Source organism: Vulpes lagopus, chromosome 4 (assembly GCF_018345385.1).
Source record: "Vulpes lagopus strain Blue_001 chromosome 4, ASM1834538v1, whole genome shotgun sequence".
NCBI classification, from domain to species: Eukaryota; Metazoa; Chordata; class Mammalia; order Carnivora; family Canidae; genus Vulpes; species Vulpes lagopus.
Window position 1 is genome coordinate 54552428 of NC_054827.1, and position 576716 is coordinate 55129143.

A 576716-nucleotide genomic window follows, 5' to 3' on the forward strand; every position below is an offset into this window, starting at 1 on the left:
CTAGAGGCATCCCTCAAATGAAATTGGTAGGATCACTGCCTGCCACAAAAGCCCTATAGGAGAGGTTTCATATGTCAATTTCATATGTCAACATGCCCTCCTCCCCGTTCCCCATCACATTCTAGACTATGATGGGTGCCGGCATATGGACCAACTATGCCTTGCCATCAAAGCCCCACTGTGAAGGTCACAAAGAACCTGCCATTTTTAACCTATGGAAAATACTAGAAGTTTTACGAGAGGAAAGTACCCAATTTTCTAACTTAAGTAGTTAGTAGAGGACATTGACAGAAAAAATAAAGATAGAAATCCATCATGATCTAAGCAACATTCCAACACATGTAGTCTTTACAGCCAACTTCTTTAGGAAACAATCCCCGGGTGGATTTTAATTCAATCGAATACTGGTTTGGGCCAACTCTGGGTGGAGGTCTTGTGGCCAGAAGCAACCAGACCAAGATGTGAAGAGGATCACATTAGACCAATGAGGAGGAAACCTCACAGGGGAGTCTTAAGATTGGCAGCCATCCGGGTGACAGGTGGCTGTCTCATGCCCAAGACAGACAACTCCGTGTAAGGACAGGAATAAAGAGAGGGCACCAAGTGTCTGGGTCCTACTACCATCCCGGCCAGGGTACTAACTTCCAGCCAAATAGCAGGCTTTCTCCTCCTCATAGAGTACCCATGGGCTAGAGGATTGCAGCCTGAGCAATCAACATGAAAGTGTTCCAATAAGCTCGTACTCCTTGAAGAACCCTTGGGATAAGAGCAAAGGAAGAGGAGTGAAAGTACTCAGCAAGTTTGCACCAAAGCTTAGAGTCCAGATGAAAAGACTCAAACCCCACGTTGGGCCCCAAATGATGTAGTTGTTGAATGTCGGTGTGTCCATGGGGTCCAGAGCCCATGACCAAGAAAGAATTCTTGAGATGTCTTCAGTGCAAAATGGCAGTTTTGTTAAAGTATGGAGACAGTACCCATGGGCAGAAAGGGCTGCGGCCTGCTCTCCCTGCTGCCCCGGGATTGTGAGGAGCAACTGATTATATACCTTGGGCTTGGGAGAAGTAAAGATAAGGGGAACTGCAAAAGGATTTTCATATGTCAAAGAAGCCTTGAGATCCTGGAGGAATGTTATAATCTGCCTATCTCAAGTACTTGTCAATGGGCTGCAGGTTACAAGGAGATTTGGTTTTATCTACCTTTCCTTCTGCCTTTGTTCCCCACATCAGTATAGTCACACAAAAATGCAGGGCAATCTGGGAGATATGGAGATATGCACCCAGGAATAAGAGGAAACTGTTCTGGTAAACATCTACCGGTCTCTGCCACAAGTACTCAGTCTGTGGCTCTTTAGGACAACAGCAAAAACTCTACGGAGTACTGAGAGAAGAGAGAGAGACATGTGAGCCTCCTCCACAGATCTTCAACAGCGGCACTCTCATTGGTATATACAACTGATTTTTTTTATTTTCAATTTTATGTGAAATACCACTCAAAGCTTCAAGACAAAGCCTGGAGGCCCTACTCCAGTGCAGAAATTTTAAACGGCAACAGCTCCTTGGGTCACTTCTTGAGGGACTCGGCCAGTATCAGTCCTGAACTATGACACTGCAATATAGTGGGTAATCCTGTAAAGCCAGGTTCAGATAGGCCACAATCAGTTGTATCCTTGTTTTGCTTCCCCATCTAGACAATGGTGATAAGATCCCACCCACCCTGGCTGTTCCAAGGGGACCTTGTGAGCTTCAGATAAGGTAATATACCTGTCAATATTTTTTAAATGGAAAAGAAGTACTAAACATTGTTCTTGGGAAGCCTGGGTGGCTCAGCAGTTCAGCATCTGCCTTTAGCCATGGTCATGATCCCGGGGTCCTGGGATCAAGTCCCATATTGGGCTCCTGGCAGGGAGCCTGTTTCTCCCTCTGCCTGTGTCTCTGCCTCTCTCTCTCTCTCTCTCTCTCTCTCTCTGTGACTATCATAAATAAATAAAAAAATTAAAAAAAATATTAAAAAGAAAGAAAGAAAAAGAAAGGAAGAAAGAAAGAAAGAAAGAAAGAAAGAAAGAAAGAAAGAAAGAGAAAGAAAGAAGAAAAGGAAGGAAGGAAGGAAGGAAGGAAGGAAGGAAGGAAGGAAGGAAGAGAGGGAGGGAGGGAGGAAGGAAGGAAGGAAGGAAGGAAGGAAGGAAGGAAGGAAGGAAAGAAAGAAAGAAAGAAAGAAAGAAAGAAAGAAAGAGAAGAAAGCTGCTAGAAACTTGAGTCATTTTTACCTGTTCAAGAAACTAAATGATTAAGAAATCAGTGTTTTATCAATGTAGCTTTGGAGAAAGAGAATTGATTAGGTGACGGAGCCCTGTGAAAAATTTGAGTTCATATGCTCAGATTCATAACAAGGTAATTACAAAAACTACCATAGTAACTATCTGAAATATTGCTATTTCATCTCTCAGGTTGGCAGAGATCAAAAAGTTTTAAAAACAGGTAGTGAGGGCATGGTGTGTCATACATTTTCTTAATTTGGTCTGAGTGACCTCCATGGAGAAAGAGTTGCCAGTGCCTCCCACGATTACAGATGCACATACCATTTGACCCAGTGATTCCGCTTCCAGGAATATATCCTACAGGTAGACTGACACGTGTGCAAAGCAACGGATGCCAAGGTTAGTCACTATTGTGTGTTCTGCCAAAGTACTGGAACTACCTCAGTAGGAGACTGGCGTGATCAATCATGCTACCTCCACTCAATATTGCGCAGCTGAAAAATAAACCAGGAAGCTTTTTTTGTTGTTGTTCTGATACTATAGAAAAATCTTTATATATTTAAGCAAAACAAAACAAACAAATAAAACAAACCCAGGTTTGCAAAATATATTGTGGGCTATCATGGATAGTTATAATCATGTATTTACTAACAGCAGAGAATGTTTTTGGAAGCATTTCATGCACAACTTGCAATATCGGAGTGACCAGGGAAGGGAAGTGGCTAGCTGGGGACATGTGTGAAAGGGCAACTTTTGTACTTTCAAACTCTGAAACATGTCAATGTGCAATTTTTTAAATCTGATTTTTGAAAAAGCTAAAGCAGATTTTTTTAATTCTGCAAAGTCTACTTTTAATGAAGCTTGAGGCTGGTCAAGGACAGCCTGGTGAAGTCTCAAACCTTTGCAGGGAGGTCAGTGCCACATGGATGCAGACCAACCCAGGGCAAAGAAGGATTTGAGAAGACGGAGCATTGTTTCCTCTCCACTGGAGGGTAGAGCACTCGTATTTAGAAGTCCCATTAGTAAAAAAAAGAAAAATAAAAAAAAATAAAAATAAAAATAAAAATAAAAAAAATTAAAAAAAAATTAAAAAAAAAAGAAGTCCCATTAGTTACTCAATGGGCCAATGAATTTACAATCTGAAATGAAACATATTCCTGGGGATTATTTTTCTGATGGACCCAATTAAATTTCTGGGAAATTATTCTGTAAGTCAGTGGCAGCGACACATTCTCTGAGCTCCCCACTGTGGTGTGTTCGCTCTCTCAAGATGAAGGGCCATCCTCTTCCCAACTCCTGGAGGAGACAGAAAAGGGCCATAGGAGCCGGTGTTTCTTCCTTTATTTTCTTTTATTCTCATTGGGGATTTAGAGTTGCTTTGCTGAAATCAAAGAAGACAGGATCCCTTGGGACATGGTTAAAAGCCAAACCTGGGGACACAGCCTAAAAGAAACAAGTCTGAGATGGGGAAAATACTGGATCCTAAGTATTTTCATTATTCTGAAAATAAGAAAGCTGTCACTGATGGAGAGCTGCTAACACAGCCATCAAAGGTTGAGAATATAGGAGATACCTTTTGTTACTCATAAATTGCGTATTCCAAGAATGATGTAGAGCCAAGAATGAGTGTCAAGATTGGTATTTTTGAAGACTAAGATTTCCCAAACAAAAAGGCTTGTGATCTAAAGCGTTTATTTCCACAAGATGGTGCTATAGCTTCTGCCAAAGAGGACACTCATTTGCTTCAGGAGCTAGAAATCCAAAATACACTTTTGATGGGAACCAGATCTCTGTGTTGTCTGGTGAATCTGTCAGAGAAGCACATTGTGAAAAAAAAAAAACGTTCTGGTGGGAGTTGATTCGGATCAAAAGGGTGAATGAAGGTTGTTTAGGTAGGAACACCTCCCACCACCTCCGCACATCCCCAAGTGGATGTCATAAGGCTTTGTGCTCACCTTCGGCCCCTCCTTTTCCAAGGGGCTGCTCTTACCACTGTTGGGCGTGTGTGTGTGTCAGGAATGGAACCTGGGAATGACCCAGTCATGGAAATATCTCTCCCACACCTACCCAGTGTGCACCCAGGGGCGGCTCTTCAGTAGAACTTTCCCTACCACTCTGGCCCACATTAGTCATACTTTCCTTTGAATTTCCCTGGCATTTGGAATATTATTTTACCATTTCTGTGTGAATTCTCCACGTTCTTTTGAGACAGAGTCCGTGTCATAATTGCCTCTGTATATCCCCTATATAATGACAAGCATTCTACCTTGAATTTGTGCATAGCACTGAGACTGTGAACACAGGCAATCTAAGTGTTCAATGACCTTGGGTGGTAGCCTAAGTAATTGGGAAGATGGCTCAGCCCCAGCTGGCCACTGCCTAGGAGTGAGGAGTGTGATCTCTTAAGTCACAACTTCTCCAAAGTTATTTGATCATCTCTAAAGGGATAGGATTAAACAGCCCTCCTAACTGTGTTTTTCTTTTTAATGTTTCTGTGCCTCTTTGCCTCGAAATCAGAAGTGTGACACGGTGATACATGGCTCTCGTTTGTTATCAGAACCTCTTTACACACACCCCCGCCCCCCCCCCACCCCCCCCGCCCGGGGAAGAAAGAGCAGGTAAGTGGGAACCTAGGGGCAGAGCAACAACAGGATACCCTGGGCCCACTCTCATAAACAAATACGTCTATGTGGTTTACAAATAAATGAAACACTCGTATGTTGGGGATACCTGTTGAATTTTTTTTTTAATAGAAGGTAGGATAAAAGATGTCTTAAAACCACTGCTATAGATCAGAGGGTCTCCATTATCATTAGGCACCCAAATCAGCAAGGAGCTATTTTCTCAATACTTCTGCTTGACCCCACACCTACAGAATTTTGAGCAAAGGTAAATTCATAAAGCTCAGCAGGTGATTGTGATGGAAGCCTCTGGTAAAGAACCACTGCTCATGTCACAGTTCCCAGATCTGGACTCTCAAAGTCTTAATCACATGAGGCACTTAAAAGCAAACAACAGCCAACAACAGCAACAAAATCTTTCCTGGAGATTGTGCTAATTTGCCAGGTTTGAGAACCATGGATATAAAGCCAGAACTCCTCTAAGTGGATGCCATCAGTTTTAGTCTCTTTATAAAGGGATCATCCCCATCCCCATCCTTATTGTCCAAAAATCTTGGGTGGAAAACTTCTGAAACATCCTGAATCTAAATACACACCAAAAAGCAAGACAATTTGAATAATGGCACTTCTGGGGATTGCCTACTGCAGCGTAAGATAGGATCCTGCCCTTTCCATGACCGGTGGCACTCTACATAGCTGTGACCATTCTGTGGACCCACATTCTGTGGGTCATTCTCAGACAGTATTTACCAGATATTTTAGAGATTCAATTGAATAAGGTGCAGAAGCATCTATATTTTCCTCTGATATCTGCACCCAAGTTAAAAAATATACCTACAGGAGAAATTTCAAAAACTACGAGTCTCCAGAGACCAGGGGAGAGTGTGGAGTCACATAACTGGATGATGAAGGGGCTCATGAGCCATGCATGCTACTGAGTTTTAGACTTTATAGTTTCAGAGATGGGGCTCCTCTAAAGGATTTTGTTCAGTTTTACTGAGGTATAATTGACAAATAAACATGATATATATACATATATATTTTTTTTTTAAAAACATGATATATATTGAAGGTGTACAACTGGATGTTGCAATAGGTGTAGACATTTTGAAATGGTCACCAAAATCAAGCTGCATAACATATCCATCACCCTACATAGTTAACATTTTCTTGTCTTCCTTCTCTACCATTTCTTCCCCATACCTCATGTTAAATCCACACCATTTGCCCTTCCCTGCATAGAATGTTTTCAGGATTCTATTTTCACACATCCCATTTCTGATGTTGGTATATCTTTCCTCAATTCCCCTCTCCACCAGGTACAGAGTAGTTTTTTAGGACAAGTCAACTCTAACAACACCTTATCCATTAAGATTTCTCTTATTCCCCAAGCAGTGCTCTGTCCTTTATGCCCGCTGTTGCACTGTGTGTATATCTCCACACTTATCACACTCTGATATCATTATTTGCTACTTTTTTCTCTCCTTGATTAGACTGAGGGCTCCTTGGGGCAGAGACTTGGTCTTTGTATATATCTGGTTTCCAAAAAAAATGCATATTGAGTAAATGCATTTTTTAAAAATGAATTTCTACCTTGAGCCACACTAAATTTAGGCTAGGGCCAAGTGCAAAGGTGGAGAAAGGAACTAAAGGGAAGACCAAGGATGGGAAAGGAAAAATGTGTTCATCAGAATAGAACAGGAGAGACCATGGTCAGCCAACTTAAGAACTGAGTTCAAAGTCACTTCTAAAAGGTCCAAAGGGGGTCATGGGATCAGGCAAAAAGCAGAGTCAGAAAAGCCAGAGCAGTATTCAGAGAACTAGCAAAGGATCAGCTGAGAGTCAGAGTCAACCAAGTGAGAAACCATGTAGCCAATAACACCTGGATGATGTCTGGTCAGTGTAGCAAGAACCCAGGCATAACTCAGTGAGTTCCTGCTTTGAAAAAGGTCATTGTAATTCCTTTAGCCCTGCTACCCAGAACTACACAGGACAGTACCCTGTCCTCCTCATCTCCATGGCTGGATCTCAAAGGCACTGTCTCCAATGAAAATGTCTAGAACCTACACTTTTTCTTCCCCCTTCTAATATAGCTCTTGTTTTAAAATAACTTTATGTTGAATCTGCTCACTTTTCCCAACTCTTATCACCTTGTTATTGTAAATGTATTCATTCAACATGCATAACTATCAGGCAGTGCTAGGAAAGGAAACTAACCCATATCAATCACCTTCAACACTTGCGGTAAGGTGACCTCTATAGGATCCCATACTGAAGCGCCACAGCTAGCCAGTGAGGCAGGTATTGTTAAATAGTATCATTCCCATTTAGGACATTAGGGAGATGAAGCACAGGAAAGTTAAAGACGCCCTTCATTTTGCATGAAGTGAATGGTGAAGGCCGGATTCAAATCTACCCCAGCCTGAATCTAAATCCCATTTTTTTCCATTGTATCATTCTCTCTCCTCTCTAGAGCTTCACAGAGGAAATATAAGCCCAAATGAAATATCAAAATCTTAGGGTAGCATGAAAGGCTTGATCAGGAAGCCAAGGCACCATGAGCAGCATCAAGAAATGGAAAAGAATAAAATGAGAACCATGGTTTGCAAAGTCAAGGGAAGAGGAGCCTAGAGGGATGGATCAGTTCCCAAAAGTGTACACCCTGCAGACAGAGAGGCCCCGGGGAAGAAGCCAATCCCCTAAGGGAGACGTTTAACTTTCCTACATCTCACCACTACCTGAAGAGTCAGGGCCAGCCTTGTATCCTTAACTTTCTGGACAAGAGCCCAGAGGTTATTGAATCAAGGGTGGTGACCTACAAAAAAAAAAAAAAAAAAAATTGCTGATAGGTCAGAGCCGGTAGAACAAGAGGAGTCTGTTCTGTGAGACCTGACATTCAGGGGAAACTAAGGCACAGAGAGTGTCACTGCGGAGAACCACGTCAGGATGGAGGGGAGTAGAAAGAATAGCCAGGCTGGTTTCCCAGGCAGCTCCAGCACCTTGGGGTGCATCGCCCACGCCCAGGAGGCAGCACAGAATAGCAGGGATCCCCTTGCTTTGCTCCCCCACCAGAAATCAAGGGCTCCCTGGTGCCCCCTGGACTGAGTTTTCTCTCCTGGGCCAGAAAGAGTTTTAGGGTAAACTCTGACTTCCTGCACTCCCTGTTCTCAGCCTCTGGCTGAGCTTCTGACACTTGCTAGGCCTGCCCTTACAGACCTGAATGCCGAATCGTGCTTTCCTCATTGCTTCCCACACCTTAATGCAGTAAGCTTTGAGTAGGCCGGAGGATGCTGAACTGTGTAGGGCTTAACCCTTCAGGGTAGCAGTGACCAAAGCAGCACATTGTGTGAACACAGAGATGCTTCAGGACTATTGGAGAAAACACCATTCTACCTTAATGGTGATCTACCTTAAAGTCTTCAAAAATGTGGGTAGGCGTGGTCAGCAGGATCAATGGGGCAGTCCACAGCAGGGTAATCTGGAAATGGTCTAACCCACTAGATATTTGGGCTTACAGATCATGGCATTCCCAAGAACAAAACAGAGAGCCTGTGAAGATGGTACTTGGCTTATATCACCATGGAAATCCCTGGAGTAATGGTCTGCCTAGAGTAAACATATGGAGAATCTCTGTCCCCGTAGGTGAGGGATTGTGTGTGTGGGGCCACCCCACAGATCACTGGGGCATTCTTTGAAGTCTATGGAGAGGCATGAAGTTAGACCCCCTCAAGCGTGGCCTACAGAACATAAGGTTTCCCTGGGAGAATCAGTAAAAAAAAAAAAAAAAAAAAAAAAAGGACAAGCATGAGAAAACCTGAGACATGGGTACTTGACTGCACACACGTCCTGGGAAGAACACAGAAGGAACACATGCGCCCATGATGGATAATCGCCCTGAAACGAACTTTAAAAGTACAGAAGCAAGAGGGAGAGAACTCAGAGGAGACACGGCCACGCCGTCTTAGGGACGCACGTGCCTGGGCCCCGGGAGCTGGAGACGGGTGGACCTCCAGGGAGGTAACGCGCTCGACCCAGAACCCCAGACAGTCGGAGACGCGCATCAGCCAGTAGCTAAAGGGGCGTGAGCGGGATCCAGGGCGGGCTTGGGGGCGACCCGGACCAGACACAGAAGAGACACCCGGGCGGATGGCAGGGGCCCGCGCACCCCCCGGGCGGTCCCCCCCACCGCGTGCGCGCCCCGCGCCCCCTCCCGCACCCCCCGGGCGGACCCCCGCGCCCCCGCCCGCGACCTCCGAGCGCCCGGACCCCCGGGGGGCCCCCTGTGTGCGCCCCGCGACCTCTCCCGCGCCCCCGGGCGGCCCCGGTGCGCCCCTGCCCGCGACCTCCGAGCGCTCTGACCCCCGGGGGCCCCCTGTGTACGCCCCGCGACCCCTCCCGCACCCCCGGACGGCCCCCCGCGCCCCCGCCCGCGACCTCCGAGCGCTCTGACCCCCGGGGGCCCCCTGTGTGCGCCCCGCGACCCCTCCTGCGCCCCCCGTGCGCCCCCGCCCGCGACCTCCGAGCGCTCTGACCCCCGGGGGGCCCCCTGTGTGCGCCCCGCGACCTCTCCTGCGCCCCCCGTGCGCCCCTGCCCGCGACCTCCGAGCGCCCGGACCCCCGGGGGGCCCCCGTGTGCGCCCCGCGACCCCTCCCGCACCCCCCGGGCGGCCCCCTGTGTGCGCCCCGCGCCCCTTCCTGCGCCCCTCGCGCCCCCTCCCGCACCCCCCGTGCGCCCCTGCCCGCGACCTCCGAGCGCCCGGACCCCCGGGGGGCCCCCGTGTGCGCCCCGCGACCCCTCCCGCACCTCCCGGGCGGCCCCCCGCGCCCCCGCCCGCGACCTCCGAGCGCTCTGACCCCCGGGGGCCCCCTGTGTGCGCCCCGCGACCCCTCCTGCGCCCCCCGTGCGCCCCCGCCCGCGACCTCCGAGCGCTCTGACCCCCGGGGGGCCCCCTGTGTGCGCCCCGCGACCTCTCCTGCGCCCCCCGTGCGCCCCTGCCCGCGACCTCCGAGCGCCCGGACCCCCGGGGGGCCCCCGTGTGCGCCCCGCGACCCCTCCCGCACCCCCCGGGCGGCCCCCTGTGTGCGCCCCGCGCCCCTTCCTGCGCCCCTCGCGCCCCCTCCCGCACCCCCCGTGCGCCCCTGCCCGCGACCTCCGAGCGCCCGGACCCCCGGGGGGCCCCCGTGTGCGCCCCGCGACCCCTCCCGCACCTCCCGGGCGGCCCCCCGCGCCCCCGCCCGCGACCTCCGAGCGCTCTGACCCCCGGGGGCCCCCTGTGTGCGCCCCGCGACCCCTCCTGCGCCCCCCGTGCGCCCCCGCCCGCGACCTCCGAGCGCTCTGACCCCCGGGGGGCCCCCTGTGTGCGCCCCGCGACCTCTCCTGCGCCCCCCGTGCGCCCCTGCCCGCGACCTCCGAGCGCCCGGACCCCCGGGGGGCCCCCGTGTGCGCCCCGCGACCCCTCCCGCACCCCCCGGGCGGCCCCCTGTGTGCGCCCCGCGCCCCTTCCTGCGCCCCTCGCGCCCCCTCCCGCACCCCCCGTGCGCCCCTGCCCGCGACCTCCGAGCGCCCGGACCCCCGGGGGGCCCCCGTGTGCGCCCCGCGACCCCTCCCGCACCTCCCGGGCGGCCCCCCGCGCCCCCGCCCGCGACCTCCGAGCGCTCTGACCCCCGGGGGGCCCCCTGTGTGCGCCCCGCGACCCCTCCTGCGCTCCCCGTGCGCCCCCGCCCGCGACCTCCGAGCGCCCGGACCCCCGGGGGGCCCCCGTGTGCGCCCCGCGACCCCTCCCGCACCTCCCGTGCGGCCCCCCGCGCCCCCGCCCGCGACCTCCGAGCGCCCGGACCCCCGGGGGGCCCCCGTGTGCGCCCCGCGACCCCTCCTGCGCTCCCCGTGCGCCCCCGCCCGCGACCTCCGAGCGCCCGGACCCCCGGGGGGCCCCCTGTGTGCGCCCCGCGCCCCGCGCCCCCCGCGCCCCTTCCTGCGCCCCCCGCGCCCCGGCTCCCCTCGCGGCCGCCGCCCGCCCGCCCTTCCCCGCCGTGACGCGAGCCTCCGCCTCACCAATGGGCTCGAGCGCGGCCGGCCCCGCCCCCCCGGGAAGGTGTGTCCCTTCCCACACCTGAAACTTCCGAGGAGCGCGGCGGCCTCCTCCCGTCCGGCGAGGGCGGGCCGCGGGGGGCGGGGGGCGCGGGGCCTGCGCGGGGGCGGCCGGCGCCGGGACCCGGAGGGGCCTCTCGGCCGAGACAGCATGTGACGCTGCCCAGGTGGGTGCCCCCTCGGGCCGCGCCTCCCCCGGGCCGGGCCGGCGGCTGCTGGAGCCCCGGCGGGGGAGGCCCGGGAAGCGCGGGGAGCAGGGCCTTGCCCGGGGCCGGCCGGCTCGCGGGGCGCCCGCTCCGGAAATGGGGGGCTGGGCCGCTGGGCAGAGCGGGTGTGGCCGCGCCCCGGGCCTGGGGGCTGCAGGAGGGGCTGCAGGAGGGGCTGCGGGAGAGAGGGGCTGCAGGAGGGGCTGCGGGAGAGAGAGGCTGCAGGAGCTCGCTTCCGGCCTGCCCCGCCTTGGAAGCGGGCGCCCTGCCCCCGGACGGTCCCGGGATCGGGGCCGGGATCAGGGCCTCCCCCGAGGGCTCGGGCTCGGGCTCGCGCTCGGGCGCCCACCCCGCGGGAGAAGTCCCCGAGCCTCCCTGTGCGCCCCGTCCCGACCCCGACCCCGACGCTGTGTCGTCTCCCTCCTCCCACCCAGGCCGGGGCCCTTCCCTCGCGAGTCTCCCTGTGGATCCGCGCACTGCGTGTGTCTGAGCACACGCCTCGCCCCTGTTGGCCCGGGCGCCCAGCCCGTAAAGGTGACTCCAGGCCTGCCCCCACCCTACTCCTTCCCTGTATGCCAGGAACTCCCAAAGCTTCGTGTTAACGGGGACTTCGCCTTCTGAAGTTGGGGAGTGCGGGGGGAGCCCCTTGAATTGGGGGTGGCGGGGTCCGGGGGTGGGGGCGGGGGCGTGTGTGCTACAACAGGCCCGGTTCGGAGGTTCTGAGCATCCTTTACAGTTGCCTTCCCCGCAGGACTGTCCCGGGAGACCTAGTCCTGATGCCAGTGGATTCCCAGACCTCAGGTGCTCTCCCTTTCCTGGATCTTGGATTCCCAAGACAGATTTGCCCTCCCGTCTACCTGAGAAGTGAACTCTGGCCAGGACTCTTGTCAGATTGAGGGGGAAGGGTGTGTCGGACAGACCAGGGAGAGAACTTTCTTTTCCACTTTCTTGCCTGCTTCGCTCCCCGATTTGACCATTCCCCGGTCTTGCATCCTTGGCTCCCTCCAGAAACCCCAGCTCCCAGCTAAACAACCCCGGATGTGGCCTCCTTCGCAGACTTCCTGTTTTATCTACACCTGGAGTGTGATGAAGCTCTGGGTCTAGGCCCTGGCACAGTGGGGAATTATTGGTTAACCAATTTGGGTCAACACAAACTCAAGCTGTGTCTATTGGGGGCATTCTTGGGGGCTGAGGAGGAGGAAGGTTTCTAAGAGAGACTGTTGCCTGTTAGTATCCTAGTGGAGAAGAGCGGGAAGTCAGGAGGTTTGCAGGGGAATCCCTCTTAGTAAAAGAAAATAGTAATTCTAAGTATAGTCAAGAGTTGTCATGTGCTAGGGGTCCCCAGTGTGTATGGCTTCCCCTAACATAGTTGGTCTGAGGTTGTCTGTGGCCTATGGTGTCTGTAGGATAGGCAGGAACATGTCATTCGTGGTGTCTGTCACTACGTGGTATGGACAAGAATGGGGTCACACACAGGATCATGGGTTGAACAGGAGCAGTGTTGCTCAAGTGTAAGTGGTGTAGACTCAAACAGGCGACGTACAGCATCTGGTGTAGACAGGGATGAGTCACCGTGTCTGTGGAGTGAACAGGAGCTGGTCATTTATAGGACCGAACAAGGTCACCCTCAGGGTCTACGGTAAGGACACAAAGAGGTCGCTCACATTCACTTTATCTCTGTGGATGGCACCAGGGCCGCAGATGGATTTGTGGGGCGGACGTCAGCATCGCCGCTAATGATGTTCGGAGTCGGCCCATGGGGTCGACAAGACAGGGGATAATGTATTTTCAGACATTAGGGAACAGATAAGAGATGCTTATTTCAGTCTTCATTGGGATGGAGGAGCTTTCCTCACGTGGGTAGAACACAGGTGTTAGCAGTCAGTGGCCCAGAAGGCTACTCTGATTTTCATATCTTTGTCAATTGGGGACATTTATGTCAAACAGTGAATAATGACGTGCAGCTCTATGGTGGTCTAATTTTTCTGAATCAGAATGAGGGTACTTTGATTTGGGAGCTGTTTTCCTAACGCGAGCAGCAGCATAGGCGCTAGTGTAAATTCAGCCGTATTGTAAGCTCAGGAGTACTGCGGTGATTTGGGGGATAAGTCAGGATATTTGAACCTGGCACGGCTACCAAATCCAGGAAGCACGATCCTCAAAAAAACAAAAACAAAAAAACACACGCACTCAACACCGGGTTGAAGAACAAGCAGCGCGATATCTTTGAAATGCAATTCTCTGGTGAGTAGACATGGACGAGGCTCAGGTGTGGGGGGCCCCAAAGGACACACTGAGCTCTCTCACTCACTAGGGACTTGGGCTTGGTCTTGAAAGAAGTCGCATGTGGACAGGGTCAGCAGGTGCAAAAGGTGTCTGGTGCGGAGGAAGGCCAGACGACCGTGATGCCATGCCCCATCCTTGCCTGTGCGCAGACAAATGGTGATTACTCACCCCTGGCGGAGAAGGGGCTGAGGAGGGAACCTCAAATGGGCGATGCGGAAAGGCTCTCCCCTGATGGCTTTGTGCGGGCGGAACCACGTTTTGCAGATTTCCTTCAGCTTCCTCACATTGTCGCTTTGTCTTACCTTGCAATCAGATTACTAGGACAGGATCAGGTACAGGGGACATAGGATACGTTCTTCCTTTGTGGTAAATGGTGGCTGATCTGGTGACTACCAGTATTTCCAAATGGATAAAGGCGGTGCTAGAAATAGTGTCAGCGGGCGTGTGGGAGACAGACACGCGCCACGTAACTCGAATGGAACTGAAGGTGTCCACGGACCCCAGGGCGCATGGGGATGCAGCCTGACTAGAGAGGGCAGACGGACGTGTATCTAGAAGCTTCTTGTTTGGGGGACATGAGCATGCCCATGGGTACAGGGCAAGGACAATACAGGTGTGGGTGAGGGGAGACTTCAGGTGTAGGCACAGCCTCCTTCCCTCCTTAGCCAAGTTTCAGAAAGTGTTTGCGGTGAGCAACTCTAGTATTTAATGTGTGGTTGAGAGAATAGGGTCACGTCACGGTATCATCTCGTGATTATGGTATTTTGTACTTCGGTCTAGAAACGGGGAGCAAATCACACACTGTGTCAGTTAACTGGAAAGGGACAAGAAAGCCCTTCTCACAAGTGTGCTTATGTTGGACATGGCTCTTTGCCCCATATAGATGGTATCTGCGTCTCTGGGGTGGCCAGGAACTTGTCACACACAACATCTCCAGGGTGGCTAGGGACCTGTCTGTTTGGTTATGTCAGGCTCTATTGCATAGGAACCGCAAGGGCGGCTTATTGCGTGTGTGCGCGCGTGTGGATGGGTGCTCGCGCAAGGGTGCTTGTGAAAGCGTGGGTGCTTGTGCAGTCTCTCGGCAGGACTGCAGGCATTCTGGGTGGTGGGCTTTGGCTTGAAGCCTAGAGGAGGCAGGAGATGCGCAGCTCCAGGGACAGCTGTGGGTTGCATTGCCCCCACCCCCCCAGCCCCGGTCTTCTCTAGGCCAGGACCTGCCAGCTTCTCACAGCTGGGCTTCCGGTTGCCTACAGTAGACGTAAGGTTGGACACTTTGGTTTGAGGTCACCTGTACCACTTACTTAAGAAGTTTGAGCAAGTGTCCAGGTTTGTGACCTTCAGCTTGCCCATCTGCAAGTGAAGCGGAGCTTCTTGTGTGTCTCTAAAGGTTCTCCCAACTCATAAAATCCTGCATCTCTCTTTTATACTTTCTCTCTCCTCCACAGTAATTACAATCCCCGACACTCCTGTGACTCTTAAAGTTAACAGGGTACTTTTTAACGTTACTTAACCCTCGTTAGAAATCCTTGCAAAGAAAGAGTTCAGACCCTTTCGTAAAATGGGAAAACGGGCGTTCACATAAATGATTTCTACGATTGTCTAAAAGGCCACCGAGCAACGTTAGCGAGAGACACACAAGGCAGATATAAGAACTGAGCAACCTGCCTTTAGCCCCGTCGTCTTCCTTTCTTCACTCATGCAATAAATCTTTGTTGAGGGCAGGCGAAGCTGCAGGCAATGAGACAGAGGATGAATATGGCAGCGTCTGTGCCCTTACGAAGCTCACGCTCTAGCCCGGAAAATAGACATTAAATGTGTAATTACAAGTGCAGTGAGTGTGAGAGTAGCAAAGGGTTCGCTGGGGCAGAAGAGGATTCCAGGCAGAGGAGCAGCACATGTGGAGGCAGGGGGTGGGGGTGCCCACAGCTGTTGAGGCCCCTGCAGGGGAAGCAGAGGTGAGGCGAGGAGGGCACGTAACCCAGGCTGAATATTTGGGTTTCGTCCCGGTGGCAGTCAGAGGCTGCAGGAGATTTTACACTAGAAGTGGGGCATTTAAGGATCACTGCCCTGCGGAGTAGAGAATGTCTTGGCCATAGCGCAAGAGGAGCTGTGTGGAGGCCAGCGGCCAGGCTGTGCCCCGGGTACAGTGGCCTGGGTGAGAGAGGACAGGAGAGGGCACCAGGGTCTAGCGGTGCCGATGGAGAGAAGTGGACAGGCTCCAGGGATGAGGAGGAGGTGGGCTCAACAGGACTTGGCCGCAGATTCCATCTGGGGAAGGCGGGCCAGGAGGGAAACAAGAATCTTGTTCTGTAATGGAGAAGCACGTGTTGAGGGGCACCTGAGCATCTGCCTTTGGCCCAGGGCGTGATCTCGGGGTCCTGGGGTCGAGTCCCGCATCAGGCTCCCTGCAAGGAGCCTGCTTCTCCCTCTGCCTGTGTCTCTGTCTCTCTCATGAATAATTTTTTTTTTTTTTAAAGAAAAGCACGTATTGAGCACTCAGTATGGGCCAGGTATTATGCTAGATGTAGACAGCCGAGCCAGATGGACATAGCTCTTTATCTCGTCAAGCTCACCACCTCTTGTTCGGGACAGATGGTAAATCAAAATACACAGGCGATTGTATAAATGCTCAGAGGAAGAGTGATGTGCGTGAGAGCTCGTACGTCTACAGAGAGGAGGGCAGGCCCCTGCGTGGAGGACTGGGTTAAACCAGGAACGTGTGGTTTCCTGAATGACAGGAAAGTATTTCCGATGGCAGTAGTGGCAGACACCGACAAGGACCACCGCACTGAGTGTCCCTTGGTCTTAACATTGACGGTCGGTCGTGGGGGAGGTGGGCGGGGTGCTGCTTAGTGGAGGACGTGGAGTGGGAGGAGATGAGGACCTCAGGTTTGAACAGTTCCTTCACAGCTTAGATAAGAAGGCCATGACCATGCTTCAGTTGTGGGATGGTTACCACAGAGCGGGGGGAAGGTGCCGGAAGAAGAGAAAATCCATCGCATAAGGTGACCGAGAAGGCAGGCTCGAGAACATGGCCAGCAAGGGGACGGCCACCTGTTGGGCTGTCTGAGCAGGAAGGAGGAAAAGCGCGAAACTCCGGGCGCTCTGAATTGCCAGGAACCCAAGCAGTTCCTCTCTGGGTTTCTAAATTCTTTGCAAGGTGGGAGATGATGTTTTCTGCTGGAAGTGAGAAGATAGGTGGAAAGGACAAACTTCCAAGAGGTGGCGGAAGGAGTTCCGGGGATGCTGGAAGCAGGGGGACGTAGGGTAGCCCAGTGTCACGGACCTGACTGAGCGGGTAACCACTGTGTCTCCTACGGTTCCAATCTAATAAGTCGTTACCATACTACTTTCTAACGGCTGCTTTTTTAAAAAAATCTTTTTTAAAGATTCCATTTATTTATTTGAGAGAGAGAGAGAGAGAGAGAGTGCGCATGAGCCAGGGGAGGGGCAGAAAGAGAAGGAGAAGCCAGCTCCCCGCTGAGCAGGGAGCCCAACGTGGGGCTCCATCCCAGGACCCGGGGAATCATGCCCTGAGCCGAAGGCAGATGCTTGACCCCACTGAGCCACCCAGTGTGGTGCCCCTACAACAGCTGCTTCTATAAGGGAATAGAGAATTGCTAAGTAGTTACGAGGCTCTGCTAGATCCTGTGGAAGCTAAGGTGAGTGAACTCCAGAGGGTGCACAGGGAGATCACACTACACTGGCTGCGGTGGCCACAGACCTAGGAAGATCTCCCTCCCTCTCTTCACTGGGTTGTTGGATTCAGGGTGTGTCACTCACTGTGTCTGCGAGTTATAGAGGACTGAGTCATGCTTGGTGTCCAGAGCGTAGACTGGGAGACAGTATGACATAATACAATCTAGAGAGTAATGACCACTGGGAGTGCTTGGTGCTCTTTGACAATGGTCTTATACTCTAATTTAATCATTTATGATCTGTCTCCTCCACCAGACTGCAGGCTCCATGAGGACACAGTCGGTCTGTCTTGTTTACCACTGAATGCCCTGCCCTGAGGGAGGTCACTGGGTAAATATTTATTAGATGAACAAGTCAGTGGTACATTTCATAGAGGCCGTTGCTTACGTTGTTGAGTACGTTTTGTCACCAAGAGGGACTCTAAATGGAACCAAAGAAATGTCCCACTCTTGCTCTCTGTGGTCTGTTCCTTTGATAGGTAGAAGCAGAAAGGGTGATGAGAACTTTGTGTTTTATTCCTCTTTAGGGCTCAGCCCTGATGGAGGCTGAGGAGCCCCAACACGGGGCCTTGACCCCCATCCCTGCCTTAGCAGAGCTCAGCGTCATCCCGGAACCTCGCAGGAGAAGCAGTCAGACTGTCACCTTGGGGCCCGAAGCTCAAGAAGGCTGGGAGCCATCGTCCATGTGGGCAGAGGGACGAGGACTCTTGGAGCCCCAGCAGGGAGGCCTAAAGGATGTGAAGAGCTGTGCAACTGAGAGCATGACCTCCTTCCCCGAGGAAGCCCCTGCAGGTGTGGAGACCGACCAGGAAGACACCGTGGGTGACACGTGGGACACCCTGGAGCTCCAGGAGGCGGTGCCTGAGAGCCTGGCAGACGGACGGGCAAGGACACCAGCTCACGCAGAGCGCGGGGCCTGCCCTGTTCAGGGTGAACATCTAGACACGGTCCCAGTGTCCAGAGAGCGGGGTGGCGGGGTGGAGATGGAGCTTAGACCAGAGCTCACTTCCTTGCCTGGGGGAACTGGACATGCAGAAGAGGAGGAGGCTTCTCCAGACACCTCCGCTCAGCCCCGATCTGGGCCTCCCTGTGAAGAGCACCCTGCAGAGCCCGAGCACCCGGGGGACGCTGTCAGGCAGGGGGAAGAGCTGCGGGCTGCGGGGGCCGAAGAACGTCCAGGGAGAGGGGGACTCATGTGCCTTCTGGATGCCCGGGGGCTGGAGGAGCAGGGACTGGCCGAAGCGGCCTTCCGGGAGGAAGCAGCGGCGGGGGACGATGGGCGTTTAGGGGGACAGGAACCGGGCGGGGAGCAGGCGGACGGTACAGAAGGGGAGCAAGAGCAGAAACAGGAGCAGAGGCGAGGCCGTGCGATGCGCGCCAAGCAGGGAGAGAGAACGGGGCTTTCTGGGCAATTGGAAGGTCTGCGCTGCAGTGAGCAGGGGATGGAGGCTCGGCGCCAGCCGGGTCTACAGCAGGGAGAGGAGGGGAACAGGGAGGCAGGGGGGCCGGAGGAGGGGAGCGGGGCTGCTCAGAATGAGAAGCGGAGCGTGGTGGGCAAATCAGGGCAAGTAACTGGAAGGCCGGAAGGTCGAGGTCTTCGAGGTCTTCCGGGGAAGGTGGCCTCGGTGGAGGGGCGGGAGGCGGAGGCAGAGGGGTCAGGGGAGGAGGAGCCGGAGAATTGGGATGGGGACCCGCTTCGGGGAGAGGGCAGAGAGGGGCCTACAGAAGAGGGGGAAGCACGTGATGGTCCTTCCACACTGGCTCTGGTAGCCTCTGAGGTCTCTTCTCCCTGTGACTTGTTTCCAGACACCTGTTATCCCATGACCGGTACTCCTGGGCCTCGGGAGGAGCCTAGGGCTGAGGAACTATCCCCTGTAGCTCTGCCTCCTCCACCGGAGTCCGGAGGGTGGTCGGGCCGGCCTGCTTCTTTACCTGGTTCCTTTCCTGCTGGGGGGTCGCCCGCCCAAGAAGCAGCTCAGGACAGCCAGCAGGAGGGACCCGAGCTGGGTCAGGGGGCAGTGTTCAGCCAGGGGACCCAGAAGGTCTCTGCCGGGACCCCTGCAACTCCTCCGAGGACTCCCCATTCACCTCCTTCCAGTCCTGCTGAAGTCTCCTCCCGGACGACTGCATCATTGTCTGCCAGCCCCCCAGTTGGCTCTCCCAGGAGGGAGCCCTTTCTTGCTGCACATTCTCCAGAAACCTCCAGAGCAACTCTTCGGACCACCCACGCACATCACTGTGGGGCTTCCGAGACTCCCCCAGCTGCCCTCCCTGGCGCTCCCTCTGCAGAGGCCACCGTGGAAACACCCACCAGCTCCAGCTGGGCCCACCCCCAGGGCCCCCCAGGCCACCCTGCAGGGGCTGTCCAGCACCTAAGGAGCAACTCCTTCCCAGGCTCTCATAGGACAGAGCCAACTCCGGACCTGCTGGGACTCTCACTTTCCTTTTCTCATTCAGAGTTGCCCCAAAGGACCCCCAAACCTGCCATCTATGGCTCTGTGATCCCAAGAAGGGACAGGAAAAGTGGTAGGGACTGTAGGATCATTCCAGAATCCCCTAGTTCATTATCTACTCTGGGGTGGCACTCTCAAGAATTCACTTCAAATCTGGAAAGATCCAGTAGTCCCTGTAGCACCCAGCCATGTGGCTCCCCACACACTTCGGCCTCTGCCCCAGAGCCTCCTGCCTATGGCTCTTCCCCACCCCTTATCTCTGTAGATGGGAGGATCCCTGAACCTCTGCCCCCTCCTCCCCCAGAGAAGAGGCATGTCCACCCCTCCGTGGTAGAGAGAGACAGCCACCTCCATGCAGGAGTTGCCACGTTGAAGAGGTGTGGCCATGCTCTTCCATTGGCCCCAGGTTCGGGGCTACATGGTCCCCCCAAAGGCCCACTTCCCCCATTTCCTGACCCCCTCGTGGCAAGGCAGCATCGACCTCTGCCCTCTACCCCGGACACTCCCACCCCCACTCTGACCTCTTTCTCCCGCAGGCTGAGATACAATAAGCCATTGCCCCCAACTCCTGATTTGTCCCAGCCCCACCATTCTGTTTCTTTTAGTAATCCAAGGATCTATAGGCCTCTCCCCCCTGTCCCTATTATGGATCCTCCCATTGAACCACCTCCGTTACCCCCCAAGTCCAGGGGGAGGAGTAGGAGCACTCAGGGAGAACTCATGAATTCAGGGGGTCGGGGCAAGCCAAGGCCTGTCTGTCAAGAGCGGACAGTCTCTGCTCCCCATTCTGTTGGACGTACCTCCTGGCCCCCAGCCATGGGCCGATCAACAGACTCTTTGGCTTCTACCAGCAGGAGTAAGAGTGAAGTGTCCCCTGGCATGGCTTTCAGCAATGTGGCAACCCTTCTCAGTCCGTCTTCCCCAACCACACACTGGAGTCTGGAGCTCCAGGGACCCACCTGTGAACCAGGACCCTCCGAAGAGTCTGAGGCCCCTGCCAGAGGAACTTTGAGAAGATCAGCCCCTCCGGAAGGAGCCAATGGCCTGAGGAGGTTGGATGTAGGCCCAGCAAGGCAGTCGGAAAAGCTCAGCCATCCCCACCTGGAGAAGGCATCCAGCTGGCCCCACAGGCGGGACACAGGGAGACCACTGGAGAGCATCAGTGGGCGGGTCGCAGATCCCGGTGAGGGGTCCAGTAAGCACAAGGGCTGGAACCGGCAAGGCCTGCGCAGACCTTCCATCTTGCCTGAGGGCTCTTCCGGTAAGCGAGGGGCAAGATCACGGTGACACTCAAGCCTTCTCCAGCTCTTACCACCTCACCCATCTTCTGTCCCCGGGGCTTCTCCTCATCCACCTACCCAGTGTCAACACAGAGGGAAGCCCTCGAGAGCCCTCTGAGCTCGCTGTAGTACTTTTCCTTCTCCTTCCTCTCTTCCGCCTGGCCATGGTGGCGTTTGACTGTGTACCCGTTTTTCCCAACTTTGTTATGGATGTTTCCTCTCTCCCCCCGACACACATGTTTTCCGGCTACCAGCACCTGCTCAGTGTCCTCCCAGTGGTACAGAAGACATCCTCCTCTTGTCCGATTCACGTCTGATACCAGGATTCCAGAGCTGGGGACACACCTGCTAATAGTGTCCTCAGATGCTTTCTACTTTGGCACTGCTCTCCTGCACAGACTCCCGGCTGAGCCCCTCTGTTCCCTCAGAGGCCTGCATCTCCTGCATTAAGTCTTGCCTTCTTGGCCACCCTGAATGTCCCTCCAAAATCTCAGTGACTTCACCATTTCTGTTTCCAGATACAAGAGGTCCAGCCGTAGAAAAGGCCCCTGGCCCTTCAGATACCATTGTGTTTCGGTGAGTCCCCTTCTCTCCTGACAGACACACCTAGACTGTCCTTTCTTAGGACACTGAGAGTTCCATGGTCTGACAAGGGTTCTGGGACCCTGTGTCTCCCGGGGGTAGGGAAGGGAAGAGACGTACACCAGGATTCCAGGGAAAGGGCATCTCTTGCCTACCCGGCTGTCAGCTGGGTCTCACTCTCCCGTCCTCCTAGGTTCTGTAGCCATGAACTAACCCCCCTGTAAGCGTTCAACATGACATCCAAAAAAGCTCTGAACTCCCTAAACGTGGGTCAGGGCCACAGCTTGCCTCTTGAGGGGATTCGGCCCTGACATCCCAGCACGCGTCCCAGAGGTTAGAGACTATCTCATCTATGGTCACCTGGGGCTTCTCTGCGTCAGTGGCCAGCAAGCACCCAGAGCCCTCCTCCTTGTCTCCATAGGGAGAAGAAACCAAAGGAGGTGATGGGAGGCTTTTCAAGACGCCGCTCGAAGCTCATCAACTCCTGTGAGTCCCGTGAAACAGAAGTATAGCCCCACGTGGCATTTTGCCCAAGACTGGAGCCCATAGCCACCCTCGGTGGGGCAGTCCGTGATCTCTCCAAGGAGAGAGAATTGCCAGGACAGCCAGAAGCGGTTTGGTGGCTTCTGTCTTTATGCCTCCCCATCCCTGTCTCCCTAATTCTCTCCCTCTGTCATCTTCTTTGCCCTTGCAGCTCAGCTGCTTTACCAGGAGTACAGCGATGTGGTTTTGAACAAGGAGATTCAGAGCCAGCAGCGGCTGGACAGCCTGGGAGAGGCCACGGGGCCCGCCTCCCCCCGGCAGCCCCGGAAGGCTCTGGTCTCCTCCGAATCGTACCTGCAGCGCCTGTCCATGGCCTCCAGTGGCTCCCTCTGGCAGGAAATCCCTGTGGTGCGCAACAGCACCGTGCTGCTCTCCATGACCCATGAAGATCAAAAACTGCAAGAGGTACCCAGCGGGGCAGGGTCGGGGCAGGGGGTGGGGGTGCAGGAGGGAGAGCAAAGTCTTATGCCCATTTCTTGCTCACTGCCACCACCACTCACCACATGCTCTATGCACGCCATGGCTGTCACTGGTCTCCACGCTGATGCATCTGAATTGCTTCCTGGTTGTTACCACCGGCCCTGCTCCCCACTTCCGCAGGCCGTGGAGCCGCTTCCTCCCACCTGTTGTTGGTCGGGCTTCATACCAAGTGACCATGCCCCTGAATTTGTTGGGAGGGATGTGCAATTACTCCCTTCACTGCTGGCTCGGGCCAGACTAAAACTTCCCTCTTCAATCAGGGTTCCACGCTACACTGAAGTTTCTCTCTTCAACCGAGGCACCTGAGTGGCTTTTGGCCCTTGCTGCTGTCTTGTGGTCCATTGGTCTCATAGAGGCTTTGAAATGACCATCAGGCTCGGCTCGGTCCTAACACCCAATGGCAAGACTCTAGTAGAGGCTGTTTGTTGCTACGTTATTACCATTAACGGGTTTCACATGGAAGAGCTTGTCTTAATAATCAGTCTGAAATAGGGCCTGGAACCTCTCTTCCCAGGAAGACAATAGGGCACCATGGAATCCTGTATACGTATTTGGGTTCTGGAGTAAATGACCTGGTCGTGAAGCCCACTTTGCTGTTTGCTGGCTATTCAACTTTGGCCAGAAAACCCTCTGTTTTCTCATTTGTAACACTGGGTCGCAAATGGAGGGAGAACCAAAAAGGAGAAGTGCCTCGTACATAGCAATCACTCAAAAAATGTTTACCGCTGTAATTTCAAGTCAGGCCAACCGGGGTTGGAATCCTGGCTTCGCCATTTGCTAGGCAAGTTTTATAACTTCACCAAATCTCAGTTTCCTTGTCTAAGACTTAAAGATAATGTCTACCTTTCAGGGTTGCTGGATGGTTTAAGTAAAGTACCCATATCTAGCTTTTAGCGTGATGTCCGGTACGTGGTTTGATACATATTAGTGCCATACTCTCCCCTTTTCGGAGGTGGGAAGGAGTCAGATGTTGGCCAGAAGGACTTATGGATAAACAAATCAAGCAGAGGCAGCTATAAATGTGTAGGTTTTCTGAAGCTCAGACTTGGGGGCCTTATTCTGACCTCAGCTTTTAAAGCACATGGAGGATATATAAAAAATCCGTGATCTGCCCAATACTTACGGACCAAACAACAGGCGATGATATGAACCCCAGCCCTCTTTCACCCACTCGAGCGTACTGGGAAGTCCCCTGGGGCTCCCGGGCTAGCCCTGGCCTCCTATTTCTAGGAAGAGGAGCCTCTATGCTCACAGGCACATAGTCCTTCCATAAACTAGCCCTCTGGGGTCTACGAGGTGTTTACACCGATCCCATTTCTTTTGACTGTCACAACATCTTTGTGACATGGGGTCACTGTACCTGCACAGAAAGACAAAAACCCGGAGGTTCTGTGAGGTTGAATGGGCCCCGCAAAGTCCTATGGTCAGTGAATGTTGGAACCAGTACTCAGATGTACCTCGGCGCCCCCAGTTCAGTATTGCTGTGGGTGAGGGTCATCACCCAGGTGTGTGTCGTCTTGGTCTCCTCTGTCCCTCTCTGCGTGTACCTTGAAGAGACGAGCTTAGATGAGCTTGGGGCAGCCCGGCTGGAGGAGGACAGGGCCATGAGCCATTATGCCCCCTGCTGGAACCTCCAAATAAGTTCTAAGCGCTGGCCCATCTCCACCAAACCACAACAGCACCATCTGGTTCTCAGATATCCTGCTTCCTCCCATTTCTCCTCAGACCCCGAATCACCCTCATCCCCTCAGTCTGTTCCTCTTTCAAAGTTCTCTGGCTCAGTGGGTGGGTCCGCCATTCACTCACTTACTACACTCAACAAATGAGCCATTAAATTGTGGCTGTCTGCTGTTCCAGCCCTCGTTTCTAGCAAAGAACCAAGTCCTTCCAAATCTGCCTCCTGAATAATTCGAAGGTGGCCTAGCTCTCCCCATCCCGTGGCTCTTCTGACCTCCCTCTGTTGCCTTGGGATGACTACGGCAGTTTCCTAACGTGGCTCCTCTGCCCCTCCTACTCTTCTTCACGCCATGCTCAGAAATAACCTTTATAGAAACCAAATCTGATCAAGTTATTTCCCTACATAAAGCCTCTTTCAGTCTTCCCATACGTCCAAACTGTTTTACCTCATTCACGCAATCCTCCTGACCTCCCTCTATTTGCCCTCTGAGCTTCATCTCCTGCCACTGCTTTAGTACAGATACTCGGTTCGAAAGATGCTCAGTTTATTAAGCTTCTTGAAAGTCCCCTTTTCTCTTATACCTATAGGGGCTTGTACGTTCTTCCCACGGGCTCCAATGCTCTTTCTCTCTCCTGATCCCAGGTTAGGCTCTGACGTGACTGTGAGCTCTGAGAGGCTCCGCCTTGTCCTCTGCTCTGCCCGTAGGATGTCGCCACGCACTGGCCAGCATGCACTGGGGACTCCATAACTATTTTAAATCAATCTCCTCTCCAACCTCCCAGGCCAAATTTGAGCTGATCGTGTCAGAGGCCTCATACCTACGCAGTCTGCACGTAGCGGTGGATCATTTCCAGCTCTCAGCCCCACTGCGGGCCACCCTTTCCAACCAGGAATACCAGTGGCTCTTCTCTCGTTTACAGGACGTGCGTGAAGTCAGCACCACGTGAGATTCCTCTTCTCCCAAACACCATTCACCCAGCCTCAGTATCTTTAGCCTATAAGCCATCGGGTGTTTCCTCCTCGCCCCCTTTTCAGAAGCTGTCGGAATAGGGAGGCAGAGCAAAGAAGAGGAGAGGGTGTGTGGGTGCACAGATCCATTAACGGGTCAACACGCGCATGGGAAACGCTTCCCTGGTTGGGGAAGGGACGTACTGTGGGTAGGCGCTGCCCTGGAGGTGGGCTCTGGCAAACAGGGGAAGCTCAGAAAGCCAGGACAGAAGCGAAAGAAGAACAGGAAACGGAAAATAGGGATCAGAGGGTTATATGAGGGGCAAACTAGAGGTTGCCTTGCGGGGAGCCCTAGAGCGCAGCAGGGGCGCAGAGCTGAGACGTCAGTCGAAGTTACCGGCTAATCGCAAGAAGGAGTCACAAAGTCAGGGTATGGCGGGGGTCAGCCGGCTGCTCGCAGGTCTCGGGAGACTCGTGTGGGTACCGTGCAGGTTCCTTTCCGACCTGGAGGAGAACTTCGAGAGCAACATCTTCACCTTCCAAGTGTGTGACGTGGTCCTGAACCACGCTCCCGACTTTCGCCGGGTCTACCTGCCGTATGTCACCAACCAGACCTACCAGGAGCGCACCTTCCAAGTCCTGCTGTAAGCCCTGACCCCCCTGCCGTCCCCCTGCGGGCCCTGCAGGGACCCTGCCCGGAAACCCCCAAGCCCCAGCCCCAACCCCAAACGGTATCCACACGACGCGTGTTCTTGTCCCCGCTCTCTCTTGTGCCATCTCCACCCCCCCCCCGTGTCCCCCGCGCCCCCCACGTCCCTTCTCACTTGAGGCTCGCCCACCCAGGAACAGCAACAGCAGTTTCCGAGAGGTCCTGGAGAAGCTGGAGAGCGACCCCGTCTGCCAGCGCCTCTCCCTGAAGTCCTTTCTGATCCTGCCCTTCCAGCGCATCACGCGTCTCAAGCTGCTGCTCCAGGTACAGGGGTCCCTCCTCGGGCCTCCCCCCCCCTCCCCCCAGGAGGGGTGATCTGCGGGAGCCCCAAGGTTCTGTCACCCTTCTTCCGCACCCTGTGGATGATGGAGCCGGCTCCCCGCTGCCCACACCCTTCTTCCTCAGGGGGGATCTGCTGCAAAAATGGTGTTTCTGGACCTCCTTAGCCGACCCTCCATAACTCCTTCTTCCTGTGTTCCCATCCCTTCCTTCCACCTGGCACCTGCCTACGGTTTGTTCTGCAGAACATTCTGAAGAGAACACAGCCTGGATCTCCAGAGGAAGCAGAGGCCACAAAGGCACATCATGCGCTGGAGGAGGTAGGCGGCCACCACCCCACTCACACCCCTCGATTGGCCTTCACAGAGAATTCTTCTTCTGCCAAGGCGCATGACTCCAGAGAGCGCAGGACCCTGCTAAGGGGATTGCTCACCCTCCTCAGCGTCCCAGCCAAACCTGCGAACTCCCTCCCTGCCCACCCTCCACCCCACCCGGCCTCCTTCCCACACTGAGGATGTTCCATACCAAGGGGCTTTGCTCTCACTACCACCATCCCCAAATTAAATCTTAGGTTCACCCCACCCAGGAATATCCTCTCAGGTCATACAAGGTATACCAGAGGCCTAGAACTTCAATTCAATTCTACCCTCATGCAATCCCAGCCTGCCAGAAAAAATGGAGGCTGTCACAACCGACCTCCAGATTGATTGATGGATTTCTTTCTCTTTCTTTCTTTCTTTCTTTCTTTCTTTCTTTCTTTCTTTCTTTCTTTCATTTATTTATTTGAGAGAGAGGCAGAGCACCTGAGCATGACATCAGGGGCAGGTCAGGGGTAGGGGGGTGCAGCATGGGGGAGGAGCAAAGGGAGAGGGAGAAGCAGACTCCCCGCTATGCAAGGAGCTTGACATGGGGCTCAGTCCTAGGACATCAGGATCATGACCTGAGCCAGAGTCGCTTAACCAACTGAGCCCCCCAGGGGCCCCTTAACTTCCAAATTTCTTGCAGGAGACCAAGGTCAAAGTCTCTAACACAGTGTCCTTCCTCTCTCCTCACTCTATTCTATGTTCAGCTGATCCGAGACTGCAATAACAATGTCCAGAGGATGCGACGGACAGAGGAGCTCATCTACCTGAGCCAGAAGATTGAGTTCGAGTGTAAAGTGAGTGGGTCTCTTGCACCCTGACCCCACCTGTGAATCTGCACTTTAGCATAACCCACAGGTCACCTTCTAACATAGAACCATCTTGCTCGTACTATCTCGGTCTCTGCCCTTCACGTCTGCACGCCTTCTCTTCTGTCCTGTTTCTGGGACACCCACATGCCTGCCCCAATCTCCATGATATATTATTAAGTGAAAAAGGGTAGATACAGAGCTGTGTGTATTATAGGATATTATCTTTGGTGAAAAGGAGGAAGATACAAATCTGTGTTCGCTGGTATAGACATAGAGAAACTCTGGAAGGATACATGGGAAATAAAGGACAGTGGTCACCTAAGCGGGTTACCTGAGGGGTTAATATGCATTTGGGAAGTGGGCAGGTGAGGGAGAACTTATCAGTGTAAAAACCTTTGTAAAGATATGTTTTGTGTTTAAACCATTCAGTATTTTCCCGTCTTCATCTAGTCTAACCAAAGCATATGAAATTGACTTCAAATACAAGACCAAAATCTCCTGTCCCTGTACAAACAGAAAGAAACATTCTGCATTCAAATTCCACCTCAGAACAGACACCGTCCTTACCTCCCTCAAAGAGAAGGAAAATCTGATCCACATGATAATTGTGGTCCAGTACCCTTACCTTTACCCAACTTCCAACTCCAAGCAGACCCCACCAACTTCTCCTTATTCTCATTCCCACATATGCCCCCACATGCTCTTCCCACATCTCTGGTTATCGTCGGAGAAAGCACAGATGTCATTACTGCCCAGATCTTTTACTTCTAAGATACGCAGCGTACCGTCCCCTACCTTAGTCCCTCACATCGGGGTCTGCTGATTCTCCTCCAGTTCAGGCTTCTGGGGCTGAGCTTTCTTGTGTCATCACTATCCTGGGTTGGACCATAGGCACCTTCCATTTGCTGGAGCCATGGATGTGGGAGCTCCAGAGTGGTAGACGGTGGTAGGTGGGGGGCTCTGAGAGAAACAGTCTAAGTAGATGGGTTATGAGCAGGGAGGACCTGGGGAGGAGGTGAGGGTCAGTGGTGGAACTCATGAAGAAGAGGCATGGGAGGGAGGGCAGGACCGAGGAAGCCTCACACCTGCCCTGCCTATGACACTGCCTTTTCTGCCTTCCCTATGCTACAGATATTCCCGCTCATTTCGCAGTCGCGCTGGCTGGTGAAGAGTGGAGAGGTGACAGCCCTGGAGTTCAGTCTGTCCCCAGGGCTGCGAAGGAAGCTCAACACGCGTCCTGTCCACCTGCATCTCTTCAATGACTGTCTGTTGCTGTCTCGGCCCCGAGAGTCAGTGACTAGAATGGGAGGCCAGGGCACAAGAGGGAAATGGGATAGGGCAGGAGGGCAGGGACGAAAGGGACAGAGGGGGGTCATGTTCCCTGAGGAGCCCTTCTCAGGGGCTCAGCCCAGGGAGTGCAGGTCATGTCCTAGAGAAGAGAAAGAAGGGATCCCACCAAATTATGCCACAGGATCACATAGCGGGACTCATACTGTGTTACAGACGCAGAGCAGAATAGCAAACTAGCCTATCACATTCTCAAACCCATTTATTTGTGTGGACTCAGCCTCCTAGCCTAGAGGTTCTTAGCCAATTCCAGATCCTAAGTCTTTGGTCCTAAGGGTCTTAGAAAATGTGTATTGGTTCTGCCTCTCCAACTCTTGAAAGTGGTGACGTATTCATTGCACGAGACATGTGGTTTGCCAAATGGGAGACAAATCTCTGGGGGCTCTGGAGCTACCATCTTGGGAGCAAGGTGGCACCATCTCAGGGTTTTCACGAGAATCTGCAAGCGGGAAAGGACAGGGATTGTGAATCCACAGATGCGAGGGGTGGATGAAGTGTAACAATTGTACAGTCGAGTTAACCAGCCTTGTATTTTGCAGGGGTAGCCGGTTCCTGGTATTTGACCATGCTCCCTTCTCCTCCATCCGAGGGGAAAAGTGTGAAATGAAGCTACACGGACCTCACAAAAACCTCTTCCGACTCTTCCTGCTGCACAACGCACAGGGCACCCAGGCCGAGTTCCTCTTCAGCACAGAGACCCAGTGAGATGCGGCTGGGAGAGGGAGGGAGGGAGGGAGGCGGGACTGCCTAGGAAGGAAGTGGGGCTGGGGCAGAAAATGTGTCCAGAAAACAGCCACACACTATTTATCCTATTCTGGACTGAAGAGCATCCATTGGGAAATCCCAACCCAAACGCTTAGAGCTAATAGACACCTTGCAAGAGATGGGGTGGGAAAGGGTACAGAGTTGCTACCAAAGTTGAGCATCTATTTTATGCTCTTTAGTCAAGAGGGACAAAGTTTGTGAGATAACAGGAAGGAGATGGGCTGGTATGGAGTAACTAAAGAATTCCCAATGTCCTGTCCGTAATGCCCATGTGTATAAACAGAAACTCTTAAGAGCCAAAGGCTGGTGGACATATATGTGGATAAGATAAGCCCTGGGGTGTCTTTAGCTTGCCTTCCTCCCACCTTCCAAGCCAGTCTTCTGTTGAACAGAAATCTAGAGTGTTGAGAACTTTGATTTGCTCATCTTTTTAATAATAATAATAATAATAAATACATTTGCACATAGATACATACACTTTAGAGAGTATTAAAGAATAAGACCTATAAAATCTGGTACACATGCCTAAAATAACGAATCAACTACAAGACTATAGCTACTGTTGCTGTTATAAGAGATATAAGAAGGCTCTTTAAAAAGTTTGACAGGACCCCAAGTGGTCCAAGAATTCCTGTGTTGCAGGCACTTTTCAGTTTTGTCTCTCAGAAGACAGCTCAGGGTGGGATCAATCATACCTGTCTTCACTTATGGAACAAATGCTGATATAGGGGTTCATATGCAAAACGTCACCAAAGTCAAGTAATCAAATACAGACTCATGTTCTTTGTTTAGTGTTTTGGGCAGCATCTTCCTCAAATAGAAGTAGCGTCGGGTCTCATTTACTCCAGTGTTTTTGGAAGCAGAGGCTAACATAATACAAAATCCTTCAGATAATTACAAAATTAGTTTGGGTTATATTGCATGAGCAAAAAAAAAAAAAATAGTAGACACATTTCCTTGATCTAATTACGATTACAAAATAACTTTCATCTCTGAGATATCTGATCGAAGGGAGGTGGGCAGTAGAGTATCGAGAATTATGCAAAGTGATAGAGGAAATCTAAACCGAGATGAACATTTTGCTTAGTACAAAATGGAAAATCTCATGTGTCTAGTTGATATTATGCCTCCACTTGAAAGATCTGCCATTAAGAGGTTGAGCTTAGAAAGAAGAGAAAAATAAAGGGTGATAAACACATTAACATACAATTCAAGATCTTATGTTCCAACCAAGCAAAGTCCCATTGACTTTCATCCTAGATGTTATTGAACTAGACTTTTTGAACCGGACAAGTCTTTTCCACAGTCATTTCCCTTCCCCATCATTGGCCATCGTCCTCCACCCCAGAGCTGCAGCTGAAGCGTTGACCCTGCTTTGTTTTCTCAGAAGTGAAAAGCTTCGATGGATCTCAGCCTTGGCCATGCCCAGAGAGGAGTTGGACCTTCTGGAGTGTTATGGTGAGTGAGGGTATAAAAGGGTATATAAGAGGGGGAAATAGCAGGGCTGGAGGTCACCTTTGGATGCAGGAGTTTAGGCGGCTGGATCGTAACCCTGAGAGACTTCCACTTACTGCTTTTATCCAGAATTTGAGAGTGGAAGTCTGGCCACTGGAGCTTAAGCACCTGAGATGATCCACTTAAAACTACTCACCACAATGGTAGTGCCTCGTCCTTCATATACTTTCTCCCTTGGGCAATAATTTACTCTTTTAAAATATTTGTCCCCTTAAGTCTATCCTGCTATTATTTTACCTTAGATTTCACTTGCTAAAGGTCTTGGGGGAATTATGGGGAGAAAGTAGGGCTGGAGTGGGAGTTGTGGGAGAAGAGCAACCTAGTCGTTTTGTCTTAACCACACGGTCTCCTGTACAGAATGGCCTGAGAACACTGCCCTGAGCCTGGGCTTCTGGTACCCACATGTAGACACACACACACACACACACACACACACACCCCAAATGTGTCTTGCATCCATGTGAAACCTTGATTTCTGGGTCTCCCATAAGCCCCCAGCTGTCCACCAGCAAGAATTCCCTAATTGGTATCCAGAGAGGAACTGAACTCAGAGGAACACTGGTAACTCGAAAGAACAAATACAAGGTATCTTGGAAGTAGGAGAACCAGGCTGTAAACTGAGTTCTAGTGACTGGTTCACTATGTGACCCACCTGCTGGCTGTGGTTTCCCCAGTTGAAAGGAAGGCAAGATGATTCTTCCTCCTTCACTGTGGTCTTGCGAATGGCAGTTGGAGATAAGCTTGAGAAAAAGAACTGCAGGGATGCCTGAGTGGCTCAGTAGGTTAGGCATCTACCTTGGGCTCAGGTCATGAGTCCTGGGATCAAGGCCCATGGATCTCCCTCTGCCATCCCCCTGCTCATCCTCTCTCACATGCTCTCTCTCTCTCTCTCTCAAAGAAAGGAAGAAAAGAAGAAAAAGAAAGAGGAGTAGAGATAATAATATAATAGTGTTCTATTTGTTTTCTGAGGAAACCAGTGAACTGTGGTCACATAGAGCGACGCAAGATGGAATACTTATGGGTCAGGAGTCCTCTGAGGCTTGTTATCTAGAGCTTCAAAACTATGGAAATTTCCTCTGGTCCACAAAAATACTGAAGTATGGAAAATCCAGAATTTTGCAAGGAATCCCCTTGATCAACCCAGTCATTTACAAGTGAGGAAACTAAAGCTAAAGGGGATGAAGCACCTTCCTTAGGTCATACCTGGACCCCGACAGGTTGCATCTCTTCCAGTCCCACATCTGGTGCTAGAAAGGAAATGAAGAATGAGTCACAGAATCAGATTTTACAATCTAGCAGGGGAGACAGATAATATACACAAAGCAACTGGATAAGAGGTAAATGGACAATTAGGTTTCTGTTTTTGTTTTTAAATATTTTATTTATTCATGAGAGACACACAGAGAGAAGCAGAGACACAGGCAGAGGGAGAAGCAGGCTCTCTGCAGGGAGCCCGATGTGGGACTGGATCCCGGGACCCTGGGGTCACGACCTGAGCCGAAAGTAGACACTCAACTGCTGAGCCACCCAGGTGTCCCTGGACAATTAATTTTAAAGGAGTTCAGAATCCACTGAGGACTAAAGAGTCAGGGAAGGTTACAGAGGGCAGATGGGTCTTTAGCAGAATTGGAATATTTATAATAATGAGTCACTGAAGGCGGTTACAACGTATTTCTCAATTCATCTTCCCCAGAGAAATAGAATTTTTTGACTCATTTCAATTCCGGTATTTCCATTTCCTTTTCCACCATTTTGTTTCCTGGTAGAGGATGCAGATTTTTCCCATTGTCTCTTGTCTGTAACTTTCTAAAGCCTGACCTTTATCTCTCCTGAGTCCTCCAACTTCCCCCCTGTAATCCTTGCTTTCTGTGCCCATCACTTGCCTTTCTAACCTCTCTTCATGCTCTTGTCTTCCAAAGACTCCCCTCAAGTACAGTGCCTTCGAGCCTACAAACCCCGAGAGAACGACGAGCTGGCACTAGAGAAGGCAGACGTGGTGATGGTGACCCAGCAAAGCAGCGATGGTAAGAGGGAGAATCTGTGAGTAAGCGGGGCGTTGGAGGCGGGATCCTATGGTTGGTATGTATTTGTCTCCTAGGGCTGCATAACAAAGCACCACAAATGGGGGTGTCTAAAACAATAGGAGTTGATTCTCTCCTGGTTCTAGAAGCCAGAAATCCAAAATCAAAGTGTGGGTAGGACCATGCTCCCTCTGACACTTCTTGGGGAGGATCCTTCCTTCCCCTCTTCTAGCTTCTGGTAGCTCCACGTATTCCTTGGCTTGTGGTAGCCTAACTCCAATCTCTACCTCTGTCTTCCGTCTGTGTGTGTGTGTGTCCAAATTTCCCTCTTCTTATAAGGATACCAGTCGTATGGGATTAAGGTCCACTTTACTCAAGTATGACCTCATCTTAACTTTACTAATTACACCTGGGAACTCCATTCCCAAATAAGGTCACATTCTGAGGCTCTTGTGGTTAGAACTTCAACATATATTTTGGGGGAACACTGTTCAACCCATAAGAGTGGAGAAGGCCCTGGAAGTAGGCAGCTGTAGACCTTGCCAGACCTAGAACCGCCCGGGTTCACACACTAGTCTCTTCAGTCCTTTCAGCCTTACTATTCAGAAAAGTTGGGGGGAAGGAGATCCAAAGGGAGTTTTTGTGGGCCTGCCCCAGGTAATTCTTCCCACCCACCCTGTGCCCATAGGCTGGCTGGAGGGCATGAGACTCTCAGATGGGGAGCGAGGCTGGTTCCCTATGCAACAAGTGGAGTTCATTTCCAACCGAGAGGTCCGTGCCCGGAACGTGAGTGAAGCCCACCGAGTCAAGACTGCCAAACTACAGCTGGTGGAGCAGCAGACCTAGCAGTTTTCTGGGAGGAATTCCCTGAGCGTGAGGACAAGATGCTCCTGGAAAGGGCTGGCCCCCAGAACCTTGCAACAGAGGCCTTCTGTGGATCAAGAACTAGACCGTCTGAAAACTTGACAAAATGCATCTACCAAAGCTCCTTTTTGTGCTTTGTGCTTATTGGGGGGATTTTTAGAGACTTTGCACTGGACTCTGAGAACCTTTTCTCATAAGAAAAGGGACAAATAGGGCCTAAGCTAAGGAACTTTACCTCTATTACCGTATAGTACTTAAACATTCTCTGCTTCCAGAGTGCAGCAGATTCAGGGCTGACCAAAGTTTCCATCGTGGCTATAAGTTAAACAAAATGTAGCCTCAGTCCTTTGGAGGGAGATGTTTAAGGGGGATTAGCACATCCGATGAGAGGGTCAACTTGGTGGCCTCTTGTCAACTTGAGAGATTTTCCATAATTATTGGTGTGAGGTCAGGGCATGCATCTCTGGGATCTATGTCTGTTGGTGGCGATGTGAGGGTAGCATTCTCTCACTCTAATAAACTTGGCACTTCTCTGAGTGTTTTCTTCTCAGACTCCTGGACACTGAAAAGGGTACAGAACATGGAATCCTGTGAGGATCCCAGGCCATTTGATTTAGGTACCAAGATGGTAACTAGGTCACAGCAGATGCCAACTCTTGCTTTGTGACTTCCAAGAGTTTGGGCAGTTTTCCTGTTTCTTTTGGCCTCAGAGGTTGTATAAGGATTTAGAAGAAATTGATGGGTGATGAAAACCCCATTCAAACCTTCTTTTTTATTGAACCCATAAGTTAAGGCATAGGTTAGTTTCAGTGGATTTGGACATCCTACTCAGACCACTCAGATTTTATATTTTGACCTGAATTATGGTGAAGGTGTCTTCCCAGCTGTTTTCATTCTCCTTGTGAAAAGTAGCATGTATAATGGAAGAGTCCTAGAACCCAAGTCAAGAGACCACCTCCAGTTACTGCACTGCCATGATTCAGTCTGTCCATGTTTCAGGTTCCTTAAATGTAAGAGACAGGATTAGACCCAGAAACCTCAAAGTTTATAGTAGTATTCTCACCTTTGCACAAAGCTGCAATGCAATTCTACTTCTGAGCATTTCTAGAGATGAAACAGAGCAGCAGGATGTCCACGCAAAGACTACAATGATCCAGTTCAAAAGAACACTGTACTCTTGCTGTCTGAGGGCTCTCTAGAGAAATAATGTAGAGTGATGCTCTTCAACTGAGAAAGGCAACCCAGTAAGAGACAGAGAATCCTACATTGCTGTGTTGGCTAGGAATTATGCACAGGCAAATAATTTTTTTAGTTGAATGCTTCTTTTTGTGAAGTTGCTAAGGTTGCCTGAGTGCCTTTCAAATTGACATCTCTAAGACTAAAGCTGTCTTTAGGTATTTAATATGTATTCATTTAATTGAGTTACTCTCACCTAACCTGGGAAATTAAAAGACAACTGGCTTCTCCCTGTCTTTGGAGCCTTGGATTGATTGATTGATTGATTGATTGATTTAATTTTTGAAGATTTTATTTATTTATTCGTGAGAGACACAGAGAGAGGCAGAGACACAGGCTGAGGGAGAAGCAGGCTCCCGATGTGGGATTCGATTCCAGAACCCTGGGGTCATGATCTGAGCTGAAGGCAGGTGCTCAACCACTGAACCACCCAGGCATCCCAGATCCTTGGCTTTAAATACAATAATCAAACAAACAGAAACTCAGATATGAGTCATCTCTACTCAGTTGAATTCTTAAGTTTCCTATACTTTGGGTTTTTGAGAATTGGGTATAGGTCTACATAACGTTTCCCCTTTCTTCAGATTTCCAGAATTTAACTCAACTTATTCTTTAATTCCGATTGGCATCATTGTCTTAGAAACAACAATTTACCAACACTTTTTGGACAGAATTGTATTTGAGACATGTTTTGGATTATTTACTGTTTTGGATTTTTTTTTTTTTTTTTTTTGGTTTGGTTTGGTTTGGTATTTTTTCTTTCTTTCTTTTTTTTTAGCAAAACCATGCGCAAGGGTAGTGTCTTCAGGAAACCTCAACAGTAGCTCTTTATAATGCTTTTCTGGATTGTAACAAGCTTAGAGTTTAGCATCATGTACATTTATGCTGAATTACTTCCTTTGTGCCCTTGACCACATTGAATTTCCATCAGTCACTTTTACCAGTAATACAACTTAGCTCTTCTTTACAGTTTATCTTCACCATCACTTCACTTATAGTTAACTATGATCTTAAGATTTTTATCGTGTACTGTTTGTCATGGTCATTTATGATGATTTTAACAATATCAGCCTACATGTGAATATGAATATCTGGAAGGTTCACAGTTTGAGATGCATTTGTTTCCCCTAATTTTGTTTTCTTTTTATCTCTTCAACAACTTCTATATCCATGATTCAAAACGAAATGGATTTTGGTCCCATGATGACTGATTTTTTTTAAATTTTAGTTTAATTGTTTCCCCCCTGTCTTTGGGATAGAAGTTGTTTAAAAGTCTAGAAAACAAAATCTAAAAGAATTTATGCTCACTGGCTCTCTTTCTTTCACACATTTATTTGCCCCTTTGAAATGAGGCCAGTTTCATTTTGGATCCCACATCGCTCTACCCATTACAGACTGTTTTTAAGTATTAAGTGATAACTCCCCTTATCATAACCTCTTCTTAATGAGGTTAAATTAGAAATCCAGTATTTTGGTATAGTGGCCCTTTCTAGACACAACTATTTCTCACCCACCCACCCTAAGACACATCATTAAGACTTGTGCATGTTTGTACACGGTTTTTCAAACCTCTGTATCAATGTCTTCTGGTGGTGGTGATTCGGTTCTATCACCAACAGTTAAGTGACCCCAGAGCTGCATTCGCTGTAAACATGACTCAGGAGCTGCATGATTACAGTAACTCTAATGCTGTTGTTTAAGGTTATCTTCTAACTCTGAAATCAGGTGTGCAGAGAGGCCAAAGGTTACAAGCAAATGAGCTAAAGAGGAACAGATGCCAAACTCAGTCACGATGCAAATATACTGAGGACATTCTCTGTACTTAAAACTCTTTGACTTCTTCCAACCCTCTCCTTTAAATGGCAATTACGGAGTGGACATTTCTCTAGCCCACCCCTCAGAAGAGGGTGAAGCAAAGCATCCATTCACCCTGCTGAATTCCCAGGGAGCATTGCAAAAACGAGGCTCCAGGCACAGAGACTGGAATTCAGGTGAGTGGATGAGGGTGTTTATTCTTTCTGGGTGGCCTGTGAACAGGGAGTGCGGGGAGGAAAGGAGCTGAGTTGGTGTGTGCTATCAACTTTTTCCAAGCTGGTGAAGGAGCTCCAAGGGAGGGACTACTGATCCTTGCTGCTTGGTGGATGAGTCATTGGCCTGAGGGCAGAGCCTGCTACAGGGAGGGGCCCGGTCTGGCCCACAAAGTTCCCCAGGAGCACCAATGGGCAGATAAATATTTTCCTGGCAGGTTACCCAGGCCTCTCAGAGCGCAATTATCTCTGAACAATGCAAATGGAAATTCAGAAGGAGAGTGGGAGCGAGTCACTTTATTGCACCGAGTAAGATGGAGGTTCTAAATCTGCTCACAGGCCAAGCAGCTCCTGAACACCAGGGAGAAAATTCATGACTCCTCTGGAAAGGGGGGCTGTGAGCCACAGACCCTGAGTTACTGTGGTAGTGGCCACAAATTCAGCAGGAGTCTTTCGCCATCAGAGAAGTAGACAGTCCCAGGAAAAAAAAAAAAAAAAGGAAAATGCAGAAGCCAGAGAAAGGAGGGACCTTTGGATGGGACTCATCCAGCTATTTCTAGAGGGTTTTCTTTTCTTTTTTAAAAAATTGTATTTAAATTCAATTGACATGCAATGTATTATTGTTTTCAGAGGTACAGGTCAGTGATTCATCAGTCTTACATAACACCCAGCCCTCATTCCATCACAGGCCCTCCATGATGCCCACCACCCAGTTACCCTGTCCCCCCACACCCCTTCCCTGCAGCGACCATCAGTTTGTTTCCTATGATTAAGAGTCTTTTATGGTTTGTCTCCCTCTCTGATTTCATCTTGGTTTATTTCTTCCTCTCTTCCCCTATGATCCTCTGTTTTGTTTCTTAAATTCCACACATGAGTGAGATCATACAATAATTGTCTTTCTCTGATTGACTTATTTCCATAATACCCACTACTCAGTCATCAAAAAAAATGCAGTCTTGCTATTTGCCATGACGTGGATGGAACTAGAGGATATTATTCTAGAGGGTTTTCTTACTGAGATTGAATTGTGGTGAGGATGAGAGAATCATCCACTGTTGGAGTCAAAAGAACCCTAAAGATCTTTGTGTCTAATGTAAAACTTGTCACAGTGGAGCCTGCAGAGGAGAGATTTATTTGCCTGCTGTCACACAGCCAGTTGGTTACCAACTACGGACTAGAACAGCCCATGTTCACCCCTAGGTTTTGAGCAAGTATCTGCTGAGCTTGTGCTCGTTACAAAAGGTTGAGGGTGACTTGCCATAAAATGCAAGGATTGAGTAAACAGGCTATGTGTGGGCAGATTATTTTGGGGATGGGGGTGGGGGGAGGTGGTGGTCAGACTTGTGGAATTGTTAGTAGCCAGATTTGGTGATAGAACTGAGCTTGGCCAGGCAACAGACTAGAACATAGATAAGGTGTGGTTTTCATAACTGTTTATCACCCTAGCACGGCAGAGCCTTAAAGCACTCCAGGGTGTGTGTGTGTGTGTGTGTGTGTGTGTGTGTGTAAAGAGGCTGTTTACCTCTAGGGTAAGAGGTCACAAGAGGATCTTTACTATAGATGGAATACAGAGACACTGGGCTTTCTCCTAGAAATAAAATAAAACTAGCATTCACAAAAGGGAGGAAGAAAGGAGCTTTCCTGTTGAAAATTAAGAAAAATGAATGTCTAAGATATTTTTTAAAAACATTTGACAGTAGTCCTTTAAATTGGTGCTGGGGACCGGGTAGGAAAATGTCCCTGATTTCACCAGTTCAAATAATCAGGAGTTAAAGGAAGTAACAGAAAAGTCAAATCAAAATGAATAACGAGCAAGAAGGTGAAATAAACAAGTGGACGAATCCGAATGCCTGGAAACATCAGATGCTCATTATCACTGAAAGTTCTAGGCGGGTGCCTAAAAACACTGCACCCCTGGCAGGCTACGAGAATATGGACTGGGGCATGGGTGCCCAGCTGGAGAGGGGGATGCCGCGGGGAGGATCCGATGAAAGGGATGACATTAGCTACAGTTGGGTGAGAGTACACCAGAAAGGACCATGGGACCTCTGTGGGTGGGAATTCCATTCTCAGATAATAAAACCGTGGCAGAGGAATGTACTTGAGGCAACTTGACCAGAATAATGAGACTTAGAGACAAATAAAATGTGAAAGCTATGAACGAAGACGCAGCGCCTACGATGCGGAGGGAGGAACCAGCTCCTCTGGCCTCTGCGTCTTGTCAGTCGCGCTCGCAGGATGCCTGGACGCTACAACCCCGAGTCAACGTGACATTCTCTCCTCCCTGCCCACCTAGTCAAATTCCGTTAATGGATTCATAGCATCACTCACATGGACTGTTTCTCTCTTGTTCTCCTACCACTGTTTTAGTCTCAACACCCAATTCCTGACGCTGGAATGACTTTCCCACTGTCCACGCCTTCCACGCCCTCTCACTGCTGCCTCTCCCCCCTCCCCTCCTGGCGGGTCTCTATTTCAAATCCTGAGTCTTTATGGCATTTCAATGCAGATCTAGGATCTATGGAAGGATCTGATTCTAAACCTAATCGAGGTGGCACCCATTGTTTGGGGGTGCTCTCTCCACCTTCCGACCTCCTTGATTGTCTCCCTCTAAAATGATCAAAATACATTTCTTCTTGAAGTTGCCCCTCCCCCCCAGGCCACAGGTTTCCCTCCTGTCCAAAATGTGTTTGTTTTGCAAGTTTGGGCAAATATTTAAACTTCTCTAAGTCTCAGATTTTTCATCTGTGGAATGAGTAATATCTTCTAGCAGGATCATTGTGAAATGAAATTCCCTATTAGAGAGCTAGGTACACAGTAAGTGTACAGTTACCATCATCATTATTATTTTGTCTGAGGACCAATTTCTGGGCAAAGTAAAGTAAGCCCTTTCAGTTCCTCATGGGATCTCGTAAAGCGTACAAACGCACAAAGTTATCTATCATTAATAGCCTTTTACCTATAAAGGCTCTTTCAGTTTTTTTAAATGATATATTGGTGTTTGGGAAGCAAGACTCTCTTATCTGCATTTGGTGAAGTGGAAAATAAACACCTAAGAGTTCTCTCTAGACTTGGTTAAGGCATTCTTAGAAAATCATTCAAACCTCAGTGTCCTCCACTGTGAATTGAGATAATTATACTTATTGTGCACAGTTATTTGTCCAACCTCCTTTCTAGAAATACTGACCCATTGAGCTCTTGATCTTTGCCCATTCAACACCTCTTCCCGCTCTTTGCACCCCTACTCTTAGGCCATTCCTTATCTACCTCAAAGCCATCTTCTGCCCCCTTCTCCTGCCCTTTCTTGGTGTTTCTGTGAGTCCACCCTGAGACCACTTTTCTCCACGCTTCCTTCTGTGCAATTTTGTGTGGTGTCTTGACCTCAACTTGCATTTTTTATGCTGAGGAGGCCCTGTAGTTGCCACAGGCCCTTTAGTTCTTGTCTCTCATGGACAGACACTAGGTCCATATTTTTCTCCCTGGACACATCCACCCAGATAAACACAGGCACGTTAGCCTCTACATCCCCAAACAGCACAGTCTTCCCTATGCCTAACTTTGCTCCATGCCCATTATTCCTTTCTCAACTGACATTCCTTAGTTAAAAGGTCTTTGTCCTCTTCCTTTGTACTGTGATTCCTTTTAACGAATTATCGTATGGCACTGATTCCTGCTTTTAAAAATCTCCTGGATTGGGGTGCTTGGGTGGCTCAGGTGGTTGAGCATCTGCCTTTAGCTCAGGTGGTGATCCTGGGGTCCTGGGATCAAGTTCCGCACTGGGCTCCGTGCTCAGTGGGAAGCCTGCTTCTCACTCTGCCACTCCCCCTGTTCGTGCTCTGTCAAATAAATAAATCTTTAAAAAAATCTCTAGGATCAGACCCTCTTCTATTTTTACACTATTGACTCTCATTGCTTCTCACTTGATGCATTCAGTAGCCTCGTCTGTTTTCCCTGCATCTCCCATCTGAGCCTCCTCATCTGGTCTTTCTAAAACACAAATCTGGGCAAGTCAGCCTGCTGAGTTAGAGGCTGGTGCCTCTAATGGAGCAAAGAATACAGCTCAAGGGGCTTAGCATTGCACTTGAGGCTTTTCCCACTCTTCCTCACCAGCCTCCTCCTCCACCACGGCCCCTCTGTTGGCCGCTCCAACATGCACAGCCAGCTTCTCTGAATTCCCATTCTCAGTGGCCTTACACCCACTATACCTTCTTCCTGGCACCCCCTTCTTCTCTGCCTACCCAAATTCTACTCTTCCTTCCTTCCTAAGGCCCTGGACTCTGAAGCTTTCTCTGCCCCAGCAGACATGGGGACTTGCACCGTACTTGGTCCTCATGGGGGGCTGTGCACAGCCCTGGCCTCCTGAATTGTGATGGTGCTCCCCAATCAGAGTGTTTGTTTCTGAAAGCTAGAAAGACATTTCATGTATCTTTGTGTTCACCCAGTACTGTAGGTGCTTGTAAATCCCCACTGAATGATGGATTGGATGTCTCTGCCTTTATTTCTCAGGACTTTGTTATGAAATTCAAAGAAGAGGGTCTTTTTAAAAGAACAATATAAACTAAACACAAATGTAAGAACCCTAAATCTCCCAGACTGTCCCTCTGTACTAAAAGAACACCCCTTCCAGGTGAGTGAAGAAGTTTCATTTCCAGGTAATGAGAGCTATTCTTTTTTTTTTTTTTAATGAGAGCTATTCTTAATTAAGACCATTGAACACTTGGAGTGGAATCACCAAAAACCAAATTGTCTCTTGTAGCCTATTTTTATGTGTTCTTTTTATGCAAATGATATTACAATATACAGTTAAAAATAAATTCTAATGGACGTTCTAAAAAATATACAAAGAATAGAAAAAAAATTAGCTAATAGGAACAGAAGCAAAATAGGACTCCCAAGAGACTTTAGAGTGTTTTTAGACACGTGTGGAGGCTGTATGGAGAGTTATAATGGTGGGCAGGAGGCGGTGCTAAGTGAACTCGGATCCTACCATGAACCCAGACTGCTCAGGAGTCTGAGTTACCAGAAAGCTGAGTAGAGACCTGGAGGCCTCCTGGACAGATTTTCAATCCATGGACATAGATGTCCTTAGCAAAGCACTACAACTAGGGCTGCCAAGTTTGATAAATAAAGATACAGAACACCCAAATATTGCAGGAAGCATAATAACACCAAAAAATTATTTGTTATTTATCTGCAATTCAAATTTAACTGGACATCTAATATTTTATCTGGCAAACCAAGCTGCAACCCAAATGACATTAATATCTTTGAACCTGATATTGGTGGCTCTAGGGTATTTTGGAGAAAGAATTAGCACAGGCTTTCTTTTTCTTTTTTTTTTTTTTAGCACAGGCTTTCGGACTATAAACAACCACAATAGTTTAAGGCCACGATGAAACTGGTGGTAGATTGCCATCTAGTGAAAATTTTGTGACAGTGAAGGCTTAAATTGGAGGGTTAGGTTTTTTTCCTGGAGTCTGCAAGGAAGGATTCTGCTCTGGCCCAGGGCAAAGCCCTGAGGTTGCAGCGCTGAGGATGATGACGTCAAGAGGATGAGGGTGCCCTAGGGGAAGGGGAGGTAGGAGCAATGCTGAGATGTGGCTTGCCCCTGATCTAAGATCAGGGCTCTCCAGCGTGCACCCTTTGCTCCTGCGCTCCGACCAAAACCAAAACAAAAGCTACAGCTAACTGTAAGAAGCACAGCATCTTTCCAGATGAGGATGGCTCAGACGGATGTGAACTATCAAAAATAAATTTCTATGGATGTAATCACAATTATAATGAACTAAAGAAGTCGTGCAAAAAGTAATGGGGTGGCTACAAGGTCAGATTTTAAAAGGACTGAAAAAGATGTAAATGTTCAAAGGCAGCACATTCTGGAATTCCAAGGATAATCTAAGTGTGAAACCCAGAAGCAGCTCAGTGCTGCAAAACATGCTGAAGTCTACTGCTAACCATAACACTGGCAATCATAATAATAAAGCCGAACTGGGAATAGGAAGAGGACAAACATATTCCTTGAGGCAGATGTTATAATGTCAACACATAATACAGAGAAAACTTTACTGTATTACTTACTTTAGCTGCTCTTCTCCAGAAAGGATGGTAGTCTAGAAAGTAAAAAGCTTGGACCAAAAACATAAGATGATCTTCAAACCCAAACACAATCTTCTAGCCAAATTGAAATAATTCTGTATTTCTTCCAGAATAGGACAGGAGAGGATCTCGAAGATTTAACAGAGGCAATTATCCTAATTTTTAAAGGCATGATTTGTAGAAACCAAAGAAGAATAAATGTGTAACTGTCATAAATTTCTAGAAGAAATTATCAAAAGATAAAAAATAATCATGAAAGACAATAGACGTCTCCTAAGAGAAGGCATGCCAGACTGTCCTCATTTACTATCTTGTTAGGTCTACAAGAATACTAAATCATTAGATTGCTATAAAGAGATGTGTTTAGATTTTAGTGAGCCATACAGCAAAGTGTTTCCCCAAAATGTGTTTTGCAGAATGCTAGAGATAACAAAGGATGGCCCTGGATGATAGTATAGTTGAGGATTTTTAGCCAGTTTGAATTTCAGCCCCAAAAATGTGTTCATTGAGGGAGTATTTTCAAGGAGGGATGTCAAAATTTCTGTAATTACTTATCTCGTGTACTAATGATGATTATAAAATGTAGAAAACGTACTGACCGAATTTGCAGAGAACAAAATTGCAAAAAATGGTAATGTTATAGGAGGACCCCAAACCATCTTGACAAACTCAATAACGGGCTAAAATTAACCAAATGAGACTGAACAATGTAAATTTTTGTATATTTAGGTTCAAAAATATCAAGTGTCCAAACATAAAATAAGAGAGAACGATCTTAAAACAATTTCTACTAAAATGACCCAGGGGTCCCAGCTGACAGTTTGGGACCAAGAATATGAAGTGGCTGGAAAAAAAAATCCATTTCCTCTCCAGACAACATTAATAGAAAAGGTTTCCCTTTTTGATAAAGGGGACAGTCACAGTATACAATGCGGGTGGCCAGACTGCATTAAAGTCAGGTTCAGTCCTGGCACCCCTCCTAAAAGGAACGACCGTAAACTCATCTTCATTTGAAAAGGGGCACACAGGGTGGTCAAGAGCCTGGAGAGCAAGCCACAGAGGCCAAGGCTTAGAGGAATGACACATGCTCCTCAGATTTTATGTTACTAGATTTATCCTTTATAGCACAGGGAAAGCAAAACTCAGATGAAACAACATTGACTTCTTCCTAGTAGAAGAAAGAACTTTATAATAATCAAAGCTTTCAAAAATTCTGTGGGCCCTGGTATAGGCATTAGCCACCTACCTCTGCAGCCCGCAACTGGAAAAGCAAGACTCGGTGATCCGCCATCTGAGGTGGTTTAGAGGAGACTGGCCTTAGGGGTTGGACTTCTCAGCTAATCAGTTTTCTTCTACTTCTAGGATTCTACGCTCCTAATAACTTTTCACCATTTTCTGTTTAGTCTATCGTTATTTCTGAATTCTCAACCCATTTTATTTTTAGTAGGCCATTAGGTCTAGTGTAACGTTTTTCAGCTAAGTGTTGCACACAGGCGTTGACCTTAGAGTCTATCTCCCTCCAGTTCTTGGCTTTCCATGTCTACTTTGTTCCATTTGCTCCATTCCACCCCTCCCACACCCCCACACCTCCATCCCACCCCCCTCCCCAGCCCACCCTGCTGCCCCTACCAATCTGAGTAGCAGGAGCCTGAACCAGTTAAGAAGGGGGGGGGGGGGGTTTGAAAGCCCCACAGGGCTTTGAAAGCAACAGAACATCCTAGTGGCTGTTGGAAAGAGCAGAACTACCAGTAGCACGTGATGGAACGGTGAGAGCCTTCCATCTTTCCCCCTTCTGTCTGCTTTTAGGCTGCTCATGATGCCACAGGCCTCATGGGACAGAGTGTGAAGAGACATTTGTAAAATACATACTTTAAAAGACCCAGATATGTATCATAACCCAAGTCCTTTCATATTTCAATGTATACAATCTAATTCCTAAATTAAGGTTGTTGATGCCTGGCTGTTAGGATCCTGGAGTGGCAGGAAGAGATGGTGGCTAAAGCCACAGAGCAGAGCTACTCAACACTGTTGGCCCAGAAAACCCTGCAGAGATGCATGCATATGTGTTCTCGTGTAACCAGGAAGTTTCCTCTCCATTTCCAAATACTCTGCCTTTTGGGTTCTTAGGAGTCATGACTCTAGAACTATTATGATGAATATAAGTTAACAACTACTTAAAAAAAAAAACTTGTATTATAAGTGTATTTTCCAATAATCATAGCATTTGGAGGTCCGGAATGGTACCCCCACATACACTCACCAAATGCAGAAATGTAGTTTGATTCAGTGGCCCTCAAATCCTAGGTATTTTGGCACTGTTAGGGCCATCATATGTGGGGTGGCAAGATATTATATAAATTATATTATATATGTGTGTGTGTGTGTGTGTATATATGTGTGTGTGCATCTACACACACACACACACACACAGGAATGTTCTCTTCTCAGTGCTCCCACGTCTTATCCCTCCCCTCCCTCCCCACAAAAGAGCTTTGGAAAAACAAGTTATGATTCACAAGGCTAAAGACTTGACCTAAAATATCCTTGTCTCTTGTAATCCTATCCCTACAGAGCCCAAATCCTAGAGAGATATGTCCAGGCTCAGATTTGCTCCGGGTTCAGTCCTGCCTGAGTTTGGGAACAGAACATGATTTAATGCCAGGACTGAAGACGAGGCCCAGGATGCCCGATTTCTGGTCGGGCCAGAGACATGGGCCCAGGGAGGATGCCAACGTGTTTGCGCCCAGTGGAGACCTCGCCTGGGACACGTAGGACTGCAGCCAACAGCCGGTCAGCTGAGTGGAAGGGAGTGAAGGAAATGCAGCTCTTAATTAGTGAGTGGGGAGACACAGAATTACTCAGAGAAACCCAAGAGTAAACTCGTTTAATGCTTACAACAGACACTGGCTCGTCTGGCAAGGAAAGGAAACCTAAGCTTGCACAGAGGTCAGAGGTCGCGGACCATCCTGTCTCGGGGCTGCAGAGGGTGGGGCCAACCCGCAGCCTTCTCAGATCAGGTCCAGCAAGGTGAGCCCTCGGAGGGGGAAGCATCTCACTCCCCCCACTACCTCCCACCCCCCAGCCAACAGCTTCCACAGTCCCTCCTCACACCACTGTCTCCTTCAAGGCACCCAACCCTCTCCTCCTCGGCCCCCCAACTAGTGGCCACGGCTGTCCTGGTCTTCCTCTTGGACTTCCTGGGGTGCCAAGGGCTCCCCTGCAGAGGTGGCAGGCTGCTCCTCTTGGGCTTTGCCCAGGAAGGGCCCTGGCCCCGGTCGGACCCCTCCGGCCAGCTGGGGGACGCCCGCAGAGGGCTGCCTGCTGCTCGCCGCCGGGGCACAGGGGCCTGGGAACAGATCGGGCAAGTAGCCCTCACCTCCAGGGGGGGCGCCCAGGGCCTGCGGACAGAAGGGACCGGGGAAAGGCAGTTCTGGCAAGCAAGGGTCATTCCAGGGGACTGCACCTGCGGGGTGAACGGTACAGGGGGGTCAGACAGGATCAAGGGCATCCACCGCAGCTGAGCAGATCCGGCGACACCCCCCCATCCTCCCCCAGAAACACAGCTGAGGCTCCCAGGGCCAGTGGGGGTGGAGTCCTAGCACCAGGAGCTCCCCTGGGGACCCAGCATGGCCCTGCCTCGGGGCTCCGTGGTCTGGTAACATCGAGGCAGGGTGGACGGTGGGGCAGGCCGAGGCCCCCCACGCAGGCAGCAGGGAGACTGCAAACTGCCCACACGGCTTCCTCCCCTTCTACTGGGGTGCAGCCTTAGCACAAGGGGTGCACCCGGGTTCCAGAGGTCCAGTGGCTTGTCGGCCTGCTCAGGTCGGTCAGCCGCCGTCTACTCGGTCCCCTCCTATTCTTCTCCCCTCCTATTGTTTCTAACCCCCTGCACCGCCCCCCCAATGGGATTGCTATTCCCATGTCAGAGTCCAGGAGACTGAGACTCCGCAAAGCTGGGGGTGGCTGAGCTGCACCGCCGACTTCAGCCTCCTGACTCCAGAGCGCCCACTCTGCCCCGCGCCCCCAGGGAGCCACAGCCAAGCAGGGGTGCGGGAGAGGGGCTCGCTGGCCGCCGGCCCTGCTCGGCCCGCCCTTCCCACCCCCCTCGCGCCCTCCAGCGCCAACTCACCCACGTTCCCAGCAGGTGGCTGCAGCACCATCTGCCCCGACGGGGGCCCCGGGAAGTAGCCCTGAGATAGGCCCACGCCCGGGCCGAAGGGTGAGGTGAAGAGCGGGTCCTCGGGCAGCGGGGGCAGCAGGGGGTGGGGGGTGGGCAGCGGGAAGGGGTGCAGGAACGGGAACTGGGCTTGAGGCTGTTGGTAGAGCTGGCCCTGGGGCGCCTGGGAGAAGGGGAACGGCCCCGGCTGGGTGCCCGCTTGGTAGTCCTGGGGTTCCAGCTCTTCCAAGTATGAACAGGCAGGTGGTGGGGTGACGCTGTGGGGGCCAAAGGAGCATTTGCGAGGCTCGGGGTGGCTTCCTCATCGTGGCCGCCCCGTAGGTCAGTCCCTCCCCATCTCCAGGACCCCAGACTTGCTGCTTCCTCTCCTTTCTCTCCCTGTTCCTGGCTTCTCACCCTCCTTCCTGCCCTGTTGCGGTGATAGTCTAGATCTTTCCCACTTCAAATCCACTGGTGCTTTCAATCCTCGTCGCGATTAGGATTCCTTGCTTCTCTCAGCTAACTCCCCCTTGCCCCTGCCCCAGCTCCATCTATCTTTTCTCCTTCTATACCCCTCCCAAGGTCCCCCATTAGGCTCCGTACCTTGTCCCCCAGGACCCACAGGGGCCTTCTTTGTGGCTGTTGTCACTGCCAGGAGTATCCAGCAGCAGAGGCATCATTTGAGGGGTAGGGACAGGGCCCAGGGGAAAAGGAAGGTTGACTCTTCGAAGAGGTGGGGGGCTGAAGAGTGGCGGGGTCACTGCCACCCTTTGAGTATTCTCAGGCTGTTGGGGTGGGGCCAGAGTCTGGTCAGAGGTCAGCAGTAGGGGGGGCTCTAGGAAGCAAAGTCAAAGAGGGATTATGCGGGTAAGGAAATGGGGAGGCAGATTGGGAGCTAGGGATGATAGAAGTGTGCCATGGCCAGGCCCCTTGAACAGATGCCCCACTGGACCACTCCACATCTCCCCAGAAAGGACTCTTTCTTTGCTGTCTTTCCAGCTGCCATTTCCCCCACATCACCCTCAGAAGGTGGTCCTCTTACCCATGAGAGTATCCAGAGGGGGCTCCTGAGGAAAGGTACCAGGCTCTGGGTCCAGGGTCACAGAAGGTGGCAGCTCAGTTGCAGAGCTGGAGGCAGACAGAGTGAAGATTGTAGCCCTGGGGTCCCTGGATTGGCACCAGGGCTACAGTGTGGGCAAAGGGACTCCAGATTCCCGAACGCTGCCTTCCTGCAACACTCTGGCATCTCCTCGACCCCCTCCAACCAAAGTCTCTCTAAATATCAACCAACCACTCTAGCCCTCACGGCCAACTTTCTAACACGCTCTCCTTCTGGACCCCAGGAGGCCCCCCTTAGACCTCACTTCCGACCTATGGGTATGACGATCCAGGAAGAAGGAGGACACTTACCTGCTGGCAGTGGTGGGGACAGGGCCCGCAAGACTATCCTTGTTCTCCTTCCCGTTCAGCCTCTCCACTTTTCGCCACTTTGCCCGGCGGTTCTGGAACCACACCTGTAGGCGGGAGAGAGAGACCGTCGAAGAGTTTCCAGAACCACGTGAGAGACGAAGACTTGGGCTCTGATTGTCGCACGATGAGCTATAGGACTTGGGGAGGTCAGAAGCCTTTCTCTGTGGGAGTGGGTTCATGAAAGCTTCATCTAGGTGGCTCTGAGGGATTTTCCTCTTCGAATCAGAGGCTGTGGCAACGTGGAAGTAGGCAGGACGGCAGCCGGATCGAAGACCTGACCTCGGCCCCTACAGGGAGACGCTGAGCACTTGCTGTGCTCCTCAAGAGCTCCAGTTGCTGGTTTCTCCTCCACCCTGAGATCTGTGGGGCCAACCCCCTTTACCATGATGCGTTGGGGGGTGACCCCCACCGTCTGGGCAATCTCCCGGCGCTTATCGCTGTCTGGGTAGTGGTCTTCTTGGAAGATCCTTTCTAGCTCCTCCAGCTGGTCTGGAAGAAGAAGAAACTTGCCTGAGGACAAACAGTGATGCAGCAGCAGAGGAGAAACCGACACCTTCCAGACGAGACCACTGTCCCCAACCCAAGGGTCTTCCCAAAGCCTTGCGACTAAGTTCCCCATTGGGCCGGGGCCTTCTCTCCCTCTCCTGGGCTTTGTGGCAGGGAACTGTGTGGTGTTGACTTTCCTGCTCCTTCTAACCTGGTCCCAATTTCACTTCCCGATGAGGCCACCCAGTGTTTGCTTTGAGGGTCAGGGGTTGTGACCCTGCCACCAGTCAAGAGAGGATTCAGAACAAGGGATGTACAGACGACCCACACTGCCGTCTCCCGGGGCTACTGTATTCTCTGCTGAGCCCGCCTTTCCCAGGGCTCACCTGGATTTTCCCTCACCTTCAGGGACCTACCTGAGCGGTATAGGGTCCGAGTCTTTTTCCGGACTGGGCACGTCACTTCTGGGGTCCTCTTCTGATCTGTGTTTTGGCTGTTCTGAGCCAACGTGCTGAGGAGGTTGGCCAGATGGCAGGGCCCCCGGCCTGACCCACAAGGCACTGGGTTGTGTGTGGCATGGGCTGAGTTAATGACATCGGCGGAGGATGAAGAGGCCAAACCCCCGGCACTGGACGGTCTCTGCTTACTGGAGGCTGGGGAGTAGGATCTCTTCCCGGGCTTTGCCTCCCTCCCTGGGAAGGAGCAGCCTTCCCCAGGAGGCTGGAGTCCAGGTGGGGCCGTAACCGTGTGTTTGTGGAGAGCCCCAGAGCCAGATGGCTGGCTCCCCCGCCCAGGATCTGCCCCAGCTGGTTCTCCAGGGGCCTCTGCCGGCGGCTTCTCCCCAGCAGCGTGGATGGGGGGCAGGTCCTCGCTTGGGGCATCCCGAGTGTGGGGGGCTGGGCCCTGCAGCGGTTCCTCCTCTGGCCCAGCAGCCAGGGGCTGGCCTCTACCTTCCTGGCCTGTGGAGAACAGCACCCAGTGACCTTCCAGCTCCAGGAAGAAGGAAGAACCTGGACTAAGAGGATGTGTGGCTTCCTGCTCCGCAGCCGGTTTCCTGCTGGGCCTCACACTTTCATTCCCCCACTGGTCAGAGGGCAGGGACTCTAGGCTCCCCGTTCTCACTTGGCTGTTGTAAAGATGAAACGAGACGATCCACTGATTTGAAAAATGCGAGCAAATATGTGCACCTAGGAGGGTGAGCCTGAGCTCACATACACAGACGGGAGGAGAGCAATCCTAATGGGGGGTGGTCATTTTGGTTATTTCCTGTGAGTTACTGGCCTCCCCCCCCCCCCCCCCAGACACCTGGAACGTGAGTCAAGGGATAAGCATCCTGTCTGCTCAAGCATTTCTAAGGGACAAACCGTAAATCTGGGAGTGCCCTGGGAGGAGAGATTGAGAGCCTGCAGCTTCTAAGACTGGCTTTTGTTCCTGCTGCCCGGACGGGCGTTATTGCTTAGAGTAGGGACAGGTCCTACTCTACCTACAAGTCCTACGAGACTCTGGTCTCCAGAAGCCCAGGCAAGGACAGCAAGGGAGCTAACGGGGACAACCATCCCCCCTTCTGCAGAACCCACTCTGCCCCTGCCAGCCCTGCTCAGCCCCCAATGTGCACCCTCCTCCCCCACCCCACAAAGGAGAACCTCATTCTGGCTTTGGGCGCAAGCCAACCCTCCCGTCACAGGTAGGGAAGAGTGGTCCAGCGGGCACCAAAAGCCTCTTTCACTCCTCCTCCAAGGCTGCCTGCCTTTAGGCTGGGACCGATTCATCAGGCACTAATCATGTCCCAGACTGTCCTAAGCGTCTTTCAAAGATGCGCACCTAATCCCAGAGAGGAAGGCACTATTGAGAGCTCAGCCCCATAGATGAAACACGGATCCCACAGCTGAGTGATCTGCCCAAGATCCTATAGCTCGGGGCTCCTGATCATTAGGCAGTTCTCCTGTCCCCTCCGCCCCCAGAAACCGTCCCAGTTCAACACCCCCCTTACTCCTAACCCCAGGATCCGCAGCTCAGAGACGCTTTGTCATGTCCTCCAGGTTGTAAGATTTTGAAACGAGGCTAGCTCGTGGCTACGAGCTGCTGTTATTTTGATGAAAGCTGCGGGACTTAGAGGCCTTCAGGAACGACGCTCCAACAACCTGGCCCAGAAAGACGGGCCGCCTGGGGGTGAGGGGCTTTGGCAGGTTGGCTCCCAGGGTGCGCAGCAGGCCTGACTATTTTATTTCTACTTTTAAAAACTCTTTGTTTTCCTTAAATTCAATTGATTAACATATGGTGTGTTATTAGCGTCAGAGTAAGTCCAGGGACTGGTCAGCTGGATTGGGGGGTGTCTCTAGAGCGTTCCCGTGCGGCCAGCAGGAGGGGGCCCCGGCCGGTGAGGAGGGCCAGCAGGGCGGGCGGTGGCAGGAGGAAGGATGGTGGGGGGCGGGGGGTCACCCCGGGTTTCCAGCATCTTAGGCCGGCTAACCTGGTGCGCAGTAGGTGCTCAGTGAACGCGACGTTATCCCAGTGCCACGTCGTGGTGCGCGAGGGGAGGGGGTCGGCACCCAGACGCAGGAGGGGACCTGGGGCTCGAGGCCCCGCGCGCAGGGAGACGGGGGCCTCGGGGATGGGGCGCGCGGGGCCTCGGGGATGGGGTGCACGGAGGGGACCTCGGGGATGGGGTGCGCGGGTGGCACCTCGGGGATGGGGTGGGCGGGGTACACCTCGGGGATGGGGTGCGCGGAGGGGACCTCGGGGATGGGGTGCGCGGGTGGCACCTCGGGGATGGGGTGCGCAGGGGCGGGCCTCCCTCCCCAGCCCTGCCAGTCCCCCAGCCCGCCCCACGCTCCCCCCACGCTCACCCCGCGGCTCTGGATAGGGCTCCCGCGTGGGCTCCATGGCCCCGATGCGCGCCGCCGACACCTGCCTGGCGGCCCCGCGGCCTAATGAAGCCTCGCGCGCGGGCAGGTGTGCAGGGGGGCCCCCCACCCCCGCCCCAGGGCGCGGCCCACCGGGCGGGCGGCGCGTGGGGCAGCTGCGGGGCGGGGCGGTCCTCAGGCCCCCTCCCGGCCCAGGTGTGCGCCGCTCTGCGCAGGGCCGCCTGGCCTCCCGGGGCTGGCGACGGGCCCCCCACCCCCGAGCCCCCGAGCCCCCGGGGCTCCCTGAGGCTCGCCCAGGCCTCGGGATGACCCCTGCCTGGGAGGGGCTGGGAGCACAGAGCCCGCCTCGGGGACGGGACGGGAGCAGGTGCACAGAGCCCGCGCCGCCAGGTAGGCCGCCCGGGGTCGGGGTCGGGGTCGGGGTCGCGCTGCGCACGGGCCAAGGGGCCCCCACCCCCAGCCCCACCCCCACCCGAGGTCCCAGCTTGAGTCTCTGGCTCTGCCCAGGAGCCTCGGAAGGGAGCTCCCACATGGGGGCTGTGACTCCCAGCTCATACACCAGTTCTTGCCTTTCAGCAAATGCTTCCCTCTTTTAAAATGCTCCTTGCCACCCCCCCCAACCCCCCACCCCCTACTCCCCACTCCCAACCCCCCACCTGCCCCCCCCCCCCCCAGGTCTGCAGTCTGCCCTCCAGTGGAAAGGCCAGGCCGGGTTGAAACAGGTGCTTGGAGCTGGGGCTAGGGTGGGGTGCCATGGAGGATGGGGGGGGGGGGGTGTTCCAGAACAGAATCCAGGTGTTTTGCTTTTAAGACTCTGGACAGCACGTGCTTCCCTGCTGTAATCACCATGCACCGCTTTCCCTGTGTCTCCCAAGCAGGGCTTGGCCTACACGCTGGGGTCTGGGAGAGCTGCCGGAGCTTTAGTCCTTTTAGAATCGTAAAAGCATAAACGGGTTCATTTCATGACAAAACGATCAAAACTTCAGGAATTTGAGGTTTCATTGCGACCCCTGTTAGACTAATATCCTCTGATAAATGAGAGGTTCAGACATAGGGCCCAGTTTCTCAGCTAGAAATGAATCACTGGGGCCCGTGAGCGCGGCATGGGGGGTGGGGGTGGGCACTGAGGTTGTTCTCTGCACGAGGACTCTCAGATGGTGATATGGTTGCAAATGGAACACAATAGTCTGCTTGATGAAGCGTTTATGGGACACCTACTGTATGCCAGGCACTGGGCACCAGGCAACGCTTGCCTGCAGAGGCTTACCGGCGGAGAGAGAACTAGAACAATACTCGGGGTAAATGGACTGTGTCGATACAGTGTGGTCCGTGGCGAGTTAGCAGTGTGCCCAGGCTCTCAGCCCAGCGGAGCAGGAATCTCTCCTGGCCTAGGACTGAGGTGGCAGGAAGGGAGGGTGACCCATGAGCTGTGAGCTGACGCTTAAGAGAAGAGGCAAGTTACATGCAAAGCTTACCGCCCCCCCAGCCCTGCTTAAAACCCCCCAGTGCTCCCTGCCTGCCCAGGAGGTGAGACCAAGCCCCGAACCGAGGACAGGAGCCTTCCCAACCCCTGCCCCTTTCTCTCCCCCGCAGCTCGCCGGCTTCTCATGCCCAGAGTACTCCAGTTTTATTCTCTTTTGACCTACTGTTTCCCCCAAGAGTTTTCCTGACTTTCCCCTAGATCAGAATTTCTCAGGGAATTTGTGCAAAATGTGGCTCCCAGGCCCTATTCCCCGAAATGTAAATGGGGAAGTCTAGAGAGGGCCTCAGAAATAGCCACTGTAACAAGCCCCTCAGGTGATTTTTATTCATGTTAGAATTTGAGACACTCCTAGACCTTTCAGAAAAAAAGTCAATTAAAACCATCCTGGGGGATGGGAGTCGGGGAGGTGGGGGGGGGGGCCCATGGGAGGTGAGGGTGGGGATTGACCTTTTGACCTTCCCCAAAGCCTCTGCTGCAGTGAGAAGCTGGCACACTTCATTTGTTAATAGAAAATCTCGCATTAGATTAAGAATAAATCATTCTTCTCTATCATTTATGTTGTATTTCCTCGCACTGTCTGGTTGCCCTCCGCCTGGGAGAAGGTCAGAAAAGCGAAGACTCAAATCACCTTTAAACAGATTGAACACCACCTTGAAGCAATAGTCAAGATCTAATCGTATAAAACTGTTTGCATTCTAGGGAATTGAAGATGTTGCCATTTTTCTAAACACACGAATTGTTGAATTTCTTGGGCTTGGACCATGACATTAGGAAAATGTAAGTTTTCTTTTTTTGTTGCTATTCTTGGCTTGCTGTTGTGTGGCCTTTAACAAATGACATACTCTTTCTTTACATGAAAATTTGATTTCGTTGCTGTGAGTGCATTTGGCCTCTTATGGCTTAGAAGAACATCGTGAGGTGTTTCCTTGGGAAGGGGTTGTATTGAGGATACATGCTGCCAAAAGTCCTCTTGGACCAGCTGCAAGGGCGGGAGGTAGGGGAGGAAGACCACTCTTCATAGGGAGGGCAAGAATGTGTCCTTTTAGGAGTGCTTGGGAATATTTCTAAGTCTTGTTTGGTTAGATTTCATCTTGGTGACCTTCAGATAAGTTCAAGGGTTTTCTTATTTTTATTTTGGGGGATTCTTAGTTTTCAGAGTCAAATTATAAACCACCGCTACCACCATCTGACCAAGAATCACGTATTCCAACACCTTTCTCTCCTCGTGGGTAGGAGAATAACAGAAACGTGTCTGATGCTACTAAGCAGCGTAATCAGGCATGTTCCCAGTCTGTGTGCAACGGACCGGACCATTAGGTTAGACAAGGGAAATAAGCATTCTTTGTCCTTCTCTTTCTACACTAAGAAAAATAGCCAGAAGGCGGCCGGTTGAGAAAAATTTCAAGGCAGAAGTAGTGTAATTTGCTCTTGTCCTACAGGCCACACCCAGGCCGAGGCTGCAACAGGTCATTGGAAGGCCTGGGACCAGAGAGGCGAGAATTATGGTTGTGAAAGACCGGAAATGTGGACAGGCCCAGGGCAGGGAGAGAGCAGAGTCACAGCACCCAGGGGGGTGAGGGCCCCGGAACCACCAGGGGAGAGGCACCTGTCCAAGGCAGGGCGTGGGGAGTTGGGGCCAGTCACAGGTTCCAGGACCGGGGCTCCTGAGCCTCAAGAGGACAAAGGGCCAGACAATCAGTAGACACCGTGGCCCCAGGACCACCAAGCTGCTGGTGCCCAGTGGCTTCCTTTGGGAGTCCCAGGAAGTTGCCTGTGTGGGGCATTGAGAACACCTGGCTGGGGTGGGGGATCTGCCCAGGCAGGGAGGACACAGGTTCTGGCATGAGTTGGCCTGATAACCTCTAATTCCCCATGCCCCAAACACTCAAGATTTCGTGCTCCTACCCAGAGCAGTGGTGAGATGGAGGGAGCACTTTCCCATCTGCTCTGAATCACTCCTCCCTGTGCTCTGGGGGACTGGAGCAGCTTCAGCTCCCTGCTGTCTCCTCCAGGACTGCAGAGCTCGGGGGTAACTATCGCGTGGCATCCCAGACACCTCAGAACCTGGCCGCAGCCTTCCCTCAGCCCTCCTCTGAGGCCTCGGCCCCTGCCCGCCCGAGCAGCCTCCTCACGGGCTCCAGTTGAGGCCTTGTCCTCTCTCCAAATGGCTCTTGCCTTCTCCTCCTGCCTCGGGGCCACAGGTCATGTCGTTTTATAGGCATGAAACACCGTCCCTTCCCTTTTATTTCTCTCAAAGTCTTCCTCAGACTTCGAAGCCCAACCCAAATATTCTCTTTTCTGCGAAGCCTGCCTCAGCTTTCCACAGCTGGAGCCAGCAGCCCCCTCCCACGTCCTCCCCCTGCCCTGGGCTTGCACGGATTGTCCCGCATCAACACGGCCTGACCTGGTCAGAGTTCCATGGGCTCGCTCTCTGCTGGATCGTGAGTTCTAGAGAGTTAACGTACATCTCTTCGCGCCGGGCCCCTTCTACTTGCTTTGCAAATACCAACTCCTTGAATCCTCTTCATAACCCCAGGAGGTACTATTATTAGCCACATTTTATTGAAGAAACAATGGTGTAGAGCTGAGTACTTTGCCCGAGTCACACAGCCAGTAAGTGGCACACCCAACATTTGAACCCAGTTCAGCTGGTTCCTGCCTGTCCTCTTAACCACGAGGCGATCCGGCTTATTTTATTTATACTTCTGTCACCATCCGCCAGGGCTTGGCACAGTGATTTGCACATGGGGGAATCAATGATTGTTCATTGGCCAAAAGTTGATCGCCGCTAACCCTACCTACCTAAGGAGTTGGGGAGCAGGAGAGGGAGGGTGGGCCATGGCCCTGGCTGTTCAAGGAGCCACAGTGATAGGAAAGTTCTGAAGTGTGGTCAGTGACAGTCACGTGAATCCACACATGAGATAAAATCTCATAGAACTGGGAACATAGATACACACACACAAATTAGCGGGTGTATAAAACTGGGGACATCTGAGTAAGGTCCATGGATGTCCGTTTCCTGGCGGGGTCTTATTATGGTTACGAATATAACCATTGGGTGGAAGTGCGGGCATGGGATCTCTCTGTATCGTTTCTTACAACTGTATGTGAAAATACGATGATCTCAAAAAAAAAAAAATTTTTTATCGTTGATCCCAGTGTTCTGATCACAAATTCAGATCTTCTGGACTTAGTTACATTAAATTCACAGAAGAAAACATTTTGGGTATAGTAGCACTACTAACCTTTTGTTGACAGCAATTTTAAAACATTTAGATTCACATTATATCTATTTCTTTAACGGGGCTGTGGGGAGGAAAGCAGAGGAATTTATGTCTAATTTGTTTTAAAAAAGTGAAACAATAGGGGTGCCTGGCTGGCTCAGTCCGTAGAGCATGTGACTCTTGATCTTGGGGTCATGGGTTCAAGCTCCCACTGGGCAGGGAGCCTTCTTAAAATAATTTTTGTCTCATTTGATTTTTAAGATTTTATTTATTTTTAAGTAAGCTCCACGTTCCGACAGAGCCACCCTACTTACAATGAATTTTTTTAAAATTTAAAAAGTAAAACAGGGTAGCCCGGTTGGCTCAGGTGATTTAGCTCCACCTTCAGTCCAGGCCTGGAGACCTGGAATCGAGTCCCACATCAGGCTCCCTGCATGGAGCTGCTTCTCCCTCTGCTTTGTGTGTGTGTCTCTCTCTCACACACACAAATAAATAAATAAAATCTTAAAAAAAAAACAAAACTCCTCCTATGTATCCTACTACATTGGAAGGAACACCTTAAAAAAAAGGTAAAACAATTATAATATCTCTATTGTAATAGGAATGCTAATTTATTAGGAAAATACTGGTAAATACTGAAGGATTAGAACAGGAAAGGAAAAACAATTTGGTGTCAAACAACAACCTTCGTTATTGTTTGTATAGTTCCTCGTTGCATTTTTGCCATTATTTTATGTATGTTCTACAAAATTATCATTCTCCATATATAATTTTGAGCCTTTTCATCCCTCAGTTACACAGTCCCGTATTGTGTCAGGCTTCAGAATTTTTTGAGTGATACTGCAACTTAACTATTTCCCACCTGTTGGAAAAAACTTAAAGCCTTACATTTTTCACAACTAAAAAGCAAACATGAAATAAAGCTTCTGGTTTTTTTCTCTTACAGCTTTCTTTTTTCTTTTCTTTTCTTTTCTTTTTTTTTTTTAATGTGTTCCAGCCAGTGATTGATCTGGTCCATGGTTTTTTTTTTTTTTTGGTCCATGGTTTTTTACAGTCCCAAACCCATGAGGAACTACAAAGTTGTTCATTGCCCAGAAGGAGCTAGGCAGCCAGGCTCGCAAGGGTTCAGCTGAACGGTCATCAAGAAGGAGTCAGAGATTCTGAGGTCATAAACTGGACAGGCCAGCAGGGCAGCTTTTATGAGAGTAAAATTCCCCGAACATGGTGTTTTCCCTCCTTCGGTATCCTGGGGCTACCCCTCTGCTGGTGGCTTGACAGATTTTTTTTGGTCTTCAGGTGTGGGTCAGCGGCTCCCAGGAGAAAGTGCTCTGCTGGGAGACCTTAGAGTGTGGGAGGAGAGCTCGGTCTTCTGGCCAGAGTGTGGTCCTTATAGTTTTCCTGGTCCTTTCAGGACATGGACGTGTGTCCTCCTGGCCTTGGAAGCCTTCCTTGTCGCTCATGACCAAGCTCCCTCCAGGTCTGGTGAATGGAGTGGAAAGGGAGGTCATGTCACGGTCAGCAGGTTCCTCTGCCCTTGGAAGACTCCACATTTTTAGGTCCACTAACATTAGGGTGACAATCCTAAGGCTTTGGGATTGCAGATGACCCACCCTTGTCTTTAAATGCCTCCTTGTGCCTGATATCCCTGAAGGGCGAGATCACTAGTGTGAGTTAGCAGCTGGGAGAGGCTTCCTTTGCGTGGAGGGGGGAATGAGGAAATACTGGGCTCGCATCAGTGAGGTAGAGAAATGAAATGATAGGAGGTGAGATTGATTACCGGAGAAATGATTAGGCTGCAAAACCTGTTGTTCAGTTTTTGGAAAGACAAGGGAGCGATAGAACCGGGTAGGCTGCTAGACCCAGTCTTCAGTTTGTAGGAGGCTTCTGATCGTCTCTCTCTTCCCAACTGGGTTGCTGCTTGAGCTCTTGACTTGGGACAAGGGTCCGGGTGCTTTGGGCTGCCTGGAGTTTAGGCAGGTGCCAGGGAAGGCCCAGGGAGAGGGGAAGAGAGCAACAGAGATGGGAAGAGCCACTTTTGGAATAAGAGATGAACTAGACCTTGTAACCTAAATCTTGGATCCAAGGATCTAATTTCTGATCTGAACTCTTAGAGACACTGCTCCGGGCCCCGATTTGTTGGCTTCTCCATCGATTTGGACTCCTGAGCCGGGGCAAGCACTGATGCCTCTCAGACTTCTCACACTCAACTCCGGGTTCCCACCCCAGAACTCGTGACCCCTCCAGTCCTCTTTACTTTTGCACCACCCACCCAGTCGGAGTCACCCTGGCTTGCCCTGTCTCCCTCCCGGCTGATGTATAAACTGTCCAAATAATGCCTCTTGACATCTGCAGGTCACCGTTGTGGTCCCGGCCCTGCTCCTCTCCCACCTGTCCTGAAGCTACAGCTCCCTAGACTTGTCTCCCCGCTTCCACTCCTCTTAGGTGCATCCATTCTCCACAGGCTTGCACGAGAGTCCGAAAACGTACCTTAAGCCCCATGTGTGTGCTGCAGTGGTTTCCCCCTGTATGTAGAGGACGGCGCAGACTCTGGCCATGGCCCTGCATGGTCTGGCTCCAGCGCTCGGCTCTGACTTGCTCCCAGGTGACTGCTCTTGTCCTTCTAGCACCGTGAGCATAATATTCAAGTTTTTCATGCTCTGGGGTCTTCCATACGCTGTTCTGTGCTTGGAAACTGTTAGAATCCTTCTTGTGGCTGGCTCCTCCTCAGGTCTTCGCTTGAACGTTATCCCTCACTGATGGATCTGTGGCCACGCTGTCTGCTTGACACCTGTGTCCTAATATTTTCTCTTTGTTTCCATTACATCTCTTTTTATTTATTTTTATTTTTATTATTTTTTTTTTACATCTCTCTTTAAATTCAACCAAGTTTTTAATTTTAATCCCAGTATAGTTAACATAGAGTGTTATGTTAGTTTCAGGTGTTCAATAGAGTGATTCAGCGCTTCCACTCGTCACCCACCGCTCATCACCAGTGCCCTCCTTCATCCCCTATCACGTGTCTCACCCATCCCCTCACCCGCTCACCTCTGGTAACCATCAGTGGGTCCTCCATAGTTAAGAGGGTTTCTTGGTTTGTCTTTCTCTTTTTTTTTTTAATTTTTTTAAATTTTTATTTATTTATGATAGTCACAGAGAGAGAGAGGCAGAGACACAGGCAGAGCGAGAAGCAGGCTCCATGCACCGGGAGCCCGACGTGGGATTCGATCCCGGGTCTCCAGGATCGCGCCCTGGGCCAAAGGCAGGCGCCAAACCGCTGCGCCACCCAGGGATCCCCCGTCTTTCTCTTTTTTTTTCCCTTTTGCTCGTTTGCTTCCTAAATTCCACTCACGCGCGAAGTCGTCTGGTATTTGTCTTTGACTTATTTTACTTAGAGTTATACTCTCTAGCTCTCTCCCTGCCATTGCAAAATGGCAAGATTCCATTCTTTTTTATGGCCGAGTGATATTCCACTGTGTACACGTGTATGTGTTGTTGACTTTAGCCGCTCCGAGAGGTGGTGTCTCTGATGATTGCATCAGCCCTGATGATGAGTGATGTTGAATATCTTTTCATGTGTCTGTTGGCCTTTTGTTGATCTTTGGAGAAATGCCTGTTTCATGTCTCCTGCTCATTTTTAAATTAGATTATTTGGGGGTTTTTTTGGTTGTTGGGTTGTAGAAGTTCTTTATCTATTTTGGATTCTCACCCTTCATCAGATATGTCATTTGAAATTATCTTCTCCCATCAGAAGACTGCCTTTTCATTTTGTTGATTGTTTCCTTCACTGTGCAGAAACTTTATTTTGATGTAGTTCTGATAGTTTATTTGTGCTTTTATTTCCCTTGCTCTGGGAGACATCTCTAGAAAATGTTGCTAGGGCTGATGTCAGACACAGTACTGCTCTCTTCTAGTATTCACATTTTGGGTCTGACCTTTAGGTCTTTAATCCATTTTGAGTTTATTTTTGTGTATGGTATAATAAAGACCAGTTTTCTCAGTGTCATTTGTTGAAGAAATTGTCTTTTTCCCATCGTGTCTTCTTGCTTCCTTTGTCACAGATTAATTGACCATATAATTGTGGGGTTGTTTCTGGATTTTCTATTATCTTCTACTGATAAATGTATCTATTTTTATGTCAGTACTATACTGTTTTGATTGCTACAGTTTTTAGTATAACCTGAAGTCCAGAATTCTGACACCTCCAGCTTTTATTTTTTAAGACTTTATTTATTTATTCATAGAGACACAAAGAGAGAGAGGGAGGCAGAGACACAGGCAGAGACACAGACACAGGCGCTGCACCACCAGGATTGCCCGATACCAGCGTTGTATTTCTTTTTCAAGATTGTTTGGCTATCCAAGTTTTTCTTGCTGTTGGTGTTTTGATTGGGATTGCATTAAATGTGTAGATTGGGGATCCCTGGGTGGCTCGGCAGTTTAGTGCCTGCCTTTGGCCCAGGGTACGATCCTGGAGTCCCAGGATTGAGTCCCACGTCGGGCTCCTGGAGTGGAGCCTGCTTCTCTCTCTTCCTGTGTCTCTGCCTCTCTCTCTCTCTCTCTCTGTCTATCATAAATAAATAAATAAATCTAAAAAAAATAAATGTGTAGATTGCTCTGGGTAGTATATACATTTTAACAATATTTGTTCTTGCAGTCCTTGAGCATGGAATGTCATTCCATTTCTTTGTGTCATCCTCAGTTTCTTTCATCAGTGTTTTATAATTTTCATAGTATATAGATCTTTCATCTCTTTGGCTAAGCTTATTCCTAGGTATTTTACTATTTTTGGTGCAATCATAAATGAGATTGTCTTCTTAATTTTACTTTAATGCTGCTTCATCATTAGTGTATATGAATGCAGCAGATTTCTGCACATTGACTTTATACCCTGCGACTTTACTGAATTCATTTATCAGTTTTAGCAGATTTTTGGTGAAGTCTTTAGGGTTTTCTATAGATAGTATCATGTTATCTGCAAAAAATTTTACTTTTTCCTTACCAATTTGGATGCCTTTTATTTCTTGCCTACATGGCTAGGACTTCTAGTACTATGTTGAATAAATGAGAATGAACATTCTTGTCTTGTTCCTGACCTTATGGGAAAGGCTTTCGGTTTTCTTCCACTGAGTTTGATGTTAGCTGTGGGTTCCTCATATAAGGCCTTTATTATGTTGTGGTATGTGCCCTCTTAAACCCACTTTGTTGAGGGTTTTTATGGTGAATGGATGTTGTACTTTGTCAGATGCTTTAACTGCATCTATTGACATGATCGTATGGTTTTTACCCTTTCCCTTATTGATGTGATGTATTAGGTTGATTGATTTGTGAATATTGAACCACCCTTGTGTCCCAGGAATAAATTCTACTCGATTGTGGTGAATGATTTTTGTTAATGTATCGTTGTATTCAGTTTGCTAGTATTTTTTTTTTTTGAGAATTTTTGTGTCTGTGTTCATTGGAGATATTGGCCCGTACTTTCTCTCTCTCTCTCTCTCTCTCTCTCTCTTTTTTTTGTGGTGGCTTTACTGGTTTTGGTATCAGGGTGACACCGGCCTCTAGAATGGACATTTTTCCTTCCTCTTCTATTTTTGGAATAGAATCTTCTCAAACTGAGAAGATTAGGTATTAGCTCTTCTTTAAATGTTTGGTAGAATATGCTTGTGAAGCCATCTGGGCCTGGACTTTTGTTTGTTGGGAGTTTTTTGATGATTGATTCAGTAATTGATCTGTAATTTTCTATTTCTTCCTGTTTCAGTTTTGGTAGGTAATATGTTTTTAGGAATTTATCCATTTCTTCTAAGCTGCCCAATTTGTTGGCATATAGTTTTCATAATCTCATACAGTTGCTTGTCTTTTTGTGGTGGTGGTTTTTACTTCTTCCATTCATGATTTTGTTTGTTATTTGGATCTTTTTTTTTTATGAGTCTGGCTAAAGGTTTATCAATTTTGTTGACCTTTTCAAAGAACCAGCACCTGGTTTCATTGATCTGTTCTATTGCTTTTTGAGTTTCTATATCATGTATTTCTGCTCTAATTTTCATTGTTTCCTTTCTTCTGCTGGTTTTGAGTTTGTTTGTTCTGCTTTTTCTGGCTCCTTTAGGTGTAAGATTCAGTTCTTTATTTGAGATTTTTATTTTTATTTTATTATTATTATTATTTTTGCTTCTTGAGACAGTCCTGTATTGCTATAAACTTCCCTCTTAGAACTGCTTCTGCTGCATCATAAAGATTTTGGATCATTGTGTTTTCATTTAATTTGCTTCCATGTACTTTTTGATTTCTCCTTTGATTTCCTGGTTGTCCCATTCATTGTATAGCAGCATGTTATTTCACCTCCATGTATTTGTACTCTTTCCAGATTTTTCTCTTATGGTTGATCTATAGATTCATAGTGTTGGGGTCAGAAAAGATGCATGGTAGGATTTTGAGCTTCTTGAATTTGGTGAGACTTGTTTTGTGGCCTAATATGTGATCTATTCTGGAGAATATTCTAGGTGCACTTAAAAAGAATGTGTATTCTGCTGTTTTAGGATGGAATGTTCTGAATATATCCATTAAATCCTTCTGGTCCAGTGTGTCATACAAGCCATTATTTCCATTCTGATTTTCTGTTCGGATAATCTGTCCACTGATGTAGGTGGGATGTTAAAGTCCCCTACTATTATTGCATTACTATTGATTAATTCCTTTATATTTGTTATTAACTGGGTTTTTTAAAAAAGATTTTATTTATTTATTCATGAAAGACAGAGAGAGGGAACCCAATGTGGAATTTGATCCCAGGTCATGCCCTGGGCCAAAGGCAGACTCTCAACCACTGAGCCACCCAGGCATCCCAAAATAGTCTTTAAAACAAATACTGTTACAAGAAACAGAGAAATACATTACATAACAAAAAGGGGACAATCCAATAAGAAGATACAATTGTAAATATTTATCACCAACATGGAAGCACCCAAATACATAAAACAGTTAATTGGGTAGACCCAGTGGCCCAGCGGTTTAGCACCGCCTTCAGCCCGGGGTGTGATCCTGGAGACCTAGGACTGAGTCCCACGTCAGGCTCCCTGCATGGAGCCTGCTTCTTCCTCTGCCTGTGTCTCTGCCTCTCTCTCTGTATGTGTCTCTCATGAATAAATAAAATCTTTAAAAAAATACAAATAAAAAAATAAAGACTATTTCGTCCAATACAATTATTGCTACCCTGACTTTCTTTTGACACCATTTGTGTAATAAATGTATCTATATCCCCTCACTTTCAATCTTCAGGTGCCTTTAGGTCTGAAATGAGTCTTGTAAGTATCATATAGATAAGTCTTGTTTTTGTATCCACTCCGTCACTCTGTCTTTTTATTAGAGTATTTAGTCCATTTACATTCAAAGTAATTATTGATAGATGTGTATTTGTTGCTGTTTTGTTTCTTGTTTTGTGGTTGTTTTTGTAGTTTTTTCCAGATCCTTCTCTTGCTCTCTTTCATTGTTTGTTGGTGTTCTTTAGTGATTTATTTGCATTCCTTTCTCTTTATTCTTTGCATATCAACTACTGGATTTTGTTGTATGGTCACCATTAGGTTTGTATATGTCATCTGCATTAAGTAGTCTGTATTAAGTTGATGGTTGCTTATGTTTGAACCCATTCTTTATTCCCCTCCTGCCTATGTTTTAGGTAATTGGTGTCCTATTTTACATCCTCTTATTTTATGAAACTTTGATTATAGAAATACTTTTTTTTACTGCTTTTGTGTCTTTTACTTTTTATACTCTCACTTATGGTCTTTCTTTTCCACTCAGAAAGTGCCCTTTAGTATTTCTTGTAGGACTGGTTTAGTGCTCATAAACTCCATTATATTTTGTTTGCCCAGGAAACTCTTTATCTTTCCTTTATTCTGAATGATAGCTTTGCTGGATAGAGTATTCCTGACTGTAGATTTTTCTCTTTCAGGACTTTGAATGTATCATGCCACTCCTTTCTGGCCTGCAAAGTTTTTGCTGAAAAATCCACTGATAGCTTTATGAGGCTTCCCTTGTGTGAAACTGACTTCTTTTCTCCTGGTGCTTTTACATTTTTTTCTTTATAATTACTTTTTGTCCTTTTAATTACAATGTGCCTTTGTGTGAACCTCCTTAGGTTGATATTTTGGGGGGATCTTTGTACCTCTTGGATCTGGATATCTGTTTCCTTCCCCCAATTCAGGAATTTTTCAGCTATTATTTCTTTAAGTAAATTTCCTGTCCCCTCTTCTGTCTCTTCTTCTTCTGGGATCCCTGTAATGCAAATGTTATTATGCTTGATGGAGTTACTAAGTTCCCTAAGGCTATTCTCTGTATAAGTTTTTCCTCTCCTTTGCTCAGCTTTATCACTTTGCATTACTTTCTCTTCTAGGTCACTAATTCATTCTTCTGCTTCCTCTAGCTGCTATTTATTCCATCAAGTGTATTTTTAATTTCATTTATTGTGTTCTTCATCTCTGATTGGTTCTTTTTTTATCTGTTTTCTTAGGATCTTACTGATGTCCTCTACTCTTTCCTCAAGTCCAGTGAGTATCTTTGTGATTATTACTTTAAATTCTCTATCAGGCATATTACTTATATCCATTTCACTTAAGTCTTTTGCTTTAGGCCTCTTCCTTCTTTTGGGACATATTCCTCTGTCTCCTCATTTTGTCTGATTCTCCGTGTCTGTTTCTTTGTATTAGGAAAGTCAGCTACATCTCTTGCTGTGGAAGGTAATGGCCTTATAAAGAAGAGGCTCTGTAGTGCTTTGCAATATCCCTGTTTAGTATTTCCTGGCACTTCAGGGTGTGTTTCCTCTGTGTGTTACGTGTACCCTGCTGTTGAGTCCTGGCCTCTTTTTTCCTTCAGTCCCGTTATCTATAGAGGCTCTCTTTGCCTGTTGTGGAACCATTTTGTCCCTAGCTGGATGGGGCATATTTTAACAAGGTATGCACTGGTCTGCTTGTGTAATGAGACCTGCTGCCACAACCACTTCTGGAACTGAGGTCCTGCCAAGTTATGAGTCAGGAGGCACAGTGCTGGTGAGGTTTGTGCCTGTCCTCTGGGGGAGGAGCCCTGCTGTGCTGAGACTGAGGTCCAAGTGGCTGGGAAGGGACAACCACTGCTGGAACTGAGGCGCTGCCAAAGGTGTGAGTCACGAGGCACAGTGCTGGTGAGGTTTGTGCCTGTCTTCTGGGGGAGGAGCCCTGCCGTGTTGAGACTGAGGTACAAGTGACTGGGAAGGGCAGATCTTCTGAAGTGCAGGGAGAAGAGAACTTGGTGTAAGCAAGTTAGGTAGTGAGTGCTATGCCATGATGCATGATGCCATGATGATTGTGTGTTTATGCTGGAGAGCGGGCAAGAGAGATGGCCTGTGACAGCTCCTTTACTCCTGGAGGGGCCTCCTTGGGATCCCTGCCTCTCTAGAATGTGCTCTGAGTAGATAACTCTCCCTCCTACTGCCCCCAGGTTTTCCAAACTGCTGCTTCCATAGTGTATCTCTGCTGGTTGTTTGTTTTCCTGTCTCTTTTAGGGTATGGACTCTGCTTCCTAATGCCCTCCACGTTCTCCCAGGGCAGAGCCCACTGATTTTTAAAACTCCATGTTTTTGGTCCTGCTGTTTGTAAGAACTCAGATTTGGCCCCTCTCACGTTCAAAGCCAAATGTTATGGGGATTTGTGTTCCCTATGTGGGCTCCCAGGTGTGATTGTCTATATTTTGCCCTTCTCCACAGCCCTGGATCCCTCCCAACTGTGGATGGCCACCATCTGTTTTGTTCCCAAAATGAGTCTCTGCCCTTCTTACCTTCTCCAGTATGGTGTCTTCTAACTTTAGTTGTGGAGTTTGTTCTGGTAGTCTTAAAGTCATTTTCTGGGTTATTTATGCAGATGTGAGTGTTATCTAGTCGTATCTATGGGCTGACATGAGGTTAGGGTCCTCCTACTCCACCTTCTTCCCAGCCTTCTCCATTACCACTCTTAACACAACATGTAATTATTTTTTTGTTGTTTAAAGAGTGTCCCTACTGTATTTTAAGCTCCATGAGTACAGAAACTATGCTGGTCTGTTTCACCAATATATACCAGTATATTCAGTGCATTTGGCTTAGGGGCTAACTTGTAAATGTTAATGATTTGTTGAATGAATGAATGAATGAATGAATGAATGAATGAATGAATGAAAGAAAATGAATATAGGCCTTTTAGTAGGAAGGGAGAAAAAAAGATTGCATGACATAAATTATAGTTTCTGGTAATTCGCAGTCTTATACATAACACATATCTGGTAAGGCCAGGAGTTGGAATGCTTCCTGAAAGTGTCGGCCCTTTTGACAACTGAAGAATCCAAAAGCTAGGGATAAAATGTAGCTTTTTAGTGCTTGTTGTAGAGAACACAGTAAGACTTGACATGACTCTTTGGTAAAGTCCACATTTGCCGGAGCCTATAGCTTTTTAGAGGAGAAGCAAATGCTAGAGCTGCAGTCTGTTAAGACTGGTGCAGTCTTCAGAGATGAGTACAAACCACTTTATATTTAAAGTGGGTTTCTGGGGCATCTAGGTGTCTCAGTCTGTTAAATGTCTGCCTTCAGCTCAGGTCATGATTCCAGGGTCTTGGGATCAAGTCCCACATGAGGCTCCCTGCACTGTGGGGAGCCTGCTTCTCCCTTTCCCTCTGCCTGCTACTTTTCCTGTTTATACTCCTCTGTCAAATAAATAAATGAAATCTTTTAAAGAATTTTTTTTAAATTTTTAAATTACTTTTTATTTTGGTAAAAATCACATAATATAAAATTTCCCATCCTAAACATTTTTTATTATAAATTTATTTTTTATTGGTATTCAATTTGCCAACATATAGAATAACACCCAGTGCTCATCCCGTCAAGTGCCCACCTCAGTGCTGGTCACCCAGTCATCCCCCACCCCCCACCCACCTCCGCTTCCACCACCCCTAGTTCATTTTCCCAGAGTTAGGAGTCTTTCATGTTCTGTCTTCCTTTCTGATATTTCCCACTCATTTTTTCTCCCTTCCCCTTTATTCCCTTTTACTATTTTTTATATTCCCCAAATGAATGAGACCATATAATGTTTGTCCTTTTAAAGAAATTTTAAAAATAAAGTAGGTTTCTTTTAGGTGGCATATAGGTTTGCATATATATATATATATATATATATGCAAAAGAATTTGCTTTTTTAATGCCATCTGACGATCTCTGCCTTTTGTTTAAGATATTTAGACAATTTACATATAATCTGATCATTGCTATGGTTGAGTTTAAATCTATCCTCTTGCTTTTTGTTTTCTATTCATCATATTTGTTCTTGGTTTCTCTATTTCCTCTTTTTATAATACTTATTTTCAAATAAGTATTTTATGATTCAATTTTATCTCATGTTGGCTTATTAATAGTAATATTAATTTTTAAATTTTCATTGACTTTTTTAGTGGTTGCTTCGGGACTTATAGGATACATGTTTAACTTATAACAGTGTGACTTCAAATGACATTATATCACTTCACTGAAATATAAGAACCTTACAATAGTGTGCTTCTATGCCTCCCCTTCTCCTTTGTGCTATTGCTGTCACATATTTTCCTTCTACGTATGATATATACCCCATAATACATTGTATTATTTTTGCTTTGGGCAGTATTCTTTTAAAATAAGAAAAAATAGTATTTTATATTTACTTACAGATTTGTCATTTGTAAATGTTCATTGCTTTAGAAATCTAGATTTCCATCTGGTATTATTTTCCATATTAAAGAAATCCCTTCAACAATTCTTGTGATAAAATCTGGTAATGAACTTATCAGTGTTTATATGCTGAGTGGTCTTAATTTTGCCTTCATTTTTGAAAACTGGGTATAAAAAAAAAAAAAAAAAAAAAAGAAAACTGGGTATAGAATTCTAGGCTGACAGTTTTTTCTTTCTTTTAGTACTTCAAAGATGTTGGACTACTATCTTCTGTCTTGCATTGTTCCTGAAGAGAAGTCTGCCAGAAGTCATAGCTTTGTTCTTATGCACATGTCACTTTTTTGACTACAGTTGATCTTAAGATTTTCGCTTGATCACTGTTTTTTTTTTTTTTATTTTTTATTTATTTATGATAGTCACAGAGAGAGAGAGAGAGGCAGAGACACAGGCGGAGGGAGAAGCAGGCTCCATGCACCGGGAGCCTGATGTGGGATTCGATCCCGGGTCTCCAGGATCGCGCCCTGGGCCAAAGGCAGGCGCCAAACCGCTGCGCCACCCAGGGATCCCCGATCACTGGTTTTAAATAGCTTGATTACAGTGTACCTTAGTGTCTTTTTTCCTTAAGATTTATTTATCTATTTTTATTTATGATAGACACAGAGAGAAAGAGGCAGAGACACAGGAGGAGGGAGAAGCAGGCTCCATGCTGGGAGCCCGACATGGGACTCCATCCCAGGACTCCAGGATCGCACCCTGGGCCAAAGGCAGGTGTCAAACTGCTGAGCCACCCAGGGTTCCCCTTTTTTTTCCTTTTTAAAAATTGAAATATAATTAACTGACACTGTTATAATAGTTTTATGTGTGCAATATAATGATTCAACAGTTCTGTATATTAGTATTCACCAAGATGTGTACTCTTTTTTTAAAAAATATTTATTTATTAGAGAAAAAGAGCACAAGTGGGATGAGGGGCAGAGGGAGAAGCAAACTCCCTCCTGAGCAGGGAGCCCGATGTGAGGTTCAATCCTGGGACTCCAGGATCATTAACCAAGCCAAAGGAAGACACTTTACTGACTGAGTCACCCAGGCGCACCCCCCTCCCCCAGGATGTGTACTCTTGATGCCCTTTGTCTCTTTCACTCCTCTCTCATTCACCTCTCATCTGTTACATGGAAAAGAACTGGCAACCACCAGTTTGTTTTCATACTTAAGAGTCTTTTTGTTTTTCTGTTTTACCTTTGTTTGTTTCTTCCACATGTAAGTGAAATCATATTATATTTGTCTTTCTCTGTCTGACTTATTTCACTAAGCATTTTACCCTCTAGGCCCATCCATGTTGTTACATATGACAAGATCTCACTATCTTTTATGGCTCAGTAATATTTCAGTGTTTGTGTGTGTGTGTGTGTGTGTGTGTGTGTGTGTGTGTGTATCACATCTTCCTCATCCATTCATCTATCATTAGACACTTAAGTTTCTTCCATGTCTTGGCTAATGTAAATGCTCCAGTAAACAGAAGGGTGCATATATCTTTTTGAATTATGTTTTCATATGTGGGTAAGTACTAGATAGTGGAATTACTGGATAATATGGTAATTGTTTTTTTGCTTTGTTTTGTTTTTTTGAGGAGGAACCTCCATACTATTTTCCACAGTGGCTGTGCCAACTTGCATTCCCACTGGTAGTGCATGAGGGTTCCTTTTCCTCCACATCCTCACCACCATTTGTTATTTCTTGTGTTTTTTTATTTTAGCCATTCTGACACGTGTGAGGTAATATCTCATTGTGATTTTAATTTGCATTTTCCTGATGATGAGTGATGTTGGGTGTCTTTTCATGTGTCTGTTGGCCATCTGTATGCTATCTTGGGAGAAATGTTTGTTCATGCCCTCTGCCCACTTTTTAATTTTTTTTTGGTATTATATACATTCTCTATATATTTTAGATATTAATCAGTTATCAGACCTATCATTTGCAAATAGCTTCTCCTATTCAGTAGAATTTTGCTTCTTCCTTACCAATTTGGATGCCTTTTATTTCTTTTTATTGTCTGATTTCTGTGGTTAGGACTCCCAGTACTATGTAGAAAAAAAGTGGTGAGAGAGGACATCTTTGTCTTTTTCCTGATCTTAGAGGAAAAGCTCTGAGTTTTCACCACTGAGTATGATGTTACTTGTGTTTTTTTATATATGGTCTTTATCATATTGAGGTATGTTCCCTCTAATTCTGTTGAGAATTTTTGTCATGAAGGGATGGTGAACTTTGTCAAATGCTTTTTCTGCATCTATTGAGATGATCATGTGATTTTTTTGCCCTTTCTCTTGTTAGTGTGATGTGGCACCTTGCTTGATCTGTGAATAATAAACCACCCTTGTGTCCCAGGAATAAATCCCACTTGATCATGGTGAATGATTTTTTAAAATGTATTGTTGGATTCTGTGAATATTTTGTTGAGGTGTTTCACATCTATGTTCATCAAAGATATTGGCCTGTGGTTTTCTTTTCTTTTTCCTTTTTATCTTTTTTCTTTTTTTTTTTGTATCAGAGTAATGTTGATCTCATAGAATAAATCTGGAAGCTTTCCTTTTCTATTTTTTGGAATAGTTTGAGAAGAATGGGTATTAACTCTTCTTTAAATGTTTGGTAGAATTCACCTGTGAAGCCATCTGGTTCTGGACTTTATTTATTGGCGGTTCTTTTTTTGATTACTGACTCAACTTAATTGATAGTCTGTTCAAATTTTCTGAACTGGAAGCTTATATGTTTCTAGGAATTTATTCATCTAGGTTGTCTAACTTGTAGGCATATAATTTTTCATAGTATTCTTTTATAATCTTTTATATTTCTATGGTATTATTTCCTATTATTGTTATTTCTTATTTTTATTTATTCATTTGAGAGAGAGAGAGTGTGTGTGTGTGTGTGTACAAGCAGTGGGGAGGGGCAGAGGGAGAGGGAGAAGGAGGCTCCCTGCTGAGCAGGGTGCTTGACTCGGGGCTCAAGCCCAGGACCCTGGGATCATGAACTGAACCAAAGGCAGATGCTTAACCGATTGAGCCACCCAGGTGCTCCTATAGTTGTTATTTTTTACTGTAGTTTTCTTTATGGATCTTGTACTCAGGGTTCCTATAGCTTCTTGGCTTGGTGCATTTGTAGTATCCATCAAATTGGGAGATTTTTTCATCCAGACAGTATGCTGGGATAATTGTAAGGTTCCGCTCATTTGTTTCTTTTTCTTCTCAGGAATGACCCGCATTGGATGTTATCCAATGTCTGAAAATCATTGTTGCATATATTTTGTATGGTTTTTGGTTGTTTTAGATGATGATAAATCTGGTATCTGTTACTCCCTATTGACTAGAAGTGGAAGCACATAGAAACTACTTTTTAAGTTTCATTTAGCTCTCGACTGCCTGCACTGTGACTTTCAAACTCCTTGCTTTAGCATAATCAGATCTTTACAAGCTGACTTCATGACAACCTCCATCCCTGTTTTCACCCACTTATTTTTAAAGTCTGTGAGATCTTCATCATATCCAAATTTCTTCATTTTCAGTGCATTGGACATACTCTTGTCTCTGCCTAGAAAGACTTTCTTCCAGTGTATCCCCACCCCTGACCAAATCCTGCTCTTCTGTAAGACCTAGTCCGATTGTCAGTTCTTCTGGTAAACTCCTCCACTGGTCGGTATTAGTTGCTACTGCTGTGTTCCTACACCACAATATGACTCTATTAGGCACCTAGGACACTCTTACAGAGATTCTTATCTTGCCGTTTACACCTGACTGAAGTCTTTTAAACCCCTAGAGGGTAATAACCTCTACATCTTGTGCAGATTTTCATTTCTCAATCTAGCCCAGTACCTTACTCATAGTGGGTTCTTGGCAAATGTTTACTTGGCAAATGAACATCTTGTCACAGTGTATAATCTTGGTTTCTGAAGATAGTTATTGGCTTGCTTATTTGAGAAACTTGGGAATGATAACTAAAACAAACTACATAAAACTTGGGCTGGAATAGCTGCCGCTGGCTAGCAGGTGTTCCAAATTATGTTTATCAGTGAGGATGCTGAGCAGGTGCTGGTACCCTTCTAGAGTATTATTATACCATTAAAATAATTCATAGCCAATCTCTCCCTCTCCCTCTCCCTCTCCCTTTCCCCCTCCCCTCTCCCCCCTCTCTCCCCCTCTCCCCCTCTCTTCCCCTCTCTCCCTCTCCCTCTCTCTCCCCCCCTCTCCCCCTCTCTTCCCCTCTCTCCTTCTCTCTCTCTCCCTCTGCCCCTCACACAGATGGTGGAGTTCTGTGAGTGATTTCTGTGAGAAGCGCAGGAATAAGTTTTCCTTAGGAGTTCCCTGGAGTTAATATAATATAATCACTTTCAGAGCATCAGCTTCAACTCTAAGAGATCACTGGAATCAGGATACTTCTGGCTTGATGGAAGGTCAGTATCTTAGAGATGTATGACTCACATATTCCCCGAATTACCTTGGATACATATACCAGAGATTCAAAATTCTTGACTATTCTTGAAAGCTGACCATTTAGGAAAGGGCAGACATTTTGGATGCCTTTCTCCATAATCAGGATGGAGAAAGGTAATAATATGTGTCACCAAATAAAACAAAGCCTACCAGACTATAAAAGAGAAAAAGTACCTAAAACATGAGTTTATTATTTTGCTTGCCAGGCAAGGGAAGGTCCACTACTGAAGAAATTCACTAAGTAGTTAATAGGGATGGAGTGTGAAAGTAGGGGTTATGGGGCTTTATCCACTGGAATGGGGGTGTCAAGGTGGTTATGCTAAGTAATGATTGAAATCTTCCTTTCTGAATGGAATGGGATGAGTCTCTAAGTCTATATTGGCTTAAGCAAGTTCATCGGTCAGAAAAGAGTCTATATAGTTCAGTCCCCATGAAGGTCTGACATTTGAGATCACTCACAATTGAGTCTTTTATAATCTTAGCATGGTGGTTTGCTGAAAGCTTGTAGTTGTTTAACAACTTCACCTGGTTGAAAACAGTTTTGGTGAAACTCAGCATTCACTTTTGACTTCTCCTAAGCATGATAGGTGTGATAACTGTGATTTATCCCATGTAGAATATTGAGGGGATACATCTGATTTAGCTTGGGGTAAGGCTACAACATGGGCTCCCTACTGGTAGGCGGAAGGGAATGAGGTTACACGTCTGGGACTCTCAACAGGTAGAATTTATCAAATGGCAAAGGAAAGAACTTGGCTATGGAGTAGAGAAGCCTTGGTTTTGCTTTGCAATTTAGCTTTATAAATTCATCCAAGTCTCAGGTTTTTTGGTGTAAAACCTAGATAACAATATCAGTCTCCTCTCGGTTACTGGGACGATCCAATGAAATGGTCTATAGAAATTGCCTCCCGCAGTGGCCTTCCTGCTCCTCATGGGGTGAACAGTGGAGAGCAACTTTCCTCCCCTGTGAACGCCCACCCATGTGCCCCCATGTATCTGAATACGTCAGCTGTCCCTCCACACCCTGCTGGGCCCCTTGCCTCCTGAGCACGGCCCTCGCATGCCTGACCCCCTTTTCCACACATGACCCCTTTCATTTCTCCCTTCTCTCAATACTTAAAATAATATTTGCACATCCAAAGATGACCTTTACTCACATTCTTCATTCACAAAGTCGATATAACTTCAGCATTCTTAGATTCTAAATGTTTAGCGTTGGAAACCCGAGTTGCTTTGGGGAAAAGCAAATAGTCAAATGCTACTCTAAAGGAATTTTAGATTTCGGGACATCAGAGAACCAGTGTCTGAAATGCCCAGAACCAATGAGTATGTCCCATCTTAATCTCCCATCTCAAATATAAGGCCCTATATGACTTATAGCAAATCCTAATTATTCAAACTGCAAAGACCTGGTGTGACAGGGCCCAGGACACTTGGGAGATTTGATACCCATGGAGCGAGACTGGCCTCGCATTCTTTCTGGTCATGGGAGAAAATGGTCGAGATGTGGGCATTCTAGGAGGCCAAAGGATTAGTGGGATTATACACTTACAAATACCCAAATTCCTATTGAACAGGGTGAACTGGGCACCTTGTTTATCCAAAGAAAATGTATACATTTGAAAAGGTGAGTCTTCTGGATCACTGGTCCTAAAACCTGAGGGGCTCTATGAATTTTCCCCAATGTTCTGTTGCCAAATGTAGTTTAAATTTCTCCCTCAAGCCACTGGGAGGATTTTTCTAGAGGAGTGACAAGTGCGTGGTAGATAGTGACTTAGAATGACTGCAATGTTGTTTTGCGACTCCTTTGGGCAGGTTGGAGACGAATGAAGAGTGTTTATACAGAAAGGGCCATCCCCGGAAGATGTGTACAGCACAGACCTTACTGGGGGATGGCGGTGGTGGTGGGAGGATCGCAGAGTGGATGGGACAGGTCAGGATAGGATCGCTTATGCTGCAAAATAACAATAAAAATAAAGACCCTGGAATCCCAGGGCTTAGAAATAAGAAGGTTTAGTTGTGGCTCCTACGACATGTCCAGCACTGGTCAGTGCATTGGGCCTTCTGCTCCACATGCTCGGGGGAGGAAGGTACCCCCTCGTTGCCCCATAACCTGGGAAGCGCATCCTGTTCCTCAGACCTGCCAGCGGGAGTGAGGGCTTTTCAGCTCCCTCACCCCAACCTTTGTGCCCCATGTTGTGGTCCTGCGCAAGTGTCTGACCCCGATGAATTGCAAGGGCGGCGGGAAGTGGGGGTGGGGTGGGGAATGGCCTCTTTACGGGAGCACTGTCAGGTCTCATGTAGCCTGCTCTTCTGGTCACCAGGTCTCTATCTGCTTCCTTCTTCCCAATTCCTAGAGACAGTCTCAACGTTCTGTAGGATCATGGCTTCTGGCGCCAAGTCCAGGATCGCTGGGCGCTGTACTGTAGTCAGTCTGTCAGGCTGTGACCTGGAGATCGCAGAAGAAAGGGGACGGGTTATCTGCTGCCCCAATAACTAGCGCACATGGTGGAATGGGAACAGGTGGCAGGTAACACACACGTTTGGTTAACAATGAAGTTTTGTGCGTTCACTCTTCTCACCAGAAAGAGGGGGCCTCCCTTCTACCCTCAGGCCTCTCCCTGCTGTCTGAGAGGAGTCTCATAGTCCAGGTATGATCTCTCCCCCGGTGTAGCTCATCTAATTCTTCTATTTTCCCCCAGAATTTCTGCCCACCTATTTGGATCCCTAATAACCCCTTTGTCTCCATCAATATCTTCTCTTCCGCCGGAGCACGTGTAATTGTTACGTGTATTTAGCACATTCTCGTACGAAGCCTGATGTTGAGGTTGCACACCGACACAAATGAAGACGACCCTGGGTTCTCGGTGGCACTCAGATTCTCGTGGACGTAGGGAGGAAAGAGATGTTGGAAGATCACTTTTGGGGATAGTAGTCTGTGTTTTGTTCATCATACTTTTTCCTCTGTCACACATCAGACACGTGAGTAAGCCCTTCGCCTTCCCTGGAGTCTGGAATTTTTGCAGGACAGCCAAAGAGAGCTGCTTGAAATCAGAGACCTTTCCTGCCTTTCTTAAAAGGGTAAGGGATAGTGAAGGTTCTGGTAGGGAGGAGAAAGGCAAGGAGGGGTGTCTTTGAAAGGAGCCAGCAGGGAAACCACCAGCTGGGGAGAGGCTGAGGTGGGAGTTCAGGCCAGGGCATCCTCCCAGGGAGGAGGAGGGACCACAAGGGGGCTGGCTTTGTGTCGCAGGAGGCCCACGGGTACTAGGATTCCACGTATCCTAAATTCTCCAAGGTTCCGTCTTTCCTTTCTTCCACCTCCCTCGTATTTCTGGGGTGCCCGCTGTGGACAGCACTGGGGGATGCCCTGTGGATGCAGGGAATAAGCCGAGGTTCTTACTCTGGTGGCACCAGAGTCTGCTAGGGGGACAATCATTATAACGAGCTGGTTCTTAAAGTAGGAATACGATCAAGCAGGCCGAGAGGCAGAAAGGGAAATGGCCAACCTTCCCGCATCATTTTCTTCTCTCTCTTCAGCAGAATTCTGATTTCTCCAGAATTTCTTAATTTCTCCAGAATTATGTTCTCCTGAATCGTTATCTCAAGCAGTTCTTTGACCCCCTGCTTTCTGAGCGTACTTTCTCCGTCTCCCGGCTGTATTTCTTTCTCTCCAGTAGCTGGAGAAGTTTGTCATGGGTTTATTTTTGACCTCTAGTGTTCTCCAAATCTCAAAAATGTAGGCAAAACATGAACTTATTGAAAAATATTTGGATAGCGCATAGATTCGGGGTGGGGGAGGGAGAGACTGAAAAGTCTTACTTGGAAAATGGCTTTGCAGGAGTTAAGTTCCCACCCCTTGAAGAAGAATCTGGATTTGGGATCTCCATGGGTGTTTTGACACTTGGGAGGCCATTGCTCTGAATCATTTCGTAACTCTTTCTGCGTCTTCGAGTTACCCCTTTAGGACTCAAAGTCCAGAGCAGAAGCATCTAATTGACCTGGTCTTGCATCCTTACACTCCTGCCACTAGAGGGTCGGGGCTGGCAGTTACGGGCTTCTGGGCTCCCATGTGGAGAAACGAGGCCCTGCTTGTACCAATATCTACAAGTAAGGCTTCTTCCGAAATAGGCAGTTATTTGGTGGCTGAGTATGACTGGATATAAAGTCCCTTTTCAAGTATCATTGCCTCCTTTTGTTTCACCAGGAGACTCAGATTCATCCCAGATCCATGACTCTGGTTCTGTCCTGTCTCCCCTTTGGTGTCCTGTCTTTTCAGTTGCATTCAGAGCCTTCCTCTTGGATGCTCCATGGCCCTCCAAGCTGACATAGGCTGGGCCCATCATCTTCCTTCCCCTTCTCACACTATCTCTTTGTTTCAAGGATCCCTTGGGAAACGAGCTAAAATGCACCCTCGATTCACTCCACCTCCACAATTCTGATGTTTTGCCTCTGGAGTAGGGTCCAGGGATCTTCAAGTTTTAGCAGATGGCACATTTAATTATTTTGATACTAGTAATGGCTGTTCTCTTTGAGAAACAGGGTTCTCATCTGTTACAAACTCTTACCGACTTTTTTCTCTGTCATATCTGCCAAATTTTCCCTTTCTTTTGTTCAAAACAATATGCTTTCACTGTTGCACTGTTTCAAGCTGTCTTTCTCCATTATTGGCTTTTTTTTTTTTTAATCTATCTGTCCCATCATCGCTATCATAGAACTTCTCATAGGTACCTCTGCTTCTCCTGTGGTGATAGCATCAGGGGGGTAGAGGGAAACTGCGTTCTGTATTCACTCCCTTGAGATTTGGCCGTACTTGCAGAAGTTGGGCTCTGGGTGATACAGCATGAGATGCCTGGAAAAGCACAGGTGCTGACCCGTTGGCATGAGAGTGCCCTGTAAACCACAGGTATGTGATGCAAAACTGTCCTGAATCCTGATAATAGTCAACAGTAAACTCTGCTGGGGCTTCCGTGTCCGCAGCCCAACAGGCCTTCACTAAGGTACACGCCACAAGTCACATTAGTTATCAGAATGACCTTCTGGCCCTGCTTGAGGAGTGTCCTGCAAACTGCATGCTGAGCATGACCTGCCGTGAATATTTACTCCTTTGTTTGGGCAGATGATGACCAAGACCTTATGATTTTCTTTAGACATCTTTCTTTTCAAGCTTAATTGTGTGTTTAATTCTTTTTTTTTTAATTTTTATTTATTTATGATAGTCAAAGAGAGAGAGAGAGAGAGGCAGAGACATGGGCAGAGGGAGAAGCAGGCTCCATGCACCGGGAGCCCGATGTGGGATTCGATCCCGGGTCTCCAGGATCGTGCCCTGGGCCAAAGGCAGGCGCCAAACCGCTGCGCCACCCAGGGATCCCCTTAATTGTGTGTTTAAAAGTTTGTTTCGTACCACGAAGCTATCCGTATAAAATTGTTCTGAGGACCCTGCCATTATTCACTACCCTGGAAGGACCCATCTCCAGTAAGCAAGGGGTTCGAATAAGGAGGCTGCCTCCTTCTCTGCTGACAGTATTTTTTATTATTATTATTATTAAGAGTATTATACAATTTTCCTTTCTCTTGTGCTTTATATATTGCTGTGGCTTTCTGTCTCTTCTCACCTTGAAATTTTCTTTATAGATTTTAATTTAAAAGTTGAAGAGGGAGATCTCAATTTCCTTGATTCTTTGACCTCCGAGTTAGAAGACGGTTGTAGTAATAAATCATTAGAGGCAGAGTGGCGAAAAAGCATCATTTGTTCTGGGACAATTCTACGCCATAAATTTGACCTTAGCCTTTAAAGAATGCTCACCACCAGAAGAGAAGCTACGTGAGCTCTGTTCCTGACCTTGAGCAAGGAGTAGCGTTGTCTGATGCAACTTGTTAAGAGCCACACAGTATCTCCGCTCTCGCGCTTCCCGATTAGACCCAGAGGTTAGCAGTGTGACCGACAGCTCAGTGCAACAGCTGAATGAGTACAGAACCTACACCGAGGGCTACCTGCTTATTTACTAACCGTGGCACGTTGGCATCTATGATGACACCCTCATATAGGCGAGGAGTGCCACCTTTAAGCTCTCCAGGCTGTTCTGATTTTGTTGCTAATCACCCAACTCTGCAGGCTACCGAGAAAGTCCTAGCAAGGGCTTCGAGAGGTTCTGGGTCTTGTACAGGACAGCCCGCCTGGTTTCCTGTCATCAGTTCGCATGTGTCATCACCAAGACAACTCTGTCCTTGTCTGTGCAGTCCTCCATAGGCCCGAGAGCTCTCCCTGGGGGAGAAAGGAATCTTTGGCCAAGGAAGCCTTCCTGCCGCCTCCGTAGCAGTAGCCCACTGTCCTCCTCCCCGGGCTCTCGCCGCTTCCCCCCGACACAGCCCGTGCCCCCACACAGGACCGCTCCTTCTGTTCCACACCAGGCTCCTTCCTGTTGTCTGCTGCTCCAGTCCACTCTGCTTTTCCCCTCAAACCTGTCCCCAGACTGAATTATTAGCAATGAAAACTTCGTTTACCTTTTCTTGAGAACAGGGCAGACCAGGGCTCGGAAAGTGAGGGGATATGTTTGCATTCCATCCTTCTAGTGTAGCAAGAGAACAAAGAAGTCTGATCCTAGAGGTCTTCTCCGCTGACACCTGGGCATTGGTCCAGTTGCTGCTGCGTACGGGATTCGGGACTCGTTCCTCCTCCTTGTGAATTGATGCCGACTCTGCCTTAGATGCTCTGCAAAGCACTGCAGGCCCACTGTGGTCCTTGCCAACATCAGGCAGGGCTCTAGGGCACGACCCACGAAAACCAGGTCTTGCCAGTGTCAGCAGAAAGGTCTGGGGGCATCAGGGAGGTTTCCCTCTCCAGAATGAAAGGAGCAAATGAAATGATGTGGACTTGCCCTAAGAGTGAGTTCCAAGAATATGTGGTGAGAGGAGAGGAAATAAGGCGGGGCCAAGCACTGGAGAAGGAGAAAGGAGAACAGAGATGAGTAATGCAAGCTCTGCCCCTAACAGGCTTTGGTGACGAAGTAGACCTCTGTGCCCGTGCCGTGAGGAAGTCCGTGGGGTGAGGCAGAGCTTAGTCACGGTTCCTCTTGGAAGCAGCTGGCTTCGGTGTTCCTGCCGGGAACCTGCCGGGGAGCCTGCTGAGCGGTGCCCCACCCCAGGCACCTGGTGCCTGACCAGGTTCCCCCCAGTGCTGCTGCTAACCCCGTACTACCCAGGCCTCTGCCTTCCCACCCCCAGACCAGCCATTCCCTAGCCCTGGAAATACACCACATGTGAGAAGTCCCAGCCTGCTGGTAGGGGACAGGAGGGAGTGAGGAGATGGGAGCCTTACAAGAACTGAGGCACCTGTAGGTCCTGCTCATCCCCCAGGTTCCCAGGGCAGAACTGGAACTAGGGCCCAGGTACAGCCACCGAGGCTGGGCCTGGGTCTCTCAGCCATTGGGCTTTGTTTCCCTGCCCCTCTGTTTACTTGTAAGTCTGTCAGTCTATTCCTGGGAAGCTCATTACTATGGGCCCTGGTACCTTCCCAGTCTGTCCCATACCGTTAACCATAAACTGATCAATGGGGAGCCTGCCGGGGCTGACACCATGGAAGAGTCGGTGCTCGTCTTCTGGACACGGGGCAGGAGGACAGGCTGCCTCGCACGAACGGTGGAGCATCCTAAATGGAGAAGTCCCTTGAAAATTGTCCTCCCTGCCTTGTCAGTGGTAAGATGTCCTGCCTGAATTTGGAAGGAGCCGCCAGACGGCATATTATTTTTGTTGTTTGTATTGAACATCTTCCAGAGGGTACCATTGCCATGGGGGTGAAGCCCAAGGGAACAGACCCAGGCACGTCCAGATGCAGTTTGGTCCTAAAGCTATTGGCTTTGCACTGACCAGGGGGGTTATAGTGGCAACGTGTATCGCCAGTTATATTGGTAGTGCTGTCGCTTGCTTGGTCGTGGTGAGTACCCTCGCTATTTAGAAACCAGCCATCCCTGATAAATCAGGAAGAATAGTTTATTTATTTTTTAAGATTTTATGTATTCATGAGAGACAGAGAGAGAGAGGCAGAGACACAGGCAGGGGGAGAAGTAGGCCCCATGCAGGGAGCCCGACGTGGGACCCGATCCCGGGTCTCCAGGATCACAGCCTGGGCTGAAGGCGGCGCTAAACCGCTGAGCCACCCGGGGCTGCCCGGGAAGGATACTTTATTAAGCCTATTAATCTGTATTTTAAAATACAGCTGAAAACAAATCTGAAGGAACGGAAGTATTTTTGATTTGTGGACAATTCCAACTTCCCCATCCCCACACCAACACTGCCTCTACACAGCAAACAGAGATGCGGATTCAAGACCAGGCGGAGGGTGAAGGGTCTGCCTCTAAAGCAGAGTTGAAAGGAATTATTTCTTCTCAAATTACTGAAATCTGGTAACAGGAGGAGAAAGCTTAATTAAGGGCCGTGGAGAGGCCAAACTAGCCAAAACCAGGGGGTAGCTGACCTGTAATAAGTTCCTCCACCCTTCATTGTCTGTGTGTGTGTGCCCGCGTGCGCGTGAGCACACGTGTTTGTAATCTGGTGAGGGGCCACCCCTCATTGACACACGACTTTCAGTTGGTTAATGAAGCTGTGTTGGGTGGTGGTGTGTGGATGCTGGGGCGGGGGTGGGAGATGAACTCTGCGAGCTTGTCCTCCTTGTTTCATGAAGGATCTCTAGGCCCAGGCTCCTGGAGTGGCACTGCCCATCTTTGAATGGATGATGTGGGTGTGGACAGTTAGCATCTCAGCCCTGAACCGTACCAAAGCTCCTTGTGCCCCAAACATAGCTGAGCTAGACTTTCTCAGCTTCAGGGCAGGTGCAAGCCCTGAGTCAGATTTAATTTGATTCAAGTATTATCCTCCCCTATTACAAATAAAGAAAGGAATCTGTAAAGAACTTGTAAAATTCCTGTAAGGCCATGCTAAGATGAACAAAGCTCTGGTGTGAGTTCTGTGAATCCTTAAAGCTTTTTGATATTGCTATGGACTAGACTGGTGCCATCCGGTGCAACTTTCTGTGTGGATGGAAATGTTCTAGAACTATACTGTCCAATCCAGTGGCCACCCCCTGTATGTGGCTATGTCAATGAAATTTTAATTATGAAAATAAGCATCAAGATTTAGTCCCTCAGCCATACTAACCATATTTCAGGTGCTTGATACACATGCGTGGCTACCATATCGGAAAGTTCTGGAATCAAGAGTCTCGTTTTCTAGGTGTTGTCTCCAGGTGGGATTTGGGAAATAGTTTTCAACTGTTGTGTTAACTTTGCCTGATTAGAAGGGGTTGCTCCAAGGATTGTGGAGGGGGAAGGACTGGAGATCCTATTTAGATACACCGGGAAAGAATGTGGTGGATGACAGCATGAGTGTGGAGGAAGATGCAGTGCTGTGCTGCTCAGTTATTCACCATTTCTTTTTATTTTATTTTATTTTATTTTATTTTATTTTATTTATTTTATTTTATTTTATTTTATTTATTTTATTTTATTATTTATTTATTTATTTATTTACCATTTCCTATTTTAAATGTTTCTTCCCACTAGAGAGACTATGTGTGTTGAGCGGATGCTTCACACCACTCGGTTCCTATGTGGTCCTGTTTCCCTGTGTCTGGACCAGCTGTCTCTGGGCGACATCTATGTCCATGTTCCATAAAGGATGGGAGTATTAAGCCCCGTGCCCCATTCCCCCCAAATCGCACGCAGTCTCACACATACCACAATATTGCTGGAGAAAACTCGGGGAGATGGGAGCTGGGCAGGCCAGTTTTAGTTAAAAGAGGTAACAGGGGAATGAATGAATGAATGAATGAATGAATGAATAAATAAATAAATAAATAAATAAATAAATAGTGTTTTCTTTCTGAGAGCAATTGGCAGCCTCAGAAGTGATATGATATGGCCACAGGCTATTATCTTCCCCTCTTTGAAGCCACGATGGTTTGGCTACTGGTCTGATGTCAGGGCTTTTTGGAAGGATTAGATGTATCGACTTCTTACTGTCAGTGTTTCCGCAGTTGGCCCCAGGCCCTCGGGGAAGGATAAAGGAGAGGCCTGTAGTCTGGATTTGCTTTTGAGGAGGGAAGGGACGGTGCCTTTACTCCCCTTGCTGTGAATGAGTCTATTCTGTCCCAAGGGGACGTGCACTTCTCCCAGGCAGGATGCAGGCCTTTGCAGAGGAGTGTCCGGCAGCTGGCTGACGAAAGCCGACTCGCCATGCATGGTTTATTGAACTGGATTTAACTAAAAGCCTTGTATTTAAGACTAGCTCCGTGCTCCGCTCTCTGATCTTCCCACCACGTGAGTGGCTGAATGAAGATTATCAGGGACCTGAAGCCAATTCAGGTTGAACTGCCAATAGCTCCCCTGGAGCAGCTGTTTAAGCCCTCTGTCCTTACAAGTGTTTTTTTTTTTTTTTTTTTTTTAGATTTTATTTATTTATTCATGAGACACACGGAAGGAGAGAGGCAGAGACACAGGCAGAGGGAGGAGCAGGCTCCATGCAGGGAGCCCGACTCGGGACTCGATCCCGGGTCTCCAGGGTCACGCCCTGGGCTGAAGGCAGGTGCTCAACCGCTGAGCCACCCTGGCGTCCCTAAGCTCTCTATCCCGATGATGACATTTGTGCCAGTTCCCCATTGTCTCAGCCCTTCATCGTTAGGACACTCTTCAATCGATATGCGGGCACTTGAACTGAGCTGAAAATATGGATGTCAGAGTTTACTGACTATTCAGCCAACATAAAAATGGGACATTCTGTATATACTTCACACACACACACACACACACACACACAGTGTGTCTATAGTATCTGCAGCATATTTCTAGTCTGCACCTCTATAGTGCATCCACACGTGTGTGTCCGTGTTCATGATATACACGTTTTATGTTTTCGCAAGGCTTGGCTGCCACCTGGTGGAGGACGTTCTCCAGTATGTGCATTTCATTATTGAGCAAATAGCTAATAAAATGCCTATATCATTAGTTAATTGCATGTCGGGATGCCTGGGGAAATGTCCTGAGATCGCTCAGTGGCCTTAAGGGAATTAGAAAGTTCCACGAATCTAACCGCGCTTATGGTGTGTCTGTGGAGTTGAGGGCACGTCTGTAGGGCCCTGTCTGCCCCCACTGGGATTGCTCAGTAGTCAAATGAGTCTCTGGCACCAGAGCCAGCGTCTTCTAGGGTCCTTCCTGCCGTGGGATTGTGCGACTTTATACCTCGCTCCCGAGAACAACTTGGAGGCTAGAACTGCTGGGCTGCTTACCGCCAGCTGGAGCTGGGGCAGAGTCCCTCAATTCCGGCCCGATGTGACCTCTCCTAGCAGCCACCCACGGGTCGTAGAGCAGATCTCATGGAGCAAATGAGAGCAGGAAAGAAGTCTCCTTTCCCTCTACGGGGTGGCTGCCCTGTGCGTGAGGAGCACGAGCGAGGTAGCACGGAGAATGGGCAAGACCAGCTGCAGCGGTGCTGGGCGCCCGACAGACTGTCCTCAAGTCGGCGTCTTCCCTCCTTAAAAGGCCGCACACGCCGCAGGAGTACGACCGATCTGCCTTTGAGTTCTGGAACCATTCAGGGCACCAGGAAGACACCTGGATTCTGAGGACGATTGATACAATAATATATCGGGTCACGCTGAGCCGCCTTCCCCGGTTTCCTTGGCCCCCCTCCCAGGGAGATCGCCTGGTTCCCCCTTGCTCAGCCCCAGGGGCAAGGCCAGGGCCTGGGGATTTGGTGGCCGGAGCCGATGGGCCAGGGCGGGGGCGGCCGGCGTCAGGTGCGGAGCCCCGAGGGCCCTCTGGCCCCACTAACCTCGGCTGAGCTGTCTGCGCCTCGTGCTGCTCCCCGTGCACACCCGTGAGTTGCGGCTAAAACTTCCCGATTCCGAGTCCTCTTGAGAGGGTTAGGAGAACCCGCTTGCTGACTACGAGGGGCTTCGGGGCCCGGCTTGGGTGTCAGGGCGTGGGACTGGCATCGGCCGCCAGGCGCAGCCACCAGCACGTCCCCCCTGGCGGGCCCGGCCTTGTCCCGCCGGGTGGCCAGCGAAGGGCCTGGTCACAGGAGGCTTATCTTGAAATAGCGTCTCCACCGCGGTAAGGACGAGCCAGAGCTGTTTCTGGGAATAGAAACGTCAACCCCGAGGGGCCGGCGGGGCCCTCGAAACAGCAGCGCGGGTCAGGCCGGCGGCGCGGGCTTCACACTCTGCTCCGCGCCTGTTGAAACGGACTGACCGGGGACCCCGGTGGCTCAGCGGTTCTGGAGACCCGGGATCGAGTCCCACGTCGGGCTCCCTGCAGGGAGCCTGCTTCTCCCTCTGCCTCTCTCTCTCTCGAATAAATAAATAAAATCTTAAAAAAAAAAACAATAATAAAACGGACTGACGCACGTTGTGGTTAACCATCCTGGAGTGACGGGATGTCCCTACGGTCAAAACAGGTGATGGATTTCAAATGCAGCTTGAACCTAATCATTTGGGTGAGCTTATTTCATAGTTGACTAATTTAGCAAACCATTCTTAAAAAGTGCTAATTAAACATCGCCCGAGGTGATCAATTTGCTGCCAGAAGTACAGGAAAATGGGTGCAGGAGGGTTTCAGTCCAGCTAATTATTGAATAAGGCAGAAGGCTCGATTCCCGCGGCCGAGAATATTCTTGGGCCGGGGGGGGGGCTTCCCTTCTTGCCCAGCGTGTCTCGCCATGTAGGGGAGTAGCCACGGGCCGGCCGCGATGACGGGGCGTCTTAGGTGCTTCATTTTGGGCATCGGCGCATCCAGGCGTCGTCGGGGCCGATCCCTTCTTGCGTCCTGGCCTGGGGGACGCTCGGGCCCGGTCGGCAGCCTCCTAAGGGCCACGCAGCCCGGGTTGTGTCGCCTGCCCCAGCCGCCAGCGTCCGGTGGCCCGGTCAGAGCGCGCCCCGTGCTGGGCCGGAGGCAGCTGCCGATCTTCCTGACGCTTCCCGGGCCCTGGAGGAGTCTAGAGACCCGGCGTCTCCAGGGAGCCTCCGTAGAGCCAGGCTGTGGGCCTGGGGGCCGCGCACCTGCCGGCCTGCCCTCGTCCAGCTGCCAGCGGGGCGTGCGGAGTCCTCGGCAGGTGCGCGCCGGTGCTGCCCCAGGGGGGGGGGCACAGTGAATGAGGATCTCGGGGAGGCCAGGAGGTGATCGATTGGGGGGAAAAGGATTTAAAGCAAAGTAGCGGGGACTCAAAGCGCCCGGGATGGGCTGGGCTGGGCTGGGGTGGCCGGCAGAGCTCTTTACTCAGTGGCCCGCTCCAGGTGGGTGGCGGCGGCCACGCGGGCATCCGCACAGGAGCAGCCCGGGCGGCAGCGGGCCTGGCTGTGTCTGCGGCATCGTGGGGAGCGGGTGCGGGGGGGTAGAGGTTGGCGGGGCGATCGCCCTGGGGACTCCGGAGCCGCTGCAGGGCTTTGCGTGGAGAAGCGGAATGACCGGCCGCGGCCACTGTGCCGGGAGTCAGGAGGGGGCCGCGGTAGGAGTGGGGGCCGCTGGGGGCAGTGGCAGTGGCTCCGATGACAGAGTCGCGGCTCGGGCCGGGACAGTAAGGGCAGAGGTGGCGACAATGGTCAGATCCTAAATACATCTTGGAAGTAGGGCTGCCGACCGACCGGGAGGGGAAGAGGAGAAAGGAGGGCCTTGGGGACGGGGGTCGTGGGGGCGGGCTCTGGGGGGCGCACCCGGGCTAGTGGTGGACGCGCTGGGGGCGAAGGGTCCTGGGTCTCCCCGCCGAGGTGTGGGGCTCCCCGCAGACGCTGTCTGAGGCCGCAGGTACCAGGCAGATCAGAGGGGCCCGGGTGTGCGGTCGTGCGAGCATCTGGCTCTTGGTGTCAGCTCAGGTCATGCGCTCGGGGCCGTGGGATGGAGCCCCGTGTGGGCTCTGCGCCCGCTGTGGCGGGGCCCCCGCTCGGGGTGCTGTCCCCCTGCTCCCCCTCTGCCGTGTCTGCTCGCCCTCTTTAACGTGAGGCCAGTCCCCACGCTCGTGTGTCTCCCGCTGGCTGTTTGCAGGCGGACGGGAGCCAGGAGTTTGGGGTTCCACGGGGCTTTGGCTCCGCAGGTGAGCCCGGGGAGAGGGTTGAGGGGTTCGGATGGGGTGGCCGTGAGCACCGAGATGGATTCAAGGGGGAGGTGCTCCGAGACGTTGGTTGAGGGAATACCCGATTGAATGGAAAGCTGACATCTCATTTGCAAGAGAGAGAAAAAGTGCGTGTTCTAGAAGAGTGACACAGGTGCTTGTCTCAGCGTCTGAGAAACTCTGAATGGGTCAGAGCACCGGGGGCCGGGGGCCGCCACCTGCCCCTGCGCCCCCGTCTGCTGAGCCTTTGAGGATCCGACTGCGGCTCCCTGGGGCCTGTCTGCTTGGGCAGATGCCTTTGCAGTGTTAGCAAGTGCTTTTTCTTTTTTCCTTAAAGATTCTATTTATTCATGAGACACACACACAGAGAGAGAGAGAGAGAGACAGGGAGAGAGGGGCAGAGGGAGAAGCAGGCTCCATGCAGGGAGCCCAACGCGGACTGGATCCCTGGGCCCCGCGGTCACGCCCTGGGCCGAACGCAGCGGCTCAACCACTGAGCCCCCCAGGCGCCCCTAGAAAGTGGTTTTTATTAAAATGTGACGATTTATTTTTTTCCTTACCTATAAAGACTTTAAATTGAGTAATACAATCCTATTTCAAAAAATAGAATGCCATTGAACATGCTGCTTATTTTCTTTAAAAGCGTAGAAAAAAGACAGAAGTAGATAGAAGAAGAAAAAGTCGCCCGCACTTTCATTATTCAGAGCTGGCCATGGTAGAAAAATGTGCATCTATTCTCCCGTAGTATCGTCTGATATTTATGTAGCTGTGGTCAGGCTGTGGGTGCGCGCCGCGTGCTTTGGCCCTGCCCGGCCCGGCCCGCCCGCTCCTGCCCGGGGCAGACGAGGCCACCTGCTGCCGTGGGCCCGCGGGAGCCGCTCAGGTTTGCGCTGGAGGATGGGGGTCGGGGCGACAACGTGGAAGCTCCCGCTTAACTGCACTTTCTGCCTGACTGCAAGCTAACTCCTTGTTACACGGACCTGGCACAGGTCGGGCTCGTCTCCTGGGACCTGGGACCCGGGACCCCTCATCGAGCCCGGTAGTTGCCGTCGATCTTCAACAAGGCCCCAAGAGTACGCTTCTAAGAAATACGAAGTCCAGGTGGCTCTCGGCGTCCTCGGTTCGCAGCACCATCTAGAAAGCAGACGCACCCCCTCCCTCAGACTTCATGCGGGGCCGCGCCGGTCCCGGGGAGTTGACCCGGCAGGGATCTTGCAAGTTAGTTTAGAGGCTGGGCCCCCGCGGGTGTTAGTGCTCGCCCGGGCCAGAGGGAAAGGGGGTGCAGGCTGTGGCTGTCGGGAGGTTCGCTGCAGGTTAAGATGAACATCCCGTGTGCCTCCCACGCGGCCTACGAAGGGTCCTGGCGCATGGAAGGTTTCGAGAAGACCAGAATACGAATAAATGGAAACGACGGTAACGTGCGGCTTCGGTTACCCTGATTTGTGGTCAGTCCATTCATCTCGTCTCTTTTGACTCTAATGTCATTTCCTTGATTTTTGTGCTCCGGAGCTTCGGCTCTTAGAGGTCACACACCCGCCCAGGAGAAAGGCTAACCTTAGAGCAACTTGCGCAAAGCTGTTCGCTCCTGAACACAGGAATGAGGAACGGTGGCAGGAGGGTGACTAATGCCATTTAGGAATCCACGCAGACGCACAGTCACTAGCAACATCTCATTTAGAAAAGAAATTATGAAAATGAGTTGTGTGTCCCCTTAAAACTGAGAGCACGTTTTTCTTTTTGTTGGAAAACATACTCTCTTCCTTAAAAAAAAAAAAAATCTCTGTCCTACCCCCCCCCCCCCCCCATTTAGCCTTTAAAAGAATGTATTGGTCTCTTTGTGATTTAATCTGTGACTTTTTCCTCATAAAATCATTGTTCGGTGCCACTGGCACACACATATTCAAACTGACCGTGTTGCTCAACCCCTTGCGATGGAATTGAATAAAAACTTGGATTAAAAGGTCAACTTTAAAATATGCATAATAAATTCACCAACAAAAAGCTTCCCAACCACTTTCTGCACCATTTCTCCTCATCTCATTACTCATGTAGGCTCCCCGAATTTTAAGGCCTGCAAATAAAAGAGCAGAACGCGGAGACCACTGGGGCCTAGGAAATTCTCTTTTGTGAATAGGGAATGAAAAGTGAGTGAAAGATATTTCTTAAATTAATGACATTGACACAGTAGAGAGACGATTGTCAGACACTTAATATTTCCATGGTATAAAAAAAAGTGAAACCTATTATTTTAAGAAATCCCTTACTCTATGCCTTTCAAATATTTGTACCACAGCCATACCGAAAGCCTCACTTTTTGAGACGATTATTTCTCTAATTTTATAACCGACGATAGTAAGGCCATCGGGTTTATGCAGCAGGGGCTGGTGGGTCGAACTGTAGGAGTCTCTGTGTGGGGAGAGTGTCCGGCTGTAACGTGGAGGGGCTGCTCACGCATTCTACAAATACTTGCTGAGTAACGACATAAATAAGATAGGAAGACAGGTTTTTTAGGATAAGATCATTTGTTTAATGAAAATCAATCCTTTTGTGGCATTTACACTTTTTTAAAGTTAGCAGTGCTACCTAGTAATAGAGGCTGCTAAATCCGAATCAGAAATAATGAGGTTTAGGTCGTACGGGCAGTTCCGGGGGAGATAACATACCTTTCTTTTCTTAGTGGTTTTGGACTCCTCAGGCTAATTTCTTCTGCATGCGGAAGGTGTGATTTGTGGAACAAGGAGATGTAAACACAAACGATACCGGAATTGGAACCGAATGTCAGGGTCTCCAAGTATTTTGAAATAACATCTCTTCTGGCCTGCCGTCTGCTTCAATTTAGGACAGCCAGGGTCAGTCCTTGAACCTCCAAAGCTGAAAATAGCTCCAGCTACAAGATTTTTCACTCTGCAAAATTTGTCAATCTCATATTCTTCCTTTTTTTTTTTTTTTTTTTTCCTATTTGGCCAGTCACACATGCTCTTTACATTAATTTTGATCTCGATTATTATGGTCCAGACGGATTTCCTAAACCTCTGTCGTTACTTGCCTCATGGCTTGCATCTGTCCTTGCCTATCTCAAGAGACTTAAAATTCCTTGGTCTTTTGTTAGTAGCTGGACTTTGCTTCGGATGATGTCTTTAAGCCCAGCCTTGGTGCTTTGAACATCGATTCCTTTTTCAGATACGTGAGTGAGCACATACGTTACGTATAACCAGTCTGTCCAATCTGGAATTGGGGATTTTATCTTTAGGACTGAGGAACCTATTTAAGTGGTATCTACTTAAAACTTTAGCATCTCTACTTAAATCTTGGATCGTTTTGGGGACTCGGGAAGCCACACAGTGTGTCCTGGGGCACGGGTATAGGTGTGGGAGGTTAGTTAATGCACCAGTGATAGCGTGCACAGATTTTTTGCACACCTGCTGCGGACAAGGCCCTATTCTGAGAGCATATAGCGAATAACATGAAACGCAGGGTCCGTGCTCCCAGGGGATTTATATTCTAGCAGAGGATTCACAGTGTTAAGCAGCTGAGCACAAAATTAATTATGCCACTCAGATGGGACTCTGTTCAGTTCTGCAGAATTTTATATCTCTAATTTCCCATGTTTATTCAAAATACAACCGGCTATTAAATATTCAACTAGTCTTTAGGATCCAAAGGTATTTTTAAGAGAAATAAATATTTAAGGTATGATTTGTCATCTTTTATCAATGCCTTTTATCGTTAGTTAAAAACCTTTTTCGACCTTTGGACTAATAACACAGTATGGTAGGTCTTGGATTTCCTGGTTCTCAGGGATCAGCTATGGGCCTCTCATGAGAGATTTCTCATTTCTTAACTTTGAGTGACCTCAGGGTCCCAGTTATGTTTTTCAGGTCATTTGCAGGGATGGCATTAGTTTTTCTTTTTCTTTTGCCGTCTACAAAGTCCTTGCTTTCGGGAGCAGAATGAAGTCCACAGTGAACAAGTCCTTTGTAACCTGTGAAGACAATGACGTGGCCGTGACCTCTTTCTGGGGTTGTAAGCCTCGCTGTTTCGTGCACAGCGGCAAGATCACACGTTAGCTCGGAGCCTCCAGGGGTGCCAAGCCGATGGAGAACGGTTTTGAGATGAGGCTCAGCCTGGGGCTTATCAAAACAGGAAACTATGATAAGGGGGATCTGCTGTGGGGTGGGCAAGTAAGGGACTTGTACTGGATGTGCCAGGAATTTCCATTCCCAATATATTGACTCCCTGGGAATGGCCTGACCTTGTGGCTTTGATTTTAACCTCCCTCCAGGTATAAGGAGCGTTTATTTTATTCTGAACAGAAAGGTTTTAGAAAGGACTTAAATAATCTAGCTCCCCTCCCCATTCCTAATGAAGCTAAATTGATGTTCTTATTCCCAAGTAAGATCCCACGCAGCCTGCTGTCCCTGGTAGGTTAACTGCTCTTAGCACACGTCGCAGGACGAAAACCGTTATTACCAAGCGGGAAGGGTAAGGTGGTCAATTAGACATTGTCTTTGGAAAAGCACTTACACAGACAGAGTTTTTAGAAGTCCCTTTATGCGTTTTACTCTACCCCTTGGCATGTTTTGTCTTTCTGGGCATTTTTTCATTTCAATTTTGAATAAAATTATTTAGAATTTTAATTAGAGGTTAATTTAGAAATAAAATTACTAAAGCATACTGCGTTTGTGCACGTGTCGTCTAGGCCATACGGTGGAATGTATTTCTAACGGGTTGTGATCAAAAGAATTTGAAAGTCCCCATTCAGACGACGCCGTCTGTACAGTCCAGGAAGCTTGGGGAAGCGGCTAGTTTCTTAAGGCTTACTGACTGGCCCTATTTTGCCGATCTCGATCCCGAGCTCAAGCAGTCCACGTGCTGCTTTGATTGTTCAAATAAAACTTTGGGGGGCATGAATTTGGGCAGGGGCGGGAAGCAAGGCCTGTTTAGATGCATTCTGCACATACGGAAGCAATCAGACGCTTGAGCACTTCTAGCACTTCTATTCGTGAACGCTCACGCTGGCACAGCCACCTGCCCTCGCTCGGACGATCCTGTGACTACTGGCATGGCCCTAGCTCCCATCCCTAGAGAACCTTGCTCTGCGTGCCTGGCAGAAGTTCAGGAATGGACACGTATTGCCCTGGCTGTCCTCCATCTGGGACAGTGGTTCTCGTGGAATTCCTTGGACCACACACAGCTTATCACATCTCGGAGTCACTTGTGACTCCCACAGGCGTCGCAGGAGCTGTGGCCATTGTCGTTCCCAGCCGCCTGCGCAGAAGAGCCATCAGAGCATGCTTTCCCTAATCAGTGATGTAGGTAAGATGCTATTTTTGGGTGACCATCACTAGATTTACAAAAGCCATACATCCGACCCACGTAATGAGGAAGCAGATTGAAGTCAAAGGAGCCAAGCAGCACACAGGTCACTTGGCCAGCAGGGCCCAGCCTCCAGTATCCCTAATGGCTGTGAGCTGGAGGTCAGGATCCAAACTGAACAGGAAGGTGGGAAGAGGGGCTGCCTGGGGACCTGAGATCTCACTGCAGACTCCTGCTGTTAGTAAAAACATAACAGATACGTGTTTTAGATGATATGGCGAGGAAGCACACCGAGAGGAAACTAGCACTAAGGCAGCCCGAAGGAATGGACCGGGGTCAAATACCTATTGTTCAGGAGCCTGGCAGGAAGTGGGAGAGGTGCCCTGCCCTGGGAGGGAGAGCCCTCCACGGGCCTCCAATGGCTCCAGCATGATTCGCAGGTGGGGCTGTGGGCTCTCTCAGTGCTCTCCCCCCTTCTGCTTACCGCATTCCGGAACTATATGCTTTTTGCTACGTACCCATTAGTAACACTGGTAAAAGAGTTTCAGGATAAACAGGACATGCGTTTTGTTTTTTTTGTAGTCAAATTTTTAAAAATAGTCATTTCTCTTATATGTAAAGAATACGTTTCGAGTAATGAATACACAACGGCCTAGCCTCAACTTCTACGTGAAATAAAAAATACTAACAAGTGTCAAGAACGCTGCCCACTTTATCCACCGCGGCTTTCTGGTTTCTTTCGGGCAGTGGTTCGGAGGTTCTGAGTTAAATGAGCTCGACTGACCTTTCCCCTGGCTTCTTGGCTTCTTGGCAATTGTGTGTGCTGTGAATGGGGAGGTAGGCCGTACAGGGCCGGAAGCTCTGGGATCTGCACTTGGCAGAGAACATGGCAAAGGCTCAGGGCCGCTCCCTGTGCTCTGATCCTTCTCCTCTTCCTTCCCCGGGGCTCTTCCTCCACTGGTTTTCTTCACTTTCTCTCTTACGGCAGCTTCTTTTATTCTTTTCTCTCTAGCTTATAAAGATCTCTGAAAGCAATCCACCTGTCCTTCCTAAGGCCTACCAGGTAAACAGTGGCGCCACATCATCCCTGTCTTATAGATGGGCAGTGAGTGGAGAGAGCAGGTGTGAGCACCTGGCACATGTGCTCTAGCGCATGTGCAGGTTAGAGTGTTAGTAATACAGATGAGAGAAGTGGGGTCGTCTTTAACCATCCTTTGGGCAGCTTTTTCCTTTTCGTACAGAAACATCGGTCGTGAGAGATTGGTGACAGTGAGATACAGTTGAGAAAATGGACTATTTTTTTTTTAATGGACTATTTTCTTAAAGACTAACCACACACATGCCTGTTGGTAATTCAGTATTTTTATTTGACATCGGATTTCAATCTCCTTTATTTGCATACTAGTGAAAACTGACCTCTCACAGTGGACAACTGCATGCTAGCTCAACTGATCCCCCTTTCATTCTCCACTTGAAGTCCAACTCTTGCTTTGTTATAACAGAAGGAAGGAAAGGGCTGCTGGTCCTTGAGAGCAAAACGGGGATGTGTGTACATGGAGGATCGTGGGTGGGTTCTCCTTATGTCGTGGTTTGGTAAATAGGATAGAAAAGGGTAAGAAGAGGGAAGAGGGTCTCATTATAAAAGAAATGTGAGTGCATTTCAGTGCCCCAGGTGGTTGGAGCTGCGGAGCTGGTGACCCTGCGCGTGCACTGCCGGCCAGGTGTCAGGGTCTAGAATCCGAGGGTGGGAAGTTAGTTCAGGCACCACCCAGCCAGCCCCTCCCAGGGTCTGTCTAAGGAAAGGTGTCGGGAGCTTGGGGGGATGGATGGACGGGGACTCGTTTTCAGACCCAGATGCTTAGTACTTGGTGTAAACTCGGGATCTGTGAACCCCTGCTCTTTCAGTCTGAGGAGTGTCAGAAGCAATTCCGTTTTCATGCGTAAGTTTCCTCTGCACAGCATTTTCAGTCTTGGTTGTAATTACGACCAGGGCAGTTTCCATCTGTCACCCCACCGAAGCCCAGAGCGCTCACTGCACAGCTGGGCTTGGGGTGACTGTGCCAGCAGGCTCTGGGAGGCGTCACTTACCCTTCATGGCATTTCTTCACCTGTAGTTTACCTACAGGTGATGTAGGTGAGACATCAAGACAGTGATGAGGCCAGGGTGAAATGGTGCGCTTGTAAGCACCCAATCTGAAAGTCCTCTGTATTATACAGAGAACTCTAGCATAATAGACACTCAGGAGTAGCCTTCAGCATAAGGATTTAAGGATGGGCAGGAGAAGGCTTAGGTGTTGGACACCAAGGGCCCTCAACAGAGTACTTTCTCAGCTTCCAAATTAAAAGCAATTCTCTAGGATAAATGGAATGATGACAATAACAGTAATCGATACTTAATTTTATAGCACAGTGAGCCACGTTAGTTTTCCAAGTGAATAAAATAGACCTTATTTACTTTCTTAACAAATAGTGGGTTTTCTCCTTCACTGTAAAACTGAGATCTGTCATTTGTGTTACCTCAATTAGCAAAACATTAACATCTTTAAAACTAGTGGGCTTCCATGGAGAGGCGTAAGTTTCTGTAAACCAAGGTGAACTCTTCTCGAGCAGTAAGTCAGCGGCAAATGAGGTAAGTCAGAGGCATGGCTGTGGATGCCAGCTGCTGGGTTAGTTTTTGATGGCCATGGTCCAGAGCAGCGGATGGTCCGTTTCCACGGTCACGACACCAGATCCATCATAGGTATTGGAAGTACTGACCAGTGTTCCAAAACCAAGCACGTTATTTGCTATAAGAAAACAATAAAACACAATGTTTAGTGAGAGGCAACCTTTTCTCCAGTGTGGAAGAACTTTGTCAACAGTTACCAAAAAGCAGTGAAGCACGCAGAAGCATAGGCTGTGGGATTTTAAAACTGAAAGTTTCCATAACTTGCCATAACCATTTTTCAGGGAGTGGGTTATTGGTTTTTAACTATTCTGGGATATATGCCATTCTCATACAAAATTTCATTAAATTTTTTTATTATTTTTTTTCATTACCGATTGTAAAATCAAAACCCATTTTGTACTGTGCTACTTACTTCCTTGCCCGAGTGAAATTATAATTTTTCTGGGTGATTCAGAATTAACATTTTACATAAGTTATTAAACGCTATAAAGATGCAGTTTTAGCTTCAAGTCTGAATGATATGGGGCGGAAAGCTAATTACTCCAAAAAAGTATGGGATTTTGGTTATATTTTTCTCATAAATTAAGAAAAGCCAAAATGAGCAAGGCTTGCTTTCTGTAAAATTAATAGGAACTCAAAGGTCGAAGCAGATTTTCCACTGTGTCATCTGGAGGGATCCATAAGCCCAGCTGTAAAATGAGGGCAACAGATGAGACAGTCTTCTAACTGTTTAATTATCAAAGTAAAGGCTTAGGAGTTAAGTGATAGAATTTACTTACCAATGACATATATATGTAGGTATGTATATATTCTAACAGGTTAGCTGGAGCTAATGCCAAGGCATTAGGGCAGTAAGTCAGATAACCTCACTTTGCTTGTGTAACAGCAGTTCATCAACATGACTCCAAACTCATGACTGTCCTCCTATAGACATTCCATGAGAACCAATATTATTCTCTTTGCTAAAATTCAGAGAGAAAAATAAACGGAGCGTTTTTCCTTCAAACAAAAAGTCACACTGCTTTGGGGGAAATAACTCAGTTATAATGTTCACTTCCCACTAGAGGGAGCTTGTTATCTTCCTGAGGAAATCTTGAAGAGGCAGTTTAAAAATTCAGAAATAGTATTACTGGATACTGTATGATTAGTATTACCAGTTAACACAGTTTATTTATTAAATCTCAAATTACTTATTTTTCAGAGCTGTCCATGCCTTTACTAATGCAAACACAAAGTAATAAGGTAAAACTATACAAAAATACAGAGTGGATCTCATGTGACAGTCACCCTGATATATATATAATTCAGTCTAAGAAGCTCTTGCCTCTTCAGTAATTTGGCACTTTTTTGAGATGAAGTTTCTAAATGATGCTAATGTGCACATACGTTTATAAATCTAGACATGATGATGTGGAGAGTGGGTTAGGGTGGTGGTCATGGACTCATGACAAAGTCTGTTTGGGATCTGTTGGAGAAAGGCCTTGGCTCCCTGAAGAGCGACCTTGCCTGGAATCAGGTGCACACCAGGTACCTCCAGACCTCGGGCCCAGGCCTAGGGTTTCAAGGCTTTCCCGATGGCCAACAAGGGAAAAGTTGGGGAACAGTTTGAGCACTGCAAACCATTTATTCATAAAGACGAGTTTGGATGCTTTAGGGGACCTGCCACCTTTACAGTGGAAATGCCCCAGAGAAGAACAATGTATGCATAACTGCCTGAATTTGACACAATGCATTTTAAGATTCTGGAAACTGATTAGATTAAATCCTGGGGTTTTTTTTACATAAGCTCAAAGGACAAGGGCACAAAATTATGTCTCTAGTTTGTAGTTGCATATAAATTCCTTTCTGCTTTTCTGAAGGTAGACTATCAATTTCCGATCATTAGGGCTAGACACTTAGGTTTCCCTAAGGCATGAATTCTTAATGGAGAAAGAATGAATATAGTTTTTATCTCATCACGAGAGGTTCCCTTCCCATGACCTGGTTCAACCCTAGTTACCTCCCAAAGGCCCCACCTCCCGATACCACCATCTTGGGGGTTACGGCTTCCACATATGACTTCTAGGGGACACAATGAGTCTGTAGCAGTACGGTCAGAATTAATGAAAGGTCACAATTAAATACTTTCTAGTCTCCAACTTTACGGAGATTACAATAGTATGATAGAAGACTAAGATGAATAAGATGAAATACAAAAATCGTAAGTTTTAATTCAGTATGTCACTACAATTATTTTGGAGTATATTCCTTCAAGTGAAAGAATCATGCTTTTCAAGCAAACTGTAAAGTTTTCCTTATAAGAAAAAAAAATCTTTTTTTGAGGAAAATACTTGGAATTATGACTAAACTCCCCCTAACCCAAATGTTGGAGGGTCAATCATGAAGCAAAATAACAAGACTGGCAGAGAGACAGCTTCCCACAGATTATTTTCTTCCTGTTCTTTTTTTTTTTTTTTAATATTTTTTTTCTTTATTTATGATAGTTACACACAGACAGAGAGAGAGAGAGAGAGAGAGAGAGAGAGAGAGTCAGAGACACAGGCAGAGGGAGAAGCAGGCTCCATGCACTGGGAGCCTGATGTGGGACTCGATCCCGGGTCTCCAGGATCACGCCCTGGGCCAAAGGCAGGCGCCAAACCGCTGCGCCACCCAGGGATCCCCTTTTCTTCCTGTTCTATTGAGCTATATTGATGCACAGCATAATGGCTTGACATATGTATATACTAGGGAATGATTATCACAGTAAATTTGGTTAGCATGTATTACACTTTTTTTCTTCCTTGTGATGAGAACTTTTGGAATCTTTTCTTACCAACTTCTGAATATTCCATAAGGCGTTGTTAACTACACTTATGTTGTACGTGATACGCTCAGTACTTCTATATCTTAGAACTAGATGTTTGTATCCACCTTCACCCAACTCCCCGCTACCCCTGTGCCCCTGGCAACAAACTACCTGAGGTTTTCTGTGAGGTTGTTATTTTTGGATTCTACATATAAGTGAGATCATACAGTATTTGTTTTCTTTTCTGTCTGACTCACTTCACTTACATAATGCCCTAAAAATTCATGTTGCAAATGGCAGGATTTCCTCCTTCCTATGGCAGAATAATACTCCAGGGGGGTGTGCGTGTGTGTGTGTATGTATGTATACACCCCAACTTCTTTATCAATTCATCCACTGATGGACACTGAGGTTGTTTCCATTTCTTGGCTCCTGTGAATAATGCTTGCTAGGGAACATGGCGTGCAGATATCTCTTCAACATAGTGTTTTCATTTCCTTCAGATATGTTCCCAGAAGTGGAATTGCTGGATCATAGAGTTGTTCTAGTTTTTTTTTTGGCGGGGGGGGGGGGGGGGGGGGGACTCCATGCTGTTTTCCAAAGTGGCTGTACCAATTTCCATTCCCATCAACAGCATACAAGGTTTCTCTTTCTCTAAGACCATGCCAGCATCAGTTACCTTTTGTCTTTTTGATGACAGCCACCCTACAAGGCTTAAGGTGAGATAGCTCCTTGTAGTTTTGAATTGCATTTCTCTAATGATGAATGATGCTGAGCACCTTTTCATCACCTGTTGGTTATTTGAATATCTTCTTTGGAAAAATGTCTTCAGGTACTTTGGCCATTTTTCTGCCGGATTATTTGCTTTTTCTTCTTTTCACTAATGAATTTTATGAGTTCTTTATGTATTTTAGATATTAACCCCTTATCAGAGGGTATACAGCTTGCAAAGATTTCTTGATCCTTTTCAAAAACAGGTTATCATTTTTTTGATTGTTGCTTTTGTTGTGTTAGTTTGATGCAGTTTCACTTGTTTATTTTTTAATCTGTGGTTTGTGTTTTAGGTGTCCTATCAAAAGGCAATTTTTTTCCCTTAGGTTTTTTTTTTTTTTTTTTTTTTTTTCCCTAGGAGTTTCATGGCTTCAGGTTTCATGTTTAAGTCTTTATTCCATTTGGGTTAATTTTTGTGACTGGTTTAACAAAAGAGTCCAGTTTCATTCTTTCACATGTGGATATCCAATTTTCTCATTACTACTTATTGAAGAGATGGTCTTTTCTCAATTGCATATTTTTGGATCCCTTGTCAAATATTAGTTTATTCTATCAGTGGGGGGTTAATTTGGGCTCTAGATTACGTTTCATTGGCTTAGATGTATAATTTTTATGCCAGTAACATACTATTTTGATTACTACAGCATCATAATGTAGTTTTAAATCAGGAACTGTGATGCCTCCAGCTTTGTTCTTTCTCAGAATTACTTTAGCTATTCAGGGTCTTTGGTGGTTCTATACAAATGTTAGGTTTTTTTGTTTTGTTTTGTTTTGTTTTTTGCTTTTGTAAAATGAAAGCCTTTAGAATCTTGTTAGAGACTGCAATAAATCTATAGATGGATCTGGATAGTTTGATAGTATGGAGATTTAAATAGTATGGACATTTTAATCATTAATTATTCCAATCCATGAACATGGGGTATCTTTCTATTTGTGTCTTATTCAATTTCTTTCATTAATATCTTGTAGTTTTCAGTGTAGAGATCTTTGACCTCTGGGTAAATTCATTCCTAATTATTTTATTGTTTTTGGTGTTATTACAAATGGGATCATTTCTTTTTTTTTTTTTTTCAGGTAATTTAGTGTTAGTATATAGAAGCACTACTGATTTTTGTATGTTAATTTTGTAACTTGTACCTTTGCTGAATTTGTTGATTTTTCTTTTGGTGGAGGTGTTAGGATTTTCTACATATAAAATCATATCATCTGCAAATAGAGAGTTTTATTTCTTCTCTTCCACTTCTGATGCCTTTTATTTTGCCTAAGTACTCTGGCTAGGACTTCCAGTATGGTGTTGAATAGGAGTGGTGACAGTTGGCACCCCTGTCTCCTTCCTGATCTTATAGGGAAGGCTTTTAGACTTTCATCATTAAGGATGATGTTAGCTGTGGGCTTGTTATATATGGCCTTTATTATATGGAGGGGGCATATTCTTTCTACGTATTAGTTAGGAGTTTTTATCATGAATAGTTTTTGAGTTTTGTCAAATACTTTTTCTGCCTCTATCGAGATGATCATGATCATTTTTCTTTTATTCTATTAATGTGATGTACCACATTTACAGATTTGTATAAATGTTGAACCATCCTTGCATCCCAGAGATAAACCCTACTTGATTATGGTGAATAATCCTTCTAATATGCTGTTGAGTTTAATTTGCTAGTAACTTTGTTGAAAATGTTTGCATCTGAACTTATCAGGGATACTAGCCTGTAGTTATCTTGTCATGTCCTTATCTAGCTTTGGTATCAGGTTAACGCTGGCCTTGTAAAAGGAATTAGGAATGTTTCTATCACCTCGATTTTTTGGAAGAATCTGAAAAGGATTCATACTAATTCTTTATTTTTATGATTTTATTTATTTATTCATGAGAGAGAGAGAGAGAGAGAGAGGCAGAGACACAGGCAGAGGGAGAAGCAGGCTCCATTCAGGGAGCCTGATATGGGACTCGATCCTGGGACTCCAGGATCACGCCCTGGGCCGGAGGCAGGCGCTAAACCGTTGAGCCACCCAGGTGTCCCGGTACTAAATCTTCTTTAAATGTTTGGTAAAATGCAGAGTGATGCCATCTGGTACATCACTGGGAGACTTTTCATTACTGATTCAAGCTCCGTATTAGTAATTCACCTGTTCAGATTTTCTACTTCTTCTTGACTCAGCCTTGGTAGGGTATACGTTTCTAAGATTTTTTCCATTTCTTTGCAGTTGTCTGGTTTGTTGGTGTAGTTTTCATAGTAGCTTCATACAATCTTTTGTATTTTGGTGATTTTATAGTTGTAATCTTTTTCATTTATAAATTTTGTTGATTTGAGTACTCTCCTTTATGTTGGTTAGTCTACATAAAGGTGTCAACTTTATCTTTTCATAGAACCAACTCTTAGTTTTTTTTTAAAAATGGTCTTTTCTGTTTTTCACTTTCTAATCTGTATTTCCTCTGCAAACTTTGAGCTTAGTTTGTTCTTATTTTTCTAATTCCATAGGTGTAAAGATAGGTTGTTTATTTGAAATCTGTTTTCTTGATGTGTGCCTTATAGCTATGAACTTCTCTCTTAGAAGTGCTTTTGTTGTATCCTATAAGTTTTGGTATATTGTGTTTCCAGGTGCTCTTTCTTTTGAAATTCTTCTCTGATCTACTGGCTATTCAGGAAAATGCTATTTAATTTCTATGTATTCATTAATTTTTCCTCCTGTTATTGATCTTTAGTTTTATACCAGTGTGGGCAGAGAGGATAATTGGTATGATTTCAATATTCTTGAATTTACTAAAACTTTTTTTGTGGCCTAATAGAGGATCCTAAAAAAATGTTCCATGTACTGACTGTGTTGCCTGCCCAATGCAACTGTAGGATGGCTTCACAGTTGCCTGGATTTGTTGGTCAGGTTTCCTAGACAGTTAGGATTACTACTATTCTCAGAAATAGGCATGGTTATGAATTAGCTTCCCTGATTGGGCAGAGCAGCAGAACGGGGCTAAGGCCAGCATAGCTTGTTGTTTGGGGACCCAAATCAGGCAGGACTGTGCACCATCTCTGGCCAGATGGAGTCACCAGCTTTGTTCTGCTGATGGGCAGAGCCACAGGCTATGTTCACGGCTCATGTGCCACCGTAAGCAGGGCTGCAGGATGGGCTACCTGGCTTCCCCTGTTAGGTTCCTCGGTTGGGTGGGCAGAGGCTGTATTCAGCAGGGATCAGGGCTACAAGTTAGTTTCCCTGTTTAGGTGGAGTTGCTATAGAGGCCCCAAAGCTGGCAAGGCTCTTTTCTGGAGGCCAAACAGGCTATGGTCTTGATCCTGCAGATGAGAAGGGGCGTTTGGCTGGGCTCTCCACTCCAGTGCTGCTGTAACTGGGATGGCAGGGTGGGCAATGCAGATTCCTGGGAGCTGTGGTTGGGTTTCCTGGTCAGTAGTGGATGGGACCGTAGATTAGTTTTGCTAAGTTGATTGGGGGCATTGAATAGGCCCCAGGGCCTGCAAGGCTCTTGTTTGGGGGAATTGGGTGGAATCGTGATCCTTGGCCAAACAGGGTTACCATTCTGGCTCTGCAGACAGCCAGCACTGATGGCCAAGTTCTTCACGTGAGTGCTACTGGAGTGAACAGCTTCACAGGGGCTCAGGCCAGGCTTCCTGTGCTGGGAGCTACACTCTGCAGTAGACAGTCCTATGAATTAGCTGTCCCGCTCAAGAAGGTCTGGCTCCAAGGCTGGCATGACTCATTATTTATGGTCCCGAACCAGGCAGATCTGGGCCCCACCAAGTTCCTGGTCAGCCTGGGGCACAATCTTGACTCTTCAGAGAAGCATAACCACTGGCTGAGATTTCTACTTCGATGCTGCTTGAGTGGAAACTCGGTCTTCCAAGATCCAAATGTGGTTGCTATCGACTCTATTCCCCCCCCCCCTTTTAAAATCATGATCTGACCCCCAGCAGTCAAGCTACACACTATCCCCCTGGATGTGAGATCCTAAGAAGTGATTCTCCGTGCTGGGGAGCTAGATGTCCACCTCACGCTCTCTTTCCTGCTGGGGACACTGCAGGCTCAGGGGTCCTCTTGGTGAAGTGTCATACTGCCCTGGGGGGAGCTGCTGCTCTCCGCCTTCTCGTGCAGTCCATCTCGGTCTCTGTGCTTTAGGCTGTAGAACCCTCACGTTCTAGCATTTTTATAGTGGTGTCTCATCCGTGGTAACTCTTGCTTTCTTGTGAAGGGGACTGGACTTTTAGGAATGACCTATTTGCCATCTTGATGCCATCACTCTCTCAAAAATTACTTTTTCAGATCTACCCCCAGAGAACCTGTCCAAAACCTTGGCTGGCTTATCATTTAGATTCAATTCCACATTTAGACAACTGAGATGTGATTCTTCCCCCTCCGCTCTTTGTTGTTAGAGAGTAGAACTAACCATGATTCTTAGATAACCAGTTATTCAAGTCAATTCTTGTTTTAACTAGAGATAAGAATAAAAGTTACAGCTTTGTGTGAAATTATAGGAAACCATATCACACGTGGCAAACATAACGTAAAATTGCTTGCTCTGTCTGAATGTGGAAGTGCAGTGTTTGCTTCAAAGCTAGTGTCATCAGTTGTCTTAAGGGCAACTGTGGTCTCACGACAACAGTAGTGGCCAACGAGGGCTGCTGACGTTACCCTTCCTTCCAATGAAATGTAACAGCAGATATATTAGGGAACACAGAAGCACAGCCTAACTTTTGGGTTTTCATATTTTAGAAAATTAGAAGTACTTAAAAAGGAGAGAAACATTAACATAGATTTTATAATTTTCTTCTGTTATCTCAAAAGGTAAGGATGAGAGTTAGGCACTCAATATTCTGCTGCTTTTAATGATACCCTACTAGCTTTTGTCTAAAGCTGGAAAGACTGAGGATGCTAGAGCAGAAGATGGCAAATTACTAGAATTTAAATTATCCAACCATTTTTTTGTGTGTCACATGAGGGTATAGAGGACCATTTGTCCTGGTTTCTTGCCTGCCTTCACCTCTGCAAACGGATTTACTGGGCTGTGGCTCTTTTGAGGTGATTGACAGTGTGAAAGAGCACTGGGGAGGCTTCTGATGCTTTAAAGGCTGGAAGAGCATGAGCGGGGAAGATCTGTTCCCTCTGCTCCCGGGTGATCTGTTCCCTCTGCTCAGATACTTTGACAGAGGAGTCATCTCCCTCAAAAGTATAAACCCCGTTGTGCGAGGTAAGTCAGACCTAGGTTCAGACCTTGCCTCTATTATTCACTTTCTCTGTGAAGTCAGTTTTCTCATATCTAAAATGTGTATAAGAAGATCTACTTCACAGAGAAGCAGTACAGATTATCTAATCAAAAATCTAACACCTGATAAGCTGGAAAGAAATTTTCAACTTCACTGCTGTCTCTGTCAATGAAGTAGGTCAAGGTTTTCTTTCTCCATATTAATAGTATTTTAAAATGAAAAAGAGAGATTGGCATGGTTTGAATAATTCGCAGACGCCTTAGTTCAAGTGATTAGTTTATGGCCAGCTGGGAGGTACAATGAGATAAACTTTGCCAGGCTAGTAAATCACTTGCTTGATAGGTATTGGCCAAGGCTATCCTCTTTGCTGGACACTGGAGAAAGGACGTACTGACGTACATACAGTCATGCCCAGTGGACTAGACAAGTGTGGGCCAAGGGCTAATAATGATGGGGCCAGGATAGATTGTATATTCAAGTAGGAAGTGAACTCTTGGGTGAGTGGGGAGCCACACAGATCCCCACAGGCCTGACTCCTATACTGGCTTCCTAAGAATCTGATTATTTCGTAAAATAAATAAGTGAATTCTAAAGAAGGCAATGCCAACATTTCTTTTTCTTTCCTTTTTTTTTTTTTTTTTTAAAGATTTTATTTATCCACTCATGAGAGACACACAAAGAGAGAGGCAGAGACACAGGCAAAGGAGAAGCAGCCTCCCTACGGGGAGCCCAATGTGGGACTCGATCCCAGGACTCCGGGATCATGACCCAAGCTGAAGGCAGATGTTCAACCACTGAGCCACCCAGGCGTCCCAACGCCAACATTTCTTAAATAGATGAAATTGAGGGAGAAGGGAGTAAACGAGCTTTGCCTGAGAGATGCCGTGCAAGGAGGCGATGCTTGAGATGGAGTAATTCTCATTCATCCCAGACGTCACCTGAACACTTACAGTGCACACCACGTGCTCCGAGTAGAGCAGGTTTTTATCTGCAATTTACAGATGAGGAGAATGAAATTCAGAGAGGTTAAATCCACAGGCTATGATGATGATAATGAAAGTTGTTAGACACATGTTGCCAAGGGAGGTTACGGCAATTCTTTGAAGAGCTTTAAAAAGAGAATTGAGGTTGCTCTGTTTCCCCTAAAGTCTGGAACTGTCAGCAGCCTGATGGACTAAGTGGGCAAAGCCGTGGAAGTGTGCAAACCACTCTAAGCCTTAAATGAATACCATGTATGCCACACAGACAAATGTTTAATGAACCTACTTTGATGGATCTCAAGAGGTTCCCCAGCATTCTGGAACATTATGTTAAGCCCTGGGAGTGCAGTCAGATGTAATGGACGTATCACCAACTATCTCAGATGTAATAGCACCGCCGCATGCTCTACCTTCATCATTTGTTCTCTTAAGATGCTTAGCCAATTTGGAGAAATGCCATATATTACAAAAATATGACATTTCATTAGCAGAAAAAGCAAACTATACTGCCTCTGAAATCAGCTCACTGGATTGGTCTTTACCATTTTAATTATTTGAACTACAGATTTAAAACCAGTTTTTACAGCTTCTATTGGGCAAACCCTCAATTTTTAAAAATTGCTAATTTACCATTTCCTAATAAAAATATCCCTCCCAGAATTCCTATTTTAAAGTTGTTTCCTATAAAACGGCATTGATACTTATGGTGGTTGTTAAAAATTATCAAAGACTTAAGTTTCAGGGATCCCTGGGTGGCGCAGCGGTTTGGCGCCTGCCTTTGGCCCAGGGCGCGATGCTGGAGACCCGGGATCAAGTCCCACGTGGGGCTCCCGGTGCATGGAGCCTGCTTCTCTCCCTCTGCCTGTGTCTCTGCCTCTCTCTCTCTCTGTGACTATAATAAATAAATTAAAAAAAATTAAAAAAAAAAGACTTAAGTTTCAGTATTGCTTTTTTCACACTTTGTTGATGGCAGAAACTCTAGTCCTAGTGGAGAGCTGCAGAATATATGTCTTTCATGTATATTTATTGGAATCTCTAAAAAAATATGAGTTGGAGAGCATGTGTCACAGAAATGTCCAATTATCTCTGTCAGCACTGTAATATCACAGGATCCACACATCGAACTTTTAATTTTCCAGTAGCCACATTAAAAAGTAAAAACAGGTAAAATGTTTATATACACACACATTTGTTATTTTTGTTGAGATATAAGTGACAATGGTTTCAGATACACTATGGAAGGATTCAAAATATGTCTATATTGAGGAATGATCACCACAGTGTGTCAGTATGATGTCCATCACCACAGATGGTTACCAATATTTTTTTAATGTGATGAGAATTTTTAAGATGTACTCTCTTAGCAACCTCCAAATAAACAAGATAGTAACTATACTCAACATGCTGTACATTACATCCTCCTGATGACTTGTTTTATAACTGGAAAATTCTATCTTTTGATCATCTACACCCATTTCTTCCACTCCTAGCCTCTGGCCACCATGAATCTGTTTTCTGTATTGAGGGGTTCTTTTAAGTAGCCACATATAAATGAGATTATAAGGTACTTGTCTTTCTCTGTCTGACTTATTTTTCTTAGCATGATGCCCTCAAGATCAATCCATGTTGCTGCAAATGGCAGGATTTCTTCTCTATGGCTGAATAATATTCCGTTGTGTGTATGTATGTACATACACATTTTCTTTCTTTATCCATTCATCCACCGATGGACACTTAAGTTCTTCCATTTCTTGGCAAGTATAAATAAGGCTGCAGTGAATATGCAGATGTATATATCTTTTCAAGTTACCCTGGATATTCTTGGCTCCTTTATTTTAATGGGCTGTATATGCACAGATTCATTTCTGGGCTCAGAAACTCATCTGGATCCACTGGCCTGTGTCTCTTTTTATGCCAATAAAACACTGTTTGATTAATGTAGCTTGGTGTGATATAGGTTGAAATCAGGAAACAGGATGCCTCCAGGTGTGTTCTTTATGAAGATTGCTTTGGCTATTCAGAGTTGTCTGTGGTTTCATATAGATTTTAGGTTTGTTCTATTTTTGTGAAAAATGCCATTGGAATTTTGGTAGGGATTTCACTGATTTATAGATTGATTTGGGTCATATGGACATTTTAAGACTATTCTTCCAATCCATGACCATAAATATCTTTCCATTTGTGTCTTTTTCATTGTTTTTCATCAAAGTATTATCATTTTCAGTATACAGGTCTTTTATCTCCTTGGTTAAATTTATTTGTATTCTTTTTAAATTTATTTTTTATTTGTATTCTTTTTGATGCAACTGTAAATGGGATTGTTTTTTTAATTTCTCTTTCTGATAGTTCACTATTAATGTATAGAAACCCAGAATATTTTTGGATATTGGTTTTTTTTATCCTGCAACTTAACTGAATTCTTTTATTAGTTTAAACAGCTTTTTTTTTAAAAAAAAAAAAAAACAGTCTTTAGGGTTTTCTCTATATAGGGTCATGTCATCTGCAAATATGACAGTTTTACTTCTTCCTTCCCACCGTAGATGGCTTTTATTTCTTGTTCCTGCCTAATGGCTCTGGCTAAGACTTTGGATGTTCTGTTGAAGAAAAGTGGTGAGAGTGGGCCACTTTATATTCATGTAATCTAGTATATCTAAAATATTGTCATTTTAACATGTCATCAATATAAGAAAAATTATTATTGAGATATTTTACATTCCTTTTTTATATACTAAGTTTGAAATCTGGTATTTACAGCTTCTCGGGATCCCTGGGTGGCGCAGCAGTTTGGCACCTGCCTTTGGCCCAGGGCACAATCCTGGAGACCCAGGATCGAGTCCCACGTCGGGCTCCTGGTGCATGGAGCCTGCTTCTCCTCTGCCTGTGTCTCTGCCTCTCTCTCTCTCTCTCTCTGACTATCATAAATTAAAAAAAAAAAATTTACAGCTTCTCTCAGTTTGAACAAATCTATTTTAAGTGTTTAACAGCCACATGTGGCTACTGGTTACCATATTGATTGAACAGTACAGATCTAGGTTACTGAAGCAGAAACCATACTTAATGAATTAGTTATCTGTTTTTCCAGGGAACATTATCATCTGACTGATTCATCTGCAGATATGTATTCAGAGAGTCTCAGGTTATAAAGGGACTATTAAATTCAAGTGAGCATAACAAGTCATTTCAAATTATTTCAGCTTATGACAGGAATGGATCAACACACACTTGGATATTTGGCATATACTCAGCAGAGAGTCCTCTGCCCTTTAAGTTGAAGGCTGAGAAAGATTACAAAACTAGACAAGAAAATAAAAAATGCAGAACCTAAACAAACATAACAAAACTACCAATAGAATACATCCTGTGTTATAAAGGAATTTAATATGACAACTCCTGCCTGGACGTACAGCAGATGGTCTTCTTACTCCTAGTCATTGCTTCTCCTTGCACTCCTCTAAATTCCCTAGCTGATCTGGCCATTCCTGCCTGAAAGGATAAATGATGAAAATTCATTGCTCATCACCTTGCTACCTCCTACCCCAAACATTTTGGCCTGGCATTCAAGGCCCTTCCTCAAATGGCTATCTTCTCCCACTTAACCTACTTGCTAGCCACCCCATGCCACTTGCTGTTCCCTTAATAGATCAGGAACTTCCTACTTCCATGAGAAGTTTTGATGTCTCCCCTCCTTCTGGAACATACCCATCTTTTCTACGCTTGCTATATCCTTCCAGTCTGAAGTCCAGTGTCCCCCTCCAGCCTGGATAGCTCTCTCTCATTCCTTAACCCTGGAGGCTGAATTAATAATACACACACCAGGAAGGGCATGCAAATGTAGAGAAATGTTAACAGTTCTGAATCTCGAGGGAAAGTATAGAGATTTTGCCGTACTGTTCAATTTTTCTGTAAGTTTGAGGTTTTATTTTTCATTTTTAAAAGATTTTATTTATTCATGAGACACACACACACACACACACACACACACACACACACACACACAGAGGCAGAGACACAGGCAGAGGGAGAAACAGGCTCCATGCAGGGAGCCCGACATGGGACTTGATCCCAGGTCTCCAGGTTCATGCCCTGGGCCGAAGGTGGTGCTCAACTGCTGAGCCACCCAGGCTGCCAGGTTTGTTGTTGTTGTTGTTGTTTTTTAATATTAAAATTCAATGTTAAAATTTGGGAGGAAAGTTTAAAAAGATGAGAACTCGTGAAGGAAAGCACCTTCTTATTCACATTTGCTTCCTCGAAAGCTGAAGTAATGCTGTTAGGAGAATCAAATCAAGACATGCTCCTTGACTTGAAGTGTGTTTAAAATAAACCCAAATTGAGGAAAATGTGTGCCACATTTGGGAAGCAGGCAGCTTGCCTGTGGTATGTGCATGTTCAGCTGCTTGGAAGGGCCCCCAAAGGGACAGCGGGCACAGAGCCTGGCATGGGGGGACAGGGTCTTCCTTCATCAACCTAACCAAAGCGCACCCAGGACAGCCTGTAGTTAACACTTCCTGATGGAACTTAAATTATGTCCAGTGCCTAGAAAAGTGGTCAGAGCAGACGTCTTCACTGTGAGAGCACGCCCTCCACTGAGCTTTCTTGTCGGAGGTTCGCTCTCCAAACCCTGACGGGCTGAAGTCTCCTCCCAAGGTGAGCTGTGGTCACCTCTCTGTCCTGACCACCAATCCTTTCTTGAACTCAAGTGTCTAAGGGCTATTCTAATTCTTCTCGAAAGTGGTTGCATTTATCTTCATCTCTCTCCAAAGTTGCATGTGTCCCTTGCCCTTGGATTCGGGCCGGAAGTCATTAGAAGGCCTCTGATGTTCAATTATTCTTCTGTCTCCACACTGCCTGTGTCTCCACTCAGCCTGCTGTCCCCAAAACAATTAGACCGAGAAAATGCCACAGTGTGGAGGAACCAAAGCTAATTATGCCAGTTAGAAAAGGTTTCCCAAGTGCTTTCAAATGTTCAGGCTTTTCTAAAATATGTTATTATTTTTCTTTGTTAACAAGAATTCCTTAATATATCATTATCATGTTCCACTCCCAGGGCCCATGCTGCAGTTTAAGTGCACATCAGAACTGCTTTATGAAAAAAAGAAAAATGGACAGTCCAAATCCATAAAATGTGGCCTAATTATTAATGGTAAAATGAATGATCTGTGTAGAAACGGCCCAAGATTTTTCCATATGGAAAGTCCATATCAGATTTAAATGTGTGTGCAAAGAAGGGAATGTGAGTGTGTCCAGGGGCTGTGCTGAGCTGATTTACTTTGCTCAACTTCCTTCAACTCCTGGGGCCCAGCCTTGCCTCCTGTGGACACTGGCCTATCTCCCAAACATGCACACAAGTGTGACAGTTGTGGCTGCATGTGGCAAAGCTGACCATCCCAGACAAAGGTTTCATCGCAATTGGTGGCTGACTGGCAGGAAAACCCTGGGCAGGCCCTTGTGTGCTGCTGGCCTCAGTGTCCTCCCTGAAGACAGAGCTGAGCTTCCCACCACAATATTCTGACTTTTGCTCTAAATTCTTCAGGTGACCTCCATATTTGCCAAATATGGCTGTTTTGGATACGAATGAGTTAATGTCTGTGATGGTCTTTGACTTCTCCATGCAAGTATGGGAAATGTGTATCATTATCATCATTTCATCTGCACCGAGGAAGCTTTAAAGTGGCATTTGCTTCTATCCTTCAAATGTCAACAGAGATTATTTTAAGTACATCAAACAAATGGAAACGGCATGGAAAAGTGAAGAAAGAGAAGAATATGGGAGGTGGCATCATGTAATCACTAAATATCAATCTCAAACCTGCAGGTGACATCTGCAGAAAATAAGCTAAGGAGACATAATCTGTGCTCTTTTAGAATTTACCAAGTCAAATCAGATAACCCCAAGCAGACAGACATAAACATTATGCTCGAGAAAAGACACAGCTCTCCTGGGAGGAATAAGGAGCAATGAAGGACTGTTAGCAGCCACGGCACCTCTTATCCCTGGAGGAAGAGGCTCAACGAATGGCATGTGTGGGGTTGGAAAAAAACCCCCATAATTGCTTTGAAGGACATTACTCATTTAAACAAGATTAGATTAAACCAGCCTATGAAGCAGCTTATTCACATCTCAGGCATAAGATCATAAGATCATCTGTAACAGGATATATGCTCAACTGGTGAAGGTACCTATTAGCCCGAGTTGGGTAGGGTCTGGATTACAGCTGTCCCCTGGGGTATGGACAGAGGTGGTGGATGCATGGAAATTAGGAAGGGCAAGGACATATCCTGGTTTGTGACGTGAGAGGCCAAATCCAAGGGTGGCTGTGGAAATAAAGCTCTAAAAAGGGATGAATGCCTGGTAAGTCTACTTTACAGTCGACTTGCTGCTCTTGGACGCCAGGTCAGATAAAAACACTGACATACTTAAAAATAAATTTCTTAACAATTTTCCAGTGCCACGCTAATTGGTTATAGAATATTGATGAAAAAAAAAAGAATATTGATGAATAAGATATAGTCATTAAAGATGAAGACTGTCCAGCATTATAGAAAAATTGCTGAATTTAAACAAGTAAAAAAAAATTGACATATACATTGATCACAACTGGGAAAGTGTTTGTGCATATATACTTTTAAAAATTAATGAAATTAAAACAAGAACAGAATAACATGGATTTTCATCCCTGGAGGAGGAACCATATAAATCATATAGAAGGAACATCACCTTAGATCAAAGAGCAGAACCACTTTAAGGAAATATTTCCAAATTTAAACAAGCTACAAATGAGGCTACTAATATGAATGGTTATTTAGGGCTTTTATTTAAAAAAACCCTGTATCATCGCATATCTTTATACATACCCAACACAAAAACACAACAATATATGAAAAAAAAAAAGATCTATTTCCACCTCCTAGGCAAAATTAGAAAAACCATGGCATATATTGATTGATTTCAGGAGTGAAGTTTAAGTATGATTAGAAATTGATTCACCATCTATTTATAGCCGGGAAGATCTAGACAGATTCATCAGAGGACTCTGAGTCCCTGAGTTTACAAAAGCCCTGGAAGTTCTGGAAGATTGGCCATGAAAATTCCTCTGAGAGTCTGGCTCCATCTTGGTTAACTCCGCCTGACCAGCTGTTCCTCTCCGGGGAGGCCTTGCTAGTGAAATGTCCACTTCTCCTGGATGGCACCCTCCCTGCTGCTGTGTCCCCAACTGTCTCCCGCTCTCTGCTTTGGCTCACACACCTGTTCCACCCTAGATCCGAGGGACGGTGTGGACAGGGGAAGTCTCCTCGCTCCACACACCCTCCTGTGCTTTACCCCTCACCCCCCCATCAGCCTGACTCTGACTCCAGCTCCTTTCATAATGGCTGAGCTTTCTGTTCTCTCTCAGCCTGAAACTGGGACTCCTAAAAATGAAATCCCATGGCCACAGTGGCTTTTCACTGCCTGGTTGGAAAATACTTCTGAAACACAAAGGGTAGATGAATGTTTACTATCAGGCAGGGTCCACTAAATTATGTGGCTGTTTTAAGAACAGAATTTCATTTAATTAGAGTCTGACCACTGTCTTTTAGGAAAAACAGCATTTGATTTAGGTCAAATGTTTTAGTATTAACAGATATGATTTCTTATATCAATGGTAATAAAACAGTGTCTCAGACTTTGTCCATAAACCAATAAATACATATGCTTGTTCCTACTATATTTCATCATGACCTATTTTCATTTTTAATTTCTCCTTACTGATATACAATGATAATATTTCATATTAGGAATAGCTGGCATCTTACTATATGAATATTCTAATGAACCTGGAAATATTAGCCATTCTTAAAAAGCAGCCATTTTAATTCATAATTAATATATTTCTCCCTGTTCTAGTTATAATAATCCATTTTTTCAATACTCATACCACAGATCCTTTCCTAATGACAACGTGAACTCTTTTTGCTGAACTTCCTTTGCATTAACTATTTGCATGCAAAGTTACATATTATCCACACCTCAAATTCATAACTTTCTATTTAGCATTTGCTACACCAACTGTGGTGGCACTCATATTCTATCCTGTACATTAAATGATGCCTTTTTTTCTCCCAATCAGGTACATGACTCGATCTAACTACTTTTATCACAGAATCTCTAATCCGAAAGGGACCTTCCCTATGCCGCTCAGTGATCTGACATAGATAGTAGTGGAGCTGCTCCTACTTCGGCCAGTTCAGGTGCTAGTTTCAGAGATCTGGTCACCTGGCTCTAGGCCACTCTGAAACGAAGGTGGCCTGAGGGAACTTGCTAGGGTCTTAACAACTTCAGAAAATGTGGACCAAGAACCACTGGTTGAATATTCAACCCCTTTATTTCAAGACTGGGAAACCAGTTTAAGATATTTTATCAACTGGAGGATGCAGAGCAGGCAAGTCTTCTGCCTTCTGCTGTCATGGAGTCAAGCTACAGGACTTAACACCTTGGGAGACCTTCCAGAACCCTTTATAGACAGACTAAGCAAAGTTAAATGATTTGAGTTGCATGCCAAATATGTAAAGTGCTTGAAAATGTGGCAATGCCACCTTTTTTTCTAATGTTTAGTTATGGAACAGAAGAAAGGGATTCTGCGGACAGGCCAACATCATGGGCTTCAGACCAGCAGCAGAACTGATTGAGAGATTTCTCACCCCTTATCTTTGAGTAGCTATGGAACATGGGGCACAGAGTACTTACTTGAAACTCTCTGTACTGTATTTTCTTATTTAAAATGCACAGATGCTATTTCTACAACACTATAGGAGAGTTTTTCCTTGATGGTATTAGCCACTCTTAAGTAGTAGTAACAGTCTGGACAAGGCGTAAAGAGAAAATGATCCAACAGGCTTACTACTTAGGGCATGGTTCCATACTTGCTTTTAGTAAAAACATTTTGCTATATCTACAAAACACATTAGATAAAAATTAAGGTGAATCTACCTTTACTTTTAATATGATTATTTCATGGTATAGTCAAAACAAAATACAGACTTTACTTGTAAATCTAGGGAAACTAATCTACAAATTCATTTGTCATTAATCACTATATTTGCAACTATTAGAAGGAAAACTATGGGGATCTCTGGGTGGCTCAGCAGTTCAGCGCCTGCCTTCAGCCCAGGGCGTGATCCTGGAGACCCGGAATCAAGTCCTGAGTCAGGCTCCCAGCATGGAGCCTGCTTCTCCCTCTGCCTGTGTCTCTGCCTCTCTCTCTCTCTCTCATGAATAAATAATAATCTTTTTTTTAAAAAAGAAGGAAAACTATACCCAAAACAAGGTGACTCTCCACTGTATATTGAAAAAAAATCATTCTTAAAAAACTGAGTTATACAGGGCACCCAGGTAGCTCAGTCAGTTAAGTGTCTGCCTTTGGCTCAGGCAGTCCTGGGATCAAGTCCCACATCAGGTTCCCTACTCCACAGGGAGCCTGCTTCTCCCTCTGCCTCTGCCTCCCTCTCTCTCTTTCTCTGTCTCTCATGAATAAATAAAATATTTTTTAAAAACCGAAGTTATTCAGTGTGTAGAAGCTAGATTTATATGAAAGCTGCAAGTTAAGTCCTATTTATTTGGCATGACATAGACAAATTTACAGCTCTCATCTGCTTGGTAAAAACAGTCATTACTAAAATTGAACTAATTTTAAAAAACTTAAGTCACAAGTACATGTAGAAATAGCCTGAGAATATCTTTTCTGCATCAGTAATTAAGAAGCAAGCAGATCACCTCATATATTCCCTGCAAGTATGTATACAGACAGTAGATTGATGGCTTCCTCCATTCCTCTGATGCTCTCCAGTGTCTAGCTGGCAGTGGAATGAATGAGAAGCAATCTGATTCAGCCCCTCATGGTACCTTGTTGATGAGCAGGTTCTAAGCTATTCTTTCGGTCTAGACAGTAGTAGACCAATAGTTAAAATTGTGACTTCTCACTTTTCTACTCCTAATCAAAGACATTTTTTAAAGCAGCTATCTGGGGGCAGATGTCTTTCCCCTTACTCTTCCTACAACATCTGAATCATGTGGAAAATGTATTTGATCTGGCTCCTTTGGGCCTCATCAATGAATGCTCTTCCAGATGTCCTCTGGGTATTGGCAAATCCCTTGCTGCAGAGATGATGGACACTGTATGCTCAGTAGTAGAGTTTTGCCAACTCTATGACTATAGATTGACTGCTGCTTGAACACTTGAGGCCACCTGAAGGATCTGGAGTAACAGCAGCCTTGATTTTGGCCTTGGGGCAGCTTTATTTACAAGTAGCAGCCATGAAGCCTCTTGCGCCTCAATCTCGTAGTGCTGGAGTATCCAGTATCCCACTTTCCACTCTCAGATGCATGACAGCAATGATGCCTGTCCCTCTCCTCAGAATCAAAGGGCCATTTCCTACAGTACATACAGCAGAGCTATGCCTAGATGTTATAGGCATGAATCTGACTGATGAAATCTCTCTGCTCTGGCTCTTATTCCATAGAAGTCTTACCCTTCCAAATAAATCCAAAGATAAAAACAACCTATCTCATTTCCTGTTTCTCTGTCAAGGGATGAAGAAACCATCTTAGTTGATTGTGTCTTTCCTTCTTCTTTAAGAGACATGTTTAGATTTCTACTGGAGAATAGAGATGAGCATCCTCTGGACCTAGGCATGATTTTAGGCTTCTGGATACACATGTGCCTCCTAGCAGTTTCAACTGAGAGAGTGCTGTCTTCTTGATTCATGATTTAAATGTGCTTCAACATTCTTCACTAAATTTGACATTTCAGGAGGTCTTTTTTTCCCAATGGTGCCCTAATATTTTAAAGTTTTGAAAAAAAAAAGGAATAGTTTTTTAAAACCTGGTCCCAAATGTAAACTGCTTTTTAAAATAGTCGTTATTCCTTTATGGCTCTTATAATATGCAATACAAGAATGGTGGTGTGTTTTAGGATTAGTTAATGTGTGTTATGTAAGTGATTTTATAGGTCATGAAAAAATATATAAAATCAAGTAAAAAGGCATCCTTTCTTTTCTTTTTGCTTTTCTTGTCTTCTTTTTTAATAAAAGACTCCATATTAATCATATTGAACCTTATTAGATATCTACCAGGCTTGGAGATGTAAGCTCATGACCCTCAGACACAGAGGTTTAATGCACCACTAAATTAATACACGGGTATGCTCTGCAGGCAAAGACATTAAATTTTTAACAGTGCAATTGACTGTGTGTAGTTCAACCTCCAAACATACTGCTTATGAAAAACTGCAGAAGACCTGCTCTGGCACATGATGTTATGGTACTGGTACTCTAATGCTAAGATAAAAGGATCTACTTCCTGTTTGGATTTAGTCAAAACCCAGGGGTTTATATAGCCTCAGAAACAGGTACACAGCCAGTTAGGACATACAGAGCCAGCAGAGTATCTTCTGGTGTAAGATCCTCCTGTGTGGCTAAATTATGACATTTGGAGTTTGAGAGAGAGAGAGAGTGGTAATTATAATGGGAAAGAGAAAAAAAAAATGCACCATAAAGGTCTTTCTCTTTTTGTAAAGCCTTTAATAAATTTCTGTTGGGTCCACTGAATTACCATTTAAGATGCTTGAAATCTCTGACCCTGTGTATCCCACCCTTTTTATTATTATTTTTTTTTTATTTATTTTTTTTTTTTTTTTAATTTTTTTTTTTTAATTTATGATAGTCACAGAGAGAGAGAGAGAGGCAGAGACACAGGCAGAGGAAGAAGCAGGCTCCATGCACCGGGAGCCTGATGTGGGATTCGATCCCGGGTCTCCAGGATCGCGCCCTGGGGCAAAGGCAGGCGCTAACCCGCTGCGCCACCCAGGGATCCCAGTGTATCCCACCCTTTTTAAAAAAAATTTTGTAAAAATTATGAAAAAGCTCTAATTACTGTAATGCACATTAGACATTCATATGCTTTGTTATGTACAAGAGTAATTCTGAGGGGTAGAGTGGGAAGTTGAAGGTAGTTTGAAAAAAATTCTTAAAATTGCAATTGTGTTAATCTCTTTTTAAGTACAAAATTACTGTGAAAATCAGACATTAAGGGTGATCTTTTATGTTTATTAAAAAGAGTCATGAGTTTTAAAAAGGCTGGCTTTCAATGAGAATGCTGAGAGGTGCTTCAGCAATCCATTATTTGTGTGGTAATGGACTTGCTATGCTCAACAGTTCGAGACTCTGACATTATAACACACATTGGCAGGGCTGCTGGCTGGAATTAAGGGTTCACTGTATGTGCAAATTTAGAGCCTTTGTGTTATTAGTAAAGAACTTTATTAAAATGAAATGAGGAAAGCTATTTTAGAATTATGCTTAGGGTTATCTCAATTCATAGAATATAGTCTTCCAATTTGAGAAACTCCCAATAAAAACAAGAGATCCCTAAAGGTACCTCTCTCTAATTGTTTATGCAATTATACTAAAGTATTAATATTAAAAATAATATTTCTACAGTTTGCTCACCACTCAGATTCATGTAAGCCCAGGAGAAACCAGGTTTGTTTTGCTGTCCATTATATCTATATACTTAGCACAGTGCCAAGTACATCATGGATTTACTATAAATATTTATTGAATGAATAAATGAATATCTAAATAAAACAACCAACATAAAGACTAAGAATGACTTTGGTACCGATGAAAAAAAAAATAACTGATCCGAAACTGGGTGTCTGTTCTACAAACATCTACCCAGGCTGTGGCTCTTGGTGTGAGATAATTTCATCCAGAAAGCCAAGACACAAACCAACCATACTCTTTGGTATCAACTCTCCCTGAACTTTCAATAAAGTGTCTTTTACTGACTTCAAAAGAGATCCCTTTCCTAGATCTCAGCATCTCCTTAAATGGTTATTACTAACTGAAGCATACCAACCCCAGATTTTCCAGAACCTATCTAATATTGCTTCTAGGCCATATTACAGGTGTGTCCAGGAGCACTGGGGTGGGGGTAAGGGGGTGGGGAAGAACACTTGCCTCAATAGCAAAACCCTTGCTTCTCATTCTCTCCCTTTACCTTTTGAAATTATTAGCAAGTTCAGATTATCTTTGATCCGTAAGGTGCCACACATTGATGGATGGAACTCTGAGAAATATTACTATGTTTCTCATAAACCAAGTGTATTGCTAAGCTTTTCATTTTAGCATATTGATGTGGAAATCCTGACTCTTCCTCACTGGTATCAAGGTGTTTCCCTCACTGGATGTACAAAGCACTTTCTCTAAGGCTCAGTGGTTTTACTACTGGAGGAAACATACCATTAAATTTTCCTGTCAGGCAGTAAGGAGAAGAGAGATCCATTATGTAAAGAGAAGCAAGGTAAAGGTTTACTATATAATCAATCAATGTTAATACATGCTTGTTTCTCTTATCAGGTAAACTGCCCCTCAAATATCTCATAGGAACAAAGAAATTTCTGGAAGAGAAACAATAATCCTAAAAGTACGCATAATCAGACATACCATTAATCATAACGTTTATCATGCCATATACTTATACATTTATAAGTTTAAATTCTCCTTAAATTCTCTTAAGCCAAAACAGCCAGTGTGAATAGTAGGTATTCGTATTCATAATCGGTTTTTTATGGTTCTAGACAGCTCCGTGGAGTAGTGTCTAATGGAATGTCTGGGTCAGTATCCTGCATTATTCAAACTCTGTGATTCTATATTTGAAAAGGAATTTTGCCATGTGCTTGGCATTATGGCTAGTTCACACATCCCTGAAAATGAGAGAACACGGGGTGGAAGTCCGGTGTCAGGTAGCCATGAGAGCCTACCCAAGTCCCCCTACCCAAGTCCCTTATCCTCACTGGACCTCGGCCTTAAAGGTATAAAGTACAAGGTTTGTGTGAGGTGACTTCCTGAGTCCCCCTCTGCTGGTTGGAGAGGGCCAGCCTGCTGCTCCACTTCCACAGCCTGGGTTTACCTTCTGCAAGGTTCAAAATTATGTGATGCAGTTTTTTAAAAAAATCATCCCTTTACAGTACAGCATAAACTTCCATTTTCATTCCTGAAATGTATTCCTACAAATTCCCTTATCTCCATTCCATTATTAACTATTTCTTGGGTCTCTTCTCTCACTCAGGTTCCACATTCTTTTAAGTAAAGCAACAGGAGATTCTAAATAGAAAGTCATTCTAACTTTAATCCTAGTAAAGTGGTAAGAGACGGAATATGTGGATAGACAATGGTTAGACCATATTTGAAATAGAACTCTGACCCACCACCTGCTGAAACCAGCCCAGGAAGCCAGCCTGCTGTAAGGCAGACTCGTGGAAGTCAGACTGCTCTTCCCATTAGCAATCCAGGAAACCAAATAATACCTTAGTAATAAGTGGCCCCAAGCAGCCAGGACTTGATTAATAACTGATAGCTTCCCTAATTTTTGTCCCTGTTTCCAACTTTAAGACCAACCAAAGAAAGCCAAACATATTCCTCTAACCAAGCACATAGGATACCCCTCTTGTAGTTAGCCGGTCTCAAGCTTCTCCATACACACCCTAATCAGGGCATAACTGAAACCTTCCATTTTTTCCATATAAAGCTTTACTATTCCTCACCTGTCTTTGTGTCTTTGCCAAAATGAGTTACTCTATGAGTGACTCTGAAGTCTCAGCTTGTTCTCATTTGGTTGATTTATTTATTTCATTCATTTCCAAAATGATAATTAAAAAGCACATGGAGGAAAGCTCTCAACTTCAACTCGATCCTCAGGTGAAGCGGTCTATGTTTCCTTAGTCAGTTATTAAGTTCTTGATAAAAACTTCCACATATCTAAGACCTCTTATATATCTATATACCTGATACTTGCTAACACCTAACAATAGCTTATCTACTGATGTACTCTGAGCATATGGCTCACCCCAACTTCTCAGGGAACACAGATGCCCATGCAAAGCTTCCCTTCATCTAGTCATGACAGAAAAGGAAAACTTTTTTTGTCCGATGCTGTGGATTCTTTTGTCCCCTACTTTCCCCAGCTTTGACCTACAGATCACTCACCACTCTCTCCTGTTTCTTCAAACACTTCCCCTCCTGCCCCCCTTTCCTTTCTGTGAGCACTTAGATGCATTCAAGGCTCTACCATCTTAAACTCCTTCACCAGCTCCCCTAACACCAAGCCCCTTTAGCTATCACTCTGTCTCTCTTCATAGCTTTAGGGCCTAGATGGGAATGATTTTACTACTCTTCAATTTTCATCCATTCTACAATGGCTGCAATGCAAGTTCTACCTCAGTCAACCCACTGACACTGTGCTGAGATACCAATGACTTTGTTTTTCCCTAATGCAAAAGTGTCCTCAGTGCCTGGTATTGTGACAGATGTGTGGTAGGATTTTTTAACTTTATTTTTTTTTTTTTAACTCTGAGAATAGCTCTGCATTGTTGAACTATGATTTAGCTTTAGCTTTACCTGAACTGACTCTTACAATCCTCATAATAACCAGATAACGTGGGTATTATTACAACTTTGGAAATGAGGGCTCACAGAAGTTAAACCTCTCCATGCAGAACATACACCCGATGCACCACTTCTTCCTCCCCATGGTCCATCCTTGCTTCCTCTGAGATGATAATAGAAGGAGATAAGAAAATACCATGAAAAAAATCCAGATTTTCTGCACATTTTCTGGCACATGAACAAAGGCTCAATATATGTTGAGTATTATTTTTCTGCCACTTAAAACCCATGCCTTACACGTGGAATATACCCAATAAATTTTGACTAATTTAATGTGCCCTGAGAAATCAGAACAGTGACCCTCTAATAATTAATTTGCTAGGAGCTGTGGCCTGCTGGGGTTTAAAGGCAAGCAGGGGCATTCTTCATGACCTGGAAGCCTCCAGAGACCTTTACTTGGTCACACTGATTTTAGAGAGGAGTAAAATATTTATTTTCCCCTTCTCTTAAGTAGACACTCATTCATTTCTAAAAAGGCAAAATGATAGATGGTGTTATTTGGTAATCATAGTCATCTTTTTGAGAAAAGTATTTACCTTTATCTCATTATGGCAAATATTAGTTGGTAGGCGTGAATGAAGGGAGAGAGCAGTTTAGTCTTTTTCCTATTGTGTACATGTATAAATATTGAAATTCATGAGATTTAACTTTGAAAATCTGCTACTCTAGGAAAATGAAGTGTAATTACAGAGTTGAACAAAACAAAAGAGGACATAAGAGCATAGATTTACTGATTTACCATCGTGCCTTCCCTCCCACTGGAATCAATTTATGGTGGAGAGAGAGAATAAAGACAGCTGGAGGAACAATAGGTCGTTAACACAAATGATAAGGAAAGGAACTCCCTTCACATTTCAGGAACTGAGCCAAGGGAGAAAATTAGAGCAAGATACTGTATTTACACCACACTGTAGCAGTGCTCATGTAACTGTCTCAACTCTTCAGAAGTCCCTACTAAAATAAAACATTAGTATCTGTCATTCTGTCTAAATATTGTTAAATGCTTACAAAAAATCCCCAGAAGATTGTTGCCAGTTGGCAAGAAGTCCTATAAAGAATCGCTTACCAACCAGGAGATGTTTTTCCTTAGTGTGAGAGCAAAGAGAGAGGACCAGATGCATGCTGTGAAAGACACTGTGTTACTTTACTGATGCTGCCCTTAAGGAAAGAAAATTATACAAAGGGGAAAAAAAAAAAAAACAGAGGAAGCAAACAGTTCACTAGGTGCTGACTTTAAATTTAAACAAAGAATGAATTTCTGGCTCAAAATGCAATATAGGCAAAAATTTGGCAAGAAGCCTATACAATAGATAAAAGAAACTTATATTCATATACAGAAGGGAAAGGAAACAATCACCCCGATAAGCTGCCCAAAGCAGGGAACGTGGATGGATGTGAGGCTTTCTGGATGCCAGGCTGTGGTCCCGAAGATGTTCTGGAATACTCATGAAAGCTGGCTGGGAGCATTCCTGATGGATTAGATCCTATAGACTGACAGACACCAAACAACCAACCTCCCCAAGAACAGGACTCTACATTTTATCATCACAGACTTACTATCATTACTTTATAATCCTGTCAGGAAGGGTGAATATTTTTAAAGATGGGAAAATAGAAAAGCTAACAATCTGCAGGATCATAAGACCAAACAGTGGTGCTAAGTTCAGTAACATCAGGGGTCCTCAAAGCTGTGTTGGGAGCAAAGAAAGAAAAGAGTTGACTTCTGCCAGGAGAAGATGATGCAGCATCGGCTACTCAGCGGACACTGGCTTTCATTGCCTCCCCAAGAGCACAGGTCTTCTGTGTTGTCCGAGGGAAGCCTGGGTCCAGGTACGGGATGCTACTGGGATCCACTGCTGCACTCAGGTCTTTAAGAGCGTCCAACAATGACTCCTGAGTAATGGTTTGCTTTTTAGAGAAAGGAGTTTTATTTGTGTATATTGTCAAGAGGAACATGGTGACGTATGGGCTAAAGGATTATACAGACAGATTAATTCAGATATGTTGAGTATGTTTTCCCAAGAGCACTGATGAGCGGCTCTCTGGGAAGGCCTTGAGTGATACAGGATTCTGTCCTTGGTGCAATCCTGTTCAACTGTGTATCATCGCCTTGGAATAGAGCCACTGACATTAATCTGATCTATAGATGACAAAATACTTGGAGAGGTAAACTTAAAGAATCAAGAGACACAATGATCCTGTAAAGTTAAAGTTACAAGCCAGAAGCAGTGGGAAGATTATATACTTTAAAAAAGGGTGAATTATATGGTGTGTGAATTATGTCTTATTAAAGCTATCCTAAAAGAAACAAAAGCAACAGGAGTATGTTTAACTGGAGAATGTAAAGCCACATATTTGAGTCAGAAAACAAACACACTGGACAGGAAAAGCTTAACTGGTGAGTAGACTCTGAAATCGGTATGGTCAACAGCATGGTCTACTGGCGTCTAAGCTTCCTGAGGTGCAGGCCTATGCCTGAATCCTCTATTCCTAATATGTTTGCAAAGAGGAGATCCACAGTAAATACTTATTAAATAAATATGCTGCTTAAAAACACAACAGAATGCAAGAAGAGCTAAAAATCTAACACAGCCTTAAACTATAAGAGCTTAAAGATAGGAGTTTTCTAATTAAAAAATCTAACATAAAGTAAACCCCCAAAATGTTGACAGTGTGTTAGAAGATTATGAGGACATTGTGATATTCCTATTTTATATTTTTGCTATTTTCCTTGTATTCTGTTTTTGTAGGATGAGGGGAAAAAAAATCCCTGCTTCCCCCTCCCCAAGGTGGTCTGACATGAAGTTCTGTAGACTGAACATCTGTGTCCCCCTCAAAATTCATGTCAAGATCCCAATTCCCAAGGTGATGTTTTAGGAGGTGAGGCTTTTGGGCGATTAGGTCCTAAGAGTGAAGTCCTCATGAATGGAATTAGTGCCCTTATAAGAGACCCTAGAGACTTCCCTCAGCCCTTCCACCATTTGAGGTCAGAGCAAGAAGATCACCTTCTGTGAACCAGGAAATGGGTCCTCACCCAACACCACTCCTGCCAGCAATTTGATCTGGCCAGGCCTCCAGAACTATGAGAAAGAACTGTTTATAGGCCACTTATCCACGGTATTTTGTTACAGCAGCCCAAACTAAGGCACAGAGTGTGTCGAGACATTGGTCCTCTTTAAAAAATTATATATGCTACTTTGCATTATTTTCATACTTTAAAAATAATATGTTTATGTCTTTTCTCTCCCCCTAAACCATAGACACCTTGACTGTAGAGATGATATTTCATTAGCCTTGTATGTAGTCTGATGGCAAGGACAACAAACAGCACGTTCTCCTATACCCTCTTGCAAACGCTAATGTGACGACAGGAAGCTGCTCTTCATCCTGATTTAATATACTTGACATACTTCCTGTAAGAAAAGACACTTGACTCAAACTAAAAAGAAAAATGTTAACACTGTGACTTAAAGTTTAGGCAAGGTACAATTCTGCAACTCTCTTTTTTCTTGGTGGTGGTGGTGAGGAAAAAACATTTTCTCAGAATGCTGACTTTCCTTTTAGTGCATGTGGTTGGTGATTTATCTGATGTCACCCCACTGCCCTGACAGAGGACTGTCACCTCCGAGTATCAATTCTACTGCACACAATTTCACCATTCTTTCAATTACAAGAGTCCCCACGGCAATAAACAGAAGAAAAGCAAAGGCCACCTGCTTAGGTGGGGCACTTGCCAAAGGGCAATGGGAAACATCTTAAGGTCTTTATTTCTGGACAAACTTAGAAGGGAGTTGTCTGTTTATCTTCCATAGTTAGGGGATTTTATGGGTCAAATACTGCTAGGCAAAGCATATTCTCAGGGTTTTAGAAATTAGTATTGGTAAGAGATGACATTTCTACCATTGGTCATGAAAGAGAACCGGAAGTTAGCAACTACCACCCCCAGCCTTGAAAACCCTAATTGTTGTCTTATCTAGAAGGGCATTAAAATCAATCACAAAATAAAGCAATCCCACAACTTCCTACATAACTTTCCAAGCCACATTTCTTCCAACTTCCCATTTTTAAGACCTGCAGCCAGAAGAGCTTTAATGGGAGAAGGGGAGGTGAATCCAATGCAAAGTGAACCGAACCTCTATCAGCTCCATGTCACTAGCAGACATGTTTTAGTTAAACAAATTTGATTGTGTGGCCAGGTGAACAAACTGGTTTAGATGATCTTGCCAAATCCAACCAAATTAGTCAGAAAAAGTCTAAGGAGTCAAAATAGAGAATTCAGGCTGCACACACTGGCCACAATTTATCTTAGCCCTGGGGTTCATGCAAAATATTCATCATGAAGTTTTGAGGATCCAAAATATTTAGTCAGATATATGTAGTTTAAGATTTAGACACAAAGCAAAATAAATGGACACCAATTTGTGGTAGGCGGAGTTGCAGAAAGGTTTGATGGATGAATTCGAATAATTATAAATGAATTCATTTAAGAAAGTAAATGTACCCTAAAATTCTTTAAAATGATTTGTTTGTCCAAATAGTTTAAGTGACCCATTGTTTACCCTGCTATGCAAATTCTTTCTCTTTAGGTAATAAAAGGGTTGATGACTAATCACACAATCCAAATTAGTGACATTTAATTTAAAGAATCATTAATCATACCACCTTCAGATGTTGTAATGATAAATATTAGAAGCGACAAAGTCCTTTATCCTATCCAGCCTTCATGACCTATTCTAGATGAGAACATAACCCTTTGTAATTATGGGTGACAAGCTCTGAATCTACTTTTGAATTTGAGGATTAGCACCAAAGTTTAGGACAAGAAACTGGGTGCTACTCAAGTTTCTCTACATATCTGGCTCTACCCTATTTAATATTCACAATATTTTTCCTGGCTTTGGCTGTTCCAGTCTTTCCCTAAAACCTAATACTCACTGTAAAGCAATTATTATTTACAATGTACCACTCAGTGTGCTTCCTATGCAAAATGTGTGTATTCTTGGATGCTCAAACGTAGGGAGAAGAGATGGTCTGTAAACTTTTCCCCATTTAAGTAGTTCTCCACAACACACATCCAAATGTCATCACTAATATTCATGATTTGGCAAAGTGGTGCTATCTTTCAAGAGATATCTATATGGGCCTAGAAAGAATCCGATGAAGAAAGAGTTTAGTTCTAGACTATTAAAAGCAGTAGGGAACTACTGTATAATTTTTATAAGGACTGACTGGATGAAAGCAGTATTTTCAGGGACATCTGACAACTATGATAGAGCGTACTGAAGTAGGAACTGGAATAAAATACCTTTGCATTAAACCTCTAATATACTGTTGCTCCACTAAGATGATAACTATGCATCCTTTGTTAGCAAAAAACCCAGGCCTTAAATTATTTTTCTGAAAGCACAAACTATTTTATGTTGATTGATGCCTTGAGAATGTCTAGCTAATGTTAATGGCTCAATCTGGGAGCTCGCGATTAGCAAAGCACTGATCTCCCTTCTTCTGGCTAAGATAACTGCATTCATTCATTTCTCCAACAAATGTTTTCTGCAACGAGTATTTTCAAGTACCTACAGCTATAAGTGAAAGTTGATCAGTTAAAAAAAAAATACAAACGATAAAGAGGTTTCTACAGCTTGATCGTTTCTTGTGTAGTTACGGGATGAAGACATGAAAGCCAAAAGCTGCGTCTATGTCATAGGTTAAGATTGTTGATGCATGAACAACAATTTTTTTTCAAAAATTCACTTAAAGACATTATGAATTTTATCTATGTTGTCTTACTATCTGCCACAGAAGCTTTCTTGGGTACAAAATTTGGTACAGTTTTGCAGGGATTTTTGAGAGCAGAATATACCTCTGTCCCTTGACATGGGCTTAGCTATGTGACTGTTTTGGCCAACAGCATGCAGATGGAGAGGACAGTGTGCCAGGTCAGCACTCAGGGCTTAAGAGGCTTGGCACACTTCTCCTTGCAGTCTTGCGTGTCTGCCACTGCGCTGACCAGAACCTGCTAACACGAACTCCAAAGAGAGACATGGGCAGCACAGCCATCCAGATGTCCCATGGATCTATTTTAAGAGGCAGAGCAGCGACACACCAACTGCTGTGAAACCGGTCCAGTCTTAGATTAGCCAAATCGTACCTGAGACGCAGCTGCAGGAGCAAGAGAAATGGTTGTGGCTTTAAAGCACCGAGTTCTGAGGTGGCATGAAACGCAGCATCGTAGTGCCAATAGCCAACAGATACAACGGCAAAATCTTATTGGAACTGAAGTTTGCAAGCTCTTATTGGAATGCAGATTTTCTCTATCACTTTGCCCCTGTTACATACAGTAGGCATGACACTGTCACATAGAGAACTTCGCCTGTATGATTTCTGTACCTGTTTTATTTATTCCTGTTCTCGGCAATTGGTCGTACCTGCTTTACTTGCCCAGGCTTCCCACCGCCTTTCATGCTTCTTGTTAGTTTGTACATAGTTTCCTGTTTGGGAATAGTTCTTTTCCTACTTTTCTGACATTTTGTTTTCTCGGAAACCTAAAATCTTTCCAATAAATAATGGTCTCTTCCTCTTAACATTTCTTTCAACCTTAGGATCCTTAGCAACTCTGAGGGAAAAAGGAAACAGTGATAATCTGTTATCATTCTTAACATTTTGACAATTTAGGGAATATCTGCAGAAACTTGCTGTGCTTTTTTTTTTTTTAAATAGAAGTTTATACATCAGAATGCATGAATGAGAAATGCAAAGTTAGAAACATATCCTGTGAAGTGCTTTGGACACTCTGACAGCTGCAATTTATCAACATAAATTACTGTGCTTAGTTGCAAAGCTTTTGTCACCAGGAGACGGGGCACTTCCTAAATTGCCCACTGCCCACTTTCATGATAATCTTAGTTTTTACCAGATATCCCAGGATAATAGACACCTTGATGCATGAGAGATAGAAAAATTCAGAGGTTATGGACATCACTGGGAGCACCCACCTGCTCCTCTATCCATCTTTAGATTGGTCTCTTCCTGTCTACATGTGGCAATCAATTACTTAGGCCAGGAGAGGAAGCTTAGCAGGAAACAAGTCAGCCTGTCTGCTGCCTCCCTTTCTTTTTAATTGAAGAAAAGACCTCATGGAGTTCACTATGGCTTCCAGCAGCATCAGGTGGGGAGAGTCCCTTTATCACTAGCATCACACCAGCAAAGTGATTTTAAAATGCATACCTTTACATGTGTCCCTAAAGGCATTATCATTTGCTAAATAAGTGTATTTATCACTTTCTAAATAAGCATATTTAAACTACTTTAGACAATTTAAGCACTATTTTTTTCCCATTTTTAAAGAAAGTATCAATCTACCTTTTAGAGATATTTGAGATATGCCATCACACTAACGCAGTTTCATACATATTCAGAAAAGTCCAGTTGGTGTTTTTTGGATACAGCTGAATTCCAGTGGACTTTTCTAATAAAGTTGGTGAGGTGAAACCTGGCCCTAAATCCACTTAACTCCAAAGCCCATGCTCTACTGTACCTTGAAGGAAACTCCTACCCACATAATCCATTTCTAGAAAGCCAGTTTTAAGGTTGCTATCCATAATGCCAAATTTTGAAGCTGCTTTCCTCTAGGATTACAAGAACAGAAACTTCAGGCGCCTGGGTGGCTCTGTGGTTGAGCGTCTGCCTTTGGCTCAGGTTGTGAACCCGGGGTCCCGGGATTGAGTCTATCAGGCTTCCCGCGGGTAACCTGCTTCTCCCTCTGCCTGTGTCTCTGCCTCTCTCTGTCTCTCATGAATAAATAAAATCTTAAAAAAAAAAAAAAAAAAAAAAGAAAAAGAAGAGAAACTTCTGGTTTAGGAACTGTAAAACAGGCTTATTAAGAATCAATAATCTGCATATTTACAAAGCTTTCTGCCCTTATAACCTGTGCCACAGACCAAAGAGGGTTGTGGAGATAAGACCAGAGTTATTTACAGCCAATTTCTGAGGACTTGGAATTTCATTAGCCATCAACAGATGTGCTGCGCTGCTGGCTTCAGTAGAGCAAGGTCAGCAGTAAGGGGCTGATACACAGAATTAAGAGCTGTCCCAAGATGTCCATGTCCAGAACCTATGAATATGCCTGCTACATGGCCAATGGGGAATGAAGGGTGCAGCTGGAATTAAGTTTTCTAATCAGTTGACCTTAAAATAGATGACTGGATCATCTGGGTGAGCTCAGTGTCATCACCAGGGTCCCTTAAAAGTGTAAAAGAGAGGCAGAGGTGGTCGGACATGGCTGCCTTTAAAGACAGAAGAATGCCCAAAGCCACGAAGCACAGGTAGTGTATATTTTACCTTCACTTTAAAAAAATGTTTATTTTTAAATAACTATAGATTTAAGGAATGTTTGTAAAGAGGGGCACCTGGGGGGCTCAGTCAGTTGAATGTTCCACTCTTAGTTTCAGCTTAGGTCACGATGATCCAGCCCTGCAGCCTCGGGCTCCCTGCTCAGCAGGTTGTCTGCTTGTCCCTCTCCCTCCCCCTGCTTGTGCACACACTCTCTCAAATAAATAAAATCTTAAAAAAAATGTTGTAAAGAAACATACAAGGAATTTCCATGCACAGATAATTTTACTGGTAATATTTTTACCCCGATCTATAATGATAAAAATACTAGAATAACTTAGTTTTAATTTTGTCTGTAGTAAAAAGTAATATAGAGATTAAGGCCCTCGCTGCTCCGTCAAAAAAATTAAAAAGATCAAATACAGGTTGTGATAAGCGTGTAATATTTTATTACATTGTCTTAGTAGGTTCAAGGATCTGTGTTGAAAAACCTGATTAATATATTTATCGTCTCTTTATGTTTCTTTTAATCTGAGAAGATTCATGTTTCTATTTCACAAAGAGACATTTAACTTCCTCATCAGGTCATTCTCAAGTTATCTTTAAAACATAAGAGCTATGTTCTGCCTCTTAACCAAAGATAAGTCAAACATGTGCAGAATATAGAGGGCCACAGTATCAGTGGAGTACAAAGCCACATGGCTTCTTCCCTTTCCTGCAGAAATGCAAACATCAAAATGCTAAGCTGGAATGCATGCTCAGATTTTTTAAAGGGACATAAAAAATGTGCAGATGATGAACAAGATCTTACTTTTTTACCATGTATCAGCATAGTTGTGAGTATGTGTGTATAAGAATATTAGAAATAAAGTTCTTTAAACTGAAACTATGGTAATAACCCTTGATGGTTTTGACTCGTTTTCTCTGCTCATTTATATTTTCTTAAAAGGTTTTCTTTTTCAATCCATAATTGTGTTATTCACATGAACTAAATGACAACACTTTTCCTGTCTAATACGGAGTGATCTCCTTATCATCTGGGATACAATGGCAGCCTTAAAGTTTGAGAGATTTTAATTGCATTTATTGGAAAGTATCTTGCTATTGATTTAGCACTTGTCTTCTTTGCACTTTTATAGAGAGGGGCCCAAACGATCATGATTAGTTTCACATGTGTTCAAAGAGTCTCCCAGCTAGATCACAAGTGCCAAGAACACAGCATTAGCATCTCCTGGGTTCTTGTTAGAAAAGTCAAATCCCTGACCTCCCCCTAGACCTACAGAATCAAAATCCGCATTTTAACAAGACGCATGAAAGTGTAAGGACTACTGAGGTAGGCCAATCCTTCAGAACCTAACCCCCACTTTTCACGTGTCATTATTCTCTTCCTTCCCCATGTCCTCTCCTTCCTTCTTGAAACACAAGTTTCTTTTTAAATATTTATTTATTTATTTATTCATTCATTCATTCATTCACTCATTCATTCATTCATTCATTCAGAGAGAGAAAGAGAGAGAGAGAGAGAGAGAGGGAGGCAGAGACACAGGCAGAGGGAGAAGCAGGCTCCATGCAGGGAGCCGGATGTGGGACTCGATCCCGGGTCTTCAGGATCACGCCCTGGGCTGCAGGTGGCACTAAACCCCTGCGCCACTGGGGCTGCCCGAAACACAAGTTTCTTTATTAAAAAAAGAAACAAAGAAAAACAAAAATAAAACCTTCTCACTAATCCAGTCACTGATATATCTCTTTTAGTGATCAAACTGCCTCATTCTGCTTTCTCTGGTTACCCCATTTGTGTAATGAATTCTATGCCCTTGCACCCTTTACCTTTAATTTATTTGTTTCCTTCTTAAAATTCTGAAATGACTGTACACAAAGAAAGCACATACACACTCAAAGATGGAGATAGTTAACCTAAGTTTAGATCAACTTGATAGCATCTGGAGTCCCTATGTTGACTTCAAAATGAATTATCTTAGCATTTGGTGCCTGAGGACTTTTGAGTGCCTCTCTTATAATGCCTCCATTTGAGATCACCTACGTATCTGTGGTCCTGCATAATTGGACAGATTGGCTTACACCAGGCCAAGTGTACCAAATGCCTCCTACAATATTGTCCCAAACTTGAAAAATGGAAATTTTATATCTCTGCAGAAATAAACCTCAAGTATACACAAAGAGTTTGTGGCAATGAAACAAAATGAGACCCAACAGTTGAAGCTTATTTAGTTTACATGCTCTTCCTGAGGCGCCGGCCTCCTAAATCCTAGAACACAAAGGCCCATCTATTGTCTAGTGTTAGAGAAATGAAAAAGCTGTCAACAGGAGCCCCAAGAATCATCACCATCAAGTGTTAAAGAAGCAACTCGTGCTATTAAGGAACCAAGCCAAAACCAATTCTCTTCTTAATCTCAGTGATTTTTTTTTTTATTGTGCCAAGGACACATAACATGAGATCTGCCCTCTTAATAACTTTTTAAGAGCTTGAAACACTGTTGTTAACTTTAGGCATGATGTCGCACAACACATCTCTAAAACTTATTCATCTTGCATAACTGAAACTTTATCCCCATCCACTGGCTTTTTATGCAAAGGTCTGAAGGTTGAGATGCTTTCAAATTTACTGGGTACCACAGTCCATTCACCTTCTAGATTTCGGACAATCTGCTCACTAGTGATTGGATGTTGTGTTATTCATCAGGTCTGCCCCTTATGAAGAAAAATGAAGAGCATAAAAGAAAAGAACCACAGTGAAAATGGGGGTGTACTGGAAGGTTAGTGTGCTCTTCTGCCCTCTTCAGATAGATCACTGAGCAGCCACACAATCTGTTTATCTGATGCACGCAGAAAGAAATGTTACGCTTCACCTTTGGAAATGGGCCATTACTCCTGTTGACAGATTATGAATTGTGGAATCTGGCCGGCACCTGGCCAGACAAGGGAGAGTTCATAAATCAGACTCAAAACAGAAATACCTGACTAAAATTCTTGAGTTCTCGGAAGGCTTGAAAAGGGAAATATAAGGACAGAAGCAGTTAAACCCACATGTGAATGTGCATATGTGAGATGATCTTCTAAAGACCTTTGTTGTTCAAGATCTACAAAGAAGTATTTTTTGCTGTTATTTTTTGGTTGGCCAAAAAATTCTGGTTCTCCATAAAATAGGTTGGGAGAAGGGAGTGCAGGTAGAGTTGGGATAAATATTTTGGTCTTGAACAGGAAATTAGCTTTGGTCACCATATGAAACGAGAAGTGATCAGTTCTCTCAACAAAAAGTCTGAAGAGTAGACAGTCAGGGTCAGTGTTTGTATATTCACAAATATTCTGGAAAACAAGCCCATAACTGTATGGATGTGGACTACAGCTACAACTTGGTAGATGATAGTAGGCAAATTGCTAAATGGATGAGAATAAGTTAAAACAAGAGTTCTAATAAAGTATATGAAAACAGAAAAATGTCAACAAAATAAAAGGATGCCGTGAATGCCCTTGAAGAAAAATTAACTACTTGTAAGAAGATTGGCTCAGAATAGTATTTTGTGATGTAGGAATGAAACCCAAAAGTGATTTTTAAAATAATTATCTGAAAGTATGCTCTACTGAGCCCCCAAAGCCTTGCAAATACTGATAACCCTCTAGAAGGGTATGAGTAAGGCACAAAAGGTAGTATTCCACGGCTGTGTGATCCATTCACAGTTCCTCCTACACTGCTGAGGCGCTCACGACCAAGGACTGTGAGGGAATGTTTGTCCACATGCCCTGCCTTTATTTCAGGCAGCAGCCATGAGGCCAGCAGCAATTCTTCAATACAGCATCGTAAGAGTTTGTACTTTCTTGTGAAGGGGGGGGGGGGAGTCTAATATATAGAGCATTACTATGTCACTAGCATAATTTTTAAATCACTTTATTTTAAAAATCACCATTTATGGCAAGCTTTAGAATATAGTATATATCATAAAAAGTGATATTTTGGCTGTGATAAAGCACCATCTCTGAGATAACAGACTTCATTATCTAAAGACTTTTCAGAGTTCTGATAAATCAATAAATTATTTCGAGGTAGGAAATACTGCTACTTTTTCCTGTTCCTTATTAATATCAACAACTTCAATTTCTCAAGCTGAGTTTCTCCTGCTCTGGGGAAATGAACTTCTGTACAACCCTTCTAGTCTTTTGGTCCAATTATTGCGTTGACTAGAATTTTTGCACTAGAAACCAAAGTTTTCCTCAGGCACTAGGTACCATACTTTAGGCCACATGAGGACTCCCTCTTCAAGTGCTGCCTCTGCTTGCTCCTGGCAAGGGAATCCAGTGCCACTGGTAGGGAAGGAGATAGATGGCTTCGTCAGTAAGCGCTAAAAATACCTGATTCTTTTATGAAGACGATTCATTATAACTTTCTATTTTTTTCCCTACTTAAATTTTACCCTCAATCTCTGATTTCTCTAGTGTAAAACTTTGTAAGATGGGTGCATATGTGGCTTCTGATCTTTCTGTACCCCTGCGCCCAGATCCAGACCTACATATGTCTGTATCCCAGTCACCACATGGCACAGATACACTGGTGGGTGACTGTGTCCAGCAGGAGACACTCCCGACAAATGCAGGCTTTCCCAGATGTTTGTTGAGGCAGCGAAACTGTTGTGTTCATTTTCTGACTCTTAGTTTAAAATGCTCTATTATCTTAGTGTTAAAAAGAGAATCTATAGGTTTTCTTTGTCAAGATGTTTTCCTTGGGTCTAAGTTTTTTGTTTCTGTTTAATTGTTCTTTAGTAGGATCCTAGTGTCCTACCCTATTAGCAGCAACATTCATTTCAGTATAAAACACACCAAAACTTTAATTGCATGAGTCCACTTTAGAGTAAATGCCATTACCTATGTGAGGTGACTCACATGTACAACTTTTATGATTCATCACACCTGGTGCCCATTTAAAGCCTTAGAAAATCAATCCCAGGCACCTTTATATCGAGTGTGTTGAAAAAGAATTATCAGTCTTGCCATGATTTTTCATTTTGATGTTATCTCACTATATCCTTCTAACATTTCTCCAAAGGAAATGTCTGTCAGACATGTATCTCAGAGAAATAGTCAATCAGTAATTAATCATTGGTGAATTGTCAGACCATCTATAAGCTAGCCAAACACATTATAACCAATGTTTATCCTCAAATATCAATTTCTCTTCCTCAGAGAAATAATTCTATTTTAAGGTTTCTTATGGAAACCTGTTTTTGGGTTCGGGGCCTGATGTATAAAGTGTGTAAGGCCTTATGCCATGCACTATAAAGAAAACTCAAGATACATGAATTGTAGAAAGTGAAATAAGGTTAAACTCCTAAGAAGTTTAGTTAAATTCAATAATGGTTCAATGTAAATATACAAAGAAGGGTGGAAGTTAGTGTTTATTGAGGGAATTGAAGAGAGAATAATTGCTATAACATTTACTATATTGGAATTACGTAGAAAAATTGCATCTAGAAAGACAGAGAAGGGCTGCATCTTGAAGGGAATCAGAACACACCACTCCAAATAGGCCACTTTGGTACGTTGGCCATTTTGAGCAGGAGGCATGTAAGAAATAGCAGAGGCAGGAAGGGCTCTCTGACCTCCCGCTGTGTATCCAAAGCCAGACATACATTTCCCATGAGTCAGTGCCCTGGAGACAGGGAGTTGATGCCAAGCTGAATCTATATAAACAGACTAAATAAAATAAGCCTTTTCTCCATTCGTTTCCCCCATATATTTCCTAGTCACTCTGCCACAATTTACTGCCCCTAGCCCAAATGCTTTTTTCCTTTGTCTTGACAAGTCTCCACAATTTATTGTTATTTGTTAAAATGGTATACGAACTCAGGCCTATGGGTCTTTCTTTGGGTCTTCGTTTCTTATACATGAAGGCTTCCACGTGCACGTAAAAATATTAACATGAACTCAAACTTGTATGCTTTTCTCCTGTTCCTCTGTGTTCTGTCAGCTTGCGTCTCAGGCTCCTACCACAGAACCAAAGCGGGTAGAAGAAAAGTCTTCCCTCAAATGGAAGACTTCCTACCCAGGACTCAAATGGATGGGTAGCATTTGACTGAGAAGAAAGGAGGAAAGCATTTCGTACAGTCGCCATTTGTTAATTTCTCTAAATCTTAAAAAAGAGCCAAATCCTTTTCTTTTGAAGTGAGCTAATACAGTACTAATCCCCAAACCTCAAAAAACCTAGTTACTTAATAAGATAACTTCAAGACATAGAATATAATTAATGATAAATTTGATAAAAGATTATAAGAGATGTCAACTAAAAATTATGAAACATTGCTGAGAGAAATTAAGTCCTAAAGAAATGGAGAAATACACTGTGTTCTTGGGCCTGAAGAGTCAGTCTTGTTAAAAAGATCCAAGTTAGAGTATTTACATGACGTAATTCTAATTATAATGATAGGATAACTAGGACACTCTAGTATTGGGATATAGTTAGTCACAGAGATCAGTGGAACAAACTGGTGAGTCCAGAAAAAGACCTATACATGTGACAATTGATTTCAACAAAAATTTCAAGGCAATTTAGTTGGGGAAAAAAACTCAACAAATGGTGCTGGAAACATAGGGCAACCTTTGCAAAAATATGAACCTCAAACCTTAACTCATCATTTACAAAAATTAAATCAAGATGGATCATGAATCTAAATATAAGAGCAAAAGCTATGAAACTTATAGACAATGATATAAGAAAACATTTTAATGCGTTTGGGTTAGACAAGATTTCTTACGTAAGACACACAAAAAAACATAACTTATAAAATTCATTAAAATTTCATTAAATTTAGATTTCATTAAAATTAGAAACTTTTGTTCTTCAAAAGAAACTGTTAAGGAATTGACAAGGTGGACACAGACTGGGGACAGTTTTTGCAAAAGAGATATCCAAAAAAAGGACTCCTATCTAGAATAAATACATATGTGTGTGTGTGTGTGTGTGTATCTATATATGTATATCTATATATGTATATCTATATATGTATATTTATATATTTAACATATATATACACACATACAAAGGCTCACTAATATTATATATGTGTGTGGTTTTTTTTTTTTTTTTTAAATCCAATCTCTTTATTGTCTGGGTACCCTCCCTGGAACCCTTCCCACTTTAAACCTACAGAAAAACTCCAAGCCTGGGAGTGTTCTGGGAGGGGAGGTAGAGTGTGGGGAAACCTCTGTGCTCTGCTCTCTGGCCTGGGCAGTGCCAACAGGGAGGGCGTATGGGGATGGGAGGCTGATAACTCCACCTACAGAGGATATGGCATTGGCTGGGATGTGTGGGGGAGGAGGTGCCTGCTGCCAGCTCTCCTGGGACCTGTCGGGCGTGGTCTCCAGCAGTGGGTGCCCAGTTCTAGGCCTGGTACAGTGCACATCCTTCTCCTGCCGGTGGCCATCGCTCCTGTCAGGCTGCTTACTGCAAGGCCCCATCCTCCACGTCTGTGTCCTGGCTGTGCTCCAGTTCCTCCTCACTGTGCGTCAGCAGCCCCTCCTCATACACACACACACACACACACACACACACACACACAGCTCACTAATATCAAGACCAACAATCCAATAAAAAAATAGGCAAAGACTTGAATCATGGTTTCATCAACTGTGGTATTTCTAGACATTTTGGGTTAGATAATAATCTCTCTGTGGAAGGCTGTCTGGTACACTGCAGGATTTTAGCCTCTCCTATCTTATCCAACAGATGTCATTCGGATCCCTAGCAGTGACAACCTAAAAGGTCTTAAGACATTGCCACTGGTCCCATGGGAAGCAAAACTGCCCCAGGTGAGAACCACTGATTTCAATTAACACTTCACCAAGCAAGATATACGGATAACAAATAAACCCATAGAACCTATGATAATCATAAAAACTACTGAAAACAATGTATTTGATAAAGTTATATAATGTACAGATATTTTTTTTATAATGTACAGATATTTTTTTTATAATGTACAGATATTAAGATAGAAAATATGAAAGAACGAAAGATAAGATTTTACTCTCAACTGCAACAAAAAAAGTTTCATACATAAGCTTGAAAAGAAATGTACTGAATTTATATGAGAGAAGCTATAAAATTTTACTGAACGAGTGTGAAAGAAGGTATAAATAAATAGATACGTGCCTGGAGAACAAATTAAAAGTACGAAAAATTCCCCTAATCTTACTTATAAACTCAATGAAATTGCAATAAAAGTACGATTTCCTTTTAGGAACAAAATAAAGCATTTCTGAAGCTCATTGAAAGCATAAATAGAATACCAAGGAAAGTATGTACAGAAATAAGCTATCCTTATCAAAAACAGTACAGGGATAAGAAAAATGCACAGAAAAATCACAGAGATCAATCATCTGTACTTGGATATTGTATGTTTGATAAAGGCAGTGTTTTCAATTGGTAAAAACACATGATGAGCTGATGAATGAGCTGTAAGCAAATCAGCCAGCAATTTGGAGGACAAAGTGGCATCAGTTCCCTACCTACATTACTTCTTACCCTCAAATTAATTTCAAATGATCCACATCAAAATTTTAAATGAGAACAAAAAATAAGAGAGAAAAAAAAGAAAATACTTGGGTAGTTTTACACTTTTGACAAGAGGAAAGCATATTATAGATAAGACATAGAAGACTACTAAGTCTGAGTGCATAAAAATTACACATATTTAGCTAATTTATATGTATCTAAATGAATACATCTTACAAACATGCTGTTCAGTAATAAAAGTCGGAATATTACATAAAACTTGCTCTTATTTACAAAAGACATCTTAAATACAGAAGGCAACATGATATATTGTGTGTAGAAACACATGTAGACATTCAAAAATACATAAAAAGTTTTAGAAGGATGTAGAACTTTTATCACTCAGGAAGATATGTGAGGTTCGGAGTGGTAGTCTGGAAGACTAGCTTCTTGTAATGTTTTAAATGTTTTATTTCTTTAAGTTAAAAAAATAGAAACAAAAACATAAAGAACTATGAATCCTAGATGATAGAAATGTGAAGGAGCTTTCACAATGGATCATAAATACACACACATAGTAGCAAAGACACAAAGTTCTAGAAAGATAAATACCAAATTTTTGGAAGCAATTACCTATGGCAGACCGGGATGGGACTACATTTTTCCATGTTTCATTACTTTGACAACATAGTTTTTTTGCAAAGAAGAAATTTTTTTAATGTTGATTTAATTTTTATTTATTTATTTTGGAGGAGCTCAAAATCAAAGACACAGATGTTAAATGGTATGGGAAACTGAAGAGAATTTCTGAAGATTTTAAAGGTGGAAGAAGGTAGTAAGGTAGTATGTGATTCTTCAGGTGATGCACTGTAATGTGTTATTCTGGATAGAGATTTTGTGTTAATTACTAGTGGTCTAAATTAATGCAGTGCTGCTTTAAGTTCTTGACTGCCCTTCTAAGTATAAGTAACTGTAGAAATAAAAAAAAAAATCTGTACTTTTCTACCTGAATACAGTATTTGAAATATTTATATATATGCAAAGTAGGTCATATTTCATCCAAGTTGTCATCAATTCATCCGATTTTTGACATGATATATAATTTTTAATGATGTGCAAAAATATTCTGAGTACTCTATCTAAAATCATCTAAGTATTAATAAGACCAAAAGTTATAATGACACACTAAATATAACCAAAACTTAGGGCAATATTTTCTCCCTTTCTATCACAAAATAGATAACTTTCACTCACAAAAACACAGGGTAGGCAGCAAATGAGAATTTTCTGTGGCATCTTCTGAGAAGTAGTACCACTGCCAACCTCAACAAATTCCCCAGACATTTTAAAATGAGCAATTTAGTTGCTAGCTCCAAAATAAATCATTTTATTTATGCAAAGGCTAAGACAGTCTTAGATATATGGTAGAATGTTTGCCTCCTTTCTCTCCATGCCGGAGACTGAAGTATCTGACAGTCATCCCAGCTAATCCATTTCAAAGTCCAAGATCAGATTCATTCCCAGTATCTGTCACCTCTAGGGGAGTGCTCTGAGTGTGCTTTCAGTCCATTCTACTCCAAGTGCATTCAGTAGAGGACACTGGAATTATTCCACTAGTGAGAGTCTCTTAATTTACTAAGAAATATGCTCTATTTCCCACTAAATACATAAACTGAGTTTGTAAAGCAGATTTCTTATATGGATTGCCTTCCTGTGAGGCTGAGGACTGCCTTGGTAGTTGGCATTTAAAGAATAACAACCCAAGAGTATGCATTCAGTAAGGAAATGGTAGATTTGGGGTGGCTCATGAAGGAATAAGTTGACACCATCCACAATTTGGTAATATTAGGGAGAATGTACTTTGTCACCTTACTAGGAGAAAGTCTGTAGAACTGTTCAAAATCCGGGCCCATATACAGGAGACACCTTGTTTCGTGCTGCATTTCTGTGATATAAATAGTATTTTGTAAAGGCTGGAAACTAAGAAAAATTAACCATAATTCTATTACTCTAATTAAATATATTTTCCCATGTTCAATCTTTATGCATGTATGTGATTTTTTTGCTTAGCATAGTCCAATCTTAACATGCATAATTTTATATTGGTTTTACATTTTTCTCCCAAATGAAAAATGGGTTTCTCAATGAGCAACTTTTGTCTTCATCATGATAGCATAGCTATTTCAAGAGGGACGGAAAGAGAAATATTTAAAAATCTAATCAGATGTTTATAAATCTAGTATTCTGTTCTTTTTGGGATATTTTGGAATCTTAGCAGGTGTAGATCTACATTTCCTTCCAGATTCTGCTCTCAACAAATATCTCTGGGTCTATTCCATAGTGCCATATTCTTGCTGGAATGAATACAGCTTCAAATGTATCTGGTAGATGCTTGCACAACACTTTTTTCATTTAATCTCTGCTTTGCTTGTCCTTTTATATTTCTGATTTTACTTTTTTGTGCTTTTTGTGTTTCTGATGGCCCACTTTTTTTAAAAAAATATTTATTAGAGAGAGAGAGAGAGAGAGAGAGAGAGAGAGAGAAGTATGGGAGTATGGGAGGGGAAGAGGGAGAGAGAAAAAGAGAATCTCCAGCAGACTCCCCATTGAGCACTGAGCCTCATGCAGCACTAGTTGCAGGTCTTGATCTCATGGCCCTGAGATCATGACCTGAGCCAAAATCAAGAATGGATGCTCAACCAACTAAGCCACTCAGGTGCCCCATCTGTAGTTCATTTCCTAGTTTTTTTCTTGCTATTTTTAAGACACGGCTTTGTGGGGCACCTGGGTGGCTCAGTGGCTGAGTGTCTGCCTTTGGTTCAGGTTGTGATCCCAGGGTCCTGGGATCAAGTCCACATTGGGCTCCCTGCAGGGAGCCTGCTTCTCTCTGCCTATGTCTCTGCCTCTCTCTCTGTATGTCTGTCATGAATAAATAAATAAAATCTTAAAAAAATAATCAGCTTTGTGACTACTTAACAATTTTGTTATTTTTAATTTCTCCTTTGATTTTCTTTCATTTGACTTCCTTAGCTACACTGCATTATTTTCTTTGTAGCTTCTTGAATTAAAAATGGATTCATTACCCCACTTTTAAACATTTTAAATTAATTTTTATTTATATGTTTGATTTTAGTTCTTATTTTTGAAGTTACAATTCATGCAACATACATTCTTACAAAAAATGTCTCCATCCTCTAGATTGAAAATTCTTTTTTCTTTTCTTTCTTTTATATTGAAAATTCTGGATCGGACCACCTTTATTCATTCCTGAATCCTTTACAGTTCTCAGAGCTGTGTATAAAGATTGGATTCAAAATATATGTGTTAACTGACTTGAGCTGAAATGTCAGTATGAGTGAATCTCCAGTGGCAGAGTTTGGAAAATAATTGATAACTCAGTGATGCTAAATTTGGGACAGAAGTCCCCCTGGCCTGCCTAGAAGCACCAAACCCCAGTCACTACAGCCCTCCAGAGTGTGCACCTGCTATTTCTGTACTTGGCATGGACTACTCAGACACACACACCTTGGCCAATAAGAAATCAAGCCCACAGTTCCTTCTCTTTGGCCACCTTGACATCACTACCAATCAATCTAGAGGCAGTTCCACTTTGGAATGAGATTTTAATTGCCCCAACTTGCTTCTCCTAGATCAATGTGATAGCTGAAAACAGCAATAAAAGAATCTGGACGAGTTTAAAATTCAAAGGAACACACGCTTGAAAAAGAACTGCATCCAATATAACTGCATTTCTTCCTTTTCCTGTTTCACTCAAGCCTCTTGTTATCTCTGCATCCTTCCCAAAGTCACTCTTCATTTCCTTTAAATTGGAAGTTAGTTTTCCTAAATATCCTTTGATAGACCTACTTTTGAATTCTTTAAAACCATCTTGGAAATTAGACTGTAGTCACTGGATTGTTATTCCTGAGCTGGGCTCAAGTAGACAGAGACTTTACAAAATTGTAAAAAGTGACTATAAGGGTCTGTTGGCTCACTTGTCCCACCTGCAATAAATAAAGCATTGCCATCAGATTCCTGAAGGGGATAGGGATGTGGAGGAAACCTGGGTAGGTTTGTTTTCGAGGAAAAATTATTATATTCTTTTAATCAAGGCGCTGATGCTTAGAAGCTACTTTATTAAGTAATATACTGTGCTCCTAGCTGCAAGCAGAAAATCACATACAAACAAACCTGGTGCTGGACAGGGGATGCCCGTGCTCAATGGAGCTGAATAGGTCACTGGAACAGAACTATAGGAATGCAAGGCATGGTCCTTTGTATCTGGGAGAAGTTTTACAAATTCTAAGAAGAGTGTCCATGACCTAGGGAAAGGAAGAGCTCTCCCTTATCTCTCTCTCTCTCTCTCTCTCTCTCTCTTTTTAGTATTACGTGAGGAGAACTCTCTGAAAGGTGTTAAACATGGTCTCCATGACCGCTGCTCTCCATCCCAATTAGTTTTCAAGATTCTTTTTGGAGAATTTCTCACAATAGATTAAACCACACTGTTTTCTGAAATAGGCATCAAACCAGTCAAGTTTTGCATATTCTTTTATGAAGTAATTATGATAATAAACTAAAACAAAAATTAAAGACATGAAAAGGGTGGTAGTGAGGTTAACAAAAAGAGACCAAGGTAGCAGGTGGATGAAAAAATAGAGATATGTAGATGGATTCCTCACTCCACATTTTAAGTGGTTTTACTAGCAACAAATAGAGAAGATAGAAAATGTCCTTTATTTCTAGAACCTAATTAGGTTGTGAATTTTGCTCCAGTAGCTGTGAAACAAAGATTGGAAAGAAATGGAGCAATATGGAGACCCCTCCAGCATGATATATACACATGCCTGATGGAGACTAAACAAATTCAAATCCAGGTAAATGAACATTTTTTCTTAGTAAGTGTTGAAACAGAATAGCACTTGGTTTCCAATTCATTTATGTATTTTGGGTTTATTATTCTTCCCAAGTTCAATTTCTAAGCTCTGCAGAGTAGCGGTCCGGTTACCCGCCGGTGCACACAAACCCCGCCCCTGGGTGAAAACTGCTGACCGAGTTTCATCTCCTTTGTCTTTTTCATATTCCACCAGAACTGATGTTTTGATTCAAGCAACAAGAGAAACCTGCCCTCAGTCGTTTCTTCATATTTTAATTAAAGGGGAGGGGGGAGGCAATTAAGCAGGGAAAAAAGTGTGAGCAGACATCTGACAGAGACTGAGGTTTCTGAGTAATGAATGCATGACTTAAAATAGCCATTCAGATTATGTCAAATGGGTCAATTTCCTCCTACCTATCTTTTCTTTACTTTTATAAAACATACTGAAAGCCATGAATCTAATTCGGGTTAACAGGGCTTTATCTGGCTCTCGTGGTTTGGAGAATCATGACTTTTCTACCTTCATCCTGTGCACACAGTAACTCTGTATGAATCCTTTGCTCTTTCTTTCTTTTCTTTCTTAATTCACAGTGCTTCCTAGAACAACCTCCTCTCATTCTATGGTGGTAGACCTCATATGGAACACAATACAGACCCCTGCGTTTCTGCATCTGCACTGTCACAAGTCTGGTCAAAAACGGTTGTTTGATGGTGAGTTACGTCATGTGTGAATTCTAGCAGAGTTTAAGATAGGGGGTGGGTTTAGAAATAAGTGGCACAAAGTGGCGTAATGAAGGCTGTGACCTGTAGGACAATAATGCTGAACCAATTTGTAAGTTCAATTCAGCAACTACTCAATAGTCTTTCACACTTTTTGTCTTGACCCAGGTCCTTAGGAAAAGTACCAACTCTTCTTAGATCTGTAAGAGAAGGGAGGTCACAGGACAAAGTGCTGCCCCCAAACTGAGACCAGCAGGTGAGTGCAGAGAATCACATCTTAGCCAGAGCAGAAAGCCCTGAACCAGAACCTCCATGGAACCAATGCAGGATAAGAAAATCTCAACTACAGTAGATGAACTGCTGGAGGCTTGGTGGGGTCAGGCCTGAGGGATAAGTACTCTAAGGAAACCCAGTCATGGGGAATCTCCACATTTTTGTGGGTTTTACCTCAAGGAGCTTGACTAGATTCCCATGGTAAGTATCAGAGCAAAGTCTCCCCATGCTTCTGGCTGGGGAAAAGGAAAAGGAACATTCTGGAATACAGCTGGGTGCTGTGTCTTCTCTTCAACAAAGCTGGCCCTCAGGGGAAACTGTATTTAACCAGGGTCTACAATGCTGGGATTTTATCAGAGCCCAGGTGCCCTGGAGGGAAGGGAGATACCCAGCAACAGCCCATCTCAGCCATCCCCTCCCACCAAAGTGGGGAGATGGGGAGACATCTGAGAGATGGGTGTGGAGTCCACAGTCCAGAGGCTCAGGCTCACTGACAGACCTAATCACAGGACCACAGGACACTATCTCTTCCTACACCTCCCCACCACCCTACAGGCCTATATACAGCAGCTCTTTTCACCTCAGTGCATCATGTCCAGCTATCAAGAGAAAAAAAACAAAAAAAACAAAAAAAGACAAGGTACATTAAAAGGCAAAAAAAAAAAAAAAAAAACCAACACAATTTGAAGAGACAAAGCAAGAATCAGAAGCAGGCTCAGATGTGGTAGGGGTGCAGGAATTTGAGACACCTTTGATTAATATTCTAAGAATTCTAATGAGTAAGTCAACAGCATGCAAGAACAGATGGGCAGTGTCAGCAGAGAGATGAAAATTCTAAGAAAGTAGTACTGGAAATCAAAACACAGTAGCAGCAGTGACGGACACCTTTGATGGGCTAACTGCTAGGAATCAGAGCTGAAGAGAAAGTCCTGTAGGAAGGCCGAGGAGACAGTACTTTTTCCACCTTACCCACAGTGGAAGCCAAAGTCTCACAGTCCCTGCAGGGCCATATGGGGGCCAGAGGAGGAGGTAAGAATCTACCAACTTCTAGATAGAAACAGAAACTACAGATTTCCTTATGATTCTTTCCAAACTGCTTCTACCCACTAAAAAGAGAAATGTCCCGGCTTAAGAAAAATTAAGAAGTGTTTAGGAGACAAGGACAGCTGAGTGCACGGCTTCCTTTGGATTTTCACTCAGATCAAAGTCTTATTCTAATGAGGAGGTACTGGTCAATACTTTAAAAAAGCACCACCGACAACAAAAGAAAAAACTAGGTAAACATGGAGTCTACTTGGCTCCAAGTTCTTGTCCCAAGTAATTATTAAAGTTATTTGCTTTTTGTCTTACATCTCTGGGTCTGATTTTTTCACTGGGATTCTTACTTCTTTCTCTATTTTGTCATTTTAGTTTAGATGTCTTCTTGCAAGTTCTGCCAAACTCTTTGTGGAACAGAGTTGACAGAAAAAAAGAAAAAAAAGAGAGAGAGAGAAATAAATAATAGGACTCTCATGTTAGAAAATCTGGAAATGGAGGGTTCTTCAAGGTCCTATAAACTGCACCAGGCAGATATGACAAGAGCCTGGTCCTCAGGCTCCAGGACGTTTTCTGCTCTGGCTGTTCTTCCCAAGCCCTGTTTCCTTCCTTCTGCTCAGGATGATGGGCTCCCAGATATGGGGAACCAGCAGGGAAAACAGTGCTGAATAGGAATATGCAGCAGGTCCTCAGTGAGCCTCATTTCATAAATTGGTTTCTTGGCAATCTACATTCTAATTTTTCATCAGTTCATGGTTGTACTGTACCCTTGACAGCCTCACTTCAGCTAGAATCTCCAGGGGTTGGACAACAGTTCAGAAAGATGGGCCAAATAGATAGGATTCATTCTTTGGATTTAGAAAGGAAAAAGCAAGAAATCTTGGATATGTTTATGAAACTTCTGATGTACCATTTGCATGTCAGTAGGCTTATTTAATTCCTCCTCATGCTTTTGTGTTTCCCACCCCGATATATACGTTGCTTGTGTTTTTGCTTCAGGAAGTCAAATATACTCAATAAAAATGACCAAGATATATGTCTGTCTACCCTCAAGCACACACACCCACACCCACACCTTTATAGAGATGCCAAGAATTACCATTTTATCTAAATAGCATTAGATGATTTATTAAATATGTTCTAAAACTCAGGAAATGCTGTACTAAATAAATATATGTGTATGTGTATTTACCATTATTATTTAATGTAGGTCAGGCTGCCTGGCTTTCTTGCACCGGGTACTTTTAACTGGGCCATCAGCACTGCAGTACTGGCTAGATGATCTAAGTCCCCATGCTGAGGCTAGACTCCTCTCTCGGCCCTCTCACTCTCACGGTGATCTGACACACGAAACCATGAAACCGGGGACACACAGAGGCCAGAGAAAACTGCCCCAGCCGTCCCAGGACATGCCACAGCTGCTGCCCTGCCCGACCCCCCCACCTCCCGGCCTGCAACCACTGCCAAGAAAACAAACTAGAGCCTACATTTTGACTAATCATCCTCCAGTCACAGGCAACACTTCTGGGAGGCCAGAGGCTGCTTCCACGGGTGCAGCATGAAAGGCACACAAAGCCATCATCAATCATTCATCAGTTACAATCACCATTTGCATCCATTTATCTAATCAGAGCCTGCAGCGACTACCACCCGTGAGCAGTTCAAAGTCAGCAACCACAGAGACATTCGGGCGATGAGCACCGGCGCCTCTGCCTGCGCCTGCTCATGTGGCGGGGACGCGACCAGTACGCGCTGTCCCCCCGCGGCATGCGTTTGAGGACAGTGCAGAAATCACTGCACTGAGAGGACAGGGGTCATCCCACGCCCCACGTCCTCAGACCTGCAAAGGAACACGTCTGTGGCATCGGATAACTGGGACTGGGATTTTAAGCATATTCTCTTTTTATCCCTAGAAGCACACAAAGCGCATACACGAAGATGCGAGGTTCCTTACGTGTCCATTCAGGTTCCCTGGCTCCTCTCCACCACTGCACCCCCTCTCCTCCTCTCGTTTCCTTACCGGTTCCCTGCCCGCCCCACCCCCATCCCAGGCTTCATCTACGTGGTTTCTACATCAGGTTCTTTCCAGGATCACAACTGGCCTTGAAGTTTCTGGTATTCACTTCATCCATGCCGTCCTTTGGGGGAGCACCATAAATAATACTAGAAGCACTGACGACGCTTCTTTTTTCCCTCTATTTTGGAAATGTCTCCATGCCTCTCTTGTCACAATCGTGTGTATGTGTGTGTGTTTTAACTCAGTATCATACATCATTGTTCAGACATATATGAATTGATTTCTGTTCACTTCTTGCTACATCATTAATGTGCTTCTATCCTTCCGACTGTGCAAAGCAAAGGACCTTAAACTCTCAAACTTCTGTTCTGTAAAACACAATTTCTGTCAGTATGAAAAGAAATATTTAAATAATATAACACCCAGATGATAGCAAAGTGATGTTACTAAAGGATAAAATCCTAACTCACCTACTCCTGGACTTGCTACTGGATGATGTTAACGTAACTATAAAAACTTGGTGGGGAATTACATTACACTGAGCCTTTGCAATTTTACAATTTTAAACCAAACCCACTAGACTGAGGGATGAGGGGTGTGTGTGTGTGTGTGTGTGTGTGTGTGTGTGTGGAGATGGAGGGCAGAGGAGGCACAGAATGTATTAACTGTCAAGCTATCCCAAATGGATCTAACTGAATTTCTCTTGCTATTCAGCTAAAAGGATTAGTTGCTGTTTGCATCTTGGATAAAAACGCTCAAGGAACTGGAAGCTTTGGTCAGGACTGAAAAGTGCTATTTTCAGGTCAGTATTCCCACCCCTTCCCCATCCCACACAGAAGTCTATTCCTACCAATGAAGGAGGCTGAACCACTGTACTCCTCAGTTCTCTTCTCTAGGAGGCAGCCCCAGAGTTGCCTTCACCGGGGTCTATGACAGGCCTATCTTTAGCTTCAACACTAGGATAATTAGGTTTCAGGGTATTTTAAGAAGGAGGAGGAAAGGTGGGTTGCTCAGTTGCCACCATGCTCATTCCTGCTTCCACATGTACTTATATATTCTTCCTCCTGTCACGAGCGTTCATATTCTCCTTTCTTATCTCCCTTTATCTTTTTTCCCTTTTTAATCTATTCCTCTTACCTAACTTTTGAGGCCCAGCTCAACTCAAGCCTGAACTGTGAGGCCTGTCCAGAGCATAACATGATTTCTCCTCTATGTATTTCTTATTGCATATTTTCTGGAACACATAACAGAATTTCCTATATCCTGCATTCTTTTTTTTCTTAAAAAGATTTTATTTATTCATGAGAGACAGAGAGAGAGAGAGAGAGAGAGAGAGAGAGAGAGGCAGAGACACAGGCAGAGGGAGAAGCGGGCTCCATGCAGGGAACCTGATGTGGGACTTGATCCCGGGACACAGGATCACACCCTGGGCCGAAGGCAGGCGTTAATCCGCTGAGCCACCCAGGGATCCCCTAGCCTGCATTCTTCTTCTTCTTTTTTTTAATTTTATTTATTTATTCATAGAGACACACACAGAGAGAGGCAGAGACACAGGCAGAAGGAGAGCGAGCTCCATGCAGGGAGCCCGACACAGGACTCGATCCCGGGTCTCCAGGACCATGCCCCAGGCTGCAGGCGGCGCTAAACCGCTGCACCACGGGGGCTGCCCCCTAGCCTGCATTCTTGATGTACATACAAGATCACATATCTTCTGAGGGGCTACAGTGTTCTTGAGATCACAAATCAGTGCTGTGCGAGTTATATGCTTATAAAAATGAATGGCATTTAAATGGATGTTTCTCAGAACTTGAATTTTTAAAAATTACTTATTTGGGAGGAAAAGACAATCTCTTATGTCTTAAATGCTTAGAAGTTGGATGTTTTTAGATTTATGAGAAAAAAATGAAACAAATAATAGTAAAGCCAATTAGGATAGAGCTCTGATATGTATAAGATCCAACCCGAATGGATTTTACTGTTGTACATATTAAAAATAATTTTCTTAAGAAACATGTTTTCAAACTTTAAAATACTTTCATACTAGAATCCATTTTAACATATTTTAAGTAATAAAAATAGGTTAATTCATTTATCAGCACTTAAGACTATCTAAAAGAGTAATGGGATTTATGGCACATCAAACCTATAATGTGTGTGTGTGTGTGTGTGTGTGTGTGTGTGTGTGTGTGTGTGAGCGCGCGCACGCATGCATACACATTTCCTAGAGGTAACATACAAAATTAAGTATGCACAAAAACTTGAAAAAATACCCTTTGTTCACATATTTTGAGATGTGACATTAGAGTGACTTATTCATGAGAATTTCCTAATACATTAGTAAGCACGCTGCAGGATATTTTGGAAAAGTAATGAAGGCTTAGTAATGCTAAATTTTTCTCCAGCTTTCTTTTCCAAGAAATAAATGAGGTGAGATTTTCTTTTCAGTTCAAGACTAGCTCTTTGTATCCATAATCTCATTTATCACTTCATCCTACACATTTGTATAGCTGCTGCTTCTTTGTGGAATCTGCTCCAGCTCCTCTACTAGAGCCCAAGTCCTCTGGAGACAGATCCAGGATTTTCCCATCTGTTTACAAGGCCGACCAGCAGAGTGCCCTGTGTAGAGTACGTGCACATGAGGAGAAGGAACGGGAGTCTGCCAGACAGACCCGGGGGACAAGTGGGAAAGGAAGGAGAAGGCAAGTGAATGATGACCTGGTTAGCAACTGCTGTCTGTGAAGACTGTGCTCCAACGCTAGCTGGGGGCTCAGCCAACATCTCATTCATTGGCATGGCTGTCTTTGCTCCAAATCTCTACCCTACATTTACAGAAAGCCCCCTGGCTACCAGGCAGATAAGGCCATTAAACAGAAATATGGTACGGTAAGTTCTGGATTGTAATGAGAGGTGGGGGTAAGGAGTACAAGAAGGCTTTTTTTTTTTTTTTTTAATGAGGAATTAGTCCAAAAGAGCAAGGACAGATGGAAGTATAGGAAGACAGGGAGGTGGGAACAAGCTGGGAGGAACAGGGAACTGTTCCTAAACAAAGTGGGTGTGGGTACTAAGAAAATGGGGCCAGGCCATAAAGGCTCCTGAGCTGGTTACTGAGCTTGGACTTCATCTCACATGCACACAAAGGGGACACATCAGATGTTTCAGGGGAGTGACAGGATAGTTTGGATAGTTTGATCTGGCAGTTTTGTGAGGGACACACTGGAAGGGATAGAATTGAAGGCTGAGAGACAATCAGTAGATGGGATGAGAGATGAGGAACTCAGTTCAGACAGGAGTATTAGAATTGGACATGAAGGGAAGATTCAAAAAATACTTTGGAGGTGTAATGACACCTCTGTGAGTCATCTTTTACAAATGTAGATCATTTGTCAGGACCACTCCCTGATTAAAGCCCTTAGATAGGTTCCTACTGACCTCAGAACAGAAGGTACACACCTCCCATGGCTGACAAGGCTTCACTGGTGCTTCCCTTTTGATCTCATAGCCATGCCCCATTCAACCACTCTCCCCATCCCAGGCCCCTCTTCTGGCTTTCCAATAGACCAAGCCCTCCCTTCCACTCTGTCCAGAATTCTTTCCCCTCAGCTTTCTGCATTCCAACTTCTTTCTCAGTCTTTACATCTCACCTCTTCAAAAGGACCTTCCATGGAAACCTAAGCTAGTATGACCTTCCTCAATTACTCTATTTTTAATTTGCTCATCTCCTCCATGCTATTTATCATGGTGTCTACTTATCTTGATTGTTTGTCATACTTGTATTTTACCTGTTCATTATATTATGACCCCCTCCCCAAATGTGTCATGGGAGCCCTTGAATTCTTGGGATTTAATTTATCCTTGACAGTATGGCATAGTGGTACTTGGTATATGGACACCCTCTCCCCAAAAAGACTATATAAATGAATATATATGAATAACTGATAAGTACATGACTGTATATAATACTCAGAAAATGAGTTAAAGGAAGATATCTAGTGATAGAGCCAGAATCTGCACCTAAGACCATCTGCTTGCAAATTCCGCTTTTGCCACTATCCAAAGTACTCCTGTTTTGTTTTAAAAAACTCATTCATTCATTCATACAATAAGGCTAGTGCTATTGGGTAGATAATGTCACAGCATACAGACATTGTCCTCAAAGCCAAACCAAATATAAAAATGAGTATAAACATGTTTAAGGGGCCTGAGAGATACTTACATGCTATGGAAGCATATATCTATTTATAAATCTATTATCAAAAAAAAAAAAACCACCCCGTCTTTTTTTAATTCTTGCATGGTTAATCTGTTCACCTTAAAGATACGATCTTTCCCATTTATTCCTTAAAAAAATGCTGAAGAAAAGAGGATGGCAGGGAAATAACCTTAAGGCTAAGGACTTAACTATTTTTGTAATATGCTAAAACATATTAATATACTGTACAGCATTTTAGCATTTTAGCATGCAAATTAACAGTGGCGTTTCCTAAATAAAATTAAAATCAGTCTTACAAAAGCTTAGATTTGTCCTTTGCTTCCTTTTTAAATTAACAACATTTATATTCTACATTTTGTAAACATATATAAAATTGCTAACTGAATACTTTTGATGTTTTAAGGGAATCTTTATTTACATATGTCTATATTCGAAATTTTAAGAGGTAGTACACTATACCATAAGCTAAATAATAACGGATCAATTCATTTTTTCTGTATTTTCCTTTTAACAAAGAAAGGAAAATACATTTTATCCTTCTACATTTTATCAGAAACAGATTCCTATCAGGAAGTAATTTTGCGGGGGGGATAATATTAAAGAAGCATTTTCATTTTGGATTCAATTCGATTACCACCTCTTTTCCATGCCAGAAATTCAGAAATTTTAGTGTGCTTCAGGATCATCTGAATTTTTTACAAAATGACAACTGCCAGGTCCCAACCTACATGGTCTGGGGCCCAGATATGTACATTTTAAAAGTACCTCAGAAAATTATGGGGGATTTGGGGGGCTTTAAATGTTTTACATTTCTAGTAATCTATCAAAAACAAAACAAAAACAATATTTAGGGGAAATGTCTAAATTATATAGTACCTTACAGCTTACTGTGCTTTGCTATTCATTATTTCATTTGCTTTTCATAACAGACTGATGGGAAGAATATTGGATCCTATTTGAAACAGAAGGACCTAAGACTCAAAACAGGTAAATGACTTTCCACGTTTGGTATTTGGTCCTCTTCCGAGCAAAGTACAGTGCTACTGATGCCTTCACACACAAGTGTCTGACTACCTGCTTTTGTGCAAGCATTGTTCTAGGTTCTTAAGAAAAATCAATAAATAAGGTAGATTAAGAAATCTCTCTCTCATAATGGTTATGTTCTTCTGGCAGGAAGAGATGGATATAAGCAGTAGACATAATAAATCAATCAATCATGAGACTGATACTAAGTCCCATGCAATCTATCCAAAGTAACCAGAAAGTTAAAATACTACATCTTACAGAGATTATCAAATGGACTTTTGAAACAAAGGGGTGCTCCAGTTAATTAGACAAACAAAACAAACAAACAAAAACAAAAAACAAAAAGCCCCCAAAACTCAATACTCCATTCCCTGAGGAATCTGATAGAGACTTAAGCAGGATAACAGCATTTTGCAAACATATATCCTTTTCTTTATGTAGTAACAAAGTCCTCCTGTAAACTCTAAACACATACACAGCTGAATTCCCTTGTGGCTGCCTTACTTCAAGTGCATAAGAAGTGGAACCTACATTATTCAATCTGTTCTGTAGATGGCACTGCAGGTCCAACAACGAGGCTTTGCTCATAGGCCTTGTTACCTCTGCCCCACACAGCAAAAGATCATATTGGGTACAGTGAAAACCACCTTTGCTCTAAAAGCAGAAATCACTTTGCAATGGCAAGACACAGCTCTAATTTGTAATTTAATTAAAACATCCTTGTTAATAAGTATTACGTCCCACAAAGGCTGAACTGCTGAAATAATTCTGTTTCTCTGGCTGTATCTACTTTAGCTTGTTGCCAGGCAGAGTACAATGTCTGTTCTTGAAGTGGACAAGTGATTCATTGATAAAATGATTCATAATAAATCATTCCTGTGGATTCTGGGTCTGACTCAACCAAAAGAATACTTTTTTATGGCACTTGATCTTTTACTTCCCGGCCCAGGAAGTTAAGTAATTTTCTGCAGGGAGGTAGATTTAGTGTCTGCTGAAGGTAGAGGACAAAGGGTTGAAGACAGAGGCGCCGTACCGCAGTCAGACCATAGCGCGAAGAAAGGCGTCTGTCGTCTTGGTCTGGAGCAAGGAACTGCTGTAAATCAGCTAAAGCATTTAAGGAGGAGAAAGGTCAAGGCTTCTGGTCCTGAATCCCAGACTTTTATTTTATTTCGCATTGACGGACTGATTGATTAACCTTTTTGCAGGGGTTGCTAATGGCCAATGTAATGTAACTGCAGAAACAGGGGCAAAATAGTTCAAACTCTGCCATCGCAGGATCAGACTACTCTTTCCCGTAAACTTGAATTACACTTGTTTGTCCTGGCCCAAGTACCAGGCGAGAAAACAAGTCATAGCTGATCAGATGTTCAATAAGCATGTTTCATTAGACTGGCTATTTCTTTACAGGTAAATCCTGAAACAAACAGGAGGGATGGGCCAGCCTGGCAGTTGATCATCAGGGCCATTTGACTGTCAAGATAAAGCTTTCCCATGAAGGAAATTCTTTCTCCCATTAGACTGCTAAAAAGACACAGCTGCCCTGCAGTCCTCACCCTCTTGGCTATTTATGCTCTGCACGGAAGGAGATGCCTTGCCAGACTCTCTTGGCTGATGAATGCTAGCTCACCTAGGCCACTGAGGTTGGCAGTCTCTCCGGGCCTTTGTCTGAGACAGTTAGTACTTTAAGGAGCTGACAGTGGAGAGATGCGTTTTTTTTCCCCCTTGTGTGGAGCTTGTTGCTTCAAGCAGCCTCTCATCCTTTCTGTCCATGCAGCCAATTGAACCTCAGTGACAGAAATAAAGAGTGAAGAATAATACAGAGACAGATGTTTCAGATCCAGAAGCAGTGAGGGTGCTAGAATGATGAGAAAGCAGGATGACAATCTGGACAAAAAAGAGAGAGAAAGGATGTAATCTATCAATCCTGACCTGCAATTCCTCAAGTATACCACAATGATTTTATTTTTCAATTATCTAGAGGTTGAAGTATTAAAAGGAATCCAACAAGGACCCCAGGGCTCTCAGAATCCTGGCTGGGCAACAGCCTGGATCAGAAAACCAACAAATAAACTGCCAAAGCATAACATTACTCTCCTTCCCTATGCGTCAAGGTTTTATTCAACAGCTAGCTGGGAAGTTTGTTTTAGAGAATTCTACACATTTACTATAAGGTCAGTGTATCATTTGATGTAATAATTTCAATTACTTTAATATTGCACATGACATATTTTAATTGAAAAAAAAAAGTTAAGTACAACTCTAGCGATTCCCTGATTCAATACTAATTGCTCTGTGCATTCATAGTCCACAGTTACTAATGGGGGAGCTATCCAAGAGAGAATTCTGCTCTTCTGCTCTCTACGCCAGCGACCGGAAGGCTTTGATTTTGAGCACATTGGTTATTTTTTTCCTCCTCCATTCATATCTTTCCTAGGCAAGTATCTGTCTGCACGCTTCCAAGGATTCTGTTAATCCATGTTCTAACAAAATCCTCAGAAAAATGAAAACTTATCTACAGGAAATATAAAGTTATATAAAAAAATTATCATTTAATCTGAATGCAAAAAGGGAAAAAAGGAGTAAACACAATATAAATTTAAATTAGTAATTTATAAAAGGAACATCCTTAATATCACAGCATAAGTAAACTTACTAGAACTCAACAGCCATGATTTAAAAAAAAAAATGAACACACCAAAATTAGTAGGAGGGGAAAGAGGAGTGAATGCATGTTTTGGGGGAGTTGGTGTTCTACTACTAAACAAGTATTTGTTTTCTGAAGTGAAAATCGCTTCATGGCATATAATCTACTTTTAGTTATTTCTGAGAAAACAAATGAATATGTTTAATTACTCTAGATGGAAGCATGATTGCCCGCACATGCAATCACAGAAAAGAGAGCTAATCTATTTGCCCACCCCTTGGCAAAACATGTAGTGACAGGCATGTAAATCAATCTTCTCTTTTTTTCCCTCCCTTCCCTCCCCATCTCTATGGACCTGTACATGTATGTGTGGATGTATGTACCTGCATGTTGCTAGGGCTACGAGCCCCCACCGCCTGCCCAGACACTAATCATCTGGCTCTGCCATAGTCCTAAGGGCATGCCCTCTAGCTGAAAGCAGCTATGTGGGTCATGAAAGAAATAGTAAGAGACCCATATGAAGAATAGGTTTTTTAGCCACTACTGCTAAATAAACAAACAAGATGCTTCCTTCATGCAGAATGTTAACATTTCCAGGCCTGTGTTCTATTATCCAAAATAGTGCTTGTCCGAACTTGAGATTTTATTGTTTTTCATATCACAAAGGTATAAAGCTAGGGGGTCATAAAACATATGTACAATGAACAGGACCAACTGAGAGTGTTTTTCAAGAGCTCATTTGGGAATTTTGGGGGAATACTGGGTTCTGTGGAATTATAGAAGAACAGTCATTTAAAGACTCAGCATTAACAACAATAGCCAAACTATGGAGAGAGCCTAAATGTCCATTGATTGATGAATGGATAAGGAAGATGTGGCATGCACAGAAACACACACAAATATTATTCAGCCATCAAAAAGAAGGAAATCTTGCCATTTGCTATGATATGGATGTAACTACAGGAAATTATGCTCAGTGAAATAAGTCAAAGACAAATACCATATGATCTCACTCATATGTGGAACTTAAGAAAGAAAACAGAGAACATATGGGAAGAGGGAAAAGGAAAAAAAAAAAAAAAAAGAAAAAGAAAGGGAAACAAGCCATAAGTGATAGAGAACAAACTGTGGGTGGTTGATGGAGGGAGGGGGTGGGGGATGGGCTAGATGGGGGATGGACATTAAGGAGGGCACTTTTGATGAGCACCGGGTGTTGTATGAAAATGATGAATCACTGAATTCTACTCCAGAAACTAATACTGCCCTGTATGTTAACAAAATTTAAATTAAAAAAAAAGGAAAAAAATGACTCCATATTCCCAGGTGGTCTATTTGCCCACCACCCTTTGGCAAAACATGTAGTGTTAGGCATGGAAAACGTAACCTGGAATGATCTGAGTAGCCCATCCCACTCTCAGGTATACCCATCTCATGTATGCCCTCTGTGAGCAGAGCATGATCACAGCAGAAAAGTGGCTTAGCTGTAAATGTAGCCCTTTTTAACTTTGTACAGGAAACACTTAGGGAGTTAAAACAAAAAGCAAAAAAATACAACATCCAGGTAACAACGGAGATAGACCAATTAAATCAGACCCTCCACATGTAGAACAGAAGAGTACAGGCTTCAGTACATTTTATAACCTCCCAGGTGATTCCACTGTGCAGCCATGGTTGATACACTCTTTTACTTCAAAAATAGTTCAAATGGTAAAAAAGAAGGTACTAAGACAACCCCCCTGGCCTGTGGGCTAATTTACCAGAAAGCTATAAGGCAACTAATTCTCCACAAGATTCTCTTCAAAGATGTCTGACAAAAACCTCTCTATAGCAGCCCTGTGAATTCTGAGATCCTAGTGAAGGTTTATTTTTACTTTTAGTAGGAGGAGGTATTTGGAATCAGATGGCCAGAGGTCTGTTCCAACTCTATTGCTTAGAGGCTTCCTGACCCCAGGCAACAAAGTTCATCTCTATAACTTAGTTACTCACCTGCGAAATTTACTTCACACTGCTGGATTATAGAAGACAATTCATAGAAGTGCCTCAAAAGAGTTTTTGACACTTCAGGAAGCCTGAAGTATTCACTTTGTATTTATTAGCTATTATTTCTTGCAGAAAAAAATAAAGCAGAGGCCATAACCAAAGTAAGAACTGTATGTGCAATGTTATGAATTCATTTCAGTAACTTAAAAAAAAAAAGTATGTGATAAGTTAGTATCTGTTGTAACAGCAGTATTATACTTCAAACAAAATAGTTGTTTATCTACGTTTATGGTTTACAGTTCTAGGTAAAATTGTGGTTGAGCAAAGGGTTTTGCAATTTAATAAAATGTTTAAAATCACTGTGTTAACATACTTGAGTTTTAAAAGACATTGTTAGAAATATTCACAGGCAATGGAATCTTTTTCTCTGAAGTCTCTCTGATTTATATTAACTTGATGGATGCCTACCATAAACATGGATAAAACTATGTGGCCAAGCTTCTGGCTTTCGGTGGGGTACAGAGCATTTTTGCTTGGTACATGACCTAGGGAACTGCTGACAGTGATAATGACATGGAGGAGGCTGTTCCTGGTCACAGACTTCCCCTGAATTAAAACCACAGAAAACAGGAGAGGCTTGACCAGTGTAGGCGAAACATGGCCTTGCCATCTTCAGAAACTTCAGAAGTTTTTAATATTAAGGAAAAAAGTTTGATATCCAGTTCTGGTGGAAAGATCCTATCTCAGCTGTCCATCTTGATCTCAATGAAGAGAGAAATATAATGTATTATTGTTATTATATTGGCTGGTGATTGGAAACACATTACCAATGTACAAATTAGAACCTCTAATTCTAAAGCAATTACCAGCCAATTTCAGAGCTGTTAACACGATTAAAATTATGAATACATTAGCTGATTCACCCTCACTAATCATATTTTGATTAGATAATACTATATGCTAATAGGTATACTATTCAAATTCCTTAAAGGTTTTTTAGTAGAAAAAGTTTGACAAATTTGTTCAGTAATGTACACAGACCTGGGAAGGGAATGAATGATTGATGGATTTTTTTTCCCCCAGAAACCTTATTAAAGGTCCTGATTTGGTTGGTCTCCAACTGTTTTGGCTCAGAATTAGGAATTCTAGTTTTGATGATGGCTCATGTGCACTGATTAGAAAAACATCTCGCAGAGCTATTAGAAAAGTTAATCACTAGAAAAATAATGGCGATAGAACACTATTTCATACTGAAAGTTCTTAAAAGTGTCCACTTTTCATTTATTATAGGGCATATACTTATTTTTTTTTTAATTTTATGATAGTCACAGAGAGAGAGAGAGAGAGAGAGAGAGAGAGAGAGGCAGAGACACAGGCAGAGGGAGAAGCAGGCTCCATGCACTGGGAGCCCGACGTGGGACTCGATCCCGGGTCTCCAGGATCTCGGGTCTCTGCCCTGGGCCAAAGGCAGGCACCAAACCGCTGCGCCACCCAGGGATCCCAGGGCATATACTCTTAATGAAGCATCAATGAACAGTTGGTATCTACATAAGTACATCTCTACAGGTAATACTTGAATTCTACCTATAAGTATAATCCTTCTATAAGCAGCAGCAGGTAGTGTGAAATGCAGCAGAGTGGGTGTGTGGTTCTAGGTATGGAATTGTGAAGATTTAAAAAAAATTTTTTTTAATTGGAGTTCCACCTGCCAAATTATAGCATAACACCCAACCCAGTGCTCATCCCGCCAAGTGCCCCCCTCAGTGCCAATCATCCAGTCATCCCACCCCCCGCCCACCTCCCCTTCCACTACCCCTGTTCATTTCCCAGAGTTAGGAGTCTCTCACGTTTTGTCACCCTCACTGATATTTTTTTTATAATAAATTTATTTTTTATTGGTGTTCAATTTGCCAACATATAGAATAACACCCAGTGCTCATCCCGTCAAGTGCCCCCCTCAGTGCCCGTCACCCATTCACCTCCACCCCCCGCCCTCCTCCCCTTCCACCACCCCTAGTTCGTTTCCCAGAGTTAGGAGTCTTTATGTTCTGTCTCCCTTTCTGATATTACCTACCCATTTCTTCTCCCTTCCCTTCTATTCCCTTTCACTATTATTTATATTCCCCAAATGAATGAGACCATAAAATGTTTGTCCTTCTCCGATTGACTTATTTCATTAATATTTTCACTCATTTTCTCTCCTTTCCCCTTTATTCCCTTTCACTATTTTTTATATTCCCCAAATGAATGAGACCATAGAATGTTTATCCTTCTCTGATTGACTTACTTCACCCAGCAGAATACCCTCCAGTTCCGTCCACGTCAAAGCAAATGGTGGGTATTTGTCATTCCTAATGGCTGAGGAATATTCCATTGTATACATAAACCACATCTTCTTTATCCATTCATCTTTCGATGGACACCGAGGCTCCTTCCACAGTTTGGCTGCTGTGGACATTGCTGCTAGAAACCTCGGGGTGCAGGTGCCCCGGCGTTTCATTGCATCTGAGTCTTTCACTGCTGGTAAATCCCCAGCAGTGCAATTGCTGGAATTGTGAAGATTTCCTAATGTCCACGGACTTCACTGATAGTACATTTGGTCCTCTAAATTGCATCACCCTGTTTTTTTTTTCTTAAAGATTATATTTATTTATTCATGAAAGAGAGAGAGAGACAGAGAGAGAGAGAGAGGCAGAGACACAGGCAGAGGGAGAAGCAGGGAGCCCGATGTGGGACTTGACCCCGGGTGTCCAGGATCACGCCCCAGGCTGAAGGCAGCACTAAACAGCTGAGCCACCCGGGCTACCCGCATGACCCTGTTTTAAGCAAGAAACTGGTAGATCATCTGTTTGGGACAGAACACAAGACAGAATAAATTACAGAAACAGATTTGGGACATTTTACAAAGATAAGAGATACTTCCAGGCTTGTTTTTGTTGGAAAGAACCAAGCCATCCCACAAATTATGTGACTGAAGATGAGAATACACTCTTTTATGAGCAGACATGGAGTTGAACTTGGAATTTTATAAATTTTCAAAATATTTATTTGAGTGAGTGAGAGAGAGAGAGAGAGAGAGAGAGAGAGAGTGAGCGCGCACGCGAGCATGCAAGCAGGGGGAGGGGCAAAGGGAGAGAATCTCCAAGCTGATTCCCCTCTGAGCACAGAGCCTGACCACTGATCTCAGGGACCCATGAGATCACGACCTGAGCCACAACCAAGAACTGGAGACTCAACCAACTGAGCCACCTAGGCACCCCTGAACTTGGAATTGTAAAGGTCAATGGTACATACTGAAAAAGATAATATATTAAATGCAGCCATCATTTAAAAAAAAAAAAAAGTCACTCAACAGATCTTACCCTTAGAGTAAAAGGAATGCTGTGTTTGAATGCTTAGTCAGATAATTGACATAAGGTTCTACTTTCCTATTTGGACTGATTTTTAAAAAGAAAAAAAATATTTACTATATCTTTCTCTAATCCAATTCAACAATGATTCCAGAGTCATCTTCATTAAACACAAAGGTGATTGTTTCCCTTCTCTGTTCACAATCTCGACCCACTGCCTACAGAGAAATCCAGACTTCCTCTCACGGTTCACAACCCTTTCGTGATTTGACCCCACCTACATTTCTAGCAGCATCTCTCATCAGCACCTCTGCTGTGCACTTGAGCTACGTCAATACTTCTGACTTATCATGACATATTCTTGCAGATGCTATACCATCTTTTTGGAATGTGCTGTTTCATTTAATAGTTGTTACAAAAGATTTCTCTTCAAATATTGTTTGTAATTGTGACAGATCATAGCTTCCCAAGAGAACAAATTAGCATATAAATGATGAGCCTTTGGCATCAAAGGAAATATTCAACAATAGGGATACACACAAAGACACACACACACACACACACACACCTAAGTTACAAATTATCTAAACCATGTAGAAAAGTATGTTTTTCCAAACTTAAAAAAAAAAAAAAAAAAAAAAAAAGCTTGATCTGACTTGATCCTATTCATAGCCCTAAGGCAAAATAGAAATTCCTATAATACAGAAACTCCTGTAATACAGAAAAATACATGGACATCATAACAGACTTAGAATAGATTTAATATTTCTCCATGTTCAGAAAATCAAGTTGATGCATTTCATATCCCTACTCCCCTGGTTTTATGGTTCTTGGCAATTCTTTTGATTATTTTTGTTCTCAGGCAGGGCTGCCAAATTTTTTTCTAAGCCTTAACCACCCCATCACTCGGGTCTTCTTGGCACCAGCCCTCACTCTGCCGCCAAGTTCCCCTTCACTAGTTGGCATCAAAAATGAAACGCGGCCATAAAAGAAAGCTGCCCTAATAATGGGTGTGTGCTGGGCAAACAGTAACTTCCTTAAAGCCCTCTCCTTTAAAAACATCAGCTAGAATATGGCCTCAAACATTACAGTCCTTTAGTTGATCATTTGCTTCTACTTTTGATGTCTCTGCCTCCTCTTCCTGGCCCCTTTCCTTTACTTATTCAATTATATGACTGTAGAATTTGTTTTTAAGTATGCTAGGACATGAAGCCCCAGCATTTTCATGTCTGTGGTTCCCACGATGAAAATTAAAGGATATGAAAAGTGCTGGAAATAACTGAGTAATAATTCTGACAAATATTCTAAATATACCCTGTAGTCTACAATGGCATAGATTCTTGGAACGTAAACTGCTGTGCCATGCAGTATCAGAGAGGTTGATAAAATCTTGGCATGTGTTTCGGGGGAAAGGTTAACAAGTTTCAAACTTTTAAGAAGTTTCTGCAAAATTATGTCAGCCTCCCCAAAGATCTCTTCTAACAATTTAATCTGAATCAGTTCCCATTCCCTTTGAGATCCATCTATCCTTTGCAAAACCTGCTGTCCACTTTTCCAAATCAATGAGACCAATCTGTACTTTGACTGGAATTTCCTGTTTTATCATCAAAATTGCTTTAAAAACAATTTAAAAAGGCAAAAGGTTCTGGGATTTGTTCTAATCAAAGGTACAGGGCACAAAGCACAAGGCATTATTAATACTTCAGAACACACACAACAAAGGAAATCATTCAGCACCATTTCAGCATATTCCACCACTCAGGAGATTCATGCATATTTAAGTGAATTAATTTATTTTCTGCAATTTGCTCTTTAAGAGCTTAAGTGGCCATTTGCTGTTGCTTATTTCAGGATTCTGTGCCCTCGTTCTCTGAGTCACCAACTTATAGCTTGAGTGCTCCAGGTATATTTATGTTCCCAAAGTATTTTAAATTACCCATTAGGAAATCCAATTTCCTATTTATAAGACTCAGAAGTGATTTTCCACTGTTCACTTTTTTTTCTTAATTAAGGATATAGGCCTGTATTCTCAGCTGAATTTTTGCTATCATATCTCATTGGCTCTACAACAGTCAATATTTCAGAATGTTATCGATACCAGGATGACAGATAGTCACTTAGGATGGGCCACTCTTGGGTCCTCTTGAGATTGATATTTTGGCCACCCATAAAAATCATCACCATAATAATGTCCATTGCTTATTATACTCTGTGTCCAGCACTTTATGTACACTATCTCATGTAACCCTTTCCAAACTTCTAGGACACATCTTCTCTATGACTATGGCGGTTTGGGAGATTAGAAACCCACCACCTCTTCCTTCCAAGCTTTACATTGGTTCACTGATGTCCAAGGGATGTCAATTGTGATTTAGAGGGTCCAAGAATGATCAGGACCCAGTTTCTGCCTTTAAGAAATTTATGATCTAGTTAGGGAAAGGGCAGAGGCAGTTATACAGATATTACAATCCAAGGCTATGAGTGGCTTAAACCGACATGCAAGATACTCTGAAGATTCAGGGAAATGAAAGATCACATCTGGTTGGGGGGTATAAATCTTCAAAAGGCAGCTGCTGTCTTGTAGAAGCCCAGAAAAGAAGATGGGATGCAGAGAATGGAAGCCATGGAGGTCAGGTCATCAATAAATGGGCCATTCTAGGGCAGTGGCCTTGAATCAGGGATGACTGACAACAGTGAACTGAAGACTATTTGGTTTTCACTACGGATTGAAAGCTTAGCCTTTCATCTAGTGGTGGACTCCACACACATGGAAAATTCTTGGATTTAGGGACAGCAGAATTGGATCACAGTGATGAACAGAGTTCCTTAAACTTTTGTTTTGAGGGAGCTCTCCAAGCATATCTTATTTATAGTCAGACTGTTAAACAGAAACTCACTTGGCAAAATGTTTCACTTTAGATTCACCTCAGGTATTATCTTTGATTCCCTCCTAGGTACTGCCTCTTCCACATCTTCTATATGGTTGAAAAAAAAACCCCATAAAATTCAATTGTGTACATTTAAAGATCTAACTGGCTTTTTAAAGGATTCCTGCGTTGGGAAAGCATATCACCCAGCAAGTAAGAAGGAGCTAGAGGAGCTGCACAAATGAAAGGAAGCAGAAAGGACTCAGAAGCAGACCAAGCAGACAAGGGCATTTTCTTAATGAGAAATGAAGTTGGCAAAATACATCAGTTGACTTCCAGGTAACAAATTTGTCTTAAATGTGTTTGGCTGTACTGACTGACAGGACAGTGCTACCCCACTGCCCGCCCAGCCACACGGGAGTTTTCAGATTGTTGAGGTGCAACTATAATAGTTATTGAGGTACTACTAGCATTTTCTTCTTCTTCTATTCCTATCTTCTTCATTAAAAATATGCTCATGGGTAAAATTAAACAGAAAACACAGCTAACTGTAAAATTTCAACTGTGACACTCTACATGATTTGTGATTGCCATAAGAATTAAAGTAAATCAGTAACAGTCCTTCACACAGCACAAAGCACCAAGAGATGATGGTGTTAAGTACACCCAGGCCCTGTAACTATGAACCTATCCCACTGGTGTCCTCTCGATCTTACGAAGCACATTGAATCACCAAGGAGACATGTGAAGAGTGACCCTTAACTTGCTTCAGCGAATTTTTTTGGATCGATCAAAATCATTAGTACTTACACATAGTTATGATTATTTGTGGTAGAATTTACAACTCATGGGGACTTCAGAGCTACTGCCCGAGGCTCCACTGCCCTTGGTCAAACCACACCCCACCCCCTTCCACACTCCAGAATTCTGCTAGAGAAGAAGTCATAACTGAGGAATCTTCCACAGTTAGTCCTTGCTGTGGTCTAAAATTTGTTCAGAAGTTATTTAGTATCTTAACACCCTCTCCTTCATAGGTATTTTAAACTTTCTAAATCAATCTTATACCCAGTGGTTTACCTGCTGATGCTTTCACAGAGGTACTGGTAAAGATCCATGCCACTTAAGGTTAGTGCCTTCATCCGTAAGTGTCTTCCCACCTTAATGCCTAGTGCCACACCTCTCATTTGATCTTCGTTCCTGGTTTTCAAGGTAGAGCTAAACATACCTCTCTTAAAAGCCTTCACCTCTACTCTGGATTCCACCTTCCAGCCTCCTGAGGGATGGTATTGCACACTGGACGCACCTATCTCCCACATCCCCCACCTCTCTCTGGGTCTCTGCAGCTACTAGGCTTCCTTTGACTTTCAACATAGACAGACTTCTTTTACACCTTGGACATAAAGGCTGCCTTGATAATAAAACTCTACACCTCTAGTTTTTCCTCAATCACTGATAAACTTCTTTTTAAAAGTTAATATGTCTACTGCCATTGTGTTCTTGGAATTCACTCAAAACTCCTTTCTAATCACCTTAAGAAGCAGAAATCTGGCTTCCATCCCTACTGTGCTGTTACTGTTCTGCATTTTCAAGAGTGAAATTGGATTTCCTTCAGTGAAATCCAACAATTTCACTCTCTTTTGCCTATTTTCCTACTCATTATTTCCTTTTTAAATGGCAGTGGCTTCTTCAAATGACCTATACAATCTTCCTTCCTTCCTTCCTTCCCTCCCTCCCTCCCTTCCTTCCTCATTGTTCCTTCTTTGCTTCCCCCCACCAAGAATCCACTATTTCTTACCAACCTATAAATAAGCTTGTTTCCAAGGCTAAGTAACCACTTCATTAGTTACTTCTAGTTGACAATGCTAGAGAAATGTGTAAGGTCTGAATACAAAAAGGATGGAGTGACTTTGACACAGAGTCCTATAATTTTTTAAAAGATTTATTTATTCATTCATTCATTCATTCATTCATTCATACAGAGAGAGAGAGAGAAAGAGAGAGAGAGAGAGAGAAAGAGAGGCAGAGACACAGGCAGAGGGAGAAGCAGGCTCCATGCAGGGAGCTCAACGTGGGACTCGATCCCAGGTCTCCAGGATCACGACCCTGGCTGAAGGCGGCACTAAACTGCTGGGCCACCGGGGCTGCCCCAGAGTCCTATTATTAATCAAGTCATTTAAACATCTCGTGTTAAGGATTTTACTAAATAGGATGGGAATAAAATCTAAGGGGCTCATCAACTAAAAGAAGTATACAACCTAGTTAAGTGGGTAAGATAAGGATGCAAAATAATTGCAACAAAGATGAATGCACTTTTTACATTTAGGTAATACTGTAAGAACACCCCATAGGACACAGTAAAATAGACCTAGGATTCTTTGTTCTCCCTCTTTCTGCAAAGCAAATCTTAAAAGTTTCATGAATAGACACACAATGAGAGAACCAATTTCATTTCCCTTTGTTTTTATGACACTTGTCCTCAAATTATAGTTTAATATGATCTTCAACATCTATAAAAAGGGAACAAGGGGCACCTGGGTGACTCTATTGCTTAAGCTCATTTCAGCTTGGGTCAGATCTCAGGCTTGTGAGATCAAACCCTATACTGGGCTCTGCTCTAAGTGAGGAGTCTGCTTGAGATCCCTGTGTGTACTCTCTCTAAAATAAATAAATACATCTTTAAAAGAGGGAGGGAGGACCAAAAAATGAAATGTTTCAGACCTTGCCTCATGCTCAGAGCAGTGAAGAAATGGGCAAGAGAAATGAACTAGGGGAAGAGTGAGTTCCTTTAAAACTCCAAATCCCCAATAAGGTGAGATTCTCAATTCAGGCGTCCCTGGACCATTCCTCAGTAGGGCCCTCTCCAACACACCCTTACACTCAGCAACCATCTCTGCTTATAATCACATCCTGAATGGCATTACTTTAAGCCTCATCAACTTCTGGCAGACTTCACAGCTATTTTCACCAATAAAATTCAACTTATTTTTTATTATCCTAATTGTTTTAAAGGTTTATGATAAAGAACTCTTGCCTCAGCATCTTTCACTAACATGCAGTTGACTCTGTGACAGAATTCACGTGGGGAAAATGCACGTGCTAATTGAAACAAGAATGCTAATGACATAATACACGCAAGGTGTTATTCTAGCCTACTAGGAGGCATCCCAGGTAACAGGCACCAAACCCTTGAGGCAAATGCATTCTAGTGCAGGGAGTAAGAAATCTGCACCAAGGAAAGATGCTAACAGGTAAATACGCAGAAAGGCTGCACAGCCCATTTTTGGAATTGAAAGGAAAGAGAAATCACATTTTGTTAGGAAAGCTTCATGAAGGATATGATTTGAAGTGGCCACTGGAAATGAGTAAGAGCAGCAGGAGGCTGGGGGAGATGTTAAAGGGAGAAAACATACTGGGATTACTGGGAGATGGGCTCAAGCCTTGGAGGGGAGAAGGCATGTGCGTTGGACCTCAAATGCTCTTCACAGGCATTCAGGAGGAAAAACAAAACAGTACAATTCTGCTACTGAGAATAAAGAGGACCAACGCTAGACATGAAAGAGACTGAGATGATTTCATTCAAAGTCACTCATTTTCAACAAAAGAGAACTCAGTACTTGGGGCAGGTGAGAGGAGGGCTCATCGCTGTATTAGAATCACAGCAGAACCAGAACAAGAACAAAGCCAGAATCACTGTCCTTACTTTGTCCTACAAGCACAAACCAGATTTCCCCCTGTGAGTAATGTATCTATCCCATCCTTCTATAAGGGGTGAAACCTATTTAGGTAATTCACGTAGTAATTAGCATGTACCAGACAAGGCAGTAGGAAATAAAACTTTATCCTTGTCTGTACCATATCCTTGTCTGTGCAGGTCAATTACAAACACCACAAGTGTAAATTTTTCTTAATTAACATGTCACATTTAAACTGCCACCAATACATTCTAAATATATTTTTTATTTTTTTTAAAGATTTTATTTTTTTATTCATGAGAGACACAGAGAGAGGCAGAGACATAGGCAGAGGGAGAAGGAGGCTCCCCATGGGAAGCCTAATGGGGGACTCAATCCCAGGACCCTGGAATCATGACCTGAGCCAAAAGCAGATGCTCAACCACTGAGCCACCCAGGTGCCCCAATATATTTTTTTAAGTGGCTAAAAATAAAAGTTTATTATCAGTTGTAGCCGCCTAAAAAAATAATCAGAAAGCCTTCTTGTTTGAGTAATTTTTTTTCTAAGTACATTCTTTGACACACACACAGACATACATATACACACATAGAAGGAAAACCAGATTTAGGGATAGATAGTTGAGAGAGAGGGGTTGTTAATTTGCAACTAAATGGGTCCAGAAAACAGATGACTGAAAAAGGCCAATGAGATTTGCCCAAAGTGAAACCTTGCAATTAAACTGAGAAGGAAGCCAAAGCGTGACGTTGACACCAGGGCTGCTGAGACACAACAATAGTACTAATGAATCTCCATCAAAGAGCGATTTATTGGATACAGCCAGAGCTACCACTCTGCCTCAGTGTAAATGAGGGACAGTAATTATTTCCCATTCCTGGCTTCACCTTCAGCAGGAGATTATGAACTGTGGTGATGCCACAGGATGTCCTCTTCCATGGTGTTCAAAGCACTTTCATACAATGAACCACATCACAGGAGACCTCTGTGAGATGGGTCCGCACAACACCATGTCAGCCCTGACACAGCTTTCCGACAAACACCCCCTGATTCTGGTCCGACTACTGCTTCTCTTAATTGCCCACACATAGCTAACTGAGGAGACGGAGGTCTCCTTGAAAATCTAAGCTGTTGGCACTTATAATCTGGATTCTTCCATTCCTCTGTGGTGCTAGCAGCCAGTGTTCAAACTGAAAAAAGTCTTGACATCATTTACCAATCCTCGGGTGCAGAGTCTGCAGGGGCTCCCAGTACCATGGAACTCCTTCATTTTAGAGTCAGAATCTAAACCCTACTGTCCTCTTTTGTCCTCGTTACTAACCGAGATAACCCGCAGCATATATTTTTCTGCTGCATTTTGAGGGACACTCAAGGTACAAACTTTTATATGTTATACAGTAATCTCCAGAGACTTGTTTGGTCAAGGGGGTTAAAGCATTGATTTGTCCCATTTTCTGGCTGTTTCTAAATCTTACAGCCAGAAAATCTCTACCCTCTCTTCTCTGGAAGAGGAAAGAATTCAGTGTAGTTCCTCGATGAAGAATTACGCTTGAGAACTTACCTCCTCTCTGTGTAATTTGTACCTTGAGTTTCCCATGAACTACAGCTCCCCCCCACCAAAAAAAAAGTAAAAATATCTTCACAAACTTGACCTGGGGTACAGTTATACAGAAAAGCCCTTTTATGTGGATGCTTCTATTTTAATCTACATACTGGATATTTCCCCAGTTTGATCTCCCCTTCTTTTAGTTTAAGCCTAGTATTCTCCAAATATTTTACACTTTTTCACAATTTGGCCTCCAAGCAATCTAGAGGACATAATGGCAGCTCACTGCTGAGAAACCTGCATGCAATCTATGCCTTCTGCAACCAAGCCATCCTGCCCTTTCATCACTGTTCTTTCTTTTTCATCCTTGAATCTGCAGACACTCAAAAATTCTATTTTAACCATTTACTCTACTTTGTGAATGCTAAATACATCTTTTTCCCCCTTGAAGCTTTTATTTTTTTTTTAAAGATTTTATTTATTTATTCATGAGAGACTCAGAGAGAGAGGCAGAGACACAGGCAGAGGGAGAAGCAGGCTCCATGCAGGGAGCCCAACGTGGGACTTGATCCCAGGACCCAGGGATTACACTCTGGGCGGAAGAAAGTGCTGAGCCACCCAGGCGTCCCCCACCTTGAATCTTTATTACAAGTATCCTGAGAACCATAGTGACTGACATTTGGTTTATAGTCACCCCAGAAATCATATCACAGTGAGCATAAATGACACCTGGATTACCCGCTCTAGAAAGCTATGTGGATTCTACTGTATGATCTGTGTCCTGCCGAGTAGAAAGGAGTGTCTTGGGTGGAGCTTGCAACATGATTTTCATTGCGAAGGTGTTAATTCTATCTCCTTTGTCTTGATGCTGCCCAAGTTCAAGGAAAATGCCACTTTCTTTTAGATAAAGGATTTTGAGATAGGATATTTCACTATGTCCAAAGCTTTTACAAATAGCTATGTAAATCACCAGTGATGGATCCGACCTAGGTGCAAAGAGGACTCAGGAAATATGAACTTGAACAATTCATTTAACAACCTGTGACTCAAATTTCCTCATTTATAAAATGGGGACAATATCACTCTGTGTTGGTAGGGGGGTTGATGTTAAACCTGAATGACAGTGAGAATACAGAAGAGAGGTGGGATACATGAAAGTGCTATGCACAATGCAAAGTAGGATTATACCCAGTGATCTATTCCCACATTAAAAGTTTATTCACCTGCACCCCTCAATTCATTCTCTACAATTCATGTAATGACTAAAAGTTATTGCTTTCTCGTCTCAATATATTAACCGGACGGTTGAATGCACAGGGGTGCACATCTGAATCAGCACAAAAGTACAACCTGGAGGAGTGGAAAAAGAAGGCGACTCTGGAGCTTACACTAAAGTCATTCTCATCCGTCAACCTGCCCACATAAATACTAGGAAATCAACTCATTTAAAAATTGGGGAGGCCAACCTGAGTTATAATAGTGTTCTTGAATGCAGGTCAGTGAAAAATTGGTCTGCTCGCAAATTCCCATTTGTCATATTCCCTACAAATGCACGTTAATTGTTTTCATATTTAAATGCCTAGAATCAACCATAATAAATGTGTGTTGTCAGGTTGTAGGGAGTTTTCTCAAAACAAAACAGGATGATTATGGCATATAGTAAATTATTGTTGGTTCCTTGTGCTCTCAGCAGAATCCAAGAGGGCAAGGCCTTAAGAGAAGAAAAATCATTCATGTCTGGTTCAAATCCTACTACACAGAAACCAGAACTGGAGCTGAGTTAATGAAATATATATTTAATACAAGTTTGTAGTAGGCCATATGTTACTAGCCTGAAATGTCTGAAAATGTAATATCTGCTTATGAATATAATATTTGAAAACCTTTCTCAATGACATAGTCTAAAAATAGTCTTGCTCCTCTATGTATTCTTCTCTCCAGAGAAATAATATCTACTGTGTCTCAATATCACCACTAACTTTGCTTTCTTCATCAAAGCTAGGTCCTTGAGTTTACCATGATTGTCACTTTGTGCAATGATTCCTCAGTGCTAATATTCAGAACTTATCAAGAGTGGCAGTTTTGTGGCCTATTACTCCTGACTGACGAAATCTAGGTACACACTAAGGAAGCCCAAACTTGTAATATCTCATAGTACAGGTATGTGCATGTGGTTTGGGGTGTGTATAAAGGGTAGAAATAACAGTGGCAGTGGCATAAACAAACTAGTAGTTTGATAGAGTATGTGTCCTGTTAATTCATTAATACCTGCTTGGTCTCTAATGACCTTTAGAGCCCTGAGACTAAAAATATGTGGCCATAAAAGCAATTTAAGGAAGAGTCAAATTTTCTGCCTTTTGTTTTTTCACCATCTTAATCACACATCAGACTGTTGCCTGTTTTTTTTTTTTTAATATTTATTATTTGTTTTATGGGGAGAAGGGCAGAGGGAGAGGGAATCTGAAGCAGATTCTGTGCTAAGCACAGAGCCCAATGTGGGATTAATCTCATGACCCTGAGATCTATGACCTGAGCCAAAATCAAGAGTCAGACACTCAACCAACTGGGCCACCCAGGTGACCCTTTTGCCTGTTTTGGATAGAAGCTATCAGTTTCTCATGTAAATACAGCTTCAAAAGTTAAACAAGTTAAGAAGTATAAAAAGGATTAAAATAAAAGGAGTATGTCTAATAAGAGACTGCTTTAGAACTCTACAGCTGAATGGAGCTTTTGGCTCTGGCCTGTGTAAACCTGACTTTCCACATGATTCCACGGATCAGGATATATACTTGGCTAAACCTGACAGCAATCTTTGAAGAAGACAAACCAGACGGATGGAAACTGGTACCCTTGTTCTCTTTGTGGACACCAAATAAATTGTGCTCACACAATTTGTTTTTATTTTGCCTTGAGTCTTTATCACAAGTTGTCAGAGGCCAGATGAACGACAATATTTTAAATTCAGTTTCTCACTGGCAATGTAAACAAGTCTTCACACGTTAGTTTTCAGGGTAACTGCACAGATTCAATGATCTAATAATTGTATTCAATAAGTATTATTTAAGAAAATTATTTAATTCATAGATTACAGTCCTGACATGGGAGGCTGAATAATGCCCCCCTACCACCAAATGTCTACATTGTAATCCCTAGAACCTGTGAATGAATCACATATGGCAGGAGGAGTTTTGCAAGATGTGATTAAATCAAAATTCTGAGATGGAGTTATTCTGGATTCTTCAGATGGTCCCAGTGTAATCACAAATCCCTTAAAAGCAGGAAGCTATACAGTCAGAGCTGGAGGAAGAGATGTAACAATGACAGAAGTCAGAGAGAGAGATTTGAGGATGCTATGCTGCTAGCCTTGAAGATAGTGGAAGGAATCACGGTCGAGAAATGTGGGCAGCCTCCGGAAGCTGGAAATGGTGAGAGGAGGATTCTCCAACTGGAGCTTCCTCCTGGAGGCAGGTCTGTTAATACCCTACAGCTCTGTCAATATCGAGATTTTAATTTTTTAAGACCAACTTGGGATTCCAGCCTCCAGAACTCTAGGATAATAGATGCACTGCTTCAGGCCACCAGTTGGTGGTAATTTGTTACTGCAGCAATTTGAAACTGATACACCTGAAAAGTTACATCATGAAGAGTGATACAAACATGCTTATTTTTTAATCTAGCAAACATCACACATTTTAAGTTTATCTATCTTTATATATACTTAGATCTATTATCAAACAGCAAAATGTCCTGCAGTGCTAGTAGTGAAGGAGATCAGGAGGAGAAAGTTCTGTGCTAGGAGTTGAGACACCTGAGTTTTAGGTCAGCTCCGGCTCTGGGAAGCTGTGTGGTTTGTGGAAGTCATTTTGATTAATTTATTTTTTATTTATTTGGAAGTCATTTTAAGATCTTAGTTATTTCAGTTGAAAATCCTAGGTCTCAACAACTGATGACATTATTGTGATACTATCATCTTGACATTACTCTACTATAATTATCCTAGAATTTAAGTAAAGGAGATAGTGTTCACACAGTCTAGCCCATACATCATAGAAATTGTCATCTACTGGCACTTACTATAAGAATGCATTAAAAAAATCAAGACATAGTATCAATAGGATTTCTTTTTTAAAACATCCTATTAATAAAGTAATATTCTGCTAGTTCCATAATGTAGTCCAAAGCCTAAGAAATCACTCAGTACAGCCTCGAGTAATGAAAGTGGTATCACTATTACATTTTAAAGTTTTACCAAATACTTGGAAATATTCAGTACTCTATAAATAGAAATGTATAGTCTCCTTGGAAAACCTCTGTGAAAATATTTATTTGCAATTATGATCCTAAGTTATATAAATAATATAAATGTAATATTACAGGTATGGCTATGATGAAAAATAAATCTTTCCCCCTGCATCACACATTTAAATTTACATAAATTTGTAAGAGAACTTTTTATTTCTGAGGTTTGAAAAGATTCTTAGTGGAAAATTATTAATGAAAACAAATCAATACTGGAATTTATAGCTAGCACTTTCCATTTATAAGTGAAAATGGCCTATGAGAACATTAATGACATTTTTAAAGTAATCATACAAAGCCACAGACATTCAAAGTTATTGATGGCTAACTAAATACAGAAGGGGTAAAGATTTCTCCTGTCCATGTGATTTTTAAAAGAACATTTATAGGATATTACATATAGTTTTTGTGTAAATGCAACTTCTTCCCCATAAAGTTGTGCTAGCTTCAATGCTCAGTGATATCTGCTCCTCAGAAGGGCCAGCCAGGCCCTGCTGTTTAGTCATTAGAAACAAGCTGGCCCTGTAGGTCTCCTTTTCTTCCCCCTCCTTTCTTTGTGGCAGTAAGCAGACAAAAGAGGGCCAAGGTGCAAGGTACCACCTGTCTTTGGATCAGAACATACACCAGGGATCTCCTGCAACCAGATTTCCCTCTATGCTTTGTTCTTCTCAAATCTGCATCTTGCCTGCTAGACCTACTTCCCTTGTGTCTTGCTTTTGTTGCCTTGGCTGACTTCCCCAGAGTTTCCCTCTTGAATGCCTAGACTTTAAGAGTAGGTAGCCATATTATTCAGATACTAAAACAAGTCAAAGACATCACAAAACAAAACAAAACAAAACCACCTTACAAAACAATTTATCTTAGGATATGGATGCAAAAGCCCTCAACAAAATAGAACACAGAATCCAGCAATATATAAAAAGAATTGCACACCATGAATAGGTGAGATTTGTCATAAGGATGCAAATTTGCCTTAACATCCATAATCCAATTAATGTAGTACATTAAATCAACAGAATTAAAAAAAAACACAAAAAGGCATATGATCATCTCAATAGAAAATATTTAAAAAAGAAAAATCTACACTATTTCATGATAAACGCACTCAGCAAACTATCACTAGAATGGAATTTCCTCAATTTGATAAAAGACATCTAGAAAAAACCAACAGCAAGCATCATATGTATGGTGAAAGACCTGGATGCTTTCCATCTAAGATCAGGAACAGGACAAGGATGTCCATTTTTGCTGCTTTCAATATTATTTGAATATTTAAAATTGTACTGAAGGTTCTAGCCAGGACAATTTGGCAAGAAAAAGAAACAAGAGAATTCATATTAAAAAGAAACTACCTTCACTTGTAGAGGACATGATCTTGAATATATAAAAAAAAAAATCCTAAGAAATCCACTAAAACACCAATAATACTAATAAATGAATCCAGGAAGGTCAAAGGATATAAGATCAGTTGAAACAAAAATCAATTCTATTACTATATACTTGCAATGAACAACCTAAAGATGAAATTAAAAAGAGAACTCCAATCACAGTAGGATTAAAACAATACATAGCAACAAATTTAGAAGTACAAAGTTTACAGTAGTATCAAAACAGCAAGACTTTGTTGAAAGAAGTTAAAGATCCAAATGAAAGGACCCCAGGATCATGGATTGGAAGACTTAACACTGGTATAAGATGGATTTACTTCTCAAAGTGATCGCTGAATCAACAGCCCTTATCAGAATCCTAGCTGACTTCATTGAGGTCAGTAAACAAAGTATAAAAACAAATTATGTCTCTGCATATAATTTGATAAATTCTGTACTATTTGATCTACCATATTTTATCAGTTCTAATATGTACATTTCCCCTCATCTCTGCAATTATAATTAGTATTTTTTCCTTAGTGAACATAAAATAATAATGTATCTTATAATCGATGACATCTTAAGTGTGATGAAATAAAGTAATTTCACCTATTTGTAAACTTGAGAAAACAGTTTGGGGGTGGAAAACGTTCACTAACAGCTTCCTTGGGGGAGACGGAGGCACACATAGACAAAAATCCATCCTTATTATCATCTTTGATCACTAATGCATGTGTTTTATGTAAAAAAAATTAACAATATCTTTAATTCAATTCAAAGTGAGTGACCAGTTATCAAAGAAGTAAGATACAAAAGATAATGGGCTCCTGGGTGACATAGCTGGTTGGCTCAGGTCATGATTTCGGGGTCATGAGATTGAGCCCCGCACTGGGCTCCATGCTCAGTGCACAGTCTGCCTAAGAGTGTCTCTCCCTCTGCCCTTCCCCACCATGCACTCTCTCTCTAAAATAAATAAATCACGGCAGCCCAGTTTAGTGTCTGCCTTCAGCCCAGGGCATGATCCTGGAGACCCAGGATTGAGTCCCACGTCAGGCTCCCTGCATGGAGCCTGCTTCTGTCTCTGTCTCTGTCTCTCTCTCTCTGTGTCTCTCATGAATAAATAAATAAAATCTTTTAAAAAATAAATCTTAAAAAAAAAAAGGATAGGAAAGATATTGTCCTTGAATCAAACAGGAATTATTGATGTCACAGTTTAAGAGTGCCATTTTTAAAGCACTGGACTAGAAAAGCAATACTTAAAAATAATAACAAAGACACATAAAAATATAAAATATCTCACATATTAGTGGCACAAGCTCACCAAAGGTTATAACCTAAGTGGGCACAGCTGTTGTTGAGCCCTGACACCTACATGCCAGCCATTCCCAAGCTTCTATCTCTGGCACTGACCTCTCCCCTGCGCTCCAGACTTACAACACTAACTGACCAGAATCACGTAGAGCCGTAATGGAGTGAGAATTCAGGGTCCTTCTCACTGAAACTGCATTATTACCAGGTGTTGTTTTATAGCTCCATAAGCTGTTCCCTTGTTAGGCTGGCACTTAAAACTCCTCACAGAGGACTCCCACAGAAAATTTGGTACCGGTACACACTTACTATAAATTATTTTCCACTGAGATGAAAAATCTTTTCAAATGGTTTTCTCTTAATTTTTCTCTTCAAAAATATTTCACTTGGGGTAGTCTTGAGTCTCTTTCACTCAGTGCTATAAAATTATTTCATTCTGTCATTTATTTTTAGATTTTGAAAACACGTAAAAGAAGGAACAATGAATGCATAATTTCACACTCAATTTGAGTGTTATAAATAAGAGGGATGGCTATTCCATTTGGTATTTTCTTAGGCCAAAGCATAAAGAAGTTCAGAGCTCCATCCCAGAGAATTTAAATTCTTCTTGCCAATCCTTTCCACTTCTTTCTTTCACTCTACATGTTCCTTCCTCTTGTTTTCTTCTCTTTATCCCAAATTCATTTTAGTGATTTCTTTTTAACATCAACTTGCCTTTTACAGAAAATCTTTCATTTACTAATCAGAAATAGGGAAAAATAGCATTACAGACTTGAATTCTGTAAACTTTTGTGTGTATCCATCCCTAACGATGTGAATTTAGGCAAATCACTGCCCACAGCTTGAACCACCATGTCCTTATCTGAGGAATTTGCACAAGTGATAAACTGTACCACTTATCAGAGTGAAAGAATCATCTAGAATGAAAGAAAGGTTACACTTGACATGAACAGAAATCTCACAGAGGAAGACATAGACACGGCCAACATGCACATGAGAAAATGCTCTGCATCACTTGCCATCAGGGAAATACAAATCAAAACCACAATGAGATCCCACCTCACACCAGTGAGAATGGGGAACGTTAACAAGGCAGGAAACCACAAATGTTGGAGAGGATGTGGAGAAAGGGGAACCCTCCTGCACTGTTGGTGGGAATGTGACCTGGGGCAGCCACTCTGGAAAACTGTGTGGAGGTTCCTCAAAGAGTTAAATATAGACCTGCCCTACGACCCAGCAATTGCACTGTTGGGGATTTAACCCAAAGATACAGATGCAGTGAGACCGAGACACCTGCACCCCGATGTTTATAGCAGCAATGTCCACAGTGGCCACACTGTGGAAGGAGCCTCGGTGTCCATCGAAAGATGAATGGATGAAGAAGATGTGCTCTATGGATACAATGGAATATTCCTCAGCCATTAGAAACGACAAATACCCACCATTTGCTTTGACGTGCACGGAACTGGAGGGTATTCTGCTGAGTGAAATAAGTCAATTGGGGAAGGACAAACAGTGTATGTTCTCATTCATTTGGGGAATATGGATAATAGTGAAAGGGAATATAAAGGAAGGGAGAAGAAATGTTGGGAAATATCAGAAAGGGAGACAGAACATAAAGACTCCTAACTCTGGGAAACGAACTAGGGGTGGTGGAAGGGGAGGAGGGCAGGGGGTGGGGGTCAGTGGGTGGCGGGCACTGAGGGGGGCACTTGACGGGATGAGCACTGGGTGTTATTCTGTATGTTGGTAAATTGAACACCAATAAAAAATAAATTTATTAAAAAAAAAAAAGAAAGGTTACACTTACGCATGTGGTAGTACACATGTAGGACATGCAAGAAAAACATGAGGTCTAAAGGACAGGGTTAATGACAGGTTAGAAATGTGTAAGAATCGGTTTGCTTAACTGCAGATTCTTCAACAGCAACAAGACAAGAAAGGGAAGGTAAGAGTTTGTTTGTTTGTGTAGCTAAACTGTTCATCAAGATGGTGGACAAAGAAAAGACACTTCTTGACAGAAGAGCAGACTCCTACTCATTCTCCTCTTCCTCCCAACAGCACCTGTCTGTCACTGGGGATGTCCATGTCTTTAGACACAAAACTGCACGTCTCAGCCTCTTACGCAGCAAGGGTGGCTGTTCGATAGTCCAAGCCACTGAGGCAAAAAAGGGTGGAGGCAGGAAGGACTTCTGGAAATGGTGGAACCCTGAAGCCTTGTTTTCCTGCCATGGGCACTCTCCTCTCTCACTCCCCATTCTGCTCTTTCCTTTCTCCTGATGCTGAAGTGGGACCTGAGTAGCTGGAGTTGCAACATCTTGCGATTTTGAGGCAAAGGCTGAGGACGCACAGAAGCCATGCCCTGTAACCACTGACCTCTGTCATATTACATGAGGAACAAAGAAATAGGCTTTTTAAGGCTCCTGTTTCAGTTAGGCCTGACCAAATGCAAAACTTGATCACCATCAAAAATACGACCATCAAAAATAGAAAACCCACATGAATCTATACTCACATTTTTTAGGAATAATAAAAGTGAGATGCCTGGGTGGCTCAGCCAGTTAAACATCTGACTCTTCATTTTGGCTCAGGTCATGATCTCAGGGTCATGAGATGGAGCCCCACATGGGGCTCCTCACTGGATATGGATCCTGCTTCAGATTCTCTCTCTCCCACTCCCTCTGTCCCTCCCCTCCTCTAGAAACAATAAAAACATTCAGCAATATACTGATATAATATATAAAATCAATTTTATGTCTATCTATATACTACCAAGGAGCTCAGAAAATGGAAATTTTTTTTAAAGAATTTTTATTTATTTATGATAGTCCCACAGAGAGAGAGAGGCAGAGACATAGGCAGAGGGAGAAGCAGGCTCCATGCACCGGGAGCCTGATGTGGGATTCGATCCCGGGTCTCCGGGATCGCGCAACGGGCCAAAGGCAGGCGCTAAACCACTGCGCCACCCAGGGATCCCAAAATGGAAATTTTTAAAAGGTGTAATTTATAATATCGATACAAAATATAGGGTTGCTAGAAATAAATCTTATATAAGATGTGCAGGATCTTATGGACAAAATTTTTAAATTATTGAAAGCAATGAAAAAGTTTTAAGTAAATGGAGAGAGATATTATGTTTACAGAAGACTCAATCACACAGGAATTTTCTTCCTCAATTGTTGTATTCTTCCAAATAATCTGGAAATGAAAAATAATTCCAATAAACCTTACAATGGAATTGTGTACCTGACACTCATCAAGTTAATGCTAACATTTATAAAGATTGAAAAGCCAGGAATAACCACGTAATTCTCTCCACAAAGTTGGGAGACTCCAGTTGGCCATATTTCAGTATTATAAAGCTACTGTAATCAAGGCAGTGTGGGGTCAGTACAGAAAGAAGTGTGTAAGCCAAGAGAACAGACTAGAAATTCAAGAAACATCCCCCTGAATGTGAAGACTTATGGTTGGAGAAAGTATGATAAATGGTGCTAGGGCAACTGGTTATCGGTAATGGAAAACAAAATCAGATCTCTAGCTCATATCATACACAAAAATCAATTTCAGGTGCAAGAAAAGACCTAAAAATAAGACGTAAAACTACAATGTGAGAATGTCTTTATGACTGTGGGGAATAGAAAGATGACTTCAGACAAAAACTACAAATCCTCAAGAAAAAGATTGATACATTTGACTGCCTTTAACTTACTAACCTCAACACATACAGAAATGCAGTAAACAACTGCATTTCAACTGAACAGGCGAAGTACAGCCAAGAAGAAGATAATTGGGACTGAAGTACTTCTTTTCTTTTTTTAAAAAAAGATTTTATTTATTTATTCATGAGAGACACAGAGAGAGAGGCAGAGACACAGGCAGAGGGAGAAGCAGGCTCAATGCAGGGAGCCTGACGTGGGACTTGATCCCCGGATCTCCAGGATCACGCCCTGGGCTGAAGGCGGCGCTAAACCGCTGAGCCACCCAGGGATCCCTGGACTGAAGTACTTCTAATAATAAGGGAAAACCAAACAGTCCAATAGCTAAAAGGGCAAAATAAAGTGATTCACAGAAGAAGAAAGCAGCATGGTTAGTAACTACAAAAAATGCTTTCCTCAGTGGTAACCAGAGACCATGACGAAATATCACTGACATGCATCACAGTGGCAAAAATGAGGAGATCTGACAATACCAAGAATCGCGTGAGGATGCAGAGCATGGGAGCTCCTGCGTTCTCCTGGGTGAGCGTACAATGGCATACCCACCATCAGAGCAATATGGCACACCTAGTAAAGGGGAAGGTGCTCTTGCCTATGATGCAGCTATTTTACTCCCAAGTGTACATGGCCCAGAGAAACCCTGGTACCAGACACATGTCACAGAATGTTCACAGCATACGGCTATGAAGTAAATTATTGTCATACACGTAAAGTTTCACTCTGGGTGATGGGTACAAAGGCACCTTTTTAGAGACAGAATGTAATGAGAGATACAGCAGATTGAAACAGGGAAATCAGATTAGCTTCAGAACTTGGGGCATCATGTTTTAGAGTGGGTAATGACTGGGACACAGCCAGCCTCTGGACCCCCTGCGGGAATTTTTTTTTTTTTTTTTTTTTTTTAAAGAAAGGCAGACTGCCACACACAACACCTCATATGGATGTGTCTGGTGTCTTGGAAGCTTGACTACCCTATGTTTTCCTATACATGGACCCTGAGTGCTTGTCTGGAGGTTCTAGCAGGGGTGTCCAGCTACTCGTATACCCTTGATCAAAGAACGATTTTCCTCTATCAGGGAAGGTTGTCCTCTACGATCCAGGGCACAGCCTTGGGAGCGATGCACAAGGAATAGTGGGGAGAGTGGAAGGGGACACTTGCCTAGCCAGCCAGAGCAGCCAAGATCAGCCCTGGTGATCAATGGGTGATGGTGTCACAGCCAGATCACCCTCACATCCCTGAGGGAAACTGATGGGTTTCCTTAGGAGCACTTGCAGGTTTTCCTTGACCTAAGAGGTGAGCAGCACCTGAGTTACTGCGCCTTCTTTCTCCTTCCTGGGCCATCCTGTCACTTCATAGTGTGCCTGATAGGTTGACATTGACCGAGGTCTCTGCTTTCACAATGACAGTGAGTTAAGTAGGGCCCCTGCCCTCTCCATGAAAGATATCTAGACACTGTTCTTCAAGTTGACATTGCATCATTTCCCAGCTGTTATTACTACTTTTTAATGATGTAATATTACCTATCACAAGACCCCATTAGTTAGCACTTTGACCACAGAGAATTGCTGAAACAGTTTGTCTCGTTTTCTTGCCCTGCATACTGCATTAAGTGGCTATTTATGCATTGTACATAAAATTTTAGAGGAAAAAAATTATTGTTGCAAAGTCAAAGCAATCTGTAAATATATAAATAAGTAATAGTACAGAGTATTTCTGCAGGACTAAAAATTATCACGGAGAGTAAGATTAAATGCCATGGCATGCCCAAGGCCCCCTTCCCAGAGTCAGCTTCATTACATGGAATTAGGACATGACCATTACTGTAGGACACAGGGAATCAGAAGATGTTCTGGAGAGCCCTAGTGGATCCTGTATAATCCTCTGACTCTGTCCCATCACCGTGAGATAAAGGAAGTGGAGCCACTGGCTGGACTGCCAACCGTCCTCCCTGCTCAGTACTCCTCCTAACTTGGTGCCAGCCCTGAAGAGTGAGGTCACTGCTGGTTCCAGAAGGACTTCACCAGTGTCTAGACTGGGTCCTGGGAATGAATGGAAATCTAAAAGAGTACATTTGTTTTAGGTTGGAAATGTTTGCATAAAAAGTTTCTAATGGGAGCTCATGTCAGCTTCAGCTAAACAGCTTCAAAGCCTGTCATATATTTCTGTGCACCGAAGTGGATCTGTCTCACTGTCCTTTCAAATTCTGATGAGCTCTCTAGACATTTGCCTCAAAATATCTCTAGTTTTTCCTAATTGTTGCAGCAGTGGCTCATAGAAAAGTCTCTTAAAATATCTTTTTATCTTCAAATTATTTACTTCTTGAAATATTTATTTCCTCGTGGGAACCTAAGAGTTTTACATGTTAAAAAAGAATGACAAGATTCCATATTTTAGTTTTTTACAACCTTAGAGGTAACTGGTCAATCAGGAGACAATCCCTTTGACATCCACAAAGCTCTTTGATTAAATTACTACTATTCTTAAAGAGACTAGAGTTGACCTATTTCACAAGCCTCATGGTTTATTTTGGAATCAGCACTTATTTCATGAAAAGATCCACTCATTTTCTGTTCCTTTCAAATCAGACAGTTTTAGTACAACTAGGACCCATTACAGTTAATAAGTACTGGGAAACATTTTAAAACTTAGTAAAAGCAGCTAATCTTATAAAATCTCAGAGGTTTGACTATGAAAAGAACTTGCTACTTTAGTTAGAATAGCTACTTCTCTGAAAAGTAAAGTAGGCTTCAAGAACACAAAATCATGAAGAAGGCTGGACAAAGAATTCTTAGATTCAACACCAGAAGTACAATCCATAAGAGGAAAATCAGACTTCATCAAAACTAAATTAATAAATTTAGTGAACTAAATCTCAGAAAATGATAGAAGTTAAAGACTTTGAGACAGTATTTTCAAGTGATGTATCTGATAAAGGACTTTCTGGAATGTATAAGGAAATCTTACAACTCAACCTTAAAAGGGAAATAATGTAATTAAAATATGAGCAAAAAGGGCAGCCCAGGTGGCTCAGCGGTTTAGCACTGCCTTCAACCCAGGGCGTGATCCTGGAGAAAAACTCTGTATTTCATACTCTGTTACATGGAGCCTGCTTCTCCCCCTGACTGTGTCTCTGCCTCTCTCTCTCTCTCTCTGTGTGTGTGTGTGTGTCTCTCATGAATAAATAAATAAAATCTTTAAATAAAAAAAAATATGAGCAAAAGATCTGAAGACACTACACCAACGAAAATAAACAGATGACCCATGAGACATGAAAAGGTGTTTGACATCATTAGTCATCAGGGAAAAAGCAAATAAAACCACAGTGAGATATGATGGCATATCCACTAAGATGTGTAAAAACAAAATAAAAAGATAGTAACAAGTGTTGGTGAGGCTGTGGGAGAAACTGGAGACCTCACACATCGCTGGTAGGAATATGAAATGGTGCAGCTGCTTTGGAAGATAGCCCGGCAGTTCAATGAAAGGTTTAACACAGACCTACCTGTGATCCAACAGGCTCACTGCTAGGTATATACCAGACACACACACACATACACACACACACACACACACACACACACTTTAAAAAAGAAATAAAAAAAGAAAACCACCCTTTGTGCAAGGGTTTTACTTACTGAGGTTCCACTTTAGGCCTGTTGTCGTAACATGATCACAAGACTGTCCAACGGGAATAAGGCCACACCAATCACCTTCCATTCCAGTGTCTACATGCATTTTGTGCTTCCCCTGAAGTAGAGAAGGAATGATCATTAGCATAGTGAAGAGAAAGGACAGGATGTCAGTGTGCCCTGAAGACCTGGTCGTATGCACCAGGTACCATCCCAGAACCACACACAGCTCATCATACTTAATCCTAACAACAAATTTAAGTGGTACATGATGAAGAATCCCAGGAACTTTCACCTGATTTAATCTTAGCCACAATTTTAGAAGGTAGTTTATTGCTAGTTAATACTTTTACATATGAGAAAATTGAAGTTTGTAGAGATTAAATGTGTCCAGGACCATACAGATAACAAGGGGGCAGAATCAGGATTTCTACCTATACTTGCCAATTCTAAGACTAAATGGATTTCGCATGCTAACGATGTAGCACTCTATGATAATTCTAGGGTTTTAATCAAATACTTGCTCGAGTGTAAATAAAACACTGCTTCCTAAGTAAAATCTCTACTTTACCTCAGACTTGGGCTTCTAGCTTTCAGAATTCAATGTTAATCTTGCTAATAACATTTAGCCTGCTTCCTATACCCATGGTTACTCTAGGGGATGCTCAGTGAGAAGTATCTCTACCAGGAAATGGCATCTACCTTGAGGAATGAGTATGCTTCCTCCATCTGGATTAGGAAAGCTGATATAATTTACTATGTTTTCAAGTTTTCAGTTTATAAGAAGGTTAAAGTTAAATGTAATGTTTAATCAAGGCTACAATGATTGCTTTTAAATAGAACACTTGGAAATTCCTCTTCTTCTGCAAAGTAATGACTTTCCATGACGTTTCTATTCTATTCATTATCCTTAGGGTATATGGTATTCTTTATTTTAATAAAATATTATTTAAAAGTTGGATATATGACACATTACCAGAGTAAGGTACTTATACCTCCTTCTACAGCATTTTATTTCAACTCTGTATTTCATACTCTGTTACAGGCTCTGAGAACTTACTCTCCTCTATATAAGACCTTACAGTACAAGTAGCTTTGTCTTTAGTCAAAGGATTGCTTTTATTAGAAAAACAATTCTCTAAATTATTTATCAGTTCTTGAAACTTAACACAAGTTCATGTAGGTCTTTACTACCTATACAACTCATAAATATGTATTTTTATTTGAACATTCAACCAGAAGGCATATATTCAATTAAGAGGGCTTAAATATATTCAAACACAATGAATGTTTAAAGAAAACATAAAATATATTTGTACTTGATGCCCATCACTGGAAAAAACATGGGTATCAAATGTAGACATACACCAAGCAATGGGTTAGATGCACTCAGAGAAATGTGGATGGACTGAAAATATAATGCATTGTAAAACAATGCCCCATAAGAAACAGAATTAGGATAGATTACAGACCCCATCTATATAAATTCAAAAAAATACAAACTCAACAAGATACTTCTAATAACAAAATTTAAATATATATAAAAAATTTAAATATATGTGTGTGTGTGTATATGTACACACTAACATGTCTGCCTATGGGAAAAGTAAGGAGAATGAGAATGTGGTTTAGGGATAAAAAGGAGGCAAATGGATCAATCAATAAGGATTCTTGCCTGGACCAGGGATGATAATGTGCCATGAACAAAGCAACATCACTCACTCAACACTGAAATCTTATAAAAAAGAACAGTATGCTTTTTAGATATAAAGCAATATAGGACAGAAATTCTTAAGACTCTTGTGAAGAAAAAAAATAGGGAAAATATTGTAATAATTCTAAACAATAATTCAAGAAAGAGGAAAATTGGGATACAGCAATGGAAAAAACTCAGGAGTGAAATGAAAACTAATATTGTTTTTGAAAACTGATCTTTGTCATTTTTGTTTTAGGTCAGTTTAGAGCAAAAGCATAGGAACTATTAGTATAGCAATGGGAATGTTTTAGATATTCAGAGTAAAAGCAGTAACTGTCAGAAGGTACAAGTAAGGAAGAGTGGAAGAAAGTAAGTGGCCCTCATCTTCTCATCAGGTTACGTTGTAAGAGTCAATAAATAGTGCCTAAAGTGGTAGATTTTTGGGCAGCCCGGGTGGCTCAGCGGTTTAGTACCACCTTCGTCCCAGGGTGTGATCCTGGAGACCCAGGATCAAGTCCCATGTCGCGCTCCCTGCATGGGGCCTGCTTCTCCCCATGCCTGTGTCTCTGTCTCTCTCTCTCTCTCCCCCTCTCTCTCTCTGTGTCTCTCATGAATAAATAAATAAAATCTTTTTTAAAAAAATAAAGTGGTAGATTTTTAAAGGGCAGGATTGAAAAATCTGGTCTGACCTGAGTAATGGGTAATGTGGGTATCATGCCTAAGAAGCAGAAAAGGGACAGAGGAGGGAGACCTGAAATAGCTCTGGCCTTCCTCTGGTCACACTCCTCATTCATAAACCTCTGCGCCAGCATCAGAGACGTCCCTCCTGTAGCTGTCTACAGGCAGACTGTGACCACTGCAAGGAAGGTGAAGCGCAGAGAAGTAGGAAAGACACTGACCAGAGACCCGGTCAGGTGCAGAGGAGAGGGGGGCAGAGGGTGGGCCAGGGACAGGAGCAGAACTCAGGTCCATGAAGGAGGGTACACAGGTGCAAAGCCATGACGCAGAGTCAGGACACCTACTGACTGTGCCCTGCAGGTAGGGCAGGATGGGGTGGGGTGGGGGGCACAGGAGGTTGTCAGGGCAGTGATGCTATTCCGTGTGACCCGAGGATGACAAACACATGTCCTTATACATTTGTCAAGACCCACAGAATCTGTAACACCAGGAGTGAACCCTAACATAAATTATGGGCTTTTGAAAATAATATACAATATTGGTTCATCATCTGTAACACAAGCACCACACCGATGCGAGATAAGAGGGGAGACTGTGAGCAGGAGAGGGGACGTACGGAAGCTTCCTGTCTAATCTGCTCAATTTCCTGTAAACCCAAAACTGTTCTAAAAATAGTTTATTAATTAAAAAAAAAAAAGTATCTCCATGACCTTTCAGTTTCTTGTCCCTTACTGGGACTGGCAGCGGTGGGATGGTGGGTGTGAAACCTATTCCAGCCAGATGAACGGTACAGCCCAGAGGGAATTGTGCAGCTGTTTCTCAGCAGCCATTACAACTTATGCTGTTTCCCCCACCTAAAACCAGGCAGTTTTGTTTAAATCATCAGCTGCCTTAATTTCTTCATACAGAATTTCCTCCTAAATTGATTTACATGGACTAGCTTTGCCAAGCGAGTTTGAGTATTGTTTCTCCCTACCACTCTCCCTTACAGAAATAACTCTCTCTGAAGGTACAGATGCTAAAGATAACACAAATTATCATCCATAAGGTGCCAAACATAACACACCTTAACAAATTCTGAAAGCCTCCTTCACAATGAAAGGGAGTATTGTAGAAATTCTGATTTTCTTCATAGTACCTTGGTTTTAGCGGCAAAGGGATAGAAAGCAGTGGTGGCTTTTCATGTTGGTGGGTCATGGCCTGATAAGGCCCATCTTCCCAGGGTGCCCATCAGAAAGCACAGCATCCCAGGGGGTTACAGGTCACCCACAGCCTTGGGAGCACTGGGTGGCAGACAGCATCAGAAGGGCAGGGATGCTCATCTGGCCCAGATGGCTCTAGCCCTGTCTTGGGTAACCACGTCTTTGACAATGAGGCCCACAGTTAGAGACTGTGACTTCTTCATTCCTTATCAAAGAGGGATCTGTGTGTCGTTGGGCTGTCTTACTTTCGGTGTGTTATAGTTAACCCTGATCTTTTCATTGTTTGTGGTCTGCGTTAGGGTTTGGTTGTGGTCAGCTGAGCACATTCGTATGTTTGGTGTTCCCGCTAACTTCTGTAGAGAATGGTGGAGGAGCTGGATGTGCGGGGCATTGTGGGGGGTGGGGGTGTGTATGAAATAGGTGATGTGGATGAAGGAGGGCACTTGTGATGAGCACTAGGTGATGTATGGAAGTGCTGAATCACTCCATTGTACACCTGAAACTAATATAACACTGTGTTCACGATACTGGAATTTTAAATTAAAAAGAAAAAAAAAAAGAATGCTTAAGGAAGTAAGGAACGGTTTCTCAACGGGTGGACATTAACTCCCTAAGAGAAGATTTTTCAACTTGTATCATATAATGCAAAGGAAACAGCACATATACATGTTAAGTTTTATTATCCCAGGGAGAGGATGCTGTTATAAAATCCACTGATTTAAATGACACAGTGGTAAGCTTTCTTTTCTAGGCTTGCTATATATTCATTGCCTCCCTCATTATGTTAACATTCAACACACCTTGAAATGTTTAATCTGGGAATAAACTAGTTTGTAGACTTGAAAAGTCACAGATAGGTTTTAGCCTGCAGTCAATTAATATTTTTTCTCTTGTTCCAAAAAGATGTTTAGCCATACGTGAATGGTCTTTGTGTTCATAAATATGCAGATTTAGCTTCGTATGGTTAAAGGAGAGCATTATTATAGGCTTATAATAATAAAGGAGAGCATTATTATATAGGCTTTACTCCTATATCTTCAGTCGTCTGTGTGACATCTTTAAAAAATGAACAAAAGGAATTTTTGTTCATTCTCAGATTTCCCGATTCATAATATATGCTAGCCTATATGTGATTTGACATAGGCAAGCATACAGCCTGACATTAAAGAACTTCCCTAAAGATTTATGCCATTACTGGAGACGAGAGGCACATGAACTAATCATTGACTTCCATCTACTCTCATGAATCACAGCACAAGTTCCTGTTCCGTCCCCTGTTTGGAGCTAAGATAACTCTTTGAAGTCAAAGGCAGTTCTATATAGTAAAGATGGGACAAAAATCGATCAGATGGTTTGCTTTTCCAATCATGGTTATTTTTAAACATATTAACAACTGCAATCCAGTATGAAATTGTAATTTAGTGAAAGGTAGCAGAGCTATTGCTTGGCATCTGTGCTGGAAATCCATACTTATGAGCAAGTTATAGGCAGTCAGCATCGGGAGATCACTTTCGCTAGACTAATGTCAACCAAGAGCAGAACATATACCAACAGATACATAAAGAAAGGATTAGAAATCAGTGTCACTTTACTTATATTATGCTTCCTCTTTGCAAATGACTAAGATTCCACTGAGAGAAAACATAAAGTTCATCCTAGATTTAGCTTTTGCAAACACATCAAACAATGAGCCATCTGAATTTTGTTTACATCTCTGAATCATTAAATACAATAACTATGCCAAGTTTTATGCCAAGATATCTTTGTGTGGATCTCACAAAATACACAGTAGTTTAACAAGATCATTCACAAAGCAACCGAACAGAAGAAGAACATTGTATTTAGTGCAGAAGATTCAGGAAGGAGGTGCCCATGCTAGTTATAAAGTGGATGACCATTCATCAAATTGCTGTTAATGCTGTACTTACACCCTGTGGCTAACTGCAGCTAAGGTTTCTGGCACACAGACCCAGTATGGATGAAATACCACTGTATGCTGATTAAACACAAGGACAAGCTCTAGTAGCTCATTTTTCATTTGTTTGTCCAGGTACTTAAAAAATTTATCAACAAACACTGTAGGAAATTAAATAGCTTGCAGGAAGCAAGCACGGGGGTGGGGATGGGGGTAGATGGAGGCATCTATACTGTATTTGCCAAAAGAGACTACCTCTCTCACGCGAACACAGACCTCTGTGATGGTGTATTTTCACAAGACTGCTCGTGTGACAGAAAGTACTCGCAAGAGAAATGGTCTCCCCAGTGAATTTGTAGCTGTAAAGCATCAGGGCTAGAAGACTTGTATCTTTACTTTTATTTTGCTTCACAAGTACAGAATTCAAAACTCAAGTGTATTGGTTTTATTCAAAATAGTCTATAATGAATTAATGTTACATTAACATATTTACTTATTTTATTGAAGATATTTCCTTTTGAAAATTCATTAATACCTTCTCTATAGATAGATTTTAGTTTCCAATCATGGCAGAAGCACATTTTCCAAAGTGCATCCACAGAATACAACTCCCAGGATCAGGTAAGATCGGAAAGATTCTCTTCTTGGAAGTCACATGCACACCAGCATGGTTAGAAGTTCTAGGTAGTTGTGTAGCAAAGAAACACTGTTTACCTGAGAGCTTACCTGACTACATATCCTCCACCTGCTCCTCAAATAACACCTCATAAATACCCGTGATCCCTTTCACAAAGATGGCGCCGAAGGCAAAGAAGGAAGCCCCCGCCCCTCCCAAAGCTGAAGCCAAAGCAAAGGCTTTGAAAACTAAGAAAGTGGTGCTGAAAGGTGTGCACAGTCACACACACACAAAAAGATCTGTACGTCACCTACATTCCGACAACCCAAGACCCTGCGTCTCTGAAGGCAGCCAAAATATCCTTGAAAGCGCCCCCAGGAAAACAAGCTTGATCACTATGCCATCATCAAGGTCCCCTTAACTACTGAGTCAGCCATGAAGAAATAGAAGACAACAACACACTTGTGTTCATTGTGGATGTCAAGGCCAGTAAGCACCAGATCAAACAGGCTGTGAAGAAGCTCTATGACATTGACGTGGCCAAGGTCAACACCTTGATCAGGCCTGATGGAGAGAAGAAAGCATATGTTCGACTGGCTCCTGACTATGATGCTTTGGATGTTGCCAACAAAATTGGGATCATCTGAGTCCAGCCAGCTCTAAATCTAAATTATTTTACCATAAAAAAATAAATGAATGAATGAATACATACATACATACATACATACATAACATACATACATACCTGTGGCTGTGTGTCCACATAGGAAAATACTGATTTGGAATAGTAGTCTTGTATACCGCATCCAAAACTATAATACTTTGGTTTACTATTTCCACAGCCAGAACATTTCAATGATGTGTTTTGAAATTAATGATCTCTATCTGATTTTCATTTTGGAAATTACTGGATAACCTCAGGTCAACATTATGTGTTTTGACATGAGGTAGGCTACTCTCTGATTAAAAGGTTAATGACAGGGGCGCCTGGGTGGCTCAGTGGTTCAGCGCCTGACTTCGGCTCAAGTCGTAATCCCGGGGCTCTGGGATCAAGTCCCACATCCGGCTCTCCTTAGGGAGGCTGTGTCTCTGCCTCTCTCTGTGTCTCTCATCAATAAATAAATTCTTTTTTGTTTGTTTGTTTTTAAAGATTTTATTTATTTATTCGTAGAGACACACAGAGAGAGAGGCAGAGACAGAGACACAGGCAGAGGGAGAAGCAGGCTCCATGTAGGGAGCCCAACATGGGACTCGATCCCAGGTCTTCTGGGATCACGCCCTGGACTGAAGGCAGCACTAAACAGCTGAACCAGGGCTGCCCTAAATAAAGTCTTTTTAAAAAATTAAAAGGTTAATGACAATACTGGATGGTTATCAAAAGAAAGCCTTCTGGATGCTAGTTAAGCTAGTTTGTTAATTCAAAAGTCAAAAATATTTATGAAATACCTACTAATATTAGAGACAGTAGAATATGGGACGCCTGGGTGGCTCAGCGGTTGAGCGGCTGCCTTCAGCTCAGGGTGTGATCCCAGGATCCAGGATGGAGTCCCACTCCCTGCAGGGAGCCTGCTTCTCCCTCTGCCTGTGTCTCTGCCTCTCCTTCTGTGTCTCTCATGAATAAATAAATTAAAAAAAAAGAGAGACAGCAGAATACTATAATGATAGGCTAATTTCCTCATTAATTCCCAACACTGGCTATTTAAAAATAAAACTGATGAAATTGATGTTTATCCTTTCTTTTCTGTCACTCTGTATTGAAACTTTTTACAGTGCATCCTATTCCAGTCAGGAGAGGTGGTGTGGTGAGTGAGGTGGCCCTCATACTGAAGTGTCAGAAACCTATGCCTGGCTTCTCCCAAAGATATATACATTTTAAGTGATGACTTCTAAAGACAATATTTACCCCAGAGGCAAGCATTTCTAACAGGACAGATTACACTAATGATATATTTTGAGTCAGAGTGATGGCGGAGTTTTCAAAGAGCTTCAGATGAATGTTGTTATTCTACTTAACGTATGTATGGAATGATCACGATTGTCCATGTTCTCCTGTCTATTCCTATGCTGTTTCTCCATCCCTAACCTGGACAAACTTCAAAGCAAAGGGCAAGCTCTACTTTTGTATGAAAACTCCTTGTGTGTTCCTTGTAACACAGATCATTTGCTTCTAATGGTTACCATCTTTACGCTAGCATTTTGTTACTGTGACGTACCTCTCAGATGGGTTCATGTTGTATCTTTTGAAGATAAAATGTTTTGAAGGCAAAGACCACTGCCTTTTATTTCTGTTGGATTTATAGCACAATGCAATAAACAAATTAAGTGTCTAATAAATACCTGAGTTTAGAGCAAAAAGAAAAGCGTGTCAACACGCTTAATAAAATCTTTATCAAAGTTTGAGTAGATGAACAATAGTCTAGTTAAACTCAAAGAACTCATTAGAGACATGTATACTTCTTTGTGTAGATGTGTTTGCCTCACTGGACAGTAGGACAGAGGCACACATTGCCAATAATTATGAGCACTTGCCAACAATACTCAAAATACCCGTAAAGGTGAATACAGAGTACCCATTCTATGTCTGTGTGAAATGGGGTTTACAATACTACCTCACTGGGTTATTTTGAGGGCTAAATGAGATAACATGGATAAGGTGCCAAGAACTGGGCTTCAAACATTCACATCAGAAATTGAAGTACTTGCCCTGCTCCCTCCAGCAGGTCCTCCAAGTTTAAAGGGAAGACAAGTTTTCCTTCCACTCTTCTCTCTGCTTTTTGTTTTACAAAGCCTAGGAACTTTGTTCCATGAATTTCTGAAGGAAACTACATGTGAAAATACATTAGTCTCCTAAGACTAATCTGAAATATTAGCAGGAAGGTAGAAAAAGAAATTTTTGTCTTTAAACATTTTATGTGAAACCTTCATAAAGCATTAATTAGTCTTAATGAGAAGAATCATATCTCCATTTGGTTTATAAACACTCTAGTTTTTAGTAAATTATTTTTTAAAATGTACCCCTATTTTGAAATAGTCATTCTTTGTAGGAGTATAAACATGAACTTTGATCGCTGATTTTAGAAAAGTTCTAAAAGCTCCTTCTGAGGTCTCATCTAGTCATCACATCTAAAATGCAATTCTTTGTTTTGGGAATGCTCAGTATGAATTTAAACTACTACTAAGATAACACAAGATTCTCTTTCTCTTTTTTAAAGATTTTATTTATTTGAGAAAGAAAGAGACAGAGAGCATGAGTGGGAGGAGGGGGAGAGAGAGAGGAGGAACAAGCAGACTCCCCACTGAGCAGGGAGCCTGCCTGGGGACTCCATCCCAGGACCCTGAGATACTAACCTGAGCTGAAGTCAGAAGCTTAACTAAGCCACCCAGGTGCTCCCAAGATTCTCTTTTTATCAATACAAGCAAATAATTTAAATACAGTTCAATTCAGACTCTTAAGTCTACTGGACTTATTTTTCAATTTTTCCCATAACTAGTCAAGGGTTGGCAGGAATACCAGCACTGCAATATATATTTCAACTTTCCTCCCTGTATCGTTAACCACCCCAACCTTCCTCCTATAAAAAGCACTGTCTGTATGTAGAGTCTCCTACAACAGACAGCTCCCCACAATTACTCAGGCACCAATATTCCCTCTGGCTGACCTCTCCCTTTTGTCAGGCTCAACAACCCCCGTCCCCCATACACTTCTCCCTTCTCTTATCCCAGAAGCTTCAAGTCACTCAGACTCAGGGGAGTAGAGGGGATGGAGAGAATTCTTGGAAGGATCCTGGTCATTATCCTATCTGAACAGACTCTGGGAAGTGTTTCTGCTTGCAGAGATGCAGCATGGCTGATGTTCAGCATGTGTGACTGAGTTGGGTGCCTAGTTTGTTTGAGGTTTCTTCCATTCATATTCACAATGCTCATGGGATGTTATTAGTGCTCTCAAGAAGGGGGGAGAAAAAGACAACTTGGCAATTACTTATTTATTTCAAACCCCAGCCTGACTGCTGAACTTTATAAACTGGAAGAAATAATGAGAAAGCTCCAGTAAAGACAGGGAGAAGTGACGTAACAATTTTTGAATATTGCCCAGGTCCTAACATTCTGCTGGGCACCATAATTCCCACAACAGGCTTGAGTGGTAGAGTTACTACTAGGAGATCACAGATTCAGTACAGTCATTAACGTTCTCAAGATCACTCAACTAGTAACTGGAAGATGTGGGGTCTACACTTCAGTATGGTGCCATTTTGAAGTCTTTTTTACTACACTATCATGTTTTTCTAGGCTTCTAACTTCAAAAGCTGTCATAACATGTCATGCCTTTGCTCTTCTCATTATTACTTTTTGTTCCCTGTATTCAGTGTCTAAGTCAAGCTTTTCCACGATCCAGTCTGAAGTTTATCCTCAAGAACAATTACTTGTGCAGTAAATGAAAGAATTAATAAGTGAATGAACAGCTATCTCCCTTGACTTCATCCATCTAGCCTCATTCCATTTACATGTCCTTGTTCATTTACTTGTCCTTTGTTAGTGGCTGAATATAGGGAGAGTGCTGATAAGAATGTATGGGGCACACACTTGTGCTTTCAAAACAGGCTATTAGGTTTTCTGGAGGTTCACAAAGAACAATACAAGCAAAATCAATGACTGGGCTAAGATTAAGAAAATGAACACACAAAAAGTATTTTAAAAAATGTCTGACTACCTTTAGTCTGGAACCAATAGGACAATTTTGTTTCTCCCCTACATCCTAAAATGTTAATTGGAAACAGTTGGGTTAATAATCAGATGGTACAAGTTCCAAGACTCAGCTGAAGGATCATTTACTCCATCATCCTTCTCCAGGAGGCCGCAACCTGGCCACTTGCACCCCCTCGAGGTTCCCCAGTGCACTGTTTTATGTCTAGTTCTCTCAATGGTAAGTAAACACCTCAAGGAGAGAAGCCACGTCTCATTTATTTTTATATCTTTAAAAATTCGTAGAGTGTTGGACACATAGTAGGAATACAATAAATATTTATCAGGAAGGGAACACAAAGCTTAGTGTTTCCACAGAACTGCTCTCAATCTCTAATTTATGTAATACCTACCACCTCACTATCCTATCCCTTTGTTCTTCTTTACATTAAATCTCCCAGATTTACTGTTTACTAATTCATGATTTCTAGTTCCTCGCTTCCAACTCTCTCCAGCATTCATTCCAGTTAAACTTTTGCTTATACCTCTTTTCCATATTGGTTTTCATCAAAATAACCAATGACCTCCAAATTGCTAAACCCAGTGGTTAATTATTATTCCTCACCTTCCAGTAGAATTTGCAATGGGCTAACACTCTCTCCTCCTTGACATATCATCTTTACTTTGCTTGCAGAATGCTACAACCCTGGTTCACTTCTTCACCCACAATTTCCTCTGCTGTGTCCTGCTCTTTTGTCCAGATCCTAAAGGTGGACTGCCCCAGGCCTCAGTCCCTTAGTCTCAGTTAGATACTCTCCTCCAATCTATCTACAATTATGCCCTTTGTGAGCTTAACCATCTAGATCTTGGTGAATCCCAAATTTGTATCTCTAGCTGAGACTTCTCTAACTCAGCTCCTGAACATCAAGATGCCTATTCGACACACCTTGATTCTTTTACCTCAAAACCACCCCATCTTGATCTGAGTTGATATAGAATCCATCTTTCCAACTGCTTTGGCAAAAAATTTTCCTTTTCTTGTACTCATAAGGAAATCGTATTGGCTCTATATTCTCAATATACCCAGATTCCTAACACTTCTCATAATTTCCTTCACTACCACTTTGTCCAAGTCCCCACAACAAGATCTCCTCTTGTTCCAACCAAGCCTATTCTCAACTCAACAGCTAAAGTGATCCTTTGACAAAGTCAAGTCAGATCTACCTACTTCTATAATACTGATACCTCAAGAGAAACACTCCTAAACTTTCTGGAAGTTTTCTATATCCTTCGTCTAGTGCCTGAGAAGTCTAGCTAGACACTAGGTTCTGTCCATGGAGTGGCTCTGAGAGAAATGCTGTCATTATTAATGAATCCTGGTTCTGAGCTAGCCTGAGGGAGCCTATTATATGCACAGCACTGTGGTTCAGGGTACAGGTGCTAAGGAAAGACTTTATGGATCTGAATCCCTTTTCACCATGTTTGTGTTTCATTTTCTTTATCTATAAAACCAGAACAAAAGGATTGTTGAGGATTAAATGACTTGATATGTGAGGTACTTAGAATAGTGCCTGCCACAGTGAATGCTCCATAAACATTCACTATTATTAAAAGGATTAAAATGGGCAACCAAACAACACATTACTTTCAATTTTAGACAGTCAATTTACTTGACTCTCATTTTTCGTGTCAAGAATGTTAGGATAATTTTGTCCTCTGAAAGTAACCTGAAAAGTATCCTGCTATATATTATGTGTTGGTAAAATGTTATAATAAACACACCTTTCAATTTAGACAGCTCAAAATCTTAATTGTTACAGTATTTTGGTATCTCTTACATGTGGGGCAAGAGTCTTTGATATGAGAAAGGTCAAAGTACTGATTTTTGAAGGAAAGAGCAGATGGTTTTGATGTCCTGAGGTAACATTATGGTAAGATTTCTGAGATAAATATCATGTCTTAATGCCACTTAGCTTTATAGTTCTGTGCTGCAAAGATGATAATCACGAAGGCATAGTTAAGCATACGAGGTGTGATGCAGTGGGTTTGCAGCAAGGAACAACTGATAACATAGCAGTCTTTATGTTTGTCACAAATCAAGCATGTTGCATGATGATCATCCTCATAATTGAACCACCTATTCTTTCACCCTCTCCTATTCATACAAGTCTGTGTGTTCCTGTGTGTCTCCAGCCCTTTCCTATATTTCTCTGTGGTAGTCCGTCTCCAAAATGGCACCCAATGAGCCCTATGTCCTGGTATTTGTGTCTTCGTGTAGTGATTTCCCACAATGAATAGAACTAAACTTGTGTATCAACAGGGTACTGCAGAAGTGTTGGTGTATGACTTCTAGGCTAGGTCATAAAGAATGTGACAGTTGCCCCCTTGCTTGCTTTTATAGATCACTTGCTCTGGGGGAAGTCATGAGGACATTTATACAGCTATAGAAGCCCATATGGAGAGGGATGAAGCTGTCCCCCTCCCCAGTCAGCCAGCACCAACTTGCCAGGTACATGAATGAGTTGCCTTGGAATCATATGACTGATGCCCAAGGCAACTGAACTTCATGAGACCTTAAGCTTAAAGCACCCAGAAGAGCCCAAATTCCAGACCTGCAAAGAAACTCTGACATAAAATAAATGCTTAGTTGTTTTCAGCCACCAAGATCTGTGGCAATTTGTTTCACAGCAATGGATGGCTAATGCACCCCTGATCTCTTGCTGTCCCTTTCTGGGTGCCTGTGTCTGCACTGCTTTATCTTTAGATCCCTGCTGTTTTTCCCCTTCTCATTTTCTGTGCCCTCACTACTTCTTTTAAGGTCCATACAACAGAATAGGCAAATATATATAAATCTGCATATATATGCATATATTTGCATTTGTTCAGAAGAGTGTGTGAAAAAAAGTGGAAGTATGGTAAGTTGTTTCTAAAGGAAAACAACTAGCTTTTCTTTGTCTCCTTCTCTGTGGCAATATTGGGACTGATTCTCCCTCATCTTTATTCTTTCTTAAGCTACCATCTTGGGGAAGGGGAAAGATGAAGTTAGAGGCACAGAAGGTTCCCCAACAATCATGAAATTTCTTCTCAGTGAAATTAAGATAACACATTCATTAAAACAGAACGTATATGCTTAACAACATTACATACACTTAAACTCCCTGTAGTGTACGTGATCAATTTAAAAGACCACATCAGGGGATCCCTAGGTGGCTCAGAGGTTTAGCGCCTGCCTTCGGCCCAGGGCCTGATCCTGGAGTCCCAGGATCGAGTCCCACATCAGCCTCCTTGAATGGAGCCTGCTTCTCACTCTGCCTCTGCCTCTGGCTCTCTCTCTCTCTCTGTCTACCATGAATAAATAAATAAAATCTTCATAAATAAATAAATAAATAGATAGATAGATAGATAGATAGATAAATGAAAAAGACCACACCAAAGCAAAAATGAGCCATATTTCATAATGAATTTTGGATAAGGAAAAAAAGCATTAGCATAATATATATTAACTATCTAACTATCCCAAAGTCATTTATTTAATATCATTTAAATAAATCATGAAATGTGACCAAAGTAGTTATTTTAAATTTGATTGGGTACTATAAAGTTTCCAAAATTGGATCCTCTAATGCAAGACGTACTTCAGGAGCAACACACAAGAGGCTGCTTCCTGTATTTCCTACCTTTACATTTTCCACTCTTCTAATTTTTTTTTTATACAATAAAAAAATTTGTTTTAGTTTTGCTGGTACCAATTTATGGTATCCTGGAAACTCCACAATGATGGAAAAGAACAGGTACTCACAACAAAGCAGAATTACCAACATATTTATGGCCTTATCATTTGACAGGGAAGGTCAAAGCTTCTCTGAGTTTATTCATAACCCTGCACCAGCTTTCAATTCTTCGAAAATTGCTCCTTGATACCCGGCTTCCATGAAATCACAGAGAGTGGCAGCCACTCTCTTAAGGCATAAATCAGATTCTAAATAACTGATAGCACTTTTTTTCCTCTAGACCTGGACAAGAAAAGCACTGCATTTTCATTGTTGAGTGCTGGCACCTAGAAAAACCAGCACAAAATGGATGTTTTCAGGGTTTAATTTCTGAAGTCATTGGTAAGAAAAAAGTCTTTGGGATTATAAAAATAAAAGTCCTGCTTAAATGCCACTGCTATTTTAATATCCTCTCTTCTTTCATTCTCTAAATCCAAGTTAAATACTGCTGCAGACTTAGTGACTATTTATCATGATTGATGCTCTTGTGACTTTGTTGTTCCAAACTCAAAATGTGCAAGCTGTGTGGGATTTGGGCATAGTATAATACAAGCCAAGGACACGATGACAAGTAAAAAAGTTATGTGTATATGCAACTAACTACTTAGAATAAACAAGTAAGATTAAAAGATTTCTTTAAAGTCCGGACAAAACATTAATTTTTTTTCTTTATTGATGTCAGTTATTCTTTATTGCAGGGAACATGAAGAAATAGTTCATGGGAAGCCTTCATTTTAATAATCAGTAACATTAGTTTTTAATATTCGGCATGTAACATCTCAGCCACAGTAGCTGGGCATTTTCTCTGAGATATACTGATGCATCTCCTAAATGGCTGAAAATGATCCCATGTGAAAAATAGTTGATAGCTCAGGATCTTTAATCTGCAAGCATGATTTTCTTTTAATGAGTTATTTTTACTGATCTATGAAAATAATCAAATGAGTTTTTTCATTTAGTTGTTTATCCTAATAAAAATTAATATAGTTCTATGAATGGCAATCCAGATGACTGTTTTATGAGTGCACTGGCATTCAATGTCAGTCACTGTGTGTTAGCTCATATTTATCGTTATGTCGGCAACAACAGGGCCAAGAATAGCAGATACACCGCAGTGTGAACCGGCACAGACTCAGGTCTGTGGATCAGATGCTGTCCCGCCACTTATTGGCTGTGTGACTTTGGACAACAAAATTCATCTCTTTATATCTCAATTCTCTCATCTGCTAAATTGAGAGACAATCTAATATCACAAGTTGTTGCAGCAGTTAAATCAAGAGCACACGTGAAGTACTTAACTCAGAACCCTTTTCAATAAATCTCAGCTACTTCCTGGTCATTATTTTGTCATGGCAAACAACAACAACAAAAATGGATGAGGTAAGGTTTAATGTGTGAACGTTGTGCTTGTATCAGGACAGGGGCTCTGTTATTCACCCTTAATTACTATTTAATTTTGTTAAATAAGCCAACAGAGAAAACAAGAGACAGGAAACACGTTAGAATTTCCATGTGGTGCTTTTATAAGAAACACATGAATATAATTTCACCTCTGTCTACACCATGCCTTTCCAGCTTCAGCCTCCATTCTAAGGCCAGTCTACACAGCCATGTGACATCACTTTCTCGGTAAGTCAAGGCTGCTGTGAAAACACAGACCAAGTAAGTGGACATAGAGGCTATTACATGAAAGGAAAACTAATATGACCAAATCTTCGTCTTAAAAATGAGACAATTTCACTGCTTTATTTTACATCCTAGCACCTCCATGAATTCCATAATTCACAGTGCTGCTTGGTTCGGACATAGTATTAAGTAGTGGTCAAAATTTGAAGCCTCATTTTCTGGATCTAACAGCTGGCATGAGAAGCTATTGGGAAAATGTAATTTTGTGGGAATTTTAAATCCTTAATGAAAGTTCGAGTATATTACTTAAAAAATTAACTGTTTGGGCAGCCTGGGTGGCTCAGCGGTTTAGCGCTGTCTTCAGCCTGGGGCCTGATCCTGGAGACCCGGGATCGAGTCCCACATCAGGCTCCCTGCATGGCCTGCCTCTCTCTCTCTCTCTCTCTCTCTCTCTCTCTCATTAATAAATAAAATCTTTTTAAAAAATGAACTGTTCAATATTTAGGAACACTGGTCACTGAAGTAACAGGAGCCAGGCTGCCATGTGTATACAGTAGAAATAAATTAGGACTCATGGTATAGATACTGTCTTACCCAAACTTCTCTCTTTTCCTTAAAAGAGAACTTAACATTAGATACCATAAAAAGAGTTTTTAAAACAAGGCATTTTTTTCTCCATTAAATTTGTTTCTATTTATGTTCCTCTTCTGAAAGCCAAAGGTTGATGCCTTAGTAGCTTTGAGTATTAATAAACAACCTCATTCTATTCTTTAAATAACTTAGGAAAAAATGAATTCTAGAAGGAAAGAAAGATACCACTTCCTCAAATGAGGAAAGTTAGTATCTAAATGTTAACATAAATAACATACTTCTGTAAGTGAAAGACCGATATATATGATACATATGCTTTTAAGGCCAAGTAGCCCATTTTAACCTGCCACTTCTCAGATACTAATGAATAAATAATATTTCCAGTCCTTTCTCTCTCAGCCCAAACTTGTACACTAAAATAGAATCAATTAAAAAAAAATCAGAGTAATTCTGCTGTATGAGAAGCCAGCATGATGTGGCAGAGAGAGTGCGCTGGGCTGTGCATAAAGAGCACAAAATTAAGGTCAATATAATGTTTTATGGCCTCAGAGAAATCAGATTCTCTAGGCCCATCCGAATAAAATAAAATATTCTTCACTTGCCCATTGTGATTAAGTGTGTTAATGCAAGTGCAACATGCCCAATCTATTCTTCTGGTATTTCTTGCCAAATCGGACACTTCTAGATTAATCTGGTTTTAAAATAAGGGAAGATGTGGAAGCTAATAACGTTATAAAGTGAGGAGTGTTGGGGAAACAGTGTGCAAGAACCAGGACAGAACAGAACAGGAAACTCCTGTACGTGGGGGCGCTCAGAGCTCTAGTGGTGCCTGGAGGAGCTGCTAGAAGGAAGATGTGTCAAGATTTACCATTTCAGACCTTAAGTCTAGGTTATGACAAGTCTTCTAAGCACTTAAAACTTAAATGAATATGGAGTGGATAATGAGATTTTTTTTTCTCTCTAAAATGTAAGTCTGATGAATGATGCCTGAAAAGTACCACCAGTCATTTTTATGAGTGCTCAGCTCAGCAATATAAAGCTTTCTTTTTTTTTTTTTTTTTGTACCTAAAAGAAAGATTTTCTTTGTTTTGGCTTCTCAAGGATGGTCACACATCCCTTGTTGAAAGAAACATCATCTCTATAAATTTAAATAGCTAAGGTAATACAGTAAACTTAAATAGCTAAGATATACAGTAGAAATCTACCTAAATAATAAAAAGTAAACTGTGAATGTATTTTAAGGTATAAAACCATGCATTTATGTTAATAACTGTTTATCCTAATTAGATTCTTCATATTATTTGCAAAAACCAAAAGGATTAGTTTTACTTAAAATACATATATATCTGATAATGAATTGGTTATGGTTTATAAAAAGATAAATGACAGATGGTTATACAATTGTATGTAACAGAAATAGCTCTTTTATTTGATGAAAATAAAATAAACAAATCTTGTAAAAAATTATAGTCTGGAGGAATTTAGAATTAATAACCATTGTGAGTGAGCCTTCAAGAGAAAAGAAAAGGTACATTAGCATTATTGTTTGACTCAAATATTTTTTTTGTTGTTTGCAGGCTCAGAAGTTGCCAAAGATAAACTTCTGACAAGAACTGTAAAGTGCCTTGTTTCTATTCAAAAAAGCATTTAATGATTAAGGTTCTGCCTTTAAAAATAATAATCCTGAGGTAAAAACTATTTCCATGTTTAAAAAGATACACATTTGCATACCCAGGGGCATGTTTTTTCTCATGGAAGATAGTCCTGAAACTATAATATTCAATCCTTGATAACTAAATCCCATGAACACATTATAGATTTCCTTCAAAACTATTTTCATATTCAATTTAAAGATGAGAGTCACCTTGAGTTATTTTTTATAATTTCAATGTGAAATGGAGGAAAAATCATTTATACAGTGAATAGGAAATGTTCTATGAAATACATCCAGAGAGCCCTTGAAACCAGCCAGGAGAGTTAGGGTGGCAGAGGGTGAGTACGGTAGAATTGTATCACAATGCTACACAGGTTAAGATTTTAGGATTAGAAAAAAAAATGAAATTATGGTCAAAATTACATCTGTAGCAAAAAACTACTGTGATACAAATGAAAGTATCTTCAAATCCAATTTCTTAAATGAAAATTTTCTTCAAAACTTTAAACACAGCTCCAAGTTTTAAAAAGTAAGTAAAAATAAGAAAATCTTCAAAGAATAATGAAAACAATATAAATAACATAAAATATTAAGACTAACAAAACCTCATGTTCACTCCAGACTCAGCAACTGCCTACTCAAGACTATTTGAAGGCTCAGTGGGTATCTTTGACTTAACACAGTCAAATCCGATGTGGGTCTTACCCACAGTCTGCCCCTCCCCATTTTTAGCATGTCAGTAAATGGTACCACCTTCCAAGCCCAAGACTAAATTGACTATTATGTTCAACAAAGGGTAGGTACCATGAACAAAGCTAATAGACAGATGATGTAATTAGAAGAGACACTGTGTTATGTTCAAAACTGACAGAAGATCCATCTTTAAAATATACAAGAAACACGGCAATAAAAAGCTGACAGTATCCCCAACAGAAAAAAATGAGTTAACATTAACAAGCGGGATTAAGGAGCATGCCTGTCGTGATGGGCACTGGGTGATGAATCACTATACTGTACACCTGAAACTAATACCGTACTGTATGCTAATGATACTGGAGTTAGAAGAAAAACAACCCCCCCCCAAAACAAAATAAAAATATACAAACACTTCTAACATAAAAAAGACACTAACAAGCTATATGAAGAGATATTCAGAGTCATTAGTCACTATGAAATACAAAGGAACACAACAAGATATCACTTGATTCCTATATACTTTATATCCAGAAATCTGGATAATATGAAGTGTTCGTGAGGATACGGTGATAATTTTTAAAACACAAGAAAAATAAACTCTCACACACTGCTGGTTTGATAAATGCATTCTAGGGGTAATCTCAAACTGTTAAATACAGTAAACCTACGTCCTATGATCTAATTACAATTTCTGTTCTAACTACCTATGTGTCAAAGAAAAGCTCACATGGGTTCATAAAGGCATATATGTAAGATGGCTCATTGCAATATTATTTGTGGTAGTGAAGCAGGGTGGGGTTGGGGGATACAAGGTTTGGAAGCAATTTAGTGTCCCAGATTCAGAGCAGCTGGGCAAATAGACTAGATGCCCAACATATAGTGCAATGAAAAACTTAAAAAGAATAGATCTTAAAAAGATGCCGAGTAAAAAGGTAATCAGAAAAGACATGGAGGAAATGCAACTGCTAAGCAAAACAAACTGGTCTGAAAAACAACACATTGTATGGTTCCAATTATATGACACTTGGGAAAAGGCACAACTATAGCAACAGTAAACAATGAGTGCACTGTTCCCAAGGGTGTGAGGGAAGGGTAGGGGTCAGTGAAAAGAGGAAGCCCAGGGAACTGTTAGGATGGTGATCTTGTGATGCATGATACTCTAATGGCAGATACAGGACAGTATAGGTTTGTGAAAACCTAAAGAACTCTAGCAAGAACACAAAGAATGAACCTTACTGCATGTAATCTTAAAGAACCATTTAGGAGGTTCAGGGGGCCTTGGGGGAAAATACAGACTGTGACGGGGGAAACTACTTGCACTACAAATGTAAGGAACAACCTCAATGAACAGAGTAGGAATAAAGGTGCTGACTTAAGTAGCTTTGGAAATGCATATAAAAGTACAGGCAAAGGAACTATATGTAAGTACTGCCCGCTAGCTGATAAAGTTTCCTACAGAGGTACGAGGTAACAATTCTAATACGGCTCTCTGTGTACACTGAAATCCAATAATTTAGTAAGTGGCAGAGGGTGAGATCCAGGTTTCTCACTGATGGGGTGGAGATTACAGGCAAGCAAGGCAAATAAACTAGAATGATCCCTGTAGTAATGGATTCCAGTTGGAACTATCAGTAAAAACTCACACTTAATATGGATGCATATAGAAATATGTATAAATATAGGTGTATACACAGGTTAGTACACATACCTATATTTCTTTGCTGAGAGCACCTAAAAAAATGACACCACAGTAGCAATAAGCACACCTACCATCCAGAACTTGGTTTCTAATACCATTCTCTAGCAAAAGGAAACAGAACTCTAAGGAGCACTGGATGATTCTAAGACCTGGGCAGGAAATATACAGGACGAGCTCAGAACATCTTATAGTAGGAAGAAAACCTTACACATATATACGTGTATGGGACGGATGGAGAGACAGACACGCACACACACAATTTATGGGGCTATGTCAAATGGGCATATGACCAAAGTGAAAGAGTTCTCAATGGCCAAAAGTGAAACAATCTGAACAACCAAATAGAGAAGACAGTATTAGAATACAAATCAGAATATAAAATAGGTATGCATGAGTCTAACCTGAGAAAAATAAATTACTAAATACATTTTTAAATGGGAGAAAAAGAGAGAAACCTCCACACAGAAAAATTCCAAATAAATGATGTAACTACCGCAATGGAGTGGCAGTGTAACTCCCCACTCCTTCACTGTGGGCTGCACATATTGACTTTCTTCCAGAGTACATACGGAAGTGGTGGGGGGTTTGGGGCAACCTTACAGCGGGGAAAGCTGACACACACTACTTCTAACCAGGGGATCAAGGAACAAAAACAGTGATAAATCATATTGATTGTATGTACCTTTGATATGTGATAAAAATGGTACTTTAACTGTACATCTTCCTCTCTAAAACACATGAACGCAGTATAATCATGAAAAAAAATGAGACAAATTCTATCAGAGAGCTATCTTAAAATATACATCTGACTGTACACCTCAAAACTGTCAAGGTCAACAAAAACCAAGAAAGTCTGAAAAAAATGTCACCATCAAGAGAGACTTAAAGAGACATGGTATCTAAATGTAACATGGGATCTTTAATGTGATCCTGGAACAGAAAAAGGATATTAAGTTAAAAGGTAAGGAAAGGATCCATGGACGTTAGTTAATTATAATAAATCAATATTAAGTATAACAAATGCACCATACAATAAATTAGTAATTACATGGAGAACTATGTGTGGGGGATAAGATGACATATATGGGAACTCTTTGTGCAATCTATTCAATCTAATCTGTAAGTCTTAAATTATTCTTAAAAGTAAGCCTATTATTAAAAATATATAATTATATAGAATTACATACAAATTATATACAATTGTATAAAAATACTCAATTATACAGAGGTAATAAGTAAAAAAAACCTCATTTATGTAAAATGCATACATACACACCCAAATAAAATCATGAATAAGAAAAACAGAGAAGAGTATATGTAACTTACATTATAGACAAAGGAGTAATAACACCACTGACATGTAAAGAGGTTCTAACAGTAACTGAAGAAAATGAGGCCAATAACTTCATAGAAAAAAGATGGACAGTCCAGAGAAAAAGAATGTGAACAGCTCTTAAAAATATAAAAATATGGGATCCCTGGGTGGCGCAGCGGTTTGGTGCCTGCCTTTGGCCCAGGGCGCGATCCTGGAGACCCGGGATCGAATCCCACGTCGGGCTCCCTGCATGGAGGCTGCTTCTCCCTCTGCCTGTGTCTCTGCCTCTCTCTTTCTCTCTGTGACTATCATAAATAAAATTTAAAAAATTTAAAAAAATATAAAAATATGCTCAATCCCATTGATAACAATAGAAATACAAATTAAAATTATTTTGGAGTATTATTCCCTACCTATTAGATAGATAAAGAGGAAATAGGTACTCTTATCACTGCACTGTCCAACCCTTGGTGGAGCACTTGACACATGCTTCGTTCAGACTTTGTGCCAGTTATTGCAATTCTAGAGATCTATCCAAAAGACACACTGGCAAAAATACAAAAAGACACATGAAAAAAACTATCTATTGCACTGCATCACATCACTGTAGTCTTGGCTTATAGACAAACTAAAATATCAGTGGAGTATATCAGAGAGGTTAGAAACAGATCCACATGAGCACTGATAACTGATTTTTGACAAGCTGCAAAGGTAATTCAGTGGGGGAAAGAATGGTCTTTATGACAAATGGTGCCAGAACAACGGGATATCAACATGCAAATGAAGGAATGTCAATCCATACCTCACGTGACATACAAAAAGAAAATCAAAATGGATCACAGTTCTAATGTAAGACCTAAACCTATAAAACTTCTAAGAGAAAACATAAAAGGAAACTCTTGTAACCTTAGGCTAGATAAGATTTCCTAGATAAAACACCAAAAGCAAGATCCATAACATAAAGGATGGATAAAGTGGACATCATCAAAATTTTAAAACTCTGCTCATCAAAAGGGTACACTTCCCTACGGTACTGGGTCTGAGAGGGAAGTATAAACTCATGTTAAGTGTAAAAAAAAAAAAATTCTGGCTTTGTCAAGTGAATCTACTTAGTAGCTACAAGCATTCCCTTTAATGCCCTGATTATAGTCTCTAACTATTATTTCTAATTAAGAGGGCCCTTTGGAGAAATTCCAAAACTCAGCTGGGAAATGTACAAGAGGAGCCAGGAACATACTGTAGAAATAGAAAGGAAGAAACTTTTTTTTTTTTAATTAATTTTTATTGGTGTTCAATTTACCAACATACAGAAAAACACCCAGTGCTCATCCCGTCAAGTGTCCACCTCAGTGCCCGTCACCCATTCCCCTCCAACACCCGCCCTCCTCCCCTTCCACCACCCCTAGTTCGTTTCCCCGAGTTAGGAGTCTTTATGTTCTGTCTCCCTTCCTGATATTTCCCAACATTTCTTCTCCCTTCCTTTATATTCCCAGAAAGGAAGAAACTTATCAAAGACTAGTGGGTTTGTGTCAAAAGGATTCATTTGGGAGCCAAACTGAATATGCTCCCCCTGGCCAAATATGGGACACTTTGAGTAGCAATAAGGATAATTACCTAGAATGGACTGATTGTACGTATCAAACAGGCTTGACATGAGCTCAAAGAGAACTAACCAATTGGTGTTGAAGAACGTTATAGAATCAGCGGAGTGTAGTGACTGTTGGAGATGCCGGACAATCTCTTCTGAGGTATGGCCAGCAGCACATGGGAGTGGCCCAGCGACCACTTACACCTGAGACAGACCACTGAACAGCACACATGGCAGGTGATGCTCAAGTCAAATTTAGAAGGGCAGACTCATTGAGCCACCGAGAGTGTCAGCTGTACCCAAGGCAATGTCAGCAGCAGCAAGTACCTGCAGTGAGTTTCCAACCAGAACTGAGACAGGCATTCTTAGCAGAGACAACAACAGGTGGTAAAGCAGGACTGGAACATCCAGGTAGCTGATTTCCAAGTGAAAAACTGAGGCCCGGGGATCCCTGGGTGGCGCAGCGGTTTGGCGCCTGCCTTTGGCCCAGGGCGCGATCCTGGAGACCCGGGATCGAATCCCACGTCGGGCTCCCGGTTCATGGAGCCTGCTTCTCCCTCTGCCTGTGTCTCTGCCTCTCTCTCTCTCTCTCTCTCTCTCTCTCTCATAAATTTAAAAAAAAAACAAAAACAAAAACTGAGGCCCATCTACTGTTAGAAGCTTCTGTCTCAAGCCTGCATTATTTGTAGGAGAACCTGCATCAAATCTTTGTCTGCAGCCTTCCCTTAGGTCTTTAGGATCTTGAAATCTTACTGTGGACACTGCATTTGATGGAACAGCAACCATGAGTGTGGGAAAGAGCAGCAAGCTGGTGAGGCACACTGACCACAGAATGAGATGTATCCTGCAAGATGGCCATATCTTCATTGGCACCCATATGGCTTTTAACAAGAATATGAACTATCCTTTGTGGACTGTGACGAATTCAGGAAGACCAAGCCAAAGATTGTGAAGCAGTCAGAGTGTGAGGAAAAGTGGCTTTGGGGTCTGGTGCTGCTACCTGGGGAAAATGTGGCTTCCATGACTGTGAAAGGGCCATCCTCTAAGGATGCTGGAGCTGCAGGAGGCCTTGGGGTTGGCAAGACAGCTGGCAGAGAAGTGCCAGCTGGTGTTCCAATTCCCCAGGCTCCTACTGGATTAGCAGACCCTGTCCAAGGGGTTGGTGGGCATCTCAATAAGAAATGAATGACTGCAGGAAGAGGTACTACAGCAGCTGCTCTAACTGCTGCTCCTGCCAGCAGTGCTGGACTCCCACCTCAATATCCACCAGGTCAGGGGACCCCACCCATTCCTGTGGGCTGAGCAACACCACCTCCAGGCTCCCCCACATGCATGACATTAGAACCCCTATGAGCCCACCAGCCAGCCTCTCCATGCTCCAGGGACACCAACAGAGGCATGCCCCCTCTAAGAATGAGACCCCCTCTACCAGGAATTAGAGGTCCACTTCCTCCAGGAATGCATCCACCAAGACCGAGGGTACTGTTGATCCTTCCTAAGTCCCTCTTTCCTCTGCAATGTCTCTTGTCAAACTGTGCAGAATGTTTGTGAGCTTTTGCTCCCTCTTTGCTGCAATGCATAAAGCAACTTAAAAAAAAAAAAGGAATATTAGAGAATCAATTCACTATATTGAAAAATGGTCAATAAAAGGAAAAAGAATTAAGTGTATAGCCTGCCTTCCTTTACAGACTATTCCACAGGATAACCCAGGAGCTGGCTGAGGGAAGCTTCTCTTTAGAGCAGTATTTCAGGCAATCAGTGAAGTAACAGTGGCAGAAGTTTAGTATTAGTGTTAAGCAACTGCTCATGAGGTCATAGGCGTGCACGATGATTACCAATGGCTATGACATCACAATAAAGAGCAAACAAATGTTGTGATGTAGTATTACCCATTTCAGAAATACCCCCCCCCGCCAGTTTTTTTTTTTTTAATGGTCTGATCACAACTCTAGAATTAGCCAAAAATTACAAAAATTCAAAGGAAAAAGAAAGTATTTAATGACATCATGCCATGCAATGAGCCTGGACTGAAAATTTCAGAGAACAAATGACAAAGTTTCTTCAAGGAAAATGTTGAGGAGTGAGGGGAATAAAAAGAGGAAAGGGAAGAAAAAGAAAAGTGGAGGCAGAGTCAGGTAAGGGGGCCTACTGTTGAAAAGAACAACAGAAATATCAACCCACTGCAAAGGACAGGTCTTATTTGGGTCCCTGATCATACAACCAACCATAAAACATCTTAAAATAATGGAAGAAATTTAAACACTTTATTTCATCACATTAAGTAATTATTCTTAACTTCTCCTGGGTGTAAAAATGGGACTGTAATTATGGTTTTTAGGAGTCCCTTCTTTTAGAGATACATACAAAAATATATCTTTTAGCGGCGATAAAAACAATATACAATTTGCAAGGGCACACAAACAAAAAGATAACTTATAATATATTAGGATGGTTTCTTATGTGACAGAAAGGGAATCCTAGAGGGGAATGGGATTTTAATCAACAAATCCCAACCAAATAGTGAAATAAAATGACCAATGATGACACTGTGCTTATAATTTTTTATTAATTCAGCCCTTTCCACTCGAAGCCCTAAGGAAAGAAACAAAAAAACAAACAAAACAAAACCAAAACAAGCTTTCATGCACATGGCCTTAAACGTTTTAGTTTTCATGAAAAGCACATGCATTATCATTCCAGTCGCTCATGGAGAGAAACTGAGACTCAGAGTCTCCAGAAGCCATGGTCAGTAAACGCCACAGTCAGGACCCAAGCCTTCCACACAGAACCAGAGCCCTAGACAGCACCACGTGTGCATTGAGTAATTTAAAATTTTCAGACCTAACAAAGCATAAGATAATAGATATCACATTGCTTCTTCATATATTTGCTCATTAAATATCTATTCTATAATTAACTATGATATACAATCTCCTTCCAGTTCCCTTTGTAATGATTCTGAATGTTTCCCTTCTTTGAGTATAACTCCTCTCCAAAAGAGCCTTGTTGTAATAAACTTCTATTTTAGACATAAATGCAATTTTTCATATAAAAAGCATTGTAGATAAAAGGAAGAGAGGACAAGATTTGTAGCATTAATTTTTTTTAATGTTGCACATCAACATTTTTATGCTAAGTAGTAAGTTAGAATTTGGTTCATAAAATTGTTTTAAATGAAGTGTGTGTTAAAGATAAGACGAATGTAAAGAATTACGCACTATTTGGCTTTAGAAATGAAATTCTTTATGGGAGCCTGCTGGATGGTATGCAGTATTAGGTGTGGCTGCTAATAACTGGTAGCCATTATTTAACACTATTTAAAATCATGTTATGAATGCAGCTGCAATGAATTGGTGCTTAAAAAGGGCAGGAATCTTTGCATCTATGAGGTAAGTTCAATGAACAGAATGTAAGGTCTGCAGATGGAGTTGTATCTATGGCCTATCTAGGTGTCTATCCTGGAAAACAGCCTCAATTTGTTTTTCTCAGGAACAGCATAATGTATCAATTAAGAGCACAGAGCAGTACATGTGCAAGTAGAATGCTGGACATATCTCATCTCTGCAGCTTACTGGCTAGAAGTACGATCTGCCCATGATGTGCTGCTTCTGTAAGCTTCCATGATATTCTCTATTTGTACTACCGAACTTAGTTTATTTTATTGTGAAATCATGATCTATTGAATGATGATACTATTAGCTCTTTGAGAGGAACTTATTCCTCTTTGGTCCAGCAATTTGTAAATATCTGATACAAATAAGTCTTTAATAATATGTTAGTTGAATGGATATATGAAAAAACTTGTCCAAGTTCTTTTATATTTCCTAAGGCTTACTCTGGCTCTGGGAAATATTTTATAATGTGAAATAGGCTCAGAAAAAAATATTAAGCTCTATTCATTGCTTTTCAATTACTATTATCAAAATTTCAAAGAGTGCCCAATTCTTAATAGCCTAGCTTCACTCAGGAGAAAATAAATCCTTCTCCACTGTCCCCTGAGCAGCATTTTTGTACATTAACCTTCCCTGATAAAATAAGACCAATGTTCCATAGTCTGTGCCTTTTACCTTGAGGGCTTCTGGTTAGGAGTGAAATTGGCTTCCTATCATCAGACAATTGGAAAGGCCAACGTGTACGTAATTAATCAATTTTGAGGCTCCTCTATCAACATGACTTTTTCCAAAAAGAAAGACTCTGATTCATTATCATTACTACTTTGGCTATAATAGAATATTCTTTTTCTTTGATAAGAAAACTGATTGTGTCCATTCATTTCTATTTAAAAACATATACATTCTACAAAGGGTGACAGGGAAGCCTAATTCTCTGTTATAAAGAATTATGTTTAATGAGTTTATTTATTTTTTTTTGGAAGAGAGAGAGAGCGCACATGGTTGAGAGAATGTTGCAAAGGAGAGAGAGAATTTCAAGCAGGCTCCACACCCAGCATGGAGTCCAACACAGGGCTCAATCTCACAAACCTGAGATCATGACCTGAGCCAAAATCAAGAGCTGGATACTTAACCAACTGAGCCACCCAGGTACCCCAATGAGTTTATCTTTTTTAAACTGTTTCTTCTACACTGAATGACATCATACCAAGTTCAGGATTCATGTAATTAGAAACAGAATCATGGAGTGGAGAAAGCTAAAGGGTCAGTCTAACTTGGATTTGGAATGTGGTTTTACTGTTAAGGAGTGGAATAACCCCTGGAAGTCAATTTATCTTTTTCAGACCCTGTTTGCTCATCTTTAAAATTTGGTCATATTGTCTCTACCTCATAAGGTGTTTTGAGAGCAAAACAAGTCTCAAATGGGAAAGTGCAGAGAATCACCTGAGGAATGTTCTCAAAATATACACAACCACAACTCAAAGAACTACCTAGTCTGAATTTCCAGTATGTTCTTTCAAAAAGCTACATATGGATAAATGATGGTACATAGATATGTCCACACAATAGTGTACTAAGCAGTCATAATAAAGGGATGAGGGATAATCTCTCTGCTGAATTGTTTCCAAAATACGTGAAAAAAAGGAGGTAGAGACAGATATATATAGAAAGTTAAACTTCACATAAAAAAGGGGGTAATGAAAAGATGTGTACGTATTTATTTTGGTTTTGCTTTTATTTTTTGCAAGAATCTGGAAGATTCTGAAGGAGGGTGGTGATGGTGAGGGAGATAGGAATAAAAGCAAGACCTCTCCTCACAGTATCTTTTATCAAGCTTTGCCTTTGGGCTATGTAACTATTGTAAAATATTTTAAATAATTAAAAAATGAAGTCTTATAACTTCAAATCAACTGCAACAAACGAGCCTAATAATATATTAAATAGGCAGCATAACCCTAGAAAGAACAAATTTTAATATATTTTTTTAAAGATTTTATTTATTTATTCATAGAGACACAGCTAGAGAGAGAGGCAGAGACACAGGCAGAGGGAGAAGCAGGCTCCATGCAGGGAGCCCGATGCGGGACTCCATCCCGGGTCTCCAGGATCACGCCCTGGGCTGCAGGCGGCGCTAAACTGCTGAGCCACCGGGGCTGCCCCGAATTTTAATATTTAAAGAGAAATTTTAGATACAGTACTCTGGCTGGAATATAATATAAAGACTGACCTACAAAGAAATCTTAAATTTCACTCACAGTAGGTTTACTATTAGTAGTAATGTAGGAATTATAAATCCGAACTAGCTACTATATATTATAGTATAATACAAGTATAACATTTCAATCTAAGATTTTTACAGGGGGAGGGTGGGTTAAAGAAATAAAAATATAAAAGAAAAGTTTAAAAACTATATATTAAAACTCAATTAAAGATATCAATGTGAACCCATGATTTATACACACACACACACACACAAATTTTATTATTTCTTAGTTCTATAAAAAGTCTAAAAGCAAGAACTTAGTTCTAGCAAAAGTCTAAAAATCTTAGTTCTTTGAAAAAGTCTAAAAGCAATGCCACCACAGTAGCAATAAGCACATCTATTACACCTGGATCTTTGTTTCTAAATACCATCTCCCACATTGAAGTATTTAGGATAACGTGATGTGATATCTGCAATTTACTTTCAAATGGTTACCAAAAGAAAAAAAAAGTCTATATACATAAATAGAGCACATATGATATTTAAAAAATTACAAATAGTTGGTTGGAATGTTTCATCATACCAGTCTTTCGAATTCTCTGTAAATATGGCTCTTTCCATAATTAAAAAAAAATTGACTAAGGATAAAAATAAAACTATGATTTCAGCGCATACTCCTGAGTGAGCCATTCTCTGTGCATAAATAATGCTTGCTGCTGATTACTTTTCCTTCATTCTTTTGGAACACTCTCTATGGATCCACTGATATTCAGAAAGTAAGCATGGATTCTAACAGAAAGCTATAAAGCAAATGGCAGAAAAGTAGGATTCGGAAAATTCCTAGACTATCCATGGGTGTACCGTACTCTTGCTACTCAGAGTTTCCTCATCCGAGAAATAGAAACAATGAGTGCTCTGCTTAAAAGGACTGCGGGAGAGTCAAGTGAGGTGATTGAGAGGATTTCATACATGTGAAAGCTGCATATCTCTACAAATATTATTAAAATATAATCTTATAACCTTTCAGGTATAGAGGCTATTTTATAACTTATACATGGCTCAAGATATTTCAAAAGGATATTAACAGTCAGTATGTCTTCAACATTGAGACTTATCTACTTGATATCATATAAGTAGTATCTCAGTCTGCTTCAAAAGACAATATGGGACTGGCACATCTTTAATCTTATTTTCTGTCAAAGTAAGTTTAATCCTCTCAGTCTGTAGCTCATCCTGTTATACTCTGCTTTGCTAACTTGGTTCTTAACTCTGATGCATTTTTATAAATTTCACTGTTAAACTATTCCATATGCATCTAAGTCAAATATCATTCTGATCATGACAAAGTTATGGATTAAGTGGACCTTTTAAAAGACAGCTATGGAGGATAGTGGTTTTCAAGGAGAGAGAGAGAGAGAGAGAGAGAGAGAGAGAAGAAAGAAAAGAAGAAAAAGAAAAAAAAAAGAAAACCTCCCCAGTTGAGCAGAGAGCCGGAACACTGACTTGCCTTCCTCTCAGTAAGACTGGCTTAGAAGTGCTGAGATGCTTTGTGTGTGTATACGCATGCACATGTATGTTATGTGAAGTGTGTATAAGAGGGCAAGGCGCCTTACACCGTTCCTTGGAAAAGCTTCATGATATCCAGGATGAATGGAGCAGTTTAAAAAAGTACCCTCAAATCTGAGCCCTTCTAGCTGAACTTTATTTAGATATGTTTTCCACTTTTTCTCCACTTTCAGTTTTGATCATTTTGGGAACAAACAAGATCATAATGCTCCCAAATTCAGGGGGAAAAAATATTAATTGGATAAGAAGTAATACCACCCAGCTGGAGCCCTATGAAGCCCTTTATACAGAAATTTTCACTTGTGCCAATCTTCCTTCCAGAGGCTCATTTCATTTCTCTGCTGGTAACACTCAGATCACTTCACAGTTCATTGATACCGCATTGGCAACCTTTTGTTTTCAATCAAAGGGAGATGCTGAAGTAACGCTCAATTGAACTAAGTCTACATGACACAGTGTGCTTGTGTCCTTGCCACAGAGGACTATGGAAGGGGAGCTAAAGGAAACTCTGACACCTAGCATTCAATATTCCATTACATTATCTACAATTGGATTATGATGAATTACGATGACAGAGCTCACACAAACGCTGATGCTGTCTTTTCCATTGTTTCACCCGCGCCCAGCACACTTATGGATTGCATCCAGTCTCCAAAATGGATTCTCTGTCACTCATGGGTTGAAAATGAAAGGCCAATGCTCAAATAAGTTTTTAAACAGTTTCCATAGAGATTGAATTTAATATTGCCTCCCTTGTTCCTTTGGAATCACTGAGGGATCACCATAGGCTTTTGCTGATGGGGCATCTTTCTATAAATCTTCCTGACTGAAAGACTCATAAGGTTAAAGAACTTGTACACAGTACGGGTGACTGGCAGGTATCAGGATGTTATTGCATGCCTTTCCCTCTGTGACTTTATTGTATCCAGGTTGCCTTTAAACCTACCAGCCCTGCCAGCATCATTCTCAAGGGTAAAAATATACCTGCAGCCACTGAAAGCAGTAATCACTCCCCTGAATGAGCTTCCAACCAACTAGGAAGAAAGCTCATGTCAGTAGAGAAATAAGTGGACTAAACTACAGCCTGGGATGCTCAGTTGCCCTGTATTTTACAAGAGGAGGCGATTATGAACACCTGTTAATAGGAATAGTGTATTTAAATCGTCTAAAACTTCCTATTTGGATTTGGCTAGCATCCGATGAACTAAGTGTGATAATTATTTCATCTTTGATCATAAATAGGAAACTAATTTTTTTAAGGTTTAGAAAATGAGGAAACTTATAACTTAGTAAATTTTGTTTTAGGGATAGACTCTTTGAGGTCCATAGGAGAAAAAAGATTTTAAAAAGTGATGAAAATGATCCAGATGAGGGAAGTTCAGAAAGGCATACTTAGAAATTGTGTGTAGAAGTCAGAAAATTTGAGTAGGGCTCTAAGACAGGAACTTAGAAGTTATTTTTTTGCACAGGAAAGCAGTAGTTGTGGTCAGTTTGGAAAACCAATGGAACAATTTTCTTAGGTTGTGTAACACTGAGAAGATGACAGACCAGAAAAAGGAGATTCATTTTATTTATTTTTTTAATAAACAAAACCAAAGAAAAATATTTATTAAAAATTGGACCAAAAGTACAGAAACCATGAATTGAGTCATGTTTTGTGACAACTGCTGTGACAGAGAAAGTGTTTCTCCAGGAGTAAATGCATGAAATGCTTTCTTAAAAAGAAGGTATCATTTTTTAAAATTTATTTTTTATTGGTGTTCAATTTGCCAATAGATCAAACTCATTGATTCCCACTTCGGCCCAGACCAAGATGCCCATTCAAAAGAGGGGAAGGGCCCACCAGGACTGTGGGGCTAAGGGCAGGTCAGGAAGAGAAGATGGACTTGAAATAGGTTGAAAAGTACTCCACCACCATATAGAGATACGATCAGTGCTCATCAATCTGCAAGCCATCTTACAAAGGCATAGCATGACAGCTACACTTCTGCTCATCCTGGGAAAGAAAGGTAGAATCCTTAACATGCATGTTCTGGTTTTGTTTAGCTTGGAAAATGGCCTCACCGAAATAATTTTATAAGCCATCATTGGTTCCCAGGTGAATCCCCCAAATTTAACTTCTATGAGTGAACAGTGAGAAGGGGTGAGCAATAGATTTCTATCATCTTTCTCATTTTATAATCAACTCACAATTATCTGGTTTCTACCCATATTTTGCCATTAAAACTGTACCTGATCAAATTTCTTCTGAGCTGCCAAACTTGGTATATCTTTTATACTCTCAACACATTAGCTGATCATTCCCTGCCTCTTCAAACCACTTTGGTCTCAGTGATACCACACTTATAATTCTCCTATTTCTTTTCCTATAAGGTATTCTATTCTCTAGGGTTCTACCATTGATCTTTTCACTCCACATCTTCTTCCAGGGTATAAGAGTCTGCTCCCAAGTTTTTAATTAGCATGTATGTGTTGATGATTCTCAAGGTATATTACCAGGTCAAGCTATATGTATGTGTGTAGTGTGTGTATAAGTTCAATAGAATCACACACACACACACACACAGAAGAATTGCCTAAAAGGAGAAATTCTTTATATATCTGTATTTAAGCACATCTAGTTTCAAAACAGATCCATCTTTTTATGTCCCAGAGTCAGCTGGCCAACCTCCTGTCTTCATCTGTTCTTCTCATATTCTCTATTCTGAAGAAAGACCAGCTGCTTAATCTAGAATGCTACTCATTACATCAACTCCTTCCCTCTGTGGTCCTCCAAAGAAGACTTCTGAGCATACATCCCAAGGAACTCATCAGCAAGGTGAAGTTGACTTATTCATCATTTCCTTTTTGGATTTCTAAGAGTTGAAAGGCCTCCAACTCTTCCCTGACCAATTTATTCTCCATATTGCTACCAAACTAAACTCTCAAAATCATAATCTAATGTCATTCCCCTGATTAAAAACGCTTAATACCTGAGCGTATTAATAACATCAATATAAAGACCATCTATCTGAGAATGCAAACAAGTCCTCCATGCTCTAGATCTTTCTTCCCTCTAGCTGCCATCTCCTATAGCTCCCCAGGATCTAGCAATTTAGAGCTCCCCCGTGCCACCTTCTCTCAGGTTGCCTTGTGCACGATACTCCTTCCACATTACATTTATTCATCTCCTTTTGCCTAACTTTCTATCAGACATTATCTCCCCTGAGAAACTATCTACACAATCACCAGCAACCCCATCCCCAATCTGAATTAGATGCTTTTTCCATGCCATCCTCACCGGACTCAGTGTTTTTTGTTTTTGTTTTTTAAGGTAACTCATGACCCTGAGATTAAGACTTGAGCTGAGATCAAGAGTCTGAAGCTTAACCAACTGAGTCACCCAGGAGTCCTTCTTAGATTTCTGAATTTTGTGATTTATTCTTCTGGCTTCTCCACCGAGCTATAAGCAGTAGAACAGAAGCCATGTGTTTTATTTCCACATTCTCATTGCCTACCACAGTGTCTATTATATAACAGGTGTTTGAAGAATGTTTGTTGTTGAAATATTCTGTGCTGTAAATCAATAAAACAGAACACAATACCTATAAAATAAACTCTTTATGAATGTCTGATTTAACTTCTTAGTTACATAAAATTAGTTTAATTAAACATGGATAAAACCATAAAGGAAATATTTCTATGGCAATCTAAAGAGGACATTAGGGCACTTAGAAAAATGAGAATTATATAGCTCTAGAATTTTGTTGTCTTATTGCTCATTAAAATGTCATGTTTTCATAATAACACAATAAGAGTTACACTGCTCTAAATAGGATAGATTTTGGTTTATAATTTAAAAATGTCATATAGTGGAAGAAGTGAAAGTGCACAGATGAGGAGAGAGGAGAAGGAGAGAATGGGCAGAGAAACATTTTCCCTAGGAAGCTGGGCAAGGCCTGATAGTATCAATTTTCTTTCCAAGAAACACTGTGTCTGACCTTGGGCAAATCACTTTATCTTCAAGTCCCTGGAACTGCTCATCCATAAAATGTTTTTTAAGATTTTATACCATTTGCACTAATATTTAAAGGTTCTATGCTACTATATAGTTTTGTTTTGTTTTTTAAATAGGTTCCACACCCAGCATGGAGCCCAAAATGACCCTTGAACTCATGACCTTGAGATCAAGACCTGAGCTGAGATTAAGAGTTGGACACTAGACTGAGCCCCTACTATATAGTTTATATTCTAGAATCCTTTCCCTGGTGCTATCACTGATAAGACAGTTCTGGACACACGTAAATGTGAGCAGACACGCCAACACCCTCAGTTCTCAGCAGAAACCACCATGCATACCAAATTTACATCATGGTTATCCAGTTTCTATCAGAGTCTTAACATGTTCCTATGATATTCATTACCAGCACTGCAAAAGTCTAATTTATAAAATGTGAGAAATTTAAGCAGCAAATAATTGTTCTAGGGAGAGAGAAAACAAGCAGTAGTCATGGGGAAGAAATATTTACAACACATTTAGAAGTTTGCTCAGGTGAGATAAAAAGTGATGAAAGTCTGCTCTGTAACACCATTCCCCTGCATCAGATACTGGAATCCTGACTAGGAATCACTGAACAAGGTTTAGGATAATGTAAAAGGCACGCCTTATTAACTCTTGGACATCTCATTTCTTGGTCATAAATCCTATTAACTTGTATTACCAACTGCCATAAAACTTGCAGATAAAAGATAATTTATGCTCAGTGTACAGAAGCTAATGTTTCTGTACTCCTGAGAATCACAGGACCAGAAAATGAGAAAGTATGTATGAGAAACCTGGAACCTCCCACACTCTGCATGGCAGGCATGATAAACATGGCTGGGAGCGCCGAACTGTCTTCAGAAGGAACATAGCCTAACTAGTAATTGATATCAGTGGTGTTTCATATAGGAAATGTCTCTCACTGGTTTCATAAAATCTCCTGCTCATAAAAGGTCATAAAGTCTTATTAAGAAGACATTTTTGGAAGTAAAAGAGAAATGCTTACTTTTAAGGGAGGAGCTATTATGCATTCTATATTTAATCTTCTATTTAAAAATGGCAGATTGAACATTCCTTCAAAGTAAGTGCTACCTACTGAGGCTTTCACTCATAATGACATTCTGACCCACAGTAAGTGAAATATGCCAAAACACAATATAAAAGACATTATATATTCCAAACATTTTTCCATATTTACATGGATTTGGAGCTATACTATTATCTCCTTATTTTAAAATTCTATATGTAATAACCAAAATAAGTCACAGGAAGGGGACTGAAAAAAGAATGTAGATGAAAGACTTCAGTTTGGAACAATCTCTGTATCTTTAAGGACATGGCTCCTGGACATGCAGGTCAGCCCCTACTGACCAAAATGACTCTAATAAATAAGGATACTTCTTTATGTGATAGTCTCAAGAGAGTCTCACATGTAGACTATCCCAGAAATGCTAAGATAATTTGGGAATTTGGGTACCTTTTTTATAAAAATCAGAAAAATCACAGTTTAATCCTATGATCTAGAGTCAGCATAGCCACTTACTAGACACAGATGAGTTCTCTTAGCAAAGCACAGCATCAAAACATTTTACCCGTCAAAACAACAGCTCCCATAACATGTCTCATCTTCCTGCTATTATCCTTGTGTTCAGACAATCTATAATTATAGAACCAATTCTAGAAAATGCCGTTCTCAAAAATAATACTCATAATAAACAGTTACATTGAATTTTACCACTTTTGAAGTATTTTAGCAAAGCTCAAAGGTAATCTCATTCAATCTTCTTAAAAAATAAAAGTTCTTGTTTTATGTAGATTTTTTTATACTTGAGGAAATTCAGAGTGATTTTTGTTTAATTTAGGGGAACAACAAGGTGGGGTATACCCTCAAAGTATACTCCAAATTCATCTTTGAAAATAATGTTGTAGGGCAGCCCGGGTGGTTCAGCGGTTTAGCGCTGCCTTCAATTCAGGGCCTGATCCTGGAGACCCGGGATCAAGTCCCACGTCGGGCTCTCTGCATGGAGCCTGCTTCTCCCTCTGCCTCTCTCTCTCATTCTCTCTCTCTCTCTCTGTCTCTCATGAATAAATAAATAAAATTAAAAAAAAAGAAAATAATGTTGTAGAGAGTAATTACACATACACACAATCCGAAACATACATCAACCGACCACTCAGTAGAACGCTGTTTATGGACACCTGCCAGCCCAAACTATAACTTGTCTTAAGAGTTTGCTATTTGCATGTTAATCCGCTGACCCCAAGAAGAAGGAAATGCAGTACAGTGCAAAGTATTGAGCCAAAACACTTCATTAAATGAACGTCCTGCTTTCCTCACAGTATCGTTATGAGGCTCGAAGGAGCAGGTAAGCTATGCTGCTATACCTTATATGGTAACTATGTTTGGAGAACTGTGGATTCTCTTTTAACAACTAATTAAAGTTTAACACATATTTTATAAATGAGAAAAAAAAGTATGCTCTAGAAACTATGTATGGTCATAACTCTTGACTTTCTTTCCAAACTTCAGTTTCTGGAAATTTGAGAGAGACAAAGTTCTGTGCTCACACAGTGATTCCTCTCCCTGGGCCATGTCCTTCTTTTCTTAGACTGCCTAGCAGGGTTGGGTGGGGGGAGTGTCACTGTGTTCCCACCAAATGTGACATAGGACATGGCCAGTCTGGGTTTTAAAAACATGCAGTGCCACTTTCTAGCTATTTCTTTCCCCAATGCCATATTTTTTTCCAGTTGGCTTAGATATAAAATGGAGGATGCCACCCAAACCAGACCAGATATTCTACTGATGAGAAAAAAACTTCTAAAACTTAATTTCGGTGAAGCCTCTGAGATTGGGGGTTTATTATTTCTATAACATAGCCAGGTAACACCAGAGTTACAGAGGCACTATCACAAATGAGTACCCTGATCAACTTAAAATAAAAAGTACTAGAAAAACATTAAAAGAAATCTTTTAAAATGCATCAAACACATAGTTTTGTTTTTTAAGGATACTCAGAAGCCAGATACTAAGGTTAGACTGAAAAGAAAACCAAATCTAACTTTCATCTTTGAAATACTTGGTGTTTACCAAAGCAGATGAGCTTTGGTTTCCAAGGCATCCAAGTATGGAAGGTCATAAGGAGACAAGGCCCAAAGTCTGCCCATGGTGGGAGTGTAAAAGGACACTCCCACATGACCACGGCCAAGCCCTGGCACTCTGTAGATGACAAGGGGGAGCAAGCCCCCCTGAACACCTGTAACCAGAAATCCAACTCCTAGCAGAACTGCCTTTAGAATTCACGACACCTAGATGGTCAAAAAGTCTTCCCCAAGATGTCCCAAGTTGTTAATGCCTATAAAATAACTGGCCTAGGAGTCTGCTCTAAATTCTCCTTGGACTCACTTTTAATTTACACTTCAAATAATTCCCACAGGGAAAGTTCCCAGAGATATAAGGTCATGGCCAAAAATCACAACACACAGAAGAAATCGAAGTCACAAAAATATAAAAGCAAAAATGAATACAAAAGTCAGTGTACTTATAAAGACTGCAGGTATGAGAATTATTCTTGACCATAAAGTAAGTATGATGACTATGTTTTAAGAAACCATCTTGAAAAGTAAGTAGAGGACAAGCATATATAAAGAAGAATCATGGTGGGAGCTTAAAACTCTGGGTGGTTTTAGCAGCAAAACAGACATGGCTGAAGCAGAAGAGAGGTAAGGAACACAGGTGCTGAGCTTCAGAACGCAGCCGACAGGGTAAAGCACAGAAAATGTGAAAGAGAAGTTTTGAGATAGACATGATACAATTAGAAGATCTTATTTACAGTTAACTGGAGTTGCCAAGGAAGTGAGAAGAAAAGCTCCAAGACAATATTTGAGAAACTAATGGCTGAGTTTTCCAAAAGGATGACAGACGGCAATCTGTAGATGGAGGAAATCCAGTGAATCCCAAGCTGAATTAGGAAGTCCACAATTACACACATTACAGCGACGGTGCAGGACACCACACAACTCTTAAGGGCAAAAGTCATTTTTCAGATGTGGCTTTTTCTTATCAGTTAATCTCCAGTTTTACTTTAAAAAGTAAAAAGTTTTAAAAAACTTATTATCCTGCAGCTGAAACTAACTAGTGATCTATTAACTAGAATATCTACATCCAGCCAAGTTAAGGGCCACGACTTTGGCAATCATCCCATCAATTCGATACAACATAATAAAGCTCAATGATTTACAATGGTAGAAAGTTTCACCCTTCAGAAATTGTTAGGAAATTATAGGTATTTAACAAACATATGATTAGAAATCACAGAAGCATATCTGCTCACATCATACTGTTAAATGAAACATTTTAACGACTTCTTATAACCTACAGCAAAAACGTCCACACTACACTGTGCAAATTTAAGGCTCTTCATGACCTATGTAGTTTTCTAGTCTAATCTTCTAGCATTTTCTGTATTGCAGATCCTACAACATGCCCTGTGCCTCCATCTTTCTTTAGTGGCTCCTCCTGCCTCATGACTTCCTCATCATCTCCCACAGCAAACATCTACTCACCCTCAAAGATCCTGCTCCAATGTAGCCTCAAAAAACAAATGTTCCACAAAATCCAGAAATTTGTCTCTTTAGTTGGCCACCATATCCCTGGATAAGTAAGTGCCTGGCATATAGTGGGTATCAAATAAATATTTGCTGAATTAACTGAATGAATAAAATATGAGTGCCTCTGGGTGGACTTTCCTTACTACACTTAGGACCAAATTATATAATCTTTCATCTCATTTATGTACCAATCTTTTAACAGTGCTTTGTGTTTGTTTTTATAAACATTGGACATGTGCTAGAGAGCAAAGGTCATGTTATTATCTTTTTTAAGTCCTCAACTGCCTAGCAGTGCAATAAATAGCAGGCACTCCATAACTGTTTGTTGACTAAATAAATGGACAGTATGGAGTTTGAAAACTGAATCCTGAGGTCCCTTTTCACATCTCATAGGAAGTGTTCCAGAAAACAACAAAGCTAGGCAATGCAAAAAGTCAGGGGAAAAAATGCAAAGCTGGCTGAACAACAGGGAGCATGCATCATACCCACTATATTACCAAACAAGAATTTTTAGGTAATGACATGTTACAGATGGTGGAGAGCAGATGGGATGAAGCAACGCTGTAAGGAGTACATTACAATGAGAGGCAAAAAAGAAAAACAACTGCCCACTATCTTTTAATAATGTTACCAAGTGATTATTTTTCTAGATGAACCCTCTGATCAACCTTATAAAACTTCTTTAATAAGAATTCTGTTCTAAGCACTATGTTGATAGAAAATTTCCTCGATATTCATCATGGAAAGTGAATGACATGATCATTAGAAATTTATTCTGAGGCAGTGAAATTAATAAGCAGGCAACTTATGAAGAATAAAAGCTAAAGATTTTCTTTTTAGTGCTTAACAAAATCAAATCCAGTTTCCAATTATAACGACAACACTGAAAATATATGAGAATTCCATCTGAAATATTTGCCAAGCTTTGTGTTTCCTCTGTTGAGATTTTTCTCAAGTGGCATTCACATTCAGCTGCTCAAAATGCAAAGGTGTTAAATTTAATTCTTAGTCAATTTAATTAAAAGTTACAAGTCTGTTTTTTTTTTTTTTTTTTTCCTTCCCTGGGTATAATAAAATGAAAACTTTGAGGCTTCTCCTCTACATTTTTGCTGCTCCATGCTCTAAGGTAGTAGTAGATCAGGGTAAACACAAGTAGACAAACATGGTCAATTCACTCATGCATCAACTTCCAAGACACACAGTAGGCTCATGTTTTCAAGTCTACTCAAATATTAGAAGTTCTGTGAAAGCAAAGTGCTGACGTTATATTTATTCTTCACTTACTGGCTGAAGAAGGTAGATGAGCGATTCCTCTTGGATTATTACAATTGGCACAGGAGTGATGCATGTAGCTTGGAACAGAGTGCTCACAGATGCCATAATCTGGTCAAAACGCCCGGCAAGACCTCCCAAGGTCACAATTACGTCTACCTAAGCAAGGCAAAGAAAAACTGAAAGTCACATATATTTTAAGAATTTTCAATAATTAAGTAGCATCTAACAAAGAAAATGAGCTTTCAATACTATATTTTATTTGATAAGCCATAAAGAAAAGGTAGTTATCATTTTTGTTCGGACAAAGGAATTAAGTCATTTGTTTAAAGTCACAAAATTGGTGAGTAGCAGTCACATTTCAAAACCAACTCTTTCAAGTACCAATTTTATCTTTTTCCCATCTGCCTGTTGATCGAGAAAACTAGCCAACTTTACCTTTACAACTCTGCTTCTGTGTTCCTTCCACGTCGAATCTTCCCTGATTTCACAGTCGGTGCTTCTCCCATCCATCCCCATAACATACCTGTGGGCTATTCTTTTCTAACATACAGATTTGTTGCCTCACTAGAATTTAAGTATTCTGGGGACCCATACTGTCTTTTTTACTGAATGTTGCCTAACTCTCAGGACTTCATTTTTATGTTCACACATAAAAATAGGATAGTGTTTGCCAATTGATAATTGATAAGGTTGTTGTGGAGTTTAAATGAGGTAATTAAAAGAGTTAAGTGTAAAGCACTGACAACATGTTTAGGAAACAGTGATTATTTAAAAATATTAGCTTTTATTCTCTTACCATTTATAACATGGTGGATGGAACTAGATGGTATTATGTTAGCAAAGTAAGTCAGTCAGAGAAGACAAATACCATATGATTTCACTCCTATGTAGAATTTAAGAAACAGATGAACAGAAGGGATGGGAGGGGAAAATGAAATAAAACGAAAACAGAGAGGTAAATTATAAGAAACTCTTAACTCTAGGAAACAGACGAGGTCATTAGAGGGGAGGTGGGGGTAATGGGTGATGGGCATTAAAGGGGGCACTTGATGTAATGAGCACTGGGTGTTATCTGCAACAGACAAATCATCAAATTCTGCCTCTGAAACTAGTAACATATGTTAACTCTATTGAATTTGAATAAAAAATATTAGCTATTTTATTACCTTTATTTTTGGTATTATAATTATATTATTATTAACATTTTTGTTATTATCTATGGTTTGATGTTATTTTTCAAGTTAACAGTTTCAAGAGAGCATTTCCTGTAACTAATTTTTTAAATATTCTGTTGTTGAAAATATATTTCGAAGATATTTATCCTACTTTCCTTCTATATAAGATAGAGAGTAAAGACAGGCTACAGGGAAGTGAAAGGGAATAACCTTCTCCTGCATAAAGTAGCCCACAACGGGCTTGAGAACAGAAGAGGCACTGCCTCCACCCTTGACCCTATGCACCTTCTTCTGGTTATCCTAATCTCATAATGTAGCAACACAGTCAAAGCTGGTATATTCACCATGGAAGAGGAAGGACTGAAGAGCTTAACTAAAATATTATAAGAAAAGCTTACAAACAACAAAACAGACTGCAATAATAATCATTCTATCTGGAATACAATAGAAATTATTTAAAAATAGGGAGTAATTAATAGGTTTTTAGGTTTTTAAAATAGTTCATGAAAAAAAGCTTAAATAACATTTAGTCCACAAGGACATCATGATTTAAAAGAGTAACATGTTAACCAAGCATCTATATGATGTGTACGAGTTCTTAGAGGAAGAATAAGTGGTATGAAGTCCATGAAGCCAAAGGCTGTGTTTCTTTGGTCCCCTTGTTACAGCCCTGGTACTCTGAATAGCCCTAACACTGAAGACAGTGAGGTGTTTGATGAATGAGTAAGCAAGACACTGCAAAAAATGACACATCGCCTAAGGAAGAAACATTAATTGCATGTTGTGGGAATATGTACATCAAAATAGGTCCCATAAAAACACAAAAGGTAAATTACATAGAAGAACCAGATATTTGAAATGAGTTTTCTATTTCTGACTTTATCAGAATGTAGGAAGAATGGGAACTTGGGTAAGACGCTTCATGTAAAAGGTAGGGTATCAGGACAGGCACACTACAGGTAGAGGGCCTACTACTAGTTTTGGAGATCTTCCAAGAACTCAAAGAACTAGATTTGGGGTCCAGGAAGAGCATCCATTCTGGGAAGCACATATTACTCTGAGTACACAGGCAAAGAAAGGGACATCTGTTAATCTTCAGAGGAAGTGGGTAACTTGCAGGCAAGGAGGCTTAGACCTGCGGAGGAGACTGCTTCTGTTTGGAGTATCAAGTCAAGGAAATGACTCCTCATCTTAACTAGGAGGACTTATCAGTAAAAACCAGTGGGGAATAAGCCCAGAAATTATATACAACCTCAGTAAAACTGAAGAGAATTTGCTCTAAACTGAAGAAAAAGATATTCAAAGAAGTTTTATGTGAAACATAGCAAAAGTGTTAAGGCTCTAGTAAAAAGCACCTGGCGTACTCTTATGCACATAATCCTAAATTCACATCAGAAGCAAGGCCTGGTGAGAGTTTATTCACTATGCAGATTCTGGAATCCTTTTTTCAGATTTTCAATTTTTCATTACTATACTCTAAGCCTTGAGGGATCCTGTAACCTTTAAGGCTGAAATTTAATCCCCCTCTTCTGCACTAAGGTATCATGATGAATAAGCAGTGTCTGTAGATCAGTGATTGAATTTTTCAGAATAAAGAAGCGGCAAGATTACTTCTCATCACTACTCATTCTCCCTACAGGAAGTATTTAGCAAGACTGATTAAAAACATTAGAGGATCAATGGGGGCTGCAGGCAAGGGGGAGGGCGGTGGGGTCGGCCTGGGAGGTTTCAGCAGCCTCTGGCTCTGGTGCCTAGTAGGACATCCAATATTCACAGAGACAGAAGAGAGACAGACACCTCCCCTGCGCATTTACATAGGTTTTACAAGGCTAGAGTTATATCTTTAGGACTACAATGCCACTGGGACAGTGTTCAATCTGAAATTTGGAGACTACCAGGGTGACTCTTCTATGTGGATCCAAAGCCTTGCGCATTTATTTCTAATATTACCCAGTGTGTTGTAATTTTTTTTTTAATTTTTTTAAATGTTGTAAATTTTAAAGACTTTGTATTTCCTGAGGCTTCAACATCCTCAGACAAGCTGTGAGCACCTGGCGCAGGTGAACAGGTGTGCAGGGTGATAGGCTTGTCCCTGCCACAAGCCTCCACTTCTTGCTCTCCTATGACCTAGTGACATTCAAATACACTAGTGAGGGGATCCCTGGGTGGCTCAGCGGTTCAGCACCTGCCTTTGGTCCAGGGTGTGATCCTGGAGTCCCGGGATCGAGTCTCGGGATCGAGTCCCGCGTCGGGCTCCCTGCATGGAGCATGCTTCTCCCTCTGCCTGTGTCTCTGCCTCTCTCTCTCTCCCTCTATGTCTATCATGAATAAATAAAATCTTTAAAAAACAGAAACAAAACCAAACAAATACACCAGTGAAATCCTCTCACACTTTTGCTTGTCTACCTACACTGATCCCCAATAAAGTATCCCCCCTTGGGGCCCCACTCTATCTTCCAGCCCCCCACCTGTTTTAGCCTGCCTGCTAGGCACTCCTCCCATATAACCCCCAGCATGGCACACCATGTCTTCCTTTTTAGCGCCTGTAAGTATAACAAATCCTTTCATTTCAGTGTCTGTGTCTGCATCAGACAAAACAATTTCAATAACAATTATTCTTCACAATACACCCAGTTGCACTTTGTTATAACTGTTGATATACTTGAGTATCTCTCCTTCTAGAAGAGGTCCATGTATCCCAGGTGTTAGATGCAGTATTTGCAACAGAGCAGACAGCAAGTATTTACTGAGCTCCCCTAAGCATATAAAAACTCAGGAAAAATTGAATAAATAACCAGAGAGGCAAGCAGCTATTTTATTAGGCTGAGTTAACATCATCTAATTCCTATAAAATAGTACTTCCCTACTTAGCAAGGGTTCAAATAGTCTGTCGCTTTTGAAAAGAGTAACTTATTTCCTATTTGTTACTTCTGGTAAAGTTTATTGATCATTTACCATGTTTTAGGTGCCATTCTAAACACTTAGGGTATATCAATAAAGAAGATAAAAAACCCCTGCCTTCATGGAGTTGACATTCAAATGGAGGGATAATACACATACAAATAAGTCTATTAGGATGTGAAATGCTGGTAAGTGCTAAAATTAGGAGAATAACAGAGCAGGAAAGGGAAGATCAAAAATGACAGGTTGGGAATGTGCTTCACTTTAAATAGGAGCTAGGGCAGGCTATATTGCTAAAGTAATAGAACAGCACGAAGACCCAAAGAGACGAGGGAGGTGGCCACGTGTATGGATTCCCAGGGCAGGATTCTTCAGACAACAGACTGTATTAAGGCCCTGAAGCAGTGACATGGCCTCAGCCAATTTCAGAAAGTATCAGGAGGCTAGCTGCTAAAATTAAATGAGAAATTAGTAGAAGAAATCAGAGTAAAATAGAAGAATTACATTTGTAGTGACTTAAGTCATTGTAAAGTCTCTGACTTTTACTGGCATTAAATGGGGAGCCGTTTTGAGCACAGGAATGACATGACCTATGTTATTTCCCCAAAATCAGTATGTATCCAGAATTTCTCCACTTCTTAAATGCCCACAACCTCATCACAATGACAGCTCAAGCCACAGAAATTGTCAGGGGGTATAAAGCCACCATTATATCACCCATGAAATGGTACATAATAAGTGTCCAGCCAACAGTTCTTGAGTAAATGAGAGAATGAACAAGGATTGAAGGATATGAAAAGAGCATGGTCAGTGGATCAGAGTACTGGTTAAGCTGAAGATTTGCTGGATTTGAGGTACAAAAAAGTGAGTCAAATGGACAAAATGGAGGTGATGGAGGGCTTATTTGCTATCAACAAGGCCTAGGTGTATTCATAGAACTGAGTAATTTAGTTAAAAAAGCAAGTAAGATGACTACACGGGATAAGTTTAAGGAAACAAGAAGTCTGTGTATTGAAAGGTTGATTCGAGTATATTTAAAACTTACCACGGATCATGACAGTACTGTTGAAAAAAGTATTGGTGACCTATATGTTAACCTGATCAAGACATGAGAGGAAATGGCCAGGACTATCACAATGAGGACTATAGCAATGAGTGCTGAGGTGCCCATGAAGTTGAAACTAAAGTTTTTAGGGCAAAAGAAGAATGGAAAATAACAGCACTGTACAATGTAAATATAAGAGGATACACAGAGGGAGTTTTAAATGCTCTACTTGCTACACAGCTACATTTTAAGAAGTTTTTAAAAAGAGATAAGATTAATTTTAAAGTATATATTTTAATGCAATATATCTAAATATCATTTTAAGGATGTAATCTGTATTAAAAATATTGAGGTGTTAGGAAAACTGGACAATCACATGCAGAATAAAGGTGGACCCCTATCTTATAACGCTCACAAAAATCAACTCAAAATAAACTGAAGACTTAAACATATGACTTTGAAACTATAAAACCCCTAGAAGAAAACATAGGGGAAAAGACCCTTGACCTTAGTCTTGTCCACCATGTTTTAGATACAACACTAAAAGCACAAGCAACAAAAGCAAAAATAAATAAGTGGGACTATATCAAACTACTTCTGCATAGCAGAATAAACTATCAACAAGAGGAAAATACAACTTATAGAAGAAAATACTTGCAAATTATCTGACAAGAAATTAATATCCAAAATGTATAAGGAACACAGATAATTCAATAGCAAAAACACAATCAGATTAAAAAATAGGCAGAGGAGCTTACTAGCCATTTTCTAAAGACAATGCACAGGGTGGCTCAGTGGCTTAGCACCGCCTTCAGTCCAGAGTGTGATCCCGGAGACCCGGGATCGAGTCCCACATCAGGCTCCCTGCATGGAGCCTGCTTCTCCCTCTGCCTATGTCTCTGCCTCTCTCTCTCTCTTTCTTTGTGTGTGTATCTTTATGAATAAATAAATAAAAATCTTTAAAAAAAAAAAGACAATGCACAAATCGCCAACAGGTACATAAAAAGATGCCCTATCACTAATCATCAGAGAAATGCAAATTAGCTCTGGTTATATATCCAAAAGAAAGGAAGTTCGGGTCTTAAAGAGAGATCTGCAGTCCCATGTTCATTGCAGCTTTATTCACAATAGCCAAGATAAAGAAACAACTAAGTATCTTTCAACAGATGAATGGATGAAGATTATACACACACACACACACACACACACACACACACAGGCAAAATGGACTCTTTTCAGCCACCAGAAAGAAGGAAATCCTACCAGTAAGAACAACATGGATGTTCATAGATGGACCATGAAAGCATTAGGCTCAATAAGGTTAAGTCAGACAGAGAAAGACAAATACTCTATGACCTCTCTTATATGTGGAATCTTAAAAAAAAAAAAAAAAAAAAGCCAAACTCATAGAAACAGTAGAATGATGGTTGCCAGAAGCTGGTGGTGGGGAAATGAAAGATGTTGGCCACAGGGTACACACTTCCAGTTATTAGATTGGTCAGTTCTGGGGATCTAATGTACAGCATGGTAACTGGAGTTACTAACATTGTATTATATATTTTAAAGTCGTTCAGACAATAAATCTTAAATTTTCTTACCATACCAAAACAAAACAAAACAAAAAGTAATTACATGAGATGATAGAGGTATTCACTAACTATAATGGTAATCACTTTGCAATACATCTGTGTATCAAATCATGTTGTGTGCCCTACATTTATACAAGTTCATATGTTAGGTATATCTCAATAAAACTGGTAAAAATGAGATATTTTACATTTTTTCACATTTAGTCTCCAAAATCGTCTATGTATTTTACACTAATAACACATCTCAATTTGAATCTGTTACATTTCAAGTATTCGAGTTGACTAGTGGGCTACAGTTTTAGATAGCACAAATCTAAAAACAGCAAAAAGCAATGAAGACACCTACCTCTAACTTCCAGAGCCCATTCTAATAAAAGTAGTGGGAAAAACAAAACAAAACAACAGCATTACTACTACCGCTGCTGTACAGCAATACTCTATTAGAGAATTCTCTCTCTCACTTCTCTCTAATAGAGAATTGCTGTCCTTGAGGAAAAGCCCAGTTTATACTGGAGTTAGACATAAAGACACTGTGAATTCAAGGGATTTTTAGTGAGGATGAACCATGAATTTCAGAAGGCACTAGTAGAGAGGCCATACATGCCCTAGGGCAAATCATTTATTTTTAAACATGCCTACTATTTTCTAAAGAATAGTAGACAGTCTCAAAGACTAACATGTTTTCTACTGGTTGTGATGTAACAAGGATTCAATATATGTTATTTTAAAAAAGCGTTCTTACAATCTTATTAGCCTCATGGAGAAAGTATTTTAAATATTGTATCTGTGCACATATACACTCAAGTACTCAACACATGCCTATAACATATATAACACTCAAGTACTCAACATATGCCATATTCTGTGATATAGAAAATGTAAAAAAAAATCAACTTCTAAATGGTTTCTATTTATTTCCTACACTCAAGTCAGGGTAGTTTAATGGACTCTTTCTGTTAGCCTTTGCCTTATGCAATTGTGTGTGGCAAAAGGAACCCTGAAGCCCTGTATTAACATATTGGAGATCTGACTAAAGGATGGTATATTCTTTCAAAAGCCATGTAACCACATAAAAGTTACATAACCTCCTTGTGACTTTGGTGGTTCATCTATAAAGATAAAGGACAGAACAGATTCATTAATGTATTTTTCAAGATTCCTTTCACTTCTAACAGTCCACATAAGGTTCTCTGGTTTCCACTGTAACAGGTTAAATAAAAACTGTGTCTATTTTGTTTAGAAAAATAAATGAAAACCTTAGCTTTGCGTAATTTGCCTTAATAAAATCATGACAAGACTGGTTGAGGGATATATAACACTAAAAGGAGAAGCAATTTCATTTTTCTATTAGAGCAGTAAAAACCTTTCAGTAAACAAATGGTATGTTTTTCTGCATTTGTCCTCGAAAAGACTTAGATACAGCATGCATGAAATCTACAGCAGAGACAGTGGCTGTCAGCAAGTTTTAATTACATTCACTTTTCATAAATTGAATTCTAGAGTTGCATAAATGGACAATTTTTTTATGGTTCTCCCTGATAAATAGGGGTGACCATACAATTTAGCATACAGACTAAGACACTTCTGAAAGTAAACTGGGGACATTATACATAATTACACCAAGAATACGAGCATAAACCAAGACTATGCTATGTAAACCAAGATATATGTTTACCCTACTGGTGAGAATTAAAACTAACATTAGCATAGCCAACTTAACAAACATAAAGAGTAGGGGCTCAAAAAATTGAGATGTTATTCTTAAGCTTCACTTAACTTTCAGATACGTACTGTACTAAGGTAAGGCTTGAACAGGATGATGAGATCCTTTGGTCCAATTGTTTGATACTCTTATTTAAAGACTGAAAACTCAACACAGGCCATGAAGAAAGAAGCTGGATCAAGACAGACCAAAAACAATAAATTGATCAAAAAATCAGCAATGTCAAAATGTTTTAATAAGCCTATAAAGTAATTCCAGTGATTGATACAAAGTACAATGAGACACCAAGGAAATGAAAGGCTGTATTTTTATGGTATCGGAAGATACTATACTCACAAACACAGAATATACCTAGCTGAAAGGCAATTTCTGAAAATAGGACTATAGGGATTCCATTTAAATTTCAACCAGGCTCAATGGGTCACAGTTTAAGGTAAGCAAGCCTCTTTGGGTGAGAAGGAAATAATGTCCCTTGCAATGGCAAGATAATGAGTCTTCCATTCATAGACAAGAAATCTAGGAACATTCAGGGTTAAGGGTGTGATTAAATGAAGGCATTTTTAAAGGATGCCTACCTCTACTTTCTAAAAAAGAATTTTGTTTGAACAGTATTTTTTTCCAACTTTGTCAAACTGTAAATATGTTATTAAGAAATGTCATAAATGTGTTCATATAAAACTGTTTTTGAACATGTTACTTTAGAGAAAGGTAAAAAAAAAAAAAAAGAGGATGAAAGGACCTATTTACATTACTGAAAAGTGATCAGTGTATCCAAGCTTATCTGCATTTGAAAAGAAAAACTAGGAAGGCACTAATAAGGATCTGTACTATGACTCCTGACTGCTATAAACCACAATCCCCTACTAGAAGTTTTAGCATAAAAGCCCAGGTAGCCCATACTCTCACTGACCACAGGGAACTTACTATGTCCCTGTGCCTCTCTGGACAGCTCAGCAAACGGGACTCCAGCCTCCTTGTGTGGACTAGAAGGAACTCTTTGCAGCAGAGGTCCTTGACACAGGAGAGACTGACCCGTCCCAGTAAGGTTGTATGTGTGGTTTCCACCCTACAGGTTCAGTCTCCATTAGCTTGCATGTATTTTCAGGATTGCCTACCCTTTGACATCCCAAAGCTATGCGTTTTACCTTTCACCCTAAATACTCAGAATTAAACACTCCCCTCACTCAGGGCAGCTCCTAATCTGGTTTGTGCCCAAGGAGAGTGGACACTGGAGAAGGTTCACTACCAAGAGGCTTCTCATGGGTCCCAAGAGACTTCGGCTACATCATCACTGAGAACATATCAGGATCATCTGCTTAACGAAAGCATCTACTCCAAAGACCACACATTCTTAGAGTCAGAACTGTGTCTTATTCAGGATGCATTTCTCAACCTAGAATACTTAGCAGGGTACCTGGGTACACATAAAGGACTTTTGTCAGCTGAATGGTTAGCTCAACAGTTTTCATGCTGTAACTCTCTGGCAAACAAGACCAAATCATTAACAAGTATGGACTTTATTTTTATGGTCTCTATTCTTTTCTCAAAATCTTAATGGGGAAAATGACTAAAGAGTTATTCTTCAAAGCATCCTGCAATTGATTCTTTCATTTGTGTCACTGTAATTTTTGTCCTTTGATTCAGCTTGCATACAACCATTATGCTGTTTTTCAAAATGACTTTGTGGCTTTCCATTCAAAATTCTTTAGTGGATTGCCATCACCTGTATATCAAAATTTAAATTCCTTGTCTAGAAAATAAAGATTCTCCATATGTTGACCACAAACAATCTAACAATGACGATGGCTGTGAACAGTTCTCATCCTCAGAGCTCTTCCTGCATACGCTGTTTGAATTTTTCTTGGTTTACTTTCTGACTGCCATTAAGAATGCCTGAAGCACTTTAATGTCAGGTACCCTGGTCATGAGAGAGTACAGGACGAGTGCATTCATTCCCAGAATAATGCAATGCTTTTTTGGTTGACCCTGGACAAAGCTTTGAATTTTTTTTAGTAGTAGTTCTGTCTTCCCTCACAGATTTGTCCTGAGTACTAATATTCCCTTGATCAATTGGACTATAAGTTCAAGCCATATCAATGAGATCCCTGGGAATGAGACATCTTTTCTGTATAAACAATACAACACTGATATATACAAAAATGTGGAAACATGGGTCTTTTTCCTTCCCAAGTAAAAACACCAAGGGATGGCAAGAACTAATTTACATGTGTTCACATTTCTCAGTATCAGGAAGTGAGTGCCAAGAAGAGCTGGATAGAATAAATAAACACACTAATGGATTTTTTTTACATGATTTTACTCTATTATCTCTGCTGAAAATTAAACTCTTTGAAGACTCAGGAATATATTTATGAGTAAGTAAAATTACATAAAGTCACGGTTTATATAAATAAGTACATGGATATTATAAATCTACTGGAGGTAATTATGGTCTCCAAACCCCTCACATTCTCAGGATATGAAGATATTTCTACAGAAAAGATATTCACAAAGATATTCTTTTTGAATTATGGGGGTCCTGAGAAATGGAAAACTGTATTACTTGTGTTTTAGAACAGCTAGAATGCCTCACATAGCATCTTCAACACAGCTAGTATTTGGTGTAAAATAAAAAAAAATCAAAAGATAATTTTACCATATTCAGAAACAATCAGCTATTTGGAAGTACAGTTTGAAAGGCTATTACAATTTGCATTATACAAATTTTGTCCACAGAAGCTAAATGAATTGCTCAGTAGATGAATGAAAAAAATTCCATTCTGCATTCTGGAGCCTCCTGTTCAACACAGACCAGATACTTTTCACTCTGGCTAAGAATTCTCGAACATACGTGTTTCCCTAAGGAAGTTGAATATCTGAAAGAGCACTAAGCTGTCATTCTTCCCCTTCTGTGGAATCTGGGACATGAAACTGTACCTACTTTCTTTAGTCATTTCCACCTACTGAGCAAGGTGAGAAGAGACAGATAATTGTCCAAACCTTTCTGCAAACAGATGGACTTTGGTAAGAAATGTTTTGTTCCCTGACGATGAGTATTTCTGCACTGGCAGATCATTTCTTAATACCAATTATCCTCTCTTGCATCACCGGGATTCATTTTTACACAACAGTATTTCTTGCTTTGCTTCAACCATAAAGAAAGTCTTCGCTGCATATTCTTGTCCAAAGTGATAAATGAAACTCTTGGTTTCCTTGTCTAGATGAATTGGATTTAGCTATTTGCAGTACTTTGAGTGCATTATCTTCCCAAAGTTTAGTGGCATAAAATTCTTCATTTTTTATTGACCAGTTTATAATAGGTGGCTATCAGACTTGCTGTAGCACAATCCTTAGGTTTTGCAATCTGGAGCAATATAAATAGTTTATGTTAATTATCCCCTTTCCACCTTCTGGGAGAATAGAGAACATTTTGATTGCAAATTTTGCACTTGGTCATTAACACTCTGGTTTCTAGATATGCATTCGACCATTTTATAATGCCAAATGAGAATGTTAAAACTGTTACTGCAGTGACATTAATTACTTAAAGCTTATTTTTTGCATTGTAAGTGTGCTTTACCTAATACATGCACACAAAATAGCTGATCACCTCATCATCCTCCGGTTCACCTTAATGCTATAAGCAATGCTATTATTTACTATTTTGCAAAACGTGTACCACATCCAAGAGCATCATAGTAAACTGAGTGTAATTTGGGATAAAATGTTCAATAATAACTTCCTCTTTCTGAAGTTATTTATAGGAATGCTTTAAAAATCAGAATATTTAGGGTCTATTTTATAAGCATCTAAAATCTTGAGTAGAAATAGATGAGGAGACAGAATTAGCATGCAATCAGTGTACTTTGAATTCAGATACTCCCCCTTTCCTAATATGTTTCAAAATATCTCGATCCAGTTGTTCATATTGGAAATGACATAAATTCACATACATGGTGAGGGGAAGGTACATCGTGGATTCAGAAAAGGAGCTGCAATCACTGGCCATCTACTCTAGGCATCTGGATTTTAGTATGCCACTTGCTCTCATGGACCAACACGGTGACCGTGGAATGCTAAGCAGAACAGCTCTGGGAAAGCAGACGGTCATGGAAACAGAATGGCATTTTCTACTTCTGGCTACTAATAGAAGAATGGAAAGTGAATACTATGCAAATTTCATCTTCTCCTCTGATTTAAATGGGACTTTCTGAGATACTTATACTCATCATCTAACACAAAGAAGAATGTATTCCTTTTTTTGTTTTGTTTTTTAAAGATTTATTTATTCATGAGAGACACACAGAGAGAGGCAGAGACCTAGGCAGACAGAGAAGCAGGTTCCCTGCAAGGAGCCTGATGTAAGACTCAATCCCGGGACCCTGGGAACATGACCTGAGCCGAAGGCAGATGCTCAACCACTGAGCCACCCAGGTGCCCCAAGAAGAATGTATTTCTATGTATATATTTCTCTTCTGATTACTTAATTAACTACCACTGAAAATATATTGATCTGATATGTACATCCCCATGATAAGCAGTAACAACCTTTTAGTTCTTCAGTCATGACTTAAACTATACACAAATCATTTCTTACAAATAGTTATTTTCTTAAAATTTTTAAAAAGATTTTATTTATTTATTTGAGAGAGAGGGAGAGAACACAAGCCAGGGGAGGGGCAAAGAGAGAAGCAGACTCCCTGCTGAGCAGGGAGCCCAACATGGGGCTCGACCCAGGACACCAGGATCATGAACTGAGTTGAAGGCAGATGTTTAACCAACTGAGCCACCGAGGCACCCCACAAATACAGTTGTTATTACTACTGTGGACAATCACACTCATGGCTAGGGGTATGGCCACATATGTCTTGCTAAGGGATCTGCAGAATAAGGAGAAATTTTTTAATCTATTGTGTACTCTCAGGATATTCCACTATATGTGCATTATTCTTACAGAAGTCCCCAAGACAGAGTTTCCTCCTCCTGTCTACAGTTTCTGCACCTTCGCAATGCAGTAATTCAAAATAAAATAGTCCTTTTCACGTAAGGTCAGCATGTCTTCTGCAGAAGAGCATCACACCAACCATATCTGCAATTCTCTGCATTAATAAGAAATTTTATCTGGCAAGTGAGTCATCCAACTGAGACTCCTGGTAAGCAGATAAACTTAACCCTTGTCCCGGGGCCTATAAAAGCACGCTTCTCCTCTGGCAGGGATGGATTAGGCTGCCACAGTGGCTGAGGCAGTAAGCTTTTTATATCCGTAGCAACAGCTCCCGAGTCACTTCAAAGCACTGGGTGTATCTATTTTCTCTTGTTACACAGCACTATAAAAAAGATTGCTGGTCTCTAAGAAGAAGGAAAAACAGAGATGTGAATTTCTCTTTTGAAGGCTTCTCCAAAATGATCTAGGAAACAGCCTGCTTGTTCACTCAATGCCCAGAATACTTTCCTTCTCCTTGCTTCCTTCCTTGTCTGATACTTAACTTGCACAGCATCTGTTCCAGAACCTGAATATGTAAGTAGTCACTCTGGCACTTGACAAAGAGAACAATGCTGGTTATGTACTAAAAAAACAAGAGGTGTTCTGTGTAGACATACTTAAGTATAGCTGAATATGTCTACTATAAGTATACATGTGTTTCTTCCTAGAAATTCATAAAAATTATTGATTTAAGTTTACAACATTGCTTTGAGGCAGATAGGCAGAGGCAAGAAAGTAGAGAAAGCTGTCCTATAAGTCTTACAAGGCCTCAGCTATCCAGCAGATGTTGGAATTTAATGGTATTACTTTCAGTATTACTTTAAGGAAGTTGGCAAGATTTATTCTTGTCAAGTTCTCAATGGCAGTGGCTTATGGGACAATCTCTACGTATTTTCATTTTTTAGCTTTCAAGTTTTGCAAGTAACTTAGAACTGGGAAAAAGTAGGTTTCAGAAATTACAAAAGACCAATTAATAAAATGAAAATAAGGCATTACACGTACCATTTTTAATCACACACAACACATATGTCCTCCCCATCCATAAGATGAAGAGAAAAAGTATACTAAAAGTATAAATGATTGAATAATAGCTCCATATGCTGCCAAAGCCAAAAAAAAATTTCAATTATTATGGGCCAATAGCTGGAGCAGGATACACCTTGTTAAAGTAGATGAATAAAATTTACCAACATTTGATAAAAAAAAAAAAGCCTTGCTAAGCCTTGCTAAAGAAAATTCTTCCATTTATGTACGCATTCATTTATTCATTCAATAAATACATATGGAGTGCCCACTATGTGCCAGGTGTTGTCCTGGGAATGTAGCAGAGAATAAACATGTACAGTTACCTGCCCATATGAAATTTACATTGCAGTGTGAAGATGTAATAGAAATAAATTTCCTAAATATATATGGTAGATGGTGACAGGTGTGATGGAGAAGACCCAACAGACAAGGTGATAAAGACTGCTGAGTCAAGGGATGGGAGAGGATGCGGGATGAGGGGTGTCATTTAAAAAGGGAGATCATGGAAGGCCACATGGATATGAGCTCCAATTTCATTAGAAAAATAATTATATTATTCTATTTTCTCCAATGAAAAGCTAAAGGGTGAAACAGAGAAGGGTTCTACAAACAATTCACTAAAAACACAAAAAGCTGAATCTTTCCTGCAGAGGCACGGTACAGCAATAACTGTAGCCTGAGTTATTCTATGGTTACATGTACATCTGTGTCCTCTATTAGACTGGAGGGTCGGAGCCATGAGGTCAGTCATCCAACCAAGTATAACGACCAAGATAGGTACCATGCAAAAGTTTGTTAAAACAATTAGAGGAAGATCCTCAGTAGCTTCCATAGTATGTCTAAAGGGAGGAAGTCTGCTGTTGCAACTCTAAATTCTAAATACATCCCTTAGCGAGTGTAAGGCACACCATGGCTATGGCAGGATTAAAGAAGTCAGAGTACATGTCCCATTTTCTCTCCGCACCAAGTCAAGGAGTAAACAATGATTAGCGGGTTGTGTAACTCACCTCCCTACTGAATTCTAGTTCTAAACACACAGTCACCATTCTCACCAGTTCCCTGGGAAGGAGGAAGGCTGAAGACATGCCCTGAGAAACATTTCAATGTGTAAAGAGTTCCCCATTTATTTCAAGTTTCTAACATTAAGACAGTTCTTGTGGAATCAGAATATGTCTGAAACAAACAATGTTAAGGTAAGTCCATATAACCTGGGCTATAAACTGTAACTAGTTTATAAGATTTCTAAAAACACTGTCTAATTCTAAAATTATATTATAAAATCAAGAGAGCACAATATATTTATATCGTAATATATTTTGTGAAATACTAACAATTATATATAAATTATATATCTTTTATAATTTACAAAATGCAATGTTATGTAAATATATAAATACATTTTATAAAATATGTTGCAGATCACAAGACCTAAAGTATACAACAATATATGACTATTAATACTATTAAATTTTTATTAAGGATTTTATATGTGGCAGACAATGAAGTGCTTTGTCTCTGTACCTGCTGATATAAGTGAATTATTATTCTGATTTTGCAGATGAGAAAGCTGAGGCTTAAAAAACTTAAACAGCTTTCTATTACCTATTTCTCTTTCTGTCAACACACAGCTAAAAAGAGTGCCAGGCCCAGACTTTGAACATCTGACATCTAATTACAATGCACTGCAGTGGTGTTGGGAAAACTGGACAGCCACATGCAGAAAAATGAAACTGGACCACTTTCTTACACCATACACAAAAAAAAATTCAAAATGGATGAAAGACCTAAATGTAAGACAGGAAACCATCAAAATCCTAGAGGAGAACACAGGCAGCAACGTCTTTGACCTCAGCCATACCAACTTCTTACTAGACACATGGTGGAAGGCAAGGGAAATAAAAGCAAAAATGAATTATTGGGACTTCATCAAGATAAAAGGCTTCTTCTGCACAGTGAAGGAAACAATCAACAAAACTAAAAGACAACCTATACAATGGGAGAAGATATTTGTAAATAACACATCTAATAAAGGATTAGTATCTGAAATCTATGAAGAACTTCTCAAACTCAACACCCAAAAAAACAAATAATCCAGTTAAGAAATGGGTAGAAGACATGAATAGACATTTTTCCAAAGAAGACATACAAATAGCTAATAGACATATGAAAAGATGCTCAACATCACTCATTGTCAGGGAAAAACAAATCCAAACCACAATGAGATATCACCTCACACCTGTCAGAATGGCTAAAATGAACAACTCAGGAAACAACAGACATTGGCAAGGATGTGGAGAAAGGAGAACCCTTTTATTACACTATTTGTGGGAATGCAAACTGTTGTGGCCACTCTGGAGCTTCCCCCAAAAAGTTAAAAACAGTTCTGGCAATTGCACTATTAGATATTTATCTAAAGAATACAAAAATACAGATTCAAAGGGGCATACACACCCAAATGTTTATAGCAGCATTATCAACAATAGCCCAACTATGGAGAGAGCCCAAACGTCCATTGGTTGATGAATGGATACAGAAGATGTGGTGTGTGTGTGTGTGTGTGTGTGTGTATGTATGTGTATATATATATACACATGTATAAATATATGCATATATACAGGAGGAATATTACTCAGCCATCAAAAAGAATGAAATCTTGCCATTTGCAAGGACATGGAGAGAGCTAGAATGTATTACGGTAGGTGAAATAAGTCAGAGAAAGGCAAATACCATATGATTTCACTCATGTGGAATTTAAGAAATGAAAGAGATGAATATAGGGGAAGTAAGTAAAAAAAAAAAAGATAAGGAGGCAAATCATAAGAGACTCAACTATAGGAAACAAACTGAGGGTTGCTGGAGGGGAGGTGTGTCGGGCAGGTGTTAAAAAGGTGATGGGGATTAAGGAGGGCATTTGTTGTGATGAGCAGTTATATTTAAGTGATGAATCATTAAATTTTATACCTGAAACTAGTACTATACTATAATGTTAACTAACTAGAATTTAAATAAAAATTTGAAACAAACAAAAACCCCCAATACAGGGATCCCTGGGTGGCTTAGCGGTGTAGCGCCTACCCTTGGCCCAGGGCGTGATCCTGGAGACCCGGGATCGAGTCCCACGTCAGGCTCCCTGCATGGGGCCTGCTCCTCCCTCTGCCTGTGTCTCTGTCTCTCTCTCTCTCGGTCTCTGTCTCTCTCTCTTTCTGTCTCTCATGAATAAATAAATAAATAAATAAAATCTTTAAAAAAAAAAACCCACAATGCATTGGTAACTAACATGAGGACAAATAGAAGCTCATAAAATAACCCAACTGAGAAATGATAATGGTCTGAACTAACCTAGTATCAGTAAGACTAGAAAGGAGAAAGTGGGCACAAGAGATACCTACAGAATTAAAGGAGTTGTGACCAAGTGGTAAGGGACGGTAAAGCAAAATATAAGGCTACTCTTAGGTTTCTGCCACGTGGATGGATGGTAGTTCCAGTGCATGAGATGGAAAATAAAGAGAAAATGGGATTCTGTGTGAAACATGATGAATTGTGTTTTAGACACTGAAATGAAATTCTTATGGCCCTCCAGTTAGGTTAGAAATAGGCTTTGGCATTCCGGAGAAGAAGTATAAATGAGGGAGTCAATGGCATAGAAGTGTGACAGGATATCCCCCTAAGAAAAACAGGTGAAAACGAAGGCGGTGATGGAGATGACAGGATTTTGACAGGTAAAGAGGCAGGGCAGGAATGAGCAGGATTACTCCTTCCGGAGCCAACCCTGAAAAAATTATATAGAATGCCAGTTCTCTTTGATCAAGTCCTACCATTCTCTGGTGTCTTGGGAAACTGGGCAGTTTGCGGACCTGGGCTGTTACCACGGTTTAAAAATTATCAAGTTTCCAGCAAAGTTTCAAGCAGGCATAGTTTTCAGATAAAACAGTTTCCAAAATATGCAAGAGACCCACAGGTTGAGATTTTTTGAGGAAACACTTTAAAGGTGAAAGAATTCATAAAAAGGTATTTCAGATTTGCCTAGGTGCCAAGAAGTACTTGCCTTTTTATTCTGTAACACTGAGTCAGGTCACAAAAAGATTATACCACCTGATAGTTAATAGCGTATTTGAAACAGTAAGCATCTCTTTTTCAAGTGAACTTCTTAATTTGGAATAATCTTAGATTTAGTGAAAAGTCACAAAAATAGTACAGGAATTGTACCCTTCCCCCGGTCCCGGCCAGTGCTAACATCTCCTATAACCACAATGCACCTGTTCCACCTAAGACTGACACCGCCGTACTACTAGTAATTGAACTCCAGGCTTTGTTCGCATTTTGCCAGTTTTCCACTAATACCCTGTTCCAGTTCAGGGACAAATAGAATGCCACACTGCATTTAGTTTTCATGTCTCTTTCAGCTCCTCTGGTCTGTGACAGTTTTTCCATCTTTCCTTGTTTTTCATGACCTTGAAAATACTGGTCAGGTATTTGGCAGAGTAATATTCATTCTGACTTCCTTGGATTTCTTTTCAAAGATGAAACTGGGATTATAGGTTTTAGGGAAGAACTTCACAAGTGCCTTTAGCACCCTTTACGTTATCTTGAAGGGCATGTGCTATCAACAAGAATTATTGCTGACATTATTTCATCACTTACTTTTTTCTTTTTTTTTAGTTTTGTATATTTTTATTATGGCAAATTTCAAACATATGCAAAAATAAGAAGAGTATGATGAATCACATATACCCATCACCAGTTTCATAAAAATTATAAAATACACGGTCAATCGTGTTTTATCTATACTTTCTCCTTACTCCCCTAGTCAACATGTTTATTTTGAAGTAAATCCCACGATTATTTTGAAGTAGATCCTATACATATTATTTCCTCTGTAAATATCACCAAATGAGACTTACCATAATTTAGCCAGTCCCCTATTGACAGTTTTTTATTTATTACAAATAATGCAACTATAAATATCCATTTACATTTATCTTTGTAAACTGCAGGATAAATTTCTAGATGTTGAATTGCTGAAACAAAGATATAAGCATTTAAAATTGAGAAATACGGGCAACCCGGGTGGCCCAGTGGTGTAGCGCCAACTTTAACCCACAGTGTGATTCGGGAGACCCGGGATCGAATCCCACATTGGGCTCCCTGCATGGAGCCTGCTTCTCCCTCTGTCTCTGCCTGTGTCTCTGCCTCTGTGTCTCTCATGAATAAATAAATAATTAAAAGCTTTAAAAAAATAGAAAATAAAATTGAGAAATACTACCAACTTTATTTTAATACTACCAAGAATAAATGAGAATTTATCCTTCTCTGTACCCTCACCTACACTCATTTTATCCAACTTTAAATATTTGGCAATCTGATATCGGAAAAATGGTATGTATTCTTTTTTTTAAAGTAAATTTAATTAATTAACATACAACGTACTATTAGTTTCAGAGGTAGAGTTCAGTGATTCATCAGTCTTCCATAACTGGGTGATTGATGGTCATTAAGGAGGACACGTAAAGTAATGAGACTGATGTTTGATTATTTGACTAAAGTGGTATCTGCCAAGTATCTCTACTGTGAATTTAGTTCTCATCTCTTTCCAGAATATACATTGACACACACAACAGATTTATTAAATTGTGCTTTAAATGAGATTGAAATCTTGCTGAAGATCCTGGCCCATTAGAGTAGACTGTACTAAGGACAGTGGAGACCCTCAGAAGACACTTCTCAGAGCACTATCACCATTCTTTGCGCAACCCTCTGAGTCAGAGCTTATTATAGTGCTATGAATAATTATTCTAATCAGATAAAGTCTTAAATTCCTTTTAAGTGAGGAGCAACAGTTATTTAGTATGGGCATATAACAAAGCCATTAGTCCATTACAAAACAATAATGTACACCTAACCCAATACTGATAATTAGTAGATATAAATATTCTAAAACTCATAGTATCTGCAGATATCTAAACATAGTGTATCTATCTGAGAAATACCATGTAGGAATTAAATAGAAAGACTATCTAGGACGTCTAGGTGGCTCAGTGGTTGAACATCTGCCTTTGGCTCAGGTCAAGATCCTGGGATCCTGGGATGGGAGTCCTGACTGAGGCTCCTGCAGGGAGCCAGCTTCTCCCTCTGCCGATGTTTCTGCCTCTCTCTCTGTGTCTCTCATGAATAAATAAAATCTTTATAAAAAAAGAAAAAAAAGACTATTCCTTACCTAATGTCAATAATCAAGAACCCCAATTCAGATATAAATGCATAAAATCTATTCTAATACATGCAAGTCACAATTCAATATTTGCTCAGGCTATTAAAATTGTATAAAAAATAACTTAATATGTAATAATCCCATAGTCTTTATGTAGTGTTTGATTTGTAGTTATTAATATCTGTGTGTGTATAAAATTTAGGCATTTGCTCTTATTCATACAGTACTTTTTCAGCATCCTTCATTATTTGATTGAAAAATTGATTTAAAAAATAACGTGGTACAAGGGGCCAAAATGCATTCAAGTTTTGGCAAATAAAACTAGTATGTGTTCATTGTTTTTTTAAAAGATTTTTATTTATTTATTCATGAGAGACACAGAGAGAGAGAGGCAGAGACAGAGGCAGAGGGAGAAGCAGGCTCCATGCACAGGGAGTGTGATGCTGGACTTAATCCTGGGACTCCAGGATGACAACCTGAGCCGAAGGCAGACACTTAACTGCTGAGCCACCCAGGGATCCCAAAACTAGTATGTGTTTAAATCAACACCACGTACAGTGTGAATGAAATTAATGACAACTTTTCCACCCAAATTTTATCTCATATTAAATCTGTGTTTAAAAACCTCAGAGACTGAAGTAATGATTCTGTTATCAAATTATAGTAGGAAATATCTTAAACTGTATTTTAGGAGGCCTGTTATTCTAAGGGCCTTATAATCTGGATTGTTTCTGCTTCTTCCTAAACAACATGCATCTTACATTTTTAGAAAGTTGGAGCAATAGCTTTTAATGTTTTCCACTGAATTCAAAGGTTTAGATCTCAAGCATGCATCATGACATCAGAAAATATATGTGCTCTTTGAAGATCCAGTCATATCAGATGGCATCTTGAAAATGTATTATTCATGACTCAGTTACAGATAAACAATGTGGTAACATGAAAGCAAAGCATTAAAAAGTCACAGGTATTGGTGAACCCTTTTGCAAAAGAATAAAAGTTGAGGGTGAGCAGGTTTAAAATAGATAAGTAAATAAATAAATGCGGTGATTTAGGCAAATTTTTCAAAGTTAATCACATGTTCTAGGTAGTAAGCTCCTTTAGGGTAAGGACAGGCTAATTCAAATTCTATAAAGTTCTACGATGTTACATAGTACAGATTTTTTTTAACATATTAGATATTACTTTACTTTTATTTGCAATTAATATTTTAAAGTAGATGCTAGTAATTAACAAGAGCTTGCTATAAAATATAGACACTTAGATGACAAATTCATATTTATAACTTAATAAGTAGAAAAACAGAAATGTATGATAATTTGATGGTACTTATTGGGTAGAGAAGTATAAAGGATCTTTTTATATAGTTCATGTGCATTTCAAGTAGAAATTTTTAATAGTCCTCATGATGATCTCACTTGGGCATAGGAGGATAGGTGGAGGGGCATCTTTTAATTATTTTCCTTGCTAATCTTTCTCTTCTTGCTTTTCTCTTGCTATTACAATAGATCAGATGAAACGATGTACCTCCAGGTTAAACATCAAGTTGAGTGGAAGCTCAAAGATACTCCATCAAATTTACTATAACCTGAAGGTTATATTAAAGGCTTTCATTGTGAAAAATGGAGCCTTCAGTTTACCCAACTATGCTTTTTAAAACAGCAAACTAATCACATTGTTGTCCATCTTAATGCTCTTCAAACTCCCTGCCATTGGTTCGCTGAAGAGCTATCCATCCTCCCTGCACACCGAGGCATCCATCCTTGAACACTCTTCCATCCCATCCAATCCTTCTCTAAGAAGCCTTCCCCCTACTGTGTTGTGTTCAACTCCCCTGGGCACTCGCACAGCACACAACAGAGACTCAACATTCACAAAGCACCCTTTACACGCAAGGTGCTGCTGTACAGTCGTGAACAGCCCAGCTTTGTGAGCTGTATGGTCAGGTTGGGAAGAAAGGCTTCACGTAAACAGAAATAACCAACAAAATTACTGGAAGTGTTCAGACTGCCTTGAAGGAGAATGAAAGGGGTACTGACACACATAGCAGCAGAACCTAACATGGAGAGATGGGGAAGAGAAGTCTTCCTAATGACATCACCTAATCTGCCATTGTGGTATAGGCGAAGAGAAGGAAAAAATTCAAAAAATATTCAAGCAATGTGCAAAAATATTCTAGGCAGAGGAGGCAACACCTCAAGGCAGAGAAGAAGAGGGAATAGGTCATACTTTATGAACAAGGAGAAAAAGTAGTGCAAGATGAGGCTGGAGAATGTGTTGGGTCTAAATCATGCTGGGGGCCTGAGGCAACCGTGGAAGTGCACTGCTCCTTCTAACCTACACCGCCCCCTTCCCCAGAAAGAACTCATTAGGGCTGTGAAGGGGGCCGCTGGCTGTCATGGCCCACTGGAACTCCCAGATGCAGTGCAGTGGGCCACCACTTCCCTGAGAGCTTCCAGCCCGTGACTAAGCACAGTGGGACTAGGAGGGTCTGGTCCTTTCTGCTCAATGCAGGATTGCTCTAACAGGTCTTGATTCTGTCCTCCCTACTGGATCATCCACGACCTTACCAGATTTGTTTCACAGATCATACATACCTGATTACCCAATTCCCCCAGTCTGAGGCTCTCTCTGAATTTCAGTGTTGAGCTTGAGATAGGATTCTTTATTTTCAGACTTAATGACCAAATACTGTATTACAGATACTCTCAATTTGACACACATAATTGCATTCCCAGCTTCCAATAATTGCAGTGCCGATGCTGGGAAAACTGAAACACAAGTTGTGAAGATTTTATAATTTCTTTTCTAAGAAACTCAAAATCAGCTATGTCTGGATGAAGCAGGTAACTCTCAATGGGCTGTGTTCTGTTTTCGTTAAACAAATATTTAATTATAGCAATTTATTTCTGGAAATAGCACAATACATTTGGTATAGTTCAAGCTACAACAGAGATGGGAAATGTTCACTCAATTTCTTTTGTTCAGTTTGTACAATGTGCTACTTGTCAATTAGGATAATTAACAAGGCTTATCTTCAAAGAGAGAAAATGATCTACTATCTCAACTTAGTAAACAGATGCCAAAAGAAATCTTTGAAAAACTTTTGTGAGGGAGTAAGGTTTTCTTGAGGTGCCTCTCCAACATCTATCTTGTCCTGCCCCCCATGTCTTAGTCATGTAATCTTCACGAGACCTGCGGATGGATCTGAACCCCTGCTATAATCAGGTTACTCTCATCCTCTGTTGCCAAAACCAAGAGTGGCCTAACAGAGGGATATCAGGACTTAAGTTTGATGATGATGATGGGAAGTGTTGCCCTGCTCCTTTAATCCCCTACATGTGAAGGGGTAAAATGCTGCTACAGTGGCCACTGAAGGCAGTCAGGGGAGCGAGACCAGAGACAAAGTCTACAACACAGAGTGAAGACAGACAAAGAAACAGACAGGACATCTGACTGAGCTGTATATAAGACTACCTTATCTCGCCTGACTATTGAGGCCAGGTTGAAATGCATTTCTTGTTACTTGTACTATCAAAAAGCATTTTAATACATAGAGGTATTTTGCTACTTTTCTTAGTTTAAAAATTACACGTTTGATTATGCACCTCAGCTTACCCTTCAGCCCGTCAGTAAAAGGATAGTCAACTGCCATTCAATGATTCAGGTTTATTTTGTTGATCGTCACTAAACATTGACTTAAAAAATATTTTAAGTCATAATAAAAAATACTATATATTCTTTTATTCTTATAATCAAAAAGGATTATAAAATATAATAAAATATAAGCTTGCATTTTAGCTAATTAATTATTAAATGCTTGAATGCTAGGTGAAAATCATTAAGGAATACTTTAAGGAATCTACAAATGCAAGTAGCAGATTCCTCCCGGACTTAAAAAGTTGACTGTTTTGTTTGTTTGTATGAGTTTATAATGATAACTCATGGGCCAAATGTAGGCCATATTTGTTTGTTTTACCTGCCCATACAGAATTTAAAAAGAGAAAACAAATAAAGAGAAAACACACATAGGTCTACATGGAAATGAAGAATGAGAAACGAAAAGTAGCTACCCATTGTAGGCCAAGAATGAGATGCCAGTTTCAACTGCTTTATCAAAGTCCACTTCATCCATTTTGTGACTTCATCATTATAAGGTATTTAGATCTCTGACTTTTGATTTAAGTGCAAACAGTAATACTTGGCAGCTAAGTACAGATTTATGCAACATATGGGAAAAATCTGACAGCCAAAACATTGGCACTAGAATAACTAATCACTTCAAATGAGTAAAAACTTGAAGCAGGATCTTTCACATCCTTGGCACTAAGACTCTTAACCACCACAAAAGATGTAGATCTTACCTGTAGGTCTTTTTCTTCTATTTTTTTTTGGAGCAATTCAAGGCACTTGGTAAAGTCAGTATGGTCTTGGTCAGGCGTTGAAATAATCTCACATCCCTATGCGTTTAAAGTAAGAGAAAAGGTAAGAATACATAATGATGATAGCCTTATTATGAACAAGATAAAACACTATAAAAGTAAAGATAAGGTATCAGTAGACATAGCCTATTATGCTTATATTATACCCTGATCATTAGTATCATTATCATTATCTTTTTTATTTCACATAACAAGACATCTCAGAAATGGTTAGAATATCACAATAATGGTCTGATTATGACAATCATTTTACTCAACAAGATTTACACTACATTAATGGTCTTTAAGAATCACTGCTGGGATGACATTTGAAATTAACATAAGGACTCTGATACAAGTATTATAAAATATATTCACAGTAAAAGTACCTGAAGTTAAAAGTAAAGCTATTTATAAAAAAAAGTTTGAACCTCTTTAAGTAGACCTAAGTTTACCTACATAAACGGAAAAACTCATATTAATATTGAACTAATGATAAAACTACATTTTAAGTAAAATCAAGTCAGCTGTTCTATAAAATTCCTTTATAGCACCTTTCTTACCCACTGTAAAAAGAGGCATGAAGAGCTATACCTGCATAAATATGTCTCTTGAATTATCTTTTAGACATAATGAAGCAAATTTATATGGTCTCTGCCTCTTCTACACTAGATACCTTACCTAGTGAAAAGCCAGGGATATATTTATAAATATGAAGCCACAAAAGTGCCAGCTTGTTGGCACTCGTGAACCAAGACAGTGAGAGAAACAATATTTCTGAAATGACACCTTTTCCTCCAATGTCTTACAAAGGCAAAGGCATGTAAAACCAGAGTGCAATGGGACTTGAGACTTCTTAATTCACGAACTTAACAATTCGTGGTCTCTCATAAACAGCTGAGTAAGGGGAAGTTAAATATAATCCAGTATATAAAGTTGCCATTCAAAGAGTTTTCAAGGATACAAAACACCCATACTGCGTCCTAAATTATCCTAAGAACCGTTCTCAGTAGATTTAAAGGTTCTTCTTTACCTTCAAGGTCTCTCTAAATGTGTCAAGCTCAACCTGGGCTTCATTCATTTATGACTACTGCCCTACAAGGTAGTGACCAATGAAAAAATTAATTCCTCATCATTCAGAAATATATTATGCCCTAAAAGGTGTATATGTCATCTTTACAAAATGGTCGACATGTACTTTTCTGACCTGAAGAGAACATTGAAATTTACTACAGTCACCAAGTGAGGGCATAAAGAAGTTGACTTGCCTCAGGCTAACACTCCTTGAAAAGGGATGTTAGAATATGATAGAACCTACAGGGATATTATCAGGGGTGAGGAGATTAGATTGTCACCACGCGCGCACACACACACATACACGTACACACACGCAGGTACACACACGCACACAAATCACTACACTGAAAGTTCCCCAAGGACAGGAATTATGTTTCATGCATTACTATTTCTAGTGCATGGCACCAGTCTGCTACATTGTAAGTAACTGATAAATGTTTAACTAATACTCTGGAGGAATAAAAACCTATGCTGGCAAAGGGGTAAGAGAGCTTGGTATCTTATTGCTAAATACTGCATTTTAACAATGGGAAATCACCTTCCTGTTTTTAGAGATGAAGATATAATCGTTCCAGCAAAAAGAAATGAAATGAAAAAGGCAAACAGAAACAGCAATAATATAAAGATGATTAATAAACCATTGTTTATCTTCACAGAATCAACACAGATCCATAGGAAAAATTATAGTGAATAGGAACCGAAGAAATAATCTATCCCACTACAGTATTTTGTAGATTAAGAAAATAAAAATAAGAGATTTAAATTGATTTGTGAATCCCTGGATAGCTGGGTGCAATAATGCACATCTAGAAATCTTACTGCCTTACTCTCGTGAGGTGGGAATAAATATCTAGATATCTGACACAAAAAGGTCATATGACATCATAGTTGGTTCCACAAGAATGGTATCTCGAGAAAAGGTGTGAGATTTTCTGAAACATACGAGCAAGGCTTTATGTCATCAATTTAAGACAGGCACAAAGAAAAGTGTGAGTCATAACATGGAGGCAACTTACCAGAATTGAAAAATTCAGACTCTATCTAAACGCAGAACTTCTTAGAATTTTTATGAGTTTAAATGATTCTAATCTCATCACTGATGGAAAACGAATTCACTGGAAGTGTAAATAGCCCCAGTAGCCCTCACAGGGCAGCTTACAACACCTAGACAGGAGACCTGCAATACAAAGTATCAGCCAAAGTGCAAAGCCAGGCCTTTGGCCAACTACAGATGTTTTTACTGTTTCCTGGGTCTTATAATAACATATTAAAATCTAAAAGAGGAAAAATGTAAAACCAAAGAGAAACTATCCAAATCCAGCAGACAAGGAAAAATGCAGAAATGCTGTAAGGTATCAAGTGATGCTCACTTATTATACATTAACATCTATTTATAATTATTTATGATATATAATTGACTTCATTTATTGGAGTCAGAAGCACTGAGTTCTCTGAAGAATTTCACAGGGTTAGATGTTTAAAAAAACAAACAAAAACTCACACTAAGACAAGAACTTAGAGGATATAAAAGCTAAGAATTTTGGTCCAATAAGTACATTACTTTCTAATAAATGGTTTCTAATATTAGCTGATACATCTACGCATCAGAAACCCTAAGTTTATACAGAAACCTTCCAAAGCATAAGCTACATAAAATTAAAAAAAAGATTTTATTTATTTATTCATGAGAGACACACAGAGAAAGGCAGAGACCTAGGCAGAGGGAGAAGCAGGCTCCCTACAGGGAGCCCAATGCGGAACTCAATCCCAGGACCCCAGGATGACGCCCCGAGCTGAAGGCAGACGTTAAACTGCCAAGCCATCCAGACATCTCCAAAACTCCTTAAAACAGCTTTAACATACCAATGTTTGGGTGGAAACTTCTGTTTCAACTACTACTGTCTTCAACTTTCTGTAGTTACTTAGAATATATTTTTTAGGACAGAAATTATTATTTTATGAGCCAGTAGGTGGCTCCAATCTCATTCTATGCACCTGCTTTGTAAAGTTTTTGTTATTATACAACTAGAAATTCAAATAACTCAAAATAAATAAATAAATAAATAACTCAGTTCTAATAATAAGTTCCCCTTATGGACATATCACTTTTTCAAGATGATTATTTTTTAATATTACATTTTATTAATTTTGTTTTATGCTAGAATTCAAACAGAAAAGATTTGGATCGATGTCAAAAATTTCAGGCCGCATAAATATCAAGGCTATTCTAATTTTTTCTAACCTAAAAAGTGTCTTCTGAAGATAAGGAACGACAACGCCCACCCCATGCCTTCCAAACCACAACCAAACATAAAAGGCAAAGTAAGGAGAACTGAGTATAAGTTCAAAGTAGTTTAAAAATTCTCCTCCAAGGTGCCTACGTGGCTCAGCTGGTTGAGCATCTATCTGCCTTTGCCTCAGATTGTGATCCTGAGGTCCTGGAATCAAGTCCTGCATCAGGCTCCCCACAGAGAGATTGCTTCACCCTCTACTGTCTCTGCCTCTCTCTGTCTCTAAAAATAAATAAAATCTTTTAAAAAAAACATTTAATTATAAATAAATTATCAGAGGCCCAGCCAACCTCTTTTTAGGGGCTTACTCTCTATATAATGTTTTATCAAATTGTACTGTATACAAAGGAAGTAGGAATCTACCAGATACCAATGGCCCAGTGATAAATAAAAACCATGAATATCATAATTAGTAAACATGTAAAATATAAATATGTGTGTGTGAATGTAAGAAAGACAGCAAGATATAGGGAGGTTTCTTTTCCTCCTCTTTCTATACTGAGAAACTCTTAGCCATACTCCACTACTATCCAGTAAGAGCTTGAAAGAAAGTCAGTCTTCAATTCATTCATAAATTGTTCCTTTCTTTTGTTGAATAATGGGGATAGTGTAGGCTTTAGAAATACCATTTTGGTTTTGGGGCTAAGCTACACTCTAAACTAGAGCCAACTGTAATACACTGCAATGAGAAACCTACTCAGAAAATTACTGATTGATTACATTAGGTTCTCCATAGAGGTATAATGAACATCAAAAAACTGCACTTTTGAGAATCATATTCTAATAGAACACATGTACTAAGAAATAGAAATAATTCACAACATCAAGGAAATAGTTCATATTAAAAAGATAGGTGCTTTAAGGTCCAGGAAATCAAAATTTAAAAGCAAGTATTAAAGGCGCAGAAAGATGTATAAAAGTTACAAATAAGGTAAATTCATCCTATTGTCAACATGATAATTTAGCAGATTTGAGGAGAGTGAATATAAAGAAGAAGCAAACTTACGTAAAAGGAAGTAGAACTTTACACATGAGCGCGTGCAGTCATGGAGCAAATGAACTGAGGTGGAAAAGATCACATACACAGGCAAAAATTCTCATCTAGCAAAATCTTTGCCTACTACTTTGGAAATACATGATCTCCAGTCAGGAAAGGAAGACTCAGTGCTCCTTGAGTATCCAGAAACTAACCTCTGCATTTCACTAGGACAATCTCAGTCATGTTAAGCACTCAATAGAAGTCTGATGGATAGATAAATGATGGATGGACACAACCACCACTCCCTTCATGGCATGCTTCTCTAAAACATAAACGTGGACAAGCCTTAGACAAGAAATCTAATAGAAATGCAGCATTCTCGTTATTTTTTCAAAGGTATTATGCTACTGCTGCCATAAGAAACTCATGTAACACTTTTGTTTTAGGGCATAACTAATACAGACTCTTCAAGTGGTGACAAATATTAGTGTTTCATATGCAATTAAGCAAATTAAAATCCAACAATGTTAACAAAATTAACATCCAAAGAGGGAAAGAGAATTACTAATGTACACGGAGGCTAAGAAATGAAGCAGTATGAAGTACTACATAAATAATTTGGAATACTTTTGAATGAGTTGTAATTTATTTAAGAGAAAGACAAATGACAAAAAAATCAACTGATATTAGGGACTCAAAAGTTTAGCAATAAACAGTGTTCAGAATATGCCCTAGAATGACAAGAGCTCACTTCAATTTTTTAATACTGCCAACATTGATAGTTACAGCAAACACAAAAATATATGTAATATGTGTAGTGCATGATCCTAATCATGGTAAAACCACAGATTTTATTTATTCATGAGAGGCAGAGAGAGAGAGAGAGAGGTAGGGGGAGGGGCAGGCTCCCTGCAGGTAGCCTGATGTGGAACTTGATCCCAGGACCCTGGGATCACGACCTGAGCCAAAGGCAGACGCTCAACTACTGAGCCACCCAGGTGCCCCTAAAATCTTGAGGTTCCACGTGATAATGCACATACAGTTCTGGGTACTGGGATGAACACAGTAAATGCTCACCACAGCACTTCAGAAGAATCTCCAGAAACATCAGATGGTATAGTCAGACCACCTCACGTCAAAGATTACTAAAGTAAGCCACACATTGTCAATATTCTCCCAAGAACTTTTTGTGGATGCTTACCAAACTATTTTAGAATTTACTGACAACTAAAAGAAATTATTACAAGGCAATGAGTGTCAATAATCAACCTAACTGCAAAAGACCAATACAAAAGCTGTTAGACTGTCATTCTCGATTACTTAATTTACTGTTTGCCAATAATTTAACTAATATAAGTTAATGAGTTTTCACATTTAGCACACATAAAACCTATGAAGTTATCTGATGCTGACTCCTCTAAAACTCTTTAATGGGAAAAAAAAACAGATCCTTTGAAAAAAATTATAATAACATATCAATTGTTATTTTATACACTATATCCACAGAGAGACTTGGCCTCATTAAAACAAGAGGCAAGGAGTTAAGTCTGGTGAAAGCATTCCCAAATCTGCTATTAGCTTATTCATTTTAGGTGAAGTCACTTGGTGCCCATCCATCTACCCAGGACAAGAAAGGACTTGTGCAAATTACCCTGAAGAGATTTTATGGGGCTCTGAGACTTCTACTGTAACTTTATGGGCTGAGTTTATAAGGTTAAGAATTCAGAAGTATTATTTTCTCCTAGGTACCATGCACACCAATCCTGAATATTTATTTGGAGTGGCTTGCATATAGCCTCTCACCTAGGATAATTAAATGCAATATGTATGTAACTATAAAATCTAAGATGCTTTTCAATAACCTAAGATTTTTCCTAACAAAATATAACCTAATACTTTGAAAAATCAGAGAATTTTAAAAGTACGTTAAAATTAGAATCTTACCATTGTGATCTGCTGATAATTAACTGTCTTCCTCATTAAATTAATAACATTTATAACTAGTATTTCAGTAGATGTTTTGTTATAGAAGGTTTTAGTCACTTCACAGGAGTTATGTTCTTGAATCCCCACAATACCCTTATAAGGTGAATGTAATTATCACATTTAAGATATGCAGAGTGAAGTTTGGAGAGATTAAATAACTTACCCAAGGTCACACAACTGTTCACACATTCTATGTGATCTGAAGCCCATACTCTTAACCAACCATGCTTTGTACTCAACCCTGCTTAATTAAACTTTGGGTATTTTGGCAGGTTTAAGAAGAAAAATGCCTTTATAATTTATTTTGAACCTTGATTTAGTTGGTTTTCTCCAGTATTTTAAATACCTGAAAATCTTTCAGCTCTTAGCAGACATGACTCCTGCCCAACTCCATGTTGCTTCCATAGTAGTCCAAGGCTTAGAGACCTCAGACACCTGAAAATGGGCAAGGAATGCTTAGCTATCTATCTCTCCTTTTCTCTGCTTTCGTAATTCATCATATTATCACTATATTTATCATTATATTCATGACAATTCGCTTTTTCTTCTGCTATTAAACTTACCCATAAGATCAATATCTTTGTGTATGAGTCCCTTTCAGTTTATTTTCTTAGAATTAGCTTACTAGAAAATGAAATTACTGGGAAAACTGTAAGAAAGTTTATGATCTTTGATATATGCTGCCAGGGTGCTTTCTAAGAGGGATATAAAAATACATATTCCCACTAGTAGCATAGGAGGGTAAAGAGTTTCTTAAAATATAACAGTAGGAAAGAAAATTCATCATGAATTTCTTACTGTGAATTAATTTAATTGCTATACTTGCTTCTTAATAAGCAAAGAGAAATCACTTTCATAAAGAGAAAGAGAACTTTGTTGGAGAGCAAGGGAAGAGAAAGATAATTCTGGAGTGTGAAGCTGGGATGAAACAGGAAGTGGTTCATCAGATTGAGGACTGAGGGGCTCAAGGACAGTATGAGAGAAATGGATATTTCTGGAAGGGGAAATAAGTGTCAATCAACAGAGTATAAGAAAGGAGGCAAGCAAGAAGCTATCAAAGATTTTCTTTCAAGTTGGTTCTGAAAACATGAAATAATATACTACTCCATCATATTAGAATACTGACATGGATTCTTTTTGTAAATAAGCAATGATAAGAGTTTTATTTTTAAGCAACAATAAGAGTTTATTGAGTCTTAAAATTCTGGCTCTCACACACTTTATTTTCCCGTATTTACTGCTAATGTTGCCTTTCTTATTGTATGTAAGCAAGGTAAACACTTAAAAATATTTTGGGGAGATATATTCAAGAGTCTTCTAAAAATTGGATATGTTAAAGTATTAATAATGAGCTTCCATAATTATTCATTAAAATTAACTGACCAGAACTCTAATAAGAAACTGCCTGCCAGATCAAGAGTATAGCAGGCACAGGGCAAAATGACATATACTATGGGTAACCAAAGATACAGATCTAAAATTAGCCCAAACTTGTTCTCAAGTTTAGTTAGATAAAGCCATTTGGAATCTAAATGGTCTATGTTCCTTGATACAGGTATGAAAATGGTCTTTACTCTGTAGAAATGCAATCAAAAAATAACCATTTCCCACTTTCCTCTTTATTGTATAAAGCATACTATAGTAGATTGCTCCTTCCATTTTATTTGCCAACCTTCTAAAAACAGTTCACTTTTCCACTAAAAAGATTTTTTTATCATCAAATGACAGCCTACAAGTAATGATTTCTTCAGCAAGAATGTCACATGATTAAACTCTTAAAAACCCTAAGTAACAGGTTGCCTGATATAATTTAGTGTTCTTCTGGTTTTCTAGATCACGTATAAAAGAAAAAGAATAAACGCAATTTAGCCTTGTTGCAATTCTCCATTCGATTCCAAACATAAAGAGACATTCTCATCTAGTGCAATCTTCACTGGCCTGGGTGTTTTTTTGTTTGTTTGTTTTTTGGGGTTTTTTTGTTTTGTTTTGTTTTGTTTTTTTGTTTTTTGCCTGGGTGTTATAAGATAACCTTTCCTTTCAACATCGCATTGAATGAAAACTATAGCCTTCCAAACAAGAAAGTCACTACTTCCACTAATGGAAGTCAAAAGTCTTTTTAGAACAGCATAGGGTCTTAAATGATGGCTTTCTTCCTAAAAGCAGAGCCAGAGTTCTTTTGGAAGAGAGTGCCCAAAAGTGTCAACATAGCAGGCTTCAGACTGTTATCCTAAAAAAGCTTTGCCTGTAAGGTTGGCCCTTGGCTCCCAACTGAGAACCTGAACGGTAAATAGTTCTCTATATTAAAAAAGATTTTTTTTTCTTAAAAACTAACAGTGCCTAAATTGTTTTATTCAATGCGTTTTATGCTGAGCACCTGCTTGTTTTCTTCCTGGGAGTCTGGAATTTTGATTCATGCTATGCCTCCAGTAATATTTTGGCCATTGCGCTTCCCTAATGATACCTCACATTTATTGTCACAATTTGATTAAGTACATCCTGTGTGGCTCCACTGGGAAAGAACTCTTGGAACCAGTGACTAGTTTTCTCCAGACTTTGTCCACATCTACCTTTTCCTTTTGCTGATTCTACTTTGGATCCTTCCGCTGTAATGAATTACAGCCATGATTAGTATCAGAAAAGGCAAGAAAAAATAAGCACTCCTGAGGATGTAAGAAAAGGGAACCCTCTCGCATTGTTGGTGGGAATCTAAATTGGTGCAGCCTCTGTGGATAACAGAATGGAAATTCCTCAAAGGATTAAAAAAACAACCACAGAGTCATCCTGGAGTTCCACTTCTAGATATTTACCCAAAGAAAACAAAGACACTAATTTGAAGAGATATGGATATGCACCCCTATGTTAAATGCAACATTATTCACAACAGCCAAGGTACAGAAGCAACCTAAGTGTACATGGATACAGCAATAAATAAAGAAGACATGGAATGTTACTCAGCCATAAAAATCTTGCCATTCACAACAACATGGATGGACATAAAGGGTATCATGCTGAGTGAAATGATGAGACAAATATGGTATGATTTCACTTATATACGAAATCTATACAAATGAACAAAAACAGACTCATAAATACAGATGAACAGGGGATCCCGGGGTGGCTCAGCAGTTTGGCGCCTGCCTTTGGCCCAGGGTGTGATCCTGGAGTCCCCGGATCAAGTCCCACTCCCCGTGTCGGGCTCCCGGCATGGAGCCTGCTTCTCCCTCTGCCTGTGTCTCTGCCTCTCTCTCTCTATGTCTAACATGAGTAAATAAACAAGATCTTTAAAAAATAAATTAATTAAATAAATAAATAAAAAATAAATAAATACAGATGAACAAATTGATGGTTGCCAGAAGAGACAATGGCGGGGGTGGGGGGGTGCCTAGGGAGATGGATAAAATAGGTGAAAGGGAGGTACAAACTAGTCATTAAATCAATCAATCAATCATGGAAATGAAAAGTACAGCACAGAGAATATACTCAATAATACTATAGTAACCTTCTTGGTGACAGATGATAACTACAGTTGCACTACATCATGCACTGCATGATGATGGAATTGTCAAATCACTATGTTGTACACCCGGAACTAATACAACATTGTATGTTGGGGTGCCTGGGTGGCTCAGTCAGTGAAGTGTCTGCCTTCAGCTCAGGTCATGATTTCAAGATCCTGGGGTCCAGCCCCCTATTAGGCTCCCTGCTCAGCGGGGAAGGCTGCTTCTCCTTCTCCCTCTGTCCTTCCCCCTGTTCCTGGCACTCGCTCTGTCTCTCTCAAATAAATAAAATCTTTTAAAAATCATTCTGTGTCAATTACACTTCAATTACATAAAAAAATCACAGCCACTCGTATGACTATAAGCCAAGTCCTGTGAGTCGGTCCTCTTACTGAATCACGAATTTGGGGATGGTCTTGGAAACCCCTGAAAACAAAGAGCTAGAGAGATTCTTCCTCAAGTAGCATGTCTGGATAAGCTTCTATTTTATAATGTTCCTAAAGGTTCCACACCCAGAGCAGATCTCTGTCCTTTACATCCACTCTGAATATGCAAAGAAAAGAATGAGGCTCCACCAGGGCTCCTTGCCAGGTCTCTTAAAAGCAGAAAGCCAGAGGCAGTGAAGGTAGTCCAGGAGGGTAGTGTTGCCCAATTACCTAGAACTAAGTAGAAGTGGGAAAGGGAAATTAAATGCTGCACAGAGAAAAGGAAGCCACAGAACTTCCTCAGCATGGGAACCTGAACCTCACTTTGCTTCAAGAAAAAACTCCCTTCTTTCTACTAAAGGATTATGGCATAGTTAGAAAAAAACTGTAGATTCTGGCACCAGGATGGTCCTTTAGATCCCACTTGACCTTTTCCTAGCTGCGTAGGCTTGGGCAAGTTGTACCACCTCCTTGTGCTTGCATCTGTAAAGTGTGGATGACAGTTCTGACCTAATGAAGTCTCTTGCAAGGATAAATGAATTTATGATTCAAAGTACATATAAAATATTTGGCAGGTTGTAAGCCCTTTAAAATCATTGGTGGCTATCACTGTTGTTTTCAAGATTGTGTTGATTATTTTTTCCTATCAACTTTTAAAAGAAGAAACCTGAAACAGTGAAATAAGCTTATTATAATCATCCAAATACATTTTAGTCTAGCAAGAAACCAATGCGCATTAGGTGTTGGTAGGTAAAGGGCAAGTGTTCCATGGTTCAACTCATCTGAGAAATACAAAGGTGAACAAAATTAGATTTTTGGCAGACTTCCTTAAAATGATATTGTCCATGAATTTCCAAAAGGGGCATAGAAAATGTCAAATTTCACAAGTCCATTTGCTTACAGCAGTTTTTTTTGTATCAAGTATTATGTGGCACCAATGGTCTGCTGCTCTAAAGTGGGACTACCTACCCGCTTCATAGAAACTGTGATAAGAACCTACTACCTACCAGGGATACCAGGATTAATGACCATATTCAGGTTGCAGAAGATCATGTCTTAACAGAGATCAAGGAAGAAAATTAAGAAAAAATTAGTCACATCAAGCTCAGCAAGAAAAGTACAAAGGAGGGAATCCCAACAGATAGAGGTGGGGAGCCAAACAGGTGAAGGACTGGTGAGCAGGTGCATCCCATGACACACACGAGTGAGTGGAAAGAGACAGAGTCACAGTTCTAGAGAACACACAGTAGGATAAGGACAGTTCAGAGGGCCAGCGGAGGTCATTTGTGAGGCATTCAGGAGTTCTTAAAAACGTAGGGGCATAGACTTCCCCTTTTTAAATGCCTAAATTATGTTAAACTCCAACAAAACAGACTTTGAAAAAAGTAGACCATTTAAAATAAAGTCAATCTGAAAGGACTATGACTGACGCAAGCCTAAGAATTAAGGTATATTGGAGAGAGATCCTCGCCTGTCTCATCATTCCCCTGGTGAGATGCTAATAAGGAAGAGCCAACCTGTTTTAAGAATATAAAGTGAAGAACCTGTCACTCAGTTGTCAGTGGAAACTGCCCGTCTACAATTCCCTTAATAGACCCTTTATACCTCAACATATGTTAATCAGTCTGTACTGTACTGGTAACTGTACTATACCTGCATTCCAGAGTTTAAGATGTTTCCTGTAAATTTTTGGCTTTTTGAAAGACTTTACCTGGGACCTGATTTACTGAAATCTATCACTTCCCTTTAAAAACAATTAGTCTTGTTACTTTGAGTCCTCTCCACTGTTGTATACTTAAAGTCACTCTTGAATCCATTGAAATGCTTCACAGCGACCTTGGGTTTCTGGCACCTTGTCTATGATGTTTCTTTTGTAATTGGAATAGCTAACAGCTTGGTCATCCTGCCTCAAGCTTTCACTGCTAAATAAAATCCGTTGAACTGAAAAAAAAAAAAAAAAAAAAAAAAAAAAAAGGCCTAAAAATCTACTATACCTGGGGTTTTTATTTTTTAAAGAAATATACCAATCAATGGAGTTGAGCTTTACATATTCACACAGTTTCCTCTGTCTGGTATAATAGTCAAACTGGCTAACATTTTACAATTTCTAACAGCCCCTTCTGCCATTATCTCTAAATTAATTTGACCACATCTAAAAGTTTTGGCATGTGGCTGGGCAGAAATGGGAAAGACACACAGCTAGAAGGAGGGAATAATAAGGTTCATGAAATTCAGGAGATCAATAAAGATGTTTTTAATCCCCAATTAAAAACATCTGTGGAGATTTGGTAAAAAATTCTTTAAGATTTTTATTTATTTATTCAAGAGAGAGAGTGAGAGAGAGGTAGAGATACAGATAGAGGGAGAAGCAGGCTCCGTGCAGGGAGCCTGATGTGGGACTCGATCCCGGAACTCCGGGATCACACCCTGGGCCGAAGACAGACACTTAACCACTGAGCTACCCAGGTGTCCCTGATTCTGTGAAATTTAAATATAACTCAAACTGAGGCATTATCAAACTTAAAAGGATCTTTTCAGTAATTTTTATTCTAATTTATTAAATCTAGGTTCATAAATTGTACACTTACAGAAATAAATGGATTGAAATCTTTTTAAAAGCAGTATTACTGAGAATAGTTATTTTAAAAAAGCTCTTATGTAAACTATTTTAGAAAGTAAAACAAAATACTACCACTTTATTTTAAAATAGTGCTTTAGCACTTTTAGAGTACTTCTACATGTATAACATTATATGATCATTTTTACAAGTGTCTGAGAAAGCCAGGCCTGATTTAATTTCACTCGCCTTAGTAAGACTTCCACATTCGTAAGCTAGCAACTCAAAAAATAATTCACACAGTTATTTCAGGAAAATATAATGTTTTTTTTTTTTAATAAAAATCCCAAAACCAAAATGTACAGTACTAATAGCCAAGAATAAGTAGTTATTTGACATCTCTACCTGAGTAACTACATTTAGGTCTACCTGACATCCCCACTATTTGAGAATCAGTGCCCTCATCTTTACATTGGAATTAATACACAACTAATACATATTTCTTAACATTTGTAATCCACTTACAAAAATCAGACATTCTATTCAAATGTCAACCAGAAGCCAATCCCATTATTCTTACTGGGAAAAGTGATATTTGAACCCAAAATCCCAGTCTCCAAAAATAGAACATTTATATAGGTAACAGCCATTAAGATGAGATATAAAATGATGAGCAACTTTTTATTGTATATAACACAATATCTTATAGTTATGAAAAAGAGCACAGGTTAAAAAAGTTTAGACATACTACCCTTGTCTTTGAAGAGTAGTCTTCAAAAATTTGGGTATGGCCATGCCAGTGTTAGAGAACAATGGGAAAACCTCACTGAAAACACTGATTTAATATATTCTTCAATAATTCAAGAACAACAAAAAATCTTATCTTTCCCAATTGTGAAAAAGATATAATGAAAGACAAGGAGACAATCATATGTGTGGATCTCTATCTCTACTCCTGAATTTACAGTGTTAGAACTACCTGGTGGCCTAAAATGATCTTGTTATGTCTGTAATTGGTTTAGCATCATCCCAACCTTTCTGCTAGTCTCATTCATCATATATACTGGGTTCATAGTATGTTTTCTCAATCAAGTCTTGCTTTTGTAACTGAAGTTCTATCACAGTCTTTGGTCCACATCATGTTCTAGTACTTTCAGCCACTGTTATGATACCATATTGTGATATTCCAAGACTTGGAAGGATTAACAGAGAAGATAATATCAGAAGTTAGATCTAGAGTCCTATTCCCAACTTACTATAAGAGTTATATTCACGTGGCCTTCTGTTTATAGTAACACTTTCTGGAATGCCAAAATACTCATCAGTAGCACAAAGGAAGACATTCATATACTTATAGGCTACCTATCCTCTTGCTAATTTTCTATTACCAAATCACCTTGTTCTTCAACATTCGATCTTGGCTCAATCCTATGTCCAGTAAATTGATTTTATATAATTTAATAACTTCTTTGTTTGCTTGGTCATTCTTGGTCTGGCCCAACTACTGCCACCATAGAATTGGGAGTAGAAGTGAGTGACATGATGCAAATGTGAAGGTACAGTGGATGGTTAACACAATGGCTATTATCCTGTTGATAGTGACACTGGCATTCATTCCCAGACATGCTAAATACCTTGTGCAAGGAACTTGCCTAACGGGCCAAAGATACAATGTGCTGACAAGCACTAGTGGCAGCAGAGTCCCAGTTTTAACAAAATTCTTTTTATAGAAGACATGGATATTGACCCAAGAGCTAGTCTAGTCTCAAGAGCTGACTAGTCTCTGACTAGTCCTACCATTTTGAGTCATGTAAACTTTATGGGTCTTAGCTTTTTCATCAGGAAACTGGGCTATATAACATTATTTGATTTTTTTATTATATTTTAAGTTTTTGTACATTTTTATTTTATTTACCATATATTTTCATCTATCCTATATACCTACATTTTTTGGAAAAACCTTATTATTCTGTGGTTCTTTAAGGCATTTGAAATACAGCAACTAGTCCCTTAATCTCCTAAATATGAAGAAAGCATGTTTTAAAATCTCCTTCCTGTATCTAGAGAAGACCCCACAGATCACATATCAATCAAAGCATTTATCAGGTGTTACAAGATATAACAGTTTCTTCAAAAGTTCCCAAGAAACTAAAATAAATGTGGGTATGACGGATTGGGTAATGAAGAAGGCTGAAATACAGGATTCTAGCCTTGAATCAAGGAACACTGACTCAGAGAGTAATACATAAATAAACAAAAATATCAAGGGGGAAATCTGTAAGAGACATTCCTCATTCTGAGCTAATATTCACAAGCCACTCAGGGAGGAACTCAGGCACAGGGGCAAAAGGAGGAACATAAAGAGTTTACTCCATCTGAAAAGGAAAACTTTACGGAGTAAATTTCAATTTATGGAGTAAATTTATATGCATTCCTATGGACCATATGGAATCAAGTGGTGGACTTAACTGCCCCCTACTTGTCCAAAACCCAAAGGAATAAATAAGTAAGGCCTATGAACATAAAGAGTAATGATTGGACTGTTGGTTTGTAACTTTGCTTGAAGCAGGGTATACATATGAAGAAGAATCAAAGAGAAAAGTCTAACAGCTGTTTTCTTCTTCCTTCTTACAAATTATTAAGTAAAGACCAAGAATTTACTATAATGTCCTTAAAACATCTTTCTCCCTGCCCAACACGCAGGCTTTATCAGAACAAAGTCAGATGGCGTGGAAGCCAGCCTCCAAGATGGCTACCAAGGATTCCTGCCATCTGGTATTGATAACCTTGTGCCATTTGATCCCTCATTGTACCCAGGTTGGTCTGTATGACTAGCAGCATTGTAGAAGAGACGGTAAGATGGTATATCACTGCTGAAATTAGGTCACAAACAGACAGCTACTTCTGTCTTGGACTGGCTGTCTTGCACACATGTTCTTCTCACTCCCTTCTCTGGAAAGCAACCTGCCATGCTGTGAGCAGCCCAATGGCAAAGAACTAATGTCTCCAATCACTAACCACTGAGAAATAGTAGCCAGTGAGACCAATTGGCAACTATATGAATAATCTTAGAACAGAATTCTGTAGCCCCAGGGGAGCCCCTGAGAGGACTCAAAAACCCAGCTACAGTATAACCTCATGAGAAACCTTGAGCCAGAAGCACCTAGTTAATCAACTTCCATATTCCTTACCTGGAGAGAATATGTGAAATAAAAATTGCTTGCTGTTTCAAGCTGCTAAAATTTAGAATAATTTATTCCATAACAACAATAGATAATTATTACAGGTGGCAAGACCTGGGATATAAAATATTCTGTTTAAAAGCTGACAAATACTTCATATACTAAAATATAAAGTTATAAAGTTCTCAGAAATTAGGCAAGCAAACCAATTTAAAGTTTTATACAATCAGGATCGCCTGGGTGGCTTAGTCAGTTAAGCATCTGGTTTCAGCTCTGGTCCTGATCTCAGAGTCCTGGGATCCAGCCCCATAGGGAGTCTGCTTTTCCCTCTCCCTCTGCCCCTCCCACTACTCATGTTTTGCTCACCACACTCTCTCTCAACAAATAAAATCTTTAACAAAATAAAATTAAATTAAAACAATGAAAAATAAAGTTTTATATACTCATGTAAACCTGAGTTTTTCCTTTAAGTCAAAGACATATCTACTGGGGGAAAAAACCGTGTGGATAAATGTTGGCTATAAAATCCACTTCATCATTTTTAACAAACTCTCAGTGTTTTAAATTACTTCTTTATTTTACTTTCTTCACTAGAGCCCCAGTTTCAGCTTCACTGAAAACTCATATCAAGTAGGAGGGGAAAAATAGTGTATTTGAAGGCAGACACAACCTTCTTTCATTTGTAGAAGAGCAGCTTAAAGATTGCTTAAATTGGAGATAATGGCTTATATGAAATGTGTGAGATGCTGCATTAACTTGTTGTCATTAGCATCATTATTAAAACTGAGGCTAAACACTCACCATGTGTTATACAGGGCACATTAGCTATATAAAAGACATCACTGATGCCCTCTGGGAACAGATCAGAGAAGTTCAAAATCCATGATTCCCATCAATACTTGAAAAAACTGCATTGTACTATGTCAATTTGTAACTACACAATGTAAGAATTATTAGATTAGCTAATCTTACTTTAAAAATTAAATCTCAATATAGATTTTATACATATAAATTAACTTTGAGGTTAAAAAACTGAAGCAGAAGTTATAGGAGAAATTCATCAAATAGTAGTTAACTCAAAATCTTCCTTTATGCTTGACTGCATTTAGAAATTAAGGAGCTGTGTTCCCCTTCTTTTCTGTTATTTCCCCATCTTGGATGGGAATGACCAGACTGACACTTCCAGTTCTGTCAAGCCAGCAGCATTTAAGACAGGGGGAGGAAAGTCACATCTGGCCCGAGCTTCAACTTGTTTCTAAGTCTGCTTGTTCCTGCCTCTCCTGCTGTTTCTTCCACTTCCAAAGATATGATTAATATCTAGACTCTGTAAAACTTTCGTTGTAAGCAAGGCTGAGGGCTTTCCATCCCAATGAGGTTGAGGTATGGAGTTAATGAGAAGGGAGACTGTGGGGAATGAACACAAAGATGCCAATGTTGAAGTAATTGTGCATGAATATCAGACACTGACTTGGGAACAGTCTTCATCTGCTGATGGAGAGTCTGATCAGCTGGTGGGCAGAGGGAACATGCCCAGATCTGCAATTCACTGCCAGCCCCAGAATTTCCAAATTGTAACAGCCTGTGCATTATAACCTTCGTAACTTTGCTTCCCTATCTAGAATCATGCTTTTCTTTTTCTCTTTCCTTCCTTCCTTCTTTTTCTTTTCTTTTCTTTTTTTTTCTTTCTTTTCCTTCCTATCCTCTCTTTCTTCTTTCTTTCCTTCCTATGAAAGGTTTCCTCCCTTTCTTCTTTATGAATTTATCTCACCCATCCCCACGCTTTATAAAGAATTTACATTTTTATCTCAGTAATTGCTGTTTTTACAAATATGTGTGATTTGGTAATGCCAGTTTAGAATAACACAGAGGATGATGTCGTGGTTCAAAGAATTGCTGAGGCTACAATTTTTATTTTAAAAACACTGCATTGTCCTCTAAAACCAGTGAAAAGTTATTAATTACTGTAATACCCTCCTATGTGTCTTCTATCACTCTCAATTAGATCATATACATATTCTTAGTAGTAGTAAGGATCTCTGGAAGGTTTGCACAATAGTAGTGATAAAATGAATGCCTTAATAAACTGTGTGTCATCATTAATTTCACATTGTAATGAATAGTTTTATACAGAACACAGTAATAATGGTTTCAAGAAAACTAAAATTAAAGAAAAAAAACTGTGGTTCTCAATTCTGGGGACACAGAATTATGCATTTTTATAAACATTCATGTACAAGGATGTTTTTATTAGTTCACAATGCAAAAAAAAGACATAACTTAAATATAACTCAATTGGGAATTGGTTAAATTAAACACAGCATATTCATTAAAGGAAATTAAAAATTACTTGTGAAAAATATATATTAACCAATGAGGTTGTAGGCAGCAATAGTATATTATTAAATGAGCCTATATAAACTACAGACTCATTTAAAATATATATGCTTAAAGGACTAAAGCATTAATGATTATCAGATGGTGATGGAATTGCTTAGACTGCTTCCACTTGTCATTTTCTAAATTTCTATTTGCATGTGTATTAAAATTGCTATAAACTTTGTTTTTAAATAACCAAAGAGTTTCTAAATCCCTACACATACACCAAGGAAGCCAGAAAGAACAAAGGAAAAGCAACCACATGAGATCTTAAATATGAAAGTGTTTATAGTTTACCTTAACGGCATAATATTCTTTAACTTCAGGCCTAATAGAATCAAAGTCTCCACTGATGAATTCGGGCAAAAAGCTGAAAGAAAGAATTCCAAGTAAATCAACTAATTAAGAGTACTTCTTTGTTAACCTTTAAAACTATGCCAAGAGGATGTCTTATACTCTTGGTTTCTATATTGTATGACTAAAAGCAACTCATATACCAGGCTAATTCATCAACTTAGTCAAATTGCCAGTCAATGTTTATCCTGCTTTAAAAAATAAAGATTAAAGAAGATTATTGATTTAAAAAACTCCCAGTTCAGTGGTGCTTGGGTGGCTCATTGGTTAAGTGTCTTGCCTTCAGCTCGGGTCATGATCTCAGGGTCCTGGGATCGAGCACCACATTGGGCTCCCAATGAGCAATCTGCTTCTCCTTCTCCCTCTCCCTCACTGCTCATTCTCTCAATCTCTCTCAAATAAATAAATAAATAAATAAATAAATAAATAAATAAATAAATAAATAAATATTTTAAGAACAAATAACTCCCAGTTCAAAAACCCTAATACCAAGACTCCTAATCTTTCCATATTACTGTTTACATATACACAAATGTTTACATTACTGTGCCCTCACACAGGTTCAGAGCATCAACAAATTTGAACAGAACAGATGAAGAACAGGATTATGCATTCTCTGAAGAGCAGGAGTTAGTTCAACGACATTTTCCAAATGCCCTATTGACATATTTCTGGAAACAGGAGGCTTCTAGACACTTCTGAAATACTACACAAGTCATAGTAGAGGGAGAGAACTCCCCAAAATGAATGTCTCTAATTACATCATAATTATTTATTTCTCTTCCCAACCATTTATAATTTGTTCAGAGCTTTATTTTACTGAGTATTATACGCATCAAGAGTTGAAGCCCCAGAACTTGGAAACATCTCTAGGTCATAAAAGCCAAGACACAGACAGAAGCTATCAGGCTCCTAGAGAGATTCTACTGACACCAATGGGTTGAGGTTATAGAATTTTCATAGAGACTCTTGCAAGAGGGCAGAAGCTGCCACAATGCACTTAATAAATTTAAGGGGGGAACCACAGGTCCCTTTATTCGCCAATGCAGGGTGCAGCTACAAGCACTGGACAATGGACATGGCTGTCACTACAGGATCAAAGGGTAAGAACCAGAGAAATGGGGCCTGAGGTACTAAGAAATTGCACTGAGAACAGCTTATATATGCACTTGGGATAAGCAGTCCATCGCCTTAACAACTCAGCCACCTCGTCCCAGTACACGCAGGATAAAATGAATAAAGATGAACATGAAAACCCCATATTAACCCTGTCCTTTCATGCCATCTTTTTCAAGTTTTTAACTTATTTGAAAATATTACTTCTTAGGTCTAACCTAATCCAACTAATCTGTGTTAGACCAACTCTTCTTTGAGCTTTATGTCTCCCTAGGACATATGGTAAGAAGTTCTCCCACAATGATCTGTACTACATTAAGTGCTTAGTTTTTCGTGGTTTGTTAACCAACGATGGTTGCCTATGGAAATTTTTGGTAATTAATAAAATTGTTACATTCACTCAACATCAGCCATGTACAAAAGACAATAGTTTATTTCAGAATTGGGAAGTATCTAAGTTTTTAAATCACTTGCCTGGTTTCAACATCTTCCTGTAAACTTTTCTTCTCAAAACGTCCCTGGCTACATATCCATTACTACTAATTTTATTTTACACATATTTAGGCAAATATTTTTTTACTCTATCCATATAAGGTCTAAAAATAGACTTGAAGTTTCTTTAAAATGCTGCCATCAAACAACATTCAACCACCCATAGAACAAAACTCACATAGATCTCAGAATTTATTATTGCTTGCTAGGGTCTGAATGTTTGTGTACCCCTCAAATGTGTATATTGAAATCTTAAATATAATCTAATATAATGTTATTAGGAGGTGAGGCCTTTAGGAGGTGATTGGGTCAGAATGGTGGCCCCCTCATGATTGGGATTACAGCCCCTATAAAAGAAACTCCAGCTCTCTTGTCCCTTCTACCATATAAGGACACAGCGAGAAGACAGGCATCTATGAGCCAGGAAGTAGATCTTACCACACACTGAACCTTGATCTTGTACTTCCCGGCCTCCTCATGAGAACTAAGTTCTCCCCATGAGAACTAAGTGCTTATTGTTTCCAAGCCACCCACTCTATCGTTTTCTTGAGAGCATCCAGCAAGAATGAGGCATTGCTGGGAGGAGGAAAAGGAATCATTCCTCCAATATCTTCATTATCCTTTGTAAGGAACCAAGACCCAAGAAGTCAAGTGAATTTTGTACATACGGCTAGTATCCAATCTATTTCACCATGTAAAGTAGCCATTTAAACTTAGGACTTGGGTTCTGTGCAGTATGAATCATCCAACTTCCTCATAAAACTGATTTTATATTGCTCTACAGATTTTAGTCCTTCAGATATCTAGAATCAATTTGCCAGTTTCCAAATATCATATTGATTTTGACAATAAATAAAAATGAAAAATAAAAACTGATACACACAAGCAACTAGTGTTGGTCCCCATAGGATATGCAATTTTAAACAGAATTAGATTTCTTTTTATCACATATGTGAATCATGAAGGAAAGCAATCATATAAATTTACTTATATTTTCACATAAAATATTTACAGGAAAACAAACTTATATTGATACAAGATAACTGATTAATTTTTAATATAATTTTCTCCAAAATAACATACATGCTTTAAACATGAATAAAGAAAAAAATGAACAAGGATACTTATTCCTAAGAAGGCTCATGCCAAAAATACACCTGATATACAGGCTGAGATGACTACAATAATTATAACTTTTTGTTATACAATACAGTAGTTTTTGAAACTTCCTGAAATGTGCTTTTGGACAGAACAATTAAAAACCCATCTCACATTTCTGAGGCATCGGTTGCCATGGTAGTGGGCATTCTGAAGAGGCACTTACTGGATATGACACTTCACAGATACAGAGGTATGATGTAATGATATAAAAGAGTTTACACAGGAAGATTACTTTCATAACTCTTTAGGGGCTGAATGCTTATAGCAAGTGACTAAGGGTACACAGAATCCTGTCTCCACTGACCATACGTCTGTTCACCGGTAGCATCGATCACACCAGTACATCTCACCTTGGTATCCTCAAGCTACTGGCACTGACTGACTGGTACTAAAAGGTATTCCAAACACTACATAAATGGCGTAGACTCTTTTAGTTTTTACATTTAACTCTTACCATACTTGCCACTCACTAATGACAAAATAAGAGTTCAAAAAGAGCTGAGTTTAGTGAGCTAAAGACCCATTGCACATAATAATCAAGAGGGAGGCTGAATATTTAGAAAATATGCCTAAATGTGATGTGTTAGCACCAAGTACACAGATGCCAATGCTAATACAATGAAGTAACAAGGTGGGGAGAGAGAGACGAGATAAGGAGAGGAGGGGACAGAATGGGGAATGGTGGTAGGAAAGAGGGGAGAAGGAAAGAATAGTGAGGTGGGAGTGGGAAGAGAGGAGAAGATGGTAAAATGGTAAAAGGGCAAAAGGAAGGCCAGGAGGGCGAAGGCAGGGGAAGAAACGAGTGAAAAAGAAGCACTTATTACAAACCTCCCGTTATGCCTGGCCCACTACTTCCTAGCTTGTCCAAATTACTGAACTTTCTGAGCCTCACTTCTTCACATGTAAAATGAAGGTAATTTAGAGTGGTTGTGAAGATTAAGAGTTAATCCATGTAAAGCACTTAGAGAATGCCTGGCACACAGTAATAAGCACAGTGTAAAGCTCTTCAGCTAAAATAAAAGTTATTACTAGAGAAGCTAAGTAATGTGCCCGAGGTTATAAAGTTAATAAGAGCCAAAATTCAAACCCAGGCAGCCAAATCTTTGTTCTCAGACAGCTAATGTCTACAGCCTTCCACGTATGCACATTTATGAAATGGAGCCAGACTCTGTCCTGGAGAAAGTTCTCTATACAACCACATGACTCCCTAAGGATTTTATTTATCAGTGTTAATTTGCTCACCCTGCATATTTTAGAAATGTATCACTGAAGCAGAAGAGAACAATTTGTGCTGGTTGCTAAAGGAAGGAAGGGATTTTGATTAAGAAATAGGTTAGGAGAAGAATGTCTCAGAACACTGTTGAAAAAGAGTATGGCTACAAATACAGGGCAAAAAATGGTGCTCTGTCTGAAGAAAGGAGGAATTAATCATTCACAAGATTTGAACTAACATTCTCTGCAAAACTGCATAACTTCAATAAGAGGAGGGGGCAAAAAAGAGAGTGATCTAAAATACAACAGGGAAAAATGACTGTATATATAGAAATAATTAGTTCAATTGTCTTCACAAATAAGTCTCTAGATGTAATAAAGTTGCCAAAAGATACTTAAATATTCGTATAATTTTCAACAAAAGAGATATTCTGAGGAAAGAGAAAACATACAATGACAAAGAAATCCTACTAGACTATATAAAAATGTAACAATGTGCTTATAAAAAAAGTATAAGAAAGGTCAGCATATAGTATTTCTATATGTGTAAAATATGTAATGCATAAAGACTGCTATCTCTAATATACAAATAGTACTCCAAAGTGGTAAAGGAAACAAATCTAATAGAAAAAAATGTCAAAGGCTATTCACACAAGGAAAAGTCACACAAGAAATATAAAAGGCACTAGGTATATGAAAACATGGTAAGTAACTAATTTCTTAGCAAGGAAATAAGTATTAAAGCAATAGTAGGATACTGATGGAAGAACTTGTCAAAAATTAGGAGCAAGTGTTGCTAACCTGAAGAAAAACAAGCACACTCACAGACTAATGGGATCATGAATGGAATACAGCTTACAGGCCAGCAATCCCTCTTAAGAATCTATCCTACAAGGAACAGTACAGAGGACATCTGTATAGTAACAATAAGGAGAAAAAAACTAAACATTGAATAATACAGGGAAGGCTAAATAAAATATAATGTCCCTTAATAGGGAAATAGGCAGCTTTAAGATGATTTGACTTCATCCTAGAGTTGACAACTGTCCTTAGAGGGAACATCTACTCTATTTTATGAAGTCGAAAAAAATCAAGTTCTAGAAAAATGTATATGCTCTTACTTTGAGATTAAAAAAAAAAAAAAAAGAACGTTTTATATACAAGCTGCACATAATTATTGTATATAACTTGATAAATTTAGACATAAGGACATACCCACAAAACTATGACCAGAATCTATGTCATAAACACATCCATCACCTCCAAAATTTCCTTTAATTTTTATAAAAAGTTAATATGAGATCATCAGCATTATATATATATATTTTTTTCTTTTTAAGATTTTATTTATTCATGAGAGAGAGATAGAGAACTGCTGAGCCACCCGGGCTGCCCAATCATCAGCATTTTATAGTTCTCAGTGTACTAGTCCTTCACTTTCTTAAGTTTATTCCTAAGTATTCTATTCCTTTTTGATGATTTTGTAAGTGGGATTGTTTTCTCAGTTTCCTTTTAGATACTTTGCTGTTTCTGTGCAGCTGATTTTTGCGTAATGATTTTGTATACAGTAATTTTGCTGAATCCATTTATTTGTTCCAAGAGATTTTTTTAAAACTCTGTGTGTGTGTGTGTGTGTCTGTGTGTGTGTGGTCGCTCATTAGGGTTTTAGAGATATAAGGTCATGTGATCTGCAAACAGAGCTTATTTTATTTCTTCCTTTAGAATTTGGATGCCTTTCATTTCTTTTTCTTGCATAATTGCTCTGGTTTGCATATCTAGTACTATGTTGAATATTAGTGGTGAGAGTACATAATACTTGTCTTTTTCCAAATATTAGAGGAAAAATTTTCAGTTTTTCACCCACTAAGTATGTTGGCTATTGGCTTTCCATATATGGACTTTGTTGTGTGTGTGTTTTAATATTTTCTTTATTTATTCATGAGACACACATAGAGAGAGAGAGAGAGAGAGAGAGAGAGAGAGAGAGAGAGAGAGAAAAGCAGGCTCCATGCAGGGACCCCGATGTGGGACTCAATCCCAGGACTCCAGGATCATGCCCTGTGCCAAAGGCAGGCGCTAAACTGCTGAGCCACCCGGGGCAGGGATCCCCGACTTTGCTGTGTTGAAGTAATTTGAGAGTTTCTTAAATCACAAAAGTGTTAAATTTTGTCAAATGCTTTTTCTGCATCTATCGAGGTGATAATGTGATTTTTATCCTTTATTCTGCTACTGTGGTGTATCATGTTGATGATATGTTGACCCATCCTTGCACAGCAAGGATAAATGCCACTTGGTCCTGGTGTGTGATTCTCTTAATGTGCTCTTGAATTTGGTTTGCTATTTTGTTGAGAATTTTTGCATATGTGTTCATCAGGAATATCGTTCTATGGTTTTCTTTTGGTATCTCTGGCTTTATATCAGGGTAATGCTGACTTGATGAAAAAATGGAAGTATTTCTTCTACTTCTATTTTCTGGGAGAATTTAAAAAGGGTTGGTATTAATTTTCCTTAAAAATTTAGAAAAATTCATCTGTGATGCCATCTGTTCTCACCTTTTCCTGTTGGAAGGTTTTTTTTCTTGTTGTTTTTGGAAGGTTTTTAATTACTGATTCAATCTTCTTATTTGTTATTGATACAATCTTATTTGTTATTGATCTGTTGAGGATATTTCTTCTTGACTCAGTCTTGGTATGCTTTATTGTGTTTCTAGGAATTTGTCTATTCCCTTTGGGCTGTCCAATTTGTTGGCACGTAACTGCTCATAATAGCCCCTTATGATCTTTTTTTTTATTTCTGTGGCACTGGTTATGTAGCTTTCATTTATGATTTTATTTGATTCTTCTTTCTTTTTTTCTTGGTTAGTCTGGGTAAGGATTTTCAAAAAATCTGGTTTATCTTTTCAAAAAACCAACTCTTACCTTCATTGATTTTTCTTTTTCTCTATTTCATTACCTTCTGCTCTAAATCTTTATTTTATTCCTTCTATTAACTTTGAGATTAAATTTGTTCCTTTTCTAGTTTTCTGAAGTGTAATGTTAGGTTGTTTGAGATCTTCTTTTAATAAAGATGTTTATTACTATTAAATTCTCTTTTAATATAGCTTTTGCTGCATCCCATAAGTTTTGGTATTAATAACATAGTTTAAAACAATCAAATAAAAACAAACAAAAATACCTGTACATATTATACATTTTTGTATAAGAATGAAGGAAATGGTGGTAGTGAATAAATTAAGCCTTTGACATTGATTATCTCAGAGGATGGGATTTTTTTTTGAAGATTTTAATAAAATAAAGAAAAACAAAAAGAGATAACAAAAATACTCAGAGAAAAGAAAAATAATTATAAAAAAAGAAATACAGATAAAAATCTCTCTATCACATATTTAAAATAAAAATTAAGGACATGTGAGGAGAGAGAAATGATAGGGGGAAAACATGTAACTTTGTAAAAAAAAGAATCTTGAATTAGAGGAAAAGGAAAAAAAAGGAGAAAGATGTGAGGGTTCTTACCCTAGAAGAAAACTTCCAGGAAATATTTTTTTGAATACTTCCTATATGCCAGTCTTAATTTTACTGATGCATTTAATATTTATTATTAAAATTTTATTTTATTTTCATAACAGTTCCATAAGGTTTTTATCATCCTAATTTTATGGTAGAAAGCCAAGTTGAGAGGTACGAAGTAATATACACAGATGTTACACAGATTCAAAATGTTCTCTCCTCCTCCTCCTTTCTGAATTGAAGATAATCTTGCTTGGCACAGGGAAATTTTCTTGCCATACTTCCCTCACAAGAGGCAATTCCATTTCTAAGATCTTGGCTCTTATTTGAAACACACTCTACTTGTATGTACAATCAGAGCTGCATGGTAATCAAAGAGCAGTGTGAGTGCAGTGCAAAGTTACTCCAACCATGAGCTACCAATCCTTAGGTAAGCTCTACTTAGGCTTTTAAAGTTGTGATCTGTTTTTAATGAATACGAAGTGCTAAGGAGAGGTACAATTACAAAATCATATGAGGCTTGCTGAAAGTATATTTCATTCTAGGCCATGAGCAAACAAAAGAAGATTCAATTTTGTGACTGAGTGTTCCAACTCAATATCAACAGTGCAAATTTTGTAAGAAATTAAAATATATGGCCTGCTCTTTCTGCCTATTCTATGGGAATTGACCTGTCACCACAACAGCCAGTTAGAAAACAAGACAAAATATGTGAAACAATGGTATCCAGACATAGACAGTAGGCAGCTCAGGAGAGTGCTTGCTGAAACAAATGAGACGAGCCCCATTATTACCTCAGCTTTCTTCCTGGAGCCAGTTTCTAGCCAGTTTTCTAGTGAGAAAAAACAGAGACCTGTGGTCTCCTCAAATGAGTGGACCAATTTTAAGGACAGATGAAAAGCTAGGAAATACAGGATAGAGTACCTGAGAAAATGGAACTACAGGGAGAAAGAGAGCTCTAGAAAGCTGAAGAGTCCCTTGTGTTTGGACACATACTCATCTATATACAAATGAGAAGTCCAGGGTGGGGGGAGGACCACCAGAAAGCAATGGTCACAACAACTCCTAGAAATAAATGCGTAGAATCCATATTCCTGTCACCAAAAGTACAGAGACATAGTAATAAACAGGCCACTTTTGGCCCAGGGCGTGATCCTGGAGTCCCAGGATCGAATCCTATATCGGGCTCCCTGCAGGGAGCCTGCTTCTCCCTCTACCTATGTCTCTGCCTCTCTCTCTGTCTCTCATGAATAAATAAATAAAATCTTTTTTTTTAAGTGAAAGAAAAGCCTGAAAAGTGGGAAAAAATACTTTTAAATTCATAACTTTCGACCTCATATCTTAATTTCCAAGAATCTACTTTAAGTGCCAAGAACTCATGCAAACTTATCTAAGTTTTACTTATTGATATTATAAAAAATTGCGAACATGCTTCTGACGTATGAAGACTGATAAAGAATGTAATGACTTATATTTAATGACATAATGTGTTCATAATAGTGTCAAACAGGTATGCTGTAAAACAATATATGCACAAAAATCCCTATTTTATTACATGTGCATGCATACACTCAGCAAGAGAAACATGATCACAAAAATATGAAATTGAAAAAGGTTACGTAAAAATATGAATACTGAGAACCTAGGTGATTTTAAGTTATTTTTATTTTACTTTGTATCTTCCTATATTCCACAAGTTCCTTATAATGAACCTGTATTACTTCTACAAGTAGGAGAGTGTGTGAGGGTAGTGAACGAGATATCTTTAAGAGAAAGGACTATACACGGGTGCTTGGGTAGCTCAGTCGGTTAAGCATCCAATTCTTGATTCCAGCCTAGGTCATGATATCAGGGTCATGAGATTGAGCCCTGCATCAGGCTCCAAGCTGAGCATGGAGTCTGCTTAAGATGCTTTCCCCTTCTCCCTCTGTTCCTGCCCTACTTATTTTCCAAAAAAAAAAAAAAAGGAATGTATAAAGTCAATAATCAAAAGGTAAATACTTAAAAAAAAAAAAAGGTAAATACTAAATAGTACAGATTTGGTTCATTTAAGTGAACTGATTTTCCTATTGCTATTATTTGTAATTATGATTTCATTAAAAATTGCTTGTACACAGTTTTGTTTAAAATTGAACACATAAGCACAGTTTAGTTCAGACTTTGCTATATACGATTTGGCTAAAATTGTTGGTTTTGGTAACCAATGTCTTAAAGCATCAGACTGCACCAGGGTTATTCATGACCATCAACCACTTCCCCCCACCACATCAGAGGTACAGGTTGGTGAATAGCTGCCATACTGAGGAAATTCACCATAAAAGCCTATTACTGGTGAAAAGGAATATTAAGACCACATGCCTATGTGAAAATGTTCTTTTCACTGACTGATATAATGATAAGATGACAGAAACTATAGTTGTTTTTCTTGCTCCTAACACATGGAACTGCTCTCTAGTTACTAATAACCCACTAATGTACAGCCTAGGAGGAAAAAATTGAATACACACTAGAGGCCGCTAGTGATAAATAAGTGAATTTTGCATGAAGTAAAAAACATGATGAGAGCAGTAGAAAGAAAACTGCATTCTAAGCTTCTAGCTTCAGCTGCCTTTTTAAGTGCTATGCTTCAGTCACAAGACATTTTTTTCCATCTATAAACTTCTAATTTTTTTAGTAAGAACTAAATCAGGGCAAATTTCCTCCTAAAAGGAAAAATCAAGGGAATTTTGTAATAATTTGTATTATTGTATTCTTAAAGCTGTGCTTTTAAGCAATGAAACCTTTTTACATAGTGCAAATTAGAAAAAAAAATTATCCTAATTGCCACAAAGATTCAGATCAAGTAAAGAAAACCTAATGCTGTGTGATGTAAATGTGTCTTGGTAATAGTTCATTGAGAGGAAGATATTTTTATTTCTTTTTATTTTTTTTTAATTTTATTTATTTATGATAGTCACACAGAGAGAGAGAGAGAGGCAGAGACACAGGCAGAGGGAGAAGCAGGCTCCATGCACCGGGAGCCCGATGTGGGATTCGATCCCGGGTCTCCAGGATCGCGCCCTGGGCCAAAGACAGGCGCCAAACCGCTGCGCCACCCAGGGATCCCGAGAGGAAGATATTTTTAAAAGTTAAAAGCAATCTAAAAAATATCACAAGCCCTGCAGAAAAATCATGAATCACAGGAGTGGTATTTTAAGGAGTCTACTCAGAAAAATATATAGGATAACATGAACTCAGAGAAAAACAATCATCTGATTAACAGCAAGCCTTTCTAAAATTAAAGGGGTATACACTATGCCACCTTTATTTTTTTTTCGTGAGAGTGAGAGAGAGAGAGAGAGAGAGAGCACATACACATGAGTGGAGGTAGAGCAAACAGGGGAAGAGGGTGAGAGGGTGAGAGAGAGAGAGAGAGAGAGAATGAATCCCAAACAGGCTTCTCTCAGTGTGGAGCCCAACTTAGGGCCCAATCCTATGACCCTGAGATCAAAACCTGAGCTCAAATCAGGTTTAACCAACTGAGCCACCCACACACTTCACTAAACCCATGTCTAAAAATTTGTGAGGAATGTTATTAAATTTCTCAGAATACATGAGAGGTCTTTTATTATTTACATATATTATAGGTAAACATTTGCTTCCTTTTTACTGTCATTAAGAGAGTGAGGGGAGAAAAATCTTGTATCTAGGGGCATTTTATGTCACAGTGTTTTAAGCCACAGAGGTGCCTATGGCAGGGGAAGTATGAAGGAGATTCCTGAAGACCCTTAGCTGATGCCAGGACACAGTGATATAGCAGGGGCAGCCAGAGAGAAGGTGTTGTGGGTGGGCATTTGTGGAGATTTTATTTGCATTTGCATTTGCATTTGCCTGTCCTTACCCATGTTTACAGAAGCTAACACAGTGTGAATCTTGATGCTAGGCACAGCCCACTCCAGAAACAAACAGGAGTCAGGTATTTACTCATGCCGCCCAGACAAAAAAGGGTAAGGTAAGGGCAGATTTTCCCTTACCTTCTCAGTTTGGTCAATCAAATGCTTTTACACAGGAAAAGACAGGCCACTGGGAATTCAGCAGCAGCCCCAGTGCCTGGCTCATAGAGGGTGAGCGCAAGCCTTCCCTTGTTCTTAAAATGCAAATATACCGTGGATTTGGTGTCCAGCTTCTGGCATATTTCTTCCCAAGCCTAACTTTCCAGTCTTCCCACTTATTGTTAACTATAATATTTTTAATTGATTTTATCAATGTTGTTTACATTGGTCAGAGATTTTCTGTTCTTTACAATCAGGAACCCCACTGATAAAAAAAAAAAAAATTTAATTCCTAACAATGTTACCTGAAGAACTTTTAATACTAGTCTCTGATTCTTCTCTTAAATAAAAGTAACTAAGAATTACTTTACTGGGTCAGAAATATGTTTTCATACTTAATCTATGAAAGTAGAATACATTACATTTTTATGGAAGAGCATGTCTAATCATTCTTACTATTAAATATAATAGTGACCTACTTACTGGGGAGGAGACCATGAAAAAGCCCAGAGATAATGCAATGCTTTCACTGGGGGGATAGGCTAGAGGGGACATGCAAAGAGGTGATTCCAATGTGTTGTGATAAATGTTACAAGGGAAGCAATGGGTAAGAGAACATCTTGGAAGGACACTGACCATAACATGTGAGAGCAAGAAATCTAGCCACCAAATACCCTTACCTAGTTCATTCAGGATTTGTCATCTACTGGCCTTTGAGGAAATTATTATATTTTCAGGGAAAACCATCAATACTGTTCAATTAAAAATATTTAGTTATCATCTTTTGTCAAATTTGGTCCTGTGTGCTAGAGCTATTTCCCAAGATAAAACAAGAAGAAGGAGTTTTGTCTAATTAAGTAGAAACACCTACAGACAATTTCAACATAATGTGGGATAATAGCTGGAGATTGCTTAGAAAATTTTAATTTATGTCAGAGTTAGGTCTACAGAAATTGGTAGTTACCAGCAAAGACTTCTGGGGAAACACAACACATGAGCAGAGTTTTGAAGGAATTATAATTCTTGAAAGAAAGCAGAAGAAAGAGGGATGTTATCAATGAAGTTTAAAAGAGGGGTGTTTGTTTTTTTAATACAAGAGGGTTTTTATAAGTTAATCAGATACAGTGTTCTGTAAAAAAAAAAAAAAAAAAAAAAAGTACCTCCATGTTAAAACTAACTCCTTGGCATTTCAATGGGCATGCCAATGGCTTTTAAAATAACTGATCAAGTAAAAGAAACCAGTATTTAGATGGCACCAATACTTTAAGTAATCATTGCTAAACAGCACTAATGCTTAAACAACCACCCCCTCCAGGGCCCCTCCTGCCTTATGGAGCATACCCCAGATGTCAGGCAGGCGTGCGGTACCCAGAGCACAGATGAACGCAACCAGACATCCAAAGCCAAAAACAGAGCTCATGGATCTAAATGCTGTGGGATGAACACCTTCTTCCCTACAGTCCAAGCAAAGCATGGCTGATCTCATTCAACAAAAGTGCTAAGTGCAATTCTAAATCAGACAATTTGAAGAGTAAGTCAACATTCTTACTATTTATGATTTTTTTTTCCTCTCAATCTGGGCATTTACAGAATAGTGTGTCTCCCTGCTCATCATTTAAGTTCCCTTCTCCTGACTGTGAAGCAGCTCTCTTCTATTGCCTAGGTCATATAATATCCAGAGGTATGCATATTAGACATAATATATACATGGATATGTATATATATAAATATATATATATATATTTATACACAATGATCTTTTTTCCTTAGGGTGGTAAAATATTTTCTGTTGTATTTTAAATAGCTTTTTGGAGACTCTTCAGCATATTCCTGAATTCTCTGGCTAGAGGTAAAATTGAAGTCTTCAAGAAATATAGTCTCAAACACCTCTCAGATCTTCTAACCCAGAATTGTAAGTGAAAAGTCCAGAGCTTATCTTGGTGTGAGTGCCATTTGGATATATTCTCACAAAATTTATTAACTAGCCCTTGCTTAAACTAAATTCTAGCTGTCACTTTTCTGACCTTATTTAATAGGGAGGCCATAGCTGGCTCAGGTGCAATCCCACCATCAACTCAAGTTTCATGTCTTATAATGATGTGTCAACAGGTAATGCATGCTGTCTTATTGGAGTCATGCTGCTTACTCTGGTCTGATAATACAAACCCAAAATTTTAATAATGAGAAAACCACACAGAAGTATCTAGGTGTACATGTGCAAGCAGGCATGTATGTGCACACACTTAAATAAGTATGAAAAATCAGACAGGAATATATATATGCTATATATAATATATATAATGTGATTATTCTCTATCATTACATATACATTAATAATATATATAATTATATGTGATTATTCTCAACTGCAATCTAATATTTTTGAAATATATAATTATATTATAAATAATATTATATATAATATATATTATGTATAATCACATAGGATATATTATGTGATTATTCTCAATTATTACTAACTGCAATCTAATAATATATTGAAAATAAGCTGAAAACCTTGAAAAACATGAACTCTTAAATTATATTAACAAGTGCTAAAACTATTCAAGTTTGTTTTCAAAAAGTAAAATTAAAAGAGTCATGTATTACTCAAAACTTTTGATAGATGATCCAGGTTCCTCTGAAAAATCATCTGAGAGAAATTTATTTCTGAAGACTCCATCCACAGTGCAGGAAAAGAAAAGGGTTTTGTCAGGAACATACTTTATGAAATAGAATAGCCATAAAGAACAATGCCTCTGATTAAATTTAGTTGTAAACTGACTTCCTGCAGCTGCTTAAAATGATTTCACTCTGAAAATTTATTCTGACTTCATGCATGATCTGACAAACATAGAATCTCTGCATACACATTCCACCCCCTAAGCCCCCCGAAATGATTTAGAGCTATGCATGGATGACTTTGAGATCTCTGATTTATAGCATTTGATAACCAACAGACTAAAATATATTACAAAGCTAATTCAATCAACAATTCAAGATAAATATGCCCTCACAGTTTATTGTGTAGGGTTCTTTAATAACAAGACTCCTATTACAAATTTTCTTTTAAATGTACTAATCATTTCTACCTTCCATCACTTAGATTCAAAGAACCAATAATGTTGACATGCTTACAGAGCTTAGTAATTTGTTTTTTTTTTTTTAAAGAGCTTAGTAATTTGTTTTTTTTTTTTTAAAGAGCTTAGTAATTTGATTGCATAAATACTTTTTAATAGAAACTTGTCGAAGCAAGTGACTAAAATTGCTTAAGGCTAGGCTTACAAGAAATCAAGGTAAACCAATGATCTTTAGATTTCCTTAAGTACACATTGTTTCCTTTCTATATATGTTCAAGCATACTGAAAGTATTTTTTTTTTTTTACTATGCCATCAAATGCACAAACATTAGTTAAAATAAATCCAGTCGCTGAGAAAATTACAGTCACAGGTCAACTGAAATCAATTGTCATATATATTAGAGGTTGAGAACACAATATCTGCTCAGATCCTTGACACCAATTCATTCCATAACAATTTTATATTAATTGGCTTATTCCATAAAAAACTAACGGCACTGAGCAAGCTTTTGCAAGATTTTCACTAAGATACAGGGAATGTAAGTGTTATATATGAAACTCTACTACTATTTATATAACTTCTAGGGTTGAAGTGACAACTTCGAAAATTATGTTTGGCTTTGACTAAAAGATCTAACATTCTTCCCAAAGAATCACTTGAAAAAAGTGGTAACAGATTCCAAGTAAAAAGATAATTCTTAAGAATCAGGTCTATCAACCACATCCAATGAACAAACAAGATTGTGGTGTACCCACATAATAGAGCAGCACTCAACAGTGAAAAGGGACAAATTAATCACATGGATCAATCTCAGAAACATTTGGTAAGTAAAAAAAAGGCAGATACATAAGACAAGAAGCTGAATGACTGACTCCATTTATAGGACATTCTAGAAGGTTTCAGGAGCCAGGATGAAGGAGTTGGGGACTGATGACAAGAGACAGGAAGGAACTTTTTGGGATGATGGACACATTCTACTCTTGACTGCTGGTGGATATGCCTGTATACTACTTCATAATATATTGAATTGAATGCTTAAAGTGGATGAACTTTATTGTATGAAATTATACCTGAACAAAGATGATCAAAACCAAAAAAAAGAATCAGAAAAGCTAAATATTATATTCCTTCATTCCAACCACAATATGAAAAGAGCTTACGACCTTTCTAGGATGTTGTACAATCACTACATGCAAAGCATTAACCATGGGAGAGTATTTACAGCTATTGTCCAACGCATATTCAACTATTCTATAATTCATCATATCATAACTTTGAAGAGCCATCCTCTATCCTGTTTATCCAACTCTTGTGTAAGCAGCCCAAGTAATATATTTCTTCATAAAGATTTCTCCAACTACTCCACAAGACCCTAATCTCTTCCTGAAATGTCCCAGGTGGAGAAATCACAGCTCAAGGAAGTGAAATTACCTGCCAATGTCTCCTAGTAATGAGGTCACGGAATCAGATTTTGGATCCTGATGTAAGATTTTTTTTTTTTTTTATGACAGAGAAAGAGAGGGGTGGGGGGCAGAGACACAGGCAGAGGGAGAAGCAGGCTCCATGCAGGGAGCCTGACATGGGACTAGATCCCAGGTCTCCAGGATCACATCCTACGCTGAAGGTGGCACCAAACCAGTGGGCCACCGGGGCTGCCTGGATCCTGATCTAACTAAAGAGTGTGCATGCCTTCTCACTCCACAATTCCTAACCTGGAATTCCTGTTATCTGCAGTGAATGGACAGAGAACAAAACTGTTAAGTTATCCATCTGGGGACAGACAGGTTCCTTCAAGAGTGTGTCAGATACTTGCAGCCAGGTACCTGGTTTTGAAGCTGATTTGTAACAGTTAGAATCGCATGTTACTTAGTTATTTAAATCACAGTCTGAAGTTGGCTTAGCCAGGGCACAGGGAGTTTAGATAGTCAGATTCCCATTGGATCACTCTGAAAAGTGGTATAGATCTGCTCGTAAGAAAGCTGCAAGCATATATAAAGCTGGGAAGTCTGAAATCCAAACTGTGAGAAAATTAATGGTCTGAAGGAAAATAAGGGATCAAGAACGACTCCTCCTTTCCTGTTTGAGGGCTACAAGCTCCCCATCATCCCACTTCGTCAAGGCCTATGTGAATGGTCAACTGTGTGATTTCAGGGAATTTTTTACTGGATGCTTATCTTTTAAATTCAACAGAAAGCAGCTCTTAAACATCCAAGCTGAATTAGAATAATGTTTATATATGATCATCTATAGTACTTTCTATTTAGGATGCTGTATTCGTCAATTATTCTGAGAAAAATAACCAAAAAACAACTCCCCCTCCCCATTTCAAGTTCCTATAAGCGAATGACACCAAAATTCATAGCTATTCCTCAGACCAGTATACAGATGAGTTTTAGAGGCTCTGTGTCCTTTAAAATCACAATTAAAAAACACTCTCACATGTAGCACTGATATTCACGTTACTCTCAAAATGTTAATGAATCCAAAGGCAAGAATCTTCATGATAAAAGACTCATTGAGATAGGAATGAGGACACAATGTAAATATAAGACTTTCTGAAAAAAAGTGCATCATATTCTACACGTGATTTCAGACAAAGTGGGCATAATCTTTCTAGATATAAGTCATTGTGGTTTATACTGATTAATAAAATACAATAAACTAGCCAAAGTTTCTTCTGAAACCCAGGCAGTGAGAAGAGAAGGCAAAGGAGAAAACAGAGGAAACAGCTTGGCTAAAATGATATGTAAAAGACAAACCCTGATACTCAAGGTAGAGTTTAGACTGTATCCAAGAGACAAAACAGAACTTCCCCTCCTCCCTGATAGTCAACACACCTGCTCCCGTGTACACACACACACACACACACACACCCTAATCTTTTAAACTCCAATGGGATCCTCAGAATTGTTTCTAATACCCTCATTCTAGATTAACTGTCCATCCTCTGTGCTTTCCTCTTTCACACAACCTATCACACTGGACTAGAATTTTCTCATTATATGCTTTATAATCTATCATATTGCATACTAATTTCTTCTTTATTTCCATTACTCTAAGTTTTTTTGTGGGTGGGAAACATACATTCACAGTAACTATGAAAATGTCTAACCATAGAAGGTATCCAATAAGCATTTGAATGAATGAATGAATGAATGAATGAATAACAAGTTAAATGCTACATTCCTATTTCTTTTTTTTTTTTTTTTTTTTTTAATTTATGATAGTCACAGAGAGAGAGAGAGAGAGAGAGAGAGAGAGGCAGAGACACAGGCAGAGGGAGAAGCAGGCTCCATGCACCGGGAGCCCGACGTGGGATTCGATCCAGGGTCTCCCGGATCGCGCCCTGGGCCAAAGGCAGGCGCCAAACCGCTGCGCCACCCAGGGATCCCTACATTCCTATTTCTGCCACTGGACTGTTCTTAGGAGAGTCTGTCTCATTCCAAAGCTCTTTTTACTTTATTTTTTGATCAGTTTACCTCAACTTTCTAATAGAATAAGGTTTACAAATGTTTATGTAGCTTTAAAGGTACATTTTTTAAAGAATGATATCAACTCTTTTTCTCATACGGTCAGATTACTTTCATGTGGCATTGATTATGTAATTCTGGTTGGTTTCTACACATCGCCCACTCTCTTCTTGACACCATCGCCTCTTTAATGTCTTATCATAATTAGTGTGACCATAATTCTCTTATAAGAACCTATAAAAATGTTTCTTGATCCATTTTTCAGGGTCAGACAGCTATCAATTCTGTATATCAGAAAAAGTCCATATAGTCAAAATTTGATATATTATGATTCCATTTTATAAAGACCAGAGATAGGCAGAATTAACAAAACATGTATTGGGTCAGCAGCAGTGTCCTGTGAGGGGAGATGGTGATGGGAGGGAGCATGAGGAGGGCTTCTGTAATGCTGGTAATATCCTATTTATTGATCTCTGTACCATTTACTCATCTGCTCCCCTTTGTGAAAATTCATTGAGCTCTATCATTATAATTTGTACACTTTTCTATATGCTTGTTCTTAAGATCTCCTACAGTGGAAAAAGTTGGTATTCACTGCCATCATTGATGGCTTTTCTGACCCTGCTTAGAAACTGATGAAAGCATCTTATTACAGATACTCTTTGAGTATCTATTAAAGACACAGAAAGAGGAATCACTGGGTCGGAGAGGAGGGTGGGGGTGGGCAGGACGCTTAACTCTCCCACAACTTTTACTGTTTACCTGGTACCCACAAATAGCAATCTTTCAATATTCTTTGACGTGAACATTTAACACTTAGCTGATCTACTATAGTGTCAACAGAATTGTCACTAGAAAAACAAAAGAGGGCGCGGTGCCTGGATGGCTCAGCTCAGGTCATGATCCCAGAGTCCCTGGAAGAGCTTCAAGTCAGACTCCCTGTTCATCAGGCAATCTGCTTCTCCCTGTACCTCTCCCCATACTCATGCTCTCTCTCACGTGCTTTCTCTCTCATTTTCTCTCTCACAATAAATTTTTTAAAATGCGTTTCTTATAAAATACAAAAACAAATGAGTCCTCCAATGGCTATCAATGATGGGCAAGAAACAAAATCTGTTCCATAAAATCTTCCTAGAAAATCTTACCCTGCTTCACTTGTACTTTTTTCTTTCTGCATCCTGTGATTATTCTGACTACAAGGCTGTGCTTTGTCATCCTGGTTCAGACCAAAGGTGGGTTTTACCTACTTTTAAGAAGGCAGGAGGCAGATGTTATGAGGCTATCAGGAGTTTTTAATTATAGACTACTGCCAAAATACTGACATGCAACTTCAGTCAGTATCAGGTTAAAGCTGATAATAATTGGAGGCACTGGCTCCTACATCTAATACCCCACCACAGTACCCTACATTTCTAAAAACAGCTATCCGGGGTTAGGAAAACAGTCAATTAAGAGTATGGGAACAGAGTTGTGGAATCACTATGCTGTACATCTGAAATGAATGTAATATCATGTCATTGTAGCTCAGTAATAAAAAAATACATATTATATACTAATCTACATATTATGTTGGAATCAGAAATCAGTGGGGATAGTTCAGATGATTTCGAAAATAATGTTGGAGAAACTAGGTAATCAAATAAATGAAGTTAGACTTTTTTCTCAACTGAAAAAAAGAGGGGAGGGGAGAGGAGGAGAGGAGAGTAGTACAAAGTATGGAGTCTTCCTAAAACCTCTTCCTCTTTAATCTCAAGTCCATAACTAAAGCTGAGACTCAAATGTCATTGGGGGTGCCCATCCTACATTTCCCTGACTGGGTCTTCAACCTGCCTCAGTCTGACAGCCAAATTGAGGAACCTGTCAGTCCTCAGGGCATAGATTATCTGGTTTATCTAAAATGTGAAGGTCAACCAAAGTCACTCAAAACCTTATGAGAAGAGAGAACAGAATAAATGTAATAAAATACTCATTTATTAACAAATATTTGTGGAGTATCTAATATTCTCACACAATTTTCTAGGCACCAGGGAGCTTATATTCACCTAAAGAAGAAAACTTAGTCACAGTTTCTATTGCTCCAAAGAGCAGAACCAGCAGAGTAGACTCAAGGTAATTCTCTGTTCCTTAAGAAGCAACAGACACTTTTTTTTCCTCTATTTCTCTCAACTCACTGACATATGTTCAAATCAACACGTATTATTTTCCCAACAATATAAAATACTTAGGACTTCTTTATGAAAAAACAAATAGAGGCATTTTCAGACATTTATGAAGATGGAATGAAGTGGCACAAGATCAGAACGTCAAGTCACTGCTGATGCTTGCCTCAGCTCTAACCCTCCATAAACCCTCCTCCTCCTGCTCCTCTCTCTTCCGACATCAGTCTTCCTTCCACTCCAAACATCTTCAGTGGGAGATGATTCTCTACACATTCATGTTTTATTGCATAATTATAAGGTATTACAATGTAGATATGGACTTTAAATAGACAAATACAACAAGCCAAGCAGATCCGCCAATCATACTTGGCTTTTAAAAACTTCTATCTTTTTCCTTTTTCATTGTGCGGCTTTTCTGTTAAAAATGAAACTAATAGGAACCATGTTTAGTCACCTATATCCAATTAGCGTAACTGGTTACAATTTGTATTTAATGAGGTTTACTCCAAAGATTTAATTCCCACATGAGGCAGTTAGTGTATTCATCACCATTTAGACACTCTATCCAGGCCAGCCATGCCCCTAAGTGTCAGAGTATGAATCACGGCACACACATTACTACAATGAGAGAAGGAATGGAAAGTACATTTTCTTTGAACATCTTCGTATACGGTCAAATGATTCTCAGATAAATCATACAAATATTTTGGAAGACTTCCATAAGATTACTTATAAGTCTGTTAAGAATATTAGAAATGGGGATCCCTGGGTGGCGCAGCGGTTTGGCGCCTGCCTTTGGCCCAGGGCGCGATCCTGGAGACCCGGGATCGAATCCCACGTCGGGCTCCCGGTGCATGGAGCCTGCTTCTCCCTCTGCCTGTGTCTCTGGCTCTGTCTCTGCCTGTGTCTCTGGCTCTGTCTCTCCTTCTATCTCTCAAGAATAAATAAATAAAATCTTTAAAAAAAAAAAAAAAAAAAAAAAGAATATTAGAAATGTTATTTTGAAATTTAGGCAAAAATGATGGTATTCACTCCACAAACTTCATAATCTGCTTTACTTTTTAATGTGAATAAAAGCATCGTGTGTTAACTTATTAGCATCCAGCCCAATCCAGTAAGAGGAATCAGTATAGAAATCTATACTTTTTTTCACAAGCATTTTAGATGGTTTTTATGGTCATAGCACAATTGAGAAGCACTGTGTTAATATCTGTTCACAGCTCTGGTTCATATAAATATGTTCATGAGCTACACCTACCATGAGAAAAATAGTACTCAGTACTAGGTTTCTTGCCAGTAAGCCAGCTATAGGCATGAAACACAATACCCAATTCATAATCTTGGCCTCATGGGCATCATGCTCTTCCCTGAACTGGCCCGGGCACTGTTTAGAGTATTTTTCATATACTGTCCATGTCAGGTCTTAGAGAATATGGTCAGAGGCAACCATAAAGTTAAAAAAATAAAGAACCATAAAATGTTAAGAATTTAAACTAGGCTGTCACTATTGCCATACTCTTTGATAATTCATCCAGTCCCTAGACATTAGCATTCCCAGTCTCAAAGGAAACATGTTCTCCTCCTATAAGCAACCGGCTGCTTTCAAAAAGCAGCTCCAATATTAGAAGCCTGAAGTTAAAAATTCTGATGCCATAAAGATGTATTTTACATCATTTCAAACTACATATATTTAATTCACACCTGTGGTATGTTGAATCATAATATTTTTATTTTATTTTTTTGCAGCAAGGAAGTGATTTCTCAAACTATAAACATTTCAGTACATTTAATAACACATATGATAGAAGTGGAACTAAATTTCACAGCTAGTCTACTTACACCTAGACTGTAAATTCTTATGTTTGCCAAGAGGCTGAACTATAAACATGTTGGCAATGAGCTGGATTTAAATTTACTCTCATCAAACATATTCTCTTATCTAAAAATAGCTCACCATGCAAAGATAAGAAAAACCGACAGCACAGACAACAAATCATTAAGAAATAAGTCATTTATCTCCTAAAATATATGTGTGTGCATAACTCAAAAGTAACTAAGTTAAATTATACTCAGCTTTACTCAATACTATTACAAAAATCTCACGTCTGCCACAGGATGTATCATTTGTTTATATGAGGTCGGTTTTTATTCATTTAAACCGAGTTTTAGGGATGCCTGGGTGGCTCAGCAGTTAAGCATCTAGCTTCGGCCCAGGGCGTGATGAAGTCTCGGGATCGAGTCCCACATCAGGCTCCCTGCATGGAGCCTGCTTCTGTCTCTGCCTGTGTCTCTGCTCTCTCTCTCTCTCATTGTCTCTCATGGATAAATAAAATCTTTAAAAAAATAAAAATAAATAAACTGAGTTTTATTTTAGTCAATGTTCAAAGCCCTTACAGATTTTGAAATTTGATAATGCTACTTAATGAAACTTTTGAAGTAGCAGAGTCAGGGGGTTTTATTTACTTATTTACCAAAAACTCTTAAGTCAAATTTAATTAGCCAACATATAGTACATCATTAGTTTCAGATGTAGAGTTCAGTAATTCATCAGTTGCGTATAACATCCATGGCTCATCACATCACGTGCCCTCCTTCACGCCCATCACCCAGTGACCCCATCCCCCCACCTACCTCCCCTCCAATAACCCTCAGTTTGTTTCCTAGAGTTAAGAGTCTCTCATGCTTTGTCTTCCTCTCTGATTTCTCCCCATTCAGTTTTCCATCCTTTCCCCTATGATCCTCTGTGCTGTTTCTTACATTCCACTTATGAGTGAAACCATATGATAACTGTCTTTATCCGTTTGACTAGAATGAGGAGTTTTTAAATAAGAATATGATTGGCCTAGTTTTCCTCAAAGATATACTCAAAACAGAGAAATAATACAACATGGTGGAGCATCTCTCTCAGTGAGGTGGTTTTCTGTTAATTCTGAAGCAACGTTAGTTAAGGAGGAACATTCATCAAGGAGAGAATAAAACAAACTGAAGAACAGAATTAGTGGTGTTTTGGACACAGGCTAAAAGAAAGCCTACCTTTCCCTCTCTCCTTCCATGGTATCATATAAGCGGTTGGCACCTCCATCAGCACAGGCTCTTAAAAGAGCTTCAAATAGAAAAAAAAGAAAAAAAACATTTCAATATAAGCAGCTTAGAGCAGTACCTCACAAATGATAAACATTAAAAAGCTCAGACACACACAGTCACGCTTTCCTCTTTGGATCTTTTCACATTCAGCCAGTGACCACTGCAATACAAGTGATCCTACATAGCACACACCCAAGTAATTCAGAATCACCTAAAAGGGCATGTATTTCCTTTTTGTATCTTTTTGGATTCCTCTTACTAAATAAAAGAGGAAGAGTGTATAGTGTGTTCAATATCTCTTGAAGCTAGTTTTTCTTCTTTACAAAAGAAGAGAGGCCTTATGCTCAGTAAGAGACAATGGGACATGGTTATCATGTTTTGCCCTTCATTAATTTTTACAGATGTGTTCTATTTGTGGAAGGTATAAGTTTTCATATTTTGTTCTGATATAAAAAGTTTCTTTAAAAAATAAAATTATAGATATAAGATTGTTAAGACTTTTTAAGATTAAGTAACCAATAATCTAGATAATGTGTGAACACTATTAACCATCAGGTTGCACAAAATTAAAATTTGGGAAATACTAAGATATTCGTGTAAGACTGGCTGTCTCCCCAACTGAGACTTTTAGGTCTTGCTTTCACTCTGGGATTTGATGCTGCTAATCAACTGTTCTTCAAATTCTCTTAATCCACAGATTACTATTTTGTTATTGTTACTTTTTTAATTTCAGAATACCAGAACACATTAAACATTCAATATACACCAGTCCTCTTCCTCGATTTTTGTTAGAATGAATATAAATCTAAAAAAGCCTGTGTTCCTGGGGAAAAAAAAAAATAAGCCTAAGCTATGTAAACAGTGCATGAGAAAAATAAGAATTTTTACAAAGATATTTACCAATTACCTACAAGACACATTTCCTTAGGAGGAATGGCACCCAAATTCAAATGAAGCCACAAACATAACTTGCAGAAGATCACAGAATATTCTGCACATTTCCTAAATATCAAAACCTTAAAGCTCAAAACCATCAAAAGGCAAAATGGGTCTCACATATAAAATATGGCATGGAACTGAATAGGGAGAAAGACTGATAAATAGAAACAGATAGTAAACTATCAGCAATTTAAGTATATAAAACAATCATCTGTGAACAAAATTAACAATATAGGACATCTTTTTATATAAGAATCAGTTCACCCAAGTAATAGGAAAACCTAAGAAATAGCTTTTAGTGGCTACGGATTATTGAATAGAATGAGTTGTCAACTTCACAGTATAGTCTTCTGCAAAGATCTCAGGAAATTCAACATTTATACCTGTTATGTTCCAAGCCCTAAACACAAGAGCGAAATTACAAACAGATCTAATACCCTGGTCTTACGACTGAGCAGGAGAGAGCCCAAAGCCTGATGTGCTGCAGGCTCTGATCACCACTATAATAAAAGCAACAAAATACAACAAGGAAGGGAGACATGAATTTCAGTAAGCAAATCTGTAAAACTACTTATCAATAAATCCAGTTCAGGTAAGATTAGTGTTACTTTCATATTACCGAGACTTTCTCTAATGTCTATTCCTTCTTATACCTAAATTTAAATGGATATTTTTAGAGCAGCTTATGAAAAGAGAAATATTTAGATCATAGGAAGCAAATCTGTCCACATCTATTACTGTTTTAAATGGCAAAGGACCCTAAAATAACCTTGAGGAAATCTACAGACTTTTCTCTCATTACCTTTAAGTTGAGAGTAGGGCTACAATCTCCCTGAAAGGAGAAACAAGTTCCTGTCTGTCTCTAAAACTATTTGTTTTCAATACAGTCTGACCAAAAAAAAAAAAAGAGTATTCTACCCTCTGTAAATTTTAGTAATAAAATATTGCAGCTAGTTTGAAATACTTTCCATATATGTAGATAAAATTACGTTTGAATGGTAGAGTATTTCTTTTTTTTTTTTTTTTTAAGATTTATTTATTCATTCATTCAGAGAGAGCGAAGAGAGAGGCACAGACACAGGCGGAGGGAGAAGCAGGCTCCATGCAGGAAGCCCAATGTGGGACTCGATCCCGGGTTTCCAGGATCACACCCCAGGCTGCAGGCGGTGCTAAACGGCTGCGCCACCGGGGCTGCCCTGGTAGAGTATTTCAAACATAAATAATGATGGCATGAATTCATTGATAGCACCTAGAAAAATGAGTTACAAATATTACTGTTAATGAAAGCCACAAACCAAAAGAACCAAAGGTAGAAGTAATTTTACATAAAATGTTTTTTATAAGTTATAATGGATCATCCTCAAAAATCTATTCACTTCATTTAAATTGTATCTTGTAAAATTTTCATTGGCTTATAGAGCAAAAGTTTTGCAGCTTTGTCAAATATTACAATGTCAATGGTTGAGCAATTATTTACTGTGCATCAGGCTGATAATATACATTAAAATCATTAACTTTATATATTGGTACTACCAGTAAGTATATCAAATGCATCTGTAACTAACAACTTTTTTTAAACTGGCATAATGTAATCTAATGTTACTGACAGATAATGAAGAGCTCCATTCAAAATCAGAGGTTAATTGGCTATTTTCTTAATTTCTGTTGAATAAAGTTGGACAGAAATAATTTGACTTTCTCAACAGTAGACTATTAAATTAGTTGCAAGTACTAAAATGAAAGAAAAGTAAATAAAGTTTAAAAGCACTTTTCAGTTTAATTCAGAGAAAACAGTTATCGAAGATTTCAATTCTAATCTAGGTCACTTATTAGTCCTATGACTTTGGCAATACAAAACCCGCTGATCCCAATGTATAATAAAAATTATTATATATTTTGCCAGATTCACAGAATTTTTCAGGAAGACAACACAGACAAAGCTAGAAGGAAGTACCATGGGAAATATTCTCATATGCTGTTGATGACACTTAAATTTGAGGGACAGTTTGCAGATTAATTTAATTAATGCAGATAAAAATTTAAATGTGCATCTCTCTGACCCAAAATTTCTATGTTGTCTTTATAAACACGTGCCCTAATTCACAAGGGCACATGTACAAGGATGTTCATTGTGATAATATGTATAATCATGAAAAACTACTAGCAAACTTAACTGGTCACCAGCTGAGTATTGGCAAAATATCATAACCATAATAGGGAACCATAAAAAAAGAGGGTAGCTCTTACATGCATTTGTATGCTATCATTTATCAGATATATTGTTATGTAACACTTTTTTAAAAAGATTTTATTTATTCATAAGAGACAGAGAGACACAGGCAGAGGTAGAAGCAGGCTCCCTGTCGGGAGGGTCTCTTGCAATAGCAATTCAGAGAACCTATAGGAGTATAGTAAATCCAAGAAAACTTAAGAATCAGGCAAAAGTTACTTTATCAAGAATGCATATCAAGTAATTAGTAATTAGCACTGATGAGATCCACTTGTGTTGCAGAACAGAGGGATGCTCAACACAGTCCTGAGGACGCTCATAACTAGCATAAGATAAGCCCCAAGAATCAATGGCTTTTGTGGCCATTTGCATCCTAAACTGGAATGACTGGAACATTTCAAAGTCACTCCTGGGATATGACTAGACCTTTACCATTTTTGTATCAAACAAGTTTTATTTTCTGTCTTGTACCCTTCCTTAAAGCTAAGTAAACTTAGTGCCGAGTAAAAAGCCTATCATGTCTTTTGAGTTTGTTAATCCAGATCCAAGACCACTTCTGTATTCCACACACCCAACTCCTTAACAGTGATTATTGTGAGGAATGGGCATGGGGTCATGGAGAAGACATTTTTTTTCACTCTTTAAATGCTGTGCTGTTAAAAATATTTGTACAAGAAATTTGAATTACGTTGTAATTATAATTTGAAATTCAACAGTAATAACTAAAAAGGGGAAATACACCTAACAATTCCAGATTTAATCCCACTTTTGGAAGGAATTAACTGTTTTGTCAGACTTTGTCAGGACTGAAAATGCCTGCGGTTAATCTAGACAAAAGGGAAGATCCAGAATCGTATTTAGAAGAAGTCTAACTGTATCCCTAGAGAGCTAAATAATTCCAATTACTCAAATCTTGTTTATTCCCTAGTATCCCAAAGATTCAGTTAGTCCTTGTGTACCTGAAATCAATCTCATCTGTCAATTACTGGATTGAGAGAGGATTCTTTCCTGGCCTGAAGCAGTAAACCACTCCATCCCCAACTTCTACCCCCATAACAGCTGTAGCATCCATATAAGTTAGTCCAATTATGGGGGAGGCGAAGTAGTTCCCTTCTGGATGAGACTCAGAAACAATTCACTGACAAAGACACACCAAGAAGGAAATGATAATCAATGACAAACATGTGAGTCCATACACAACTACACAGATGCCAATAGAAGGTTAACTATCAAACACTACAGAGAACTGTGTTGTTTTTAATATGGTAAGAACACTTAACATGAAACCTACACTCTTAAGAGCTTAACTAAACAATGCAGTATTGTCAATGATAGGTGCAGTGTTGTAGAACAGATCTCTAGAGCTGAATACCAACTCCCCATTTGCTCCTTCCCTCAACCCCAGACAACCACTATTCTATTTTTTTGTTTTTAAGTTAGTTTATTTATTTATTTATTTATATTTATTTATATATATAGAGAGAGAGATAGATGATAGATAGATAGATAGATATAGTTAGATAGATAGATAGATAGATAGATAGATAGATAGATAGATAGATAGATAGATAGATAGGTAGAGGGGTGGGGCAGAGGGAGAAGCAGGCTCCATGCAGGGAGCCCGACGTGCGACGTGATCCCGGGTCTCACAGGATCACACCCCGAGCTGCAGGCAGTGCTAAACCGCTGCGCCACCGGGGCTGCCCAGCAACCACTATTCTAGTCTCTGCTTCCAGGTTTGACTATTCTAGCTACCTCATATACAGGGAACCAGGCAGTATTTTTCCTTTTGTGCCTGGCTTCTTTCACTTAGCTTAATGTCCTCCAGGTAATTCCGTGTTTTCACATATTGCAAGATTTTCTTCCTTTTATTTTTTGTTTTGGGGTGGGGGATCCTCTTCACCCATTTCTCCCATCCCAGTTCCACTGTCTCTAGCAACCACCAATTTGTTCTCTTTATAGGTGCTACTGTTTTTATTTTTTATTTTTTGGAAGATATATGGTCTACAAACATTTTTTCCCATTCTGTAGTTTGTATTTTCACTCTGTTATTTCCTCTGTTGTACAAAAACTTTCTGGTTTGATGTAATCTCTATTACCTAATTTAGCTTTTGTTGCTTATGATTTCATATCCATGAAATCACCACCAAAACTAATGTCATGAAGTTTTCCCCCTATATTTTCTTCTGGAAGTTTTACAGTTCTGGGTTTTACATTTAAATCTTTAATCCATTTTACATTGAAGAAAAGTGTTTTTAACCAATTTTCATCATTAGAGACAATACTTAGCAATAATTCACATTTCATACTTAAATCAGCCAAGAGGCTTTAAATCAATGAATTCTTCCAGAATTATCTCTTGCTTAAAAAACATTTAATTTACCTACAGTCATTCTCTTCCTCTGTTAAAAACTCAACCATATAATGAAGCCTAATAAGAAACAGGTTCTGGGGATCCCTGGGTGGCGCATCGGTTTGGCGCCTGCCTTTGGCCCAGGGCGCGATCCTGGAGACCCGGGATCGAATCCCACGTCGGGCTCCCGGTGCATGGAGCCTGCTTCTCTCTCTGCCTGTGTCTCTGCCTCTCTTTCTCTCTCTCTCTCTCTATCATAAAAAAAAAAAAAAAAAGAAACAGGTTCTATGTAAGAATTCATAAAGTTTTCTTTAATGAACTATTATCTTTAAGCAAATTTGGTATTTCTTTTTTTTTTTCCTTCTGGGGTCACTCTATGCATTTTATTGGCTACAGGAGAGGGGCCACCTCCATGTCACCAGAGGTGCTCACAATTCCTTTAGCCACTCCAGGCTGGGGCCCTGGGAGTCCTGGAGGTGGCTGGGCACATCGGGCATGTTCCCATCATCTTGGAGAGGTGCTGGATAGTTGTAGGGCATGGCCTGGTTGATCATGGTGGCGTACTTGGTGAAGGGACTGAGGGTGAGCAGAATCACAGCGAGGCTCCCGATGGTGAAGGACGCAACCAGCACCAGCTCTTTGGCCCAGGCATCCTTGAGGAAGGCGGCGAATCTCCTGGCCATCTTGGTCTCTAAATTTGGTATTTCTTAAACACTTCATAAAGAAATAGAACATCTGTGTAGGATATTTCTGTTTTTTAAAAGAAAAGTTATAGGATCTTCCTTGGAGATCTTCCATAAGTGGGAATGTTTAATATATTGATCAGTGATAAAAGGGAAAAAAACATGTAAGATAAAATTGTAAAATAATATGTAAAATAATACAGGTATTGATTCTTACACTTATAAAATTATAAGCATAAGATATCGGTTACAGTGGTACTTTTACAGAAGAGGGCAGGGTTAGGAAAATGATATATTTTCACAGTTTTGGTCATAAGTAACATTAAATCAACACCCAAATCCAGATTTGGCATATAGCCCAATCTATGCCATTGCAATCTCCTCTGTGATCCTGCCAAAAATAATGACACCACAAGAGACTTTCCACATTCTCTTTTCTATTGTCCCGCAACCGGTGACTCAGACCTGAAATTGAGAAGCCTGGATCTGTGATCTATCATATCGACACAGAGAATAAAGTCAATACAGTAGAGGTAAAGCAATCAGGGCATGAGCACTGTTTGTGTCTCATACCAAAGGCAAGGGCCAGGCATTAGCCCTTTTAATTATATAAGCTATAAACTCCTTGTTTGAGCTTATGCCAATTTGAGTTGGGTTCTCCAGCATTTGAAACAGGAAGTGCCCTAGGGACACCTGGCTGGCTCAGTGGTTGAGTGTCTGCCTTTGGCTCAAGCCTGCTTCTCCCTCTGCCTTTGTGTCTCTCATGAATGAAAAAAAAAAAAAAAAAAAGTTAACAGGAAGAGCCCTAATATATAAATGTTAATTTCTATTTCAAAGACACCAAATCTTTTATCATTCAGAGATAATACCTTATTGTATCTCAAATCTGTGACTGACCATCACCAGCAAAGCCTTCATCATGGTCCAAATCTGTCAGTTTGTGGACATGGTTAACCATGGACATGGCTAACAGAGATAGATAAGCATGCTTTTCCTATAAAGACATTATTTCATGTGCAAACACTTTCATTCAGAGGATTTCATGAAAATAACGTATACTCTATGTGACATAGCAACAATTTACTTTGCTCATAGGAGTATTGAAATGTGTAATTATTTGCTGTTTACATAACAGTTTTAGATAAAAGTTTTATTCATAATAATATATTTATGTATAATTATTTAAAAGCTCACATTTGTAATATCCTACAAAGTAGAGAGCATACTCTTTAAATTTTAATCTAGTCAATAACAGAATTTTCCATATTTCAAATAAAAAACAAGTGGTTTATATAGAGCATCTATATACACACTGCTGTGCTAGTCCTAATAACCTGGCTCATGCCATATAATGAAGATTTTCTTTTTATCTATAGGTAAATGTTGCAGTGTAAATTCTCTCTGCCACCTTTCTATCTCTTCCCCTCCTAATTATGCACCACGAAGATCAAGTATGACATTTAGCTATCCTTGATGGAATTTATAAAGTCTAAAATCAGGTACCTCTTTAACACTGAGTGATACCAAATACTTCATTACTAAACATCTTAAAAACAGCCAAGAGTGGGACACCTGGGTGACTCAGTGGTTGAGTATCTCCCTTTGGCTCAGGTCATGATCCCAGGGCCCAGGGATCAACTCCCACAACAGGCTCCTCACAGGGAGCCTGCTTCTCCCTCTTCCTATGCCTCTGCCTCTCTCTGTCTCTCTCATGATAAATAAATAAAATCTTAAGAACAAAAAAATAATATAACAGCCAAGGGTCTGTTTATCCTAACTAGCATAGGGAACATTTTTTAAAAAGATGAGTAAAGCTCATAATGGGTAAAAACTGCAAATAGTTAAGTAGCACAGAAAAAGATGGTCCTATATATGTGAAGCCAGCACATGTATGTTTGTCTAAATGTGAGTTGTTAAAAACAAGGCTGAGGGATGCCTGGGTGGTTCAGTGGTTGAGCGTCTGCCTTTGGCTCAGGTTGTGATCCCAGGGTGGTGGAATCAAGTCCTGCATCAGGCTCCCTATAGGGAGCCTGCTTCTCCCACTGCCTGTGTGTGTCTCTGCCTCTGTGTCTCTCTCTTGAATAAAAAAATAAAATCTTTAAAAAACAAACAAACAAAAAACACGAAGGCTGAGTATAGTCCGAATTGCTAAATTTTAACTACAGGATTACGGTGGCAAATATGCAGGCTCAATCTACAGTGAGTAAGAAAACATACAATAGACCTTTGCTGGGGTTCTTATAACACAGGGTTGTTCAACACTGACACTATTCACATTTTGGGCTTTTTGTAGTGAGGGGTTTTTCAGTGCATTGTAGAATGTTTCCCAGCATCCCTGGCCCCTACCCAAGTAGAGGCCGGTAGCAGCCCCAAGTTGCGAAGACCAAAGTCATATATCTGCAGACAAGCCAAATGTCCCCACCAGGGCAAAGTCATTCCCAGTCAAGATCAAGTGCTCTAACCAGGGGACCACTTATACCTCAGCAGGCTGCCCATAATCCCATAATACCCAGCTCTAAGGCAGACTGTTCATTGTTATTCTCTAAACTTCCAAATTAAAAGCAAGACTATCACCTAGAAACCATGTTCTACCTAACTACCAAAGTCAGGTGAATTAACAAAGCAAGACATTTCCTAACTAAATTGCCTTCATTTCTATTCTGGATGCAAATCTACCATCTTAACCTCCATTGTAGACATTTTGAATAATTCAATAAGACTTTGCAGATAATCTCTACATGGATACTCTGGAAAAACGTCTGGTATGATCCCACACCCTATTTATGCTTCATATTCATTTGACCCTTATTACTAAATTATGGCCACTATTCACAAAAGGTGAAGCCAGGTCCTTTTGACTGTCTTCTGGGAACTGCTGGGTAATTTCCATCAACAACCAAGTCTGATAAGAACCACCGCTGCACAGATATCACCCTAGATGGTGAGCATGAAAAGCAACAACTTCTATTTGCTCAGTTCATTTCATAATATACAAAGATTGGTAAGGTGGTGGTAACAAAATAAGGAAAAGTGGCAAATCTGTATGAATGAGCAAAAATAACATGTGTAGAACTACTAAGAGTTGAAATAAAAGGTCAAGGATGGGGCCTGGTCCACTTAGCAAAAATAAAAATCTTTAAATAAAAATCACTTTGTTGATGCAAATAGGTAACATTATAGAAGGTAGAGAGATTTGGAGCCAACCTGCATCCTTTGCCTGTTCCTTTGGTACCAGAAATCCTTCCCCTACTCTTTTTCCTTATGAATCAGTGTTAACAGATCTCAGAACTTATATGTGAGACATATCAAATGAGAGATTTATTGTTACATGTATCAAAAGTGAAATGTATCAAAATCAGATTATTTGCTGTACAAGAAAGTGATAACATTTATCTTATTTTGTAGATAAAAAAAACCTACGGATAATGTCTGTACCTTTGCTAGTATCTCTGATATCTTTATAAAAATATTTTAACACTATTTAGTGAGAGTTTCTAGCAAACAAATCTATTCTCTTAAACAATCATCATTAAAAGTGGTAATAATAGGTTAATTTCAGTAATTGGGCCTTACTACAAAATAATTAGAAACAGAATTACATATTATTACTACCAAATAATATAAGAATTTCACATTATAGTCTTACAACTTGACTATGCTCTTTTTCTAACTAAACACAAATAATTATACCCTAATTCTCCTTTCTGCTTAGGAAAAAAAAAAAGTAGAGGTGGGGGAGCTATTTGAAGGCTATGAGTAGAAAAAAAGAACTAGAGATAGTGCTCCTAGAAGACAGAAAGAGGAGGAATCCATGCATTCAGGTTAAAAGCAAGAGGTGACTACCCAAAACCTCCTTAGGCCAAGAATCACTACCACATGGGATGAAGCACAATTAAAAAGCAAAGTACTTCACGGGGGTGGATAAGTGCTTTATTAACTACCACATTTCTTAGTTTGTAAGTTATCTCAGGGCACTGTTAGAGATAAAATTCATCTTAATCTTTAAAGCATGATTTATCAAGATATTAAAAGGCTTATTTTTTAAAGTAATTAAACAAAGGCCAGTTGCTTTGGCCTTTAGTCAGATAAGGGCATAGCTGTTAAGAGATAAAGTTGAGAAGTAGTCAAAGACCACATTAAACTCTATTCTATACCATGACCTGCTTAAGTATAAAGGGAAGTCATTAAGGGTTTTAAGTTTGAGACTGTTGTACTCTAACTTATATACTAAAGATAGTTCCATGTTGGGAACAAGTTAGAAGGAGACAGGAATGGAAGTAATGGAAATTAGTTAGGAGAGAAGATGGTGGCTTCTACCAAGAGGGCAGCACATAAGGTAGGGAGAAATGAATGTACCTCAACACACATTCGGGAGGTGGAAGTGATTGTTGGCTGAGAAACTGGATGTGGAGGATAGTGCAAAAGGAACCACAGAATACTGACTAAACACTCCCCAAATGCTTTAATATCCTGCAAAGTCTCAAGGAGCCAATTCCTTCTTCCCCTGTGTACTAATATCTCCTGGCCACCCTCAAGCCTGATGTAGTACCTCACACATGCAGTAAGTGCTTGCTGACCTCAAGAGACATACATCACAGCCAAAACACCTTTGGGGCACCTGGATGACTCAGTGGTTGAACGTCTGCCTTTGGCTCAGGTCGTGATCCCAGGGTTCTGGGATCAAGTCCCACACCAGGCTCCCTCTGCCTCTCTCTGTTTCTCATGAATAAATAAATAAAATCTTAAAAAAAAAAACAAAACAAAACATTTGAATGGCTCAGGCTATTCTAGATTTTTAAGGTACTTTCTATCTTAACTCAGGAGGGTACAAAAGGTCCTGTGGGACACTGAGTTTATTAGATATTTTCTATCGCGATCCAGATTAAAATTCTAGCCTGAAATATAGAACAAAGTTCAGTTATAAAATGCGCTTTTGTACTTGTGTACATCAAAAGGACACGTCTCCATGTGTGCATCCTTTTTCAGCAAAGACTGAAATAATTCATAGGAAGTGTACCAAGAACAATATCCCTAGCACTTTTAATCCTAAATTTTTACTTTCAAAAAAATATAGTACAGGGATCCCTGGGTGGCGCAGCGGTTTGGCGCCTGCCTTTGGCCCAGGGCGCAATCCTGGAGACCCGGGATCGAATCCCACATCAGGCTCCCGGTGCATGGAGCCTGCTTCTCCCTCCGCCTGTGTCTCTGCCTCTCTCTCTCTCTCTCTCTCTCTGACTATCATAAATAAATAAAAAATTAAAAAAAAATATAGTACAGACCTGAAGGAAATCCTCTAAATGTGTAGAATGTATCTTATAAGTCTAAAATCATTTAAAACACAGCCAAGAATAGGAGAACATCTCTGTGACCTCCACCTAAAATTGCCAATTGTTTTCACTCAGAAATCTGTGTTACCTAAAGAACTATAGGAGTTTATTTATATTCCCTAGATACCTACCTCTCTAATGCTCAAACCTACTCCCATCCCCTTACCATCATTCTGGATATAAGGGCTTACCTTCACAGTTTTATTTTTTAACTTCCTTTAGCATGCATTTGCATCAATGAGCCACATATGATATTACGTGATATGTGTTATTTTTAATTTTTAAAAAAATTATGTTCCAAAACTTTTTATGATTTGACATTATGTAATGAGGGCTTTCCACTTAGAAATAAAAGTCTAGACTACTAGATTCACTTAACTACTGTACAGAATTTACAAACATGTCAAAAATATCTGATTTATTATAGATGCATGTCTTAACTGTTTTTTTAAATGTTGCAATTATCATTTAGATGCCTCTTCACAAATTGAACATTTTCTCATTTTCTCAATGGTATATACCTAATGGATAATTACTAGGTCATAGAATTTGCACATTATTTTTTTTTATTTTTTTTGAATTTGCACATTATTAATTTTACTACACGATATTGAATTGTTATCCACATTGACTTTAACAACTTACACCAAGTAAAATTTTATTTTTTAAGTAGCAAAATGAAGCAAATGCATTCGTCTCCATTTGTATTAAATAGGTGTGCACAAGATTTGATTAAGAATTTATTATGACTACTGTGCCAGAAGCAGTTTCATCTACTAGCAAAAGTGAAAGGTGTTGACCAGCTGGAAAGTGGGTCTTGGATAGAGACTGGCCACCTTCTTAATTCCCCTGCTGAGTTGTCCTCTGTAATAAATCCTCAGCAACTTATCTCTAGGAAGCCTGTTCTCCACTGCCTTACCTTATGACTAGATACGGGATTCTTCTAGCCGTGGGTGCCTCAGTTCTCCTGACAGTAGATATTCCTATTACTAGGGATAGGCATCCATCTACATAACTCTCCTGATAGATTTTACTCATTCATTCCTTTGTAGGGAGATAATGAACGAATGAGCACCAACTGTAGCCAGATATCTAACCAGCAATAACCAGACACAGTTCCAACTGTCCAGGAGAGCACAGTCTAGATAGAGCTATACGATACAGTAGCCACTTACACACCTGATCATCTGAACTGCAGCTTGTCTCAACTGAGATGTACTACTCCAACTGTAAAATAAACACTAGATTTTGAAGGCTCGGTGTAAAAAGAATAATAGAAAACATAACAATAATGTTATATTGGTTCTATGCTGAAATGATATTCTGAATATGCCGTTTTAAATAGAACAGTATTCGAATTAATTTCTCTTTCTTTTTACTTTAACATGGCTACAAGAAAATTCAAGTCTTTATTTGTGGCTCACATTATATTAACCAACACTGGTCAAGAAGGTATGAGAGGGGTGCCTGGCAGCTCAGTCAGAAGAGCATGCAACTCTTTCAAGACCCACATTGGCTGTAGAGATTACTTAAATAAATTAAGACCTTAAAGAAAGAAGGTAGGAGAGACAAGTATAATGACACAATGAGGTGGAGAAAGTTTAAAGCTCTATGGGAGCATGCAGAAAGGGCATCCATTCAGCTTTAGTCACAAAAACCAAACCACAGGAACTGAGACAAATAAAAAATAATAATAATGTTTTATTATTTGAAAAATATGAGTTAGCTAGATGGAAAAAGACGGGAACGAATTCATTTCAGGCAGAAGCCCAGAGTTGAGAGAAAACAAAAACTAGCTACTTGGACAGAATCTAGGCGGATTAGTCCACGTTACTCCCGGTAACCCGTGGCAAACTCAGAAGTTTCATTTAAAATAACAATAATCATCTTCTTGTATTATTTCTTCCCTAAAGGAGGCAATAGCAGACAAGTGAAACAAAACTTCCCACAGAAAATAAATTTTAACCAATTATTTATCTCACAGTGCCAATTACTTCTCAGAATCACAAATATCTAAAGGGTAAGCAGATGTGTCAATAACATGATAAGGGAACACAGTGCCCAGGACAAAACCTATCACCCCCAGCATATATGAACCTGTCTCATCCCAAAGGAAAAAGCTGAAGACTATCTTACAACCTCAGGGCTTTAGCACAAGTCCTAACTCAAAAAACAACATGAGAACAGTAGAATCTTCATATTACAGCAATTTAAAAAATATTATCACTAGCTTTTCTTTGTTCTAGGGCTAAAGGTGCCTTTACCATTTTATTATTTTTTAAATTAAGAGATGAATGGGATGCAAAATTAGAATTCTGATCAACTCAGTGAATGCAGAAAGTTACACAAAAAGAAGAAAAAGCCTTTTATTTATTCTAGTTCTATCGCAAACATCAAGCATCACTGCAAACACTTTCATTAACAAGCGCAAAATAAAAACAAAAGTCAGTGGAAATGTAAGAAAGAGCAAAAATAAAAATACTGAGATTCGTTGTTGGATGATAGTTTTTAACAGGATTTTAAAAAGAATTAATTTCAACAGCTGGAAATTGCATTTGGCTCATGTTAAAGAAACGTTGCTGTTGCTGTTTGCAAACATGATGAATGGAGAGCAGCTTGCAAGCATGATGGATAAAAATAAATATTTCATTATGCAAAATGTGTTTCATTGTTGGGTTTGTAAATCTGAAACAATTATAAGTACTGCATGGCAGCCGAGCTGCTGTTTTCACAGACTGGCAGGGTTTGGGTCTTGTTGTTGCTGTTTTTCTCTTTCTCTTTTTCCTTCTTTTAGCTGCAGTGTTTGAAAATAACTTTTGGTATTTGATCGAAACTAAAATAACTATCTACCCTTCCCCCACCAAAGTATAGAACCATGATTTTTTCCCTCTGTATCTTTGCTCCTTGGAACATAAAAAGCAACACTAAGTTGAACTCACTGATAGGAAACCAGTGCCTCCAGATGGGATAGCCCCCAAATAAAAGTTACTCCCATTCTTTTTAAAAAATGTATTCAACTGGTTTTAAAAATTCATAGGATATACAACCTCATAAATGTGCAAAGAAGTACACTATGGCCCAGAGAAATTAACTGAGATGGAAATATTGATCCCTACGATATAGTGAATAAATGCAACACTGGTGTGCGCCCTGGAAACAATCTGCACAGTACACTGAGGCCACTCTTGTTCATAGTTAACCCATCTGAGACCCCACCCACAGATGGTGAAATCGGGTGCCCAGGAAAAATAATGAACAACCAGAAGAAAAACTGCCAAGCAGTGAAAGGAGGAATGCAAAGAGCCATGAAGCCAAATCCTGAATATTACTCTAAAGAAGTCTTCTTTCTGTTAGCCAAAACAAATTTACAGAAAAAATTTAAAGAAAAAAAAATTTAAAGATGAGTGTTTTAAGACAGCGGAGTAGAGATGTCTCTGTTCTCTCCTGATTCCAAAACAGCAGAATGAAAAGCTAGAAATGAAGTTCCCATCCTCTATAAAACTAGGCAAACATCTGTTGCCCCATCACAGTGTGTGGGAAAGTGCCACCAAGGGCAGGGGATGGGGGGAGATACTGAGAAGAGATCTTTGGCTAAATGTTCAGATACAAAATCAATGCAGGAGACACTGTCATTGAGATAAGGTGGGAAAAGCATAAAGAACTGTGAGCAGTCTTCTGGTTGCTCCTGGGCTAGCAGCAGTGAGTCAAGGTCAAACATCATCAAGAAGCCCCTCACTGTGTCTGAGGAGGAACTCCTGCTATCCCTGTCCTCCCTGCCCCAAAAGAAACCAATTTCAGATCAATTCATTCAAAGATCAATAAGAAAGAACTGGACCAAGAAGTTAAAGGAGGGAGTGGTAAGGAGGCAAAGGAGAGGAGGGACATCAAGCAGTGAAAATCAGGACCAGAAATATCATCATGACTCAAAGGACCTGATGAAAAAGGACAGACATTCTGAGAGGAGATACAGAAGCTCTTGAAAGATACGGCAAAAATCACAGAACAAGATGAGTTATGAATCTTAAGAGTTCATCCAGGAAATTAAATCTAAACAATAAGTTGTTTGAGGCAGAGTGAGCATCACTGAGTAAAACACGTTAGATGAAATAGAGAAATGAGCGAAAATAAATGGAAATTAACAATGAATCAGGAAAGATTAAAAGAAAAAAGAGAAATAGATTTTAAAAAATTGCACGTGTATAACTACTTTCTCAAGAAGAGCACAGAACAAATCAAAGACCAATTTTCCAGGACTAGCAGGAGACTTGAGCAGATGAATTGAGAGGGCACAGCGCACATGCCAAGGAAATCCAATACATAATGACAGTGAGTCACGTCTAATTAAAATTGCTGGTACTTGGGAGATAAAAGTCCAACTGTATTCTTCAGTCAGAGGGGAAAAATCTCAGTAGCCTCAGAATTCTCCACAGAAACATTCAATATACTTGAAGAATTGACATGATCCCAATGAAGTCCTTAGGAAATGAAAGCATTTCCAGTCAGACTGTTTAAGTTTAAAGGAAACAAATACCCATCTTGAAGCATTTTAAATCCACAAAATTTCATTCCCAGTGAGTTTCTTGAAAAGACTAGAAGAAAAACCTCAACTTACCACAACTTATAAACAGGATGACTGGCTGGCTCTCATATCAAAGCCTCTGCTAATAACTCTGCCTGAAGCACCCATCCCACTGGTCCTTCTCGGCCACCTGCCTGTCTCTGCCCATCTCCCTGTTCATCTCCCTGCCTCCCTGTCTCCCTCCTCCCACCCTCCCTGTCTATCTCCCTATCTCCTTCTCCATCCTCCCGTCCATCACCCACCCGCCCGCCCTCCCTCCCTCCTTCCTTGTCTCCTTCCCTCCCTATCTCCCTGCCCTTCTCTGTCTCCCTGTCTCTCTCCCTCCCTCCCCCTCCTCTCAGCCTCCTTGTTTTCCTGCCCGTCTGTCTCTGTCTCCGTCCCTGTCACCTCATATACTAAAGCTCTTCTTTCCTTCTATAAAGAATTAACTCAAGCATCAGGCTTCCCTTAAAATCTTAGTTCTGATGTCATTTATCTGTACTATTTCCCTCTCCATTTCTAATAAATTACCGGATGTGTGCTCTAAATACTGTATCTAAAATAAAGTAACTCCAAAACATTGAAAATGGGCAAAAGAATACTTTATAAGTGAAAACAAAAAGAAAGTAAGGGTCACATATCAATACCAGTAGGATCTTACCGTCCTTTCTCAATCCAAGAAGATAAAGGACATGAAAAAATAACTAGTGAAGTATATCAAACCCCGTAATCTGAGCATAGATCTTTTCTACTGACCATACAAAACTCATAAAAACTATGTATCTAGGACATAAAGAAAAGGTCATGCAAACTCCAAACAGGAAAACAGGATAAGTAACACTCTATAATCACAGTGTAATAGAAACAGGGATCTACTGTAAAATAGAAAAAAACAGAAACCTAAGAGCTCTTTGGAAATTTTCAGTCCCTGTGTTTAATGAGAATAGCGTGGGAGGGTGGGAATGAACTGCTTATTTGGTGGGGGGGAGGGGGGCAGGGAGGGGAGGAGAGGGACGATCTTTATTAACCTCATCATAACATAAAAAGAACTACTTAAAAGATACAGTATTGAACAGATGAAAATAGTGTTAATTTCTGGTTAAGAACCACTAAATTTGACCTACTACCCTATTCTGCAGCTAAGGTTCAAGGTTCAAATAAATTGACTTTGCTCTAGACAACATAGCTAAGATAAGGTAGAGGCGGGACTCATCCACCATGCCATCCTATGCCATACAGTGTGCTTTGTTTCCCTGTAAGTTCTTCACATAGTCAACAAAAGTTACTAAGCTCAAATACAATATAGTTCATCTGGACCTAAGACATCATTAATAGAAACACCATTGCGGCAGCCCGGTGGCTCAGCAGTTTAGCGCTACCTTCAGCCCTTCTAGACCTTCAGCCCTACCTTCTAGACCTTCAGTCTAGATCAGGGCGTGATCCTAGAGACCCGGGATCAAGTCCCACGTCAGGCTCCCTGCATGGAGCCTGCTTCTCCCTCTGCCTGTGTCTCTGCTTCTCTCTCTCTGTGTGTCATGAATAAATAAATAAAATCTAGAAAGGAAAGAAAGGAAAGAAAGGAAAGAGAGAAAAGAAAGAAAAGAAAGAAAGAGAAACACCATTGCTCTATATACCACCGGGAAAGAAAAAAACAAAAACCACAACAATTAAACAATGACACAATGCTTTTTCACTACGAAGTTGTTACACTTTATTTTAAATGTTTTTTGAAACTAGACTTTAAAAAACATCACTCAAGTGCTTTAATTAAAAGAAGGAATAAAACAGACTGGATGTGACTTTACAAACACATGAAACTAGTCATTGACTCTTCCAAAAGTTAATATTTGCTTCACAAACATAAGCAAACCTAAGCCACTCGACTGTAGGCAACTTCAATCTTGAGAAGATCCTCAATTATTTAGGAGAACTTACATGTATTCATTCCACAAGTATATATTAAATAATTTACTACTGATGACTGAATAACTTCATCGATCAAGAATATTTCCTGTGACTTAATACATGATAACGCGCAGATAGAAAAATAGTTTCATTACTAATTCCATAATATTTCCTCCATCTATTTTACAACATGATGTCAGAATTCAGACTACTCAGGCACCGTAAATATATTCTACTGGCAGGCAACGGCACAGTCTATTCAGGTGAAGCAAATTTAATATCTGTCAGCAATCACAAACCTGCCAAAGTTAATCTTTGGTAAGTTCACGGTCAAAACATTTCTCAACAAACTCGCCTGGTAGGACTCACCTGGGAATCAAGAGAGAAATGAGGACACCCAGTTGCCTCCTCCACCAAAGAGGATGACGCATTGTTTTAAGGGAAAGCCTTGGAGTCACAAGCCATGGGTAAAACTTATTAGACAAAACAGAGGAACGCTACATTAGAAGACATCAAATCTCAGAATATACAATTTGAGAGAACACTGGTCGTGATGACTGCATGCATAAAGGCCTTTTAAAGTCATTACAATATAAAACACAGATTGTGTTTTTCATGGGCCTGGAATCATTTTCATTTGGAAACAAAGGAGGCCTGGGGATAGAGGTGTATTCAGATTCCCTTGGATGACTCTAAGTAACTGAAGAAAGCTATGCAGAAAAGGCCACATGTTGAAATGGGGAGGAAGAGAACTTTATACCCTCAGTCAACAAACTTTTTACAACCAGGATGCATCAATTTATGAGTAATTTTTCTCTTTCCTTATCGTAACTGCAAATTGTATATTTAACATATGATAATTTTATTCTCATCATGAAAGCAAAATATTTAAGATCATATTTTTAAACCCTAAGCTTCTCTACTTGTAAGGCATAGAGTCTGGATTTATCTACAGAACTCCATGTGATGATGGGAATGTTCGACACCTGTCCTGACCGCAGTAGTTACCTCTGTTTACACGTGGCCTCTGAGCACTAGAAATGTGGCTGGTGATAACCAAGGCACTGAATTTTTTAATTTATTTAACTGTAATTAATTTAAATTTAAATGGCCACATGGGAGTAGTAACTACCCTATTGCAAACAACACATTCCAAAAAGATGAAGAGGTTATGCCTCTAAAAGCTTACTTTTGATCCTTCGAGGTCTGAGTAGAGATGGGTGTGAGGTGCAGTTGAGTTGTTCTATTATGGTTGCACAGGCTAGCTCACAAATGGGACAGCACAACCAGCAAGCAGTGCAGAATAAACAGACAAAATCACCACCAGTACCAACAACTTAAGATCTTTAATAATACAGTCTTTTTTGTTAATTTTCAAGAGTTACTTCTGGTAACAACCTCTTATAAGGTTTTTTTTTTTTTCCTCTTACTATCTTCCTCCTTTAAACAGAAAAGTAGTGAGGCACCTGAGTGATGTGGTCAGTTAAGCACCTGAGTCAATTTGGGCTCAGTTTCTGGTCTCAGGGTCAGAAGATCAAGTTCTGCGTCGAGCCCCACTGGGCTCCACACTCAGTGCAGTCTCCGTCAGACTCTCTGCCCCTCCTTTAAATTAAATCTTTAAGAAAGAAATAAGAGAAGTAGTAGCATGCATATATATATATATATATATATATATATATATATATATATGTTCATCTGGACCTAAGACATCATTAAGAGAAACAATATATATAATATATATATAATATAATATATAATCAATATAATAGAAATATATATATTTTTAGTAGCGTATATAGAAACACTATATATAATATATATTAACATAATATATATAACATATAATATAATATATAATCAATATAATAGAAATATATATATTAACATAATATATATATAATATATATATAACATATAATATATAATCAATATAATAGAAATATATATATATATATATATATATATATATATATATATATATATTTTTTTTTAGTAGCGTATATTTAACACAGCAGTCTCTGATGGCCCTGACAGGATGATTACATTCTCTTCCCTTCCAACTTCAGGCCTCTCCTTCCAGTTTTTAAAGTTTCATCTCATCTTTTCCTTTCCTTTTTCATAATCTAGACTATCCCTCTCAGGCTTCCTCTCTGGACTCGAAACTGCTCTTACACTCACTGAAGTCTTTTTGCATTTCTTTTTTTTTTTTTTTTTTAATTTTTTTAAAGATTTTTATTTATTTATTCATGATAGAGAGAGGGAGAGAGAGATCAGAGACACAGGCAGAGGGAGAAGCAGGCTCCATGCACCGGGAGCCTGACGTGGGATTCGATCCCGGGTCTCCAGGATCGCGCCCTGGGCCAAAGGCAGGCGCCAAACCGCTGCGCCACCCAGGGATCCCCTCTTTTTGCATTTCTTTTATATTCTCACTTCTCATTTGCTTTTTCTCCTACCTGGCTCTGTACAGCTATCCTTCATTTTCATTTCCTCTCCTTCCCCTTCTTATACATAAACATGTGTTCCTGCAGAAGAAACATAAAGCTTTTCACTCATTTAATGAGCCTACTATTTTAAAAAGTCTTTTTCAAGGGGTTTAATTAACTTCAGAGCCTTCTCCTTTCCTGCTTCTTGAAGAAGTAGAATTCAGTACAGATTTGGATATTAGGAAGGCCTACTAGCCACTCACAACACGCATAAGCATGGGCTCAGTGCTCAGTACAAGAGGCACTGTCATGATGGTGATAAAGATGACATGAGGGTGCTAACTGCCACTCCCTCTTGGTTCACCTTTATCAGAAACTAAAGGTACTTGACTGGAACAATGATTCAAACAAAGCAAATACAATAGGAAGAAGGGAAATCAATCACCCTCAAGAAAAGACAAGGGAATGTCTATTCTAAGGAAACTACCCAGTTAGCCAAAACAGTACATGTATATATCATATTCAAGAGTTTTAATCAACAGATACACATACAGTACATCTCATGTGACCATACTGTTATAAAAATTCCCTATACCCAAGAAGATATCCATCCACTTTAGAAACACAGATCCAGAAGAATTTGGAACAATACAAGAAAAAGTGCAACCAAAGAGTCCATTTTCATGGCGTCAAGTAGTCATACTCATGAAAATTACGAAAGGGAAGGATCAGTACAGGCCCACAGTCATCAAGCTAGACTTTTAGTCAAGGGTAGACTATCGATCAAAGAAGACAGGGGACAGATTTACAAACCAAGCAGAGTGTACATCAAAGCAGAGAGGCAAGAATGAGCATGGCCCAGCACGTATGAAGGGTATTCAAGAGAGAAGCCTAAAAGGTTTATGTTGGTAAATAAAAATTTTAAAAAATTGAGGTTATGACAAGGTCAGCTTATAGAAGAAACTGAATATCAGAAAAAGGAATTTAAATGGGGTAGAATAAACACTATAGACACCACAAAGGGATACAGTGAAAGCGAGGAAGAGCAGTCCAAGAGATGAATGGCAACAAAAAAGAAAATGCAATCAGAGAAAACAGCTTAAGGGACTTAAAATAATCAGTGAAGGAAGATGGCAGCAGTGGATATATGCAGTTAAAGGTGAATTAAGAAGACATTTAAAGAATGAAAAAAATCAATAGGGCTTGAAGACCTATCAGAAAGGGGAGAAGGAAAACAAGGAAGCATCAAAGAGGATTCAATGTTTCTATCTAGGAAATCACAAGGAAAGATCAGTGGCACATTTGGTCACAGCACTGAGAACACATAAAAATTCCATCTGTTTTCACATCTTTCCTGGGCATCTGCCTTAAATCGTGCATGCCAAATGAGGCCCTCCAGCGTTTTTCAAAAGAAAAGGCTTAAGCATATTATACTAATATTAAGTGTAACCACATAAAACAAAGACTTAGGAATACATTTCATAAATAACTTCCTTATTTGTGAATGACAATGACATGATGTCTGCCATTTGCTTCACAATAATCCTGTGGGGAAGAGTATATATGAAGCAAAAATGGCCACGAGTTAGTAATTGTTGAAGATGGATGATGTGTACATGGGGACTCACTAATCTTTTCTCCCCACTTAGCAAAAAGCTGACCACTGTAATCTGTTCACATGAATCTAATCATTCACTCAGAGCTTCCCTTATAAAGAAAATGATTATGTAGTATGACAATGTAATTTGTAAATAACTGTGACTAAAAGACAAATCTAACACATCATAGCCATTACTAAACAACTGCAAAAAAATATGTAACAAACCAAAAAACTCTACCTCATTCTACACTGCCCTTCCATACACCTCTGGTTCAGTTGAAGTCAAGAAGTCAAGAAGAATTAGCAAACAAGGTTATTCAGTTCTAACCATTAAAAAATTATTAATGGATTAATATCAACAAGACATAAACAGTAAGTGATGTTATCGTCAAGTACTACTCACACTGTACAGTACCTTGGGTCAAATACATTTAGGGAAGTTGACGCCTTGGATAGCTAGATCTTTAAACAGTCATTCAAGTAAAAATGTTATATTTTGTCATTGCATCCTAATAAAAATGTGGCATATAATTGAGTGCATGAACATAAAATATGAATTATTAAATTGTAGTTCAGATTCAGCAAATTGTTCTAAATAAAGTGTAAGTGGCCAACTAAGCCCTTGAGATAATTTAAAACGTAACAGACCCTTAATGCAGCAATGCAACTGCTTCCCTAGAACTGTTTTGGGAAGCATGACATGTTTAAGCTCTAGGGATGCTCTATGTGTTAGATTCCAAGCATGTATGCCCTCCTACAAATTTAAACATTATAAGTTTCAAGGATTCTAAATCCTGAAAAATGTTCATTATATTAAAAGTAATGTAACTAAACAAAAGTCTACCATCTCACTTTCTTCCTTCAAAAGCTTTGTTTAGGGGCACCTGGTGGCTCAGTCAGTGAAACATCTGCCTTGGGCTCAGGTCATGATCCCAGGGGCCTAGGATCAAGTACCACATTGGGCTCTCTGGTTCTCTCTCCCTCTGCCTGCTGCTCTCGCTGCTTGCACACTCTCTGCCAAATAAATAGAATCTTAAAAAAAAAAAAAAAATGTAAAAGAAAAAGTAAGCTTTGTTAAATACCTTAAAAAAGTTTTATATACACTTTGAGTGTTTGAAGGAGATTTTCCATAAAGAAAAAATTAAGGATTAGATCCCATTGTGCTTTATAATCATTAATTTTTCATATGACAAAAGGAAATTAATTACCAGTGACTTATTAGCAAGTTTTGCTTTAAGTATATATATATAAATTAGGGGTTGAATTCTATCTCGGTTTCTTGTTTGTGACGGTGAACAAGTGTGACTTCTTATGTGACCTTGGGCAAATCATTTAATTTCTTTGTGTCTCAATTTCCACATCTGTTAAACAGGGACTATAAGAACACTTACTTCCTACTACTGTTAAGAATTAAATGAATCTATGAAATGAACTCAGGAGTGCCTGGTACTTTGTCAACACTAAAAATGTCAGCTCTCATGACCACTGCTATCACTCCCACCACCATCAACTGCAAGCATTTGAATTGCTACCGACTTCATATAAAAAAAAAATGCAAAGTAGGGTTCTTCCCAGTTTTTTTCTATGGTCAATAATGGTAAAATGAAGTTTTGGACACACAATCCCTCTCAGCCTTAATAAAGAAAACAGTCAAGCAGTAAAGTTAAAAAAGGTTCTGAAAAATCTAACAGCTCAGATTTAATGTTTCTGTCTAAGAAAGTGGTTAAGTATGTATAATTATTATGAAAAATTTTTTAATTCTTTCTTCAGCTTTTGTATGCATGTAACTCTCAAAGAGCATTTTTTCTCCCACTTGAAGGAGAAATCGCATACCTTCATCACTTCCTATCCTCTAGGCATGAACAGTCTCCTTTCTGTTTCTCTAATACACCAGCCCCATTCCACTCTTGGGGCCACTGCACCTGTTGTTCTCTCAGCCAGGAATGCTTTGCTACCTGGGCTTTATGTGGCTAGCTTCTTATGTATAGATGGCAACTCAAAACCTTTTCTGAGAGTCACTCCCTGACCACCTCACCTTTTGCTCCAATTCAGTTGTATCACCATTGGCTATTTTCCTTTTCTTGTTTACTCCTTTATGGTCTGTCTTCCTTGTATCGCTTCCCAATAAGCTACAAGCTCCATGACAACAGAGGCTATGTCTTACTTACCATTTCAGCCCCAGAATGGGTGGTATGTAGCATACATCCAGCTAAATATTTGTTAAATGAATAATTCTGAATTTCAATTTTTTTTAAGTTTACCGACAAGTTTTAATGCACATGCATTAAAGAACTGCTTATGTGCTAAATGATTAGTACTGTTTGTTCATTATTACTTGAAAGTATCTTTGAGGTTCAGTATTTATCAGAAGACCAATTTTTGTCCTGGAAGAGATTAGGACCTATCGACATTCAATATCTCTAAGCTACATTTTGAGCTAGAGGCTACTAATAAACTTACTTTAAAAAAAAGGGGAGGGGGGATGCCTGGATGGCTCAGTGGTTGAGCATCCGCCTTTGGCTCAGGCCATGATCCCAGTGTCCTAGGATCAAGTCCCACATTAGGCTCCCTGCGAGGAGCCTGCTTCTTCCTCTGCCTGTTTCTCTACCTCTCTGTGTGTCTCTCATGAATAAATAAATAAAATCTTAAAAAAATAAAAAAAATAAAAAATAAGTTAAAAAAAAAAAGTTCTTATGAGTTAGTTTAGCTCATGACGAGAAAAAAAAACTTGGGGAGGAATATCAGTGCAAAGGGGAGAAAACATAAGCAGAAACTGGGCAGAACTGCTTCTGATAGAGGGGTGCTTCTTTTAAAGGCAAAGAGAAAATACTACTCATTTATTCTGCAGAACAGAGCAAGAGGACTGCTCAAAGTTCCTATGAAACATCAATAAGCAAAAAATCAATTTTCAAAGAGTATGTCCTAGTTAATACAATCTCACACATGCACACACACACACACACACAAGTTTAGAAAGAAATACTTCAAGGTGTTAATGGGATAATTTTGGGTGATACAATTTCAGATATTATATCATTTCTCCTTGAGTCCTTTTCTTTCCATTTTTTCCCCAATTCATTTAACAATCCCCTGAGAAAGGAAAAAAGTTTCACCCATCTCTCCTACCCACAGCAACCTACGCTTCTGACAACCACTAAGCTATTCTCTGTAACATTAGGTTTAGTTTTTTGTACAATATATGTGAATGTATGATGTATCCATGATACATGGCTTATTTATTTAGATTCCACATATAAGTGACATCATATGGTATTTGTCTTTGGCTGATATATCTCACTTGGCATAATGTCTCTTAGGTACATCATGTTGTCTTAAGTGGCAAGACTTCCATCTTTTCATGGCTGAGTAATAGTCCACCATATAAATACACACACACCACAATTTCTATCATCGCTCATCTACTGATAGACATTGAGGTTGTTTTTATAACTTGACTATTGCAAATAATGCTGGGGGTGCACATCGTTTCAAACAAGTGTTTTTCATTTAATTCTGACAAATACCCAGAAGTGGATTTGGTGGGTCATCCAGTGGGTTCTGGATTTTTAATTTTGTGAGGAACCTCCATACTGTTTTCCATAGTGGCTGTATCAGTCTGTATTGTCAACAGTGCATGAGGCTTCCCTTTTCTCCACATCCTTGCCAATACCTGTTATTTCTAGTCTTTTGATAATAGTCATCCTAACAAGTGTGTAGGTTTGATTTGTATTTCCTGGTAATTATGATGTAGAACACCTTTTTCATTTACCTGTTGGCCATCTGCAAGTCTTCTTTTGAAAAATGTCTCTTCAGATTTTCTTCCCATTTTTAACTGGATTGGTTATGTTTTCATTTTGCCAGAGTGCCACAAGTTCCTTATATATTGAGTAACAGCCCCCTTTAAGATATATGATTTGCAATTATTCTCTTCCATTCTGTAGGTTACCTTTTCATTTTGTTGGTTGTTTCCTTTGCTGTGCATAAGCTTTTTAGTTTGATGTAATTCCACTTATTTCATCTTTGTTGCCCTTGCTTGTGCTATCAGAGTCAAAAAACCCATCATTAAAACCTACGTCAAGGAGCTTACTGCCTATGTTTTCTTCTAGGAGTCTCACGGTTTCAAGTCTTATGTTCATGTCTCTATTTTGAGTTAATTTTTGAGTATAGTGTACAATAGTGATCCAGTATTGTTTTTTGCATGTGGCTGTCCAATTTTCCTAACACAATTTACTGAAGAGATTGTCCCTTCCCCATTGCACATTCCAGTTTCTCTGTCATAAATTAATTGACTGTGACTATGTGGTTTACTTCTGGGCTCTCTATTCTGTACCACTTATATGTGTGTCTGTTTTTATGTCAATACCATATTGTTTTAACTACTATTGCTTTATTATATAGTTTGAAATCAGGGAGCATCATGCCTTCAGCTTTGTTGTTCTTTCTCAAGATCACTTTGGCTATCAGGATCTTCTATGGTTTCACACAAACTCTAGAATTTTTTTGTTCTCTTTCTGTGAAAAATGCCATTGGAATTTTGATAGGGATTTCACTGAATCTATAAGTTGTTTTGGGCAGTATAGGCATTTTAACAATATTAATTTTTCCAGGCCATGAGCATAGAATATCTCTCCTTTTATTTGCATCTTCTTCAATTTATTTCATCAATGTCTTGTAGTCTTCAATATATAGGTCTTTAAGCTCCCTGGTTAAATATATTCCTAGGTACTTCATTCTTTCTGATGCAATTGTAAATAGGATTGTTTTCTTAATTTCTCTTTTTGATAGGTCGTTATTAGAGTATAGAAGTACCATATTTTTATATATTGATTTTGTATCTTGCATCTTTAATGAATTTGGGTTTAAATGACATGTTAGACCAGATGAGCTTAACAGATATTTACAGAACATTCCATCCAAAGGCAATAGAATACACATTCTTTTCAAGTATGCATGGAATATTTTCAAAGATAGATTATACTAGACCACAAAGGAAGTCTTAATAAATGTAAGAAGCTTGAAATCATATCAAGCATCTTTTCCAATCATAATGGTATAAAACTATATATTATTACACAAGAAAAACTGGAAAATTCACAATTATTTGTAGATTAAACTGAAACAATGGATAAAAGAAATTAAAAGAGAAATTAAAAAAAAAAAAAACTTGAGACAAGTGAAAATGGAAACGGAACATACCAAAGTTTGTGGAACACAGTAAAAGCAGTTCTAAGAGAGAAGTCCATGGTGATTAATGCCTACCTCAAGAAATAAAAAAAAAGTCAAATAAACAGCCTAACTTTACACCTCATAAAACTATAAAAAGAATAAACAGTGCCCAAAGTTAGTAGCAGGAAGAAAATAATCAAAGATTAGAGCAGAATAGATGAAATGGAAACTAAAAACACAAAATGACTTTACAAGGACAACAATATCCTGATAACAAAACCAAACATGCCACAAGCAAAGAAAATTATAGGCCAATATCCCTGATGAACATAGATGCAAAAATTCTCAACAAAGTAGGAGCACACTGAATTCAACAATAAAGAGATCATACACAATGATCAAGCAGGATTTATTCCAGGAATATGATAGTTCAACATCCACTAACAATCAGAATGATACACACATTAACAAAATAAAGAACAAAAATCATATGATCAAATCAATAGATACAGAAAAAGCTTTTTACACAATACAACACCCATTTATGATAAAAATTCAACAAAGTGGTTACAGAGGAAACATATCAACATAATAAAGGCCATATGTGACAAGCCTATAAAATCAAATTAAGGGTGAAAAAATAAAATTTGTCCTCTAAAATCAGGAACAAGACAAGGATGTCCACTCTCACTACTTTTATTCAACATGGTAATTTGAAGTCCTAGCCAGAGCAATTAGACAAGAAAAAGAAATAAAAGGCATCTAAATTGGAAAAAAGTAAAACTGTCACTATTTGTAGATGATATTATATATAGAAAACCCTAAAGACTATCAGAAAATGTTGGAATAAGTGAAATTAGTAAAGTTGCAGGATGCTAAATCAACACACAAACATCCAGTACCCTTTTCTGTTCCTTTTGTTGTTTTTTACTTTGTCTAAAACCTTAAATCGTATTTGCAATATTGATAAAAATATTGGGCTTGGTAAGATGGGCTGCCTTTTGTTTTTCTTTTGCATTTTCCATTTGTTTTTGTTCTTAAGAACAAATAGAATACTGAATCCAGTTGAAAAAATATAATATAGTCCTGAAACAGAATAAGGAGGACAAGCCTCGGCAAACATCACCACTGGACCATAAATATAGTGCATTCATGAAATTTCAAAAAAAGCCAAGAGATTACTTAAAAGCTTACACACTGTGTAAGTGTACAGTGTTCTTAAAAATAACATTTCTAATAATGACCATAATTTATCAAGTATTTACAGTCTTCCAGGTTTAGGTATTATCTCACTTTATCCTCATGGTAATCCAAAACAGTAGATTTTGTTGTTTCTATTTATAAAATAAAAAATAAATGGACTCCATTGTAGACAACTGGGAGGCAAACATGTGCAAACACACTCACTCCATAGACTTGCAGTGGGGATGTTATGCCATTCTCACAATGTCTGAAATATTTCATTGAAAAGCTCTCACTACCATTTAACTCCTTTTTAAACTTTATTTTTAAAAATATTTTATTTATTTATTCATGAGACACACAGAAAGGCAGAGACACAGGCAGAGGGAGAAGCAGGCTCCCTTGGGGGAGTCCGATGTAGAACTCAATCTTAGGACCCTGGGATTATGCCCTGAGCCAAAGACAGATGCTCAACCACTGAGCCACCCAGGTGTCCCTTTTTTAAACTTTTTTTTTTTTCTTTTAAGATTTTATTTATTTGAGAGACAGGCAGCATGAGCAGGGGGAGGAGCAGAGAGAAGCAGGAGCAGACCCCTCGCTGAGCAGGGAGTCTGATGCAAGGCTTGATGCCAGGACTCTGAGATCATGACCTGAGCCAAAAACAGACACAAGCAACTGAGCCACCCAGATGTCTCTCTTTTTTATACTGTTTAACTGTTTTTAAAATAATCATAAATTTCTTTTAATTATAAACTCAAATTTTATACTAAGCTATGCACCAATGCTGTATCTCAAAATCCCACTTACATTAGGGTAATAATGACTAAATCTTTCTTATAACATCTAAAAGGAAAATAATGAAGTATAATAAAACATTCAAACGATTAAAAATCATATATAAAGAACATTCACTTTTAACATGCTTCAAGAATGCCATGAGTGGCCCCTTCAGAAGAATGATGGACAGGTCCACAAACCAGTTTTCCAAAATACCCATAGACTGTCCTTTAGTCTTGAAGCAACCTAACCTGCTTCAATAAATCTTCTCTTGGCTAAAGGACAAGCCATATTAGCAGGCCAATCCAACTGATACACACTGTATTCCAGCTATCAAAAAGGAATATTACAACCTTAATTCTATCTAAAAAAAATCATTTAAATATTTTAATCAAAGAATACTGGTTCAAACCTCACATAATTGAAAATGCAAAATATGTGACATTTATAGAATAATTCATTTCAAGCATCTTTTTCCTTTGTCACTATTTTCTTACATAGCCAACATAAGGAAACTGGTTAACAAATACCAAAACGATGAAAGCATAATGGAACTCTATTTACGTTGGATTGATTTTATGGCCAAGTTCCCATATTAAAACTTTCAATTCTCTAAAAATTACCCTCCTCTCCAGTCATGCTGCCTACAGTTATAGCAGTTCATGAAGAAAAACAAAACAAAACAAAACAACTTCGGAGGTATTCCATCTAAAGTAGTTAAAGTATATCATTCAATCATTTTAAAACTTCCTTATAATCAAAGGTAGTTACTGCTTAACTATTATGAGAAGAAAAAAAGCCTAATAAACAGCAAAGAAAAGATGAGCAAGAATCCCAATAATTTTGTAGCTTGTAATAGATCAGGGCAGAGATGGGAAGGCAGTAGAGGGCAGCTGGTAGCCAAAGGTCTCCACTTCCATCTGTTTCCTGACCTGGGAACTTCCAAAGGTTTCTCATGTATGATTTCACTTGAATAAAAGGATTTTGCAGGTAAATGCAAATTAAAACACTGTAAAGGATTATTCACTATATACATTTATAATCCTATGTGTTTGTATTATAATCCTCAATGCATACATTTGAAATGAAGCTTGTAAGAGCTCCAATAGAGAAACCGACCACACAGAATAAGCCTTACCTGCCAGGGACTGAATTAGGCCAGAGATATTTTTATTTTAACTCTAGCACCTCATTAAAAAACATTAAACACAGCTGCTGTATAACATCAGTCAGTGTCTCTCACTCTTGTCAAAGTATTAGTTATAGTGAAATGGAAGGATAAAATAAACAACCCTTCCCAATCCAATTGATCAAGCTTGGATAATAAAGTGTCATTATTGGATCATCATGATTCTGAACCAAATGTGATATATCCATAAAACTCAACATGGAAAGAGTAAAACTGCACATTTTTCCCTAAACTTGTTAAGGATGACCATTAAACTCCACTTTCCTCTGACAACTGTGATTTAGACGGTAACCAAAAATGCATGAAAATAAATTGACTATTCTGTGTCTTCCTTCTCCTCACGCTTTATTTATTTATGGTGGTTGTAACTCTGCGACCAGTAAAGAGTGGTAGTGAATACTGTGTGAAGGCAGCAAAGTCAACATGAAGCAATAAAGGCAGATCTTATCAGAGAATAACGAAATTACTAGCAAATCTGAGGTTACTAAGAAAGTAACACATAAATCCACTGCAAGACTTTAGATATGAATCTGTGTGCTCTGACTTCTGAATTTACCTAAATGTGCTCTTAAACAGATGACTGAATAAGCAAATCAATATGTGTAAGTTCATTTTAAATGCCATTAACTAGTTGTCCAAATCATTACGGGTAATGTAAGTGTCTATTTAAAAGGAATATACTGAGTGATTTTAGAGGCAAATCTGGTCAAGCTGACTTTTAAAACTAAGCAAATCATCAGAACAAGTTTCATCTAAAAAAATAGCTGACAGAAAAATTAAGCTTCAATTATTGTTTCTGCATATATTATGCTGTAAGTGCATTTCAAAATCAGTATCTATCACTTCCTTAGAAAACTATTTTCTCTGGACAAATACTTTCTTTGTGGATTCCCCCCCCCCCCCACAAAAAAAAATAAAGTTATATTTAAAGAGATTTATTTGATGTGGTTGAAAATTATACAAAAACTTCAAAAATTATCAAAGTCTTGAAGATTTTACCTTATTAAGAACAAAGTCATTTACATGGTTCGTTTATTTCCTATGGGAACAAATAGTGTAATTTTTGACATGAGGACGACTTCAACCCCAGATAAAATCCAAACACATTTCCATATACTGACAATGAGCATGTGGAAACCCCAATTTAAAACAAATTATCACTTTTAAACACTTCAAAAATAGCAAAAAAACTTAGGTATAAGTGAAAAAAATGCACAGAAAGGTTCTGCATGGTAAAAGTTATAAAATACTGGTGAAAAGAAGTCAAAGACAACAAAATGGCAATATTTTTTTTTTTAGCAAAGTCTAGTTTTGAATGTTCAGGTAGATTCCGTGTAAATTGTATATAAATATTACTATTAAAATTCACATCTAATGGGACTATTGATTCTCCTGAGTAATCATCCGCAGTAGTCTGAAGCTTGATGTAACAAATGTCCCATGTGTAAACTGGAGTGCTCCGTACTTCAGATTTCTGGGAGTGCTAAAACTGTAATATTCCTTATTCCAAAATGATTCTTCCTCTCAGTTAAACATGTTGGTAAAAATCAAATGTAAACCAGATGATCAACCAGTAAGCAATCCTTAAAATCTCAATTATTTACTTAGAAGACAAATTCAGACATCTAACAGTTTTATGTTTACTTTCCCTTATTAGCTCCACATCAAAAACTGTGTCTACAAGATGGTTAATCTAAAAGTTCTCTTATTGATAATGAGGTTATTTCTTTCCCATTTACTACAAGGGTAACATTCTTGAAAACCACAGGAGCAAAAGAATCTTTAGTTATAGAACTCAAAAGCTAATGAGAAAACTAAGATTGGTTAGATTTAAATTCATAAGACAAAAATCACAATCACCTTCATGGCTGGTGTGATATTTATGTTTCACTGTAAAGACAGAACACTAAACAAAGACAAATTATATTTTACAAAATCTTTAGTGGTCAGAGGGTACCTGGGTGGTTCAGTTGGTTAAGCACCTGACTTAGGCTCAGGTCATGATCTTGGGGTCCTGGGATTGAGCCCTGCTTTTTTAAGCTCCCTCATCATTAGGGAGTCTGCTGCTCCTTCTCCCTCTGCCTCTGCCCCTCCCCACCACTCGTGGGAGCTCTATCAAATAAATGAAATCTTAAAAGACAAATCTTTAACAGTCAGGGCTATCTCAACTTGAATCACCTTAAATGTAAAAGAGATGAATTTATTTGCAAAAACTCTTATTAGCTTCTTAGCTTTCTGCAAAGAGTTTGTCCCCTCCCCCACCAGCCTAAACCAGAACGTATGGCTGCAAGAGTAACCGAACTCATTATCTCTCGTACAAGGAGACAATAGCAGAGAGGCTTAGCTATCACCAGTTTAAAAATATACTCCAAACAATACTGACAGACTGAGTCATGTTTCCATCCTTGCACACGTGGATACAGCTTGGGGGATCATACTCGATGGCTGGGATATGATTGGTAGCTCCTCCTAAGACTACATGGTTAGGGTGAGGGTGTAGCAATCCCCCTAAAGACATGTGGAACTCTTACCAGAGAGAGAGAAAGAAAGAAGAAGGGCAAGAGAGAGAGAGAGAGAGAACTGGCAAAAACGGAGAGTACTGAGCAACCAAAAAGATTAGCTATACACACCACTGAATAATAATATACACATTCTTTTTATATCTTAACATTTTGAAATTAGGGTGTGTTCTAATTAATGAAGTCAGTACTTGTTGGCCTGGTGGTAATAGTGACATAGTTGTCACTAACTACACATGCATCAACTTGGCTTGTTACTCTTAGTGACATGTTTGGACCATGAAAATTTCACCATTTCAATCAATAAGCCATTTGAGAAGCATCTGAGAAAGGAAAATGAATCCTGATTGTGTCAATGAGAGCATTCTATGAACTTTCTGCAAAGATTAAAACTCACATTTCTGAATACAGCAACTTGGAACAAAAAGTCTGGGAGCCAACAGTGTAGCATTCTTTTTAAAACTGCTTCATCAGCAATCTTAATAGTATAGAAAACATTATGCCAAAAAAGCACAAGACAACAATAGCTCTTCTGCAAAGTGATCCAAAAGAGGAAGACAATGAGGCTAACTAAGTTCTAGGAGATAACTAATCACGTTTTCCATTTTTACTTCCTTTTCCAGACATTGTGTTTTCAATTATGCCCACATATCTGCGATTCTCCTTTGGTGATGCTTCAAAGATAGAGTCTAATTTTTTTTTTATTTTTTATATTTTTGTCTCTTATACATTTGCAAATATTACCACATATGACATAAGGGTCCAACATCATTACACAGTCTTTATGGGTAAGATAAATATTTTATACATATTTAATCAGCAGTGCTGAAAAGCAGGTTAAGTTTAAATTTCTTTATTAAATCATCTTTGGAATAAGGTAGAAAAAAGGCAAATATGTATTATGTACATACCCATAATACTTATAAATTATTGACTAATTCACTTCAGCAAACATATGGGCTCAACTTAAAAATCTGCCTAAATGAAGTGAGATGTTCTTATAAATCTGAAGGCACAAGACCCAATGCAAGACCAATGTTAGTGCAATAATAAAACAATCAATAAAAAATTTAACTACAGTTCAATACACATACATAGAATACTTAAAATGCAAAAGGAATTTTTAAATTAAAATCAGAGTTTTAAGCGTATAAACGCCCACCTGAGGCACATAGCATTCCCCATACAGGTCTAGGTTACTGCTACCATTATATAAAAGAGACACAATCCAGTTCTTTGGCTCAGAAGGGCTATAAGAAAGTTTCCTAAGGTCATAATGACCTAAGACTTTTCTAACGCTCACATGTGGCTGATAAGCACAAACTATTAGATTGCTTTTAATATTCTCTGTATTTCTATATTTTTCATTATATTCCTACCTTTGTTCATTAAATAAAATTCTGCATTACTTATTCCAACACTGTAAAACATTCTAAGTACGCTGTCCATTTTTTGGCCTCTAGGTTTTTCTGCTCTTCCAGACAGTTCCCCAAACTCTATGGTGCCAGCCAAAGCCCAATGCAAAATGGCCCTCTGACAACACAGTAGGCAAAAGAGGGGCACTAAATTGGCCAGCATCCATCAGGATCCTCAGTTTGATAGCTAACAGCTGCTCCTTCCACACCAGTACAATAAAGAATTCTACATCCTAGCTTGTTTTTTTTTTCTTTTTGAAACATCATTTTTGATCTCCTTGCAATTTATTATCAGAGATGACATTTTTGCTTGCAGCTGTTTTTCAATGAACTCCTGATGCATGTGCATCCACAGACATCTCCAGCTCAATCCACAATATCCCTTTTTGAATTCCAACAGAATAGCATGCATGGTCACTACTACTCAATATACTACATATATCAGGTGGTTATCTCTTGTGCTGGGTCTCATCTCAATACAGGTTAAAAACTCTCAAGGGCAGGGCCTTCCTTATATGCCTCTCAGACCCCCTTCAAGCATCTTACACAGCACCAGTAAATCTCAAATGCTAAGTAAATCCTCTCTGATTGATTTACAATGCACACTACCAGACTGTAAATCCCTTCAAGGCAAGGGTCTCATCATATCTGTAATCCCAGCAACCTGCCAGATCCCCAGCTGATGGCTCATTCATTTATTAGTTTAATAAGTATTTTGAACCATCACTAATTCTTAACATTGGACAAGAGGCTTAAGGACTTTGTGATGACAGTTCCTAAGGATATTTCTTTTCAGAAAATATTTTGTTTGCTTGTTTTAAATCAAGAAGATAAATTTCCTCCGAAAGCAGTTTCTTTCATTAAGAATTTGCTAATAATGAATGCTTTGTCACACTTTTCCATATCCAGGTTACCTAGTGAAAACATTTCAAATGAGAATGTTCTAATTAAAACAAATTAAAGCCAGTCTTTAATCTGGGAATGAAAACAAATATTAAGAATAGTAAAGTGCACCAAAAAATGGTGTGTCTAGCTTCTTAAGTGTATCACTTTATAAGATTTTTTCTGTTCGAAATTTTTTATTTTGTGCAGCATACGATTTCTGAACTTTCTAAGGCAGATGTACAAAGAAAATAGTGCCGCAAACGTTAAGGAAAATCAAGATTATAAAGTTGGATAGTAAATAAGAACCTCTCACTCAAACATCAAGCACATTAGGCAGAGGTGTGGGGGGGAAGTGTACTCATAAAAGGAAACTAAATAGAATACTAATAAGCTGTATTCTCACTGGTAAAAGACAGATGCTGTTCGAGTACAGCAGAACAAGAGAAATCCTAGAGGTAAAAGCTAAAACCTAAGTTCTACCAAGGCCAGTTTCAGAAGCTAATAAATGTGCTTTAAAAAAAAAAATGATGTTGTAAGACATAAAGCACCAGTTCTCAAACCAGACCAGAGGGGTTCTGTCAAAAACTGTCAGGCAAGTTCTTGAGCCCAACCCCAGACGTAATGGGTCTGAAATGCTGTATTTGGGACCCGCCAAGTTAACTCTGATGCGCGTCACATTTCAGAACCAACAGCCCAAACTGCATGAACATATCTAGAAGTGAGGATGGAGTGGGAGACAAGTTTGGTATAAATTAAAGCTCGTAAGAAAAGAGAACATCCTAATCAAGACAAATATCAAAAGCTATTAGAATAGAGATGCCTGGGTGGCTCAGCAGTTGAGCATCTGCCTTCGGCTCATGAAACTGATCCCAGGTTCCGGGGATTGAGTCCCACACCGGGCTCCCTGCAGGGAGCCTGCTTCTCCCTCTGCCTGTCTCTGTCTCTGTCTCTCATGAGTAAACAAAATCTTTAAAAAAAAAAAAAAAAGCTATTAGAAAATAAAGATTAGAAGATATTAAATTACACCTTAATGTCTATCATTTTTTGTAACTACTGAGATATAATTCCACTACCATCAAATTAACACTAAAGAATTTATATTTTTTAAGATTTTATTTATTTATTCATGATAGACAGAGAGAGAGAGAGAGAGAGAGAGAGAGAGAGGCAGAGACACAGGCAGAGGGAGAAGCAGGCTCCAGGCAGGGGGCCTGATGTGGGACTCCATCCTGAGTCTCCAGGATCGCACCTTGGGCCAAAGGCAGGCACCAAACTGCTGAGCCACCCAGGGATCCCAACACTAAAGAATTTAGTGGTTTTAGAATATTTAGAGAGTTGTGTAACCATCATCAGTGTTAGAATATTTCCATCCCTCTAAAAAGAAACCCCATTCCTTTTAAGTAATTCTCCCCTAAATTCCCATACCTCAGCTGTAAGCATCCACTAATATATTTTCAGTTCCTATACATTTACTTATTCTGGACATTTTATATGAATGAAACTATGTAGTATGTGGTCTTTTGTGTCTGGATTCTTTCATTTAGCTTACTGCTTTCAAGGTGTATCCTTGTTGTAGCAGATAGCAGTATTTTATTCCTTTTTATGGCTATACATTTTTCCAGGGTATGGACAGAGCACTTTTTTTTTCTCCATTCACCTGTTAATGAACATTAGGATTGTTCCACATTTGGGCTAGTTTGAGTAATGGTGCCATGAACAGTCACATACAGATTTTATGAGGACATGTGTTTTCTTTTCTCTTGGGGATATACCTCAGAGTGGAACTGCTGGGTCAAATGGCAACTCTATACTTAACTGTTTAATGAACTAACGGTATCTTCTGAAGTGACTGCATCACATCTACAGAGATCTGTCATGCTACCAGGTGGCAGAACTAAGATATCTGAGCTGTCAAAATCATATTTGGGTTAGTTGTTTAATGATTCTATATATCAACTTTGCTATCACCTATAATATTAACTTATTGTATGTAAGGTAATCAGAAATACAAAGATATACATGATGAAGAACTCGCTTTTTACTTTTTAAATTCTTTAAAATACTTTATACTCTACAAGGATAATTTTCCTTATCATAGAATAAACAGAGCTCTCATGTTATCAAGAACCCAGAAAGACAATGATATGAAAAAAATTGGTTGTTCAATCCTGGAAATCAAGAAAAGGACTTGAAACTGAGTTTATGTGCCTACAAAAAAAAAAAAAAAAGTGAGGAAAGAGGTCAGATAAAATAGATAGAAAACATCAGATGGGAAATGCAGGACCTGAGATACCAATGAACAAAGTGGCATTGACAGACAAGCAGAGGCAGAATGACAGACTGACACGAAGGCAAGCAGAGGCACAAACGGTAGAGATTCTATCATCTTTAATGGTCCACAACATGCACAGTGTTACGTGAGCACTTTTAAGAGATAAAAATCAAAGACCTTACCCTCAAAAAGTTAAACATCTACTCATGAAGACAGCAAACGTAAGGGTGAGGATATAAAGAAATGTTAAATACAGAAGCCTACAAAAGCCTAAGGAAGAGGAACTTGATCCTGTAGGCAATGGGGACATATGCAAAGCTTCTGCAAAGGGAGAATAAATTAATCTAAAGATGGTATACAGAAGAGCTATCAATTGAAAATCCTCACTGGTAGGCAAATAATTCCTAGACCAACTACAACCAAATAGGACAGGATAGTACCCAGAAGAGATTAGCTGGGGGGCAAAAACGAGTAATGGCTAAGAACAAAGCATCATCATCAGAAAACTGGCAACACCTCCATACATCTCCAAGGTTGAAAAAAAGGCAGCAGGTGGGTATGGATGGCTTCCAAGAGTGAGCCTTAGTGAAAACCACAGAAGTTCTGATTTTAAGAGAAAGATAAGGTGGTTCCAAATGTGCTAAGAGACAAACACATAAATTTCCAGTAGAAAGCATATTTCAGGCTAATAATACAGCAAGCATCCGCTTAGCAATTTGAAAACAAATCTTAATCCAACAGTGAAAGTTAACAGCTAAAACAATCCTATTACATGTAGTTCCCCCTGGAAAAACTTCCATACCGTTTAATTAAAATTATCTATTGCTGTTCTCCAAGTATAATTGTAAAGCAAAATTGGGGAAGAGGTGATACAGTTAAAAAACACTGCTTTATGTGTCGGCAAGGGTGGCAAAGGAGTTGGAAGCAGGGAAATACTGAAGGGAAAAATAAATACAGCCTCCACTTCTGACATTAATGTGTCCATTTAAAACCTTGATTCTTTCTTATGGTAGCTGTCTGTGCTGTGCTAATGAATTTAAATCTCAGGAAAAGTCCCTTGACTTTATTTGCTTCTATATAATGCTTATCTCCAAAAGCTCAAAGAAACATTTGTTCATTCATCCTTGTAAAATTTGTTCAGGAAAGATGCCATTTCCTGGAGGAAAAAAAAAATAAAGAGAAATAAAGGAATTTTTGAAATTGGAAAATGTTCTCATCCAGACACGGGAATTTTATTTTTGTTATCTTGGCATAGTGAGAAATATCTGAATTTCTCCCTTTACAAAATTGGTTATCTACAGACATATTTACTAAATAATCCTGGGTAAAAATATGTCTTTCAATTCTTTAATTTCCTTCAGTAGTATTAACATGATAGTTATTTCATTGGAGAAAGTTTCCAATAGTTACTTAAAAATAGTTTAAAATAGCAACTTATTTAGTTAAAAAGTTACTAAAAAAATTAAAATTGCCATCACCTATTATAATATCAAAAGTGCCAAAGTAAGATCTTAATCATGCCAAGTTGCAAGGGTAATAAATAAATGATGGGCAAGAATCGTGCAAATTTGAAGAAGCCATTAGAAAAACAACTAATTTCATTAATTAATATTAATTTTATTTTATTTTATTTTTTTTAATGGTGAAAAAATTTATATTTAGATTTATAGCCGGCTGGACTCAGTTTAGATGATCCCAATTTTGTTGGCAACATCCAAAGCATCATAGTCAGGAGCCAGTCGAACATATGCTTTCTTCTCTCCATCAGGCCTGATCAAGGTGTTGACCTTGGCCACGTCAATGTCATAGAGCTTCTTCACAGCCTGTTTGATCTGGTGCTTACTGGCCTTGACATCCACAATGAACACAAGTGTGTTGTTGTCTTCTATTTCTTCATGGCTGACTCAGTAGTTAAGGGGAACTTGATGATGGCATAGTGATCAAGCTTGTTTTCCTGGGGGCGCTCTTTCGAGGATACTTGGGCTGCCTTCGGAGATGCAGGGTCTTGGGTCCTTGGAATGTAAGTGACGTGGGGATCTTCTTTTTTTTGTTACTGTGCACGCCTTTCGGCACCGCTTTCTTAGCTTTCAAAGCCTTTGCTTTGGCTTCGGCTTTGGGAGGGGCAGGGGCTTCCTTCTTTGCCTGTGGCGCCATCTTCGTGAAAGGGATCTAATTAATATTAATTTTAAAAAAACATCTTTTTACTGGATTTATGAGAAGATGAAAACAGCAGTAAATATGGATTACTTTGTTTTAGAGCAGTGTCTCCTCACTTTTACTTAAGATACCAAAGCTGAAAAATGAGCATTTTGGAAAGACCAAACGAAATAAAGATGGTGATAGTAACCAATTACTCAGGCAAATATAATAACCTCCTCATCTGATGATCCTAATATCAATCAGACATCAGGTTAAGGCTGTCTTGATACATTCAAGAAAGAAAAACAATACAGACAATAACCAAAAGAAAGTTTGGTGATAAACATTCCCCTATATATATCTTTTAAGTTCATTCAATTTTATAATTTTTTATTCCATAGTTGTAAATACTTGTTATATTTATCTTAGTAATGTTTCTTCACTTATTGTGCAAACATATTTCTTGGTTTGCATTAAAATAAGTTACAGAATTGTGTTGGTATCGTTCATTAAACTGAAGAAACAAATGCAACTAATAATTTTTGCTTTTGCTTAAGATACTACTTAAATTTACTGATGTGACACTATCCATGTACCACAAGGAATACATCGTCTTTTACTTTTGATTCAAAACTGAATATAAAACAGGTAAAATTACTTATTTCATCATTTAAAAATTTTTTAAAGACACCATCAATAACTGTATAATAATATAAAATTGTTTAAGAGAAACCCAAAATGCTCAGTAGGCACAAGTAAATTTTAAATTAATTCTAAAATTGAAATGCTAATGAAGTTGTTATCGATACTACACTGAAACAAAATTTTAAGATTTTATTTAGTTATTCATGAGAGACAGAGAGAGAAAGAGAGAGAGAGAGAGAGTCAGAGACATAAACAGAGGGAGAAGCAGGCTCCATGCAGGGAGCCTGACGTGGGACTCGATCCCGGGTCCCTAGGATCAGGCCCTGGGCTGAAGGTGGCGCTAAACCGCTGGGCCACGGGGGCTGCCCCCACTGAAACAAATATTAAATAATGCATAAACACTTTCAGTTTGTTCCACTGTTTAGCAAGTATAAAAATCTTCATATAAAATAATTAGTGACTATTTCTGATATAATAAGTACCATAGAGTTAATATAACTAAAACCCACTTTAAAGATCTCTGAGTACCAAGACCAACATTCAAATGTGGATAGAGAAAAGAAATAGAATGCACAGAATCTTAACCAAGATGTTTTCATACTGATTGAGAAGTTGTGAATCCTAAATGTCAAGCCCCCAAAGGTAAGATTAGCAGGAAAAATTTCTCATTTGCAGAGATTCACAGTTCATCAAAATTTGCTGTAACCAGAGGTTTGTTTTGTTTTTAACAAAAAATACAGGTATTACATGGCTTAATCTTCCTTCTAGAAACTTAAGTGCGAGTTGAGGCTAATAAAGAATAAAATATACACATTCATACCACAACCTCAGTTTTGTTAAACTGAATGAATGGTAATGTCTCCAATTACCATAGAAGGCCTCTGAGGATTATGCTTAGCTACAATAGTTCATAGCTGTGTGCTTATGGAGAGTTAACAGATGTCACAGACATGATAGAAGCAGCAAGTAGGACCTCCAAACCATTTCCACACCACATTTGACTAAACATATGTAATGTCTTTAATACTGTTAAATATGACAAGATTACTTTCTATTTACAAAAAGAGAAAAAAGTCTGCCCATGTTGTGTATTTATTATTCTCCTCTGGAGGAAAGGAATATTGTTTCTTTAAAGCCCAGAAAGCTGATATATCTTGATTTGTTGTTATACTCTGAGAACATAAACAATTCGCCTCTCCAAGAAAATATTAGGAAGTTATTAAAGCATGCTTATAATTTGGTCAGGATAAAAAATGCTAGTTTTAGACTAACTTGTAACATTCACATGTTATACTTTTGCTTGGTTATGTAAGACAAGATAAAAAGGGAACAAATGGAATGCAAGTTATTATGGAGGCCACTGCTAAAAAATGTCCCTTAAAAACTAGAAACAGTATTCCATGGGTGAATAACATCATGACAACTGACAATACTCCTATCCTATTTCCAACGAGAGATGGTATTTTATTCAACTAATGAGAGTTTTGGAGCATAGTCCTCAGAGGCCTAATTGAATGTTAGGATTAAAAGCATATTTTCTCTTAAGTCTTTGATTTGGTAGTAATTGATATTTAAAAATTAAAAAGTAAGAAAAAACAAAACCAACAGTCCTGTCTACATAATCAAAGCAAAGGAGAATGTGGTAAATTTAAGCAAATGACACAGATAAGTCATATAGTAAGTGAAAACAAATCTACTGGGTTACATAAATATAGAGTTGTTGAAGATGGCATATTTTTATTTCTCAAGATCCCTAATTTTTTTCTTTTCTTTTCTTTTTTAAGATTTATTTATCCATGAGAGACAGAAAGAGAGAGAGAGAGAGGCAGAGACACAGGCAGAGGGAGAAGCAGGCTCCATGCAGGGAGCCCGACATGGGACTCGATCCCAGGACTCCAGGATCATGCCCTGGACTGAAGGCAGGCGCCAAACCACTGAGCCACCCAGGGATCCCCAAGATCTCTGAATTTTCCATGTACAATCATATTCATACAAATGTTAGTCTATCTATCTTTTCTCCTCCCTCCGAAGTGACAAATCCAGCCTATTTCCATCAAGTACAAAGATATTGCCCCTTCTATTATTTCTGCAATATTCTATATGCTGCTGAACAGGAATAATGCACAGTGCTGTGCATGACGAGTGAGTGCCAGTGGAACCCCAAGGAGAGCACCAAAATCACCACATGCATCGTTATAAACAACATGTATAAAGTAATCATTAAGCAAAAAAACTGGCTTGGTTTGTGACCAGTGATAAGTTAGATATTCAATAAATACCTGTCCAATGAATGATCCAGGCTGATAATGTTAAGTACATTTGAAATAATATTACCAATCTATTTTTTTAACATAACCAAAAGCTGCTGACGGCTGAAAAAAATTCATTGTACCTTATTTATCCTCTATTGTCTCTGTTGTGAACTTTCAAGAACATCCCAAAAACATAATTACATTACTGAGCAAGCAAAATACTCTTGTGCTCTTAAAGGGAATGATGGACTACAGGAGGGGATGGTGCATTCTTTGACACTTTGATCTTCAGCATAAAATTATACAATTTTATTTAATGGCAGAATCATAGTCTCAAAAACAAATATTCTGGATGATTCTATTATTTTCCCATTAACATCCACTACCCTGAAATATGTTTTATACATTGATCATTTACCTATAAATTTCAACCGCAAGGTGAAAGAATTTAAAACATTTTATAATGCTCAATTCTTACAGTCATTCATTTATTACTTACTGGGAGGAAATAACTACCACCACTGGTATTTTTCCCGTTTTCACTACTAAGTTACACAGAAAGAAGAGAGGCAGGTAACTTCTAAAAGATGAAAATTTGGCAAACATATCTTGGCTGATTTTTCACTAACCCACATCATTCACCATCTTTGGACAGTCTGCTGAATCATTTTTCCAGTACAGCTACATCAATGAGTCTATTCACCTCACAAAAACTACCCAAGTGTGTGTGTGTGTGTGTGTGTGTGTGTGTGTGTGTGTGTGTGTGTATGGGGGCGGGGGAGGCAGGAATTGAGAGTGAAGAAAGGTGAGATATTTTTCTAATGTACCTATTAAAAAGCAAAACATTTTTTATCATACACTGTATGTCTGGGGGCACTTGGCCGGCTCAATCAGTGGAACACACAACTCTTGATCATGGGGTTGCGAGTTTGGGCCCTGCACCGGTAGAGAGGACTTAAAAATATAATCTTAAAAAAAAAAAAAGCTACGTGTCTGTCACCAAGTCAGAACACAAAACTATAAAAACAAACTAAAGTATGCTCATGAACAACTTTTCTTTATAAACATACTTAAGTTTTTTCTTAAAAACTACTGTCCCCCTCAGCTAAAACATCCTTCTATCCTTAGATGATCTTATTTAGTACCAACAGTCTCACCAAGTCCCATGGTGGGATTTGCAATCCATTATTTACTACTCAATGAGTATATTTTATGCAAAAGAGCTGGCTACCATACTGCAAACAAGCCACATCTCATAAATACCACATCGTATAAAGGAGGAAGGAAAAAAAATCCATTTTAGGTTGGCCTTGAGGTCAAATGACCTACAAAAATATCCAGACTGAAGGTATAATGGTCCCAAAGTAATGCAAAGAAACTTTCTAATTGAGGTTTTACAAGAAAAGCAAATGCATACATACAAGGTAATAAATTAATGCCCAAAATAATCACCGGTAATTGAGTTATTTAAATTTATTTCACTAAAAAAAAAATTGTTTCACTCTATTTGATTTATACTTTTTCCATATTTAAGATGTACAGAATTTATTTTCCAAATCCATTTATATCCATCGAATTAATACCTAACATATACGATACTTTCATTGTTTTTCTGAAGTTACTAAAATATCCTCTGTAGACAAGGAGTACCAGTTTCAGTCTGAGGCTATTTAGCATTGAATCCAGGGAAGGTTCAATGCCTACCAGTAATGGATTGAAACTACAACATACTACAGTAAGATCTAGACTGCCTATAAGAATCCCAGGCACCAGGCTTATAAATACAAAAGACCTTTGAGATCAATGCTATTTCTAGAGAAGAGAGAGTTGAACAGTTATCCACTTGCCAAGAAGCCTTGTATATAATTGCAAGTTTGCTAGGGATTCGATAGCAAAATACCACAGACGGGGTACCTTAAACAACAGAAATTTGTTTTCTCACAGTTCTGGAGACTAGAGGTCTAAGGTCAAGGCGTGAGCAGAGTTGGTTTCTCTTGAGGCCTCTCTCCATGGCTGCAGATGAGCACCTTTTCTCACTGCATCCTCACATAGCCTTTCTCAGAGCACCATCCCTGGTGTGTCGTCTTCTTGTAAGGACAGCATTCCTATTGCATTAAGACTCCACCTAAAGCCTCATGTAATCTTAACTACGTCTTTAAATATATACCATATGTTGGCAAATGGAACTCCAATAAAGAAAAATACAAAAAGATAAAGATTTTCGTATTTATTCATGAGAGACACAGAGAGAGAGGCAGAGACACAGGCAGAGGGAGAAGCAGGCTCCCTGCAGGGAGCCTGATGCAGGACTCGATCCCAGAATCACGACCTGAGCCAAAGGCAGATGCTCAGTCACTGAGCCACCCAAGTGCCTCGACTATCTCCAAATATCATCACACTGGGGACTCTACAGATGATTTGAGGGAAAACAAATCAGTCCCTAACAGTAATACACTTTACAGTGACAATTCTGACATGTACGTTGGGAATGGGTACATCAGACACTAGATTATAAGTACTTTAAGAAAAAGGTCTGTGTCTTTCTCACTGGTATCCCAGTTTTTGCACATCACTTGACACAGACCATGCTCAAAAAAAATACGGATTAAAAAACAGAGTAGGGATCCCTGGGTGGCGCAGCGGTTTGGCACCTGCCTTTGGCCCAGGGCACGATCCTGGAGACCCGGGATCGAATCCCACATCAGGCTCCCGGTGCACAGAGCCTGCTTCTTCCTCTGCCTGTGTCTCTGCCTCTCTCTCTCTCTCTCTGTGACTATCATAAATAAATAAAAATTAAAAAAAAAAAAAAGAAAAAAAGAAAAATAAAAAACAGAGTAATGTAAGAGTTTTTTGCCTTTTAGTAAACATATTAGAAAATGTAATGCTGTGAAGGTTGGTCTTTAAAAATGACCTTTCTTTAGAATACCAAGTGCAGCAGTTTACATAAAGTACCATGAATTAGGAAGTACACCAGATTTATGAATGTATTTCAAATATCTTTTAAAGATTTATTTTAGAGAGAGAGAAAGAGAACATGAGTGTGGGGAGGGGTAGAGGGAGAGAATCTCAAGCCAACTCCTACTGAGTATAGAGCCCCGACACGCAGCTCCATCTCACAACCCATGAGATCATGACCTGAGCCAAAATCATGAGTTGAGGGATCCCTGGGTGGCGCAGCGGTTTAGCGCCTGCCTTTGGCCCAGGGCGCGATCCTGGAGACCCGGGATCGAATCCCACATTGGGCTCCCGGTGCATGGAGCCTGCTTCTCCCTCTGCATGTGTCTTTGCCTCTCTCTCTCTGTGTGTGTGACTATCATAAAAAAAAAAAAAGAAAAGAAAAGAGAAGAGAAGAGAAAAGAAAGAAAAGAAAAGAGAAAAGAAAAGAAAAGAAAAGAAAAGAAAAGAAAAGAAAAGAAAAGAAAAGCTTTCTAAAAAAAAATCATGAGTTGGACACTTAACTGAGCCACCCAGGTGCACCCCCCAGATGTATTTCAAATATCAAGTACTGAAACTGTGTTACAAATTATGTTATTATGGTTACTAGAATAACACAAAGCTTAGGAGGGAATCTTGGGAATGAAAATAACAGAGGTCTTTAGTATCTGATAATATTTGTATTATAATACCCAGAATGATAAAAGATCTCTTTCACTAGAAATGGACCATCATCTTGGAGATAGGAGTGGTAAAATTAGGTCTCCGGTCTCATATCAAACAAAACAGATTTTGTGCTATGCCACTAATATACTGAAATGTCTTCTATATCAAATAATCTTTTTGTAGTCTCCCAAATGTTTCTGTATGACTGGGACAGATCTTTTCTGCCAGCCTTATTTACAGGGACCACAGCTTGTACATAACTGTTTTACTTAATGGACCTGAACGAAGTATGCAAATTGCTCATTGGATCTTTGGCTCAATGTTCACTTTAAATGTGCTCAAAGCATAAGTTCTGCGAAACACTAAGCACAGAAAATGACACAAATGGTGTCAATTTGGTAGTTCAATAAACTGTGATAAGCTTAACTATTACAGGATTCTTAAGTCTAATGACTAAGCTACTCATTACTAGAACAGATGCCTCCCAGATCATCCTAACTAAAATCTGAAAACCTAAAGCCTAGCATTTTCCCAGAGAACATTCTGCTAGGCCTTTGCCCCAATATACTCAAGTAACGAAAATGTACATGCTATTTTACCTATCCAGGTAGTCATAACCAGCTTATACCTAAAAGTTAAACTCATAATTAACTATTTAGATCGCAATGAAGCCTTACTAGAAGGTGTCACTATTTCCGTCAAGAATCTGCCATTAAATGATTCACACTGTTCAGTTCTACTGAATGTGTTCAAAAAATAGAATATTTCCTCTTGTAGTAGCTTAAACAAATGTTTTGCCCTAAGGTCTTCTCCTCTGGTGCCCCATTCAGGTTGGCTAAATATCACCAGTGAATGCTAGACATGGAAGGAATGTGGACCAGATTTTCTCTCAGCTAAATGGTCTTCCAGTGAGGTGGTAAAGAACCCGTTGGTTAGACCCTCTCACTATCGTTTTGCCTCCCAGTGGCAGCTTCTTCCCAAAGATTCCAAGCAGCTATTCTTGTAAAACTAAAAGCTCAGAGAGGCTCAGCTTCCCCCAAAGACTAATACTACAGAAGAGTTCAATTTAGTTTTTAATCTATAATTATATACAAATACTAACCAATGGAAATATTCAACTCCTCTATATTCGATTAAATAAACTTCCAGATGTAGCTGGCCTTGAAACACCCTCTTACAAGGGAGAAGCCACTAAGCAAAGTAGGACAAACACTTAATACACACAGAGACACTAATATTTATCTACCACACAACAGTATATAGCGTTTAAAGTAGGATCTGGGTAAAAATAAATGCTTCTAGATTCTGAAGGGCACAACACATGATACAATGGGGTAGAAAATGTCAACTCCGCCATGTTTCTCTGGTGGCTTCTCCAGCATGTTCTTTCAGAAGTCTTTCACACTAAATGGATTAGCTGTATTCTGAACTGAAATAGAGAAAAACCACCACAGAAAAACCTTTATTTCTCATTACAGACTGCTGGGAATTGCTGATGAACATGGCAAATCTGCATTTCAGGGAAGGCCACCTAACTCCCGAGTACCTTGATCTAAAGAATAGAAAGAAAAGAAATGCAGTATGTTGCATTTGCCCCTGGAGAGTTATCCAGAGGGGATGGTCTACTGATGTGTTCTAGGCTTTACCCCATCTAGTTAGCATAGAACTAGAATTCTTTGGGACTTTTTTCCTTGTACTTTGTTTCACCAAGGATACCACACTACAAAGGCTGCAGCTCAGTCTCCTGAGCAAGGGTAACTATCAACAACATGCTCATACAGCTCTCATTAACCACACATCAGGATCACTCCAGTGAGGCTTAACATCAGGCAAAAGAAAGCTTACGTGTGCACACAGATACAACTAAATATTAAACATGGAGTAAATGTGAGTAGTTTTTATATGCATATTATATATAAAACATAAGTAGCTTTGCTAACCTGGAAGCCATTTTCTGGTCACATCTAAAAATGACATACTAGGGGCACCTAAGTGGCACAGTCAGTTAATCATGCAACTCTTAGCTTCGGCTCAGGCTGTGATATCAGGGTCCTGAAATAGAGTCCAGCATTGGGCTCCAGGCTGAGCACAGAGTCTGCTTAAAGACTCTCTCTCCCTCTGCCCCACTTCTCTGTGTGCACATGCTCTCTTTCTCAAATAAATAAATCTAAAAACAAAACAAAACAAAACTGATCTACTAATTAGGACACAGACCTTAGTGGCATAAACAATGAAGTCCAACAGGCAGTTAAAATGCCTACACTACCTGCCATGAAGCATACAGAATCATATGGCCTGGCACTCATCATTTTAGGGGCATTTTCTTATTTGGTAATAACATTTCATCTATTACCCTGATATTGAAAAATACGTATGAAAATCGTTTCATAGGAAATATTTAAAAAGGCAAAAATCTAAGCATGAAACAATAAGGAGAATAGTAAATAGTTACTAGGAACTGATTTTTTTTTCATTACAAACCATGATGTTTTAAATTTTTATAATGCACACATATCTCTATAATTAAAGATGGAAATTTAAAGAAGAAATCATTTATATATCACAAAAATAAAGTTAATCTACAGTTTTCATAAAATTATTTTAAAGCTTTAAGAGTATTATAATAAGAATATATGATAAACCTCTTTAGACACTAATGTCAAAAGATAGGAGTACTGTTGAACTGCATAATTTTCTACTCTTGTATAGAGCAGAAGATGTACTTCTTTTAATGAATAATAATAATAATAATAATTTTATGAATAAAGAGGATATACTCCAATGACACATTTGTTAGCACCTCAACCATCAAAGGCATAAAATCATAGAGGCAAAAGGTGTTACATTTGCACATGAGCTATGTGGGAAGAACAAGAGATTAATGAAAACTTCAGTTCTAACTAGTTGTACAAGGAAATACAAAATAAGCATCTGGGAGTCAGCAGAGGGGGAAAGAAATGAGTGATAGAGTTCAAGTTTAGCAGAAGCCGACTTCTACATCATTTAAAACCAAGGCTGAGGACCGAAGAATCAGAAGAGAGAGGTCCCCTGTGCATGTACCTGCTCTTGGGCTCCCAGCAGGGCAGGAGGATTTCCAAGATCTCGAAAGCATTAAAGATCAACAATGGCCTCCAGAAATTGCCAACATGACCTACAATCACTACCCTCCCAGGCTAGTCTCACAGAAGAGAAGAGAAAACACCCTCAGGCAAAGCATTTTGTATCCATTTTCAAGGTGCTTTTCCTCAAGGATGGATAAGGTGACATTTATAAGTAATAGAAAAACAATATGAATGCTAAGAAAATGATCACTCTACCTAGGTAAGGTAAGGGAACCTTCCTTCACCAGAGGCAGCACTGGTGCTGGACTTTAAAGGATGAGAGGATGTTTGCAAAATGAATAAATAATAATCTAGGCTATGTACAAAGAAGGAACAAATGTCCACTTTTTTAAATCAATCATTAAACAAGCACAAAGAAATAGCTGTGAGATAGGAGGCCTGAGAGAAAACAAAACACAGAGTATGTAGAAACTGACTCTTAAAAAAAAAAAAAAGGACCAGGACTAGCCCTTCCAGAGACAGCTATAATAGAAGCATTAAGGTAATTTAAAAAAAAAAAATTTTTTTTTAAAGACACATTTATTCAGTGTCATGATCAGACTATTACATTTAGCAATCAACAGCATGGGTGCAAAAAAAAATCTACATTAAAACCCTTTGTTGGAATGCTTTACACTTTCCACAGAACAGAAACTAAAATAACCTGTTATACAATTAGTCACAAATATAGTCCTCGAGTTTTTTGCCCATACACATGAGTATTGTTTAAAACATGCCTTCTTTGCAGCAGCTAGGCCCTGCCACCACTGTGCTTGGCTGAGTTCACAAATCTGTTGTAACCTGTAGCTTCCCTGTCACTTCTCTGGCTCTCCCCTCCTGCTAAGCTTTATTTCCTGGCAGTAATTAAAACTTTCTGCCACTGCCATAGCTTCTGCTGCTGACAGAACGGCCATAGCCACCTTGGTTTCTTGGTTTGACAAAGTATTGGCCTCCACCACCATAGGGGCCAGAGCTTCTGCCTCCAAAATTTTCTCCTTTCATGGGTCCAAAATTTGAGGATTATTGTAATTGCCAAAATCGTTAAAGCTTCCGCCACCTCCAAAGTTGCTTCCGTCATTACCAAATCCGTTATAGCCATCCCCACTGCCACCGTATCCACCACCACCTCGACTGCCACCGAAGCCACCTCCACCACTGAAGTTTCCTCCACGACCACCACCAAAGTTGTCATTCCCACCAAAACCACCTCCACGACCACCACCAAAGTTTCCAGAACCACTTCGGCCTCTTCGGCTGGATGAAGCTCTAGCCATCTCTTGCTTCCATAGGGCTTTCCTTACTTCACAGCTGTGGCCATTCACAGTAGGGTATTTTTGAATGACAATCTTGTCTACAGAGTCATGGTCGTCAAAGGTCACAAAAGCAAAACCTTTTTGCCACTGCCTCAGTCAGTCATGGTCTCACTCACTTTAATTTTCCCATACTGTTCAAAATAATCTCTTAGATGATGTTCTTCAGTGTCTTCTTTAATGCCACCAACAAAAATCTTTTTCACAGTTAAGTGGGCACCGGGTCTTTGAGAATCTTCTCGGGAGACAGCCCTCTGGTTCCACGACTCTTCCGTCCACCTTGTGTGTGGCCGAGCGTTCACGGCCGCGTCCACCTCCTCCACAGTGGCGTACATGAGGAACCCAAAGCCTCTGGAGTGCTTGGTGTTGGGGTCTCTCATTACCACACAGTCCGTAAGCGTCCCCCGTTGCTCAAAATGGCTCCTCAGACTCTCTTCGGTTGTTTCGAAGCTCAAACCTCCAATGAAGAGCTTCCACAGCTGCTCAGGCTCTTTGGGAGACTGAATTAGACGTGACGGCAGTGCGAAGGGAGACTTTAACGATGCTTACTCGGCGGCGTCCAGGGGCCGGTAATTTTAAAATTTTAAGGTAATTATCAAAAAACATCTTTCCATGGAAATCCCTCTAATAGGAATAAAGTATACTAACATATGTAGTAAGATTAAAACAAGTGATTGATACCACGTATGTTAAAGCAAACCAATCAATCTACACCTAAAAATAGCACGTATTCAATTTCTCTTATTTTGAGAATAATCCCACTGGACACCAGAAATGAGGTAGAGATCCCACTGAATAGAAAAATGGGAATAGAAGAAAAAAAAAAAAGAACCTTACATAATACAGATTTTCTAACCTTGGGTGAGCTCAACTTCAAATAACCAGTTAAAAGGAGGTTACCAATTCCTAGCATACACAGTTTATAAAGGAAAGGAGTAATACAACAAAACTGTCAAAGCAAGGTTCTTTACAGCAGATTTCTACATCATTTAAAACTTAAAACTGGGAAGCCTGGGTGGCTCAGCGGTTGAGCATCTGCCTGTGGCTCAGGTCATGATCCAGGCCTCCTGGGATCCAGTCCCACATTGGGCTCCCCATGGGGAGTCTGCTTCTCCCTCTGCCTGTGTCTCTGCCTCTCCCCCTATGTCTCTCATGAATAAATAAAATCTTTAAAAAAAAATTTAAAACTGATGGCAATACTAATTACTAGCACGAGATCAGTTTAATTAGTAAAGCAAGTCAGGATTCTATTAAAAAATGATTTATATAAGGTGTTTTTATTTAAAAAACAGAAAGCATAAGGCATACAAACATGACCAAAGTACAGTCAATCAAATACTATGATAATTTCAGGTACTTAAGAAACAAAGATGAGCGAGCTTATTCTAAGGACTTGTGACTCTCAGAGCATCTGAGCTGCCTTCATGAGGAAACACCTCATGGAGCACAGTTAGTCTATGCTCCCCTAACTCAACTGTAGCCACCTGAGAGCCCACCATTACATCCCAGCTTTGGACGCAAGGCCTGATCTAGAATGTCCTCAGCAAGCATCAGTTACAAATGAACCAGAAGGGAAAACACTGATGCTATAAAATCAAAGGCGTTGTTTCTATTTCCATTCATGTACACTTCGTGGGCATCCTCCTTTTAACCTCAAAGACCTGCCTGATTTGTCAAAATGTTTTCAACTTTTTAAATCCTCCTTGGAAATGAACCAGATAGAGTGCTCATACCCTGGCATGATCTGAAGGTTACCAGAGAACTGAAAAAAGAGAAATCAAGTGATAAAAACCAACTGCTTTTAAAGGAAAAGAGTGTCACACTGTAGATAAGTACCTGGCATCAGTGTAATCTGATAATCTATTCATAATCTAATTCCCATGGCCACCATGTTCTATGGATCAAATGGAAAAGACAGAAAAGCCATGAACTCACATTAAAAATGAAGATATACGTTAAGAAGTCAAATGCCTAGAAACCTGATATATGGTCCATCTAAAACCTCATCCCAGGTAAGTGAATGTCAGATTTTTTTATTAGTTTTTGTTTTTTTAATTTTATGTAATTCAGAGTTCTCCTATTACCTTTGAAGGTCCTGGTAAGCATAGTGACCCCAAGGAGAGAATAACTGATCTGCACAAGATATAAGTAGAATCCTTCAAATACAGACATTCCGATTTTTCTCTACTTATCACATATTTCAGGGTGACAAAGACATTTACTGGAAGACAAAGACTCAAAAAAAAAAAAGTTAAGAAATCTGAGAGCAGTATCTTTTCACAAATGCCATTAACCTCTGGTAGTTACAGAAAAGTTAGATACTGGCTACCATCCTATCTGCCTTTTCCTCTACCTACCTACATACTTGTTTTATATCTCCAGATTAAATTAAGTACACAAACTGCTGGGACAGGCAGGGATTAAAACTGACCAAGACCTATAACCAAGAAAAATCACTGAAACTTCATGAGGTATTAAAGAGAAAATACATTTAAAATCTTCTCTCCTTTTAATCTCCCTTGAATCCCTTCTCGAGTCATTTAAAATAATTGCATAATACATCAAGTAAACATTGCAAAAGTAATAAACCTTCAAAATAGTCTTTCCCCTTAAAGAAATCTCAGGAAATACCTACTTTCCGGAAGTCTTCAGGTAAGTTAAATCATCGATTTTATATAAAAGACTTACACATGTGTAACAGCCTTCGAATTTGTCTGTGTTTTGATATAATAGCCTGGGTTTCACCCCATGATTTCTGCTCTTCACAAATCTTTAGATTTGTTACAGAAAGTTACAGAAAATGTCCCACATTCAGGACAAAGAGGAGCAGGCACGCTGCCTCTAGCCCTTGCTCAAATCCCAAGCCACAATACTACCTTCCGTCCCAGGCCCTTCTGAAGGCTGCTCTATACTTTTTTGTAGACTGCTGTCTTTTGTTAACATCAGCAACTCAAGCTCAGAGTTTCCCTATTTTTTTTTTCTTTTTATTTGTTTGGTTTTTGTTTTCTCTTTTCAAATTTTTATTTAAATTCCAGTTAGTTAACATACAGTGCAATATTAGTTTCAGGAGTAGAATTCCATGATTCATACAACCACCAATGCTCATCAAAACAAGTGTCTATACCTCCTCCTCAATACCCAATTTTTTAAGAAGATTTATTTATTTTAGAGACAGCATGCATGCATACATGTAAGGGGAGGGGCAGAGGGAGACCAAGGGAGAATCTTAAGCAGAATCTCTGCTGAGTGTGGATCCTGATGCAGGGCTCAATGTCACAGCCCTGAGATCATGACCTGAGCCAAATCCATATAACCAACTGAGCCACCCAGGTGCCCAATACCCATTTTTTTTCCTTTTACTTAGAAGACGAGCAACACACAACAGGACACTACAAACAAAAAATCACAGCTTCTTTGTGAGAATCACAAAAACCCTATTCTATCTTTCCTCAGTACTTATTAACAGTTCCACTCTTTACAATGGTTAATGGTTCCAGAGAGCCAAGAATTATCCTGGAGATACATATGAAAACACATATAGATAACCTAAAGAAAAGTTCTTTTGGAAATGAGATTTATCTAACCATTTCACTCCATGTTACTATACCTATAGTTCTTTCCATGTATACAGACTGACCTAGCATTCATTTCTTACACAAATTAAATAAATAGTTGGTGTGTGTCCAGCGTGAAACTTTTTCGAATCAAAATCATTGCAGGAAACTAATGCAATGAGAAACTTCAGTCAGCTAAAAAAAATCTACATTATTTCACACTATGGACAAAATAGGACCCTTCACCCCTCTGAAATGAGACTTCTACATGTGGTTTTCCTCACCCAAGATTTCCAGCAGTTCCTGTCAATGATTATTTTGTTTATTTTTAAGATGTGCGATAAAACACAGCTGTTCACACACTCTCCTAAAAATATAATAAAACCTGATAATGAGTTCAGCTACAAAATATGTGCCTAACCGGGATCCCTGGGTGGCGCAGCGATATAGCGCCTGCCTTTGGCCCAGGTCGCGATCCTGGAGACCCGGGATCGAATTCCACATCGGGCTCCCGGTGCATGGAGCCTGCTTCTCCCTCTGCCTATGTCTCTGCATCTCTCTCTCTCTCTCTCTCTCTCTCTCTGTGACTATCATAAATAAATAAAAATTTAAAAAAAAAAAGATGTGCCTAACCAGTTTACTTTGGTATTAATTAGCAATATGAATCATATTAAATTCATTCTTTCACTGGTTATAATTACTAAGCAATTACGTGCCAGACACAGCACTAGGCACTGAACTGACAACAAAAAGACCTTTCTGATGGCATCTGAATGCTTAATTACAAGCAAGTGAGAAGTTCTATGACAGTGAAGTTACTGATTAAATAACTTTCCAACTTTCAGTAGAACAATGTGACATTTTCAGTTGGCTAAACTTAGAATAAAGAGTTTTCATGGTAATCACATAGGACAATAAAAATTCATTATACAAAATCATCCATAATGATCTATTCCCTCTTAGTATCACAACTACCTCTGTCCGCAGATGTGAGCCTATTGACAGGTTTGCATTATAAGACACATAACCTTGATGCAGAGAATATTAAAGATTTCTACAATAGAGAATCATCTGGAATATGCATCAATATATCAAGCATCATGTTCTTCTGCCTATCTAATTTGGCTTAAAATTTACATTGCTAACCTTAACACAAGTAACCCCTTTGAAAAAAGCTCAAGATTTCATGGAAAAGCCGAGGTTCAAAACAGCAAATGATATTTAATACTATTTTCTAGCCTAGAGCTAATGCTATAAAAACGAAAGGATAATGTAAAAAAAAAAAGCAGTTAATAAAGCCTGTTTCTTACAGGAAAACTCACAGAAGTATTAATTCTGCAAATCTACTGCATGTTTATATTTTTCAGCATCCCTAGAGATTCTAGTATATTGTTAGTCTCTCTCTCTTTTTTTTTTTTAATTTTGCAAATCTGGTCACCCTGCAGATATCTCATTGTTGGATGCTAGGATGAGTGAGGCTTGAATGATGCTTTTTATTGTGGCTTTTTATTTACACTTCAACAAACAGTGAGTACTCAGGATGAACTACATAGTGGATCTGAAATACAGAGTAGTGATGCTACATTGTAATTCTGTCCTTCGGGGTCCATGCTGTGGAAACCACCCACAGAAACTGCTTAGCATAAAAGCAGATTCATTCACCTGATAATTCAATAATTAAATTACTTTAAGCTCCACTTTTTGGTATTGTAGTTAGATTCTGGAATATTTAGTAGTTTTATTATCCTAAATAGATTAAGAAAGTAAGGAAATACAAACACTAATTAAGATTACCTTTGCTCCAAAGATGGCGAACACATTTGTCCAGAGGCTGATTTAGAACGACAAGGCAGTATTTCAACTTCCCTATGAAAAAAAAAAAAAAAAAAAAGTGAAATAAGTAGGTGAATGGAGTCAGAGGCCTCTGTTACCCTCATCTGAGTCTGGAAACATTTTACTAATCCAGATTTTCCATCTCCAGAGCTAAATTTCAACCACAGCTAATTTCTCATACCTTAATTTTAAAAGACACCAATATTTAACTACATCTACTTTATTCAATGTCTGTCACATTGCTATATTGCTGAGGAATTGATTAAAAAAACAATTTATCATAAAAACAATTGGGGAAGCTTCTTTTTATAGGGGGTGAGGGGCATCCACTCCTTTGACACAACTCCTCTTCTGTCTGTCTGGTCCGACATCATCCTGACATTACTTACCAACCAGTAGGGCCTGGAGGACACGTGTTTTTACACTCATTCTCATTTATTCACATTCTCTCTCTCCTCCCCATACAAAATTTTGTCTGTGTATGCAGAGAATCCCACTAGCTCTTTTCATGGCTCTTTTATTCCAAGTTTTTAGATGACACTCAAAAAAATGAAGACACTCAAAAGACAGAGAAAAGTTACTTCTCTAACAATCATTTCAAGCCCTTTATTATGTACTAAAAATAGTGCAAAGCAAAATGCAATCAGGCTGTTGAAAACCTGTCATTCAGCTCAGTCCAAGCACTCCTTTTCATTTATGGAAGAGAAATGTTTGTTTGATGATAAGAAAAATTAATTTTTTAAGCAATCTCAGTGTTAGAAATGGAACAAGATAAGGAAATGAAAAGGGGATGCCATCATCCACAGCACACATTCTTAAGTGCTGATTATACAGCAGGCACTGAGAGTACAAAGAGAAATAAGATTACAGAGTATCTGTGAGATAAACATTTATAATGAAGAGGATTTATCCTACAGTACAACGGAAGTATATGAAGAGGAGCAGGTAATACAGAGATGAGTGTGGCAGGAGTTCAAAGCCCGGAAAGTCAATAAGGCCTGGTGTCACCCTAGAGATCTTTGTGAAATGAAGATTTTTGAACTTGATTTTTCCTTAAAAGGAAAAAAAAAGAAGTTGGAAAGAATAAAGGAAGAGGCATTCCAGACAAGGAAAGCACCACACAGGAAATTGCTATCCTTTGCCATTAGGGTTACTACCATGCAGTTGCAGAAGCAATGCCCTAATGACAGGAACCCAAGACATAAGACCAACAACAGAGATTTCAGACACAGTGTTTAAATAGAGAAGTGTAAATTGTGACATCCAGGAAGGATTTAAAAGGGATGCAGAAATGAATAGTAAAAGCAATCTGTGTCTATTTGGTAATCACGCATACAGAGATAATAGCCAAGGTCAGAGAGCAGCCCAGAAGCTAAGATATTGCAAAGAAAGGGTAGAGACAAAAGAACAAAGGATGAAAGCAACACCATACTGTTTTGCTCACCACTACAGAGCTGAAGGACATCAACAAAGGAAATGCAGAAGGAAAAGCCAGAAAGGTACAAGAGCAAAGAGCACACTTCCCAGAATGCGCTGTCAATAACACAGCTTGCTGCAGAGATGTCGCAGAGACTAAACAACCAGAAGAGGCCAACGAGCAGGGGCAATCTCAAAGCAAAACCTGAAAAGTCACAGACGGAGCCTCAAGACAGGGAGGAGAGAACAAGGAGTTAGTAAACCAGGAGGCGGATGCCTCTTCCTAAAAAATAAAAAGTGAACTCTGAGAAATGCAGGGGAAATGGCCGCAAAGTCGGGAGAAGGCTCTTTAAATATAGGAACAATCTTAAATTTTGGAGAGAAGGAAGAGGAAGAAAGGCCGGGATTCATTCATTCATTCAAGCAGGCTTTTATATAGGGCACAAATTACTCCTGTTCAGGCACTGCTGAGCTTCTGGCCCTACTAGGACTTACATCCTATTGACGAAAACAGGTACTGAGATCGAGGTACATGAACACATGTAGGACACACAGAACTCAGGCAGAGGTGGAGTGTGGCTGATTTATTTACATGTAAACAAAAGCAAGGTGAGAATATGGAATTACAGTACAATGTGAACAATTTTACAACAACCACTGTAAGAAGTGGATTACCAAAGATGGCAGTACACACCTTTACAACTACAAATTCATTTAGAGTTAACTAGCAAATAAAGGACCTCAGAGCCATCTCTGATTTCAGGATGGAGAAGGTGAAGATTCCCACTAATTCTGGAGAAGGTGAAGAAACACCCCCCCCCCCCCCCCCCCCCCCCCCCGTGAGTAGGACCAGCCCTAATCCAGAGGCAGCCATCCAGATGCCTTCCTGAAGTTTTAGCAACAAAAAGCATTCTGTTTGTGATAAGAAAACCATTTCCCCCCACGCCCTGATTGAAATGTCCCTGAATAGGTTCATGTTGACCTTCTGAGAAATCAATAACCTGAATGCTATGTGACTCCCGCGATTCTTTTGTCTTTAAGCGTTTTTTTTTTTTTTTTCCTTTTGCCTTTAAAAGATACCTGTAATTGCTAATCGGGGTTCTCTTCCTCCTCGGAGGCAGAGAGCCCGTTTGCGCAAACGTCCAATAAACCCTCTTGCTAATTGCATCTGCCTGTATGGGGTCTGAGTCTCTGGGGCGTCCACCGGGACACGTTGGACCCGTGAGCCAGGGTCCAACAAAGGGAAGCAGGAGTAGGCATAAACAAGTTAAAACAGCGGTAACAAGAGGTTTGAGAGTTGGCAAAAATCACTTATCAAGAGGTAAAGGGAACCTAGGATGCTCCTTTGGGTGGCATGACTGAATGACTGTGGCAGAGACCAGCAACTGCCTCAGGATATTCTTTTTCTTCTTTAACAACAGAATTTTGAGGGGGTTTTTCATTTTGCTTCATTTTTGGCTTTTACTTTGTTTTGCTCTCTGTTTTTTGTTTTACTGGGCACATTACTGTCCAGATGAAAAACTATATATCCCAGACCTTTGTAGCTAAATGTAGTTTTTAGATTAAGCCTGGCCAAATTGACATGTATTAGACCTTATTTATAAGTTACTTGCAGGGAGTCTCCTTAAAATGGAAGGGGCTCGGATCCTCTACTTCTTTTCTTCCTCCATCCTGCCAGCTGGATCAAGGATTGAGGAACTGCTGAATAAAATTTGAGCAGCCACCTAGGATGATCAAAACTGTTGTGCCCAAGATCGCGAATCCGAGAAACCACCAAGGAGCCGACACCGATGCAAGCGCACGAGGGTTTATTTACAAGCTCGAGCTCGGGTCCAAGTGTACCCGACACAGAGGAGCAGGGACTTGGACCCCGAGGTGGGTTTCAGCTTAGTTTTAAGGGCTGGTCTAGGGGAACTCCAGAAGGGGGGGAGCAATTCCTCAAGTTCTGTTTACATTCTGATATGGGGCCTTCAAGGGCATTGAGCTCTGTTCTTATTCTAATAGGGGCTTCCTGCCCTTGGCTGGGGCTGTTTTTATTCTAATATGGGGCTTTCTAGGACTTTAAGCTGTAAGATGTTTTCTTCCTGTAACTGAAGTAAGGTAAAGTTCAGCTCTTATTCACAGGGGCCTGGGATGGCTGTACTTGTGATAACACTGAACTTAAAATGGAATGGCCTTCATTTTCTCGGCCTCCACAAAAACAAGAGAACAGCCTGAAGGAGCCTGGGTCCCCCATGACTCCATGAAGCCTCCATTCCACCACTTCAATGCCTGCTTACAGACTTCTTTTCTGTGAAAAAAACTAAACTTCTATCTTAAGTCACTATTACTTGGGGTTCCCCTACTCTATAGAGAGAAACTAAGTGTTAATGCAGTGATCAGACTGGGTCAAGTTGCAACAATCTACATAGGAATTGGAAGAGGCACAAGCATGCATCAAAATGCAGGAAGGGAAACTTTAACCCATTCATTCAGCATGGACAGAACATCAATACAGGACATTTGTAGCCTGGGGGCAGCACCTGGGTGGCTCAGTTGGTTAAGTATCCAACTCCATGTTAGCTTAGGTTGTGATCTCAGGGTGGTCACATCGAACCCCCTTCCCCCAGGACTCTGTGCTGCGGTGGGGGGGCGCAAGGAAATCTGCTTGATATTTTCTCCCTGTCTCTCCCTACTACTTGCCTCCCTTACTAATAAATAATTTTAAAAAAAATTCATAGCTTGACACATGGTAAGTGTTCAATATAATGTTAATGGCAAGGAGGTAATAATTTGGATAAATCAATAGTCCTTTAATATATCTGACAAGGTCTGCACTGCTAAAAAAGGCATTCAACAATATGATACGTATATTTAAATGAAGGAATGAAACTGCCTTCTGTCACAGATTCTTTGATATTTAAACTCAGCATTTTTGTGGCTCAAAGAGCAATGTGATGAGGGGGAATGGAACAGCTTTATTATCCACACTATTTTTGCTCCTCTAAACCAATACCTTCATGAAGGTAATACCTGGGAAGGCATTTTTGAAAAGAATGATGAGGTTTAAAATTAGTAAATCTTAACCGTGCCATACGTTAAGTCATTAACGATCAAGAATTAACTACTTCACCAATTTCTATATATAACATTTATGTTAAGCTTGTTCTATCTAGGTACTAGGAGCTGATTGATGTCCTTCCTTTCCTTTTTTCATCTAGTCTCCTCTGGAATTTTAACTTGATGAAATCAGTTTGGCATTCATTTCACACTCAAAGCCCTCATGATTATTAATCCATAGGTTGCAGAAAAAGTAGCATCCAAACTACCTAATGTAACTGAACAGTTTATGGCAGTATACTTCAATGCAGACATTCTAAAATCTAGAACACATCACTCTGGGGTACTAAATCATGGGACACTGCCTTTGACTCTAAATTTACCAAAATTTATATGAAGAGGGAAAGTCAGGAACATGGAAGGAAGAATATGGATAGTACTACTTCAAGTATTTTTAAAGCTGTCATAACAATATGGTTCTGGGATACACACACACAAAAAAATTAAAAGGCTATGCAAAACTCTCTCACTATAAAGACTATAGATTTTTAAATCAAGTATCATAAGGCAATCTCAAAGAGAAATGTAAGACAAGAGGACATGATTGCAAGAATAAGAGAACTTTTTCTTTATAAAATACAAACACTCCATTTTAAAGAACAGAACAGCACAGACTGGCCTCAACTTCTCAAACATAAAGTCAGTAGTACTAGAATTGCTTTCTCAAAGGGGTTTCAATTATAGCAGAAGATGAAAACTCCTAATCCTGAATATAGCAAAACCCAAGTACTCCAAAGGTACCTGGAAATCCTGAAGTGAGTACAAAGAGAAATTGCCACAAACAGGATCCTAAGGAGATATGACAAATACGTGAAAGGGACGCAGAAACAGAAAATTAACATTAGGTAAAAACTAAGGAAATCTGAGTAAATGATGCAACTATTAATACTGGTTCATTAATTATATGAATGTACCATACTCAAGTAAAATATTAATACACGAAAAATTGAACATGGTAGGGGCCATTCTATGTGAACTCTCTTCACTATTACAATTTTTCTGTAAATATAAAGCTGGTTTTTTTTAATAAAGTCTATAAATTTATTAAAGTCCTGTAGCAAGGGAAAAAAAATAAAAACTATTCTATATATAAAAAAAAAAAAAAAAACTATTCTATAAAGTAATGATTCAGCAATTACTTCAACAAGGGTAACTAGAGTACAAAAGTCTGGATTTCAGGTATAAAGTCAAGGAAAAAAGCCCATTGCAACGGAAGACAAAGACAATTCTATTTCATTTTGGAAAAATGTATTATTTCAAGATTATCTTTTAATTTAGAAGGTAAAGCAAGGACAACAGAACAGCAAATACCAAAAAATCCAATTTCTATTTCAGAACATCATTTTTTAAAAAATCCAGTTTATTTAAACAGAAAAAGAAAAATTTACCAATTTCCCCTACCACCCATATCTACCTCTAGCAACTACCAATCTGTTCTCTGTATCTATAGGTTTTGTTTTAGATTTCACATATAGAAAACATCATTTGGGATTTTTCTTTGGCTTATTTCATTTAGCATAATGCCTTCAAGGTCCATCCGTATTATAGCAAATTACAAGATTTCATTCTATTTTAGAGCTGAATAATTGCACTATATATATATGCATATATATATGTACACACACCAAAATTTCTTTATCCATTCATCCATCAATGGACACAGGTTGCTCCCATATCTCAGCTATTGTAAGTAATGCTGCAACAAACATGGAGATGTTTTTATCTGTTTAAATTATAAATTAGTGGGATCCCTGGGTGGCGCAGCGGTTTAGCGCCTGCCTTTGGCCCAGGGCACGATCCTGGAAACCCGAGATCGAATCCCACATCGGGCTCCCGGTGCATGGAGCCTGCTTCTCTCTCTGCCTATGTCTCTGCCTCTCTCTCTCTCTGCGTGACTATCATAAATAAATAAAAATTAAAAAAAATTATAAATTAGTGTTTTAGTTGTCTTTGGATAAATATGCAGAAGTAGAATTGCTGGGTCATATTGTAGCTCTATTCTTAATTTTGTGAGGAATCTGTATACTGTTTTCCACAGTGACTGCACCAACTTATATTGCCACCAATCGTGCACAATGATTCCCTTTTCTCTACATCCTCACCAACATTTGTTATTTCTTGTCTTTTTTGATAATAACCATTCTAACAGGCATGAGGTGATCTCTTGTGGTAGTTTTGATTTGCATTTCCTTAATGATTTATGACATTTAGCATCTTTTCATGTACCTGTTTGTTATCCATATGTTTTCTTTTGAAAAGGTCTAGTCAGGGGTACTAGATTGGCTCAGTTGGTAGAACACTGGACTTGATCTCAGAAGTCTAAGTTTGAGCCCCATGTTGGATGTAGAGTTTACTTTCAAAATAAACTTTAAAAAAAAAAAAAAGTGAGAAAATGTCATCTGCCCATTTCTTCATTGGATTTTTTTTATTGAGTTGTACAAATTCTTTGTATATTTTGGATAATAGCCCCTTATCAGATATATTATTTGGAACTAGCACCTCACTTGTCCTTGTAGTAAATGATCATGACTTATTATAAATGAGATTTCCTAAAGAAAAAGAGCTCGATCCACACAAAGGCATAATCACTGCACCATTACTCACTTCTCTCTCAATACATTATGATGATGCAATTTACCTGTGTGACAGATTTTTACAGAAACTAATCTTTGCAAATGGCTGAGTACCTTAAAAATATTTTTCAACACATGTTGAGGATAATACAAATTCGGCAAAAGCATAATTATACATGAAAATGACAACTCATCATTCCTGCCTCCTAAAACTAAGAGCTAAAATTAGCTCTTAAGTTTCAAATACAATCTTACCAGTTCTGAGAAGACATTGGCAGATGGAGGGAGGAAGGAAAAAAAATGATAGGAAAGAGGGAAAGGATGACAGGAAGGAGGGGAGGAAAAAAGAATAATAGTAAGATACAAACTTCAGATTTACATCAATTATCACAAATGAATAAAGTCTATAGAGAAGTAGCTATCAACCTCACTGTGTATGAGCATCACAGATTTTTTTAAAAACCCAATCTCCTTCCCTAGAAATATAATTCAACATGCTGCCAGTTGGGCCTGTGCATCATATTTTTTCAAAACCATAAGAGAGTCTAATAGGCAATCAAAGTTGAGACTTTTATGGTGCCTTGAAATATTAACTAATAATAGTAGAAAGCCAGGGGATCCCTGGGTGGCTCAGCGGTTTGGCGCCTGCCTTTGGCCCAGGGCACGATCCTGGAGTCCCGGGATTGAGTCCCACGTCAGGCTCCTGGCATGGAGCCTGCTTCTCATTCCTCCTGTGTCTCTGCCTCTCGCTCTCAATCATAAATAAATAAATAAATAAATAAATAAATAAATAAATAAATAAATAAATCTATCTATCTTTTAAAAAATATAGTAGAAAGCCAACATTAATTGCATCATTTTTTTTTTAAGTAGGCTCCACACTAGGCCAATGTGGGGCTTAAACTTATAATCCTGAGATCAAGACCTGAGCTGAGATCAAGAGTCGGACACTCAACTGACAGAGGCTCCCATGTGCCCCAACTCTGAATCATTATTTTTAAGTAATATATATATATATATATATATATATATATATATATATATATCACAATAATTACTTGTAACTTTTTAATAAACAAACATAAATTGGTTGTTTTGTCTTTAACCAGTATGGTATGAGATCAAAAAAGGATTGAAAACCAGTACCCTAAATGAAAATATATTTAAATAAAATTTACAATAAAAAAAAAATTTACTGGGATGCCTAGGTGGCTCAGTGGTTAGGTGCCTGCCTTTGGCCCAGGGCGTGATGATCCTGGAGTCCCAGGATTGAGTCCCACACTGGGCTCCCTGCATGGAGGCTGCCTCCCTCTCTCTCTCTCTCTGTCTCTCTCTCTCTCTGTGTCTCTCATGAATAAATAAATAAAATCTTCAAAAAAATTTACTGAAATGCATTAGCAAGTTACCAAGGTTTTAATGATGTTTTAAAAAAATGTACTGGAAGTCAGATAAAATCAAACATTAGACAAAACACATGCCAATCGTTATTTGTAACAGCGATGTTGTCAGAGGACCAAGGATCACTATTATGAGTCTCATCCCTAAAAGTATTTCAGTTAAATAAAATCTCTAGAGTATTGAACTTCATTTTCATATATTACAAACTTCTATATTTAAGAGTAATATTTTTTTCAAGTGTGTACAGGGAAATCAAAACCGTCAAGTCATTTTGTTCTTTGAAGAAATAAATTGCATGTGGAAAAGCAGAAGTATTAAAAAGCTCTGAAGAAATATTTCATACGAGTCTATTAAAATAATCAAATTACCAATGGACTAAGCATTGGTAAATCATATATAAGAAATTGCTTCAAAAAAAAAAAAAAAGGAAATTGCTTCAGAGAAAGTAAAGAGTAGACATTAACAGATACCTCCCTGAGAAATCCCTGGCTCTACCCACCAGGAGTGACCAGTCAATATACCCCAGTTGCACTAGCATAATAAAATCTGCCCCCTTCCATTAGCAAAGGGCCCTGGTTTAAGGGATAAGTTAGATGGTCATTCTGCCATCTACCTTCAGCTGCCACCCCATCCCTTTGTTTCAGTGTTCATCAAAACACACTTCAATGAAGTTTTCATCCCACCACCTCCCGGAAATAACCAGTGTCTCAGTCATCAGTGACCTTCTATTCCAAAATTCAACAGCTGAATATAGGTTCTCATCTTGCCTGACACATCTCCATAGCATAACAAACTAGATCACATCTTGCATCCATCCTTCCTGAATCATGTTCTTTCCCTGGTTTTTTGGAAACTACTCTCCATTGGTTCTCCTACCTTCCAGGCCACTCCTTCTCAGGATCCTTTGCAGCTTCTTCCTCATCTGCATAAAACACACTCAAATATTTGTTGGGTACCTCTTCCGATTGTTTACATTCATTTATAATAAATTTACTCCAGCTACTTTCTCTACTAATCAAGTGACTCTTCTTCAATCCTTACTTGTCTGGGGATGAACAGTTTCCCAACTTAATACAATTCCTTACAGAATGAAAAAATACCCTTGTAAAACACAATATCCCTTTCTAGGTTCTGGAATCCTCAGGACTACTCTTAAATGACTATTATACAAAATATTCCAGGAGAGACACTGGAAAAGTAAGCAATAAAACCAATTGTCTTGCCTTAAAACAGCAAAATGGTGTTTTTTAAATGTTTATGTTTGGTTTTTTAATTTCAATATATTTCTATTAAAAAAAATCCCAAACGCAGTTGGCTCATTTTTCCCCACCCTTCACTTTTGGCAACTAGCAATCTGTTCTCTGTACCTACAAGCTTAATTTTGGGTTTTTTTTTTTTAGATTCCACGTAAAACAACAGATCATATGATTGTCTTTCTGTGACTTATTTCAAGTAGCATAATATTCCCAAGATCCCCCCCACCCCGACGTTGTCACAAATGGCAAGATCTCCTTTTCTGTGACTGAATAATATTTCAACACATATATTTTTTTCTTTATATAGTTATCCATCAATAGACACTTAGGATACCTCCATATCTTGGCTATTATAAATAATGTTGCAATAAGTGTGGAGATATTTGTTTTTTCTGAATACCCAGAAATGGAATTGCTGAGTCATAAAGTAGTTCTATTCTTATTTTGTGAGGAACCTCCATATAGTTTTCCATAGTGGCTGCACTTATTTATATTGCCACCAACCGTACACAAGGGTTCCCTTTTCTCCATATGATTGTTTTCTCCCCTTCAGTAAGTTGTCCTTTCAGTAAGTTGTCCTTTCTTTTGGCAATGCTATCCCTTTGCTGTGCATAGGCTTTTTAGAATGACTCCCCCCCCCCAAAAAAAAAAAAAGAATGACATCCCAACTGATGCTTTGGTTACCATATTTAAGAAAAAAAAAAATCATCACCAAGACAAATGTCAAGGACCTTACTCCCCTTTTGTTTTCTTTGGGAGTTTTACGGTTACAGGTCCCATGTTTAAGTCTCTAATCCATTTTATTTTTTATGTATGATGTAAGATAGTGGTCTAGTTTTATTATTTTGTGTGTGACTGTCCAATTTTCCCAACACTATTTATTGAAGAGATTGTCATTCCCCCATTCTATATTCATGGCTTCTTTGTCATCAATTGACTATATAAGCATGGGTTTATTTCTGGGCTTTTACTCTGTTCCATTAACCTATGTGTCTGTTTTTATGCTAATACCGTACGTACCATTTTGATCACTACAGCTTTCTAATATAATTTGAAATCAGGGACCTTGATGCCTCAACCTGTGTTTTTCTTTCTCAAGATTACTTTCACTATTCAGGGTGTTTCATGGTTCCATACACATTTTGGATTGTTTGTTCTATTTCTGTGAAAAATGCCATTGGAATTTCAATAGGGGTTGTATTAAATCTGTATGTTCCCCTGGGTAATCTACGCATTTTAACAATATTAATTCTTCTAATCCATGAGCATGGAATATATTTTCCATTCATTTGTGTCTTTTCTACTTTCTTTCATCAAGGAACTATCGTTTTCAGCGCACATGTCTTTTACCTCCTTGGTTAAATTTACTCCTAGGCATTTTATTGCTCTTGATGCAACTATAAAATGGAACTGTTTTCTTAATTTCTCTGATAGCTCATTATTAGGGGGAAAAACAGATTTTTGCGTATTGATTTTGTAACCTACAACCTACAACCTTAGAATTTATTAGTTCTAACAGTTTTTTGATGGAGTCTTTAGACTTTTATATATATATAATATGTCATTTGGAAATTGTGATGATTTTACAGCTGCCTTTCCAATTTGGATGCATTTATTTTTCTTGCCTAATTGCTCTGGCTAGGACATCCAATACTATATTGAATAAATGGTATCTTGATCATTATAAATTCAGACAAATCTAAAGAAACTGGAGATGTTCTGCAGAGGTGCAACTAAAATAAAGAGTTTGGAAATTTTTTGCCATAAGATTACATGAAGGCTTTTCAGGTTAAGTGGATATTTATATTTAGTGCCTATTCCAGGAAAAAAAAAAAAAAAAGCCATGTATTACACCAGAAAGCCCTGCAAACCTTGTTCTGTATCTAGTTACTATCATTCTATCTACAGTATATTTAGATTCTAAAAGGTTTAAATGAGTTTCTGTGAAGAACACTGCCTACCACAAAGCAAACATAAATGGTTCTGTCCAAGTTTGATGACCCTCATATTATAAAAATTTTGTCACTAAAAAAAAAATTCTCCTGATAAATTCTCACAGGAATACACTATGCCAGAGATGCATTTTACACCTGGTAAGCTTCTATTGTGCAGGTAGGGGGAATAAGAAAAGGAAGTTAAGTCTAAAAAGTTTTAAGTCTTTCTGAACATAAAAGAAAAGTCCATACCAAGAAATATTTTCTTTTTTCACTTCTGCAAAGCTTAGCCATATACTTGTTCCCAAAAACACATTCTCGCTGTAAGTCAAATGAAGGAAACGGAGTTCTTCATGTTGGAATACTGACACCTTTCGAGTTACTGACAGAATTCAAAGCTGCTCCATCAACTGTCCTTTGCCCTGCTGACCTGGACCACAATAAACTGTGTTTCCCGTCAATCAATAAATCAATCACTGCCTAGCAAACTGTAGATGTAGTGTCATAACCTTAAGGGTTCATCATGAAGTACAAAAAAATTATAGTCCTTCACATAGGTTTTGACATGTTGACAGCTAGGTCCACGATAGTACTCACACTTGAAAAGTCAATTCATAACATTTTCTGAAGGCAGAATCCATTTAAGTTTGGCACATGCTTCTAAATCAGAAGACCTTCCTTTAATCCCTAGGCTACTCCTGCAACCTCACTGGCCATCAGTGAGGGCCAATGAGGTTCAACACGCCAAAAAATACTGTCTTTTAAAATTCATTCTCTAGATTTTCTATTTGGGCTTGGTTAGGTACCATGAGAAATACTGGGAGGACTAGGGGAGGGGGCTTCACATGTAGCAATCTTATAAATAATGACAATATGGAGAACTTTAATATTCCTTACACAGGATTTTGACTCAAGGAATACCAATATTTATAACCAAAATAAGTCCAAATTAAGCTAAATTGGGATATATCAAACCAGTCTGATATTCTCTGAGGCCTCTAGTTCAGAGAAAACAAGTGACATTTATTTGGAATTTCAGAGTTTACTAGGCACTGACTCAATGTCCTTCTCGAATTGACACCGATTATACAGCACATCATGTCATCAAAGCACTTCTAAATAAAAGCCTTTTGTTCACTCTTTAATAAAAAAGAATAAAGGGAATAAATACACAAATTTTAATTCTAGAGAACCATGTACCACAAAGTAATTTGGATTACACACACACAGTCCATCATATCAGGAGGCAAAACCACACTGGAAGAAATCTTACTAAATTCAAGGTAAATAAACATTTTTAGCTCATGAATGGGCTTTTAGAGAATTCAAGGGGAACTTCTATCAGTAGGCTGAGCTTTAACAACAAATGATCTGCACTAGGACAAAGGTAAACATTCTCACACACTAACAGCTAACAACTTCAGTGGCCCTCACACACGTCCAGGCCCAGGTCAACAGGTCAGATCTCTCAACTCCTGTTTTTGTTTTGTTTTTTTCTTTTTCCTAGAAATGATATATACACAAATTATATAAGCAAGGCCATCCAAAGATTTGTTTTTGTTTTTAAAAGAATAAGAACAAAAACAATGCATTAGCATAGGTATATGCTATGTTCCTCACAGATGACTCCGTATCTTTTAATATCAAACAATCTCCAGTATAACAGTAAAGAGAAAAAGCAATGTGCAAAACGAATATGTTATACAACCATCTGTGTGAACATTTTATAAAGAAAATATATAATATATTTTTGCAAATGCAAAGAGGATCAAAGAGGAAAGGTGTTAAAACACAAAAATGGAAGGGAGCGTTAATTTTACATGTTAATCTTTTATATCTTGTCAACCTAGTACCTTGTGCTTATAGGATAAAAAAAAAAGTAAAATAAAATTTTAAGCAGTGGAAAGAAACAAACATTTCAGACAACATTCCTCCAACCCAAAGATTCTGGCCAACAATCACTGAATGCCACAGCGGAATACAACAAAGAATTACTAAAATAGTACATTATTTAAGTTTTAGAGTAAAAATTAAAAGCAGATAATTTGTGGACCACTCGAGCAATCTTTCCTCCCAAAATTACCAGTAATTTAACTATTTAAACCAAATGCTTTTAAAAGTGCTTTTTAAGCAGTTAGGGAAAGTGACTCACAACCAGATTCTCAGGACAGCAAATAAAGATGCAACACACTCTACTTTATAGAACAGAACGCAGGGTTTTTTTCCTCCTTGCACTAAAATAGGTCATAGGAAACTAGAGAAATATTCTTCAAAGCTTAGGGTAATAAGATTTTTTATATATCTGTGTTCCATTTAAGAATGTACCCAACTGGATCCCTGGGTGGCGCAGCGGTCTGGCGCCTGCCTTTGGCCCAGGGCGCGATCCTGGAGACCCGGGATCGAGTCCCACATCGGGCTCCCGGTGCATGGAGCCTGCTTCTCCCTCTGCCTGTGTCTCTGCCTCTCTCTCTCTCTGTGTGTGACTATCATAAATAAATAAAAATTAAAAAAAAAATTATAAAAAAAAAAAAAGAATGTACCCAACTCTTGGGGATCCCTGGGTGGCTCAGCGGTTTAGTGCCTGCTGTTGGCCCAGGGTGTGATCCTGGAGTCCCAGGATGGAGTCCCAGGATCAAGTCCCACCATCAGGCTCCCTGCATGGAGCCTGCTTCTCCTCTGCCTGTGTCTCTGCCTCTCTCTCTCTCTCATGAATAAGTAAATAAAATCTTAAAAAAAAAAAAAAAAAGAATGTACCCAAGTCCCAAGTGTGTTAGTATTTTCCTACTGCTCTCACAAAGAACTTTTCAATAGTTACCGGAAACCTCATTGAAAATGGAGTGCGGGGCCCTGAAGGGGGCGCTCTCGCACACCCGTGCTCCGGTGCTCTCCCGCACACACTGCCCACCCACTCAGCCTGCATCACCAACAGGAGGCCTGCAGGTTCAGAATTATTTTGACAGGGGATGGGCACTTTTCACATAGGAGTTGTATTTCCTGCCTTCAAGAAAAGGAAGATCCCTCCCTGCCCCAGCAACAAGACACTAACCACCTCCTGCGGCGAGATAGAAACCACAACGTCAAACTCGTGTTCTTCTCCAATGAAATTCCAGTGAAAACAACTCAATTTTTGCCCTAGACCTCATAAAAGCTGACCTTGCTCCTGTGCGCTCTCACACACACACAGACTTGCCCATGGTTCACCACAGTTTATTTGTCCCCAATTGCAATTTCTCTGCCATCCCTGATAAACTCATTTTACTGGTAAAGTAACTGGCTATTTTATTTTTAAGGTAGACATTTGCCAGGAATGAACACAGAAAAAGGTGTAACAAGCTAAAAACCAATTACCTTAGGAGAATGAGAATCAAAAGGGGAGAGAGAAATCATTAACTTTTTCTGTATTTGCCTTTATATCATATAAATGCTGAAATCAACTCTCTACTCCATTTAAAAGCTCTTTAAGGAGGAGGTGGGGGGGGCTATTTTTCAGCAAAAAACAGCAGATTAAATCAGATTAGAAACTGAAAACAGGTTGGAGTAGACCTCAAAATGATAGTTCTGCTCTATCAGAAAAGAAGAAGTTGACAAAGGCAGGTGGGAGGTAGCACCAGCCACATGCTAGTTAAAAGAAAGCCATCTTTGCATTTTGGTTCATTTATTCACAAATGGGTTTAGTATTTGTTTACCAAACTTTATAAAGGACTTTAACAGCGTGCACAATGTCCTTTTTTAAGTCAAGAGCTGCAGCACTGAAATTAAAGCAACCTAGTGGTTCAACAGGGAACACAAAAGGGCCTCCCACTTAGATGAAAATTGAAGATACAGATGGTATAAATGTCCTGCTTCATACCACACAGTAAAATTCTAGAAGACTGTATGCCATATACACAGTAAATAGTATATACACAGCATAACTGAACTCAACTATATATGGTAAACACATCTATATGTATTATATATATACTTAAATAAAACTATAAAGCTGAAGAAATTTATCTAAAGATCAAAAAAATTAAATTTTTTTTAATTTAAAAAAATTTAATTTTTTTTTTAATTAAAAAAAAATTTCTAGGCAAGTGTGCAAAGAAAGAAATAACTGAAGAGCATCTAGGTGGTACCCCTCAGTGTCGATTAAGTATTCAACTGTTCAACTCTTGGTTTCAGCTCAAGTGTCAACTCAGGGTCATGAGATAGGGCCCATGTTGGGCTCCCTGTTCAGTGTGGAGTCTGTTTAGATATCTCTGTTTTTCAAATAAATAAATCTTAAAAAAAAAAAAAAATACTAGTATCATTACTAGGCTCAGGCTTTGAAGGCGAGGCCATGTGCTCATTTCTGAATTTCCTGCACCAATAACATTAATGAAATACATCAGTGGCTAAAGGGCATATCCTGTTTTGGCAGTGGCTATGTCAGACCTAGGTTTTCAAGTTACCCTCTCAACTCCTGCTGGGTTCTAGTCTACTGGACTGATCTAGAGTGGTTCCCTGTTCTGTAGACACTCCAGGCACCTTCACAGATCTCATGTCTTTGTTCATGGTCTTCTTTTTGCTTTAAATGATCTTCAGAATGATGCAGTGATTAAGAACATCAACTTTGGCATTCAAGAGACCTAGTTCAAGTCCCAATTTTATTATTTATTACCTGTGTGACTTTGACATGTTTGAGAAATATAATTAACATGTCTGAGTCCACAAAGTAGAGACTATAATAATGGGCAATTCAACGGGGAAAAAAAGAAACATATAAAGGGCTTAGTATGGTGTCTGAACAAAATAAATCAATACCCAACAAATGTAGTTATCTGTTCTAGAAAAGACCTGCTTATCTTTTAAAACCTAGAGCAAATATTGTACTCATTTTCCCTACCTCTCTCTTTTCCCATTATTCGCACCTATAAACCACAGTATTTAACTCTTTCCAAATAATAATACTTACACATTTCTCCTTCAATAACAGGTTATACACTTTAGGCATGCAGAAAAAAATAATTTGCTTATCCCTTTTATTTTCAAAACTCAGCACAGATCCTGGCACAAAGAAGTCTTGAAATAACTGTCCTGTAATATGAACTTAAAAACCACTCACTGTGCTGTTTCTTGTATCACTAAAGAGTTACCCTCAGAAACTAATGTATCCATCACAATTTTAGAGTGTTCTAACTTTCCAATTAATCTCTAAGCCTTTCTATGTCTTATAAAATTACTTTTAATAACATAAGCTGTATGAACAGAGATACAATCTTAGAATTATTTTTTATTTTTATTTTTTTAATATTTTATTATTTATTTATCCATGAGAGACAGAGAGAGAGAGGGAGAGGCAGAGACACAGGCAGAGGGAGAAGCAGGCTCCATGCAGAGAGCCCGATGTGGGACTCAATCCCGGTCTCCAGGATTATGCTCTGGGCTGAAGATGGTGCTAAACCACTGAGCCACCCGGGCTGCCCAGAACTGTTTTTTAATATAAAGAACAAACCATGAGAGGCTCAATATAGGTGTTCCTTACTTAATGAACCCAATGGTCCAGTTCTACATCAGCTACAAACTGAATTGTATTTCTTTCGTTGGCATTCATTATAAAGTAAGACATTGGTGCTCAAAGCCCCAAAGATCTATAGGCCAGTGAATAATCAGTAGCATTTATACTCCAGTTGCCAATGCCAAGAAGGTTCCACATAAACTACACCCCACTACCACTGTTCCACCCACACATATATCTGGAAATGATATGGGCCAAAGGGAGGTAATGTACATTTCCCCCTCTTTCCCCTGCCAGAACACATAAAAAGGAAGTTTTAATATCCTGGGCACATTTCCATGAAACTGGTTATAACTTTTCCTCTTTCTAAGCCTTTTTAAAAAGCCTACTGGAATCCAAGGGAATATAGTTGATGAAAATTACCAAATTTACACTGTAAAATACTAGCCCAAATAGCTAAAGGGAGATGGAACCCTGATTTCTAGCACTTGCCAATTTTCACGCTGCAAATGGCCATGGCCATTTAGAACCTAACAAGTGCCTTGCAAACTTCCTATTTAGTAAGCATCTGGAGACCCTCTCTTGCAATCACTGCTCTTCAAAAAGAATGATGCTTTGAATCCCTAGATTTCTGGTAACCTTCAAAGACAAAGTAAGTTGAGTCAGCTTTATATAAACTCAATGAACTGCCATCGTCAACTGCTTGATATTATTGTATCAGAGCCTCAACAAGAATAAAAACTTTCAAAAAGAAAAAAAAAAGTAAAGTTCCCTAGTTCTTGACTGTAAATAAATAAAATTTAATAATCAATTTAATTTTAAAGTTCTAGTAAAAACTTCTGAATGTCCTATACTTTACCTGAAAGATATTTGGATACCTCATGAGTTTAATAATTCCTCTATCATACAGAGAGACAAAGAATGAAATGTTCCAGTAAACAGAAAGGGATTTGTACCAAAGGAAAAAATATAAAAAGGAACATAATCATACTGGTTTTTGTTTCACTTTATTTGCCAGAAAAAGCTCTACTGACTACATTCAGTTGTGACACATCCAATCCCAGTGACTAATTTTTGTAATGCATCTGCAATCTTTCACTGTTTTATATCATCAATGATTTAAATTTTAAAGCAGAACTATTCGTGATCTATATGGAAAACCGTTTATCATACACACCATACTTTGTAATTCAACCTCTCTCCTACAAGAAAAATAACCACAAATGCCACTACAGTTTTACTTATTCACCAAGTATCACTCAACACTTTCTTACATACCTAGAACTGTTCTAGGCACAAGGGATATACAGCAATGAAAATCCTGCAGCATGGAGTTTATGTTCCTCAAACGGAAAAAATACGAATAACACAGGATGTTAGATTATGACAAATGATAAGGAGAAAAATTAATCAGGAAAGTAGAAAAGGAGAATACCAGACTCCCAAGGAGGTGATAATGTAAGTAGGAAGTGAGAGATGGGGCTCGAGGCTTCCTGTGAGAAAAGCAACAGCCACTGCAGACTCTGAGGCCACTGCTTGCCCTGAATGCTCAGAGAAAGGTAGGCAAAGTGAATTTGGCTAGAGCTAAATAAGAAAGGGGAGCAGTATTGGAAATAAAGCCACAAACATAAGTTAATTTGGGGTTTGAAACATGTTTCTGACCTCCTTATTTACACGTTTAATTTTATTTTAATTTAAAGCAACTAAAGGGATCTGTGGTAAGGCTTTCACATCAATTACTATCATCACAAAGATAATGTTCTCAACAAAGGAAAAAAGCAGGGAGTTCTATCATTTTGCTCCTGAAGATGCATGGAGGGGAGGACGGAACAAATATTCTCTTCCTCTCCTCAGCAACAAGGTATTTTATACACCTTTTTCTCAACAGTGTTTACAACTCAGCCAACTATTGGTTTCACAGCATAAAAATGACAGTCTGAGTCCAAGAAGAGAAGGACTATCATTTTCGAGGAAAAGCAGCCAATATCAAAAGAACTCAAGACCCAGTAAGAAAAAGATTCAAATAATTAACTGCTGCCAGAATCCAGCTGAGATTTCAGATCCTGTTTCTGAGTTTACCGCTCATTCCACTAGACATTTAACTACAAGTAGAGTGGTTAGTGCCATCCAAATTGTCCTCTATGACCTCAGTGTTACTACAAAATGATCAGTAAGCTGTAAAAGTACAACATGTAAAAAGCTAGCAAAACCTGAGAATAAATCAAACCATCATGAGAGTTTCCTTATATCTAGCACATGATGAACACACACATTAATGGAATCAGGTCAAAGATAACCACAACTCATGCTCTTACAACTAACCTTTGTACCTAGCGATCATGTGAGGTGCCTTTTTTTTTTTTTTTTAAGATTGTATTTATTTTAGACAGAGAAAGAGCATGAGAGGAGGGGCAGAGGGAGAGAATCTCAAGCAGACTCCCTGCTGAGCACGGAGTTCAATGCTGGACGCAATCTCACAACCCTGAGATCATAACCTGAGCCAAAATCAAGAGTCGGATGAGTAACCAACCGGGCCATCCAGACACCCTTCATGTGAGATTTTAAAGCAAGTCAACTTATTTCTCAACATGCATCCAATGTTATTTTTAGTTCCAAATCCCTACGCAGGGCAGGTTTTGCTATCCCATAAAATGTCCTATAATACAAAGTTGATCAAACGATACATTTATTCATAATTGTAATGAAACATATGACTAATCAGTTATCAACTTATAGTCCTCTTATTTTTAGGTCATGTTTAGCATTACAAAGCACATTATATAATCTGGTGGATTTCCAGATCCTTTGTCTAATCGTCTGTGAAAAACCAACATGACCAGAGCCATTCTCAAATGAGCTAGAGTAGCCACTGGAGAAAACTTTGCCTGCCCTTGTATGGACAGGGCCAAAGGCTGTGGACCTGGCAAAATGACAACTGTATGCAAAGTTAACAGAATGGACACATGATCACAAGACTGAAAGTTAAGGACTTCCTGAAGATAAAATCAGCAGCCACTCAATGTAGAACCTTGAGGAACTTAGCTTGTTACAACACTCACAGAAAACTTTTCTCTTATTTCATGTGATTTCTTCCCCTTCCTTTTCCTTTAGACATCCCTTACTTTCACTCTAAAGCGGGAACACTGCATGAGTACCTGAATCTCTGCTCCCTGAATTGCAATTCTCCATTGCAAACAAAGTCTCATTTGCCTCTCATGGTTGTTTCTTTCCCTTTTTGTTTTTTTAATTGATTTTCTTTATTTAAGAGAGACAGAGCACTAGAGAGATGGAACAAGCATGAGTGGGGGCAAAGGGAGACGGAGAAGCAGGCTCCTTGCAGGAAGCCTGACGCAGGACTCGATCTCAGGACCCAAAGGCAGATGCTTCACCGACTGAGCCCCTCAGGTGCCCCTCATTCTTGTTTCCTACTTTCAGGCTAAGACCTCTATCTCTCCACTATCAGGAAATACCAGACTTCCCTGCTTGCTTGCACATTTACAAAAAGGCAAATGAAGGAAAGGAGAGAAAAATGGAAACCAATCTCTCACTTTGTTCCTTGAGGAAGGTCTTAAATCTTTCTTAGAAGGTATAGAGAGCATTACCATATTTCACTGATTTAAAAATAAACATCTTTGCACATTTTAACATCTCTAAAAAGCATTTTAGGAGGCATTCAGAATGTATTTTAGAATCAGTGGTATCTTAGCGTTGTGTTAGAGTTTAACTGACATTTTTCCTTCTTTAATTGTCAATAAAACTATCTTAATGACATCATCAGTGCAATCAACAACAGTATTTAAGCTACTCTTGCTATTTCTTTTTACCAATACCATGAATATTTGTGAATGTAATAAAGCTTCTAAATAAATCAGTTAAAGTTTGTGAAATTAAGATGCCAGAATAAAACACAGTAGGTATTAACCAACAATGATCCTAATATTCTCTGCTTTTCTAACAGAAACTAATCTTTATATTTAAGAGCCATTATTCCCCCGTGATGCCATAAGGGGCTGATGATATTAAGATGGTTATTAATGTTTTGCAGTGAATGAAGAAATTAAGTCTCAAACAACATGAAGAACAACAGATGAAATAAAACCAACCAATTTGCCAAGTACTTGAGATCCTACATAAGTGAAATCATAACCCCTCCCCCACCTCGGGGTTGCTTGGAGGCAGGTGGCAGGGTGATTAGTCACAGAAAACTTATTCTAGCACTCATGAATGGTGTGCAATAGTGCCACATGTAGAAGAGGTATGGCTTTCTGTGCAGAGAAAATATATGCAAAAAGGGTCAAACATACGAAAAAATTGGCAATTACTGTGAATGGGAAAAGAGGGCTTAAGAAGGTTATTAAACTGGGATGGCTCTAAAGACTTGATAGTGTAAGGAAATGGGAACCTAAGCCAGAGTTGACTGTAAATCCATTGACATCTGAGTAAATGAAATTTAAGAACAGCTAATCACAAACACCTAACCAGGCTTTCTTTCCCATGTGAGGCAACCAGTGACGCACAGCAAATCAAATAATTTCCTTGCCTTGCTTCCATGGCTGCCCTCTAAAAGCTTTGCACCTAGCTCCTAGCAGCTGAACACTCCTAACTACTTCAGTTTGTGGCTGCCTGATTCAGTTATCTGCTCCAATAAACTCTTGAAAAATTTTCATGTGCCTCAGTTTATCTTTTTAACAGAAGTAATGGCCATGGAAAAATCTAGAGACAGAGGTGGTAGCCACACAGTAAAATATATTTTAGGCCATTTTAAGTAATGATCACCACTTGCCCCTCACCATTAATTTCAACTGAAAATTCTGAAGACTCAAATAATTGATATGTTTAAAAATCTCCATTCTGATAGAGCTATTATTGGCTCTATTGCTTAGAGCAACGTCAAGGTGTTCCAGATAGCTGTAAGGCTGTGAATGTCTTCTTTAGACTTGACACAATCAAATTAAAATGAAATAGCTCTTAACATTATTTTTGCTAATCAACTCATGTTCTTCACCATTATGATTCAGCAGGTAGGGCTTCTAAAATTATAGACTGCTCAAAAAGCCAAAAAGAATGTGAATAAGATTATGAATGAAATCTAAAGAAGACAGGTTAGATCTGCTCCCAAGTATAAAAGCCCCAAAACTTATCCCATCAGCATCTGAATAATAGGTGCCAACACAGCAAGCTGTCATCTGGAACTCCTGGCAGGTCCTCCCTGTGAGCAGGGACATGGCAAGAGTCATAATGTAGGGCTGTAAGAAGAGATGATTAGAGCTCTCATTTCCCTGAGGATTGTCAGCCTCAAAAGAATAATAAGATGCTATTATTTCATTATACAGCAAGTTATACTGTTACACAGACTGTTATACAGTAACTTCTCATGCAATAACGTAACATTTACAAAGGAGATACTTCATGAGTACCCACTAAATACAGGATAAAAAGGAAAACACCAGTTGGAAATCAAAGTATTGCATCCTATGGTGATAATTCTATTACTCTTCCCATTTTGCCGAAGGAAAAACTAAGACTTGAAAAAAGAAAGTAACTTGCCAAATGGCAAAGTAAGGCCATACTTTCACACCAAAACCTCAGTGGTTAACCTCTAAGCTACCCCTTCCAAGCCTATGTTGATTTCCTACTTATGATTAACTTCACTTCACACAAATCCCAAGAGGTCTGTGGCCTGGAGTTTGATTTAGAAAAACCATCACCACTACCAACTCAGGAAAGGCTAAGTGGAAGATTCTCAGCCACCATAGGTGAAACCATAGTTTCCAGCAGAGTAAGAGACTGCCTATGAACTTTCAAAGAAGCAGACAGCAGATGAGAAAATTAAAGGAATCTCCAAGATGAAGCGCCATTTTGGTGGAGATTGTTAGCATTTACAAGTCCTATTGTTTGAAAGGTCTTACATTTTCATTGTTCTATGAAACGGAGTTCAGAGATACCTAAGGATAAGTAAGAGGAGTATTAAAGAAAAAGAGCAAGGAATTACAAAACTACCACCTCTGAGATGATCACAGGGATCAAAGAACTTCCTAATGACAATCTTCAGAGATTTGAGGATATTATGAGGTTAACAAAGGAAGGAAGGAAAGTCATACAGGAGTGAGGAGGGACAAACAAATTATAATGAAATTCAATACAAGAAGTAAACAACAGAATAGTCACTGACAAAAGACTTCATTATAGATATAGAAGATATGTTCAAGAAACCTCCTAAAATAAAAGGGAAAATTACAAAGAACAATTATAAGATAAAAGAGGTATAAGGAAATCCATTAACAGAAAATAAAATTAAGAAAACATAACTCAAGGTTTTCCTCTTGAGGAAATTATTACAAAAAAATGAAATTTAGTTTGTTAAAGCAAAAATGCAGTTGTTGTTGTTTTTTTTTCTTAGAATATGCTACGATGGAGATGGCTCAGTGGTTGAGCATCTGCCTTCCACTCAGGGCATGATCCTGGAATCCAGGATCGAATATTGGGCTCCTTGTGGGAAGCGTGCTTCTTCTTCTGCATGTGCCTCTGCCCCCGCCCTCCATGAATAAATAAAATCTTTAAAAAAAAAAAAAATCTGCTAAGATGTTTCTAACATCTTCTTTGAAAGCAAGTACTTACTCAATTATGTAAGTTACTCTCTTCCAAATTTTTCAGTCGACTGTGAGACTTGGTTTGCACTTATATTTCATTCATCCTTTTGTTCAAAATCCATTAAGTAGTTGGCATTTAATACCGAATACCTACAGTGCTCGTTATTTCTGGTAAAGATATTAGAACCAATAAGATTTAGTTTTGTTCTCTGAAGAGAGATTTACAATGTGGACCCACAAAATATCTGTGAACTAGAAGGTCTAGGGCTAGTTTCTTCCACTGGCTGGTATAAAAAATTGTTTCGTTTGTTAAATAAACATTTTTTGTTTGCTATGCCTTTTGTGGGACAAACTTGTAAAATTTTGAGATAACAAATTTAAATGGTAAGATATTTAAATATTTTGTAAATATAAATACTTGTGAATTTCTAAAAACAATAATAAGATTGGAAGCGTAGCAAATTTCTTGGCACTTTTACACCAAATCTTATGGCAAGTTCCCTATCACATTGTGTGTGTCTTCCCTTCCTTTGGCCAGGAACTAGTGACAAAATACCTTAAGAACAACAGTGTCTAGAAATAAACTAGAATGGTTTACAATTGATCAAAATTGTAGGGATTTTTTTTTTTTTTTTTACTGAATAGTTAATGCTCTTGGAATCAATGTCAAAAGATACACCAGAGAATAAAAAAATAAGTCTCAAAAAATAAAAAATAAAATAAGTCTCTTTCCAGTCTTCTACCAAGCAGTTCCCCCTCTCTAGAGTGAACAATTTTACTAATCTCTTAGAATTCTTTTTTGAATATTTAATATGCAGAATGCTTTCACTGTGAATACTCATATAACCAAAACACGAATGCCATACACTAATAACATTTAAAGACCTTTTCTCAAGAACTTGTATGTACAACCTTTCATTGTTTATAGGCAACATGTGGTGTTTGAGTGGATGTCACCGTGTACAATAATCTTGGCATACCCCAGAATTACCAGCACACTGCAAAATTCCTTTTATAAGATCCCAGGAAGAGGGTCACACTTTGTCTTAAATAAAATATGAAGATTTACCAAGTGTGTTGGTTTAATTAGTACAAGGGGGAGAAGCATTTCTCTTACACGAAGAAAAACTACCTAGCTTCCACTTTTACTCAGTGTTTCTATGTGATTGCATCCTCCAAATATGGTCACTGAGTCATTGATTTCTAAAGAACACTGTGGATTGTTCCTTTAAAAAAATGCTCATACACACAAAATACACATACAAACTGAGGAAGAAACTAATTCTTTAAAAAAATATTTATATTACCCTTTTCCTCTTCTTTTCAATGAACATTTGGGGTAAACCTGAACATAGCAGGTGAGCACATGTGCAAGAATATGTTGGGGGTGGGAGTGGTTGAGGTGTCAGAGGTGAAGAAGGGAATCCACCATGGGATGTCAGAATTCGAGGGAAGGGAAGATAATGCCAACTTCCATGAAGCTGGTATGAGATTTAAGTAATAAAGAAGAGTTAGCAAAAAGTCTACCAGAGTACAAAGAACTAGAGGGGTAGGGAATCCTACCTCTTTTGTTTACTGCTATGGCCTCAAGGCCTAGAGGGTGACTGCCATATAATAAATGTTCAGTCATATTTGACAACAGAACAAGTATCAACATAAAACCTTACTGAGTAATTAGAATTCTGGTGAGAAACATTAAAAGAAGTGGGAAAGTCCAGAAGATGCACTGAGTAAAAAGGGAAACCAGAAGCCAAGGGGTTCCTGAAAACAAAAGGGAAAGAAATCTGAGCGTCAATCAGCACAGGCATGCAAAACTGGCCACTCCTTTCTCAGGATCACTTTGAGGGAACAATACTGAAGTATAGAAATAATAAAGGAGAACCAGATCAGTGAATCAAAACTTTGGAAAATTTGAAAAGACAAAAAATAGATGTGATCATATTCCAACAAAATAGACTAGAGGGAACTCCAAATCACAAGCACAGCAGGAGGCTACAGCATGCCAATGTATTGTTTTCTGTTGGGAGACAATTCTCCCCAAGTTGCTTCCATCTTTGCTCACCTTCAGGTAAAGCACTGGCTGCCTTTGTTTTAGACTTATCTTTTCAAGGGTATCCGTATAGTCAAGACATTTGGGAGACAGAAGGTCTCCCTCTGGAGCAAAGTAAGTGACCTTACAGGGGCTCTCCTATATACTATAGTTGTCACTTCCGTACCTGAATGTGTAGTAGGAATTATGTGTGAAAGGCTTGTACCTGCCTGTCCCTATGTACTAGAGCAGATTCATCCAGATGAGGACAAACATGTAAAGAACTACTATCAAACATGTAGACTGTTCTTGCTCTTTCTCCCATAATGGACCAACTGAAACAAAATGGAGTCCCAGGCTAGGGCACCTGGGTGGCTCAGTCATTTAAGCGTCCAACTCTTGATTTCAGCTCAGGTCATGATCTCAGCATCATGAGACTGAGCCCTGGGTCGGGCTCTGCTCAAAGCAGAGTCCACCTGAAATTCTCTCTGCCCCTCCCACCTCCATTCCCATGCTCTCTTGCATGTGTTTTCTCTCTCCCTCTCTCTCTCTCTCTCTCTCTCTCTCTCTCTCTCTCTCTCTCTCTCCTGTCTCAAGATAAACAAAATCTTTAAAAGATACAATCCCAGGAGGAAAAGCAAAATCATATCCTTGGTTAAGTACTTAAAGGAAACAGTATCTCAATAGTTAACAGCCACAGGCAGCCTATGAAAGAGGCTAACAGGACCTGAAGGCTTAGAGTGGAATCGTCACTTAACGACATTTCAGTTTTTGCTCTAGACTATCCCAACGCTGTGACTGTAACAGAATCCAGTACAGAGTGATGCCACTTGGTCATTGTCTTGAGTATTATCAATAATTTCTTTTCTTTCCCAAGGCATCTGAAGCCTAGGAGCAATTTGCAGTCATATGCAAGGCCTCCAGGTATATCCCTAGGGAAATCTAAACTCTTCAGCCTATTTCCTACCAGTAGGTAGCTCAGGATTTAGTGTTCTTGGACATCCAAAGTTTTCACTATACAAGAGATCCTGCTGGTTACAAGAAAGTGAAGCCTCATTCCAACAGTCCTGACTGTGGCGTTACCACACCTCTGCCTGCAAAAGTGGCTAATAACTCCCAAAGATACAAGAGCTTTCTTTAGTTACATTTCTTGGAATTAAGTGGTCAGATCCATGCTCAATCCTTCTGGAAGCCAAAAGTCCACTGAAGGGCTCTTCAGTCCCCCTACCACCACCAAGTTGGGGCCCAATACCTTCTTGGATGATGCCCACTATGTTCCACACTTGAGCATTCTACTTGATACTTAGAGTCTGCTAATCTACAAACCAGCAGCCATTGAGGTTAGCATGAACAAAGAGGCTCTGTGGGAAATCCTCTGACAATCCGTAGTATGCTCTCAACCCTTGGGGCTCCATCGCCTGAATGACCTTTGAACAAGTCTCTGTGACTAATGATTTTACCAACTGGAGTACTGAGCAAGGCAGGCAGCAGCCTCCAACCAGAGACCTGCTTTGGGCTTTTGGATTCTCCATGTCATGGATTCTCCATGTCATGGTTACCAAGTGCATCCCTTTTAAAAAGCTGCTATGAACATGCTGCTGGGCTCTTGTTGAAACAAACTACCTGACCCATAGAAACTCCCGTGACTCTCTGGCCTGATATTTCCATTGAGGATGGCTCAACTTGAACTCAATAACTATCAAGATGGAAGGGCCCATAAGTGTCCTGTGACAAACAGAAATAATATAATCCAGAATGAGCTAGACTGGTTCCCAGTTGACATCTTAGATTTCCATGAAAAGGTGGCAGCTCCCCCTCTGGGGAAAACTATTCCCAACATTGCTACCTGAAGCAAAGTCACTGGTTCATGTAGCTGTTGGCTAAACTGAGACTCAGAATACCAGACTGCTACAGCTGTTCAATCTCAGCACCAACGACGCAGAAGCAAAGCAGACAAGGTATCTCTGTTCCATAGGCAAAGTTCAAGGCTATTCTTAAAGCTCTGAGCAATAGGACCTTGATGAACCTTACTCTATTTTTACTGACCTTTGGGGTATTATCACTATGTCTAGCTCGGCCTCTTCCTACTGTTTAAAGTATTACTATTACAGCTCTTGGCTAAACTGTGCATGAGACAAACTGAACAGATATAATCTGAATGTTGATCTGATAAGACTGGTTGATAGAGTGGGATGATTCATGTGAAAATTCATCAGAAGTCAAGACAGTACAGAAGGTAGATACTGTTGAGAGCCCGTTTTCCACGGGCCTCTCATGTTTCTACCAGTCCTTAAACATGAGATGTCAACTGTTTTTATTCCAGACTATCTTTTCAAGGATAGTTTGGAAGACAGAGACAGTGTCACTTCTGCAGCCAAGTGCCAGCATGCTTACTCCCCAGTAAAATAAAGATAATTATCTCCTTCCAGGGCATTTACTTCTCATTATAAAAAATCTGAGATTCCTGAGTTCTGGATTCTGGGTTCCAGTCTGTAATGCAATCCACAGCACAAACAGTTCTCTGACCCTCCTCACATAATCTTGTGGGAAATGAGATCCAGAAAACTGGCACAAAAACCACTAATCATCTGAATACTGCTACTGCTGTGAGTAATAAACTGACCTTCATCTCTGATTTATGGGTCTTGTGTCTTTCATCCAGTGTCCATGAGAATGGAGCTGGCTGACTTGTTAGCTTCCAAGTCAGGTAAAATCTAGGGTAGCTCATAATTTTTGATATTTACAATGAAAAAAAATCATAGTTTTAAGCTCAAGAATGAGCTGATATGCCCACTTATGAGGCCCCTAAAAAGTTAGGCAAAATGTTTTTAAGTTTAACAAAAAATGCACCCTATCCCCCTCTGCTCATCCTTTCCCACCACAGGTATCATCCACACTTGTAGGGGCTGACTTCTAATACTTATACCATGCCACTTGAACTTCATAAATTTACAATACTTTACTTTTAGCTATGAAATGAACAAGACTGAAATCATACAGGGCTGAGGAACACTAGAAAATGGACTATAAAAGACAGGTATTTAAAATTTTTTCAGGAATTAATGAAAGCACTGATTGGTATCTAAAATATTGTCTCTTGGGAATTTGTAGTTGTTTTAATATGAATTTTTCTCATAATTTATAACCCTAGTTTATGCTGTAAATAATATATCAGCAGAGGATAAATATTATAGTAGTCACATTTTTGAAATATTTAAGAATACCATAGTTTATAGAAACAGTAAATATGTCAGAAGAATACATATTTGGGCTTATGGGCAGAAAACATATGTCTATGTCAACTAAACTGCTGAAAATGATCACTGACTTTCTTTCCTTCCATAAGACAATATTAACTATCCTATAAAGCACAAGACACTTTTGTTCACATCATAAACTACCAAGTCAAAATACGTGCATATGAATATAACCATGGAATATGACTTGGTAAATGACAGTTATCTTCAACATAAATTTCTAACAGTTCATTATAAACAAAATTCAGGAACAAGATTCAAAATTACATCATTTCCAAGACAGGTCTTCATTCATGATTGAGGACTTCTGTACACAGGTAAAGGTAGGGGGTACTGGAGAGTAGTAACTTTTATACTCTAAGAAAACATGGTATTTACCTTCTTTCAGCTTTTCAACACAAAGGCAACAAAAGCAAAACTGAAGTAAATTCTAGACAAGGTATCATTTCATCTATAAATATTCCAGCAGGCATTTCTAAAAGATGAGGGTTTTTTTTTTCAAATACATATGCACGATGCCATTGTCACATCCAAAAAATAAAGATCAAAGGAACAATTATTGCTTAGTATCTATTACACTGTATTCAACTTTCTTGTATCAAAGAAAATTCCTTTTTAAGTTTGGTTCATTCAAATGACAATTTGAATAAGGTCCATACATAATTGTTTGTTCTTAAAGATTTTATTTATTTATTCAAGAGAAAGAGTGAGCTATAGAGAGCAGAGGAGCAAGGGCAGAGGGAGAAGCAGACTCCCCACTGAGCAGGGAACCCCTCCCCCATCCATGCAGGGCTTGATCACAGGACCTCAGAATTATGACCTGAGCCAAAGGCAGATACTTAACTCACTGAGCCACCCAGGTGCCCTCATAAGTGTGTTTTAATCCAGGTCTCCCTTCCATCTCTTTTTAGTTTCCTTGCAATTTATTTGCTGTAGGAGCTAGGCAGTTCATTCCATATTCTAAGTTTTGCTGACTGTATCTAATGGTATCACACAGAATACTCCTGGGTGGCTCAGTGGTTTAGCGCCTGCCTTCCATCCAGGGCGTGATCGAGTCCCACATTAGGCTCCCTGCATGGAGCCTGCTTCTCCCTCTGCCTATGTCTCTGCCTCTCTCTCTCTCTCTCTCTCTCATGAATAAATAAATAAAATCTTAAAAAAAAAAAAAAAAGAATACTCCTCTATTGCCTAAATTTCTTATAATCTATTAGTTTGGTCAGTCAATTTCTTGCCTCCCTAACCCCAGGCTCTAAATCTATTCTTGCCTGCTCTGACAGTGGAGCTGAACATGCTACTTATTTCTCCCGTGCCAACTAACCCAATGTTTGGCTTCATCAATAAGTTATATACCCCATTTATGTTTTCTGTGCTTAAAATTTCTAACTGGTATGTTTAAGTTAAAATATAAAGTTAACATTTAACTACCTCCAAAGCAAATTCTAGGATCTAAGAATATCTTAACTGTCCCATCTCTTTATTTTTTTAATTTAAATTCAATTAATTAACATATAGTATATTATTAGTTTCAGAGGTAGAGGTCAGTGATTCAGTTTTATATAATACCTAGTGCACATTACATCACGTGCCCTCCTTAATGTCCATCACCCAGTTATTATTTAGAACTGAATATGCTTGGTTGCTATTTTAGTTAACCTTTTAAAGCCACAAATCACATAACAATAAAGTACCAGCTTCACTTTCGATAGCTTCCTCCAAAGGTGACAGCATTAGTAGTAGGTGGGACATTTGGGAGGTCATTAGGTCTGAGGGTAAGAGCTTTCATAAATGAGGTTAGTGCCTTATAAAAGGTCTCCTACTGAGACCCTTCAGTCTTTCCACCTAGTGAAGACACAGAGAGAAGGAGCCAGCCAAAAGCTAGAGAGCAGGCTCTCAACACAAGATGACCATGTTGGCACCTTGATCTTGGACTTCTCAGCCTCTGGAACTGTGAGAAATAAAGTTTTGTTGTTTATAAGCTAACAGGCTGTAGTACTGTGTTACAATAGCCAAGTGGACTAAAACATCTTTCTTTTTGGTGTGGTCACAGTCTACATCAATCATTTTGTTAGGATTTGAGATTCTAATTTAATTGCTGCTTTTTAATTTTATCATTGCTTATAGGAGTTGGTGAGATTCTAATTCTATCATTACTCTTTTACTTATTACCTGGAATACTTCTATAAAGAGAAACTCCCTCATATGAATTATTTGTTTACCCTGATGTTCAGTTAAAAGTGGCAGAACATTCAACTTTTTTCCTCTTTATCTACCATAAAATAAAAATTATAAAAACAAAATGCCCAGATAAGAACAAAGAAAGTCACATTTGACACCCAAAGCATGATATCCAACAAGAAAAATTGGTAAGAATCCTGTCAAAATTAAGAATTTTTGCTCTGAAAAAACAAAACAAAAACAAAAACAAAAACAAAGAATCTCTGCTCTGCAAATGACCCTGTTAAGAGGATGAAATACTACAGACTGGGAATAAATATTTGAAAACCACATATCTCACTAAGGATTTGTGTCTAAAATACAGAAAACTCTCAAAATTCAACAATTACCAAAAAATAAAAAATAAAAAATAGAGAATCCAAATAGAAACTGGGCAGAAAACATGAATAGACATTTCACTAAAAAGATATACAGATAGGAAATAAGCGCATGAACCATAGCTATTAGGGAAATTAGAACCACAATGATGATCACTACACACCTACCAGAATATGTGGAATATAAAGAGTGACAATACTAAGTGTTTGGGAAACTACAGAGGAATTGGATCACTCATGCATATGTGAGAACAGTCAACCCTGGAAGAGTATGTCCGTTTCTTAAACTAAACCTGCAACTACCATGATCCAGCAATTGCAATCCTGGGCAATTGTTATCCCAGAGAAATAAAGACCTGTTCACAGACCTGTTCACACAAAAACCCGTACATGAAGGTTTATAGCAGCTTTATTTGAAATAGCCAAAAACTGGAAACAGCCCAAACCGAGTAAATGGTTTAAAAAGTTTCATTTCGACCATGGTCTTACTCTGTAGTAAAAGGAGTTAACTCTTGATACACTCAACAATTCAAATGGACCTCAAGGGAATTATACTGAGTGGAAAAAAGAGAATTCCAGAAAGTTACATATGGTATAGTTTCACTTAAATAAAATCTTAAGAGAAAATTGCAGCAACAGAACAGATGGGTGGATGCCAGAAGTTAGGGCTAGAAAAGGGGGGCAGGGAGGGAGAAGTAGGTAAGGCTATAAGGAGGTGGCATGAGGGAGCCCATGGTGATGTAATAGTTCTATATCTTGGATTTAGTGGCAGTTTTACAGACATAAACAAGAGAAAACTCTGTAGACTAAAGTACATGCCACATGCACACATGAATACATATAAAACTGGTGAAATATGCATCAGCTTTGTGAAAAGTACTAATGTCTATTTCCTAGTTTTGATACTGTTTTGATATCTACTATATTTGTGAAGGATGTTATCATTAGTGTAAACTGGGTGAGGTATACATAAGACCTCCATATATATTTTTTCTTTGCAACTTCCTGTAAATCTACATTTATTTCAAAGTAAAAAATTAAGACACATTCACACAAAAACTTTCATTCTAAAAAAAAGTTGGAGGAATAAGAACAAACTATCAGTAATTACAGTCAAGAAACAAAGTAGAATTTCTACTTTCTTGTTTAAAGATAGTTAGACTGTATATAAAACTGAAAAACAGCTGTATGCTATTTATAAGAGGGCTAAAATATAAGGACCCATAAATCTAAAAGTATAAAAATAGAAAAAAAATAGAAGCAGGAAAATATTAACCAAAAGATAATTACTGCAGTTATTATATTAATAACAGACTTTATCTCAACTAACGTGTTAAAGTTACTAATTTCAGATATATCTTGTCAACATGGTACCACCATTCCTCAAAAACAGAGTACTAAGGAAATACATGTCCAATATTGGTGACAGATCCATAATCCTTAAAATGCCTACCAGGGCTTGGGATCAAGAGTAGGTAACTCAATCACTATTGATTGATGGAACGGGAAGTACTAGAATTTCCTAAAATGCCTGTGTTGGGTCAGCTTGCTAAAATATTCATTAGCAGACCACCACCACCAGAGCTCAAAGTATACAAGCTAAAAGCTGAATAGCAACATATCCTTTACCTCAAAATATACAAACAAAAAGTAAATAATTCTCTTATTAAAAAAACAAGTTCACTTACAAGACAATATATTTGACACACAACACAAAAACCAAATTTTACACTGCAATAAAAATTTCTACCTAAAACTTGATACTGCCTTTCTGATTAAGATCTAATTTTTTCTAGTTAAGCTGTGTCCATCCAAGAAGCAGTATAACACTGCTATTCTCTAGTTTAGCTTTCACTCAATATTCCTAGTGATCACTGAATCAGATAATTAGCATTTTGTTTTACTGACTTTACTATTCATTTCCATGAATTGTTAAGATTGTTGGGCAGCCCTGGTGGCGCAGCGGTTTAGCGCCGCCTTCAGCCCAGGGCCTGATCCTGGAGACCCTGGATGGAGTCCCATGTCAGGCTCTTTGCATGGAGCCTGCTTCTCCCTCAGCCTATGTCTCTGCTTCTCTCTCTGTGTGTCTCTATGAATAAATAAATAAGATCTTTTAAAAAAAAAAAAAAAAAAAGATTGTTACCAAAAAAATCCTTATTTTGACACTTTGCCATATTAAATGATATAATATTCTGTATATCACTTTAAGGCTAATTTTACAGATTATATTCACTTTATAAGTATATATTGTCTTGAATCAAGCACTCACCAATTTTCTTACAGCCATAATAAAATTCATTTACAAATAATACAAAGCAAAATTCAACACTTGAAATTTTATATTCTTGTCAAAAATGGAATTATAGTCCTTAAATGGGCTATTATGGATGACTAAAAAGATGACTAAATATTATTTTAGGAAGATCAGCATCCAAGAAGTTGTATGTAACCAACAAGGCATGTCTAAAAATACTGGTTCAAGAAAAGATAAAAAATTGCAGCCCACCTGATGTTAAACAGAATTTTCTGAATTGGTCATGTCTCTTCCCCTCCACAAAATAAAATTCCTATGTTGATTAAATGTTCTGTAACTTGAAAATATAACTATGTGGTAACTGCTGTGAAATCAGTTGGTTGAACAGTTAAAAGCACAGTGATCCTACAACAAGTTACATGCGGATGCCAGCCTCCTGCAATCCTACCTGTACACTGACAAACCATGGCATCAGTTAATCATCACCATACAGTATGAGGCTGCATTTGCATACTCTGGCTGCATGGATATATAAGGGGGAGAACAGACTAAATTGGGTTCTCATAAATCCTACAATTTTATACCATCGCCACACCATACCTCAAGGGCAGAAACGTTGGTCTCCCCTATAGCACACCAGACGGGTTTGCACTCAGCAGATGTGCAAAATAGCCAAGAACCAGGTCTAATATCCAGTGCTTTCCTGCTTCCATAAAATATTTCCTAGTCAGCTCCCATGTCTGTCATGGCCTCCTGGTTCACTGAGACTCAATTACAACAAACTAGTTTACAAAAATGCCTCTTTTTAACATGCACTACTATTCTCAGTAAAACAGCACATTTTGTGCACAATGCAGTTTTACTCATCTGGTGAAACCCCAAAATGTCCTATTTCCTCAGAACACATATAAATTCTTTGAGTTTTTTTTTTTAAATATAGAAAATCATCAGGTTAGACAAGGTTTCCAGTATTCGACAAATATTTAGAGATCGTAACACAGCCACCTTTGCCCTATCCCAAAAGCAAGAAGAATCCACTCATGCTGTGGTTCTCCTTTATTCAGCCACTTCTTGGTGGGTAGCCAATTTTATCGCAGACCCAGGAAGAAACACTGAGGAAGTATTTGTGTCATTTGAACCCCTCCCATATCAGGAGGGAGAGAGCTTTCCTGGAAGGCACCAGGCAACTCAATCAAAAGCAACTGTTAGAGCAGTCACTGTCAGAGCAGATTGGAGCTGGGCCCACCTTACTAAATGGAAAAATAATTAACTTGAGTTTTGCTGTATGTATTGTAGATTAATGGGAGTGACCAAGGGAAAGAAACTGGACTCAAAAGAGGCTAACTGCTTCCACCCAGGAAGTTTGCTGTTGTTGTTGTTGTTGTTTTAAAGCTGCTTCTGCCACAATATGGAAGCTGAAGGGGTGAGCAATCATCCTTTCTAACTGGCACTCCCTGAGCCCTAAATGTTCTGAGTGCTTTGTTGAATGGGTAGTACCACACTTCCACTTCCAGGTGTGAAGATGAGAAAACAGCAGAGGGCCATTGAGACGGCCAGGACCCTAGAGCCAGCCGTCAGGAGTCCGGCCCCAGAGTTCCCACTCCTAAGCGCTTCCCTGTGTTTTAAATCCTGCATGTTCTTGGACTGAAAATTTGAGAGGACACTGACTGACTTTTTCCAGACTTTTACAACAGCAGAGCTAAAAGGCTTGGGGGGCATTTTAAATACCTTTGAATTATACATGGAGATGGAATTATTTGATGACAAATGGGAATAACTAATCTCAAATCAAATGAAAAAACTATTCAAAGTCACAACATGCTTCTCAGGGACAGAGGATGGCCCAAGTTGAATGACTGGAAGCAGGTCTACACAAGGTCCACATGCTCCATGCTCATCTAGTTATTTCACTTCTCTCCCCTCCAACCTCCTTCTCACTCTTACCTTTTCATCTTTCTTCACAATAAAAGGGAGTCAGAAAACTTGCACAAAGTCACACAAATACATTTGCCCACCTACATCATCACTGCTCTCCTTTCTACACAAGCAACTGTTCATGCTCCTCCACTCCATTCTTCCCATGCCCTGGATCCCACTCCATCTTGTACTAGAGCTCATCATGAAATCCCATCACTTCTGTCCTTCTACCCTTTGTTCTCCCATATAACCATTCCTATCAGCTCACATAATGCTTAATGTGGAGTATTAATTCTCCATACTTTCACACACACACACACACACACACACACACACACACACACACACCTATATCCCTAGTGCTCTCTCTCCATTTCTCTCATTGATGTTAATGCAAAATCCCTCAAAAAAAATTTTTTTTCAGCTCACATAATGCTTAATGTGGAGTATTAATTCTCCATACTTTCACACACACACACACACACACACATACACACACACACACCTATATCCCTAGTGCTCTCTCTCCATTTCTCTCATTGATGTTAATGCAAAATCCCTCAAAATTTTTTTTTGAAAATCCTAATTTTTTCCCCAATCCCTTGATATCCCATTCTCTTTAAACCCACTACACTATCAGGCTTTCACTCCCACCCAATGCAAACACTCACATCAGTCAGCAATGATTCCACACTGCTAAATCTAGAGACCTACAGAGGTCTCCCACAGTCCTCACTACAGGCCTAGCAAGAAGATTTGGGTACTGATGACAGGGGGGTACATCCAATATGTGAAAACTCATCAGGCTAAATACTTTCCTGGTTCTGGTTATTATACCTTAATCAAGTTTTTATTTGTTTTAATAGTGAGTGGATACAAATTCAAATTTTAATTAATACTTAAAAATAAATATAAGAGGTTCATTTGGCTTATTTTAAGACGACTGGCAAACTTTTCTCAGAACAGGTTGAACAGGTCAATAATGGGTACCTAGAGCAATTGATATATTTTAAAACTTGAGCAGTATGTTCTTGCTGATAAATTAGACAGATGCTCTGAATTACATTTCATGCTATTTTCACAAACAGCTCATTTCCTGCTGCCAGTACTAAAGCTACCGGAACTACACACCATTAAGTTCATCACCTTTTATCTTTCAAAAAAGATCCAAATACTGCTTGCAGTTAGCTTTAGACATATCCACAAACATCCTCCCTCTTCACAGTAAGACTGGCTAGAGTTAATTCTACAACATTTACTCTAAAATTACTAAACAATATGAGGCAGAAGGAAAAAAAATGCTCTTCTTCATTACAAGTTAATGTATTCTTCATTTTCCACGTTTTTGTAACTCATATTTCTAAGGGGGAAGAAAACTCCCTAGTTGTATCAGTCTTCTTTATCACACACACAAAAAAAAAATCAATTTACATTTTTACATCCAACCTCTACTAATCAGCATGACACAAATTTAACATAATTTGATGTAATATAAATCCTCAATTCTAATAAGAATTTGTGGAAAATAAGACTTTAAAGCTCATTTTTCAACCAGAGAATTATTCTACTTTAAAACATGAAGGAATATTTCTAAAGTAATTCCAAAAGCATATATGTTTTCATATACTAAATGTCAGTAATCCCAACTCAATATCATGAAATTTAAGGCTTAGGTAACTATACAGATTCCGCTTCCTCAAAAAGAAGAAGAGCAAGTTTGTGCTTCTCTATTTGTTAATAAACAACTAATTAAATTTATGAAAGTTGTTTTTAAAGTTTAGTTGTTTATTAACGTGAAATTTTATAGTAATGAAAATTCTGAGTATAAAAGAAAAATGGTTAGCTGGTCTTTACTCTTGTGATTATGACATTCTATTAAAGTAGTTTATCCTTCTGCAAGTTGAGCCTCATTTCTGTGTTCCTTAGTTAAGTATGTAACTAAACTCAAAATGGATTCCACACAAATACATACAAACATCACTGAAGATCCAAATATAACCAAATATACGTATTTTCATAGCAAATTATACTCATTCTTCTATGTACCCTGCAGTAGCAATGGAAATATACTTTTTTCCCCTGTATATTATCATGACGTTCTATACTATACAAAAAAACGTCAAAAAATACTTTGAATTCTAAAGTCACTAAAGAACTCCAGCCCTATATGCAACTTCTACTAAGCCTTTCCTTTAATGCTAGATCTTTGCATACAATTTCAGAGACTTTGAGGGCATTTTTCCGGCACTTTGTTTCAGAGATGACGTCACTTTTCACATTCAGTTACTGCTCTCCAAGAGGTCTATTCAAAGGTTCAGCGAAAAAGAATAGAATAGAATAGTCCACTATATCTGTAATTATATCAAATGAGAAGCCCACCACTTTTTCACTAAAAAATACTTTCTTCAACATGTTAGCTACTTCTTAGAATAGTCCACTATATCTGTAATTATATCAAATGAGAAGCCCACCACTTTTTCACTAAAAAATACTTTCTTCAACATGTTAGCTACTTCTTACTCTTCGGTCAGAGCAGAAGCCCTAAATGATCTAGGATTAAATCAGCCCATCAATGCTTAATTCCTTAGTCAACAACCACTCTCTACAACATACTTTATCATATGCCTCATTATCCTTTCCCTTTCAACAAAAAAAAAACCACATCTGATTTCTTCATCACCCAAGCCAAGCTCTTAAGAATCCCCAACAGCCTCCTCCTTTGACCAGAGATAAAGCAATGCACCTGGGATGCCTGGGTGGCTCAGCGATTGAGCATTGCCCTTGACTCAGGTCATGATCCTGGGGTCCTGGGATCAAGTCCCACATCGGGCTCTCCACAGGGAGTCTGCTTCTCCCTCTGCCTGTGTCTCTGCCTCTCTCTGTGTGTCTCTCATGAATAAATAAATAAAATCTTAAAAAAAAAAAAAAAAAAAAAGAGAGAGAGAGAGAGAATGCAACGCACCCTGCAGAGGCACACCAGGGCCACAGGCTCCCGGGTTCAAAGTGAACAGGACTCTAGTTTCTCCCAGAAGGAGGCCATGAAGATGATACTTGAACATTTCAAGAATAGTCAGAAGTGTAAAAGTAGAGAAAAAAGACAGAAGTATCCCTCCTACAGGAAAAAGAGGTGTAGGGCAAAATCTAGACAACAATGCCAAATCTGAACTCAGGTGACCATTACAACGCTGTATCATCCAGAACCCAGCCAAAAATTGCAATCCAAATTAACCAGAATTGTAGCTATCTGATCACTAGTAAAGTTTCCTGAATAGCATTCGTATCTCAAGATTGTCATTTCTCTCGATAGCAAATAAATCAAGGATTCTCAAGGGTTAACCACAGAATTACTGAAACGTAACACTTTAGAGGAAAGTCTGAAGAAAGAAGGGATTTTGAAGGTTATAGCTTTGGAAGAAACATCACTCTGCCGTTCCTATGGACAATAGAAACCTGAAAGAGAGAAAAATCATGAAGCCTTTAATTGTAGAGTAACTCAGCTTACTCTGTCATCCCTTAGAAACTTTACATGGGAATTTCCAATAAAAACACAATAAATTTCAACACCTTCACATGTGCAAACTATCAGATCAGCTGCCTATACTTCAAGCTTGCATAAAGCCTCAATACACCTGAAATTCCACATGTAGGACAGTAATAGCTACAGCCCACAAAAATTATTTGCATCAATCCACTGCTAGTTTGACAGTGTTGTCATTAAAGAGACAGACAGAGATAGAGAGAGAATTACTTTTCAGTGAATTTTAGCCTGCTATCACTATGTGGGATTGTGACATTACAGGAAAGAAGAACAGCTCTCCTGAAAACTACTTATTTTAAAAGCTTAAGATACTGAACAAAGATAAAAGAAATTAAAGTAATTTTCAAAGAAAAAGCTGTCAATGTATTCCAAGCTTCTCCAGGAACACTCAGATTTCAGTTCCATATTATAATTAGTTTGAAGCTACCATTGCTCATGCACAAGGACTATACGAAAGAGGAAAACTGAAATATTATAATGTAGCCTGTGGTTTATTGGGCAAATGGAGCTTTACTACATAAAATGAGGCTCTGTAATTACTCACCAACAGGAGTTGGGCCTAGACATACAGAAGGCACCACTTCTAGTACGGAAGGCCTCAGGAGCAGGGGAGGTCCTTCCTCCACTCCCTTTAAACCTGCCTCCACAGCCCCATCCAGAGTCCCAATCTCAAGTTTCCTGCCAGAATTGCAGAAGCTAGAAACAATATCTCACTACTAGAATTAGGACAATCCTGCTACATTCATACATTAAGTGAGCTTCTAAAGACTAGTCTGAGACCTTGGCCAACATTACAACTTCTTTCCCATGAAAAAATAGTTTGAAACTATTAAAAAAAAATCAGTTGTCGGGGATCCCTGGGTGGTGCAGCGGTTTGGCGCCTGCCTTTGGCCCAGGGCGCGATCCTGGAGACCCGGGATCAAATCCCACATCGGGCTCCCAGTGCATGGAGCCTGCTTCTCCCTCTGCCTGTGTCTCTGCCTCTCTCTCTGTGTGTGTGTGACTATCATAAATAAATAAAAAAAAAAAAATCAGTTGTCTACATGAATTTAAAGTTATTGTTAAAGCTAATCAAGAAAAATTTTTTTTTTTTTTTTTTTACAGAGTAAAATCTGACACTCCACAGGAACAATCCTTCCCCATTAATTTATTTTTACAAAACCAAATAACCTTGGCTATGCATAAAACCCAAAGGCTAACTAAAATTGACACTTAGTATATCCAGTAACACAAAATGCTCACAAACCACAGCCCCTGCGTGCCCTTATGCTATTTTACAGCAGAATACAGCATTTAGCAACCAGCTACCATGCAATCCTATTTGATCACTTAGCAGTGATTAGTTTTGGATGAGGTTTCTATGTTTTCAAATACTGTCCAGTTTTATAAAAAACAGGGAACATATTGGGATACATAATTTATTGGCAGAATTCTACATAAAAAAGCCTGTCTATTCAGAAAAGACTCTGATGAGGCAGGCTACAACAGAACAGATGGTTGTTTAGATGGAAGGACAATTTATACTAATATTGATTTTGAGACCTTGTTATGTACCTACATTTTATATACATGTGCTATATGTATGTTATATATACATTTGTTATGCTTATAACAATTCTAAAAATCATCACATACGATAAATTATATACATGCATGATACATGCCCCTTCTGTCCACTTCAAAAATCTGTTTTGAGATCTCCTTTACTTCCTATTGCTTCTCAAAATCCTTAAAAATCAAATGAGATTGGAAAGAGGCTTGAAAGGGGAAAAAATGAATAAATAAAAATAAATATTTTAAAGCTAAAAAGAGGGAAAAGGGAAAAGGACAAGAACCTATAATCCATCTTTTTTAATATTACTTGCTGTAACTTATAAGATGCAGTGGCAGTTGCATTTCTAATTTTAAGTCATGTCATTAAACCCAATGAAATAACTTTTATAGCTTTCCTGAGATCCCATTTTGTACTCTACATTTTAAGTGAACTCTAACAGACATAACTCTGATTAACTCAAATCAGCAATTACTCCTTACAGGACTCACTGAATTTTGTTACCTGGCAAATCCTCCCAAGATATACTTTAAAACTTGATTGTTTCCGTAGACATAGAACTGACACATAGTAATGAATATAGTTACAATTTTATTATACTTGGATAGTATTTGTTTAATAGGGTATTTATTTAACAAAATATAAAATGTAATATACTCTGTATTTTCTCAATAAGCTGGCTATTTATATGGCCAGATGTTATCTACTGGAGCTGTTTAAGTTGACTAGAATGATATTGTGTGCAGAGACATTTTTCTTTAAGTTATGGCACACAAAAGAAATATAAGTTAGGGACACCTGGGTGGCTCAGTTAAGCATCTGCCTTTGGCTCAGGTCAGGTTCCCTGCTCAGTGAGGAGTCTGCTTCTCCCTCTCCCTACTGTTCCCTCTGCTTGTGCTCTTTCTCTTAAATAAAATCTTTAAAATATATATATAAGAGCAAATATAACTACTATTGTTTTAAAAACTCTTAAATATACAATCATTATATCTCTTCTTGCACGACTTTTCAGTTCAGGTATGTTTCTATTTACAGTACCACCCAAATTAGGTGCTCCATTAAGGATAAGAAATCTGGTGGGCTCCAATATATATATTTTTTAATTTGGCAATCTATATGTAAGAAGGAAACAACTCTTCCCAATTTTTCTCAAATTCACCTCTTCTAGAAAACAGAACAATAATTTATCACTGCAAGAGACTTAATGCATTATACTATTGGCATTCTCCAAGAATACTACATACAGTGTGCTGGTAAAATGACCTTTAAAGTAAAAAAAAAAAAAAAAGGTAGGTTACCTAATTATTTTAAAACAATTCGTAATGGGATCAGACTGGATATACATCATGTGCCATTATTAAACATACTAAAATATAACTTTTTGCAAGCATATCAAAAGGGAATTTTTAAAAATCAACAATTTTAATACTAGTAAAATATACAAAGGAATTTAAGTATTGTATTAACATATTATTTCACCTCTCTGATAGAACTGATAATTGAATCAAAATTACCTAAAATACCTCTTAGCAACTATGTCAGAAGTCAAAAACCAATCTAGGATTTCAGAGAAACACACATATTTCCCTCAAAAACAGCCCTAATTCCTTCATCTTTTACATACTTTCCTATTTTTCTTCATTTTATCCTACATTTGACAAATCCAACAACTATTTGATTTGTTAAATAGCACAATAAAAGTCAAAGAGCACTTTGGAAACAGTGACCAGATACTGTAAGGCTCAAGAGAACAAGAATGATGTACAAATTTTATGCTGCAGTTAGTGAATTTGTTTCTCACAGGGTAATGGGTTAGCAATTCTCAAGCATATTATACATACACTAGGGCTGAACAAACAAGTAAACATATCCTGGATAATGAGAACCAGGTTTCTCACTGTCAAAGAAAATGCAAATAAGGAACACAGGAAGGCTGAAATGAATCCTGTGATACTGGGTTTCATCTGAGGTATCAGTGTGAACTCAGATGTTTTGTGCACATCTACAGACATACAGAAGTAAAGTAGCTATATGCATGCATGAGTTAGTGTAATACTACCCTGGCTCTCCCCACAGACAGGGTCTTAAAAAAATTGATACAACAACAGCAATAAGCAGAGAAAATTCCAAGATCTTGGCTTCTAAATACTATTCTCCAATAAAAGGAGGCTGGGCTCCTTGAACTGTTGATTCAAATGCTGGGACAGGGAAAATACAAAATAAGCCTATTGTGCCAGAAATTAAAAATGCTCAAAAAGGATAGAGATAGCTCAAAAGGGCTGGGGAATCCATCTTAGCTCTCTATGGTCAAAGCTGTAAAAATTTATGAAACAAAATAAATGAGATTGTTGGATTCTAATCCATAAAATAGACACAAGTTCATACTGATACAAATAAATGTAAAAGGGAAAAGAGAAATAGAAAAATAACATTAGAACACCACAGTGATAACAGTGGCAGACAAAAACTCACGAAAGCATACAAAAACAGTGAGCCAAAGTCTCAATAATATTTCCATCACAGTATCTACCTAAAGATATTCATTCATTGAAAGGGTCAACGTGGTCACCTGTCTCCCCAGTACCCACCTCCACCCAACCTTTCTTCTGTCAATACAACTTCAACTTATGTGGGTGGTAGTATATCCTTGAAGCCCCAGATGACACACTGTGTCTGGTCTAAACCAGTCATGATAACATGATTCCATGTGCTTGGTCTCTAGGACTGACCATATGACCTTGTTCTGGCCAATAGGACATAAAATGTCAATTGCATGAATCTTCTGGAAATGCTTTTTCTTTTTGGATATAAAAGGATGAACAAGGCTGGCTGTCCCCTTTTAGAATCCCTCCATCCCTTTCTTTCTACCTGGAATGGATCTTTAATACTAGAGTTACAAAAACCATTTTTGCCTCCATGAGACTAACAAGCATGAAGTCAACAGTCAGCAGGTAAGGATGGAAGAGCACAAAGAACAGGTTTGAGTCCCTATCAAGAGTATCCAGCAGCTGCATCAGCTTTCAACCGCCTATGTCCAAGACCTCTTGTTATTTAAGAAAAATAAAGCCCTAATCATTAAATGTACTGTGCCATTAGTGTTTCTATCCCTTATATCCAAAGACATTCCTAACTGATCTAATCACCAAGTAAGAATAGTGGTGGCCTCACTGATCAGGATGAGAGCAAGTTTAAAGCAGTCCTAGAGAGAAGAGATACAGAGGTTGGGAAAGCCTCCCAAGGAGAAATAGAATACTATCAGGCATCCCACATGCACATATACAGAATCAATACTGTATAGGGTCTATGTAACAGGCTCCGCAGCCAGACTGCCTAGGTATAAACCATGACTCTACCAATAACTAGATATGTGACCTCAGGCAAGATATCCAAGGTACCTCTGTACTTTAGTGTTTTCAAGTCTAAAATGGGAGTAAATATATTCCTCTTGAGAAAGGTTGGAAGAACAAACAAGGTAATACGCGTAAAACTCTTGGAATAGCTCCTCACACAGAGTAAGCTCTCAGCATGTATGAGTTAATCATCATCATCTTTATACTGAGGATACAAACACAAATAGCTATTATGCAAACACAAACAGATAAAAATGAGTACAGTTTATGCAGCTCACACATGGCACAAATAGAGTGATACAAGAGAGCAGAAAATTCCTCCCTGAACTCAACCACCTTTAAAGTGCTCCTCTCAACTGAGTAGTTCTTCTGTGTCTGTTAATAGCTGCATCAGCAGTTCTAGCTCAGATTCCATAAAAATGATTCAATTTCATAACAAGGAGATTGGCTAAACATAGGCCATTTACACTTCAAAAAGCAGTTGAAGGGCAAAAGTGTAATGTCAGATTTTATCTCAAGTATTGTTCTTACCTGGAAAGTGGAAACAGTAACTCATCTCCTAACAGTAATAGAAAGGGTGAATTTATGATCGATTTCAAGTATACAATACTTCAATATGCATAATCCTTTCACAGTGTGTGATATCAGACCCCAATGCACATTTCAGTTGAATTACTTGTTTCTATGAATGACATTTTGTATGAGCTGGCATGCATTTGGACTCCCTTCACATAAGACTTTCATCTGCAGGAATTACTGAAGGCAAATCCTAACAGAGCCACTGAAGCAGGTAACACTAATTAGGTGACTCTTTAATAGGCAAAGATGACTTTCAAAACCTAATTGTTCCTATGATAATAGTAATTCCAATCAAGAAAGAGAAAGCAGAAATTGAAAAGGTGAACCATTTTACAGTTTTGAACAAAAAGGCAAACACTGTTTCCATCAGGCTTCTCACCCACAAACTAGTCTGATTATAAAATTTACTTAATAGCCTCAGACACCAGATACCTGTAAATTCCCATTATTTCACTTTTCCCTGGTCATGTTCTATTCCTGATACTCCTATGTCAATGGTCATAGCCTTTCCATTCTATCACAGACATATTCTTTTACTTTCCATTCCTTGGATACCTCAGTCCCAAATGCATCTCATCCTATTTCCAAATTCGTTACAATTTTTAAAAAACTTAAAATCGGGGGGTGGGGGGGGCGGAGACCTTTTCAGTTGACTGCAACATTCTAGTGTAAGAAACAAAAAGTCATCTTCTATAGTCAACAGGTAATACATACCACACAGAGAACAAGCATACAAAACTTAAAATGTATAAAATCATGGACTTCTGGGACAACAGCAGAACAGGAGAATCCTGAGGTTACCCTGTCCCACAACAACCACATCAGTGCATCCAACCCAGAAGAGAACTCAAAGACTGGCCAAATAGACTTTCTACTTAACGATACAGACGAAGAAACATGGCAAATAAAAGTAAAGATGAAAACATTGTCAGGAACCAAATTCCTGGCCAGACTCACTACAAATGAGAGGGATACCCCACAAGCTCAAGGAAGGGAGGGGGAGACCTCAAACCCAGTACCCAAGACACAGGGGACCTGCACTGGAAGGACAAGTCCCCATAACATTTGGCTTTGAAAGCCAGCAGGGCTGAACTTTCTGAGTTTTTATAACGAGCAGGACTTAATAACATGTACTTCAAAAATTAGCAGGCTCAGCTACAGGAGAGCCAGAGGGCAAGGGGAAACTAAATGCCCACCCTTAGAGAGACAGAGTAAAAATCCCACCAAGATATAGCATAGAAATAGTACTTTGAAAAGTACCTGTAGGGGATTTACTAATCCTAGAATGTATGCTGGAGGGGTAGGGACTTTAGGAGACTTCTCCAAGAACAAAAGAGGTGGACACCATTTCTCTCACACCCCTCTCCCCACCCCCCAGCCTAGGTGGACAGACACCTGCAAGAAACCACACTTTTCACCTACCTTACTAATGCAGTGCATGCATCCCAGCCCCATGTCTGCCTGTGGGTTTGTTCCATCCAACATGCCCCACTCAGCAGGATTCCCTCCCCAAGGGGCTCCTGCCCTGTTTCACCTGCAAGCAGCTCCAGCAAGAAGCAGCACCATTTCAAAGTGACTCTTGTCCTGGGGAGAGGAGAGAGGAAGATAACCACATACCCTAGTAACTCAGTCTTGGCGGCTGAGTCTTCTAACTGCCAGTCAGTGTGTCTCCAGCTCCAGCCCCAGCAGGCATCTGGGCCAAATACCAGCCTGCCCACCAACAAAAGTCTCTCAGGAGGCAACCTAGGGAGAGCAGCCTGTAGTTCATTGCCACTGCAGCCCCAGTAAACGGATTACAAGCAGGCACCGGGTCTGACTGCTGACACCAACCAACTATATAAGCCCACTATGGTCCCGTACTGTTCTTAACAGCAGGAACCAAATCTGGCCCACAGCAGGCAAAGTGAGTCACTGCAGCCAAATGAGGCTCAGCCACAACAGCAGGGTACATGTAACACACAGAGGGAACATTCGCAAAGTACCAAGTTCTGGTGAACATGGGACACTGGGCTACAGGGTACCACAGGATCTGTTCATTAAACCACCACTGTAAGATCAAGAGATGGAACAGACATTCCTACTACACAGAAACAGATAAATGAAATGAACATAATAGGCCTGTAAAGAATACAAAGTAATTATCATAAAAATACTCCCTAAACTTAAGAGTGGAAGATCTCAGAGTGACCTTCAACACAAAAATACAAGAATCAAAGATAAAGAAGTCAATAACTGATTAAAAACACACTACAGAGAAATAACAGTGGATTAGAATTAGAAAAAGCACAGGATGGATCAGCAAGCTGGAAGACAGAGTAATGGAAAGCAACTAAGCCAAACCACAAAAAGAAAAAAAAAAGAGTAATAAAAAATGGTAACAGGTTAAGGGAACTCAGCAACATCATCAAGCATAATAACATTCTCATTATAAGGATTCCAGAAGGAAGAGAGAGATCAGGGGGCAGAAAACACATCTGAAGGAATAATAGCTGAAAACTTTCTCAATCTGGAAAAGGAAATACGAATCCAGATCCAAGAGGCACAGAGAGCATCCAACAAAATTAGCGCAAGAACGTTCACACCAAGACACATAATAATTCAAAAGGCAAAAAGTAATGACAAAGAATTTTAAAAGCAGCAGGAGGAAACAATTACATAAGGGAGACTGTCAGTCGATTTTTCAGCAGAAACTTCACAGGCCAGAAGAGAGTGGCATGATGTATTTGCAATTCAGAAAGGAAAAAAACATGCAACCAAGAATACTCTATCCAGCAAAACCATTGTTCAGAATAAAAGGAGAGAAGTTTCCCAGAGAAACAAGAGTTAATGGAGTTAATTTCATCACCACTTAATCAGCCCTACAAGAAAGTTAAAGAGAATTCTTTGAGTAGAAGGAAAAGGCCATAGTCAAGAGTAAGAAAATTATGAAAGGGAAAAATTTCCAAAGTAATACACATATAATAAAAGTAGCAGACTAATCTGCTTATAAAACTTATATACTTATAATAGCACAAAAGCATTAAAGTCACTTATATCCATAAAGACTAGTCAAGGGATTTACAAAATAACAAGATGTGGTGTCATATACATAAAACGGGGGGGGGGGGGTTAAAATTTTGTGCTTTTAGATGGGTTCAACTTAATATAGACTGCTATGTGCATAAGATCTTACATGAGCCTTACAATGCAAAAACTCTAACAGATATGAAAAAATAAAGAGAAGGGGATATATATATATAAAGCCATCAAACCATAACGTAAGAGTGGAAGAGAAAGGAGAATAACCACAAAAACAACCAGAAAACAAGTAACAAAATAGCAACAAGTACAATCTTATCAGTAGTTACTTTGAATATAAATAGACTACCTGCTCCAATCAAGACATAGGGTGGCTGAATAGACAAAAAAGCAAGACCCTTTTATACACTGCCTACAAGAGACTCACTTCAGACCTAAAGACATATGCAGACTAAAAGTGAAAGTAGGAAAAAACGTTTACCATCCAAATGGAAGTGAAAAGAAAGCTGGGGTAGCAATACTAATATCAGACAAAACAGACTATAAAACAAAGACTTTGTGAAGAGTCTTTGTATGAAGAGACAAAGAGGAGCACTATATAATGATAAAGGGAAAAATCCAACAAAAGGATTTAACAGGGACGCCTGAGTGGCTCAGTGGTTAAGCATCTGCCTTTGGCTCACAGCGTGATCCCGGGGTCCTGGGATCCAGTCCCGCATTGGGCTCCCTGCATGGAGCCTGCATCTCCCTCTGCCTGTGTCTCTGACTCTGTCTCTGTGTGTCTCTCATGAATAAATAAAATCTTTAAAAAAAAAAAAAAAAAAGGATTTAACAATTTTAAGTATGTATGCACCCAACATGGGAGCATCTAGATACATAAAACAACTATTAACAGATATAAAGGGACAAATTGTAATAAAATAACAGTAAGGGACTTTAACACCTCATAGACATCAACAGATAGAATATCCAAACAAAATCAACAAGAAAACAGTAACTCTGAAAGACACTAAATTAAACCAGAAATACTTAACATATATTCAGAACATTCTCCCAACAACCATGGAAATACACATTCTTTAAGTGTGCATAGAACATTCTCCAGAACAGATCACAGGTTAGGCCACAAAACAAGTATCAACAAATTCAAGAAGATTGAAGTATTCCACACATCTTTTCTAACCACAATGCTATCAAACCAGGAATTAACCACAAGAAAAAAATCTGGAAAGAGCACAAACACGTGGAGGCTAAATAACATGTTACTAAATAATGAACGTGTCAACCAAAAAAAAAAAATCAAAGAGAAAATTAAAAAATACATGGAGACAAATGAAAATGAAAACCAGTGGTCCAAAATCTTTGGGATGCAGCAAAAGCTAAGAGGGAGGATTAAAGCAACACAGGCCTACCTCAAAAAGAAAAATAAACAACCTAACCTTACACTGAAAGGAGTTACAAAAAGAAAAGCCCAATGTCAGTGAAAGGAAGGAAATAATAAATATTAGAACATAAATAAATGTTTATGTTCTAATAAATAGAACAGATCAATGAAACCAGAAACTGGTTTTTTAACAATCAGTTGTCCAACAATGGTATATGTTTCCTCAAATAGAGCTACCTGAACGTGTTCAAGCAAAAAAGCCAGATGGCCATCTCAGAGGGACACTAAGGAAGACACACCTGTCCTGCAAACACTAGGATTTCTAAGATTGCACCCACACACACATCGGATTCACTACTCACATCTTTACTATATTGGGAATAAATTGCAACAGCAGTTTTCCTACTTTGAAAATGAAAAATAAAGTTGCTTCAACAGGCAGCAGCAATTGGGCCAGAAGCCACAACCTTACACATGACCTCAAAGTAAATCAAAAGCTTAAATTCTCCAAAAGTCATAAAAAACAAGAAACTCTTCCACTGTGATAAATGAATAACTTTGAAGACAATGGTGTGATAAAGATATAGGAATACTCTCAGAATGAAATCCATTTGTTTGAGCATCTGTTTGCCACCTACAAAGAATAACTCTTTCTGATGGATTTAACCAAGAAAAAAGAAAGATAATAAAATTCATTTGATGGGATGTTAATGCACAAACACACCTCATTTTCCTAGAAAACCTCAAAAGACATCTGGTGTTAATGTATCAAAACCCACAGATTTTTTTTTGTGTGTGTGTGATCAAGCCATAACATTTTAGCATTGTGAACATTAAAACTGCCTTCATAACATCACTTGGTAATTTCAATGGTTCCACCTAAAAGAAAACTAGTACTTCTGATAAAGCTACATTATACCAAGTTACAAGTTTTTTTTTTTAAGAATTAAGATTATTTTTAAACACTTTGGAGGTGTTAGCTTCTAAAAGCATGTAGCTATTAAAATGCTAATATGGAAAGGTGAGGTGGGGATGCTAGAGACTTAATGCCAGTAAAACACAGGAAATTGATTCTCTAGATGATGTGGAAAAGCTGGCTTATAAAGTTAATGAGATATTACTTAAGGCAAAAGAAACAATTTGTCCCTTAACAATGAGGATAAGCCAAACATTTCTGTCATCAAATATGGTGACACTAATTAAAAGAACGACAAAAACTAAAGCAGGTATGAGAATCAACCAAAGCACAGGAAAAAGTTAACTACAGCAAACACACAAAGTGAAGGTTAGTTATAGTAGCAAGTCAGAAATAAATATAAGTGAATAAAAAGAATTCCAACAATTATGTGTCCTACCACAAGGAAAGTATAACTAGTCAAAGGAGTAAATTTCCCATTGAACATTTAAGAGACTTGACAACTACCTGGGATGGATTTCTGATGTAGCAGGAGAGTAAAGTAAGATGATTAACCCCTGAAACTAGAAAATCCACTACTTTGTCTCTTAGATATCGTAACTAGCCCCAGATAACAAAAATATCACAATCCTTAAGCAGCAGCTTTAGCCAGAGATTTCTTTACCATCCATAAAGTTAAAAAAAAAAAAAAAAAAAAAAAAAAAAAAAGCCTGCAAAGTTTTCCAAATTTCAAAGCAGGCATAGTGCTCTGATCTAAATAACAAAATGCCATGCTGCTTTTAGGAAAAATAGGTCATCAGAAAACTCAGGTTTTTAGTCCCAGTACGAACTCCAATATCCATTTCCAAAGGCTTCCCCTTAGTAAAGGAATATTTCCTGTGTATGAAGTTCATTCCAAAATTATGAGTCTATTAGTTGCTCCTTGCTGATATGAATAGAGTATATGACAAATTTTCTGCTTCTCCCTCTCCCTGCTGCTCCCTGCTGCTTGTGCTCTGTCAAATGAATAAATGATATCTTAAAAAAAAATGACAAGTTTTCTATATATTTGTCACAAATTATCATTAAATACAGATCAAATATTTCTAAAGAAAATTTAGCATCTGAATTCAGATGTGCTGCAAGTGTAAACTACACACTGGTGTTTGAAGATTTAGTACAAAAAATGTAAACTACTGGGGCACCTCAGTGGCTCAGTTAGGTGCCTGCCTTGGGCTCAGGTCATGATCCTGATCCCGGAGTCCTGGGATCCAGCCCTGCCCCAGGCTCCCTGCTCAGCTGGGAGTCCACCAGTCCCCCTCCCTCTGACCCTTGCCCCTGCTCACACTCTGGTACATGCACACATACATGCGCTCACTCTCTCAAACGAATAAAAAAATATTTAAAGAAAAAAGTCAACTACTGCATTAATAGTTGCTTATTCTGATTATATATTGAAGTAACATTTTAGATATTAGGTTAAATATATAATTAAAATTAAGTTCACTTGTTTTATCTTTTTAATGAGGCCACTGGAAAAAAGTTTAAGTTACATAGGAAATTACATTTCTATTGGATTGAATGGCCTGCTGCAGGCTAAACTCTTCACAGTAAGGTTTGTCAATTATTTTTCTATAGCATCTCCTGCAGTATGGCCCGTAACTGATACACAAAAAGCATTTTAATCAACTTTATATAGAAGCACAAAACATCAACTAAGTACGACTAAAACTGTCTTTTTGATTCATATACCATCTACATTCTATTGGAGTGACATTAAAAACCTCCCTTAGTAATCATGACAATTCTGAATTTTGGACCAAGACAACCAAAAACACTTTCAGCTGAAAGTAAATTGCCATATTGTATGGGGCTGCGTTATGCCCTCCCAGAATTCCTGTTGAAGTCCTACACCGGTGCCTCAGAATGTCACTCTATTTGAATATAGGGCCTTTAAAAGGATAATTAAAGCAAAAAAAAAAAAAAAAAAAAATCCTATGGGTGGACCCAATCCAATAGAACTGGGGTCTTTGTAAGAATAGGAGATTAGAACACAAGTAAAACAATCCAACAGGCAATCCTCGAGGACACAGAGAAGGCAGGCATCTGCAAGGCCAGGAGAGAGGCTTCAGAAGAAACCAAAGCTGCCAACACGTTGATTTTGGACACCTAGCCTGAGAATTAGGCCACCCAGTCTATGGTACCTTGTTATGGCAGCCTTAGTACATGAATACATTGTTCCAAACATTTAAATTTTTTCCAATTACCGAGTTTTGGATTTTACAATTAAGTTACAAATTCAGTTCCTCACTCACACCAGCCATATATCAAGTGCTCAATAGACATATGCAGCTAGTGGCCACTGTACTGTACAGTACAGACCCAGAGAGGACACCAAATCAAGTTTCAAAAAAAAAAAAAAATGCCTAACTAGTTGTTAGATATAACCAAAAAAATGTGTTCTTACTATATATTGAAGCATGTTTAATCTTAAAACAAAATGCAAATACAGAAGATTCAAGTCTACCCCTGGGTTATTCTTACTATGATTTGCTGAGTAGATTAGGGATGGGAGTTCATAGTTCAGAGCTATGTTTGGGACATCTGAAGGTTTCTTGCAAAATACAGAGAACTACTGACCACAGGTGGCCAGGATACATTTATCACTACAAAAAAGTCAGAACTCCAGATTCAGTTTCCCAGAAATTCCCAAGTTAGCAACTGGTAAATTGGAGAACGCCAATACTCCTCTTTAGAGTTTATCATGCTTCTTGTGAGGTAGCGGGCATTTTCAATGGAAATTAAATTCCAAAAATAAGAGATGGCATGAATCCTATACTGAACAGAATATTCCTGGATTTATTACCATTTAACCATGAGGCATCAAAAAGTATGTCCACTATTAATAATTTCATGAACCTATAAAGTTGAAGAAGCATGGGAAAGAATACAGAATTCAGGAAACAGAATAGTTCTGCTACACTTGCCTAATTGGACTGAAAACACTAAAATAAGTAGCTATATCTCCTTTAAGAATTAAAAAAAATGAAGGTAGAGGGGTGCCTGGATGGCTCAGTTAAGCGGCTGACTCTTGATCTCGGGTCAGATCATGATCTCAGCATTGTGAGATGGAGCCTGCTTAAGATTCTCTCTCTTCCTCTGACCCTACTTACCCCTGCTCTCTCACTTTCAAAAAAAAGATCATAGAAAATCCAAAATGTAATCATCAGTATAATAAAGTTCATCTACTGGAAAGAATTGTACATTTGCATAGAACTTTACTCCTTAAACCAGCTTTTTATACTTTATCTTAAATTTGCCCAAGGACTTAATGTTTGGATATATTCTTATTTTTCATAAAGAAACTAAGGCTCTAAGAAATTAAGTGACATGGCCAATGTCACATAATTTGTAATGGACTAAAACTCAAACCTTAGTCTTCTAGTTCCTAAACTTTGTATAGGCTTCACCCTATTAAAGCATTAAAACTATACCTAGCACAGTGTTATGTAAATGTTAGTTATAATAAAAAATTTTAATACAATTACAGTGACTTGATCAAGTGTGTACTAACAGTACTTAAAATGGTAATTAAATTCAGAATAAATCTCAACCATGGTAATTCAGTTTAGAAGAAATAATCCCCAAGAGCATTATGGTCACAGGAATCTTTTTAAAATTTAAATGTATATAATCGTTTTGCAAAGAAATACCAAGTGATAGATAAAAGGCCTTCTAGCATAAAATTTATTTATGATGATCAAATTAGGTGGGGAAAATAAAATAGAACTTTTAAAACTAGAGTTTTTTATATATTAAGTGAATAATGTTTCATATCCGCTATATTTTTTATTCCATCAGATCCATTTAAGAGTGATATAAAAGTGATTTAGAATTTCAATATTCAATCTTAAGGGAGATTTAAAAACTGAGGAACAACTGAACAAGATTTAAAAAGACTGAAGAACACACAGGTGGTCCCAGTTGGGAACAAGAAACTAGAAAAGTTATTTTTGGAACAAGGGGAAATTTTAAATATGGACAGGTACTATGAAATTTTCGGTAGAAAAAGTGAAGTTGTAAACTGAATGAAACAACTTATAGTGTGTTCTCCTTTAGGTTTAAAAACACTTCACTGTATAGTTACATATATAACATATATATATAATTATATATATAATACTTTAACAACACTTCACGGTATAATATCTGGAGGGATATAAATATACACGTACCACTTACACACATATATGGCAATAAGTGGTAATCTCTGAGAGGATGGAGTATGGCATTGTTATTTCACTTTTGCTTACCTTCTACATTTTTATAATGCACATGTACTATGTTGTAAAAATTTTTAAATAACATCAATATTTTTATAAGCCAGAAATTAAAACCTCTTCATTTGCTGCGTCTTACATTTATGAAATAAGTACATGTGAAATAATGATTCTGAAGATAGTCTGACTCTTCACTTAGCAATCAGGTGTTTAAAATAAATCTACTTTCAAACATATGGAGTTCAGAATATAAAGCTCATGAAAAAAACAATGATCACTGAAGAACAAAGCCAAAAACTGTCCCTATTTACAAAAACATTTTGAAAAATCACCTATGCTTAGAGTTTAAAACAGCAATTGTATGCCTAGAACAGTTAAATATTGTTCATTATGAATTAAAAAATCTTTAGATAAAAAGTTAAGGCAATGAGAAAAATAAAAATGTTTGTATTCTTGCCATTTATCAGTGTTAAAATGCTTTACACGTAATCTTAAATCTTCCCAACAACTGTCCTTGGAAAGTCTCATTCTCTGTATATTACTGATGAGAAAAATCAAGATTTAAAGAGCTACATCCAGAGTATATGAGAAACTCCTGCTTGGCAATCATTTTGCAATACTATGCACATAAATTATTAAGCGGTACATCTGAAACTAATACAGTATTATGTCAATTATACATCAATTTTTAGAAAAACAAAAATTACAAATTGTTTTTTAAAATAGTTTATTTTTTAAGTAATCTCTACATTCAACGTGAGGCTTGAACCCACAATCCCAACATTGAGCATCACATGTTGCATCAGCCAGGCAACTCTTTACTAATTTGTAAAAAAAAAAAAAAAAAAAAAAAAAAAAAAAAGGAAAGATGGAGCACCTATCTGGCTCAGTTGATAGAGCATGTGACTATCTAAGGGTCATGAGTTCGAGCCCTATGTTGGGTATAGAGATTACTTAAAAATTTTAAAAAAGTAAAACGATAGACCCCTCCCCTTCTTTATGGCAAGAGTCATAAATATTTCACAAAAGACCTGCAAAAGGCCAATAAACGTTAAAAAAAATCAGCATTCTGCCATAAAGAAACATAGATTAAAGTCAGAGATACCTCTAGACATCCACCAAATGGCTAAAATGTAATACTAATTCTAAGGATTGAAAAAGAACATTCTAGGGGATAAATTTAGCATAAGCTAAGGCAAGAGTATTAAATCTGGAACAAATGTTCTAATAAACATGGGTAGTTCACTTGGCTTGGGCACAGAGAAGGATAAAACGTATTCTGGAAAAGTAGTTAGGAATCAGAACTCAAAGCGTCTTCAAGTCCAAGAGAAGGACTTTAACCCACATGAGATTAACAATACAGAACTGTGACAGAGATGACAGCTTTGCATAGAATGTTCCAAGGGGGGTAGCCCGGGTGGCGCAGCAGTTTGGTGCTGCCTTCAGCCCAGGGCATGATCCTGGAGACCAGGGATCGAGTCCCACGTAGGGCTCCCTGCATGGAGCCTGCTTCTCCCTCTGCCTGTGTCTCTGCCTCTCTCTCTCTATTTCTCTCATTAATAAATAAAATCTTAAAAAAAAAAAAAAAAAAGAATGTTCCAATGGGCAGGGAGATACAGAAAATTTCAGAAACACTTCTTGTCTCCCATCCTGCATTAAACTTCTCTATCCTCCACAATCTGGTACTACCCTCACTCCTCAACCACAATCTTCATCTGCACTCTCCAAACTTCTCAGACCTACTTCTCTTCACTCACCACCAGGTGAGCTCACACCTGGTCGAAGGCAGCACTAAGCCTTCACTCAGGGCACATCTCCTGTGTTACTCTCTTGCTCCCCTTAGGCTACTCTCAATTGAAATCTAGTGCTTTTTAAAGAGGCACAGCTGAGGTCTATCCATTCCATGACTTTCTGCCTACTCCAAACTGCACTCATCTCCTTCCCCTGAGTTCCTACCTTCTCTATGTGGGCTCCTATAATACATAATTCAACATCTAACTAGAATTTATTTTGTTCTCAACTCTCCAACCAGACCATAAACTCGTGAATAGAAGAGATCACACCTTTCACTTTTGTACCCCTGCAGCACCTACTAACAAAAAATACACACTAGCTAGTTGTCGGTTCCTCCTGATAACAGAAATGCAAACATACCCTTTTATCCAACAATTTCATTTCTAGGAATTTATAATACTGACACTTTCATATATATGCAAAAACATCATGATCAAAAATATGCATTGTAGATAGTAACAATAAAAACTAGAAATACCCTAAATATCTAATAAGAAAGACTAGTTTATTTGAGTCTATAGTGCAACTTGGGAGTGTTGTATGAAAGGAGAGAAAATGAGTACTCCCCTTGACAAGGATGGATGAGGCCCTCAGGCCTGACAACAAACGTACACACAGTTAAGTCCCTGCCACCTACTTCGTGGCATCTAATCATCGTTTTTTTGTTTTTTTGGTTTTTTTTGTTTTTGCATCGCTATATTGTACACCTGAAACTAATTATATATTAGGTACATTGGAATTAAAGTTAAAAAGAAACCTTGGGATATCTATATAAATGGGTAACATAATAAGTGAAAAAAGTTGCTGGAAAATGGTAAATATTTCCTATCTTACTTATTTTCACATATACACACAAAGAATTTACAAAACCAAAATTTTAGAATGATAACATTGGCTAAGTAGGATGGACTTTAGAAACACTTGTTTGAAAAAATTTGAACATATACAATGTAAAAAAAAAAAAAAAAATTCCACTAACCCAAAAGAATAGTTTACAAAACAATTTATAATATGAATCCATTTTCTTTAAAACAAGACTAATAACATGCTGAGGCCTATGGACCAAAATGAGTATTTAGAACATTTGCCAACTATTAATAAGTTACTCTCACAATCTACATTAGTTGTTTTTCTTTAAATAATAAACACTTACTTCTTAGTTGCTCCCCACTACTAAAAAATCAAAAAATCAAAAAAACCCATAAATCTTTCTCTGACCTAGGGATCTCAGAGGGGTAAACATTTTGGTCCACCCGGCAATTAGCTAAGAGAGCCAACTTAACTGTTGGGCAGCCCGCTGCACTAAATCTGAGTAAGTATCACAGGTAAACCACGTCTACAAATGAGGTCCACCAAAGTTACTGACTGAAAGCTACTTCACTAGTAGGTACGCATTAAATGTCTGAGGGCAGCCAGGGTGGCTCAGCAGTTTAGCGCTGCCTTTGGCCCAGGGCGTGATCCTGGAGACCCAGGATCAAGTCCCACATCAACTCCCTGCATGGAGCCTGCTTCTCCCTCTGCCTGTGTCTCTCTGGACCATTCTCCATCTCCCCAAAGGAGATGACCTCATTCCAAACAATCCTTATTTCTGTTGATCTCCTTGTCCTGCCTTGAAAAACCTTTGCCTTTCTGTAGCCTTCTGGAGCTCCCCTCTACTTGCTGCTGGGATGCTGCCAGATTTCACAAATTAATAATGTCAATTACATCACTAACATTCACTGTTGAATTTTTGTAATTTAACACTAGTAAATAGTGGCAAAACTAGGGTTTAAACCTAGAGATTCTGATTCCCTTACTATACTGTACTATCTCTAGGATAAATTCCTTTCAACAGAGAAAACACTAGAAATCTTCAGTCGTATGTTGCTACAATATGAACTAATCTTTTAGAATTTCTTAAAAATAAAAAAAATGTTATTAGAGCCCAAGTCAGGACAGCTGCCCTAGATACATTATCTTAGCAAAGACAAGTGTGCTCCAGCAAAGGAACATTTTGCATACAACTATACATTTTTTTTTACATAAAAAGTTGTAAGTCAATAGACAACATTTCAGAGTGCTGAAGATGTTAAATTTCTAGAATTTGCAGGGTTCCTAGGACTTCATCTTTATGAGAAATAGGTAAGTTTCTTCCTTTTTGTTTTGTGTACAAAATGTTCCTTTTTGGGTTTTATTTTAATGAAGCAGATGTACAATATGTGCTCAGGATACAAACAGAGCCTATGCTTTGAGGTTCTGCAGAGTCAGTCTGACCTTAGTAAATGTTTGAGTATAGCTAGCTTCCCAGGGCGCCCCAGGGGTAGGGCCCACCAATACTTAAAGTCAAAAATGTCCTTTATCACAGTAAAGCACTTAGGTTTTCACCACAAAACTAAATTATCAACAGAACGCGGGGATCCGATGTTTACTTATGGAAATGCTGTTGGTTTGGCTACCACGGGATAACCGAGTTACCAAGAACTTATTTTGCAAAAATGTTGGCCATTGCTTTTCTCAACTTTTGAAAAGCTATTTACAGTGGCCCAGCGGTTTAGCGCTGTCTTCAGCCCAGGGTGTGAGTGATCCCGGGGATCCGGGATCCAGTCCCGCATTGGGGTCCCTGCACAGGGCCTGCTTCTCCCTCCGCCTGTGTCTGTGTGTCATGAATAAATAAACAAAATCTTAGAAAGAAAAGAAAAGCTATTTACAGTGATAATTAAACCCCAAACCTCTTAACCAAGTCAGGTTTGGGTTTAGATACTAGTTCTGTTACCACTTTCCTTCACTTGCAAGCAAGATAATAAAGGCATGTGTGGAAAACTCAGCATAGTGAATAACTGGAGAATAAGAAGTCAAGGTCCCTAACTCCTGTTCTTTACCATCCACACTCCCAGGATGTGCAACAACTTGGGCAAGCCCACATCAAACCCCATCAAACCAGATACCCTCGCCAGACCCGTTTATTCCTGTGTTTATGGGAAACCTTAAACATCGGATTATGCCTTCTGTTTATATTTACGAACTGAGGGATGCCCGGGTGGCTCGGTGGTTGAGCGACTGCTTTTCGCTCAAGGCAGGATTCCCGGGGTCCCAGGGTCAAGTTCCCGCTTAGGGGCTCCTTGCAAGAAGCCTGCTTCTCCCTCCGCCTAGGTCTCTGCCTGTGCGTGTCTCTCGTGAGTAAATAAATAAAAATCTCTCTCTCTTTTTTTTTTTTTAAATAAGTTTGCAAACTGATAAAACACAAGTTCTACACTGCAAAGAAAAGCTGGTGAGGAAACACAGTACTAAGAGGTTATCCCGTGGGCCCGTGACTACACACGACAAGGAATGCCAGCTTCGCAAATGCACCTCCCGCCTGCGCCCCAGGGGAGGGCGCCTGCAGTGACAACCCTGAGGCGAGTTCTGCGGCCCTCGGGCGTCTTGTAGGGCCACCCACCACCCCGGCGGGATGAGCTCGGGGTCTGAGACCCGGCGGGGCGGGCGATGCGGATGAGCCCAGTCGCAGGGCTCCCGGCCCACGGGCTCCCGCTGCAGGGGGCGCTCGCGCTCCTCCAGGGCAGCCGGGCAGGGAAATCAAGGACGACGGCCAGGACGACGGTCTAGCCCCGCTTTGGTTTTTTTTGTTTTGTTTTGTTCTTTAAGGGGGGCGTAGGGAGGGAAACTGAGGCAGGAGGTCGGGGAGTCGGCCTCGGGGCTCAGAACTCGGGAACCCGTGGCCAACGGGAACCCTTTCTGCGTCCGACCTCTCGGGGCTGCGACGAGGGGACCGGGCAGGGGCCCCGGGACGCGGGACAAGGTACAGTACCGGTAGGAAGCAGGGGCTCCAACGGGGTGAAAGCATGCTCCATACCGGCCTGCGGGGCTCGGCCCTAGGGAAACAGAAACGCCGCGTTACAAGCCGCCTCCTCTCTTAACTAAGCGCGCGCCAACCCTCGGGAACGCCGGCCGCTTCCGGGCGGAGCTGCCCCCACCCCGGGGAGGCGGCGGCGGCGCGCGCGGACCCGCTCGGCGGGGGAGGAGCCACGACGGGGGGCGCGACGCCCGGGGGGCCGCCCCTCCTCCCTCCCCGCGCGCACCGCCAGCATCCGGGGACCGCGGAGCCCCGCCCCCGCCCCCCCGCGCGCCCAGGACGCGCCCAGGACGCGGGCGGCTCGCCGAGCGGAGGCCGCACTTACACAACGGCGGGTGGAGCCGGCGGCGAGCGGAGCGCGATCGACCGCTCCGAGCTCAGCTGAGGAGCCTCGGCGGCGCGCGGCAGGCGCTCGCAGGCTTAAGTAACGGCGCGCGAGGCGGCCCCGCCCCCTTCCGGAGCGGCGCGCGCACGCGCTCCCGCCGCGCACGCGCACGCGCCCGCCTCCTCCCGCTCGGGCTTTCTGGTCGACCGCTGCCCTCCGCGGTGCTCAGCCCGGCTTTGCCGCCTGGCACACCTGCCGGTCCCCCCGGGGCGCGTGCTCCCGGGCCCCCTCCTCGCTCCCCGCTCCCCGCTCCCCCTGCTTCCCCCGCCGGCCTGCTGCATCCTTGCCCAGCCTGCCTGCGCCAGCCCAGCCCCTGCTCCCTCCCTGGTGCACCGAATCAGAAAAAGTTGTCGGAAAGTAGTAAAAGGGAAACCTCCCTAACGTGGACCGCTCGCCTGCCAGTTAGAGGAATGACTGATGAGAGACCCCAACGGGAGAATCTTCCAAGAAGGAAGCAACAGGCCCCAACGGGACAAGATGTTGGTGGCATCCTTGAGCAACCCCTGCAAACCGGGCCAATGAGAAACCCTCATCACCCTGAACTCTTGCTTTTCTGCAACTATCCCTTCAAAGCAGCCTCCTTCTAGCTGAAATAATGGGGTCCTCCGCTTTGTTGGACTTGCCTAGGGTTTTGCCGTAGCTTGCAGGTCCTGAAGTGCAGTGCTTTGCCATTCCCGAGGAAATGCATTGGGCTGACAACATAACTTGCTGTTTTATCTTCCAGGTCAACCAAGTTTTTTGAGTTTTTTTTGTTGTTGATGTTTTGTTTTAAGATTTATTTGTTTGAGAGAGACCACAGCATAAAAGCATGGGGAGGGGCAGAAGGAGAGAGAGAGAGAGAGAGAATCCTCAAGCAGATGCCCGACTGAGCTTAAGAAGAACTGGGGGCTTATCCCAGGACCCTGAGATCATGACCTGAGCTGAAATCAAGGATTGGATGCTTAACAGCCTGAGCCACCCAGGTGCCCCAAGGTCAGTCAAGCTTTAGACGGAAGAAATTGTAAGCTACCCAAACAAATTTTAAGCAACCCAACAAATGCGCTTGCATTTGTTCCTTAACACTCCCAGGATGGAGAGCTCATTCTGTTGCCATGCAGCCTTTTCCAAAATTGAGCAACCCTAGTCACCAGAAAATTTCTTAAGGTAAGCAAAAATCCCCTCCCTGTATCTGTCATTGTTCCCCCCGCCAACTCCCAGGAATACCACATGTTAGAGGGATCCCTGGTGCTCATAATCATCCTAAATGTACGAAGAGAGCACAAAGCAAGATAGAGTCAGTCATGTCAGTGACCTATTTTAAGCAGTGATTTTTTTTAATTTTTATTTATTTATGATAGTCACACAGAGAGAGAGGCAGAGACACAGGCAGAGGGAGAAGCAGGCTCCATGCACCGGGAGCCCGACGTGGGATTCGATCCCAGGTCTCCAGGATTGCGCCCTGGGCCAAAGGCAGGCGCCAAACTGCTGTGCCACCCAGGGATCCCTAAGCAGTGATTTTTGCAGCCAAAGATGTCGCTAAGACCAGATATCATGGAAAATAGTACAAGCTGAGGATACCCAGGACTCATAATCAGCAAACCCAAAGGAGATCTGTGAAGGCTCAAGTCTGATTAAACTTTAAAAAGTGAGGACCTAAAAAAAAAAAAAAAAGTGAGGACCTTTGCAAGAAACTGTCAGACTTTCTAGGTAATGATCCTTTCACCACTGATCACATCAAAAAGGCAATTGCCAACAAGGGCTCGGCCCTATGAATCTCTGAACAGAGATTCTCCATGGCTTGAACATAACAAGCAGCACATGCCAAGGGGCTCGCTCTGACTGGAGTGAGTCCTTATCTCAACTGCACACTCCCAGACGGACTTTGATTTTGGTTCATTAACTTCCTACCCCTTATTGTATCTTGTTTGTTGGGTGACTTTGCTGTCTTAGCTTTGCTTAGATATGATATATGGGAAGCCAAGGTAAACATGTGGCAAAAAGTCATTGAGTTTGAAATCCTGAAACTGCTTTACAATTATGTCAACCTTGCTTTATGACTGAATAAAGCTGACACTGTGGAAAGACAGGACTCATGTGTGCACCTCCACAGCATGCTTGTGACAACTACCTAGGCTTTACCTTTCCTAGGCTAAGCTGAATTTTCTCAAGGTTCTAATGTGATGTGATTTTTAGACTTGACCACCCTAGTTCCAATCTCTATATTTAATGTTGCTCATAAATCATGGCTCGAAGATCTAGTGAGAACTGCACATCTCTCAAGCACACAAAAGCTCCTGGAGACCTCCGTGAGACTAACACACCTGACCAACTTCCAATACGGCTTCTAGTTGCACCAGGCCTGTCACTTGGTTGACCCCAGTGCTGTTCCTCTCACCCCCATAAAATGCTTGCCTGAGAAAGCTTGTCAACAAAAAATCCTGGAATATGATGATTTGGTCAGAGGCAAGGAAAGGTTGTATTATCATGCAGTTTGCAAATAGGGAAATGCAACCTTCAGCTACAAACTAAGAGGATGCTCTGAAAGGGAAGAATTAGGCAAAACACTCAAATTCTGTGTTTTTTATGGAACCTGGTCAGACTTAAGTCCCCAACTACTAGTTTCAAGAGCAGAATGGCAAGCAGGATACAGTTCGATAATTTCTGGTGGCAGTTTCAGGATGTGGCAGCCCTTGGAGAGCATGACACAAAGTGTTGCAGGAGTCTTTTTGCAAATTTTGCTGAATTTTGTGCAAGCTTGTCACTTGAGGCTGGGTGACTGGTTTTATTCTTCATGGTCATTCTGCCTGTTTAAATTGTTAGCGTTTCCTCCCGTGACATCAGGGAACCCATCCTGTCTGTTAGGTATTACTTTCGAATTATTGGAGTCCTTTGTTCCCATCTTCACAGCTGCCAAAATTAGTGTTTGTTCTAGCCAACACCTGATGATAGGCCCTGACCTCTCAAAGGACTTACTATTGAGACATGTATCTCTAACAACTCAGAAGTACTTCTTTCTCTCTCTTAATGCACTCTCTCTCTCTAGGACCTGAAACCCTTTCTTTGGAATATAATCAGCAGGAAGGATAGAGCTTCTGTTTCCCAGTCTCTACGGGGGGGGGGGGGGGGGGGGGGGGGGGCGGGGGATAGAATCCCTACTTCTAGCCAGCAGAGCTGTCCTAATCACACTGATGCTGACTTACCCTGTGTCATTCTTCGTTCTCTGACCCTACTAGGTCCTCATCTTCTCCCTCCCTTATTCCCCCTTTAAAACATCCAAATCACTTCTGCACAAATCAGAATGGAGCTCAGCTGTTTCTTCTACTATTGGTAGTTCCTAAATAAAATGTTTTAACTGCTTTAATATCTGACCGTTTATCTCACAATACCCAGGGTTCATCAATCCAGTTATAGAAGAGTACACTATTGTCTATATTCCTTCATTTTTTTAGCTACCAGATCAAATAGAATTTCCAGGTGTTTTTCCTATTTGCCTCTTAAGCCAAATGTACATGTTATCTCATACACAGTTTCAAACCAAACTGCTAATTAAATACTATGAATTTGCAATCATAGTTGAGGCACACGGGCCATTTCAACTATGTCACCTACTAGCTGTGGGACATTGAAACTTCAGTTTCCTCAGGTATAAGAGAGGAACAATGTTGCCTACTTAGGAAGGGTTCTTTAAGGATCAAGTGATAGATAAGCACCTGGCCCGGTGCTAGCACATATCGATTTGCAGCAAATATTTATCCTGCTCCATGAATATGGTACTCCATGTACATCTTGATGACATCACTGTTTATAACTGTAGCATACACCTTTGCAAAGTTTTTATGCATAACCTAGACCCAAGTGCCTCCCAAAATTGTTAAGAAGAAAATTGAAATACTTAACTAGAATAAATTTCAAAAGTCCACATATTTAAAGATGCCAACAGTGAAACTAGAAAGACAACAAACTGGAGGTGAAAGGAGAATATTTGCATATATAACAGAGAAGTGGTTGTTCTATCTAGATCTTATGAAGAACTATAAATCCATCAGTAAAAGGTAAACAAAACAATATGGGCAGCCCGGGTGGCTCAGAGGTTTAGCGCTGCCTTCCGCCCAGGGTGTGATCCTGGAGACCCGGGATGGAGTCCCACATCAGGCTCCCTGCATGGAGCCTGTTTCTCCCTCTGCCTGTGTCTCTGCCTTTCTCTGTGTGTGTGTGTGTGTGTCTCTCATGAATAAAATAAATAAAATCTTAGGGGGGAAAAAAGGTAAATAAAAGAATAAAATTATGACCAAGGATATATACAGGAAAGTTACAGAAAATACTCAAATGGCAAATAAACATGTGAAAAACACAACTTGACACAAAATGAATAAACCTTTTAGAATTTCTAAAAGAAAGGAGATTAATTTGAGCCCAAGTCAGGGCAACTGCCCTGGATACACAATCTTTACATGAGACTTCTCTGGCAAAGGAACATTTGCTATGGGGTTATATACATTTTTTAACATAAAAAGTTACAAATCATTAGACAAAGGACATATCAGAAAGTTGTAGACTGGGGGGTCCCTGGGTGGCTCAGCGGTTTAGCGCCTGCCTTAAGCCTGGGGCGTGATTCTGGAGTCCCAGGATCGAGTCCCAGGGCCGAGTCCCACGTCGGGCTCCCTGCATGGAGCCTGCTTCTCCCTCTGCCTGTGTCTCTGCCTGTCTCTCTCTCTCTCTCTCTCTCTCTCTCTCATCTCTCATGAATAAATAAATAAAATATTAAAAAAAAAAGAAAGTTGTAGACCTTATCGTAAGTTTCTAGTATATGCAGGGCTATAGGACTTGAACCTTACAGGAACCAGGTAAGTTTCTTCCTTTTTCTTAATTTTTATGTTCAAAATGCTTTTTTAAGGCTTTAACAAAGCAGATGTACAATGCATGCCTGGGATGCAGATAGAACCCATGCTTTGGGGTTCTGCAGAGTCATTTTGACCTTAGTAAATGTGAAAAATAGAGTTTCTGTGGGAACGCAGGAATAAGGCCCACAAACGATAAAAGTTGAAAATTTCCTTTATCATAACATTGGTAGCATTTGGAAAAGCAAATTTGAACAGTGAGATAAATTTATCAGATTGCAAACATTTACTTATTTTTTAAAAAATATTTAATTAATTAATTTTATTCATTCATTCATGAGAGAGACAGAGAGGCAGAGTCACAGGCACAGGCAGAGGGAGAAGCAGGCTCCCTGCAGGGAGCCCGATGCAGGAGTGGATCCCAGGATCCTGGGATCGCGCCCTGAGCCAAAGGTAGATGCTCAACCACTGAGCCACCCATGTGTCTCCAGATTGCAAACTTTTAAATAATAAAACAAATTTACATTTATTGAACAATTATTTTGTTGTAGTCATTGTGCTAAGGTCTTTTATATCTTAATTCATTACCCTAAAATATAGGCTCCAACACAACAAGGACCGAATTTTAATAGTTCACCTTTGAATCCTCATACTCTAGCTGAGTTGCTGGCAAAGAGCAAGCCATCGATGAGTACTAACTGAATGCTCATAATGTACTTGCTTGCAAAGCCTGAGATGCCCCTTCTCCAGTTCTTCTCACAGCTGGCTCATTCATCAAGACTTGGTATAGATCTTTCTTCCCCAGTCACTCCTTCTCTCATCTAGGATTGTTTTCTTGCATAGCTATCCTCACAATCTGCAGTTGTTTTACCTGTTTATTTCTTTATCATTTGTCTTCTACTAGCTCCCTAAGAGTTGGAACCATATCTGTTTTGTTCATTGCTATTCTCCAGCCAACAGGATACCACACCCATAACAGAGACTCAATAAAGATTTGTCAAATGGATTAATAAAGAGTGGTGACAAGGGAATAGAAAATTATATCATACCAGGATTTTTTTTAAAATAAGCAAAATCAATATGCCGTCACATGGAAAAATACTCATGACAGAGTAAATTTTATAAATGCAAATGGCAGAACAATCCTACTTATATTTTAAAATGCATTTGGATATCCATAGAAAGAAAAAAGTGACCTCTGAGGGACACCTGGGTGGCTCAGTCGGTTAAACGACTGCCTTCAGCTCAGGTCATGATTGCAGGGTCCTGGGATTGAGCCCCATGTCAGGCTTCCTGCTCAGTGAAGAGCCTGCTTTTCCCTCTCACTCTACCCTTCCCTCTCACTCTGGCTCACTCCCTCTAGTGCTCTCTCTCTCTCAAATAAAGAAATAAAATCTTTAAAAAAAAAAAAAAGTGATCTCTGAGAAAAAGAGATAAAGTACATAGGAGGCCTCAGGCTGAGGGAAATATAACTTTTGATTTCATATTTTGTATTTTATGTATTAATATTTTGCAGCATATTAAAAAATTAAGTTTGTAAAAATGTATATAAAAGAAAATTAATGAGTCATTCTTCTATTTTTTATGAGTCATTATTCTTAATCACTGGCATGTTCGGGACTTCCAAAGAAGGCACCACACATACAAACATGGTACAATTTTCAGAGTAGAGATTCCATCGCTTCAACCAAATTTTCAATGGATTCTAACAGAAAGAATTCCTGTTAGTAGCAGGTTATGTGGTTTTCTCCAGGACACAAAGATGGCTCTTTATCTTCCTTCCCAATTATCTTCCACTCTGCCCTCATTTTCTTGAGCTGATAAAGTTCAAAATATATGGTATATTGTTCCAAAATATTCTATAATAAAAATCTTCTGCAGTGCAGTAACTTCTGAAAACACAGCACACTATTACTAAACTCCTTTGAGAATTATAACACATTATCCATCTTTAAACATCTCATGAAGACCAGAAAAAGCTGTTTATCTCCAAACCCAGAATGTCTCAAAGACACTGGAACAAGTAACACTTTTTTCTTGGCACATCTTTTAAAGTCTTGCAGAACAGTGTGGCTCCACACAACTGGTGGGGGAAAATCTATAGGAGGCTATGAGCCAAGGTGCCAACTCCTCTCTGCTGCAACAGTTATTCTTTCTACAGCTGCCTGGAGTGGTCTTGGGGTTTCCATCTCTAGGCAGCTTCCATCAGCTCATCTACATCTACTCTCAACTTCAAAATGCATACCTGTTCTGAGCTCACTATGACAGCTCACACAGCATTTCTAACTACCTTTGGGATGTTTCTACTTAAATATTTGACCATTACCTCTGATTCAAGTGGCTAAACTGAAATCATTTATTGCTCCTCCCAGAGTCTCTCCGTTTCTTTCTCCAACACCCTGATTCTTCTGGATTCCTTGATAAATAACTTTAATTCGCCCTAAAAAATATTTATTTATTTTTGAGCGAGAACAAGAATGAGAGAGAGGAGAGGAGGGGTAGAGGGGGAGAGAGAGAATCTCAAGCAGATACCCTCCTGAGTGCAAAGCCCTATGGAGGGCTTAATCTCTCCACCTTGAGATCATGACCTGAGCCAAAATCAAGAGGCCACTCAACCAACTGAGCCACCTAGACACCCCAATTTGCCTTTTCTTTCAGTCCATAAATCCAGCCAGTTGCCTATTTTCATTCTTTTGATCACTTATTCCAACCTGTTAAGGTCAATTTGGATCCAGATTCTATCATGCTTGTCATTTTGGCTCATCCATCAATAAAAATGTTTATTGTTTTAAGACCTATCTAAAGTATAATATCTCAAAAGTCTTCCTTGATATTCACTCAAATCCCTCACAATTAATTATTTTGCTTATAATTTCATTACATTTTTATGCTTCTTTTATATAGCCTTGCCACAGTCTGATATAGTATGGTTCATTTAGTTTTTAAAAAGATATTTATTCCTGAGAGGCACACACACACACACACAGAGAGGGGGGCGGGGAGAGAGAGGGGGGGAGAGGGAGAGACACAGGCAGAGACACAGGCAGAGGGAGAAGCAGGCTCCATGCAGGGAGCCCGAGGTGGGCCTCCACCGGGGACTCCGGGGTCACGACCTGGGCCAAAGGAGGCCCTAAACCACTGAGGTACCCGGGCTGCCTGATATGGTTCATTTTAAATGTATGCCACCTTGTGTGTCCAAGAAGGCTGCCTGAGCTCCAGCCTTCACCTTATACATTTCAAGTACTAGGAAAGAAGAAGGGCAAAAAGATACATTGTCTGCCTTATAAAAAGATGCGAAAGACAAAATGCGCCAGACAATTAAGGAGATAATTTTCAGGCTATTGCAATAAGGAGCATACCTTAGATCCTAAGATCCAAGTGTCATCACAGTGTAATTTTGCCTTTGATTTCTAGGGAGACATAGATAAGTCGTAGGTGGGATGATTTAGGCCTGGGACCTTTTTGCAATTAGGGGAAATCTCAGTCAGCTGAACAGGAAATGCTTATCTCTGTGTTTAGCTCTTTCCCGGCAAAGACTTCTAATATCAGCTAATCATTCATGAGACAAAGAATGAAATGTTGGATACATCTGAAACCAATGTGTTATGTAGTCAATTCTATCTCAAAAAACAGGGACTTGCAGGAACTGTGGCCTCCTCAGGGGTTTAGATAAACACAAGGAAATCATCTGAGAGCCTTATGGGAGTCTTATCTAAGTCTTATGAGGAGAGAATTGAAGTAATCCTTTTCCTGGAACACAAAAAGGTAGTGGGGAGGTGTTCAGCAAACAAGAAGGTGAGGGAATTTCTTAGTCATCATCGTCTTACTGGAGCACAGGCTCAGGTGACGGTCAACATCCTTAGAGGCTTCCTGCAAGTCTCACACAATACTTTGGTCAACTCTGGTTGGCCAGCATTTAATCATGTGGCTGGTCTAGCTTTAGGGGAGGCTGGAAAATGCAGTCTTTTCAGTGGGGTGCAATAGAGCTGATAAAAATGGATACTATTGTGGGGATCCCTGGGGGGCTCAGTGGTTTAGCACCTGCTGTCAGCCCAGAGCTTGATCCTGGAGTCCCAGGATCAAGTCCCACATCAGGATCCCTGCCTGGAGCCTGCTTCTCCCTCTGTCTGTGTCTCTCATGAATAAATAAATGAAATCTTTTAAAAAAATGATGGGTACTATTGCTAAACAGAGAAAGATCTAACGTTGAGAGCAAGCTAGCCATCCCTGGATGTGACTTATCCAGACCCCATAATAACCACTGTCTGTTTTTCCTCTTCTACCTGCCTGCCTATCTATACTCTGGTGCCCACAGAGTAGCCAAAATTCTTCTAAACTGTAAAACAGATCATGTCCCTGCTTGCTTAAAACTCATCAGTTGATTTAAGAATAAAATCCAAACTGAAAAGGCCCTGAATAATCTGGCCTTTGCTTATCTGCAATTTATCTTCTAGCATTTCTTCTCCTTACATATGAAGATCCTGCCAAACTTGTTCCTGTCATGCTTTTTATGCAGAGCAAGTCCTTTCTATTTCATTTTCCTTCTAGAATGTTTGCCGTCCTGTCCTGCCAAATTCTTCACATAATTGCCCTATTTCAAGCTCAAATGTCACCTCTTCAAAGAGCCTTTGATTTTCCTATCTAAAATTACTTCCCCCAATTACTCTCTTAGCTCATGGTTTTTCTTCTTTAGAACACTCGTTCATTTGTTTATTGACCTTGTTTTCCATGAAAAGGCAGGGACTTGGCCTAATCTGTTTACTGCTATATTCTCAGGGCCAAAAACAGTATATGGTGCATAGTAAGCTCTCTCTCTCTGCCTCTCTCCCTCCCCATCTTTCTCGATCTCTCTCTCTCTCTCTCTCTCTGCATTATTGTATGTATATATACACATAATTTATATATGTATAATTTCATATATGTACAATTCATACATATCATATATTATATACATAATATGTATGTGTGTATATACATATATTTGTGTAGGATTTATTAACCACAAAAGATTGGCATATCAGTAAAAAATGTCTATTATGCCATAGAATAAGTATGAGCTAGACATATTATTTATTTAACCAATGGATAATACTTAAATGCATAAAAGGCTTTAGGAAAACCTGGCCACTCCATGAACTCCCAGGCATGTTGGAAGCCACTTGCATAAAAGAAAATATTCTTGTTTCAGGAATTAATAATCTGGCTTTCAGTAGTGAAAGGGAACAAACTCTTACCTTGTCTCAAACACCATTATATTTGTGAAAGAGCAATAAGTTTCTGTCGAGTTAAGCCATTGTTAGTTATCTAGTTCCCCCACTCTGTCAACCTTTGGTTATACACTATCCAACCTTAGTCTGAACTGACACATCACCTAAGAAATGATGACTGTCCTATAGTGATCGCAGTAGAGAAGCACAAAAGTGCAGGGATTTGGGATGTATTTTGGGGTAAGAATCAGCTCTTCCTGGTCATGCATCAAACATGTGGTATGAGAGATTTGAGTCCTGCAGTTTTGGCTTTTGCAATGAGGTATATGGTAATTTTATTTACTGAGATGCAGGAGGACTCCTGGAGGGGGAGGGAAATGAATTTAAAAGGGATGATACAAATGTACTGAATAGCTGTATAAATGTGGGCAACGACAAAACTTCACCTGTTTCCTCTTTAGGATCACCAGCTGGGCCTGAGAATTAAATTAACGTAACACAGATTAACAGGGGACCAGCATACAGAGTTATTTAATATAAGTTTTATGTAACATAGGAGCCCTCATAAGTAAATGAAAAACCAAAGAAGTGGTAAAATCCAAATGCCTTCAAACTAGGTTAAACAAAGAAAGACAATGTGGAAAAGTAAGTAAAATGTATTGAGGAGGCTAACAGAAGATAAGCTCTTTTAACAAGGTCCCTTTGTACAGAATCCTCTCTGCCTCCACTCTGGGTCTCTGGTGGTAAGAATGTCTTTTTCCTCCCAATACAGATAGGAGACGGCAGCTTTCACCAGGGAGTTTTATCTCTTGCTTTCAGGAAGACAAGGAGAGGTCATAGTTCACTTCTTGAACCTGCTGGTTTTCAAGTGCTTTTCATTCAAAATATTCCTTATGCACAGTGGCATATTTTGCACATCATAGCCTGCCACTATTCAGTATTTAAAAGCCTTACCCTATAAATCATAGTCTTGATGATTACGTGTTTTTCTATCAATAAATTATAGAATTTTGGAGGCCTGCCAAAAAAAAATGTTGAAAACTTATCCTGTTTTCAATAAAAGATTTTTTTCTGGGATCCCTGGGTGGCGCAGCAGTTTGGCGCCTGCCTTTGGCCCAGGGCGCGATCCTGGAGACCCAGGATCGAATCCCATGTCGGGCTCCTGGTGCATGGAGCCTGCTTCTCCCTCTGCCTGTGTCTCTGCCTCTCTCTCTGTGTGACTATCATAAATAAATAAAAAATAAAAAAATAAAATCTTTTAAAAAAAAAGATTTTTTTCTAAATAGTAAGACATACATGTTCTTAATTGAAAAGACTCATTATCACTAAAAAGAAAAAAAAATCTCCAAATAAATCTAATAAAAATAATGCAATACCTTTCCAAAATCCCAACAAGATTTTTATGGAATTTTACAAACTGGTTTGTAAGTTTGTCAGAAAAGGAATAACTTGTTTTGTTTTGGTTTTTTTTTAGAGATAGAGCGCAGGCAGAAGCAGAGGAGGAGGGGCAGGGAGAGAGGGAGAGAAAGAATCTGAAGCAGCGCTGAGCCAGATGAAGGGTGGGGACTGATCTCACAACCCTGAGATTGTGACCTGAGCCGAAATCAAGAGTTGGATGCTTAACTGACTGAGCCATCCAGACACCCTAATAACTCTTTTTTTTTAAGAAGGTCAATAGGAAGAGACTTTTATGAGTAGGTAAAGAAAAATATGTGTCATCACAATAATTTTTAAAAGGCAGCACAATGGTCAGATGCCTAGGTGGCTCCGATTCTTGATCTCAGCTCAGGTCTTGATCTCAGGGTCATGAGTTCAAGCTCTGTGTTGGGTTTCACACTGAGTGTGGAGCCTAGTTTTAAAAAAGATAATAAAAAAATAGAAAATAAAAAGGTAGCATGAGCATAGAAACAGATACTCTGATAAAACAGAGTTCAGAAACACGTGTGGGAATTTAGTTTATGACAAAGGTGACAATTTACATTAGACAAAAAATATAGCGATATAGTTAATAACTATCTTTTTAAATAAATATCTTTGATGCAATTATCTATACATGGAAATGAATAAAAATAAACTTCTATTTCATACCATAGATAAATTTCTAATGAAAAGCTAAATATAAAGGTCAAATCTTTTTTGAGTAAAGATTTTAAAAAATAAATATTTATATCATGAAGGTCTTCCTCAGTAACTCATAAAACTCAGAAGTCAACTCAGATTTGACTAAGAGATTTCAGGCTTCTATAAAGACAAAAACAATATACAGAGATAAAGCAGTACATAGGGAAGAAATATATACAGCATAAAATCAGGCAAAAACCTACTGGCCCGAACAAAAAAAGAGCTTCTGCAAATCAGTAAGAAAAAAGAAAGCAGTTCATGGAAGGAAAAAAGAAATGCCAATAAATACACTAAAGATGCCCAACTCTCTAATAATTATGGAAATCCAGACAAAAACAATAAAACTTGTAAAATTAAAGGATGGAAAAGACGAATAATATCTAGTGTTAAAGAGGACTTGGGGAAATAGGCATTTTCATACACATTTACATTTTGTAAGTGGGTAATTCCTTTTCTGATAGTGAATTTGATCATTTCTATCATTATTTTAAATGCACGTACTTTGTGATCCAGCTCTACAAAACTTTGCCTGAGAATAGTACTTGCATACCTTTTGATGAAATATGCGCACAGATATTACTGTTGCATAGTTTAAAATGGCAAAAAGTTAAAAATGTCCAAAATAGAGGGATGATTGAATATATTAATTTAAATAATACACTACAATCTGATGCAGTGATTAAATGAAATGAAGCAGATAACCATATTCTATAGAAATTGACAAACTGATTTTGCAGTACATATGGAATTACAGAGGACACAGAATAGCCAAAACAATCTTTAAAAAGAAAAATAAAGTAGGAGAAAATATCTCCAAAAAAGGCAAGGTACAGGATAAAATGAAGAACAATACTTTTCAGACTGTAATGTTCTTAAGATTCACATGAGGAGCTTGTTTAAAAACGAAGGTTTTGGGGGCTACATTCCCAGAAATCCTGGCAATCCAGGTGATTTGGATGTATTTACAACCATCCTTCAGAAGCAGCATCCCAAATTCATGCTTTATTTTTTCAATGGTTAAATATATCTGCATACTCCAGGTAATAGACTTAGCCTACTTAAACAGCATTTATGTATGTATATTATATACTTATATGTACTTCTCCGTACATTTTTATACTTCTCTGTACATATTATAGTACATATTATATACTTCTCTGTGTTTATTTTTCGGTGACTACTGCCAGCTGTGCTCTGTTTAAAACCATAGAACCCACCCTTTGCCCGTCTCTATCTCCTGGTGAATATGAGTCTCATTTAGGACATCACTCCAATTCATAATTTTTTGGTCACTTTTAGTATTAAAATAAGTACATTTTAATTAAGCATTAAATTAATAAGTTTTAATTATATATAGCACATAGTATTATAGTATTTTTTAGTATATTTTAATTAAGTATTAAATACGTATATTTTAATACTAAAATTCAATATAAGACTAAAAACTGGATATTAAAATAGGCTCAGTTATTAAAATTCTGGGCTATTCCACTGTAAAACTTAGATCTCATATTTGATTAAAAACTTTCTTCCTCTCCCATCTCCCAGATGAAGACTTGTGAGGTTAGCAATTTTGAGTGCAGGAGAAAAGCATCCTCTTCTCTCACGACTTGCCCTTTGGGAGTAACACTCAACTCAGGAGCACGAAGAGGGAAAAAGTAGACAGACTGTCAAGATGATATTGCCGCCTCTTTTTCATTGGTTATCATGGGCTTTTGACTGTTTGCAGATATCAGTGGGAACTGAAGGTGATGTTATCACATTACATCAACAAAGGAATCATGATGCATTGATAAAGGAATCAATTCAAAACAGTTTCTACAGGCATAGGCTAGTACCACACTCCTCTCCCGCTGCCCCAACACCCCAATTCCCCCTCCACCCCTCCACTGCTGGCCCACAGCCTATGATCCCTCACTTCACCTATTTATAATCTGTGCCTATTTGTACACAGAGGATCTATTGTCTGTACTTCTCAGGAAGTACACAACAAAGCGTTTGGTAATGATATCCTCAACGTCAGGCCATACCATATCACCACATGGTTTGGTTTGGGTTTCTCAGGAGCAGAACCTAAGACAGGGATTTGGGGTGTAACTACAGTTGACCCTTTGACAATATGAGGTTGAACTACATGGATCACTTATGTGTGGATTTTGTTTTTATAAACATATTATAGCACTGTAAATGCATTTTCTCATGATTTTCTTAACATTTTCTTTTCTCTAGCTTGCTTTATCATAAAAGTATAGTATTTAATATATATAACATAAAAAATACGTGAGAATCAACATTTATGTTATTGGCAAGGCTTCCATTCAATAGTAGGCTATTAGTAATTAAGATTTTAGGGAGTCAAAAGTTATATCGGGATTTTCAACTACATGGGAGGTTGGCATCCATAACCCCCACAGTATTTGGGGGTCAAATATGGCTTACTTGGAGGTACAGAAGCACTTATCAAGAGGTGAGTTATTAAAGAAGGGACTACAAGAAGATATCTAGGTATCCAGGTATCTAAACTAGGTATCTCTATCAGACATTGGAGCTACATCCTATTGGGAGTGCTGGGAAACACATACTTCAGGGTTGTGCCACTTATGGGATATCTATACATCAACTGTTATATATCAATTGTTTCCTGTTAGTATACAGAATATAATTTATTTTTTAAATTGGTCTTGTGTCCTGTGATCTTGTTAAATTTACTTATTGGTCATTTAACTCTTTTCTAGATTTTTTAGAATTTACAGCTCATGTGTGCAAATTTGATTATTTTGTCTACAATACAGTTTTATTTCTTCTTTTTCAATCTGTATGTCTTTTATTTATCTTTATTTTTGGCTTTATTGCAGTGGATAGGGCCTCCAGTATAATTTCAAAAGGAATAGACATCCTTCCCTTGCTTCAAATCTTAGGCATAGAACATTCAGTCTTTTATTATTAATTATAAGGTTATGGGTAGGTTTTTCATAGATGTGCTTTATTAGGGTGAGGGATTTCCCTTCTCTTCCTTAGTTTGCTGAGATTTTTCACTCTAAATGAGCTAATTTTGTGAAATATCTTTTTTCTTCCCACTGGTTAAGATTATATGATTATATGATTACATGATACAAGATTACAATTATATGGTTTTCCTACTTAATTCAGTTAATATGACAATCACTTTGCTTGATATTAAAATGTCAAATCAATCTTAACTCCATTAATTGGTTATGTTGTATCATCCTTTGTGTATATTATTAGATTTTATTTGCTCATATTTTGTTAAAGATTTTGCATCTATGATCATGAGGAAATAGAAGTTAATGTTATTCCTTTCCTGTAAGATCTTTGGTTTTGGTGTGGGCTCTAAGCTGTGCTGCCTTAGGAGAGGGATGATGTGGGTAAAGTCAAGCTGTTCCTCTTACCAATCCAAATTCATGTGTCCAAATTTGTTGGTTTGTTTGCTCTAATGGTGTGCTGGATCCTGTCCTCTGGAAACCTGTGCTTCTACAAATGCTCTCTCAGATGTGAGTGATTAGCTAAGACAGTGTTTTCCAGGGGCTTCCAGATCATAGCTGAGTGAGGCTGGATCTGGTTCATGAATGGCTGGCTGCAGAGTCCACAACTGCTGCTGGGGTCTGTCTTCCTGTTACTCTATGCATGGGTAGGCAAGATTCCTCCTGGATTCCTTGTTATATGGTGCTGGAATCCCACAGCTCCCTCAAGGGCATTTTTGTCTGTGTATAGATGCTGAATTTTTGTTCAGAGAGAAGTACAAATATGATGGACATCTTATACCACCATGATACTGACATCACTAAGAAATTTCATTTCAGGTATTGTAATTTTTCAATGCTAGAAGTTCTGTTTTATTTTAAAACAGATATTTAAAATTTTTTTAAAAAAATATCTTCCATATTCCTCTAAAGTCTTGAGTATAATTATAATAGCTTTTTAAGAGTCTTTACCTACTAATATCATCATCTCTGCCATTTGGGGATGTATCTGTAGCCTTCCCCCCAACCCTGGGTATGGGTCAAGCAATTCAGCTTCTTTACATATCCAGCAATTTTTCGTTAGATGCTAGACATTATGATTTTTGTATAGTTGAGTGAATTTTGTTTTCTTTCTTTAGAGATCTTGAACTTTGTTTTGGCAGACAGTTAAGTTACTTTAAGTTACTTTCATCCTCCTGAGAGTTGTCTTCAGCCTTTGTTAGAATACGTCTTTGGCACTGCAGTCTTTACTCTAGGACAATTGAGTCCCAGTACTAAGGCATGACTCTTTTGAGGTCTCTAGTGAATTCCCTGTGTATTTAACAGGTTTGTCCTTCTCTGGCTAATAGGAATTCCAATATCTCCCAACCCTGTTTGAAGTGTAGGAAGTTTGGGGCAGCCCGGGTGGCTCAGCAGTTTAGCACCACCTTCAGGGCCTGATCCTGGAGACCCGGGATCAAGCCCCACATCGGGCTCCCTGCATGGAGCCTGCTTCTCCCTCTGCCTGTGTCTCTGCCTCTCTCTCTTTCTCTCTCTATTTCTCTCTCTATGTGTGTGCCTCTCATGAATAAATAAATAAAATCTTTTTAAAAAAATGAAGTCTGGGAAGTTTTTAGTTTATAGTTTTCTAGATGTTGTTTTTGGCTGGTCTTGTAGAGTTCGTACTTAATGCATGACCAGAAATTAATTCAAAGACTTGAAGTGATTTCTATGCAGATCTCTCAAGCTTTTTTTTTTGCATGGTTCCTTAGTACTTTTCCCTGAAAGTCTCAGCCATCTTAACCTCCCCAAATTTTGAAACTGTCTTTTCATCTCAGTGAGGCAGTTGTTTTTACTTATTTTGTTTTGTTTTCTATCTATGCTGTAATGTAGAAATTGCTTTCGAATAAAAAGCTGAAATAATCATAGGGTTCATCTTATTTGTTTCTCTTCTTTCAGGCATCACATTTCTGCTGTTTCATATATTTTATGCAGTTTTCTGGTTGTTTATGCAGAAAGCAGATCTTATGCCACATACTTATAGGGGAGGACGTTCTTTTCATCAAGTTGAAAATTAAAACTTAAATCCCAAAAACTTCTTTGGAAGTTCTGTGCCCATTATGGAGAGTTTTTTACTGTTGATCCACAGGGTAGAATGGGTTATCGATTTCATTACTTTCCCTCTTACAAGCCATTACCTATAGAACTATTCTTTTAGGCATCTTGCTTTGAAATTCAATTATTCCTGAGTTCAGATCTTTTTTGGTTAGATGTCTCTAGAAAATAAATCTTTTATTTTCTATTTGGATGGTCTAACAATTCTCTTTTCAATATTTATTTATTTATTTATTTATTTTTGCTACTCAACCATATTCTGAAGATATTTTCTCTTAATTTTTTGATATTTTCAAAATTGTTTTTTTCATTCATTTTCAAATCCAACTGATGTTTTATTCACACCATTATGTCCGGTTATGATATTTATTATTTCTTTCACTTTTTCAGTTATTGTAAGCTTATTTTAAGTCCTTTTCAGATTGTTAAATCACTTGTAATTTTTAAGTCTTAATTTTCCTAGTGGTTCTATCTACCGACACTTTCACCTTGTTATTTGTTTCTTATATGGTTTAAAAGTTTTGGTTCTAGGTAAACAGTAGTTTGTGTTTTCTTATAAAAACATCCTTTGGATTTCAACATTTATGAATTAGATTTTACTTTAAAATTTTAAAGTTTTTGCACCAACGTGTGGCAGAAATTTCAGGCTAGTTTGTTCCCAGCTGGTTTTTAACTGCCTTTCCCTTTAATACACTGATAAAATACAACAGAGGTTCCTTATGCTTTTCTTGGCTGAGTTCATCAGTGAAAGTGGCATCATGCAAAGGTTTACTTCTGGCAGGCCCTCCACATGAGTCCCAGATGTGCGTTAGTGTTCTGGTCCCCCACTGTCAGGTCTCTAGCAGGGTCTGAATCCTTATTAGCAGCCGCTGAATCGTCAAGTATATATATATATATGTGTGTGTGTGTGTGTGTGTGTATACACATCTATACACAATATACATATGCACATACATACACAGAACAAATACATATATACATATTCACACATTTGTATATTTAAATATTTAACATTTCAATACATTTATGGTGGGAGGATGTGTCTTCTATATCAGCTTAGCTGACATATAACTAAAATGTGCCTGAAATCACTTTAAAATGTTAGGATTTCTATGTGTATGCATGTGTGCTGCCATGTGAGCAGGGGAGAAGATAAAGGAGCAGGTTTTTTTTTTTTTTTAAGATTTATTTATTCATGAGACACACACACACACACACACACACACACACACACAGAGAAGCAGAAACACAGGTAGAGGGAGAAGCAGGTTCTCTGTGGGGAGCCTGATGTGGGACTCGATCCCAGGACCCTGGGAACATGATCTGAGCTGAAGGGAGACACTCAACCACTGAGCCAGCCAGGTGCCCCTTGTTTTTTGTTTTTGAATAACACAGGAAACTTAGCACACCTAGTGATGAATTTGCATGCCTCCTCTACTTCAGAAATACTCTTCCTTTTAGTCCAATTCTACAACTTCCCCCTTTTGCACTTTCCTCCAACCACACACCAAATCCTTTCCTATGTGTATTTTAAAAAATTTCTCCAACTCATCCACTGCCTCCTTCTTATTTCAGGCCTCTATAATATTTCACTGGATTCAGGTAATATCCCCTTAAAGAATCTGCATCCAGTCTTCTCCCCACTGCTCCATCCAGATGGCACAGTTATCTCTCTTCAATATAGTCTAATTATGTCACTCCTCTTCCTAAAATGACTAATGGTTTCCAACTGCTCTGGAGATGAAGGCCAAAAGACTTCACAGGTCCTAAAAGATCCCGCATGTTCCACTCTTGCCTCATTCTCCAGCCTCACATACCACGTATCTTTAGCATGCTGACCTTTCAATTCCTCTTCAATTTGTAGAGTTCCTCACAATTAGAGGCCTTTATCTATATTACTTGCTAGATCTGTAATGTTGTCCTGGAAAATTATAATTAAATAGTGATTCTTGCAATTGCTTGCTAAATGTCTATTTTCTCCTCATTGACTGTAAGTTCCATGAGGATAGGAACAAATTCCAGCTCTCAAGAAGGTACAAGTTGCTCAACAAATATTTTTTTTTGCAGGAAGAAAGGAAGGCAGAACAGAAGAAAATGAAATAACAAGAGCCTTAATTTGAATCAACTTTTGTTAAAGTGAAATTGATACAAGTATAAATAAGAGTGAATAATTGACCTTATATTACATTTTACTTTTGATGGAAGAGGAAAAATGAATATCTTTTCTCAGTAAGGAAAGGAGACATTCAAAAAGAGGAAATTGGGAGAAATCAGTTTATGGACTTTACTATATACTTCATGTTTTAACTCATTTACTTACCATGGAGTGAAGGAAAAAGTTCCAATGTGCGATCCTGAGATAATTTCCTCCTGCCTCAACAAATGTAGCCAGCTCTGCTTAGAACGATTTGTCATATTTTTGGAACACTGTTTTAGTAATGGTGACTTAAAACAGCAACTTTTTTGGTGTTAATTAATAATTAAAAATTACCTGTTTTTAAAGCTTCTCTCTGCGTTTTTTTCTTTCCAAAGTAGAGTTTTTACTTGATATTCTGCTTTTTAATGAATAACACAGTATCCATTCTGGCAGCCTTGTAGAAATTATTGATACTTACAGTAGAGGGCAGTAGAGGAGCACATCTCAGGATGAAAATCCACGGCGGCATCCAAAGTCCCTTTGTCAGGGCTCCCCTTGGAATGATGTGTGGCTAGGTCACTGAAAGGAAGACTTAATCAATTTGAGAAGCTATAAGTTGAGGACAGATAGTAAGTACAAAGTCACTAAATGTCTCAAAATTTGGAAAACTCACAGAATTTTTAACAGGTTGCTTTTAAAATGATACGTTTTATATTTTATCCTCATGAACAGGAATACACAATTATTGGCAACAGCAGACTCTAGCTTTTCTTATTTATTCTGTAATAATTCGCTCTTACTCTGATTGAAAACACAAAAGTGATGAATTTTAACAAATTGGGTTTGTGTTCATTACATAGACGAAGGGAGGTTAAGTATGAACTCTAGACATTTGTAATCTTTTCAAAGATCCCTGCCTATGGGATTTATTTTTACATTATGTAGTCTAATGTTTTCCTCATTTGGTTGAGTGACCCAGGAAGGTTACTGAATTTGGAGAAATCAAGTCTGCAGTACTGTACACCTTGCATTCTGAGCCAGGGAAAGTGAATCGTGGAGGCATGTTCCGAACGATTCCAAAGATACTTCTACTGACTGAAGCAGTTCAGTGCAGTACTCAGCGAGGATGAGGCCATCAAGTTAGAATATGTAGGTTCAATGGAATTTATATAAAGCCCTAAAGTCTGTAAAGCTTGACAGAATGGAGCTATCATTTTTTTAAAGGTTCCCTGTCACAGGAGGTGGTATAAGTTGAAAGACAGCACATAAGATACCTGGCTTATACATTTGGGTGCCTTCTGGGTCAATCTCACAGGGAATTACTGTTAAAAGCCACTCTTACCTGTATACTTAATTAGAGGGAAGTTTATTTAGAGTGGTTCTGTCCATAGTACTTGAGAGACTTTGATAGCTCTAAGTACAAAGGCAAACCACAAAATAATGGCCTATCAGATTATTGATCATAATATAATTCCATGCTTTATAGAGACTTAGATATATTTTTTTCCCCACATATCTATATCTCTGATGATAGGAACGTCTCTAATTAATGGCAGATTGTAGCCATAGTAGGTAGGAAAACAGTTTTCATTGCCTGTGAGTTCACAGCTTGGATATAGCTTTTCTTTTCTTTTTTAGATTTTTAAAATTTATTTATTCATGAGAGACACAGAGAGAGGCAGAGACCTAGGCAGAGGGAGAAGTAGGCTTCTGCAGAGAGCCTGATGTGGGACTGGATCCCAGGATTCCCCCGGATTCTTTCTTCCTTTTTCTTTCTTTCTTTCTTTCTTTCTTTCTTTCTTTCTTTCTTTCTTTCTTTCTTTCTTTCTTTCTTTCTTTCTTTTCTTCTTTCTTTCTTTCTTTCTTTCTTCTTTTTCTTTTTTTCTTTCTTTCTTTCTTTCTTTCTTTCTTTCTTTCTTGAGAATTATTGTGCACAGGGAAAATCACAGAGACAAATCTGTCACATATTATTAAATAGGTCTAAATAAGGCTAAAAACAGACCTTTTAATAGTATCAAACAACAATTCCAAGGGATAAGACAGTGTTGTAGTTTAAATAGTATTTTGTTCTCCTTAGTTACATGATGTATATCACAATCAGCTGTGTCTTGGATTTGATAAAATGTGATACTTCTATATTCATTTTATGAGTGGGGAATCTGAGGCCAAGAAAGTCTAAGAAGAATTTCCCAGGGTGCACAATAAAATATAGTTCCCTATCTATCACAAGTCACCACATATTCTAAATAGAGATGCTAAAAGCAACTACTTCTTCATTCTTACCTTCTTTGCCAATGAAAACCTCATTAGCAACTGTTCACATGCTTATAAGTATCAGTGCAAAAAGAAAGTTATGCCTTCATAAAAAAGAACCCAGGATGTCTATTTAGAACATAAGAACCAAAAAAAACAAAAAACAAACAAACAAAAAAAAAACCAGAACATAAGAACCAGTGTGTAATAAAATAGGGTCATGTCACCAAAAATAAATTCTTAAAAAAAGTAAGAATTAAAAAGGCTAACCAATTAGTCATTAAGTTTAACACATTGGTTTCTTTTTTTTAAGATTATTTATTTATTTATTCATGAGAGACACACAGAAAGAGAGGCAGAGACACAGGCAGAGGGAGAAGCAGGCTCCATGCAAGGAACCCGATGTGGGACCTGATCCCGGGACTCCAGGATCATTCCCTGGGCCGAAGGCAGGTGCCAAACTGCTGAGCCACCCAGGGATCCCTTAACACATTGTTATAACAAATCTATGCAGCTATAGGAAGTTCACAGAGTAAGGTTCCTTAAAACTCTTAGAAAAGTTTAAATGTTAAGCCTTTCCAAAACTTGATTGCCTGAACAACATCCTTAAGTGCTCTATAATTTTAAAAAATGCATAGATAAAAAAGAGACAAATGGAATATTTTATTACAAACATTATAGCCTCTTGTGTCAACAATTTCACATCTCTTGACGTTTAGGTAGTCTCAAGAGTGTGGGATGCAACTTGGAAATCAGTGCACTTTGAAGGCCTACTGGCCCCGTGAAGCAAGCTCCAGGTGTATTTTATAAGACCACTTGACAGTTTTAATGTCCAACTAAGCATCAGGCTTTGGATCCAGTTCAAATTCACACATAGCCTTTACCTCTGGCAACCAAGTTCCAGATGCAATCCTCATTTATCACATCCCCCCCAAAGGAGGAGTTTTCAGATGCTATGGGCATGCATGATTATGTAATCTGAGATTTTGTTTGATTCAGCACAGTGCAAAAACAAAGACGGAATTCGAATTTTAATACTGTCATTTGAAAGAAAGGCATTTTGTTATGTGACCTCGAGGATAAATTCCTCCCAGAGAGGTAGAGGCTATCCCGCGTTAGGGGTTCAGTGCTAAAGACATTATTTCCTGTAAGGTGCAAAGCCGTTAGCAAATAATGTGTGGCTGTGCATTAATAAGCAATGCGAATAGCTCTGTATTTTACCCCCTGGTGACTTACCTAGGACACATGGAGAGGGAAATGGTTTCTCAGAGTGGTAAAAGGTAGCAAAATATTCTATTCTCTACATTTCACCAATTAGATATTCACTCAGTCTAACAAACATCTCTTTGGAATAACAATGTCATTTACTTTAATCAGAGAGGAACCTAGCTGAAATCATCTTCAGTGGAAAAGAGATTTAATTTAAAGGGAAAATTGAAGGAAATAGAAAAAAAGGCCACAAAAGTGAGAGGAAAAGTATTCACAAATATATCTTTGATCTCTCAGATGCCAAAAATATATTTTTCTTCATATTAGGGCTTCCCTTGCTTCATGAAATTCTAGTAAATATGTCTTGGGAAGTTCTTGTACATAGATTGAGCTATTTAATCAGGGATTCAAGAAAACCAAGTTTGAAATGCTTTTTGTTGTTGTTGTTCACCTATAGTTTTATTTACTCCTTGACTTTAGACTGATTTAGGTTTCTCCAAGAGGTAGAATGAACAGAAGTTACTGGAACTGCTTTTGATTAAACATAAGGAAGAATTTTTAAATCTTGGACTTTTCCATAATGATGCACTCGGTTCTCTGTGACTCAAAGTTTTCCAGTAGAGGCTGAGCAGCTAGTTGTCAGTGGGGTTAGATGTTAAGATCACTTAACTTCTAAGACTCAGGATTTTCCACTTATTTTATAAAACGAGCAAAAAATGATGAATCTCCTAAACACTCTTTCATTTCATTCAGTAGTAAAATGCATTCAAAACAAGCAGTTATTCCATTTGTAAAGAACCAAATCTTTGGATATGCTGGTCATACAAAATCAACTGTTTAATATTGTCTTGGCTCAGTTAGAAACATGAAAGCTCTTTGTGACTTAAATTTTAGTGTATACACTTCATGGGTTTTCAAATTATTCTGTTTAGAATAACTTTCTGGGCTGAGGATTATATAGGTCAGCCCTAGAGAGAGATGTGCTTCACTAACCTGAAAGGATGAAGGAGCATCAGTGCTCCGAGGATATAAAAACCTATTCCTTGCTTAAGTTTTCATTTTCCGACAGGCTATAAATAGCTTCACTTAAGCAAAAGGAAGCATCCTAACTCATCTGTAGCAGATGAAGTCTTTAACACATTGCATCTGCTTTATTGGTCTGGTTATTTAGGTTCCGTTGTAGGCTGACATATGACAGAGTTCCCATTTAAATCTTAGAAGTAAAGAGCTTCAAAGGCAACCTTATTAAGGTTAATAGAATGAACTAACATGCCTGTGGTTGGGGAAAAGGTAATGAGACACACAGTAAATTGTTCACTAAATAGCTTGTCATCTGTGGGTCTGTGGTTGGACTTCCACCAATGGATCATTCTGTTGTCTGTAATGAGCATGATTTAAAAAATATTAAGGTACTCAAATATATGATATCATTCTATCATTTGTTAACTAGCATTCTGAAGGTCTCTCTTAAGTAAGCATATTACTAAGTATGTTTTGTTAAACACATTACACAGATTGATGAGGTTATAGAAGTCATGTTTAAGCTCAAATGTCAATCATCAAACTTATAAAAAATACACAAAAATTTAGAATTAGTTTGGGATGTTTTCAGTCTTTTGAAAAGCAAATAGATTGGCAAGTTTTAATTTGGTCTATTTGCTGTATTGTATTAAGGTAAAGCACATGTTTGGGGATGCCTGCGTGGCTCAGTGGTTGAGCATTTGCCTTCAGCTTCAGATTCCGGGGTCCTGGGATCGAGTTCCGCATCTGGCTCTTTGCAGGGAGCCTGCTTCTCCCTCTGCCTGTGTCTCTGCCTTTCTCTCTCTGTGTCTCTCATGAATAAATAAATAAAATCTTTTTTTAAAAAAGCACATGGCTGAAAAGAATCTTGAAATGTGGAATTAATCACTGCCTTCTGGAAAGAAGAAATGAAATATTTAACCATATCATTATTTTAACAACAGTACAAACCAATAAACACATACAGGAGCAAGTTGAAATTCTACAACTGAAAACACTTAAATAAATCACTTGGGTATTTCAACTGTAACTTTCTATATGGTTAGGTGGTCCGTTGTTTGTTTTTAACATCTTACCATTCAAACACTAATAAGCAGCCTGTTCATTCAACTACCTCACTAATTAATGAAGTTTATTAGTTTCACTTGCAAGCATTTTGTCCAGGCAAGTTACCACTGTGCCACCATTAATAGTACCCTAGAAAGATAAAGATTGGATCTTGGAAAACCAATCTTTGAGATTGAAGTGCAATCTGAAGATAATATTATTACCTAATAATGCAAGATGAATCCATCATAATTTTGTATTTGTGGTCTTCAAGGGAATACCTGCTTAGTTCCTAATTAGAAGTTCCTAATTAGTGAAGCAAAGTGAAAACAGAAAGAGTACAAAAAACTAAGACTGTTATTCAATCTCATAAAACATGTAGAAATAAAGGAAGTAAATATAATGATTACTAACTCAGAAAAGTCAAAGAATATATCTAGAAAAAGTGTGAAAAGAAGGTGTGAGAAGAAGGCAAATGGTTATAGAAGTTACTTAAAGAGAAACATGATTTTTCTCAATACCAAGAATCAAATACAGAGATATGAATAGAGCAATTGCTTCATTGTTGTCTTCATTGCTAGGTTTTGAGCTACAAGAAGAAAATCTATTATGTGTTAGAAATGAACTTGTAATCTGGTAAAGCATCCCATGGACCTCAAGACAAAAAAGTATTGCTTACGGGTGTATAATTGTAACATTTCATGAACACAATTATTTGACCATGAATTTCCATGTGGGGAGTATGATTTACTCTCAGCCAGTATGTAAACTTACCCGAAACGCAATAGCAAGTTTAGTTATTCTCAATGGAAGTTAGTGTGCTGGGATTTTTGTTATTTTGTCCCTCTGCATTTGTGAAAACATTCCAGAAAATATTTCCTTCATATACTTCTATCCTTGTGCTACCTCTTTTGCCTTGTTGAGGTCTCTACTGTCAGCAGAAAGCCAAGAATTTTTTTTTTTTTGAGCAGTTTCCTCTAATCTTGCCTATCAACAAATATTTACTGGGATATCTACAACATAGAAGGTACTGGATTTTTGGTGCTATGAACTCATAATTAATAATAAAGATAGTCCATCTTAGGTGCTGAATGAGTGGAATATGCCTGGAGAGAGAGACCACAGTAGGTTCGGTACAGAGTCATAGTAAACATCCCTGGGAAGATACCAAGGAAATTGGCAATCGGTTTCCTATAGGAGGGAAACTAGGAATTTGAAATAGGAAGGAGGGATCCCTGGGTGGCGCAGCGGTTTGGCGCTTGTCTTTGGCCCAGGGCGCGATCCTGGAGACCCGGGATCGAATCCCACATCAGGCTCCCGGTGCATGGAGCCTGCTTCTCCCTCTGCCTATGTCTCTGCCTCTCTCTCTCTCTGTGACTATCATAAATAAAAAAAAAAAAAAAAAAAAAAAATTAAAAAAAAAAAAATGAAATAGGAAGGAGATTTACACTTTTCACTTATAGTTTTAAATATTTACTTGTGCTCATATAACTTTTTAAATCTTTTTTTTTTTTTTCTAGTGGTAGTATACAGCTAGATTGTGAAGATCACTGAATTCCAAGCTAAGGAGTTACAATTTTTCTCTGCAAGCTCTGGGGACCAAAGATAATGTTGATGTGTTTCATATTAGAAAAAATAATTGTGCTGCAATTCTGGAAATGCTGGAGCAATGAAAAATTAAATGAAAATGCATAATGTATCAGGCATTTTATGGAATAATTTTCTTTACTTTCTGGATTACTGATATGGTGCACTTAAAATTTTTTGAAAGCACCTTTATTGAGATATAATTCACACACTATACAATTTACCCATTTACAGTGTACAATTTCAATGGTTTTTCATGTAGTCACAGATATGTACAACTATCACTACAATCGATTTTAGAACATTGAATTGTCATGGGGTGCCTGGCTGGTTCATTTGGTAGAGCATGTGAATATTGATCTTGGGGGTCATGGGTTCAAGCCCCACACTGGGGATAGAGATTACTTAAAGAAATAAAGTCTTAAAAAAACAAAATCCATTGCATTACCTCAAAAATACTCTTTAACTACCTCTTTTCTTTCTCCCATGACTCCCCCAACACCAAACAAGCATTTGAGCTGTAAGCAACTACTTCCTGTCTTACAGATTCCCCTCTTCTGGAACTTCATTGAATGAAATTTTGTCGTATGTGGACTTCTACAACTGGCTTCTTTTACATCTCATGTTTTTGAAGTTCATTGGTGTTGCACCACATATCAGTACATTTGTCCCTTTTATGGCCAAATTAAAAAAATCCCCTGTTGTATGGATATACTACATTTTGTTTTATTTGTCAGTTAATGGATATTTGTGTTAGTGCCACTTTTTGGCTGTTATGCACAAGTTTTTACGGAGATGTATTTTAATTTCTCTTGGATATATACCGAAGAGTGAAAATGCCAGGTCATGTGGTAACTGTATGTTAAATTTTTTGAGGAATTGTCAAATTGTTTTTTAAGGCAGCTGTACCATTTTGCATTCCTACCAGTAGTGTATGAGGGTTCTGATTTCTCTGCATATTTGCCATCACCTGTTATTATCTGTCTTTTTGATTCTAACCATGCTTGTGGGTGTGATGTGGTATCTCATTGTAGTTTTGATTTGAAGTTCCTTGATGACTAAAGATTTTGAGATCTTTTCATGTGGTTGTTGGTCATTTGTATATCTTCCTTGGAGAAATGTCTATTCAACCCCTTTGCCCATTTTGAAAATTTGATTGCTGTCTCTTTGTTGAGTTGTAAGTTCTTTACATATTATGGGTATGAGTCCCTTATGATATATGACATACAGATGTTTTCCTCCATTCTGTGTGCTATCACTCTCTTCATGGCATCCTATAAAGCACAAAACTTTTTAGTTTGACAACCCCCAAATTATCTATTTTTATCTTTTGTTGCTCATTCTTTTAGTGTCATGTCTGAAAATCCTTTGCCAAATCTGAGGTCATGAAGATTTACCCTCCTGTTTCATCCTTAAGAGTTTTATACGTTAAGCACTTACATTTAGGTCTCTGGTCTATTTTGAGTTTATTTTTGTTTATGGTGTAAGAAGGATCTAATTTCTTCTTTTTTTTTTTTTCCTTTGCATGTGATTACCACTCATGCCAACATCATTATGTTGAAAAGACTGAATTATTTCTTCATTAAGTGGTTTAGGGATTCTTGTTGAAAATCAGTTGGCAACAGTGTGTCTGATTTTTTTTTTCTTCTGACTTTCAATTCCATTTCATTGGTTTATATGTCTGTCCTTGATTCAGGACCTTACCATCTTGATTACTGTTGCTTTGTTGTAAGTTTTGAATTTAGAAGTCTGAATTCTCCTACTTTATTCTTCTTTTTAAAGATTGTTTTGGCTATTCTGTGTCTCTTGTAATTCCACATGTATTATAGAATCAGTTGGTCAATATCTATGAAAAATTCAGCTGGGATTCTGACCGAGATTGCATGGAATCTGTAGATCAGGTTAGGGAGTATTGATATTTTTATTTATTTATATCTTTAATTTTAATCATGCTTTATAATTTTCACAGTATAAGTTCAGCACTACTTTTGTTAAATTTATTACCAAGCATTTTATTCCTTCTGATGTTTCTGATGTTATTGTAAATGGAATTGTTTTTCTTAATTTCATTTTTGGATTGTTCACTGCAAGTGTATAGTAACACAATTGGTTTTCCCATATTGATCTTATATCCTGTAACCTCACAAAATTTACTTCTTATTCTAATAATTTACACTGTACTCTTGACATAAAAGAACAAAACCAAGAAGTATTTATCTATTTGAAGATGCTTGTATGGGAAGAAGGAGTCATGGCCATAACAATTATGTCAAAATCTGTCTTTTTGGTTTATGTCTTTTTCCTACCTGTCCAGAGATGGTGTCTAAATTGTCAGTTCCCTAATATATAACCGAACATGTAAGGGTTAACTCAACTCATAGCAGACACCTGACTCTTCTGTATCTAGATTAAGGACAGTTGGTTGCTAAAAAATATGAAAGAAAAACGAAGGAAAAAAAGAAATACTAAATATATAAACCTTAATTTTTAACATTACTATATCCTTTGCCTCTCTGTCACAAAGGGAGAAAATCCTGAAGCAAGTTATACTTCCCAGCCAGGACTTATTTCCAGAGAGGAAAATGCTGGCTAATTTTAGTTAGCTTACTAGTTGTTATTCACTTTGTAATATTGGATTGGTTATTATTCCTTACTAGGAAGATTGACAATGAAAAATTAGATCATCTCTAAGGTTATTTGTACATAAATTTCTCAACATCATTTCTATTCTCCCAGTTTCTTCATGTGCAAATATCTGCCAATAGGATACACAGGAAATCATGGCTCTATTCCAGGTACATACTTGTAGTTTTAAATAGTTTTTTTTCCCCCACTTGATTCTCTTTTCATTTTTTTATTCATATTGTGATATTGTGGCTTGCCAAAAATGATTTTTGTTTCAATGTCTTATTTTTGTATTTGGTTGTAATTTCTTGGTGAAACTGTTTATCCGTCCTCCCTTCTTTAATTAAGGCTTAGAAATCAACTCTAATCCTTTAAAAGTATTATTGATCAAATTTACAAGCAGTTATATAACTCCATCTGTAGTAGTTGGAATCATTTTTTCTGGATAGAGAGGTCTAACTGTGAAAAGACCATTTTTCTTCTGGATTCTTAAAAGCTTCACTAAATTGGTGATATTCAAGTGAATTAAGTACAGAACAGTATCCCAAATTACCACCTCTATTCTCACTTTTTTTAAATGGGAGAAGGTCTGAGTGTGAGCCGAGCCATCAGAAGCTGTAGAAAGCAATATTCAAAACAGAAATTCTGAAAAAAACTCTTTAAAAAAATGAACAAAATTAACCCATGAAGAACTCTTTACAGGAGTAATGGCAGGTGTCATCATGTCCTCCCTCCTCTCCCCTCAAATACTCAAGAAATGAAAACTAGAGAGTGATAGATGCTTGCCACTGAGGTATTTTTGTTTCACTGCTGAACTTTTATGCAAAAAAAAAAAAAAAAAAGCCCATCTTGATTTTTCCACAATGCATGATAATGTCATGAGTGAAATATTAGTTTTAGTTAGTTATTATTTAATAATATGTAAACAGAAAAAAACAAATAACTAATCAACGCAAGTTTCCATAAAGCTGAAGTATTATAAAAATATGAAGACATTCATGACTTGTTTTCCCCAGTCTTCCAATGAAAAGCTTTGGGAAAAAGTGAGTTTTCTGTGTTTTTAGAAAAGGAAATAGGCAGGTGGGTCAGATCCCATTCCTTTTTTTTTTTTTTTTCTGTTCCTTGACTAAAGCAAAATTGGAGACAGCCAGCTCTTCCTGACTGCTTTGTCAGCGCAGTCAGCAGCAGATTTAATAGTCTGGGGGTGGGGGCCTGGGGGCAGGGGATGGAGGCCTCAGGGAGGTGCAAGCACAAGGCAGCCCCTTCTATGCATCAGCTAGTTCCATACTCCAGCTATAGCCTTGGGAACAGGAGAAATCCCAAACAGATGCGTTTTCTAAAGGTAAGGTAGAAAGTAAAAACTGAACCTGCTAAAAAAGAGATAAAATAAAAAGTACATCTGTGTATTTGTAAGGTAATACTGAAAATTTCACTAGCAAATTTGAATTTAAGGACTTCAGGGCAGGCTCCTGATCTGATTTTATTTTATTTTTCAGTGACTTTATGCAAATTTATCCTCTAGTTGTTTTTCTTTTTTAGCTTTATTGTTCCTCCTGTCCGATAAGTGCCATAAACTAAAGCTAATGTGTGTGTGTATATATACCTGCATATGAGTGTGAATAAGACAAGTTGACACGCTATTCCGTTTTCAGTTAAGCATTTAGCCAAACTTTGTGACCTCCTATGCACCAGGCTGGGGAAATTCTGGGAGGAGTCTGTTCTAGAAAAAGTTCAGACATCAGAGGTGGCATCTTTGGATTGGAACCATAACTTCACATCTGCTATTCCTGTGTCCTTAAAAAGAAGGTTGTGGGTTTTTTTTTTTTTTAACAGATAAAAAGAAACTGCCATAAATATTTGCTCGCAGATAAGCACTGAGAAGGCCTTTGATGTGGGAGCTTCCCCTCTGGCCCTGAGTAGAAGGAAAACTTGTGTATGCACAACAGGAGGTGGAGTCCACTGGGAATGAAGGACCAGACTATGTGGTCTCCAGATCCCTCCTTCCAGAAAGAGAGAACATTTTGTGAGAAACCAAAGAGTACTATTACTCAGTGTATTAATTCTTTCAGGCTGCTGTAACAGCATACCACAGACTGGATGGCTTAAATAACATAAATTTATTTCCTTGCAGTTCTGTTGGCCGGAAGTCCTGGTGAGGTCTCCCTTCTTGGTCTGCAAACAGGTCTCTTCTCATTGGGATCTCACAGGGTCTCTTTTTCTGTGTGCCTGACTTCCTGGTGTCTCTTTTTCTTCTTATAAGGATATCAGTCCTATTGGTTGAGAGCCCAACCTATATGACCTCATTTAACCTTAATTTTCTTCTTAAGGACACCATCATGAAATTCAAAGCACATGGTAGGTTAGGGCTCTATTCCGTGAACACAATTCAGTCTACAAAATTCAGGAAAGCCATTTGTTCTATACTAACAGGTACATGATGAACTGTAACTTGGCGATTATTATTTACCCATGGTTTTTCCCCACCAGTCTCACTCATGCATATAGACATCACTGCAGACCACAGACACACAGCTTTGGCTTAGTACCTAGTCTCTACTTATCGACGTTATACAAGATTTTCTGACATTCATAATGCAGGGCTAGGGATCGATAATTTATTTTTCCAGGATAATATTTTTCCTTTTTTGTGCAAATCTGGTTGGATCAGAATAACAATGACAACGATAATATTTATTGCATACCAAGGACTGTGCTTATTTCATTTCCTTAAGTTCTTCACCATACAGAGGAAGAGATAAGCTCTGAGCCTTAGTGACTCGCCTAAGGCCTCAGAGCTAGTAAATTCCATGCTGTCGGACTCAAAATCCAGAGCTCTTACCCTCTATCCAGTGGAAATGTTAACACACCGACAAGATTCTGAGAGTCGTGACAAATCTCCTCTACCTTTATCTTGCCGCTGGATTTTCAGCCTGTTTAATCTTAGAGCTAGATTTTCAAGCCTATCCCGGGGTAGGGCCTCACGCCTATACATCATTAAAATATTTTATGGAAATATTTATTTCTAGTATGCCTACCGCTGCTCATTGGTAAGCCCTCCCTTCCCTGTCTGTCACCACATTGCCCCTCAAGGACTAGGAAGGTGAATAAAACACAGTTCCTGGGAGAAAACTCAAAATGTAATTGAGAGATAGATGTACCCAATTATTCAAAATACATCATGATCAACAGGGTACGTTATAGAGTCATCTCAAACTGTTGTGGTAGCATAGAAAAAAAAAATAGCTAGAAATGCCCAGAGAGAACATGAACTAGTTTATTGTGGGGTGGCTTTGAGGCATAAATGGAAGGTAAGTAAGTTTGCCAGGCAAGGCCAAAGGTTTTCAGGTTGGGGCAGAGCATGTTTTTCCTTGTGGTATTTATGTTCAGCTGTGGTTTTTGTTCTGTAACATTTTCAAAAAGCAATAACATATCTGGGAGGGGAGGCCTCCTCCCCTCCCAGCCAGCACTGGTGTTTGCTGCCCTGCAGAGATGTCCTCCAGGTGAAAATAAGGTGTCAGGTACTTGCTAACTAAACAGCCTGGCCAACTCAGGATTACCGAAATTGGATATGCAGTGATCACAGTCCACTGAGCACTTTTACTTGAAGCACGTATAAACCGATAAACATCCAAAATGAAAGTATTCTAATGAAATTATTGTACCAACCATGTGATTCGAAGTCAAATCAGAATGCCTCCTGCTGCTGCCACTCCTTGTGGGGCGGAAGCAAAATATTCACCCACCTAAGCATGAAAGGTCTCTCTTTATTCAGTGTCCTCCCTACTCGCATCCCATCAGTCTGAGCTCTATCAGGACCCAGTTTATTTTACAAATGAGGAATTTTGTTTCAAACACCTAATCCTGCATCACCTCTAGCACAGCAAATAATCCTACTTTCGAGGTCATGGATTTCCTGTTTTCTGACAGCCTGGCACAAGCCCCTCAGCCACTCTTAACCTGGGTCAATAGATCTCTCTTTCTCTCTCCATCTATTTTTGTCTGTTCTTTCTCTAGTCTTGAAGTGCAAGGTATCAATCTTTTGATAATGACATCTTTTCTACCTGTGCTCTGGTCCTCTCCCCACTCCAGGCTCTCATACAGCTTTCCTGCCACTCTGCAATTTGCCAGCTTCCTGCTGAGAAAGCAGAGCCGCTGGTGCCTGGTGCCTGGAAGCAAGCAGCAGGGGATCAGATAACTAGGTGACTTTAACTCTCTCTCATTCTCCTTGTCCCCCCAGTAAACATGTGTCTATGGCCATCTGGTGGCTTGGTCCCTCTGTAACGGTCCCAGATGTGCAAAGGGATAAGGGAACTTAAATCTGATGGTGAATCAGAAACCAGGGGAGTCGAGGGGTCAAGGTAAAGGTCAAAGTGAATGGTGGAGAATGAGAATTGGGGATACTTCCATGGGAATTAATATGGAAAATTTATAGAAGGAAAAAGATCCAATAAAAAGAATCAATTTAAAAGGCAAATATCAAAGGTCCATGAAATATCTGCTGAGAAATACGCTTGTGGTTTTAGCTCTGTGATGATCTAAGTAGAAAATATAAAGGTCAACAGTTAAACAGGCACCCTAAGATGCAAAGAAAGAAACAGGAGTAAGTCCAGCTGATTGCGGCATTGCATTGCAGAAGAAGCCACGCAGGGCAGAGAGCTGATGCTTCCAATGTGACCATGGAGCTAGGTGCCTGGGGCACTGGTTCCCACACCTGGCTGATCATCAGAATCATCTGAGGAGCTTATAAAAACTGTGTAATGTGTCCCTTCCCTCGACCTATTTAATCTGAGTCTCTAGATGTGACGTCCAGAAGTACAGATGTGTGTGTACATTATAATCTGTTTGTCCCCTCAATCTTGGAAAGCATCTCAGGTGATTCAGAGAGCCAGTAATTTGGGGGCTCACAGTGTCATGCAATCTTTTTGGTGAGCCAAGGAGATAGGTTAAGGAGGATAAGGCTTGCTTCTTGGTAATGAGAGACCTGGGTAGGAGGCTGCAGGGCCAGGTTTTTGGAGGTGTGACGTGAACTTTCTGCATCACTGGTGTGGTGGCTGAGGCCATAATGGAGCGAGAAGGCTCACTGAAGCTCTCAGCCCGTGGGGTCCCATCTGCTGTGTGGAATGTACTCAGTCACTCTATCCACTGTTCCGCTTTGCTGGCTTCGGGCTCTGCCTAGAGACTAGTTACAGCCGATCAGTTTTTTAACAGAAGGTTCCATTAGACTGACCAGCCTTTACAGATAAATCCTGGGACGTGGAATGCTTATGAGAAACCGTATGGTTTATTATCATGGGGAATAGTTTGTCAAGACACATTTTCGTTCTAAGGGGAAGCACGCTGTAAGAGGTGAGAGTCTGGGCTGGGAAGTCAGTCTCCTCCTGAGTGTGGTTCCTGGCTCCACCCTTTTGCTGCTGTGTGACCTTAGGCACGTTCCGTAAACTCCATTTGCCTCAGATTCCTTAGATGTAAAATGAGGATTATGCTACTATCTACTTCATGAATTGGTATGAGGATTAAATGAGAAAAATGCATGTAAAGAGCTTAGACTAGTGCCGAGGGACATGTTATGTGCTCAATAAGGAAATGCGTATTTCTTGAAGAATTTTCTAATATATTTCTTAATGCACAGTGGCAAATTGAAGGGCCAGGGTGATTACATAGCCTAGGATCACATATTCGGTAAGTGGTCGATTTAAGTACTTGAAGCCTGCGCTCTTCTCGTTGCTCAGTAGCAAACCTTAGCCACAGGACATGAAGAATCATAAGTCAGTCCAGTGCACAATGGACTGAGTGCCCTGAAGAAGCAACGACGGCACCTGGATAGAACTGGAAAGGATGAATCACAAAACTTAGTGGAACGATTCAGAAGTCCAAGAAGATGAAAATGCCAGACAACGCTGCACTTAAAATGGAAACTCCTCAGAGTTACTGGTTCTTGGAAGAAGAAGCAGAATTTGCAAACCCTTTCAAATATGGAAAAGACAAATAGTGGAAGGACTGATAAAGCATCAATTTGAAATACCAGGCAAACAAAGGATTTTACAAGAATGGAGAAGGAGGGGTGGCTGGGTGGCTGGGTGGCTGTTGGTTAACTCTCTGACTTTTGATTTGGCTCAGGTCATGATGTCAGGGTCCTGGGATGGAGCCCCTCAGGGGGAGTCTGCTTGAGATTCTCTCCCAGTCTCTCTGCCCCCTCCCCAGCGCCACACAAGTGTGCACGCTCTCTCTTAAAAAAAAAAAAAAAAAAAAAAAAAGAATGGTAGAAGAATCACAATATACCACTTTGCTTTGTAGTAAACAGCCCTCCGTATTTGTAGTGATGTAACCATGGCTTACTGATTTCACCTAAAGTGTGATGCCACTATGCTAGGAGGAGGCGGAGGGGGAGATGGACATGGTGTACATGAATTACATCCTCATCCACAGCACAAAAGCACTAGACGGTGCATAAAGTGGAAAAAATAAGAGATATTAATATAAGCATATTATGTTGAGTAGGAAGACAATGACAAGAAGAAAGATATTCAGTGTCAAAAATGTTTGCTCTTGGGAAAGAAGAGGATGAGCATGTTGGGAGCAAAGGGTTTGTTTTTCATTAAAAACTCCTGAGTTATATTTTTTCCCCTAAATCATGTTGTTGTGTTTTAAAAATATTCATCAAAATATAGTACCCATTAAAAATAGTGTTTCTGGTTTTCCAAGGATCCAGAACAATTAGCTTGCTTCACTGATGGGAAGATTCAGTTTTGTCTCACCCTCTTTGTAAGATTCTATGAGATTTTGTTGTTGTTGTTGTTATTTTACAATATGGCATTGGTTTAATCTAGAGAAATAGGAAAGAATTATGTGGTGGGGAGAGAGCAAGTTTGGGTTTAGAGGAGCAGATGGATGGAGAAGTCTCAGGCCGAGAGCATGGGGGAGTGGGGATTGGCAGATCCCATATTCCCCAGAACAGCAAACATCAAAAAATAAATATACTAGTAATTGTATATATAATGATAGCTTTTACCATGTACCACACACTGTTCCAAGTGTGTGAATCTTGAATCCTCACAAACTCTATGAGGTCATGTACAATGATTTCTTTTTTTAAAGATTTTATTTATTCATGAGAGACACACAGAGAGAAGGACAGAGACACAGGTAGAGGGAGAAGCAGGCTCCCTGTGGGGAGCCCGATGTGGGATTCGATCCCAGGACCCCAGTATTATGATATGAGCCAAAGGCAGATACCACTGAGCCACCCAGGCACCCCTCATGTACAATGATTATCTCCATTTACAAAAGGCAACGACTGAGTTGGAGGGAGATGAGATAATTTTCTCAAGATTACATGGGTACCAAGTGGCAGGATCAAAATCTGAACCCACACCCTCTGGTTTCAAGTTGAGCTCTTAGGCTCTACTGTACAGCACTTGTGAGTGCACACATACATCTCAGTTTGGGGGATGAGAGGCACAACGTAGGAGAGCTCACCAGAGTGGGGGTGGGGTGTGGACGGTTAGGCTGGGGAGGCTGCTTGCTCCTGCATACTGGTTTTAGCTGGCTGGAATGCCATGCGCTCAACTCAGTTTCTAAAATGATGTGGGAAAACTACAAGTGTAGTGAACACCCCATTGTGTTAAGGTGATGACAAAGGATCTCTCCTTGACCAAACTTTGGTCAGGCTCCTTTGAGTAAGCCTGACCTTGGGCTTCCATCTCTACCACGTGGAATCCAATTTAATTTGTTCCTTCACTAGATTCCCACTTGTCTATGCTGTGTACTCAAGTCTATACTCATTCTGTACTCGAGTCACCCCCTGCCCCCCCACCTTTGAACAGATCCTGAACCAAATCTGTTTTTCGTGCTTTTACTACTGCCCAGCTCTGGTTTCCTCGCACAGTGATCAAACCGCTGGCATCTCTGGGTGGCCATGCGATTAGGTGATTGTTGCAAGAATTTCTACACGGTATCTCCAAGGTCTTTACTCATTGGATCAAGCAGCTCTGGAAATGAAGGTTCCCCAGGAACAGCACAGCAGGCTTGTTTAAGCAACGAGAGCCAAATGGGCTGAAGTTGATAAAGCAGGAATAAGAATAAGGTGATGGTGACATATATAGAAGGAGACTATGCTCATATGGTTCAGCTGCCACTTGACTATTTTAAACATTTAAAATATTCTGTTCTCAATCAAAAGATTTGATAACCCAATTTAGAGCAAGTCTAATGCTAACATCTATGATGTGAATGGAAAATACCCAAGGAACTACTTGGGGAAATTTCTCTTTGATGATTAAAATAGATCAATTCTATACAAGTCTCACTGGGGAAATCTACTTTTTAAAATATTTTCTCTTCTATTCCTATTTCCTAATAATATATCTTTTGATTCTGCTTTTTGGGAGTTATTTCCTCTTTTCAACGCCCAACCTTTCATTGATTTTAAAAAAGTATTTTCCTACTCAATAATTTCCAATTTTATTGATTTTTAAATGTTCTTCAAATTTTGTTCCCTGGTAACCTGATTTTATTTAATGAAAACAATTATCTTCTGTCTCTTGGAAATAATTAAATAAAATTTTGCTTAGGTTTTTCTAGTCCCTTTATTTCTCAATTTCAGATCATATTTCTGTTAATTTCTGACTGTTCTTTGTGCTAAAGCTGCCCTTAAAATGTCAGGTGATCCTTTGTCCATGCATAGTTAAGCCAGTGTGAGGGCTGGAGGCACTTTTTGCCCTGGAGGGATTGGTCAGCTTCACTCCAGGACAATTGACTGGGTTAACTGTTCATTTGGTTAAGGGGTACTGAAGTGTCAGTACTTGTAGGTTCTTTCTTTGGTCCTGGTTACTTTCATCAGAAACGAATCCCTTCATCACCTGCTTAGGCTGTCCCAGGACTAAGGGGAGAGTGGAAGGAGGTCTCACCTGCCCACTAGGCTCACTTTTATTTAACCTACTCATTTAAGCATGGCTGTCAGCTATGCCTGGGGTCCCAAGCCCAGGGACTTGCTGATTTAATTACCCAAGAAGGGCCAGTTGTCTGGCTATGTGGTTTGAGGAACAGATAGCAGGGTCTAATTGCTCCTTATTCAGACTCTCAACTGATCCTTCTGCTTTTACTTCCACTTCAAAGCCTATCCTTCAATTCCGATGTGCTGGGAGCTCTCAATTTTTGCTTTTGGTTTTCCCATGCCCTGGCTTGTTGGTACTTCAATACTAGCAATCTCTCTACTCTGCTAATTCAGTATCTGCTTATCCTCTTATTTTCCTTGTCACGAAATTTCATCGCTACCTTCTATCTACTGTTGTCTCTCCTTTCTTTTCTTTTTTTTTTTTTTTTTGGAGGGAAAGCTACATTTTTTTTTTTTTTTTTTTTTTTAAATAATCTTTCACTGTTCTTTTGCTGGAGTTTTCATGGCAGAGCGGAGATGAACACATCTTGTGTTTGCCATGTTTATTTAGAAGGGCCATTATTCACTCTTTTATCTTTGGGCATTAGGCTAACAGTGGTATCGAGTGAAATTAGAAATCTCATTAGCGTTTTTTAAAGCTATTAATGTCATTACCAAAGAACAGGGCATCTTGAATGCATTCTTTTCCAAGCAAGATTTTAGATGACTCATGCTAAAATTGGAGATCTATAAATTTATTTATCAGAGTCATTAAGTATTGAAAACTAAATCTAATGCCATGGAGCACTGGAAAGAACATTAGATTAGAAGTTGTAAGTTCTCAATTCAAGATTTATCTTTGCCATCTTGGGCAAAATACTTTCTCCCTTGGTCTCAGTAAAATGTAGGCAATTAGATTACATGGCTTCTAAGATTCCTTCTAGACTAAACATTCTGTGATTTTATTAGGTAATTTCAAATCCCTCGTTGAATTCACCGGTCCTCTAGATGCTGTTACCCAAAGTAACAAACGTTACCCAAAGTACAAAGCATGTCACTGGTGGTCAAGGAAATAATGTTTAATGGCATAAGAATTAACATTTTAAAATTTATTGCTATATTTTATTTATATAATCATGAATTTATTTTAATGTTTATATCCAAGAACACTGTTCCAACAAAACTTAGGTTTCCTTTGCAAATAAATATATTTTTAAAGATTTTATTTATCTATTCATGAGAGACAGAGAGAGGCAGAAACATAGGCAGAAGGAGAAGCTGGTTGTTCACGGGGAGCCCGATGCAGGATTTGATCCCAGGACCCCGGGATCACACCCGGAGCCAAAGGCAGATGCTCAACCACTGAGCCACCCAGGCGTCACTCTTTGTAAATAAATTTACTCAAACTTAAAACTATGTTTTGATTTAAAAAGAAATCATGAATAATAGAATGTGGTATGTAGCCATGATAAAAGTTACAAAGATAGTGTGCAAATGAATGTCATTTCTGAATCATGGCCCTCTCATGACGTGTCCTTTCATGACTACACACATTTATTCTCTCCTTAGCAAAATCTTTGAATGTCCAGCTCAAAGATTGCTTGCTTACTGAACCATCCAAGGTAGAAGAGTTTCATATTCTGAAATAGTACAGCTCATGTAACAGGTCTATTCCCACAGACTAGGGGCTTCATCTTATTCATCTTTGTATCTCGAGGACATTGATGTGCTTAACGTTGTAATAGAAGCCCAATCAATATTTGTTGAAAGAATGAACCAAATCAGGATCTTGAGAACTCTGATGGACAAAGGTTTCCTGTAATTGATTTATTTTCAGCATGTATCACTAACTCCGTGTCAATGGACACTGTCTCTACTTTATTAGTTCCAGAATACATGCCCATGAGGACCCAGAATAGGAAGAACAGGCTTGACATGAAAGATCAAAAATACACTATTGGAAGCTTTAAAGACTAGTCACGGATCCTGTAAATTTTAGGAAGGAAACAGTTCAAACATCATTGGATCTTGAGATTCTGAGACACTGGGACTCTGGGATCGATGGCTCTTTAATAGAAATGGATGCCATCTTCCATTAGAGCAATTTATATTTTGTAAACTTTATACTATAAAGTCTAAAATCTATAGTAGTTTGAATTTACAAAGCACTTCTACACACTTCATTTACTTTTACCCTCACAATAATGCTTTGACGTTGAAGGGGAAAGTAAAGTTAGAAAAATTAGTTAAATGATTTTCAAAATGTCACTCAGACGGTAGTTGGCTAGACCAGTGGTCAGCAAACTATGACAAGGGGAGGGAAAAGTGAGGGGGGAGGGCAAGTCCAGCTACTGTGTGTTTTGATAAACAAAGCTTCGCTGTAGCACAGACTTACCCTTAAGAAGGAGTAGCTCCATTTTCCACATGAAGAAGAAATTGAGGCCACAGAAAGGTGGTTACTTGACAATGTCACACAGCTAGAAAGTGGTGCCGTCAGGAGGATTCACATGTAGGCACCTGACTCCAGGGCCTTTGCAGTCACAACTTTACTAGAGCTGGTTTTGGTGTCTAAATCCCGGCTCTAGCTCTGTGACCTTGGGAAATCTACTCCCTCAACCTCCTGTAAATTAATACTTGCCAAACACTTAAAACAGAGCTTGACACACTGTAAGCACTCAACAGCAGTGTCATTTTTATTAACACTCAAAATTTTGCATTGCCCTCTTTCTTTCCAATAGTAAAAATCACATCAGAGCTGCAGGGCTAGATGTTCTACATATGCTGTCTTATTTAAGTTTTGTAGTAACCAATTATTAATCTTATTTTAGAAGACAAAATAATAGAGGTTCTCAAGGGTTAAATAACTTGCTCTGATACTGATCCCTGGTCTGTCTGTGATAGGTTTTTAAGCCTGTCTTCTCTACAGGACTCCTTCTAATCTCATCATTTCCCTTACTTGAACTCAGTGCTTGAAAGACCAATGAAGGGACCATCTTATTTCCCCCCTCTCTCAACCAACCAACAAATTAATCAGCCATCAACAAAAGTCAGGTGCATCCACTCTGCTCAAATGCATCATGGGCTTGCCTGTCTTCTTTCCTTTGAGTAACCCATTTCTGGACTCTGAAATAGTCTGTTTTTGCAATTCCAATTCCCTTTATTTGAAATCTGATTTGTCCTTTGAAACCAGATTCAAATAGTACTAAATCCTTAAAGACTTCTCTGATCATCAAAGACAGAAGGAGCTTGTTCTCTACAGAATCCAATAGTATTTTTGCTTGTACAATGCTAATGGAGTTTATATGATATATACTGACTCACGGTATTGCTTTCAAACATGCCTTAAAGTACCCTCATATATTGGCAACTTTAAAGTCTTTTGTAGAACAAGATGGGATATAGAGAAATACAAAATTTAAAAATGGAGTCCTCCAATGGACTGTACTGAAAAGTTTGTTTAAAAAATACCTCAGATTATTTGAATACTTGTGTAAAGATATTCCCTCTGCACAGTGCCTTGTCTTGCATCATTAAACGGTAGGCACTCAATAAATATTTACTCACTCTAGATCTCAAGGTTTTTTTTAATAAGGCTAATTTCATAGTTCCATTAGCTCAGTACAATTAATTTAAAAGCACCAAGATAACGCTAAATAATATAGACAGAATAGATAATTTATTCTAACACCTTATCTCTATGTTCCTCATTTTGAAAGTGTCTAACTCTAATTCATTCTACATTCTTTGTTAGTAGTTTAAATATTTTTTAGGTAATTTTAAAAATTAAAAATGACTCTTGGTAGACGATAGCCCATCTTTGTAATCCTCATGATATGAGTGATCTATCATTTAAAGTAAGTCCTTTTAAAAAGCCACAGCTTGGTAATCTATTTATTTGCGTTCATACCTTATTAACAATCTTATACATCTTAACTCAGTTTTGCAGCTTCTGCTTTATTTTTAATTTGATTTGCCTAATATCATTCTTAATTAGAAATGGAGAAGCCTACAACATTAAAACAGTACCTACTTAAATTAATATAACAAGAGTAGGAGGGGCAGTTTGAGAGACAGAGTCAGGCTGGATTAGTGAAAAAGCATATTACAGAAAAATCTATAAACAAAGAAATACATGTTTTCAAGCACATTGATGACTAACCGCTAACAGTATTTTTCAAGTAAAGGTTTCAATGCCATTTTTTTAATTAAAATTTTGCATTCGCATGAGAATAATTTAATCTAAGAGTTATTCATAAGTTAAATTAATCTTATAAAACTTAAATTGGTTTAAAGTTTGCTATACAAATGGTATCTCTTTGATAGACAAATTTAATCTAACTCATGGTAAATTATAGATTCTGGGTTTATAGTTAGTTTATTGTAACATTCTATATGGAATGTGTTCTGTACAATCTGTATCAAGTGAATCTAATCAACACAGTGAAGTCACATCATCTAATCAAATTAGCTTGAATTATGGTTATAGAGGCTTAATCTTAAAGCAGAATTTGATAACCCAAGCAAGCAAGCAGAGGATTGTTCCCTATCCTCCAGATTTTATAGTTATCTTAAAAGTAGAAAGATTTGAATGACTGGATACTCTGCATGTCAATTTTACTTGGTCCTTCCTATAGGAAATTTAGTGGATCTCGAGCCTTACTGTGCACAAGGGCACCACATAGGATTATATTTTTAAAAAATGAATACTGTACTCTATGGACAGTATATGTGATTTTCAAGGTCAATTTTAACTAACTGTAATTCTCACCTTTTTTACTGTCTTTAGAACTTAATCTTCCATATGTATCCTTATCATCAGCCTTGGCCAATGCCTTTCATGGTTGAGTTTTAACTTACCTTTTGGTTCAGTCAAAAGCTGTATTAGGTCATACTGATGTAGTCTCGGATCTCCTTGCATTAACATGCTACACTTCTGAATTCTTCCATACTTTTACGCATCAGAATTGAAATGTCATTATCAACTCAATGAACTTATCTTTTGAGACTCAGCTTAAACCTTACCTCCTCTTAGAATTCTTGGGCATCCTCTTTACAAATTATTTGTAGATACTTCCAGGATAGTTTTGTCAAGCTGTGTATTGATTGATTGTATGTTGTTTTTTTTTTTTTCTGTCGCCTACAATACACTATGATTTGGTAATGACTTGAATGTAATAAACATAGTGCTTATTGATCAATTATAGAATTAATGAAAAATATTTGCGGTAATGAATGATTTTTGGTGTCATATATAACCCTTTACATTTTACTTGTCTCGACTGATCCCAAAGAGGTTGGGAATAGATAGCATACGTAGATAGGTCCAAGTAAATCTCTGATTGTTTAAACATACAATTTTAAAAGGTTGTGAACTATCTGAAAAAGCTAAATGAAGGATGATTAACATGTTTTAGGTCGTTCATGCTTAAAAATTAAAAAACCTCAATACAAGGATAGCTGCAGAAGTTCATTAGGTTGAAGCCATACTGTCCGTCTCTACAGCTAAGGTAACCACGTGTCCCAGGCTCCTCAGGATATGTTTATGCCTGATAGCACCTCCTATCTTTGCAAAAGTGTCCTGGTTTGGGTGATGTATTATATAGTCACTCTACATAGAGTCTACAACAATGGACTTAAGACTAATGGGGAAAATAGAAATCCTATGGAAAAATCAACTTAAGAAAACGAACATCTCTTTGGAAGCAATACACATGGATATCTATATATTACCTATATTAGCATATTTTGCCACAAGAGGAATTCACAAATGATTAGGTCATAAATTCAATCTAAGTCCCTAGGTTTAGGGGATCTAGGAATCCCTCGACATTATCTTATCATTACCGAGTTGTAATTGCTTCTGCTAAGAGTTGAGTTACCATGTCCCTTGGGATTAAGATTTGACCCTGATCCTTATTTTCCCACTTTATGACATTTACAATACTTTTGTATAATGACGCTTTACAGTGTACAGAGCATGTTTATATACATTTTACATTTATATTAATAGAAGCATTACATTTAAGGGCGGTGGGTTTAGTATTTTTTGTGTTGGAAAAGAAGTATTTGTTTTGCAAATATCTTTGATGTTTCTCTGGTTTCTAAAATGGACGTTCGTCATTATTTCTACACAATAAAAAGGTTAACATGGCTAAATCTACCAACTTTTAGTGATTGTTTTTAGCTAGTATAGGCTCAACACAGGGTAAAGTTTTAGAACTGTTCTAACATTATGTCACCTGGGCTGCCCCAGCAGATCAGTGTTTCTCTCATTACTAAATCAATCCTGTAGCATCTCTTGTTCATGTAATTTGCTTCCATTCTTATCAGAGTATGTTATATAGACTGAAGAAAAATTTCTCTGTGTGTATAAGATAATGAATTCTGGGCTAAAGAAAAGTACAGATTACTACAGTAATTTCAGTAGATGAAAGGTAGTGGTATTAAGGGGTTTTATCATTGACTAAACTTAGGGTACTACAAAGAGAAGTGCTGGGAAATGTAAACCAAAACATGTAATTAAAAAAAATTAGCATTTAATTTGTTAAGCATAGCATAATCATATTTCTATTATTTTGAACATATTTAAATGCTTTCACTATAAAATTATCATTTCTCTTAATTATATGATTACAAGCTTTTAAAAATCTTGCTAAATTTAAAAGTATGATTTTATTGTATTATTTTAATATGTAATTAAATGTAAATTATATTTATTATCTATGTAAATTTATTATATACACAGATGTGTAAATTATATTTAATATGTAATTATATTTAAACCCTCAGAGGTTTTCTTTCTGGGTTATCTGTTTTTAAATGATGATAATATTATATAAGTTCAGAGAAATTTCCCCAACTGGAGCACTGTCAGCTTATTGTTAACAGTTTACCAAGGAGAAAGCAAAACTTTTTATTTCACAATTTTCAAAAAGGCTTAAAATGATAACAGCACATTCATTTGTAGCACTCTTACATGATGAATGATTAACTTTAGAAGCTTTTATTAAAGTAAATTTTGTAGAGGAGAGATTGAAGCAAAAATCCTAGATTCCAGATGGTAGATTCAGCCCCTGAAGCAAAAGGGCACAAAAAGTGTCATCAAAGGAGACACTTGATTACTTCAAATTTCACCTCGGTTAGCTTTGGCCATTTAGATATGGGTTGGTATAGTATCAGATTATGGAAACAACCCAAGTGTCCTTGACTGATGAATGGATAAAGACAAAATGATATACATGTAAACAGTGGAATATTACTCAGCTATAAAAATGCCACTTGCAACAACATGGATGGATCTAGAGAGTATAATGTTAAGTGAAATAAGTCAGTTGGAGAAAGACAAATACCATATGATCTCACTCATATGTGTAATTTAAGAAACAAAACAAATGGACAAAAGAAAAAAACAGACAAACTGGAAAACAGATTAACTATAGAGAACAAACTGATGGTTACCAGAGGGAGGCTGGTGGGGGGGATGGGGGAAATAGGTGATGCTGATTAAGAGTACACTCATCGTGATGAACACTAAATAATGCATGGAATTGTTGAATAACCATATTGTACACCTGAAACTAACATAACAGTATATTTTAACTGTACTGAAATTAAAATTAAACAAAAAATAAATAAATACAGGCACGCACACACACACACACACACACACACACACACACACACACACCCCTGCCAAAAAAAAAAAGCCAGAGATTGAAAAGAGAGGTGGGAGTACTGGTGGGGTCCGACTGTCATATTCTTGGGTGTGCAGCAGTGGTGATGGCCTGGGGTAACAACACATCTCCTATGCATGGCACACTGAGCGATTTTGCTTTGCTTACCTCTCCAGACTCATCTCTTGTCACTTCTGACTTCTGAAATGTTGCAAGTTCCCTGAACACATGATGCTGCCTTGCATCTCTGCCATTTTCCCCATCCTCTCTGGAATGCCCTCTCTTTCCAATCATACTGTCTATTAAACGTTTTTTCCCTTCTCTATTGATATTGAAGTTCCTTGCCTCCTGCTCTAACTAATATATAGACTCGTGGCTCCCCAGATCTGTGCATGGCTATAATCCAAGATCTTCCTTTAACGGCTGTTTTTGGGAAGTTCTGTCCTTTCTGTCTGTTTTCTCCTTCATTTTGCTGAGGTATATCTTCAGGCATCTCTCAAAGAATAGATAATATGAGAGTAAACGGCAAGGTCTTTGTATATCTAAATTTATCTTAATTCTGCCACCATATAGATTCATAATTTAGCCAAATATACAATAAATTCTTGCTCAATAATTTTGCCCTCAGAATTGTAAAGATATGTTTCCAGTACTTTGTTATATTTAAAGTTACTTTTGTGTATTTGTAACTGGGATGCATTGCTTTACAATACTTGAAATAAAAATATATATTTCTTCATTTTTCTTTCAGTGGCTATATTTTCCACATCTAGAATCTATCTGATACATTTTTAAAACTGTTGTCTTCACTCAAATTTTACAATCCTAGCCCTAAATCACATATTTGGTTACTCCCACGGACCACGTTGCTTCAAGTCGTTGCAGCACGTGTTCTGTATATGTCACTTGGAGATTTTTTTTCTTGTTTTTTTTTAACCTTGGCTCTAATGAACCACTCTTAAACTAAATATTTGCATTTGCACTTATTTATATTTGGAGCTGGGGTGTAAAGAGGTGGTTTCCATGCATTGGCTTATTTTGTCTTTTTTAAAATTTTTTTTATTTTTATTTTTTATTTTGTCTTTTTGATTAGAATCTTTATTTTTGTAAATCAAATTAATAAAATAATTAGAACTCTATTCCCCGAGTGGTGACAAATTGCAGCAGTCTTTCTTGGTGTTCCGCATACATGCCCTAGACCCACCTTGGGAGGCACCTGTAGATGGTTTCAACTTTCTGTGCCTCTATGTGGGAGCAACCTCTGGCCACATGGACAAGCTTGTGGGCAAGCTGAATGTGCAGAGGAAGTTAATGCTGAGGAGTGACCCTCAATTAAAGAGAGAGAAGAGAGTTGGTGGATAAAGATCCAGATTCTTTGCTGTCTGTTGTGCAGGATGCATGCAGTCTCTCAGAAGGTCCTGGTATGATTGGGCCTCCCTGTACATAGCAGTAACTTGCTCTTTACTGGTATTCTTCATCCTTCTTCCAGTCTCACCTCCCACTTCTTCACTTTGCTTCCTGAAATCACCTCTAAAAAAACCCACTTTTATCAAAATACTGATTTGGGGTGTACCTAAAGACCCAAGTCTAACAAGTCGGTTATGTTTGAGGACACTCGATCTCTTCAGAGTTGTATGGGAGCTGCAGGAACTTCTAGAAATCCTCAAACCAGGTTCACCGCTTTGCTGGATCTCCAGATGCCACAGTTTGGCATTGGTCCTCCATTGGACCAATGACGGCTTCATCTGAAATATGCCTTTCTTGTTCTGCTTCCTGCCTAGGTAGTATGACAACGTTGTCTTCGACGTCAGGAGTTCTACCAACTGGGGAATGCCTGGGTGGCTCAGCGGTTTTGCGCCTGCCTTTGGCCCAGGGCGTGATCCTGGAGTCCTGGAATCGAATCCTGAATCAGGCTATCTGCATGGAGCCTGCTTCTCCCTCTCCCTGTATCTCTGCCTCTCTCTTTATCTCTCTTTCTCTCTGTGTGTGTCTCTCATGGATAAATAAATAAAATCTTAAAAAAAAAAAAAAGTTCTACTAACAGCCTTATTTCTTCCATGTTCAGCTCACAGGTGGGAAACCTTGCCTTGGTCTCCCAAGACATCAGCACCCAGTCCCATCAATGACCTCCCAGAATGAAGATCACTCCCTGTGGAGGGGTCCGGGCCTGTTTGAATCTCTGGACCAGGTTCTGTAGAATCCTTTTGGCCAGTCAGCATCACCTCTGTGCCATATTGTTGGTGTTCGTAATTGTCAGTATCATTAGACTGGGGACAGGCAGTGAGAGAAAGGAAGAGAGGGTTTTATACCAGAATAAAGAAGAAACAAAGAATGGGGATAAACAATGGATGTCTGCTAGATTTTACCTCTTAGATTCCTGCAATATTGTGATTCATAGGAAATATACGTTTAGTCATTCAGATGACCCAAATATATTTCTCATATATATTTGGTCCTGGCTCACAGCTCCCAAAACCCTTGTGATTTCCTGAGTGATAAGAGCAATGAGATCATTTTCTGTTCTATTATTTAGTCTCCTGTCCCCAGTTTCTGAACCATTAAGGCAAAGTCAGTGTCTTGTTATTTATAACCAGGCTCTTACAACCACAACTGGGCTTAGGTTGATGAGATGACTTTTGGGAAGCACCTAAGGATGGCTGGAGAGGAGTGGAGGGTTGGAGGTCAAATCAATCACCAATGGCCAATGATTTAATCAGTCATGCCTATGTAATGAAGCCTCCATACAAACCCCCCAAAACAGGTCTAGGAGAGCTTCTGGGTTGGTGGATACATGGATCTGCTGGCAGAGTGTCCTGGCTAGAGAGGGAATCTCTGTACCTCCACCTGGCTGTTTCTAAGTTATACACTTTAATGCTAAGCAGGTAATCTTATAAGTTAAATGTTTCTCTGAGTTACATGAGCCACGCTGGCAAGTCTATACCCAATCAGTCAGAAGCTCCGGTGGCAACCGGGACTTGTGACTGGTGTCTGAAGTCAGGTCGGGGCAAGGGACAGTCTTATAGAACTGACCCCTTAACCTGTGGGATCTGATGTTACCTCTGAGTGGATATTGTCAGAACTGAGTTGAATTGTAAGACATCCAGCTGGTGCTGAGAATTGCTTGGTGGTATGGGAAGCCCCCCATTCCACCCCACACACTTTAGAATTGGTTGTAGAACCCTTTAATTCCCAACATAGGTAATGCATATTTGTATTAACAATTTCAGACAGTTCCATTAGCATAAGGCAACTATCATTCATCTACTCAGAAATGCATTCACTCTCTCCTAAAAGGGACAAAGGCCAAAATCTCATTCAGTTTGAGCTCCTGGATTTCTGGGTACATTCTTCATGGCTAAGTGTAGATATATGCACTCATCACATAGCACCTGAAATTATAGCCACCTGAACACACCTGGGAAACAGGGCACAAAGGGAAAAAGGCTAACTAGCTGCAGAAGGTATTTCCCCAACATGCACAGTCACCACCCCCAGCATTTGTGGCCTGTCTCCCTGCTAGGGTAGTGGGTTCCCAGTTAGGCAGCTCATTCTTCAAGCTGGCCCCAGGAGTCTCCCATAGCGTCATCTTCTGTGGCGATATCTGACAGGGAGCTTCAGGGAGCATTTCCCCAGGGGGTACCTGACAATAATTCTAAGGGATCTTAACTGTTTGCTTAAGTATTTGTTGAGCGAGTGCTAAATAAAGAAATATCAAAGCATGGCTGAACCTGGAAGATTTATCTGCCTGAATTACTGAGCTTGCTAAGTTATCACTACCACTTCTGAGTCACAGAATTACCCCCAGGGAAGAAGTACAACACTGCATTTTAGGTTTTTTTGATTTAATAGATCCTTTTAAAACCAAACTGAGCTAAAAGTACTGTACTTGTTCTATTGATTGCCAAATATTCTTCTGTTTTTTCAATATATTGAGTGAGTTCACAGAATGCTCAACAAGCTGCTGGGGCTTGCCAATTAAAGCCCACATTGAAATGTTATAAAAAAGAACATTTTATCGTAATCACAGATACTGTACATAACATAGCAATTTGCTTCTTGAAGGCTAATTACAAAAGTTGTTTGAAATAATCAGGCCCTTATTCAGCAGCTCAGGGATGAGAACAGCTGTACAAATACTCGCTACCCCAGCAATGGCAAGAGAGGAGGGTGGAAAAAATAGTTAGTTAAAAAAGTTCAAACAAAGAGTGAAAAAACAAAACGGAAATGAATTCCCTTAGCCCTTTTCAGCGACCGCAATGAACATTCAAGGACAGGATGTTCCAGGTTTTCAGCATAATATTGGAAGACACTTTTGACACGACAATGGATTCTATTAGAATTATAAAGCTCTGAGTATCTATTGAATTAATTGTGTCTAAACTTCCTGGAACTCTTCCCTACGCCCTGTGAACTTGTATAGCATGTTGAAGTCACGTTAATTTTCTCCAGAGAAAGGGGGTCGAGTATGTCCCAACAAAACAGATGGCATTTTAAATCCAACAATTCACTCTATGGAATAAATTGGCATCTATAGTATCCTGTTGGTAAACCTGTCCCACTGTCTTGCACAGCCATCTATAATGGTAAGATGGGCTATTCCTCCAGGAAGTGACACTTTGTTTCAGGGACTGGACTGTGCACACTCTAGAAAAGCCTGTTTCTTGATTGAGTGAGCAGCTCTACTCCCAGAATATAATTTAGTCACTTTATCTTACCATGAGATAAGGCCCAGTAACATTGTCCCCAAAAGGAATAATCACAATTTCACAAGTTAGTGGAGCCCCGACAGTTCAGAACATGTGCCTTCAAGGATTAAGTGTAGCAACAGCACGGCTGTTTCAGTAGGGCAAGCTTCTCAACCCACCAGATTGCTAGTCATAGATTTCAAATATATAGTAAGAATCACTTGATTTATAGCCTCTTTTGACCAACAATAAAGCCAGTTCCTACACTTAAAAATAAGTGTTCCTATTGTTCAAGGAAATTTATTTTTTCCAAAAGAGAAAGTTATTTGGGCAAGAGAAAAATAAGGTTATTTGTTGAGTTAAAGGAGCCCAGTGGAGTTATAAATACATATGCACACTGCATAGATAATCTCCACTGAGCTTCACTTCTTTAAACTTGCTCGACGGTCTCTATACACTCATAATAAATCCTGGCCAAGCCTAATTAAATTGGGGTTCAGGATCACTAGTATTTTATCTTTTACTGAACTTTTAACAGCCGCTTCATTATTCACTGGAGTGAGTGGATTACACATATAAATAGCAGAGAATAATGAGATATTTATTTTCTTCTTTCTGGTAGAATATTTTTACACAGTTATCACATCTCTTATCCCAAAATTAGAGTTGTATTTAGCATTAGTATGATATATATCGTGGGTATTTGTGATGGATTAAAACTTATATAAAATATTTCAAATATATATATTTTAAATAGAACGTTACAGTTTGGTCTGCAATTCTTTAAAAAAAATCTGAAGGACTATATACAGACTTACTATAGCACCAGAATTAAGTATATACCTTTTTAAAGAAGGCAAGGCTTAAACATATCAAACAATTAAGACAATTACAAATCTTAAATTTACTAATTCCATGCCATGCCTATAGGTAATGTGTTTCATATGCTTGATTCTTCTTGACTTCTCTATAGTTTCTGGTAACGTTGAAAATTTTGCATAGCTATATTTTGTCTAGAAGTGGTTATATTTGCTTAGAAGAATTTGTGAAAGTGACTCTCCCCCCATTAGAGGGAACATCACTCTCAGGGGGCAATAGATTTTTTTCTTCCAATCTCCATATAACATTGTGTTAGAAATATAACAGACAGGCTCTGTAACTTTATTGAATGTTTGATTAACTAGTGAATAGGTATATTAATGAATGAATTTCCTGTTTTCTGTGTTTTGGTTCCTATGAAAATGTATTTCCATTCCATCCATAAATACAGCATTTATTAGATGTCTTTTGCATGCCAAGTACTGGTCAGTCTCACTAATCCACCAAAGAACAGGAAAGACAAGCTCCTCAAGGAGCTTCATCTTTGAGACAAATGCAAATATTAACAAATAATGAATAGTGTAATAAGTACCACAAATGTCGAAATATGCAATACAATGGAAATTTATTATAGGAAATCATAAACCTACTCTTGGGGATCTGGAAAAGTCTTTCCTGAGGGGATGAGATATTAGCTAGGACTTGAAGAGTGAGGAAGACTTAGCCAGAGGAAATATGGAAGGAGATGGAAGGGAGGAAGGAATTTGGCACAGAAAGTGTAAAGGACTCAACTTCATCTCTCTTTTTCAAGGATTCCTTTTTTAAAAAAAGATTTTGTTTATGTATTTATTGGAGAGAAAGAGCAAGGGCACATGAGCAGGGGGAGGGACAGAGGAAGAAGCAGAGAATCTCAAGCAAACTACCCACTAGGTGTGAGCCCTAGATCATGATCTGAGCTGACATTACAGTCGGACACTTAATTGACTGAGCCACGTAGTGCCCCCAGATTCTTTCTTACTCTATTCAAGCCTTCTAATCACGGGTATTCCCAAAAATGTTGGTCCTTCAGAAAAATACGAGCACTTATGGAGCACTTCAGTTATCACCGATAGCCTGATAACTATCCAACAGGCAATCCCAGTTTTGATGCATTGTGCTTGGAACTACAGGGGATACAAAAGACAGGTAAATAAATATACCTTGTGGTTACATATGACAACCTTGCTGGTGGATAAACTCAGAGAAAAGGTAAAAATTGTAGACAGATAGATAAAAGATTAAGAGCCAGAGACAGAAAGGTGGAGAGAAAATGGAAACTCTGTCAATGACAGATAAAGGTGATGTCCATCCTACTCTGTATGGTATCGTCAATTATGTGCACAGTGATTTCCCCAGTGTCCAGCACAGTGTGTTACTCTTAGTTGTCGTCTAGTATATTCCTGGACACTGCCACTATATTTGCATGGAAGGGAATATATCACTCGGACTCTGGTGACTTGATTCCATCCTTGACACAACTGGGCTTGACATTTAAAGGCTCTGGAACTTTGTGTCCTTAGATGTAAAAAGATATGATGGCACCATTCAAATATTATCATGGAATAATTTCCAGGTATCTTTCTAGACGCAGAATTCAGGTGTTCTTTGTGAAATAATGTTTGAAAGTCAAGTAATGAAGAGATCTTATTTAAAGATGTTAAAATTTATTTTCATACATTTTACTTTTACTTATAGACTATGATGAGTTGAATCTCTTCCCCTACTTTGCCACTAAAATGATGTGTGGATTTTTGTATCAGTTGAGGCTTTTGTTTGGAAGCCACAAACCCAACTTGACGTCACTTAAGCAAAAAAAGCATAAAATAGAAATAAAAATACCAGGAACAAACATATTCAAGGAATCCCCAGAATGTTGGTTTTTGGAAATAAAGGAAGAGTAGAAACCAAATTTCAGAAAGAACAGGAGCAGCTTTCCCAAGGGATCTCAGGAACCTCTAAAACAGAGACTTGAGAGTGGGTCAGCCTCCATTATCCCTACCTGTTGGCATCATTATCTCTTTTTTGCAGACAATGTTTCTACCCTCAGGGTTGGGAGTGGGGGAATGTATCCTTACTGATAGCTTCCAACCATTAACTTTCAGTTTTTAGTTTCCAAGTGGAGACTTACTTTGATTCGCTGGATGTCAAATTCTAAAACCCTAGGAAAAGGACTCATTGGCCCAGCTTGGGTTAGGTATCATGGTGGCTCATATAAGATAAGAAGAAGTCAGCTCCTTTGTTATCAAAATAGTTGGGTGGGGGCTGGGGCGGTGTTAATGAGCCAACAAAAAAGAGAAGTATTCTAGGAAGACAATTCCATAGATTCCTAAACCTTATTTCTTCCAGAATCAATTTAGGCATGTCTGTAAAAAGATATTTTTTAAAATAATGTAATTTGATTGCAGGCTATCATCAGTTGGTAACTGAATTCCTGAGGCCTGGAGAGAACGCCTAACTCTGTGCTTTGCATGTAGTAGATACTCAATAAATAGATCTTGAATTAAGTTGATTTTAATAGCCATCTGCCTAAGATGCTGTGTAAAACTGATTAGGCTGACCCAGTTTTGAACATTTGAAACTTATCCTCTATCAGGATCAAGATTAGCACCAAAAGAGGGGAGGGAGCACAAAACTGAAAGAAAAAAATAGCATAGTGGAAAAAGTGTTAGACTCATAAATGAGGACTTTGTTTAGTATCTGTATCCTATGCTAATTTGCTGGGTTTTTTTTTTTTTTTTGGAGAAATTTCTTAATTGTTCTGAGCCTCAGGTTTAACATCTTTGAAATGAAACAATTATGTATGTTTCAGAGTTCTGACAATTCAAGAGAGCTCTTTGTGAGCAGGAAGTCGATTTACAGGATATTGGTATGAGTGCAGCACATGGAATGATCAGAGAAACCTCCTCAGTGCTCATCCCCCTCATCAGAAGGTCTTTTTCAGGGTTCTTTTCGGAAGCTTGGAAAACCACCATTAAACCCAAGGCTTGCATTCTTTTTAACAAAGACTGAAATAGGCTACTAGGTTGGAGATAAAAACAAATCTCCAAAAAAAGAAAACAAAGCAGTACTTTTCTTGAATAAATAAGATCATTTAGCACAAAGGATATGGCAGTCCCATGTTAATTGAAAAAATATTATCTTCCTCACTATGCGATTGGACTATTGTTTTATTCCATTCAGGCTGCCATAATAAAATGCCTAGGAGTGGGAAGTCCATGATCAACATGCAGGCCAATGTGGCTTCTGGTGAGAGCTCTCTTCCTGGTTTGCAGATGGCTTCTTTCTTTTTCTTTTCTTTCTTTTCTTTTCTTCTCTTTTCTTTTCTTTTCTTTTTTTCTTTTCTTTTCTTTCTTCTTTTCTTTTTTCTTTCTTTCTTTTCTTTTTTTCTTTCTTCTTTCTTTCTTTCTTTCTTTCTTTCTTTCTTTCTTTTTCTTTCTTTTCTTTCAAGATTGTATTTATTTATTCATGAGAGACACAGAGAGAATGGCAGAGACATAGGCAGAAAGAGAAGCAGGCTCCTCGCATGGAGCCTAATGTGGGACTCGATCCCAGGACTCCGGGATCATACTCTGAGCTGAATGCAGACACTCAACCACTGGGCTACCCAGGTGTTCTCAGATGGCCACCTTCCTGATGTGACCTCACATGGCAAAAGCAGAGTGAGCTTTCTGGTGTCTCTTTTTATAAGGACACAAATCCTATCAGATTAGGTTTCCACATTGATGATGATCTCATGTAACCTAATATCTTCCTTACTCCAAATACAGTTACACTGGAGGTTAGGCTTCAACATATGATTCTTTGAGGAACATAATTCAGTTCTCAGCAACTATGTAGTGTGAAAATGGTTAATGAGATTTTTAAGTAGATGTGCTTGCCTTAAGGAGAGTGTAATAAAATCTAAAAATTGGGAGACCTATAGCTCACATTGGTAAGAATATTAAAAAGAAACTCAGACTGGAACTTTCCAGTAGTACTGGAGGTCACTCTCACCCTAGCTGTTTAAAGATGAGGAGTTTTGTTATCCTTTGGGCTAAATCCTTCTCGGGAAACTTCAAGCCTTTTTGGTTTACTATTGGGCAAAGGGAAGAATGATCCACATGAAGATGTTTCTTTTGGTAGGAGGAGGCAAAGGCTTTCCCAAGGGAAGGTGGTTGGAAATTCAAACAGAAAGATTAAGGAGCTACTTGGGAAATGTGACGCAATCCCAAGGATGGGAGGAGGTGAGCATTTTGAACATGAAGATTAGGATTTACATTTTTACCTGCCTTTCATTTGGAGCTGCAAGGAGAAATCTAATTTAGCTAGAGCTTTAACCTTTTCCTTCCTATTGTAATTCACTTTTGAAACTGTCTGAACTCTTTAGCAGAACAATCACACATACTCAAGGCTGATACTCCATCAGCCCACAATATTATGGTCATACTAATTGTTAAAATATTAAGTTCTTCCTTCTTATTATACTTCCCTGAGGTCCCCTAAATGTTCTTTTGCCTACCAATCCAGCCACTCTAGACCTATTCCTAGGACCACTGACCTTCTCAGGATCCAGCAAGTAAATGGTTAACTGCTGGCACATCAGGGAGCTTTCAGGACCCTTCTGTAGCAGTAAATACCCTCATCCTTTGTTTTCGATTCATGCTTCTGCAGAGCCAGTTGCTAAATATTTTGACTTTCACTACTTTGTACATACACATATCAATTACATAATCTTGGGGATTCTGAAGCTACAGAAAGGCAAGATGGAAGGCCAGCTCCAGGGAAAAGAAACCCCCCATCTTTTTGCAAGGTCTGCTGGTGATGGACAATACCTTATCTAATAGTCTATTTTAATGGATCGTTCCAGTGAAAGTGGGAGTTGAAAGGAAGACCTACGAAGCTAAACAGCACTCCAGAGAGGACTGCTGCAAGAAAGATAACTTTCTGCGTATTCCTTAAATTAGAGGGTGAAGTGTACTTCTGGTTTATATTAGATAACACTGGATGGAGACATAGTCACCCAACTATCTATGTGAACAATTTGCTTTTATGGGTCAACAAGGAGTGGAGTGGTGGGGTAGATAGATTTATGGTCCTGATTTCCAAAGGCTCTATTTTTTAGCATCCAAATTTTCAACACAGTAGACAAAGGAATACCTGCTCAGGCTCAAGGAGCCTCCATCTACGGGAAGCATTATGGAGAAGTTGCCCAAGAGTTCTCACCTGACATCAGAGTGATTAGGACCAGTATCTTCAACATACATTGATTTAAATAGTTAACTAAGACTCGGTGGATATAAATAAGTTGCCCAGAACACTATGGTAACTGGAAGCTATTGCACTGCTTTAAATCACTAAAAATTACTCAATGTTTTAATTATATCTTTCACTGTTTTCTCCTTGTCTGAAGTATACATATCTTAAAAGCAAATAATGGGGATCCCTGGGTGGCGCAGCGGTTTGGCGCCTGCCTTTGGCCCAGGGCGCGATCCTGGAGACCCAGGATCGAATCCCACATCAGGCTCCCGGTGCATGGAGCCTGCTTCTCCCTCTGCCTGTGTCTCTGCCTCTCTTTCTCTCTGTGACTATCATAAATAAATAAAAATTAAAAAAAAAAAAGCAAATAATGATATATGTGGAAGGAAACTAGAGTTCATTTATGTCAACTTTCTTATTTTAGAGATGGACAAACCAAGGTCAAAGTGATTTAAAAGCCACGTTTTCCAAAACCAGATCCAGTGTTGTTTCTACAACTTCATCTGTGCCAAGAGGAACATATTGAGATTTCTGTGACTGTTTAGATCAAGAGGTGATAGACTATATGAACAGTACCATCACAGTTTACAAAGTCAGGGGCACCATTCACATTGGTACATGAAGAAGGTTGATTTATAACTGATTTATTAAAAGTTTCTGTTGAATACTTTTAATGTGCTGGCACTGGTCGTATGCACTGGTCATATGCATTGGTCATATAAATCATGAAATATAGAGTATAAACCACTGTGAAGTAGATGGCAGGGCAAAGATGACATCTCAGATGGGACTGGAACCCACCCTCCTGTGTTTGATAGCTCATGCTAACTGGGCAGTAGACCATGAATGAAGCTCCTAGTCTCAGAATTATGGTTACTATCCTGGGGTACCACCCAAGCCTTAGGATTCTCTTTTCTCCATGGCTCTTTATCTCTTTGTGTGATTTCTCAAGGATCTGTGAATACACCAGGGAAGACAACAGGTCCCTGAACTTCATGGGATTTACAAAAAGTGTTAGGAAAAAATATTACAGGGGAAAGAGGCATTTATCGGGTGATTAAACAAACAATTATTTAATTGCTGTTGGAATTATTCTATGAAATACAGGGACAAATAAAATTTTTACCCTCCTCAAAGTAAAAGTAGGTCTAGAAGTTGAATAAGTCCTAAGGAATAAGTCCTAAGAAGGTCCCTGGACTTCATGGGATTTACAAAAAGTGTTAGAAAAAAATATTACGGGGGAAAGAGGCATTTATCGGGTGATTAAACAATTATTTAATTTCTGTTGGAATTATTCTATGAAATACAGGGACAAGTAAAGTTTTTACCCTCCTCAAAGTAAAAGTAGGTCTAGAAGTTGAATAAGTCCTAAGCTAACTTCCAAAAGGAGAGCAACTGCAGTATTCATTTATCAGTGTCAGACACTTCATGTAAATTCTCTTGAATCCTCATGGCAATTCTGAGAAGTAAATATTTCCCCATCCTACAGGTGAGAAAGAGCTTCAAAATGTCTAGCTGACTTCTTAATGCTTTGCAGTTAATAATGCCAGCGCTGGGGTCTGAACGCAGGCCTCTCCAACAGCCGAACACGGGCTTCCTAGCATCACATTTCTTCTGTGAGCAGGACACATGCAGTGACAGGAAAGTTGGAAACTTGCTCTCTCTCATCCACAATATAAAGTTGCTCTTAGGTTTGATTATCAAGATAAGGTTATCCTAAAGCTCAGTACATATGTACCGGTTAATTGACTTTTAAGTTAAAAAGATGTTCCCTTCTTTTCCAATTTAATGCCCACACCTGTTGCTGGGCTGAGTACAGCACTGGTGGGAGTCATTATGAAAAACAACAACAAAAACCCAAACCCTGGCAATTCCTTTTGTCCATTTACTAATGAGAAAGTGTTTTTAAATGTCTCATCAAAAGCCAGAATTTCACTTATTGTATTTTTAAAATAACAGTTCTTCCACTGAACTGAATAGCTCTCTTCCTTTCGAGCACACCCGCCTCCATACCAGGAATCCACTTTTCCAACATTGTGTTTGAGTCTCAGTTGGGTTCCAGCGTTTCTAATTCCAAGTGAAAGTTGAACCCACTCACTGTCACATAAACCCCTGGATACTCCATAATATAGAAAACAGATATAATTTTATGATTAATAATATAATCAAACACTTACTAAACTATGATCATCAAGCAACATGGAGAAGCTGATCTTCCCAAAGTAAAGGAAATAAAGTCAGACCTAAAAGACTAAATATTAACACAGAACGACAGAGGTGAATTTTCTTTTTTTGTGTGCTAAAATGTACATAACACAACATTTACTGTTTTAACCATTTTTAAGTGTTTAGTGGCATTAAGCAGTTCACAATCTGATGCAACCACCATCACCGTCCATTTCCAGAATTTTCCCATAACCCCAAACTAAACTCTATACCAATTAAAAAATAACTCCCCATTCCTCCATCCTAAGCCCATGGTGACCACCACTCTACTTTCTATCGCTGTGGATTTCTCTGCTCTAGATACCTTGCCTATGTCGAATCATATAATACTTGTCCTCTCGTGGTTGGCACAAAAATGAATCTGAAACAGCTCATTACTATTTATTTCCTGTTTAAATGTTTAAATAAAATACATTATTAAAATGAATTTTACTTGCTGCTGTTTAATTTTACTTATTTAACGTGGCTCCTAGAAAAGCTAAAACTACATGTGACTCACATTGCGTTTTTATGAGTCAGCCCTGATAGAGAATCTGCTTTTAGCAAAACTGTCCTCGGGTTTTCTTTACTGATTTACTCATCTAGCATAGTACATTCTGTTAATAGGAGTCAGGTATACTTATCCAAAGGAATTACTTTCTAATTGTGAAACATCAGACAGACCAGGGTATGCAATATTCTGAATGTCAGGAAGCCCTTCTCTGAAAGCTTTAACAATTTCAGAGACTGTATCCTCTTACCTGATCGTGAGGTTGTCATGATACTATTTTTTGTCTTAAAAATAGATAATGATTAATAAGAATGTGACAGCCTCTTCACTGGGAACTTTCCGTTCACAGGGGCTCACTTTAATTATTAGGAATTTTTTTTTTTTTAAGGTCCTGTTAGGCATTCGTTCAAAAAGTCTCAAAAAAGGAAGTACATGGCATGTACACCAACTCTGCTGCCTCTCGGAAAAATAATACCAGTTCTTAAAAGAGCAAAAAGAAACACCTGGTCCATCTATTCAAATCAACACCATTGTAAGAGTCAGGACTCCTGCTGTCTCTCCTCAGCCCACACAAGGCTCTTTCTGCCTCTAGAACAGAAGTTCCAAGGGTAAACAAGGTCAGGCCTGGAAGCTACAGCAGTAAAAGAAATTGTAAGTCATAATTACTTAGGTAGGCGGAATATTACATATACTTTTTTCTACTTCAGCTATTTTAATACAGAATCTTATTACACTAAGGTATTACGGTTTTACCTCACCAGATACTTTATCTGAATAAGTCCTGGTTTTCAGCTTAAGTTTAGCCCCAAAGAACCCTTTCTGTTACCAGTGACCACGTCTGTTTTGTTATGTTTTACCTGAAAAAAAAAAAAAAAGATACTAAAAAAAGGTCTCGTAGATATTTTATCTAAATAGCTAACTTTTTAAGTATCACCTTTTCTTCGCAGACACGTGCAGATTTCAGAATCACTGTCCAGGATGTAGATGATCAAGTGCTTACTTAGGAAACTTCTCGCTTGTGATGGTTCGAGGAGAGATTTCCCTGGTGGATGAAAGGAGGAAACAGCTAGGATGTGGGGGAAAAGAAAGGAAAGAGAAAGAGGGAGATAAAACAAGGGAGTCAGGCTTCCTATGGTTTTACACCTGTTTTCTAAATCACGGGGTTTTATTTGAGAAAAGGACCCACCATGGAGAAATAATAACAATATCATATAGGCATTTATTATTTCAGTGTCGCTGCCAAAATAACGTAGAGGCTTCTCTCATTATCAAATAATTGATATTTGTTCCTTTTCTGGATATGTGCACAAGCTATGAACTGCCTCCCATCACTCAGAGTGCAAATCATGCCACACTTTTCTTCTCTGCTTTAGCTGCAAAAATCCCCAAAGGCTCCCATCCTGTCCTCCACCACAAACAACCGCCCAATTGGCAAGAGGTCCCTCAGTTGTTTGGGTGGTGATCTTTTCTCCTCTTTGGAATTTTTCAAGAATTCCCAGATATTTAAAGAGCTCTGTCATTTTTTTTTTTAAACTTCTCAAGAGGGCGGAGCTCTTGTCTTTTGGGGCTTTAGCTGACACCACTGGGAGTGGCTGGTCACCCTCATCACCTTGTGGCTGCTGCTGGGTGCCACTATCAGGCTCTGAACCTAGCAGTTTAGCAGGTTCTGTCTGTGAAGCCAAGTGCAGGGCTGGGGCAGCCATAAGGCTCCCTGAGCACTTAGTGGCATCCCCAAGGTAATTCCAGAACCCTCTGGCTCCTAAGTGCTGCCTCGGAGCAGGCTCTGGACACCACCTCTTTGTTCTTGTAACCCCTCTTCAGACTCTAGGGACCCAACTGAGGACTGGCTGACTTGACCTTCTCATCTTCCCTTCTTCCCATAAAATAAAACAAGATGCTGCCTTTCATCATGCACACTTCTCCCTCATCAGTAGAACTCGATGGCCAATCAGCTGGTGTTTGATCTCCTAAGAAGCCAGGTTTCAGACCCTAGTCACCCAAAGAGTTGCTTACCCTTCTCACTGGTCAAGAGAGATTAGTATGTAGAAAGGAAATGCCTTGAACTCTCCTGAGAGGAAGGAAGAAAGCTTTCCTCTATTCCAGATGAATCTATAGTGCTGGACATTATAAAATAATGTGATTATTCAATAGGATACCCTTTGTAATATATTTTTTCAAATGTACAAAATAGTTTATATTAACTATATTGTTTAATGCTAAAAACCCCTGGAAAAGAAGTATTCCATTTTTTGTTTTGATGAAAGCACTGAGTTTTAGAGAGGTTCAACAGCCCACCGACGATCACACAAAGAGTAGGTAAGAGAGTCTGGACTCAGGTGCAGATCTGAACTCAGAGCCTATGTTAGCTGTACAGCATCAGGCATTAAGATGGAGCAAGCCAGGGGGCACCTGGGTGGCTCAGTGGTTGAGCATTTGCCTTTGGCTCAGGTCATGATCCTGGGGTCCGGGATCGAGTCCCACATCGGGCTCCTCGTGGGGAGCCTGCTTCTCCCTCTGCCTATGTCTCTGCCTCTCTCTCTGCCTCTCTCTCTGTGTCTTTCATGAAGAAATAAATAAAACCTTTAAAAACAATTTTAAAAAGATGTACACAAGCCAGGAGAAATCCAGATAAAGTCCACTTGTTTGGAAGCCCAGTCCTCTACAGAACAGTGTTAAAACAATAGGGAATAATAGATATATAAATTAGAAGTCTAGTTTGGCTTTGATACAAACATGTAAAAGATCAAAGCCATTTCTCTTTATACGAAGTAGAAATCTCTGAGAGTTTTGTCTTGCTTTGAAAATAAACTTTCACCTGTTTGTAGATAAAATAACAGATAAAACTTCAAACATTCAAAAAAGGGCCATCGATTATGTGAAATAAACATCTAAAATAGTAAAACAAAGGACTCAGTAACAAACACCTGAAAAAACAAGTAGATTTGAAGCAAAGGAAAAGAAATAAAGAAAACTAAATACACATAAAGAAAATAGATTTTGTGTGATCAGGTCCACGGAAATATATTTGAATGTTTGGGGTAGCTTGGTAGTGAGGCTAATATACACATCTTTCAGAACACAAGCTTTCATGTTAGCAAAATTATTTTTGTTTATTGTAAGGAAAAAAGGCCTTTCGTTTTTCTCTGAGCTCCCAGAAGAAAACCTCCCTGGAAGCTATTTGTGTGGTCCAAGAAAAATTGAAATCAAGTGACACTATTAATACACTGCCATAAACTCAACATCTCACTGTCACAAATATTCCCTGCAAATAAAGTTTCTTTGCCAACCCAATTCCCCACTTCCCCTGCACACACCATTTTTGTAATTTTTGTAAATCCCTAAATTAAATACCTGTCCCTGTGGCACCTCGCACAGGTGTGGATTTATATTAATTTGTGTGATTATTTGATTGATAACTTCTTCCTCACTATATGGTAAGTCTCAATGGGGACATTTTATTTGGTTTGTATTCACAACTAGAGCTCCAACACCTTCCATAGCCCAGGTCAGGATCTAGAAGATGCTCAGTAATGTATTCGTACTGAATAAATTCTCTAGTAATCCTGAAAAGTAAGTAGCATATGAGACTTTAGAGAATAAATTTTCTCACATCCACAAGTGACTTAGATGAAGGGGTAGGAAATGAAGGGGGGGGGGTGTTGAGGTAAAGAGACATATCCAATAACTACCATTTTACGACTGAAATAAGTTCAGTGTCAAATAAGGATTGTGGATAGGTGGATTACATAAGTATTCCACACTCTTAAGCCTATGTGTCTGACAAAAACAAACGCAGTTTTGAGTTGTCTTGTTTTTTATTTTTTCTTCGGTTTTGAGCTTTTTTCTGTGATTGGTCAGATCTACTTTATCCCCAAAGGGGATATGTCACTGTTCCTCAACAGTGACATAAAGTCTTTACGTCCATCTGAATATAGTCCTGGCATCTCTAGGCAACTAGAACAGGAAGTCAAAAACACCCACTAGGATGGTTAGAATAAAAAAGTCAGATTATAAGAAGCATTGATGAAAATGTGGAGAAATTAAAACTCTTATACACTGCTGGTAGAACTGTAAAATGGTGCAGCCACTTTAGAAAGTCTGGTACATCCTTAAGTAATTAATCATAATTATGGTGACCTTATAATTCTATTCTGAGATATATAGCCAAGAACAATAAAAACATATGCCCCCATAAAAACTTGTATATGAATGTTTGTCGCGGCATCATTCGTAATACAAAAGGTAAAACAACCCAAATGTCCATCAACACAAATGTCCATCAATATAAGGAAAATGGGGCATATCCATGCAATGGAATATTACTAGGCCATGAAAAGGAAAGAAGTACTAACACATGCTACAAATTGGATGAACCCTGAAGATGTTATTCTAAGTGAGGGAAGCCAGACACAACACAAGTCCATCCGTTGTGTGATTCCAATGACAGGCAAGTTCAGATGGGGAGATCCATAGGGATAGAAAGTAGATCAATTATTGCTCAGGGTTGAGTGTGGGAGGATTGGAATTGGGTAATAACTAAAGGGTTTGGGGCTTCTTTTTGACACGATGAAAATGTTCTAAAATAGACTGTGTGTGGTTGCACGAATCTGTGAACCTACTAAAACACATTGAACTGCACACTTGGTGGGAGTGAATCATATAGCACGTGGATTACATCTCAACAATGCTGTGCCAATGAAACAACTGAGTATTGTTTCCTCTCATCTTTGCTCAGTTGTGATGGGGCATGAGACAGTCCAATGTCAAGAATGTGGGCTAGAAGTCGATTGACTGACAATTGGCTCCTGCAGTTGCCAAAGCTCTCTGAGCCTCAGGTTACTCATTTGTAAATTTATAAAACAGAGGAATAGCACCTCCCTTATACATTTCTGAGAAGGTTCTGGATAACATGTATTAAGGACTTGGTCAATAGTATATATATAATACTATAACATAAAACTGCCTATCTTGTCTAAATTGAAGAAAAGGAAATATTTACACATACAGAATTTACAGTTCAAAAAAGTAGTCTACACTCTAAGAAAAACATTTCAATGTTTCAAAGAGAAGTTCTTTCTATCCCCAGCCCTGTCATGACAAAGCAAATGTATTCCATGTCAAGACAACGATCAATATTTGCATGTTGTTTTTCTCAGAAGGTAAATCTGAACCAGATTTTTCATCTGGCGTGAGGCTATATGTCCCAGCCTTGGTTCCCTGTGTGCTTCTTCTTGCACAGACGTGTTTTCTTCTGCATTACTCACAAGAGAAACAAACTGGAAATAACCTAAGTGTCCAAGAATCGGGGAAAGGTTATGTTAATTATCCTCTTGTATCATGATTACGCATTTTGTAGAAATTTTTGTAGTTTTGCAGAAGGATAGAAAAATGAACATGATAATGTTAAGAGAAAAAATAGAACAATACTACACATAAATACCCATCTAACAAATACTCTACAGCCTTCTAAAAAGTATATATTGCTAGATTAAATGAAGCAGTTTGGGAAGGAGCCTCATATCAAATACTTGTGTGGCATTATGATGTTGGGAAGACCACGGCTGGTTCTTTTAGATATTTTACATTGTTTTAAAGTTGGTCTAATAACATACAGAAACTGTAACAGGTTAAAAGTACCTACTGCTGTTTGTCCTCTGTTTTATGGACTCTATTAAGAGAGATAAAACAAAAGTTAATTACAAAGGAAGGTGGGAAGTATTGACAGAACTCCTAGCTCTTAGGAAAGGAGCTTTCTTAAGGTAATAGGTTATACTTGGCAACGTACTGAAAGGACATTTTAAGGTTGATAAATGATGTCCGCAAGTCTGCTAATTAGCTGTGTCCCCATGAACAAGCCATTTAACCTCTAAAGATCTCAATTCTCTCATTTATAAAATAAGAGATTAAAAAAAGGAGAAACGAATTTTTGACATACAGAGATGTGGAAGTTGGTGGCTTGAGTAGAAAGCTGTCATCTTAAATTCTCAGGGGAAACGTGTGTCTTATAAAACTATGTGATCTGCACTGCATTCCAGGGAAATGAAACTCAGAGTTCTGTGACCAGGGACATATCCAGGGATGAGGGGACCCTGTCTGCTATGTTTTCCCCACTTTTTTAAGGACTGCTGCTCTTGTCTTCTCTGCTGGGGACACTATTACGAGAGATTTTAAAAAGTTAAATGTAAAGGCAAGTGAACAGTAGACCCCCTAAAAGATACTGTGAATAAATAATTCTGGGACATAATATTGCACATAATTTTTTTAGAGAGATCAGAGGGAGAGGCAAAGAGAGAAGGAGAGAGAATCTTAAGCAGGCTTCACCTCCAGCATGGAGCCCGATACTGGGCTTGATCTCAGGACCCTGAGATCATGACCTGAGCTGAAACCAAAAGTACGATGCTTAACTGACTGAGCCACCCAGGTGTCCCCACATATAATTTTTTGATAATAAAAATCACTTATTAAGAACATTTACCTAAATATAATGCTATATTAGGTAGAATTAGGCAGATTCCCTCTCCTCCAGTTACCTACAATTTAAGTAATTTAAGGCATCACCAAGGCACATGGATTAAAAGGGCAGAAAGATCAATAAACAAACATCAAATAGGCATACACATATAAAATTAATGTGCAGACACTTAAGCAATAGGAGAAAATACAAAGGGTTCCGGTAGGATTGGCAGGGAGAAAGGATCTTGTACATAATAAGGCAGGCAGCCATGGTTTATGTGGGGGATATTGAAAGGCTACTTTTTCATGATCCCCTGATAATACTTTCTGATAAAATATTAAGAGTTCTATTAAAAATTCATATGTATCTACCTAGAAAAATTATTAAACTATTATTGGTTCCTAACATACATAACTCCAAACAGTCAACCAACCTAGCTACCCTGTCAAAACACAGAAGCCTGCTTTAATTCTCTGGATATAAGTTGGGGAGACTTAACAAAGTTAGAGACATCAAAGAAGGATGAGAGAAGTAGTTCACTCTCAGGGCAAAATAAAGGAGAAAGATTCCATATGAGATACAGACTTGACCCTCAGCAAGAACTTCTCTGCACATCATCAAGGGTATTTTGACAGCTCCTGGAACCTAGATGTGAAAGTGACCATCTAAAATTGGCATTTCCTTTAGGATGAGATGCCAAGCACTTGCTGTTAGAGATGAGAAGGAGCATGTGGTGGCCCTATTACTACTAACTCTGAGCTCAGACAAAACAACTGGGAAACGAGACAGAGTTATGTAATAATCTATGTCTCAGAGCTAATTAAGAGGATGAAAGGGGGCTGTGTGCTTTAATTTACAACTTTTTACTGCTGTTCTACCTGCAGCAATCTTCCTATGGACAGGACCGTCATATATGAATTCTGATGTTTCTGAACAAATCTTGTAGGGATTTATTGGCTTGAGGGGCTGGAGGGTTGGGGAGGGGGGTACGTAGCATCAATCGATCAAAACTGCATGCATGCTAGGCTACACAGTGGGAAGCAGAAAAGTGAAATCCTCACTGTGCTCTTCCCTGAGGGTGCTCCCTGGGGCTCCACAGGGCTCTCTCCAGGACCCCTCATCAGCTCTTCCTTTCCAGGGCACATCCATGGTCTCTCACACCCCCTACCCCAGCTATGTTTTCTTTCATTCTACACTTGTTCTCCACCCAGAGGCTGACAGTCCTGTTGGCACTTATCTTTTTGGGTCTATATGCCACCACTGGCCTTCCTGCTTTTCTGTTTTTTGTTGTTGTTGTTGTTGTTGTTGTTTGTTTGTTTTAGATATATTTGTTTATTTGAGAGAGAGAAAGAGACAACAAGTGGGAGTGACAGAGAGAGGGAGAGTACCAAGCAGACTCCACGCTGAGCATGCAGCCCCATGTGGGGCTGATCCCACGACCATGAGATCACGACCTGAGCCAAACCAAGATTCAAACACTTAACCAACTGCACCACCCAGGTGCCCCTACTGCTCTTCTTTAGAAGGATTTCTTAGGATGCTTATACTTATCCTTTGGGGCTTATTTCATCTCTATTTTCCTGTCTATCTAAAATGGCTTTACCAGTTCCTACAGTCTCTTGTTCAAGCCTGAACAGTGGTACTAGGGGGCAGTAAAGAAAGCTTCTGTCGCTTTTAACTTTGTATAATCCTCTAACCAACCAGATTTTCTGCAGCAGATATTTTATAACACGTTAAAGAAAATCTTAACAGAGCACTACAAAATTTTTGGCAATTCAGAGGATAACCAAATACTTAGGTTATGGGCCAGGCACAGAAAACGTGGCTTTATAATACACAAGCGAGACTTGGTATTTTAAGAGAAACCCTGTGAATCTTGGCGGTACATTCTAATAATGTTCCACACGCTGAGGAAAAGGCTATTCTTCACAGTTAAGACATAATTCTAGTCGAAGAGTGATGAAAAAAATGGCCATTTTGATTGAATTTTTAATGTCATTTTGTCATTATTTAAAAACACCATCAGCAGGAGGGGAGACAGGCAAGACATAATGCTGGAGGAAGAATAATCGCTGTTTAAATTAAATTTAAAGAAAACTATGAAAGAAAACATGGAGGGTGATTTAAATAAATGAGCGCTGTTATCTTAGGCAATCACTGGTTTCATAAAACCTTTCAAAATTTAAAATGAAAATCTCTGCTTCCTTCCTCATCTATTTACAACAATATCACAATAATCTGGACCTTTCCTGCTTTGTCAAAATAAGCCCCATAAAAGGATCTTAGTACACAAGATTTGGGAACCACTGAACATGAAGGCAGGAGGGAGACCCAGGTTCATTGCCAAGTTGTTTTGCAGGTTGGTCTCCAGTGTGGCTGTATGAAGGACGCATGTTTGTCGATTCCCTGGCATGATTTGCCAAGAAAATTATTAACGTGTTTGTCTCCCTGAAAAGAGGGTTAGGGTCCTCATAATCAGTAACCATGTCATGTTTATCTTTATATCTTCCACATCCCCTATATTTTATTCTAAATCTTCCCCAAGCCCAGCACCTAGTACAATGTCTGTCATATTCTATGTACACAATAAATGTTTGGTGTCACTGTAGTGATATGAAACGGGGTATTTTTTGGATGCCTTCCCAGAATGTAGCCTTTTTTTGCTCCTTTCTAAATAATAGCGCACATCATCCAGCCATGTGAGTTAGTTGAGAGGAAACCCATTGTCAATTCCTAACTTAGAACCCAACTGGCTTATGCCAATCAACAGGTCTCATCCCCTTGGCCACAATGGTTGGTTAAGAAATTTGTCTCAACTCTGGCCAAAACGGTCCAATGAGACTCAAAGCCAGGACTTTAATTTGAACTCCCCAAGTCACAGACTTTCTTGAAATTTAAACCTTGAACTAGGTAGCTCAGAGAGATGTGGAGGCTACTATAGGATCTCAAGGTCATGACCTATCAAAAATAGAGCCTATATTAAGAAGGCAGATCAAAGAAACTGAGAGAAAGGAACTGGGTCTAATTCACATTTTGTAAGTGACTGAGGTTTGCCTGAAGTCTAGTTACCCCCAAAGGAAGCTCTGCTTAGGCCTTTGCTATTGCCTAGATCCTGGAATTGGACTCTTCCCTGAGTGTCTTGTGTTGATCTATATGTCATCCATTCCCAGAAGGATCCTCTCCCTCTGGGAGATGGATCCATCTCTGTGAGATGGAATAATAACATGTCCCCTTGACTTGTTGGAACCTCTCTAATCAGTGAGTCCCAAGCTGTTTGCTTTCTCTGGCTACAGGCTAAAAATCTATTCACACATGATTATTGAGTTTTCATCATTTTCTCAGTTATTGACATACCATAAGTCCACCTATAGAAACATAAAATTGATCTCCTGAGCGCAGCAGAACTTAAAAAAAAAAAAAAAAAGAAAGAAAAAGAAAAACAGGAGAACTATCTTGAGTTTATTTTACACTAGCACATTTTAGTAATTCAATAATTTCGTTTTAGAGATGATTCTATGATGCCTCCATACCACATTCCAGAACGATACATATTTGAGTAATGCTGGTTATGGAAGAAGTAATTATGTTTTAGGTCAACCTTCTATAGCTATGATAGTCCTGCTTTGTGCTAATATGTCAACTGATTTCCAGTAATGGCAAGACTGAAGAGAGGATCCAATGGCTCTTCCAAGATTTACATGAATGAGTCCAATGAGATATAGCAAGTATTTATCTAACTAATATGTTGATCTTAAAAAATAATCAAGTCCTTTTCCAACTGTCAATCAATTGAGATAGGAACATGAACTTATTTGAACAAATATCTTCACTAAACTAGAAAGCACCCTGTGCCAGCCTGTATTATGTTAATTCTGGGTGGTGGTTCAAGCCCTCCAGGAGCTCAATGGAAGCTGAGGAACTGAATAAAAGATCTCTCAGGAGAGGTCAACAGTCAAGAATCTTTAGGTGATCTCTTAGGTCTGTAATCCTGCTCTTCAAGGGAGTATCTGAATGAAAAGAAGAATTGGATTTAGCCATGAAATGGGTAATACCTAAGCCAGGCTCTTCCATATGAGCTTGTCAATATTATCTCTAAACCAGCCCAGTTTCAATACCTTTATTCTCTGGACTCCGAACCACATGCCCGCTGTCTAGGCGAGCTTTCTTTCTTCTGGTTTACCTGTGCCTGGCACTCTCTTAAACTGCTTTCTTCTTGCTTTTTCTCTCACACTCTGGCTTTATGTTTACCAGTTCTTATTATCTGTCTCTCCTCTGACATGTGGAGAACTGACATGCCAAAGAGTAGGACATTATTCAAGGCTGACATATTCACTCTCCAGGGTCTTGCAGTGGAGGGGGGATCGCCAAATGAGTGATGGGCAAGCACAATCTGTATAATAAGATCTGTGGAGGGAACCCTAGGGGATGGGAGCCAGCCTGCAGTGTGGGGCCAGGAATGGCATTCCAGATGGAGAGGCCTTTAATCTGACATCTGGAGAATGAAAAGGCCTTACCCAGGACAAAGTACAGGAGGAGACTCTGTGGAGGGCAGAGAGCACCCAAGCAGGGAAATCCTGAAATTATGTTTGATCTGAGGAATTCAAGGAAACTCAGTATCACTAGGATATAAAATGAGAAGTCCAGAGAACAAGAAAGATCACTGGAAGGTAAACAATGACCAGGCAATCCAGCATCTTATTAAGAAAAAGATGTCTGACTTTTTCTAAGAACAATGGAAATATTTTGAAAAGTTTAAAGGAGAAAATGTCAAGACTAAATTCATGTTTTAGAGATACGGTTGTGTCCCTAGTACTGAGAGTGGACAAGAGTAGACCAATTAAGGGGCTGATGCATTATTATAGGTGGGAAATACCAAGAAAGGAAGTTCAGTTTGAAATGATGACTATCAAGTGGCTCTGGATACTTTAAAGGTAGATTTCTGGCCAGTGGTTAAATGGATGTTTTCTAAGCTGATGATGGGGGTTCGGGAGTCCTGGCATAGAAGCCATGAGTGGGATGAAATTACTCTAAAAGCGTGTTCAGAGTAGGAAGCCAAGGGGACCCTGTAGAGACCTCTGAAGAATACCAGCATTTGAGGGGTGGACAGAGGAAGAGAAGCCAACACATGACAAAACCACACTTCACCTACCTGTTCTTTGCTTCCACCAGTCCCCATGAGCTTCCTCAGCCTCAGCTGGATGCTTCTTCTGCTATGAAGCCTTGATTCCCTCAGTGGGAGTTAAATCCTTCTTTCTGATTATTGCCATGCTTATTACATTGTAGTATAATAATATACTGGTTTGTTCACTTGTCTTTCTTCCCTTTTAGATGGTACATGCCTCAAGTAGAGTGATCCTCCCCTAATTTTCTTGGTATCCTCACCAGTCTGATAGCACCCAGCAAAAGGTACTCTATGTTTATTGAAAGAGTGAATAAGACTTAATGGATCTATTCTTGTTTAAAAGATTAAATTTATACTGTTTCCCAGGATAAATGTGTAGCAAGATATTTGAAGTCAGAAACCACATCTCTGTTGACTCCAGTGTCCCAAAGATCTAACACAAGCTATGCATACTATGAATGCTAAGAAAGTATTTATTGATTGATTAACATTGATCAGAGATCCTGGGATCTCATTTAACATTCAGGAAGTGGACAGAGAAGGGAGGCATGCTAGATACATACTTACCCAAGGGTAGGACACAGGGCAGCCAAAGGAAATGAGGTTGTGTTCGGTTCAGTGTCCCTGAAAGGAAAATCACTAATAGGTTGGCTCATTGTGACCCTGAAATATTGTTCAGTAACAAACAAAATCTTTTATTTCAATAAACAAAATTTTATTTTGAGGATGATTCTTTTAGATTAGGGTACAGAAAGTTTTTAATTTTTCTCCTGTAAACCAGTGACCCATTGAAGCTACATTCATTTTGGGTCACAAACAAGTAAAAATAGCAATTTAGTTGATTGTTAAGAGGGAAATACAAATCTGTATCTATATCTTTGTCTATACCGATATCTGTATCCACACACACCATATGGTTAGTCAAAATAACATGCTATGGACGGTTATGTCCATGATAGAGAAATTAAAAAAGGAAGAAAAAGGCAGGGGTGCCTGGCTGGCTCTGTCGGTGGAGCTTGTGACCTTGATCTCAGGATTGTGAGTTGGAGTGTCACGTTGGGCATAGAAATATCTTAAAAATAAAATCTTTGAAAAAAAGCAAACGGTAAAGATAAGGAGAAAGGAGGAAAAGAGAGGGAGAAAAAAATGTAAAGGAGGAGGAAAAAGAGGAAGCACAAGGAAAAGAAGAAATGGGCCTTAGAAGGTTTTAATAATAATTACAAATACACGTTGCAAGTTACTTCTTTGGGAGAATTTTCATCTGATCATTTGCCCCTCCTGATGGAGCATGCTTGCTTGTTCCCATTTTACAGAGGAGAAAATTCAGAATCTGGGGCAGACTGGAGTTGGAACCCCTGCCTCCTTATTTCTGGTTTTCTCTGCTTAGCTGGTGCTTACTGGATGTAAATTCCACTTGTTCTGCAGTTCACTTGCTTTGAGTGTCTCGGAGTAAGTTGTCACCTGTTCTTTCCGCTCTTTGAAATCCTGATTACAGTACCTCTGGTAGCATAGAGCCACATTTTCTTATAGACGAAAACAGCTTGTCTGTTTTTATTTCCAAACTTTAAAGTTTATTTTTGAAATAAATGTTTACTTCCCCGTGGGCTTCTGAATCTTTTGCAGGTGTGTAAAGGAATGACTCTGGCTGTAGAAAATTGCTTTGGAACATTAGAGATATCTCTCAATTTACTAGCTATCACCTGTAGTCCCCTTGGCGTAGAAAACTGTCGGATTGCTTTATTTTATTCTTACAGCAATCAAAATTTTTTCCTTACAGAAAATTTAAAGTTTACATTTATAATTAGTGTCTATCTGCTTTGACATGAAGGTCCCCCCACCTTTCATTTATTTAAAAAAATCTAAGTCAGAGGTCATATTCAAGCTGTTTAACAAGAATCCGGAATGGGCAACGCCAATCTCAATGAGTGCTTACCTTGTCTGTACACAGAAGCTAAAAATATCAGATCTGTTCTACTTCCTGCTGGGAATAAAACAAACAAGAGAACTTCAAATCCTGTACATTTTCCATTAAGAAAACCCTTTAGGAATAAATGATACTAATCACACTATTAACTACTCTTACTACTTCATCTGTCTTACTCTGGCAGGTAGACGTGAGAGAAAGGAGAGAGAGAGGTAAGGGAGTCATGAGAAGCAGGGATGGGAGGTAGAGAAAGGGGACACATACGTTATGTCACTTTCTCGCCTCTGTTTTAGCATTTCCAGAAGCCAGAATGTTTGTTGACCTTAAATTCCGTCAGAACTGCTGAGCCCTTGTGAAAAATGTCCCCCTTTTTAAAAATAACGTTTTGGATATAACATATGCACAGAAAAGTACAAATCATAGCTGAACAGCTCATCAAGTTTTATGAAATAAACACACCTGTGTAACCACTACCCAATCAACACACAGAATATTACTCAGACATTCCGGTTTTGCTTTCTTCCCACTGCTGTCCCATTTTTTTTTTTTTTTTTTTTTTGGGCCAGAGGTAAGCATTATCCTGATTTTTAACATCATAGATTAGTTTTGCCTATTTCTGAATTTTATTTCAATGGGATCATAGAGCATATATTCTTTTATGCCAGCTTCATTTGCTTATGTGTGTGAGAATCATCTGTGTTGCTGCATATAGCAAAGGTTCATTCATTTTTTTTAAAAAAATATTTTATTTATTTATTTATTTGAGAGAAAGAGCATCAACCAGGGGAGGAGCAGAAAAGGATGGTCAGGGACCCATGTTGGGCTCCTACTGCTCTCTCTCTCTCTCTCAAATAAATGCAAAATCTTAAAAAATAAAATGCTGACAAGGATGCCCATTGGCTTTTACACTTTTGATTAAATTGGCAATTAATCACCCTCAGACTCATTTGCTTTCTCTAAAATATTAATATTCCTCACCAACAGCCATCCCAGCATCCTTATAACTATTGTTTCTCTGCATTTCTCAATGTTCAATACATTGTTACCATCAGCTGACTTTTTCCTCACTGGCATACCTTCCTGGCTCATCATCAGTGAAAGCTTTAACAATAGCATTGCCACCACATGCCTGGAACTATCCACTATTGTGAAGCTAAATCAGGGATGCAGATTTGCATACAGTAAATTTATTGGTAAATTCTTTGGGGATCGGCACCTATGGGGAGTAAAGGAAATATGACCGACCGGGAGAAGTTGAACTACAATGCACTTGCAATACAAACCTCAGCCAACCTTACATGATATTCTGCTGCTAGCGTGGCCCTTTAGAGTTGAGTCGTACTGGGGTAAAGATGCTAGGTTTTCTTGTTCCCTCATCATGTTGGTCATTGGATGAAAGGGGCCCTCAGGAAGGAATATAGCCTGAGACAGGGTGGCTCTCTTGAAGTCCTTGAAGGGGACACAGTTGAAAGCTGAAGGCTGCCAACACTCTTAGCAGCTGGGATAATTAATGGGTACTTCAGTGACAGACTGGGGCATGTAGGGAATATACCATCATATCTACTATAGTAATTTTCTGAAGCATTGCAACAGACTTCTAAAATATCTTTTTTGATGTTACTGAATTATTCTTAGTGAGATGGCTGGTTGCAAGTGAGCTAGTTTGCCAATGCTTAAAGTGGAACTCCGCTGTCTATCCTTTTGTTTGTTTCACCCAAGGCAAGTATTTTTTGATTTTACTTGCAAGCAATTATTGGATTTAATATGACCTTGGAAAAACCACTAATCTAACATTAAAATTATTCTCATATTTTCTTCTTTCTGTGTGCTTTTCTACAATTGATCCTGCAGAACCACCTTTGATTTCTGCCAATATCCCTGAATGCCTCCATTTCAAGGGCTGAATTTTGATGTTCTTTTCTCTTTCTCTGCCACTACCCATTCCAGTCATTCAAGTTATTACCTCCTCTTTTGGACAGGATTCAAGTTATTTCTCTTCCTTATTATTTGGGGATTATTGCTGAAATTCTTCTACTTGTTCTTATTCTTTTTGGATTTCTTAAGTGAGGTGACTGTGTTCAACACGAATTACAGCAAAATAGGACAAAAATACCTTTATAAATTTGTGAATACTCAAAATCCCTTAATGTAGTGGTTGGAATCGAGAACTTCTAGCGTCAGTTGGGACAGATCATTCGACTCAGACTTAGAGTCTAAGTGAGGCTTTCTACTTATTCCCACTTACAGCTAAGACAACTAGAATCCTTCAGTTTTATTCACCTCATTGAAAGATCATAAGGTAAATAAGAGAAACAGAATTACGGATAGAAATACCTTACCAGGGGCACCTGGGTGGCTCAGTGGTTGGGCATCTGCCTTTGGCTCAGGTCATGATCCCGGGGTCCTAGGATTGAGTCCTGAATTGGGCTCCCCTTGGGGAGCCTGCTTCTCTCTCTGCCTATGTCTCTGCCTTTTCTGTGTGTCTCTCATGAATAAATAAATAAAATCTTAAAAAAAAGAAATACCTTACCAACTTACTCTTAATATGAATAAAGGAAATATATGAGCAACACTACTCATTTAATATATATAGAAAGCGAATCTACCAGTTAATTGTGGCACAGGCAATGTCATAGTCAATGACAAATCAGAATTTTAATCCTTCTTCCCTTGGATAAATCTAGTTAAGACATGGACAGATAAGCAGAAGTATGGAGTGAGGGATTTATGTCTGTCCTTCCAAACTCTTAATACTTGCTTAGGTTTGTGTCCATGTTTTCCTAGCTCTTTAATTCCTTTCTTCCTAATGAGAAAAAGAAATACCTATGCCTCTTAAGCTTAAGGGTTATATTGTTTAGATTATGAGAAAAAAAAAACTGAGATGAAAAGCAAAGAACTTGGAGATAGTACAAAGTAAAAAAAAATCTAACAAAGTATATATATTCATTTTCCCTTGTGGGTATTTTTTTCTCATGCTAAGATGTTAATTAAAATTCCCATCAGAATTCCTGCCTCTGTGTTTATGCCTCAGGTTGTAGAGTGCATATTTGTTGGGTACATCCCCAGCATCCATTTTCCTTTTTATCCTTTTCTAAACAACTCTGAATTTCCCAACTGTGCATTTTGGGCAGGACTGACCTCGAGCCTTGAGCTTTCAAATACAGGTGGTGATCTCTGATTGCCTTAAGTCATTCAGCTCATCTTAACACTTGGCAACGGTGATTGGTTTAGAGATGAAACTGGGATGCAATTAAGGCTAATGAGAGGCATTTGTTAGCATCTTTTGGGAAAGAAACTTCCTTTTCATTCCATGAGAGAAAAAAAAAAAAGACATAAGGACACATTCTCTTTCACTGGCTGGTCTTAGACTAGGGAGTCTAAAACACAGCTTCTCCCATTTATCACATGAGAACCATCTTACTGCCACAAGGGGGCTCTTGTAGTATGAATCCAGCTTTGTATACAGGACACTGGATTTTTGTTACATTGTTGAATTATGGAATTATGGCATCAAAATTTACCTGGACTGCCTGTGCACCTTTGAGTTCCATGAAATAATACATTTTGTTTATTATTCAATATAGTTGGAATTGAATTTTATGCAGCTAGCAAGGAAAAGCAGTCTCACTACTACTACTACTACTACTACTACTACTACTACTACTACTACTACTACCTAATGGTGGATCCAATCAAACATTTTCCCAGCAGTGGGTACCCTGTCCATACCTTCTTGGTCCACTGTAGAGCCACCTCACAGATTTGGTAGACTACTTTCTCAAGAATCAGTAACTCTTTGTCTTTGGGTGTTCTTTAGTTCAGAATCATGCTTAATGACCTACTAGTCACATTTTAAAATGTATATAAAAACAGGCAAAATTAATTTAATAATATAGTATTTAATCCAATGTAGCTAAATATTCTAATTTGAACATATAATCAATATAACAATTTTTATTTTACATTCTTTTTTATATTAAATTTTTGAAATCCAGGGTACATTTTATATTTCTAGCATGTCTCACTTTGGACTAGTCCCTTTTCAGGTGCTCAATAACTACATGTGGCTAATGATTAGTATATTGGATATAGCAGCTCTACAGCCTAAAAATAATTTCCTTCTGTCCTTTTTTAAAAGATGGAGAGAAAATCCACAAGGTAATATTTTGATTGTTCTTGATAAATAAGGCTCTAGCTTTCTCTTAGATCTCTGTGCAAGAGCAAGATTTTGGGTTTTTACTGACAGTTGTGATTATAGTCAACATAACATTTATTATTGCGGTACTTTCATTTCACATTAGATACTAAATAACCTTTATGAGACTATTTTTTTCACCAGAATTATTTTAAATAATTGATATGTGAACATTTTTACGATTCAATATCTTTTGTACTACTTTCCAAGAAAGCTTGTAAAGGTACAGAAGTATATTAGTTTTGCATACCTTTGACAAAGTTAATTAAAAATTAGAATTTCTTTTGCCAATTTAGGAAGGTAAAGTGATATCTCAAGTTTGCTCAGATCTGTATGTTCTTATTATTGTTTGGGATAAGATCATTTCATGTTTTGTTAAGAGCTCTTATAATCTCTATATTTTTTTTAGTCAATGGAAAGGCATTCAGTGGTTTTTTTTTTAATCATTTGGAATTGTAGCTACACAACTTACAAGAATATTGTCTATGTTTGGATATATAATTTTTACATTCTTAAAAAACATTTATTAGAGAAAGAGAAAATTTATTTATATACATTTCATTAAATCCATTAGGTATAAAAGGAAAGGTTTCATTTATCTAGAAAACAATCCATGAAATGAGGCACATTTTTCAGAGTTGTGTTTATACTATGGAAATAAACAAATCACAGTGTTTAGGTTTCTAATTGGTAATGTGGATCAAGACCTGGTTTATTAAATTGTTTTTATGTCCCAGAAAGAAAAAACAAACAAACAAACAACACTTGGTGGCTGCATCTATACAAACACAATTATGTAAAAACAAGTGAAAATCAGACAACTTTCTTGAAATCTAATATGGTGCAGAAAAATGATCAGGAATGCTCTATATGCTGTGATTTTACTCTAATAATATTAGACATAATTAATGGCATAAATACAAAAGATGGGGGAATGGAAAAAAAAACACTTTGTACATGGGTGAATAAATCAGAATTTCTGTGATTCTGGTCCACATCTCTTCTCAAAGGAATTCTCAAGGACATTATAGCAGCAGAATTTAGCTTCATAATACCAGAGTCTAATTAACAACAACAACAAAAAATCATAGTACTATGCTCTATCCTTTCCCTCCTCTGTGTACCATGTTCCTCTTGTGTTATCTGTGGAACAGGCTGAGCCAATAAGAAAGCTAGAAAAGTGGAAAGGAATTGTTCAGAGACCTACAAAACCCTGCCTCCAAAACCACTTCTAATAGCATAATTATTTTTAACATATGGTAAATACAAACATGTCTAAATTCACATATTACTATTTGATATGATAAGTCGATTTTGATTTATGATATCTTTTTATATTATTTTCACCAACTCACATGCATTAAACATCACACTTTGGAATACTCGTAGGGTGTGATCTGGCTGGCCTAATTCTAGAAGTAAAGTCTCAGAATGGCATTGTTTGGCATTTCCCCAGTAGAGCAAGAGTGCTGAAGACTGAAACTTTAGCATTATGTAGGGATTTTGACGAGGTCCCATTTTCTTAATAGTCCCTTATCTTGAAGAACAGAAAGGAAAATATGTGTGATATGCTTAGACACAACATTTGATAAGCATATCATGGAAAATTCTCTGTTTCATGGACAGTGGCTTGCTTGTCCAGCAAACTGATCAACACTATACTTAAAATTTTTTTTTTTTTTGTAATCAGAACTCTTTAATCACCCCATAGTTAAGCTCTTTATTTTTTCCCTTCTGAAACAATTTCCCTGTTTTCCTAGGTTCTTGTCATCACTGTCACCATAAAGCTTCAGCATCTTGTCTTTGCCTTCCTCTAAATCATCTATGGTGGCAGGTACCACACTATTTTCTTCAGGAGGAATGCTTTATAGTTGTCCAATAACTCCATTTTCAGCACTGCTGATAATCACATATACTTCCTTTTTTTTCAATGTTACCCAAATTTTAATTCTTGACATTTTCATTGTTCAGTTAAACCAAAATTTACAAGATAACAAAGATCAATAATCCGTGCCAGTACATTTGGCTGGGACATGGAGACATAGCTGACCACCCGTGCCATTTCTGGTCTGCTTTTAATACCAAATGAATTTTGGCACAAAACTGGAAAAAAAAATTGAGTTCTAGTGGTTTTCAGAATTGTGGACAAGGGATTTTGTATCTGTATACGGAGATTGTTACCTCTGATCATTTTATTCTTATTTTGAAGAGAAATCCAAAATGAAATCATCTTTGTTCAGAGGAAATAATAAAAACCGGATCGGAAAAACTCTTGGTCACCAATCATACTCAAATTTTTGGTCCCTTTAGTTTCATTCAATATACATTTTGCTGGGTCCTTAGGTCTGTATCATAAGCAAATAAATAATTCCAACCCTCAGGTAGCTCAGACTAGTGTGGGAGGAGAAGGAAAACAGAAATCATAGTTATATGGATATGAAGAGAGGAGAATAGACTTCCAGGTCTGACCATGCTGTAGGAATGAAGATCATCAACAACCATAAAGGCGCAAATATGCAAAGCAACTGTTTTGGCAATTTGACAACAGAGGGGCAGGGTGTGGCTCTGGAGAAAAAGCAAGCACGCAAAGTCAGCTTTCTCCTTGGGGCTACTTCCCAAAGCCCCAGTGGCCTTGCTAGGCTGATGAAGCTTTGAAGGCTGGGGCTGGGTCTGTGGGCAGATACTCCTCACGTCTCCGGTAAGGAGCGGGATATCTTTCAATAGGAGATTGAAAGGTGGGAGATTGATGCAATAAAAGTGGATATATCTTTCCTCCCAGTTGTCTTCGTGCCTCCTGTAATGCTTAGGATGTGTGCTTCACATGAGCTCTCAGTATATATTTGAAGTTCTTTGGGATATTTTGGTACATTCCTGTGGCTAGACCCTAAAAAAAATCAAGAATTGTAAATTTAAGGACTACCCAGTGAAATTTCTTGTGATCATTGATTTCCTCCCAAGTATATCTGCCTTTCTGGTAGGAGAGAAGGTGGGTTCAATTTAAAATTACTGAGAGCATAATGATTTGAGGAATGAAAAAAATTTCATGACATCAAAACTAATTTTTGAAGGTTTCTATTGAAATACACAATTTTGATAAAAGCTTTAAAAAGCTCAGTAAATTAAACTCAAAACTCCCCAATACTGAAATAATGAAAAATAATTTTTATCTCCATTATTACTCTTTGGCACGGCAGTCTTTCTCAGCATCTCATTCATCCATGTACTGTATTTTATAGAAATTTTCAAAAGACCATTTCCCAGATAGCAAATTATACCTCTCAGAAATCAATTACATTTCAGGACAACACTAACACTACACATCTTTTTATTAGGAAATAAAACCACAGGATATGGATAGCAATAAAACTAGAATTATTTTACTGGCAACGTCCATAAAAGTATCCAATAATTTCAAAATCAAAGAGAAAAACAAATCTAAGATCTGCTACTGAACACTATTAACTGTATTATTTTCCCCAAGTTCACATTAATTTCCTCTGTCCACTTCTGATGTATTGCACACATTTAAAAAAACCGTGTGTTGGTTTGCTTACTCCCCAGTTACGGAGTGCTGGAAAACTTTCTTGCATTATGTTACAGTTGGTATTTTAATTCTACTCCTTCTTAATTGATTAACGAGGGAGGAGCGGAGGAAACAATGTTAGAGAAAATTTCATTAGGTGTAAATTGCAAGACATTTGTTTGAATGAACATAATATCTCAGCTCTATTCTGATGGGTCTTGGGGGAACGCTTTAAGTATTACTGTAAGTACCAGACCAAGTGCTGAACAATTTAATGGTGCCGTTAGAGCATGGCCTTGTATCTGGTTTTTGCTTCAAAATGTTCTTAGGGAAAACTTCACTGCCTGAGAACAGGGAACAAAGGAATTCTTCCAAGCTTCTGTGTTACCAACAAATATTTCAGGGGGGAGTTTTTTAAGGTAAACCAACAAAAAGTTTCTTCTTGAAGCCTAAGCCATTCTAATTTACCTCTTTTATAAAAAGAGAAAATCTTGATATCTCAACGCTACATCTGACAAGCAGAACAAGATCCCCCAAATGACTTGTGACTTTTGATAGTATTTGCAATGACCCAGGATTTTCTCAATTATTTTTCACCTCCATAAATTCTGTCACCTGTTACACATACATTGATTTTTTTAAGCTTCAAGATAGTTAAAAGAATAGAGGATCAAGAATACTATACAATTACTTTTTCCACCTGAAGTGGACAGTTGTTAATATTTTATCACAAATCTTTCAGTATTTTTTCCTTAAAGTATTATAAGTTTAGCTAATCCACTCATAATTTTGAACCTGAAATTCTATGATGTTTACTCTTCCATTCCTTAAAAACAAATAAGCAAAATACATACACAAGCATATATATATATATTATATATATATTTATTTATTCACATAGATGTGAATATATATATATCTTATTTTATTTTGTATGTTCTCTCTATAATCTGCCATTATGTTAATCTCAAACCACTTTAATATATATAAATCTTGTTCACTCTTTTAAATTGCTATATTTTATCGCAAGGATACTGCTACTTGTTCATTCTTATGTTTACATACAATTATGTTGGTCTTCCCTTTATTTTCATTATTAAAAATACACTGCAAGGACATCTTTGACATCTTTGAACGAGTTTCCTCATGCAAATATACAAGCATTTTGGGATGGGGGCGAGATGCTGGAGGGAAGAAATATGTCCAGAAATGAAATGTCAGGGTTCAAATTATGTGTTGTCAATGTTATTATAGTCTGCTTAATTATCTTCTGGAGTGGCCGTACTTGTTCTGACTCCCTCCTGCAGTGTATGAGGATTTCTTTTCCTTGTATCTTCACTAGCACTTTATACTATGAGACTTTTTTATGTCTGACTTGAGGGAAAAAAGGTATCTCATTTTCCAATTAGTGGTTCCTTGATAATTGTCGAAATTGGGCAACTTTTTGTAGTTACTTTGCTATAGTATTCCCTCTTCTGCCAATTGTCTTTTTCTAGTGTTTCCTCCTGTTACCATTTTATTGGTGTATTTTTATTTCCAAAACTCTTTATGTATTCTGGATAGTACTTTTTTTCTGGCCTTTTCTTGATTTTGATTATTGTTTATAGCTTCTTTAGCCTTATAGAATTTTTGAATTGTGGTATAGTCAAGCTCATCTCCCTTTGCTTAATATCTTCTCTGCCTCAAGGTGTGAACACTCCCTCTGTGTTTTCATTTCTAAAAAAAAAGTTGTCTTGGGTTTGCATATACCTTTATTTTTTCCATGTTTAATTTTAGGATAAATTTTTATTGAAATGAAATTTACAGGATAATTGGAAGAGAATAAATGTATTTAGTATGTTCTCCCCGCAAACATGGTATATGTCTTCATGTGTTTATAATTCTTTTATTTCTTTTAGTAAAGTTACATAAGTTTTTCCATAAGGGCCTTATTCACAGAATCTCTGCTTAGCTCAGAGCCCCATTCTCATCTCCCATAGCTCCTCAGGGAGACTTGCTTCTCATGGGATTGGGTTAAGAACAAAATGGAGCCCCTCTGGTGATGCCCAGGACTTCTGCTTTCCTGTTCCCTGGCCCACAAATTCCAGCCCCCTCAACGCCCAATTTCCAATCAGTTTCCTCAGTCCAACAAGGCCACTGCATTCTGTTTGGTTTCATGCACTATGTTGCAGTTTGGAAAATGGGGCTTAGTTTGTCATTTCTTTCTTTCCAGGACCACTCCCTTCACATCTGTTGTCCAATTCTTGGAAACAGTTGCTTTTTCCAGTTGGTCACCAACTGAACTAGGCAGAAATACATTGAGTAGTTCTGTGGCCTATGAATTTCTATATTCTTGTATTTCTGTAATGTCTTTTTTATCCTTTCTCTAAAATAATAATTTTGTTGCTTAAAAATTTCAGATTCTAAATCACTTAACTTCAGTACTTTGAAAATATTTCTCCACTGCATTCCGGTATCTATTTTTATTGATGTGGTATCCATCTCAGTCTGATTTTAGTTCTTTGATAGAAAAATTGCTGTCTTGTCTCCAGTGGCTTTAAATAGTTATCATTTCATCTTTGATGATCTGACTTTCCCTACATGTATCTGGGTGTAGATTTAAGCATTTCATTTAGCTCTGTTTGGACCAAGGGTTTATCTCTTGACTGATTTCCAGAAAACTGCCAGCCATTATTGTATTATATACTTTCTCTCAGTCATATTCTCTCTTCTTTTTCTGGAACTTCCCTTAGACAGACGCCAGAGCTTCTCACTCTTATTGTTCTCTAAGCCTTGACTTCTTTTTCAAGTTTTTCTCTGTGCTATATTAAGGGAGACATACTTTGTTTCTCCAATGTACTAATTCTCTTTGCACCAGTGTCTATTCTCCTCTTTTACTAGTATACTAAGTATTTTACTTTTATTTCAATGACTTTGTTTCAAATCTAGGATTACTACTGAAGCTCTGGACTTTCTCCTTTCCTTGTTTCATAACTGCTTGTTCCTGCTGAAAGGTACTCTTCTGCATGGTGTCTCTTTGAACTCTTTAAATAATCCTGTTGTAAGTCTCTTTCTTTTTTTGTTTTCAGTTAGTTTTATTACATTTGAATACCATTCTATGAATTATCCTTTTTGTATTTTTTTGCCTTGCCTAATATGGCTTTGTATGTCACATATGTTATAATCTCTATCCATGCTCATCATCTGAGAGTATCACCTTCAGAGGTTCACTGGTAAGGACTGCCATGAAGTTGCATCAAGGGATCATCTCTTATGTGGTTTCTCCCCTTTAAATCAATTTTTCCTGACTGTTTGGAAAGGATGCATTCTATGTGGAGAGCCTGAATTCAGACCACATACGCATATGTAGCACAAACCTGGCATTTTAATCTTTCTTTCACATTGTTTTTTTGTGTTTCTTCCCCCTTCACCCAGCCATGAGGCTATTGGCTCATTTATGACCATTACCCCAGAACAGCAAAGAGCTATTCAGGTTTATATTCAGAGAAGAGCAACATGTTCCTGAATACCTGCTTTCTAAGTGAGAACAGGCATAAAATCTGAGCCTGTAAAGCCTCAGATATCAGATATCTCCTTGCTGTTGTCCTCACCTCATTGACTGTTAGTCTCCCTCAAATAACTCTGAGTGTGATTTATTCCTAACTGCCTGACTCAGTAACCTAAACTCAGTAGGTTTTCAAATGGTGCTTGCCTTAATTTGCTTTGTTTTAAAGATTGCATTATCATTTATTTTATCTGGTGACAAAGAAATATATATTCATTAAATACTTAGGGCAGCCCCAGTGGCTTAGTGGTTTAGTGCCACCTTCAGTCCAGGGTGTGATCCTGGAGACCCAGGATTGAGTCCCTACTTGGAGCCTGCTTCTTCCTCTCTCCTCTCTGTCTCTCTGTCTCTCTTTCTATCTCCATCTCTAATAATATAAATAAAATCTTTAAAAAAATGTAAGAGATGGGGATGCCTGGGTAGTTCAGTGGTTGAGCATCTGCCTTTGGCTCAGGTCATGATCTCAGAGTTCCAAGACGGAGTCCCACATCAGGCTCCCCATAGGGAGCCTGTTCTCCCTCTGCCTGTGTCTCTCCCTCTTTCTCTCTCTCTCTGTCTCTCATGAATAAATAAATAAAATCTTTTAAAACAATTTAAGAGATGTAGAGAAAAAGAAAAAAGAAAGAAAAATGTAAATGCCTTCTAATCTCATTTCCCAGAGATAACATTTTTGGGTGTGTATTTCAGTCTAGCAATCTACTCAACAATAGCTCTTATGTGCCTCCTATTTGCCAACACTGGTCTATGAGCTATACCAAACGGCCCAAATATTCCAGTTTTTAATGTGTATATACTTTAAAAATTTTTTTAAATAAATTTTTATTGTTTCTTCAAAGGGAACAAGCTGCAAGGCATCCAGTTGGAAGTGTGAAATGTAATTTATAGGTAGTGATGAGGCACACATTGTTCCCATTGGTGATATTATCTTAAGCATAATGACATTTGGCTTATAAATGTTGTCTGCATCATATTTTAATAGTCAATCATAGAACTACATGTTTTCATTTTATCATTTCTGCATAAAACTACAGGGCGCAATCAATATTCTTCTGGAACTAATTGTACTTTTAGTTTTCCATTTATACTCTTTTAAAAATTGCTGCTTTAATAATCCCATATGGAACATCATTCCATTGTTGAGCTTATTATCCCATTTCTTTATCACTAATAAGCTCAACTGCAGCCCACTGGTTTCGTGTAATTTATAGATTCATTACACATAATTATTCTCTTTCCTATAGTACATGTGGCACTTAAATGTGTTATATTAGTTTGACTAAACATCATAGAGTAAATCTTATTAGTACCTTATATGTTATTTCTAGGGCGAAGAAATTAATGTGAGGAGTTCATGGTATAAGTAAGTTTGTTTTGTAGTAGAACATCACGGTTCTAAATATTCAAGAACACAGAGGACAAAGATTCTTTAAGAAATCAATCTCATTAAAATCACTTGGATAGAGGCTAAATGTATAGATAGCCTCTGTGGAAGCATCTTTTCTATATAGAGAGAATATTCATGAAGAAGATGGGTGATAATTAAAACCTCAAGAACTTGGTCGCCAAGAATTTTTTGATCAGTATCTTCTTTAAAAGAAAGATTCATGCAAGTGACACTTGAGGTTTTGTTTTTAAAAACAAAAACAAAACAAAATAAAATAAGTGAATTTAACATTTCTCCCCAGGGTTATGATGGTCAAAAGTTTGGTATATATCTTTCCAGACCATTCTCTAGGCATTGGATGTATGTATATACAAAATAGTTTTGAACTTTTTCTGTATTGGTACATAATTATTTACCAATTTTTAAAAAATGATTAGGAGATTGTAATTTTTTTTCTGTTTTAATTTTGAAAAGAAAAATACAGTAGGAAGAAAGCTAGTTCCCTATGACCCAAATATCCAGACTCTATTCCCCTGATATTATTGAAAACAGATGCTATTCTAATCCTACGTGGTTAGCTTTCTTGCAGGTAAGAGTGGCCATATGATAGAGTTCTGGCCAATAAGAGAGAGCGTTAAGCAGATGTTTGCATGTGTCCAATTTCATCTTGTCTTGAAAAGGGATGTGAGGGCTGGTGGTGCAGCTGCCAGGAAAGGCCAGGAAAATCATGGAGATATTGCATCTGCTATCACAGAGCCACTGAACCAAGAATGAGGACCATTTAACACTGTCTATTTTTTTTTTTAATAGACCTCTAGTTGATAAAAATAGATCCCTTAACATTGTCTGTTTTTTTTTAATAGATCCCTAGTTGATAAAAATAGATCCCTGCAGCTCAAAGCATTTTTGGCTATAAAAGAGTAAGCTCCCAGAAGTGGAGATTGCAGAGTCAGTGGACTTTGAGAGTCCACAGATCCTAGGGGAGAGATCCCTCCGTGGCCCAGTGAAACCACACCATCACTGTGGTAGATCAACAGCTCCACCTCCCAGAGCCATTGCTGTTGACAGCCTGCTGAAGTAGGAGGAGAGGAAAGTAAGTAATAGAACAGTCAGGCAGGCTCCACAGTCACAGAGGCAGTTATCTCTATCTTTTCAGAGAGAAATGCTGAGAAAAAGCCCTGATTTCTGTGACTCTAACACCTCCGATACCTTCTGGTACAGTCCCGTGGGAAATATACCGGTCCATATTTTTAATCAGGATCTTGTCCTAACTGTGGGATATAGTTTTCTCTCAGACTTCAAGATAAAATAGTATTTGAAATCAAGAGTCAGATTTATCCCTTTGCTTTTTTCGTTTAAAAAATAGTTTTTGAGAACTGACCATATATAAATTTATATATATTCTGATTAAAAAAAAAAAAACAAACGAATGACTTCTCCCAAAATCGGGATTCTTACATATAAAATGATGACAATGACATCTGCTCTTCCTTCTTCACAAGGTTGTGATCATCAAATCGTATAAAGTATATTGGAGTGCTTTGGAAGTATAAAGTGTGACACAATGGTATGCATGTGGTTCTGAAATGAGGGAGATTTTTCTGGCACTACCTGCCTCACAGTGTGGTAGCAAATGAGATCACATGTGCAAATGTGGTTTGATAATGGCAGAGGATTACACGAATGTAAAACATCACTGTATTGCTCAGAAGGCTGGTCATTTAAGAGATATTTGTGGTAGAGTATCTTGCTACCACAATGCAGTACTTGAGTATAGAAAAGCATTTTCTTCCATATCCGTGTGAGGAAGGGTGAGGAGCATATATAGCCTCTACTATGTGTCTAGTTCCATTATAAGCAAGTTTATTTACATTATGTGATTTCCTTCTTAAAAAATTTATTTGAAAGAAAGAGTGAGCACCCCAGTAGGGGGATGGGCAAAGGGCGAGACTCTTCAAGCAGACTCCCTGCTGAGCACAGAGTTGGAAGAGGGGGGTTGATCTCATGACCCCAAGATCATGACCTGAGCTGAAACCAAGAGATGAATGCTTAACCCACTGATCTACTCTGGTGCCCGGATATCATGTGATTTCATACCAACATCTCCATGAAATAAGAATTATTTCCATTGTATGCAGTGTCATGTCACTTGCTCAAGAGAGAAACAGATGCTTGCTTAATTACTCTAAAGTCACTGATCTGGGACATGTGGGTGGCTCAGTGATTGAGTGCCTTCCTTTGGCTCAGGGTGTGATCCTGAAGTCTCAGGATGGAGTCCCACATTGGGCTCCCTGCTTCTTCCTCTGCCTATGTCTCTGCCTCTCTCTGTGTCTCTCATGAGTAAATAAATAATAATAAAAAAAAAAAGCCACTGATCTTTCCACGGTGCTTAACTAAAGTAGCGCCTTCTTTGAGTTTGAAGTAATGGAATATACACGTGGCCGAAATTGATAAAGTGCCGGATGAATGCTAACCCTGAGTAGATGTATCATACCCGACAAATCACTTCCCCTCTGTGAATTACTCTTCACCACAAACTGAGATTTTGAAACCAGAACTTTTTCTTTTACTAAGGAAATTTTCAACTCCCAAATTATGATGAGCACAGTACCCTGGAGGAATGGAGGAGTAGCATGAGGCAAAGAAATTGGATGCCAGAACAACCTCATGAAAAAGAGCTGTCCTCCCCACCTCCTCAGGTCCCCTGGAATGATAGATGATAGAGAAATAAACTTCTCTCTTCTTTAGGTCATTGTGTTCTGGGGCCTCCTTATTACAGAAGCTTCCCCTTTTCCTTAAATAATATAGCTGTCCCAAATCACAGAACAGTAACTTAGGCTAGGAAGTAAGTTGATTCATTTTAATGGAGACATATCAGTCCCAGGCAGACCAGAATTTTCATGTTAAAGATCAGTACATAACCAAGGAGAAACTCACTCACTTCATGCATCACGGAAATGAGCTTTTGCTTTTCTTGATTATAAACATGACAGCACATATAATTAAAGAATTACAGAATATTGAAGCTTGAAATGATTTGAGAGATAGAGGAAGAAAATGGAAGCCCAGATAATTTAAGTAATCTCTCCAGAGTCACATTATTAATTAGACAAAGATCAGGGGCTAGCTCTGAGTAGTGCTGTCTCTATTCCCCGTCCTGTTTTTTTTTTTTTTAATTTTTATTTTTAGGGAATCTTTTGAATTAATCTCCATTGTAATAATCACAGGATGTTAAACTTGCTATTATTTTAGTGAAAGATATCTTTGTTTATGATATGAACTGCTTCATCTACAAAGGTACTATTTGAAAAATCTGTCAAGATATGACATCAGGATATTTGGTGACTGATAGTGAAATATTTAGTTATGCCAATTTAATTCATGATATGCTACGGGAGGCAGAGTCTAGGAACCCCAATGACAAATTTGCAAGTTAATTTCTAAAGAGAATCACCTGTTTTGGAGAAAAGTGATAATGTTATTTAGTACCATGTGTCATTTCTAAATATAGATAATGATATATTGAGGTTCAACATTTTGAGCTGTGGCAAAAAATGGTGTAGTCATCTCATTTTTCTATCATAGCAGGAGTGACTCACGATGGCTAAAACTTATGTTGGCATATACAAGTTATCACTGAAATAACACTAGTATGCTTTCAAACCTGAAATGGAAATAGTCATATGAACTATTAAAATTTTTCTCTTTATTTTTTAATTTAGTTATTTGGCCCTTTTACTCCTAAAACTTTATTTTTAAAAATATTTTTATTTTTTTAATTTAATATTTTTTCCTTTTATGCTATTATCTTTTTAAAGATTTTATTTATTTATTCATGAAAGACACAGAGAGAAAGACAGAGATAGAGATAGAGAGAGAGAGAGAGAGAGAGGCAGAGGGAGAAGCAGGCTCCATGCAGGGAGCCCGATGCAGGACTCGATCCCAGGACCCCAGGATCACGCCCTGGGCCAAAGGCAGGTGCTAAACCACTGAGCCACCCAGGGATTTCCTATTTTTTTTTTTATTTTTAAGTAAATCTCTACACCCAACGTGGGGCTTGAACTTACAACCCCCACATCAAGAGTTGCATGCTCTTCTGTCTGAGCCAGCCAGGTATTCCCTAAAAGCTTATTTTTAAAAACAAAAGCTCCTAAGTACAAAATACCTATATCAAACCGAGGAATAAAGCATTATAAACTGAGAATACATGAAAACATTTTATACTGAGAATGAAAAACTTTAAAGTTTTTTTTTTCTTTCTAGATTACTCCATGTCCTGTTATCAGGTCACGTACTACCACACCAAAATACATACTAAAACAGTCCAGTATGGTTTGTGGTATTAATCTTGTCATTATATATCATTCAGGTGTGCCTTCTGCTTTTAGGTCTGAGCTAGATGACAGACAATTGATTCCAAAGTCCAGATTTAGACATTCATCAGCATATCTGAAAAGGAACACTTCCCAAAATATATAGACTATATAAGAATCCCAGGTTTGGGGGGAAAAATCACTGCTTTCCTGCAGGGGATTTTCACTGTATAAAACATAGCATGAGTTCACCTATAAACTAGTCCAGGTCTATAAATTTCAGGTATTTATGGGAGGATGCAACCCAATTAGATCTGAGGCCCTACAGTTTAAATTATGTCGAGATCTTGAGATCTGAGAGCTCTCAAATTGAGTAGCCCATCTTTCCAGCACATCCCCTCATCTAAGGGAGCCAGATATTCTGATTTACTGGGTGTGGGTGGGGCTTGGAATTGGTAGTTTTGAAAATTCCCCAATGTTTCTACCATAAAGTCAATATGGAGAGCCACTTAATTAGACAACAGTAAATGTCAGCAGGTAACTTTTTCAAGTTAGACATTTTTTAAAGGGAAGTTGCCATATTAAAAGGCATCACCTTTTAGGAGTCAATATTCTCTGTATGCTTTACAGTATTATTACATTCTGTTTACCAAGCTCTAATAAGAGTCAAGTCTTTCCTTACATTATCTTGTTTAATTCTCACAAAAATATCACTTTATAAATGTAGAAACCAAGGCTTAGGGAGATTAATTTGGTCGGGGTAATGTAGTAAGTGGTAGTGATAATAGTCAAACACACATGTCTTCTGATCCTAATCTCTACATTAGTAATCACTGCATTTATTTCTGCCATTATTAGTATTAAGAGCAGATTGAAAAGAATAGAATAGAATAGAATAGAATAGAACTAGAATTTGTTTGTTTGTTTTCTAATCTGTGGGGCAGAATGATGCTGGACCACACCTCAGCTATGCTGAGGTAGCTCAGATGCATCTTACTTAAAGGTATATGGAAACAAGGCAAATTTGTGAGGTCTGTATTTTCAACTGAATATAGAAAGTACATATTAATGCCCTCATAATTCTGTCCTGAACCTGGATCTCTTAACACGTGCTTTCGAGAACTTTCCACGTTGCATTGCAGAAAGTGGTTCTGGAAATGCTGGGTAGCTTATTAAAGGAATGTCTGTGAGACATAAAAAGTCAGAGCTTGAGGAAACTGCGAGGTCATCCCAGGTCAAGTTCTTCATCTGGCAGGGAGAGATAATGAAGCCCAGTTTGGGCAAGGCAATTGTCCAGGTGACAAAGCTCTGGAGTGGCTGAACTGAGAAGCTAATTGTGTCCTCTCTTCTAGGCTTCTTTCCATTCTAACCACAGCTAGCTTGGTTCAGCCGAAGAGATGAAGAGCCCTGAGCAGGATGTGACAGCCACAGACAGAGGTCCCAAGTCCTTGAAAGGTTGCAGTGAAGGCAGAGTCCTGCTGGGTTGGAGCTGCGTCAAACAGTTGGGATGGATTCTAAGCAGTAAATTTATTCCACTTGCTGGGCAAAGAGATCATTCTCTGAACAAGGACCTTATGAGGATTCTCTTTTTGCTAGTGTGATATTTTACTAGGACTTGAGAAAGTGCAAAATTCCATCATTGGATCCTGACTTTTAGTGCATAATTTCTAATATTTTTTCCTAAAGCATCCCAGATTTTGAAGATTTTTCTTTTTTTATTTTATCAATGTTCACTTATCAAACAAACAAAAATTTTAGGTAGTTTGATGGTCTTTCTAACTATGCAGATTGATTTTCAAAGACTTCTTGAAATCTGACACAAGCTTATTTTTTTTCCGCCATATCTTCTCCTATTTCCCTACATATAACCTATGATCAAGCCAGATAGGCTATCCTTTGTCTTCTTTATCATGTCTTATATTTTCCCTCTTTAACTAATTATCTCAAATGGTTCCTATTCCTCTGACCATGCTCTGTGCCCATTAAAATCTTATTCTTCACTTAAGACTCAGATTAGAAAACCTTTCCTGCTCTCGCTAGCCAACAGTATTGACTCTGAAATCTAAACTTTTAATTGAATTTTCCAGTACCTTTACATAGATTTGGATGGGCTTGTTTGCTCTACCCAATATCCAAATAGCCATGGTATTGCTTTGAAGTTTGTGAGAACCTAATGTTCTCCCAGTTTGTGACCCTAAAAGAGGGTTGGTTTCTTGTTACTACAGATACGTTAAATGGATATTTTACCATCATGGATGAATTTTCAGTAAGAAAGAATTTCCTGGAGCTAACTATAATTATATTACTTAATCACTTTTTATATAGCAGGGGTAAAAGCCATTAAATTTTATTATATTTTTATTTTAATGAAACTAAGTTGAAAACAGTTTTCTGCATAAATTTTACAACAAAAGATTAAATCCATCCATTAATCCAATACTAGAGATTAAAATTTCCACCACTGCCATTTTCTTTTGTGTCTATTATTTCCTGTGTACCAAAAGTACTGTTTTCTTGAGCCAAATTTTGAGATATATTTTTGCAAGAAATGTTTGATATTTCCAATGCTTTGTAGTCATTAATAAATCCTAAATGCACAACTTTAGTCATCAGTTTTATTTTGTAGTGATTGTTGCTACCAGGAAGACCCATTATGAATTAGATATAAGATTAATGGATATTATTTAATTCTTGACACAGGGCAGCCCTGGTGGCTCAGCGGTTTAGTGCCACCTTCATCCTGGGGTGTGATCCTGGAGACCCGGGATCGAGTCACACGTGGGGCTCCCTGCATGGAGCCTGCTTCTCCCTCTGCCTGTGTCTCTGCCTATGTCTCTCTCTGTGTCTCTCATGAATAAATAAAATAAAATCTTAAAAAACAATTCTTGACACAACAAAGAGAGTTAGTAAGTCAAAGATATAGAATCTGAGGCATATAGGGATGAAATTTTGGGGTCAAAATATTTTGCTTTGTATAAGACTGAAACTATAAAACCCCAGAAAAAAATAAAACTGGAAAACTCTTTGCCATGGGTCTTGGCACAGAGTTTTTGGATTTGACACCAAAAGTAAAGGCAACAAAAGCAAAAATGAACAAATGAGCGTACATCAAACTAAAAAGCTTCTGTACAGCCAAGGAAACCATCAACAAAATGGGATGGCAACCTACTTTATGGGAAAAAATATTTGCAAATCATATATCTGATGAGGAATTAATATCCAAAATACATAAAGAATGCACATAACTCAAAAAAATCAAACCCAAACAATTTGATTAAAAAGGAGCAGAGTAATCGCATACACATTTTTCCAAAGAAGACAAACAGATGGTCAACGGGTATATGAAAAGATGCTCAACATCACTTATCATCAGGGAAATGCAAATCAAAACCACAGTGAGAAAACATCTCACACCTGTTAGAATGACTTTATCAAAGGACAAGAAATAACAAGTGTTGACGAGGACATGGAGAAAAGGGAACCCTTGTGCACTGTTGGTGGGAATGTAAATTGGTGCAGCTGCAATGGAAAAGACTACAGAGGCTACTACAAAAATTAAAAATAGAACTACCATATGACACAACAATTGCAGTTCTGGGTATTTATCCAAAGAAGTGAAATCACTATCTTGAAAAGATATATGCACTCCACGTTCATTGTAGCATTATTCACAATAGCCAAGACATCCAATCGACAGATGAATGGACAATGGAGGTGTGGCATATACATATAGCAAAATATTATTCAGCCATAAAAGGAAGAAGATCTTGCCATTTGCAACAACACGGAGGGAACTTGGGGGCATTAGGCTAAGTGAAATAAGTCAGACAGAGAAAGACAAATACTCTATCTCACTTATAGGTGGAATCTAAGAAAAAAAGAAAGAAAAAAACAGAAACCTATAAACCAAGAGTTTCTCTTAGTTTTTCTAGGAGAGAAACTCATTTAAGAGTTCTCATCATGAGAAAAAACAATGTTTGTAACTATGTATGGTGATGGATGTTGCCTAAGTTTATTATGGCAATCATTTTGCAATATATACATATATCAAATTATTATGTTTACGTCTAAAGCTAACGTATTGTTATAGGTCAATTATATCTCAACTCAAGGACAATTCTGCTTGGGTGAATAAATGGACAAGTAATTTAATGACTTGTTATATAGTAAGTACGAACCAAACAGCAGATTCTCTATCCTGGAGTAATGCTTCCTCCAGTTACTGAGTGCATTTTGATTTATGTGGTAGACCAGTAGTTTCAGGCTTTGCTTGTTTTACTCCCAAGCTGGTTGATGCTGAACCTACACTCCCAGCACGGGACCTCCCTTGCTTTCTCTTTTCTCTTAAAACTCCCCTGCATGACTCGTCAGTTCTAAGCCTTACTCCTATTTTATGTAGTTTATTTTACATTATTTCATTCACTTTATTTTCCTTTTTCTATCCTACTCTTCATTCACTCTCACCTGCTCTACCCCAAAAAGGCATATTCAGTCATTCCGCTCTTTTTTGTTACATGTTCTTAGAAGTGTATATATTGAGCACATCTTTATATATTTGTGCTCAAATTTTGGGTTGTATGCGTTTTTTAACATCACAGCTGTGCATTGAGCTCAAAGTTGCTTCCTGTATTTTATTGATAGAGGTACTGGTATCCTGTAGTAGTTAAGAGCATGGGTTTTAGAGGTAGGCAAAAAAAATATATATTCTTTGCCACTTATTTACTATATGATCTTGGATGACTCATTTGATATTTAATGTCTATGTGCTTTAATTTCCTCACATATAATCTGGGGACAATGCCGGTACCTAACTCATGAGGCTTTTGCAAGGAGCAATTGAGTTCATAAGCATATAGGGCCTAGAATAGTGCCTGACACATAAAAAGTGTACATAAGTGTTAGCAAGTACATTATTTTATCAATTTGTACTTTCTCCCAACTCTCTGTTTTTAAGCTCAAAACATGTGATGTTACACACATGTAATTCCTTGTTCTGATTGCTGCTTAGTGTTCCATAGTATGCCCCTACTATACTTATTCACTACTCTAATAATGAACAGCTAGATTGCTTGCAAATTCATGCTACCACAAACCAAGCTGTAGTGAACAATTCCTCTTAGAAGACCATGTAGGAATTTTTCTCCTATTAAGGGATCATAAGATGCACCCACACTTTATTTCACTAAGTGCTGCCAGATGTTTGTAGAATGGCTTTATCAATTTACACTCCCATAACTGTATATCATGGCTGCTACCTGCGAGATTAGTTCTCACTGCCTCCTACCCAAGTACTAGTACAGCACCTCCAAGCACATGAAGTCACACGAGTTGGCCCCCAGTTATTTCTCAGAGTCCTATGAGGTATTGCACAAACAGTCATGATACATGTTCCTTCTGTCACTTTGTAACACGGTTGTTTGCTTCAATCCCCTTCCAGCCTATTCAGTGTGGTTCCCAGCACATGCCCTGCCTGACAGGGCCTTACAGCTGTGGGACCCTGTTGACAATCGCAAGAAGCTTTATGCCTATGCATTGAGCTATACTGGGTGCTTCCAGATGTAGTGCCAAGGGCTCCCACCTCCAGTCTGGCCTTCCTCCACTGGCTCAGTGCCACCACCACTCCTCCCTCCTCTGCTGTCTCTGCCACTCCAGGATTCCTGCCAGTCACCCCTACTCCTGACAGTCTATGTGCTGGAGGGTCCAGAGCTACCTTATGTTTGCTGGATCCTTCAATGCTCCAAAGCCTGGCATTTCCCATGCCAAAGCTGCAAGAATGCCTGGCTCCTCTTCCATGTTTCCCTCTGCTTAGGGAGAGACAGTGGTGTGTGAGTGTGTGATGTGTTGTATGGAAAAGGGTCCCCTTAGCTTCCGCATTTCTGGTAGCTTTCCTTCACAACCTCTAAGACTCAGTTGCCTCTCTATTACAGTCTGTGAGCCACTGGTGACATGCAAGGTGATTTTTTAAATAAATATTTATTTATTGAGAGAGAGAGAGTAAGTAGGAGGGCAGAAGGAGAGGGAGAGAGAATCTCAAGCAGACACCAGGTTGAGGGAGGAGCTCCATGCGGGGCTTGATCTCATGACCCTGAGATCACGACCTGTGCTGAACTAGGAGTCAGATGCTCGGCTAGCTGCACTACCCAGGAGCCCCACGATGATTTTAGGTAGCACAGAGATAAAGAGCAAGTTTAAAAAGTGAGTCATTTCAAGGCCAATGTCATAAAAATCATCCAGCAAGCAATCATTCGGGAGGCATAAGGATTAATAAGAGTCGTGACAATGATATGCAAAGTAACTAAAGTTTGAGAAATGCTGCCTTAAGTAAATTCTTCTCCAGACTCTCCTCAGTCCCTAATGTCAATTTTCTTCTGGAGGACACAGCTACATGGTCCACGAAATATGGCTGGAGAAGGCAGATTATAATTTAGGCTGAAGCTGGGTCCCCAGCCCCTGACACTGCCTGACACCACCCCTGGGGTCCTCCCCAGTAGCTTCAGTTCTGGAGAATTCGGTCATCTTATTTTTTCTCTTCCCATCATTCCCTCCTCGGTCTTTGATTCTTGGAGTTTAAGTCATTTCAATGCAATTCAATCCAAAATGCAGTGAGAAGACAGCAGACAAAATTAAGTAAAAATAGTTTTTAACTCTCTATTTTGAAATAATTTTAGACTTACATAAAAGTTGCAAAAACAGTACGAAGAGCTTCTCTCTACCTTTCACCCGATTGCATCCAGTGTTAGTCAACACAACGTAACCGTCACACAGTTACCAACACCAAGACATTCACCTTGGCACAATACTATGATGTAAACTACAGACTTTATCTGGATTTCACCAGCTTTTCCCCTAAAGCTTGTCTTTGTTCTAGGATCCGATGCACACGTCCACACTGCAACTTGTCATGTCTCCTAAGTCTCCCAGAATCTTGGACAATTACTGCCTTTTCTTTCATGACATGGACACGCTTGAAGATGACTGTTGTTTTATAAAAGTGCCTCAACTTCCCCTGGTCTGATGTTTTCCCCGGAGGAGACTGAGATTACGCATATTTTGGCAAGAGTGTCACAGAAGTGTTGTGCCCTTCCCAGGGAGTGCGTGAAGACTCTGTCTTATCACAAGTGAAGGTGGCATCTGCTGGCTTCTCCCCTCTGACGTCAGTAGTTTGCGTTTTTAATTAATAAATATCTTGGGGGGATAGTTTGAGAAATTACAGTTTCTCAAGATTTCGCCCACTAATTTTAGCATCCATGGCTGGATCTTGCCTGCCTGCTTATTACTGTGCTGTTGTAATTGTCTACTTCCTCACTCCTTCCATGTTTATTAAAAATAATTCTGGTGTGAATAAGAGCTATTTCTTCTCCCACATTTACTAATTGGTACTTATTTTATGGGTTATAATCTCATTCATTCATTCATTCATTCATTCATCTCAAAACATCCCAGTTGGGCTATTCAGAGCTTTTTGGGTGGTGGTTTCAGCATGTTGAAACCCCTATTCGTTTTGGAGTAATTCCTCACTTTACAACCTCTCAGGATTCTCCAAGCTCATCTTGAGTTTTCTCTGCTCCAGCCCTGGAATTAACCGCTGCTCTAAATGTTTCTTTTTTACTGGAGAATCATGTATTTAAACCAAGATGTGGTGCTAAGAAGTGTTTATTTCTCCTGGGTGTTATTGCTTCTGGTGCTCCCAGCAGACAGCAGTAGGCAATCACAAATCAATACCAACTATGCACATAAAAAGATCTTGTCTCTCTCTCTCTGTCATCTAAAGACCATGAGTTCATGCTAATACCTCCAATCTTAATCCACCAGTGCACAATTCATTCTAGTCGTTTCCTTTCTCTATTCAAAACTTCAACAGTGTGAAGCCTGGCTTTCATTATCTATGAACTATTTGCTTATCTGTTCAACACTAGAATAATACTTAAGTAGACTCAAAATTGCCAACCGTGTCCCTGTAAGGAACGAAGTTTCTAAACGAAGGTTAGAGTGTTTGAGTATAGTTTTTTTTTTTTTTTTTTGGTTTTTAACCTAAAAATATCCAGTTTAAATACTGCTTTAAAAATTCACGTAAATTAGTTCTTTTCTTCCCTAATCCCTCCACTGTGGTTAGGAAGGATATTTTGAAACAGAAACTGCCATACCTGAAGATTTTTTTTTTCTTTTTTTTTTTTTTTAAATTTTTATTTATTTATGATAGATAAATCATCTCTCTCACACAGAGAGAGAGAGAGAGGCAGAGACACAGGCAGAGGGAGAAGCAGGCTCCATGCACCGGGAGCCCGACGTGGGATTCGATCCCGGGTCTCCAGGATCGCGCCCTGGGCCAAAGGCAGGCGCCAAACCGCTGCGCCACCCAGGGATCCCTGAAGATTTTTAAAAATATAAATTCTTTCAGGTGTGCAATCACTGAAATTTATAGCCAACACTCCTGGTCTGCCTCCCAAACCTGGCCTGTCCATGGCCTCGCAGACTTTACTTTTCCCTGGGGCATATAAGAAATGTTTTCAGTCTTTCTAGTTTCACTGAGATTCCATCCTGGATCCAGGTTCAGTTTTCCACTCAAATTGACAAGCAGTAGTCAACTGGTTATTTTTGTTTTCCCTAGAGCTGCCTATTTTGCTATACCCAGCTTCTATGACTCTTTGAAGATATATTTATTTTTTATTTTACAGAGAGAGAAAGAGAGAGAGCAAGAGTAGGAGAGGGAGAGAGAATCTCAAGCAAACTCTGTGCTGAGCATGGAGCCTATATGACTCTGGATGTTGTTTTTTTTTTTTTTTTGGTGTGTGTGTGTGTGTGTTTTTCTGGTTTATATGAGAATCTCGGGTAAGAGCATAGCTATTACATTGGGACTCTTGTTTTAGGGAAGAAGTGAATGATGGAAGTTTTAGGATATCCAAAGGATTCTGCTTCCACTGGCTTCTTGGGTATAGCTCCAGATTGGCTAGGGTGACTAGCATCCACTATAGACCTAGAAAAAGTTTATTTAGAAGAAAATAAAACCCCTCCTCTAGGCCTCAGATCCTTCTAGTAAGGAAGAATGACCCTGTCATTTCCTCGGATAAATCAACCACCACACTGAACGACAGGAACAATAAGAATCCGTGGGAAGACAGGATTTTGATGTCTTCTCAGGTATCTTTTGCTGTTCTCACTTCCTTGACTATAGTCCCTCTGATCCCCACTGAGCCATTTCCTGCCTGACTCAGCTTCACCATGCTTGTTGGTGACCACACTCCTGCCTGTTGTCTCTGCTCACTTGCTCTGACACCTAGGCATGACCCCACATCCCTGTGTGTTGCCCTGTCCCACTCGCTCAGGTAACTGCCCTGGTGGTACCTGATGCTGAGCGTGTTCCTTATTGGGCCCAAACAGAACCTGCCAGCCAGGGCATTTCTCTGTACCCTGTTTTTGCTTTAAGTGTGCTTTGCTTGCTTTACTTCTAGGTCAGACTTTTTTCACCGATCTATTTTTCCACAGAATTTTTGATTTCTCTGGTAAAGAATAGTAAGATCTCTTGCTTACCCATCACCACAGAAGTTTTACCTGTAACCCTCTTTCTGTATCTCCATCAAAATACACACTTGGTAAGTCCTGAGCCTGACTTTGAGGAAAATGTGACCCAGGGCCATCATTTACACTGCCATGTGGAGCTACTAGACTTTGAACTTTACTCAATAGCTTTTGTTGAAAGATTTTTATACTGTTTTTAAAATTATTTATTTATTTATTCATGAGAGATGCAGAGAGAGAGAGAGAGAGGGAGAGAGAGAGAAAGAGGTAGAAACACAGGCAGAGGGAGAAGCAGGCTCCATGCAGGGAGCCCAATGTGGGACTTGATCCCGGGACTCCGGGATCACGCCCTGGGCCAAAGGCAGACACTCAACTGCTGAGCCACCCTGGAGTCCCAGATATTTATACTGTTTTACTGACTCACAGAATCTGCATTTCTGACTCAAATAGGCATATATTTGTCCTTAAGGGGACAGTTCGAGATTTTGGTCTTAGTGAATCACAAACCACTTCCTGTTGGTGTAAACTAAAGTATTTCTCTCAATGAAGCCTGTGCTCCTCCTGCAAATCTTTGCTTCTGCAAATCTCTAGAAACTTCAAGCAAATCTTTAAATTTATTCATCTCACTCTGTACAAAAAAAGATTATTTACACTTTTTCGGTTATTCTGACCTACCCATTAGAACAGCTCCTAAGTAGTTAAAAATTTAGTGAGAAACTATACAAAGAAAAATAAGTTGAATTTCTCTCCAACCTCTTTTCAGACATGGATTGAGGACATGGAGTGAGCACAAGGAAAGAAATTGTGCAAGTAGATAGAGTTCAGCCTTTTGCAAAGGGATTTTTAGTGCAACCACTCATCAAGCTTTATTAGGCTTCTAATCAATTTCTAATTAAAGAAAACATGAATCCTTGTATGACAAGGGGAAAAGGTGATTCCTAAGTGAGGTACTGAATGTCTTATCACTGGAGTTCCCAAACTGTCAAAACAAATCAAAACACTCCCTGGTAATTTTAATCTAGCTTTTTCACAGGCCTTATTTATTTTATTTATTTATTTTTTAGACATGAGAAATCCCAAAAGTTCTGAGTTTTTATTCTATTGCTTCAGATCATTCTGGAACAAGAAGTATGCTTCAGATCATTTGGTGAAAAGATGACTAATGTTAATTTCATTTCAGATTCTATAAATACAATTTTATATTGTTCATTTGAGATAGATTTATTGCTTTCAGATTTTTGCTCTTGTACAGCATAATAATTGATCACATATTTCTCAGATAAACCAGTAAGGAATATATCACTTTGATACAGTGTGACTGTATAAGAAAAGAAAGTATTTCTTTGTCAAATACTAAACATAAATTTGTTTAATCAAATACAGTTGGAAGGCAGGTGAGGCGGGAGAAGGAGAATGACGGATGATGACATAATAATAAGACAAGTTCATGTCAATGACCAATTAATGGAAATGCCAGCTCATCAGATGACACTTGTCTCCAGTTTACATAATTAAGTCTGTTTCTCAAACAAGATCCTCATAAATAAACCCTGGGCTTGCTTTATGTTTTCCCTCCATCATATAAATTATGTTTATGGTTAATCCATTCACAGAACTACCAAGCTGGTGGCAATCTTAAAAATAATTCGGCTAACTCCTCATTTCATGTGTAAAGAAACTGAGGAAAACAATAGACGTTGTCAGTGTCTTTGGTTACTTTTCAAACTTCTTTAATAGTCTTTGCCTAATTCAAATCACATCATGTTTCTTCATATAACTTTGTTTATATCCCTCCCTGCTTTTAGGAGAGTGTTTATACCATATGAATTAGGTGGGGATGAGGAAGAAATACTTGCCAGTAAGCCACTACCCTATTTCCCTAAAGATTTTATGAATGTGGTAATAGAGCCCTGGAGGCAGGATAAGGAAGGCCTATTTCCATTAGTAGTAGGCTCTTCTTTCCTTCAATATGATTGTAAAATCTAGCAGGTGGTCAGCTGATTCCCATTCCAGTCTTTTTTTCTTTTTTTTTTTTTTTAACTACTGCATGCTACCTTCTCCGAAACATAATTGAAGCTTTGCTTTCCATTTATTGTTCAAGAAGAGAAGCAAGAGAAAGTGTGATACAGGCCAACGATATGGTGCCAAGCGAGGCCCATCATCAAAAGTGCCTTTTCTTTCATGAAATTATCTGAAAGGGGATTTAGCAATTGGGGATAAGAGTCAAAAGGGGGACTGAGTAGCCGTGGGTGGCAGTGCCATGCAGTGGGAAGAGGCTTGGGCTAGAAGTCCAGTCAGTCTGAGATCTAATTCAAAATTTGTTACTAGTTATGTGATGCAGGGTTAGCGAGGTAGACTTACTGGGGCCAGTTTTCTTAATCTGGTAAATGAGGAATTGGATGAGATTAGTAGTTATTTGGCTAACTGCCTTCAAGGGCCTAGAACTTAAAGTCTGGATGCGAAACAGCTAGGTATGGGAAAGGGGGAGGCATACAGACTGAGGAAGATTCACATAGACCTTAGATAAATTCAAATTAAAATTCATTGAAAACATTTTACCAAGTATTGGTGAGGATGTGGAGCAACTAGAACTCATACTTTGCTGCTGAATATATGAACCAATTCAATCATTTCAGAAAACTGGCAGATGTAAGCATATATGTAAAATATTTATGACTTGTGACCTAGTAATTTAATTCCTGGATAAATACACATAAATGGATGCACATGTCTGCCAACAGACATGTACAAGATTATTCATAGCAGCTGTATTCATGCACACAAAGATGGCATACAGTAGGATTCTGTCTATGCAAGATTTAAAATTAAGCAAACAAAAACTAATCTGTGGGTACAGATATCAGAATAGTGGTTATTTTGGATTGTTTTGATTATAAGAGGGCTACAAGGAAACTGTAAAAATGTTCAGTATCTTGATTGAAATGTGGGAGTGGCTCAGCGGTTTAGTGCTTGTCTTCAGCCCCGGGCATGATCCTGGGGTCCTGGGATCAAGTCCCATGTAGGGCTCGCTGCATGGAGCCTGCTTCTCCCTCTGCCTGTGTCTTTGCCTATCTCTCTCTCTCTCTGTCTGTCTCTCATGAATAAATAAATAAAATCTTTAAAAAAAACTTAAGCTTTGGGCACTTTCCTGTGTCTAAGCCATACTTTGATTTTAAAAAAGAGAAAAATAGAAATGAATAGTAACAAAAAAAAAAAAAAAACGAAGGAAGGAAGAAAGAAAAAAGAAGAAAAGGAGGAGGAAACATTTTGAGGAGAGAAAATTAAACCACCTGTACATGAACTTCTGCCTAGAAGCTGCCACACTGCTGTCTGTGGGTTGACTGATCTCTACAATCCGCTTCAGCTATAATTGTCAATGATTGTTTGAACTAGAAAAAAAATAAGGTGAAAATTTGGGAATAGCAAAGTAAAGTTAACACCAACTTTTATGGCCTGATATTATGATTGTCAATGGACCCACTAACAAGAAAATGATACTAACTATAAAAATTCTAAATTGCTGTGTCAAGTCCTCACTTTCCTTCCCCGAAAGCTATGGCTACCTTGTGCATCATAACACTCACTGTAAATTAGAAACCTCATTTTACTTCTTTCATCTGCAGAGACCAGTGCTTAAAGAGGGTGTGCTTGAAATGGACTTTATGATTCAAATTCAGTTGCACAAAATCTTACCACTATGAGCAAAAATAAAAAAGCTTCCTTCTGGGGCACCTGGGTGGCTCAATGGTTGAGCATCTGCCTTTGGCTCAGGGCGTCATCCCAGGGTCCTGGGATGGAGTTTGGCATCGGGCTCCCCATAGGGAGCCTGTTTCTCCCTCTGCTTCTCCCTCTGTTTCTCCCTCTGTTTCTCAAGAATAAATAAATAAAATCTTTAAAAAAAAAGCTTCCTTCTATTATATTGTGATCAGACAATACCTCAAGTTTACAGATGAGCTCTGTGTGGCCACTACAACCAGAGTCCACTTAGGTTAAACTCTGATCCAAACATCTAAGAAATCTAGGAGCAGGTGAAATCAGCATTGTGAAATTTGGTAGGAGGGAAAAAGTTGTCGCCACACATTCAGCAGAATGTCACCTTCTTCCCACAGATTCACTGTAACAGAAGTCCGCAGTCATGCTTTCTAAGTAATTAGAGGATTGAGTCATTATATCTTGGCATGATTATTCTTTCTTTTATATAAATATGGCCTCTAAATTAAGAAAAAAATAGTAAAAAAGAAAAAAAATAGTTTTTGTAGAAATAAAGGAAATAGCATCTACTGAGCTCATAACATGTATCCAGGATTTTAACGTCCACCCCTTCGTTTAATTCTAAAACATTATTTTCATTCTATAGCTGACAAAAGCGAGCCAGGCAATATAAACACATAGCCCTAGCTGGGGACATGCAAGCTGGGTCTAAAGTCTGGGTCTAAAGTCCATTCTCCTCCCATAGACTCTTTTTAAGGAAGGCACCCTATAACTCACTCTGTTTTTAGAGTCACTCACTGCTTTAGGTAAGTGCTGAAGTATTGGCATAAATGCTAGATCACAAATTCAGTTTTACAAGAAATGTATCTTTCATTTGCTATAAATCAAAGTTCTTTTATCTTTGCCTTCATTCTTCTGTTTGGTAGAAATTTGACCTCAGATAATTGAAGATGTCCTCAATTCTGGGCATCCCCATCCCTGAGGTGGCCCACAGATCTTGGGCGATTGATGAGTGTGAAAACTGGTTATTACCTGTGCAGGCTGGCTCTGTCCCATCTCATCAGACCACACAGGTTGTAGCTATGTCATGCAGAGTTCAGGACATTCTCAGTGTGGCTCAATGTCTGATAATTCCTTGATCTTCCCTGGGACTCAGGAAAATTTGTTTGATTTTCTACTCCACACTAGGTCAGGGGAAGCCCTGGAGGCTGGCTCTGGCCATGCTGCTATATTTCTCTAATAATCTCAACACTACAGGACTGCATGTATGTGGATGGGGGTTGTTGAGAACAGGGGGATTTTCTTTCTTTCAAGCTTTCTTCTCTTGAATATTTACACTTATTTGGGTCTTCAGTTACTTTCCCCTCATCCTCAGTACAGAAGCTTTGAGGTCTAAGGAGAGGAGAGTGGGTGGGGTGCCGGGGTGGCTCTATTGATTAGCATCTGCTTTCTGCTCAGGTCATGATCCTGGAGTCCCCAGGATCCAACCCTGAGTTGGGCTCCCTGCTGGGAACTCTGCTTTTCCCTCTCCCTCCGCCCCTCCCTCTCTCATGCTCTCTTTCTCAATCTCACTCACTTTCTCTCTCTCTCTTAAATATGTGGAGGCCGAGAAAAATTAAGACCGTTGCCTTTGTCAACAGGGGCCCAGGACCCATGATTGGGTCCTGCAAAGGATCCTCTGAAAAAGGGGGGAATGTGGGACCCAGGAAATCTAACAAAAATCCCCTACCCCTGGACAAGCAGAGCAGGACTAACTCCATTCTGTGCTACCCCCGCCATCTCATGTAAAACTCCCCACACGACCTGCCTGTTGTTTAAGGCACTCCCTCACCCTAGTTTAGCTATTAAGCACACCCTTATCAGAAACCAGCACAGTTAGGAATGCGGGACCTCTGACCTTTAACCAGCCAAGGAATGAGAGCCCCTCTTTTGCCCGCCAAACCTGTGCGCCAGTTCTAACCAGAATAATAGGCTAGTTCAAATGGTCACTATAAGGTAAATCATAATTCAGTTGGCCACCTGCGTGTGGACCAACATGACTGTGCAACTTTCTGCGTATGTTACAATCTCATTGGCCACTGGCCCCTATAACACTGCTGTGCTTCTTAGTCTCGGGGTCCAAGTCTCTGCTCTGCTGTATGGGGTACACTTGGACCCAAGCTTGAGCTTGTAAATAAACCCTCATGTGTTTGCATTGGTGTCGGCTCCTTGGTGGTTTCTCGGATTCACAATCTTGGGCACAACAAAATACATAAATAAAGTCTTAAAAAAAAAAAAGGAAAAGAGGATGGGTTAAGGTACAGGAAAGGGAAATAATCTCTCTGTTAAATGACACATTCTTTCAAATCATTTTCATATTATATGAAGAGTGGCATTGGCTCTCTTAAACTGGCTTGACCGTAATAACTCTTCCTGGAGACAATGAATGCCCACTTAGAGTGTTGGAAAAACTGGGCTTGTATATACTGGGAAATATTAGCTATAGTATCCCTCTATGCTGAGCATATAATCAACACTCAGTAAATATTTAATTGAGGTAAATGAAATACTATAAAAGAGATCATATATTTGCCGGCCTAGAGAAGTTCAGAGCAGGGTCCTCAGGAAATGGGACATTGGTAGACACATTTTGGTGGTAGAAGAAGAAAGAATCTGAAACTTAGTAGAACACGTGGAAATACACAATATAACACTTCTGTGCATAAATTTCATTTGTCTCAGTACAAAGGAATGGATTCAGGGCACCAGTAGCCCCATTTCTTCAGAGACTCATTGCCTTCTTGGTTGTTAGTCCTCTACTCATATCAAAATTTGATACAATTTACTTTAGCAATAAAACTAATTTGCATAAACATGTTAACTCCCAAGTCATTTGAACTTTAGCATTTTTTTCTTTAGTGTTAAAATGAAAGGTTTGTATCTTTAATAAAAGATTTTCATGTGTTGGAGAGGTAGTCTGAGAGATATTATTAGGGCTGGAACGGACTTCTTGTTTCAAAAATCATGCTGTACCTGAGACTTGCTTTAAAATTAAAGATACTTCAGTAATTATAGTTTATATGTGGTGGTTCTGGTAGAGGAGGGGGGTGGAGGAAACTGGAGAGTGAAAAGCCTAGAGTCATCCCACTTGCTTCTTTCCTTTCACATCAGTTAACTGTAGTTTCTTTTCTTTTCTTTTTTTTTTTAATTTTATTTATTTATTCATGACAGATAGAGATTGAGAGAGAGCAAGGCAGAGACACAGGCAGGGGGAGAAGCAGGCTCCATGCAGGGAACCTGACATGGGACTTGATCCCGGGTGTCCAGGATCACACCCTGGGCCAAAGATGGTGCCAAACCACCAAGCCACCAGGGCTGCCCCTGAAGTTTCTATCATTCATTCATTTATCCAGATACTTATTGCTAGGTATTGTTGCTAGTATTCAGAAACAAGATTGGTAAACGGGGGTCTCGACCTGGGAGAACTTATCGGCTAGTGACAGAGACAGATGCGTGAACACAAATTTCAATAGAAAGTAGGTCATGGGATAGAGATCTGAACAGAGTGCTACACCATCCCGTTGGACATATAGCCATGTTTAGGGATATTAAGAATGTTTTCTAGATGCATCTGGGTGGAGTCTTGAAGAATGAATGTGTTTCTAGGTGAGGGAGAGAGGGAAAGAGAAGAGGGACACACCACGAAGAAGAAACTGTGTGCAAAGACAAGGGTTATGAAAATATGAAAATAAATGGTGCGTGTTTAGGGAAGACATAACTAATTTGATGTGGCTGGACCATGGGCAGTATGGCAGGTTATAAGACCAAAAATGTAGGTTGGTGTGCATTTAAAAAGGGCTTAATAGTCCACATCAATAACATTAACTTCATTCTGTGGACAATAAAAAAGACCTCAAAAGTTTTTTAAGCAGAGAAGTGACATGAGCAGGTATACATTTTAGAAAAGGTTGTACTCAAAGTGTGTAAGGGATGGTTTAGAGGGAGAAGGTGGTAGAGGCAGCAAGACAAGTTCACACAGGAGCCAGAAGAGAAGTGCTTAAAACAAAACAGTTTCAGAGAACATATGAAGAAAGATTTGGAAAGAGAGTAAAGAATTAGAATAGAAAGGACTTGGTTTGAAAGGGTCTCTTTTCTTAATTTGGGTTCTCTGAGCAAACCTGAGATGAGGACCTGAGTGGATGAAGTACCTGTGTGCTGGTAGGGGAACAAGATGTGACAGCGATGGAAGCAGCCCGCAAATAGCACATCACCAAGTGTGACCACAGCCACGTCTCCCAGGGAAACCCTGCATAGCCAAGCAAAACACATTCCTCAGAAGGATCACACTGTAGAGGGAGGGATTAGGGCACTTAATATTTATTTCTTCTTACCTTCAAGTGGGAAAATGGGGAGGCAAAAGATACACCACATTTGTTTGTAGAGTGAATAGGATGCACGAAAGTGTCAAAACAAGTCTAAAAGCTGTTAAAGTTATTGCTGAGGACAAGAATGAAAGCGGTTGCTTAAGAAATAAGACCAAAAAAAATTAACAATTATTTTTTTTTGGAGAATTTCTACCAAAGGAAATAATTGGTTGAGAGAGAGAGATTGAAGATGAGAGAGAGTCTTGTGATAACTAAGGGAAAACAGTTTCCAGAAATGTTGGAAGTGCATGGGATCGAAACCACAGCTTTGGCCGCTGGCAGTAGATCCAAGAGAAGAGGATGGACATTTCTCCCTCTGAAGTGAAATGGAGAGAAGGAAAGATGGGAGGGTATGAACACATTTTGAGGTACAGGGAGGTCCACTGAAGGAGCTCGTGTCTAGTGGTTTCTTTCTTTCTTTCTTTCTTTCTTTCTTTCTTTCTTTCTTTCTTTCTTTCTTTCTTTCTTTCTTTCTTTTTGTCTAGTGGTTTCATTTTATGTTCAGTAATGTATATAGATGAACCTAAGAGAGAGACTTGTCTAAGTCACAGACAAGATCTATGAGAGCTGAAAATTATCTATTCATCACTGTATCTTCAGTGCCTAGCAGTGTGCGTGGAAAATAGGAGACTCTCAGAAAATAAGTTATTGAGTTGCATGAATAAATTAAAAGTGGGGCATTCTATCACAGTAGGAGGAGTCAGAAATGCGTGGGTTCAAATCCCACCTTGCTGCATCGCATTGAATAGATTACTTAGGTGTGCATTCTTAGGACTCCCATGAAAATTAAATGAATGAATGAATGCATAATATTTGATACACAGCAAAATAAAAGTAATTATATATTATTTGTATTCTGCTTATTATCTTAATGCTCAAAATAGTCAGTATCCTTGATATTGGGATATGCACTTATCTCTTTATTTTAAAGAGAAGGCATTTGTAAAGATTGTAAAGGAAGGCATATATTAAAGTTTAGCTTTTTAGTAGATGCCTCTTAAGTGTTATAATTTTCTACAGTGAAGCAAGAGTGAATTATTTGAACAATCCCCTCCTAATGTAAAATATATTTTCTCATCCTATTAGAATTAAACATTGCATCCAAAATTTGAAAAGGAGGTTACCCAATGTTGTTGGATTTTAGAGCGTCCCTAAATGTAACCCGGTGCCAGGAGGGAGAGTTAATACCACAGAAAACAGAATTAATATACAGCAGGTTTCTGAGAAGTTTGAGAAAGGACAAAAATCAATAGAGTGAGGTTTAATCAAGATAAATGGAAAGCAATTGACTAGGGAAAGACGGAACCTGAAGAAAAAGAATTAAAAAAGAAGTGAAAGCCAGAAAATTATAGGTTTGGAGTCATTAATGTGGTGGGAAAAGCACTAAGGTGATAGTCATCAATGAATTTGATGTGGAGCAACATTGAGAGGCTACTGAGAAAAAGGGTGCATGTCCAATGAGAAATTATTAACTGACATGTTGTATATATGACCTGGGAAATAACCATCTTTTCTTCTCCCTGCAGTGATGAGTCCAAATATAAAATACAATATTCCATTTTTCTATGGCTCTTAGCTTGTATTCCTTGAAATGGCTTTGAGATATTTTAAAAAATGCAACAAAAATACCACCCTCCCACCCCCACCCCGCCCCACCTGGAGAATTATAAGGCTTGTCAGATCACACTGGATCACTCCTCCTCCTCAAACATGCCACATCTCATCATCCTGTACCTCTCCTGTGTTTCTTTCTGCTGCCTGGACCTACCTTACTCTGGTTCTAGATATTCAATTCATTCTTTCCTCCACGCTAGCCTCAAATGTAATCTTACATTGGTGAAGACTGTTTTGGATTCTGCTGCTGTTTCCAAAATGCCATGCTGCCTTCCGTTTGATTTTCCCATCCTGAGAAGCAGGACAGGGTTGGAGGAAAGAACTAGGACAGGAGAGAAAGTTGAGGGCCAGTGGGTTAACTTGGACAAGACTGAGTCTAGAGATTCAGATTTCAGAATCATCTACATTGAAGAAAGCCCCAATAGACATGATCATGAAGCAGAGGGCACACTCTATGAGAGATGTTTTGCACAATATGGAGACATTTGGGGAGATGAATGACCTCCACAGATCTCCTTGAAATCATATCACTAGATCTCTGCACCAGTTATCAACGTATAGGCTACCAGCTCAGGTGCATGAAAAGGGGGGCCAGAATGTAAACCTAGATAGCTAACATCATTCACTTAGCGGTTCTTTCTTGGAACATGAATTTAATACGTCATCAAGGAGCAAGAGATGGGGTGTACCTTTGCCAGGAAACACAAGAGTACCAGGAATGTCGCTCCTTCTCTAACACTGCGTGACATGGAAGGTGTTGGCGTTGGCTGGCACTGCACCAGGAAAGGGCTCTGTGGAAGGTTGAGGTGGCCCTGGCATTCACGTCATACGATCCAACGGATCCTGTGGTACTATGGGTGTTGATGGTAGGGAAAGATTCAGTGTGAATTTCATGGTAAGCCCCAGTGAGAAAATACTAACACAGTCCCTGGAATTTGAAGCTGAGCCATGTAGCAAAGAGTGATGTCACTTTAGAGACGCTTCCTGGCATGTTCGGAGCCCTGGTGGAGACTGAAAACTTGATCACGCGGCATCAAATGACTGTATCTAGAACTGTTCATTGAGAGCTGCATTATGTTGGATCAGCAGAGTCAGAAAGTCTGGCGAGCCTAGTAGCAGGCGATCACAAGATGGGAAAGTCCACCTGGAAGAGTCCCTAAAGGGCCAGAGGACATGAGCAAGCTGAAAGAACGGGTCTCCCAGACACCTGTACCAGGAACACACCCCAGCCCTTTTGGGGCCCACTCCCATGGGCATATGGCAGGTCCTGTGTAAGTGGAGGCAGAAGGAGGAAAAAGCCCAAGTTTGGGTTATGAAGGAGTCTGGGTGGTATGTGTGTGAAAGCTGAAAACGGCTGGCAGCTACGCGACAGCCACATTCAAAGGTGGCTTTGAACACAGCTCGGAGAGCCAGTCCTCCCTGCGAGCAGAGCCGTGCGCAGCGCACTCCAGTCTTTGTGAGTGAGAACACTGCACATTCTGGAGGAGGGTCAAGCTCCTTTGTCTATTTGTAGCACTTCGGCAAGTTGTGGTGTAAAGAATAATTAAATTCTGTCTCTATAACAAGCACTGCCCTCTTCCTCGGATTGTACTGGGTTTACAGCACAGATCCATGTAGGTGCCTTAAGTTGGAGTAAAACAAAGATTAGTGTGAATATACCAAAGTGCATCTTGGAAACTAATGCGCAGCAGGAACAATTGCGCCAGGGATTGAAGGCCACTGGGACTTTTGTCTCCTCTCTGCTCTTGCCTTTGCCTTCCATCACCCTTCCTCCTTCTCCTCTTCTTCTTCATCCCCTCTTCCTCCTACTCTCCTTCTCCTCCTCCATCTCTTACTCCTCCTCCTCTCCTCCCCTCCCTCTCCATCCTCCTTTCCTTTCAGGGCTAGCCTCCCCTCCTAGGCTCAATTCTGCTACTGAAGCTGTAAAACAGCGGTCACTAGCTCTCAAAGAATGTCTCTTCTGTGACCTTCTGATGATCTGACTGATCTGAAATTGTATTCCCAAGCCCAATTGGCCTAGGGAAGAAATTCATTGGCCCAACTATTTTCCACCCGTGGTCCAGTCAGCGGTGGTCCATGGACTGGACTCATATAATATCAAAGTCAGTGTTACCATGCAGATGAGGGGAGAGGTGAATGCTGTCAGGGCCGGGGTGGGGCCGGGGCAGAGGTGGCGGGGACATGGCTGTGTAGGCAGTCCATTTTATTAGATGCCTATTTGCTTTCATCTGGTGTGGACACTTCTTCCAAAATACTTGGCTCTTGGGATACCTGGGTGGCTCAGTGGTTGAGCATCTGCCTTTGGCTCAGGGTGTGATCCTGGAGTCCCAAACTGGGCTCCCTGGCTGGAACCTGCTTCTCCCTCTGCCTATGTCTCTGCCTCTCTTTCTGTGTCTCTCATGAATAAATAAATGCAATCTTAAAAAAAGCCACAAAATACTTGGTTCTTTACAAATATAAATGAATCGGATGATAGAAAGGCCCTGTTCTCAATAAACATGGCGGCTAAGGCTCTTGTTTCTAGGATTGCCCCACATGCCACCCCCACTTGCAGAAATCACAGCTCTCAATCCTGCCACTGCCAATTCCTTCCACTTTCTGCAGATCCGTTTACTGGAATTGGGAGTTTCCAGCTGGATACAGGGAATGGATTACCGGCAGGTAACTGGATGTCTTAGGCAACCTCGGACCTTTGCAGGATTCGGAGCCATTTTCTGATTGCTTCAAGGCCCAGACAATGGGAATGACCAAGGAACATTTCTACTTATTTTGGGGTGGGTGGGCACAGCAGAGGGGGCTCACAGGTGCTCTGTCCAGTTCTCTTGGCCTTGTCATTGAGGGAGATTTATTACAGATTTGGTTAACTTTCACTACTCGTTTACAACACCGTGAGTTTTCACTTTCTTATTCTTTTAATGTTGTGAAAGTGGACATGAGGCTGGTTTTCATCCCTAACAGGAGACTTTAAAAGTGGGTATGGGTTACAGTCCACCATTGAACAGCTGGGACTTGACCTGCAGGGCCCACCTACACGTGGATGTTTTTTCCCATCAATACAGTAAGTACTGTAAATGTATGTTCTCTTCCTTTTGATTTTTTTATTAACATTTCTCTTCTCTAGCTTGCTTGATCGTAAGAATATAGATTATAATACATATACAAAACAAAATGTATTTTAATCAACTGCTTATGTTATTGGTAAGGCTTCTAGTCAACAGTCAACAACTGTTAGTAGTTAAGATTTTAGGGAGTGAAAAGTTTATGTGGGTTTTTGACTACCTCCTAGAGGGGGGGTTGGGGCCCTTAACAACCCCACGTTATTCAAGGGTCAGCTGTACATAATTTCTTAACCAAAATGTTTTCTTTTCTCTTATTTCGAAAACAGGTAACTACTGGAGTCCCTGGATGGCTCAGTTGGTGCAGCATCTGCCTTTAGCTCAGGTCATGATCCTGAGGTCCTGGGATCGAGTCCCACATTGGGCTCCCTGTTCAGTGGGGAGCCTACTTCTGCCTCTCTCTCTCTGCCTGCCCTTACCCTCACTTGTGCTCTCTCTCTCTCTCTCAAATAAATAAAATCCTTGAAAAAAGAAAATAGATATTTACAATTTTTACTGAAGAGTCAGCACATACTTCAGGGCATACCTATAAGACAATGGAACAATGATCGCAGTGGAAAGCTTTGGTACCTTTAGACTATGGAGTTTTACTCTCTAATTTACTTTGTGAGAAATGCTTAGCTAACTGGAAAAGACTGCCTATTTTTCTATTAGCCTGATTTGGTTTTTCTTTATATCTAATTTCTGAACAGTAGAGCACTTTTAAACATTATAATTAAAAATAAAACAGGCTAACTAAATCAAAAATTTACGTATCATTAAAAATAACCAGAATATCCATCTGTTATGGTTAAACATATAATTTGTTTTAAAATATGAATATGAGGAATATAGTAATTCAGAAAAGCAGCATGGGAAATAACTAAAAACATAATTCCAAATAGGCTTTCCCACCTATTAGTTGTGAAACCCTAGCAGGATATAAAAGGAAGTTAGTAATTAATAAAGTGTTGGAAAGAGTGGGTAGAGATTTAGTTAAGTAAATCAAGGAGAGGATTTTGAAATATGAATGAAACAGTGTCAACAGCATTTTGTGGAAGAATATTAATAAAGGCTACTAAGTGAGTTCAGAAACATTTCGTGCATTTCAAGTGCTGTTGATTCCACTAGGTAATGATGCTCCATTATAAGAACAGTCAATATTTGGATGACACAAGATTAAACAATAGATTGTCTGAATTGGCCTTGCTCATTTGACTTGCAAGATAATGTCCCTTGAATTGAGAAGCATATATTAATATTCATTTTGGGTTTTGAAGTGCTAAATTAGGCTACAAATCCAGACTAAAATGCAGTAATGCAGATTTGGAAGCACGAAAACCGTTTAAGGGTCAGCAGACAAATAGTAAAACCCATGATAGCCAGTTTTAATTTCAACTGCTCTAGTGGAGCAACACTTGATAACGGGAATGAGAAATCCATAATAGAGAGAATTGGTAAGTGATATGTAGCAAAAGGAGAAATCAGATAAGGCTTTGACAGAGAAGATGATATTGTCAAAAAATCTTATGAAATAAAAATGAAGATTGCGAAGCATAATAATAAAACAAACAAATCTGGAACCACCACCCAAACTGAGCAAAAACATTTTTACCAGTGCCACTGAAGCTCCAAATATTTCTCCCAGTTAAATGTCTCCTTTGTCCTCCATCTCAGACTGGACTGAATTTTGTGATCATTCTCTTGCTTCTCCTTATAATTTTACCAGATACAAATGTATCTCTAAGCAATGCATGATTTGGTTTTGGAGTTTCTGAATTTTTAAAAATGATTCATAATATATGTGACTTTTAAAATTGCCTCTTTCACTCAACATTTTAAAGATTCATTCACATTGACATATGAACTTATAATCCATTAATTTTCACTGTTGGATAGGATTCTACTTTATGAATATGTCATAATTTATTTATCCATTCTTCTGTTGATGGGAATTGTTTTGTTTTGATTTTACACTTTAAAAAAATCATGAACAATGCTTCTGTAAACATGCTTATGTATATCTACCGATGCACATTTGTAAGAGTGTCTACAGAGCAGCACCATCTAATAGACTTTCTGTAATGACGGAGAACGCTCCACATCTATGATGTCCAGTGTCACAGCCAATACCCACATGGATCTTTGAGTACCTGCAATATGGCTGGTGCGACTGAGAAAATTAATTTTTATTTAATTTAAAATTTTTACATAATTGATTTTATGCATTTAATTTCCAAGAAAAATCAGCCTATGGAGTGTTGAAAAAATTTATTTTGATGCAAAGATGAATGGAAAAAGAGGATAGTCCATGCCATAGAGTTTTCTCATATTTTTTTTAGTGGTGTTTTGCTTCTCTGATCATATCTCTTCTTAAAAAAAAACAAACTGAAGTTTTTAGAACAGTTTTAGATTTACAGAAAAATGATAAAGGTAGCACAGAGAGTTCCCCTATGTCTCTCACCCAATGTGTTCTATTTCCAAGTTCCCCAAACTGACACAGTCACAAAGTGCCCAAGGAAACATGATGACTAAATTTAACGTGGTATCCTGGATGGCATCCTAGAACAGGAATAGGACTTTAGATTAGAATAGCACCTAAATTATAATATAGTTGAATATTAATAGGGTATGGACTTCAGTTAACAATCAATATCGGTTCAGGGGATCCCTGGGTGGCGCAGCGGTTTGGCGCCTGCCTTTGGCCCAGGGCGCGATCCTGGAGACCCGGGATCAAATCTCACGTCGGGCTCCCGGTGCATGGAACCTGCTTCTCCCTCTGCCTGTGTCTCTGCCTCTCTCTCTCTCTGTGTGACTATCATAAATAAATAAATATTAAAAAAAACCAATCAATATTGGTTCAGTAATTATTAGCAAATGCACAATACTGATGTAAGATGTTGGAAATAGAAGACATTGTTTCTGATGACCTGGGGAATTTTGAGGAGTACTGGTCATGTATTTTGTATAGTGTCCTGCTATTGGGATTTTCTGGTGTTTTCCTCATAATCACACTGGAGTCATGGGTGTGGGGGAGGAAGACAACAGAGGAAGAGTGCCATTTTTTATCATATCATATCAAGGGTACATACTACAAATAACTATCAACACGACTTACCACCCACTGCTCCTGGTGACCTTGATCACCTTGATCATCGTCTGTAAGATTCACTCTTTACCCTGCCTCCCTGCACTTCCTTTCCATGCTGTACTTTTTGGAATGAAGTCACTATGTGTAGCCTATACTTACAGAGTGGGAATTCTTTGGAATTCTACAAGGGAGATTCATCTTTTCTCTTCCATATGCTCTCATATTCAATAAATAGTATATTTCAGTATGAACTCATATGCATACTTTTTTCTACATTGGGAAATAATCTAATTTTGTGTTTGCTCCTTATTCCAGCTTTGGCCATCAGTTGTTTCCTGTATCTCTGACACACCTCCATCAGAAAGAGAGACAGTGTGTGCTCCAGGTTCATCGTATATATTTCCTGCCCCAATTCTAGAATCAGTCATTTCTCTAAGGAGCCTGATTCCTTTTGTTGGAAAATCATATTAGAGACCAAGGTCTGGAGCCATGTCTTCTCATTACCATGGGGCATTTTATCCTATTTATTTAAAATTCAAAATGACATAGGTATGGTGGCTAGTGGCTTCTGCATTGGACAGTTCAACTCTAGTCTTTATTCTTAGGAATAAGGTTATGTGACTACAGGATATGTAAATGCTCAACCTTACAAGATAACTCTTCATTGTTTTCTGAAGTGTATTTGCTACTTTAAACTTCCCACAGCAATGTTTGAATTCTTGTAGCTCCACTTTCTCCCTAATACTGTGTATTCCCAGATTATCACATTTATGCTAGTATGGTGTCATCTTTGTTTTTGTGTCTACTTTTTTTTTCCCCCTAAAAAAGCAATTGAGGAAGGAAGTCTTTCAGTTTGTTTTTTTAAACACTTCTGTACAGATTTGTACATTAGCAATAGAAACAGAGAAAGATTTTTAACTGCATGTTCATATGCTTCCTTTATTTTGATAAGGAATTAAAGCAATTTACAAAATGGCATGAAATAGAGAAGTATTTACTTTGGTCTAATCTGCCTCCACAGGGAGCACCCTTTTCTTTAGAGAAGTAATTGTCTACTACAATAATAGCCTTATGTCAGTGGTATTTTGGAGCGATGAAAAAAATCAGAGTGTTGCCCTACATTCAGTATGGCTGTAAAGAAAGTGTCAGCACTACAAGAAAGCAAGATGATCTATACACTGAATTAATAGGCTAGAAACAGAAATTGAGAAGCATTCTTGTCTTAAGGAAATGGAAGATTTTGTATATGTCTCCACTTCTTTTTCCCCACCCTCCAACATCTGGAAAGGGCTGGCTTGGGTTTGGGGATAATAGTGTTTGAAACTCACATGACAGGATGATGTCAGCTTTTACTGGTCTAAAAATACATGCTATGACAAGATAAAGCAACATCAACAATAAATTGTTGAGGGAATAGGGATAGAGTAAAATTGGAGGGGAAAAAGCGAAATAAAACAAGGATGAGTATATTTACTGCAAGAAATATGGAGTAAGATTATGCATATATATGAAAAGTAACCAACCCGAACAGGGAACATAATGGATTACACTCCGTAGTGACCATGAAATTAAGAAGAAAAAACAAAAAAAGAAACAAGCTCCCTACCCCGCCCCCCCCGACTGCTCAGGAAAAGCACAATTTTTCTAGAGGCACAAATAAATAATAGAAAATAGAAGCCAAAAAAGAAGAACAATTAAAAAAAAGGTGTTGCCAAAAAAGAAAAAAGGTGTTGCCTAGTAAAAATCATTTATCTCTAAATCCATGTCAAATTTTATTCCTCAGTTCTTCCTCCATATAAACTGAGTGCCAAACACACAAGCTGAGTAGCTGGACACCTTTGGAGAGCAGTTGCAAGCATCACCTTCATTTCCAACTCCAACACTTAACCCAAAATTGCATTTTTACAAAGCACAGATTCTCATTTATGTGGAAAATAGTTTTATTATACATAGTGGGAAAACTGTATACTGGGTCGGACAATGTAGATTGCTTAATTTATTGGCTAGAAGAATGTTACTTAGTAGATTATAAATGTTTGTAATTAATAAACCATTAATATCAGAGTCTATTTTTGAAGTAGAAATCCTCTTCCATCTCTTCAAAATTCATTATGAAATTACCACCAGTTGGATCTAGATCCCAAGCAGACAACCTGTAGTTCCTTAATCAGCTTTCTGACCACTGACATGTATGATTGATACAAATGTGATTGTATGGGGAAAACAAGTATGATGCTTGACTGTAAGCTTGTCCTACATACTTTTTATCAAGTGAGGACATTCCTTTCTATTCCTAGTTTGCTTAAGATTTTTTTTTTTTAAAATGAGGAATGGATTTTAGATCTTGGCAAATGCTTTCCTGCCTCTATTGAAATGACTGCATGATTTTCTTTTTTAGTTTGCTGATATTATGAATTACATTACTTTTTAAACAGCTTTACCTATATATCAAACAATTCAATTGAATGGTTTCTACATTCAGACTTGTGCAACCATTACCAATTTTAGATAATTTTTACCATTCCCTCCCAATTTTCTCTTTCTTATGTCACCACCCCCCATGCAACCATTGATCTATTTTCTGTGTTAATGTCTTTGCTTATTCTAGATATTTCATATATGCAGAGTTTTATAATATGTGGCCTTTGTGATTGGATTACTTCATGAGGCATAATATCTTTAATTTTCATCCATGGGATAGCATATACTTCATTTCTATTTTTGCTAATAGTCCACTGTATGGCTATACCATGTTTCATTTATCATGCATCTGTTGATATACTGATTGACTTTTGAACATAAACTAGCTTTGCATTCCTGGGATAAACCCTACTGGGTTGGGATATTACCATTTTTACATATTGCTTGATTCAATTTTTCATCTATGCCATGAGGAATATTAGTCTGCAGTTTTCTTTTGTAATATTTATGCTTAGTTTTGGTATGGCAATGCTGACTTCATAAAATAAGTTGGGAAATGTTCCCTCCTCTACACTTTTTTAGAAGAGTATACATAGGCTTGGTATTATGTCTTCTTGAGATGTCTGGTACCATTCATCAGTGAAAATATCTGGATTTGGAGTTTTATTTATGGGAGGGATGTTAACTCTAACTTCTTCAATAGATGGAATATCTTCCAAGGTCTGTGGGAAAATGATTAGGAATCTTAGGTATTTCTTCTTAACCCTGACATTTTTGTTCTTCTCATGTGTGAGCCTTTATTATTTTTATTTTTAATATCTACACTTCTTATAATTAATTTAAGGAAAGGGTTTCCAGGTTCACCATATAACCTGACAACTTGACTTCTCTTGTAGCATGTCTGCAGGGAAAAGTACAAAGACCAAAGGATTTGAGTGGTGGGTCCCCTCCATAGTCATTTTTTCTTACCATAAATCAATAAATTGATATTCTTATTTTATATGTTAGTTTTGTGAGCTTGAGTAATGTGCCTGCCCCCCATCTTTGCACTGATAAATCACCACCATCAACCTACAAGAACTTGGGCTATAGCAAATTATTTAAGAGTCTGCAACCATATAAACCACTGGGGAGTTGAGAAGGGACCTTTCCTTAGTTTATTCAACTCCTTTCCCTCTATGTTTCTCTCCCCAATCAAATCCCTTACCTATTTGAAATTCTAAACCTATAATATGAAATATAATTCCGAGGGAAAATGATTTAGCCCTGCTCAATTGATATGAAGGAAGGGAACAATATATGTAAAAGTCTTGAAAATAAGTATTCAGCAGATAAAAATTCAAATTCTTCTTGGATCTGTGTTCTGCTTAAGGCATTACTACATGAAAAGATATTGCCCTGAAGAGAGAAATCAATACTAACCTGAGAAAAACCCAAGTGAAAACATCCTGAATGAAGTCTGGCATTCAATAGAAAGTTCACAGTCATGGACCTCTAATTGTCCAGTGAAAGGAATACTGATTCTTGACCTTCTTTAGATTATAGACCATTAGAAGAGTTTTGTAACTGTAAACAAGAAAGGAAGGATCAAAATGAGAAATTGAAGAACCCTCTAACAAGCCACTGAAAGTTAGAAGACAAAATATGTTCAGAATAAAACTCCAAACGTATCAAAATATTAAGTTCTAATATGTTTTCTAAATAGTAAGCACAAGAATAAATTACTTTTATCATAGTTAATTGATCTGTCTTACATAGTGTATTGAGACTTGTAATTGTCAGGAGACATGTGTACGACACATAAAGCACACACACACATTAAAGGATTTTATCTTAGAGCATTCCTTTGAATTGCAAAGGGAATTTATAATGCCACTCATGTCAAAGTCCTTAAAATGGATGGTTAATATTTCCTCATTTTCTTATACTTAGATGCCTTTCAAAGTTTTATCATTATTATTTTTTATTTTATCCCAAATATGTCCAATACTCCTTTTCATCTCTTTCTGCTATCTGCAAAGTATGGTACAAAAAACAAACTACATCTCATTACCATAATACATACTTAAAGAAAAAGAAAACTAGCTAGCTCTTTTAAAATTATAAAGTTGGACCCTTCTATGTATTGGTGAGGATTTTCAAACCTCAGAAAATCTCTTATGTCTGTGAGTAGGAGTATAAACTGGCAAGTGAATTTGAAGAATAATTTAGTAGTATCTAGCAAGGTTGAAGATGCACATATCCTATGACTGGCAATTATGTAATTTATGCCCATGAACTAAGAAGATATATAGACACCAGAATATTATTACTATGTTGTTTGCAAGTCATCTGAAAACGACATAAATTCTCATCATTATGAGACTAAATTATCATATATTCTTATAAGTGACTTTTACCAACAGCAGCTTAAATAAATAAACCAGAACTATGAGTGTCAATATGTATAAACCTCAAAAACAAAACTTGAAACAAATAAAGCAAGTTGTATATGGCCATATAAATAATGATACAATTTATATGTAGTTAGGATAATTTCTTTTTTTAAAAAAATATTTTATTTATTTATTCATGAGAGACACAGAGAGGGAGAGGAGGCAGATACATACTTCAGAGGGAAAGGAGGCTCTTCGCAGGGAGTCCAATATGGGACTCCATCCCCAGACCCCAGGATTATGCCCTGAGCTGCCAAAGGCAGATGCTCAACCACTGAGCCACCCACTAGTCCCAGTTTGGATACTTTCAAACACTTTCTAGTCAAAGTATGAAGACAGGAAAGGAATGAATAATGTCCAAACCAGGGTAGTGATTCGAGGTGCTACATTTGTATCTGTAATGTTTTGTTTGTTAATTTTCAGGGGTACACCTTGTTGATGATGTTATTTTTTTTCTTTTCTTTTTTTTTTCTTTTCTTTTTTTTTTTTAAAGATTTTATTTACTTATTTATTTATTCATGAGAGACACAGAGAGAGCGAGAGACAGGAAGAAATGAAGCAGGCTGCATGCAGGGAGCCAGACGTGGGACTCGATCCTGGGTCTCCAGGATCATGCCCTGGGCTGAAGGCAGCACTAAACCGCTGAGCCACCCAGGCTGCCCGATTATGTTATTTTCTATACACGTTGTATGACTGAAAATATTTCATAATAGGAAAAAAATTTCTTTTAGGCTATGATTCCTGTAGGGCATGTTGCCTCAAGTAAAAGTATTTGCTTTATAGGGAGTTAATCCTCTGGCCCTGAAATATGAAAGGCCTACTCTGTTAGGATATTTATTTGCGATGAAATACAGGAAACTTGAAAAATGTAACTCTGAAATACCGTTATTGAAAAATATTTCATAATATTCCAATGGTCTCTATTAACTTAGATACAAGTAAGGCGAAGAGGGGATGTCTTTTCATCAATTTGCCTCTCCTTACTTTTATTGCCTGAGACAGTGTAGCCATCCAACACACATATGTACCAAAGCAAGCACAAGACATTATTTTAAGTGACATGATGCACATAAATGTGAAGAATGACTAAAGAGATGGTTTGTCTTTTGTACCATTGTTTTTATATTCTCTCTCTCCACTCCGGTCAATCTCTGCCTTCCCAAAGTTTAAGATTCTCAGACTTGTACACTTTCCAATACCCCATGTTCTAAACTTATCATCACCCCTTTATGCGCAGGGAACGAATCTAGTGCTGTGCCGGAGGCCTCTCTCCACTGCTGGACTGGAGCTGGGCTCCCTCAGGCCTGGGGATGGGGTCCCTCTTCCTAGGATCACCTGCCAGGCCTGTGACTGTGAATCCTTACATCATGATTTAATGTGATGTCTCCTGGGAGACCCTGGCCCCTTGGGGAAAGAACAGTGCTGGACTCCCTTCCTCTTCCATGGACAGAAGAGTGGTCTGACTTTTCCTGGGACCTCCGTGAATGTCCAGTTATGGTCCTGAGGAAGTATGTTTGGTGAAGCAACCTCCCTGGGTACTTTTGCCAGTGCTGGAGTAGCTTCCTCTTCTGTACCTGGCTCAGGGGGCTGAGGTTTTGATACATTTTCTAATAAAGAACTTTGTCTTGCCTCTAAAAAAAATATTAAACTTATCACCCGTTTACTAGGAAATGAAGTTCAGTGAAGGAGTTAAGCAGGAAGATTTCCTAGGAGGATAGACCTCAGTTAGCATTGAGACAAAGTACCTTGGGATGCACACTATAAATCTGACAAATTTAATGGACTAATTAATATGACAACTAATTGTTCTCTTAGTGGAAAAAATTGGAAATCAGACTAGGTAAACTAAGATATTTTCCAGCTCCAAAATTTACATAATTCCACTTTATTTCCCCAATCTGCAATATCCTACAATATTACCAGGTAGTGGTAAGTAAATATGGTAGAAGAGACAGAGATTTAAGAGTATGAGTCACAAAATCTTTTTTCAAGGGACTTGCATCCGGGAACAGATAAACAAAACAAAAGATACACAACAACACACAATAAAATATGTGATATACTGCTAATTCTCCAAAGTGATTTGCTATTATTAATCCTAAGTACCCTATCCTGGGCACCTTTATAGACATCACATAAGCCTTGGAATCCTGAGAGACACATATTAATTATCCCCATTTTATGTTGGTAAAGTGAAGACTCAAATAAATTTAAGAAAAGATAAGTTACCCAGATAATAGGATGCAGAGCTCCAGTTTAATTCGGGTTGGCTGGATACAGATGATGTTTTGTTCACTTGCGTTACATACACTCTCCAATGGATCTCTTAAAATTATTTTTAAATAAGAAAAGTAATCTGAGACTACGTGCCTATGGCTATTAAACACAAATAGCAAGAAACACAGGCGTGCAGGCAAGGTGCCCTTCACAATCTCCTTCACCTCAGCCTCCTCACCTTCTTGCTTCGCTATTTGGGATCGTGCTATACACACTATTCTGTGACCCCCCTTTTTTTTTTTTGTTTTTTTATTTTTTATTTTTTATTTATTTATTTTTTTTTCTGTGACCCCTTTTTAATGGAGGAAAACACATCTTGTAGTTATTTCCTATTTGTTCATATAAACCTATCTCCATACTCTATAGCATAACTTAAACACTTCCTTGTGTTTGGACATAAGCTGTTTTCCAATTTTTTTCTGGTAAACAAAGCTGTCATGAACATTTTTGCTTATTTCACTTGGACCTCTCTATGCAGGCATCTATGCACAACAGTTTCCTGGAAGCAAGGTAGTGCGTCCTTTGATCTTATGAACAGCAAATCCTATTCTCGCCATCTCACTCACCCCAAATTTAATTCTTTAATTTTCCTGTTCTTTTTCCTCCCTCCTTCCCTCCTTTCTTCCTGCCTTCCTTTTTTCTTTTGTGAAGATTTCTCCCTAATGTCACGCTCTGAAGTATGCTTTTTCGCTAAATTCTTTCTCAACATCTCTTGAAAACTTGCCCTGGGATGAATTGCCACTTCAAATATTTTGTCTTAAAATTTAATGTTAAAAATGGTCACAGAGCAAACCAGTGTTGAGGGTTAATGCTTTATAGTCATTATTATATAAACAAGATTTGTTTTCCCGAGGGGAATTATGAAGAATTGATAAATAAGGATTCTCCCCCCCTTGAACATACAATATCCATTGGTAGATGTGAGTTTCTTTGAGTGTATAGAATTTCAAAAATGTTTTGAAGAAGAAAGCATACAGTGGAAGTAGTGAATACAAAGTGGATTTCTGAGTCAGAATTTCAGCTCTGCTACCCATTGGTGGTATGGATTTGGGCAAATCATTTATTTCATTGCCTTCGTGTTCTATATGTAAAGTAAGAATAACAATAACAATAATAATATTAAGTGTTTTCAAATTTGGCTTAAGGCAGCATTTTCCACAGTGGTTTCACTTAAACCTAAAAGTTTCATGATCAAGTCAACATAAGAGACTCTGGGGAAAATAGCTTTTGCATTGTTTTGTTTTCACTGTAGATTTCCTCAGAAATTTAATTTAATATGTGAGTGTGTTTGGGGAATTGGAAAGTCAAGATACAATGTGAAGCAGTTCCTAAATTACCTAATTCCCCAAATCCTATTCTTTGAAAAGAACGCTTCGGAGGACTTGAGTTGCAAAAAACATATTTTGGGCAAATGCCTGTTTAAGATTAAAAAATAATGCCTACAAAACTTCTGGAATATTTTAGATACTCAATAATGCTTATTATTACTATCCTAAACCAACTTTTAAATATAAAGCAAAGGGCTATATAGAAGAGCCAGAGACGAGGGGATACAACGAATAATAATTAATAAAGAACCCTTTTCCCAGAAGATTTTAAGAAAAAACCTTACCCAATAAGTACACTTTAAAACGTAGCAGAGAATGTCAGAGGAATTAGTCTTCCACACAGACATATTGAACTCCTCCTGTCTTTTCTACCATGGTCCCATGTGTGAGCGTATTAGCTTGAGAGTAAAGAGCTCTAAATAGTCTGTGAGCACAAAGAACAAAGTAGTAGACTGATGGCCTCAATGACAAGGAACAGGACAGACATGAAAACAGCCATGTTGAGAGTGGGATATTGAACAAAGAAATTGTAGGTGCTGTTTATTCTGAGGGTTTGATATATTTTTTTTCACACATGGACAAATTCTGGTGAAATAATGATCTCTGTTGATAATTTATTAATTCAGGGCATTTGCTTTAAATACAGTAGGAGTCTATGGATTATTTCTGGTATCTTCTAATTGTCTGGTGCCCCTGATACTATTCTATTGATTGCACTTTTCCATTGTGTGTCCCAAAGGCAGAGAAGGGCAAACAGCAATCATGAAATATGAATGAGATGCCTCATTAACCTTTGGGCTTTTGAGTGCTTGGAAGCATCTAATCTATGTCATCGGCAAGAAGAGTCTGGAAGCACTGTAGGGGGTTGTGGGGAGAGAGGAAGGGCAGTTTACTTTGTGGTTGGTAAACTCTATGCCAAGCGCTGGCGTGGTGCCTGCTCTGACACAACGGGATCCTGCATTGCACTAGAGATGCTGAGATTTTAGCAAACACAAATGTAATATAGAAAGCTTGCTGAAATTCAGAATATCAGGCTCATCTCCAAAGATTCTGACTCAGCAGCTCAGGCCAGATTTCAGGCATCTGCATTTTAACAAGTACGGAGGTGATTCTGATGCAGGTGATTTGTGGACCACACTTTGAGAAACATCACATTAGACCCATTCAACAAAGAGGGAGTAAGCTGATAACATTTAGATTTCTTGTAGTTTTTACCAGCGTACGTAGACCTGTTTCCTTTGCATCTCTTTTTCATTTAGAATAAATTTCCAACCGAAGTAGGTGATGCTTGCATTACGGCTATTTATTCCATATCAACAGAAGCTACTTTGTCAACATTGGGTTGTCATTGAGACCATTTAGGGCTTTTTCCTTCAAAATTTACAGTGTCCTTACAGCTCTACAGTCATATTGCTATGATGTAAATAGGACAGTGTCTATTTGCATCAGATAATGTGTTACAGGCAGAGGACTCAAGAGCTTAAACATTTTCAAATGTTAACAAGAATGCCACATGACTCTGAAACTTGATTATATATAATCAAATGGTAGATAGCATATTATGATTCCATGTTGACCACAAGAACAGCACAAGAAGACTGGAAGGCCAATTTCTGAAAGAGCCAGTGGAAAGACTTAAAGAACATGAAAGGGAAAATTATTTCCAATCACCTGTCCTGAAGCAGCTCCACCTTTCCTGCTGGTTCCCTCAGAACACAGCCACAGTGTCTTGGACCAATGTCACCCAGGGTGGTGATGGTCACCCAGTACCCCCTTCCCATCTTTTCTTTTCTTTGTTTTTAGAAATCCCACCAAGTCCATAACCTAGTCCTTTTATGGCCTCAAGCTTAGTTAATTCCTTGTAAACAGTTACTTTCTTATATCACCAATACAAACTGTTACTGTTGGCTTCAGTTGTCTCCTGGCCCCCTTGCAAGCCTGCCACACGCCTCAGGACAATCTGTAATCATCTTCATCTTTCTCTCTTCAATTGAGAAGGTCAATGAACGACTTAGCATGACTGTTACAGTAGAAATTATGACAGAGAGGTGCATTAGAACCCGAAAAAGGAAAGTCATACATTTAGAAATATTAGATGTAATAATAATAATAAGCAAAAGAGTGTCATCAGGACATAAAAGGCCTTGAAAATGCTCAGAACATTTTCAGAATTCCTAAAATAGTTTCCATCTACCAGCTCATTCTCCACTAATTAAAATTACTTTGCCTCAAGGAGCTGCTTCCAAGATAAACTATGTTTGGTTAGATAAGCTATATTCAATTTTATTATTTTTCATTTTTATTCAATTCCAGAGTTGTGTTGCTTGGTTTCACACACACACACACACACTCTCTCTCTCTCTCTCTCTCTGGTTTCTTTTAATACATTAAATTCAGGATAGACCAGGTTTTCTTGGTACAGTTGAGAGATTTTGCTTCACTTGGAAACACTGACTCTGCAGGAAAAACCATTCCAGTTCTAAAAGCTATCTTTCAATAAATCCCTTAATACAACATAGGAGAAAATCCAAGAGGTTCAGAAAGGACATGAGGACTCATCTAACTGAGCTCCTTCATTCCATGGAAACTGAGTATCAGAAAGGTTAAGGTCACACCACTAATTAGTTTCAGAGCTGGCAGTAGAACCCACGATATCTCTACACCACACTTCGCATTTGTACACTGGGTTTGTCTATCGAGGAATCATCTTGATTAATTATTTATTGCATACACCAAACAATGATTGTGCTACTACTACGTGTATGGATCTGTGCTGAGCATCTGAAACACCAGGATGGGGCAAACAAAACAATTTCTGCTCTCATGTCTTTCACAAGGGGATTTACAATATGTTTTTTTTTTTTTTCAGATAAAAAGGAATCTGTATCTGAGTGCATGTGTTTTCAAGCAACCACTTCCAGAGCCCAATAATCAATGAGTCCATGTTCAGACAAAATTATAACCAAAACCTGTGGTTTAAGGCAACTGTAGAGATTTTTTGATCTGGCTCAAAACCTCTTTTAAAAAATTATTTCATCAATTAATTAATATAACTCACCTTATTCTTGAAATATTTTGGTTATATACAAACATTTCTTTTTCTTCCTTTTTATATGAGTCAAGTGTTGCCTGGGAGAAGCGTGGAGGAAGTAGCTCAGAAGATTTAACATGATGAATGAACAAATACTTATCAATGCTTATTATATAGTCCAGAGACTTCTGTAACTGAAAGAGACATGCCCCCAACCCCGCCACCTCCATGGGACTTGTGTTCTAGAAATGTGGACAGTTACTGAATAAGAAAAAAAAAAAAACATTTAAAAATTGATTAAGCAAACAAAGAGATTTCAAATTCTCATAACTGCTGTAAAGTGACAAGCCAGGTAATGTGGCAGAGGGAAGGCCAAATAAGAGGAATTTGCTCTAGATTAGATGTTAAGGAAGGGTGTCTGAGAGACGACAGTAAAGTGGAGATATGAAGGATAAGAAGGAACCAACCAAATAAACACCTGGGGGGAAAGGTGTTCCAGGAGTTTAATGGCAAGTGGAAAAGCATGAAATGGGAAAGAGATGGGTGGCTGGGGCTTCCAGGGCCCGGAGGTGAGGATGGAGCCAGAGGTAGAGAGGAGCCACACAGCTGCAGGGCATGGAAATCATCTCCCATTTTATTCTAAGTGTTGTAGAGGCTGTTGGCAATTTTTTTTTTCATTTTACTTTAGCTGCAGTAAAACAGACTCTTTGAGACATGCAGTCCTATGGATTTTGGCAAATGCACGAAGTGGTGCACTGACCCCCAGAGTCACGAAGCGGGGCATCATTTTACCCCTCAGCATCCTCACATGGCCCATCTGTCCTCAGCTCCTTCCTTCTCTTTCAATCTGTGACAATCCTGGATCTCTGTCCCTACCTGCAGTTTTGTCTTTTACAGAACACCATGGAGTCACAGGATACATAGCCTTTTGGATACAACTTCTTGTTCTTGGAACAATGCATTTGAAATTCATCCATGTTGGGTGAATGAAGTCCCTTCTTTTCAACTGTTGAGTAACACTGTATTGAATGGATGTCCCAAATTTGATCAATTTACCCTTTGAAGAGTACCTGAATTATCTTTTAAAATATTTTATTTATTTATTCGTGAGAGAGACACACACACACACACACACACAGAGACACAGGCAGAAGGAGGAGCAGGCTCCATGCAAGGAAGCCTGATGTGGGACTCGATCCGGGTCTCCAGGATCATGCCCTGGGGTGAAGGCAGGCGCCAAACCACTGAGACACCCAGGGATCCCCGTCTTTGGAGTTTAAAAACAAAACCATGAGGCGTTTCTGGGTGGCTCAATCGGTTAAATGTCCAGCTCTTGACTTCGACTCAGGTCATGATTTCAGGGTCATGAGATCAAGCCCTGCATTAAGCTCTGTACTGGGTGTAGAGCTTGCTTGGGATTCTCTCTCTCTCCCTCTCCACCTACTCCCCCAACCGCACTCTCATGAGTGCACACTTTCCCTCTAAAAATCCCCCCAAAACCAGAAATCCAATCTATGAATGTTTGTGTAAAAGGTATTTGTATGAACATTATTTCTAGTTTTTTTAGGTAAACACTAGAACTGAGATTGTTAAGTCTTATTGTAAGTACGTGTTTAGCTTTAAGAAAATGTCAAAGTATTTTCTAAAGTAGCTATAGCATTTCATGTGCCCAATGTTTGAGAGTTCCATTGCTCTGCATCCTTCTAAGTATGATGTTAACAATTAAAAAATTATTTTAGGGGGATCCCTGAGTGGCTCATTGGTTTAGCGCCTGCCTTTGGCCCAGGGTGTGATCCTGGAGTCCCAGGATCGAGTCCCACATTGTCGGGCTCCCTGCAGGGAGCCTGCTTCTCCCTCCTCCTGTGTCTCTGCCTCTCTCTCTCTCTCTCTCTCTCTCTCTCTCTATGTCTATCATTCATAAATAAATAAATAAATCTTAAAAAAATTTTTTTAGTCATTCTAAAAAGTGATTGGTATCTCATTATGGTTTTGTTTTACATTAATGATATTGAGTATTTTTTTCTATGCTTATTTGCTATCTATAGATCTTCTTTGATGCAACGTCCACATCTGTGGCACATTTCTTATTGAGGTGTTTGCTTTCTTACTGTTGAGTATTGAGAGCTAAGTCCTTCTGAAGACTTTTTGTTGACTAGATCTTCAAGTTTACTGACTATTCTCAGCTGTGTCATGTCTACAAAAGGCATTCTTCACTGCTGTTATGTTTTTTTTCTCTCTCTCCCACTTCATCCCTCCTTCTTTTTCTCTTTTCCCCTTCTCCTCTTCCTTCCCTAGCTCCCTCCCTTCCTCTCTCTCTCCTTCCCTTCCCTCCTTCCTTCCTTCCTTCCTTCCTTCCTTCCTTCCTTCCTTCCTTCCTTCCTTCCTTCCTTCCTCTGGTAACACTTGTCATCTGATCTTGAATTTGTAAGAATATTTTGGAGCTATTTACAGAGTTAAATTCCCCATTAGGTAGTTACAATATCTGTGTCGTATCTGAGTATGGTTGTATAGATTGTTTTGTCTTTTGGCAGTATGTTATTCCTTGTTGTCTTTTTATTTACCTCATGATTTTTGTTGAAAGCTGGATATTTTGTCGGGGACAGTGGAGTCTGACATAGATAGGTTTTATGCCCCATAGTGAGTATGCCTTTCCTTCCACACCTGGTGAGTTTAAAGCCCATGAACTTGAAATTTGCTTAGATTTTGTGTCATATATGGATGGGAGTGATGATCCTTCTTGGTATTTATATCCTGAGAAGAAACCCAGAAACCCCCATATTAAAACATTGTAAGCATGAAAATTATATGATTTGGTTGATTTACACTTAAAAATTATACTGGCTCGGTGTTGACTGGATTGAAGCTGGGAAAAAGTGAAAATAGGAACACCAATTAATTTAATAAATTACTGAAGTAGTTAAGGTGATGAATAATCATGGTTTGGGTTCAGCAACATGTTGTTTATAAAATTCAGTCTATTTATCAAATTGACTTAACAGCACTGCATAGGATTAGTAAATATAAGCCAGTTGAGTGTTAAGAGATGTCTGCCAAAAAACCCTCCATGATTCTATTTCCAGAAAAGTTGATCTGTAACCCCTATTCATAGCAACAATTACATAGGAGTAAGCTGTCTGTCAAAAATCACTCCTAATTATTGGGAATAAAACCACATCACTTCCCAAATCAGAGTATCAAACCTCCCTCTGCATCCCTCAAGGGCTGCTCATGCAAGTTCAGATGGTATCCAAATACTTGGTCCAGAATTGGGGCCCATTTACCTATGTGCACTCATCTGTCACTCTTCCTTTTGTTCACTAAGTCCCAGCCACACCAGCTTCCTTCCAGGCTTGCAACATCATAAGTTGATTATCACTGTAGAGTCTTTGCTGCAGCCAGCCAACCCCTTGGCCTGGGCTATTTATACCTCTGACAAAAGATACTGAGATTTATAATATATCCAGAAGAAAGTGGATATCGGATTTCCATGAAACATCTTATTAGCTGGTAAAGCTATAATATGGAAGCTGTTATACATTGCCACATGCTTTATTCAGCTAACCAGCCACAGATGACCATGAGAACAGTGTTGAAGAAAGTAAATAATCTGGAAAGAGTTGATTAGATCAACCAGTGACAGTGGTTCCTGGACCATTATGGATCTTCTCCAACTGCTTTATGGAGCCTGATACTGGGCTTGATCCCAGGACCCCAGTATCATGACCTGAGCCAAAGGCAGATACTTAACTGGCTGAGTCACCCAGGTGCCCTTCCCTCAATATTTTCCTTTTTTCTCCCTCAGCATTCTTATCTCAATTTTGTGTCAGAATCTGTTCTTATTCCTGATCCTTAGGGATAAAATCAAGATTCCCTAGAGGATGTATTATGGCAATAAAATTTTTTTAAAAAATATTTTTATTTATTCATGAGAGACACACACACAGAGAGAGGCAGAGACACAGGCAGAGGGAGAAGCAGGCTCCATGCAGGGAGCCCGATGTGGGACTCAATCCTGGGTCTCCAGGGTCATGCCCTGAGCTGAAGGCAGGCGCTAAACCGCTGAGCCACCCGGGCTGCCCTATGGCAATAAAATTAAACATTTTTGTATTTGGTAAAAGCCAAGGCTGCATCTTCCTGTGATTCTTTCATCTGCCTCCCTACCCCTACTACTTCTTACACAGGAGCACCACTGTTTAATATGAATGGCTAATGGTTGGAGTTGATATGGGGTACTAAGTAGCATAAGTTGGGCTGCCAGATAAAATTGTAATCACTCCATTTTTAATTTCAAATAAACAACAAATACTTCTATAGTAAAATCATGTTCCAACTATTTATTTTATTTCTTAAATATTTACTTATTTATTTTAGAGAGAGAGAAAGCATGAGCACATAGAAGAGGGGAGGGGCAGAGGGAGAGGGAAAGAAACCCAAGCAGACTCTTTGTTGAGCATGGAGTCCTACCTGGGGCTCAATCCAAGGACCCTGAGATCATGACCTGAGCCAAAACTGAGAGTCAGATGCTTAACTGACTATACCACCTAGACGGCCCTGTTTCAAATATTTAAATGGACTTAGTAGTAGAAAGAGTTCAATTTTCTTTGAGGTGAAATATTTTCAAAAGAGTTATAAAAATCAGCCAAAATAAAATTTTTTCACCCCACACACAAAAACATATTCATTGTTTATCTGAGACTCACATTTAACTGGGAGCCCTATTTTTCTGTTCGATAATCTGGCAACTTTAGCCACATATACTGTGTAAGCTAGCTTCAAGAAACTTACCAAGCAAGGATCCTTTTAAATTTAGCTTTCTGTTATTTCATCTAAAAAAATGAGTGTGTCAATTACATTGTGTCATCAAGAATCTAAATTGACATATGTCAATTAAAAAAATCAACTTATTATTCTGTTTTTCTAATCAGTCAAATATTTAGATTTCTCATGTTCCCATGTAGATCTATTCTGTGGCCATATATAATTTCATTATAGACATACTGTAGAACTTGTCATATCCTCTTTCAATTAACATCACATTATAAACATTTTCCACTTTCCTAATAGTTTCATATTTTTAAATTTAACAGCTCAATGTTTTTATGATTTTTGTAGTTAGTGAAAAACCTATTATTAGATATTTTGGTTCTTTATAGTATGATATACTATTGCAAATAATGCTATACAATAATATTACATACTGTAATTCTAGTATTGAATATTTCTATGCATATGGTTTGCTTTTACTTTTTGATAATGTATTCAGAATACCAACAAATATAAATATTTGATCAAGGGTTATAATTATTTTCATAAATCTTTCTAGATCAATTCCTAAAATGTTACACTTTCACTTCTTACCTGCATTATATGAGTTTCAGTTCATATATATATTTTATCAGCAGACTCACTGATGTTATATATATTTTTGATAACTATAGTTTTAAGATGTTCTTGAATCACCTTTTGGGATTTAAATATTTTTATTTACATTTTGATTGAGCATGTATTAAATATTTAATGTATTATAAAGAAATTTTCTTAAGAAGTTGTCTCTTTGATTTTTAAGTGTTAAACACTTTTATATTACTTCTTTCAATTATCTACCTTCAGAATTAAGAAACATATTTTTAAAGACTAAATAAGCCTAAAATTTATCTTCTGGGATTTAGGATTTTAATTTTCATGTTTAACCATTCAACATTTTTGGAGTTTAATATAAACTCCTCAATACCATTTTTCAAATGCAAAAATATTTCTGTGTAGTTTAGAAAATTAATATTTTGAAAGTAAGAAGGTGGGGTTTTTTGGACATAAAGGTGGTGTGGTTTGATGAGCAACAGTCATTTGGAAATGGCAGCTTATTGTACATGTTGACAGATTTATTAAAATGAAGTGGATAAAAACAAAAAAATCCAAGAGAAACTTGTTTGTAGTACTATTACAAAAAAAATCCATGTATAAAAATTATACCTGCAGTCCTCAGAAATACTTTTCAGAAATAACCCATTCTACACGGAGATTTAAAAAGTTCCATCATTATATTTAAGTATGCTTCCCTAAACATCAGAAAGGATTAAATTAAAATCACTGTTTTAAAAAGTTAATAATTTTTAGAGTGTGTAAGGAAAGGAAAAATTGTGATGGAATCTAGAGAAAGTGTAGTCACTGAGTATAAATCTTTTCAAAGTATCCTCATACATATATAGTTTCCTTTCTTCTTTCCTTTCTTCTTTCCTCCCTCCCTCTCATCCTTCTTCCCTCCCTCCCTATTTAATATTTCTTGACAGCCAGCTACATGCCAGTGTTTGAAGGTATGCAAATGATGGATACAGCCTAGTTAGGGAAAGGCAGGTAAAGGAAGGATTACAATATGGTAAAATAAAAATAAACACTTGGCAATGAGTAGAGATGATGGGTTTGGGTGGCTTTTGGGAGATTTTGCCTCAAGTAACTTTGAAGAATATGAAGACCATGGAGAATCTATGCAGAAGAGAACAGTAAATCAGACCCCTGTTATTCCATCTTGCCCAGAAACCAAGAATAACTTTTATGATCAGGAAAACTGAATTAAAATCACCTTTCTTATTTTTCCTGTTTTTATTCACTGCTTAGCTTTATTGTTTTCATGCATTCTTTGTCTTCCAACAAAAAGACAGAACTGAGTGATCTGAGATTAGGGGACAGAGACCTTTCTCATCAACAACAGATGTGTTTGCGTTCTAACTTATCCATCAGGGTTCTGTTTTGTTTTGTTTTTCATTTTGTTGTTGAGTCAATGAGTCCATGAGATCTAACTATTTTTTGTGGATCAAGATACAATTTCTCTAAACGATAGGTGATATTTGGGGGGAAAAATTCTACATCTGATGCCCAACTGAGCTTCCTTTCACCTCACAGTATCACCTACTTTGTAGGCTCTGGCATGATTACAGAAACCCCTGAGGGAGATGCCTTCAACACAGAAAAACAGAACATCTGAGCAGTTTGAGTTAAGGGACTCTGCTATTCTATCCATAACTGAGACAAAAAGAGAATGTAATCCTTGCTTAAGAAAGAGAACTGAGACAGGCTGGAAAAAGTCTTGAGGGAGGAAAAATCTTTAAACCAAAAATAATTCGATTTTAAATCCCATGTTGAACAAGTGAAAAGACGAGGAAAAGGCAAGAGTCTTGAGCACGGAGGTTATGCGAATGAATACTTTATAAGCTTTACTGATCAAAAAGGTAACTCCTCATTTCAACCTACTGGCAGAATTGAGAATACTGGAATTCAAAAAGAAATCTTTTCAAGATATTTGGACTTGACTAAAATATAAAACAGTTTTCCCATTACTGTTCTCTGTTAGGGCAAATCGATTCACTTGAACATAGCCTCCTATTCCTTGAAGTTTTGATGTCCATTTATTGGACAAGTGGTCCTCATCTTCGAAGCCAAAAGGAACAAATAGCAATTGATCTCTCCTTTCGTTAGGAGAGTCTACACTGTGGAAGAGGCATACGTGAATGTTACATTTATCTTCTTTTTGAAGCAATGATGCACTTTAGAAGCATCATTAGTAATTAACTAAATCTGGTACAGTGCTTGGTATATAGTGACATTCAGAGGCTTCTCCAATGAATCAAAATGTGATTGAATGCTAGTAAAACACAAGTTCATTTCTATGAGCTGATTATTATTTCCTTCATCAAGAAATCTTATCTTTTTATTTAGGACCATAAAAAATTTTTTGTTATGTTACATAAAGTCCAATGTAATATCCTGGGGACTTTATTAGACACCTCATCATATTTAGATTTTATTTAAAATTGTATTGCATTGAAAATAATTGTTTTAATTTGGGGGAAAATTATGTATAGGACTGGTGATAATCTTTCCCTAAATCTCAATTACTGTAATGCAGATCTATTTTAATTTTGATATATAAAATGAATTTCTAATTTTGATACACAAAATGTTTTTTTTAAATTTTCTGATAATTTATTATTGTCTAAACTTTTTTCAATCTCAGTAATCTCCTTATTGCTTTAATTTTTCAATATTTCAATATGAGTTTTGCTGGAAATCTTGGTTTGATTTATGACTCCTAAATCTCATTATATTTATTCTCTAAGCACTTCAGAGCATCTTGGTGGGCAATTTACTTAGGGAGCTATGCTAAAGGTAGGAAGAGGGGAAAAAAACCCACATTTGTTTGTTTACTTTCTTGTACAGCATTTTACATATACTATCTCATTTCAGTATTTAAATGTTCCTATGCAATATTGTCATCTTTATTTTATGGATGAGGAAATTGATGTGTAGAAGTTAAATAACTTAGCCCACAATATAGCCCACTTTATAAAGTGGCAGAGTCCTTATTCAAACCCTGGCGTCCTTGAATCCAAAGCCTATTTTTTAAAAAATCACTTTGCTCTACTGTCTCATTATATGGCCAACGATGCTTTCACGTGGGCACTAAAGTGTACTGTCTTGCCCCACCTCCCACAAATACTCCATGTAAGGTTAGGATTTTACTCAAGTTTCTTAAGGCTCTGATAAGACTATCCATGTGCACCCAGGTGAACGTTTCAGTCAAAAGGGTTTAATAAAAAGGCATCTCTTTAATAAACAATATGAGGCACATCCTCGTATTATGTGGCACATCCTGAGCCTTACATGGTGAGAGATTAATGATGAGATACAGTACTAGCTCTCAAACGATTTCTATTCTATTTTGGTTAAGTTAGGTAAGTCAGTTCAAGAAGATACTTTGGATTATAGCAAACAATTTTGGGAGGTTTTTCCTGCTTAAAATGTTGCCCAATTTTCTGAAAAATTTTCTTTATCCACAGGGTTTGGGTCCTGACACTCATGTTATAACTTTGTTGCTTAGCTACTAGTGGTTGATCCTGGGGTCCACCTGATTCTAGCTGGGTCAATCATCCTCTTTCAGTATGACATTGAGCTCTGAATGCTACTAAATCTCTGTATGTGTTTAGACTGTAAAATTAACCACTAAAACTGTGTGGCAGTCACAATACAGTATATAGACAGAGGGAAAAAAGATAAGACTGGTTTGTAGAGCTAGAAAATAATAAAACAAATGGAAAAAAAAACAAGATGAGAAAGAGACTTCAACATCTTTCTTTTTAGCTCAACTTCTATTTTGAGGATGGCTACATTCGTGTCTTTTCTATTTTTATAATTACTCCTTAAATTTTTCTGTAGCTGTTTTCATACATTGCAACCCCAAAAGCCTCAAATAATACATACTATGATTAACAGCCTGGCCTGGATATGGAAGGCAGTGAAGGCTGGGGGAAGGGTAAGATTCCTTAATTCTAGCTGAGTTCTGAACAATGGGTAGTGTTTATCAGCTGGATAAATTGGGAAGTTGGGAAGAGAATTCTAAAGACAATTGGATAGAAAAGCAAGGACCCAGAACTTGATGTAATGATTTAGTGACTGAATTCTCTGCCTACTAATCCTTAACATCCTCAACCTGAATTATTATGTTCTTGGGTATGTAGACAGGGCATAGAAAAAATGGCTTTAAAAGAATAAAAAGCTCCAGTCATTCATTGCATAGTGCTGGCCTGAACCTGAATGATGGGTTCTGGTAAGGCACAAAATCCAGGAAATAAATCAAATGGCCATAGTGAGTTGAAAGGTGAGTGCATTTTATATACACGAGAGGCGATAAAACCCCACATAGGTGTTTTCCATTCTTGTCCTCTGTTGATCTAAGCAACAACCTAGATCCTAGAATGTCCAAGACATTCTCATTCCAGTGATTTCCAGATTTTCTTTGGTCAATACCTGGCTCAGTTACTAAATGGAAGAATATGATTGATCTTTCTGGATTCTATAAGATTTTTTTAAGCTGAGATATATAGAAACAGCCAGAGAAGATCAACAAGATTCTTGTCTCTAACATATTTTACTATATTTCACAGAGTATTATGTGTCAAAGTTTACTTTCTACTTCTCTCCTGCTTCACATTCATTTCTGAAGTGAGGAGCGCCTTGGAATAAATATGCAACATTTTGTAGTAGAGTAAATGTAGTTGATTTATGCTGTGAAAGGCTGTCAATAACAATTTAATGTCTCATAGATAGATATTCTACTCTTAAGAATCTGAATATCTGATTCTATCCAGTGATTCACTGAATAGATTCAGCAGCAGAGTCCCTCACATAACTCCTTCAAATGCAGCCTTGAGTCCTGGGGTCAAGGGGAAATAGTAGAAAAGACTCAAGGAACATGAAAGGAGAGAAGAGAAATGATTCGAGGGAAGTAAACAACACGTAGGCAACAGAGGTGCATCTGTATGGGCTAAAGAAGATACCTGCACATTCTCATTACTCTGTGCTCTCATGATTATCTAATAGCAAAGCTGTTTGTTCTTCTGGTAATGAGTTGCCCTGCAGGTCCTTCCAGACATTAGCAACTGAAAAGAGAATAGACTCTCTTCTTCCATGATACAATCTCCTTCCTGTCTGTGTCTTTCATCTTGTGTTTAACCCTGTCCTTTTGGAATGTTCACATTCTGGTGGAGCTAATGGCAAGCAAATAGGTAGGTACCAATTGACATAAGTTTAATTTAAATTGAATCTGCCATTAAGAATGGCTAAGGAGAGTCTCTCAGTGTTATTGCCACTTTAAAACTATGCAGTGGCAACCTGTGAAATGTTTACCAGTGTGATAGTAGTTCATTTTAATTTGCATTTCTTTAATGCCCTGAGTTTTAACATCTTTTCAAATGTTTACAGGCCATTTCTGTTATTCTTTGTGTTTGCCTTTTATATCAGTTACCCTTTCATATTCTTTATAAGATTTTCTATCACATTTTTTTCCTTATTGGTTTGTCAGATTTTTTTTATGTGTTAAGAAATATATTTTTAATCTGTCATTTTGTTATAAATATTTTTTCTCCTGGGTTGCTTTGTCTTTTGACTTATTATGAATATACACCCTGGAATAAATCTAGTAAGATTAATATAAGAATGTGGTAAGCTAGCTGAATAAAAAATAGCCTTACAAAATTCATTAGGTTTTATCTGTACTGGAAATAATTCGTTTGTATGGAAAATGAAAAAAAAAATCAAACAATAACAAGATTGTAAAATACTTTGGAATAAACTTAGATTGCTTTGTAGCTCTATACAAAAAAAATCTATACATTGTATTAAGAAATATAAAATGATCTGAACAATGCTCAACTCATGCTATGTCCCAGAATGTAAAAAAATTATTTTCTATCCCCAAATATATGCATTTAACAAAGTGCCACTTCATGTGTTTTTATTTTTGAGACAGAATACCAAATCTAAAATTCTAATGGACAAATAAATATTGGAGAATAGCTCCCAAAGTTATGAAAGAATCACATAGTGAAAGAGTTCTTGGGTTATCAGATACTGAAACTATCTACAGAATCAGAATAATAAAGAAGTATGATAATAGAAAAGCAATAGCTAAATAGAGTAGTAGAAAAAACAACATCCAGAAATATATCTAGTATATACAGACATGTCATATGTGACAAATGTGTTACTTTAATTCAGTAATTGAAGAGGGTGACTTATTTCATAAGTGGTGCTGACAAAGATGGCTCTTCATGTGGAAGAACAGAAGCATAGACTCCTACCTCACAGTATGCAGAAAATAGAATGTAGCATGGATAATAATGTTAAAATGAAACAAAAAGTCTAGAAGAAAACATAGACACTGAAAAATTGTGGAGTGAAGGATACTGTTTAAAGCAAGAATGCAATTCTGGAATCTTTATTTAATTTTTATTTTTTAAAGATTTTACTTATTTATTCATGAGAGATACAGAAAGAGAGAGAGAGAGGCAGAGACACAGGCAGAGGGAGAAGCAGGCTCCATGCAGGGAGCCTGACGTAGGACTCGATCCCAGGTCTCCAGGATCACGCCCTGGGCTGAAGGCAGGCGCTAAACCACTCAGCCACCCAGGGATCCCATGGAATCTTTAAAACAAGAGGCAAATTTGACTGCACAATGATTAAAATTTGTGTAAATCCAAAGAAAGTATGTTAAATGAAAAGCAATAGTGTGGGGAAACCATGTCCAGTATTTATGTCAGATTAAGGTTAAGATGCAGAATTTAAAAATATATATATTTATTTACTTATTGAGAGACAGGGTAGGGACAGGAGAGGGAGAGAATCCTCAAGCAGACTCCCTGCAGAACACAGAGCCCAATCGAGGGCTCAATCCCAGGACACTGGGATCATGATCTGAGTTGAAATCAAGAGTTGGATGTTCAATTACTGAGCCACCCAGGTGCCCCAATATGCAAAACCTATGTACTGATAAGAAAAAGAGAAATAAGTAATAGAAAAGAGGCAAAGTATATAAATAGGCAACTCAGACAAGAGGAAATCCAAGTGCCAGTAAATTAGTGAAAAGATGTTTATCCTCCATTTTAGCAGGAATATGTCAATTAGAAAATAGAAATTCTACTTTTTGCCCATTAGATTATAAAAAAATAGGATGTGATGAAAATTCATGCCGTCAAAAAGGTGGGCAACAGGCACTCTCATGTCTCTGGTAGTTGGAGTCTCTCAGGTAATAACAATCAAAATTAGTAATTAAAAAATACATGTACCCTTTGAAATAGCAATCCCATTTTTGGTGACCATTTATTTTTTTCTTTTTTTAGCTTTATTTTATTTTTATTTTTTTATGATAGGCACACAGTGAAAGAGAGGCAGAGACACAGGCAGAGGGAGAAGCAGGCTCCATGCACCGGGAGCCCGACGTGGGATTCGATCCCGGGTCTCCAGGATCGCACCCTGGGCCAAAGGCAGGCGCTAAACTGCTGCGCCACCCAGGGATCCCCTTGGTGACCATTTCTTATAGAAATAAAGACACTGATTTTAAATGCTAATTAGTAGATAATTGCAATTTTATTCTGTAAAAGGATATAAGAATATTACCCTACGATAAAATTGATTGAATTATTTTTGTGGTGACAAAAACCTAAGAAACATTAACATTAACTCATACAGAAATGGTTTAGAAATTGCTCAGCAGGTTTGAGAATCAATTGGAATAAACCAGGGTTTTGTTTTGTTTTTTTCTTTATTTTTTAGAAGACCATTCTAACTGATCAATGTCCAGAAAAAACAAAAACAATTTTTTTTCCAGTTTTACTGAGATACAATTGACATTTACCAATTGTTTGTTATTTTGAATGTCATTGGTAAATTATATGGGATATCACATAGTTATCACAAAATGAGTTTGATCTATATGTATTGACCTCAAGGGTTGCCCATGTTTCTGAGTGGGAAAACTAACAGAGAAATGAGTATTTTATGATCTTATGTTTACAACAGAAGATTAAAAAAAATTAGATATAATTCCTAGATGGGATCTAGGAAAAGACAGGGTGAAGAAAGGAAAAACGCTTTAGCCAAATGGAAAAAATGGCACAATGTTAGGAAGAAGAAGTTCTCCCTATAATATTACTTCTTATGTGCATATTGACAAGAGTAGAAGGTATAAAATGAACACATGGAGAAAGCACACTGGCATGTTTAAAGCTCTGAACTCTTCTGTACTTTGAAAACTCCAGCTTAACTTGATTTTACCCAATATTTCTCAAACTTATTTCACCGTAGCTTTTTTTTTTTTAATCAAATAACATTTAATATCCAATTGAAGGGCACACTGTGAAAATGCTGCTCTGAAAAGTGGTGATTATGTGATGATACGTCCCCTCTATGCCCACATTCCAATGTGAATCCCCTAGTAGGCATCTGTTACTATTTCTTAGCTTATAAACTTGCAGTTACCTTTCAGCTTCATAATGACTCCCAACCCTAAAACAGGCCATGCAACCCTAAAACAGTTGTTTCAAGCAACAGCAGTGCAGACTTGGGGTAAAGGGCACAGCTTGGGTTACTTAACCTTCTCTAAGTTTCAGTTTCTTCATCTGTACAATGGGAATGATAATCCCTTGGTTTTGTTGTAAGGACTCGATAATGTAGCACATGTAATTCTCCTGACACAAAGGAAGTGGTCAGAAAGTAACAGCAATTACTGTTGAGACCTGTGTTTCCCGTCTCCCTGGTTGTATTTTCAACAACTTCTTGGATAAAGAATCAGAGAAAGCCATCATCAATACTCCCCCAGCTACGTTCTCCACAACCAGTTTTATTGGCCAGACATTACATGAAAGAGAATACACTAAGTAGCTGGGTTGGAAATCTCACTGTGATGGGAGCATTAGCAGTATTTATGTTATTGATCACCCTGTGGCAAAGACTGCAGTTTGCTTCCTAGTATCTGTGATCCCTGTCTCCTTAGTAAAATAATTCCAGTTTTATTCTGGATGGCAATGCACCCAGCTAGATGACCACACTGCCCTACTTCTGCAGCATCGTAGCCTTACAGCAATGTGGAACTGTTGGGACTTCCTTGAGGACACCTGAAAAGAACTGGTTCATCTGGGAGAAATGTCTATTTTGCTTTCCCCTCCTTACTGGGTAACAGAAATGCTTATGCAAACACTGGAACTCCAACAATACTATAGGATGAGATAATCTTATAAATAAAAGCCACCTGCTAGGATAGTATAACAGGTTCACAAACCCTATGCCCTTTTTTTACAATGGAGCTGCCATATCAGCTCTGTTATGCCCATCTCTGGATGTCTCTTACACAAAGGAGAAATAATCTGTAGTATCTAGGCTGTTCTTATTTTGGGTTCTTGTTATATGCGGCCGTAACTAATGTAGCTGATATATTACCACTTCCTGAAGTCCTGAAGTTTAAAGGCTGTTCAGGAACAAGGAAGAGGTTTAAAAAATTATACTGAATGTGTTAAATATTTTCTGAGAAGAGTTATACAAAATTAAAAATTATGATATCAACCACAATAATTCATGGCACAATTTTGGCAAAATCGTTGGCTATGCCATAGCCGGGTCTGGGTCAACTTTGCCACAAAGTGTTCTAGAAATGTTCAATTGAGGTCAAGGCTTTCAAGCCAACTGCAATGGTAATACAGCAGAGGGTAGCAAACAGACAACCATGTAGGCTGCAAGGGCTGATGTCCTAATGTTTCCTGAAGCTCCAGGAACTCAAGGCTCAGGAGGAAAAGTAAAAAGGATACGAGACAGTAAGTGAAAAAGATACAAGTAAGAAAGTGAAGGCTTATAGGGGTGAACCAGCTTAAACCTAGGATCAGACCGATTTACTTCCAGCAGCACCCAGGACAGCGACAAGGAATATATGGAAACTTGGATCCTAGAAAGCAATAAAGGTAACTTTTATTAAGCTAATTGGTTACCATTACCCATCAGAACCTCTGGTATGAGGTTAAGAACACAGATCCCTGGGCTCCAAGCCAGATCTATTTAATTAGAATCTCTGAGAATATATTCTATGAATTTTAAAGTTTTCCAGAAGACTCTGCTGTACAACCAGGCAGAGAATCACTTAGTTCATGTACAGTTTGTCCCTCTTTAATTCTCTTGTTTAAGCCTACAAAAACCACATGAGGCTAATTTGTTTTCTCCATTTTGGAGATTAAAAAAATAGAGCCCAAAGGAATTAATGTAACATCTCGAATAATCCAGAAAAATGTAGCATTGCAAAATCCTTTGCAAGCAGAGTAGGTTATACACAGGTTAATTTATCTGGGCTTATATCAATTTATTAGGTTTTTAGGGGTGAGAGAATCCTGAGTTTGTTGTGGAAATTCAAGTGTAAAAATGCAGTTTTACCAACTTTAGCATTTTTCCAATGGTTTTCAGATTCTGATGAGGGTTATGAAGAAAGAGAGCAAGAAGTAACAAAATTATAGAAGGAGGATCCATTGTTGCATCGTATTTGTTATTGGGAATTACGAAGCAAAGAAATCTCATTTTAATAGAGAGACTGCACTGTCTTACCACTTGCAATCTGGTAAAGAAGAAAGAGTTGCTTATTGGTCAATGTTGATTTTAAAAATACTAAGTGTGGGTTTATCTTTGATTACATACAAATGTGCCAGAGAAAATAAGGCCAATATCATGCAACCTCCAAATGGGCCTCTGAGAATAATTACACTTACAAAAAATATAGTGGATAGCTGTAACTAAGGGTGAACAGTGTTGAGAAAAAGTTCAGCCAGACAGGTTCAGTTCTCATAAACTCCACTGAGGCAATTATAAATAGTTTTCCATTTCCCGTCAGGGGTATAGTGCCCAAGTGTGTCAGTTTTGTTCATCAGAGAGATCTGCTCCAACACGTCAGTAATAAAACCTCTCTTGATCTGAAGACTAATATTTCAATTGCCTGAAAGTTTCAACTCCTATTGAGTTATATTTTAACAATTTTTATAGTCTCTTTAGTAATCTACTGATACATATGTACTTTGCTCACCATGAAGAACAAGCTATGAGTGAAGCTGTAGATCTGTCTCTGCTATTTCTGAGAGCCTGGAACGGCTGTCACCGTTCAGCATGAAGCCCAACACAAACACCTAGTCTTCCCAAATCCGAGTCATTTCATTTGCAAAGTCAAACATGAGATCAAAGATAAACCCACACTTAGCGTTTTTAAAATCAACATTGACCAGTAAGCAATCCTTAGAGCATTATGGACTAAGAGGGGGGGAAAAATCTATTGAGATGAAAGTTTCTATAAAGAGAAATTCATATATGCAGAATTCTCCTGTGTCTATACACAGTAAGAGTGTATAGCAGGATGATATAAAACCATAAACTGATATGAACTCAAGATACAAAACACATTCATGTAAATACACGTTTATGTAGCAAAACAAACTAGAAACCACTAGAGTGAGAAAGATGTAACACATTTAAAAAAAACTTTTTTGTCATTATATAATTAATTCCATATCTTCTTTTATTTCTCGACATACATATTTCTATTTATTGCTGGTAGTTTTAGAGAAAGTTGCCTCTGGTATTTTAATTGACTGTGAATTGTGAATATGAATATATTCTTTGAATAGGAATTGAATTATTATTTTCCATTCATAATGCAAGATTCTTAACTCATTCTCTTTATTTCATGCAATATTCTTCAAGTCGGAGTCTTCAAAGAAAACTTCACATGAACCAGAATATATTTTCTAATTTCTTTGGCCAAATTAAAATATATGACATAATTTTACGCCTAATGTTAGATGATATTCTTCTACACAGTTTTCAGAGAGACTATATGGTATTTGGTAAATATCAGAAGTCACTGTAAGTTTTACTGCAATGAAAATCAATGGGAAAAGTCTTGTATTTTTCCAACTTTATTGATATATAATTGACGTATACCATTTGGAAGTTTAAGATGTACAACATGCTGATTTGATCGTTGTATATGTTGCAAAATGATTGCCACTAGAAAATTAGTTAACACATTCATCGTCTCACAAATTACCTTCTTTTGATGGTCAGAATACTTAAGATCTATTTTCTTAATAATTTTCAAGTATACAACATAGTGTTGTTAACTATAGTCATCATTCTGTATACTAGATTCCTAGAACTTATGAATCTTAGAACTGGAAGTTTATAATCCTTGACCAATACCATTTCTCCTGCCCCCCAGCCCCTGGCAAGCACCAGTCTACTATCTGTTTCTCTGAGTTTGGCTTTTTTAAGATTATGCATGTAAAGGAGATAATACAATATTTGTCTTTTCTTTGATTTATTTCACTTAGCATAATGCCCTTAGATTCATCCACATTGTTGTAAATGGCAGGATTTCCTTTCTATTTTTGGCTGAATAATATGGCTGATCTATTCTATATCTATATAGAGATATAAAACCACATTGTCCTTATTTCTTTATCTATTCATTGTTGATGTACACTTAGGTTTCCATGTCTTGGCTATCATGAATAATAATGGCAATGAACATGGGTGCAGACAACTCTCGGAGACAGTGATTTCATTTTCTTATATATTTCTGGATATATACCCAGAAATGGGATTGCTGGATCATATGGAAGTTCCATTTTTCACTTTTTGAAGAACTTCAATACTGGTTTTCTCAATGGCTATACCGATTTGCATTCCCATCAATGCTGCACAAAGGTTCCATAACATCATCAGTACTTGTTTTCTCTTGCCTTTTGACAACAGACATTCTAACAGGTGTGAGATGTCATCTCATTGGGGTTGTAATTTGCATTTTCCTGATGTTCAGTGATGTTGAGCTCTTTTTCATGTACCTGTTGGCCATTTATGTCTTCTTTAGAGAAATGTCTATTCAGATCCTTTGCCTGTTTTTTTAATTATTTGTTTTTCTGCTATTGAGTTGATGAGTTCTTCCATATTTTAGATATTATCACTTATCAGATATATGGTTTGCAAATATTTTCTCTATACTGTGTTGCCTTTTTGTTTTGTTTGTATTGCTGCACCGAAGCCTTCTAGTTTGATGTGGTTCCACTTGTTGATTTTTCCTTTTGCTGCTTATGTTTTTGTTTTCATATTCAAAAAATCACTGCCAAGACCAAAGTTGGGAAGCTCTACCCTGTGTTTTCTTCTAAAGTTTTATAGTTTCAGGTCTTACATTTAAGAACTTGATCTACCACAAACTAATTTTTCTGACTAGTGTTAAGATAGGGGTCCAATTTCATTCTTTTGCATATAATATATCCTGTTCTCTCAACACCATTTATTGAAGAAACTACCCTTTCCCCTTTGAGTATTCTTGGATTTCTAGTCAAATATTAGTTGACTGTATATGTGTAGGTTTATTTCTGGGCTCTCAATTCTGTTCCATTAGTCTATGTTTGCCGATATCTGTTTTCATCTATGTCTTTTTTTTTTTTTTTGCCAATACCATACTATTTTGATTATAATAGTTATGTAATATAATTTGAAACCAGGAGGTATGATACCTCCAGCTTTGTTCTTTCTCAGGATTGCTTTGGCTATTAGGGGACTTTGTTGTTACATATAATTCATAGGATTATTTTTTTTTCCATTTCTGTGAAATATGTTATTGAAATTTTGATAGAGATTCCATTGACTCTATAAATAGCTTTGGGCAGTATGGACATTGGATATATGGTTATTAATTCATCTCCTGTTTATAGCTCTTAAAGTTTTATTTAACTTTTCATTATATATATATATAATTTTTATATTATAAGCAATGATAGAACTCTTTCAGTTTGCTTATCTTTCCCACTTGACAGTTGAAACACTCTGTTTTTTATATATCCACTTTTATATAAATCTTTACATATTTTTTTTTGAGAGAGAGAGAGAGAAGGGAGAGAGAAAAGGGGGAAGAGGTGGAGGCAGAAGGTGAGAGAGAAACCCAAGCAGGCTCCATGCCCAGCACAGAGCCCAACAAAGGGCTCAGTCTCACGACCCTGAGATCATGACTTGAGCTGAAATCAAGAATTAGATGTTTAACCAACAAAGTCACCTAGGTACCCCAACTCACTTTTATATTCTTAAAAAGTTAAGCTGCACTTAGTATATATTAGGACCTCAACTTATATAGGTTTAATAAATAAATGAATGAATGAATTCATTACTCTCATGTTGAGCATATTTAACCGATAAACTCTGTTGAGCATATTTAACTGAATGCTTAGTGAGATAGAGATAGATCTAATGAAAGATATAGAGTGAAAGAAATTGTACTCTATGATACACCGATTTGAGTATGAAGAGCATATAAATAACAGAAATCTGTTCACAGTACCATTAAGTATGAGAATATTTCTTGGTTATACATGCACACAAAACCTCCTGAAAATGGGAAGTACTTGAGCAATTTAGTAAATACATATGTGATTTGCCTGGGTATGTCTATATTGAAAGTGGAAGTAAGTAGGATACTACCAGTTTAATCTTAAGAACAGAATGATTTACCATGGCTTGCAAAAGCAAACTCAAGAATATGCATTTTGCATTAGCATAGTTTATGTTCACCTTGATGATATAATTTTAAGGCCTTGGTAATACGCCTTTCATAGAAATATCCCTCCAAGAGCTTATCACTGATGCCCAACATTCCACTGTTGTCAGATAATCCCTTTAGGTTACTAAATTACCTTTGAAATGTGTATACTCTTGAGAAATTATTTTAATAACTACAAGACATTTCAAGTGAGAGACATAATGATGACAGCTATGGAGAATACAGGAGAGAAGAAGAAAAGTAATTTGTGTCTGAGAATGAGGAATCAATGGCAGTACTATCTGTCACCAGATTCCATAGGCCAGAAGAGACCATGGGTCTATGTGCTACCTTAATAAATGCGACCCTTGGTGCTCACCTTTAGTATTAATGATTCACCGATTGCAAAAGAAAAGTACATGCTGATCCCTCACAAATCCCTAGCTCCAGTTCCAACCTCTCTCCCAAACTGCATGTGCCTTTTGATGCTCTTCAGGATACCTCTATTGGGATGAGGTACAGATAGGTCAGACTCAAACTTCCTTTGACAAACTTTGCATTTCGAATATCTATTACAACATTATTACAATGCTTTTTATGTAACATTTGCTTAATAAATATTTATTGAATGAATGAATATAGGACTTTTGTTTAAATTAATCAGCTTGGACCAGAGGTTATTTTTGGATGACATGTGAACCTGCTAAATCATAGATTGCCAAATCCAGAGAAGATTTCAGCAATCATCTAATTCAGCCCCCGCCTTTCACTTGTGAAGAAACTGTGCACTTGGAGGCAAGTAAATTTCATCAGGTGGCAGACATGGGAATAGAATGTGGATCTTTTGACTCTAAATCACAAGTACTTTCAAATCTTAATTCTACACAGTCATTTGGATCATTCATTGCCTAATTAGTTTCTGGCTTAATCCTTCCTTCACACCCAAAAGCATTATTCAGCTTCACAGCTAATTTATATCAATATCAACTTAGGTTATTAATCCCTTTGCTGATTTTAGATTCAATTTATATCATGAAGTCTCATTTTTTACACTATTTCCCTTTTCAGAAAAAGCACAACTGAAATTATTCAAAATGTCCCTTAGTTAACGATGCGATTTTTGAATCTCCCCAGAAAATATGCTCAATTTAAATGGTACCAATTTCATCTCAATGCACAGAAGTCCTTGTCACTTTGTAGAATATCTTGTGCAGTGGGAATCACTTTTTAAAAAGGTCAAAAATCTTTAGGGTTTAGTGAATCAATACCATCTATTGAGGGATGAACTAGTGCTTGCCTATTCATGACAGAAGATGGACACATTATTAAAAGCAATATAAGATGTCTCTAGGAGAGTGGTGACACATTTTAATTTCATGTAGAACTGGATACAAGCTTGCTACACTTGAACAGATAAAGAGATAAAATGTTAGCCTAAGAATTTTGGAGAACAGGAAGCCTGAGGCCAATGGCAAGAGAGGATAAGTGTTATAAAAGAAAGCCGATTAAAAACTCACTTTGTAACCTGCGATCACTTCTTCTCTTGAAGCAATCAAATGTTCCAAGCATATGCTGGTGCCATGCTCTGTGAGCACTGAGGTAGGTCATCGGTGAACTGTGAAAAACATATTGATGAAATATATAAGTAGAAGCATAAATGATTTAAATCTAATTCCTGTCTAACTCTGAACGAATCTAAGAAAGTTTAGCTTATGGCAGTTTGTCACAAGAGGGTATGTTTAAGTTATTTTTTATTAAAAATAAAACATGAAATTCAATAAAAACATGTTGGAAGTAAAATGTTTGTTTTTACTTTTTTAGTCTATTGTACCCATGGATTATTATTTTAAAACTCTTTAAAAAACTCCACCTCCCTTTTTAATTCTTCCCATGGTTATAAACAGTAGTATTTTCCCCAGAGTGAAATTCATGCTTCCATATTCCAACCTAAACCTTAATATTATTAGACAGGTAGGAAATAGAACAATACTTAAAGGTCACTGTCAAAATTTAGGGGTAAGTATTCCTTTATTGTTTACAGTTTGAGGTGCATGGCCTCTCAGATCACGTTTTCTGAATGTCAACTCTGTGCACAAGAATTACACTTTGAAGGACATAGGTTGTCTCCTTTTGGGAAAAGAATGGAACTGCATCTGTGCCACCCAAATAGTATATTAGAATTATAGGCTAAAATTGAATTCAATGAACTTAATTGTAATTATTTTAATGTTCAAATTCCCCCCAGCTTTTAGAATCCTAGAAGTCATGGGCTGATAAGACCTCTATGGTTTTCTGCCTTTCTGTAATTTTCCAGCTCCAATGTCCAACTTCTGCTTGGGACACCTTTAGTGATGGGTGGTAATGACTTCTCAAACAGGCCCATCCCTCTTCAGACAATCTGCATTTTAGAACTCTCTGCCTTGATTTTTAAAAAAATTACTGACCAGCGTTGTCTAATTGGTATGATGTTAAATCTCTGAGACACATCAGAAGTCTTTTTTTTTTTTTTTTTTTTTTAATTCTGTGAGACCAAGCTGAGACATAACAAAAAGAAAAACTTGGACTTCCTGGAGGATAGGATATATAGTCAACATGATAAAGTATAAATCATGCTAAATGAAGCTAACAGATCTGACCAAACATAGATCCTCCTTCCCCTCCAAATACATAAACAGTCTGGTCATCAGAATACAATTTACACACAAATATCTGGTCTAGTCAATCCAAGGACATCCCCAAGAGACCAAGGAGTCTTGAAGCTTCCCAAGGTCTCTCAATCTCTCCTCCTGAAACAGAAACCTCCACCTCTTCATTATCTCCCAGGAAAGCTATTTAGATGTTGACTAGCAGCCCCATGGAGCTCTCTCATTTCAACCTATGAAATCTCCTTGTTTGAATTTTCTTTTGGTAGGTACAGTCATTTCTTTGCTGTTGAGAAGAATGGAATGATGCATGTTAGCATATGTCCAACCATCACCCTACTTTTAGGATTAACCTCTTCTTTAGGTTTACTGTCTCCCTTATGTTGCCCATTCTATTTGCCCCTTCTCCACCCCTGGATAGTAGAGAAGAAGTTCACAGCTTTGGCCCAGCAGGAATGGGAGCAGCAGGAAGCGAGCAGGTGATTAGCAAGTAGGGCAGGATTGCAGAGCCATGGGTTCCAGAGGCTCAGTAGGAACCTACAGGGCACAAGAGGGGCAGAGGGTTGTGGGGGCCACAGAGGGAATTGGGGTATGAGGCTTCTACAGTGCTGGTGCTCTTAGAGGGGCTCAGGTTCCCATGGAAAGGCCACACCATGTGGAGGCTGCAAGGTGGATGGATGGACAAAGAAGGACTCTGTATCAGTGTCTCTGGCAGAACCAGGCTGATACCCTCACACCCACACAGAGACCCCAAAAAAGAGTGTCCCTCCTGCATCCTCAGATGCTGTGTTCACTCTGAATGAGAAGTGCTCAAAGGGCTAACAATAACAGTCTCATAGAGCAGATAGGGAAGGAGCATTTCAAATTGAGAGCCACTGATTTGATGACTGGCAAGGAAGATGAGGTGCAAAGGGATTCAAATTGACCTTCTTGCCCTGCAGGGTGCCCTTTGTGGAATCCGAACTTCCTGCCGGAGGCCTTATCTCCCACTGAACTTAGGAGGTCAGCACGAGGCCAGAATTGGACAAAATGTGAGCAAGATTATAAGCAATTGGAGAGTTAGAAAACGTAATATGAGGAAATAGGAGACATTTTACTATGTTGTTTGAATATATCTTCCTCAAAGTACTGTGTGCATTTGTTTGATTTTTTGGAACAACATCAACAAATCTTTAATGATAGTGGATAGGTCCATGACAGTTCTGGTTGTAATACATCCAATTCTAGGTTTAAATCTGACTGTAGATTAATCTGTGAATCAACTATAAGTAATAGTGTTACTATGAGAAAATAAGTTTTATGTTTAAAAATCATCAATTTGTGAATAGAATATAGTCCGTTTTTAGCCTGGGGAATGCCTTTCATATCAACTAAATATATGGTTGATATGATTCAAGTGTAAATCAAAGCTACCAGAATACAATAACAATGCAGTAAATACCAAGTTGTTATTCATTAAAATTTGATTTGGGGGAATATCACACATTGTTTTTCAGTAGTGCAGGTTCAAACAATAACATAATTGTGATGATTGATAGGGGCACCATTAAAACTTCAGAATGACTTTTCTTCATGGAATAAAGGTTCTAAACTTCTCCATAAAATGTTGTTGTTATTCTGAGCAACTGCTGCCACCTTTTAACAGTCTCTAGCCCAGAACAATAAAAGAAAACAATCTTTCAAGAAGTAATAAAACTATATGACAAGTAATAAAGAAAAAAATGCAAAATTCTAAGGTGCTGTATTACTGAATACAGACATTCAACTTTAAAGCATTAAAAAAAAAAAAAAAACATGCCGTTTCAATAGGTAGAAGCCAAAAAGAAGCACAAATTTAGAAATTAAGACTCAAGCTAAATTCTAAACTCAATATAGAAATTATGGTACATGGATCCTCAAACTGTATAAATGAATTGCACTGTGGTGATGTAGAACATGATGTAGTGAGATAAAACTCATTTGTTCCTACCTGGAATCTGGGAGTTTTACTGCCTCACTTCATCTCTAGACACAACAGGACAGAAGGTGCCCACAACTGATGGTGTACTTCAAAGCAATTTCTAATGTATAAATTTCAGGTATCTACGTTTTGATTATTAAAAGATATTGGTTTCTTTGTTCTTTTTATTTAAATTAAAAAAAAGATTTCTTTATTTGAGAGAGAGAGAGAGCATGCATGAGTGGAGGGAGGGGCAAAGGGAGAGCAGGAAAGAGAAGCAGACCCCTACTGAGTGTGGAGCCCAACATGGGGCTTGATCCTGCCACCCTAAGATAATGACCTGAATCAGAAGTTAGAGTTGGATGCTTAATTGCCTGAGCCACCCAGGTGCCCCTCTTAATTCTTTTTAAATTTTTCTCTAAAAATTTATTTTGAAATTATTTTTCTTAAAATATTTATTTACTTAGAGAGAGAGAGGCAGAGAGAGAAAGAGAGAGAGAGAACATGAGAGAGCATGAGCAAGGAGAGGGGCAAAGGAAGAAGCCAGCTCTCTGCTGAGCAGGGAGTCCAAGGTGGATGTGTGGCTTGATCCCAGGACCCTGGAATCCTGACCTGACCTGACCTGACCTGAAATTCTTTTAAATTCATAGGAAATTGGAAAGATAGTACAGAGTGTTTCTGGTACCCTTCACCCAGTTTCCCCCAATGGTTCTATATCACATAGTCATTACAATATCAAAACCATGAAATTGAAATTGGTCCATTGTATGTATAGTTTTGTATCATTTTATCACATTTGTAACTTTGTGTAGCCACCACTGCAGGCAAGATATAAAACTACTCTGTAGAGTCATACCTGCCTCCTCCTCCCTGCCAATCATGAACTGCTTTTCATCTCTATGATTTTGTCATTTGGGGAATGTTATATAAATGGAATCATACAGTGGATGACCTTTGGGTGTGGCTTTTTTTCTCATAATCATGTCCTTGAGATGCATCTAAGTTATGTGTATCAACAGTTTGCTTATTTTTAGTGCTGAGTATTACTTATTCTCACAATGGCTTTTGACTGATTTAGATTTTGGTTCTTGGCATGATCTCTCTTGCTCTGATGAAGTGTGGGAAGATTTATCCAGGTATCACTAGCAATTCAGCGGAGTACAACAGCCAGAAGAAACAAAATACTAGGAGAAATGAAGATGTATTTCAAAATCTTCCAGGTTTGGAAGGCAAAAGTTGTTGAAGGCTAAAAAGTCATAGGTAAATATTTAAAATATTGCCTTGAAATTTAGAATTCAAGAAGTGTTAGAAGGAATATTCTATATGATATTTATATAAAGAACAGGGTTGTATTAAACTGTTTTTTATAACAAAGGTTAGTGAGAAGGATCTAATATTTCCCTTAGAAATTACATAACAAACCGATTCAACATCACTTGTATTCCTTCTTAGGACACATTTAAATATTTGCACTTTAAAGGAAAACATTTCTTTTCATAAATAATATGAACAGAAACATCAGTGGATAAACTTTGAATCTCTTTCAAAATATGCAATTTATAGTTGAGACCTTAGGAATGATACTGAGATCCACTACCCAGTGGCAGTATATCCTAACTGCATACTTCAAACAGGTGGGCCTTGTGAATTGGGGTAGGAGAGGGTGGAAGCTTCTACAGATCTAAACCTGTAAACCCTGAGGTTCAGAGGTGGCACAAACTTCACACTAGCTAGTTGTGGTTGCTAGGTTGTTCCTATCTGTGATTAGGCAAAGGATGTTGAACACATAGGGTTACTTTCTTTTTTTTTTTTTTAAGGTTTTATTTATTTATTCATGAGAGACACAGAGAGAGGAGAGACATAGGCAGAGGAGAAGCAGGCTCCCTGCGGGGAGCCTGATGCAGGATTTGATCCCAGGACCTTGGGATCACGACCTGAGCCAAAGACAGACGCTCAACCACTGAGCCACTCAGATGTCCCAACATCACTGATCTTCTAATAAAATGCTTCAGTCTCCTCCCCTCATAATAAAGATTATTTATTTATTTATATATTTATTTGAGAGAGAGAATGAGAGAGAGAGAGAGAGAGAGAAAGCACAAGCAGAGGGAGGAACAGAAAGGAGAAGCGCAAGCAGACTCCATGCTGAGAACAGAGCCCAAGACGGGGCTCAAACTCAAGACCCTATGATCATGACCTGAGCAGATCAAGAGTCGTTCGCTCAACCAACTGAGCCACCTAGGTGCCTCTGCTCATCTCACAATAAAATTCATGCTTTGAGTCTTAGCCCATGTATTATTGAGTCCATTCTTACTTTCTTACTCTTAAATTAAAACAGACAACTTAGACTTGCCAGATAGCTGAGGAAAACCTCTTTTATTAGAGAGAGAAGGAGAGATTAAACAGATGAAGAAGGGAAAAGGAAACTTGGAGGAAACAGAGGAAATGATTAGAAATACACACAAAGAGGAGATGATTTAAAAAACATCATAAATATCCTGAAAGAACTAAAGGAGCTATTATAACCATGAAACAAGAACAGATGAAACTAAAAATGCTGACATAGGAAACAAAGACCTCAAAATTAAAAAATAAGACAGCAGAAAAAAATAACTCAACAGAAGACACTGGAAAATAAAATTAATTTCCCAGAAAACAGAGCTAAGAAATGGAAAATAGGAGAAATAATAAATTAGAGAACTACAGCAGATACATTATATAAATAATAGAAGTTTCAGAAAGAAAACAGAAAATGAAGGGAAAAAATTATCAGGCAATGATTTTTTTTTTCAGGCAGTGATTTGAAGAATTTTTCCTGATCTGATATACATGAGTTATTAAGCAAATAGGCCCAATGAGTGTCTAGAAAAATGGGCAAAATTTCACCCTCACCAAGGAAAATTATCTAGACATACCAGAACCCTTGGGGGTTGGGGGGTGGGAAACCCAACTAGACACTAAAAGCTGGAGAACAAAATTCTAAAGGAAAATGATTTCCAATCTTATAATTCTGTACTCAGGCAAGTTATCAACGGAGTATGAAAAAAAGTAGGTATTGCTAGATATGTAAGTTCTCAAAAATTTACCACTAGTGCATCTTATCTTGGGAGATACTGGAAAATATCCTTTATCAAAATAAGAAAGTAACCCAGGAATGAGGAAGGTATAAAATAAAAAACAATAAAAAAACTCATTGAGAGGAGAGAAAAGGGAATCTTTAGGAAGGGATGGAGGTTTAGTAAACAACTGGTCCATATGGGAACACCTCAGATGACTCCAGAAGATATTTCTTAAAGAAGATAAAATTGATAGACTATCTTATATATTTGTTATTTACTAAGGAGAGATACAGGATTGCCTGAAAATTTAAGGTTAAATTGATAATTACCTAGAAAATTAGACAAGTATGCAATTATTAACCCAGGAAAAACAAAGAGGTGTACAGTGAAGTTGAGTAATCATAGTTTATTGTGCAACTCAGCTGGGAATAGTGTTTACATAGTCCTATCAATGTAAATGTTGACTATTGATTTATATTATGATTAAACTATAACAAGAGGACATGGAGATGAGGAACAGGCAAGTACAGAGTGGTGGGAGAGAAAATAAAGATTCATCCTCATCCTCTGTAATGGGTATCCTTTTGAAAACACTAAAGCTGAATAGTCAAGAATTAGTAAGCATGCTATTTAATAATATCAAAGTAATTTTTTTTAAAATGTCAGCTTGGAAAGAATTGAATGTGGCTACCTAAGGAGAGGAGGGAATGGGACAAAGGGGAATTGGTCAGGGAAGTTATTTTATATAACAATAGTACAGAAATATTTAAGTTTAAAACATAGGCATATAATTTTGATAAAAATAAAAACTTTATTTAAACAAAATGTAGAATTGGGCTCATCTGAGGAATACTCATGTCCAAATTCTGCACGTAATTCTCGGTTTACTGACCTACAGGCCTGATAAGGCCCAGTGTGCTGATTATCAAGGAAAACAGTGGCATGCATTTTAGGCAGACTATATAATAAAATGATTAAAATGATGAGTCTACAATTTTGGCAGAAGTAAGTACTGAGTGACTCTTTTAAAACTCACATAGACTATCCTTTGCATCCAGGTAGCTGGAACCATGCCAACGGTGTGGATAAAAAGAAATGACCAGCCAATAATTAAAGCCCATGATTCAGAGAACTCCTTGATCAGTTCTTCGGTAAGAACATCTTCCCCAGACATTTGTTTCTCTTTCTGTTTTTCCAATTAGGCGTTTAAATGAAATTTTTTAAAATCAGAAAGCATTGTAAGAACTCAGAAAACAACGTGCTTCCATATAATTGAAAGAATATGCATCTGTCTCAGTTGAAGAGAAACTATGCATGTATCATAAAATCTTCTCTCTGGAATGTGACAATTTCTTGGTAAATCATAAGTTGCAATTTCCTTTGAAGTTAATCGTTTAGGAAATAAGATGCTTTTCTGTGATATCTTGTACTGTCTTAAATTAGTAACTGTGAATATAACTAGGGATTCTTTCAGGTCATTAAGAAACATTTAAATAAATTTTGTTTTTAGAGGAAAATAAAGTCAATAAGTTGGTCAGAAGCATTAGGCCAAAGGGGTAGACTGAGTCCATGTTTAGGTCCCTTTGTATATCCTTCTATGCCTAGCCAGGTACTTCAAAGGGAATGAAGTGGAAGGATACAAATGATCAGTACAAATATATCAGTACTCTTCATGGACTAGGGATGTTCTATTAGAATGTGTGTTCCTATGGAAAAGAGAGTAACACTCAGGTCATTGTTATGGCCTTAAATGAGGGTTCTGTTACTTCAGCAAAATTCTGTGCTTATGTATAAACTACTATTTTATAGTACTGGCCCACTGAAATTTCTGCAAAGCTATTTTTTTTTTTTGCATTCTATTAAAGCTTAAATTTGTTTATATATAGAGTCTATGTCAAACATTGAGGGCTTTTAAAAGTTTATTGATTTATTAATTTTTTTAGTGGGGAGAGGGGCAGAGGAAGAGAGAGAACCTGAAGCATGCTACATGCCTGGCACAGAGCTCAATGTAGGACTCACTCTCAGAATCTGGGGATCATGACCTGAGACAAAATCAAGAGTCGGATGCTTAACCAACTAAGTCACCCATGTGTCCTAAGGGCTTTTAAAAATCAGATTTATTTATTGCATTAGAAACGGTCTTAAAAAAAAAGGGTTTACTATTAATACTTGAGTCTGGTAGTCTTTCCACATGGGAAATTACCAATGGGGTTTCTTCTTAAGAGGCAACATATTTTAATTGCAGATTACTACCCGTTTCCCCCAACATAAATTCCTGATCTGTGGGTATGTTTCTCATACCACAGACTTTCCTCGGTGGTATGAGGGGAAAGTCTGCCCTTATTATGGCTTATTGGAAACAACGGTGGAATTAGAATCAAGCAGGCTTGCTATGTGATCCTGGCCAAAACACTTAAGCCACTTAACCCTCTCTTAAGGGTTTTTAAGAAAATGAAAAGCCACAGACTGAAAAATATATTTTCAAAATAGGTACTTAACAAATCATTTGTGTTAAACATTTAAAACTCTTATACCTCAATAATAATAATATAAAAAAACCCAATTAAAATTTGCAAAAGATTTGAATGCCACTTCACCAAAAGAATATATTCAAATGACCAAGAAACACATGGAAAAATGTTCATTGACATTCGTCACTATATGGAAATTCAAGTTAACTCCGTGATAAGACAAAAACTACATAGTAGGGTTCACCAGAAGGGATATAAAGTGCAAAAAACCACAAATAATTTGATTTTCATCTAGGACTTCATAGATTTAGGTTTTTTTTCTGAAATTATATTCTCCCCAGAAGAATATTCAGTGCTCCTTTAGGAAGAACATTTCTATCCATCGCGATACAGAATTTTCCTAAAGAGAACCAAATAATTGATCTAAAGCAAAAATGTTTCTTCTCTTTAGGGTCTGGTATGTTTTTTATCCTGGGATTTTCCCAATATAGTTCCCCACATAAATAAACACCTATCTCTCAGAATCTGGATCAAATTCTCCTTGGAATCTTCACCTTAACCCTTCAATGAGTGAAGGGGGTCAGTGTATTCCAACACTTGGAGGACCCCTGGATGGTCCTCTGAGAAGGAAACTGTCACAATCCAGAAAATTGATTGAGTGTGCAAGTGTAACTAGAATTTTTCTCTGGTTCACTGCTATATTATTAATCATAAGGTCTATAACTGGCAGCAGGTCTATAACCACCTGATTTCTTCAGGATTCAGGCCAGGGGCAGTGAATGGAGGGTTCTGCCCTAGCCTTGAATTTGCAAAACCTTCAGGCTCATGGTACATGTGTATAATATGTGCAAAGGTTATAAATGTCAAAATGTGTCTTTCTCTACATAAGATGAGAGACCCTCCCTTATGAAGGAGGCCTACCTGGGAAGAACAAAATCTTTTAAGGATTAACCTATAGATTAAATTGAGTGTTTCAAGTTTGTTTTTGAACGTTCCTCATTAGAAGTGTGAGGTCTAGATCTGTTTGGAAATGCCAGAGAAGCATAAGGACAACTCCAGAAATAAACCTTCACCCTCCTCTATTTTTTGATAATTCAGACTCATTACACAATTTACACAGAAGGGGACGAAGGTTCTCACCAAATGTTATAAAAGGGTATAGAAAAGAATAAGAGAAGAGGTGCAATTGGGAAAATAAATTTTAAAAATTGTAAGAACATAAAATGTTGAGAAGAAATGTTAAACAGATGAGAGTATGTTACTAACTCTTAATTCCCATAAACATAGGAGAGCTGAGCTCTAATATGAAAGTTAAACATTAAAGCTAAAATTTAAAACTTCAGTTAAAATAGATTGAATTCGAAATAAAGGCTAAGATCAAATCCTAAAAACATTAGTATAGAAGCAGTAAAAAATTTAAGCACAATGATAAAAAGCAATGGCATGGAAACCTTAAACTGTTATTCTAGATGGATTTGAGGAGAAGGAAGAGTGAAGAGCAAAAATTTGAAAGTAAGAAAAGAAAACTTAAAGGAGAAAAATGATTGTGAGAATATTTAAGATGAAGTAGAGAATAAATCACTTGGGCATATCGCCACCAGAATTATTCTTCAAGCTGGGATAATTCGACAAGGATTTATAAAATGGTGAACCTCTTAAAAATTCCAGAATGCAATTATAGAAAGATGGTGTGAGCCACTGGATTGCAAATGGCAGGTCAGAGGTGTCATGTGCCCCAACCCAGTGTGCGCAGATGGGGCAGAGGGAGGCAGGTGGAGGAGCCACACGGAGGACAGAGGGAGCATCCAGAGTCCTGATGGAAAGCCTGACTTCATGATAACTCTGGATTGATTTTATATTCTGGTGGGCCATGGAAAACCGATTGTAATGCAAATATCTATTCCATTCCATTTCTCTCTATATTATATATGCATTCCATTTCTGAGTTCATACCATGGAAAGAAAAAATTAAAAATAACATAAAGAATACACCCAGAACACGTTTGGGCTCACTCATGCCTCTTTGTCTACTATTCTGCTCTTTTGGAGAACTCTCCTCTAAGCACTAGAGGTTTTAAGACAGGAGAAGTCAATTTCAGACATCGTGGATTAACAATATTCAAACAAGTTGAGTTTTTGAATAGGTGGAGCTTGAAGATGAGACACGGAGACGCAGCTGTCTGAGATGCGGAGAGAGAGTAAGGAAGAGAGAGAGAAAGAGAAGGGAGGGAGGGAAAGAGCAAGGGAGAGAAGGAGAAAGAGAGAGGAAAAAAAAAAAAAGAAAAAAGAGCAGAGGAAGCAGTAAAATCCTGGAAGAGTTGGGCCAAGGCTTTGGAAGCAAGCTCCATGGGTGCACCTGGCGTCTACAAGCAGAGAGCTTTGTTGAAGTAGAAGGAGCAGGGACCCCGTGGCAGGTTCCTGTCCTTGCTTTCTTCTTCTGTGTTTTGTTCTTAGAGGCTTCTAGCCCTCAGCAGCATTTATAAAGCCAGGAGGATGGAGTGGGAGGGGTGTGGCCCTGGTTTCTCAATGTAAACAAACAAACAAACAAACAAACAACAGGTGGATTTTCTGGCCACGCTACCTGCGCATTTGGATTCTCCCATTCATGTATAGAACTTGCTGTAGAGAAGTGATCATGATCGAAATATTGATACACATATAGACATTACAAAATCAAGCATCAAAAGCTAAAATATGTTTTTCCCTGAAAACAGTAAGCCAAGAAAACGCCAAATAACTCTGTTATTAGGACAGCTCTGGGTAACAAGCAATTAGTGGAGGGCAGCCATGCTTCAGGAGAATTATTTAAAAAAGGCCTCCTTGTATGGTACTGTTTCAAAGAACTGACATTTTCTGAATTGGCCTGACGAAGTTGTGAAATCCGGGCAGCTGGTGTTCAGTAGCTCTGATCTTTCCCTCCTTTAAAGTTCCTCTGTCCCCCTGGGGTACTCCATCCTCCTCCACACTGTGTTATGGCACCCACTGCCCTCAGGAGCTCAGGCTTTTGCAATCTCTGCCCACCAAATGGGGAATTCTTTTATACTTTTGTATAAAGGAATTAAAAATTACTGTCTCTACTGTATATTTTAAGACAGCTGTTTTTGTACATAAAACATTGCTTCTGTGCAAGGGCTTTCGCTCACCTACAAGCGGTTGAGCAGAGGGAATTTCAGAAGGCTGGTGGGGCGGGGGGGCCCTTCCACTGGTCCTAAAACTATACCTCAAAGAGCCCATTTTGCTAATGATGCAGGCTGCCAATGGGACTTTCATTTTCTGAAAATCAAACAAATAAAAAAATATCAGAGGATACTAAATATAAGTAGATATGCATAAAATATATGTAATCCGTATATACATATTATGTATGGAAAATATGCATAAAACATATAATACATACATATGATGAAATGTTGATCTTCTAGATGGTTTGTACATGAGCTAAAATTGAATAAGTTATTTAGTCTCGTTGGGTCATTGTAGTCGATCGCAGCATTCTGCAGAGGCCAGGGGCTTAGACGAAGATCTTTCTTTCATTCCGGACCAGATTTTTGAGTGCTGTGTTCAGTGCCAGCATATACTAAAGCTGCTGAATGCATTCTCAAGTTTGAAATGTCTGTTAAATGTCACAGTAGCAAAATGGTGCTTTGAGGGAGGTACTCTTGAAGCACTTGATACCTAGGAAATAGATTTCAAGTCCTCGCCATATAACACGAGAAGTACTAGACTCTTCCAGCGCATTCTCTGCCACAGCCCTTCTAAGGACCTCAGGACTCCCCGCCAGCACCTGCTGTGCCTGAGAGACATGGTGGCAGCAAGTCAGCCTCCTGCTGTCTGCGCTATTTGGGGCCACCAGTTGGTTGTAGGGCTCAGAGTGAGGCCGAGCTAAGAATGAGCCACTAGAGCGAGCATTGTTTACAGAACAGGACAAACTATATGGAGTGTCTATGAAAATGAAAAGACATTAAAAATGATATTTTATCTGCAAATAAAAAAATTAAGGAAATGGAACTAAGAGAATTTGATCATGAGTGCATACCTCTATTATGTGGGAGTTTGCATGAAATATCTCTGCCTGGGGCATATTTGCTTCATTATGTTCCCTTCCATCACCCACGAACTCAGCTCAGCTTCTTATTATATCAATAAGTCAGTGAATCAGGTATTTATCTAAGTCTTATTATAGGGCCAGTGCTGTGCTGGGGACTATGGAGACATTTTAGAAAGTTCAATGATGTATTTATTTCCTTGCTAATGAAATTACAAGCCTGTTAGGGTGAAGAAGGAACCTTCACTAGACTCAGGTTAGATCTTGTTTTGCAAATCAACCTCTGGGAATTTTGTGGCATTTCAGCTGCTCTTCAACGTCTATTCTCACAGTTGTTCCTTGCTCTAAGGGCTATAGGAAAAGGTGCACGTGAATTTCCCAGGGCCTCTGGTTATCTGTGAAGATAACTGGGGGGAGAGCAGGGACTGGCTTCCTCTCAAAGGCAACTTTGCCTTCTTTGTCTGCTAGGACCTGGGGCTGTTTCCATCACAGTGGAAAGAAACACCAGGGACTGAATCTCCTTTGCTCGCATGCTGGGGGCTCATGAAAAGTGTTGTTGCAATTTCTGATCCTTATTCTGTGTGGCACTTTCACAAAGATCACATTTGGGGACTCATAAAGTCTCTATTTCTACCTGGTGCTCCAGCCTTCATTGGCTTTTAAGGCAGAAGTTCTCGAAGTATGGTTTGTGGATTTCTGAGGGACTCTGGGACCTGTTCCCAGTTATTTTCATAATAATATAAGGTGTGATTTTCCCCTTTTACACCGTTGATATTTGCACCAGTGATGCCAACATCAATGGTTGGCAGTGTTGCTGATGCCTTGGTACAAATCAAATAAGCACCGACCTGTACTTGTATTCTATACTGCCAGGCACTCAGAGGGGAAAAAGTTAAGAATATCCTGATGAAATAAAAGTATTCATTTCTGATCTGGTAAAATAGTGTCACTCTGCTGTTCACTGTCTCGAAAATATAGCTATTTTCCATAAGACGTTATTTGTGTTACACTTTACTCAGCATTTTCAATATTCTGTGTGCTGAAATGGGAAGTGTACATGTAATACTTCTTGCTGCATACCGAAGCATGAAGGTTGTCTTCAGGATTGAGTTTTTCTAGTCATTTTTTTCCCCACACAGTAGCATTTTACTTGAAAGAACAACAGCTGGACAAACTCTGGTCATTGAGACTTGGGAACTTGGCAGACATTTTACTGCAAATGAATGAAGCAAACCTGTCACCTTAAGGAAAATTGATGGAATTTGTTTATTACGACAAAATTTAAGCCTTAAAGCAACAATTAGAATTCTGGAAAATGCTTAACTGCACTGTGCACTGCAGCTTCTAAATCTCTAAAGACCTTTCTGAGAAGATTGGTGGTGATCATAATGAATAAGTTTTTTTGCTATTTTATAATGAAATGAGTCAGTATTAAGAAAATACTATAAAATCCAGAACGGGCAAAAAGATGTATTCAAAATGCAAGACAGGCAAATGGGTTATTAAGTAACTAAGTATGAAAGGTTCACTGATACAGTTTTGGATTCCACACTGAAACTCACATTTGAAAAGTCACTACTTGTTGAATTTTGGTGTAGTATCAAAGAACAGCAATTATCTGAAAATGATATGAAACATTTACCTTTTCCAATTACATATCTGTGTAAAGTAAATTTTTTCTAACTACTTCAACTAAAATAACAGATTGAATAGAAAAGATATGGTGCACATCAGGGACTTCCGGTTGGTCCCTTCTCTCTCTACAGGTCCCGGTTGGGCCAGATCCTAAGTGTATTAATTCCAGTTATAGATTGGGAGAGTGGGGGAAAAAACTACACAATAGGTTTATAGACCCAGTGATCCACTGTGATACCTCATTGGGATAGGATTTCATTTATCCTCTGGCCTCCATAAGCCCCCACTCTTGCAGGCAATATGATGGCCTTTTGGATCCCAGGTATTGGTGTCAGAACAGATGGTATATTCAGTAATCCTCAAAATATTGGGTATTTCCCTTTCTCGAGCACACAGTTACTCTGGGATATGCCTAACGTTCCCTTTGGGGAATGATTGGGGCAATACTGATTTTACACACTTCTAGAAGCATTTCAGAGTCCTTTCTGAACATCACCTCCTCATCAATTAATGGGCCCTGGGTCTGTGAACTTGATCAGATTTGGGAACGGAATGAGAGATTACAACCTTCCAGTGTGGTAGCTGACATTAACATTCAAACAATTCTCAATTGTTTCTTAAATAACGTAAATGATTGGTTCCCTATCTTTTTAATTTTTAATCAGAATATTACACTTGGTCATAGATCTTTGTGGATCAAAGTACCCCAGTTGCCACTTAAGGCTCATTGCCCATTACAGGACTGCATGCATCTTACCTTGGTCAGTTGAGGACTTCCAGCTAGTCTCTCATTCCAGAATCCTCTCATTCCCACTGATTAACTAGACCTTAGTTCTAGGATAGCCATCATCATATCTTCAAAGTGGGCAAGCCATCTGTACTTGTGCATTCTTTATTGTGTTAGCAAAGGGCTTGTTCTCTGGGCCCTCCTGGGAAATATGATCAGATGGCATGTTCTCCAGTCTTGTGTAAAAGGTCCATTCTGACATCCCCACACCTCTGAGGTGTTCCCTGGTACTATGCAAGGGCAATTTCTACAAAATTTGTTACAGGCCAATGTTATGTCCTAACTTAAAGACCAAACATAAACATATTTAGGCTGGTGCTAAGTGTCCTTGTCAATCCATAAAACTCTAAAATTCTAAATCATGAGTCTTCCTATGTCAATACATTATTGCCTGACCAGATTTCAGTCTTTTCTGATTGGATACCCTCAAAAGCCACTCTGTTCCTGTTTGATACCCATGCAAACTTAGCCAGGCCTCATACCTGAGAGGATGTCTACCTCTCTTAGAGAAGGCACTTTATTTCCCTATCGAGGCTGTGCTATGTTCCAACCACAATTATTAACCTGGAAGCAATGGGAGTCCACATGGATTGTTCTAAAGGAGGAAGCTACGAGCATCATGTAGCAAGACATCTATTTCAGGTAAAGTATTTTCAGCCTGTCCAGGTAAGAGATACTTCCTTTGCTAACAATGGGGAGATAGTTAATTCTGCTAACCTAAATAGGGTGCAAAAGATCCTGGGCACTCAAAAATCTTAATTTTATATATCCCAAAGCCTCATCTCTTAGATCTATTACTTTCCTATCAGCTGTTAAGCTTATGCATGCAGTTTGTTCTCAGCTCTGTTGCCCTCACAAATATGTCCTGGACATAATTTTCAGCCTTGTTTGTCTCATGAGTCTACAGCATAAAGGTTTCTTTTCACACTGCATGGAAGTTTTCTGACTTTCACAGCATGCTTTGAATTGTAAGTGTACTAATTCTGACCCTGTAAATGTCTTTTTCAAGGCTTTTGAAGTAGTTAACAAAAGAGGCCAACTCCACACTCTTAAAATTACTTTTGCCCCATACTGTTCATTGCCAAACTATTGTGTTCCCACTGTGGGCAACTGAGGCTAGACCATCCTGGGATTCTTAAGGAGTTGTGTATAACGAATCTCAAAATTTTCCACTTGATGAACAGAACACAGAGCCAGTTATCCACAGCCATTCCCCCATGGATTTGGACTTGCTGTGCTCTTTGAGCCTCTCACCCCTCCCTAGCAGGGTTCCAGACTCTGGGCAGACGCAGAGTATAGTACAGTGGAGACAAAGAGCTGTCCATCATCCATCCTAAGAATGGTGGCAGCATTGGAGGCTGGAGTACACAGTGGAATGAGAGGATACAAGATGGGGTACAATGGAGTCCAAAATGTGATCTTAACCTTGATGATTTTAAGTTTTTTTCCACTTCTGTCTCCTGTGATCTTTCTCTAAAACTGCCTTACCCTGAAATAATTAGCTCCCATCCCATATTCTCTGATTATTGCAAAGCATTTTTAACCAATATTGCACAGTATAGTACCTCTTGATAATAAAAGGAGAGATAATAAAAAATAAACATATACAAGTTGGCATCAGAAGCTTTTTAGGAAACATCTTTAGACCTCCTTCATGTATTATTTCCAAAGCTATAATTCAGTGAGCTTGACTTTAGTCATTCATAATACTATAATTTTGAACCTAATAAAAGCCAGGCACTATACCAGGCACATGAGAGTATGAAACAAATGTGACCAAAGAAAATTTTGCAGTGCTGACAATACTGCAAAGCATGAATACAGGCATGCAAGTAAATTATTTCAGAAGAGTATTAAGAGTTCCACCATAAAAAATATGCACATTACTTTGGGATCACACTGAGGAACCAACATTGGTCCAAAAGGCAGATAGAAGGTTCCATGCAAGAGTTGAAGTTTCAGGTGGATTTTGAAGAATGGGTTGAGTCTGGGTAGATGGGGAAGTAACAACAACATTTGCAAAAGCACAGAAGCATAAAGAAGGATGCCATGTTCATCATGTGAGGGGTTGAAACAGCATCTCTTGGGAGGGGGTGGTTATCTGGGGAGGGTAGAAATTTGAGATTTAAATTAAGTATGGTAATGGATGTTAGAAACCAACTGTAAGAGATCTTGTATAGTATACCAGGGAGTTCTCTTATTGCCAGGAAACAGCAGATTTATATTTTAGTTTCATGATAGGAAGATAAATTCGAAAAGAGGGTTGGAGCTAGGAGATTATTATGATAAACCAAGTAAGAGAAAATCTGTGAACTAGGGCATAGGCAGTAGGAACAGGGCCAATGGATGGACTTCTGAGATTTATATGAAATAGAATCAACAGAATTTGTGTAATTGTTGGACTCTCCTGGGTCCCTTTTGTAAGGACTATTGTCTTTATCTTGCTCCCATCTGGGTAACTCGATATTGATGTAGGAAAGGCAGGAAGAGTCAAAGTTTCTATTTGGATGACTGGTAGACAGTATCATTAATTAAGATAAAATTGTTAAGGTAAAACCTGTATTTGGAGATGATGAAGAAAATGAATATTTTTTCCGGAATGCTGAAGTACAAGTAAGGCAACCCATATTATGATGCCCATTAAAGGACTGTATGCTGTTTCTAGAAGAAGTCACCTACTTCCATGATCTCAGCTACCAACCACATATTAAAACTGCCATATTTACATGAATAGGACTAGCTGTCCTCTTGAGTTCAAAACAGTGTCTCATCTGACTCATCATATACCCAAACTATACTTATTTTTCTCCAAATCCTTTTCCTACCAGTGTTATTTATATTAGAAAATGGTATTACCATTCCATAGTTCATTCATTTTATAAGTTTATTCAGCAAATATTTACCACCCTGTGCCCAGCACTGTTTTAGGACTCTAGAATGCAGTCGGTGATCAAAAGCAAGTTGCTCTCATTGGCAAATAAAGACAATGAACACAAATGCATAATAGGTTAATTGATGAAACAGCTATTAAGAAGAATAAAGCAACTGAGAGTGAGAGGATTATTCTAGATAGGATGGTCAGGAAAGGTTTCTTAATGAGGTTAGATTTCAGGAGAGCTTTAGAGAAAGGGAAGGGGTACCTTGTGAGAAACATGGAATAACTGTGCTATGGTTACTGTGATAAATCACCAAAAACTCAGCAACAGTTCTAGAGGTCAGAAGTCCAAAAGGCTCTTTCGGGGCTAAAATCAAGGTGCAGGCAGAGCTGCTTCCTTTCTGGAGGGTGAGAGTGAGTTTGTTCCTTATGATTTCCACTGTTAGACATTGGCCACATTCCTTGGTTTGTTGGTTCTTCTCTCTCTCTCTTATAAGGACCCTTGTGATTATATTGGATCCACCTGAATAATCAATAGTAACCCCCATCTGAGGATCCTTAATGTTATCACATTTGCAAAGAACCTTTGTCAGGTTAGGTGTTCATAGGTTTTGGGGACTAAGATGCAGACATCTTTGTGTGTGTGTGTGCACATGTGTGTGTCTGGTGGCATTCCATATCTAGTAATCTGCATTCCATTAAGTGGGAAAATACATGTCAAAGCTCTGAGGTAAGAGCACACTTGGGGCTTACGCTAGGATGCTGGGCATCTTACATATAATTAATCTTTAAGTCTTTTCAATTAAATTTTCTAACCATTTCTTGATTGTGTATATTTTTCTCTATCGCCCCTGTCAGAATCTCTGATCCAAACAGAACAATCTTTTACGTGGACGATTATAACCATCTCTGAAACCACGTCCTCAATCCAGTCTTGATTCTTATAATCTACTTTCAAAGAAGTAAGGATCTTTTCAAAATGCAAATTGAATCATATCAACCCTCTGCCTAAATTCTTATGTGAATTTCCAGTTTTTCCTCAGGTAATCGGCTACCTATATCCAAATTTCTTTCTTTTTCTTTTTTTTAAAGGTTTTGTTTATTTATTCATGAGAGACACAGAGAGATAGAGGCAGAGACACAGGCAGAGGGAGAAGCAGGCTTCCTGCAAGGAGCCCGATGGGGGACTCAATCCCAGGACCCCAGGATCACTCCCTGAGCTGAAGGCAGATGCTCAAACACTGAGCCACCCAGATGTCCCTATATCCAAATTTCTTTGTGCATTTTCATAACAACTGGTCAGGTTAATAAGGAGCATGCAAAAATTTCACTGCATAAATAACAACAGAACTATCACTGGAGCCTCTGATGCCACTGCTGGCCTGTGCACATGGAGAGCAGGAGAGGGTGAGCTGAGTGGCAGCAAATAGAAGCCTAAGGACACAGACAAATTGCACTCCAAGTCACCCCTAGAAAAAGCCCAGCGCTGAGTGTAAAGATACTCACCACAGCTCTGGTTATAGGGAAGGGTCTCAGAAATGTGTGGGCCTGAGTGGCTGCTTTAGAAAGCAACCCTTCTCAAGAAAGTAAATAGATAGCGGGGGGCATCTTTACAAATATGTGGTGGAAGGAGAGCACAATGTCTGAGGAGGAAAGGAAGGATACTACAGAAATGATAGAGAACCACAAGACAACCAAGTTGCTCCTATACTAACCATGTTATCCAAGAATGAAGCTATAGTTCACTCTAATTGAAGAGGGCACTTTCGAATAAGGAATTCTGTCCAGAAAATGAATTGGAAAAGGAAAAGCAGATCACATTCATACAGAGTTTCTATAAGGAAGATAGAAAAAATGAAAATCACAACACCACAGCTATTGAAAATTACCCCCATGAAACCCAATCACAAAGTAGAAGAAAACAGCAATGCCATTCTCTAAACTAGATAGCCTCAAACAAGCATTTCATGATTTTTACAATAACTAAATATAATTAAGTAACCAACTAAATAACTAATTAGGAAGGAACAGCTCTTCCTTTTAGCAGAATGCCAAATAACAAATACATATTGGGTGATGAAGTTAGAAAACTAGTTTTGCAATGATCATCCTTATAATTTAGGCAAAAATTTTCAACAGGTGCTAAAACTAGCAGGTGAAAATTTTAGGAGGAGCAGGATATTTGCATAAAATCAAGATGTTGCTACATCAGAGTTTTTATTGCAAAAGGAAAAATAGTAAGGACATAGTGGAGAAACTTACTAGTTTAGGCTACTAGCTTACCTCAGTGATGGAAGTGAGCATCCCTAAAATGGTTACATGGATGTCAAATGTATCCTGATGTGATGCAATAAAAACACACAACAGCAATTCAGCACTCCAGCTCCAAATGCATAATCTGACTCTGATCAGGAGGAAATGTTAGATAAAACTCAAATGGAGGTGGGCACTTGGTGGGATGAGCACTGGGTGTTATTCTATATGTTGACAAATTGAACACCAATAAAAAATAAATTTATAAAAAAAAACTCAAATGGAAGAACTGTCCTCTAAAAATGTCAGTGGGGGGATCCCTGGGTGGCGCAGCAGTTCGGCGCGTGCCTTTGGCCCAGGGCGCGATCCTGGAGACCCGGGATCGAATCCCACATCTGGCTCCCGGTGCATGGAGCCTGCTTCTCCCTCTGCCTGTGTCTCTGCCTCTCTCTCTCTCTCTCTCTGTGACTATCATAAATAAATAATAATAAAAAAAATTTAAAAAAATAAAAAAATGTCAGTGGGTCTGCCTGTGTCTCTGCCTCTCTCTCTCTCTCTGTGCTTCTCATTAATAAGTAAATTTAAAAAAATCTTTAAAAAAATGTCAATGGGGGTGCCGGTGTGGTTCAGTCAGTTAAGCATCTGGTTCTTGATTTTGGCTCAGGTCATGATCTCAGGGTTGTGAGACTAAGCCCCATATCAGGCTCCATGCTCAGTGCAGAGTCTGCTTGAGATTCTCTTTCTCCCTCTCCCCCTCCTCTGCTCATGAGCTCTAAATAAATAAAAAAGTAAATAAAATCTTAAAAAAATTAAAAATGTCAATGTTCAGCAGGGAGAATGGTAAAGGAATTATTTTAGATTAAATGAAATACAGGGGACATGATAAATAAGTACAATGCATAATGCTGGGTTGGATCCTAGGTGGGGAAAAAACAACATGACATAGGACATTATTGGACATCAAGTGGTCAAGCAGGCCGTACGCAGCAGCATAGTAGGTGCTGAGGCCAAAAGGATCACTCCTGCAGCTGTTGAGCTGATCTGCCACACTTGCATGGATCTGGCCAGTAAGGAGATAACAGGCCCAATAGATTCAGGCAGTTTGTTATGTACATGCCATGGACAAGGTCACCATGGTGTCAGCTCCCCGTGTCCCTCACAAGATGACACCAGCTGCAGTGGCCAGGTAACAGGTGGCATGGGTGGTGGATGTCTGAGGAGCCAAGTAGTTATGTAGAGTTACTCAGACACCTACAGCTATGTGGCAAGGGTGGGTGGGGGGAGCAGAAAGAGCCTTACTCAACTGAAACTAGAGAGAGGGATGAGGAGCAGATTCATGGAAGCTTCTCCCAAGGCTGCACCTTTCTTCAATCCAGGAGGAATCTAGGACATCTGCCAGGACTCAAGGCCATCTTGCCTATATGGCCCAGGTGGAGACATGCAAGGTGGTAGGGTGCCAAGTGGCGGAGCTATTACCCTCTGCTGTAGACAGGATAATGCCCCTCCCCTAAGATGTCTACTTCCTGATCCTGGAACCTGGGAATGCCTTACTTTCCATGGCTGAGAGATTTTTCAGGGGTGATTAAGGTTCCAGATGTTGATCATGTGAGATTATCCTGATTATCTGGTGGGCTCAATCTAATTACAAGTCCTTAAAAGTCAGAATCTTCCTATGGTTAGAGAGAGGGAGAGAGAGACAGACAGACAACAGTTCTGGACCATCCTTGAAGGCCATGAAGATGGAGGTGAGGGGTCACAAGCCAGTAAGTGCAATGCTCTCTAGAATCTGGGAGTGGCTTCTTGAGCAGCCAGCAAGGAAACAGGGATCTAGGTCCTACAATGTCAAGGAACTGAATTCTGCTGACAACTCAAATGAGTGAGGGAGGAATCCTCCAGAAAGGAACCCAGTCTGCCAATGCCTTGATTGTGGTCCGGTGAGACTTGTACCAGCTTTGTAACCTACAGAACTGTGAGAAATAAACTTGTATTGTTTTAAGCCACTACATTTGTGGTAACTTGTTAGAGCAATGATAGAATATGAATATAGCCCACCATGGGTGAATTGACTAAATTGGAACATGGGTTGTGGTATTGTTAACACTTACTATTCGCGGAATTTGATACTGTCCTGGTGCAAGATAATTCCTTTGTTCTTAGGAAATCCTTGGAGATAATTAGGGAAATGGGAATAATATAGACAATTTATACTCTAACAATTCAGGAGAAAAATGACAAATGGGACAAAATGTTAATCTGAGTCAAGGAGAGCATTCAAACACAATTCCTGCAAATGTTCTTTACATTTGAAATTATTTCCAAATAAAATTTTTAAAAATAAGTACTAAGTGGCTTCCTTCTTCCTTTCGAAGGCTCCACATAAGCCTTCACATGCCCTACCAGCTCCATGGGATGTGGCTCTGGTTTACGTTTTCAGCAATATCTAGTTTGTTCTTCCCCTTACTGACCGTGGCCCAGCTGCATTGCTCTTCCTCAGAGCCCTCACAGGCTGATCTTCTTGCCTGGTACACACTTTGCCCTTTTTTGTTTGACAGCAGTGATACCAAAGAAAGCTAAAACAGAAAAAAAAAATACAGCAAAACTCTCTCAACCATTAATGTGTATATAAGACAAAATTAATACTATACCAAGAGACTAAATAAAATTTTAAATGCATTTAGAAATATTTAAATTCCTAATTTAATAAATAACTAACATCAGGAACAGATGTTTTTCCAATTAAAGATCTGCATATTTTTTTCTGTATAAATAGGTAATTTTTGGTTTTCCTACTATCTAATGCCATATACCAT

The 576716-nt window shown here is 39.6% G+C and overlaps 5 protein-coding genes, 1 non-coding gene and 1 pseudogene across 9 annotated transcripts; 3 read left to right on the top strand and 4 right to left on the bottom strand.

Annotated features, from left to right (window-relative positions):
- Positions 1 to 8935: 8935 nt before the first annotated feature.
- Positions 8936 to 17269, bottom strand: LOC121488772 (spidroin-1-like). The gene is made up of 4 exons (XM_041751080.1): positions 17239 to 17269; positions 16412 to 16635; positions 10928 to 12276; positions 8936 to 10778 (listed from the first exon to the last, which is right to left on the bottom strand). Exons 1-4 carry the CDS (start codon positions 17267 to 17269, stop codon positions 8936 to 8938), a joined length of 3447 nt encoding a protein of 1148 aa, XP_041607014.1.
- ARHGEF5 (Rho guanine nucleotide exchange factor 5) lies at positions 11007 to 35263 on the top strand. 2 transcript variants are annotated; one of them, XM_041753681.1, is made up of 16 exons: positions 11011 to 11130; positions 11604 to 11703; positions 17681 to 20867; positions 21405 to 21462; positions 21890 to 21954; positions 22163 to 22416; positions 24952 to 25112; positions 25609 to 25761; positions 25961 to 26090; positions 26351 to 26425; positions 27175 to 27264; positions 28411 to 28568; positions 29166 to 29327; positions 30779 to 30849; positions 32826 to 32930; positions 33616 to 35263. In XM_041753681.1, the coding sequence occupies exons 3-16, from the start codon at positions 17693 to 17695 to the stop codon at positions 33771 to 33773; spliced, it is 4815 nt and encodes a 1604-aa protein (XP_041609615.1). In that variant the 5' UTR covers positions 11011 to 11130; positions 11604 to 11703; positions 17681 to 17692; the 3' UTR covers positions 33774 to 35263. The 2 variants fall into 2 exon arrangements, with proteins under 2 accessions (XP_041609617.1, XP_041609615.1); XM_041753683.1 differs by lacking the exon at positions 11604 to 11703 and having other exon boundaries at positions 11007 to 11130.
- Positions 35264 to 46035: 10772 nt separating this feature from the next.
- On the bottom strand, positions 46036 to 50818 carry NOBOX (NOBOX oogenesis homeobox). The gene is made up of 8 exons (XM_041751081.1): positions 50759 to 50818; positions 49679 to 50417; positions 49159 to 49265; positions 48717 to 48820; positions 48349 to 48434; positions 47910 to 48141; positions 47280 to 47584; positions 46036 to 46613 (listed from the first exon to the last, which is right to left on the bottom strand). Exons 1-8 carry the CDS (start codon positions 50816 to 50818, stop codon positions 46309 to 46311), a joined length of 1938 nt encoding a protein of 645 aa, XP_041607015.1. The 3' UTR covers positions 46036 to 46308.
- Positions 50819 to 93759: 42941 nt separating this feature from the next.
- Positions 93760 to 405795, bottom strand: TPK1 (thiamin pyrophosphokinase 1). 3 transcript variants are annotated; one of them, XM_041751936.1, is made up of 9 exons: positions 405738 to 405795; positions 405368 to 405431; positions 345401 to 345472; positions 289532 to 289601; positions 266214 to 266286; positions 247490 to 247585; positions 222487 to 222633; positions 181693 to 181804; positions 93760 to 95199 (listed from the first exon to the last, which is right to left on the bottom strand). In XM_041751936.1, exons 2-9 carry the CDS (start codon positions 405408 to 405410, stop codon positions 95081 to 95083), a joined length of 732 nt encoding a protein of 243 aa, XP_041607870.1. In that variant the 5' UTR covers positions 405411 to 405431; positions 405738 to 405795; the 3' UTR covers positions 93760 to 95080. The 3 variants fall into 3 exon arrangements, with proteins under 3 accessions (XP_041607870.1, XP_041607869.1, XP_041607868.1); XM_041751935.1 differs by lacking the exon at positions 405738 to 405795 and having other exon boundaries at positions 405413 to 405654; XM_041751934.1 differs by lacking the exons at positions 93760 to 95199; positions 405738 to 405795 and adding an exon at positions 177222 to 177538 and having other exon boundaries at positions 405368 to 405662.
- On the top strand, positions 206074 to 207139 carry LOC121489209 (annotated as a pseudogene).
- On the bottom strand, positions 295501 to 295787 carry LOC121489210 (NADH dehydrogenase [ubiquinone] 1 alpha subcomplex subunit 3-like). The gene has a single exon (XM_041751937.1). It carries the CDS (start codon positions 295785 to 295787, stop codon positions 295533 to 295535), a length of 255 nt encoding a protein of 84 aa, XP_041607871.1. The 3' UTR covers positions 295501 to 295532.
- On the top strand, positions 402117 to 402246 carry LOC121490291. Its single transcript, XR_005987611.1, has one exon. It is a non-coding gene; the product is annotated as a U6atac minor spliceosomal RNA (small nuclear RNA).
- Positions 405796 to 576716: the final 170921 nt, after the last annotated feature.

Excerpts from the sequence above, each read along its gene's own strand:
- ARHGEF5 (XM_041753683.1), top strand. The coding sequence starts at position 17,693 with ATGGAGGCTGAGGAGCCCCAACACGGGGCCTTGACCCCCATCCCTGCC. Across the intron at positions 26,426-27,174 it reads CACATCATGCGCTGGAGGAG|CTGATCCGAGACTGCAATAA; the intron begins GTAGGCGGCCAC and ends TTCTATGTTCAG. Across the intron at positions 28,569-29,165 it reads TTGCTGTCTCGGCCCCGAGA|GGGTAGCCGGTTCCTGGTAT; the intron begins GTCAGTGACTAG and ends TGTATTTTGCAG.
- TPK1 (XM_041751936.1), bottom strand. The coding sequence starts at position 405,410 with ATGGAGCATGCTTTCACCCCGTTGGAGCCCCTGCTTCCTACCG. Across the intron at positions 345,473-405,367 it reads GGAGCCCCTGCTTCCTACCG|GGAAGTTGAAATACTGCCTT; the intron begins GTACTGTACCTT and ends TTTTTTTCATAG. Across the intron at positions 266,287-289,531 it reads ATGGAAGGAGAGAGGGAAAG|CTTTTTGCCCGAATTCATCA; the intron begins GTAGGCTTTCTT and ends TCTTTCTTTCAG.
- NOBOX (XM_041751081.1), bottom strand. The coding sequence starts at position 50,818 with ATGGTTGTCCCCGTTAGCTCCCTTGCTGTCCTTGCCTGGGCTTCTGGA. Across the intron at positions 48,435-48,716 it reads GTCCCCACCACTGCCAGCAG|CTCTGCAACTGAGCTGCCAC; the intron begins GTAAGTGTCCTC and ends GTCTGCCTCCAG. Across the intron at positions 48,142-48,348 it reads CCCTCTGGATACTCTCATGG|AGCCCCCCCTACTGCTGACC; the intron begins GTAAGAGGACCA and ends TTTGCTTCCTAG.
- LOC121488772 (XM_041751080.1), bottom strand. The coding sequence starts at position 17,269 with ATGACTCAGTCCTCTATAACTCGCAGACACA. Across the intron at positions 12,277-16,411 it reads CACCTTCCCCCCGCTCTGTG|GGCCTAGACCCAGAGCTTCA; the intron begins GTAACCATCCCA and ends CCACTGTGCCAG. Across the intron at positions 10,779-10,927 it reads GGCCGCGCTCGAGCCCATTG|GTCGCGGGCGGGGGCGCACG; the intron begins GTGAGGCGGAGG and ends GGGCGCTCGGAG.
- LOC121489210 (XM_041751937.1), bottom strand. The coding sequence starts at position 295,787 with ATGGCCAGGAGATTCGCCGCCTTCCTCAAGGATGCCTGGGCCAAAGAG.